This window comes from Aulonocara stuartgranti, assembly GCF_965226115.1.
Source record: "Aulonocara stuartgranti genome assembly, chromosome: 6".
Lineage (NCBI taxonomy): Eukaryota > Metazoa > Chordata > Actinopteri > Cichliformes > Cichlidae > Aulonocara > Aulonocara stuartgranti.
In genome coordinates, this window is record NC_138944.1 from 20,876,217 (window position 1) to 21,452,932 (window position 576,716).

Below are 576,716 nucleotides of genomic sequence, written 5' to 3' on the forward strand. Positions count from 1 at the left end.
GTGCCTCTGCAACACAACCGTCTTCATGTAAGACAATGCACCATCTTATGCTACAGCGAATACCTCTGCATCATTGGCTGCTATCGGCATAAAAGGAGAGAAACTCATGGTGTGGTCCCCATTCTTCCCTGACTTCAATCCTATTGAGAACCTTTGGAGCATCCTCAAACAAAAAAATAAGAGGGTGGGAGGCAGTTCACATCCAAACAGCAGCTCTGGGAGGCTATTCTGACATCCTGCAAAGACATTCAAGAAGAAACTTTCCAAAAACTCACAAGTTCCATGGATGCAAGAATTGTAAAACTGCTATCAAATAAGGGGTCCTATGTTAATATGTAACTTGACCTGTTAAGATGTTTTTGATTAAATAGCTTTTGATTTCAGTAAAATTGATCTACTAATGCTGCAAATTCAACAAATGACCATTTTCAATTCTCTACTATCTATAAAATGTTTTGAAACTCTGTGCGGAATAATTTAGAACAGTGTATTTTAAATTTATTATTTTTGAAAAACATACTTTTTCATTGGCAGTTTTGTTGAGTAACATTTGAGTTATACTCTAATGGTTGATGACTCGAAAATTATGCTGACTGTCATTTGAATCGACTATTTAGGAAAATCAGAGAAAAACATCATTTGCATAAAAATTTGGAACGCAGTGTACATGTTATGTAGTGGAATATAAATTCACGAGGGGAGGAGGGCAGAGCAGAGTGCCTCCAGCAGAATAGGCTAGATGCATAACTAACTGGTACAGCTCTAAGTACACTGTACCAAAAATGAAAGTTTGGCATCTAATGTTAAATGTAGAGAACTGAGAGCTGGTTCCAAAAGAGAGGAGCCCGACAGGTGAAAGTGGGGAACCTCTAAGATCTTAGTGGTCTGCTGGGATAATATGATGAGGTCTTTAGAATTAATTTGTGGCTTTTACAGGGAACCAATGAAGGTGAGACGTGAGAAGCACAGGTGTATATTTCAGGGAAGATGAAGAGGTCATGTCCCTCTGATGTTTCCAAGCAGAAAAATGTGAGGGTCTTTTTCTCCCAGCAAAGTTTGATTATGAGTAACAAGTGCATCCAATCACTTTTATGGTAAACATAATTATCCCCACCACATACACACAGTGTTGTGAGTTCAGTCACCTGCTGCACAGGCACCCCGCCCACACACACACACAGATTTATAACTAATAAGGTGCCAGAGGAGAAAAGGGAGTAATGACAATGTAAAAGTAAAGTAAAGTGTGCATGTTAGTCCCCGTAGGGAAATAGTTCCTCTGCATTTAACCCATTCACCCAGTGAAGCAGTGGGCAGCCACCAATGCAGCGCCTGGGGAGCAGTGTGTAGGGACGGTACCTTGCTCAGGGGTACCTCAGGGTAGCTGTTAAGTGGAGTCGAACCACCGACCTTCCGATCATGGGGCCACCACTCTACCTACTGAGCTATCCCTGCCCTCATGTGCAATGACATTTTCTCAAAAAAGCTTAAAAACAAGAAAGGCGTCTATTAAGTTTAGTTTGTTAACAAATCTGTAGATACCCACTGCCTGGGCATGTTTTTAGTGAGCCTCAGTGACATAGCTGAGATGAACACGATCCTGAAAATGATCCAAAACCACAGATGTGTGTTTCAACACATCTGAGCATTCAACATGCGCAGCTGGTGCATTAAAATAAATGAATTTATCATTCACATAAACAAGGAGGCTACTTCCCAAAAAGACACAAAAACTCAGAATCTCCTGTGTGGACTGAGGCAAACAAAAAAGAGGAGAGAAGAGTGAATCATATCTGTATGAGTGTTGACTCATCAGAGATAATAGTACATTCAAAAATAATATGAGCTGAGAATAACAATTTGAAATCAATGCAAAATGCCCGGGATGCACCTGGCATTATGTTTCAACAGTGTTGACTCATTTTGTGTTTTCTTTGCATCAATGAAGACATATCCAGCATAAATTTACGCAGAAAGAGATACAAATTGATGCATTAGGGGAGGAGGGTTAGGTAAGTATTATGATGACACAGTATAACACTGAAGTTATATTTTCAAAATAATTCCCTTTTTTCTAAAAAAGAAAAAAAGTCCAAGCATAACCAAAAAAAGAGACCAGGGCCCTATTTCAGGAAGCCGGTTTAGAAAACTCAGAGTGAAAAACGATACTCAGGGTTGAGTAACCCCGAACTGTCCAACTCGGAATATTCGGTTTCAGAAAGGCTGATAACAATTATTTCAGTCAACGCGGAGTTGCTTTAGCCCCAAGTTAAACGCGCGCACGAGGATACATAAAGCCCAAACAGGTAAGGTGTAATTGTATTATGGGCCATAGTGCTTGGTCTGTTTGTCCAATGTAAATCAATTGCAGTTAGAGGCTACATTAATTTTCTTTCTGTAAGCACTTATTGAAATTATCTGAGCACATTACAAGTACATATTTGCTTACTCTGTATGCTCAAATGTGACCCGTTATAGCCAACAGAAAAAAAAGCGGAGGCCCGAAAAACAGGTGGGGGTCCTCCACCACCACCACTCACAGAGGCGGAGCAGTTGGCTTCCACATTTGTGATAATGTTGGCAGCATCACATATGATCTTCACAGTGCAGAGAACACAAATTAGCATCCATTACTATAATGAAATAATTTGTTAGTTTGAAATGCTACAGGGAACCATGTACCTGTACATTGATGCTGTGGAAAGACTTCCTGTTCACATAGTCTCCTTCATTTACTGAAGGAGCAATGATTGGAATATGAGTGCCATCTATACAGCCAATCATGCCTGGGAACCCTGAAAATAAATGTAAAATTTAAGTAGTAGTTCAAGTATCACCACATCATGAATTAAGTTTCGTTCATCCTGATACCTGCAATTTTGTGGAATCCCTCTTTGATAAATCTTGTGGGTCTGTGACCGGGGAACACCACAAACGAGTACAGGAGACGTTTCAGTGCAACTGTAACATTCCTGACTGCCCGACAGACGGTAGCCTTGGAAACGTGCTCAGCATCACCAATATTATACAGAAAGCTCCCGTTTGCAAAAAACCGAAGTGCGATACAAATAATATGTACAGAACTGAGAGAATGTCCGTGATGTGTCACATGAGCAATATTAGGCCTGAGGATGTTATTCAAATAAATTATAGATTGTGCTGAAAAACGGTAACGTTCACACAGGAAATCATCAGGAAATGATAAAATGTCCAAACGCGCTCTAATCACTCTCTCCCGGCCGAGAGCTCTGCGGAGAATTTGGGCTTCAACATCTACTGGCTCTTCAAGGAAGGGGCACGCCATGTCTGACACTTCCTACAGTCAGGTTTCTGACAAAGAGGCGGAGAAAGTCAGGGTTAGTTGAAGTAAACCTGCTAGGGGGCAGGTTAGCTTCACGGAGTGTGTCGTCATAGTAACTCACTCAGAATTAATCTAAACTCGCTTTGTGAAACCGAAAACCCAGAGTTTTCGTTAACTCAGGGTATACTTACTCAGAGTTTGCTCTAAACCGGCTTCCTGAAATAGGGCCCAGAGGTTGTACCATGCTGGGTTAAATATACATTTTTCCAGTTGTGCACTTTGGAGACAGTGCAGGCCACACTCTTTAATGTGCTTCTTTCCAATGGTGAACCACCAGCTACAAGCATGTTCATTTAATTGAGGTGTTAATGAAGTCCAAGTTGCTTTGATAGTGTTACAGTCTGGTGGTGGCAGACTGTATTAATTGTGAAGAGTAGACCCAAAATGCAGACACTAAGGAACTTGGACCAGAGCTTCAGTATTAACAAAAAGCGAGCCGTTTAATAAGACTGGTAAAAAAGGTACAAAGAAAGGGCAAGGCAACCTGAAGTAAACTAACTTCAACCTAAACTGGGAGAACTAAATAAACAACAAGAAAAACCTAGACATGGAAACATTGGCGTGAACAACAGACGACCTGACAAGGAATGAACAGAAACACACAGAGTAAATACACACAAGGGTGATTGGGGGAAGTGGAAACACATGGGGAAACAGCTGGCACTAGTCTGACATAACGAGACAAAGGAAGCAAAGCTGACTACACTGACATAGGACACAGACCTTCAAAATAAAACAGGAAACATGAGACACAGACAAGACAATATAACCTTGACAACATAAGACACACAGCATGAAACACATAAAGGGCAAAAGGAGACTAAAACACAGGGGTAGAAGACACAAGGGGAATCTAAATAAACAAATGAGCTTAGATAACCTAATGAACTAAAAAAATAAACCATAAACATCAAAATAAACTAAAACTCAAAACGCTGGGTCAACAGACCCAGGAACGTGACAGATATCAACCTCTAGCTCGTCTGTACTTTGAGTCGGGTGTATCTCCTTTTCTGCTTAACAAAACTGCATACATATGTTGTGGGTTTTAGGTCAGGTGAGTTAACTGGCCCAGTAATAACATGGTCATCAAATCTTTAGTTTGGGCTCTGTGCAGAGGTGATAGGTGCTGCTGGAAAAGGAAATCAGCATCTCCATAAACCCTATAATCAGATGGCAGCATGAAGTGCTCCTAAATCTCCTGGTAGATGCTGTGTTGAGTTTGGATTTGATAAAACACAATGGACCAACGACTGCAAACAGAAGCAGCTGACATGCCAACCCAAATCATTACAGACTGCAGAAACATCACACTGGACTTCAAACACATTGGGTTTAGAGTCTCTCCACACCTCACACTCCAGGAACTTGATTTCCTGATGGTAAATGGTAAATGGCCTGTATTTGTAGCGCGCTTTTCTAGTCCCTAAGGACCCCAAAGCGCTTTACACAACCTGTCATCCACCCACCCATTCACACACACATTCACACACTGGTGATGGCAAGCTACATTGTAGCCACAGCCACCCTGGGGCGCACTGACAGAGGCGAGGCTGCCGGACACTGGCGCCACCGGGCCTGCTGACCACCACCAGTAGGCAACGGGTGAAGTGTTTTGCCCAAGGACACAATGACCGAGACAATGCGAGATGTCGCATAATATTAGTTGTAATATTACTCTTTCTGGGTTACAAAATACACTTTTAAGATATTTTGAGGCGTGAATGTAGTTGTGTAAACGTCAGATATCTGCTCGGTTTAAAAGACATCACATATTTGCAAAAGTGCTCCGACGTTTTCGGAGATCTGACACCCACCATCTCGAAGCTAACGGGAGGTCGAGACCTACTACAGCCAGGAGGAACGTCGCTTTCCCGGCACATCCTGCCTCGACCTCCCAGTCGGCTTCGAGCTGGCGGCCTCTGAAGAATGCAGCTAAAACTTTTGCAAGATCCCGAGTTTGTTTTGCGAGATCTCGCAAAAGTCCGTCTTAATTTTTTTTTTCTCCCATGTCCCCTGCGGGGCTCCGTAGATAAGAATATGGATCTAGTAAAATTATATTCTGTGCTTTCTTGAACTGGGCAGCACGGTGGTGCGGGGGTTGCCTCACCACAAGAAGGTTCTGGGTTTGAATCATTCATCTGGCCTGAACCTTTCTGTGTGGCGTTTGCATAGTCTGTCCCAGTAGTCTGGAATATGAGCGGTTGTCTGTCTTTCTGTGTTGGACCTGGGACAGTCTGGCAACAGGGTGTACTGTGGCTTTTGCCCTCTGATAGCTAGGATAGGATCCAGCCCCTAGCCACAACCCTAATAAGCGAAAGTAGATGGATTTTTTTCTTGAATTCATATACATATTAAATGTATAATATGCTACTGTATAAGCTGCTGGTCTTGTCTATATACAAGAAACTACTGACAGCTGAGGACCAAAAAAGTGTTTGTGTTGTTTAAAGTTTTGTACATTCTGCACAGAGCCCTTGAACAGAAATATCCTCCAATCAGTGAGAAAACTGCACTCTGCTATTCAGACCGCGCAGCCCATCAGAATGCAGTCCTTCAAAAACACTCAATATGTTGTTGTAAACGGTGCCTTAATAAAAAGCTTGGCCCAACCAGGAGAGAGACAGAGACATGAATATTGTGTTAAAATGCTCACAACCAACATGCAACAGAGAATTTTTGCTGCTGTGAATTCACAGTATTATAGTTCTGTGACTCATAAATACATCCATGTCTCATGACTAAGAAGGACATTGTAGGTACTTACAAAAGGAAGCCGCAACAAACCTAAAGTCTAATCACACCTCCTCCCTGGTTTTCCCAGTTTGGCAGTGCCTCAGTCAGATTCCTTTTGAAATTCTCTTCTGAGTCTTTTCGTGGCATTGAGAGTTAAAGTGGTGGGTTTGTCCCACAGAGCAGATCACTTGTCATTGTGTTCAAAGGCGTCAAAGCAGCCAAGGAGTGTGATAAAAACCGGATGACGTGTCTGCTTCTGCTATTGTATTTTGTACTCGTGATGCTTTTTAACTCCCGACACAAGAATTTGGTGTCAGCACAGATACTCAGTGATAGCTGACAGCTTAAGTCTGTATTGGTTTTTTAACCTTTCTCACAGCTTTGTTATGGTCGTATGTGGTTTAAAAGGAACCCTGACAAGTTACTCTAAATATGTTACAAATTATCTCCACTACATAAAAACATACTTGAGAATAACTAATTTTTTTTTTTGTTATTCATTAAATCTTTGTTGTTTAAAATTGTTTTGGAGCCGTGGGAGCGGCCATGTTTTTGTCGCACACAATGCATTCTGGGACGATGACATGTGGTTGTCGGCAGTATAGGCGCTTTCGTTCAGCTAACCTGTTTTGTTTTTTATGGTGTTGCATTGTGATCTCCTATATAAGTTAATTGGTATTAATTAACTTGCCTATTAGTGACCTAGTTACGACTTGGTAGACCAGTGCTATACTGGTCATGGAGACTAACAAGGGCTGCTCAAAGAACTGGAATAAGACATACGGCTTCAAAGTTTTGGTACATTGTGTTGCATGGAATATCTGTAAAAATAACGATATTGTAATTTCACTGTATAATAAAAATTAGAATTCTATTAATGTTTTTATCATGCTGTTATGTGATACTATGGATAGCTGCTGCCATAAAATTGAGCTCTTTACAACAAACGCTCTCAGTCGCCGTTGCCATTGGCAGGCAGCAGCCCCATAGACACCAGTAGTTTTCCCTCACTCTCGCGTCCTCGTGTGACAGATTGTTTTCATCTTCATCTAAACTAAGTACTGGTTGACTATTTTCATCCTCTCTCTCGGTTTGTTCTGGTTCAAACTGTGATGCGGTGCAACCGTATGATGACACTACCCAGAGTGTATTGAGAAGTAAATAACAATGGCGGCCTACTTGTAAATCGGTTATATATACAGGGAGTGCAGAATTATTAGGCAAATGAGTATTTTGTCCACATCATCCTCTTCATGCATGTTGTCTTACTCCAAGCTGTATAGGCTCGAAAGCCTACTACCAATTAAGCATATTAGGTGATGTGCATCTCTGTAATGAGAAGGGGTGTGGTCTAATGACATCAACACCCTATATCAGGTGTGCATAATTATTAGGCAACGTCCTTTCCTTTGGCAAAATGGGTCAAAAGAAGGACTTGACAGGCTCAGAAAAGTCAAAAATAGTGAGATATCTTGCAGAGGGATGCAGCAGTCTTAAAATTGCAAAGCTTCTGAAGCGTGATCATCGAACAATCAAGCGTTTCATTCAAAATAGTCAACAGGGTCGCAAGAAGCGTGTGGAAAAACCAAGGCGCAAAATAACTGCCCATGAACTGAGAAAAGTCAAGCATGCAGCTGCCAAGATGCCACTTGCCACCAGTTTGGCCATATTTCAGAGCTGCAACATCACTGGAGTGCCCAAAAGCACAAGGTGTGCAATACTCAGAGACATGGCCAAGGTAAGAAAGGCTGAAAGACGACCACCACTGAACAAGACACACAAGCTGAAACGTCAAGACTGGGCCAAGAAATATCTCAAGACTGATTTTTCTAAGGTTTTATGGACTGATGAAATGAGAGTGAGTCTTGATGGGCCAGATGGATGGGCCCGTGGCTGGATTGGTAAAGGGCAGAGAGCTCCAGTCTGACTCAGACACCAGCAAGGTGGAGGTGGAGTACTGGTTTGGGCTGGTATCATCAAAGATGAGCTTGTGGGGCCTTTTCAGGTTGAGGATGGAGTCAAGCTCAACTCCCAGTCCTACTGCCAGTTTCTGGAAGACACCTTCTTCAAGCAGTGGTACAGGAAGAAGTCTGCATCCTTCAAGAAAAACATGATTTTCATGCAGGACAATGCTCCATCACACGTGTCCAAGTACTCCACAGCGTGGCTGGCAAGAAAGGGTATAAAAGAAGAAAAACTAATGACATGGCCTCCTTGTTCACCTGATCTGAACCCCATTGAGAACCTGTGGTCCATCATCAAATGTGAGATTTACAAGGAGGGAAAACAGTACACCTCTCTGAACAGTGTCTGGGAGGCTGTGGTTGCTGCTGCACGCAATGTTGATGGTGAACATGTAACCCAGAGTAATTTCCTGCACTTATTTCCTGCCATTGAACGCATCACAAATGCATGACTCCAACCACATGACTTTGCTCAGCCAATCGAATGGCATGTAGGTCATAGTAAGCCTGTCCCGGCTTCCTCCCGTCAGATGCGTGGAGGCAAGCCAGGTGACAGAGCTGTTGCAGGTGTGTATTGGCAAACATTTGCTTTCCCGTTTTAATGCATTTTTTTTTAACACCAACTAACTTATGCAACTTAGATGCTGATTACTGTGAGCCAGAGCCATAATGTTGTTGTGCACTGAACAGAACGGAATTGGTGAGTTTGAACTTTTAATTGACTGTTTGTATTGCTACCAGCTGACCCTAATCGGCTGCTGCCGGTCCAAACAATTTGATTTTGATTTGACTGATAGTTGTTGAATAACAAATGTTGTGGAGCTACATAGTATTTATGTATGTAGCAGTTGAAATGTTTTCAGTTAAATCCTTATTGGTTAGAAATATTATATTTAACCAATATATTGTTTGTTTATTTATTTATAAATTGTGTACACAGGAACAAGAATAACTTAATGTATTTAGCTTAATTGGCTGACATTTTTGTATTATTCTTGTGATTTCTTATTGGCCTTGTTTATTTAATGCAGGCCAGGTGAACCTTTTTTGGGTATGAAAAAGGATGGCGAGCCAATGAACGGCTAGGAGCAGGACTCATTCTGCATTGAAGCTTCCACTGGACTGGTAGGAAGCTATCAAAGGCGACGCTCTGTCCCGTTATTTCCGAATACACTGATTTCCACAATCATACACACCAGTTCCCCCGTTTATGGACAATAGCGCTTGGACATCTCTCATGGATATTCAGATAAAACTCATGGACTTCAGTGTGGATCAGTGTTTTCGATGTTAACATGTGTTATTTATGGGGAACTTTTTTTGAGAATCTATATTGCTTGGTATAAGCCAGAAGAATTTGCTTAGTTGTTTTTGTGCACCCCCACTGGGTTTTTCTATTAATTAAATAGCTACAGCAGGAATGATTATTTAAGCTTTCATTTTCTTTTCTTAATTTTCTTTGCTTTCGGTTAAATACATGGTACCTGCAAAAGCATTTTGTGTTGTGTGTATTTAATTACTGCCCATCAGCTCCAGTAGCATTCCTAAATCTTCTGATTAATAATAATCACACTCAATCCCTAGCCTGTATTAACTCATTAGCGCTACATCAGTGTTACAAACAGATCAAAACACTGACAGAATCCATGGATGGCAGGCTTTTGAGTGCCCTTGCAAAGAAAGGTGGCTATACTGGTCGCTGATTTGTTTTTGAATGTCAGAAATGTATATTTGTGAATGTGGAGATGTTATATTGGTTTCACTGGTAAAAATAAATAATTGAAATGGGTATATATTTGCTTTTTGTTAAGTTGCCTAATAATTATGCACAGTAATAGTCACCTGCACACACAGATATCCCCCTAAAATAGCTAAAACTAAAAACTACTTCCAAAAACATTCAGCTTTGATATTAATGAGTTTTTTGGGTTCATTGAGAACATGGTTGTTGTTCAATAATAAAATTATTCCTCAAAAATACAACTTGCCTAATAATTCTGCACTCCCTGTAAAATGTGCTTAAAAGGAAAACATTTGGCGTATTTTAATTCTACATATATATTATTGAAAGCACATACATATTTTAACACAAACATGTCTTAATAGCCGGGGTTCCTTTTAATGGTCATTGCCTGAGAAAAAGCATGCAGAGAAGATCTGTAAAACCTTGTCACACAAAGTAAGAAGCTATTATTAAAAACTTTAATATTTAGCAGTAACTGAAAAGAAAAATATTCTAGTTGCGATCTATGTTGCACACAGCATGTTTAAACTACTTTAACTGTTGATGCCAGAGGTCAGAGCATAACCAGACTGCTTTGAGCTGACAGGGAGGCCAGCAGTAAATCAAATATTAACTCAATGGGAACTCAAAAATTAAACCTCACTTTAACTAGACAGCACCAAATCACAATAACAGTCGCTCAGTTTTATCTGTGTCACGGCCCATGGCTCGGCATCCAGGGAGCCGTGGGAGGCTACGGTGGCCACACCCTCGGGCTGGGCCGCCTCCAAACCACCTACGTCTCATCTGAGGCAATCACCGGAGGACTACTTCAGCCAGCTCTGACAGCTTCTCTTCGCCAGTCCGTAAGTCTCCTCCCAGTGTGACCAGCATTCGGTGTGGAAGCTTGTGGCCTCCCTCCCTAGGATTCCCTTCACGGGCACCTCTCCCCTCCAAGCTCCACGGTCCTGCTCTACCTGTAAGCCTCGGCAACTTATGAAGTCTAGCTGTTCATTTCTTGACAACCTGCGTGCTGTTAACTGTGTCTCCCCTTTCTGTTGCAGTTTCCCCACGGTCCCGATTACGGTGCTCCTGGGCTCCACGCTCCTCGTTTCCCCCCGTGGTATGAGCCTTAGTTTTTCGTTTCCTTAGCGTTGTTAAAAGATTCATTAGTTCAATAAAAACTTGTACATAGTTCTGAGCTGCGGTGTGCTGAGTCTGCTTTGGGGTCCTGTTACCTGAACACTCCGTGTTCTGTGACAATCTGGATTTACAAGCTGGAAATTAGAGGTCATCCAGGTCTTTATGTCTTTAAGATGTTCCTGCAGTTTAACTAATTGGTGTGTGCTACCTGACTTCCGACTTCATAGATAAACCTGGGTATCATCTGCAAACCAATAAAAATGCATGCTAATGATATTGCCTAAGGCAGGGGTCCCCAATGCCAGTCCCTGCAGGTTTTAGATCTCACCCTGAGTCAACACACCTGAATCACATGATCAGTTCATTACCAGGCCTCTGGAGAACTGCAAGACATGTTGAGAAGGTAATTTATCCATTTAAATCAGCTGTGATGGATCAAGGCCACATCTAAAACCTGCAGGGACACCGGCCCTCGTGGACTGGGATTGGGGACCCCTGGCCTAAGGGATCCATATATAATGTCAGCAGAATCCTAGAACCCTGTGGACTTCCCATTTACATTAACACATTGGGGTTTATTAGATATGATTCAAATCACAGCAGTGCAGTATCTATGGCATGCTCTAATTTCTATAATAAAATATTCTCAACAGTATCAAACACTGCACTGAGGTTTAGCCATACAAGCACAGACATAAATCCACTGTCAGAGGCCAAAAGAAGATCAGTATGAATATTCACTAATAAGCATAAGTTACAACCAAGTTATGCAGAAAAGCATCTCTTAAAACATGTCAAACCTTAAAGCAGATGGGCTATAGCAGCAGAAGACCAACCTGGATGCCATCTCTGTCAGCTAAGAACAGGAAATTGAGGCTACACAACAAGTTCACTATAACTGGACCATAGAAAATAAAAAAACATTGCCTGATCTGATAAGTCTCATCCATCCTACCTTTAATCAGTGTTTCAGGCTAGTAGTGGTGTTGTAATGGTGTGGGTTATATTTACTTGGCACATTTTGGGCACCATAGTACCAAGTGATCATCGTTTGAGTACCAGAGCCTACTCGAGCAACAAATAAAGTGGCTAATGAGTGTAAAAGTTAGGCCCTACACAAATCCAAAGAAAACCTTTCAAGGTTGAAAAAGACTTTTAGTTAACAGGTAGATACTAAAATAACTACTCATATATAATGGTTTGAATTTCTAATATCTAAATGTCACTGAACAATTGGCACTCAGAAACACAGCTTGAATCTTATCACAGCATCTTTTCAGCTCCTCAGAAATCCTGCAATTTCAGGTTTAAAGAGACCTTTTTTTAACCTGTGGTCTATTGCAGAATAAAAGAGAAGAAACTTTCAGTCTAATTGTAAAGAAGATGAATTGGAGATTTGACATTCACGTTTATTATGTTGCTTCAAAAGGAAACCTGACCATGAACAAGACATCAATACTAATGTGAAAGCCTGTGTGGGCCTGTGCTTTTGTTCATGAGATGGGCACCACATTCACATAGTCTTCCACCATCTCAAACATAAAGTGATGGGGCCCACTACGTCGAGCCACCTCTCCGGCAGTCTCCCCGCTGCTGCTGCGGAGCCCCGGCTTCAGATGGCGCTGAGAGAGCAGCAGCTCTAAGGTGTGTCTGGAGTCTGTTTTTGAGAAGCTTGTGTATGAAGCAGCGAGATGTAATGGTGTGAGTCCACCGTTGGTCTGGGCGTTCAGTTCCGCTCCGTGCTGCAGGAGACAACTCGCCACAGAAACGCGGCTCCAGCGGCAAGCGCTGTGAAGGGGAGTCCAGCCGTCGATGGTGCGGGGGTTGACCTTAGAGCCGCCGGCAAGCAGAGCACAGACGACTTCGATGTGACCGCTGTATGCTGCACGGTGCAGGGGAGTGTAACCATCTTCATCACAGCAGTGCACCAGCGAAGGATCAGCAGCTAACAAACTGTGGACTGTGGCAAGCTGAAAGAAAACCACATAAAGTGATTGTAAGAAAACCTTTCATTTGAGCTGCTCTTTCTCAAATAAAACTTCATTTCTGCAACATTGATCACAAGGTCGGCTCCATTTGTGCTTCATGCAAACTTTAAATAGTCACATAAGCACCTTCGTTTATTTTTTACTTTGCGGTAAAGGCACCAAAAGCTGTCAAAGGACCTGATGCAGCAGTTTGATTTTCAGACTTTCTGATACCTCTTCAGCAAAGCTTCGGTTTAACCAACAAACTGATACCAATAACGTAGGCTAACAAAGAAAAAAGGTCAAAAGGAACACTTTGCAAACACTTGTCAACTAGTCTCTGAGCAGTGGAGAAACTTTAATATAAACTGGAAACGTAGACTGTTCAGCTTCAAAGTAAAGGTTACCCATATGGAAAAGATATATACAGTATAAATCTTATAAAGTTTGTATCTGTCTTGTGTGAAACTTGTATGAAAAGCATATAAGAGTGAAAACAGATATAAGATCCCTTGAAAAAGTATATAATGAAACTTGTATGTTTTGGATACTTACTAAAACAATGTATGAAAGTAATTAGAAAGTGGCCACTTTCATGAGTAATCACATATAAGTTTTTACTATTTCTTTTCCATATGGGTATGCCTCACCACTGTAACTACAGACAGACAAAAGATTAATGTAGTTACTGTGATGTCACCAATTTTAAAACCTTAAGATAAGCATATTTGCAGTTGCCATTTTGATTTACTTCAGTTCCATTTAAGTGTTTTTTCACCGTATACCTATTTTAACTACTGACTTCCAGCAACCGGTTGGCAATAAACAGTCTTTCCTTGCAGCTGGTGGTTATCAGGGAGTTACCAACCTCCTGCTATGCCTGAGTAACTGGGGCCCAAGTCCAACTGCTAAATACAGCGCAATGCACAAATTATGATTTAAAGACAGTAATGTCAGACTGAAAATCACCCTGCAGGAGGAAGAACTGCTGTTTAAATTATATTCACACATGCACTGTAGCCCCGGATCAGGCGTCAAAAGATCTTCTCCCTGCCAGCTTCCTTGTACAAAGTCAGTGCAAGGTCAAACTGAGAACACAGAAGGCAAAAGCTCTGGGAATTTACAGCAAATGAGTGGGTGCTGCGCATCCTGCCTCCTACATGCTCTACCCAGCTTCTTAGCTCCAAAGTTAAGCTGACTTGTTCCAGAGGTGAGAACAATGAGAACACATCTGATGAAAATCTCCTGCTGTGGGCTACATGTACAAAAAGGAAACTCTGGACAGCTCCATGAAATTATTCTCCTGACATTATCAGGACATTATCAGGACTTACTGTCTGGAAACTGCTCAGCTGAATTCTTCTACTCACTTAATCAAGACAAAAATCAAGAAAATTCAAATAACTTTTTCAATTATGGTGTGTTGAGGGAAACTGCTGGATGTGACAGTGTTATAATGCAAATAATGAACTTTGATTAAATTAGGCTGACGCAAGTTTAATTATCTGCAAGTGTATATTGTTTTTCATTCAGCTTTTGTGCTTTGTCTTTTTCGGGAGTTCAGGCTGTATTAAATGCAGCTGTGTTTCTGTGCTGCTTCCTGCCTCATGGTGTAGAAAGTCATGAGATTTTTTATTCCTCGGTGGAACTTCTGCAATTCTTGACATTTAATATTGAATTTACCACAAGTCTCAGACAGCAGGTTACTCATACAGCTATACTGGTGCATTAGTATATAGTTCTATCATTTTTAATCTAGACGGTCACTTTGTAAACTCTGTGTTTTGTTTTTATTTTTTATATAACTGGGGAAAAGGTATTGATGCCTTCTCAGTATTAAAATTTGAAATTCAAATATAATCACTGCTGCCTGTGAAATATTTACAACTAATTCACGAGTTCCCATTTGTGGTTAGAGAGCCATGTGTAATTTTAACTAGAAGAAATAATCATTAAAAAAAAAAAATCAACATTCAAGACTATTTATTTACACTATTTAACCTTCTCAAGTGGAAACAACTTAAAGGATACCACAAACCATCCTGTGTGTGGTCAACGTCTCCGTGGGATTAGAACAAAAATCTGCCAAAATAAAGGATGCATATGATGAAACTGTGCTTTTATCTTTGTATTTATCCTTAAAGGTGAAGTGTAAAAATAAAGTGAATATACGAAGCTGATTAGTTTTGCCATTGCTCTACCCTCACACTTGGATGATGTCCAGCTTCAGCCAGTAGGAATTTTATGCAGTTACGGTTAGTTGCTGCTTAGATCTCGCAGCAGGCCAGAGATCTGTCGGGGGAAAATATTTGTTTGACAAACATTTGACTTTAATGGAGTGACTTTAATTTGTGTCCCTAAATGCTGTAATTACTATTTATTCAGCTCTGCTTCTATCCTGAGATGAAGACTCAAAGGTCATGACTGGTTTGAAATTCATAAAGCATCAGCTTGTGCTGTGATTTTTTCCCCAGTGTGTGCCCCCAGGACTTTAATTCAAACTTGAATAAATAGTGTCTAGTAATTGACCAAGAGGGATGCTTGGCTGAGAAATTGCAGTAAATAGACGTGGCAGTCAGTGTATCCTGAACTAAAATTTAGGGGAGACATCAGCAACAGCAAAGACCGGCGACCTTCAGTTTTCATTTCCCAGTGACCTTTAAAATAAAAAAGCTCATGCTTTAAAATAACATAGGTTTCCAGAGGAGTAGTTTTACTGTCAACAAATAGTCAGCAGCAGATGCTACATTGGATAACTCAGTATCTTACAAAGAAAACCAGCGACAAAGAAGGAAAAAGAACAGACTGATCCGCTCGCAGCTGCTGACTGCAAAGAGGAAGATGATGGGGAAGAGGGCAGGAGTGTGTGAGGGGGAAGCAAAGTGCTGCTTTTAAGATGACAGCAAAATGTATTTTTGTGGTATTATGTTGAGACCACTGAAAGCTGCTGTCGCCATTTTCACGACAGGAAAAAGTCATTTGCAGAAGAAGCTGTACTGCGACAGCCGTTTAATCTCGGTACAATAATAGTGTTAACTCGTTTCCTGGTCACTTCTGAGACTGCAGCGTATTTAGGTGAACTTTGTATAAGTTTGGTATCTTTAGTTAAGTAAAGGTCATCTACAGAGAGTTGGGATCAAAACGGGTAAAATTCATCTTAAACTACCAAAAAAAAAACCTACAGTAGTTGACAAAAGTGAGCTAAACTGCAGCAGCACAAGATGTTCATGTTGATAGATGGTTAAAAAAAACTGGATGCCCAAAGGATGAAAATCAAACCATGTTTCAGTTTAAAGACCTGAATGACTGATGATACCGTTTGTGCTGCAACAGATGGAAGAAAAACTCAAAGTTTAACTATTCAGGCTACAATATAAACGAGGATATTATCTCCTTCCTTTGGGTTCTACTGTAGTTCACGTGAAGAAGGAAGGAAATGAGAAGCAAAACAACTAAACTTTTCTTTTCTTTTTCTTTTTTTTTTAAACGCTGCAAAAACGAAGATGAAGCCAGAAGGGAATTGGTACCAGTTGGCACCAGGAAAAACTGGCACTTTGTTTCAATAGATTCACACTTCAAATTAGATAGCCTGTCAGCAGTGACAGTAGCTCACTGTAAAACAAGGATGGAAAAGATTTTTCCCCATACATAATATCATTTTCACAAATTTCCTTGAAATAATAATATTATTTTAAAGCTCTACCGCTCACCCCTAATCTGAAAACAAAACTGGACTTACGCGATTGTTTTCTGCCGCCCACAGAATGAGCTCGTTGGGTTCATCTTTGAGAGCTTCCTCCTTTTCCAGATACCACTCCTCACTGTGCTCCCTCTCCTCTGGCTCTTCTTCATCGTCCTTGCTTCCGGTCCACACGCTGCCAGACCCTCGGGGGATCAGGTGTCCGTGTGTGTCGAGAAGCTCGAGCTGGTTAAAATCTTCTGGAAACTCCATCAGTCGCTGCTTTGGACAGAGAAGACACGTCAGAGTTATTAGTTTGTTCCTCGTGTTAAGGTTGAAGTAGACACAAACACCAGTGAGCCACCCAAAGAACCAATTAATTTCTACCTAGTGTTTGTGTAAGATATGATCTACCAGATCTTTAAAATGTAAGTGTGCAACGACCTAAAGCCTTGTGGCTCATTTATTTCCCCCAGTTCTTTATAGACCGCATTGGATAAAAAATGTCCAGCATCATTAGGATTACAGAAACATATCCAGCTGCCGGGCTCGGGCTACCTCACTGCTGACAAACAGTCATTATAGAAGAATCTGGCATGCACAGATGGTTTCATAATTATTTTTGGTCTGTTGCTTCTTAAATTTGATATTCGCACCTTTAAGAGTAGACAAACAATAAGCCATCACATCTGTTGTTCCCGTCAGATTCTTTCTTAGCTGCGGCACTGACACAATGAGGGAATTAATGAGTAGAAAAATAATTAAAACCTATTTTGGTAACTGGAAAATGTCAAATATAGACCTTTCAAGTTTCTCAAATGTGAGCTGTCATTCCATTATTCCTAGTTTGCAATATCAGAATGGTTAATTGACTGGCAGACTTTACAACAGAAACCATTTTATCGTCATTTTTGTTATGATCAGACATTCTCGCATCAGGTTTTTAGCTATTTTTTTTTTCCTTTCTCCCTTTTATGTCAGTCTAAATTAAATCTCTCGGGTAGGACAAAGCTGACTACTCTCAGTGGCTAAAAAATAATTAACTGAAAAATTACTGAAAGGGAAGTGATGAAAATTATAATTGTATCAAAGTAAAAACAATGTTTAATTTTACATGGTGTGAATCGAAAAACTTTAAGTGATTGCTGCTTATTAAAATAGGGTTAGGACAATAAATCGGATGAGTTTGGGTGACTCAGGATGTTAGAGCACAACCCTGGTTTGACAGTGCAACTGTTGTGGGTGGACTCTCAGTGCAGAATACTGTAAATGTCAGAACAAAAACAAACATGCTCCTGTTCAGGGGGCTTATCTTCAGGCTTTGATGTTGGGAACTTCTGTTTGGTCACCCGGTTGTAGCGTGAGGCTCCGCTCTCATCATTAGTGACACTCAGGATTGAGGAGAGTGAAAGGGATTTCCAGAAAACTGCACTGGAAACGGTCCAGAGGTGCAGAGAAAGGTGACTTTAAGAGGCATCAGGTGTGGTTTTTTTGACTAGGTCACTCCAAACATTTTTGTTTTGGAGCCGTTAAGAAGTGGACTGCAAATCTTTTTCCTGCTGCAGGACTCAAATGTGTTCAAGCTTCAGGGCATGAATGTCAGACATTCTCCTTCAGAATTTTCTTGTAGAAAGCAGAATTCATGGTTGCATCAGTTACGACAAGTCATCCTGATCCTGAAGCCGCAAAGCAGCCCCAGACCATTACACTACCACCACCATGCTTGACTGTTGCTACGATGCTCTTTTTATGAAACCTTTGACTCAGTCCATGGAATATTTTCCCAAAAGTCTAAGGCATCATCAAGATGTTTTTGGGCGAATGTGAGACAAGTCGTCGTGTTCCTTTTGGTCAGCAGTGGTTTTTGCCTGTTTGTTGTTTTGCAACCTCCTGGATAAGTCGTTGATGTGTTCTTGGAGGAATTTTGGTAAGCTGGCCACTCCTGGAAAAGTTCAGTGGTGAAGCTGGTCATTTCTAGACAGTGCCTCTCACAGCAGTTTGCTGGAGTCCAAAACCTTGGAAATATCTGTGTAATAATTTCCAGACTGATAGATGAGAAATTGTTTCTCAGGAGTTCTCGACTTTCTTTAGATTGTGGCATGATGTGTTGCTTTTAGAGATCTTTAAATCTACTTCACTTTGAAAAACAGGTTCTATTTACATATTTCATAATTGAAGAGGTCCAACAGTAACCAGGTCTTTGCATGGCTAGCTTTCCAAAAAAATGTGATTAATGGCTTTGAATTTGTGACTTAACAAGGTGGGGAATTACATTTTGACAGTGGCCGGTGCGGTTTTTATAACTTTTGCCCTTAATAAATGAAATCACCACTTACATACTGCATTTTGTATTTACTCGGGTTACCTTTGTATAGTATTAAAATTTGCTCATCGTTTCACTTGACTGTAAATGCTAAAGAAAAAAAGCCTTGTTAACCTGACTCATGTGCATTAAAAATTTATTATCTTCATCAATGCTTCTTCAGCATTAAGTCTTTATTCATGCTCAAATGTAAAGCAAAAATAATGTAGGGTTTAGAACTGGAGCTGTAATGCAACTCAATGAAAATAAAACATCTTTAAGGGGTCCTAAATGACCTGACAACGACCCTATTCCTTAAGAAATGTTCACTTAAAAATGAACATGACAACTTTATTAGGAGACCTCCAAAGGTTGATTCTGTTCATCTGGACGGAGCGTTTTCAGTGGGAGAAACGTTTCGTCACTCATCCAAGTGACTATGAGTGAAACAAAGGCGTTAGATTAATTTTACAAGCAGTTCACGACATTTAATTCACACTTACACACCTGAAACTGTTCCGCCAGATGCCGTTGTTGACATTCCGCACCGTGACGTATGGTGGCCGTGTTTTGACGTCCACTATCTGTGAAGCACCGCTCACAGACACGAGTGTAACTGCTCTAACTGCTAGCATAGAAAAGCAAAGCGAAGTACGTTTCACCTCGTCCACACAAAAACACGCTGCAGTGAAGACAAGCGGGATATGTAGTTCTTCGCCTAGTTAGCGCCAAGCAGACACGCCATTGAAAGACTCCATTACCCACAAACGCTCGCGGAGGGTTACTTCTTCTTTTATTCGACATCTGGTAGTAAAACTGCTGCTTCCGTCTGGCAGAACAATTGGTGCCGGTGTTATAAATACAGATTTATTAAACAGTTAGTAGTGAACACGGAGGAAGTGTTGAACATACCGATATTGATACTTTTAAACTTAAAAAGGTAGCTAATGTAGGGGAGAGCAGTGTGCCATGGTTTATGAGATGAATTATGATTAGTTTGCAAATTCTGATCACTAAAGCACTGTGAGTTTTAGTTTTCACAATAATTTCCTAATAAAAACAAACCTGCTTTTGATTTATTTTGAAAATATATTTTATGGCAGTCATCTAAAAAAAATTTTTTTTTAAACACAATTTAGTGGGCTACATACCAAACTTAGAGGATAGAAATAAAGTATTGATCCAGTTGTGCTGGCACTGATCAATACCAGCATTTGTATCTATAGTGTAGAGTGATCGGATTGAGCCGCCTGACATCTTTGTGTTTCTTTAAAAGGAGTGAGACTTTCTGGTAATCTTTTAAAGTGATCTTGAACAATAGTTCTCCAGGCTTTCCGAAGGCTTTTGGAAGTTTTTCTTTGGACACTGGCTGCTTTTTCCACTCATTTTCAGTCCAGTCCTTTTACGTGAACTTTTTCATAGGAGTGTTTTAACACGGACCTGTGAACCATTCAAACATAAAAATGCACCTGATTAAAGGGGTCAACTGGTGTTGTGTCCAGTAGCGGTTTTTGATACGGTTTGATACGGTTACCTTGTGGGGGGCGGCATCACGGGCATCGGCAAAAATTTAAAAACAAAAAGAATGCTCGTAGCCTACTCATGCTGCCCCAACGTCATGCCAGCGCATATTGGGAATGGTATAGGCACCAATTGGTTTTCTATCGCCTATTTGCTGGGAGTAAGGGTGCCCTCCGTTTGCGAGGTGCGCCTGCTGCTTGCGGCACAGGGAGGAGAGGTCGGGGCAGCGGGGGATTCTCTGGCTGGCTGGAGTGGCATCTAATAACCAACTCGCAAAATAAAACAAAATAAAAACAAACCAACAAACACGAAAACACCAGATATTATGATACAGACTTATAATTTGCACCGATGTTTTTTCGAAATTCTATACGCGAAAAGTGAGCGCGAGAGCCCTCAGTGCGCCTGCTCGCTGCCGAAGTCAAAGTCATCTCCGCTACATACAGTCCAGCATAAACGAGGCGACGAGGCTCCAGTTACAGCAGTGCAAGTAAACAAACAATAAATATAAGAAGAGTAAGAAAATAAATATACACTTTAGGACCAGGGGTAAAGGGATCAATAACAATTCAAAATTTATAATTTACAGTTTGATGATTTAAAGTCTCACACACAAACAATCGAAAGGGGAGGGGGCCGGCTGCTTCCAAATAGAGCACATTTCATTCATAATCTTGTAAATCCAAGCCCATTATGTATTCATGATTTGGATCCTAGGTTGTGCGAAATCCCAGAAATAAGGGAGGGAGTTTTCGCCCAGGGCGCCAAACAGGCTAGGACCGTCACTGGTTGTGTCTGTATAAAACGGACAACTTAGTTTTAAGTTGTGGGAAAAAAATAATCATTTGTTCTAGTTTCTTTGGTTGGATCCATGAGAAATGTCAAAGTAAACATAATTTGACAGGCATGAAATTTTATTTTTGCACCAACAAGGTGATTCCCAAGACCTGTTAACTGAAAACTTGACATATCATTTGCAAGGTGTCCTAAAAAAAAGTTGAGGAAATTGGACAAAGTGGAGGACAAAAGAAAAAGTGGCAGGTCTAACAAAGTATCTACACCAGATGAACAGTATCTGAAAGTCATGTCTTTCACAATGAGTAAAAAATTCAGAAAAAAATCTGACACAGACCCTGAGAGATGCATCTGGCCCTTCAGCTAATCAGTCTAATCATCAGAAATGGTCTCAGTGGACGTGGTATCAAGGTGGTGGCTGTCAAGAAGCCATTCGTAATGAAAGGAAAAAGAAAGAAAAGGCTAAGGTTTCTTAAATCAGTGGTCCCCAACCCCCGGGCCATGGCCCGGTACCGGTCCGTGAGTTGTTTGGTACCGGGCCGTGAGAGTTGAGGTTTGGCGTGAAATTTATGGTTTTCAGGGTTTTTATTGATTTTTAGAGTTATTTTAAAAAAATCACATTTATCATTAACTCTTTTTCTCTGGGTCTTTTCCCATGTGTTATGAATAAATCTTTTTTTTGTTACCAGCACTGGTTTTATTTTAACGTATTTATCCGTGACACCTTAAAGGTCGCGACAGGGCGCAAAAAAGGTTGGGGGCCACTGTGTTAAATTATACAAGAACCAAACTAAAAATCACTAGCAACAGGTCTGATGGAGTGATGAATCTAAATTTGAAACATTTGTTTTAAGTCTTTTGAGTGAGTATGTAAGGAGAGGGTGAGGAGAGGTACAAAAGTGAGAGTCTACAGCCAACACAGAAGAGCAACAGTAGAGGCTCTGTCATGGTTTTTTCCCACAACTCAAAACTAAGTTGTCCATTGGCTGCATTTCAGGCAGTATTATTGGAGCTCTCATCAAAATGATGGAATTATGAACACAGAAAAGTACTGTTAGATATTGATCCACCATGTAATACCATCTGGAAAGCATCTGATTAACAGCAGCTTAATTTTTCACAGTGACCCCAAACACACTGCCAATGTAATAATAATAATAATAATAAAAAATCAATAAAAACATTTCTATCCAGGTATGCAATAAATAATAAACTAACATTGCATAAACTGGCATGTTTTGTCCACCACATTTTACACTGAGCTCGCGTTAAGTTAAATTAAATTAAATGACTGTGAACTGTAAAATTGCTGTTTTGTAATGAGATGAGATTTTGTTTTGGGTTCGCGGGCACATGATAAGCTGTGCCAAAATGATGTAATTTCCACTTGTGGCCACAGAGGTCGCTGTTATCCCTGAAACACAGTGTACTCCTGCTTTTCATAATACCTGCTGGAATAACTTTAATTTCGAACAGCTATAAATTACGGAGCCCCGCAGGGGACATGGGAGAAAAAAAATTAAGACGGACTTTTGCGAGATCTCGCCTGGAGCCTTTATAGTATTTAAACCTCAGCCAAGGATTAATGTTCAGCAGCTGCCTTGTTATCTCCACAACACTCTCTCCGAGGCAAAGGTTGTTCATCCAGCCATTCTGCAAAAAACAACACATCTTTTGGAGCTCATTTGAAATGTAACGAAATTAAGCCAATCAAAGCAATGTCACAAGAATTTATTCTCATTTTTTGACACATGTCAACACAGCTGGAAAGCTAAAATATAAAAGACTTCTTTTCCACCCTGTTAAAATTTTTCTGAGGGCATTTGCACCGAGAGTCGTGAATCAATCAGATGGCTCATCAGCAAGATAATAGAAATAGGCCTGGGCTCTAACTAGTCAACAGAGTGAGTGCATTAGCAACACTCAGGATGGCATCACCCTGGAATTTTTTTAGACATGAAAATCAAACAAACAAGAAACCTCAGAGTGACAGGTACAAAATATGTGGTTTGCAACACTGCAGGTATTGGTAAGTACATCCACATGCAAAATACTGCATGTGTTTTTCATACTTTTTGCATAGTTTTGATCTAATCATGCAAAAAAGTGTGTGTGGGCAACTGTGCTGCACTCTCAGAAATAGAGGTACGAGAGAAGAACATTTTTGTACCTATAGGTACATTTTTTTAAAATGTTCCCTTAAAAGTACAATACTGGTCTTTAAAAGTCCAGAAATGCCCCTTTAAAGGTTCAATTTGAAATAAAGTACAAATCTGTACCATTTTGACCTGTACTGCAGTGGCAGAATGTGGTAATGGGTCAGCATGGGAAAATCTGGATGGGCCTGGTTAATTGTAAAATTCATATGAGATGTGAGTGTGCTCATAAAAGCTACATGTTATAATCAAATCTGTTGGTCCTCTCCTCTGTACGTAAATTATCCTATGATGCAAAGAATATCTGTAACCTACCTTTGTGTAAGTTATGTTAAATTATATTTAAAAAAAAAACACACACACAATGACATGCAGGCACAACCAAATGATGTTAAAAAAACTGGTCCATTTCCATTTTTATTAAGTTCCAGTTATAATTTTTTAATGTTTTAAATCTTTCAAAAATGTGAAATCATTTTACTGTTATGTTTGGACTTTACTTTTTTGCTTTAACTACATCCTAGAATTGTTCATTAATTGTGAGGTTTTTATGGAATTTGCAACATCAAGTTAAACCGAGGTTCTTTGGAAGTTAAAATGTCAAGCAGATTTTTATGTTACGGTGACTACATTTTGTAAGTTACAAATATAGTTCGCCAAGACAGCATAACGGTTTCTAAACAACTGCGCATTAATACCACAATGTTGTATTTTCATGTGTCAAGTTCGCAACGCGCATTAATCCCAAAGGCCGAAAAGGCAGCAGTGATGAGTGCTCCGCCTCCGCGCTGACTAGCGTTGACACAGAAAATGACTCTCAGGGGGTTATCCACGGAGGAGCTCCTTAAAAGGTTGATGGAAGAAGGCATTGATGTGTCAGACGACGAGGCGCAAAGATTTAGAGGTAAGTCGGGTGTGATTTTGTGTTTTTATAAAAATTACAACGTGTAATTTTACAGTAGAGTTAGCAAAAGTCCGAAGAGCTAGATTTAACATGGGCGAAAGCTAGCAGTTAGCTAAGTTTTAAACAAAGAAAGGTACAAATGTGGACTATTTAGACTGTTGGTGGAATGTTCAACGTCTGTCTGCCCGCCGTATTCCAGTGTTTTATCAATAAATAGTGTCGAACCGTGTACAAAAATGTAAAAAAATCAATAATTTCTCAAAACATGCTAGTATGTAAATATAGCTATTAACAAAATCGTTTTCTAAGCAAAATTTATCCCATCTAACTTGTTTCCCGCTCAAAGGGATTTTAAACAATGGAAGGTACACATTTGTACCATTCCACCTACTTAGTGGGATTTTCGAATATGAGAGCTGTAAGCTCTGTGCAGGGAGTACACTTACTTACATTTTTATATTACCAGTTAATTTATATTAACAATTAATCAAGAGAATTAATTGTAACTTCCTTTTGGGGAATATAGACAGATTCACAATGATAGCTTATTGTTATTATTATGTTATTAAGTTTGGGAGAGATGTGGCTGTTTGTCCACGCCCATTTTTAAAAAATTAAAATCAACTTTAGCTACATTGATTTGACATTGGTCTACAACATACTATTTACGGTAATAACAATATGATTAGAAGAATTGAAGAACAGAAAAGCCCCCAGGAAAGGATAAGAGTAATCAGTGCACTGTGGGTTGTCTTTCTTATCTTTGAAACAGGTACCCAACCCACTCAGACTACATCCAGGTAATCAAAGCCCTGATTGTGAAGTATCCTTTAAGAGATGTACACGGAAATGGTTATGTGAGTACCTCTCCTTTTTTGTTTCTTTTATAGATTATATTAATATAAAGTAAGCATAATTAACTACTTATATACATTTGAAACAACTAGGACACCTGGCACAGCCAACTCAAGAGAAAGTTCAAAGCAGAACGGGCTCCCCTAATCAGCAACGAAGAAGTGAACCGGGTTAAAGAAAAGTTTGGACGCACGCAGAAACATCGGACCACAGAGGAATCCAGCAGCTCCTGTCTGAAGAGACTGAAGCCCTCTCTCGTAAGTCCTCACACCCTCAGCCTTTAAGAGCTAAGGTAACATATGTAGTCTTATTATGTTCACTGTAAAGCTAAAAGTAAACATTAATTGAAAGAAACATGTTAACAGATAACATTAACATAGAAAAAGGAACTTCACAGTTGATTTAACAAAAGTCAGCTCAACTTGCAATTCCTATTCAACATTTTTGCATTTTTTTCAAAGCATTTGGTGTACAAATTACCGCATTTCGAGTAACATTAACTTATCAGATTTTACTTATGATAATACTGATATCTGTTTTGACAAAGGATTCGTGCTTTGTGGGGGAAGATGCAGCCTCCGTTGATGCTCATATCAAGGTGCTAAATGATCAGCACAAGAAGCTACATCCTGACACAGCACTGGTGAAAGACCGCATGACAAAAACCTTTGCATGGAGACGTCGAGAGGTAGCTGAAGGAATGTGTACTGTGGACCTATTAAAGAGATATCCATTCCTGGGGACATCTGCAGGGGTAAGAATTGTTAAGATGATTGGGGAAACAGCTAATGATTTTTTGTCTCTAAATCTGATTATTATTTTCTGTACTAACTGATTAATCGATCTGTTCATTATCTTTAGAATTTTTGTTCACGGGTTAAAGCACTTTACATTTATCTCCAGTCTGTGTCTTTAAACATGTCAAAAATTTAAATCCTCAATGTAAAATGTCATTCTTTTGTCTATTCTGCTCTTTTCATTTCCAGTTGTGTTATGAGGTTGATTTAATGCATCCCTGCCAAGACAACATCTGTCGCCGCTTTAGCGAAAACTTCACTGCTGTTCTTCAAAATGTTCTTCAAATGACCAAGGATTTGCCACTGAAGAAGGTCTCGCTGGATGAGGCCTACATCTCAGCATTCTCCACCTTCTTCATGTTCAACATGACCTACCCTGCATACTTCAAGAAAACACTTGTCTTTCTTCAGAACTGCATTGTCAACATAGGAGACCAGGGAGACAAACCCCTGCCAGTAAGTGTCGCCAGGGTACTTAACCAACTCTATTAAATATGCCCCCACTCCACAAATGTTCAAAAAGGGCATTTACTCTGAGGAAGTTGATTATACATGTTGGGTTAGTACACGCACATGAGCCTCATTTCAGCATCACTTGTGGAATAAATGACTGCCAGGCAGCTTTTTCCAAGTATCACTCTTTTCGACGCCATGTGTATCGCAAACACAAACCCTCTGTTTTGAATAGCCTTGAGGTAGTTGAAGATGGATTTGAAAACCATGCACACAAAGAGGTTGAAGACCCACACACACACAGTTCAGACGAGACGCACACAGTTCAGCAGCCCACACCACCTAGTATGGACAGTTTGCTTGATAATTTAGGAGATCATTTATTTAGCTTTATTCTCAAATGTACTGAAAAAAATAACCTTCCACACTCTGTTCAGCAAGACATCGTTGATGATCTTAGTTTTCTTTTGTGTTTTTTTTAAAGAAAACTACGACTCGTTTATTCGTTATCATTTGGATAAACATGGTTTCCGCCTCAGTGATTGTCCAGAACTTGAGCAGGTTTTGTCTACTTCAGATTTTTTCCAGAAAGCATGTGATTCAATTCGTTCACCATTTATGATAAAAGAACACTGCAAATCAAAAATGAACATGACAGAACCTATCAGTTACACAGTAAGAGACCATTCTGGTGTGAAAATTGGTAGTTATTCGTATGTTCCAATCCTACAGGTATTAAACAAATACTGTCAGGTGGAGGATGTGTGGGAACAAATTGTTCTGGATAACCACAGAAATCAAGATGATGATGTTTTGACTGATTACAAAGATGGCATGTATTTTAAAGACCACTCATTTTTCAAAGACCATCCTCAAGCTCTAAGACTTCATTTTTATGAAGATGAATTTGAAATTGTGAACCCACTTGGTGCAAAACGAAATAAATACAAAATCTGTGCATTTTATTATACTATAGGAAACATAAGTGGAAAACATCGCTCAAAGTTGAGTCACATTCATTTAGCCTTACTGGTTCGCCATTCACATTTAAAAGAGTGTGGGCTTGAAACTATACTTCAGCCCTTGATAACTGACTTGAAGATGCTGTCCACAGAGGGTTTCACTATCTGTGTCGATGAAGTAGAGCACACAGTTCATGCTGCTCTTGCTACCATTTCATGCGACAACCTTTCTGCTCATATGATTGGGCGTTTCTCAATGTCTTTCAATACAGGCAGAATATGCCGATTTTGTATGGCCTCGCACTCGGAGATACAACAGCACTTTTGTGAGGACCATTTTGTTATTAGAACAACCAAAGTACATGAGTACCACATAAACTGTGTGGAAAACAACCCAGAGAGTGCTGCTTTGTACGGTGTGTATGGTAACTGTACATTTGATGCACTGCCTTATTTTGATGTGACCCAGTCTCTTCCCCCAGATGTAATGCACGACTTGCTGGAGGGGGTTATTCCTTTGGTAATGAACTTGGTTATTTGTAAAGCTCACAGGGAAAAGCACATCACCATATATGAAATCAATGATGAGCTGAAAAATGTGAAGTTTGGGAGGAATGACAAGCCGAACAGACCAGTGCCACTGACGGAAAAGATGCTTCGAAATTCTAACATAGTTGGATCAGCCAGTCAAAAATGGTGCCTTTTCAGGCTCTTGCCTTTTTTAATGGCTCCCCATGTTCCACCTGGCACTCCATATTGGCATGTGTTCTTATTATGTTCAGAAATCGTAGATCGTGTAATGGCTACAAATGTGAGAAAAGATGAGCTTGCTCATTTAAACCTGCTTATTCAAGAATTTCTTGAAATGACTACAAAAGTCTTTGGAAATGTTTTAACACCCAAGTGTCACTACCTTATTCACTACCCAAGGCTGATTTTGATGTATGGTCCTCTTTGCCCTTTATGGTGTATGAGATATGAAAGCAAGCATCAATATTTCAAAAATATAGCGAGTAAATGCAAAAACTTTGTAAACATCACTGCAACTCTTAGCAATCGTCATCAAATGAAACAGTGCTGGGAGTTTTCTTCAGGTAGGTTGCTTGTTGACTTTGAACATTCACTCAGCACAAGTGTCAGTGTGCCATTTTCATCTCTGCCAGGTGACTTACAGAATGCTCTGGAAATGAACAAAAGTTTTACAGATGTGCATTTTCAGGATAAAGTGCTTCAGCGTGTGTCTGCTATATCTGTCAGCAGTGTCAAATATGAACTTGAGGATGTTTTTGTAGTTGGCCATGTACACACTGAAGCCATACCTATATTCTTTAAAATCAAGTATATTTTGAATGTTGATACTTGTTGGGTATTGTGTGGGAAACTGTTACTTCCTCGCACTTATGAATGTCATTTCCATGCTTACCAAGTGGCAGTTGACAATGACTGGATCCTGTTCAATCCAGGAAATGAATTAGATTTTCAAGCTCTAGACACCTATTTAGTTGATGATAGACTGTTTGTGTCCTTGAGGTATTCTGTGTGACGTGATTGCAAGAACATTTTCCACTTTGTCTATATATATGACATATATATATTCTGGCTTGATGAAGTAGAGCAAAACATTTGTGTGGACAGTTTTTTAAATACATGACATCTCTGTGATCCGTCAAAACATTGTGTTCAGGTGTTTAATGTCTTTATGTGTGTTACAGGAAAAATGATTCTGTTTCTTTACCTTCTTTTAAATGTACAAAGATGCCTTTTGTCTGCCCTTTGCCTATGGTTAGATCAGTTTAGAATTATCTTTTTAGACTTTCTCAGCAAAGACATACTGTTTTGGGACATATTGTTTTAGATTGTTTTATCTCTCACAGCCTTCTCCCAGCTCTCTGCTGACGAGACTAGCGCCACATATGGAGTTGTTTATTTTATTTGTTTTGTATTTCCTTATCCTGTTCTCACTGTCTTTCCTATAAAAATTACCAAGCCACTGTGCATGGTGTGAGTTGTTCTTGGCAGCTCACCCGTGTACACGTTTGATAAAGAAAGTAACTTTGTCTCATTGTGTCTTTATTTCTCCTGGGTTTTTTACAGAGTTTTCCCCCAACATTTCTTGGTCCTTCGAGCCGGATCGCCTCCATCGTGTCCCATCTCCGTGACCAGTCCACGTTGCTCGCCTGTCGACAGCTCACATACTAGGTGTGTGATAAAAGACCAAGAGCGTTAAATTCGAGTCTTGGCCAACGTTCTTAGAAAGCGACCCACGGTGGTGGGGCCCGATCGAGGTGGACCAGACCCGGCGACACTGACCAGGTAGATACAGACACACTGACACAATCTTGCGTAAAAGCGCATTTTGAATTCAGGGAATTTAAAATAGCGGAAGTAGCTCGTCGACTGGTAGCTTTGGAAGCTCGTCGACTGGTAGCGTAGCTCGTCGACTGGTAGCTCTGGGAGCTCGTCGACTGGTAGCTTTGGAGCTCTGGGTAGCTCCCCCAGCTGGGTCTAGACTGGGTCTAGGGAGTAAGTAGCTCTGGGAGCTCCCCTTATTATAAGGGTTCCGGTCGCGCGCGTCAAAGCTGTGAATGTGAATGTGTGTGTGTGTATTGTTTTAATTAACGGAGCAAGCTGAATTTTCACGGTCCAATAAGAGACTGAGCTGCTCCTACTGTGTTTTTCTTTCACTGCTGTTCGCTGAAGTGCTGGTGGCTTGGGAGAACGGTCGAGTTCCGCCTCGTAAAGTTCACACCGCTTTTGGAAATAGTCCGAAAGTAGAAGGGCGTGTGAGCAACCACTCTCATTCCTCATACCAGCGAAGGTGGATAGCAGCTGTATTGCCAGTGTATAAATAAATAAATAAAAATAAATAAATAAATACATAAGTAAGATACACTAAATAATAAAAATTGAAAAAATGGGGAATAAAACCTCTAAACCTGTTGCCAATAATGGGCAGTATACACAAAAGTTCATTAATGACGAACAGTGGATAGAAAATAAATATCCAGGTGCAGGAAAAATCAGCGCAAGGAGATGGCGTAATCCTAAAAAGACGTCATGTCCTGGGTGGGAGGGTACGTGCAGCCCCGCAGCTTTAACACAGCTCAAAGATAGTTTATTAAAGGAAATAAGTGCAACCACAAATCTTAGAAAGAAAGGAAAACGCACAAATGAATTAACTTTCCTAGATGCATGGAAAAAAGAGCAACAGAGACGTGCTGAGAATAGAGAAAAGAGACAGAATAAAAAACAAAAGAAAACCTGTGAGGTGCCTGAAGCAACGGCTGCAGCCCCTCCCCCCTATGTTACTGCCTCTGCATCAACTCCCAAGCAAACAGACAAAGATGCAGCTGTGAATAACCCTTACGGTTCAGTGCAGGCAGATTTAGCTAAAATGTCATTAACACATGCACCTGAAGCAGATATAGGGGAAGATCATGTAGGCAGGGAAATATGGCCTGACCCCCCAAGCCCCCCAGGAGTATTTCCATTAATAAGTTCACCTAACCCCAGATATGGTCAGCCAATTGGACCTATGGGGCATCAAGACGCACACCCCACAATTCTTGTGTTTAGACCATGGTCACATGAGGATCGCAAAAATGTTCTTAAAGATGTCCCGCCCCTGCATGACGGTTTTGACATATGGAAGAGAGCAGTTGAAGCAATTAGGACTCAGTGGTATTTAAACGGTCATGAAATGTACCAGGTACTTCAAGATCTTTTAGGTTTGAAGTTTGGCTCAGTGAAAGGTTCTTTCACTGGGGGGGCAATCAATAATCCTTTAGATTCTTTAGTGGTCGGCAACGGACCACAACCCCTGCGTGCAGGTGACCCTGATTTAGAAGGCCAACTACATAACTTCTATGAACGTGTGAAATTACAGCTGGCCCCCAAGCCAAACTACAATAAAATAGGAGAGGTGAAACAGAAAGAAAATGAAACTGCATCAGACTTTTTAGACCGCCTGCGCCCAGTTTTTAGGCAGCATTCAGGTTTAGATTATGCCGATGGCGATGCAACGCCATTCCAGCAGCAGTTAAAAAATGCATTTCTAAATGGCCTGCTCCCACCAATAAGAGCACATGTAGAGAAACATTGGGTCACAATGACCACTGGCAACCTGCCGGATGCCCTGTTACATGCTGAACACGCCACAAAAGTGCACAAACAGAAAAATAAGGCTGACGTCTTCACCATAGATTCAGAGACAGGTTTCCTTGCATTTTCGGGAGGCTATCAGAGGCAGAGAGGGAAGCAAGGCAATCGGCAGCAAGGCCACAAACACCCAAACAGAAACAGCAGATATTTCAAAGACAATGCCTGTTTTAACTGTGGGAGAGAAGGTCATTTTGCACGAGATTGCAGGAGCAAGCCACAGACACAAAATAATAGGAGAAACAATGACAGGCAAAACAGTGGCGAATCTATGGAGAACAGCGACATGTGACTAGAAAACACACAAGACATGAACATTGATGAGGGAGGGGAAGTTTTTAACATAGAACAATTGCTATTAGGGTCAGAATACAAACCAATGCTGCTAATTCATGTGAACGGGCAACCAATCCAAATGTTGTGTGACACCGGAGCATGTAAAACGGTTCTAAGGCAGCCGCCTAAAAACTTACAGTATTCAAAAGACGCATTAGTTGTGAAGTCAGCCACAGGCCACACCACTGTACAACAACTAACTGCCCCGTTAGAATTAATGCATACCGAAAGTGGCCGCAGGTGCTTCATTAAATGCATATATGACCCGTCATGCCCAGTAAACCTACTAGGAAGAGACGCTCTGACAGAACTCAAGATAGGCGTGGTACCGGAAGAGAATGGCATGATTGCTGAATGCATGCTAAATGACAACACACCAGAGCCAGATAGCATTAACACGGCACACAGCAGCAACGTGTGTCTCTCTCAAGGCTACGGTGTCCCACATTATTACTGGACTCTTGAGTTGCCCGAGCTCACAAAACTACACAATGTGGCCCGCAAATATACACCCCCCACATCCTATTTCCAGAAACCCACTGACTATCACAACACGTTGAGATTTAAACAAACTCCAGGCCCAGACCCACTTTACGATCAGCAAGTGTGGAAGCTAGGACAACAGAGTTTGACTTTACAACACCTGTATGTCACAAAGTCGGGAAATGCAGTGTGCTCAGTAATCCAATCAGCAGCCGTGAAGGCTTTGAACCGCATGCCTAAGCCACACGTGTCTGTAGCGCATGACTATCATTCAGACTGGAAGGATTTAGGAAATGTGTTAGCCAGGGTTGAAGCAGACACTTATGAAAAAACGGAAGACACTCATGAAGGCTGGCTGCAAGGCCGCCGGACAGGGTGTTTCCGATACACACTGGGTTGGTTGATCACAGTCAGGCCCGCTGTACACCTAGCCGATGCCGCTGAAACACACGCTCAACTGACTGAATGACACCAGGCAGCACTAGCTCAGCTGCCTGAAACTCTCTGGTCTACAGGCCCTGCTGATGTAGGCCTTATAAAAAATGCAGATGAAGTAAGAGTAAAACCTCTCTCAAAACACAGACCACTGATATCTCAATACCCACTCACTACTGAGGCTAGACATGGCATTCGCCCAGTGATAGCAGACATGGAGAAGGCAGGAATTTTAATAAAAACAAAGACAGCCACCTGTAACACTCCTATCTTTCCTGTTAAAAAAGCTACCGCGGGTGCATACCGTCTAGTACATGACCTGAGAGCTATAAACGAAGTGACTGAACAAATCTCACCTGTGGTTGCTAATCCACACACTATTTTAAATCAGGTCACACCGAACGAACAGTGGTTCTCAGTAATCGACCTTTCAAACGCCTTTTTCTCAGTTCCACTACATCCAGACTCACAGCCATTGTTTGGCTTCACCTATGAGGGTCAGAGGTACACATACACTCGTTTGCCCCAGGGTTTCCAGAATAGCCCAACCCTCTATGCAGAAGCACTGAAGAAGTCAATGTCTAGCTGTAAGCTCCCACAGCTAGGTCAATACTTGCTGTATGTAGATGACATTTTAATAACCGGACACACACAGCAGGCGTGCAAAGACAACACACTTGCTGTGCTACAGCATTTGGCTGAACAGGGCCACAAAGTCTCAAAACACAAACTGCAGCTGTGGAGTGATAACGTTACATATCTCGGACACACACTCACAGGCCAGGGCAAAACACTGCTGGGAACCAGAAAGCTGGCAGTGCAAAACACACCCAAACCTAAAACAAAACAACAGATGATGAGTTTTTTAGGTTTGTGTAATTTCTGTAGAGCTTGGATTCCAGAGTATGCACTAACAGTTCAGCCACTCCAAGACATGATTTATGGCAAAAACCTCGCTTTGCGCGACACAATAACGTGGACGGTAGAGGCAGACACAGCATTTACTAACCTAAAGGTGGCTTTACAAACAAATGTAGTCCTGGCCCTGCCTGATTATGACAAGCCTTTCGTGCTGCATGTTGATGGGGGGGCCGGCTACATGAAGGCAGTTCTGACACAGGCTTTTGGTGACAAACAGCGCCCTCTAGCATTCTACTCGTGTAAGTTAGACGCTGTAGTTTCGGGCCTGCCGACTTGCGTCCAAAGCTGTGCAGCGGCCACAGAAGCAGTAAAGAAGTCAGCAGACATTGTCTTAGGCCACAAACTAGTTGTCAAGGTCCCGCATGCTGTCACATCTATACTGCTGCAAGCCAATCTCTCTTACCTGACTCATGCCAGACAGCTATCGTATGTAGGCATTTTACTATCACAGTCTCACATCACACTGGAAAAATGTGGCACACTGAATCCAGGGACTCTAGTGAGCACACCAGCTGATGGAGATGTGCACAACTGCCATGCAGAATTAGACAAAGACACCAAACCCCGCCCTGACATCCATGCTGAGCCACAAGCTGGTTTTACTGATGTCTTTGTGGACGGATCGGCCTCTAAAGACAACACAGGCCGTAATTGTGTAGGTTACGCAGTAACCACAGACAGTAGAATAATAGAAGCAAAACCACTTTCTTCTTCATATTCTGCACAGAGCGCTGAGCTGATAGCTGTTATTCGCGCGTGTGAAATCCACAAAGATAAACCAATAAACGTTTATACAGACAGCCAGTATGTTTTCTCTGCTGTGCATCATTTCGCAAAACTCTGGCAGAACAGAGGAATGATTACATCAACCGGTAAACCAGTCCAGCATGCAAGCCTCTTACAACGCCTGCTGACTGTAATAAATTTACCACAACAACTCGCATTGTGTAAATGTGCAGCACACAAAACTGATGGCTCTTTTATTACTACAGGCAACAATTTTGCTGACAGAGCCGCAAAACAGGCGGCACAAAAGACAAACATGACATTGATGGCAGTAAACACACATCAGATTCCACTGGATGTGTTGCAAAGTGAACAAAAAGCAGCGAGCACAGCAGAGCAGGCAAAATGGCTAAAACACGGTGCAGTTCTGACAAACGATTTAATGATGTGTTATGGCAAGCCAGTGTTGCCAAAATCGCTCCACAAAATGGCGGCATTAGTGACTCATGGCTGTACGCATTTGTCATCGGGGGGAATGACCTGTATTGTCAACTCTCATTTTTACACTGTAAATTTTGAAACTTCAGCAAAACAATTTGTCAGAACGTGCATGACGTGTCAAAAATATAATGCTCAGGGTAACCTGCGCCCCCAAAGAGGCCGTTTTCCAACTCCGCCTCATCCTTTTCACACAATTCATATGGATTTTATTGAACTAAGCGAATGTCAAGGGTCAAAATACGCCCTAGTGGTTATAGACGTGTTCTCAAAGTGGCCGGAAATCTATCCAGTGAAAAAGGCAGATGCAATTTCAGTAGCAAAGTGCCTGTGCAATCACTTCATACCCACATATGGCATCCCAGCTTTGATACGGTCAGACAACGGCACTCATTTTGTAAATGATGTCATCACTAAGGTCTCTGAAGCACTCGGTTTCAGCATAAAACACCACTGTGCTTATCACCCTCAGAGCGCAGGCCTTGTAGAGAGAACTAACGGCACTATAAAACAAAGGCTCAGGAAATGCATGGCAGAAACAGGAAGGCCGTGGCCTGAATGTTTGGGTTTAGTGAAAATGTGGATGCGCTTAACACAAGGCTCCCATAAACTAACTCCATTTGAAATCATTCATGGCAGGCCGTTTCCACTGCCTATTACCAGTCAACCAATAGACAAAGCAATCAGAGAAAACACATTAGCAGAGTGGATGTCTAAGCTGTTAGAAAACAAAGAGATCGTTGTACATAATCAACAACCTGATGATGTTTCTCCAGTGTCTTGCAGACTAAAGCCCGGTGACTGGGTTCTGATCAAGGTGCTCCAAAGGAAAAACTGGAGCACACCCAGGTGGGAGGGGCCATACCAAGTCCTCCTCACTACACCGACCGCTTGCAAAATTGCGGAACGACCATCTTGGATCCATCAGAGTCACTGCAGGCGAGTCAGTGAAGCCATCTAAACACAGCTGATGGCAGGCTTGCCCGCTTGTTGTGATCTCGCCCGGTGGAGGGGTCAGCTTTCCTGGCCGGGGGGTCTACTCGCGACAGGAGGGTGTGTTCCGTCGTCATGAGGTGGTGGCTCTTATCAACTGCAGCGGCCCTGACCATGGCCGGGCTCCTCACCTTTGCTTCCATGAGGGACAACAAGTCACGCTATATGGAGAAAAGGCAGACACTGTATGACAAAGGAAAGTACACCAAGTTTCCCCATGGCTACGCCACTAACTTCTGGTGGCAGTTTATGAACACTACAGCTCATTTGAATAACAAAACTGACTGCTATGCATGTACCCATATGCCCCTATCCTCACAGACGTCTGGCCTGTGGCCGTACAGCATACCTGAAGATCGCAGTTGGTGTCTGTTGGGCCTGGCAACACATCCAGGCTACGGTACTCTTTGGTCCAAAGCCAACTACAGCATCCCAGCAAAAGCAACCTGGAGGTCATCATCACTCACAAATGTGAACTGTTCCGGACAGACATACCTACTGACCTGGCCCCAAGTCTCAGACCCGCTGCCTGATGTAATTCTACTGAACAAACTGAACGCATCACAACTGCCAGTATGTGTGATGAACAATGGCTCGCGGGCAGTGGGGGAGCTGCCTACTCACCTATGTAAGTCCATATACACTTTCTGCCCACCAAGGAACGAGAGGAAGTGTATGACCTGTTCAATCAACGCCACCTGTGCCAGTAACACGACGCTGATGGGCCTAAACTGTCGCTCCGACTACAGCTACCGAATGCCACTACAAACAAAGACTCAGTACCAGACAGGATGTGCACGGACGGCACCCAGCAGCAGAGGAACCAGAGTTTTGGCTGACTGGTACTTCCTATGTGGCAACAAGGCTTATCTGTCACTCCCTGAAGGTTGGGGAGGTCTGTGCGCCCTGGTGGAATTATCAGATCACGTTTTCTTCATGCAAAGTGTTGCACATCACCCAAGCAGCCGGCAGAGACGTGAAGTGGACATCGCCTCCCCCAATTCTTTCGGCATTACAGTGGACACTGGAGTGCCGGGAGAGTTTCGCATCTGGGGAGGAGGAGTGAAATTCTTACAGAGCTTGATCCCCGGCATTGGAGTTGCCGAGGTGCGGGATCACGTGGAGATCAACCGATATGCTCTGCTACGACACATCAACTTGACTAAGACCCTGGGAACTGCCTTAGCAGGAGAACAGCAGGCCATCAGAACGATGGTGCTGCAGAACAGACTGACACTAGACCTGCTAACAGCATCACAAGGAGGAGTTTGCAAGCTGATCGGGGAAACATGTTGCACTTTTATCCCTGATGGATACGAAACTGGAGGAGACATTTATGAAGCTTTGCAGAATTTGACCGCTCTGCAAAAATATGTCACTGAACACACACCTGGAGCAGCTACAGCACAAAGCTGGCTGGACTGGCTGTTCAGCGGTTCATGGCTGGCTGCTGTAGCAAAGCCATTTTTTCTTCTAGGTCTCATCATGATAGCACTGCTCATATTAGTGTTGTGTGTGTTGCCATGCCTAAGAGTAATGATTTCAAAGATGATAACAACTACAATGACTGCTTATATTGCCGTGCCTCAAGAAGAACAACATCCCGTTGCAATTCTGTTAGAGGAGAACTTGTACTAGCTGCTAATAAATGACGTGGTGATTAAAAATGACTTGTCAAGTGATCATGCACTGATTAAAACATTAGTAGGTTATGCAAGTTTTCATGCTTTTATTTATTTTATTTTTTTTTTGAAGTCTTGACTTTTAAACATAAAGTTTTTCATTTTTATAACGTTTAAAAGTTTTTCATTTTTATAACGTTTTCATACTCTTATTTTTTTTTTTTTGAAGTCTTCAGTTTTAAACATAAAGTTTTCATTTTAAATATGAAGTTTTCATTATTTTACATATAAAGTTTTCAATTTAAGGTTTGCATCATTTTAAATATAAGGTTTTCATCCTTGTATTTTTTGAAGTTTTCATTTTACATATTAGGTTTTCATCATTTTTAAATATAAAGTTTTCATTTTACATATTAGGTTTTCATCATTTTTAAATATAAAGTTTTCATTTTACTTTTCATCCTTTTATTTTTTGTAAGTTTTCGTTTTAAAATATAAGGTTTTTATCCTTTATTTTTTGTAGTTTTATTATTTCTTGTTTATTCCACTTGTTATTTCATTTACTATGATTTTCATTTACTATGTTTTTCTTTTTATTATTTTCTTTTGTTTTATTCTTTAGACCAACTGACTGCCATTTCTGCTATGCTGACATTTTGAAGATTTTGGAAATTAAAAATTGCCTAAGATACTTAATAAATAATTTTCATAGACAATTGTTGTATACATTTAAAATAAGTTAAACAGGGGGGAATGTTACAGGAAAAATGATTCTATGTTTCTTTACCTTCTTTTAAATGTACAAAGATGCCTTTTGTCTGCCCTTTGCCTATGGTTAGATCAGTTTAGAATGATCTTTTTAGACTTTCTCAGCAAAGACATACTGTTTTGGGACATATTGTTTTAGATTGTTTTATCTCTCACAGCCTTCTCCCAGCTCTCTGCTGACGAGACTAGCGCCACATATGGAGTTGTTTATTTTATTTGTTTTGTATTTCCTTATCCTGTTCTCACTGTCTTTCCTATAAAAATTACCAAGCCACTGTGCATGGTGTGAGTTGTTCTTGGCAGCTCACCCGTGTACACGTTTGATAAAGAAAGTAACTTTGTCTCATTGTGTCTTTATTTCTCCTGGGTTTTTTACAGAGTTTTCCCCCAACAATGTGATTGTTTACTTTTTTTTAAATGAATGTATTTTTCTTAACATGTCCTATGGCAATGTATGAATGTAATCAAGGATGTATTCCTGTGGTTGTTTAAATGCTTTGATGTGATTCTATTATCGAAAATAAATAGTTAAATAACCAAATATTTTGGACTATTGGGGGTACATTTTTGTCTCTTTAGGTACGAAATAGGTTGTCGCTGGGGGGGTACCCTCATAGGTACCCTATTGTACCCTTTTCAAGGGAACATTTCTGTACTATAGTTTGAAGGTACATTTATGTCTTAGGAAAGTACATGATTGTACTTCAGATGGTACAACTTTATAAGGTACAAAAATGTACCAAGCCTAAAGGGTACAGAAATGTCCTTCAAAAAGGAACACCCCCAGTGACAAGCATTTGTACCCTTTTTGGTACACTTTGGTACCCCTATTTCTGAGAGTGTGACAAATATGTTTTTGCACACACACATATACATATATATATACACACACACACTTTGGCAACCTGCGTTATTGGTGATCTGGTGTTTGCTTGTGCTTCGGCTGGGAAACTTCCACAAAGCGCCGCAGCAGTAGAGGAGATGTCTTTGTGCAGCTGTAATGATGCTGCTGATCCCTTGTTAAAGCAGTATGTTACTGCTTGCCTCTGCTCAAAGCAGAGCCAGAGCAAAAACCCAGACGCTACTGTATGCATTATATGATGACAATGTGCCCTCTGTGCAGCACTTCAGAAATGAGATGTTTACTGACGTTACCCACCATCCTTCAGTTTGCTGAGAGGTCCCTGTAAACACAGGTGAGTCTGTATCCCTTCTCTTGTGACTCTAGTTGAAAATGAGAACTTTAAAAGTTAAAATGCCATTAATTGGGCAAAATAAAAAGAAATTCAACTCTTGATCCTTCCCTCTCACTGGTCCCTCTACCAGGTCTGGTATAAAGAGGAAATAAGCCATGTTTTTCAAAGGGTATCAAACATGGCAGATTCACTTCAGAAGGTTGTAAACTGTTGTGTTGCATTTCTGTTAGATAAAATTTGGTCAAGCTACACTTGAGAATCTTTTAGAATAGGTACAATAGCTGTTAGTGACTCACTGGTTGTTATTTATTCTCAGTTTTTTTTTCTGGTTTTCAGGCAGAGGCAGAGTTTATATGTTTTACTCTGGATTTATGATAAGGAAGAGAAAATATTCTAAAACCTGTCTCTTATTCAAGGAACCCAAGGCCACTGATTTTGGCCTTACAGTTTTATAGCTGTTACTGGGTAACATGTCAGGTGTACACATGTTTGCATCCTATATTATATTTATAAAGAGAGAAATCTCACATTCCCCTAATCCCAAATACAGCATATATACAATAATGGCCTTCCTTTTCCATTGAGCAAGTTGCATTTGAGAATGTGAGCATCACATTTTTTAGCATTTTTGCTGAGAGAACCACAAGGCCAGTGCAATTAGTTGGCCAGGGAGATAAACAGTCCGTTCTTGCCAAAACTCACCAGTTCTAACCAAAAACAGATGGATAGAGAAAAAACATGCATAATTTATTTTTGGGTGGGATGTCCCCAAAGAGGATTTTAAAAATTCAGTTTGGCACTGTCATCTTGCTTTTTTTCATGCCACAAGAGGAAGAAGCCCCTTAAAGATGTTGCTCGGCAGATTTAGTTGGCTTCGTGTAGAGCCAGGTTAGTCTTTCCCCATGTTTGAAGTAAGATAACAGACGGTTGTTGCCACTTTATATTCAGTGTACATGTTATGGAACAGCTGTGTGCAGGCAGGAAAAGGACCCAAAGTGCAGACTCCAGAGACAGATATGAACTCAAAAAACAGCTTTAATGCTGAACTCAAAGTAACAAACTTCCAAAATACAAACATTAACGCAGGCAGGAAGCCCCAAAACACACAGCATGAGTGCGGGTAGATAACAGTAGATTACAACAGGGACACAGAGAAACACAAGGCTTAAATACACAGAGGGAGCAATCAGGGAATGGGTAACAGGAGGGAAACACAGCTGAGGCAAATCAGGCCTAACGAGACAAAGGAAGCAAAACCAGATGCATTTACATGAGACACGGACTTTCAAAGTAAAACAGGAAACATAACACAGAGACGCGAACTTGACAAGGGGATACAGCTGACAGGGGAGACAGAGCAACTAGAGAACACAGAGACATAAACCATAAGACAGAACTCTAACAAAGAAACCGAAGACTAGAAATGATATTAATATAATAAACTCAAAAGCCTGGGTCAACGACCCAGGCATCCTAACAGTACAAATGAGAAAGCAGGAGTGGTAGCCTTCTTCTCTCTTCTCTTTGCCAGAAAATGCATACATTTACCAACACGTTTGAACTGTTATTTTACAAAAACAATGACAGATATTAAAATGGCTATCAGCAAAATTCCAATAAGAAAAAAGCCACTAAGTGAGTCCCTTTGGTCCTTTACTATTAAGGCTCTTCATATATAGATCAAGATGTGATGTTGCAAAGAACCTTTAAAGTAATCAGTAAAGTCTTATTAATGCTCACCTCGGTCTGGTTCACTAAAGCGTTTGATAAAGAGTGAGCATCCTTGAGAGGTACTCACTGTGGTGGAGCTCATGTAATAGTTTTCATTGCCTCTAGTCAGTCACTGTGGTGCACAGTCTTACTCTTACCATCCATTCATCCACCCATTTCTGCTGATCCTTTCAGGGTGGCTGGGAGCAGGCAAAGGAGCCTATTCCTGCTGGGTGAGAAGCAGGCTACACCCTGCATAGGATGCCAGTGTGTTGCATAGTTGACACACAGAGACAGACAACCAATTACACATGCATTAATACCCATTTGCAGTCATCAATTAACCTCATTCACTGGATTGGATGAGATTCACCTTGACTTCCTTCCTGGAAGATGTGCTCCAGAATTAGGGAATCAAACTCTTTATTTCCGCTGGGACGGTGGATGATGTGGGTCTTTTGGTTTAATCAGGTTGTGGCCTCATGGATCTGAATCAGATACGACAACTGACACATGCAGCTGTGAAGCCATTATTTTCTACCAGAAAAAGGCGATGGCCCCAACTTTAAGTTTAATTTAAGTACCTTAAGTACCAGGAGATTGACAGGCAGATTGATGCAGCATCTACAGTGATGTGGATGAAGTACTGTACTGATCTGTTGTGCTGAAGAGAGAGCTGAGCGTTATGTTGATCAGTAGAGCCAGTACTCTTCCACATCAAAAGGAGCCAGTTGAAGTGTTTTAGGTATGTTATGCTGTGAGGAAGCCCGGCGGCAGGCCCAGGATATGCTGGAGAGGATACATGTCTTGGCTGGCTTGGAGGTAGGCAGGGAGAGGGAAGTCTGACTCTGTATAAGCTGTAGAAAATGGCTGGATGGAGTTAACCTAACACACATGTCTCTGGACTGTGGGAGGAAGCCTGAGTACTCTGAAATGCAAAGATGCTAGCAGGTGCATTCAAACTCAGGATCTTCCTACTGCGAGGCGACAGCTCTGACTTCCACACTACCACGCTTTTACCACTCTTAAAATATTACACATGCAAGCCATTTGCAGGCTCTCTTTGGCCATCATCTTTGATTGAATGTTGATTGAATAAAAATGCTAAGAGCATAATGTTCAATCTAAGTGGATAGTGAAAAAGAACATGCAAATGTTTTGCATAAATAAAAGAAAATGAATGATTGAATTAATAGTGAACATCCTGCCCCATGTCCTCCCATTTTCAACGCTTCCTTTTATCATCATTCATCACATCCACATTAAGATAACAGATATTTGTGGGAATGAATGGACGTGTGAATGAATCTCACGCCACCACTGCTTTTGTATGATTTTTTTTTCACACAAATTATTACTTGTTCACTTGAAATATGACTCAAATGGTGGCTCATAATGCAAATGAATGACGAGTCTGTGACTCCTAAGTAAGCCTAAACCCTGCAATGAATTTTATTATCCACATCATGTTCATATCTGAGACAATCATACCAGATTACAGCATAGCAGCTTTGCAGAACTAATATTTTGCAGCATTTAACGATCAGGCAAACCTTTGAACTAGATGATCGCTTCTGCTTGATGATCAAAATACCTGCAGGCAGACGCTGTGTGGACTGGAAGAGTGGAGCTCAGTTTGCTGAGTGTGGGTTGTGATTGTATTCATTCGATATATATTTATAATGACCTTCCTTGAAACTTGGTTTGAATAACATTTCCTTGTGCCATTCACACTGTCAGTAGAAAATCAAGAAAAATCCTTTCATGGTTCATTTAGTATTATAATATTAGAAGTATTTCAACGAGCTCTATAATTTTCTACGTTTTTTTTCTACAAGAGACTAGGGCTGCTCAATTAATCGAATTTTAATCACGATTACGATCTGGGCTTTCAACGATCATTAAAAATGACTGAGCCGATTATTAGCCCCTCCCTAATTTATCCGCGACACCTTAAAGGCCGGTCCGTGAAAATATTGTCGGGCATAAACCGGTCCGTGGCGCAAAAAAGGTTGGAGACCGCTGATTAAGAGGACCCGAGGGAAGCTCGGAAAGCTAAGCAGAAGTTATTTGGAGAGTGACTGCCGTTGGTTGAAAAGAGAGTTTAAAAAAAAAAAACTTCAGTGGTGTTGCACACTATTTTATATTATTTTTTTTAAAGTAATTGTTAACCCTTTAAAGCCGGTCAGAGCAGCACGTTCCGTTTTGCGTAACTATTGTTAAATCCCTGTAGAACCTGAACCGTGTAAACTAGCGCAATAATTTGTTTTGCATATGAAACCGGAGGAGTTGTACTTACATCTGATGCCATCAGCTTGTCCTCGGTCACGGTTTCGTTCCACATATAGCTTTGCAAAAATTGCATAAAAAGCGCTTGCAGGAACAAAAACATAATATTCCAGAAACACGCTTTGCCGTTCCTATCACTTCCCACAGTGAAATGAGGCACATGCTGTTTTCTTTGCAAATTTGCATCATAGGATTGTTTTTTGTTTTTCCTGCAGTATATAAAAATTGGTGTATCTCCAAAATAAAACTATGAAGACACTCAAAATAAATTTCCTGTGGTGGGAAACTATTTTTTGCAACTTTATTGTATTTAAAGTTTTGAGGGATAAGCCTCTTAAATTTCTCCAAGTAGAAATATATGTAAACAAAACAAAAGCGATTTTCAATTTTTTTTGTAGTTTATTGCACTTTTTTGCAATTTATGTAATTACTATGGACTTAATGCATACATATTATTAAAATATGGGCTATAACAGTTGTATTGATGTATAGCAACTTGAAATGCTCCCACAAATGGCACTACAGCATGTAAAAAAAATAATATAAGCTCTGGTGGACTTGGTTCTATAGTAGGTCTTAAAGGGTTAAATAAATATCGTCAAATAATCGTGATCTCAATTTCAGTGAAAATAATCGTGATTATCATTTTTGCCATAATCGAGCAGCCCTACAAGAGACCCACCAGCCTGCTGGCTCATATTTATCCTGTCAAGGAGGGACTTTTCATCACACCGCACAGCAAAACCTCCAAACACCAAAACGTTCCATATGCAGTGCAAACTGGTTTCCCAAAGGTTTATGTTGAGGAGTGTTAAAACAGCTTTTTAGCTTTTTACAGTCTGATTCTGTGATCATTAAATTTGGCCTAATAGTGAGGAGTTGCAAGATGGAGACAGTTAATCAGGATTTTGCAATTGCTTTCCAAAACATTCTGCAGCCCATCTGCTTTCTACAAGGGCTGGTTCAAGCCTCTGGGGCCACGGGGCAGAAATGAATGCTGCAGGACCCCAGACACTGAACGAGATTAGCTATCTCTGGTTCTGCCGCATCGATTTAAATCCAATTTTTAAAACTATCCGTCCATTACTTTTATTTAAGTGCAGTGCTAATTACCAGGGGCACATGCTGAACTTGAGGCTCCCGCGTTTTGCAATCCATCTACCACATACAGGCTCAGAGTGAAGCCAATTTAATGCCTTGGTATCCTCTGCTCAAGACAAGCCAACTTCTTTTCATGCTAGAGGAATTTAGATAAGTGAAGCAACAGTTCAGCTCTTACTCTCCTGTATTTTTGATCATTAACGCGTGTCTTATCCTTTCGTCTCTGACATCTGTTTGTGGCTTTTCTTACTGCTCTCGCCAGTGTTTCTGTCACTTTTCCCATCCTTTCAGCCTCCGACTCATCTGGACTGAGTGGCATTTAAAAACACTGCAGCAGACACTGTAATTGCATGGAAGCAGACTGTCAGAGCAGCTATTGATTGAATAACATTAACAGTTTATTTATTTGATACTTTAATTTTAATCTATTTTTCTGAGAGTTTTTGCAGCACACTGAGCTTAACCGGTACAAATAAAACAAAACTGTTTGCATCTATAGTGTAAAAATCTGAGTCTTGTGAGCACTGGAATCTATTTATCACCTGTGTTACACGTGTTTGTCTTTTCCTTAATTTACATATATAATTTATGCTGGTATCCTATTTCTCCTCCCAGCAGTCCAAGCCTCTTCATGGCTGATTTCACTGCTATTATCGCTCTCAGCAGGGGACTGTGTTATTTGCTAATCTGAGACTGATACTACTTTATGAGCCAGGTATATTTGACTGCATATACAATGCTTATAAAAGGTATTCACCCCTTCAATGCTTTAATACATAAGATCATGGTCAAAACAATGGTCAAGCTTCTTTCATGTTGATAAAATAATGCCAGTTAATTAAAAGTATATATAGTAAAATAAACATTTGATCTTTAAAGTGACAACCTAATTTATCAGAGGTCCAGCTGATTCCAGCAGTTGGGGAAATGGAGATCACCTGTGCATCTACCATGTATGAAGCGATTGTATAAAGGCACCTGTATCTGTAAGGTTCAGACTCTGGTTCATCAGCTGCTGCAAAAAGAAAACATAAAGGAACTCAGAAAACTCTGTCCTTGAAAGTTGGGAGTTGGCTACAAAACGATTTCCAACTCACTGGATATACCACAGAGTTCAGGTAAGTCCATAATTAAGAAATGGAAGAAGTATGGCAGTTGTCTAAATTTGCCTAGAGCTGGTCATCCTCGCAAACAGAGTGACTGGGGAAGAAAAACACCAGTGATGGAGGCCACCAGGTGTCCACTCTGAAGGATTTAAAAGCTTCAGGGGCATAGATAGAAGAGACTGTACATACAACTACTGTTGCCTGGGTTGTTTCATCAGTGAAAACTGTATGGGTGAGTAGCAAAGAAGAAGCCACTGCTGAAAAAAGCTGCCATGAAATCTCACTTGGAACTCACCCAAAGCCATGTGGGTGACTCCAAGGTCAACTAGAAGATGGTTATTTGGTCTGATGAGACAATTTCCACATATCACCACAAACACACCATCTCTACTGTAAAGCATGACGGTGGCAGCATCCTCTGGCCTTGCATCAGAGGAACAGGCCTTTGAAGGCTTGTAAACGTAGAGGGGATAATGAACTAAGAAAATTATCAGGAAAAGATTTATTTTCCAGCAAGGCAACGAACCCAAGCAGACAGGAAACGCCACACAGAAATGGTTCAGATGGGGCCAAGTCCAAGCCCAGATCTCAGTCCAATTGACAGTTTGTTTAACTACACATTTAATCTCTGTCTTAAGGAAAGATAAAGATGTGCAAGTTGAAGAGCATGTCTCAGTAGTTCAATGTGATAAATGCATAAAACTATAGTAAAACTGGAGCCTATCCCAGTTATTATAGGGCGAGAGGTGGGATACACTTCTCTAAATTTCTGATTATGCTCAAAACTATCTGCACATTCAGAACATTTCAGACATGTATTTATCTATTTTTAGAAATCATTAACCTCTCAATTATGTTGCTGTAGAAATCCAGGGAAAACGTGGGGTTGACTCACCTAGGAAGGGATCTCAATACTGCATTATAGGCAGAGGTGGTGCAAGACAGTGAGGTTTTTTAGGGCTGTTCTTAAGCCTTTATCGAGCGATGAACCATATTTGGTGACTTTATTGTTTTCCCCTTCTCTCTCTGCGATTGTGTAGGGACCACACAGCTGTCTCCCATTCAATCAGCAAAGCCCAGGTTATGTGACAGACAGTGACATAACCGCATCTGACCAATCAGCAGATGGCCTGAGCATTTCAAACAAGTAAGCCAGACTTTAGGATTCTTTATTTTTTATTAAGAAATCACACATTATGACTTAGGAGAGTAGTACTCAGTGGTCCATAGGATATTGTGACAGGTTTGTGTATCATTATAAAGTAACCCAGTGAGAAATTAACCCATTTATAGACGTTTTCGTCCTGTAAATAATGAAACGTGTGCGTGACTGTTTCACTCAGTTTTATGGCCTTATAGCAGTTTTTAATATACTTAAATTGCAGATGTCAGTGTTTGTTTTTACTGTGGGTCTTATTAGAACTATAATTGGTTTAGTAATTCAATATTTCTGATTTTAGTTTTTACTGATTTATAAGAAAAAAGTGGTATCATAAGTAATTGTAAAGCTTTTTAATGCTTTGAGTTATACATCTACAATTTAGCCAGAGGCAGACAGAGATGTATCCAGGAGAAAAGTGCCGTCAGCAGCCCGCAGACCTGAGGCCACACATCTGGGCGACATCTAAGCGTCCATCCCATCAGGACAAGGACGAAGGGCCCAGATGGGGTGCCCACAGCAAAAGGGGGAGAGTCCCAGTGAATCTGAAGCTGCCGACCCCGCCAGAGGCCGGCCACCATGGCCCCAGACACCCACGAACCACCCGGCACCAGAGGGAGCTCCCCCGACAAGGAAGAGGTTCAAGCCACCCCGGACCAGCGGCTCCAAGAGAGCGGGTCAAAATCTTTTTCACAAGAGTGTCCTGGCCAAGACAGACAGCAGCCCAATCAGTGGAACTGTAGTTAGTAGCACACACACCAAATCCACACAGGGGTAGGAACCGGCAACAAAAATGAGCAACAAGCAAAAATAATAATAATCTTCATGAATACCTTAGCAAAAGTAACTGTAAGATGTCAGAAACAAATTTAATAATATAATAATTTTATTCCGTACTTTTCCCTCTCATAATTTATTTATTCATTTTTTAGAAAGACGTTTACCCTAAATCAGGGGTGTCCAAACTTTTTTCACTGAGGGCCACATACATAGAAATATAGGAGGGGCTGGGCCACTTAGGTATACAGTGGGGCAAAAAAGTATTTAGTCAGCCACCGATTGTGCAAGTTCCCCCACTTAAAATGATGACAGAGGTCAGTAATTTGCACCAGAGGTACACTTCAACTGTGAGAGACAGAATGTGAAAAACAAATCCATGACTCCACATGGTAGGATTTGTAAAGAATTTATTCGTAAATCAGGGTGGAAAATAAGTATTTGGTCACCTCAAATAAGGAAAATCTCTGGCTCTCACAGACCTGTAACGTCTTCTGTAAGAAGCTTTTCTGTCCCCCACTCGTTACCTGTATGAATGGCACCTGTTTGAACTCATCATCTGTATAAAAGACACCTGTCCACAGCCTCAAACAGTCAGACTCCAAACTCCGCCATGGCCAAGACCAAAGAGCTTTCGAAGGACACCAGGAAAAGTATTGTAGACCTGCACCAGACTGGGAAGAGTGAATCTACAATAGGCAAGCAGCTTGGTGTGAAAAAATCAACTGTGGGAGCAATCATCAGAAAATGGAAGACATACAAGACCACTGATAATCTCCCTCGATCTGGGGCTCCACGCAAGATCTCATCCCGTGGGGTCAAAATGATCATGAGAACGGTGAGCAAAGATCCCAGAACCACACGGGGGGACCTGGTGAATGACCTGCAGAGAGCTGGGACCAAAGTAACAAAGGTCACCATCAGTAACACACTACAACGGCAGGGAATCAAATCCCGCAGTGCCAGACGTGTTCCGCTGCTGAAGCCAGTGCATGTCCAGGCCCGTCTGAAGTTTGCCAGAGAGCACATGGATGATACAGCAGAGGATTGGGAGAATGTCATGTGGTCAGATGAAACCAAAGTAGAACTTTTTGGTATAAACTCAACTCGTCGTGTTTGGAGGAAGAAGAATACTGAGTTGCATCCCAAGAACACCATACCTACTGTGAAGCATGGGGGTGGAAACATCATGCTATGGGGCTGTTTTTCTGCCAAGGGGACAGGACGACTGATCCGTGTTAAGGACAGAATGAATGGGGCCATGTATCGTGAGATTTTGAGCCAAAACCTCCTTCCATCAGTGAGAACTTTGAAGATGAAACGAGGCTGGGTCTTCCAACATGACAATGATCCAAAACACACCGCCCGGGCAACAAAGGAGTGGCTCCGTAAGAAGCATTTGAAAGTCCTGGAGTGGCCTAGCCAGTCTCCAGACCTCAACCCCATAGAAAATCTGTGGCGGGAGTTGAAAGTCCGTGTTGCTCGGCGACAGCCCCAAAACATCACTGCTCTCGAGAAGATCTGCATGGAGGAATGGGCCAAAATACCAGCTACTGTGTGTGCAAACCTGGTAAAGACCTATAGTAAACGTTTGACCTCTGTTATTGCCAACAAAGGCTATGTTACAAAGTATTGAGTTGTATTTTTGTTATTGACCAAATACTTATTTTCCACCCTGATTTACGAATAAATTCTTTACAAATCCTACCATGTGGATTCATGGATTTTTTTTTCACATTCTGTCTCTCACAGTTGAAGTGTACCTCTGGTGCAAATTACTGACCTCTGTCATCATTTTAGGTGGGGGAACTTGCACAATCGGTGGCTGACTAAATACTTTTTTGCCCCACTGTATAACCTTAACTTTACTGTATTAAAGTTAGAAAAATCCCTTAAAAGTGATACATTTCAAGTTTGTTATTTAAGTTATTAGGCTTAGCAAAACATCTATTAACGTCCGTTTGAAACGATTATCAACATTAACAGACTGAACTGGACTTAATAACAGGAGTCCATATAATTTTAGTAAATTATTCTGGTGAGTATCAGCTGCGCTGGGTATGTAAATCGGGCCATCCAGCTGCGGTGCTGATCCGACGCCACTCTGCTAAAAATCCGGACAAATGTCACTTGATCAAGGAGCAGATCTGCATCAGATGAGATCAGCTGACTGCGTGTGCGTGCGCTGTGCACAGCGGTGTGTACTCTGTGTGTTAACAAGAAAAACGCTTATAAGAAAGTGGTGCGCAAAAGCAGGGTAGTGACAGAATTGATGCGCATTATAGATATTTGAAGCATGTGTACCTGCACATGCATGCTTATTAACCCACGGGTACTGTGGAATATATTTTTTACTCACCTAAAGCGCTCGTGCTCTCGTCCACTCCCCGCAAAAAAACATAGCAGCTGACAGCTGCGGTGTCTGTGGCATCGTTGCTCTCATCTCATGCGATGGAGTAAAAATCAAAAGCACAGCTTTATCAGACAGTTGCAGTTTAATGTTGGCTGACGAGTCTTCATGCAGTGCGTCCTGCACTTTTTCCGGGCACATTATTTTGGTGACTTTAACGAGGCCGTGTTTTATGAGGTCTCCATCTGAAAAAGGCTTGCTCTGTCTTGCGATGAGTTGGGAGACCTCATGCTATTGGAGCCTTTTCCTGGACAATTTGAGCACGAAAAAAATACTGTTGCTGACCTTGCAGGAGAGCTACCCTTTGCTTTAATTTCTGCTCTCGCTCAGCGCCACACTCAGAAAAATAAAAGTGCCAACTGGAACCAAAAGTGGTTCTTTAGACTGATGCCATAGAGGAACCTTTTTTGGTGCCAGAAAGAACCTTTCAAACAATGGTTCTTTGAAGAACCATTTCTTTCCGTGGTTCATTGAAGAACCTTTAAAGGTGCCCCAAAGAACCATCAAGAAATGGTTGGGGCACCTTTAAAGGTCGAACCAAACCAAAGAACCATGAAGACATCTGAAGAACCATTTAAGAACCATAATTTTTCTGAGTGCAGTGTAGGATGCATAGGCCTCTTGTTTGGTTTCATATGACGTCGTACATTATACTCTTTGATAATTGCCATAGTTTCAGTGCAGCTCAAACAGACACACTTCCCCTTGAATTCTTTGAAGAAATATTCACTCTCCCACCGTGTCTGAAATTTTCTGCACTCACTTTCTACCTTTCGCTTCTTTGGTTCTGCCATGTTTAGTAACTTGGGGGTAAATTTCTTCTGTGATTGACCTTTTTGGTGGAGCAACTGCCTTGATTAACAACAGCTCCCCCTGGTGTTAAAACTAAGAAGTGCAATACACTCAAGCAAAAGTTGAAGTGCGGGCTATATTCTATTCTATTTATAAAAAGGACACCCCTGCCCTAAATGAACAAGGAACCATATTTGGTGACTTCACTGACCTTGACTGGCAACATATACCTGAAAAATCTTCGAAAAAAGCTTATACAAGTAAAAAAAGCAAAGTCCTTTAATATCATCTAAGAACACACTGGGGTTTAAATTACGAATTTCCAAGTATTTAACAGAATGCTCTAAATGGTCGATACGTTTACAGGCCATCAGCTTAAATGTCTGTTGCCAAAACAATTCAATTATAAACCACCAGGCGGTTTAATTTGGCACGCATGGAGACCCGAAGCAGCCTTGGACTTGCAAATCAGCCAGCTTCACCCTGCATCACCCTGCAGGTAAACATCTCACTAAGAACGAATCAATAAAAGTACAGAAGGAAGGAGTCTCTCTCCCTCCCTCTCTTTCTGCTACACACAGACACACACGCGACAGTCTGAAGCTTTATAAACAGCAGCCTCTCCTGCTGCTGAGTCGCTTCACACAACTTGTTGCCCACGCTTCAGCCTCTCTCCTTTACTCCAGTGACACGAATGACAGAGAAGCAGCTGCAAACCTCTCATTCTCTCATTAAAACTACAGGCAGGGGGATGCGATAATTACACTGATAATAATAATAATAATAAAAATGACAGCAGTATGTGTTTGGCTCTCCGTGGTCCTCTGGATGAGCCGGGCAGCAGCGGGACACAGAACTAACGACTCTTCACTTTCGGGAGAGGAGATACTTTCTTTCGCGGAGCGTTTCATGAACGTTTCGGGACAGAGAGGGAACGCGAGTTCCGGATTGTTTCTCCTGGACTTTGATGAGGGTCTGCTGGAGGGCTGGCGCTCTCTGGCCAGCAGCGGCGGAGAGTCTCAGGACAGGGGCATCAAGGCGCTGCTTGTGGCAGCCTATTCCCTCATAATCGTGATCTCCCTGTTCGGGAACACCCTGGTGTGTCACGTGGTGGTCAAAAACAAGCGCACCTTGTCCGCCACCAGTTTATTTATCCTAAACCTGGCGGTGGCTGATATCTTCATCACAGTCCTCAATACACCCTTTACTCTGGTAAGACCACTGTGTGTGCGCGCGCGCGCGTGTGTAGGTGTGCATGTGTGTGTGATGGGTATGGCAGCTCTTATCTTCACACATAAATGTTTTTTTAATAACAACATTTGTAATGTCCTGCAATAATTAAACTAAGTCAAATTAGGGGAACCTGCTCAACACTCCGAGCACTGCTCCAAGTTCTGTATTAAGATGGCGCTAGTGGTGTCATCGTGATGCCTCTCTTTGGCTGGCTGTGTTGTATTATATATCTCATGTGTGAGTGGGGTAGTTACTTTAAAGCAAAAAATATCACACCCTGTTTCCATTACCAACTTAATATTAAAAAACCGCTTCATAGTTGAAAGTGTTTTTAGCTGGGAGCTAAACCGTCCCGTGAGGTAGAAAACTGTTTAGAAAAATGAGCATTTAATAGGTTGAAAATGTGTCACTCCTGCTTTGAATCATCCTGGAGCCTGCAAACTCACAGCTGACATTGAGTTTGGGACTTACTCTGAATGCATGAAATGTATTTATTAAAAATGCTGCTTTAATCAGACGTGGGCAGCCCACCACCTCCAGCCTCCGACCTCATGTTGGAGTCCACGAAACAGAGTGCGTTTCTGAATATATGCTAATTGAGTCTCTCCATGCAAAGGATTTTTTTTTCTAACAACCTAACCTACTTAGCATTTTTTTCAGTTTGGACTTGTGTTTTTGACATTTGTATAGTGAAACCCCGACTACATGGAGTATTTTTCCCTTCCCACTCCTTATATTGTTCAGCAGTAAAGTGTCACGCATATTTGTCACACTTAAAAATTCAGATAATCAAACAATAATATTAATATTATATACAGATAACCAGAGTAAACACAAAATGTGTGAAAAGTAATTGCCCCCTAAACCTAATAACTGGTTGTGCCGCTCTTGGCTGCAAGAACTTTAGTCAAGCATCTGCAAAAACTGGCAATGAGACTTTCACTCATCGCTGTGGAGGAATTTTGGCCCACTCTTCTTTGCAGAATTGTTTTAATTCAGTCACACTGGAGGATTTTCAAGCATGAACAGCCTGTTAAAGGTCATACCAAAGTATCTCAATTGGATGTAACTCCAGATTTTGACCAGCCCACTCCAAGTGTGTGCCAGAGTGTTTTGAATAATTGTCTTGCTGCATTACTCAAGTGCACTTAAGCTTCAGGGCACAAACTGATAGCTGGACATTCTCCTTCAGGATTTTTGAGCCTTTATGTTAGTTTTGGTCGACAGTGTTTTTTTTTTCTTTGGAACTCTCCCATGGATGACCTCTCACCTAAACTGAGACAGGTGAGGCTGGCAGTTCTTTAGATGTTTTTCTGGGTTCTTTTGTGACCTCCTGGATGAGTCTTTGATGTGTTCCTGGAGTCATTTTGGTGCATCGGCCACCTCAGCACTGTTCCAGGTTTTCTCCATTTGTGGATAATGGTTCTCTGAAGTGACAAACCCCTAGAAATGGATTTGTAACCCATTTCAGACTGATAGATATCAATGACTTTTTCACACAGGGCTGGTCAGGTTTGGAAAACCCCTTTTCCTTAATAAATGAAATCACTGTTTAATAATGGTGTTTTGTATTTACTCGGATTATCTTTTTCTAATGTTAAAATTTACTTGATAATCTGAGATCAGATTATCAAAGAGATCACGAATGGGACAAATAATCTTTCAAGGCACTGTAGCTGCAAATGACAGAGAAAGAGAAAGCTTGGTGTTTGTGTATTAGTGGGGCTGGAGCAGCAGCTCCAGTTTGAGGACTGGCATGTGTTATTACGGAGATAAAAAAGAAAAAGAAAAAAGCTTCACCTTGAATGAGCCCTCTGTGGCATGCCAGGCAACTCAATATTACTCTCCATTCTTACCTACCCCAAGGATCACTAAACAACTCCTGCCTCACACACCCTCACCCCACCTTCTCTCTCTCTCTCTTTCCGACAGATTTTCTTTCAGCACTTTTTGAAATAGTGCACTTAGGCTATTTAGAACATTTGATCATATGTGCCGAAAAATCTAACACGATGGCTGTATCCTGCATGACCTGTACAGCATGTGTCACTGTAACTGTGATTATAAACACTAGAAGAAGCAGGAGCACACCTCAAGTGGGGATGTCTGACAGTGCAGGCTATAAACTGTAATCTTGTGTTACAGGTGCGTCTAAAATTGCTCCCATCTTTGCTGACATTTCCTCACCTGAATCAGAGCAGTGTAAAAGGTTGCTATGCTATGAAAGCCTCCAATGGAAAAAAATCTATAACAAAGCAAAATGTTCCCCACATGGCATACACTATTTTTAGGGGTCTACACTGAACTGCAAGAAAATTACTAATAATTCTGATTTGTCTCATTGGTGCACTAGTATTCCAGAGCTGTTACTTAGAGTTAAGGCTTATTGTTGCTGTGGGAACTGGAGTATGAACATAGTTAGCTCATGTCTGTTTAGTGGCTGCTAATCATTATAATCATAATGAGAAGTACTCTAGAGAAGTACTCTAAGAGCAGCCATGTTAGGCTGCTCTTAGAGTACTTCTCATTTTTGCAGTTTTAAAAGTTGACGTTCCTCCCAGTGTGTCTACCTGATGAGACCGTTGACATTTCTCATTTTGGCCTGCCCTGTGTGTGTGCACTCCTTTAGGTCCGCTTTGTGAACAGCACCTGGGTGTTTGGAAGAACTATGTGCCACATCAGTCGCTTTGTACAGTACTGCTCACTGCACGTCTCCACCCTCACGCTCACCGCCATCGCGCTGGACCGACGACAGGTTTGTCTATAAGGGAGTTGGGGGGATGAATCTGTGCAATTTTTCAAATTTTAAGGATACTTAGGAGCTTCAGAGAGTCTCTGTGAGTTCTATGATGCACAAAAGCAATGGTAAAACAGCAACAGTTGGTGAAAAGTATTTGAGTATAAAGCATAGTAAAGACAGAAAATTATATGCTGGGAAGTCACCATTTTCATATTGTGAGCACATGAGACAATTACTCCACTTTTATTATCACTAGTACTTTCGGGTGCTCCCTATTCCCCAAGTGGTAACCACAGTCGAGGGATTCGCATATTTGATTTGGAACAGACTTCCTGCTGAATGTCCTTCACAAAACCTTCAATTTTTTCTGGAATCAACACTAAGAGTACACTAGTTTGTGACCCCATGAGGCTCAGTTTGTGTCTCAGTCTTTATTTTTATATTTATTTTACTTGCTATAATAAATCAAAGAAGCAGACAATAAAGTTTATCTATGAAGGGCAATTAGTGTGTGTGTGTGTGTGTGTGTGTGTGTGTGTGTGTGTGTGTGTGTGTGTGTGTGGTATTTCTATTTTTTCAAACTGTAATGTTTATTGAACTTTCTAAATAAAAAAAAGTAATTTTACATGTATGATTTTTATTTTGTATTGTCCTTGCTATGTTTGGAATTTTGGTGCAATTTATTGAGGTTTTTCTGGGGAAAAAAATCACACTGACGATATAGAGGTCTTGAAAGCTCACAAAAAGAAATGTATCAAATTTTATATACTTGGCAGGGCTATTGTTATACAAAGTGCTACTGCTATTTTTCCTGTCAGATTTTAGTGCCTTTCATTCCATGCATTGCTGCCAGCTCTTCCATAATCCCAAACTCTGTTATCCCAAGTGCAAAGACGAGTAACTGGACTGTGTCACAGCCCAGGATAAAAAGAGTAAAAAGTGTTATTTTTCACTCCACATTTCCCATAAAATCCTCAATCAAACTTGTTACGGTTCACCTGGAGAGGGGCACATTATCAAATGCTTCTTTTGTCTCACTGTGGCTTACGGTGGGTTTGTGGGAAATCACAAAGCTGGTCTCCACTCCTCCATTCCTGGATTTGTAAAGCTTGGTGAAAAGTCCTTGCTGCACTTGCAGCATTGCTAGCAAATGGTCAGATGTGCGTTTTCGCTCTGCATCAGTCAAATTCAAACTGTAATGCTTAAACACAGCACTCTACTCTTTACAAAGTAGGCACTCACTCTTCCTGACTTAAGTGGTTAAATACAGTGGGGCAAAAAAGTATTTAGTCAGCCACCGATTGTGCAAGTTCCCCCACTTAAAATGATGACAGAAGTCAGTAATTTGCACCAGAGGTACACTTCAACTATGAGAGACAGAATGTAAAAAAAATATCCATGAATCCACATGGTAGGATTTGTAAAGAATTTATTCGTAAATCAGGGTGGAAAATAAGTATTTGGTCACCTCAAACAAGGAAAATCTCTGGCTCTCACAGACCTGTAACGTCTTCTGTAAGAAGCTTTTCTGTCCCCCACTCGTTACCTGTATGAATGGCACCTGTTTGAACTCATCATCTGTATAAAAGACACCTGTCCACAGCCTCAAACAGTCAGACTCCAAACTCCGCCATGGCCAAGACCAAAGAGCTTTCGAAGGACACCAGGAAAAGTATTGTAGACCTGCACCTGGGAAGAGTGAATCTACAATAGGCAAGCAGCTTGGTGTGAAAAAATCAACTGTGGGAGCAATCATCAGAAAATGGAAGACATACAAGACCACCGATAATCTCCCTCGATCTGGGGCTCCACGCAAGATCTCATCCCGTGGGGTCAAAATAATCATGAGAACGGTGAGCAAAGATCCCAGAACCACACGGGGGGACCTGGTGAATGACCTGCAGAGAGCTGGGACCAAAGTAACAAAGGTCACCATCAGTAACACACTACAACGGCAGGGAATCAAATCCCGCAGTGCCAGACGTGTTCCGCTGCTGAAGCCAGTGCATGTCCAGGCCCGTCTGAAGTTTGCCAGAGAGCACATGGATGATACAGCAGAGGATTGGGAGAATGTCATGTGGTCAGATGAAACCAAAGTAGAACTTTTTGGTATAAACTCAACTCGTCGTGTTTGGAGGAAGAAGAATACTGAGTTGCATCCCAAGAACACCATACCTACTGTGAAGCATGGGGGTGGAAACATCATGCTATGGGGCTGTTTTTCTGCCAAGGGGACAGGACGACTGATCCGTGTTAAGGACAGAATGAATGGGGCCATGTATCGTGAGATTTTGAGCCAAAACCTCCTTCCATCAGTGAGAACTTTGAAGATGAAACGAGGCTGGGTCTTCCAACATGACAATGATCCAAAACACACCGCCCGGGCAACAAAGGAGTGGCTCCGTAAGAAGCATTTGAAAGTCCTGGAGTGGCCTAGCCAGTCTCCAGACCTCAACCCCATAGAAAATCTGTGGCGGGAGTTGAAAGTCCGTGTTGCTCGGCAACAGCCCCAAAACATCAAATCAAATCACTTTTATTGTCACATCACATGTGCAGGTACATTGGTACAGCACATGTGAGTGAAATTCTTGTGTGCGAGCTTCACAAGCAACAGAATTGTGCATCACTGCTCTCGAGAAGATCTGCATGGAGGAATGGGCCAAAATACCAGCTACTGTGTGTGCAAACCTGGTAAAGACCTATAGTAAACGTTTGACCTCTGTTATTGCCAACAAAGGTTATGTTACAAAGTATTGAGTTGTATTTTTGTTATTGACCAAATACTTATTTTCCACCCTGATTTACGAATAAATTCTTTACAAATCCTACCATGTGGATTCATGGATTTTTTTTTTTTCACATTCTGTCTCTCACAGTTGAAGTGTACCTCTGGTGCAAATTACTGACCTCTGTCATCATTTTAAGTGGGGGAACTTGCACAATCGGTGGCTGACTAAATACTTTTTTGCCCCACTGTATATTACAATCCATATCTTGTTAAAAACTCTATATTTATTTTTTAAATCTGAGCTGAAATCTTTCAGGACCAGCAAACTCACATCTCTCATAAATGTCAGTTCCAACACATTTATAGTGAGGCTGAATTAATTTGCATGCATGTACATAAACTGTTTGATGATTTCCCACAAAAATTGCAAAAATAGTAATTCTCGGATGGGAAGTTTATCAAAGACTCTTAAGTGTATATTTATTTATATTTTTATTTTAATTTCCCATTGACCTCCACTCAATGGGACAACCAAATGGACAGATGTGATCCAAAGGCTTTACAATGCCCAGGTGAGTCAAATGTGTTTACTACCAGGTCAAATTTCAACAGCATTCTGTGCTCTCATTGGTGGATGTTTCAATCACTTGCCTGGAAGATGGAAAAGTTTATCTTGTGCCCTGCCCACATTGTGTCACTAGTAGTTCCTTTGCCCTTTGTGACTTGAAGTTTTTCAACTTTCTATGGTCTGGGAAGGCTCGCAGCATTGTTACATGTTGTGTTGTCGGTGTGATCATGCAATTCAGAGTTGATTTGAATTACAGATATGCACATTATTTTCTTTGTTGTTCCAAGTCACAAGTTTTTGATTGGGTTGGTATTTTATCCAAACTTTTAATATCCCAAATGCTACTATGCATTCAAAGGCATAAATAAAGTAAAACATCCACGGCAAAATGACATATACTCAGGCAGCGCAGCAGCATTAATGAGAATCTCAGCTCCTCAGCAACTGACTGTGGTAGAAAGGCAAGGGGGAGTGGAGTGGAGATGCCATGAGCAGAAAAATCAATATTTTATTTAGTTTGATGCAGGTTGTTAAATCTCTGATATTCAGAACATATTTAAAAGAATGTATTTCAGAAGTAAAATGAAAGAAAAGTGAGGTGTTGCTGTGGAAGAGCATACATTGTTGATAGCTGCATTGGTGTTAAGAGGGGGTTTGTTTTGTTTGAATTTCAATAAGGCAGCGAATTTAGTCAATTTATTTAAAGAAAGCAAAACATGCCTCTTGTTTTAGAGGAATGTCTCAATGAAGACAAAACATCTAAATTGCCTGGTCAATTTTGCTCAGGTGGCACCTATATACATCTGCCCCGCTTGTAGACTGTTGGATTAGTCATAAATAACACAGTAACGCAGTAGACATGCAGAGAGGAGCTTTTTGAAAATGTCAGGCTGCAGGGGAGTTCATATCTTTTCTTCTGAAGACTCACAATTTTCAATAATGCAGTTTCTCAAAGGTCCAGTTGCTTTGGCCACCTCTTGGTGCTTACCTGGGAAATCAGTCAAATAAATGACGTCATCTGACCTGCATTAGATAAACTGCTTTACATGGTGTGATTATTCAACAGTGACATGGACTGTTGAAAGTTAAAATTAAATGTGGCTTTCTCACCAGCAGCACGAGGACAGAAATAAGTTTTTCTTAATGCAGGTTTTATTAGGATTAAAATTGACCAAAAACGATCTGCTGCAACATTCGGAGCCATCAGTGGGAGAAGAGGAGGAAAAGGGATGATGAGTGCGAAGTCTTTAAAATTAAACGAATATAGCATCGGGGTTGCTTATAAGCAATAAGAACTATCATACAGAAGACAGAACAAGCAAGGCCTTTTTTATAGTTCTTTTATCTGTAATTGTAGAAACTACCATTGTTCTTAGCCACCTACACATTACACCTACAGGAGCTGCTCAGTAGGTATCTGAATTTATAACAGACGCAAATAAAAACTGAAAAAAGTAAAGACGGGAAAGAAACACCTTTTAACCATCTCATGAGTGTTAAGGTTGCATAGTTTGTCCAGCAGAGAGCACTCTGCAACCTGTTGGCAACAGGTGTTTGGAACCAACAACCAGCTGATCCTAGAGGGCGGAGCGCGAATAAGCCATTCACAACTTGTTGTGGCATTACAACTAGATTATTTTTAAACTGCACCGTCATATCATTTTATTATGGATTCATAAATAACTGCACATGCCAAATATTAGAGAAAGCTGTTTATTATTTGTGTGTCCTAAAGAAAAAAAATCTACTGATATTCACACCTGATGTTCTGTGGTTCCTAAACGCTGATAACCGCACTTTTTGTTTGTGGAAACAAACATTGTTATTGTGGAATATCTAGGAGAGAAGAATATTCACAAAGTGACTAGTTGTTGTGGAGCGGTTAGCACAGCAAGAAGCTCCTTGGTTTAAATCCAGTCTGAAACCTTTCAGTGTGGAGTTTACACTGTGGGTTGGTACTTTAGCTTCCTGCCACAGTTCAGAGACACACATGGGTTTGGCTGACTATAGGTGTGAATGGCTGTCTGTCTTTCCTGCAAAAGATTGGTGACTCGTCCAGTATGTACATGTCTCTTGCCCAATGACTACTGGAATAGACTAAATATGGTCATATCACACTGATTTTGTGTATTATCAGCTCCACTGCTCTGTCAGTGCCTCAAAGTTAGTGCAATAACCATAATTTTACATATGTCAGGCTTGTGACAGCAGGAAACAACTGGGCTTAACTTTTCGAATTTTTCTGTCAGAAACGCAAACCCATGACACACAGCAAACACACAGTTCCTGCCATGTCCTCCTCTGTCGCGTTTAGCTATCACTCCTATTGGCGGTGCAAATACAAACAGGAAAAAAAGAAGTTTGTAGCACCCCAGGCAAAGCTTATTAAGTGAAAACTGCAGAAAAAAAAGACTAAATCCAAGTGCTTTGTGCCAGAGGAACCAAGAGTCCGTACAGGATACAATCGAATTTGGTTTGCTTATTATTACAGCTTTTCTCCCTCGTCTTTTCAAACCCATATCTGAACAGAGGACAGAACATCAACCTCATCCAACAAAATAGTCTGCAGTTCTCATGCCAGGATTTTAGCCTGAGGCTCACCAGAGATTTTACTGCCCAGTTATTTTTTGTGGTGCGGTTTCATTAGTAGCATACATTTGATTTAAAAATGTAATATTTTTTCATCTTACAAAATATGAAAATATTAATTATAACTTAGAAGCAAAGTAAAACTTAGAAAAACTCTGTGAACATGCAGATATGAACAGAAAGTTGGTGTCTGCTGAGAGACTGAAGTAAAAAGGTTTTCTTAGCTTAATCACTTGCGATGTCCCTCCACTACTCCTTTCACCGTTATGAAATACTCAAAGAAACTATGAGCTTCTTGTGGAAAAAAAGGTCCTGGACAGACACCATACCCTGAACCCACTGCTCCACTCCTCCCCTGCAGCCGAGCCACCAACCACACCCCCACTTCCTGACTTAGGCTGCGGACCGATCCGGCCTAGCCTATTCTCCCCCTCCAGCGAGAGCGGAAATGACCACCTCTGCCCCTGGCCTATGGACCACTTTGAACTTAAAAGGCTGGTGAGCCAGATGCCACTGTGTGATCCAGGCATTAGCATCCTTTATGTAATGGAGCCATTGCAGTGGGGAGTGATCCAAACAGAGCTGGAAGGCCAGCACCGTAGAATAATGACGGACGCACCTGCTCGCTCCCCAAGTGGTACCCCAGATACTGTACCTCCCTCCGTCCCACTGCACACTTGTTTGGTTTGGCCGTGAGCCCCGCCTGCCTCAGGAACTCCAGGACGGCAGCCACCGCTTCATATGCTCCACCCAGGTGTCACTGTGGATGATAACGTCATCCAGGTAGGCAGCAGCATATGTAGCCTGTGGACACAGCACCCTGTCCATGAGGCGCTGGAAGGTGGCAGGACCTCTGAGCAAGGCAAATGGAAGTGTGTCGAACTGGTACAAACCATACAGAGTGGAGAAGGTCGTTTTTTCCTTGGACCGTTAGATAAGAGAATCTGCCTTGGTTAAATCCAGCGTTGTGAAAAAACGAGCAGTGCCTAACCGGTCCAGGAGCTCGTTGACCCGGGGCATGGGATAAGCATCAAACTGTGACACTTCGTTCACCTTGCAGTGTCAACACAGAACCATATAGGCCCATCTTTCTTCACCACAAGAACTATGGGGCTACACCAAACACTGTGTGTCTCTTCTATTACTCCTAGCTTTAGCATTTCAGCCAATTCCTTTTGCACAATTTGTCTTTTGTGCTCAGGTAACCTGTTGTGCCGTGAACGCACCGTCACACCAGGGTTTGCTTTTAAAAATGGTGCTCTATGTGATTTGTACAGAGAAGGCAAGGGGGAGAACACATTTGCAAACCGCTGTTGTAATGCAGAAACATCCACTCTCTGGGCCTGTACGAAATGATCATCACAATGGAGGGAGGCAGGAATGGTGGAATTTGGCACCTTCGGCCCCAAATCACACAGATATATCACCTCAACCTCCTTAAAACATAGAGAAAGCCTGAAACTGCTTCTCTAGAGAACCTGCTTAACCTGTTGGGCCGTGAGCATACCGTCCTTAACCAGGCTCACTGAAGAAGTAGTTTCAGGCTCACTACATACTTTAAGGAGGTTGAGGTGATATATATTTGTGTGACTCCTCCCTATCTCACCGTACGACTTCACAGTCAACGTCCCCCACTAGCTGTGTGACCACGAAGGGTCCTTGCCACTTGGCGAGCAACTTTGAGCTAGAAGAAGGGAGTAATACAAGCACTTTTTCTCCCGGTGAAATTTGTGAGTTTAGCCCCTCTATTGTACAGGTGCTGCTGACATTCCTGGGCCTGGAACAAATATTTTCTTGTGATAACCTTCCCAACGTGTGCAGCTTTGCTCTCAGGTCCAGGACTTATATTGAATCTCTTTCTTGAACTTACGAATCATGGATTTTAACGTCTTATTCAGCCGCTCCACCAGCCTGTCAGTCTCAGGGTAGTCCAAATAGATTTAATTCCCAGCAACTGTTTGTAACCCAGTGAGTTTACACGAGTCAGTAATGCACTACAACATGTTATTGTTAATTGGGATTTATCATTACTCTGTTAATCAGTGAGTTGAGCTAAAGTAAATCAATAGTAAAAGATAAATAATATAAATATAAGAATAAAACCCCAAAGAGTATATTTAACACCCCTACTGGTTAGGAAGGAACAAGCCCCGCCTTCCCCTGCTCTGTACCGTCACATGTGCTCAGACACAGAGAAAGACGGAGGTGCACGAGACCATCGCTGATTTTCAACGCCAAGCTTGTTGCTGGAAAATAACTATTAACTTGATAAATTGAGCAAATATCCATACCGGAGATCTGCATGGACCTTGAAGAAACGGACCTGATTTGTTGTGAACATTTTGGACTTTGAAACCATCGAGATCTGCACGGGAGCGGATGAAGTGGACAAGATCCTCTCTGAGAGTTGAACATTAGAAGTGTGCTGGCTAGGTTTTTTATGGGATCGTGAGACCTGGATTTCTTCCTGACGAGGAAGATGGCGAGCCTTTCCCTTTGAACCGAACCGCAGCCATTCCAAGTTGGCCCAGAAGGGCAGGTTGCTCTTCTCTCACAAACAATTGCAACAGTGCGGTAGGATGAAATTGCACCAATCACAGACTTTTGACCTATTGGATTTGACTTGACTGAACACTGACTATTAACTCCGGCAAGACTGACATATCTGAGCTCAGATAGGATTCTGATTGTTATTATTATTGCTGTCACTGTATTTTATTTTATGTTTTCATTCCTGTTTATGAAATGCTGTTAAATTGTTGCTAAATAGTTTAATACAATTCATAGCAACTTTACCTGTGGCTCCAGTCATTCTTCTCCACGCAACTCACTTTATCCGAATCTAGCTATTGGCCCATTCTCTCCATCTTACTTTAACTTCCCCTACCCTGTCCTGTACTTGGCTACATGTTGATTTCTTTTACTGTGTGAGACATGAACGGTGTGCCCTGGTAAGTCAGTATCTCTTTCGGGATGCCGACTCAGGAGATGGCCTGAAACAGTGTCTGCGCCACACTCTTTCCAGAACTGGTGTGCAGCGGCACCTCTTCAGGATATCATGTTGCATAATCCACCAGAAATAACACAAAGCAACCCTGCATGTCCCTGCCCACTGTAAACACACCCTGACACACTGTCCCATTAACCTACTGTACCTGGGCCATTCTGTTCCCAAAATTAAGAAGTGTATCAGGCGCAAACTAACCAGAGCCTTCACTCTATGCACCTAATTTCCAGTGGAACCAAGAGATATTTGTGGATGTCCCCATGCACGCATCAAACCTCTACCTACTCTGCCTACAGCAATGCCCCTGGATGAAGCAGGGTTTGGTGGACCAGGGTTTGCATACAGCTTGAATCCACCATAGCTTGACGTGCACCCCCTTGGCACCTTACCGGTATGCATAATGCGTGTCCTGGACTTTGCAAGGGTTTCGGAGGTCTAGTGACTTGGAACACCTTTCCCAGCTCCATTTACAGGCATTTTCAGCACAAGTGCTCTGGTCCTGGAACCAGGACTAATCGGTAGCCCGCTGGTGGCCACTCCACCAGGTGGTCATCTGCCAGTGTCAACACAACTTTGAGGCTTGCCAGCTTGTGACAACGGAACCATTCCACTGTCCTGACCGGGAGTCACTCAACAAACTGTTCAAGGACTACTGTGTTGAGCAGCCGAGTCTCCCCCAGCGTGGGGCCAGGCTGTAGTTACCTGGCTGTGGGGTCGTGCAGGTGGCTGTGAAGATCAGCCTCACCTGACACCACGCCCTGAACCTGCTACTCCACTCCTCCCATGCAGCCGGGCCACCAACCACACACTGCCACACACTTCTATGAAGAAGTTGATATATCCAACAACCTTGCAGCTTCTATACTGTAATCTTTACAGATGTGTCTGGAATTGCTTCAAACTTTCTTGACATTACCTTGCACGACTCAAAACAAGAAAAAGTACACACCTTGAACAGCTCCCAGAACAAAAAAAAAACCAAACCAATCGTTATTTTACATATTGCAGCTTTAGTGTTGGATAATCATGATTTAGTACCTTGTACCTTAAGCTTACTGATGTACCATGGGAGGTTTTTTTTTATTCTAGTAACACATGTTTTAAGTTTCAAAGGAAAATTCACGCTTGCCTCAAAATTAGAGGCTGTGAGCCTTGTGTTGTACTTAAATAACTTCTCATCCATGTTGGTTTAAATAATTAGTGACCTTTTTAGCTTCATTGTGGTAGATACTTGAGAGCTTCTTCTCACTGTGTCTGCTCCAGTGCTGACTCAGGAAAGCTAACTATGCGCAGGTAACAATTTGATCTGGCCCCGTTGATCTGGGCTCTCTGATTCATAACTGTGTCTTCTGCCTCCCTTCTCTATTTTGAGTATTTTCCAGCGTTGGAGGAATAGTTCTTAGATTTTTAAGTCTACCTCTTTGCTGTTTCATAAGAAAATGTATGATAGTTAGGGATGCAGCGATACCGATGCACATTATATGGTATCGGGCCGATACCATAAAATGTGCGTGTACTCATACTCGCAAAAGTTAACCGATACCATGAATCGATACCAACTTACTTCATGAATCAGAGGGTGGCCTGTACTTTCTGTGGTAATTTTTTTAGATTGGCCGCTAGGGGGACATGTCGCCAGGGGGTTAGGCGAGTGAGACTGGCGGCTCTTGTAGCTACGCTAAACAAAATGTCAGCAGTGTGGACTTACTTCAAAATTTGTGAAGATGACAGAAGCAAGGCCGAGTGCAAACTGTGTACCAGTAAGATGTCCAGGGGAGGGAAGGAGAGTACATCGTTCAATAAAAGCAATTTAATAAAACACCTGAGGACACATCATGCTCTGGAGTACACCGAGTTTGCTAAGGCTAACGCAAGACCAGAACAGCCCACTTCAACTCGGGTTTTGGAAAAGCGATGAAAAATGTCAAGAGAAAATCCACGAGCAGTTAAAATAACAGAGGCTCGGACTCATTTTATCGCTCTGGATGACCAGCCACTGTCGGCCGCGATATGAGATTCCCAGCCATCACGGACGTAATGCTGCCAAAACTTTTTGAAGAGGTAAAAAAACACGTGCATAACCTCTTGCAGGAGGTTTCAGCCTTAAGTTTCACTACCGACATTTGGACAAGCAGTGTGTCCCCGATGTCGCTCCTCAGTTTAACAGCGCAGTGGATTGATGAGAAGTTTGTTCGTCATCAAGTAACACTACATGCAAGGTCGTTCAGGGGCTCGCACACCAGCCAAAACATCGCAACTGCTTTCGATAGTATGCTTTAAACCTGGGACATACCAAAGACGTCCGTCCACATAGTGCTCCGGGACAACGCAAGAAATATGATAAAGGCCATGAGTTATGCTGAGCTGCCCAGCCTACCTTGTACTGCTCACACTCTCCAGCTGGTTGTTCATAAGGGCCTTCTGTCACAGAGTGTTGCTGATGCGGTGGCAGTTGGCCGCAAAATAGTTGGACATTTTAAACATTCTGCTCTGGCCAGCTCCCATCTGGAGGACATTCAATTACAGATCAACCAGCCCGCGAAGCGGCTCCAGCAAGACGTGCAGACCCGCTGGAACAGCACCTTTTATATGATACAGTCATTGATCGAGCAGAAACGGGCTCTGGGAATATTTGTGTCTGAATATGGACTCCCTGATATGCTCACGGCTCACCAGTGGACACTGCTGGAGAAGGTGATATCTGTTCTGGGTCCATTCGAGGAGTTAACTCGAAAAGTCAGCTCTGCAGATGCCATGGCTGCAGACGTCATTCCAGCCGTCACTGTGCTCCACAGATTTCTAACAAGGGAGACTGGCGAGGACCATGGGATCAAAGCAATGAAGGGAACCTTGGCTGCAGCTGTCAGGACACGGTTCACTGATGTGGAGGAAGACCCACTCTATAGCATCGCCGCGCTACTCGATCCCAGGTGAGTGTTGTGTGTGTGTGTAACTGTTTGACTGTATGTGAATATGACTGTGTATGTAACTGTTACTGCAAAAAAAAATGGTGAGCAAACCTATTGTCAGCTAACTTTTTTCTTTCTCTGTTTTAGATATAAAAATCGTTTTTTCTCCAGCACCACAACTGCTGCAAATGCCAAGGAGATGCTAAAACTTGAGCTGCTAAGGTTGCCTGGAGAGGAGGATCATGACCTGAATGAACCACCTTCAGGAAAAGCACGCAGTGACCAGCCCACAACTAGTCTGGACAGCATGTTTGATGAAATTGCAGATAAGCAGGCATTCGCATCGGTGGGCAGAGCTGCGGTAGGTTCTACTGTAGAGTTAGAGACATATCTTGGAGAGGCCGCAATTTTACGAGAAGACAAACCTCTACAATACTGGATGGTTAATAAAGTGCGGTTACCAAACCTGGCTAAAGTGGCGGGCAGATACCTTTCAGCACCATGCACAAGTGTAGATAGTGAAAGGCTGTTCAGCTCAGTGTCACACATTGTGAATGAAAGCAGAAACAGGCTCACAGCTGATCATGCAGAGATGATTATTTTCATCAAAAATAACCTGCCTCTCACTTTCCCAAAAACAGTTTAGTTCGGAGGTCACACCATTGCTTGCTGACTGAAGTTTTTTTTGTTTGATGAAAATGTGGACACTCTGCAATAGGTGGTTCATTAAGCTGTAGACAGTGCCACATAGTTCACTGTTATTTTGTTTGGATATAATATGGGCATTGTGCAATAACTTAACAAAAGTGTTTATTTTATTCTGAAACCTAAGTTTTATTTGTTTTATTCTGAACATAAGTGTTTATTTTTCAATCTGAAAGAGGGAAAGAGACCCAAGGAGTTCAGTTATTTTATTTTTTTTAATTAAAATGTGGATACTCTGCAATAGGTTCATTAATGTTATGTCCCTCTGAAAAATGGAGGCTGCAAAACACTTTAGTTATTTTGTTTGTTTGTTTACAATGTGGACACTGCGATAATTTAAGAGAAGTGTTTATTTTTCGCTTGAAATGTAATTTCTGTGGTCATTTTTATTAATATTTTTTATTGACAGAGAATAAAATAAAATCTGTCTTCCAATTCATTGCATTTTTCTGTGTGTGTGTGGTAGACGTATCATTTTATGTACTCGGTATCGGCAAGTACTCACATCCAAGGATCGGTATCGTATCGGTTTGAAGAAATTGGTATCGTTGCATCCCTAATGATAGTGCTCAAGCATTTGACATTTGTAACTAAAAATGTTTACACAGTTGACTCAAAATAGCTGCAAAAGGTCGAAATGAACAAACTGAACTGTAATTTCTGGGAATTTTAAGCACAGAGCGTTGTTAGTTTCTATAGCGCAGACTGAACCTTGAAAATTCTCCAGCAAATGCTGGTATTTTAAACAACAACCAATTAGTCAATTAGTCAAACTTACCTACTACAATATTTACTCGCAGCTCAGTCAAATTTAAATCAATAAATTTGATTTAAACTGTGGCTCATGGGTCAAAGCTGGCCCATACAGGACACCGTATAGCAGACTATTAAGTCCTTAACTTGGATTCCAGTGTGTTGCAGGACTTAACATAACAGATCCTAATTCACCACCAACTCTGTTATTGTTTTATTTCAGAAAATGCCAATTAACAAAAACATGTAAGAAAATGATCATGAACAAATATGAAAGCAAAGAAAACAAAACAAGAAAAAGCATAACAAAAAACCCCTAGGGGTCTCCAAGGCAAAACCAACAACAAGAACAACAACAAATGTTTCTAGAAACAAAAGGAAAGCTGTCAAAAGTGAAATATCAGAGAGACCCTGTTGAAGACTTCATTCATACAAACACAGAAGAATAAGGACCCAGCATTCAAAGGCTTGTCACGAGTCACTTTCAGGAAATGCATTTCAAGCTATATTGGACAAACCCCAGCCTAAAAAGCCCAGTGGTCAAATGACAAGGAACTTATCACAGTTCTGGGTCATTTTGATCCAGCATTTTGAGTTCTCATGTTTTGGTTTGATTTTTGGTTATTTTCTTGATCTATCGTCAGGCAATGATGATGATGATGATATTTAGTATGTTCCAGCTTATTCGGGTTTAGGTTTAGCTCTGCCCGTGTAAAGTCCGTGTTTCTTAGTCGGCGTCTTTGTGAATTATTTCTTGTTTTATTTTCAAATCAAATCAAAGCACTTTTATTGTCACATCACATGTGCAGGTACATTGGTACAGCACATGTGAGTGAAATTCTTGTGTGCGAGCTTCACAAGCAACAGAGTTGTGCAAAATACAATAATGTAAACAAGCAAAATACAGGAATGGCTACATCTGAAACTAATAAATATATGTACAATATATAATAGTATATGCATTTCTGGATGTGTATACTAAATATTTTTCTGTGTGTGTGTGTACACATATTTTACAAATTAAATAGAGTAAACAATGAATAGAATATATAAAATAAATAAAATAAAATATACAGAGTGAGACACGTGCAAAACAGTGGCGTTACTGTACAGTATGGAGTGCATAATGTTGAAGTTCCAGTAGTGAAGCTGAGGTGTCTATGAAGTGTTCAGCAGTCTGATGGCCTGATGGAAAAAGCTGTCTCTCAGTCTGCTGGTACGGGACCGGATGCTGAAGAGCCTCCTTCCTGATGGAAGTAGTCTGAACAGTTTATGGCTGGGGTGACTGGAGTCCTTGATGATCCTCCCCGCTTTCCTCAGGCACCGCTTCCTGTAGATGTCTTGGAGGGAGGGAAGCTCACCTCCAATTATCCGTTCAGAGCACCGCACTACTCGCTGGAGAGCTTTGCAGTTGTAGGCGGTGCTGTTGCCATACCAGGTGGTGATGCATCCAGTGAGGATGCTCTCAATGGCACAGTGATAGAAGGTCCTGAGGATGCGGGGGCTCATGCCGAATCTTTTCAGTCTCCTGAGAAAGAAGAGGCGCTGCTGCGCCTCTGTCAGTGTGCCCCAGGGCAGCTGTGGCTACAATGTAGCTTGCTATCGCCAGTGTGTGAATGTGTGTGTGAATGGGTGAATGACTGAATGTAGTGTAAAGCGCTTTGGGGTCCTATGGACTAGAAAAGCGCTATACAAATGCAGGCCATTTACCATTTACCATTTCTTCACTGTTTTGTTTGTGTGTACTGACCACGTAAGATCCTCAGCCAGGTGTACGCCAAGGAACCGGAAGCTGCTCACTCTCTCCACAGCAGCGCGAGAGAGGGATTATGTCTTATGTCAGTGTGTCTAGGTTCGCTCAACCCTGTCTCATTAGCCCTAATCTCTCCCAGCTGTGTCTCCCTCCTGTTTTCCATTCCCTGATTACTCCCCTGTGTATATAAGCCCTGTGTTTGCCTTTGCTCTCTGTCGTGTCGTACCCTCAGATTGTGCCTGTGTGTTTCTGTTCGTCGGGTTCATTGTTTCAGTTCATGTTTTGTTTCTTCGCCAGCAATAAAGCTGAAGTTTTCAGTTACAATTCAGTCTCTGAGTCCTGCGTTTGGGTCCTCATCTACGCTGCCTGCACACAGAGCCCTGACAGAACTGCTGCAGGGGTTACATATTTGCTTTCTTTAAGAAGTACAGTGAAGTTCAGCCATGATGCTGACTAGACTAATAAGTAGCCATCTAATTAAATCTGAGGTCAGTAGTTCAAGATTCATGATTAGATGTTACCTATATTTTTATTAAATAGTAAATTAACAAAAGACACTGCTTTTTGTTGACTTGTTTGATTTAACTCCTTAACACTTAGTGTACCATATTTGATACATACAGTTTTTTTTCGTGAGTTTTTGAGACTTCATCATCAGTGTGATTTTTTTTTTCCCCCTCCTGAAAAACCCAAATAATTGCGTAATACATTTTTAAAAGATTTCATTTTTTTTTTTTTTTAAATCCAGATGTAGCAAATACAATACAAATGAAAAGTCATTCATGGAAATTTCTCAGATGATTCAAAATATTACAATTTTCTGACAATTATGGGGACCGCTGCTTTAAAGGGTTAAGCAATAAAAACAACTTATTAGTTAAAAGATCATGGTTTGGATTAAAAAACAGTTGTTGCTTTTTTTAAAATAAAAAGCTCTGCTGTCTTAGTTGGCATGGTGATGGCCCCTGCTTTTTCTGCTTCCTGTGGAAATGCATTACTTATAAACTTGTGCTCACTCTCACCAAAAAATGTGACAATTCGTTTCCATGAATGCGAAATGAATGCAAACAAAAACAATTTGCTGAGTGTGTGTCCTGAGGCACAACCAACAGGTTTCTTATTGTTTTGTTTTGTTTTTTAAAAAGAAGAACGAAATAAAAATGTCTGCTTTCACTGTCAGATAGGATTTAAAATGTCACTCCCTGTAAAAATAGGCAATGGCTGCAATGTTTATTACTGGAGCTTTTCAAACATCAGACATCTAATTTCCTTTATTTAGTGCATTATGGGAGTCTAGTGTCCATCAAAGCCATCTCAAAAAGTTAAACTAAAAGAGTACTTAGCATGCACGCACAGTGATGCCCTAAGGACATTTTAAGTTTTTTATTTTTTTCATTTTCCAGGGTGAACACACCAAACATTCAAAACCTGATTAGAATGAATATTAAATATGGGGGTGGGACACAGCTACAGTGTGCGTCTCTCAGTGTGCTGTCAGTGCTGGTGAATTTTAGAACTCCAAGTAACATGTGGTCACATTGTGCGCTTTACTTATTTTTTATGCTTTAAATGTTTTTCATTTGTAATTTTGTTAAATAAGGGTCCTAACTCCTGGATTCAGTGATAGATCTGTTACGAAATCAGTTTCACCCCGGTTCTTTTTTTTATTCCTCGAGGCATCCAGAGACGGCACCGGACTCAGTAGTCATTTTCACAAAACCTTTATTCATCTTCAGTTAAGCATGCATCTTCTAGAAGGGGAGATGTGCAAGGCCGGTGTCCCTCTGCAAATCTTCCACTCCTTTGTTTGTTACAGTCAGCTTTATAGAAGCGACCCCATCATAAAACCCTCATGGTGTACTGCAAACTCTGTGTTTGTGTGTGTATGCACGAGCACATGAGTGCCTGTGTGTGTGCGTACCCGTGTGTGTGCATGTGGGTGTGTGAGTGTAACAGTCAAAGCACTCTGTGTTTGTGTGTGTGTCTCTGTGTACGTGACTTCATGATGGCCATAAAAGTAATCTCCTCACCCAAGCTACACCAAATTCCTTTTGACAACATACAAAACAGAGTTAACATTACAAACACTGAGACCTCCACTCTGCATCCACTGGGCCATTGGCCTCTTATTGTCTTACATTTACAGATAAGCATGTGGAGAGTCTCCTGCAAACCTGCTTCTACGTTATAATAATTATGAGTTTTTATTAAAGGTACAAGCATCAGCAATCCCCAACTGTAGCTTCTGGTCTCCTTTTATGACAGGCAGACCCCCAGTGTCCATAAATTCCTTTCCCTGTACACAATTACACACACACACTCTCAAGCCTACAGCTAAACCAGACTAAAACACACAAACAAATCCTTCCCTATTCCTCTGATCTATTGCTGGACCCTTTCATCTAAGCAAATTTAACACATTATATTCTAATAATTATTTTCTTGTACTCACAGATCCTTCATGGAGTGATATCCCACGTTACACCACAAGGGGGCACCACCTCCTCCTGAGTACGACAGTTTAGTGTGGTACTAGCTTTTGTCTTCAGACTTTGGCAGAAGCCAAAAAAGGAAAGCACACTATATACCTTACTTGTTCTTTTCGGGGAAAAATGTAACTTGTTCGCAGACCTTACGTTAGGGGCCTGGTACAGATTCTTGGGGACTTGTCCAGTAGGGGTGCAACGATACACAAAATTCACGGTTCGGTTCGGTTCGATACTTTGGTGTCACGGTTCGAACAAAAAAAATGTTCATGCCTTTTTAATTTGTCATTTATTAAAATTATAAATATATATTTTAACTCAAAAGTACAGTTTTTAAATTTAACCCTAACCCTTGTGCGTGTTTTCTATTTTGACAGCGAATGCGCACATGCGGACCACTTATGTGCACCCCTGGTTATATAGCTCATCATATTGCAGCCACAGAAATTATTTTGTCCATAAAGCTGCACTTTCTTTTTGCCTTATAGTCTGATTTGTCATAACTTTTCCGTTTTGTGGTAAGCTTTTCTTTGGCTGTCACTTCTTCACCCTGACCTGTCTTATTTGGCTCAGCAGAACTAAAATATATATCCTGCTGCTTTTACACACGCACTCACATAAGCTCAGCGATTCTCTGCGCGATCAACCTCTTACATGTTTAAGCTTGCTGCGGAGATTTCACTTGTCATGTTTGCATAGTAAGCTAACGATTAATAAGACGATGTCAGAGGAATTGGTGCACAAATTATCATCACTCACCAATCAGTGCTGTCGCTCTCTATACACAGTTCACGCGATTGCAAAGTGAAAGCAAAAAACAAGCACAAATTCAAACGCGACTTCAATATGTCACATATTGACAGTGGCTCACCGATGCCAATGACATAATTACCCAGCTACATTTCTGAAAGAATGCAAAAGCATTGACATATATTTTTCCTTCCTACAATAGCCCGACGGACAGGGCAGAGATAGATTTTGGTAGCCCGACTGGAAAAATCGCTAGCCCCGGGACGTCGGGCTAGCGATATTGCGAGCCCTGTATCTGATTGAGGAATCACTCATCTTTGGAAAAGAGTTTATTACAGAGAAATGGCTCTTTCCAAAATAAAAGCTATATTATACGCTTCTTCTGGGCTATATTCTCAGCAGCATATTAAACATATCAGGTCCCCATAAGGAGAATCATGTGCTAACGGCTGTCTAAATGACTTGGGTAAAGTTTGTAGCATGTGTGCTTGTTGTTTTTGTCTGCTTCCACTTGTCTTTGCACTAGGATGATGTCGGCATAAATGTGCAGTCATATTTGTTGTGTTCCCACTAGTGTTTTCAGGTTAATCTCGTTGAAATGACGTTAACGCCACAACACGGCAAATCTCCGTTAACTAGCTACCGCCGATCGCCCCGTGCATGGGGCTGGACGGCCAACACGTTAACGAGCTAACTGCGCTAACACACTAGCTCCCACCCATGTAACTGACCATTGCGTGGCACATCCAACATACTGCTTTACTTTAGTCCATGACGCGCTTACCTTCAGGGTCATACGTCACATGAAAACCAAAATAATTCCAAACGCCAGATCTGAATGAGGGTGGGGGAGGTTCAATTTGCCATGTTGCAAGGAGAGCTTAACTTCTGTCTCGCTAGCTTGCCCTGCGCTCTTCCTTCTGACAATGCTGTCTGTGTTGAGCGCTCAGTGGATCTGCGCTCAACAGTGCAGCCTAGGCGGAGTAGTCGAACGCAGATTCACTGAGCGCTCAACACAGACAGCATCGTCAGAAGGAAAGTTGATAAAATAAATTACAATTTTGTATTGTTCGATACATATGCGTACCGAACCGAAAGCACTGTATCGAACGGTTCAATATCGATACGAGTATCGTTGCACCCCTATTGTCCAGGATCTGCTCTCCTTGTTGGTCATGAGCTAATCCACAGTCTACAAGACATGCGACTGATAGAATTGGTGGTGCAATGTAGCGTGAGAAGATGAGCTGTTTGTGGGAAGCAAGCTGGGACTAAACAAAGAAGACGAGATGTACTTGAAAGTAAACGGCTACAAAGGAGCGAGGAAGTTGTTGTCATGGCAGACTGCAAGAGGAAGAGTCCGCTTCCCCCGTCATCTAACAGGCTTTTCCAGATTCCTTCCAATATTGTGCCGGTTTCTGTCAGTAATACTGCACAGCTTATCGGTGGAGATGTTGAGGGGTGCTTTGATCATATCCACACTTTCATGTACAGCAAAAACTTGCTAGAGATATAAGATATTATCAATGAGGTTGTTCAGTCTCAAAATGGTGTGATCCTACTTACTGAGTCAAGTGTAAATGTAGAGTCACTTTTCACACCCGTCACTGCCACGTCAAGGAGAAGGCATCTGACCGTGTCACTCTTGGTATCCTGTTGGGGGTGTGGTTTTGTTGGCTTCATTAAGCAGCAAACTCCAGGTCACACTCGGGAGGTTTGCAAGCTGGAGGTGAATCAAATGGGATGAGAGTTAGCATCTCAAATTCTGAGGTCATGGTATCCCAGGTGGACCATTTGAGGTTTTGTTCATGAGTGAAGAGAGAGATGAGCACAAGATTGACAAACTGAAATGGCAAAATATAGGCCGAGGAGCTTGGCATTTGTGAATAAGTCAGAGTGGAGCCTCTATTCCTCCACATTGAAAGGAGTCAGTTAAGGTGGTTTGGGCATCTGACAAGGACGCCTCCAAGGTGCCTCCTATTTGAGTTGTTTTAATCATGTTATGCTGCAAGGAAGCCCTGGGGCACACCCAGGATATGCTGAAGAGCGTACATCTCTCGGCTGGCTTGGAAATGCCTTGGAGGTAGCCAGTGAGAGGGAAGTCTGAACCTGCTGAACCTGGATCTAGTTTTTGCCTTGGCATCTGCCAGACCCACTCTACTACTATTGACAAGTCAAGCATAGTGCTAGTAGGCAATAGCAGTTTTGTTTGTACAGCACCAATCCTGTACATATAAATAAGTTGACAAGTTCACAGACTATTTTGCAGGTGTCTCCAATAATTATTTAAAGTTAGTCACTGTAATCTTATTTCTGCTATCTCTGCCATATTTCTGCAGGGTTTCCCACTACACAAATGTGCTTTTATCAAAGTGCAAATCAGCATTACTGTAATCCTGTCAACATATGTGGAAAAAAATTAACAAATTAAATGCTGGTTGGTGTTTATATTATTTGAGTTTATATTCCACTTTATTTGGATTTTGGTAATGTGAAAGATTAACTCCAAGATGCACTTTCTGTACATTTGGAACACATGAATGTGAATAAAGAAAGACTTGGCAGAGGCGAGAGATGAAAACACACTGTCCACTTTACCTGTTCTTTTCAGGGAAACATGTGATTTATTGGTAGGTATCATAATAGAAGCCTGTTAGAATTTGATGGCAGAGACATCAAGCATTCTGTGAAATCACAGAAGTGTGTGTACCTGTCAATTACAGCCAGTAGAAGTGTCATAGCCCTAAATGGTTAAAGCGTTTTTCCTTACGCTTTGGGCCAATTCTAAGACAACTAAAAAAAAAAAACCTGCAAAGGACAAGGCTGTGACTGGAGTATGTCTAAGAGCAGTGTTAGCCTCTCTGTCTCCACTCTCTCTTATTTTTAGGCATGAAGAGACAGCAAGGTGTCACAGTCTGGCGGTGTCAGACTGTATTAATTGTGAAGAGTGGACCCAAAATGCAGACACGAAGGAACTTGGACCAAAGCTTGAGTATTAACAAAAAGCGAGCCGTTTAACAAGGCTGGTAAAAGGGTACAAAGAAAAGGCAAGGCAAACTGAAGTAAACTAACATCAACCTAAACTGGGAGAATTAAATAAATTAAATAAACAACAAGGAAAAACCTAGACATGAAACTTGGAAACATGACATGGCAACCTTGGAGTGAACAACAGACGACCTGACAAGGAATGAACAGAAACACACAGACTAAATACACACAAGGGTGATTGGGGGAAGTGGAAACACATGGGGAAAGAGCTGGCACTGGTCTGACATAAGGAGACAAAGGAAGCAAAGCTGACTACACTGACATAGGACACAGACTTTCAAAATATAACAGGAAACATGTGACGCAGACAAGACAATATAAACTTGACAACATAAGACATGAAACACAAAGGGCAAAGGGAGAGGGAAACTTAAATACAGCGGTAGAAGACACAAAGGGAAACTAATAAACAACTTAGCTACCCTAAAGAACTCAAACATATCATCCAAATAAACTAAAACTCAAAACGCTGGGTCAACAGACCCAGGAAGGTGACAGCAAGGGCCACTTTTGGACTACTGTCTAAAAACAAAGCAGCAGATCAGACTGTGCTGCTGAACTGGCTCATGAGTTATTTAACATATTCAGCTTCTCGCTATCTCTGTGCTCTGCAGCTTACTGCCTCAAAGAATCCATTAACATACATGTGACCCTGCATTAATGACTTCAAACCAACAGTTCTAACATCTGTGGTCACTGAGTCATTCAAGGATCACACTTGCATACCTGAAAACCTGATCAGCTCCGCTAATGGACCCCTAAAAGTGTGTATACAGGGCCAACAGACCTGCTTATGATGCAGTGACTCATCACAGTGCTGAAACTTGGAGTTATCTGTTTATATACATTTCCTTTGTGGACTTTTACCACCTGAAATCCCGTTAAGCTTCCATAATAATCACTGGACATGTATATTGACCCTCTACATCATAGGTGTCAAACTCTGGCCCGCCATACCAAATTACTATCAGAGCTGGCCTACTGGTATTATACAGCTAATATATATATTGTCTAGTATTAGGCTTTGCTTGTTCCATATTCAGTTTTTAAGCAAAACGTGTTTGAGTCCATAAGAAAAGATTCATTCTTATATCTGGAGGAATAAATATATTTCAACAAATATTAACGTTAGCCCGCGACGTTGTTCCAGTTTTGAATTTTGGCCCACTGTGTATTTGAGTTTGACACCCCTGCTCTACATCATGAAAAGTATAAACAGCATCTTAGTAACTTTAGGGCACATTATTAAAAACAGCTCTGATAAAAAAAAAAAGTGACATATGCTGCTGGTAAGTATATTTTTTCTCTGAATCGTGACTCTATATATCTCACTGATGAAGCTGAGGGAGTCTAAAAATTACCCTCTGTAATATTCTTAATTAACAAAGCCACAAGCTTCTTGTGGTTCTTGTTTTTGCTTTAAACGGGTGGCTGTAGCTCAGGTGGCAGAGCAGGTCAGCCACTAATCAGAAAGTCGGTGGTTCGATCCCAGGCTGCCTCCTAGCTGCATGCCAAATATCCTTGGGCAAGATACTAACCCCATGTTTGCCTACTGGTGGTGGTCAGAGGGCCCGGTGGCGCCAGTGTCCGGCAGCCTCGCCTCTGTCAGTGCGCCCCAGGGCAGCTGTGGCTACAATGTAGCTTGCCATCGCCAGTGTGTGAATGGGTGAATGACTGAATGTAGTGTGAAGCGCTTTGGGGTCCTTAGGGACTAGAAAAGCGCTATACAAATGCAGACCATTTAAATAGTATTTCTACATCTCAACAGTGTTTTCTCATTCTAATTGCAATATTTCAACTTTGCTCCCAGCTGTGGAAAGATAGGAGCTGTGCAGTCATAAGTTTGGGTATGCCTGTTAGTTCAAGGGTTATTCAGACTTTTTAATTTAGTACCCACATGGTAGAGCAGCACTAAAGACTTGAAAGCTATGTGCCCTATACGCCTGCTGTTCAAATGCTGTTTCTATTTCTGATATTCGGATAATCAGGAGATTGCTGACTTAGATGGAGGGCAGCTGAATGAAGGCCCAGTATGACATAAAGATCATTTTGACCTGTGAATCATGCAGCGCTACTGCAGTACAGCGTGAGAATAAACATATGGAGTTCGATGTAACAGGTTCTCTTTAAACAACGCAGAATGTTTTTGGATTGCCTAAAATAGCCACCATGTGACAATGTCTCAACCAGTTTTATGAGACTGTGACTTGTATTTACTTTCAGTTAACAAGTGAGTTCAGTGGTACTGCTGGCATACAGTGGCATATAACCAGCAGTGAGACGTGGCAGGTGTGTGAAGTTCCGGTTTTTCAGTGGAGAGGGGGAAATGACTCACTTGGAAATAAGTGACATAATATTTTTATATTGTGAACTCTGGTAAATTAGTTTTCCACTGATTGACCTGTGCTGCTACTGGTTCTAAGGTTTACTGCATTTTGTGGGTTTAGTCAGTTGCATCACGTTGTATGTTACATAAACTGTCATGGAGGCTTCTTCAGTTTAAAGGAGAAAGAATACTCTTTCAAGGATGTCAGTGCTCAAATTTTGGACCAAGGTGGCAATCTATGACCACTGTGAATGATCATAGTTGAACAGAGTTGGTGACTTCTGACACCTACAGTGCAGTTTTGAGATCTGTTTCCAGGCATTTCAACCCTTACTCACATCTACCTCGGGTGACCTCGGTAGCGAAAATGATTGTCGAATGAGGCAAGTTTCCTAATGAGGCTGCACACTTTGGCCCTAGTGACAGTAAAACCTCGGCTCGTGTGATGGACCACCTCCAGAGAGTGTCCTTGTCTGGGAAGACTCGGGGTTTTTATGTTTGTCTTCCTTTTCCTCTCACTTGATTTTTTAGTTTTCTTTCTCCACACAGGCGAAGTGGTGGGAAAATGCTTCCATGGGTCATCAGGCGTGGCCCTCTCTCTGATTCCTTGTTCTGAGTCTCCTCATCATCCAGAGTATTTAATGGCTGGAAGTATGGCAGATCTTCGTCAGATCGTTACACCTCCCATGGTGGTAATTAGGCTATCCATGTTTGCTTTCCATCCGAGTTATTTACATTTATTAATTTCATTTCTCCCTCTGCCTTTTTGGAGTTAACTCCGTGAACCTGATTTCTTACTTACCTGCATCCCCTCCAAGTTTCACTCAAGACCCCAGCCACACTCATAGCCATGCTCCATGCTGCTCGCCTTGCCTCTCTGGGTGCCTGCTTGCTGTTCCATCAGACCATCCACAATTCACATCTCAAAAATCTGAAGTAAAACTTATTTATCTTACCTTCACTCTAAAGACAAAAGATTCTTAAGAGAATCAGAACAGCTTAGTGATTTGTCCAATAAACCTTTTAAAACTGTGAGTTAAGACTGTGTTTTGAGTCTGTCCCCTGCATTAATAAGATGGGGGGATAATCCTCACAACAGTTATCGCTCTGGCTCATGGATGAAAGGTGAAATGCCTTGGTGAACCTTAAGAAGTTGCCATCTTTTCAAGCACTAATAAAATTAGTGCAAAGGTAGAATTTGTCCTGGCACTCATTAGCCATGATGAAATAGGCACTTATTCAGGAAGCTATTTTGAGACATTATCTAAATTAACTTTAATTTCAGTGGTCAAAAGAAAATGGAAACACATGTACAGACTACCCAGTAAAACCTGATTTAAAAAAATATAATATTAAATGCAGACTTTGCCCAAAATATAGTTTTAAACTTTTTTTTTACCTCGTATGTCTCTACTGCTACTCATGACCTCATCTTTAAATAACCACAGTCTGTCTGTGTCATTGTTACCACAATGCTGCACAATAGCCAGTAAGACCTGTACTTACTGTCCCACGCACGTTTGAATTCGTTCCATAAGTCTTTACTCACACCCCTTCAGTGGTACTCGCTAAATGCTGAAGAATCAGAATCAGAATACTTTATTAATCCCGAAGGAAATTAGGGGAAGTACAAATACTGCAACTTTATTGACATCTGTATGCACGAGAGTGATGACAAGAAAATAAGGATGCTTGCAGAGTCTGCAAGTGGCACCATGGGATGACTTTACTTTCACTGATAAATCCTCCGGAAGGACTAGCAGGCAGCAGTAGATGAAAAGTGAACTGACTGATGGCATATTTTATTGTATTAAACTGCCTGTAAGATTTTATTAGTCAAAAACTGAAGGTGTTTGAACACTATTTCAGAAGGTCTCAGTCCACATTAATGATACTAAAATGGCTTATTTATCCAAAAATCTAGAAAGTTACTGTGGCAAAAAAACAATATTAATGCATCGCAGAGTAAAAAAAGCTAAGAAAGGTAAACAAATTACACTGAAGATGTAGTTTGGGAGTAAGAAGACCTTTTTGCCTCACAGCAAGGTCTTAGGTTCAAATCCAGTTTGCATGGTACTGTGCACTTGCTGCTTACACAGTTGGAGCTGGAGAAACTGGAGAGTGGGGTTTAGCTTAATTAGCAATTCTAAATTGGCCGTAGGCGTGAATGTGAGTGTGAATGGTTGCATGTCTCTGTGTTAGCCCTGGCAGATTGGTGTACCTCTCATCTCGCCCTATGACAGCGGGGAAAGGCTTCAACTGAATTGGATAAGGGGAAGGATGGTGTAATTGGGTAAAAGATCATTTTTTGAAAAAGCGATTAAACAAACCGAAATTTAAATATGACAAAATGAAGAGCTTGGGTCTAAAATGAATACAGGCATTATTGTGTGAGATGGTAAAGATTTTCTCTATGTATCCTAGTGGCAGTGGAGCTGAAGCCTATATTAGAGAAAGTGTTCAGTTGTATGTCCAGTAAGTGGTGCAGAGGATCCATTAGTTATGCCATAACTCCTGGGTATACAGCACATTTAAGCTCTGCTTAACCACAGTAGTTAAAAAGAGCCTTTAAAATATGCAAAGACAAAAGACAGTTGATTGGTATTTTAAGACGTAACAGTCAGCAAGTGTGGAAAAAGTCAGTTATGAAAGTTTCTTTGGGTGTGGTCCGGAAAAACATAAAATAGAAGGGAGTCATATTAGAGATACGAATACCAACAATTACCTCTGCTGCAGAGAATGACTTCATCAGAGCTACCAGGCTCAGAAATTGCCAATCACCACAGAGTAGAGCGCACATAAATACTTCCCAGAGTTTAATTAGCAGGCACATCCAAACGTATGGTGTTCAGAGGCGATTGTACAAATCAGGCCTTCATTGTTGAATTGCTGCACAGAAACCAGCACCGGGGGAGAACAGGACAATTATAACTGCTCGGTCCGAGAAACACGAACAACTTTAGTTTGATGAGCCAAAATTAGAGATTTTCTCCCAGCTGGCATGTCTTTATGAAACACATTGAATCTCCATAATATGGGTCCCAAGATAAAGCAAGAAGGATGAGATCCTTATTTTGAGTGGGATTGTATTTGTGTTTGCAGCAGCTTAATGAGCCAAACCATCTCTGTACACTTTGCAAGGACTTTTTGACCAAGAGGCAGCGTGACTGCCTAACTTGACCAAAATAAAACTTTAATTCAAGGAGGGAAAAAAAAGTGTATTTCAACAGTTATGTCATGCTTTTTGTTGTGGAGAAGGCACAGTATCTGGCCAGTATTTTTAATCTTATTGAACTGAAGTGAACAAAAAGCTTTTGTTTCCTTCCCTTTTCACTTGCTCTCCTGACTAATCTGTGTATCAGGGACATTTTGCCTCCTCACTCACACATCTGCTCATCGCTAAATACACACCGAGACCTTCCTCTTGTGACATTTTATTATCTTACGTTCCACACTGTAGTTGGCTTGTGGCACAAACAAAAACAGCCAGAGGCTGAGAAACAGCAGTTGGCTATACTGCAATACTACGCTGTTTTCGACTAGTTGGAGCCACGCTTGTAAAAAAACATACTCTAATCTTTCTTTCTACTTCCCTGGGCACAGACTGGTGATTGATATTGATCTGAAGTGTATGCATTTGCACTGACTTTGATCTGTGTGTGGTGATTCTCAGGTGATTTTGCATCCTTTGAGGCCTCGCATCTCTCCTACACAAGGTGGTGTTTGGGTCGCCGTCATCTGGATAATGGCCAGCTGCTTCTCCCTCCCACATGCAATCTACCAAAAACTCCTGACCTTTACATACAGGTAAAATGATTCACAGTCATTATGTAGAGGCACAATTCAGTGAGGTTAGCTATGGAGATGGAGGTTCTCTACTTTATGTACTGATGGATGTGGAACAGGTTTGCTCTGTGTCAGATTTAAAGGGAAAAAAATCCGAAAAAGAAATATTGGCCTGATTTAAAAAGAACGAACTTAGTCACAAGAGTTACAGAAAGTAGGCGAAAACAGTGGCCAAAAGTCGACACAACAAAGTCAAAGAAGCAAAATGAAAACTGGAATGCTCAACTTGGTAGCACAAAAGCAGTCTGGCAAATTGGAAGAGCTACACAGGAGTTATATCTACAAAGGAGACTGATTAGCTAATTGAGAACAAGTCACGCGTTCCCAGAGTTCAGAATTCAAATTTCTGTGCAAGCAGAAATTAATCGTATACAAAGAATTTCTTTTTTATCTCTTAGTATTTTACTCTGTGAAAATGTATTCATCTGTGCACTTTCCCTTTTCACCCAGTTTTAGGCTCTTATCAAATTTTTATATGCATTTTACACACAGTGTGGTTGCTTTTAACAAAAAGCATCAAATTCCACTGGGCTTTGAGTTACATACTAGTGAGAATCAGAGCAAACACAGATGAAGATTTGCCCTTAAATACACCAAAGACTTTGTGGTTGTGAGCCTTCTGTGGGGTGTGAAGCAAGATCACGGCTGAGTTCTTAATGAATTCATTAACTGGTGTGACCAGTTTTTCCTCCAAATTAATGTGGATAAAACCAAAGAAATGTTTGCAGATATTTGTCAGAGGTCCCTTCCCCATGCACTCATGTCTGATTAAAGGGGAGGAAGTGGCTTAAGTATTACTAATATATGCACTTGTATCCTATATTTCCTGCTCTGATGAATGTTTATCCTGATGAAAGTCATACACAATATGATGAATAACTCTTTGGTTTAAAAAAACATCAGGTAACAATGAAAAGTGAAGAGCTAGAATAACTTTAAAATAACTATGAACTAATAAACTCAGTGGATCAGAGACAAATGTTGTTGTTTTTTAATTCATACTTCTCTATGAAATAACAATAGCCAATGATTATTAATATACAGTACTGGGTAAAGGCTCGAGCTGCACCACCAGTCAGACTTTCTTGTAAATTTAAAGTGGTTTAGCTCTCCAGGCTTTCTGAAGGTCCGTCAGAGTTTTTATTTGGATATTGGCAAGGCAAGTTTATTTATATAGCACAATTCAACAGCAAGGTGATTCAAAGTGCTTTACAGAGACATTAAATAACAAAAACAAATAAAAAAAATATTATTATTATTATTATTTTTATTCAAATGCAGCTGAGAACAGGTGAGTCTTCAACCTGGATTTAAATAAGCTGAGTGTTTCAGCTGATCTGAGGCTTTCTGGGAGTTTGTTCCAGATATAAGGAGCATAAAAGCTGAATGCAGCTTCTCTGTGTCTGGTTCTGACTCCGGCTGATTTTTCACTCATTTTCAGTCCAGTCCTTGTACCTGACCATTTTCAGAGGAATGTTTGTACTTGTTACTTAACACGGTACTATGTATCATTCAAACATATAAAGGAACCTTACTCAACAGATGACCCAGAAGTGTATCTATACATGAGAGACATTAAGAACAAAGAACCAATTTTCAATTGTAATTTTAGGAACTTTATTTTATTTTAACCAGCACCCTGTCACAAAAGTGCATCATGTGTTTTATTTTCTTTAATTGAATTTGTTAAAAATGGCAAAAATAATAATATTTGATAGACATAAACTACTATTTTTGAACTAGTAATGTGATTCATGGTGTGTCCTTAAAAAGATGTGGAAACTGGATGAGAGTTTAAAAAAAAAGTGGCTGGCCTAAAAAAACCATCTACAGCAGATGAGTGTCAAGTCCTTAAAAATAGGAAAATCTCTAACAAAGACCTGCTGCTTTACTGTTCATGACCTGAGAGATGCATGTGTCCCTTTCAGTTTCACTGAAGTTCATTGAAACCTCATAAGAAAATGGAAGGGTGGCTGTCAAGAAGCCATTCTTGCTGAAAGGATAAGGGTGATTTGGCATGTCACATTACACCAGACCTGCACTGAAAATCAAGAAATCCAATCAGAAATTTTGGGTTCGAATTGATGACTTATAGAAAAACACTGTAAGTCATGGATTGGCCTCTCCAGAGCCCAGGCATCCACATTATTGAAGCAGGCTGGGATCATGGTGACAGAACAGCCAACATCCAAAGAGGTGTTTTGAATGTCCTTCAAGAAGCCCGGAGAACTATTCCTGAAGACTACTTATTTAAATGAGAAAAACCTTGCCCAGAGAGTTCAGGCTGGGTTAATGAAAGGTGGTCGTACAGTCAATCATTGACTTAGAAGCTGGTTAGAATATTACAGCTTCAAGGTTTTTGTTTTGCCATATATAATCTGTATTTCCATTTATGTTTGCACATGTTGATAAATCATTGTACTTATTTCCCATTTTTCCTGACAAAATATAAAGATTTCTGCACAGTACTGTAGTATTTTCTGTCTTCTGTCTTTCTCCTGACAGTAAGGAGAAAGAGCGAAGCCTGTGTGTCCCAGACTTCCCAGAGCCGTCAGATGTCTATTGGCAGTACATTGACCTGTTGACCTTCATATTGCTTTACTTGCTGCCCCTCCTCATCATCACTGCCTCCTACACCATAGTGGCCCGTAGACTGTGGCGCCACAATGCCATCGGTGACACCACAACAGCTCAGCATGCCACGCAGAGAAGGAAGCGCCGGAGAACACTGGCGATGCTGCTTCTGGTGGTCGGAGTGTTTGCCGTTTGCTGGTTTCCCCTCAACTGCTATGTGGTGCTGCTGTCCAGCCAGGCCATCCATTCTTCTAATGCCCTTTACTTCTGCTTTCACTGGCTAGCTATGAGCTCCACCTGCTACAACCCTTTCATCTACTGCTGTCTGAACCCCACTTTCCGTCAGGAGCTCCAGCTCCTCGTTGACAGGTGCAGGAAGAGACGACGGGCAGTGGTCGGCTTGGATCCGGAGCTTCGCCCTGCAGTACCTCACGCTCCATGTCACAGAACTGCCTGGCCCGACAACCAGGACTCCTCGAGGCCAAGGAACGTTTGGTCACACCCGGTCCAAGCTTCCTCACAGCAGAGTCACCCTTCTTCAAGTCAGTCCCACAACCTGAAAGATGCACATGTGCTTTTCACTGCCCGGCAGGCGCTCACAGGGAGGACCGACATCCTCTCAGTGGAGCCCATTGTGGCTGTGAGCTGACTGGAGACAATCCTGGACTGAACTGAGTTGTTTAACCTCTTAAGCCCCAAGCCTAACTGATGTCCTGCCTTTTGAGGTTAAATCTCTTCTAGGGCTTCATCAAATAGGGCAGAACATTTGGTAATCTCAGATCTGTAAGTCTGGGCCAGTAATTTCAAAAGCAGCAGGGTGTGGAGTGGCTTTTGTGGTGACTGTGAATTGCTGAAAGATGTGACTTTTTCTCCCCTGAAGCTTATAAAGCAACCGCTCCACGTTCACACATGCTTTTTCTCTTTTCACGCCAGTTTTTTATTTGATTTCCCTTCCTGATGTTTGTTAAAAACAATGTCCCCGAGCCTTGACAAATGGATAAAGCATTCATCATGTTACTTAAACATCTTTTTATATTGTATTGTGATGGAAAAAAACAAGAAAACCTTCACAGACTGGCTGGCAGGGTAGCAATGAAGTTCAGTCTCTGTGAAAAAAAAAAATCCAATGTTCAAGTTTAACAGGATCAGTTGCTGTAAGATATGTCTTAACAACCTTGGTTTACCATTCAGGACACAAGGATGGATTCTCAGAGGGAAACTGAACCCACCTTAGCGTGAAAATATCGTCATATTTATCCGCAGACCACCTGAAATCCATCCTGCTGCAGTATTTTTCCTTGGTTTTCCTTTGATTTGCTGTCATCTAGCCAGAGGATTTGTAGAATATGCACAGAGGGGGAAAAAAGAAACAATTTCTATCTTTCTTACACCCGAAATTGAATTAATCCAAAAGTGATTTTGGGTTGTGAGAGGTGAAAACATTAAAAACAAACTATCAAAGATCTAAATAGCACTGTGACATGACGAGAAATTGATGTTATGTTTGTCTCATGCATACACAGGTCAAAACAGGAAATGAAAAAAACTATCATTAATAACCTTTTGATTGATTTCTTGTATTTTCAAACTAGAAGACTTCTCATCCCATATTTTTTTTCTTTCATATTCACTGCAATGCTCCAGTAGACACCGCACAGTGTGAGGCTGATGATGACCATGATTAAATCCATCTCATGCAGCAGGAGGTGTATTCAATGTAGGTGGGGGGTCGGGGTGGGGTGGGGACAAATAATGATGAAATTGGCAGCGGCGCGGTGACCAGAGACCATGGGCGAATTGAAGCGATGGCTGGGAAACAACTGTAACAGTTAATGCTGACAAAGCCTTGTAGAAACTGAAGGATGCCACAGACTGATGAGAAGGGATGCATGCACGCGAGGGTTATCTGTCCACTAGACACCAACTGTCTATTTGGACAGAAAGCAGGGGGGGCGCAAACATGGACATTGTGGCATCACTTTTTGTTGGCATTTTTCATGCTTTTCGTATAAAAAAATGTTGTGCAATAGGGTGACAGTTGTGAACAGCACAAGCAAAACACTTTGCAGGATTTTGTTAATGCTACTTAGGGTTCATCTGTGTTTTCTTACATGTGTGTGTTCTTATCTGTCTGTCTTTGCTTCTCTTTCTCTTGGTTTATTCAATCTCCCGTCTTTTTGTTAATGGGTTCTTTCCCGTTGCTTTTACTTTGTCTTTTCCTCACCTTTGTTGTTCCTCGGTTCCAATACCTCATATATAAGCGTTTCAATCAGGTCGAGGTCTGGAACACGAACAAATCATTTGTGTGTACGAAACGCTCTCCTGGAACAAATGGTAACAATTTCAGACATTTTCTTTGCTCATTTACACGTTATAATAAATATATTATCAAGTTAGCTTTACTTTGCTCCATGGTTTATCTCAGTGACTGCAATGCTCCCAGGTCCTGTGGTTGCAGAAGAAGCCTAAAACGTTACTCTTCTAGTTGTTATGCTGTGTTTGGCTTTCTCCAAACATGGTGCTGCACATCATAGTCAAACATCTCCACGTTGGTCTCATCTATCCAAAGACATTGTTCCACGGGTTTTATGGTTTGTTCAGATGCAACTTTGTAAACCTAAGCTGTGCTGTCATGTTCATTTTAGAGAGAAGAGGGTTTTTCTTTAAAAGTCTTTTTCTGATTGCACTACCAACGTGAGATGTAGCTCTTGTTTTTGTTTTTTCCTTAAGCATTGCACTGTCTGACCTCACCTGAATCCTCAAGAAAAACAAATTGCCAAAACTGCTGCTTTAATAAAGATGATCACACTTGCTAGCGATGCCTGGCTGCTCTTACCCTTCTAATTCCTATTGAAGCAGTGAGGCTGTACTTAATTTTTCACAGCACTGCATAGAGTCCTGTGAACACACAGATAACTGTATCAGCATATCAGCAAGTTTTGGCACAAGATGGAAAACACACAGCCAGTTTACATGATAATGGGCATTCCTAATTGGTCACACTGATCATTTGTTTACAGGAGTCATGTAAACAAAAGTAGGTCCAGTGGATCGTATGCTAAAATAGCTAACAAAAAAGCACTGGACAGCCTTTGGTTAGTATTTAGAGAATTGGATCAGCTCTTTTTATAGATGGCATTTAGATGTTTTCGGGCCACTACACTCAGGAAGCAAAAGTGACCATTCAAATGCAACCACAGCCTCTCCCTCGTTCTTTTCTGTGGTTCCTGACTTCATTTCTCTCCTGTGATTCTTACCTGTTTTTTTTCTGTTCCCTTTAGTTTTTCCTCCTTTGGTTGTGTTTTGGATTTATTTTTAACTTGATTTTATCTTGATGTGTTTTTGTGTCAGCTGTCTTCTTTAAAGCTCGCCATTTTCCCTGCCAATATTTATACCCACTTTTGTCTATACAAGAAATCTCCTTCATTTTGTATTGCTTACATGTTTAAGTCAACATATGCACTGAAATTGTGAAAAAAGAGAAAGAAATCACTTGCTAATCTCAGGTAGACAGGTAGAAAGTATGGAGACTAGGTTAAAAGACACCAATAATCTCAGTGATGTACATTCAAAGACAGTCATACAATCTGAAAAACTCACATCGACCTTGAATATTCTCAATGTTGTATTGAACTTAAAAAAAAAACCCCCATATACTTACTTTCTGATGCATTCAAAGCCATAATTCACGTCTGCACCTTTGGTAGGTATTAGCGTTACTCTGGCAATGAAAGGAGGCAAACTGTGTACATAAATTATAATATGTGGTGGTCACGCATCCTCACCAGCTGTTCAGCTTTGTATTTAGATTCATCGTCTCCTATTAAACATAATCTCCATCATCTACACGCACACTGAGAGCATGTTATTGCAGCACCACAACGTTGCATAGACATTTTGTGCTATGTTGTCATGGCGATCACAGGTGAAACCAAGTATTTTGAGGGAGATTATATGTGTCATGCTTTCAGCTTTGAATGGTATAACATTGTGCACCAGCGTTGCTGAGTGAAACGGTTTAGGAGACTTCAGTGTTACTCTCGGGAACTCTGAGACTCTGTCTGATGTGACATTTCGGCGTCAGCACAGGCGGCCGCAAAACCTTTGTGTTCAGCGTTAACATAAATATCGTGCTCCCTCGTTTTTTTAATGTTCCAGTAGGTGAAAATAGTAACGTGTGCACAGTTGCATGATGGGTGTTATTGTATGCAAAAGAAAAACGGTGGCCTGTTGCTTGATTCGAATGAGCTTTGTTGTGGTTTGTTTGCTGCCTCGCGGGCAGAAATGTACAGTGGCTTGCAAAAGTATTCGGCCCCCTTGAACTTTTCCGCATTTTGTCACATTAAAGCCACAAACATGAATCAGTTTTATTGGAATTCCACGTGAAAGACCAACACAAAGTGGTGTACACGTGAGAAGTGGAACGAAAATCATACATGATTCCAAACATTTTTTTTTACAAATAACTGCAAAGTGGGGTGTGTGTAATTATTCAGCCCCCTGAGTCAATACTTTGTAGAAACAACTTTTGCTGCAATTACAGCTGCCAGTCTTTTAGGGTATGTCTCTACCAGCTTTGCACATCTACAGACTGAAATTCTTGCCCATTCTTCTTTGCAAAACAGCTCCAGCTCAGTCAGATTAGATGGACAGCGTTTGCGAACAGCAGTTTTCAGATCTTGCCACAGATTCTCGATTGGATTTAGATCTGGACTTTGACTGGGCCATTCTAACACATGGACATGTTTTGTTTTAAACCATTCCATTGTTGCCCTGGCTTTATGTTTAGGGTCGTTGTCCTGCTGGAAGGTGAACCTCCGCCCCAGTCTCAAGTCTTTTGCAGACTCCAAGAGGTTTTCTTCCAAGGTTGCCCTGTATTTGGCTCCATCCACCGTCCCATCAACTCTGACCAGCTTCCCTGTCCCTGCTGAAGAGAAGCACCCCCAGAGCATGATGCTGCCACCACCATATTTGACAGTGGGGATGGTGTGTTCAGAGGGATGTGCAGTGTTAGTTTTCTGCCACACATAGCGTTTTGCATTTTGGCCAAAAAGTTCCATTTTGGTCTCATCTGACCAGAGCACCTTCTTCCACATGTTTGCTGTGTCCCCCACATGGCTTGTGGCAAACTGCAAACGGGAATTCTTATGGTTTTCTGTTAACAATGACTTTCTTCTTGCCACTCTTCCATAAAGGCCAACTTTGTGCAGTGCACGACTAATCGCTGTCCTATGGACAGATTCCCCCACCTGAGCTGTAGATCTCTGCAGCTCGTCCAGAGTCACCATGGGCCTCTTGGCTGCATTTCTGATCAGCGCTCTCCTTGTTCGGCCTGTGAGTTTAGGTGGACGGCCTTGTCGTGGTAGGTTTACAGTTGTGCCATACTCCTTCCATTTCTGAATGATCGCTTGAACAGTGCTCTGTGGGATGTTCAAGGCTTGGGAAATCTTTTTGTAGCCTAAGCCTGCTTTAAATTTCTTAATAACTTTATCCCTGACCTGTCTGGTGTGTTCTTTGGACTTTATGGTGTTGTTGCTCCCAATATTCGCTTAGACAACCTCTGAGGCCGTCACAGAGCAGCTGTATTTGTACTGACATTAGATTACACACAGGTGCACTCTATTTAGTCATTAGCACTCATCAGGCAATGTGTATGGGCAACTGACTGCACTCAGACCAAAGGGGGCTGAATAATTACGCACACCCCACTTTGCAGTTATTTATTTGTACAAAATGTTTGGAATGATTTTCGTTCCACTTCTCACGTGTACACCACTTTGTGTTGGTCTTTCACGTGGAATTCCAATAAAATTGATTCATGTTTGTGGCTGTAATGTGACAAAATGTGGGAAAGTTCAAGGGGCCCGAATACTTTTGCAAGCCACTGTATTCTGTCTGTATTAATACTGTTTTGTTATTTTGTCCGAATGTTACAGGAATGTGGGGCATGGATTTGCTGTTTATTTGGCTGTCCTCTGTAAAAGTGTGGCCTCCATGACATAAAATACTGTATATTAAACACGCACAATTAAACTTGACACTGAAGATTCAGATTGATTTTTTTCTATCCCGGAAGGGAGGTTCTGTGTAATCGTTTCCATTTGTTCGTCTGTCTGTCAGTTTTCAAGATCTCCTTTTTACACATTTGAGTGATGGTAGATATCAATAACGGTATGAACTGAGGTGAATTTAGGTGAAAATCAGGTCAAGGCTAAGCCAAATGTGAGGATCAGTAAAAATTTGGACCATCTTCACTTGAGGGACATGGGTACCTACTAGTTTGGCTAAGCGTTTGACATTGACTTTCATTGTTAGCATCCATGGTCAAAGTTAACCTTGAAAAATCATGCAAGATATCATATGAAAGGGCATGCAGAGAGCTGTGCAACACTTTATGTCTCAGTATGTCTCACTGATGTCACATTGACACCATAAAGTTTTTAAAATTAAAACGCTGCATGAATGTATCTTAAAATCTCAACTTTTTACAGCTTATAGAAGACAAAGATTTCAACTAATTCTTCTCCAGTCATATGGGTAAAGATAATAAAATACACAAATTTAGTATGTAATGCTTCATGATCATAGATCACCGATCACAGTCACAGGAGTTAGGTAAAAGCTTTAGTTTCCAGTCTATCATCTCCAAACTTTAAAATAATATATTAGTCATTAAGAGAAAATGAGCACTTTCTGTGTTTGAGCTCTTTAAAACATTATGTTTTCAATACAACTTTATAATGACACAAAAAGATGAATATAATACTACATTTCCATATTACCAGTGCTAAAATCAGCACAAAACATCAAAGCTTTAGGATAGCACTCTCTGGGTGTTCTTGTTTTCATTTTTGGAAAAAGGCAAGAAAAACTGTCATGGCTTTTGTTTTTCACAGTATTGGTTCTTATTTTTATGTTTTGACAACACTATCTGTGTTTTATAGCTCTGTTTATTCCTTGCTCGTTTGTTATTGTGTCTCCCTCCCACCTTTACCTTTGAGTTTTTCGTGTTTTCCCTGGATTCACGAGTTTCATCAGCTCAGCATTAAAGCATTCAGTGTTCCAGCCTCCTGTTTCCTTCATTTGGGTCCTCCGTTTAATAAAACAGCGGCTCAGATTACGATTGTATTGCATGCAGTGTTGGAAAAAGGCAATTTAGATAAAATGCATCTTCAAAAATAATAATCTGAGAGCCTCTCTTCTTTGGCTCTCGGAGGAGGTGGACGCACTTTTTCTCCTCTCCCTTATCTTCCCTGCTTATGTCCTTGTATTACTTTTCCCTGGAACACACTCTCACATTCTGTTTCTAAAACCTAAAGAGAATTATGGATTTGATCAACTGGTCTCTGAATGCTATTGACACCCTTTTCTCAACAAGAAGTCTGGGCTCGGGAGAGCCCGAGTGCCCTGGAGGGACTTTCCCTGCCGGATACACGATGGACGGGTGGCAGAAATGGAGGGTCGTGTGCCTGGCGGGACTGTCAATCGAGGACGCTGAAGATATCTACCTATTCGGAACCATGATAACAGGGTTTTTGCTGATCGGAGCTGGCTTGGCCCTGACTTATCGAAGAATTAAGACAGCAGAACCGGCTGTTCAAACCCCCCCCCCAAGGCTGCCCGCTGGAATTGAAACGATGGGACGAGGCGCAACTTCTCAGAACGGGCTGGAAAGCAGAATGGTTAAGACCTTGGAGACGCTTACAGCTGCCGTAAATACTCAGAATAACACCTCTGAACATATATTGGGATACATCAAGGAGAGGCCTGCTCAAAATAACACCCTTGGGCGAAAGTTGGATTGCATCGCGGAATGGCTCACTGCAGTTGTGAGTTCTCAGAATCGGCTGTTTGGGCAAAAGAATGAAAACACCAGCAAGTTTGATACCATCATCGGGAAGCTCGCGGTTCTCCAACAGGAGATTGAGAGACCAGTGTCGGAGTGTTAAAGAACAGCTTTGAAATTCTCATGAGTTGTCGCAAAGAAAGAAAGATTACTATCATAATCCGGCTACCCCTTCGGCGCCAGCTGTGGGCTCAAGGCCCGAGCTCAACAAAAACTCCCTGATAACGACTGTGTTGAGTCTGTTCCTTCCCATTCCATGCAAGGCCACCTGGGTTGGCTGGAAGACTGTTTACTAAGCCTGGCAGTGTGAAGGACACTGTCTCAGCTGAACTTTGGACACGCACACACATACATATACTGATACTGATAAGCACTCACTGACGGATCACCCTCCCTACCCCGGATCCAACGCCACCTCCAACGCTTACCTCCCCTCTGATGTGGACATCGGGTCAGTTGGAGGCGCAGTCAAAAGATTGCAGCGGTCCCAGATCAGATGTACACACTGGAACTCTTTCCCATGTTGCTGTCTGTGTTTATTGTGTTATGGTGTGTTGATATCTGTGCATTCCTGTATTATCCTTTTGTGTTACACATTTCGATGTTTTTTTTCCTCGCTACCTAGCCTAACCTGTCTCCCCAATGTGATGTTTGTGTAGTGTATGTACGGTCGGCAAGGTCTGTCATCTCGAGACCTGCAACTGACAAATAAAGGCTATCTCATCTCATCTCAATAGAGACTGGGTGTTTCATATGATCAATACACTCGAGGCATGCTGCTGCAGTACTCAGCAGCACAAAAAGGTTTTCTGAGAAATGTTTTCCCTTCAAACAGACCACAGAACCACTTCATATTGCACATAAAATGGCTACTGGAAGCTTTCTATTCACTGGTGAAACAGGGTCCATACATTTCAATTGAAGATAGTTATTTAGTTCAGGCTCTGAAAGCATTTGAGTGACAGTCCAGAGAGGAAGCCTAGAATAAAAGCTCCAGCAAGGTGATCTATGGCCGGATCCATGTAGTCCACTTGTGATTCACCATGCACCATTATGTACTCGAGATCTCCTGATGAAGGAAACCAATTTTTTTTGTCAAATTTTAAATAAATAAATGTTTAAGGGTGGATATGTAGATGGAAATATCTTGGAAATAGTTTATGACACCCTGCTTTGATGCCACAAACATTGGAGCTGTGGAACTGGATGTGATGAGAGAGGCATCTTACTAAGAAACTCGGGCAGGGAAGCAAGCTGTCGAGGTATACTCACCCTAAAGTATACTCGGCTTCACTGTCTATAATTTACACAGTGAACATCATTTTGCATTAAATAACACTTCAAACTAGGCTGTGAACTCAGGAGTGTTTTACTGTGTGGTATCAAACCATTAAGGCCCCTTTTATACTGGTTTATATCCAACTTTTATAAATAGCCTATGCCAGGAGTCAGCAACCTTTCTGATGATGAGGGCCATCTAAAATTTCCTCAGAAGTCAACGTGCCATATGATTGCATTAGCAATAAATTTAATAACGCTCTATATTATCAACAGTTACACACTATATAGACCAACTTTATAGAATTATATTTTTTTCGCAGAGGTTGGCATAGAGCAGATCAGCTATTTTGGAAAAAAAAAGACACTTTTTATTAAGAACAAGAACTCCATAACAGCAAATGAACTGTACAACAGAAAATGCAAATGCCATTTATGGTCTCCTCAAAACAATGATAAGAGACATAGGTCTCCGAGTGTCCAGCATTCAGACGGCTACCTGAGGACACTCTTCGTGTGAGAGAAAATCTGCTCACAGGGATATGTAGAGCCAAATACTGTCAATAAGGCCTCTGCAATGTTCTGAAGACAGTTAAACTTGTCAGGTAGTGATGTCCAGCAGGTGAAAATGCAAGCTCCATGAACAGGCACACCTATGGATTCCAGCTGTGTTCGTAGTTCTGCAAACTTTGACCCCCACAGAGTCAACCTTTTCAGTTCAGTCAGCTGCATTTCAATGTCATCTGTGTCCAGCTAGATTCCATACCCAAATCCACTTGCTCATTAAAGCTTTCTGGTTTGATCATAAAAGAAAACATTGGTCCATACACCTAAAAGCCCCGATAACGCATTGTGAATTCTGCTCGAGTCTACGGATGTATCCGTGTATTTCCGCGGTGCTGATGCTGCGCTGAGCGGAGAGCTCCTGAAGCCCTTGAAGTGTCGGAATGTGGAAATTTCAACATCGCTTGAAAAAACTACCAGCTAGCAAAGTCCCTCTCACTGGTAGGCTACGTTATTTTTAGCCAACTACAAGTTGAATCTGGTACATGGGGTTGTTAGTTTAGATACCGTCATTAAGAAGCAGTACAACTAATGTGTCTACGCGAGTTAATTTGCGATGTGCTCCGCTGGCACGGCCATTAATTTTTTAATACACCTTCTCAGATTAATTCACTGGGTGTCGTGCCATCAGTTAACCCTTCGCGTGCCAGCTGTGTGGCAGGAGTGCCCAGGATTGCCGACCCCTGGTCTAACCCATGCAAAATACAGGGCTGCAAATTCCCCTCTTGTCATCTAAAACGATTGCCTATTATTGTCACAAGGGGGCGCTTTGATGCAGTCTTGCTGCGTTACGACCTTGTGTCTCGTGCGCAGGAAGCATTGGCTGTCTCTTCCTATGAGAGCTTCGCAATAATGGCGGTCAAGTGTTTTTTCAACAAAGTATGCAGTGCTGCAAACTAGATAATGAGACCAAATTGTTTTTGTTTTTTTTACATATCAATGCTAATAAGCTACTCTTTTATTAGGCCCCGAACTCTGACCACAAAGGGAATAACGTGTGTCGAGTTATTTGTCCCGGTGAGTCACTCGCTTTCGTTAGCTACCTGTTAAGTTTAGACAATGTATTTTTCCCGCCGATTAAGCTCAGAAACATTTGAAAAAAAACTAAACAAAACACCAATACAGTCGGGAACTGTGAGAATGTAGTGTGTTGTTTTACTTATCTTGTTGTTCCTTACAGTAAGTACAATAAGTGTTTAATGTTCTAAGCTACAGATGGTACCCCCGATGCTAGGTGTGATGCTATAGCTGCTATGTGCGGTTACTCAGGACTCAGGGAGGGGCGGCCCTCTGCTGCTACCGGTTGGTGTGAGAGAAGGAAAACAGGATAAAGACATGATGTGAAAGAGAGACAGAGATTAATAACAGGTACGATTCAATGCAGAGAGGTCTATTAACTAGGGGTTTGCGATAGAAACGATATACGATAGAAACGATATAAATTTGGCCAACGATAGAGATTTTATACCGCTCTATCACGATAGCGGATGTTGATGATGTCATCAAGCTGCGCCTGTTTTGGTCGAAAGCATCGCAGTGGCTACAACCATTATCATCTGCAAATTATGCTCACAGTCATAGCAAAGAGATGAAGCACTTTTGAAATATGGGGAAAGCCAAAAACTGCGCTTCCTCCACTTCCGTAACATTGATACATTAATGTTGAATTCTCTCGCAGCTGCTCTATTCCCATGTTGTTGCAGTATATTAATAACTAACCTCGTATTGTGGATGAATAATCTCAGTTGTTCTCCTGACTGAAGTTTGCCCCGTGTATAGCATCCTGCTATGCGACTGCATTTGTCCCTGACCACCAGAATCCGTCACGTTAACCTTTATCGAGTGGGAAAAAAAGTTGGCGTTCATCCTCCAGCTTCACTGTGCTAATGTTATGCTAACATAGCTGTGTGGCTAGGAATCGCGTAGCACAACATTATATTCCAGGTAGTCCAACTTCAGTAACCATACAAACGCCACTGCTGTTTAGTTTTCTGTCTTCATTTATGTCGGAAGTGGTGGCAGAGCTGTACGTTTTAGTTAGTTTCAAAAATCTATCAGTCAGAACATGGTATGTCATGTTTAGGAGGAAAGTAGCGAGCTAACTTCCTGCTAACTTCTAACTCCGTTAAATTTAATAACTTCTGTTTTCATGGATGCCTGGATGTTAAACTTAATTGTTACACCTGGTAAAGCAGCAACGATGATGATTTTATTAAAGATTAAAGAATTTAGACCGTTTTTAACTCTGTGTTCGTGTGACTTTGGGACCTGAAATGGACGGAGTTTTGGACCCAGAGTATTCCGCGAAGCTCCTACTACGGCAGCCGTAATTCTCTGACAATCCATCAAGCAGTGCGGCTTACCAAAGTTGTACTAAAACATTTTTTAACAGATTTCTGCACGCCCAAATCGGTTCGAGGTCAGTAAGCACAACCAGAATTCATACATAAGGCGCACTCTCGATTTTTGAGAAAATTAAAGGATTTTAAGTGTGCTTTATAGCGTGGAAAATACGTTATACAGAAGAAAAGAATATATCACGATATATATCGTTACCACGCATGCTTCAAATTATATCACATTAACACATAGTGAGTGAGAAAGGTGACTAGAAAGGAAAAACTCAATGCATCATGGGAATCCCCAGCAGCCTATGTCTATTGCAGCATAACCAAGGGAGGATTCAGGGTCACCTGGTCCAGCCCTAACTATATGCTTTAGCAAAAAGGAAAGTTTTAAGCCTAATCTTAAAAGTAGAGATAGTGTCTGTCTCCCGAATCCAAACTGGAAGCTGGTTCCACAGAAGAGGGGCCTGAAAACTGAAGGCTCTGCCTCCCATTCTACTTTTAAATACTCTAAGAACAACAAGTAGGCCTGGAGTGCGAGAGCAAAGTGCTCTAATAGGGTGATATGGCACTACAAGGTCATTAAGATAAGATAAGGGCTGATTATTTAAGACCTTGAATGTGAGGAGCAGGATTTTGAATTCAATTCTAGATTTAACAGGGAGCCAATGCAGGGAAGCCAATACAGGAGAAATCTGCTCTCTCTTTCTAGTCCCTGTCAGGACTCTTGCTGCAGCATTTTGGATAACTGAAGGCTTTTCAGGGAGTTTCTAGGACTTCCTGATAGTAATGAATTACAGTAGTCCAGCCTAGAAGTAATAAATGCATGAACTAGTTCAGCGTCAATCTGAGACAGGATATTTCTAATTTTAGAGATGTTGCCCAAATGGAAGAAAGCAGTCCTACATATTTGTTTAATATGTGCATTGACGGACATGTCTTGCTCAGAGAGGGGCAGCCATCTGCTGTGAGCGGTTGTGGTTGAGGGGAAGAATTCTTTGAATTTGATATTTCGGTGTGTTTTGATTAGCTGTAACCTCCCCTGTGTTTCTATGACTAGTTGAGTGTTAGTCTCTTGTCTCTGTGTGTAATTAGTTCAGTTTCTGTTTTCAGTTTTTTGTCTCTTGTACTTTGCCTTTAGTTTTATTTTCAATTGCTCTATTATTTAGATTGAGCTCAGCTGTGTCTTCTTGCACTTATTCAATTTCAAGTCACTTTTATTAATGTAGCGCCAACATCACAACAACGTTTGCCTCCTATGCACTTTATATTGAAAGGTAAAGACCTGACAATAATGCAAAGGAAAGAAAGAAAAGCCCATGTCACAAACTGGAAATGAGAGTGCAGTTGGACCTAAGAGCAGACTCAATCACTTGAAATATTTACAAGATTTATTCATGAGAGGAATCAACTTAAACAGGAGCACGGTCATTAACAGAAACTCTGCACAGGTGACGTGGGAAACCAGGGGGCAGAGAAACAGTCGGGCATGTGGAACACAGGAAGAGCACAGGCTGGAACTTCTGCAACAGAGGAGAGAGGCGTGACTGGACTGGGAAACGAGTGAGAGAAGGCAGAGTGAGAGAGACAAGGCCAACTTTTACAGACAGGTAAGAGAGCGCAGACGGTCATTAGCATCACAGTGGATTCTTTTGTCACACATTAGGTGATCAGTCAAACAGCTCTATTAAATTTATGGAATTCACATTGAGTATAGATGGATATTAAGAAATATGGCTGGGTATCGTCACTGATTTCTAGAATCGATTCGATTCCGATTCACAAGGTCCCGAATCGATTCGATCCACGATTTGATTTGTTTCGATTCGATTTGAATCAGGGAAATTTTGCCTCAGACAGTCAGAAATATTATAATTCTGATCACTTATCAGTACATATCTATATTTTTATATCTATAAAAAGAAAGCTGACGCTTGCGAGACTTGGTCTGGGTTTTTATAGCAGATGACATTAAAAATATTGTGCAGTCAAAAACGAAGTGAAGCAGAGCAAAGTTACAGAGGTTTGATTAGAGACACAGCTAAGCGTACGTGCCGGCGGGTGAGAAAGCCACATCTCAGTGATTCTGATCTGTCGGGTCCGCGTTTTGTGTTTACATCTTTGTGCAGAATCCGTGTACCTGCTCTCATTTACTGTTTTAGCGGTTTGGTGGTTGTAGAAATTTTGTGAGGTTTAACCTGAGATTCTGGCGTTTCGGGCAAAATAAATTTCTATTTAAAAATCGATTCAGGTTTTAATGAATCGATATCACGTTATCCAAGCCAGAATCGATTTTAATCGATAAATCGATCATCAAAACCCACCCCTATTAAGAAATATAAAATTTTCACTACTGAATGGACATTAATGATTCAATTCAACCTTAACTATAGCAACAAGTCACATCTGTTGTCTAGAGGCACTTTACATTGGAAGGCAGAGACCCTATACTATTAGAAAATGAATCCCACCAATCAGAGAGCCCACTATGAGCAAACAATCAGCAACAGTGGGAAGGAAAAACTGTTGCAACCTCTGTTAGATCCAGGAAATCTGTTGAGACGCATTAGAGGTTAGGGCAACAGATGCAAGTCTTCAGAGCAGTGACAGTGTGACTTTCGTTGTGCATACTTTAACCTGATTGAGTTTTCAGTTTTCTTACTTGTCAAAATGCATCATGAGTAAAAAACAATCCTTGACATGGTAATGAAAGAGTATTCTCAGCAAAGTTGAGTTAAACAAGTTTTAATGGAAGTTTAAGTTAAATCTTTTGATTTTTACTAATTTTGATTACATCAACGTAATTTTATTACATTAACCTAATCAAATAAGGCCAATTTTGATGAAGCTCCTGACCCAGCCCAAGCTCTCTATGAAGACGAGGAAAAACTCCCCGGGGGGCCAGAATGATGGGAAGAAACCTCGGGAAAGCCAATTCAAAGAGAGATCCCCTTTCCTGGGATGGCTGGGGGGGTTACAGGAATTTCAGGATAGCAAAATTTAGAATTGGCCAAAAAAACCCAAAAAACAACCTTTTCCTGTTAAAAAAAACCAAAAAAATGAAAGAAAGACAAAAAAAGAAAGTTAGGTCACGTATCACACTTATATGATAATATATGAAATGTGTGTGTGTGAGAGATGGGTTTATCTGAGCCAGGGGTGACGCTGGAGGTCCCCCAGCGTTGGGCGCTTCTCCGGGACATCGGTTAAACACGCATCCAGGAAATTCCGGCAGTCTGGAAAGAAAGAAAGGAGAGAAAAGATGAAGATGATAGTTCCAGTGATCCAAGCCATCAGTGAATCTTGAAGTGTGATGTTTTCTTACGTGGGGACAGATGCTCGTTGAATTTCAGTTTGTTTTCAATGAACGTCATGATATTAAAGTCCCCCACATGAAGCGCTTCGTACAGCACCACTCCCATTTGCCACACCGTGGTGGGTCCAGGCCTGTATTTTTTGCCCCAGTAACATTCGGGAGGGCTGTGGATAGGTGTACCTAATAAACAGACACAATTACAATTTCTTCTAAAACAAAAGGCACAAATTGCTACATCTGTGAAGAGCAGGAGCTGAATATGTTACCATAGAAGAAGCAGAACTGCGATTGCTCCGTAGCAAAGCAGCTCAGGCCAAAGTCAATGATACGAACTCGAGGCACATCTGAGCCGGTCTCAATCAGAATGTTCTCACTCTTGATGTCCCGGTGAAAGATGTCTTTCTCTTCCAGGTCCTTTGCTGCATCAACCAGTTGCTTCAGAATGACCTGGAAAAGATGAAAAAGACAGTAATGAGTCAACAGGTTGATGCTTCTCTGATACTCTGTGCTTTCAGTGCTGTACAGTCTAAGGCTCTTCCAGTCAACTTACCTTGGCCTTTCCTTCTGGTAAACATCCTCCATTTTCTCTTATGTATTCAAACAGGTCCACCGCGGGGACAGGTCTCTCCTGCACCAGGATCAGCTCTGTGCCAAAGTCAAACCAGTCCAACAGAGACACAGGAGCCGACGTTCCCACTGATCCATCTGCTTCAGCTGCAAGCTTCAGCAAAATGGCCACTTCCACTGAGACTTCCTTCCCGTTTTCATCCTGATATATTACAACAAAGTGGATGATGAGGAACAGATGTTTCACAGGTGAACGCTGCACTCAGTCCAGGAATGTAAAAACAGTTCAAGTGTTGCACACTTACCGTCACTTTGATGGGGATTCTGTTCTTGGGAACGTGTTTGATGGCTACCTAAAAGACACAGAGCATTGGTGAGCATTTCCTCAGTATGACATCATTAAAGGTGTAAAACGGCACCTTTAATGCTCAGCTGACGATATTATCCGTTATCTGCATTACTGCCTGTCTTACTCCCACCATCTGAACACTTACTGGGAAATGATCTGTTATCCTGTAGCCAGCAAACACTGCTCCACAGCCGCCATTTCCTAGATGGTGCTCCTGCACATATCTGGCTTGGTATTCCCCTGAAAAGACCCAAATGTTGTTTTACTACAGCTGTGACACAAATTACTCTCTGCTGTACCCTAAATGTTCATTTTGCTCTTCACCTGAGTATAAAAGCCAAGCTGCTTGCTACTTACGTTGCTGGTCGGCTGCTGGATTTTGGACGACGTTTTTGGTTTTGTCCTTTTTCTTTTTCTTGGGTGACTCTTTGCTGTCTCCCGCAGACTTGTTTCTGCCATTTTTTGTGCACCCCTTTGTGTTTTGACTGCAGTCTGCAGATGTGGAAAACACCAAAAGCACATCAGCGTATTAGATCATACACACAAATATCTCCCAAAAACTAATATCTTAAACCGAGAAACCAGCTGTGCACTTAATCTACCCCTCACTCAACTAATTAGCCTACCTTTACCAGTGTCCACGGAGGAAGACGCTTGCTCCCTGTCTTCACTCGTAGGCTCAGCAAGTTTAATCTTCTTCGGTGCACTGGTTGTGCCCGCTCCATCTTGCTGGGCCTTACGCTTCACTGCTTTGACCTGGTGTGTATCTGAGCTGGTGGAAGGAGCAGCCTGCTCAGTGACCCTCCCTCTTTTTACGGGGGTCTTCTTTTCAGGACTGGCCTTTCTTTTAGCCATCCTGCTCTTAGAGTCTATAAACAACAACAACAACAACACAGTAGTGAAAAAGAGTGCTCGACATCAGGACTGTAAGGATTTTGATGCCATTTTAGGAAGTATTGGTTAAATTATAATAACAAGTTTATCCTTTTGATAAAAAACAGAGCAGCACGAGTCCATACTAGGTCTACTAAGACTTAGATCTTCATGACACTTGTTGATCTGTTTTTACTGCTGAGTCCAAGAATAAACTTGTCACATTATTTTACCAAAAGACAAAGTGCCCCATTAACCTTTCTTTGATTAGACGTGTTGTAATTATGCTATTTTCAGTCAAACATACCCATATGGAAAAGAAATGGTACAAATTTATAAAAGACTTGCGTAAGATGTGGCCTACTTCATACAGTGAATCATATCAGGCTTATATGATTTACTCATGAAAGTGGCCACTTTCTCATTACTTTCATATATTGTTTTAGTAAGTATCCAAAACATACAAGTTTCACACAAGACAGATACAAACTTTATAAGATTTATATATATCTTTTCCATATGGGTAGGATTCAAATGTTTCATTTTATACACAGACTGTCAACATTTTTAGAAAAGTAGATTCTGTTATTTGAGGGATTTTACCCAGATTTGATGTATTTGTTTACTTACTTTGATCTCCTGGATCTTATCTCCTGAATTTGTATTTTTTCTCGTTTCCTTTTTCATGTTAATTTTTGAGACCTTGTAAAATGGAAAATGTCACCGTGATGAGGGAATACTTCTTCAAATTTGTGCGCTTGTCTTTCCTAAGCTGTTTAAGTGAGTTCCGTAAGTGAGCTTTCAAAATAAACTCAGGAGTAGGGATGGGTATCGTTTCGGTTTTATCCGATACCGGTGCCAAACCGGTACTTTTGAAACGGTGCCGGTGCTCAAACGGTGCTCAAACCGGTGCTTAAAGAATGGAGAGCACAAAATTGGTCCAAAAACCTCTCATGTTCAGCTGTTTTTTGTAAAAAGATAACAATGTTAGCCTTTTTTGCAGCTATGGGGCATATATGGCATCACTCTTGGCTGGAAGCAGTGCTTAATCAATGGAAAAAACACAAACTTTGTCCTAAACCTCTCATGTTTAACTGTTTTCCACTTTTTCTTTGGTCTTTTTAGCCTTTTTGGCCAGGGTGAAGCGAGTATCTGCCATCAAACAAGAGGACAGCTGCATGTAGCTATGATGATGTTTGCTAGTTCACCTTACATGCATTAATGTAATAACGTGGTTAGCCTACTCAACGTAAATTACACACGAACAACATTAAGCTACTCACGCGGAGAAGAACGGCTGCTGCTGCATCATCATCCGTCATCATTTCTGCTACACTGGCAGGGCTAGGGGCCAGGACTCTCCTCTTCGTGTTTTTGGGGGATGTTGCATAACAGGCAACCCACCCGCAGTAGATGTGCTCGGTGTGAGGTCTCGCAGCAAGCTATCAAATACGGCGCATTTCTCGGCTTTAAAAAAAACGCTATGCGTCGCTAGGTGTTTCGTCGGATTCGAGGTGTTACCTCCTTTGACAGTATCACAGTATCAGCTTAAAGCACTTGTTGCAGGCTGCTGAGTTTGCATATTTTGCTGTGAAGTACAGCCAGACTTTTGACCGCTTCGCCTTGGACATTTTTAATCTGTAGCTCTGCTCTAAAAGAACGCACGTACCTGGACCCGCCTACTATCCTCGGAAACGTAAAATGATTGGCTAGACGTGTATCACAGCTCAGGAAAAAAAAGCACCGAAATAAAGCACCGAAATGTGCGCTGCTTTTCGGTCTGGTTACTACCGTTTATGTCAGAACCGGTGCCATCATGGCACTGGACACCGGTACCCATCCCTACTCAGGAGACTATGGCATCAGAACCTTGCCTTTCAGTGACATCACCGACTGCCAGTAAAAGTGCTCCTAAGTAGTTTAAAGAAAAACACTATGGCAGACAAAGCCATAATAATTCATATAATTTAATGAGAAGTCGATATACCTACCTATAAATTTTGTTTTTTAAATTGTGCATTTATTTTTTATATAGTGTAACTACTGGACCTTATTTCTCTTTTTAAATCTAGAGACAACCACGTTTTTGAGGTTGTATCACCTTTCCCATAGCTATTCATTTGTGTGAATAGCTATGGGTTAACTAGCTATTGGTGTTAATTTACTGATTAACTTATAAAACACATGCTCAACTTACTGAAAAAGTCCCACAGTGGCTTCCATCCTTATGTTGGTTTGTCCAGTTTACGGCAGAACACATCAAACCTGGGGCCCATGTCAGCCCTACTTGCGGCCGTATATTTAAGTGAAGAAATATAAAGCAATTTGGCACTTGAAGAGCCTTTTTTGTTAGCGGGGGATTTATTTATTTTTGAGTCCAATGTTAAAATGCGTTCTTAAAAAAGTTTTAAAAAAAAATTAATATGAAGGTCTAACCCAGGAGTCAGCAACCTTTCTGATGATAAGTGCCATCTAAAATTTCCTTAGAAGTCAACGTGCCATATGATTGCATTAGCAATAAATTTAATAACGCTCTATATCAACAGTTACACACTATATAGACCAACTTTATAGAATTATATTTGTTCGCAGATGTTGGCATAGAGCAGATCAGCTATTTTGAAACAAAAAATACACTTTTTTTTCATCAGTAACAAGAACTCCATAACAGCAAATGAACTGTACAACAGAAAAATATCTCCCAAACACTAATATCTTAAACCGAGAAACCAGCTGTGCACTTAATCTACCCCTCACTCAACTAATTAGCCTACCTTTACCAGTGTCCACGGAGGAAGACGCTTGCTCCCTGTCTTCACTCGTAGGCTCAGCAAGTTTAATCTTCTTCGGTGCACTGGTTGTGCCCGCTCCATCTTGCTGGGCCTTACGCTTCACTGCTTTGACCTGGTGTGTATCTGAGCTGGTGGAAGGAGCAGCCTGCTCAGTGACCCTCCCTCTTTTTACGGGGGTCTTCTTTTCAGGACTGGCCTTTCTTTTAGCCATCCTGCTCTTAGAGTCTATAAACAACAACAACAACAACACAGTAGTGAAAAAGAGTGCTCGACATCAGGACTGTAAGGATTTTGATGCCATTTTAGGAAGTATTGGTTAAATTATAATAACAAGTTTATCCTTTTGATAAAAAACAGAGCAGCACGAGTCCATACTAGGTCTACTAAGACTTAGATCTTCATGACACTTGTTGATCTGTTTTTACTGCTGAGTCCAAGAATAAACTTGTCACATTATTTTACCAAAAGACAAAGTGCCCCATTAACCTTTCTTTGATTAGACGTGTTGTAATTATGCTATTTTCAGTCAAACATACCCATATGGAAAAGAAATGGTACAAATTTATAAAAGACTTGCATAAGATGTGGCCTACTTCATACAGTGAATCATATCAGGCTTATATGATTTACTCATGAAAGTGGCCACTTTCTCATTACTTTCATATATTGTTTTAGTAAGTATCCAAAACATACAAGTTTCACACAAGACAGATACAAACTTTATAAGATTTATATATATCTTTTCCATATGGGTAGGATTCAAATGTTTCAGTTTATACACAGACTGTCAACATTTTTAGAAAAGTAGATTCTGTTATTTGAGGGATTTTACCCAGATTTGATGTATTTGTTTACTTACTTTGATCTCCTGGATCTTTCTTTTCTCCTGAATTTGTATTTTTTCTCGTTTCCTTTTTCATGTTAATTTTTGAGACCGTTTAAAAGTGAAAATGTCACCGTGATGAGGGAATACTTCTTCAAATGTGTGCGCTTGTCTTTCCTAAGCTGTTTAAGCGAGTTCCGTAAGTTAGCTTTCAAAATAAACTCAGGAGACTATGGCAACAGAACCTTGCCTTTCAGTGACATCACCGACTGCCAGTAAAAGTGCTCCTAAGTAGTTTAAAGAAAAACACTATGGCAGACAAAGCCATAATAATTCATATAATTTAATGAGAAGTCGATATACCTACCTATAAATTTTGTTTTTTTAAATTGTGCATTTATTTTTTATATAGTGTAACTACTGGACTTTTTTTCTCTTTTTAAATCTAGAGACAACCACGTTTTTGAGGTTGTATCACCTTTCTTCAGTAACAAGAACTCCATAACAGCAAATAAACTGTACAACAGAAAATGTAAATGCTATTTTTGGTCTCCTCAAAACAATGATAAGAAAAATAAACTGGGCCAATATGGCATGTTTGTTAATACAGGGATGGACATAGAGCTGGGCGATATATCGAGTTTTTTAAAAATATCGATATATTTTTATATTAGATATAAGATGTGACCATATCCTTTATATCGATATATACGTTATAATTATAGTTGTGGAGCCAGAAGTTTGCCTCTCTTTCGTCCACTTTTGTCTCTACGCAACGTTACTCGGCCTCGCCTATCCTTCACTGAACACAACTCCCCCTCCTCCCCCATAGCTTCACCTGCAGGAAGCGACAAGATGGACACGGCAAATCTCCGTTAACGAGTTACTGCGCATCGCTCCGTGCGTGGGGCTGGACGGCGTCAACGTGCTAACGAGCTAACCACGCTAACGCCATGCAGCCCACAGGGGCTGCACAGCCTAAAATCCTTTCATTTTCTCAAAAGTTGACAGCGCGCCTTATGTATGAATTCTGGTTGTGCCTGATGACCGCGAACCGATTTTATGTGGAACACGGCGCTCAGCAATCTGTCAAAAAATGTTTTAGTACGACTTTGGTAAGCTACGGAGCTGCACCGCTTGATGGATTGTCGGAGCATTACGGCTACCGAGGAGCCTCGCGTAGTAATACGCACTGTGCTTCAACGTAATATTACCGTATTGTGTGTGTATAAGGACCATAAATGGCACCTGAAGCGGATTTCAAACTCCAGGCTGTCAGTCACGCAGTAGAAGTTGGGAACAGAGCAGCTGTGAAATCTGCCCTTGTTATTATGCTCAGCCTCTTTTAGTTTAAATTTTGACTGCACAATTGTGAGCTTTTTGTTATGGACAAAAACAACATACTTTTCTTTTATTTATGGAGCATTATTTTTAATAAATGCTCATAATTTATTTTTGAGTAGTTTTTTTCATGTACATCTATGCTTTATGTTAATAAAAGTGCCTGTGTGACATCTGAGACACAGCTTTGACTAAGAACTCTCTTTTTGTTCTTACTTTATGGCTTTAAAAAAATATCGAGATATATATCTTATATCGCCATCCAGCTAAAAAATATCGAGATATGAATTTTGGGTCATATCGCCCAGCCCTAGATGGACATGTTAATGTGACCTTTGGTCTCCCACTCAGAGACACAGGTCTACGAGTGTCCAGCATGCAGACGGCTACCTGAGGACACTCTTCGTGTGAGAGAAAATCTGCTCACGCAGATATGTAGAGCCAAATACTGTCAATAAGGCCTCTGCAATGTTCTGAAGACAGTTAAACTTGTCAGGTAGTGATGTCCAGCAGGTGAAAATGCAAGCTCCATGAACACGCACAGCTGTGGATTCCAGCTGTTTTATTTGTGTTTTGACTTTGACCTAATACTTCATCCATTCATTCGTTCATTCATTCGTTGTGTGAATCTCTAATATAAGTGAATAGCAGGGTCAGGGTTTTTCTGTTATCCTTGTATACAGATCCACTGCAGTTTGATGCGCTGCTCACTCAGAGATAAGATTATACATGTTCAGTCATTACGCTGACACCAGGAGCATAATGGCTGTCATTACGCTTTTTCTTATTTTAGGGGATAAAACCCCCTATAACTACAGATAACAGCAACCAATATGTAAATTATTCAAATGCATTTGATTAATAAGGGTTGTATTATTCCTTTTAAGTTCTGGAAATTAAATACGTTTTGTGGTTAAAGTTTGCTAAGTGTTATCAGTTGCTATGAATTTGTATAAATAGCTTAAACTAATATTGTCTAATCATAAACGATTGGTGTTGTATATAATACAGCTTTAAAAAACTTGAAGGATTTAGCTTTGTGATTATTTTTGTTTTTTCAAAGCCGGTGGCGTAACTGGACATTTTACTTTCTGACTCAGTCTTACTCAAGGAAGCATGAAGCCTGAGTCATCAGTAAAAAGTATAGTATAATTGTGAGGTTCTGCTCCTGTGGAACTAGCTCCCAGTTTAGATTTGGAGACACATGCTGTCTCTACTTTTAAGATCAAACAAAACTTTCCTTTTTGATTAAACCTCAGGTGACTCTGAACCATCCCTTAAGCTTTGCAGGCTCAGAGTGCAGGATGCACAGAGGTTCTCCTCCACTATGTAACTCTCAGTGCTGTCATCTCCTCAACCAGTTACAAGCAGATACCTCCCCTGCCCATATCCTGGTTCTGTCAGAGATTTCTTCCTGTTAAAAAGGAGTTCTTTCTATCCGTTGTTGCCAGTCACTTGCTCACAGGGGATTATCTGGTTGTTTGATCAGTTATGAATCTGCATTTGTGTTTGTAATAAATAATCTATTCCATATTTATTGATAGTAATTTAGTATTTATTCAGTAAAGTTAATTGTTGTTGTTATTACAGTGATTCATTTTTATTTATTTATACAAATACAATTAAACATTTTAAAATATATTCTTTTTAAGTCAAGTTAAACCTTACCTTTGATCTTTGTATTCATTTATTTATTTTTAATATTGATTCCATCTATTAATTTTGCGCACTCAGCCAATAGGCATCAGTATAAATAACAAAAATATCTTAAGAAGTTTCTTATGCTTCCACAAAGTGTCACAAAAATATCACCAAATTTTAATTTGCTCTTATATTTATCAGTGAAAACTACAGAAAAAATTCCATTCATCAATTTGTAGCACAATGCGAGTAAGAATGCAAACATACTTTTGGATCTGAGATGGGCTCAAACCTAATGGAGGTCATTAAACATGTAAATCAACAAAAAGTACAATTACATCACAGACCACAAAATATAAGGAGCCACCAACACACTGTAGAAAAGTTTGATTCTCTTCGTCCTCTCAAAAACATAAACAAAAACAAAACCCAGATGCACCAGGCCGTCCACTTGTTTAAATGACAAAAGTAACACTTTAAAAAAAATTACACTGAGCACACTAGATCTAAAGATGAGACCTGTTGCCATCCTTGTGTAATTTGGCATACTTGAACCTTTTTCCATCTCCGGTCTTCACAGTCACCCTTCCATTTAGGCCAATTCTGATGAGGCATCAGTGAACAGATCAGCTGAAGGGCCAGATGAATCTCTCAGGTTCGGTGTTAGCTCTGTTGTATTTTTACCTGTTTCTTAAAGACATGTAGTGTTCTTTTCTTCCATTTCCTTGAACTTCCTCAATTCTGTTCATTGTGAGATGGACAGAATCAACTATCTGAGGCATGCTGAGATATGTTAGCATTAGGTTAATTTTCAGTTTGGTGAGCTACTTGGGAATTACTTAAATACGATTATACCTTTTAAACTGTGTTACCGTTGACATTTTTCATAGATTCAACCAAAAACAAGGAAACAAATGTGTTTTCATGACAGGATGTTACTAACAAAATGCCAAAGATACAATTTAAAAATGGGTCTTCACTAAGTTGTCTGAGTGTAGACAAAACGCTGGTTCATCCCTTGAATTAGCTGCCTTTGAATTACTCATTGACTTATGAGTGACCTAAAATAAACATTTCACTGAAAATGAGTGAAAAGTCACCCAATGTCAAAAGAAAAACAAAAGAAAGCCAAGAGAACTATTAGTTAACAAAGCAGTCTGTGCCCTGATGCACTGGATTATAACATTAGTGAGAGGTGCTGGTTACTCCCATATCATCAGTGGTTTGGTATCTGATAGTCTGGTGTTATATTTTGCACCGCAGTGAGAAAAGGTAATTAAAACTGACAATGGATCAGCTGTCCCACTAGCGAGTAGATTCACAGTACACTTCCATTTTTTTAACCAACCAGAATAGGTCAAGGTCGGCTGTGCAGCAGGCAGGAATTGGACCTAAAACGTCAGACTTGGGAAACAAGAGGTAAACTTAGAAGCAGCTTTATTGCTTAGCCTTTACCAAAGCACAAAATAATAACAGCTCAACTAATTCTCATTCACACAATGAAGAGGGAACCAACCATGAGGGAGAACAAAAAGAGCAGATTGAGACTAAGACAATATGTCCACATAGGATGATGAGGAAAATACTAAAGGTGAGCAGATCCATCCAGATATTGACAGTATTAATACCAATGCTGGAAATGGTATCAGAGTGAGAGTATCTTGATAGGATTGATCCTTTGTTTCTGTTTTCTAAGTTCAGCAGCATGTAGCCCACTGAATGTCTTCAATTAGTTGTTTTTAGGAAATAAATAGATACACCTCAGACATGCACTCTGAAAAATATCTGAACCTTTTTGTGTTGACTATCATATCTATTTTATTTATATCCCATAGGACATTTAAACAACAGAAGTTGACCCAGAGTGCTTTAGAAACAGGCACATATACATTTCATGTTTAAAAAAACAAACAAACAAACAAAAAAACAGTTTCAAATACATGAAAAGCTGAATGGTGTGTTTTGTTGTGCTAACTAATTATTGTGGAAATTAAAAATCACAGTGACTTAGTGGTTGTTAAAATTTAGAATTCAATGCAAATTCATGATGCTTCATCTCATAAATAATTACACACTGCTCTTTGATACATAAGCTGCTTATTAAAAGTTAAATGTATCAGTTTTGGTATTGGCAATACTAGCCATTTATTTTATTTTGGCATTGGATTAATACCAAAATTTAAAGTATCGCACACCACCACTAAATATAAAGCACAAGAGACAAGAGGCCACCAGATGAAAACAACTACCAGTGAGACCAAGCCTCAGACATACTAACTTGACACAGACTCAAAACACAGAGGCAAGACTGAACGAACAGAATGGGAATACATCAAAAACCATCAAGGAGCTAGAGGCACAGATACAGGTAATTGTTGTGAGTGAAGTTGCCCCCCCACCCTCTACAAATCAAACAAATTTGATGTCAAATGTTTGTGCAACATATATGGATATATGGACGTGTAGCCTAAGATCTATATTATTAAATGGTAAATATGTGACGGTCAGTATTCGGGTTGTTACTCTAAAAAAAAAAAGAAAAAAGAAAAAAAAAGTAATTTAATAGTTACGCGGTAGGTTACTCAATTACTTTCTGGACAAAGTAATTTGTTACATTACTTTCTTGTTACTCAACAAAGTGACCTGAGACACATTGTCACATAATCATCAGGTAACAATAAAAACGTGAGGCTGCAGGAAGTCCTGGACTCAGATAAATGCAGGAAAACCAAATGGGCTGTTTCAACACATAATTATTACTATGTACAGGTAAACATTCAAACATGTAAAAATCAAAACATTTAAGCATTAAATATAAATGAAATATGGATTTACTTTAAAGTTGTGTTAGCAGTGTAATACAGCCATTTCTCTACTGGGCACAGTTCGCACTTTACCATCACGCTCTTGTCCTTTCTGCAATAAAAATAAAAGTAATCTGCACATCTCCACTCCAGCATTTTCCTCTTCCACCACACAAACTGAAATCAGTAAATGACTGTAGCACAACTGCACAGGAAGCAAAAAAACTTTTGTGTGAAATTTTAAAAAAAATTCTGTCCAGCTTGCAGATAACTTTCGAACCTTTGTCACACAAATTACAACATATCTAGCCGTAATGTGATTACTGAACTAACAGTAATGCATTACATTATAGCATTACAGTAACATTAATGACAATGAGAGTGCATCAGAGACCATGTGAAAGAGTAATGTAAAAGTAATGTAACGAGCAGTGTAACAAATTTTATTCTCCTGCAAGTATTTTAGTAACAAAATGCATTACTTTTAAAAATGGTAATAATTAATGTATGGTAAATGGCCTGTACCCAGTCATCCACCCATTCACACACTGGTGGAGGCAGCTACAGTTGTAGGCACAGCTGCCCTGGGGCAGACTGACAGAAGCGAGGCTGCCATATCGCGCCATCGGCCCTTCTGGCCAACACCAGTAGGCGGTAGGTGAAGCGTCTTGCCCAAGGACACAACGACCGAGACTGTCCGAGCCGGGGCTCGAACCGACAACCTTCTGATTACAAGGCGAACTCCCAACTCTTGAGCCACGATCGCCCCATGTATACTGCATTTCTTATTTTAAATAAACAACACTAATTCTGATCACTTGGTAAGCAAAACAATTTTATTTCCATTTGTTTGCCATGCAATCCTGTGGTTTGAACAGAGGGAATTCCAGGTATTCTTTGTGCTTGATAGCCAAAAACACACAAATGACATCGTTAAGTGATGACATTTGACTAGTGCAGTCTGCCATTGTTGCTGTTACCCATGGCACTATGGACTTACCAGGAAAGTGAAGACATACACACGTAATGATGTGGTTTAGTGTTTCCAAACCGATTCTTAGGTTTTTACAAGCCCAGTACATGATTCTAGAAAAAGAGTAAGAGCTTGTAATCCATCAAAGGTCACTTTAAACCACGGTGTCAGCAGAGAGTCATTTGCAGAACATGAATGTTGGAGGAGTTGCGTATTAATGGAAGGACGATGGGACAGAAGCACACTCTGCACTCAGCATGAGTCATCCTTCATCTGACCTGTGGTACATTTGGTCGTTATGAAAATGCCACGACTGAGATTTTCATCTGTGCAATGATGGAAAAAACTAATGGGTCAAAAATTATTCTGGAAGACTTTACGTAGCATACTAAAGTCTTCCAACTAATTTTCTGCATTTTATTCTTTTGGCATTTTACCCTGCACCACAGCGCCTACTCTTACTGCCTTTTGCCACCTGCGACTCCACTTAACTGGTGCAGTGAAGAGTCCACATTTCCTCAATTATGTCCCATCTGTTAAACCAGCAAACAGTGGTGTATTTTGAATTATGAAATTCACTTGAACAATGCCTACATGTGTTAGCATTTGGCTTGTTTCTGAAGCCATGTTTTGTATTTTTTAGGTCTCTACCTACCAATATGCCACTTTATGACTACTAATTACCTGCACAACATTTAAATGCAGCTGAATTCAGATTTGCACACTCTGGTAGTTTTCAGTGCTGATTTTCTATTTTGTGTTTTTTGTGAGATTACAGGTCACTGCCTATTTTGACTAGCATTCATTAGTAGACTGCTGATAAAAGCAGGGTTTCACGATCAAACCATTGAAAGGCAAGATAAACTAAAATATAGGCACTGGCTATAATTACAGGAATGATTGAAGATCAGCAATAACAAAAGTTTCTATTGTTATATAACTGATATAAAGTATTCCAAAACATTTTCAGTGGCTATTTAAATACACTGAAGCCATGCACGGAATAGGTTATATGCAGCTTTTACCAGTGTGTCATCAGGCAGGCTGCAAATTCAACATTTCTAATAAAATGGTTCATATTCACTTACTATCGGTGTTACTCTTTCGACATGTGTTACAAATTGAACTGTCAGTTTTAGCTTTTTTGTACTGCAAATTCTTAGCTGAGATAAGATATATTTATTGCAAAAGTTTTTGTGTTAAAGCTGAAAAAACAAACAAACGAACAAAATGCCTTACATAAGTAAGATGAACTGAAACTCAATGGCCACTTTGGTAAATACACCTGTTTAGCTGCTCGTTATCAGAAATCTCTAATCAGCCAATCACATTGCATCAACCCAGTGTGTTTATGGATGTAGAGATGGTCGAGAAGACCTGCTGTAGTTCAAACTGAACAGAAAAGGGAAGAAAGGTGATTTAATCGACTGTGAATGTGCTGTAGGTGTTGGTGCTGGGTATTTTAGAGTCTTTCAGAAATTGCTAACCTACTGGGATTTTCTACTAGACCTTCTTCCGGTCTTGCAGAGAATGGTCTGAAAAGAGAAAATATCCAGTGAGCTGTAGCTCCCTCGGTCAAAATCTCTTGCTGATTCTAGACGTCAGAGGAGAATGGCCACACTGCTTTGATCTGATGGCAACATTAACTCAAATAACCACTTTTTAAAGCCAAGCTATGCAGAAAAAGATCACTCACTGCAGAACTCACAAGAGACGCTACTGTTGGAAATCAATGCAGCTTCATGCTACAGTTCATACAGCCTCACCAAAATTGGACAATAGAAAACTGGAAAAATGTTTCCTCGTCTGATGAGTCTCGAGTTTTGCTGTCATTTGGATGGCAGGTTCAGAATTTGGTATAAACAACATGAAAACTTGGATCCAACCTGAGCTTTTCCATATTTTCTTCTCCTCACTGGCCTACTGATAATCTAGAATGAAATTTAAAATCTTTCTCCTCACATGCAATGTCTTGACGATTTACAGATTTTATTGTATTAGTAACCCCAAACAGAGCACTTCGCTCTCAGACTGCTGGCTTACCTGTGGTTTAGGGCTGTTCGATATAACGATATATATCGGATGACGATATAAAAACGTCTATCGTTTCATTTTATGCTATCGCTTGTTTCATGGTGTCACAAAATAAACTGTTTACAGCATTTTTTCATCCTTTTGATGGTCACTGTAATGGCTATATTAATTTCTTCTTTCTCTCTTTCTCTTATATGTAATATAACCACACTACAGACGGACAAGCGCCTGTTTTTATGCGTTGTCGTTAGCAACAACAACGGTAACACAATCGCGTGTCCGCTTGTTTATGTTTCACATAAACCTTTCACAATAAAGCTCAAGATCCCGTTGAGACTTTTCAAAATAAACTGAATCACGTGAAAGAGCAGATTATTTACGGCTGAGAATTAAAAAAAGAGCCGCCAGGTGCTAAAAAAAAAACAAACCTTAGACTCAAACGTTAGAACAAGCTTTTCCCCGCAGCACGCCGTGTAATAAATACTCACAAAGAAAACGGCGGCCGTTACAACTTATGTCTAAAAATGTATTGTTTCATGCATCGGTTAAAACACTCGACTCCAGATACATGACGCACAGCTGGAAACACTTCCCGCAAGACGAGCTGCCTGAGATTCACATAATTTACAAAAAATGTTACATTTTTGTGATTTATATCGTTATCGGGATGATAGAATTCTTATATCGGGATATGAGATTTAGATTTTGTTCATATCGCACAGCCCTACTGTGGTTCCTAAAAATCCTAAAATTGAATTTAGTTGAATTCCTTGATGTAGTCACCTGCTGGTGGTGTAATAGTGTAGGGGATATTTGTATTGGCTCACTTGGACCACTTAGCATCAATTGATAAAAGGAATTCAACATTTTTCATATCACAAGCTTTGTGTGCAAGAGAAATGGCAACCAGCAGAGAGAGTGTCAGGAATAAGTAAAAGTGACCTTGAAAATTGTTTTTCTCTACATTAACATTCTGCAGGGATCAGAAGCATTTCTGAAAGTAGTATTCCAGTTTACCTTGTTGTTGACATAGACAGTGCTTCTGTACTCATGTCAAACTTGTCAGTCAAATTCATTTGACTCTTCTGGGATCCAGCAGGATATTCATGTATTACAACTATCAGTTCAACGCATCCACGTTCATGCTGACTACTCCTAGCTGCAGTTTCAATTTTCTCAACTGAAAAGCTGAAGAAACTCGAACTTCCCTTTATAAATGTTAATTTTTGGTCTTTTTGTTCACTTTCTCTCAGAGTACAGTGACATTTTTCTTTGTCCTTTTACGGCCCACTATTGATGATTGGTACTAGAGCACTCAGCCTCACGACAGCTGTCTCAAACACAAATCACGGTTAAATAAAAGAATTGTGCTGTAGGCGTCTTTTTCCCTGAACTTGTATATTGTTGCTCTAGCTGTTGTGCAATTGCTGGCTGATAATATGCAGCTTAGAAATTATTTCTTTCTTCACATATATATCAAATACTCCTCTCACCCCTGCAGGCAGTCTATCCTTCAAGTTTCACTGCTACCAGAGGCCTGGTACCAGTCAAAAGTTTGGACACACCTTCTCATTTAATAGTTTTTCTTTATTTTTACTACTTTCTGCATTGTAGATACATACTGACATCAAATATATGAAGTAAGATATTTGGAATTAGGCAGCAAAGAAAACATGATAAATAACTCTAAATATGTTTAATATTTTAGATTCCTCAAAGTATCCACCCTTTGCTTTGTTGACAGCACTACAAACCCTTGGCCGTCTCTCAGTGAGCTTCATGATGTAGTCACCTGAAATAGTTTTCACGGGTGAGAATTGTCAGAGTTCATTGGTGGAATTTTCTGCCTTCTCAATGGGGTCGAGACCATCAGTTGTGTTGTGTAGAAGTCAGGTTGGTACACAGCTGACAGCCCTTAGCCTATCAGCTAAGTAAAGAGATATGACAGTGCATCATTATTTTAAGAATTGAAGGTCAGTCAGTCTGGAAAATTGCTAAAACGTTGTCCCCAAGTACAGTTGTAAAAACCATTAAGTGCTATGATGAAACTGGCCCACATAAGGACCGCCCCAGGAAAGGAAGACCAAGAGTCACATCTGCTGCTGAGGATAAATTCATCCGAGTCACAAGTTAACAGCACCTTAGATTAGAGGTCAAATAAATGCCTCACAGATTTCCAGTAGGAGACACATCAACTGTTCAGAGGACTGTGTGAATCAGGCCTTTATGGTCAAATAGCTGCTAAGAAACCACTACTAAGGAAAAGCAACAAGCAGAAGAGGTTAGTTTGGGCCAAAAAACACAAGGAATGGACATTAGACCAGTGGGAATCTGTGCTTTGGTCTGATGAGTCCAAATTTGAGATCTTTTTATTTATTTGACCTCTGGATACAGACACAAAATGCAGTTCTTCATGGGTCATGAGACACGCATGTGTTTCCAAACAGCGAGTGAGGAGCACAAATGTATTTTCCGCTGTGTTGCCAACAGCAAAGTGCTGAAAGCTGCAGGTCTTTGAGTGGTCCGGAAGGAGACTGGTTCAAATGTGAGTCATCCCCATAGATGCCCGCATTTCAAAGGGCAGCTTTGGAGCAGGAACAAGGATGTTTACACCCTGGTATAAAATAAAAAATTCTGTCTTTACTCTTGTGTGACAAATACACAAAGCATGATATTTTTTAATTCAAATGTTTAAGCTGTAATAAGGTTTATTTGTCATTGTTAGGGGCACAGCTGTTTTGATTTTAAGGTGGACGAAGACATAGGTGTCTGACATGTCTGTTTGCTGTGTGTCAGGTTACCTAATTTCGATCACGAAACTGTTCCGCTTTGGTGAGGGTCAGTGTCTGCATTATGGGCGCAGGGCATCCAGGCCCATTCAAAAATTGTCACCATGACCCCTCAGATGAATTCTCCTGTCAGACTTTAACAACTATGAGAAAAATTAAGTCATGTAGTTTGGTAATGAAAAAGTCATTGCTCCCTTCAATGCATTCTCCTTGGATCTCACAAATCTCCGCCCGTGTGTTACTGTCCAGTGCCTCAAGACTCCTCACATCACCAGTCCGCATATTATTCCCTGTTGCCAGTTTGCAAATAAATCTTTTAAGCCAGCCTTATTATGACAAGGTTATAATGTGGGTGTATTTTGGAGCATTTTAACATTATTATCTAACAAGTGGAGTGATATAGCTTTCTTAGTGGTAAAGCTAGGTATCTAAGATGATTACATACCAGCTTTACTGAGTTGAATTCTACTATATGTATATCTACTATGCTTGTTAAACTGTAATCAGTGGCATCAGCGTTGGTCCATATTGAGACTGTGTGAACTCCTGGGATCTGTAGATTCATTATCATTCTGTTCCAGGTGAATGTTCCTGGATAAATGTACCCATCAGGTCAAGTAAAAAATTTTCTGTCATAATGTGAATGAATAACTGTGTGGTTATAGCAACGCATCAACGCTGTGAAAAAGAACTACTCTTTTATTGAATAAACCTTGTACATTTTAGTTAGTGATTTTTTTTCTTTTCTATTTGGACCCATTTTTAAGGGTTATTTCTATGTAAAAGGTTTTTTTTAGTGTGAACATGCTTTCAGCCTGGAAAAGACAACAGCAAAAACCAAGAAAATTATGTACTAATCTATTTGTGTCTCTGCTGCATTCACATGGCCTCTGGTCAGTCTTCGCAGGATCTTTCGAACATATTTAGGTAGAAAAGAAAGTGCTAGTGTCAGATCCTATTTGGGCCGGGTGAGGGTCAGTGTCCGCATTATGGGCCCAGGGCATCCAGGCCCATTCAAAAATGTCACCGTCAGCTGAACTCTCCTGCCAGGCTTTAACAACCATAAAAAAAAAATTAAGTCATACAGTTTGGTAATGAATCCTACTCGGGCCAGCAGCTGTGGTGACAACATCTCAAAATCATGCACTTTTACATGATAAAAGTATCATATCATAATATCAGTGGTACATCATCTTCTTCCCTGGATGGTTTGCAGTGAAGTCCATGTTGGCAGTCTGGTTTCTTTGTACTGTTATAATTGGGATCTTCATTGGATCATGGTGTATGGTGGTTTCACAGGCTTTTTCTTTTTTTGCTCTAAGCATGTCACCCTACCACTACACTCACTGGACACTTTATTTGGTGTACCTGTTCATCTATTTGTTAACACTAATATCTAATGAGCCAATCACATTGCAGCAAGTCCATGCATTTAGGCATGTAGAAACAGCAATGACAACCATCTGAAGTTCAAACTGAGCAACAAAAGGAGGGGAAAACATTTAAGTGACTTTGAATGTGGCATGTTTTGCTCATGTTAGATGGGCTGGTCTGCGTGTCCCAGAAACTACTGATCTACTGTGTCTGTGAAGGTTCTCAGTCATCCAGGTCATCGTAGTCAAAGGAGCTTTCAAAGAAAAGCGTCTGGACTTTAAGTTACTTGAAGACGTTTCACCTCTCATCCGAGAAGCTTCTTCAGTTCTAAGGTCAAATGGTGGAGAGTCCCAGATATAAACCTAGTGGGAGAAACCCCCCACAGAGGGACAAAAGGACCCCCTGATGATCCTCTAATCGCCTGAGCCATTGAGGTTGCCGTTCTCTTCAATGTGCACAGTGCAGTCCAGGAAAGGCAAACAGTTGTCCTTTGTGTCTTCCCTAGTGAACTTGATGTTTTTTCCACAGTGTTAATGTGCGCAGTGAAGGATTCCACTTCTTGTGTCTTGATTTTGACCCAGGTGTCGTCTACATATCTGTACCAGTGGCTGGGTACTCTTCCTTTGAAAGAGCCAAGAGCCTTCCTTTCCACTTCCTCCATGTAAAGGTTGGCTACAATAGGTGACACGGGGGAGCCCTCAACATCGAAGTTTACCGGAAGCCCACACACACGGACCAGTACCTCCTCTTTGACTCCCATCACCCTCTGGAACACAAATGTTCCCTCTAAGCCTGAAGGAAAAAAGAAGGAACACACACATGTAAAGGAAGCACTCAAAACGTGCGGCTATCCTAAATGGGCGTTCTTAAAGTCAGCAAAGAGGCACAGAAAAGAAGACCAGACACCAGCGAGGGAGGATAAGAAAGACAGACGCAACAACATTGTCATCCCCTATGTAGCCGGTGTATCAGAGTTTTCTCCCAGCATGACATCCCGGTGCATTTCAGACCCAGCAACACGCTCAGACAAAAACTGGTTCACCCGAAAGACAAAACACCAAAACACAAACTTAACAATGTGGTGTATGCTGTACAGTGCAGCGAGGAATGCCCAGACCTCTACATTGGAGAGACCAAACAGCCACTTCACAAGCGCATGGCACAACACAGAAGAGCCACCTCCACAGGACAAGACTCAGCAGTCCATCTGCATCTTAAGGATAAAGGTCACTCTTTCGAGGATGCCAATGTTCACATTTTGGACAGAGAGGACAGATGGTTTGAAAGAGGAGTGAAAGAAGCCATCTATGTCCACTGTGAGCGACCATCTTTGAACAGAGGCGGGGGTTTACGACACCAACTCTCTGCCATCTATAATCCAGTTTTGAGATCCCTTCCCAGACGCCTTAACGCCCACTCACATCCTGGGCCATCTGATCTCAGGAATTCGCATGATAAGGTGGGGCCAGGTTTCACAATGAGCTCACCCGAAACTCTGGCTGATTGGGACCCACACCCAGTTTCACACCTTGGCTCAGGCGATTAGAGGATCATCAGGGGGTCCTTTTGTCCCTCTGTGGGGGGTTACTCCCACTAGGTTTATATCTGGGACTCTCCACCATTTGACCTTAGAACTGAAGAAGCTTCTCGGATGAGAGGTGAAACGTCTTCAAGTAACTTAAAGTCCAGACGCTTTTCTTTGAAAGCTCCTTTGACTACTGATCTACTGGGAAATAGCCATATCTGGGGTTTACAGAGAATGGTGTAAAAAAAGACAAAATATCTAATGAGCTCCAGTTTTCTGGGTGAAGTTGCCTTGTTGATGCCAGGGATCAAAGGAGACTGCTTCAAGCTGACTGGAATGCAACAGCAAATAACCAATGGACACATCAAACTTTTAAGCAGCTGGAATACAGCAGCAGAAGAGCACACCAGATGCCACTTCTACCATCTCAGAAAAAGAAAATGAGTATGAGGTTAGCATGGGCTCACAAAACTAGATGACAGAAGATTGTAACAATTCAGCAATTGATTGAGTAATGCTACTGACCGTGTCCATTCCTTTATAAGCACTGTGTACCCACCATCCAGCATGATAACACATGTCACGAAGCTCAAATATCTCAAACTGGTTTCTTGAACATGACAGTGAGTTCACTGTACTCAAGTGGCCAAAATCTGAGGAATGTTTCCAGTACCTTGTTGAATCTGGAGACACTGAAATCTGCAGGCTGATATTTTAAGAACCTTAGGTGCCTATTAAAAGGTTTTTAGAAATTTATTTTTTCACAATATATGACTTCTGTACATAAGTTCAAATAATTCTTCAAATGAAATCAAAAAGATTTTATTTTCCAGTCCAAAATAAGTTAACAGATGAATCGGTTCATGAATTCACGATTGCTCTGGAGTGAGGCTTGCTCTTATCTTTGAGATGATGTTCCCAGCTGCTGATAACCATGATAAAGCTGCTCTCTGTCACAACTTCAGTCATTTGAGAGGTGCATGAGCCTCTTTTCAGGACAAACTCATCTATACGCCTTTGATTAATACTATTAAAACACAAAACTGAATTATAAGAGGCCGTTACTAATCACAAATTTGGTTATATATCAGTTTCTCAGATGGTGTAGATTTCAATGCCAATTAAAATCTTTTAACTGATTATGTATATCATTAATTATTGACATTGTCTAACCCACAGATTAACTACCCAACGTAAGGTGGAATAGGTTTCAGAATAAACGCTAATGTTAATGTGAGAGAAAAAATAGGAGAAAGTGAAGCTACTTCAGTCTAATGGTTCACTGTTGCATTTCACTCATTAGCTAACAAAACTGAAACAGTGTTTGCTTAGCAAGTATCAACCTGAGAAGTTTTTTTTTGTTGTCTGTGAAATGCTTTCACATTTTTTAAAACCTCAGTTTCCATTTTCTTTCATCCTCCTCTGTTACATTTGGCTACATTCTTCTTTGTTAGTATTGAGTGAAGTCTTGGCAGATGATATAGATCAGGGGTCACCAACACTGTGCCCGCGGGCACCAGGTCGCCCGCAAGGACCACATGAGTCGCCCGCGGGCCTGTTCTAAAAATAGCTCACCTTAACAACTTACCAGTAAGCTGCATCTATTTTTATTTTTTCTTGCTATTTTTTTTTTTAATCACAATTGCATTGGCGTTAATTTGTTAGAGATAATATATTAAAAAAAAAGTTTATTATTAAATATTAGATCATGATCTAATATTTAGTGCTAGCTGGTCTCCACGGAAACAGTTGCCGTGAAGACCAGCAAAGGCAAAGGTGAGGAGATGAGGAAAACATGGCGGAAAAAAGGAAGAAAACATAATTTTCACAGTGAATGGGAGGAAGAGTTCTTTTTTACCTCTGTGAAAGATTCATGCGTGTGTCTCATTTGCGGGGCAACTGTGGCAACGGCAAAGCGGCACAACGTGGAGAGACATTTCCGAACGTGTCACACAAGCTACCATGCTAACTACCCAAAGGGCAGCACACTGCGAGCGGAAAAGGCCCGCGAATTAAAGGCAGGTTTGAGCAAACAGCAGTCTTTTTTCACGAGACCGGTGAAAAACTCTCAAAAAGCAACCGAAGCCTCATTTAGAGCTACACATTTCATGATTAAGAAAAAGAAGGCATTTTTAGACGGGGAGTATTTCAAAGAAGCAATGATGATAATTGCAAAAACTGTGCTTAAAGACGAGAAATATGGAAACGATGTAATCTCCACTCTCTCTGATGTCCAGCTGGGGGCAACTACAATTGTTAGAAGAGTGTCGGCTATGTCCGGGAACTTGGCCGATCAGTTGGATCAGGATCTGGCAAAGTGCAGTTGGTTTAGCATCCAGTGTGACGAGTCCGTCGACAGCAGCAGTACAGCACAGCACAGCTGATGGTCTTTATCCGGATGGTATTTGATGGTTTCTCCACAAAAGAAGAACTTCTGACACTACTGCCGCTAAAGACAACAACGAAGGGAGTTGACATCTATAACGCGGTGAAGGAGTTTTTCGCGAAGAAAAAGGTACCGTTGGAAAAGCTGGTATCAGTGACTACCGACGGGGCTCCTGCTATGATCGGCCGACATACGGGATTCATCGCTCACTGTAAAGGTGACACAGAGTTCCCAAACTTCATGCATTACCACTGCATCATTCACCAGCAGGCGTTATGCGCAAAGGTGATCGGCTTTGAGCACGTCATGACTCCCGTCGTGAAGATCATAAACAGCATCCGCTCCAGAGCTAAACAGCACAGAACATTCAAGGTGCTATTGGAGGAGCTGAATATGGTGACCTGCTACTACATACGGAAATCCGATGGCTCAGCAGGGGACGGATTTTGCTTCGTTTTTTGTCACTTTTGGGTGAAATCAAGGAGTTCATGCAATCCAAAGGGGAAGACACATCTCTGCTGGAGGACACTGAGTGGACACTTGACCTTGCGTTTTTAACAGACATTACTGGGAAACTGAACCATTTGAACTGTGAGCTGCAAGGCAAAGGTAAGACTGTTGCTGACATGATAAGTGCTTTAAATGGATTTAAAGCCCAGATGAACATTTTCTCTGTGCATTTACAGAGAAAAAAGGTGCTGCACTTTCCCTCTGTGCAGATGGTGCTGAAAGACAATGCTTCTGCATCTGAGACTTTTGACAAAGTTGCAGAAAAGTACACTCAAGTCATAAACCGACTTGGTCAAGAGTTTGAGAACAGGTTTTGTGACCTTGATCAGCTTGAGCCATGTGTCTCATTTGTTTCCAATCCTTTCATGAATGTGGACACAACATGCATTGCTGAGCAACTAAGTTCAATGTTCAGCTTGGATGCTGGACAGGTGGAAATCGAAATTGTAACATTGCAAAATGACGTCCACCTCAAAGCCTATCTGGGTGCACCAAACTTTTGGTGCCTTGTTGACACAGAAAAGTACAGTGGTGTGTGCACAGCAGCTATGAAGGTTGCCAGCCTGTTTGGTTCAACCTATCTTTGTGAATCAGCCTTTTCTGACATGAACTTCATCAAGAACAAACACAGAACACGCCTCTCCGATGCACATCTGCAAGACTCACTCAGAGTTGCAGTGTCAAGTTATACCCCAGATTACAACACACTGGTGAACAGCATGCAATGCCAGGTTTCCCACTAACAGACAAAGAAAGCCATATTAGATGTTCTCAGTGGCAACATTACAGTGTCATGTCAAAGTTGAATTTAATTATTGAAAAACAAATGTGTTTGTTAAGTGTAACATGTGACAATTTGCTTTAAAATGCTGCCAATTTGGTGAAAAGTTCTGTAAAATTTGAAAGTTGATTTTTTGTATGTTACATACATACAAAAATAATGTATGTAACAGTGCATGATTTGTTAAAATTTGTTAAAATTTGTTAGTGGTAAGTGAAAATGTTGTAGAAGTGATCACTTCAAAATGTAAATACTTGCAGAGATATATAGAAATAAAGCGTTGCATATTGATATTTATGTTTCCTACCTTGTTTCCTAATTGCATTCTTTATAATTATGGTGAAAAATAATTAACATAATTAGTGTCCGTACATAGATGAATATCATTAATTATTAATGATAACACATAATTAAGTTAAACTGAGGAAATTTGTTATTTGAGAAGTGTGTGTCAAACTGGTAGCCCTTCACATTAATCGGTACCCAAGAAGTAGCTCTCACTTTCAAAAAGGTTGGTGACCCCTGATATAGATGATACTGCCCCCATGGCTTCCTGTAATGTACTGCAGTTACAAAAACACATTTACTAGTATTAGTATATAACAATAAAATTCAGCGTCAACAAATTTTTGTAGTTGACGTCATCAGTTATGCCGACACATTGTTGCAGCCCTAAAGATGAACAACCATATTTGCATATACAGCAATTGATTTTTTTTTTTCCATTTTGTTCATTATTTTTTGCCTCCTGCCATTTCTCACCTCCTGAAAGCACAAAATAGTGAACCACAGAATTCTGACAAACAACCAGGAATCATCAGTATTCCAAATAAGCAGGACTGAGCCAAGCAGTCATGTAATGAAGCTGTTCTATCCTCCTGACTACCAGGAAAAAAAAAATGTTGTCCAATCAAAAAAAATTTTAAATCCCCCAATGTTTGTAAAGTAATTAGAAGACTGAAATAATTTTTTGGGAAAAAAAAGTTTACATTTTTTAGATATCACATGTCCACTGCAGAGGACATTGGAAGGCCGAACGTGTAAAAATGAACTTTGATGGCAAACATTTGCTTCAACTCTTCACCAAGGAGAAGTTTGAACTCAAGGAACTGTAGTGGTTTCTTCCCCCAAAACTGCAAGTCACTGCTATACTGAAGCCACGAGTTGGTGATTGCCAGATCAAAAAAGTAGAAAACTGCACATACTGTCAATTTCTGAGTGTGAGAGACCATCCTGTAGAAACTCAACATTCAATATGGTCCACGTCACCTATATTGGTAGTGTACTCAGCAATTGCCAGTGGACTTGGCACATGGACAAACCTTTTGTTTTTCTTAAACCATCTTGTGCGTCTGTCCTGAGGTTGATTGCCATAGGCAGAGGATGCCATGACAACTGTCCAACCACTTAATGACAGCAAGTTCAGGTCTGAGTACCATCCCTGATGCTCCTCCTTTCTTCTTCAAGGGCTTATTCCCTATGATCTTCTTCATCAGACAACTCAAGATCTGAGTTTCCCTCATCAAACTGCAATAAATTTCTTTCTGCTTCTAAAAAGGACTCCTTTTCTGGTCATTTAAAAAAAACAGAACAAAATGGAAGAAATGACTACAAATGTCCACTACGGAGGACATTTTTTTAAACACTTCAATACTATACTAAAATGAAGTTAGAATTAAGCATACTATGTTTTAATGTGTTATTAAGAGACTTATTTAAAATATGCTAACATTTATAGCTAAAAATTCCCCAATAAGAAGTTTTATGCACTTACTTTTCTTCTTCTCATAAAATGTGCTTGCAGCGATGGCTGCCATGTTCCTTAATGAAAAAACTAATGTTCCCAAAGCTCCACCCCTTCACATTTGGTATCATTGGAAATCCCTAAATGTCCTCTGTAGATACCAAAAGGAGGTAATTCTGTAGTATGCAGTGCATGGGAGATATTCAGGTTTAGAAAGGTGCTCTACAGAGGACAAATTTGCATTGCTGGTAGTCAGGAGGCTATATGGATATTGCTTTTCTTCAGAATATGTCTACTGCCCATAAACATGTAGTGAAATCAGAAGCATATGTATTTTTTTCATTTTTAGCTTTTTTCTTTTTGTTTTCTTCCACATGAAGAACTAAAGATAATACATGTTGCTGTTGTTGAAACCAGCTGTTATTGTCTAATGATAATTCAGTTTTATTCGCTTTAAAAAAAAGTATTTTTACAAAAAGTTGACAGGTGTGTTTATAGCTACTATTCTGATCAGTGTTGCCAACTTAGCGACTTTGTTGCTATATTTAGCGAGTTTTCAGACCCCCTTGGTGACTTTTTTTTTCTAAAAAAGCGACTAGCGACAAATCTGGCCACTTTTTCTGATGTTATTGGAGACTTATTTATGCTGCTGTGGGCACCTCACCCGTGCCAAAGCCCCCAGCTGCTATCAGGGCAGGAGATGTGCACACCTGTGCGTCCAAACTGCAAATGAATCACGCACGAGCAAAGTCAGTTCTTTTACTCTTATGCTGTTTTGTGGATCACAAGGTTTAAAACTACTTATACACACACACCCACCCACCCCCCCTATTTCAGGTCACTTTTTCCGGTCCAAGCCGGATAAAGGAGCAAGGTTGGTATTGTGACATGGAAAAAAAAACAATTGCTAAAAGAAATTTTATTTGTAATTCTAAATAAATTCTAAATGCATTTAGGACGTTTGTTACTCACTTTATGTCTCTTCCACGATGTTATTTCTCTCTCCAACAACGTAGGTAACAATGACATTAGCATGACCAATTATGCAAATTAGGCAAGGACGTCGTTTAGCGACTTCTAGCGACTTTTAGGACAGCCAGTAGCGATTTTTCTTACTGAGGTGTTGGCAACACTGATTCTGATATCCTGTGTGGTAAAAAATAAGCTGTTGTCCTCCATGGATTGTAAGATTTGAAAAGATAAACACAGCTTCCAAATTTTAAAAATGAAGCCAGCACAGTTCAGTGCAGGGTTGCTTGCTGTGCTTTCAAAAAGTAGTTTGACTGCATCAAAGTCTCCCCCGCGCAGACATCTGTTTTATATTCTGTTCCAAATATTACTAAATAGAACAGATGCTCATTTTTTTCCATTACGAGTTTAGAGCAGGGCTGGACTGGGACAAAAAAAAAAATCAGCCCGGGCATTTTGACTAGAGACCGGCCCACCAGGCATTATAGGAAAAGCCATAAAGTCTTTGAATGAAAACAAATGCTGTTGTGACAGTGATGTACACTATCTTGTTGGTATATGTATGATTTCTATACATTTTACATCAGATAAAAACTTTGGTTGTAAGATTCAGATAATTATTTAATAAAAGCGAGACATTTTAAATGAGAATAAGAAAAAAGTATTTCTTTGTGCCCCCCTTTCCCTGTTAATGCCCTACCTGGGCCCCCCTGGAAAAACTTTGCTAGACCCGCCCCTGCACAGTTACCAGCTGTCAGCTACATAGAAAAGGATCCTGGTGTCATTTGTCTCTCAGAAACAGTTCATAACTTCCCTTCAACTCATTCATGTCACCTAAAAGGTAAACCTGTTTCTCCATCACCTCTTCAGCTCTGATGATTCAGTAAGGACATCTCCTGGTTTCATCTTCATGTTTCCCTCAATATCCATCCATTCCCTTCCGCTTTTCCTCATCAGAGGAATTTGTTAATTTGTTATATACCTGTTAGAATTGTAGAAGCATGTGTAAATTAGCAGCAAAACAAGTGCAATTAGTTTGTAAAAGCTGCACTGTTGATAAAATATGAAGCAAAATAGAAATGGCCTCGACCATAACAAGGAAGTTCGAGTTCTATCAGGCAAGCAAGGTAACAACTTGGCAGGCTGCTAATGAAAACTAATGTGAAAGTGGTCACAAGTGGATCAGGCAGAACAGACGATGTAACCCTGTTTCACCTTCAAGTGGGCAGTGGGAGTAGCAGGATGTGCACTGCAGCATGAAAAACACCCTGATGAAACATTAACAATTACTTTCTTTGATAATGTCAAGTAAACATGCAAAGCGCTGATAAGAATGGCATTACCAAGCGAAGCTCTTTATCTACAAGCAGATCTTATCTATAACTATAACAGAATTTTTCTATAACTAAGTTTACACTGTTTAAACAAGGATCCAAAGCCTGCACTGCAGCTTATTGTTAGAAGAAAAACTCAGAAAAAAGGTTTAAAAAAAATGTTCTGCTGGCATTTAATTTGAAGATAAGAGAAGCGTTTTGCAAACACTTTGAATCCCCAGGGGTTAAATATCTCATACTGTCTTTCTGCTCAAACAAAGTTTTTGTCACCTCCATAAAAAATAATCTAAGTGTGTGTGTGTGTGTGTGTGTGTGTGTGTGTGTGTGTGTGTGTGTGTGTGTGTCTTTGAACAACTGTACAAATCCCGTGTCCTGTTATTTTTCTCTCAGCCTTTCTCAGTAAAAATATGTTTTCATGTTCAGCTGGTGTTTTCAAAAGTGGCTTAATGCTTCTAGCACTTTTTGTTTTATGCAAATCCTTGCTAGTTGCCAGAAGCTTTTTCCTCTGTTCCCTAACTCATACAATTGCATCTTATAACTTTGAGAGCATTCAAACTCAGAAGGGTTAAATTATATTGATTTTGTACCTAAGACAAAAAGTAAATTTATAAATTTAAACATTTATGTTCTTCGATCAGTCCCTTCTTGTTTTAAACAATTCAGGGAGAGAAGAGTAAAAACACACACATAGTATACAGAATTAAATAGGGAAAAGTTTTTTTTTTTTGCTGTTGTTTGTTTTTGACTATATTTCTTGAAAATCAAATATTCAGTATAAGCACCAACCTTAGGAGCTCAAACAAAATCAAATTCAAAAATCAGCCTTATTCAGTCCTTCTTAAGGCTGCCTTCAAAAGTCCCTGCTGACTCGTGTTAAAATGCACCAATTTAAAGAAATAAACCTTTCATCTAAAGATGGTCGCTAAAAGTGTAGACAGCGATTGCTATTTCCGCTTTTATTTGACCTCCATGAGACTGATGAGAAAAATCTGGTCTTGGCACATAAGTGCTACAGTACCTGTTCACCTGTGCACAAAAATAATGAAAGCAAGTGAATTTAACTAGAAAGCAACAGTCCATTCTATGTTGTTAGCATCTCAAATTCATCAGAAAAGCTGAACCCTTCAAAGAGCGCAAAATGTGGTTGAAAGACTTCTGAGGCTTTCAGCATCTCCATGGCGACAACCTGTGTGAGACTAAGCATGTGAAGCTGGAAACGGGCAGAAACCACACAGATGTGTCATGCATAGAGCTCACAGCATATACTGGCTGCTAATAGTTTTAATTTCCTCTTGAACACATTTTCTTTGAGGGGAGCACATTTTCTCGTAACTGTCTAAAAATCTGAATTTTAAATCGTTTTTTAAAATATCTACAGCACATCAGCAGTAACGAGCATTCTGACTGGTTTACCAGCATTAGAAGCCCAGCTCCATGCATTAAAAAAAAGACTTACTTCTTACTAGCAACAGTGCCGCACTTATGGACACTCTCGAATCCTGCTAAGGCATTTTGGCAGTTGGTTTTTTTTGTTTGTTTTTTGTTTTTTGCTAAATGGAAAAGTGCATTCCCGCTGACCATTTTTAAGCACAGCAAGAGATATCAGTACACAAAGACGTGCTGTTTGAACAGTGATATTTCCAGTGTTGGGACTAACGCGTTATTAAGTACATTATTAAATACAGTCCAGCCCTGTGTGCAGCTCATCTGCAGTCTGGTGTTACCTACATCTTCCTATTCAGAAGGCTGAATTTCCGAGTTCTGAGTACAATCAAAATCACCACGACTGCAGTTTTTGTGTTGGATGTAAAAGGCGCACATGACGCTGTGACGTAGGCTAGAATCATGGCAGCAGTCAATGACGGTCCAGGTGTGGGATTTCTCTCGTGGAAATATGCACATTATTTTTCCTTTCTATTGGTAGGTGGCACAGTGCACTTGTGGCAAGTAAGCAAGCTAGAAGACTGGCAAAGTTATGGAAGCAGCACATTAACAAGAGAATTCTGAGTAAAACCAAAGTTACTTTCCCTAGTAACTAGTTACTTTGAAAGTAACGAGTAACTTGAAGTAACTGAGTTACTTTTGATGGAACTAGTAATGTAACTAAGTTTCTAATTTAAAGTAACTTACCCAACACTGGATATTTCTGATGGCTGCACATGCCACTGTGAGACTAATGGAGGTAATGGAGCACTTTGCATGTACCTGCTTATTCTTACGCAGCCAACAAAAAGCATATGCATACAGCACCACTTCACACACACAAAATCTAAAAATGTTTTCAGCTTGCTAGAATAATAATTTAATGGAATTCATAGCCAAAGAAAGCTCACTTTCCTGTGCAATGCTTTAAGGCTCTACTATTTAGAACACAGTTTGTCACCTCCAGATTGAATTATATGATACAGACAAAGATAAAGTCTATTCAAGCAGCTAGGGGTTTTTTGTTATCTGGGGTGTTTTTTGGGTGAGATTCACCCTTTATTCAGTGTTTGATGTGAGAATATAATCTTTCAAGCGCAGGTTCTACAAGTGCTTTAGTCGTTTGAAAAAGACATGCTCGACTGGAGTTGGGGGAGATGCAGTTTATGTTAGATGAAAGGCACAGCTGATGAGATGGGGTGAGAATACAACCCTTCTCATCACAAACGTCAAATGAAAGCACATCAAAATGCCTTATTTTTCCATCGCTATTAAAGTAAACATTTGGCAAGTGATGATAAAGCAGTCGACTCTGTACTGAACAAAAATGCATAAATACACACAATGTACAATGTGCAATGTACTGTTTTAAAATAAGGAGGATTTAAAATGTATAACGTGCTGGCAGAAAATTGCCAGGACATTTTCTGTGTTTTATGGATTTTATTTTTTTACTTTTTTCTTCTTAAAACCAGGTTTAAGCCCTGATCTTGCACATTTTCAAATTACCTGTATATCATTCTGTTTTAGGTTCACTCCATATTTTTCCCCTGGCCATCCACACTGCACCTGCGTGGCTCTATACTGAAGCTGTAACGTTTCTTTCAAAGCCTCTCCCGGAAGTGGCTTAAGCACATTAGCTTAAGTACTGCACACTACTTAATTACAATTTAGAGGCACTTCTGTTTTTTCATTTTGAGAAACTTTAGACTTGAAGATTTGCCAGCGGTATTTTTCTTTGCTTGTTTTTAGCAACAGAAAAATACACAAACAAGTTATGAAATCTGAACCGTAATATTTGATATTTATTTATTTATTTATTTTTAAAGTCTGTTGACTAATCATCTGCTGAAAGACATTTCAGAGTTTTCAGTGTATCCAGGAAATCCAGATAAGGGATATCCAGCTCAAAACTTCCTGTGTCATGTGTTGTTGTTTTTTTAATATGCAACAATTTTTAAAAAGCTAATAAAAGGCTGCGCTTTCATCTGATAATGGCTATGGGATTTCATTTTGGCAAATGCAATCATTCTTTTGCTCTCCAGACAGGCTGTTTATCTGAATGCAATGAAAGCCTGCTAGGACTCTGGCTCTGAATGAAAACCAGGAAGTTTGCAGTACCATAAATCTCTGTATATAATTGTGATGGATGCATGCAACCACACAACTGAGATACTTAGTTACCTGACCTCCGCTCCAGTCCTTCCTGGTTTGGCTGAAAGAGGAGGCTGAGGGTGGAGCTGGTTTAAATGCAGAAGCCAATAAAGTGGACTGGACCATCTATTGTGATCATGCAGGGGGAATGGGGTTCTTCTTGAATGATGGTTAGCTGTTATCTCTTTAGTTTTCACCTTTGGTGTATATAATGGTTTATTCATTTGCTATATAACTGGAGCTGTTTCTCATTTGGGCAGGTCAGTTTGTTGAGTTATGTTTTTGTTAAATGACTTTTGAGTGGCGGTCTGTTAAGTTAACCTCTTTTATGGGCCCACTTGGTTCTTAAAAACTTTATTTTTTGTTATTTTGAATTTTTGTAATCATCTTGTCCTTTTTGGGGGTATAATAAAACCCATTTTTTTGAAGATTACATTTGTGCCTGTGTGTTCCTGGCTGCTTGGATCATGACAATTGGTGGCAGCAGTGGGATACAGCCAGTTTAAAAAAAATACACACACACACACAAAAAAGGCACAGTTGTTTTTTTTGGGTTTTTTTTTTTTTTGAGATTTAAGATTAGTTTATTTAATAACCATTTCCACAACAACCAACATTCAGAATTAGCATCATCACAATATTTCATATCAGGATACAATGATAGAATCTGAGACACAAAGGCTATATACACTACACAATTAAAAACCAAATGATGAACCAGATAACTAGTGAATAAGATAATTAGCTAATCAAATTATTCAAAAGACACGTTTGATGCATTACAACAGAATAGAAAATTATTTTCACAAGGCACATTTATTGAACAACAATGGGACTGTCTTGCATGCAAATGACTATTTGCATGAGATAAAAGTTTCAGGGTTTTTTTTTTTTCTCCCCACTCCTTATCAAACCATGCAGAGAGGAGCAAGGAGTGTGAGAGTAGTCCGAGGAGATGTACCAAGCCAGCAAATGGGCTCAGAAGGACAAGTCGATGCAGAACAGGAGGAGAATGGAGCTTCTGGAGGGGTAGACAGCACTGAGGGCCAAGGTAGGGAGCCAACGATATCGGATCTGATCTCTCTTCTCCGTTCACATATGGGCCAGCAGGAGGCCAGAGAGGCTAAACAGAAGGAGGAAAGTGCAAAGCAAGAACAACGTTTTAAAGCACTTCAACACCAGTTTCAGTTGTTACAGGTAGAAGCACAAGCCCGCACTTCTCCAGTGCCTGAAGGTCAGGCAGCTGAATCACCTGATCCAGAATCTCTAGATGATGACATTCTTCCTCAAGCTGGTCTTGGTATATCAGTTACTGGTTCATCAGGTCAGTCCCATTTTCTGGAGCCTAAGTTACAAAAACTCACCAACGAGGATGATATTGAACATTTTTTGATTACCTTCGAACGCATTGCAATGGCCTGTCGGTGGCAGAGACATGATTGGGTTTTCACCTTGTACCGCTGCTTACGGGCAAAGCAAGAGGTGCATATGTACATATGGATGTTGATGATTTTTTGAATTATGACAAGGTTAAGGCAGCTATTCTTTATAAATATGATATCAATCCTGAGACCTATAGGCAGAGATTTCGATCTCTTGATGTAAACCCTGCAGAAAGCCCTAAAGAGTTGTATGCACGGCTGAAGGAGCTTTATGTAAAATGGGTCCACCCTGAAGATAAAACCGTTCAGGACATTGGGGAAATCATCATCCTTGAGCAATATTTACGAATGCTATCTCCTGAGTTGCAGGTGTGGGTAAAAGAGCATAATCCACCCTCTGCTGCAGAGGCTGCAAAGCTGGCGTTAGTATCTTGCCCAAGGATATTTGGCATCCTGGAGGCAGCCTGGGATCAAACCACCGACCTTCTGATTAGTGGTTGACCTGCTCTGCCACCTGAGCTACAGCCACAGTACAATGTTGCTGTTGAGGGGTTTCTGCTGCTCCTGCTGCTGATAGTGCTGGAGGGCAGGGCTGTGTTGATCTGAGACTCTAGACATTAAAAAGTCCATAGGAGAGACGGTAGCTGATTAAACAAGTATCATGAGATAATAACAAAATGCAAAGATTGGTGACAGCGCTTGGAACCATAAGGACACAAAAAACTGTGAGAAATAATTTAGGCTCTGTCTGTGAATCAGTCTGTGTCTCTGAGTTAACTTGCGTTTCTCCTACAGCTCCGGACCGCAACAAATGCGCGTGCTCTTTGTGAGCTCGTTCCCGGCTCGTAACCAGCGCGTTCTGCCGTCAAGGGCGATCATTGGTTAATAGTGATCATGTGACTGATGCAAGCCAGATCCTTTTATTTAGCAAAACTGTGATTAATAGTTAAATATTATTGTTGAGGGGCACAGACAGGACTTCGCACGCACACATTAAAAAAATAATAATAATAATTAAAAAAAAAAAAGTTGCCTCAACAAAAGGGCACTTTGGGCACCCATCAGGAAAGGGGCGGGTGCTCAAGCCGCCCCCCCCCTCTGCACGTGCCTGTCAGAGAGGAAGTGTCATTAAAATGCATGAAATAGCAAGTTAAAGACCCAACGTATAAGACAGAACTCAGATCATTGGTGGCCAATTAATATTTCCTGGGACTGTTGTGGAGGGCAACTCCGATAAGCTTACAAAGAGATAAATTTAACACTGAGCTGAATGAACTTCAGCTTATTGGTGCAGCCTTTCACTACAGTTCGATGTTCACATGTGGCCACTTGGGAAAATCTTTTGCCTGCCTTAGAATTAGATGATCCCCTCTGAGCAGTAGAAAGGTAGCGATATTAAGGAGGAAGAACCCTCATTAGACAGGAAGAGACTTCTGACACAGGCATCAATCCAAAGTGACCAATAGGGAAAAATTGATAAATATGACTGACATTGCTGTCATCAAGCTGCCCAAACTTCTGTTTTGACAGAGCTGGTCATACTTGTTGATGATCAATTAATCAAGTGAATTTGATTATCGGCACCTAGCTGCTACTTATGCACTTACTACCTATGGAAAGAAGTAAACGTGTACTTAGTTTTTAACAGGACTGGATAAAGTATTTTAGACACTTTCTTTTTCATATTCCTGTATATGTAGCCTTAAGAGTTTGCATCCAGATATACTGCAATCTAGACAGCATTTTTTACTCGTGTTGCGTGTTTCAGCAAAACACCTATGATTTGAAAAATATGTCACAGAGGCGCTGCTCAGAAGCTGAACAGTACTGCTTATCAAGCAAGAATGGAAAAACAATTCTCTTTCTTTTCAAAAGAACAGTAAATGATCCTTTCAGTTCTGAAAGGGTTACAGCGTTGTTAAAAGAAGATGAGATGCAGCGCAATGCAACACAATGCTCCCGGCCTTCTGGAAATGTGTTGGTGCCATTAAATTAAAAAATCTGTTCAAAAAATGTTCAAGATGGGCTTTACGTCTACCAACAACTGCTCACACTGCCAAACCAATTCACCGGACAATTATATCCACGCTCTTTGGTTCTGTCCACCAGTTCAGAAGTTTTGGCGCGAGATATGTGAAGACTTATCAAAGTGTCTGAAATGTAACATTCCAACTTCCCCCTTTGTGTGTTTGTTGGGCAGTTTAGATAATGTCACTTCAAAAAAGAATATCGCCCATATGGTTTTCACTGCCCTATGCATAGCCAAGAAAACAGTCCTCATGAACTGGAAAAATAAAAATAATCTTAATTCTAACCAATATAGAAATTATCTATTAGATTACATTAGTCTTGATACAGAAACTGCTCTCCACATGAGATCGATTGCTCTGGGCTCCTTTGATCAGCTCCATCACCTAGTGGGGGTGGGGGGTCATAGTTTGGTCCATCAGGGTGTACACCTCACCCCTGGCGTCGTTGCCCACCTCTCAATTTTAAATACACGTAGACATTGAGGGCTAGCAGGAGGGACCATGCGCTTACCTGCTGCTCTCTGGCAGGTAGCTCCATGCCCTCCTGGGTTTTAAATGCACCTTAGAACACACATGCATCCACACTACAATGAGCGGGTGGAGGGAGGTTTGGAGTCTTCTCTCACCCCCGTTCTCTGCGGCCTGCTGGAGCGGGGGGGCTAGGAGGAGGAGTTGGCCGTCCGACTGCGGTCTGGAGTGTGGGGCCTCCCTGCTGCTGCGGAGTCGGGGCGGTCTGCCTCCCCCCACCGCAGGGAAAAGGGTAACACCACCTGGGTCTGGGTGCAGTTCCCCCTCCAGGAGCAAGGGTACCTAGACCCGGTTCGTAGAGTACGCTTGGGGAGTGTGATCGTGTGTACAGTGTCTCTTTATGTTTGTCTCCACGTTGGTTGAGTGTGGAGTAAGTGCATATGAGAGCATGAGGGTGGGAATGGATGTTTGTGTCTGTGTGTGCCTGTATGTCTGTGTCTATATATCAGGTTGGGTATCAGACGCCACCTTTCTGGGGACATCTCAGGCCCTCCAAGGTTTGGAGGCCTATCTCCACCCACCACCACTTCCCCTGCCAGTGGCGGACTCCCTCAGGTGTCGGTGCGTTGGTGGTGGTGATCACACCCACAAACTACACCCTTTTTGGCTCCTACCTCAAAGCACACTGTGTTCTGTTGATCTTATGTGCTGCACAATAATGTTTAATATTTAGTATTTACTGTCATATTCCCATATATCATTGTGATGCTGTTTATTCTATTACTCTTGTTCTCTTCTGCTTGTTTTCTTTTTTCTTTCTCAACAGGTGATCGATAGATGCATTTTTTTCTTTTTTTTCTCTGCCCATTCTGTTGGTTTTTGTCTTTTGCCCTTCTCCCCCGTCCCTCTTCTCAGCTGTTTCTCTTTCCCTCTTTCTTTCTCCCCTTCTTTCCCCCAGTCAAGTCTGTCCCGTATTCAGCAAGTGAAAATAAAATAAACAATAAAAGGTGAATCAAATGGACCATTACGGCAAGGCTGGGATGGTCAGTTTGGTAAAGTAAATCCGTTGGGCATCTTTCTTTGCCTTTAGACAACAATTCTGATGGCAAAAGAGCCAAACGGGACAGGCAAAAAATAAATAAATAAATAAAAATAAATTAAAAAATCTCTTTCTAAAAGCAAGAAAATACAAGGTTTCAAGTATTTGCAAGTATTTGCAATGTTGTCTTGGTACTTTGTGTTTTCAGATACATTGAATATGTTACTAATTAGCAAATAATTATTGTGTTTTCTATTTACAATTTACACAATGTGCAATCTTTTGTAATGATACTTTAATAATGTCTGTCATTGCATACAGTAAAGCCTTGCTGCAAATGAGCAAAAATCATTTTCACACTGCAAACAAGTGCATTGTCAAAACAGCAATTAAGATGATAGGTGATTTATTTGGAGCAGGTTAAAGTGATCTCTTTTCCATCCATAAATACATCTCCCACCTGTACCAAAATATAATGATGCAGAAGTGCAAATGGGTCTTTTTGTGCTACAGTGTTTGATTCCAGTACTTCAAAGGGTCATAATGTTACAGCAGGGGCATGATGACATTGCATCTCCACAAAATCATAGTTGTCTGTTCACTCTTTTGGAGCAGATGAGGCTAAATCTGTATGCTAAACTAGAATAGTTCCACCACCTCAGGTAATGTAAATTAAATAAATAACCTGTTGAATTATTATACCTCTTCTAAGGTCCTTGTAGTTTACCTTAGTATTTTGACTTTATACTCCAGCTCCCGTATTTAAGAGGGAATATTTCTCTTTTTTTTTATTCCACCGAGTTTATCTGAGAACTATTACAGCATATTAGGACTTAACATCATCAACATGAAAACTTAACATCATACAGTTATCATAAGCTCAGCTCAGTGTATTTAAACTCGAATGTTGGTACTTTACTACAGCGGTCCCCAACCCCCGGGCCTCGGACCGGTAGCGGTCCGTGAGTCGTTTGGTACCGGGCCGCGAGAGTTGAGGCTCAGGTGTGAAATGTATAGTTTTCAGGGTTTTTATCAATTTTCAGCGTTATTTTGTTATCGTTTTTATCGTTTACTTGGTTTTCCTTGGTCTTTTCACGTGTGCTATGAATAAATTTTCTTTTTTTCGGTACCGGTACTAGTTTTATTTTGTTGTATTTATCCGCGACACCTTAAAGACCGGTCCATGAAAATATTGTCGGGCATAAACCGGTCCGTGGCGCAAAAAAAAGGTTGGGGACCGCTGCTTTACTACAGGAAATGTGAGATGAGAGATGAGATAGCCTTTATTTGTCAGTTGCAGGTCTTTTTCCCGAAGATGACCGACCTTGCCGACCGTACATGCAATACACAAACATCACATTGGGGAGACAGGTCAGGCTAGGTAGCGAGGAAAAAAAACATCGAAATGTGTAACATGTAAACATGCTGAAGTACTGCAAAAAGGACATCTTTTGTGATCCTATTCTTCTTCTTTGGCTGCTCCATTTAAGGGGTCACTGCAGCGCCTCAACTGCCTCCATCTCACCCTGTCCCTTGCATTCTTCTCTTTCACATCAACCCTCTGATCTTTCCCTTTCTCTCCTTCTACATCCCTTGTCCAGTATATCCATTATCCCTCTGCACATGTCCAGACCTTCTCAGCCTTGACTATCTATCTATCTATCTATCTATCTATCTATCTATCTATCTATCTATCTATCTATCTATGCCCTCGCATGAATTGTAATTACCTATGTAATAAAGTATTAATGGGAACAATTTTTTATCATGAGTAAAGCATTCAATCAAGTTACGCAAATATATATTTAAATTTAAAATGTGGGAGTGAAAACAGAAAAATGAAGGTACATCAAGGGGTAAAATGTTCCCATTTCATATTAACTATTCAGACATGTTTCAAAGTCTAAAAGTTCTTCTAGACTTTATAATTATTATGTAAATGGGAAAGAATTTCTCTCCTAAATATCGTAATGTATTTATCTATAACTATATCTGCCATTTGTTTCAGCGTTCGTATTTTCATTTTCCCTACGTATGACGCGGGTTTGGCGCGGTAGTAGTTTCTGGCGACGAAAACATTTAGGACATATGTCACATGTAAACCGACCAATCAAATCGCTGTAAAGATTAAAAAAAAAAAGAAAAAACAGCCCCCTCGTCTGCGCAGACTCAGTCACTGAGGAAGAGTCAGAGCTCGCGTCCCACAGAGGATTTCACGTCTCCCTAAAAAGGTACAAAATTGCCACTTTTTTGTATCGTTTCAGGTGTCATCGGTGGTCACAAGTTTAGTTTAACGCTATTAATAGTCGCTGTCTGTATTAGAATGTAAACGGTAAGCCTGTTTGGTTGGGGTTTACTTATGTTTTTGTGGTAACCGGCAAAAGCAAGCTAATCCGGCTAACGTTACCAAGTAGTAGTTAGCTTGGCAGCTTTATGTAAATGCTAACGTCAGCTTTTGTTTCATTGAGCACCTCTGGGCTCCCCTCGTGCGACTTTGAGTGACCACATTCACACTCACCCAGCCTATGAAAAGCTTCATTAGAGGCGGCTTAAAACACAAAACAAGTACAGTTCACAGGTTGACACATTCAGTGTAGTCTGATATTAAGCTATGGTTCTCTGCAGTCAGAGTACCATTGACAGATTAGGGAACTTGTATTGTAATTACGATGTTTTTGCTGCAAATTGTTAAATTAGAGTCCAGCGGACTCTTAGATGACCTGTGAAAGCTCATTTGGTTGAACACGAGCATGGGTATGTTTTTAATGGCACTTGTTGTTTTGTGACTGAATGGGAAGATTTAATGTACTTTCCCATACAGTGCAAGTTACTATCATGGGTCAGCTAAAATCATTGAAATCCACCTGGTCCCCTGTGAATGAGTTAACTTTTTTTTTTTTAAATTTTTCACAATAACTTTGCTATAATTAATGGGGCAGTATAAGGTTTAATATTTATATATATATAGAGGACATGGGGATGGGTAGAAATGTTATGCTTTATGTACAAAACAAGTGCTCTGCGAATGTCTGATCAGAAGTAAATGTGACTACAGCAGTAATGATCATGTAATACAGCATAATGATCTTTTCTGAATTCAAGCCTGTTAATTTTTGCCATAAAGTTCAAATGTTAAAGTTGAACCTAAGAAAAGGCGTCATTTTAGCACAGAGTATAAAATGTCCGCAGTGAGGACCTTGGTTTCCTGTCGGTTTTCTCATCTCTCTGCTGCAAAAGCAACCTGAATGAGAAACGTTTCCACTGACAGGTCATAAATTTTGTTGTGTAATGTGTGACCTAAGGCAAACGTGCTCCGTTTTTTTTACATAAAAAATGCTTGTGTTGCTCCCAAACACATCCAGGCTGACAAGTCTTGCTACTGCTGTTAAAGAAAGGTCAATTGTGCTCATTTCCTCTCCGACTTTTGTTGATGGTGATTCCTGATTATTCTGATTCACAGCTTCCTTTGCTTCCTTCTATTCATGGATTGAATTGCATTTGTGTTTCTGTGTATCTTTATGCATTAGCTCTTAGGAGCTCATCATCACCTGTAAAGCTGTATAAGTATCGGGTTGACGGGACTGAAGGAAGCGGCACGTCGTACGGGGAGCTGCCTGCTGAAATCGCCATGAGTTACAAACCCATTGCTCCTGCACCATCTGGCTCCAACCACACTCCACCAGGTACTTTAGGACCAGCTTTAATGTTGTGCAGTGCCGTTATTAGCATGTTGTCAGTTTCCTGTGGTGTGTATGTATAAAACAGTTCACACTGTGACTATGTTCAACAGTCCCATTGCCTTCATAAACCAGTGCTGCCCCACACAATATTTTATCAGTCATTAACAATACAGCATAATAGTATTATTAAACTATTTTTTAAGATTTTACATTTGAAACAAAATTGCTTGTGTTTTAGGTTCAGCCTTTAATGTGTTCTATCTCTTCTCTCCTTCTGGCCAGGGTCTTCTGTGCCCTCTCCCTCTCTTCCATCGTCGTCCAACTTCAGGCCAGCCTTCAGTGACTTTGGCCCGCCCTCCATGGGCTTTGTTCAGGTACAACAACAATTTAATTGCTCTGATACTTGAATACAGACTGCTTTAGTAAAGAGTTGTCATGTTTTTACTGAAGCATAGGTCACCAAACATGGATTTTCAACCACTCTGATTATGTCAATACTGGACCTTAACTGAGTAAATAAATAAAAAAAAAAAACAACTTGTGTATTCACATACTTTTCACACTCATGTCCCAGCCTGGGGTTTGATTAAATTCACCTCTTTACTGTTACTGAATTATTTCTGAAAGGCGTGATAAAATCTGCTTTATTTGAAGCTGCACAGAAGTTTGTTTTTGTTCCCATACATCCAGCAAAAAGTGAAGCATTAGGAGTTAAACAGTTAAGTTTAAGTAAGTTAAGTTAAAGCATTACAACATACAAGAAGATACTATAGAAATGTCTATCAGTAAAGTCACCCTCTAAGGTAGTAGAAAAAAATGTGCCTTTCTGCACTACTTATTAGTGCTATATTGATTAAGTACAGTAAATATTGTTGGCAGTGGAAGGCGGTCACGGTTTGACTGAAGCATGTTTCATTAGCATAAATTGAAACCACTGAAGGGAACTTGATTTCAAAAGAGTTCTGAGAGGACATGGGAGCAGTTACATTATTGTTAGATGAGACAGTGAATACTTGAACACTACAATACTACATCATTGCAGTATTATAATTATTTCATCATTGTTACACAATGTCCCCTCTAAGCTGCGCGCGTGCGCAATTGCACACAGCTGGCACAGTCTCTGTGCAGAAAAAATCTGCATTGCGCACAAAAAAAATCCTTACCTGAATTGAAATTAAAGTAAATACGTTAACAATTCTGTTTTATAGTGTTAGTCAGTGAGTGACTGGCTGCTCCCCTATGGGATTAGAACGATGCCACCTTATCCCATAGTCCAGCCAATGATGCGATTCACATTCGTATATACGCAGCTAATCAACGTCGTTGACAAGCTATGACAGCGTCCTTCTGTGCCGACACTGGTGTTTTAGCCAGCAAAGCGGCGTGGCTGATGTGGAGTGAAGCCAAATTAATGACAACGTGTACAACCATTGGAGATGTGAGCAGGACAGACGGGAAAAAGTCTGGACTTTATACCACTTTTTAAATTGTGTTGATAGGTCATGTGAAACCAGAGTTGTGATAAAAAAAGAAATATACAATGTTTGGTTTTCTTTCTTCCTTCCTGAAACAGTAAAAACAGCGTTTTATAAGGAAAACGCTCGAACGCAATCTCCGCCTGTTAGCAAAGACAAAACCAAAACACCCCCACTCTTTCCTATTGGTCGAAAAATGTACCATGTCGAGCAATCAAAACATGGCATTTAGTTGTAAAGAAACGGGAGGAAGTTTTAGAAGTTACGGCGGTTTTGAGATGTGAGTGATTTGGGACATTTAGCGCAAATCTTGTGTAGTTAGTGTGTAGTGTATTCAATAGTTTTGTTGTGTGTGTCAGAACTAAATGTTACAGGTGTTACAGGAGTGATGCATCTCCTGTTGTCAGGCCTGCAGGTATCAGGCTTTTGATGTTCTCCTTTATCATAGTGGACAGAAATTATTTTCTTGGTGGCACAAATAATTTGTGTGGCATCAGATTTGATGCAGAACACCTGATTGTTCTGTAAATAGTGTGAAATGTTTGTTTAAAAAAAACCTTTTAGGTAAACAGCTGCAAAAAACTTTGTTGTTTGCAAAACTCAGTTACTTTTTTGAAGAAGTAACTATATAATTAATTGCCCAGCATTGGTCTTTATATACTGTATTTTGCAGACAGAGAGTTACAGGACTCTCTCCCAGACCACAGACTCAGACTCATAATACAAGTCAGAGCTTTATAAAAAAAATAAAGTTGTGTTTTCAAAATTGGAGTTCAAGTTATTTGTACTTCCAATAGTGTTAACATACTACACAGGTCATGAACAAGATTTCTTTTAAATTTTCATTGTAAGTGGGCTAAAGCAGTTAATTAAAAGTAGTCTAACATAAATGTAAATGCTGTAATTTGATTATTTTAATAAACCATGTAACTTGGATGGATTCGATGCTGGCGTGATCACAGTGCACAAGTCTGCTGTTGCTCACAGTGGTCCAAGGGTCCGCTCAGGGAGTTTGTGTGTTCGCTCAGACACATGAAAAATTACAGGGAACATTGTTGTTACATCTGCTGTAAAAAGCAAACAATAAACTGGACTGGGCTAAAAACACCACAGCACTTTACAGGAAGGGCCAGAGTCGTCTCTATTTTTTGAGGCGACTGAGGTCCTTCAACATCTGCCAGAAAATGCTGAGGATTTTCTATGAGTCTGTGGTGGCCAGTGCGATCCTCTATGCTGTTGCATGCTGGGGGAGCAGGCTGAGGGTCGCAGATGCCAACAGACTTAATAAACTGATCCGTAAGGCCAGCAATGTTGTGGGGATGGAGCTGGACTCCCTCAAGGTGGTGTCGGAGAGGCGGATGCTGTCCAAGATAAAGACAATGTTGGATAACACCTCCCACCCACTCCATGACATGTTGGTCAGTCACAGGAGCTCGTTCAGTGAGAGACTGAGATTACCGAAAAGCACCACTGAACGACACAGGAAATCATTCCTGCCTGTGGCCATCTCCCTGTACAACGCATCCACTTAACACACTGTTTGCTGCTACAACTACACATGTTTCTTTTCCAAATATTTATTTATAAGTGACTTATGTATGTATGTATGTATGTATGTATGTATATATATGTATATATTGTACTATTCTTAGTTAGCGTATTGTCTGTCTTGTCTTAATGTTGGTTTAAAATGGAGCACTGTAACAAAAAATAATTTCCCCCAGGGATCAATAAAGTATTCTGATTCTGATTCTGATTTTCATGTCATTCTACAAAAAAAGAAAAAAAATCTACATTTTTTTCATTCATGTCTGGTGTGTATGTGGAACTGTGACATGACTAACGTTTTTTACTACTTTCCCAAACAGCCTGTGAAAGTGTCCCAAGGGTCCACCTACAGTGAGCTCCTGTCTGTCATTGAGGAGATGAGCCGTGAGATCAGGCCCACGTACGCAGGGAGCAAGAGCGCTATGGAGAGGCTAAAGAGAGGTATGTTTTAGTAGTCAAAAGTGCATGTCAGTAGGATTCAGATCATTGTTGTTGTTGTTTCGGTGTTTGGGGGGTGGGGTGAAGTTTTTTGTTTTTTTTAATGCATCTATTATGCAAATGGAATCAGAGGAAGACTGGTGAACTGTTCACTTGCCTTAGCTCTTTGGTGAATGTGGATTTCACACAGCTTATTCTGAAAATGCTTATTTACTAGCTGCAGTAACAGTGCTCTGTTATTATCCTTTTATATAAAGAAAATTGTCTCTGACTCCAGCTGAAGACTTAAAGCCCAATAAACACATTTATAAGAAATTTGCCAGGTAAAGCCCCCCATGACAGCTGGAAGTTATCACAGTCAGTTATCCACTAAGACACATTTGTCAAAGTGTGGGGCACAGTGAAGAATTTAGTGAAACTGAGTTGCATACATGCATTTAAAAGATAAGGTTTGTCACATGACTGTGCAGTCCTGTGAAACTATAAGTACACTCTATTATTTGGTAGCTTGTGTACATTTAGCAGCAATAACTAAAAATAAGTTCTCATTTTCTGTATGGCTGAGTTTCATATCTTTGGAGTAATGATCCCACTCTTCTTTACAAAGCTGCTTCAGTTCATTGAAGTTTGCAGGGATTTGTTCTGTACCTCCACCACTCTGATAGTTCAAGACAGATGTTTGTGCTGATATGCTGTTTGATTTGTGTTGTGCTGTGCATTACCCAGAATATCTCCACTTTAGTCTTGTGTGTCCAAAATGCATCATTCCAGAAGTCTTGTGTATCCACAGTATCTACACCTCCTTTGGTCTTATTGTAGAACAGGATCAGTTGTGCTTTTTTTCCCTTCTCTGGTATTTTCATCCACCATTTTGTTGAGTCCAGATTTGTGCATCACAAACCAAGAAGATCTTTAGGCCATACTCGACGGGCTTGTTTGGATTATATTGTAAAAATCTGAACCTTCCCGTGAATGGCACAAGCGTTTGTCTACAGTGACACAATCACTGGGGATAAACTGTGTGTTAGTTCTTGTTGTGTAAAATAACCTAAGTGGTTGCACTCTTTGTGGTCCACAAAAATATATTCCTGACACTCACACTTTGTAAGAATATAGGGTAATTCCATAGGAAACAAATGCAGGAAGTTTGGGGTAAAAACACAAAAACTAGAATTTTATTAAAAGTATAAAAGGAAAGTTAAAATTTTAAATGGCATGATAGCCAAAAAGTGTTTTTGAGGTATAGCTGGAATATGAAATGACAGCAACTTTTCACTAATTAGGTAAGAAAACAACATTAGCGGGTCTTCTTTGAAATACTTTTATGGGTTAAATCAACTCAGTTTTCTTGGTTAATGAGAGACCTCTAACTTGGCAGTAATGACTGTTGCGTTTGTTGTATTTGAGGTTTTTTTAAATTTCTTTATTTTTTTGTAAACTTGCCTTGTGTTTGTGTCATACAGGTATAATCCATGCCCGTGCACTGGTCAGGGAGTGTCTTGCAGAGACGGAGAGAAGCGCCCGCACATAACCTTTTGGACAAATCCCTCCACCTGGCACTGTTTTTCCTGTGACACCTGCCCACATCGTGATCCCCATTCGATGTTTTATAACCTTTTTTTTTTTTTTTGTTATTATAAATTAAATCCTTCCTCTTTCCACTGGCTTTTTAGAGGTGCATTATGCCCCCTTGTATCTGTTCACAGCATTTCCCCCTCGCCCATTTTGGTAAAGACAAACTTTCTGCAACTCGTTGGGCGTACGCAAACAGAAAATTTTATATCTATTTTAAAAATGTGGGGAATTTCAGCACATTTTTAGGTCAAGCTGGGGATATCAAAGTGGATGGGAATGTTTATATTTGTTCAACAATGGGATTTGACCAAGAAAGTTGACTTTTTTAAAAGATGTCCCCACTGCACCAGTGCTCCTGTGTCGATTTTGAACATCCAGTTTTCAACCCATGAGCATTTTCTGTTATTCTGTACATCTTGAATATCCTCCTGTTCCTTTCACCCTTGTTTTGTTTTCCGTATTTTGTAAACACACGTCGGATGTTTCTCATTCCCAAGAACTCTGTATATCTCATGTCAGTTTGTTAGTATGGAAATTTTGTAAACCAGATTTTTGAGATTCGGTATGTATAAATAAAAAAAAAAATCACAAAAAAACTGTAAAATGCTTTTTAGGTTTTTAAGATGTTACAGTAGGTTTTATCAAACAAATGTGACTCAACATCTTTGAATGGAGTGTTTTTTGTTTTTATATAAGTAGTTGAAATGTTTATTGACCTTGGAAATAGTGTTTTGACAACATACTTGGCAGATTTATTTCTTTATTTTTAGGAAATTAAACTCAACGGCCTTAATCTAGAAAATGTTTAAAGAGCAAGGACAGTTTGTTTTTTTTCACTCAAGACTTCTGATTGATAGAAAACATCCAAATTTTTTTTTTAAATAAATCCAGCTCGAAAGGCCGTATTTAACAAAACACAAAGCTGAGGATAAACACAGATTTATTTACAGTTCCACAATCACAACCTCAATAACATGTCACTGCAGGCAAGCTTGGGCTAAATGACGCACTGCTTCACATGAACAGTAGAGTGGCTCTTTCTAAGCAAGTGAATGAGATACTGTGAATTTGCGCAGAGTACATCTTGACATAAAAATAAAGGTAGTATTTAGTACATACGTGAAATAAGTACACAGTAGAAAGCAAAGACAATGAAAGTGTTTTATAAGATTGTCGCAGAGGTTACGTTTCATGGCCCACGTATCATGTAGTCATGGTGATTCTGCTGTGACCATAATAGAAAGGGGGTGCGAGGCAAAGATGAGATACATGATTGTCCAAAAAAACAAGATTTTCTGATCATTTTGATCATGGTAATGGGCTCCCAAATTGCAGATAAGTTGATCATTAAAAGGAAAACGCTCCCTTTAAGAAGGTAAATGGAAAAAAAAAAAACCTTCCTTTAAATTAATATTACAGACTGAATTAATGGCTGTGCCTTACATTACAGTCCTCTAAAAAAACTGGGTTTTCACTTTAAATTCCAGCTACAACATAAACATTTTCAAATCAAAATCTTAATTTAACATTTAGAGGACTAAAGCTGCAATGCAAGTTTTGTTTGCGCATCGACCCGTGGCTGGGTGTTTGGCTTGGATGGAATAAAAGTGAAACGCCGAGCGCACCGACTGTTTCTCTCCTCCATCTTGAAATTAACAGGCATCCTCTCGAGTCCAACTCATCGAGACTTCAACCCTGCAAGAAGGAAGGAGTATAACACGCTTCATTAAAACACAATACGACTTACTTACAAAACAAGCTCCTCACTTGCGGGCCTGTGAATATGATCAGTGCAATTAGGAAAAACTCAAACTGCACTGACTGTAGTGGCAGTAGCTGGTGGCGTGTTGTAGTTGAACAGGTCCTTGTAGCGACCCTTTTCCTCCTTCTGTTTGGAGCGGATCCTCTCCTCCATGGTTTTCAGCTCCTTGGCCACAGACGGTCCCAGAGAAGGATCCAGTTCCAAGAGCTTCGTGAAGTCGGCTCGCGCCTCCGTCTCGTTCCACACAGCAGCGTGGGCTTTAGCGCGCTTGTAAAGGGCCTTTACGTTGTCTGTTAGGAGGAGGAAGAACAACTATTCAAACTACAGCATTGGTGACACAGGGCAGGGATAGCTCAGTAGGTAAAGTGGTTGCCCATGATTGGAAGGTCAGGGGTCGAATCCACTGAACGGCTACCCTGAGGTACCCCTGAGCAAGGTACTGTAGCCACCCACTGCTCCTCGGGCGCTGCACTGGTGGCTGCCCACTGCTTCACTGGGTGAATGGGTTAAATGCAGAGGAGTAATTTCTCTACAGAGACTAACACATACACATCATTATTAGATAGGAGCTCAACTGGCTTGTTATCCATCATAATTTGCAAATTATTGTAATGTGTGACATGCAGAAAGAACGTTTTTTCTAAACCTAACAAGAATTTAAATCCACTGAGAAGTCGAGGAGGCCCGAAAACACTCGTTTTATTAAAATCTGACTACCACAGTAGCAGGAGGAGCAATTCTTGTGCCTTGCCATCACATCAATCCTTCGGACGGATGAGCTAACGAGAATAGCAGCGTCCAATAATATTAATGACAGTGAGACGCTTTTCCATGCCATAATAACCCTGAACAACTGCACAGTTCACTTGTATGGCATGAGATATAGTTTAGTGTTTGTATGTGCAGAGGGCAATTGTGAAGCAATCAGCTGTCACAAGTAAAATAACCTACGTATAATGATTTATTTTATTATGCTGAGCACCCTTGTGTTGGTGATAAAACTCCCAAATGGTAAAGAATAAATGCCAAAAATAGTAACAGTATTTTACCATTTTAATATAGAAATGAAAAAAAAAAAAAACAAGACTAATACGACAACCACAACTGATACGATCAGTCAGGTTCAGGCTGGTTTCTGCGTCTGTTCAACTTTCTGTGTAATACCCCGGAGTGGATCGGAGGACATGGGCATGACATCGATGCGTGGTTGCATCTGTGGCCACGAGGTGGAACCAGGTGATCCACTGACCCAGCTCCAGACCTAAGCCAGGAGGTGCGACTTATCTTTGACGATGAGGCTAGTAGTTGTGGCGGTGTCAGAGTCAAGCGTAAGAGGGGTAAATAATTGAAGTTATGCAATCTGCGACAACTTTGACAAAACTGACTCTAACAGAGTCACATTTGTTTAAAAAAAAAAAAAGATTAAAAGATGTATTTTACCAAGTTTCTTAGCAACGATAATGTGCCACAGAAAGGCAAAAGGGAGAAAGCAACTAATGCTGTATTATAAGCAAGACGCTACAGGGCTCTAGAGTGCGACCAATTTGGTCGCAAATGCGACCAAATTTTTCAGTGGTGCGACTAAAAAAAACAACAACATTTGGTTGCACCTGTGCGACCAACTGTTCAGGTAGCAAAAAAAAAAAAAAATCTGCAACCTTCCCTGTGGTCAACAACAGACACACATTTTGCCCCTATCGTGGAATAACCTATCAGAGATAGTAAGGGGCGGGACCTCTCTGATTGGCCGTGGTCCAGTTGAAAGTGCAGGTGGAAGTGGGAGGTGAGTAGCTTGAATAAAGCGATATCAATTCATTAAATCCTGAATCGACTTTTAAATATAACTGTGTTTTGCCAGAAACGCCAGATTCTCAGATTAAAGCTCACAAAACCATTTCAACAACAACCAAACAGCAAATGAGAGCAGGTACACGGATTCCACACAAAGACGTAAACACAGAACGACCCGACGCATCAGAATCAACTTTGTCTTTCTCGGCTTTCTCACCCGACGGCCCGTAGACGGACACGCTGTCGGAGCTTAGCGATTCTGATGCGTCCGTTCCGCGCTGTGATAACGTCTTTTTGAAAACCGGAATCGAATGGATTATAGAAATCAGTGATGATACCCAGCCCTAGTGAGCAGCCTAGGCACGACAGAAGTGGATGTAGCTGCAATAGGAAAAGAACTATTGCTAACTTTTCTGTTAAGTTAAGGCCTGATCCGTCTGAAATTCATAGCCAGTGCTCTGACACGGTGTCATCAATCTTTGAATGCTGAAAAAGCACAGTGTATCCAGAAAAACACATTATATTATATCAATTATTATAAAATTTGTGTGCCCCTAACTTTTGTGCCTAACTTTTTAAAGTTAGGCGTACCGGTACGCCCATGGCAAAAAGTTCGTCTAGAGCCCTGCGCTAACGTTTAAGTGGTGTCATCCGTCAGCAGTGAAATTGGTGCAAACTAACTAAATTTGAGTCATGCAGCCTTACTCTCGTATTTGAAGAGAAGGGACGAGCAGTGTTCGATGACCTCGTAATACTGGCCCTCGAGCAAGAGGCACTGACAGTAGTTGAGAAGCAGTGTTGTGATCATCCCGTCCAACTTTAACCAACTTTCATCTCCAGGTTGCTCCTGAATAAAAGATTTCACAAAGTATTAACAAAATGACAAGAGACACAAATCTTAATTCCACTTGAAAACATATTCAAGGAAGGAAATGTATGACAGCAATGTGTCCATGGTTATCAGTGCACAAAATGCATGACTGTCCCCCAACCTTGATCTGTAGGTTTTTAAGGCAGGCGATGCCATTGTAGTATTTGTCTCTGGCCTCACTGATGTGGCCTTCTTTGAAGAGCTTGTTGCCCTCCTCGTGGATCTGAGGCACAAAACTGAGTTTCTCTTTATCCGTCATGGCCCACACATCCAGCTGGAATGACCCGGGAGGAAGAACCTGGGCAGGTAGAGAGACACATGAAGTATATTTAGTATATTTGATGCACCTACTAATGGAATATAATGAGTGTATTTACTGAGGAAGAAATTTGAAAAATATATATTTTTCACTAGTATTTTCTTTCCTTTTTCATGATCCCATGAAAAGCTTGAAAATATTTCATAATATAGATTAAACAACTTTACAGTTAATACAAAGTTAATACAGGCTGAAACAACTATTTGATTTATAGCTAATTAACTGAAAATTATTCTAATAATGATTTTTCATATAAAAATAACACATTTTTACAGTACCAGCTTTTGACAAGTGAGATTCTGCTGCCTTTTAGCTCATTTAGTCATTGATCTACTTAATGGATAACGTAATGATAATAAAATAATAATATTATCCTTCACATTTAAAAATCTGACAAATCAAACATGCAGAGCTACCTGCTGTGGTGACGTTTTGTGAATAAAAAAAAAAAGCTCTATTAAGTTTGGACTACTGGTAAGATCAAACAAGCATAATTAAGGTGTCACTTTGGACTAACAGCACAATCTTTAATGGCCTAATCAATAAAGAAAATACAAAAATATATATGTACAAAAACTCAAGTACTGTGTTGGTGCTATTACTGGAACCCAACCCAGCACCACCATTGATGTTGCTCTCCTTCCTGCTCACCTCCAGCAGCTCGATAGTAAAGACAAGTGGCTGTGGATTGGCTTGGAGATGATCCAGGTCCTTGTGGCCCAGAGAGTGGTGCGAGTGGATCTGGGCAATGCCACAACAGTGCCTCTGGCCTTCCAGAGGGTCCTTACCAACACTGATGTTTCTTAAGGACTGGGACACAAGCGGATAAAGTGCTGTGTGCTGAGGAATGAGACAGAGATACAATCAGCCCTGAGGAAGAACGAACTGTTAAACCAATCAATTCCAGTATCACCAGCTTACCAACCTTGGTGTCACAGGTAAATTCTGCAACTTCTCCTTCTCTCATAGTGATGACCAGTCTTTCCCACACAGCCAATTTAAACTTTTTGCCCAGGATGAGCTCCATGGGTTTACTGCGGCCCCCCATGGTTCTGGAGTCATCCAGCACGGTGCCCTCACACAGGCTGGTGCGGTAGTGAAAGACCACCTGATCATAAAAAGGGAAATGGTGTTATTACCTAAAAGAAGGAAGAATTAGCACCCCCAAATGACATATCTGTAAAGGTCTGCGTTGTATCACACTGTGACCAATCACAAAAATGAAAAATTGACTGACGTGAGAGCTCGACGAATCAGAATTTACAAACACAGGCCGTCCTGTTCCCGCCCCTATCTTTCCATCAGATGAAACAGAGGGGGGGGGAACGAACCAGGCCTAAAACGATCCTAACCCCGTCTACTACTGTATCACCATAAATCGACAAAACACTCTAGCTTGTCGGTGATGTGTGTACACAGAAGCGTCCGATACAGCAAAGACTCGGACTGACTCGAGTCCAAAGTGTTAGCAAAGGTATAAACGCCGATAGCATTAGCTAACGTACCTCGTCGCGTTACTCAGACTAAAGCCTGGATTGAACCCGATCAGTCGCTGGGACCGGAGGTCTTACCTTAGTTCCATTGGGAAAGGTCGATAAGTCTCCTTTACCGGGACTGGTTAATTTCTTTTTAATTCCCTCCGCGAGAAGCTTGCGAGCCTCTTCCTCCATCCTCGGTCGACTCTCAGTTCACGAGATATCACGATCTTTCGCGAGTGCTGTCGTTTCGTAAGACGTCATTAGGGGCGTCATCTAGCGCGAGCTTTTCGTTTTAAAAGAAAAACAGCTGTAATGGTTTACAATTGTAGATGCTCAGAAACAAACACGCAAAATAACGAAATAAATAGATTAAAAAGATTATTATTTACCTACGCTTTTATTACATTGATATTACCTCCTGGTAAGAACAGTCCCGATGTCGCCAGATGATGGCGCTCTCGAATATCGGGATAATGCAACGTATTTGTTTTAATTACAAACACACACAAAACGTTTCATATGTTTTTACTTTTTATGAGTTCTCTATGTACATTACTGTGCAAAAGTCTTGAGCCACCCCCTCACCTTTTTATATTTTCTTTCCGAGGAGAGAGACTTAATTGTGTCTTGCAGGTCTTTCAGAGATTTTCTTTAGACATTGGCTGCTTTTTTCTTTTTTTTTTTAAAGTTTTTTTTACTCATTTTCAGTCCAGACCTTGTACCTTACAATTTTTAGAGGAATGTTTGTTTGTTTGTTAAGTAACTTAACACTGACCCACAAATCATTCAAGCACAAAACAAATCCAGTGAAGACTTGACACAGGACCTGAGAGATTCTTAATAGAGCCATCTACTGTTGACTGAAGACTCATCAGAAACTGTCTAACTGGAAGGGTGGCTGTCAGGAAGCCATTCTGAAGGAAGGAGACCAGAGAGAAAAGGCGGAGGTACAGCCATCTGTAAAACACAGCGAAGCCTCTGTCGTGGTCGGTGCATTTCAGCCAGTGATGTTGAAGATCGTGCCACATTTGATGGGAATATGAACACAGAAAAGTGCCATCAGATTTTGACCCATCATTCAATATAATCTGGAAAGCATCTGATGGGCAACAGCTTCATTTTCAGCATGACAGTTATCTCAAACACACTGCCAGCAGCATACACACCATGCTTATCTGTTATTTCTCCTCCTCTGTGTGGATGTGAAAGTCTGCAACCCATTGATTTCCCACACTCTACCTGCTAGCCTCCGGCAGATGGACTTCATCATTTTTGTGAATTACCACTATTTTTTCTCATCATAATGGTCCAAACATTGTAGCTTCATACAGAGTGATCATCAGTGCAGATCACCAAGAACCCTGTTATTTTTAAGAAAGTGCTACCTTACTCCTGGCTCAGCAGTTATCTGACCAGTATGACAGGAAAGCAGCAGAACCCAAGTGTCCTTCATTGGGTTTGTTATTATTGCTGTTATTTCTTTTTAAAACTGGGATCACTGGAGATTTAGATATTTAGAATAATCTATTGTCAATTTAAATGGAAATAGTTTCTGTTTATTGGGTCCAATTGCTCTTTTTAAGAGTCAATTAAATCAACCCTGAACATTCAAGTGCTTGTTTAGCTTACTTTCATATGCACACTCTACAGAGATTAAAAGCCTGCTGGTTTGTCATACTCATAACTGGTCTGATCAGGCTTGAAGTACCAAACCAGTGGCAGTATATGTAGCACAGTGCTGCAATTCAATTCATTCTAATAGATATACTGTGATTCTAGCCATAAACCCATCTGTCCTAGAGTAACACCCTATTAGAAACACCACATTCACTAAGGTATAAGCATCCAGAGTAATGTTTGAAATGTTGGAGACTCATACATCTTATGCATTTTTACTAGATGTGTAGACTTTATATTTTTATATTGTTTTAAGGTTAAATGAATAAAAGAAAGTGCAGGTTTATCAGTTTGCTTTAAAAATGTACAAGGATCAAATCAGGTGTCATGTCTTATCTGATCTGGCCACTTTTTGAATTATGGCAAATGTGAGCTCTGAAAACTTGTTCTAGCTCTTTTCTGTAGTACTGATTCTCTCTTCATCTTCACCTCTCCACTACCTCTGTTTTTTAATGTGCATGCCACATGCCTCATCTTCTCTATTCTCACCTGCTCTGTCCTGTTGTTGCTTCTGCTCATTAAAAAAAGATGTGATCAGCATATGCTCCTCCAAATCTTACCAAATTTCATTTTATTGTCCTATCAATTAATACTCTAATTAATATGATGTTTATTTATGTGAAAAACAAATTAATGCACTTTGGAATTGTTTTGTAGATTTAACAGAGGGAATGGCATCAAATCATGTGTGTTAATCACAGGCTTAAAATTGGTTCTTTGCTTAGTTGTCTGTTACAGGTAGACCTAACACTGACTGATTTAGGTGCCTTTTTATGCTTGAATGATTCATAGGTCAGTATTTTAAATAAAAATCTATAAAAATGGTTAGATACAAGGACCGGTCTACTGCTCAAGACCAGTGTCTCTAAGCACATTTTTAATTTAAGCTGAATGATGAGACTCCTCCAGGGCAGTAGGTCCAAAAATGTTATCTACTATTTTTTTTTTTACTGTTTTAATTAACTTATTTTGTGGTGCATTTTGTAATATTTGCCAGCATAATGAAAATAGCCTTTTTGTTATATTTGTGACTAAAAATTTTATGTTAAAGTATTCTACATGTTTCATTTTACATTACTGTGAAATATAACCATATACCATCCAGAAATGATCACTAATTGACTTTTGCAATGTGAAGTTTATTAGTTTTTTTTAGTGTGTGCTCAAATATGGGACTTTTTCATATTTTAAGGCAATAGGATTTTTTGATGTATCCCGGTTCAGATCAAATTTCAGGCTTTTATCCTTAATAGCTTGTTCAGACAGGTTCAAACACGGCCTCAAAATCTGAAAAAGAAACATGCTGGAAGCAGGTCAATGGACCATTTAAAAAGAAAGTATTACATTTAAATTGAAAGTAAATTTAACAGCAATTATTACATATATCCAAACTTTGGACCATGAAATTGTATATAACAAATATATGTGTGTGTGTATGTGTGTGTTTGTGCAATCCTAATGCTTCTGTTAAATAGATTTGATCCATCAGCCTTTAAAAGCAGACCCAAAGCTACTTCTCAATTAGCCTTACAAATTGAATAAATGCGTAATACCTTTCAGAACAGTGGATGAATAGAGTGAGTAAACACGTTCTTAGAACCAAGAAATAGCAGAAGGTCAAAAATAGATTTCTCTGAAAAATGCACTCAATAACAGATGCAGAGGTAAATGCCTGATTTTGAACAATATAACATCTACATTTTAAATATATATTGTGAAATATATCATGATTTAAAGGAATGGCTTTTCATTAAAACCAACTGACACAAATTAAAATATACAACATTTTATTGTAATTTCACAGTCATCTTTCACTTAAAACAGAATACACAGGCGAGACGGTGGTCTTTTTGGTATACACATACAGTAATGTCAGTTCATGGAGTGGAAATATAGTGAAGGCGCTGAGTGGTAAAAGTAGGAGTGGTCAATATGTCAAACAAACCAAAAACAAAGAAAAACAACAAAAAACAGGTCAATATATCTTATGAGTGTCAAAATACCATTAATTATAACATAGTTGAAAGAAATGTAGTGAACATGTCTGGTCACATGAAATTTCATTTTTCAAAATAAGGTAGGTAGAACAGTTTGAAGCCTCTTCTACCACGGACTGCACAGCTGATGTAAATCACATGGTACACTGCGGGCGAACACACAGAATGGCAATATTAGCATTCATCAAAACAAAGCTTTGCACATAAAAAGACAAGTAAAAGGTTTAAGAGATAAAATGAACAAAATTACCTCCAGGGATAAACAGAAGAAATCCAGGAATGAAGAAAATAGCACTTGAAATACCTGTGGGGACAGTTTTATCAGCTACAGTCAAGAGAAAACACACACAACGCTTTGAGTTCTTAATTAGATTAAGAAAGTACTACTTAACTACCGGTCCATTTAACATTTACATGCTCTGAAACAGCCAGAAATGCTAAGTTAAATTAGAGGATTGATGAAGTTTGCCTGTACAGTAAATCTGAAGCTACAGCTGCATAAATATTGAAAATGACTAACTACTCTTTTGACAAGATTAACACGTTGTTGTTGGAAATCACTGCTTAGTTTTCTAACAACATTAATAAAAGGTGTGAACAAGAAGGTGAAAAAGTATCTTATGATTATAAATTATGTGGCTGAAAGGAAGGCATAAAAATGGAGAAATGGTAAATGGCCTGCATTTGTATAGCGCTTTTCTAGTCCATAGGACCCCAAAGCGCTTTACACTACATTCAGTCATTCACCCATTCACACACACATTCACACACTGGCGATGGCAAGCTACATTGTAGCCACAGCTGCCCTGGGGCGCACTGACAGAGGCGAGGCTGCCGGACACAGGCGCCACCGGGCCCTCTGACCACCACCAGTAGGCAAACATGGGGTTAGTATCTTGCCCAAGGATATTTGACATGCAGCCAGGAGGTAGCCTGGGATCGAACCACCGACCTTCTGATTAGTGGCTGACCTGCTCTGCCACCTGAGCTACAGCCACCCCAGAAATGGACACCAGAAACAGCCAAACTACAAATTCCTAATATATAACCATCAATATCGATGGTATTTTCACTTTAGTTAGGCAAAATTTAAGTGGTGGTATCAAAGATTTCAGCTGTAGCTCAATCTGTGATATTTGCAGCTGCCTGTGGGAACAGCAAACCACATTTATAACTACAGCTCACAGAATTTTGTTGTAATTTTCATAAACAAACCAGGAAATAATTGGCCGCTTTCCTTCACTATGTGATCTCATTTTATGTTGCACATGAAAGGAGTCTGAACAGTGTAAAACACTTGAAAAAAGAATGCTTGCACAGCTGGGCTGCACTTACAGACTTTCTGGTTATAAGCAAAAGGAAAAAATAGTGCATACTTTACAACATTTTAAAGTACATGTCTAAAAGTACATGTCTAAAGGCCCCTATAATTAGATGGAATTTTATTGGATTTAATTTAAAACGACACTGTAATTAGATTTACCCACAAATACTTAAAGGTAGTTACACAAGAATAAGGGGGTAACGAGTCAGTTTTTCACACGAATTATACTGCAAGTAAATGTAAGTAGTGTGTAAGTAATTTTAAGTAAGTAAACAATTTAGTGGGAAAACAAACAGACAAGCTTGAGCCATATTATGCAGCGGCTTGATCTTGCCTAACTTGTTTTTCTACAAAATTACTTATTTAAAATTACTCATGCAGTACTTAAAAACGTACTTACACTCTACTTAAATTTACTTGCAGAGTATAATTTTGCTTTGTTTCCTGTAAAAATCTGGCTTGTTACCTTTAAGTATATAATTATATTGTAATTTCAAATTAAATACATTGAATTCCTTTTAGTTACAGGGTAAATACTCTCTTTGTGATTATAAGGTGTTACTAAATAATGCAATACTTGAGCCGTATGCACAATTACTATTATGCTAGTTCATTTGGAGGCAGATGGTGACTTAGCAGATGTACATTTTAAAGAAAATCTTAAAGGGGTGAGTAGAATAATTCATCAACTAATGTATGACAAAATAGCACAGAAGTTGATGCAGATGTGATTAATAATGTGTTGCTAACTTTCAAAATTCTCTACTTAAAAAAAAGGGGGTAAGAGAGCTCCCCCCTACCCACCCACAATTCTTGTGGTGATGATGCTCAAGAAAAGGCTTGGGAGCAGTGATAAGAGCATGAATTGCTCTGAACAGGACTCGGGGTTATGGAAGTATGCCCAGTCAACTTTAGATAAGAAAGTTCTTAAGCAGATTTTACAGCTTAATTGCAGAGATGCACCTGCTCCTGTAGCTACTTATGAAAGGCAAATTGATCTAATCTCATCTATTTTGACTCTGGTGACATTTTCTTAATATGTTGTGGGTGAGCTCATCCCAAAGAGCACATTAATTGCTTGATTTCTGCCTCAAGCTGGAGAGGAGACACTCTATACAAAAAAGGCAGACACGACTAATTTAAAGTGCCTAACTCGCGGTGAGCATTTGAAGCTGATATTCGTGGAATGTGTTGACCAATTTAATGGGAGGTGCTGATTTTTGTAAAGGGGAAAAGCAAGGCTCATTTGATCTGAAAAGACTTTTTAAAACTTGCCTGACAGACTTTAATTCATTATGAATCCTGGTTGTACAGCCAAAGAAATTCTGAATAACAGTTCTGAACATATAGATACTTGATAAAATGCGCTGGGTTTGGACAGAAATACAAGATGAGAAGTATTGAACACTCAGCTTTTTAGAGGTTTGGAGGCAGAAAAATCAAAAGGGACACTACTAATCAAAGACAAGGCAAGAGAGGTTCAAGATAGTTAAACATGTGACACACAGAGCCACTACCGGGCCCAGCAGACCTCTGCACTATATGGAATGTGAAGTGTGATCTCATTCAATACAAACTTATCGCAAGCATGCAGTCAGAGCATTGCACTAGGGCTGCACAATTAACCAAATTTGAAACTCAATCACAAACATGATTGACCAGTGCTGCAAATGCTTGTTCTGTCAATTGAGTACAAAGCAAAAGTAAATCAAGCGCCCCTTAAATCAGTGCCTCATCACGTGCCTGCATAAATAACGAAATTCAAATGTCTGGTAAGGCAGAAGGTGAAGAGCTTGCTCCTTGAAGCAGATCCTCATCTGCTGTTTGGTAATACTTCAGATTTAGCACAAGAGATATTAACCAAGAATACTTCATACGCAAGGAGTTTGCACTGCAAGGCAACACGAACTAAGTTATTCAACCACCTGCAAACACACCACAAGAGTATATGAATAGATGAAGGCCAAGAAAAACAATGCAATGTTTGCTAACATGAATCATCCAATGTCAGCTCATGTCCATAAAAGCAAGGGTGGATACGACACATCACAGTATCCACCCAGCTCACAAAGACATACCGAAATCACCAACCAATTGAATTCCATTTGGCCAAAGATAGAAACACAGTGAGTAATGGAGGGTTCAGAAAAAATGGTCAACTTACTGGAAAAAAGATATTTTATTTCCACAAGATTTTTCCAATGTGGCAAAGCCTGTCCTGTCTGCAAAACATTGCAGGTATAATGTGGAGGGATACACAGCTGTGGACTACTATGAACTTTATTCACACCCATACTACACTTACAATGATCTAACTAAAGATTTCCCTGACAGTAAGAAACAGTGATTCTTGTATAGGTTTGTTGCTACATTACAAACATTCTGCTGACAACATTGTGTGTAGTAACAATGCGTAAGCTTGAAGAAGTTATTTTAGAGGACAAGTAGAAGTTTTAGGTGTTCTAGGTGAACTTGTGATCACCGTCTACAGCCTAAACCTTAAGCCATCTGTCATTTCCAAGTGCAAATGCTCCTTCGGTTCCCAGAAACTGAGGGACTTTTCAGCTGAATTTAAATTATCAGGGTGGCTGTTCCCCCAGGTGTAACCATAAAGTAAAACCTCCAGGCATCCAAGAAAAAGAGGATTTAAAGAGGTTCAGTGGAGTTTGAGGTTAGCGGGAAGTCGGCCAACTAGTTGCTACAAAGATTATGCACCATGTTATCATTTATTTACAAAACCCCCCAAAAATGTTCAGATGCTGAAGATGCTGAGCGAGGGTTAAATTGTTCTCAACAAAAGCAGATGCTGACTGAGACAAACCATCATGGCAAGTCTGAGATGACCCCTATGCACTAAGGTCAGACAGCATGAAATATTTGCACTTTTCACTTTCAAGTGTAGGACAGTTATCTACCATGGATATAATAAAGCCACCGGTTGCTAGGGAAACATGTGTTTTCTGACTGGTTGGCAGTGGTTGTTGGAGGAGATTGAAAACCTCAGAGCGACTACTTTGGCTGGATTATCACCTTAATTGTCATAAGGCGGTACAAAAAACAAAGAAACAAGCAAAAAAGGCCCACTGTACATGATTCTTGTTATGATTCTGTCACTCCAGTCGTAAAAGCAGACAGACTGTGAGATCTGGACTAAGAACTATACTGTCCTGTAGCAGGCAAGGACTATGGCAGCTTTCTGTGTGTTCTTTTGTGTGTCAAGATAACACAGAGATCCTCCCACTTGTGGGAAAGCACACCAGCACTAATGGACTCTAATAAAAACATTCCATTCTGAATTATACTATTTAATCCACTATATAAGTCCTGCATTCATTCATGTTTGGTCTGTTTATGATTTGAAAGAAGTTGAGAAGTGACGCGCTTCTTTGTGTATGCTTGCATTTGGACTAACATGCATTTCTAAAAAACAACAACAACAGTCTAAATGCTTTGCATGTCAATATTTTATCTTCCTTACCTGCACTTGGATTGAGCTGTATGACAATACCTGTGAAAATAAGAGCTAAAACAAAAACAGCACAAACATTATAGGTTTGAAAGGTTCTGTTTTTATTAGTTTGGTTATTCCGGCAATAACTCTGTCATAATCTGTTGATCAGTGCAGGGGGACAAAGTTCACTGTGCAAAGTGCCAAGACTATCATTGCCTGACACAACACGGAACAAACTACCTGGTGTAGCATTGCAAAACAATTTGGAGTGGTGCCTTTGTGTTAATGTTAGAGCGTCATTTTGAAGTGAACTTAGAATCAGAAAGAAGAGGTGTGTTTGTCCTTTTCGACTGCAGTCATTTAACTGGAGATTAGCAATTCTTTTGAGTTTAAAACCAAAATTAAATTAAAATCACTAAACCATCTACAGTGGGAGCAGGCAGCCCTTGTTACTGTGATGCTCCCACAGCCAAAATGAATCAGGTAAACATGAGAAAAACAAGTTTCTCTCAGTAAATTGTTCTGGTTTGTGTGTTTCATACTTAATAAGTAACAAAAACATGTACTTACCAACTCCAGTGATGAGGAGAAGGAATGAAGAGAGAACAACCCTTCTGTTTTTCTTCACCAGCGGATGGGACACCCACCTAGGCGAAACGTGTTTTTAAAGTAACCGTGTTTGTTATGCTTCTCCGTGAGAGAAGACCGAACTTACCCGCAGCAGTGCGCAGAAAGCTGCGTGACTGAACTCAAGGTGCTGAAGGACCACTGAGAGCTGCAGTAAGACAGCGTTGCAGGGTCACTGTGGAGAAAGCAGAAACACGCTTCATCTCACATTCACAGAAGAAGCAGGGAAAAGAAAAATCACGCCTGAACTACAGAGCCCACCTGATTTTGAAGAAGTTATTGAAAGAGGAATTCCCGTTGTTGCCCAAGGCGTCTTCATTTTCCAGATTCTAAAACAAGAGGAGATGGTGGATGTCATATAAACGGCAAAGAAAAATGTATAGCTCGCAGAGAGGAAGCAAAAGTAATACTGTTATTATAGTCGCTGTTTTTTTTTTCCTATTTCTTAAGGACGTGACTTTCAGATATGTTCATCTGCTGTAGAAATTTATTAGGCCTCCCACTTCTTCTTTTGTCCACACATGCCCAGTTTGTCCAGTTTTATTTTTGAGGACACACTGCACATCATGCTAGGAATCTTCTTGTTGGTGCCAAATGTTTATTTCATTGTGTTAAACTGTGTTATCTCTGGCATTGCTCATATATTCGCCAGAGGAAATGGGAACAAATTATGTGTTTGTGTGACAGGCTGCTAGGAATGAAGTGCCAGGAAATATCATTTAAAACTGGTTCTTTGCTAAGTTGTCTGTTAAGTGTAGACACAGTACAGGCTCATGCCTGGAGTTAGATACTGCTTTTATCCTTGAATGATTCAGGCAGGCAGTGTAAAGTGGAGAAAAAAAAACTGGAGAACTAATACCTAACACCACTTTGCTGCTTGTAAGCAAAATAAATAGAAATGAAGGGCAGCTCAAGACTTTTGAACAGTAATCTACAAGAGTCACTGGCCTTCACAAATATGTTGTGACACGTTTAAAATAGTTCTTTTCACACGGTTAACAGCCCAGCTCCATCACATCTTACAGATTCCATTTTACCAGAACTTACTGTATCTATGTGTGTTTCCATAAATCCCTCCTTGACTTTCATAACTTGAACAGCCACACTTGGCACACAAGCCCAACTTAGGCATCTGCCAATTGTTTTTTATATCACATATTATGATTTTATTATGTTGCCTAGCTACCGCCAGTCACAAAATGACCAGTTTTAACTTTTATGCTCCTATAACACATTGTAAAAACATCCTATTGTTTTAATTTCATTGCAATAATGTCTCATTCACATCCACAAAAGTTTAATTATGCATTCAGTATTAGGATGGATGAGGGTGCCTAGCAACCACCTAGCAACAGGCTAAAATGAGCAGCTTTTACTGTATAAACAATATCTACCACCACTACTTTTCTTAAACTTTTCTCAGTGTTGGTAACTATATCTGTTTGCAGCAGAACAGCACAAAGAGATCACAGATAATTGGTGTGTACAAGTTGTGCTAATACAGCACTGTGCTGTCAGTGTCAGTCTTTGTGGCTCCTACAGTTCTCCAGAGTATAATGGGAGGCAGAGCCTTGAGCTACTAGACACATCTTTTGTGGAAATAGCTCCCAGTTTAGGCTGTGGACAGACACCCTCTCTCTTCCTTTCTTTAAGGTTGAAATATTTCCTTTTTTGAAGATTACAGTCAGAGCTAGATGAGGTAATGCAAAATTTAAAAAAAAAAAAATGCTGCTTTATGTTCAAGCTGCTAGCAGAAGCTCTCGTGAAGCCTGCTCTTTCACTCCACATAGATTCAAATCATCTCATTGTTACACGTCATTAAAATTGTGTGCTCCCAAGGTTTATTTCTTTTCTTCTTTATTCTTTGCCATCTTTTCATGCTCTTGTTTTCTTTCTTCTTTTGTTTCATTTCACTGGCTGCTGCCGATTGCTGCCCACCTTAAGCCTGGATCTTCTCTTTCAGTCCTAAAAATGATAAGTTAGCTGTCTTCCTTGCTCACAGGGACTTGCTGAATTCTTGAGTTTGTAGCTACGAATTCGTAGTGTTGTTATAAAAACACTACAAGCTAAAACTGATACCAATCAAAAAGGAATTAGACAGCCTCTCACTGGAAATGTAACAGCAACATGAAAACAGAAATGCAAACAATGTTTTGTATCTCTTGTGTGCATGCTACCTGATACTTGAGGTTAGTGGGTTCAGGGGAGGCGGCAGCAGGTGAGGGATGATTCTGAGGTTTGGAGAAACTCAAAGGGCCAAATGTCATCTCTCCTCCTTCTCTGTCCTTCCATCCCTGCGGCTCTCCGTCAGTCACAACCCCCTCCTCATCTCCCTCCAGCACAAACGCATCGTCGATGGTAAACTGTGTTGCCATGGTGATTCCCTCTTACACCCTGAGGTCCTGTAGCCGGATGCTCACTGTGATTTAAGAGTAATAACGAATGTTTTATGGATTTTTAATCCCTCAAACCGCAGGAAACAGCCTGTGAAAATACTAACTCAGCAGCTGCTGAGTTTTCTCTCACCAATCACAGCATTTCCCTTTAAACGTTTAAAGTTCGCTCATACATGCTACACTACATAAAAACTAAATAAAGTAACTCCACCACTTTCGAATTAGTTTAAAAGGCGAAAACAGCTGCCGTGCTGCCTACACGTAACAGCGGATGGGATCGAGGCTAAGTACAACAGAGCAGAGGCTACACGGCTTTCCTGTAGGTCTCTGCCATTGTTTGTCCTCATTCTTCTGTCCGATCAGATGACCAGGAGGAAAACTTACTGTCTTAAGTAAATCCTTTCTCCTGCGAAGAAACTTCGACTTCTGAACTTTGTTCGGAGACGAGTCACATTTTTGTAAGCCCTGGAAAAAGTGGTTTTAAAGCCTTCTGTTAGCAGTATCTTAGTTTTTCTTCTGTAGTGCGACTTCTTTAGAAGTTTGGATTCTCTTCTTTTTTTTTGGCAACCGGCAATCGATTAGATACGACTGATTACGCCCAAAGCGCTCTCTTCGCGTGCGAGCCAGGGCGCCGAATCGAGTGTCGTTTTATCGATCGATCCGCTAACTTTTGTTATGAAGGAGAAAAAACTCAAGAAACTGGGTCAATCATTACAATTTATGAAATTCCTACGAAAAAATAGATGGCAAAGCATTACATAAGTCACTCGAAATTTCTCTACAGTAAGTGGAAATTTTTTAGTTTAAAGCATGAAATTGTGAGACAATAATTCAAAAAGGCATTCACTGTGTGCGTGTGTGTATGCTGAATAATATAAGATAGCTAAAACAGATTAACGAATAAGTTAGGATAAATGATAAATACGATAAAATGAATAGGAAGAAACTGAAAAGAAATGAACAAACGTAAGTCACACAGCTGTCACATGATGTGTGTGCAGCTTTTTGTTGCAAGTTAGAGATATGTTATATAATTTAATACAATGCATCTCGTTAAAGATGGTCACGTTTGGTTCTCACTAACTTCCGGGATAGTATAGAACTAGCAAAGCTGTATTTTATTCGACGCAGTTTGTCAGTCTTCTTTCATAATTTTGATCAAGTGTAAAAACACAGTAAATATAAAAAAAAAAGATTTATTTTATTAAAAGCACGAATCAATTCAAAAACATCTTGACCTTGGTTGTTTAGGGCAAAACCTATCAGAATATCAACAAAAGTGTATGTTTGCATATTCGTGTTCATGGACTGTGGTCATCTAATGGAGGAAAGGCATCCTGTACCCACAAGCCAGTAATATATTACCAAGGCTAAATAATGTCAATTAAAGAGCTGGAATCTATTTTGTGCGTTTTTATCTTTTGCTTTTAATCAAACAGCATTCCAGCTTTTCATTTACTGGAGTTTTAGTGTATTTTGTTTTAACATATTCAATATTCATTAGCAGTGCACTTAAGAACTGATAACAACAAATCAGCTAAATTAATGTATTCTCCATTTGGATATAAACACACATATAGATTTACTGGATCTTTGTATTTACATGCATAATAAATTTGGTAAAGCTGCCTCTTCTCCCATAACTAGAATGATTTTTTTTAAAGGCTCTAAGGAAGTATTTATTTTTATATATAACTTGCTTTGAAATGTCTCCAGTTATGGGTATGCTGATGAAGAGGCAAACCAGTTGAGATAGTCGACACACTACAGTGAAAAATTAATATTTCACAGGACTTGATGCTGTCCAACGCATTCAGGTGTGTGTTAATGCAATGCCATATTCCCTCAAGTATTAGTCATCTCAGCAAATCACCTAAGGCCAAACTGTGTGATGCTCAGAGAAACTGCAAAATACTGCACGTCTTAGTTCATAAAAATACAATAAGACAAAGACTCAACAACAAAGGTTTGCCAGGAGAAAGCCTCTTTTCTCTAAAAATAACATGGTAGCATCTGAACAAACAACAAAACGCACGCGACATTATCCTTTGCACAGATTAAACCAAAGCAGAGATGTTTGGCCATAATGCACAGAGACACATTTGTTGAATCCCAAACACAGCATAGCAGCACAAGTACCTCATACCAGCTGTAAAGCACAGTCGTGGTGAGGTGATGATTTGGGCTTGGGTATGGACACTTTGAAGCCACTGAGTTGGCCATTTAACTCCTCTGTACACCAGAGTCAAATGTGAGGCAGTCTCTTTGGCACCTAAAGTCCAAACTGGGTTATGCAACAAGCAAGTCTACAACAGAAATGCTGAAAAAGACAAGAAATCTTATTCTTATTAAAATGCTGTGGTGAGACCTTAAAAGCACTGTAAACATACGAGTGCCTGTAAACCTCAATGAACCAAAGGGACTTTGTAAAGAAGAGTGGGTCAAAATTCCTCCACAACAATGTGAGAAACTGATAGTTATACAGAAATTGTGGTTCTACAAGCTAATCTGAATCATGGGGTGTACAATTTTTTCACAGTACTCTGTGCAGGATTGCATAGAGTACTGTGAAAGCTGCCTTTGTTACATGACTGTAAAAGATGCAAGAGAGCCAGTTTCCAAAAATGGTAACACTTAACTGTAACCGATTTTATTGGCAGTTTTGTTGGGTTTTTTGTATGTATGTTTATTTGTTTTAAAATGATTTTCATATTTTATGTGTTGGGTAACATCCCAATCCCAAATAAATTAAAAATTATATCTCAGCAAAAAACAACAACAAACAAACAAACACTTGTTCATTCATTCAAAACCAAGCACAAGAAAATCCAATAAATAATAATACAAAAAATTTGATTAGGAAATAAAAGTAATGTAGAGAACCGTTGAGTAAACTATGCTTCAGATTAGGTACACCACCTATACCAGGTTTATCTATATTAATGAAATAGCAGTTGTTGTTGTTGTTTTTGTTTTTCCACTGATATTATATGAGGTTTTTGTGGCTCCATGTTGTGGTGCTTTGCACCTGAGAGGATCCACAAATCTTTCTGCGGTTGTGTTTAGAAGGACATGTAAAAAACAATCTGCCAAATCAAACATGCAGAGCTGCCCACCGTCTCACCCCTTTGAGAATTAGGAAGCAACCGAAAAAAACTTTAAAGTCGTTCTGTTGTAAGATGTTTCTACACAAATAGTAAGTAAAGTAAAGATGTCGCCTGCCAGTTAGGACAAGCTGGGTTTTTACTTTTTTATGTCCTTGTTTCTCTACCCACCACAACCTTCAGCAAACTAACATAAAAGGGAGTGAAACTGTCTGTCTTCCCCCATAATACCCGTGTTTCATTTTTCTTAGCTGAGATGATGTGTTTTGCAAATTCTGCACTAAAGCACTGATACTAGAAGTAATGAAATTTATTTGAAATTATGTTTGAAGGTGAAATAAACACTGAAATTTGAATATTTTCACTTAGTACCTGTTGCCAACATGTGAAATCATGTGATTTCCAACAAGTCAGAAGACTTGCATTATGCAAACAAACATCTCTAAACCAACAATCACAGATTAGTCATTGTTGGTTGCAGTTCAGGCGAGCAGATAGTAAGAGCTGCTGGTTGCAGTGGACACTGGTTCAATGTCAGAGAAACCTTACTGACAAATACTCGTATCAGGACCGAATCTGGACGCACAGAAATTCAAGAGCTGTAAGTTATATATTTGCATGTGTGTGTGTGTGTGTGTGTGTGTGTGTGTGTGTGTGTGTACGACTAACCCAACTCGAATATGTTCAGCTACTTCCTAAAATATGTAAACATATCTGACATGAACAGGAAAATGTGCATATGTGTCTTTTGATTTTTGGAAATCTAACGAGGCAGTGAAATCCTTGTAATTACAACAGTTTAAGAAACTTTGAATGCAGACTGATATCACTACTTCACAGACTGCGCCACATATTGATCTCTCCTCCGGCTTGGTGCCACATTAATTTTGAAATCCTCTCTCGTTTGCAGATGGGACAAAAGGCCACACTTTGCTTCCTCCTGCAGCTCATTTTTGAGGTAAATCTGAAGTAGTGCAGGACAATATCTTTACTAATCCACAGAAACTTAAATGGCAGGTGTTTTGTCTCTTAAATTTGTAAAGGTTTCATTTGATGTCTTTCTTTCCTCCTGGTCAGCTGTCATCATGCACACAAATCAGGGTGATACCTGACTCTACGCTGGAGCTTCCCTGTCTCCCAGCAAATAATCACTTCATCGGAGTGGAAGCAATCACATGGAAATTCAATGGTTTTAAACGGCTTCTGTTTTTAGTGTGATGCAAATTTTTGCTGCTTTTATGTACATATATGTATATAACACATGGCCTTCTTTAAACTACAGGTGCCATCCTGCTTCAAAACTATAAGCCCGTCGCTTCAGACTTTTCCCTCCGCTTTCAGTCTGTCACTAAAACCAAAGAGGGCACGTACGAGTGTCTGTTAAAGGGGAGCGATATGGAAATAGTACGAAGGTTTGACGTCATAGTTGATGGTGAGACTCTTTCGTCATCATACGACCACTTTTAATTTTACAGTTAGTGGAGCAACGAACAATAAAGTGTTTGCTGTTTGTCTGCTTTTTGTTTCTTTTTGCAGAATTCACTGACTATCAAATGAAAGTATTTACAAAGTCAGATGTTAAACTCCCTTGCAATATCCCAAGTTCCAGAGAAGTCAGCGCCAATGCACTGTGGTTCAAAGAAAGTGCAAACGGAAGAATAAAGTTGAATCTTGACGATGACTCCGCAGATGATAATAAAAAAATAGAGCTGATTTTTCCACTAGACCACGATCAGAGCATCATGGTCATAAACGCTGGCATGGAGGATGCTGGTATTTATGAATGTGAACTGGATGATGGAAAAAAGCTGAGCTCTATAAACCTTACTGTGGAAGGTAGGGGGCTTGTCAAATTTAATAGAGATTTAATAGATTTAATGATTTCCACTGCGCGTTGAGTCAGTAAGGGGGGGGGAAAGGATCGATTAGTTGCATAAAACATTTTTATTTATGATTTGTTTCAGTTTTAGCTCCTCCTACAGCTCTTCCTCACACATGCCAAGGCTCCACCTCACCATGGGAGCCCTGCCCGGAGGAGAACAGCCGCACAGCAGAACCCATACTGAAGGAGTCCATGACAGAGTTTTCAATGAAGCTGTATTATTATCTCAGAGAAATATATCCTTCTGGCAACATGCTCTTCTCTCCTGTCAGCATCGGTGGGGTGCTCTCCCATTTGTTGTTAGGTACGAAAAGAGAGGCGAGTCGCTATTTTAATGTAATCACGTTGCAAATGTTTAGCATTCATCATGTTCTCCACTGAATCCTTTAAAGTTTTCCAGTTTCATGCATCACCATGTTAAATTTGAGATAAACCAACCAGATAAACCTGCAGGTAAAAAGTTAAGATACCTTTTTATGTTTCAGTTCGGCAGAATTTTAGAGGGTGAATTAATACAGTAATGAACAAAGCTAAAGAAATAACAGGTTACAGGTTGATATTAAGTTCCTCTTCCAAAAAAATTCTGTTTCTGAACTGGTCTGGCTTTCGTTAGGTATTATTGGTTAACGTCTTATGTGGTTAGCTCTGTGATAGACCTTTCCAGGATGTGCCCAGCTTTTAGCCCTATGACAGCTGAAGAAAACGAGTAGAAGATGATCGATGATTGGAAATGAACTGAATGGATGTTTTGAAGTGTAACTCAAAAATAGAAATGATGCTGTGATCATACAGCACTGCAATCTTCTGTGAATGTCCTGGACTTACAATGTTTCTGAGCTCATCAGCGTAACTAGTGAAACTGTTTATTTGACCACTCCTAATATTCCCGCTCTCTCCCTGTGTTGGAGAGTGTTTTATATATGAAGCCTAAGGATGGCCCGTTTTTCTTCTATTATGTCTTTTGACCAGATGTTATGAGTTAAAAAAAAAAAAAAGCTTCCAAATGTAAATGTTGCACCTGAAATAATCTTCAGATCTTTCACCTGCTGAATTTATTAAGAAATAACAACAACAACAAAAAAAAGCTCACAGCTGTCCACAGCACAGTGCATTTTCCCATTACATTTAAGACATTTAGAGGGCTGTGTAAAGGTCATGCCATATTTTTTTCTTAAACTAAAGGAGCCCCTGGAGTAAATGTTTCAAATAACTGTGACTTAAAAATGTTTTGGTACACAGCTAAAAAGACAAAAAATACACCAGTGTCTCAAAAATCTATGGATTCAACTGTATTTTTAAAATCAAACATGGCTTGCAGCTTCCTATAATGTACTAAACGTATTGTTATTGTCTAATTGTACCTTCAGGTGCAAGGAACGATACCCGTAAGGCCATTGAGAGCGCTATCTGCGTGCCTCACGACTTCCACTGCGTTCACTCCCAGATGAAGAAGCTGAGAGAGAAGCTGGCCGGCTCCCTGCTGATGGCCTCTCAGATCTACTATAATTCACGTATTACTATCACAGTGTGAAGTATATCACAGAGCAGAAAATCACAGATCGTAAGAGATAAAATGATTTCTATTTCGGCTCTCCTCCTTAGACATGAATCTGAGTGAGTCCTTTACCGACCAGTCGATCCAGTTTTATGATGCGGAGCCCACAAAGCTGCTGAATACCACTGAGGAAAACACACAGATGATCAACAGCTGGGTGGCAGAAAAGACCCAAAATAAAATCACAAAGTTGCTTGACTTTGTCCCACAAAGTTCACAGCTGATCCTGCTCAACGCCGTCTCCTTCAGCGGTCAGTAAACTGTGCGCACACCTTGTGCACATTTCAAAAATGTGGAGACTGATAAATTGTGTTTACGTGTGTTTTAGGTCAGTGGAAGGTCAAGTTTAACCCAAACAATAAAAAAGGATATTTCACAAAATTTAATGGTGATGTGGTAAGGGTGCCTCTTCTCTATCATGACAAGTACATGGCAACTATGATGTATGATCCTCACCTAAAGGCACAGGTAAGGAACAAACCACCAACTGACACTTTTCACAGCAATATGTGTCTAAATTCTACACAGACCTTTCTGCCACAGGCAACAGAAGTGACATCCTGTCTTCATCGATTCCTACAGGAAACATGCGTGTTATGTTTCTTTAATGTTGAGCTTTTCATCTTTAATGCACATCTAAACTGCTCTACTAACTCACAAAACATACAGTTTGAACAGTAGCTTTATGTTTAAATTTCATCTGTCATTTTACGGTTATTTTAATTTTATATCACAATTACTATGCAGTTTATTCCTGTATAAGTAAATATACTAAAATACTTCAGATCTATAGCATTCAATTTCCTGTTCCCCAAAGGGTCAGTTTCTTGTCTCTAGTCTTGTCTCTTGAGCTATGACAGGTATCAGAGTCGTAACCAGAATCCAGCATCTGATAGTCCATGATTCCGGCGACCTGCAGTCCTGTGCAAAAGTCTTGAGCCACCTCTCCTTTCCTTATATTTTACTTCCAAGGAACCAGACGGTATCATTTTTTAAAGTGGTCTGCAGCTCTCCAGGCTTTCTGAAGGTCCCTTTATAGTTTTTCTTTGGACATCGGTTGCTTTTTCTTTCACTCATTTTCAGTCCAGGCCTGTGTAACTGACCATTTTCATAAGAATGCTATTACTACAAAAATGGGAAAAGTTTTTTTGTTCCTCAAGCCATTTAACACTGACCATTGAAATGAACAAACAAGTAAAGAAACAATTTTAAATTCTATCTTCAGGCACAAACACAATTTGTATATTTTTTTTGTTGACTCTATGCAAAATAACAAAGATAACACAGTTATAAGAGCATTAAATAGTATTTTTGCACCAACAAGGTGATTCTAAAAAAGCTTTTATCTAAAGGGTTGGTGTATTTCAGCATGCTGTGCAGTGTGCCCTTAAAAAAAAAGAGGAAAATGGACAAGTGGAAGACCAAAAAACAAAAGCTATCTATGTTTCCTCAGAGAGTTCAGGCTGTGTTGAAGAATAAAAGCACATTTTGACTTTCAGGCACGTTAGAATTGTACAAACTCAGTTTTTGTCATATATATCATATTTTCATTATATTGCTAAACATTTTCCAAGGAAAATGAGCGATGGCTCAAGACTTTTGCACAACAGTAGATATCTTTAAGTTGATAAACACGTCGGTGGCCTCAGTGCACCGTGGTTTTGCTCAGATGAGTTAGAGAGTCAACAGTTACTAAATTTACTGCACCACTGGTGCATTTTCTTTTTTCACTCCTTACAAAACAATACACAGAGAATATTTCCATCTCATGGACAACCAGATGACTTAAACAAAGTTAATGCCAGCCAAACAGTTACAGGCACTGATACTATCATGCGTATTACGATGATGAGAAACATTTTTTTACATCTCAGGTTTATTTTAAATGCCAGTGGTAAAAACAGATGGTCTCATAATGATCTCTTTTGTCACTTATTAACACTTCCAGTATTTTTTTTTATCTTTTTTGGCCAACAGGTGGCGAGGTTTGCCCTCACAGGAGACAGCAGTCTTTACATCCTGCTGCCTTCCACCAACACAGAGGCAAAGCTGCAGGAGATCGAGCAGAAGATGACCGACAGGACTGTGGTTCAAATGATACAAAACATGAAAACAGCATCTCCTCAGCATATTGAGGTCACTCTGCCCAAAATCAAACTGAATTTCCAGCCGGAAATGAACACGCTTATCAAGAAACTAGGTTGGTTCATCTTCTGTGCTCTCTTCTCTTTCCAACCCAACATCTGACCTTTTTTTGTATTACCAAAAATAAACACCACCCATGCCTTCATCCTGTGCAGTTTAGCTAGCAGTAAACATTAGGTTCCCATTTATGAAATATGTCTCTACGTTTGCTTTTTGATCTCAAAGCATCTCCACCACATGCTTGGCTCTCTTACCTGCTTTCACCCTCACTACTACCTTTTCTGTACTTTTCACTCCCTTTCCAGGACTGTCAGTGCTTTACGAGGGTGCCGACCTGTGTGGCCTCTACCCTCAGGAGAAACTGTTCCTGGACGACGCCAAACACAGAGCCTTCCTCGCACTGACCGAACAAGGAGTGGAGGCCGGCGCTGTCACCACCTTGTCGTTCTCCCGCTCCTTCCCTTCCTTCTCAGCCCTGCGGCCTTTCATCATGCTGCTGTGGAGTGACCACACCAATGTGCCGCTCTTTATTGGCAGGTTGACCGAGCCGTGAGAGGAGAACATAACGAGGGATGGGGAGTAAAATGTGCAGGAAACGACAGGCAATGTTTAACAAAGGCTGCTTTGCTGCTGTGTTTGAAGTAATTTGAAGAATTTTTCTGAAAATTCAGTTGTTAAGAATCAATATTGCTTTAAATAGTCTAGTTACTAAAGTGAGCAGTGACTTGTGGATTTGGATTATCTTCCGAGATGATGATAAATAAACACATATCTACACAACACACATGGTGCTTATCTTATGTTCTTGAAGAATCACATGTTCAAAGGAGGACAGACGCCCACTGATACAGCTCTGATTTATTTTGAGAAGTACTTACACAAACCCACCACAGGATGGCAGCCATACTGTGTGATTGACATGGACAGTGAATACACAGGGACTGCAACAGTGATTTTCCCATCTCATTCCCTCCTCAGCCCTCCCACATCATCACCACTGATAATAATTCAAGGAAGACGAGTGTCAAAATCGGCGACAGTAAAGGTTTTTTGTTCGTTAAAGCGAGAGCTTGCTCGGAAAAGCGAAGCGAACTGAGCAAAAAAGATACCCTGAATCGTCGTATTCACAAACAAATACACAGATGGCGAGGAGTCTGAATGCATGGCACGTCGGCATTCAGAACGATCAGCTAAGGTTGCACTCTATTATACAAGCTGATGGGGATTGCTAAACATGCAGCTGTACTGCAGATTGAAATGATTACATAAGCAAAGCAGGGTCAATAGACAAAGAGTCAGAAAATTCAGTGACTGTAAACAAAACGAACAGATCCAGAGACGGAAACAAATAACCCCCCAGCCAGAAATGTGAACTCTATTTGATCACTGCCAACCAGAAATGTATCCTTAATGCCTGGATAATACGATAATGTTGTTTTGGTTTGATTATCTCACTGCTGACGTGCTGGGAGTCTCAATGTGCATAGACAGAGTGCAGAATAAACCTACCACCCTTTCCCAAATCTTACTGACATTATTTAAGCTCTGAATGAAAATATCCTGAAGCCTAAAAGTGTTTTTTATTAGTGTCCAAGCCCTTTATTCTTATCCTAATCCAACTTTGGAGGATCTACTCTCTCTCTCTCTTTTTTTTTTTGTTTTTTTTGCTGTCAGCAATCAGACATTCACAAGGTTATCGAAGGACACCAAGAATATGAGCAGCCAGATCGATTCAACAGTTAGAAAACTCCCCGAGGCCACTGACCCACCGTGCATGTGCTTCTCTGAACAAGTGTATGGCCAGAGCTGCTGTGACAGATGAACCAGGGGACGACATCTGATATCCTGGCAGGCATGTAGATAAGTTTTATATATATGAAAATGCTGAAATGTGCACAAAGATCCACGGCATGCATGCAGCTCGATGAAAATGGGATCTTATTGTTGTTGGATCTGTGCGTTTCCACTGACCCTGAAGGATGTAATCCCCCTTTACACCGAGAGGTTAAATTATAGGAAGGCTCTTGTACCAAAAGCAAAGTTGTATCTGAACAGGAATTCCTGTGTTTAATAGACGTGTAGATGATTTAGAAGAGACCTGATATTTAACAGGTCAAAAATAACGGGACAATCAGACGAAACACTGACTCCGTCTGATGGCTGATCTCACCTTCAGCCAGATGTCTTCTACCAATATCGAATGTCTGAGGTCGTGCAGATGTGGGTTAGGGAACCTTTTCGAGCTGTTTATAAAAATCAGATAACCGAACTAATCAAATTCCTGTATCTTTAAATTCAAAATATGTGACACCGCACTGACGAAAGAAGATGTTGCATAACTGGTGTTTCTGTTGGAGCAAAAATTACAGTCACTGAGGTAAACTGTCTTGAATCCAGATGAAATTTGTTTCAGAAATGCTGCAACACAGTGCAGGATACTCTGAAAGACATCGTTTTGCCTGCTGTGGACACAGCTTTGGGCTTTCATCAGACAGGAGCAGTCAAAGGTTACGCACCACAGTATTTGCCTTTCTTAAAGTTGCTCTTTTGGCTTTCTGGCAGTGGGAGACAGAGATAGCAAAGGCCTGGAACAAGTGGCCGGGCGCACTCGCACCACTGAGGCCTGCGGTGGTAACAGAGGATTTCTCTCTTTTGTCCTTTTTTAAAAAACATTCCCTCGCACCTCTGCGCTTCTGAATTCGGATGGAGACGTTTTGAATGGGGCATGACGTGAATACAGATTAACAGACGCTGCACAGGCAGAAAAAGCAGGCACTCATAGTCTCACAGCCTTCACGCACGCGCACATTTTGACACATTATCGTCTCATGTGAAGGTGGATAAAACACCACTGTCACCAGAAGACAATGAAAATACATAAAAACAATGAAAAGGTAAAGGTAGAAATCCACCGAACGGATCTTTTTGTGCTTTATAATACGGTGTGTTGTTTTGCATTAGATAGACATCCACGAAGATAAGAGACTTCTCACGACAATCATCCTTTCGTAACATCCCTCCCCCCCCCCGCTCCTGCATCTGCGTACCACATAATGAGTCACAAAGGGTGCACATACTGTCAGGTACTTTCACTGAATGAATTTTGAGTGCATTAGTCTCAAATCTGGTCATTATGCATAAAATTTGAATGGACATGAGCAACTTCTACAATACAGTACGGTCTAAAGCACAATTTAGTGAGCTTTGTTTTGTTACGTCAACACTTTAATGAGGACATTGTCACAATTTGGTTTACCTTGGAAAAGAAAAGTATTCAGATTACACCTTATTACCATCACTAATATTAGTATGAATATCATATACTAATACTCTGCGCCGTATTTATTGGCAATATGAGACAGATTTTAATCAGTATTGTTATTGCATGTTTTATCCTTTGTTCTTATTTCTTCCTTACTCACATTCTGTTATCGGCCATCGTTCAGTGAGACATAAATGTGTGTGTGTGTGGTATAGTGCATTTGCATGTGTGTGCATTTATGCGTTTGTATCATGAATATCTTGTATAATCTAGTCCGGTTTGTCACTGCTTGGGGCTCCTTGCTGCGTGAGCGTATGCCAGTACTCGACTTTCTTCCCTTTGTTTTTGAGACACTCGAACCAGTGTCTGAGTCTCTCTCCGCTCGCATTGATGCCCAGCTCCACTCCTCCTGCAAACACAGAGAGAGAGAAGCAGAGGAAACAGAGAGGAGTCAAGAGGCGAAGGAAAACTTGTTTGCTGGTGAGGACGATAAAAGGAGACAAAAACTGGGAGGAGGTGAAGATGACTAATAAGGAAACAAAATAACTAACAAACTAAAGAAAGAAAAATTTGAGTTTGCTTTTCATTTTTTTTAAAATACTCTTTATGAATCTGAAATTCCTGATCCTTTTAGCATAGCTATCAGAGGGAAAACAATCACAACACTCACTTATGTGAAATGTTTGCAGGGACCAAAGAATGGTCCAGATCTTTCTAAAGAGCCCCCAAAAATCTGGGAAATACTGGATCATCCTTACCAATGCACTGTACATTATCCTGGGACCTTACAAAACATTATCTTTACAGTTTAAGTAACACATTTCTCATGAATTGGAGTGGCAGTGTAGAGTGGAATATAATCAAGTTCAGTACCTCAAAATTGGTACATTAGTACAAGGCGTGTTTAAAGATTGATTGAATCTACCAACAAAAAGCAAAAAAACAAAGCATCTCTGCTTTAAATTTTACCCCTGTCTGCTCCTAGATCTTCTCCTTGTGAAGCACTGTGAGCATTAAGGCACATCTGCTATGCTTGGACTGCTCCCCAGAAGTTCCAAACATAACGAGAGTTAATCGTCCAGTTTTAGCGGTCATTATTGGGGAAGCCTGCAGACTCCAAGCTTGAAGAAGGGGCATTAGTTAGGAGCACAAGCAGGAGCATATGCTCACAGCTTTATCAACTCTTTCAGGGTTTTGCATTGTGAATTTGCTCCAAAGGAGTCCAACTGGACCACAATTTGTGTCCCGAGGCTTCAAAAGAAGAACCATAACTGCACACAGCTTTAGTTATGGAGCTCGCCCTCGTGCCACCATCCACCTACCAGTGCTGGGTAATCACATTACAGTTTTCTTCAAAGTAACGTGAACTGTGATGAATTCAATAATTACACCTACTGTAATACTGTTACAGATGTTAGTGATTAATGATCATCAAATGCGACTTTTTCCTCCTAAACATTTCCCTAATCAGCTGATTTCAGTTGGGCAGGGAGTGGACTGCAGCCTTTGAGAGGTGGCATATGGATGTTGCTTTTATTTTTATTTTTTATTGCATGATAAGAACAATAGCCTGATCGTAAAGTGCAGATTGCATCCAGGACAGAAGCAGCTACCCATTGCTTGTGATAAGAGAGCCAATGCTCTCTGTACAGACAGCATGCTAACACAAAGCTAGCCAAGAACACAGAGTGAAGTGTAGGGATGGGAACTGATAAGAATTCAGTGCTGCCGATTCCATTACTGATTCTCCTATTGAGTTCTCACTGGCTCTGCTTTGAGAGTGACCACCATCGCTAAGCAGCATGTCATAAATGCTACATTTATGCAAATTTCTCTGTAAAACGACCTGAAACACACTGTCTCATAATTACCATTTAACAATATAAACTGAGGCTACACACCAACACAAATGCCAATCCTAACGAGGACACACATGTGATCTTTCTCTTAGTGTTTAGGTATGAACACAAAGTTAACAGCACAAAGCAAAGATGAGAACCAGCACAGAGACTTTCAAGTGATTCTACTGTAGAAACATGAACAGGTGGAAAGGAAAGCTGCAGCCTGACCGATCATCAGTTTGTTACCTGTTGAATTTAGGGTCTGGCTGCTTGGCTGGGGTCAGCATTCACTCAGCTTTATCACCACTCTGGGTTCTTGGCTAGCTTAGCGTTAGCATGCTGTCTACAGGATGCAGTTTGGACTTTATCATTGTGCTCTTGTCCATTTGTACAATACAAATAATGCTAATCTCCATATCCACTCTACACACTATTTTCCACCTCCTGAACATTAACTGAAATCACCTGATTGTAGCTCAAGTGCAACTGAAAAGATAAGTTGATAGGCAATGACTGATCAATACTGATTGATAGGAGAGCACACTAATAATCCCCGTCCCTAGTGAAGTTAAAGCTGAGTGTATGTATGCTGCCCCCCAGCACAGCAGCCAGAGCAAAAACAGCAATGATCAGTCAGTCTTGCAAGACTTTTGTCTTATGTTCTAACAGAACACCACTGTGGCGATTGCTGTAAAGTGTTTTTGGGGTTGTTGACTTTGTACTCATATTTAAACACTAAAAGAAAGGTCTCTGGTGTCCTTATTGAGACAGGAATCTGTGTCAGTGTTTAGAAGGTAAAATGCATCTCATGCTATGCTAAATGAGTAACACAAGAGTAATGTAATTACAACTAGTTTTTTCTCCAAGGACTGATTAATGCATTACTTTTAAAAAAGTGACAAATACCTTCTTCTGAGTAGTAACCCCAACATGGCCACTAGCATGACCACACACATAGCACAATCATCGTAGCTCTGAGATCCAGCTTCTAAATGTGATCATCCTTCCCAAAATATAATTAAAAGTGTGAGGAAGGAAGGGAATCCAGTGTGGGACAGAGATGAGCAATTGCAGATCATAGTTAGACTTCCAGGAAGCAAGTCGAGGAACACTCAGGGCGAATCATAACTACATGACCTTAAGAACAGCAGCAATATTAATAAATGTATGTTTTCTGTGAAGAAGTGCAAATCAGTTGTTGTTGGGGTTTTTTGTTTTTTAACTTTGTTGTTAAAAAGTAATCTTTAATAATATTTAATTAGGAACAGCCAACAATGCATTATATTAAAATTTATGTAAATATCTTTGTTTGCTGCCAGACTGTCATGTAAGGACAGAAGGAAGCAAAAAGGCCTTCATGTCAAATTTTCCCTGACGGAGAGAAAGAGAAATTTAAGGTAGCTGGAAAATAACAATAAATTGAAATTTTGATGACTGATTTTACAAGAATTGGATGCGCTGGGAATAAACAAGTGGAGAAACAAGAAATACTTCAAGTGAGGTAATGGAGCCACTGGAGGAGGAGCGCAACGTATGATAAAGCTGCACACAGCTGTCACGCTGGGGATACAAAGTCTTTCTCTTGGCTGTGATTGCATAAGAGTGCCTCAGAAACTGACAGCCATGAGCAAACAAAGCTCGGTTTTTGATCTACGCCTTTTCTGAGCACGGGACCGAGCGTCGCCTGAGACGCTGCTGCTGGGAGGAGAAGAGGAGCGATCTACAGATCATCCCTCGCTTTCCTCTCACAGAATCATGCAACTTGTAGAACAGGTCTAAACCTGTTGACAGAGTTTCGATAGGATAATCACGCACAACACTTTGTCAGTTTCGCTGCACGCCCCCGCAGCACTCCCACCACCTCCCAACAGTGATCGATGGAGTGTTCCCCGGGCCCGCTGGCTGATAGTGACAAACGAATGGCCAGCCATCCTGACACACACTGGGGGATAGAAGAAGGATGAGGAACTGGAGCCGGGGGGAGACGTGGCGGCTGACGCACAGGCTGGTGGGCTGGTGCGTGCCAAAACTCGCACGGTTTTACCCCTGCTCTCTCCTCACTTCTCCTCCGCTGCAGATCCCTCTCATTAAACCCCACCAGCGGATGAATAACTGCTTGTGGTGAACCAAGCATTTAGCAGAGCCATAGATCTGAAAGAATCAATAGGCGTCAAAGTTCCTACTGAAACACTGAACTGCATCTGAATTTCTCTGTTCCACACAACTTTCCAATCCTTTTATGGGTGGAGGCGTGTCCAGCAGTGTTTTTGGGCCATCAGATCAACAGTTTTACAAACACCAACCTATTAATGTTCGATCACTCAAAGTCCCTCACAGGACTGACACCTGTAGGTGAACACGAGTAGGTGAAGGTAAATTAAGGTAAATAAGTGTTTAAAAGAGAAACCATTAAAACTTGCTGTATATTAAATTACATTTGACTTTTTAAGCAAGCATGTCGCATAGCTTTATATGTTAAATATTAAGCTTATTAATTTGGGTAACCTGATCTTATCCCTCATAAACATCAAGCAATAATTAAAGTCTTTTTTTTGTATGTGTATACATTCAAAGCTCTCGACTTCCACAGTTTTAAATGCAACATGTTCAAATACAACACATTTTAAATGAAAAGCACTAAGGGAAGCACAGATGGCTTTAAAATTTCTAAAGGACACTTTTTACCTGCCCTCAAAATTTGAACTGGAGCTTGATTTGATGGCAGCACAGTAACTGGATTCATGGGTTTCTGTCTGTGCAGTTGTGGCATCATTACATTGCAATAAACATAAAGTCTCTTGCGATTTGGCATCATGATTAAAACCAAGATTGAACTGAATCGGAGATATCAGACTTGGAACACAGTCCCACTGTTTTGAGACTGTGCTCGCGTGGCCTTTTCATCAACTCTTTATCCGCTTTTTTAGCTTTGAGACTTGACTTTGAAGGGAACCGATTGGAAACAGCTCAGAGGTTTAGATTTGGCTCATGGTGAAGATGAAATTTCCCAACTCTCTTCATGCGCATGTTGCTCCCTCAGTTTATCCATTCGATTCATTGCTTGAGTTTACTCACCTCTGTGATGTGACATCCTCTACATACAGTGGCTTGCAATAGTATTCGGCCCCCTTGAACTTTTCCACATTTTGTCACATTACAGCCACAAACATGAATCAATTTTATTGGAATTCCACGTGAAAGACCAACACAAAGTGGTGCACACGTGAGAAGTGGAACGAAAATCATACATGATTCCAAACATTTATACAAATAAATAACTGCAAAGTGGGGTGTGCATAATTATTCAGCCCCCTCTGGTCTGAGTGCAGTCAGTTGCCCATAGACATTGCCTGATGAGTGCTAATGACTAAATAGAGTGCACCTGTGTGTAATCTAATGTCAGTACAAATACAGCTGCTCTGTGACGACCTCAGAGGTTGTCTAAGAGAATATTAGGAGCAACAACACCATGAAGTCCAAAGAACTCACGAGACAGGTCATGGATAAAGTTATTGAGAAATTTAAAGCAGGCTTAGGCTACAAAAAGATTTCCCAAGCCTTGAACATCCCACTATTAGTCGTGCACTGCACAAAGTTGGCCTTTATGGAAGAGTGGCAAGAAGAAAGTCATTGTTAAAAGAAAACCATAAGAATTCCCGTTTGCAGTTTGCCACAAGCCATGTGGGGGACACAGCAAACATGTGGAAGAAGGTGCTCTGGTCAGATGAGACCAAAATGGAACTTTTTGGCCAAAATGCAAAACGCTATGTGTGGTGGAAAACTAACACTGCACATCACTCTGAACACACTCTGTTAAATATGGTGGTGGCAGTATCATGCCCTGGGGGTGCTTCTCTTCAGCAGGGACAGGGAAGCTGGTCAGAGTTGATGGGAAGATGGATGGAGCCAAATACAGGGCAACCTTGGAAGAAAACCTCTTGGAGTCTGCAAAAGACGTGAGACTGGGGCGGAGGTTCACCTTCCAGCAGGACAACGACCCTAAACATAAAGCCAGGGCAGCAATGGAATGGTTTAAAACAGAACATATCCATGTGTTAGACTGGCCCAGTCAAAGTCCAGATCTAAATCCAATCGAGAATCTGTGGCAAGATCTGACAACTGCTGTTCACAAACGCTGTCCATCTAATCTGACTGAGCTGGAGCTGTTTTGCAAAGAAGAATGGGCAAGAATTTCAGTCTGTAGATGTGCAAAGCTGGTAGAGACAGACCCTAAAAGACTGGCAGCTGTAATTGCAGCAAAAGGTGGTTCTACAAAGTATTGACTCAGGGGGCTGAATAATTACACACACCCCACTTTGCAGTTATTTGTTTGTAAAAAATGTTTGGAATCATGTATGATTTTCGTTCCACTTCTCACGTGTACACCACTTTGTGTTGGTCTTTCACGTGGAATTCCAATAAAACTGATTCATGTTTGTGGCTGTAATGTGACAAAATGTGGAAAAGTTGCAATACTTTTGCAAGCCACTGTATTCTGCTACGACAGTAAGCCTGTTTTCTAATGGTAACGCTTACAGAAGACCACTGCACTGGAACTATGCTTGCTCGACCTCTTTATCAACTGTTTTTCTCCATCTCTCCTTTTTTTTGTTTCTGTGTCATTTTTCTCTCAGACCCAATTAACATCATGGGCAGGCTGCTGTAGCTAAACCTGTAATGATAATGGTCGGGGAAATGGTTGTTATCTGGGGCTGTGTGTGGGTCTGATGGCCTTTTCCCCCAGCAGGGCTTATAAGTCATTGGGTTTATCTAAACAGGGGGTGTCTCCCTTCAGCCTACCGTCTCTCCCACACACAAACACACACGTGCGCACACTCGCGCACACTCACATTAGACAAAGTAAAATGCTTTGATCTGAAGGCCTCCGAGCTCATAGGGTGGTAATCCATTCTCACTGTGCCTCCCTACCAGTTCTCCATCACTCCTTAAGCTCCCATGTTCTCCGTTGCTGTGATATACACACCGGGCCATGCCAAAGCTTTTTAGCAGTCTGATGAAGCTGCAACCATCTAATGTGCCAAGTCTATGAAGGATGTGGACCCAGAGAAAATCGTCTTCCTTTTTGAGTTTTCCCCTCCATTTCCTGTTCCACTCAAACTCTTCTTTGCTCGCTCAATCGTTCTCCTCAAGCCTCATAATTACTTCTCATCTCTCTAGTTTTCTTCCCCCTCTCTCTACCCACACTCAGCCTGTTTTTTTCCTCCTTCTTTTTTTATCTTTCTGCTCCGCTTTCATTTCAACAGTCTGCTACGGTCACATTCTTTGCTTCGCTGCTTTCCTCTCCACTCCTCCCCTCCACACTACAGCGTTTCTGAGCCTACCTATGAAGTCGTTGCTCATTCCCAAGTCATAGTCCCACACAGTGATCTCCAGGGTCTTCTTCGCCAGCTGGTCCAAGGATACTTCATATGAAAACTCCTGTGCAGGTGGGGTACATGAGAGCATATTTACATCAATGATTCATAAACAGGTGATTGAAAGGAACTGAATTCCTAACTCAGCACGTGTTCTGTGATACGCTGGGTGCACCTGCAGGATATGACACAGTCCCTTTAAGGTATGCTTAAATTGCCATGCTTTACATTGGGAGCTCAGTAGAGAAATCAAAGAAGTTGTTAGCTGCGGTGTGGTTAATTGCAGAGAAAGTGTGGAGCTGTACCTCATTGAATTCGGGATTGAGAGTCTTTTTCTTCACGGAAGTCTTGTATTTGGACTTTTTCCCCATATCTGGCTGTAAGACGCTGAGAAAGAGAGAGAAACCAGATAAAGACATGAATTCAGCGTGATCTTGGGGAATCAGGGAACATGCTGTACAACCCCTGGAAAACAGGCTGTCAGAAACTATTACTCAAATAGCCACGGTCAATGTCTTAGTTAATCTTTGCCTATATTTCATGAAATTCTGCTACTTGTAGGTTAGTGTTAGTGTTACTGACAAACAAATGGAAATGATCACACACATGCATATTTAGCATTGCTGTGCAGTAATTAGTGTTAGGCACAAATAGAGACAGTTTACCATCTGTCTCTAGTGGAGTGGAGACGGATGGTAAACAGATATTCTTACACCACCAGTTTTGCACAGATTAACATACAGTGATTGTATTTTGTTTGAGAAAGTGAGTGATCTCAAATGTAAAATAGGTTTGTGCAACAGAGATCTTTGAACTCCTGTCAAACAGAGCCAGAACTTCATTATCAAACCAGCTAATCCACAACTTTTTAAAATCTTTGTCCGTAAAGTTGACAGTAAAGTCTGCTGAATAGCAGAAACAAAAAGGGAGAATGAAATTTTGCAAAATGTCTTTATGAGATAACTTCAACCCAGAAGTGTTTTGAACAATGGCAGGGACAGAGAGCAGCTGAAAGAGAACGAGAAAGAGACAGAGGAGGATTGTAGACCACAGCAAGATCATAATCGTGCTGATGTTGGAGGAGTATACGCTCCAGAGAAGAGGCAACAGAAGGGTCGCTGGAGGGCAACGGGATTCATCATCAGCATAAATTCAAAGTCAAGATGTTCAGGCAGTGAGATATCACACTCTTCCAGCCTTTCACTGTCAATGACGAATCCTGGCCTGACAGCTGATGCATGCAGAGCTGGAATCAGAGCGAGTGAAGGATGGAGGGGATGCAGGTGGAGCAGGAGGAGGGGGAACTGACAGAGAGCAAGGTGGCACAAAGTTTGAATCTACTGTTGGATTCTAGTGCCTTTTAATGTAAACTTTAATGCTTATCTGTCAGCTTAGTATCTGAGTGCACTCCCTTCATCAATGCAGACCTTTTCTTTGTCAACTAGAAAGAGAAAAAAACAACAGATGCTTAAGATTTTATGATGGAGAGTTCAAATGTTGTGTCCACTAGGTGGCAGCACATCAACCACCATGACAAGGTGAATGCGTTTGTAAACTGCAGCTTGTTCAGGTTCAGCAGACAAAAAGACAACATTTACATCCCACACATCCCAAACCATTCATGGCTCTCCAGTAACTTCATTCCACAAACTCATGGTATCAAAGAAAGACATAACTGTGGGGGGTAAAAAAACAATTTAATGTAAAATACACAACAGAATAAAAATACTATTAAGGCTTTGGATCAGATTCGTACTGATGAGTTCCAGGAATCTAAATCTGAGGTCTGTGCTTCCTCTTTGTGCTGCTTATCCAACATCTTTTTAATTTCCTCTGCTGATCCTGTTCTAGATGTAGGAAACAGGCCCATGTTCAATGGTAATAGTCACAATTTATCAAGCAAGCCTGGAATCTCTTTATTGTGGGTAAAGTAAGTTAATGTACTTCATCTTTCATAAGTTGAGATAATCTACACGGAAGCTAATAAAAAGCCAGAAACTGTGGTGTCATTTGTTTTCACTTAGTTAGGCTGCTGTAACGCGAGTGCAGGAAATAACATTATAATCTGTGCGGCCTACCCAGCAGACTGTTTGGGGTAAACATGAATGATGAATCAACATACATCCATGATGTACAGATGTTTTTATGTTCCATCATAATGCCAAATCAGAAGTCAAGACTCATCAAATAAGGCAACATTTTCCAGTCTGTTGTCCAGTTTCGGTGAGCCCAACAAAGTGACAAATGAGTGTATACAACTCAAAGTCGGTCCAGTTTCGTACATCAGATTAGCCTGACAACCAAATGCATCAGAGTCTGTCTTCTTAAAGAGAAGTTAAATATCTCTGAGCAATTCAAAATAAGTATCCCCTGGGTAACAAACTAACTGTGTGCCTATTAAAGTCCCAATTACTGTGTTGTTCCAGTAAAAGCCATCAACTTAAATGTTTCAAACAATGTATAAAGACGAGACACAGGCTCAGCTAAATGTTTAAAGCATTAAAAAGCTCATTATCGCCACAAGATGCATCCTACCTGGTGTTTACATAATAGTTTGGTTTACTTCACAAGAAATAAAAAAGAAATCTTAAAGAAACTAATGAATCAATTAAGACAGTCGGCCAAGCAAAGCATCTTTTTAACCCCCAGCACGTGAGGCGGTGAAGTGAAAGCTCGAGGACATCCGAGCCTTAGCTCTGCCGACTCACATTCTGCATACGCCTCCAAGGGCAACTCACGCGGGAGAACTCATATTTTCAGAATAACAAAACATTCTTTGACACCAACGTTCGTAATTAAGATCGGGTAAATGGAAATAAAGGCCACAAAGGAGCAACCGAACTGTGCCCAAATTGCCACAGAAAATTCAATGTGAAAAATAATTCACGACGCAGGATGCTGGTCCACAGAGATACGGGAGGATAATCCCCTCAGTTTTTCACTAACCGTTTCTTTAAAAAGAACAGTGGGGAACAGCAAACTAAGTAACCACATGTTTATGTGCCGTATACGTACACCGTTTTAGCTCTGTGTCACCGGCTGACAGTGACTGATAAGGTTAGCGAGCTACCGCAGCTGCTGCTGACAACCTTTAAACGCTGTTCACGAGACAAACTGTGTTTGTAATGTGAGGCAACATGAACAAGGACTCATCTTTAAAAAGCCCCGTAAGGCGTGGACAAAGAAATGAGAACGCCTCCCCGTACACATACTATTAAGAAATCTAATGCAGCTACACTACTACTCAAAATGTTATGGTTTGTCTACTGGGAGTGACCAGGATGGACAGGATTAGTACATCGAGCGGCAAGGCTGAGATAGTTTGGACATGTGCAGAAGAGGGATTGTGGATGTACTGGATGAAGGGTATAAAAAGGGGAAGACCACAGAGAAGATTCACAGAGTGAAGGGTTGGTGTGACAGGAGCATGAAACAGAGATAAAGGAAGATGTTCCACTGTGGTGACCTCTAAAATAAGGAGTCAAAAGAAGATAAAGATATATATTAATAATATTTTTCATATCCTTTTCTTTCTTTTTTAAGAGTTAGGAGATGTCCTCCAATGCACATTTGTGCAATATCTCTAAAGTTAGAAACATCCTGTTTCTACAGTAGACAGGCCTGACAGCTGAATGCTCTGCCTCCCAGAGTTTATGTGTGACAAAAGCCAATAGTGGAGGCTATTATAGTACAGGCAGTTCCATAAGAATCAATCAGTGCACCCTAACTCACCCCATTAGAATCAACTGGTTATTTTCCATGATGACTGCATGACTAGACTGGAAAATTAACCACAAGTTAGCCTGCAGTCTGAGAGTGAAGCACTCTGTTTATTGGAATAATATGGTACTCTGAGGTCTTTGAGATATGATGGGGTCTGATTATTCACTATCGTGTATGTGAGGAGAATTTTTTTAGTTTTGGATTTAACAGGGAGCCGATGAACAGAAGCTAATATGGGGAAAAAAACTATGGTCTCTCTTTCTAGCCCCTGTTAGAACTCTCACTGCAGCTGGAGAAAACTTCAAAAAGTAAATCTGGGTAAATGTGCACGGGTTATACAACCATCCAGCATTGGTGGCTGGTCCAAACAACTTACAGTGCATTTGATACCAGGTTCATCTTTTGGTCACAATTCCGTCTGTGTCAAAATAATGTCCCAGTTTAGTCAAACAGTCATTGAAAAATAATCATTTGATTCTAATGGGGTCCATTAGGGTCAGCTGATTGATTTTCTAATGGAAGTGCACTGTTCATTTCATCATTATGCCAGTCCCCTATAGGCTCTTCTGACACATGAACTCTGGAAAATGCTGGGAAAGGACATCACACTGATTTTATACTTGAGAGCTAGCAGAGTAAAAATGATTTAGTCCCGTCACTCTCACTGATAGGAGCAACATATCCAAACTGGCCCGGACAGTAAGACAGTCCATCACAGGGGTAACAAAGCAAGAGCACACTCTCACATCCACACCTACGGCACACCTACCTCATTAATCAGCCTAACAAGCATGCAGTGCTAACCGCTGCATCGCCATGCTGTTGTTGTTATTTTAATAGATGCATTAAAAATTAAATGAAATGTGTAGTCAGGACAGCAGAATCAACTTCTTTATTTTTGCCCAAAATGTTTCTTTCCACCATGGGACCCACATGACGACTTGACAACTCTCCAAAAAATTCGGTACCACCGTGGTGGCAAGTTGAGGCAGAGGCTGACAGAAGAATGAGAGCAGCCCTGTGAGTGAGAGGGGGGAAATTGCTGAAAATGACAGGGGTAGATGGAAGAGAGGGAGCCAACGTTAAAAACAGGGAACAAAAATAAGTTATGACACACAGATGTGCCAAAAAAAAAAAAGGAGTCACAATTAGAAGAGAGGAGCTAAATATATGCCTGCTGCAGCAGAGCCTCATGATCTTTTTACTTCGTTGTGCAAGAACAGAGAGATAACCAAACTGTAAAGCACGGCGGTGTGCTTGGTCAGCATGAAGGATTTGACATGTTTGCACTTTTTCTGCCCTTACATGGCTTTTTTTTTTCCGACAGACTTTTCTTTTTCATGTTTTAGATTGTGCATAAAGATCAGGGTAAAAGACTCAGGGCTCTTTTGAAAGATGTCGAATAATTTAGTCTTTAAAATGCTAATGTGTCCTTTAAATGGAAGACAAATTAGTTCTAAGATAATTCTGACCTTGTGTCACTTGATTGGCTTCTAAAAGCTTAACGAGAGAGAGAGAGACTGACTGGACTCCTTATGCAGTCATCTCTTCTCTTTTGGCCTGGTTCCCTGTGGCTTTCATATATAAATATATGCACACAGAAATGAAGAATGGTTGCTTTTTTGAACCTTTATGCCATATTATTTATAATGTTATTATTTAATAGTAAAAATGTGTAGCCTATACAGGGAAATAAAACAGTGGTTAACATGGACGTTCACACATAAATGTCTCATCAGTATGAATTCCAAATCCAAAAAAGGAAAGTCATTGAGGAAAACTGAGAATGTTTAGACACATTTCTTTTCTGGCTAAAGTTTCTGTCACACAGGCCTCGAGACTATTCAGAGACCACCTGGCAGCTGCTGGTCACCGGAGGAAAAACGCATATTTCACAACCGATCGGCACGTAGTTTCTGTGAAATCAGTTACTAAAGCATCAGTGACTCCCTGGCAACCTGAGGTTGCTTCAGAAAAATGGGTATTCCATGATCAGTTGGCAAATTGCTGCTTGAAGATGTTGGCAGTTACGGGGTGAAACTGCTCACAAATAGATCTATTGTGCTGTACCAAAAAACTCCTTGAAATTGCTTTTGGTTGCTAGCAGGTTGTCACAGTTGCCCAATGTCACCTGCTAGTCTCTGAGCGATAGAAAAAGATGAAGTTCAGCTTCAAGTTAAAAGGCGAACCTTTTAAAAAGTGTTGATGATGCAACTTTTACCTTGAAGGTGAACATTGCCCATTTCTGGTTCACGTCACTCCTTTTCTAATTTTACTACCACAGGTAGCAAGTATTTACAGACACGTCAGCATCTTCTGTGCCAACTGGCAAATGACTGGCAATCACCCAAAATAATAAAGAGGCTTTTTGTGCAGCTCCCTGCTGGAAACAGAGAGACCTGTGGTTGCCAGATGGTTGCTGAGCAGTTTTCAGGCCTGCATGACCATACCAGTATGCTTCAGCTGTGGCTGGACTTTACCCTGCCTCTCACCCTGTGGTGACTGGGATAGGCAACAGCCCCACCGCGACCCTGAATCAGATAAGCGGAATAGGATGGATGGATAATCGACTGCTGCATATTTTATTTAATATCAAACATACTGTGTGTCTGTATAGACCTGAACATGCTGATTGATATGTTCAAAGAATTTTGGGTTTTCTTCCAGTTTCATTAAACGCAACAAGAAGAATTAAAATTAAAATTAAAATCAAAATCACGAGTGCCAAATAATCATCCACCTAATGTTAATAAACAGTTTGTATCTGATCAGCTCTCTTTCTCTTTCTCTCTCTTACACACACACACACACACACACACACACACACACACACACACACACACACACACACACACACACACACACACACACACACACACACACACACACAGGCATCAAGATATGCTTGAGCTGCAGAGGATGTCTGGTTTTACAGCTGCAGGACATCAGTGAACTATGTAAATTAATTCCTATCGATTTAATTGCTCAGTACACTTAAGGGATGTAATTTACCTGTGCCAGCAACATATTTAACCCCCTAACTCCTTATTTGTTCAAAGTTAACTTCACTAAAACTTCACGGCGTTCATTATGCTGGTTCTACGGTGTGCACTGACAAAAAAAACAGCGCCTTGAGCTGCACACCTTCAACAGCTCATCCGCTGAACTGAGGTAAACACGGCTCTGTGTGATGGATACAAAGTCCCTGATACGCGAACACAGAAGGGAACAAAAAGAAATGCTGGCAGACGGGCAGCTGAAAAGACCCAAGTGCCAGAAATACGAATCGGATCAGGGCAGAGGCTTAAACGAATAATAAACGACAAGAGTCAGCATAAAAGAAGCAGCTGGTACAATAATGTAGAACAAGAGGAGGAAGACACAACTGAGAGAAATAACATGTACCAGTGTGCACAAGGCCAAGCAGGGATATAAGATAGAATCAGTTGTGCATTCTGGGTGCACATGTAATTTTACCTTTGTTCTCTAAAACATTGTATTAGAAGAGACACCGATACTGTACAACGTGCCGGCTTTAAAGTAAAGAAACAACTCCTCAGAGAAACTGCTAGTATGAGCATTTCCGACTTTCTTGTTTCAGTTGTCAACAGTTAATAAAATGACTCAGAAAATGTCCACTTGCACAAACCTTTGACACCATTAGCTTAAAAAGCAGTTTTCAGTGCAGTGATTGTAGGTGTTCCTCTTATTCAAATCAAACTACTACGCACTGAAAAAGTACTCCTTCACCTCACTGTAGAATACGTCATCCAGACTTTCCTGTAAGCCTGTACTTACAGTTCAGCAAATGCATGTCATTTTTACCTCAGATGTACTCAGAGGAGGGTGTTATTGGCAAGGAAGCTGGGTGTCAGGAAGCCTGCGTGTCAGACAAGCTGACTGGTTCTCCAAAAGTTTAGTTCAGAAGAGAAAACATGAATGCGTTTTCAAGCTTCAGCCACTAGATTGGTTGAAACGGGAGAGAAACAGTATGTTTAACCTTATGCCTTTTCAACTGGGGATGTGTTTTCTTTACATCCCTGTGTCATTTATTCATAAATTATAAATAATGAGAAAAGTACCCATCACCCTTAGGCAATAAACAAACATCATCAGGTTCAAAAATGGAAGGCTCAAAGAACGAAATTACCTATTGTTAAACCATAAATGACGTTATTGCATCGTTAGAGTCATCTAAAGAAAACAGAAAGGTGCTTTACAACCTTTTCAGTATTATTTTTTAGCAACCTTGTGCTGCTTCTACCTTGAAGCCTCCCACTGTTGGAGGTGGCGTTGGTTACAAGATTTGCTGTCCTGTGTGGGAGCTTTCACTCTCTGCACTGTTGGTGCTTAAGTGCAGCAGGCACGCTGGAGATTTAGCTGTGTGGGTTTTATCTGTCACCGTGCCTTACAGGCAAGCCGGTACAGTATCAACTATAGTTCTGTTTCAGACTTTGAAGAGACCTGCGTTGGCTGAGAAAAGAATTGATCTCACTGAGAGTACAATGTGATCAGAATGCATCCACCTCCACTCTGCAGGACCTTCCATGTGTCTCAGCGACTGTCGCAGAAACACATGGAAGCTCATAAAGAGTGCTGATCTGCTTACTGCGGTGTATAATGTCAGTCAGGCTCTTGTTGACTTCACATTCCTGTCTCTAATGTAATAAAAGCCTGGAAACAAAAGAAATGAAACAGCTTTTTACAGTTAAAAATAATCTGTGGATTCTACAAGCACCCCAAAAAGTTTCATATAAGAAAGTTTTCGCAGAACTCTTTGCAGTTCTGTGCAACAGACAAAAACTAAGTGAATTAGTGAATCAATGTGAATTAAATTATATGATAATCAGAAAATGTGAGCACCTCTATAAAAGCAGGTGTGTGTACACACAAAGCCACAATCCTCCCAGGAGTGGAGATCCAAAACATTCACTCTAAGGTCAGTCTTCGCAATGCTCAGAGAAACTAGAAAAACACCTGAAAGCTATATCTCAGACTCTACAGTCCTCAGCTAGCATGTTAAATGTTAATGACAGGACAATTAGAAAAAACCTGGACATGTTTGGCTTGTCTGGAAGGGAAAGCCTTTTCTTTCTTAAAAGAACATGGCAGCAAGGTTTAGGATTGTAAAGTTGCCCCTGAACAAATCACAAGACTTCTGGTGCAATATCACTAGCACAGATGAGATCAAAGCGGAAATGTCTGGTAAGAATAATAAACCACATTTGGTGAAACGCAAACACAGCATATCAGCACAAACAACTCACGCCAATGATGATGATTTTGGGATTGTTTTACAACCACAGGTGCTGAGGTACCTTGCACTCCTTGGGTAAACCAAGAACTCCTCCACATACCAAAGTATTCTGATCATGAAACAGTATAATGATCCCAAACACAGCAGCAACTCTACATCAGAATTTCTGAAAAATAGAGAATAAGAGGCTTTGCAATGGCCCAGAAAAAGTCCCCTGACTGAAAAAACTTGACTGAAATGCTGTGCCAGAGCTTAAGTGAGCTGTGCATAAACAAATGGCAGCAAAGAAGAGCGGGCCTAAATTCCTCCGCAGCGTTCTTAGAGACTCACAAAGTCAAACAGAAATCCGTTCCTTCAGGTTCATGCTGCTAAACGTAGGTTCAACCAGCTACTGAATCATGGGGTGTACTTAGTTTTTCACAGGACCGCCACAGAGTCCTGTGAAAAACTCTGAACCTTGTAAATACACTTTGATGTTTGTTTGAGAATCTTAATGAGCAAAATCATATTAAAGATGCATTCTGATTGCTGCAGCATGTAATTTATTCAAAGAAGCCCGCTTTATTGATCTACCCAGGCAGCCTGGCCTGGATAGATCAATAAAGCATAAGTCTGATGTATAGTAGTTTCTGTAGCTCAGAAAATGTTGAACTGAGGTTTTGGCAAAAGAAAGTAGTTACTGAGATCATAAATCAAGAGAAGTGCAGGGTAATTTTCTAATGGACTTGTATTCAATCACTATCTTCAAGGATGTAAATTTGAGGCACTTCTCTTTCAATCCTGGAGGCAACATCTTTCTTTTACATACAGCCTCTGGGTGTTCCTTGTTTTACGACTGCAAGGCGTCTATTCTAATCTCTGAAGAGCGTCAACAATTAAAGATCCCTAAACTAAAACCACCATGGAATCAGATAAACACCAGGTGGCTTTCTCTTGTTTATGGTTAAAAGGTGTTGTGATTACAGCTAAATAAGATAAATGTCAGCACTGATAAGACAGCACACTAGCAGTCCAATCTATGCCTTTCATTTTGCAGTACCATAAAAACACCCAAACACTTCCTGAATTAAATATGAATCCTTAAATTAAAAGCTGTTCCTGAGCATAATTTGCAGGATCCCAGGTTGTTCACGGGTATCTAACACGACTTACGTTTTGACAAAGGGGTCAGAGTAGCCGTTGGAGTCCATGGCGGCCAGATGGGCGCAGCGTATGATCCCAACCAGCAAGCAGCCCTTCTCCGTGTTATAGCACAGTGACACCAGGATGCGGCCACGCTGGGGACACAAGAAGCTACAGTGTCAGACAGAGCACCTGTTTCCACTCTGATATTTCCCTCTTCAGCGAATAACCACAGCGGGAAATCCTGCGGCCGGGTCAGCAAAGTTTCTCAAAACACCTGAAATACTTTCACCGTGTAGGATATAGCGTGTTAGCCGAGAGGTTTGGAATTAAAGCTCATAATTAAAGGTCTTATCTGGGCTGGAAAAAATGACACTGCTGCCTTCTCCTTTTAATCTCCAGGTTGAACCGTAAGCCGAGTCTAATCAGAGACCAAAAGCTATTAGCCTTCGTCTCTGGAATCACAGAGAGACGTGAGATAATCACCACCAGGGGAGGAAAAAAATCAGTGTCGTGGCAGTGGTACTGGTCTAAATTACAAACTGTAGCTTCTCTATCAAAGGTCATGCCTTAAACATATATACTGATTAAAAACACATAATTAAACTTCCTCTAAGATTATGGAAGTAGATGACAGATTAGGATTAGGACTGTTGGAAGGATAAATTGCATGAGACATGGGAGATTAATAAGGCAGTGGGTCATGTTTTAGTTAAAAAAAACAACGATAATGATAAAGAGGTTGATATCATTACCTCCTCTTCTGCAACTAGCGCTCCCTGCTCCTGTGTTTGATTGTTAGTTTCTTTATTCTGAAATAATAAAGACAGGAAGAGAGATCACAGTGCATAGTACATTGCATTTTTCTGTAATGCTCTAATGTAACTTAGTAATCACATTGCAGTTCGTAAGCACATCATTGAGACGTTATATTGCATGTAAGGAAAAAAAGTGCATCTGTCAGCATTGATGGTGCTTTACCAGATGTGCAAGTGCCATGTCCATAGACACAGTATTGCAGATGGAGGCTTTTGAACTGATAACAACCTGCATGGTCCCTCTTCTCTTTAGTCTGTAAGGCGTGACGCTCATGTTTTCCAGAAATAAATTCACATTTGGTTTCCTCTGACAGAACAGTTTTCCACTTTGGCTCAGTCCATTTTGACGGGCTTAGCGGAGATAGCAGTGTTTCTGGGTCTTGCTCACATATGTCTTCTTTTTTGCATTATGGAACTTTAACCTACACTTTTGGACAACACATTAAATTTCCAGAAGTGTTGCTGAGTCCATGCAGTGTTTTCCATGACAAAATCTGTTTTTAATGCAGTGTCACGATGATCACAGTCATCCCGTGCTGAAGCCTTCACCCTTGCTCACAGAGATTTCTCCAGATTCTTAGTCTTCTAATGAAGCTTATGCGTAAGTTCGAGACGGCTGATCGACTGTCTCACATCTGTCTGCTCCCAGGTGTTGCCGGCTAAATCTAAGCTTCTCGTCACTTCCACTTTCCCACGCTGTCAAGCTGTTTGTGACATCAAAGCTCTAGTCCAATCATCTTTCTCCGCTTTAAATCTCACTGCGCATCTGTCATTTCCTTTGCGGACCCCTTCGTGCAACCCACATCACCTAAACCTTCTATGTGAAGACCATGCACATACATAATAAATATCACATATTTGTCCACACAAACACGCACACAGAGTAATGTACACATACCTGTGCAATTCTCTCCAGGCCCATGTTGTAGCGTTTGCTCTCGCCTTCTTTCAGTTTCTTCAGAGCCACTCTCACCTCTCCGATGAATTCATTTCGTCCTAGTCTGTCCATGTCACAGACGCACAGCCTTCAATAGACAAGAGGTGCAGGCGAATTAGTGGCAAGTTTTCAATCCCTCTTGCAACTGTGCTGCTCTGCCCCAAAGTCTTGAAGCAAGCAAATAATGCACCAAAATATCCAAATGGCATCTGAACAGTGCATCCGCAACACGAGATCAGTCCACTGTGTGTTTTGGGTTTTTTTCTCATTGTCTTGCGCCCATCAGACATACCACTCCCATGTAAGAGGCATAAGATGTTTTAAAAAAAGCATTTTCCACAGGAGCTAAAAGAAAAATAATGATGCGTGCTGGCATATTAAATCTACAGGGATCTCCTGGAATAAAATCTTTAATCTCTCACACACACATTGTTTCACTGCAGAAATCATGGATTTGTTTGTACGTATAATATGAATCAATGTATAGCTGCCTCTATAGTTTATTTCTCTTTAGATGCACTCGGAATTTAAAGCGAGACAACTAAATCAATAACTTTGTCTCTACTGCTACAAAACTGGTTCTGTAAAATGATTTCTTCCACCGAGAGCACTTATTCAAACTGATGGTTATGTTTGATAGAAAGCGAGTTTTTCATCAGCTACAGTTGAGTCTTCACAGCCCATCACCCGCCACAATTCTCTCTCTGCTCCGATATTCCCAGAGGGACTGTAGCTGCTTCACCTCTTTCTTCACTGTCTCATTTTAAACCTCTCTCGCTCTCTCTCTCTCACACACGCACAATCTTCACACACACCTTCCCCCTCTTCCTGTTCTGTCCCTGTCCTGCTGACATTTGGACTTTTGACATGCTGGTTCCAGTCTTTTAGTCATAACGGATGAGTATCTCTAGCAGAAGCTTCAGAACAGCTCTGACTCACGACCACGGCTGTCAGATGATTTATGTCCCTTTGCTCTGTCATACATGTAGGGTGTCTGTACTGAGACAAAGGTTGGCGGGCAATGTGACACCATTTCTGCTCAAACTTCTTCTGTGATGATTTTTCTTTCATTTCCCCAGTTTAGGAGTTCCTATAAAACCAAGCAGATGCTGGTAGAATCTGTTCAACCTCTTGTGCCAAGTTTGGTTTGATATTATTGATAAAATCCACCACATGAGAGTAAAATTAGGGTTTCCCATTCATAGTGTTAAAAACAACTACGAAGACTGGCACTAAAATGGCTTTATACTGTGCTGTGAAAAAGTCTAGAAGCACCATTCGTTTTTTTATACTTTGGTAAGAAAAGGGGAAATAGGTGCAGTGATTTATTGAAACATGTGCAAACATTCATAGAAATATGGTATATAAGGCAAAAAAGATTTACAATACTTGAAAATCTATTTTTGGTATAACAACCTTTATTCAACAGGGCCTGACCTCCCTCAGACAAGCTTTTGTGTAATTTGGTTAAGTAGTGTTTCCTATGATAGTGTCGTCTGTCCAGACGATCCCACAATGCATCAATAATGTTGAGGTCCCGGCTCTGGGGAGGCCAATCCATGACTGATAGTGTTCTACTGTGATTCTTTCTGTCCAGGTATTACACAGCGGCAGTATGCGGGATCACTTTCATGCTGAAAAATGAAGCTGTTGGTGATGAGATGGTATTTAATAGTGGTTCAAACTGCATTTTTCTGCATTCATAATTCCATTAGTTTAGACAAGATCCCCAACACCACTGGCTGAAATGTAGCTCCGCTGTGTCCACAGATGGCTGTACACACTCACCCTTCTCCTGATATTGAAGATAATCTGAACTAAAATTTTTAAATTGGGATTCATCACTCCATCGGACCTGTTACCACTCATTTTCAGTCCTGTTCTTGTGTTTCCCTTCATTAAGAATGGCTTCTTAAAAGCCAGCCCTTCACTGAGATAGTTTCTAATGAGGCTTCAGCAAACTGAAAGGCCAGATGTATCTTTCAGATCCTGTCTTAGGTCTTTGCTGCAGGTTTTCCAATTTCTTAAGGGTGTGCCTTTCAGATCGTGTTCATCTGCTGTGGTTTTTATGGCTGCCACTTCTTCTTTTGTCTTTCATTTTCTACAGATTTTCTGACGACACACTGCACACAGTGCGGAGATATGCCAGGTTTTCAGCTAATGTCTTTTTGGAAATCACAGTTTTGCTACATAAATACTATTTTCTGCCCGTCGAACTGTGTAATCGTTCACATTTCTTGTAATTCTACAAATTACTGATGTGTTTTTGTGACATCTAGTTAGTGTGTTTAAAGATACAAGATCGAGTTAGGTGACTTTTAATGCTTGAATGATTCATAGGTCAGTATTAAGTGGCATAAAAAACACAATTTCCTTATCAGGGTTGTCAGGTCTCTGTGTGATAAAAACCAGCCGATTAAAATGAACCCAAAAACAGTCCAGATCGTATTTGAGGCAGGCAAACTCTAAAATGACAAGTTTGATCTCATAATGAAGTCACAAAAGCAAGAGTTATTACAGCTCTCTTCTATTACAGACATTAATCTTTACCAGTATTTAGTTTTAAACAACAATTGAAGCACAGCATTGACGAGGCGTTGTCTGTGTAAACTTTCATGGCTGTTGATAGTTCAGTTTAAAGCCAATTTATAAAGCTGAGTCAACTCCAACAACAATATCATCACCACCCAACATCTAACACCCAGCCAACATATATATTTTTTTTACTCCTTGATCATATTTGTACCTGACTGAATCTCATCTAAGCCACCTGTTATGGCAATTTCAGCCTCCATCTAATACCAAATCAAGCCACAGATTTATTCCTATCTGCCCACATCCGAGGACGGTGGAAGTCTATTATGAGGCAGAGGCATGGAGAGAGAGAGAGGAAAGAAAGTGAAAGGAGACAGACTCGAGCTGGCACTGAAATCATGTTTGTACTCCTTTAACACGCACGCACGCGCACAAACACACCACATCTCGTGATACCCGGCTCTCATCACACCTCCACATGATCAATTTCTCTGCTGATCATTCAGAGCCTGACAGACGTTTCAGTTGTAAATGTCAGAAGGACTTTTGAAAGATTGTCCCCAAGGTATGCATTCATGTTTGACTCATCGCATTTATTTATTTTTTGTGTGCATTAAAATGCACACAAGAGTGGTGTCATTGAAATAAGGGGCTGGATCGTGGTATCACATTATCACTCTCACTGCTCTCTAAATTATTAAAAATACCGCCTAAAGGCAGATTCACACTGCGGCAACTGATGGAGAAATTTTGGGCCTAATCCCACAATCACGTGGCCCCGCAGTGATAAAACAGGCTGAGTCTGTCTCATCCTGAGAATTCAAAAGGAAGCAGATATATCTATAGCGAACTATCAGCGCTGAAGCTGTGCAAAAATGATCTCAAATGTCTTACCCTTCCTGACAATTTTTGCGAGTCATAACCTGTATAAATAAGTGGCAAGGTTGGAGGTTTTTCCAGTCTGTTTTACTGCAGTGGACTTTTCACTCAAGACGAAAGCACCTCCGGCAGCCCGCCGCACCAATTAAAGGATTAGCTGGTATGAGGCCAACCGTAAAGTCTGGATTGAGGACGTTAGTTATTAGTTTACTCAGCTAGTTCATTGTTAATAACAGAATGGACCTCCAGCAGCCCTTAGAGATACAGTCTGCACACTGAAGCATTGAGGCGTTGCATAAAGGATGTAAAGAAAAAAACAATAACGCTGAAACAACTTTGAGGGCTTTTTCAGAACTGTCTTTAATTTAGCCGTTCCCTTTTTGTATTTTGCCTTAGCATAATGGTTTTATATAATCACACTTAGCGCAAATTATTGAATGAAAGATGAAAAAAAGAAATAAATGCATAAACCCACTCACTGAAGAACTCTTTTTTTATGTCCTGTTCTACAAAGAGCAGCGCAGGAGGATGGACTCTCACTCCCACTTTAGCACCATCAGAAGACGCGGTGCTTAAAATTTCCATGAAATCAAAGCCCATATTTGGTACGTGTACAGGGTTTTTCTGCAGTGGCCATGTAATGCATTCACATCTACTAACTATGGCTTTATGCAGTAGCTTTTAGTGGTTAAGCTATCCATTCCTGCACTAGATTCTGACTAAGAGGGATTCACAGCAAATTTCCTTTTGCAAGAGTCAGATAAAAAAAATGACAAAGCAGCAAAAAGCAATCATGGAAACCCTGATGAATTTGTCACAGAGGTTATCCCATTGGTGTTTTATAGCTAATCATTTCCAACCCCATAAATGCACGACTATTATACACGTATATATCATACGTCTCTAGAGGCCTGGCATTAATATGTGTGAGAATTCATGAATATTTCATGCTGATTATGTCGTAATTTGTTCACAATCCGCTTTAACTTCTGCCAGAGCAACGTCCTCATGGTTACTGCAATGTGGTTGTTTTTGCACAAAGTGCACACCACCTCACTGTTTTTGAGGCAGTGTGATGATGGGCAAATGTGCCATCCTCAGTTATTTTCAACTGTTTCTGGGCAAGAAAAGACTGAGAGGAGTAATTAAATGTAAAAAGAAAAAACCCAGCAAACAAACAAACAAAAACAGGTTTTGCATCTGTTTCACTGACACATTCACCTAACAAGCAAAAATCCCAGGCTATATCCTGGGAGGAGACACAAATCCCTTTGGGGTTGCATCAGGAAGGGCATCCGGCATAAAAATCTCAACATGCAGAGCTGCCTGCTGTGGAGCCCTGTGTGAATATGACAGCAGCCAAAAGTACTTATTTATCTATTTATTTGTTTTTATGAGCACCTGGTGGTAAATAACATGCTGCCACTACCAAAAAAGTGGCAGTAATGCACACCTACAAGCTTTTGGCCAATCACTAACAACAAAAAAGTAAAAGTAAAATATGTGTGAAGTGGCGAGACACTACAGCCATCAAACAGAAAAAGACTTGTTGGTTCAGAGTGAACATCAAGTTTGATTTTCTTCAATCACTGCTGAAGACTAGAGCATTAACTTTGGGAAATCCTGATACCCCCTTTTTCCTTTTCTCCAGCTGTGCCCACAGCATCTGTGAGCCAGCATCCTCCAAGAGCGTGAGCCTTTCTGGGATTTTGGCTTCCTAAGTAGATATTTGGCATGGAAAACTACAGAATCAAGTAACTAAATGTCACTGCTTCATCTGTCCCGAGTGCCAGAATGCTGATGCAACCCAGTTTGACAGCTACACAATCCAGAGCTCCTTCTGTCTGATACAAACTCCTAATGTTTTTTGCTCCAGATCTGCTTATTCATGAATGAGTCGAAAGCTCCTCATCAGGTAAATCACCTGAAGCACTGTCATTAACACAATACCTCCAATTTCAGAGCAAACGCAGCTATCAGCTAAACCTCCTTCAGAGCCACTGTGCTCCTGTGACATCACTGTGCCTCGGCTCACTCAACGTAACAGTGAAACACTTTTTTGTGAGGATAAATGAGGAGGAAAAAGACAGCTCCTTCTCTTACTTCAGCACTATAAAAAAACAGAAACAAATTACTCTGTCACTGCAAGCTGGAAACAAAAAACAGCTGAGTTTATATAAAGAAATAAGTAAGAGCTTCCCATTAGATCAGAGGTCTACATACTGCGACACTGTGTGCCCAAAAACTGAGGTGACCAGATTTTTTCTTCACTCACAGCACGGGTATATTTCAGTATGACAATGCCAGTTTTCATCCTTTTTCACACATTTGGCCCCCACAGAGCCCAGACCTTAACCCCTGTGAGAATCTTAGGGATATGCTTTAGGAGAAGACCTTACGCAGCAGCTCTGAATGGAAATAAATGTTGTGACACTGCATAAGCTTATGGAAATGATGCCAGAGTGGATGCTCGCTGTCATCAAATATGAAGGCGGTCCAATGAAATATTAGGGTGTGTGACTTTTGTTGGCCAGCCAGTGTAAATCAGGTCTCTCTATAGCTGCTAGACATGAGAGCACAATGGCAAACAGCTGCTTAAGGAGTGGACCAACGACTGTTACATAACAATCATGGGCTACACCATGTTAACACACTTAAATATAAGGGACTATAGCCTTATGACAATCTACTGAATCAATATGAAGACTAGTTTGTGCAGAACAAACATGCCAAACAACACAACTTTGTATCACGTATCAGTTTGTAACACAGCTATGCGACTTTACTCGAGTGGTTCGCTCTCACCACCCTCACGGCGCCTCCTTTTGGCCGCAGCTGTTTTCAAAGAGTCACTCGCTGTACATTACCCGCTCGACACCAAATCCGCAGACAAACTCAGTTACTGCAGGTTTAGGACTGCGTGGACGTAATCCTTGCGCTTACATAAAAACACATCACTTAAACACAGGACCTATTGGATGTGACAGGATGGCCCAGTTTGACAGTGCACTTTGCACTCTCCAGGCCTTCGGGCGAGTCTACGAGAATGCCGAGTCTGGGCAGAGTCCCTCCCTCTCAGCAGTGCACAGAGCACAGGGATCAAATACTACAGCATCCCCAGCAGAGCAGATGCAGCAGGGCACAACCCCAGCGAGTAAACATCTCTCTGGGGATCCCTATCTGCTTTCCCATTCTCTGACTTCTTGCCCCTTTCTAGGGAGTAATGAGAACAAAGTCTGTTTATTGTCTGAGGTATTGTGCTAGTGCCTGAACTCATCCAGAGAGACACTGATCCAATTTTAAGCCTCCCCTTCTCCTCCGTTCTCCTTACTTTCAGACAGTGTCTCATTTACTGTCTCATATATATTACTGTCCTCGTTCTTTCGTTTCTTTGGCCACCCCTTTTGAGAAAACTCCTCCCCAGCTCTCTACTCGTTTTTTTGTCTTCATTCATCATTTCATCCATCTTACACTCTACTCCAGCTACTTTCTCACACTGCCAGTTGACCTCTTGGATTCTCTGCGTCCCTCTTTTCTCTCGTCTTTGTCAGTCTTGGCCTCCCTAGTTTCCTCTTCCACGCACCCTCATCTGTCACTCGACATCATTCGCGCTTTCCCCCCTGCTCTTTTTGTTGATCTTGGCAGCCACTTCTCTCTCTCTCTCTCTCTCATCATCATCATCATCTCTTGCTTGGCACTGGTCACACTCCAGAGCCCCCCTGCTGGTCTGTGGCTGTGAGCTATGTCCTTGAACAAAGGTCAGGTGGGTTTCCTCTAGTTTGAGGGGCCTCTCCTCAAGCTGTTGTTTGCATGTCAAGCGTGGGTTTTTTGTGGCTTTTTTGGGTCGGGAGAGTAAATGTTTTTGTCTCAAACGTACACGCTCAAGGACATTTGTTGTTTGAGTGTTTGTGTGTGTATGTGTGTTTTCTGACTACATGCAGAGGAAGGGCCATGCATGATCTTTCCTGCCAGTGACTGCCCTTGACATGGACACAAGAGGATAAGCAACACACCTGACTGCCAGCCTCTGTGTGTGCTGAGTAGATGGGACTCATGTGCGTGTGAGTAAATGCACTTCCCTGTGTGTGCATGCACGAATGCGTGCATAGCTTCTCCGCTGCATTTCCACAGGATAAACAATGCTATCCAAACCTATTATGAATCCTCTGACTAAACTGACACTGATTACATGTTCACAAACAAAACACACAAAAAACTCTGCCTCTGAATCAGCGCACAGACGGGCACGCGTGCGTCAGAGTTTTTGGGCCAAGATGGCTACGTTTGACCTCAATCACTCCGCATGCAGGACGATGTGGGAGGAAGGAGGGCGGAGCCTCCTGGCAAAGCCAACACCTGGGCAGTTACTGCAGCAGTAGCAAGTGGAACATTTGGCTGGTGTCACTGGGCTGGAATAATGAATTACAGTACCTGGAAAAGCCCACTGGGAAGCAGACTGGCTGTTGGCAAGTCACTGGAGGGTTTCAAGTTTGGGTTTTCATCATTCGCATAATAAATTTTGGCTCTCAGGGAGGGCGGGGGTGTAACAGCAGGACTGAAATCCAAAGCTGAGTGCCTACCTGAGCGTTTTGGTGGTCATGTCTGCTGCAGTGATGCCGTGATACACCAGCGTTTCGTTCCACACAGGATTCAGTGTGTTTTTCAGGGTTTTTGTGCGTAGTTTGTTTGCCTGCAGAGGAAAAGCGAGACAGATGAAAAGAGAGTCACAGAAAGGCGAAGACCTAAAGAACAAACAGAAGAGTCAGGAATGTTCAAAGGGCAGGAGAGCAAATTCAATAGCTCAGATTCACATAATACAAGAAAAAAATAAGAGAGACAATAGATCAAGAAAAAAGAAAGTGAAAGAGTGGGGACGCATCATTTTTCACTGTCCCTTTGGACATCACAGACATCTGCTGCCTGGGCTATTAAAAAAAGAAAAAGAGGTGGAAGCACGCACGGCTACCTTCACCTCACCTGTCCGTCTGCTTCCTTCTCAACATGATTAGAGAGTGCATTAGCACCAGCCAGACCGCCAAAACAAACACCGCGTCTCAAACGCAACACGACACAGCAGCCAATTAAACCGTGCAACACAATCATCATGAAAAATTAAACCTTTCCAGAAGAGGAAATGCTCCCGAGCTCCTAATGGCTTCAGCAACCATAAATAAAGTTTGCATCTACGTGCTGCCTCGCTTGTCTTCCGGGAGTTCTAAGCTTGTTTGATTTTTATCTCAGGTTTAATCAGGATGCTTATATACTTGTATATATATGCATATATGCTGTATTTGGATTGCATCCCATAAAACGTCTTCAATTTCTACAAACAAGTAGGACCATGATGAGACACTGGCAGAACGAACTGACGGGTTAGTAAAGTGCAGATGTGTGTTTTTGTGTATTTTCTCCCTCTGTTGAAAAAATACATTAATAAACAACAGTTACTTTGCATATTTTAATTTGACTGCAAGTCTTTTGCTTAATGGAGTATTTTTGTGCTGTTGCTCTTCTTTCACCACTGCAGGCTATGCAAAATTATACTGTATGTATGTTACAAATACACATTTCCCTCTTAATACCCTCCTGCTCGTGTCTGAGGCGTGTGTGAAGTCAGATGCCTTAACTCTCGTCCTCTCTGCCACTGTCAGCTTCTTGCTATAATGCCTCAGGGCCAGAGGCTGAATGCTCCATGCCATCTTCTTTCTCTTTGTCTGTTTTTGTCCCCTCGTCCTATTGTTCTGCCTGAGCAGAAATTCCCTCTTCTCCCCTCTTGCCTCATCTCTGTCTCCTCCTCTATTCTCCGTGTCCTGCTGGAAACATCTGGCTTATCGACCGCACTCGGCTCTTCAGAAGTTGGTCGATCGAGGAAAACAAGTGTCTTCGATTCGTGTCATTTGTTTGATTCATCAATGTGCGAGACGAGCCACGCTTAAGCAGCATCACGACTTGCAGCGGTGTTTCACCGCCTGCCGTGTGCGTGCCAGCACAACTCAGCAGAACAGTTATTTTTGTAATACTCATCACTTGTTTGCGCCCGGATCAGGTTTGGTTTCTGCTCCATCTTCAAACAAAAAACTAAAAAAAACACCACTTCCGTCTCTGTCACTCCCATCCTCCGTTTTCCCTCTGTACTCCTGCCTTTTTTTGTTTTGCTTTGTTTTTAAATGTTTTATCAGTAGCACTCCATCTGTCCACCACACCACCCCCATCTGTCTGCATAGATCATTTTACATACTTCATACTCCCTCTTCCTCAGTCCCTACTTCCCAAAGCTCTGAATGAATATTCTTTTCATGTCGGTTAGTAATGGAGAGATGAAGATAACGGTGACCATCACAGACGTGCACTAAGAACTACAACTCTATGTGTGTGTGTAAGAGAGGGAAAGTGGGAGCATCTCTGTGTGGTTATGACTAAATCCTTAGCATGTGTCAGCACATGTACAAGGTCACGGTGAGCATGTGTTCTTGTTGTGCACTCGACAGCGAGGGAAGGCGCGCTTAGCTGTCTGCTGGTTAAAGAGTGTGTGTCGGTGGGTGTGAGACAGTAGGAAAGGAAGCAAGGAAACGTGCCGGGGCAGAGGAGAGATACCCCCCACCCCCATGTGGTGGGTATTTAGCAAACAGTCATTCATGGATACTACTCATTGACGCCGTCTCTGCGTCCCTCCACCACCGCCTATACCCCCCATCAACAATTGCCTGTTGACGTGAGCCGTGTAACAATCCTCCCTGTTTCCATGACAACCACCTGCTGCTGTCCTCCCCTCATCTGTCTTTCCCTCTCTCCCCCCTGCCCTCCCTGCCTCCACTCCCCCCTTTCTTCCTCTCCTCTCAGTTGTCTCCCTCTCTGCACACTGTTGGTATTTCAAGGTCAAAGAGGGTCACAGGCAGATAGTGAGATAGAGACAGAGATAGGGCTGGCGAAGTGGGGAGGTGAGAATTACAACAATGGGACAGAAGACAGACAGAGGAAGGCTGGAGGACAAAAATCCCCCAGACGTCGTTATGGCACCTTAAGACTTCAGACGTTTGCCTTGTTCGGGCTGTGCCGCCTTCATCGTCTCCACCCGCAGCACTTTCATAACCTCATTTGGAGTCAACTTTGAGCCAAAATGGCCGACAACAGGTTGTATTATGGGGTTGCTGCTGTTGTGGCAAGCTTTTTCTTCCCTGCTGCTTGAGCTGAAAACAAGACAAGAGAAGTCCAGTGGACCAGAACGTGTTTGCGCTCGATAAAGAGGAGCACCGGACGAGCCACATTAAGCAGTAACCAACTGAAACGCTCCCTGCTCGTTGGATTGAAGCGACACACACACAACAAATTAGCTTGCTCCCATGTTGCATTTTTGTTTTTCAGGCTTTTGACCTCTTCATGATGTTTCATAAGGAAGAATCCACAAGGGGGGATTTCACATAGAACTGCATCTGGGTTTTTTTTTTTGGTTTCCTCAGTAAGTGATCTACTTCTACTACCAGTTACTGCGTGACATACAAGCTCAACGACAGTTAGTAACTGGGACATCCCAGCGTGGCGGCATGTTACGATAATTGCTGTTGAGGTAAGGGTGAAGCAGTGACCTTGCTAGCCCCAGGGAGAAGATGCAGCTTGACGTATGGATCAGCCAGCCCATTGGAGTCCATGGCTTTCAGTCCCTGTGGACACAAACAGACACACAAACACACAAGTACTATAGTGTCAAAGGTGATGTCATGGTGCCCTCCAACTATTCACACGTAACTGTCAGGGTCAGAAAAAGACAGCACGTACGACGGACCTGTTTGACAGCAGTCACATCTCAGTAGTTCTTCTGGCGGTTTTCTCCCTCTAGGCTAGTGTTTTCTACCTCCTTTGTAATGTCCTCAAGGGAACTGTTCAGTGAGATTTGTATAATTGACATCATGGGAGTGCGTGCAGCATGCAACGGACGGCTCGTGTCCTTGCACGATGACCAAAATGTGTCTGCGAGAGCAACCTAGCAACATTATCCAGCATTACGTCGTGCTGTGAGATGATTTAGTCTTGAACTGACAAGCTGCCGAGGCTACGTGGCAAATTTGTTTCCCTACAAAGGTTGAGAGACAGGAGTCTGACGTCTTCTGCAAACGTAAAAGCATTACAGGAGAATTATTTTCACTGGGCCTTCAAGGAGGATTACGCAACGGCACACATGCAGACAGACAGCCTAGTTATAAAGAAGATTTTACAATTGCGCGTACCTTTGCCTTGTGAATAGTACAATGCAGACAGTTGTTTTCTTGATCAAAGAGCAGGTTGAACTCCAGCGTTCCCAGGTAGGCTATAAAAAAGAAGAAAAACAACCACGCACAAAACACACCAGTTACTGTCAGTAAAAAGCAGAGACACGTTCAGTCTAACACACACTCAAAAGCTCTGAGTCATATTTGTAGCAGATGGGCTCTTCAAAATACGATGCTGCCTAATATGAATTGATCTGTCTTGTTTGATTACTGTTTGGGAAAGAACAGAAACCAGAGCCCTGCTATTGCAGCGCGGTGTAATAAATCATTAGAGCCGCTGTGTCACATAAAGTGGGAGTGACAAACACACAAACACAAAATGCTTCACTCCACAATTACTCTGCAAGCATATGCTGTGCTTCTGAAAGGGGAAGGGGGAAAAAAGCAGAAGCTCAAATCAAGTAAAACAAGATAATGTTCCACTCTAAACTGCATAAAACAGCGTTGTTTTTTTATGCTGCGGTGCTTAGTCATTTTCACATGAATGAAAACCCCCGACTTTGAACTTCGAACACAACTTTCCCCACCGCAAAACTCACTGTCATCATCATCAGAGTCGATCAGCTCCTCCCTGTCACCCTCATTCTCCCCTCTTCTCTCGCCATCCTTGTACCCTCCGCCCGTCTCCCCATTGAAAGTCTCCTCTTTCAGGATCTTCTTCTCCCTGGGAGGTGGCGGCGTGCAGGGGTAGTCGTGGAAACGCGGGAAGAAGTCTGAGATCTGTGGGATGGGGAGGATGGGCCCTGGGCACACGTTAATGGCAAAGTGCTCCTGCATAGAGATTTTGACCGGCGAGGGCGGGGGCGGGGCGATAGAGTGGGGCGTCGCCGAGGGGGAGGAGGCGGACGAGGAAGGGGTGGAGGCGGAGGAAGGGGGGATGGCCAGGTGGGAGGTCGAGGGTGGCGGTGGGGGCTTGGAGACACTCATGTGGACTGTCAGACGGGACTGTGGAATAAAAATGGAGAAGTGAAGCGGAGAAGGACAAAAAAAAAAGGTGAGAAAGACAAAGATAATTACACGAAAACACCGTCAGCCTCCTCTGACTCTGTCACACTCCACTTTGCAGGGGGTCAGCGGTTTTCAAAGAGCACACTGGTCTCGTATTCACATGGAAGGATGGGTGAACCCATCACTAGTGGGCACCTTCAAGCAAAGGTCTGAGTCCCCTGAGATGCATTCAGGCTGCACTGAGATGCAAGAACTCTCAGATCTCTGAGATCATTCAGACCACATTCGGAGCTGGTCTGGGCTGTTTCTGTTAGCACTATGTAAGGAGAAAGTTTACCTTTCTGCCAGAAATGCTTTGTCTCTCAAAGCTTTTTAAAAAATTTTTTTTAATATATCTTTCATTATTTTCACTTCTTCAGTTATATACAGGCACCAAAATAGGTAGATATAGCAAAAAATAAAGCCTGCGGTTTAAACCCACCTTCATTTAAATGTTTACTGTGTCTTCCAATCTCTGCGTGGCAGAAAGCCACTGAAGACAAACTTTTCCCATGAGAAATGTGCCCTGCACCAGAGTGAAGGACCACTTACTCAACCCACACCCTCCACATAAGTGGATCCAGCTAGTATTTATTTGTCTTCTTCTTTTATTTTCTGGCAGACTATGCACAGGGAGCGCGTTGCTGCCTCCCACGGGTTAAAATCAACACTATATTTCCATGTGTTTATTTGCATATGGAGCAGGGAGGTGAAAATCCAGTCACAGGTGGTCATGACACGCATCTGCAACATCCTGTGAAAAACTGAAATGTGTTCCTGTTTTAATCCACTGATGAAATCCTGACCTGTCAAAAGCCAAAATAGAATTTGCCAGAACCTTTGGCACTTCAAGCATGACTCACACATTGTGTCAGCACCGAGTCTGTGCTCTGAATGAATATTCAAATGCAATGCTGTAGAGTATGAACAAGAGATGTCACTTGTGTATCGGTTCTCAAATCCATCCCTTACCGCCTTCTTTTCCCTCTTCTCTCTCTCATCTGCAACTCCCCGGAGCAATATTTACATAATACTACTTGGAGCCTTTCTCAGTCCTTAGCATATTTGTACCTAAATGAAGCATAATGACTGTTTCTAGACTCCATCATCATTAAGCCAAATGCTCTAATTTCCTATTTTCCTGGCAGTAATTAAGAAATACTGAAGATGTGCTATCTCATGTACTCCCACGGTGCTCTTGAGTCTTTAATATTTCAAGATCCTGTTTGATTTTATTGGTCACAGTAAAAAAAGAAAAACAAAAAAACCCAACAACAACAAAAAAAGAAAAACCAACTTCAGACTGTTTACTGTCGCTGTCCCAGATTAAAATGCTAAATATAAAAATAACTCCATTAAAGAAAAAACTGGCTTAGTGTGTGCAAAAATATACAGATGCACTTCATGAACGAGCATGACGAAGTCACTGTCGACAGCCACATCACAACAGCAGGTCATGTGAGGATGCACGCCAGTCGTCATCCTTCCTATATGTTTCACATGTCCATGATGTCACAGCTTTTTAGATTCAGCTGGTGGCATCTGCTCCTTAATATCTGAGCAGTTTGTGTTTCACACACATCTTTACAAATAAAAGGGTTTCGCTCTTTAGTGTTTGACTGATTCAACTTGATTCGTTTGTTGAAGGCACAAACGTTTCCTTAACTTGAAAAGTTGCGTGTGAAAGTGCTGAAGCAGTTTTCATTGCGGATGACTTTCCTATTAATTAAAAGTGCACAGAAAAAAACCTAACGCATGTTTCAAGAGCATCTTTCTTTTATCTGTCAGATAAGAGAAAGATGCAATGATAAATCGGTCGAATGGTGTTGCAAACAAGTCAGCATTCGCTGACGGCAGCGGACGATATATATTTGTTGTGTCACATCAGTTTTGCACTGGCTAAATGTTCAAATGTAGTGTGATGAAGACCTGAAAGATTTGTTTCTCTTGGCACAGAGGGGGCGATTCATTAGGGAAAAAACAAATAGACTGAAAATATTCTCTTACCAGCTTTTTGGCCAAATTGTTATCACAGTTGCACTAAAAAAATAGTTTTTCACCCTCAGCAAATGTGAGGCAATGAGTCTGAGTAAAATGCAACTGAAATAAATAAAATCAAAGGTTTATTCATGCAAATAATTAATTAATAAGGAAAATGTAATTGGTATAAACTGAGACTGTACTCAAGCAACATTCACTTGACCAGATTCCATTAAATGTAAAATTTTGTAAGAAAATTAGATGAAAAAATTGCATGTAATTAAATTAGTTAAAGTCAGCATTTCAGGCTTTTTTGGGTTTTTTTGACTGTGGGCTGACCAAGGGTCTACAACTCAAAGATAGTTCACGAAAAACAGAAAATCATGGAAAAATTCGGAATCGTTGCCATTTTTGCATAACAAATGACTTAATCAGTCTTGAAAATTGTTATTGATTATTGTCCTGTCAATTTGCACACAGAATAACTGATTGATTGTTTCACCTCCTTTGAAATGAGCTCGAGCTTTAATGAGACTTTGCGGGAATGTCGTTCGATGTCATCTTTTTTCACAGTGAGCTTAATTTCTCCATCTACATGAGTCAGAGCTCGAGCAAAAATCAGCAACGGGGGGAAAAACAAAAACAGACTAACAATGCCTTGTTTTCATCAGCATTGGTGTAGCTCCTCTCCAGTCTACGGTGAAGCTCCACGCACAAACATTCACGTGCATGTGAGGCTGAATTTTAACGCACCTCTGTGTCAACACCTTAACTCGCTTTTGAACTTGCATCTGTAAGAGCATCCCGCATTCCTGACCATACTTCATTACACACATTTATTCACACCCTCAACACACATAAAGACCCCAAACCGCCTGTCCCCGTCCTCAACAACTACACTCATTCAGTCACTCACGCCGCTCTTACGTAACAGCACCTAAATTCGCTGCTTGGGAACCCGCGTTCAAATGTTCACTTGCAGCATGTTGCTTGCAAACTCATTCGCTCGCGTCCTTCTACATACTGAGACGCGCACATGCGAGCACATGTGCTCACACACACACAGACTTCCAGACACTCGTACACACATTCACAATTATAGCCACCCTCAAAAAAACATACCCAGGGACAGTCTTCATCTGTGCCAGCACTCCATCTTGCCTGCTCTCACATCCTCTGTCTCTCACACTCTGTGGAGCATGCAGACCAGCTTTGAGTCAATATATCCTTCTGTACTCTCTCTCTCTCTCTCTCTGCTTTCTCCTTGTCTCTGTTCATCGTTTGCTCTCCTCTCCCCTCCCTCTCTCCCTTCCCCTTTACTTGTGACGTATGTGCTTAAAATCCACATCAGTCGTTTCCATACTGTGCATATAGTACTGTCACTCACTTTCTCGGCAGTGGGGAGAAATCCGGGTAAAAAGGCAGGCTTGGGAGGGAGAAGTGTTTGTGGGGTTTTGACAGAAAGGGATAGAGAGGGAGAGAGAGTGACAGACAGACAAGAAGAGCAATACATCGGGACAGATGGGGAGACAAACAGACATACAGACAAACACAAGGCAGTAGGAGCAAAGACAAACACACAGAGACGCATATATATTTATATATATATATATATATATATATATATATATATATATATATATATATACATACAGTACATGTGGAGGGAAATGGGTGTGAAAACACTGACTGCACACAATAGGAAACATTACTTTAGGGTGGGAAAAAGGGGGACGGGGGCACTAGCTGAAGGACACAGAAAGGAAATTAAATTCAACGTGTTGACTGAGCTCAACAAAACACACCGCCAACCATTAAATTACACTACCAGATTACTTTGTGTGGGCTATGACTACAGCCAATATCAGACAAGCATATGTGTGTGCGTGTGTGTTTGTCTGCATGTGTCCAATTCAAGAAGAGCTGATAGTAACGGCTGCCACCTGCCACAGTAATAAAATGAATCAAAGTCAGCAACGCATCAGTAGCAGTGGATTTATGTGGGATGTCACTGATGGAAATCAGCGATGGACACAAGGATGAGCAAGAATAGGACTGACTGAGTGCGTTAAACCCTGCAAGTTTATGAGGTTTTTAAAATTAGAGGGCTTATTAGCATTAGAAAACTCCAAATCAGACATGTATGTCGATTTTTGTGTTTTATTTGTTGTGATAATACTTTTTTAACCCCCAAATCCTATTTTCTAAGAGGTTCAACATGCATTTAGACCTGGCAGTCATCCAAATGTATGAAATAGTTTATACTTTTTAGTCATTCAAAGACCTTAAGGCATAAAATGTGAACTGTTTGGTGCAATAAAAATGTTTTATGGTCCTGTTTGGTTACATTATTAAATTATCTTCAAAGCGACTGGTTAGTAAACTTTCTGAAGTGGATTTTAATCAAGTCAAAAGAAAAGAGAATATCTGAAGGAAAAATTAAAGGAAAGATAACATTTTGTAAATGTTAGCATGAGGAGCATTAAGGTCGATGGGACATGCAGCCAATATCAATAAAACACGAGGCTTTGATAGGAGGGGTGAAGAAGGGGCCATCTCCAGTATTCTAAGGAAAAGGGGAGAACAAAGATGGAAAAATGGATATAAAAGAGAAAATATCCAGTCTCAATGAGAAAAATGAGAGTAAACCAATAAACCTGGGTGGCAGCTCTTTGGAATCCCAGCAAAAAGGTTCATGGTTCAAATCCCAGCTGGGGGAGAGTTGGCATGTCCTCTGGTGCTCTGGCTTCCTCCCAGAGTCCAAAGACAAAGTGATTTTAAATTGGCCATGGAAGTGAGCTAGCGATAGTGTATAGCACAAACAACTGCACAAAGACATGAACGCTACATGATGTGTCATGTAGAGTGGGAGCCCATTGAAAGGTTGTTGGTTTGATCCCTGGCTGCAGTCAGCATGCCAAGATATTAAGTTGCTGCAGATGTGTCTGTCGGAGTGTGAATGTTAGATACAAAACACTTGTATAGGCAAGTTGTATAAAGTGCTTTGAGTAGAAAAGTGCTATATAAGAACCAGTCCATTTACCACGGTTAAAATTCGCCTTCAGTCTAAAGAGCTTTGAGAAAAGCATTTTAAAAACGTGAGTATATTTGTTTTGTCTGATATAACTGAGTTTCTTCAGAGACACAAACAGGCTTTTTGCCTTTAAATGACCCGATTTGTTTGAGACACTTATTCCAGCTATGATCTGTATATAAAAAACAGACATAACGTCAGGTCTGAAAAGTCAAGCCAGTGTCTAAGTGTCTTAGCTCTAAATCTTTGTAATGGCCATCAGAGGGCATCTGGTTGTGAGATGAAGCCCAACTGACCCCACTGCTCACTGAATTTATGATCTTATAAAAAATTCCTGATGACATTACAGCCTCAGTAGTTATGCAACAAGTTAAATATGTAATTAAAGTCCTATTCAGATAAAAATACAGAACAAAGCAGGATGTGATTTAGCTTAATTTAGTCTGATTGACGAGTCTCCACCATATAAGCATGCATTCATCGGTTTTCAGTTAGATCCAAGCTTTGTACAAACTAGTGGCTAATATTAGGCTGGCTGCATCCATCATTTATATACAGTCTATGATTACCTCCTATTTCATTGTGATAATCTTGACTGGCAAAAAAACCCCAAGTCATGCTAAGGGTAAAGTGGAGTACTGTGGTCATAGAGCACAAAGTTTATGGTGGATGAGGGGAGCGTCACTGGAGCTGCTGAAAAATTGCTTTCAGGTGGGAGTGCAGCATTTTGACCCTTGTCTAATAATAACAGTGTGTTTATTCTGGCAACCAAGATGACAAGAGTTGTCTGATAGCAGCTCAGCTATTCTCAGAATTACAGAATTACACCTGTCCTATAATTACTAATATATGTAGTAAATGCTGGTCTGAGCTGCACTCAGTGGGTTGGCGTAAACATTAACAATGTCATTTTGCATTGTTAAAAAGTAACAAATGATCAACATCAAGCATATTCAGTTATGTTAATGGTCGGAGGAGAAGAGGGGTAAATGCATGTGGGTGTGTCAGCTCATCCATTTATAGGCAGATTTAGTCTGGGCATGTCATCACTATCAGGATTACCACATCAATATTGCGTTAACAAACCATTACACTGTTTATTCATTAATTTGCAAGAAGAACATGTTGGCTAAATGAGTTGAAATGAGATAAATGATTACTCAGTGTACCGGTGCCAAAATGAACTATTTTTAAATAGGTGCTTTCGACATGCGCCACATGCTTCGAGGGGCTTGAAATTGATTCTCCTACAGTAAACATCTGCCTGAGTTCTGGCTACACAGACACAAAGTCTTCATGGTGTTGGTTTCCACACAGCTACTCAGCCGTCTGGTGAAAATGAAGAAGCATAGGTGAGCAATTTCACTCCACCCACAGCGTCAGTTATTAGAGTGCTCATAGCTGACCTCCAAAACTCTCAGACGCTCTTCATGTGTCTGTGCACTGTAGTCCACCAGGAGGGCTCTTGCAGCATGTTCAGGTCATGGATGAACAATGAACCACAGATTTGTGAGGCACTTTTGCTGAGTTAGTTTAGCAAAACAATTGCAAAAAAAAGTTTTCAATTATCTGAGTGGTGTCTGGAACACCAGGGGGGTTTGTTCTTTTTATTTTTTATTTTTTAAGCTGGACGGTATATAGAGGAACAAGGTTATAGGAGAGCTATATTGGTTGGCTTTTGTAGGTAGTGTATTTAGGCTATTTAGTTGTGTGGCTGGGGGAGGCATTATGTCTGATGTGGTGGTTAGTAATACCAAAGCACCACAGGGGCCAGTCCTGTTTCCATTCCTGTTTACTTTGTACACCTCAGATATCGAGTATATCAGTGATTCATGTCACCTGCAGAGGTACACTGATGACATCGCAGTGGTTGGGTGTGTTAGGGGTGGGCACCAGTTGGAGCACAGGGAGCCGGTGAAGAATTTTGTCAGGCAGAAATCACCTGCTCCTGAATGTCAGACATTCAGAGATGGCGGTTGATTCCCGGAGGGGAAAAAACTACAGGTGAGGAGGTCAGGAGGTTAAATCAGTGTTCATTTGAATGACATACTGAACTGGTGGAGCAACCGTGATGATGTGTACAAGAAGGGGATGAGCAACACACCCTACTTTCCGAGGAAGCTCAGGTCCTTCAGTGTGTGCAAAAAGATGCTTGAGATCTTCCACCTGACTGTGGAGGCGATTTTACTGTTGTCTGCTGGGGGGCAGTATCAGTGGGAGAGAGCCGTGCAGGATCAACAAACTAATTCACAAGCCAGGAGTCATCACTGGACACATTCTGGAGGTGTTTGAGTAAGTGAGGACAAGAGGTCACTGAAAAACTGCTCTCCATCATGGATACCTGTCACATCAGCTCCATTCATCACCACACAAGCAGCGGAGCTCATTCTTCCTCAACATTATTCAGTTATTGATGGCATAAAGAATACTTCAGGAAATCATCCATACTGTTATCAACACTGTGTATTAAAGCTTCTTGCTGTTCTATATCTATCTCTCTATACAAAAGGGCTCTAAAGAACCATTTAAATGAAATGTAGGTTACTATATAAGAAAACCTTTATTGAATCATGTCTAAATAACTGAATAATTTTAGGATTTGTGGGGTTTTCTTAAAATCCTGTTCTACACCATTGCAGATGAAGTTTTTTTTCATTTTGTTTGCTCTCCTCAAAGCACTGAAATCATCCATCCAAAACATTAAACAGCCAAAACACAGCCCAGAAACAATGCCTCTGCTACTCTGGATTAATCACAGGCATTGTTTTTCACAGTAACATTTTCCTATGAAAGAAAATGTCCGTGATTTTTACACACTGTATGAGCAAAATGAAGGGAATATAAATGTTTGTGAAACATGAGTACCCTGTATCCAGAATCACTCGATTTGAATGTTATGGCTGTTAAATCTCTGATATCAGCTTTATTTACTTGCATTTCTGTGGCTAGTAGACATCATCAGTGATAAACAGGAAACAACCCAGAATAGGTGTGTGAAGCCTCTGGCTACTTTAATAAGTGCATGCAACATCTCAGGTGAACGTTTCAACCTCACTACTAATTATTTTGATTCCTAAACCAAGCAGCAAGGTAAAATGAAATTTAATAGCTACTAAAAACTGAACCAAGGCAAAAAATTAGTATGACTCAAACACTCTGGATAATAATTGATGGTCTTTAAAAGTGAAATCTCTACCTCACCATTAAGTGAGGTAGACTGTAGAATAGAAGGGCCTCCTTCTTGTGGAAGTTATTTTGGAATAACATGTGACATTTTTAACTTCTAAAATTAGTTTGAAGATCATTTTATTATACATATATAGGCGGTGGAAGGAATACTTCGAGGACCTCCTTAATCCCACTGACACGTCTTCCGAGGAGGAAGCAGAGTCTGGGGATGAGGGGAATGACCCGCCAGTTTCCGGAGGCGAGGTCACTGAGGCAGTTAAACAACTCCTTGGTGGCAGAGCCCCTGGTGTGGATGAGGTCCGCCCTGAGTTCCTGAAGACTCTGGACGTTGTAGGGCTGTCCTGGTAGACACGCCTCTACAATGTTGCGTGGAAATCAGGGGCAGTACCCCTGGACTGGCAGACCGGGGTGGTGGTCCCCATCTTTAAGAAGGGGGACCGGAGGGTGTGTTCCAACTACAGGGGAATCACACTCCTCAGCCTCCCTGGGAAAGTCTATGCCAGGGTGCTGGAAAGGAGAGTTTGTCCGTTAGTCGAACCTCGGATACAGGAGGAACAATGCGGTTTTCGTCCTGGTCGCGGAACACTGGACCAGCTCTTTATCCTCTCCAGGATACTTGAGGGTGCATGGGAGTTTGCCCAACCAGTCTACATGTGTTTTGTGGACTTGGAGAAGGCATTCGACCGTGTCCCTCGGGGTGTCCTGTGGGAGGTGTTGCGGGAATATGGGGTGTCTGGCCCATTGCTACGGGCCATTCGATCCCTATACAACCGTTGCAAGAGCTTGGTTTGCATTGCCGGCAATAAGTCGGACTCGTTCCTGGTGGGTGATGGGCTCCGCCAGGGCTGCCCTTTGTCTCCGGTTGTGTTCATAATTTTTATGGACAGGATTTCTAGGCGCAGCCAAGTGGCGGAGGGCTTTCGCTTTGGTGGCCTCAAAATCTCATCTCTGCTTTTTGCGGATGATGTGGTTCTGTTGGCTTCATCGGGTGAGGGCCTCCAGCACTGGAACGGTTCGCAGCCGAGTGTAACGCAGCGGGAATGAGGATCAGCACCTCCAAATCTGAGGCCATGGTTCTCAGCCGGAAAAGGGTGGAGTGCCCACTCCGGGTCGGGGATGAGTTCCTGCCCCAAGTGGAGGAGTTCAAGTATCTCGGGTCTTGTTTGCGAGTGATGGGAGAAGGGAGCTGGAGATCGACAGACGGATTGGTGCGGCGGCTGCAGTGATGCGGACGCTGCACCGGTCCGTCGTGGTGAAGAGGGAGCTGAGTGTAAAAGCGAAGCTCTCAATGTACCGGTCGATCTACGTCCCTACCCTCACCTATGGCCACGAGCTGTGGGTAGTGACCGAAAGAACGAGATCGTGGATACAAGCGGCAGAAATGAGCTTCCTCCGAAGGGTGGCTGGGTGAGAAGTTCGGCCATCCAGGAGGGGCTCAGAGTAGAGCAGCTGCTGCTCCACATTGAAAGGAGCCAGCTGAGGTGGTTCGGGTATCTGACAAGGATGCCCCCTGGGCGCCTCCTGGGTGAGGTGTTCCAGGCATGTCCCACCGGGAGGAGACCCCGGGGCAGACCCAGGACACGCTGGAGAGATTATATCTCTCGGCTGGCCTGGGAACGCCTTGGTGTTCCCCCGGATAAGCTGGAGGAGGTGGCTGGGGAGAGGGAGGTCTGGGCCTCTTTGCTTAGGCTGCTGCCCCCGCGACCCGGTCCCGGATAAAATGGATGAAGATGGATGGATGGATATATATATATATATATATATATATATATATAAAATGCAGTTAGTCAAGATTTCCTGTATCTTGCTTTTTATTTCCTTCACCAACATGCTCTCGGCCCTCCGTTCACATACAACTCAGTTCTAAAGAGTTTGTTTCTCCACCCGAAGACATTTTAAATCCTGGCCGGCACAGCAGCTCCAAAAAGTCTGGAGGCCACAGATTACAGCTTAAGTCTGTAATAACTGAATTATTTCCATGGTTAAGAAAAATACCATCACAACATCTATCTAGAAAGATGTAAACCACTAGTGTTTATTGATGATTGCTGATTGTGTGACTGCTGTGTGAAAATGTAGTGTACAGGACTCTCTACTCAGCCAAATGCTGCAAAACTGACTGATCAGTGCTTCACGGTGCAAATGGATATAATGACCCAAAGCATCTTGCAAAATAGCCCAAGAGTTTCTCAAAGCAAAAAAAGGGATATTATTACATTTTCAATGGCCAAGTCAGTCACCTGATCATAATCCAAAAGAGCATGCTGTTTAGTTATTAAATACAAAACTGAATAAAAGAAATCCCCGTAAACAAGCAGCAACTGAAGCGAGCTGCCGTAAAGGCCTGACAGAGTATAGCAAGAGAGCAAACACAACATTTGGTGCCGTCCATAGCTTCTAGACTTCAGAGACTCATTTCTTGTAAGTGTAGCGCCTCTACTCAGGACCAGTACACTCTCACTTCAAATAGAGACCCTAGACATCTTTCTAGGTTCAGGAGGAGGTTTTGTTTTGGAGACTCACAAAAGGAGTTGGCTTGGAAGTGAATAACTGGGACCTTTATTGCCTCAGTACCATTTATACACATATACAACACAATAACCCAAATTGCACACTAATAGTGCATTTTTAAAGGTGAATACATGTAAAACAAAACAAAATAAAGACATTTAAATGGAAGATTTATACTGAACAGTATCAGAGCTCTTTGGAATGAATGAAACAGATTAAAGTGTTCCTGTTGTGAAGTTTGAATTGTCCAGTCTGAATTGTCCTTTAAAGTCGTTGAAAACCCAAACAGGTGTACTGTAGGGGAGTTGTCAGTATGCAAACCCTATTATCCGGGTAGGAAAAGTAGTGCATAGGGCTTATCTGTAATCCAGGGTTGCTTGAATCAGTTTCTCAGGCAAATCCCACAATCCGATCGCATGGCTGGCCACACCATTTCACGATCATCCAGGATCTCATTTGGGCTGTTCTCGCCGTCAGTGGTTCTCCAGAATTCTTCTAGTAGTTCAAAAAAACCAATCTACACAAACAGTGCAGAACAATCAATTTCTTTTCCCATTTTGTGTTCTTAACATGAGCTCATTAACTTCTTTTCCAAATGTATTAATCACAAATGGCATTCCCTTTAGCTTTACCAAGTTACAAGAGTTACAGTAACTTGTTTGTACCAGTATCAACAATTTTATCAAAATTACATCACAACAAAGAACATCAGCAGCTTAAACTGTAATGTAAACAGTCATAGCAATGAAAGCGACATTCATCCTTAAGGCTTACAAGCAAATGTAACTTAATTCAGTGCAAATACTATTAAACTTGAAATATGCTCATATCTATTAAGACATAACCATTCTAATATAAACAGAGCTATTGCTTCTACTTGAATACCTCCCCGATCGGAATATGGCTTCAGCGGGGTGGGGTGGCTAACAGCTATTAGCAGCTAGCATCGCATCTAGCATCGGCATCGTTTAGCTCAAAGCATTCAACACTTATAACACACTGTAAAGAACAACAGGAGAAGTGAAACAACACGCCAGATTCTCATAGCTCCCGATTGGTTTTTGTTCAAAGGTTTCTGAGCTGAATCGGCTAGTGAAATACATTATCTAACTTAACAGGTAGCTAACGAAAGCACGTGACTCACCGGGATTTTCAGACACAAATAACTTGACAGACGTTATTCCCTTTGTGGTCAGAGTTCAGGGCCTAATAAAAGAGTACCTTATTAGCATTTATACGTAAAACAATCTGGTCTCATTAACCGGGTTGCAGTATTGCATACCAAGATACTTTTTCCATGCGCTCCGACACGTACTTGACCGCCATCAGAGGGAAGATCTCACAGGAAGAGAGAGGTAATACTTCCTGCGCACTAGACGCAAGGTCATCAGAACACAAGACTGCATCACAGCGCCCCCTTGTGACAATAACAGGCTATAGCCTTAGATTACAAAAAGGGATTTTGCAGCCCTGTATTTCACATGGGTTACACCCTCCCCCTTTGACCCAGCATGAGCCCCTTCATGCGTCACGCTGTGGTCTACAGATGAACTCTCATAGTCACCTATTGTATAAAGTGCTTGGTTAAAGCTCTCTATGAGGCTCTGCGCAAAGGAAATTAAGGGATTTCCCAACTCAGGATAATGGAAGCGCCTTGGTGGTCGACGTGTCCTTTCTGACTTACGAACATGGTCATTTTTTTCTCCACTGTCAACAGTTTCCTTATGCTCCAGAGCTACCTCAGGGGTTTGTGGGTTCAGATCAATGGTTTCCGTAGCTATAGGAGCCTCTACATCAATGGACGGTACATCAATGCTGTCTTCGGCCACAGCTGATTTTTGATTAGTCATAGTTGGTAAAGTTACATCGTCTTCAGTAGGGTGTTGCTCAGCCACAACATCTGGCTCCTCTCCTTCAGCTACTTCAGGAGGTACCCCTACAGGCTCTGCAGGCAGCAAAGGGGAGCTGCCTCTGCAAGGCCCATCCTGAGGCTGAGGGTTTACACAGTCTGCTGGCATAGCTGGTATACAACTACCCTCCGGTACTGTTTTTCCTGTTTGCTGTCGTCTCTTCGGGATTTCAAACACCTGAACCAACTTTCCAGGAATGACAGAAGACTGCCTAGGATAGACAGGTGAGTCGTCTTCAGATTCTGATTGCTCCTCCAGTAACAGAGGCTGACTGCGCCTCGTTCTTGGCCTGCAACTCTTTGGCTTGACCTGGTCAACTTCCTCAGCTTCAGATAAGTCACCACAAGGGAGTAAGAGATCCCTGTGAAGAGTTCGAATAGGACCATCTCCATTCATAGGCTGTACAACATACACAGGTAGGTCTACCATCTTTTCCACCACTCTGTACATGGTTGACTCCCACTTATCTGCAAGTTTGTGTTTATTCCGAAGTCGCAGGTTCCGCACTAGCACTTGATCACCTTTCTCCAAAGTTGACTCCCTGACAGTTTTGTCAAAACGGCGTTTATTCCGTTCAGCAACCTTCTGAGAGTTTTTGGCAGCGATCTGATAGCTCTCTTGAAGGCGAGCCTTCAGAGCTCTCACATACTGAGAGTGAGATGTAGGAGAGCCATCTTTAACTGGCAGGCAGAATGCAATATCCACGGGAAGCCTCGGCTGGCGACCAAACATTAACTCGTATGGGCTAAACCCAGTGGTCTCGTTCTTGGTGCAATTATAGGCGTGAGTTAGTGGTTTCACATAATCGCGCCAATGAGTTTTCTCTTTGTCTCGTAGAGTTCCTAACATGCCAAGAAGAGTTCGGTTGAACCGTTCAACTGGGTTTCCCCGTGGATGATAAGGACTGGTGCGCACCTTCGTGATACCAGCTAGGGCACAGAGCTCTTTAATGAGTTGTGACTCAAAATCCCTGCCCTGATCACTAAGCAGGCGCTCAGGAAAACCATAATGCACCAGAAACTGCTCCCAAAGACACTTCGCAACTGTTGTAGCCTTTTGGTCTTTTGTTGGCATAGCAACAGCGTATTTGGTGAAATGATCAGTTATGACCAGAATGTCTTTGGTGTTGTGACTGTCAGGCTCCAAGGATAAATAGTCCATGCATACCAGTTCCATGGGACGGGTTGTTTGGATACTCACAAGAGGTGCTGCTCTTTCAGGAAGAGTCTTTCTTCTAACACAACGTCCGCAAGACTTAATCTTTCTCTCTACATCAGTTGCCATTTTAGGCCAATAAAATCTTGACCTAACCAAGTCGAGGGTTCTTTCCAAACCCATATGCCCCATGTCGTCATGAAGGCAAGTGAGAATGGTGGACCTTAAAGACTCAGGGACGACAAGCTGAAAGGTGACATTTTCACCTGATTTGCGGGTTCTGTAGAGGAGACCATTTTTCAGTTCCAAACGTTTCCACTCTTTGAGCATTAGTTTAAGCTCTAAGGATGCAGAGTTCGGATTGGAATTTGCTTCACCTCCATTTTCTAACATGTTGACCACATACCCAATAATTGGGTCAGACCTCTGATGCTGTTGGAGTTCTACCTCACTATAGGTAGGTATGACAGAACAACCTAATGTTCCATCATCTGCGTAGACGTCTGGCACCGCATCGGTATGTAGAGCAAGGGACTCTACCAAAGTGATAGAAGGTAGGCTATTGTCAGATTCACCTAAGAGATGACGGTGGCACAAGACACTGAATGTGTCAGCTGTCACATCTTGTCTGTTGGGAGATGAAGAGAGATGATGGGAAGCAAATTGTTTCATTCGCTCTTTTTCTTCAAGAGAAGCATAGTCATCATCCACAGTATCATGTGGCCGCCTAGAGAGGCCATCTGCATCTTGATTGCTCTTACCAGCACGATACTTAATATTAAAGTCGAAGGTGGAGAGAGCGGCCAACCAGCGGTAGCTGGCAGCATCGAGCTTGGCTGACTTCAAAACATAGGTCAATGGGTTGTTGTCCGTTAAAACCGTGAATGTGTTCCCGTAGAGATAATCTTGGAACTTCTCTACAATGGACCACTTTAATGCAAGAAATTCCAGTTTATGAGCTGGATACCGCTTTTCACTGGGTGAAAGTCCTCTACTTGCGTAGGCAATAACCCTCACTTCACCATCCTGTTCTTGATACAAGGCTGCCCCTAACCCAGAGGTGCTCGCATCAGTATGGAGGACGTATGGTAATTTTGGGTTAGCATATCCAAGCACTGGAGCTGATGTCAGTTTCTCTATGATTACCTCAAAAGCTTCCTGACAAGCAGGTGTCCAACGGCTGGAAAGAGGCTCTTTAGGGTTCAAGTATCCGCTAGGACCGGGTGTCACCTTCCTGCCCTTCCTGTATGGTGGGTAGCCTTTGGTAAGATCATTCAGGGGTTTGACAATTTTTGAATAGTCCTTCACAAACCGTCGATAGTACCCTGCAAAGCCTAGGAAAGACTTGAGGTCACTGAGCGTCTGGGGTCTTGGCCAGGTTTTGAGAGCTCTGACCTTCTCAGGATCGGTCTCTACACCTTTGGTAGACACGATGTGTCCTAGGTATCGCACAGAACTTTGGAAGAAGGAGCATTTTTTGGGAGAAAGTTTCAACCCATATTCTCTCAGTTGCTGAAGGACACGTAGAAGCCTGGTTTCATGTTCCTCCAAAGTGCTGGAGAACACGATGATGTCATCTATGAACACCAGAACTTCTTTCAGATTGAGGCTGCCCATACACCGTTCCATTAAGCGCTGGAAGGTGCTGGGAGCGTTGGTGATCCCCTGGGGCATACGGTTAAACTCGTAAAATCCCAAGGGGCACACAAAAGCTGTCTTGGGCTTATCACATTCCTCCATCTCAATCTGGTAATAACCAGACTTGAGATCCATTACTGAAAACCATTTGGATCCAGCAAGGGCTGAGAAAGCCTCTTCAAGGTTTGGAAGTGCGTACGCATCTCGTATTGTTAACGCATTGAGCTTACGATAATCAATACAAAGACGGACCTCTCCATTCTTCTTTTTAACCACCACAATCGGTGAAGCATAAGGGGACTCTGATTCACGGATTACTCCTGCATCAAGGAGTGCTTGCAAGTGCTTCCTCACAGCTTCATAATCATTTGGGTGGATTGGCCTGGACTTTTGCTTAAAGGGTGCTTCGTCCTTTAAGTTTATGTGATGTGTGACTTTAGATACATGTCCAAGATCCAAATCATGCTGGGCAAAAACATCAGCATAGGCACTTAGACGCTGGGTAACCCTCTCTTTCCACTCCTGCGGGAGGGGAGAATTGCCAAAGTCAAATGTCAAATCTGGGTGAGCAGGTTCATCAACTGGCTGTGCAGTAACATTACAACATTTCACAGTGTCATCATTTTTGGTTGAAATGGGTGATTCGTCATATATCTTTGCAGGACTATGGAGCTCTGCAATGATACATCTAGAAGGCAGTGTTACGTCATGCTCAGTTTCATTTCTCACCCATATAGGTAACCTATGAGGATGCTTCTTGGGCAAAGTGACAAGACAGCACTCCACAAAAATTCCCCCTGGTAAGGTGGATGTCGTTGGCTGTTCAACAATGGCACATTCACCAGCACTGCTGGATCTGACACAGCCTTCAAGGAGGACCCTCCCTTGAGCTGGTACTACGTGTTGCACCTTGCCCTTAAGAGTTACAAAGCCATCGTTTCCGGCTAGGTTTATCTCTCTCCTGACCTTGAGTGTACGGAGGATCTGCCTGTAGCCATAGACCGACGACAAATCATTGGGATCTTTACCTTGACAATATTCGTCGTACAGAACATCAAGTGCATTTGTCCCAATCAGCACAGGCAAGTCACAGTTAGAGCGTAAGTCAGGTACTACTAAAGCAAGGCTAGAAACCTCAGGCTCAGTTTCAATAAAGCTTTTTGGAAACTTAAGGCTGATGGGTATGTATCCCAAGTAAGGAACATTTTGGCCACTAGCAGCCTCAACATCCAGGCCACTGATAGGCTGAATGGGATGTTCTGAAAGATTGGTGTTGTAAAATGAAGCGGACACTGTGGTCACTTGAGACCCAGTGTCAAGGAGACAACTGCAATTGACTCCCGACACGGTAACATTTGCTGTACATTTCTGTCCTACAAGTCCCTTGGGTAACCTAATCTGGGGTCGTGCTGCACGAGAGAGAGAAGATACTTTGCTCTGAGGTTCCGGTTTGGGACGTTCATGATTACTTTCAGTTCCTGGTAGTCCCTCCCCAGAAACTGATTTTAGTTTAAAGCTGACATATTCTGTTCCTCCCAGACTTGTAGTTTTTGGTTGAACTCCTTACGTTTCATTTCAACTAGTTCAGGGTTTGGTTCATTGCTGCAAGAGGGAGCAATATGACCATCCTCGCCGCACCTGAAGCAGTACCATGGGCGTGGCTTCTTAGTGGGCTTAGTCTCACTTGGGTCAGATTTCTCTTTAGGAAGAATCTTGAACTTAGGTTTGGTTTTCTTATTTGGCTTGTCAGAGTTCTGGCTTGAACTGTCAATAGCTGATGCTTTCAGTGAAGCCACTTGGGCTTGTAGCTTTGCAAGTTTCCTTTCTAACTTATGTGCATCAAAAGGCACTAGCCTATCATTAACAGCTGATACGTCTGTATCATCAGTGACATACTCTCCTACTTCAAGGGAGTTCAAATGTGCCTTAGGTTTAGAAATGCCTAAGTGCTGTTTCATTCGGCTGGACTTTGCTGCTTGCCGGTCCTCCTCAGTACGTAGCATGAGGAGCAACTCTGGAAATGAAGGTGGCTTGTCCTTCTTCTGCTCAAGCTGCAAGGTTGTGATCAAGCTGTTGTTCCAGCAACCTCTACAAAACTGTTTAAGCAGTTGGCGATCTGAATCATTTGTAGTGATGCCACCTCTTTTAATGACTTTACTCAGGGTTATCTGCAACCGCTGTAAATAGGCAGAAGGCTTTTCACCTGAGTTCTGGTTTGTGCTCAGGAATTTGGCAAAAAGCTCATCCCCATCATCAACAGTACCATACGCTGAGTCAAGAAGGCTGAGATAGTCATGGGGAGAAGCGTTAGGACCAAGGTGCTTTACAATGTTAGCAGCTGGTGGAAGAAGGCTCTCAACTATTTTCCTTACCATATGTTTGTCAGATATGGTACAATCTATGAGGTGGAATTCAACATTGTTGCGCCACGTATCATAATCAGCTTCGAAAGTAGAGCAAGGGGTTTTCCCCGAGAAGGGCCTGAGCTTTGCATGACCTTGAGAAGGCATTTCATTGTTCTTAATGACATGCTCAACTACTACTCTCTGTACTTCAGGTGTAGTGAGCTGTTCAGGTGGTAAGTAGATAGTGGTTTTTCTGTGCGAGGGAGTCACTTCTACACTTGGAGAGGATGAGTGAGAGTCATGCTCAGGCAAGTGGGTTAAATCACTGCCCAGTTTGAGAGAACTTTGATGCTCTATGATGGCTGGTTCATCTTGGTCTGTGTCACTAGTGAGCTGCAGATTCTGATTAGGCACTGTTACATTTGGCCCAACTGCGGGATCACTCTCAGTGGACTTCTTCATTCTGGCCAGCTCATCTAGTAAAACCTTCTCAAAATCTGCACCACTCAGTTTAGCAAGCCCTTTCAGTTCAGTTAGGTAAGAATGGGTTAAACATGAACCCCTGTCTGCAGCATACAGCGCAGACAGAAGCTGGATATGATGGACAACACTTGGGTTACGGCTTTGTCTTTTGCAAGGCAAGCTATCCTTAAGGAACTGGACTGGTTCACCTGATTGGAACTCCACAATGGCTGTGTTTTTAAACTGTGCCTCTGTGCTAGTTACTTTGATTACTCTTCCAATAGAACCAAACTGCCCTAAGTAATCAATAACCTCATTGTCAACCTCATCGCCTGTTAACCCTCCTACTAGGACAGAGTTAGGTACTTTGACACCTTCACTTTGGATTACATCCATGTTGTCTTATTGCTCCAACCCAGAATGTCATGGACAATTGTAATGATTTGACCCAAAAGGCATGAAAGCACCAGTTGCTCAACTTCCAAAATAAAAGGAATTAAACCTCCTGGCTGGCTCGCCACGTTTTGTGTAGCGCCTCTACTCAGGACCAGTACACTCTCACTTCAAATAGAGACCCTAGACATCTTTCTAGGTTCAGGAGGAGGTTTTGTTTTGGAGACTCACAAAAGGAGTTGGCTTGGAAGTGAATAACTGGGACCTTTATTGCCTCAGTACCATTTATACACATATACAACACAATAACCCAAATTGCACACTAATAGTGCATTTTTAAAGGTGAATACATGTAAAACAAAACAAAATAAAGACATTTAAATGGAAGATTTATACTGAACAGTATCAGAGCTCTTTGGAATGAATGAAACAGATTAAAGTGTTCCTGTTGTGAAGTTTGAATTGTCCAGTCTGAATTGTCCTTTAAAGTCGTTGAAAACCCAAACAGGTGTACTGTAGGGGAGTTGTCAGTATGCAAACCCTATTATCCGGGTAGGAAAAGTAGTGCATAGGGCTTATCTGTAATCCAGGGTTGCTTGAATCAGTTTCTCAGGCAAATCCCACAATCCGATCGCATGGCTGGCCACACCATTTCACGATCATCCAGGATCTCATTTGGGCTGTTCTCGCCGTCAGTGGTTCTCCAGAATTCTTCTAGTAGTTCAAAAAAACCAATCTACACAAACAGTGCAGAACAATCAATTTCTTTTCCCATTTTGTGTTCTTAACATGAGCTCATTAACTTCTTTTCCAAATGTATTAATCACAAATGGCATTCCCTTTAGCTTTACCAAGTTACAAGAGTTACAGTAACTTGTTTGTACCAGTATCAACAATTTTATCAAAATTACATCACAACAAAGAACATCAGCAGCTTAAACTGTAATGTAAACAGTCATAGCAATGAAAGCGACATTCATCCTTAAGGCTTACAAGCAAATGTAACTTAATTCAGTGCAAATACTATTAAACTTGAAATATGCTCATATCTATTAAGACATAACCATTCTAATATAAACAGAGCTATTGCTTCTACTTGAATACCTCCCCGATCGGAATATGGCTTCAGCGGGGTGGGGTGGCTAACAGCTATTAGCAGCTAGCATCGCATCTAGCATCGGCATCGTTTAGCTCAAAGCATTCAACACTTATAACACACTGTAAAGAACAACAGGAGAAGTGAAACAACACGCCAGATTCTCATAGCTCCCGATTGGTTTTTGTTCAAAGGTTTCTGAGCTGAATCGGCTAGTGAAATACATTATCTAACTTAACAGGTAGCTAACGAAAGCACGTGACTCACCGGGATTTTCAGACACAAATAACTTGACAGACGTTATTCCCTTTGTGGTCAGAGTTCAGGGCCTAATAAAAGAGTACCTTATTAGCATTTATACGTAAAACAATCTGGTCTCATTAACCGGGTTGCAGTATTGCATACCAAGATACTTTTTCCATGCGCTCCGACACGTACTTGACCGCCATCAGAGGGAAGATCTCACAGGAAGAGAGAGGTAATACTTCCTGCGCACTAGACGCAAGGTCATCAGAACACAAGACTGCATCACAGCGCCCCCTTGTGACAATAACAGGCTATAGCCTTAGATTACAAAAAGGGATTTTGCAGCCCTGTATTTCACATGGGTTACATAAGCATTAAAAAATAATACTTATATCTAAAATTATGTTAGCTTGTCTGATAACCTTTGAGCCTCTGAAAATGTTGTGGCTGATGGCTGTAATTCAGAAAAAAGTTAATGCAAAATCTTTTTGTTCAAATCCTTTAATTAAAGATGAAACTCCATGCTTCAATCACAGTTTGTAAACTCCTCTGTGGTGGTGTGTTATTGTACAAATAGTTATCGTCCTAACTGGCTACACTGAAACTGTAGGTTTGGCAAAATAGTTTATATAATGACATAAAAGCTCAAAATTTTGAGTTACTTCCATTAAACGAGTTTTTGCCCAATCAATGGCTCAAATTTGGAGTCTACACCTAAAAAATGTATTCAATGCTAGCAGTGAAAACATCATAACTACAGCTCACCAATGAGGGGAGTGAGGTGGTACATTCAACAGGCACATGCTCGGTTTACGCTGTTCTTCATTCAGGGTGTCATGGATTTGTCTGGTTTAACATGTCCAGGCAAGCTGTGAGGAAGAAATCCAATCAATTGTGCTTGAAGAATGAAGTCTGCTCAGTGGTGTTGAGGTATTGATCTTTCGTAGGGGTAAACATTGCATTGTCCATGAGCTGACAAAAGTGAAGCATGGCGAGCAACATCCAAAGAAAACGAGTGAAGTGAGTTCCAAAAAAAAAACAAAAAACGTAAACCCTGACAAAGAATGATGAAAGGAGCTGCATAAACTGAAAATATTAGTCAGTGATATCACCGACTAAAAACCTAAATAAACAGTAAAAAAAAATAGAGAGAAGTAAAGAGGGAAACAATGCTGGAAAACAGAATCTCTGAACAAAGCCGTTCAGCTGCCACACACGCCTCAGCCTCCGTGTCAGCGTGATTAAAGCATCCACATCGCTCATGAGTATAATATGAATAATAAACATCTAGAATAAGTGAGAAAGAGATTGGTGGGAAGGAGGGAGAGGCTGTGAGCAATTTGTGGAGAAGCATTTATCCAGTCCTTCTGCATGGCAAGATAATCTCCTCCCATTACTACAGCACAAAGCAGTGCAGGTTTTCCATTAAGTGTATAACCACAGCCTCCCAAGCCTCTCACCCAGCCATTAGCTCTGAGATTAAGTAAACCTCTATTTACATACTTCAGCACTAACATATGGTGAATTTTTTAACATTTGACCACAGCACAGGCTAAGAAACAGCATAAATCTTCTGATAGAGATCAAAAGAACTGCTTACCGTTTCCTACACTTGCCCTTGCAAATGTGTGCAGACAGACTGCCAGACTATATTAAGTTCCCGAGTAACTTTGCTACTTTTTGCAAAAAGCAAAGCCACATTAATGGCATGGCTGCTAAAGTCAAACTAAAATAAAAATTCACCCGTGACACAGCTGTGTTTTAGCGTTTTCTAGCATTTCCTACTTTCAGCTCCAAAAGCCAAAACCATATCGCTCACAGGACTAGAAAAAAAAAGAAATTTTGTTTCTTCATTTCATCATAATAAAATGAGTTCAGTTGCTTTGTCTCACTGGGCCTTTAATAGGTGGAAACAACCTCAACAATCTGACCGTTCTACTCTATATTTTTTGCCACCTTACTTCAACCATTGTTGACCTGAAATATAAAAATGCTGTTTCAGTCGTGTTTGTTTGTGTTTGAGGGACGTGTCTGCTAATATAACACAAGAATTTCCTTCACCTAAACACACAGTAGGCTATGTTATTTTTCAGGACAAACAAAGTGTTTGTATTTGTGTGTGTGCGAGTGTGTAACCAGTTTTGAAATATGCTTTTAACATGAAAGTCATGGGAGGTTGACTTGCGTTTGGAGCCAGCCTCAAGTGGCCATTGGAGAAACTGCACCTTTCTGCCACTGGGAATAGAAAAGACTGGGAAAAGGAGTAAGGGGACATCAACAGTATCTTATATCAAGCAAAACACTTTATTTTCTTTCTTCGTGTATGCGTTAGCCAAAGACAGTTTTTCCTTCTTTGAAGTGTGGAACAGTGAGGCGCTGTATCAACATCTTATTAAGCAGCCGCCAGAGGATGTTTCCTGATGAGCACATGATGTGCATGATGCAAATTTTCCTCCTGTGAGAAACAGTTTGAGTGGCATTTGAATTCTGCTCAAGAATTGTTAAGAGGCACTCATCGCATTTCAAATCAACGTCAATAACGGGGAACTGAATGAATATAACAGACAGGTTGGCGGCTGCATTTTTTAACAGGTGGCTAGCTGCGGATGTTCCCCCAGGGTGGCAGTTGGTGTCACAGGTGGTGCTCGCGCTCCACATCACTCCGCTTCGAGGTGGGGGTGGAGTGATCGGTCGCATTGGAAGAGAGCGCTGCTCTGTCAAGGTACATTATTCTTCTCACCACATGCTAAATCCTGCATGCGGAGCTTCTAGTCTCGCACGAGAAGCCGCTCCCCCGTCCTTGTTTTTCAGTCGCTCTCAGCCCTCCCTCCCTTCACTGATATGATCTACTACCAGGCTCAACCTCAACTTCTACGCCTTTCTCCTTCTCCATTTCTCCCTCTGAGGGTTTTTTCTTCTTTTTTGACACAGACAGATTCCATTAACTCTCTCTCTGATTTGTCCTTAACTTTGACAAGCAGGGTCACACACACCCCAAAAAAGAAGAAAAAAAAAACAGGTGTGGAATTTTTTTCCCGTCTACATTCACGCACAATGTCACCAAGCAAGTTTTCATTTTTCTAATGTTTTGTGACAGGCACAGCCAGCAACGCAAAAGAAAGAATGACCTCTGTCAAATTAAATGACAGACTGACAGAAGGATATTCCCTCAGGCTAAATGTGTTATTTCATTTTTTCCCCCCTTTGTTTATTTTATATGTGTCCCCTTGCTCTTTTGTAGTTTACGTGCACAATGCCCCCCTGTGGCATTTAGCTTCGCTGTTGTTTCACTTTCGATTGACTGTTTTCATATAGCAACTTCCTGTGCAGTGTGGAGCCAGAAACATGCCGCTGGATCTGAGTCGGGTTGCTCAGGAGCTTTGAGGTTTCCTTATTTCTTGTTTTGTCTCTCATGAGATTGAATTACTCTCCTGCTGACGCTGATCTCCAGCCTGCTGTTTCAACTCTGAAGCAAAGCTCAGCACAAACACAGCCACATTATTTGCCACTGACCCAATTAGATCCTGAATAGATACCATGATACACTCTTTCGCTGTCCTTGCCAGCTCCCTGATTTCTTAGTTTTATTCCACTGCTTTTGATGAATGACTTTGCTTTTTAGAAAAAATGACAACTCAGTGATTAATTGCACGTGGTCTTTCTCTCTTACACTGCCCCCCTCCTTTTTCTATTTCAATTTATGTTTCTGGCCCTAAAAAAAAAAGAAATCTATCTTTACCTGGGTTTGCCCCATCAGCATATTCCCATAAATAAAGCAGGGGGAGAGGTTGCGGTGGTTGCAGGGAGCTGTGGAGGGAAGTGTGGCCCAGAGGCAGAGCGGTGGGCATGTGCGAAATAGAGGGTTGAATAGACAGAGAGGGAAGGGGGAGAGACGAGCCAACTGCTTCAGATCAGGAGTGTGAAGGTGACTGCAGTGAAGAAGTCAGAAATGCGTTTTAAAGAGCAGGAAGCAGGGAGAAAAGAAAAGAGGAGGGAATAAACACGAGCTTAAAAAGAGAATGAAACATTTCCACAGCAAAAACAGGAAATCCATGAGCACTTCCAGAACTCCAGGTCCTTTCATAATGGTCTTTTCTATCAAACAACAAACAGAGCGTGACTGCAACCATGAGCATCGGGGCAGCAGATGAAGGGGGAGAATGGGAGCGTATTGAGATCGCAGCGATTGCAGCGAGGTGTGCAGCCAGCGTCCCGTGGAAGGATGTCATGCTATGTTTAATGAGGCAACCGTGCAGGCAATTAGTCCCTGATAGGACATTATCAGTCAACAATAAGTGAATACTTCATTAAACACAAAACCCTCCAATAGCCTCTCTTCTTTAGCGTCTCGCTTTTGCTCATTTGTTAACACACTCAGCTCAGATAACAACAATTTACAGCTGAATTCTTTCTTAATATTATTCTTAGTAATTTGCATCAGAAACGACTAAATTTGGGAATAAAGAGTTAGAGAGGCAAGGTTGAGATGGTTTGGACGTTTGCAGATAGTGGACGTATTGGAGCTGCCGGGCAGGAGGAAAAGAAGACATCAGAGAAGATTTATGGATGCGGTGTAGTCGCTGTGAAAATCCCTAAAGCAAGTGGCAGAAAGAGGAAGAAAATACGATCTCAATAATGTGCCAAGTAAAAAAATAAATAATGGGGGTATTGTTCGGTGAGAAAATATTCAATGTGTTTTTCTTGCAACATCAGCTCCGATCCATACAGCAGTTCGCTCATCTGCATCATTTTGTACCTCGTGGCTGTTAGTTGCAGTGGGAATTGCACCTTCTGATGTATTCTGAGTATCCTTCACTCGCTTCAAAGCTGAGAGAAGTTCTGAGATGGTTGTGTTTGTAGTTTGCAGTTTTGGCTGAGCGATGTAGCAGTTTCCCATCATCAGTGGCAGCCTCAAACAACCCGAATCAAATTTATAATATGCAAAGAAGATGACCAAGTTTTGTTTTTTTTTAAAGTAATGCTATTCACTGGCTTCTTGATTTGACTTTTTGATCACTATTTTTTTTTCAAAGATCCTACAGTAATAGTGAGAAAACCCCAACAATCAAACGCCCTCCTATAAGCAAACACTTAGTGACAGTGGGAAGGAAAAACTCCCCTTTAACGGGAAGAAAGATAGGCAGAACCCGACTCAGGGAGGGGCGGCCATCTGATGCGACCGGTTGGGGATGAGGGGAGAGCTAGAGATAATAAGTAATGATTAAAAGCAGAGTGTTGAGTGTTGAACAAGGTGAGTGAGGAAGAAATACTCAGAGCATCATGGGAAGCCTACAGCAGCCTAGGACTACTGCAGCATAACTAAGGGAGCGTTTAACTGTCACCGAATCGAACTATAAGCTGTGGACAGTGTCTTAAATCTGAAGCACAATTTTCCTTTTTTGTTACAGTTAATCAACTTAACCTGTTTTAAGGAAGATGGTGAATTTGATTTTTCTACTGATTATGTCAACTGCTATGTCAAAAGCTGGTCGAGTCCTCCAGATCCCTCTAAAAATAACAGCAAAATTAAAACATTTGCAGTGCAGTTGATGAGAGACATTTCTAAAATTTCTTGCACTAAAAGTCGATAACGTGAAAAATGGCCGCATCGGTGTTTCACGCTGCACTAACGGCACCTTTGCCTCCATCCTAACCAAGCTAACAGAAAAAAAAGCCGATTCTACTTAAGTCAACAATTCAAAGGTCCACACTCCATTGGGAGCTGAGTGGACCATGAAATGCACATTATTGTGTTCACTTGTCTGTTTCTGTGAAGGTAAGGGGTAAAATAAGTTTCTACTTCTCCACAAAAAAAAAGCAAAACGCTAAATAAGGGCTTTGGTTGGATGCACTAAGCATATTTGAGCGTGGCGAGGGTTGCACAGGGAATAGGTTCTTCAATAGTTTCCCACTGCTGCGCTGCCTCAACGCGCAAAGAACAGGGGAATGAAGGGGGAGAGAGAGGAATGGAGAGAAAGCATAAAAATTAGATTATGCTTTCTCTCCAGCTTTTGTTTTCCTTTGAGCACAACAAAAAGCCTTTTCTCCATTTGCAGGGAACACAAGGCTGCGGGATTAATGAAAAGTTGTTCTACCGGTGGGTTTCGGTAAAATTACAACAAATTTTTCACTGAAGAGGCGAGGCATGGCTGTTTTGCATTTCTGCGCATTTTGAAGTGAGGTGACATTTATGTGAGTCACGGGTCGTGCAGCAGCTTTGTCCTGTGAAGTGAGACAAAGTTCACCAACTGACCGCTCCAGAGCAAAGCTAAATGCCAGGAGAGGAAGAACAGAGTTCATCTGGAAAGTTTACACATCTGATGCCAGAGGCTTGAAATTGTGTCATTTATGTTCCTTTTCTCTTTTTTCCCTCTTTGTGACAGTTAATATCATACACAGAAAGTTAAAGATGGTTCAGGTGAAATTTAAGGTGTACTTTCAGCAAAAACAACCAGTGTGTCTGAGCTACTTTGGCAGTCAATAAACTGCGTAGGGTTTAATAGGAGAGAGCCCCGGGGACCCGAAAGCCCATTAAATTCTGTGCCCGACTAACTAACAGCGCGAAAATCTGTGAAATCAGTTAGTTAGGAAATGAAAGGATGAAAAACAGGACTGTACGTGCCATCTACACACACACACACACACACACACACACACACACACACACAGCATATACTCTATACACTGAGCTGCCAATGCAGAGATATCTTCACAGCACTTCAAAAAGTGAATCCATTGTGATTATAGTGGCAGCTTTTAGCATCCCATGCATCGGCGCCTGAGCTCATTACTTAGGGAAATACTTACTTAAATTGATATCTACATTTTCTTCAACTGTCAGTTAATTAACCTCTCAAATCACACATTTTGCCCCCAGTTCTTTCTCTAGCTGCTTAACAGCCTTATTCTTCACATTTACTGCTATATATACACACACACTATATATATATATATACTTGATTTAATTCATTAAAAGTAAACAGCAGCAGCAGTATTATGACACTCTGCGTCAAGAGAGTTTCAAAATTTCCACAGATTTTACATGTGCAGCAGCTTGACGAGGTAAACTCTTATGTGCAAAGTTTGAGTTTCACTTGGGTTTTTAGCTCAACCTCTCACCTTTGCTTTGAGGTTATACTCATAACAAATCACGTTAAACATACAAATTTATCCACACACTCGTTTATCTGACTCTGTCTGTGATTAGAGATTTTTCTGGCTGCTTTGCCCTGTCCATCTGCACTGTTTGTGCACTCTCTGTGTTCAGGGTTTGTTTGGCATTTTCTTCTGAGGCTTATTTGTTATTTGCATTATTTGCCCCCAAAGGCAGGCTCAAAACTCAACACATCAAACTAACCTGACAATCCTTTGTAGCAAATAACTGCCTGATATCACAGACATCACTGTGTTTCCTCCCTTCAGATCCTCTTTAAGGCCTTTAATGTTGCTGCCTTCAGTTGTTTCTGGTTTTTACAGCATTCAGTTTTGTATTTAATGACTGAAAAGCGTGCTCTGTTGGGCTGAGATCAGGTGAATGGCTTGTTCATCAACCATACCATTTCTTAGCCTTGAGAAACCTCTGGGTTATTATCCCTTGCACTGTGAAGCACGGTCTGATTATCCTGCTACTTCTATCATCAGCAGTCACATAATCAATAAACACTAGTGGCCCAGTTCCACTGATAGCTATACATGCTCATGTTGTAACATGGCCTCCATCAAGTTTAGCACATAACTCTTCCCATCATTTTGGCACAAGTTCATCTTGGTTTCATCTCAACAGGCTGTTTTATCAATTTCTTTTCTAATCTTGGAGCAGCATGTTGATGATGGTTAACACAGCTCACAGCAAGAAGGACCTTGTTTTAAATCCACCATCTGGCCTTTGTGTGGGGGGTTTGCACACAGAACGGTACTCTGGCTTCATCCCACATGCAGTTTGTGGGTTAACCAGTGACTCGAAATTGTCTGTCTCTTTGTGTTGGCTTTGCAACAGGTTGTTGCAGAGTGTATCTGGACAGGTCAACAGTGTACCTACTTACTTCCCTGTAAGACTGAACTAGATAAGCAGCAGGAAATGGATGGATGGATGGAAGTCTAATCTGAACTGACAGGTTTTGACAGTGGGAGGTTGTGTATATTTTCTACCAACTGACCCTTTTTTGACCAATGGCACAGCAGTGGATCAATTTTTACAAGTTCTCATTAAATGAACCTAACTTTGTTACTGTTTGTGTTAGAGACAAAAATCTAATGATTTTGGAAAGAAGAGGAGACTAGCATTAACACCTCAACCAATTAGAGAGAGAAAATTCAAATTGTTCCTGAAAGATCAGAATTATTTTGTAATTTTACAGCCAAAACGACAAAACAATTCTGCATGTTGCGTGTATTAATAGCCAAATGATGAAAAGTGTTATTGCTGAAAGTCTGCACTTCAATCAAATATTAATTGTTAAATTTGAAAGGAGCTGTAGTGGTGTACAGAACTTAAAACTACATAAACTGTGTCTTTGTCCAGTAAATTATGAACGATTTAGATGTCAAGAATTATTTGGTCTATTGTCTTCAAACACTAGCCAGAGCTCTCTGAACGTATCCCTTTTGTTTCATCTGTCAGTCTGTTGATGCCTGTTGTGCAATTCGTGACTTACACCTGCCGATAGAAGCACCGCTTTTCCGTTTCAGTGTGTTGTTATTCAGGCTCAGATTGTTTGTTTCTCCTGGACAGTGATATGGACCCTGTGCATGGATGTGATGCCGTGAAATATATATAGAGAAGGACAGAACAGAACAGAATGGTTGATCTTTGCATCTTGAATCTAAAGTTTTTCTCACCAAACTGCACGGAAATGAAATATAAACTGATCAAAACACAGAAAATGGCAAATCTGCAGGAACACAATGTCACTGCCCTTTTTGTTCTTGAGAACAGAGGCGACCGGTTAGATCTATCTACCTAATCCAGACATATTTAGCCAGATAATCACCTTTCATTATATAATCCTCAGGTTAGCTAAGACTGTACACATGCCCTTCATCCACATCTGCTATCCAAGACAAACAAGAAGAACAGTCAGGGTAAGTAGAAGGAAGAAATAATATCATATTCTTTTCTTCTAGCTTCTTTTGCTGTTTTTATATATAATAATAATTTATAGTTAAGTGTTCAATAATTCAGAACGACGACCACTGGCTGTAGTTCATTTGTAGGGAGCAGGCATTGCATGGAGAACGTCTGAGGCAGCCTGCTCACACTGGCTAATGAAACTGACAAACATTTCCTCTCTGCTTTGTAATATTTGATTATATGGATCCTGAGCTTTGCTGTACAAGCCAGCAGATGGCCAGACCTCTGTTTTCATTTGTTTTGGTTCACCATTTGTGCCCCTGTTGCTTGCTACAATGCAATTGCATCAGCTGACTTATTCAGAGCAGCTCGCTGTGTGATTATCAGGCTGGCCTCCAGAAAAACAGGCAGCGAGAGCTTGTAATTAGACTCGAATTATATACAAAACAATGGGGAGAAATTCCCCAAATGACAGGGAAAACATGAAAACGTATCTCTTTCTCACCCTCTGTTATCCTGTCTGCACAGAGACCAAAGGCGACAGTCTCATTTTAGAGCCGTGACATGAAATCAGTGCTGGATAGGGGAGGAGGGATGTGAGGATGAGAAAGTGGTGGTGAAGTGTTAAGATGGGTGAAGATAAGATGGAGTGCCAGGCCTGATTGCATTTCTATCGGTTGTTTATGGATCAGACACGGACTGGTTTGGCTCCTCTGGGACCGACTTTCTTCCGACTGGACAGCAGGCGAACGGAAAGATAATGCGAAAAATAAAAGAAAACAAGGAGAGTACACAGGAAGGTGAAGCCACGCCTGAACTCACAATCAATGTGTTTTTTGTGACTCTGATACTTTCTGTTATGCATGCCAGAAAGGTTCATTTTTGTTTCAATTTTCTTTTTAGTTAAGAAATACCTTGAAAACCACTCAAACAATTTCCCTAACTGTAGGCATAAATTTGGTTTTAATTTAATGTTCTTTAATAGTATTTTATGGGGAAATTTTAAGTTCTTGTATAAAGCGCCCTGTGGCACACTAGCATCCTTGCTTGTACTTTGCTTCCTGCCCGATGTCACAACCTTAACCTCAGCATGACCCAGGATAGCTGGCTAAGAAATCCTCGTCCAAACAGTTCAGTCTTCAGTCTGGGTGTAAAGACTTCAATTTTTACAAAGGATATAAAAGAAGTGAGTGTAGCAGAGTTTCTTTAACTCTTCATCTTTGCTTCAAGCTGTTAGTTTAAGGCTACGTTAGCCACTAGCAGTACCCTAAGAGAAAACTTTATCTTTGATTCTGCTGCTCTGCTTTTGATCCTTTAAGAAAAATAATACAATGTTTAAGCGGTGTGGTGGTCTGCTTTTCCCAAATCAAAGGCTTTGGGAACTTTTAACTTCTCATAGTCTTTGTAGCCTAGATTGTGTCAGATGTTAACAAGAATTCAACACGCTTCAAATATTTCCCCCAAATAAGAATATCTGCTACACTCATAAAAGAGAGAAATAGCCAATACGACACCACTATATTTCTGAAGTCTGGAGTTGAGCATAAAGGCCACTGCAGTTTTTCAGACGCAGAAGTAGCCATAAGTGCTAAATTGCTAGCTAAGGTGTCTAGACTTTATTTACTATAATCCACGGACAGGGATATTTAGTGCTAACATATTGATATAAATTAATAATAGATAATGGATGGTGAAAATGGTTTACTCACCCAAGATTAAAGAACAAATGTCTTGAATGGCTGTATGGCAACAGTAGAGGCAGTACCTAGCAGACAGGCAGCAGCACCCATGAACACTTACTAAGTGAGGTCTGCAGCTCTTTAGACGTTGTTCTGGGTTCTTTTGTGATCTCTTGGATGAATCATCAGTGGCTTTAGAAAGGGCTTTGTAACCTTTCCAGGCTGATAGATGTCACTGACGTTGTTTTGCCTGTGTTCTTGAGTTTCTTTAAATCGTGGCATGATGTGTTGCTTTTTGAGATATTTCAGCCGGCATCACTCTGTCAGTCAGGTTCTGTTTAACTGATTTTTTGATTCAGCAGAGTTGGCAATAATCAGGCCTGAGTGTCACTAGTAAAACTAAACTCAGCTTTCTAAAAAAAAAAAGTGGTTAATGCCAGCTAGTTAATGTTGTAACAATGGCAATTGGATAGCTTTTCTCCCCGAATAAGTGAAATCATCATTTAAAAACTGCATTTTATATTTAATCGGTTATCTTTCTCAAATGTCAGAACTTGTTTGATGATCTGAATCATCTTGGGCTACGTTCACACTGCAGGTGTTAATGCTCAATTCCTATTTTTTGATCAAATTCAATTTTTTTGACTGCTTGTTCACACTACAAATAAAATGCGACAGCAAACGCGCTCTAGTGTGAACGCTCAAAGCGGCCCGCATGCGCAAAAGAAGACGTCACACACAACGCGCTCTGTTTAGACCCAGAGCAAACAGTATTGTTTGACTGATGGCCCTTAATATAAAGACTTCAGACTTTACGTTTCCCAATTTTTGCTTTAAGTTATTTTGTTATTTACATAATAATGTAGATAACCTAATAATTATCCTTATTGCTGTTTTAGAGGAGTGGTGCTTCAAAGGATAGTTGCAGATTTCTGTCAGAATCTGTACAAATAACATGCTCACGTTTCTCCAACGTTGTCTTCCCAACAGTTTCACTGACATCTACGCTGGATAGCCAGGAAGCGTTCGCGATGTCTTATCGGGCGCTTCTCCGGTGCTGATAATTGGCGTCTGTCTTGTGTCAGTGACGTAAAAGACGGATTTAATGTGACATGACCGTTCAAACAGCAGTCGCTTTCTAAAACATCGGATATGTATCGGATTCAGTACCACATACGAAAGTGACCCAGATCGGATTTGAAAATATCGGATTTGTGCCATTCACACTGTCATAGCATGATAGGATATGGGTCGCATAGGGTCAAAAAAATCGGATTTGATACACTTTTGCCTGCAGTGTGAACATAGCCTAAGTGGCATTAATAAGCAAAAAAACTAAGAAATCAGGAAGGGGGCAAATACTTTGTCCTAGCACTGTGTGTAGGTTTCACAGGAGCGCCTAGAGTTCTCTGAAAACCTTCCTTTTCAGTATGTATGCACTCAATGTGGGTCACGTTTGCATGACATATACAATGTGTCTCAGCGTCCTTCACTCCAGTGGCTCTTGTGGAGTATATTTAGAATCCCTATTTAGTGTTTAACTCCCAACACCCCAGGCTGGCCCATTCGTCGTCTTCCACATCATTGCAGAACTCAAGTGCAGCTTGCTTTCCATCGTCAGCTGTGTTTGTTGTGTTGGTTTCGTCTAGTCCACCTGGCCCTCCATTTCATTACTTCAATTAGAATGATTAGGATCTAAAATTGCTTGTGTCGGCTCAGTGATTGACAGCAATTGGCCACTTAGGGAGGAGTGCTGCAGACACAAAGCGCTGCTCAACGGCTTGTGTAGTGAAACGGGTACAGGGTGTGCATGCGAGTGTGGCTGTGTTTGTTTACTCTGATGGGAGTTGTGCTCACTGAAGACGAGAGCAATTCTTTAGGCAAACAATGCGAGGCCATTACTATAGAAAGTCCAGATATCCTGCTTTCCCCACAAGTGCAGCGTGAATGTTTGGGAAAGCGGCAGAGACGCTGTGTATATGTGTGTGCTTGCATTATTGCAAGGTTTTGCAAACACTGCAAACTTTTTTCAGTATGCATGTAAATAAATAAATAAATAAATAAATAAATCAGTGTATAGATAAAATAACTTCTGACCACTTCAATTCCAAAACTGTAATTGTGGGTGGACATTAAAAATTCCTCCCCTCTCCATTCGTACAGTTTAATATGCTTCAAGCGTGTTGCAATCAGGACGTATCGTAAGCACACTGATTGTGCGAAAGCATGACAGACAGGCAATCACTACTCAGTCATGGCACGTTTTGTTCCACCCAGCTGGAGCTGGGAATGTGGCTTGTTTTTTGCCGAGGTGCATTAAACGGTCCAACATAATTTAGACGACTGGCTGGTCTTCGTGTCTCTTCTCATTACAGCCCTCGTGGTCCGGGGCCGCCTTAAGTAGTGACTGTTGGAGCAGATCTTGACGGTCTGTCTTTGCAGCAGCTTCGTGGCGTGCGTGCTGGTGGTGTGAGGCGTTGGGTTTACAGCGCATCAGTGTCAAGTACGGCCGTTCATCATCAGGCGCTGATACTCAGAACTGCCGAGGCTCGTGACAGAACATTAATCTGTCTCTCAAATTGAAAGCCATAAGTTTCTCCTCCTCCTCCCTCATGAGTTCTGCACATGCGACTGTCATACACTCCATTTCCTTTCATTTTTCTGTTCGCCATCTTCTTCTGTTGCTGTACTGACATTTCCATCCACACTGTCCTGTGGTCCATGTTTTTTGTTCTGCTGTTTGGGTATATATGCTGTGATTGCATTCAAACTCAAACTGGTCCCTACCTATTTCAGCTGAGCCCCCACCCCTGCAAGTTTTGCTATTACTAACGTTTAAAACTGGGTTTGAGTGACTCCTCTTCCCTCTGGCTCAATAGTTGAATTAAATAGATTTCTATAAATGTGATTAATGCTGTGATGCGGTGTGTAATATCTAGCCCTGTGCTCATTTTTGTTACTGCAACTTTAGCAGCTAAGACAGCCCTTTTAGCTTGTCTCTACCTTGCATTTGAAAAAGCCAGTTCATGAAGACTTTAGTGTTTAATATCAGGTTTTGTTTGGTTGTTTGTTGCTTTGTGTGAGCCCAACAAGCCTTTTCTTCATTATTTTAGAAAGCTCTTTTGGAGCCTTTGCCTTTACATTATGATATTTGTGTCTTTTCCCTCTCTTCCCTTTTGACATTTTCTTTTATCTTCTGGCCAGGATGTCCGTGAAAGGTGCAAAGGGAGGACCAGAAAGTAGACCATCCTCTGCCGCCAGGTCAGTGAAGAAAAAAGTCAAAATTAACAATTCAAGCTCAGTGTGAACCCTAAACCTCTCATTTGGAGCATTTCAGTGGTGCATTTCCGTTGTGTTTGTCTGTTATGTAACAGTACATAAGCAAATTCAGTAGGAAAAGTAATTCTTGAGAGATTGTCTAGCTGATTTTAAACGGTCTTAATAGCTTTTCAAGACATTTTTTTTTTGGGGGGGGGGCGCTTTTAGAAATCCAAAGAGCTGTCATCAGTATCCTCCCATCGTAGCCAGCTTTTTTAATGGGAGAAAGAACTGGCTGTTAGACTCTATCAAAGTCAGTATTTATGTTTCTTTTTCTTTAAATAAATAATGGGACTCTAAGTTGATTAAGGCCTCTCTCTTTCCTAGCACATCTCCACGAGTGGGGAGGGCTGCAGCAGCTGGAAGATCACCCGTTGCAGGCAGATTTAAAAACAAGGCCCTTCAGCTCAGCCTCTCCAAGAAATTCTGGTTATTATCGTTCTCTGTTTCTAATCAACATTGATTAGGACAAGGGGAGTGGGACGTGTAGAGTTGTGCACCCAATTATGTGATACATCACCTGAAAAATAAACTTGTAGAGTTTCCAGGTTTCCAAGTTGCCCTCCTGGGAAACACTGCCTTTCTTCCTTTTTTTCTGGTGATTGATGTTACCACTGATGTCACCTGACTAGGCCCAAGCAGCTGATGCTGCACGAACAAGGGATGGAAAATATTACCTCAAAGGCACTTAAGTGTATTTGGTAAACTGCTGGAGGGGAAATTATAGACTTGGCTTTTATGATGATAGCTCTCAACAATTGGCGTGCAAATGCACTCTTCACAGCTCAAAGTCCCCCACACCCCAGGGGAAGGGCCCTGAGGAGCAGGATAGTCGGCGTGGTAAAAGGAGCCTCAGCAACAGCTCAACAGTGGCCGCTGCCTACGTCGCCTACCTTAATAAACTTTTTGGACAGGTCAGTTCATGCATATACACATTAATTTAAACAGAACCTGACACTCAATAGTGATAAATAACAAGGTTTCATTCTGGAGTATGTTTACATTCAGGGGTAACAGCACATTTATAAAGGGCAAATATAAAAAAAACTGAGCAGGTGGTGTGGATTATTAAAAAAATAATGTACACAGTCCATATCAGCATGTCCTGGTGATGCTTTTATAGTAAAAATGCCTCTTAATTTAACAGTAACTGCACCTGAATACTGTATGTTTGTGTTTGAAGGGGAATCTCGTGGTGCAGACAGGAATCAAAGAGCAGGCACAGAGATGGAGACACAAAAGATCAAAATGGTTAGGACCCCATCACTCAGTGCTTGGCGAGTGATTACTGGAAGTTGCTGCCAGTCGCTCGTGAAATTAGTTGCAAAAGAGGGTGCTGCACCAAAGACCTTATGATTGTTTTGATCACCAACTTTTCAAGTAGAGAAACTTGAAAATGTGTGACTCAAACTGGAACTGTTCTCCTTCACTGTAGTGAAGTTGTGTCCGGCCACTGAAATCATGGTCAGACACAACATGTTTCAAGAGATGCAACTTTTACTTTGAAAGTGAGTCGTTTGAGTTGCGTGGCACTCTTCACATTTTCACAACTATGTAGGGAACAGTTGGTGAGTGTCTGCATGTTGGTGTCTTCCATGCAAATTACAGGTGGCTCAGCAACTAAACCAATCTCAAAGAGCTTGTAGGTCCAGCATGGTAAACCTCACTGTAACTGGTGTTGCCCATGGGATCACTCACCAGTCTCTAGATGTAGTGGTCTGTTGTTCAGCAATACATTTCTCACTGGCTATTAGCAACCGGTGTTAGGGTGTTTTATCCAGTTTTTCTGTGCTGTGGATTTTACACAGTACGAAGTGAAGAGCACCAGAACCCAGCTGCATGACTATCAAGTTAGCCTTTATCTCTACATGGGACAGACAGGACAGGTGGACAGATCATAAGTTGTTCAAGTCATGGTTGAATCAAAGCCTAACTTTATTTATGAATTTACTTTATATATACTGAATTATTTACACTTCATTGATTAAAAATAGATACATTTTCTGAAAAGCTGTGAAGTGGTTGTAAGTAATCCAGAAAAGTTGGAACACCTGCAGGAATTAGTAGCAACAGCTTTCAAGGCTTGATCAACCTGCACTGACGCAGAACAGCTTTAAATTGTTAAGCCATTTTGTCCTCACTTAAAAAAAAGACCTTTTTGTATAATTCTGAAATGTACATTATTTTTTCAGTTTTTGGTAACTTTACCTTTATATCAATTCAAGCTATTCATTGGACTTGAACAACTTGAACTGCAATAAATAATTGGAAAAACTAGGGTGTTCTAAAAGTTTTAACTGGTAGTATCTGTTGAAAACATGCAGTCATACTGTATGTGCATGTGTATCTCATTTATTCCATGTTTGCTGTCATCATACTTGTCTTTATCTTACTTTAGCAAGGCTAAATCTATTTTGGCATACGCTTAAATGACCTCTGACTGAATTTGTCATTTGTGGTGCTGATCAAACGCTGTAATTGATTAATGTTATATTCTGCAACCTGAAATACATCGAAAGCAAAACTGAGTTTGATTTTAGACACAAATGATGATAACCAGCCCGTAAGAGTTAATATTTTCTTCCACAATCTCCTCCTTTGTCACAGTAACTGCTCAACGTGTACAAGGTGCACCTGCTCCTTTCACTTCAATTGATATGTCCTTGCCTCATCTCCATCAGCCCAGCAGGTCTCAACTTCACAGTTTGAAAACCCCTGGAAACATCCAAAATCTTAAATAGTGGTTGTTTCCTAGCCCTCTAAAAGAGAAAAAATAGCCTTACTAGCATTTATTTATTTTAATAACAATTATGCAATACAAGCATGTGCAGCAAAAATGCAAATGTGTCTCCTTTATGCTACACAAAACACAAACACAGAACCGTGATAAAGTGGAGGTTTGCACAGTGAGTCACAGCTGAATAAAAAAACATTAAATTTAAAGTTATGCAGCCGAGCAGGAAAATTGCCCTATTTATTTAGCTGATTGTGAGCACTAACAATCAGCTGTATGTATAAACACTGCTTGTGGCTGTTTGCAGTGATCCATAGCGATCCAAAAGCAAATGCTCTGTTTGTAAACCGGTAATTGTTAATGTGGAATAGGTCACATAACCATGGAAATCAGTATCATTACCAACTGCTATTAATTCAAATATGAAATTGAGACTGTGGGCTGTAATCCATGTCCTTTATGCCTTGGAAAAGAAAAAGGGGGGGGAAGCACTCCAATAATTTCACAAATGATTTAATGCCTGGACTCTGTGTCATCTTCCAGTAATGCTCTGCTTGGCTCGGGTTAAGAATTGGCTCTTTTCACGGCTGATACCATGATCCCAGGTCCCTGCAGGATGTTACAGAATATTTCAAAAAATTACAAATGGACATGAGCCAAGAAACGATGCACAAGCATCCTGATTTTTGTTGGAAATATTAGCTGATTTACACATGAAGCACTTAAAATCATAACATACAATGATTTAATTTGACATATGCCATGTTCAACGCTCCTGAACAAATAGTAAAGTTCTTCTCATGTATTATATGAGGAAAAAGGCAGGATTTATTTCATATAACTGAATCACTAAAACCTGATAAGCAGAGAGTCTATTATAATGTTGTTTTTACACAAGATTAGGACTAATCAGATGTAACAATACTCAGCTATAGTCATTTTGGAGACACATGGTGGAATTAAAGACCACAATATACAGCCAATTCAACCCTTTGAAGATTCGATTTGAGTACAATTCTCAGTCATTTCAGGTATGTACAGAGTAATGATGGGAAGAGTCGGTTCATAATGGTCATGAATATAACAGTGGACATTACTAGTCAGTCTTCCTAATGAGCCAATATCCATGAAGCATGAATAGATGACATTAGTGATTTGCCCAGGAGAGGATATCTAATTGTTCTGAGAAAAGTAAACGTTCCCTCGGCAGGATTATAGGCTGCATTAAATTTGTCGTGCAGCTGGTAGATTAGATGGGGAATGCTGGTGTTGCACATGTTTTCAAGTGTGAGAACAAAGTTGTCCTTTTCATTAAAAACTGTAACAGAGATGATCCTCCCACAACTGAAACCATAGTCACAGTGAAAATTTGCCACGTCTTGATTTGTTGTATTTTTTGCATATTTGTCACACTTACATGTTTCAGATCATCAAAAACTTTTAATATTAGACAAAGATAAACCAACTAAATACAAAATGCAGTTTTTGTATGATGACACATTATATAATACAAGAAACTCAAAAGTCATTGAGATCTGTCAGTGAAGGAAAGGGTTACAAAGTTATTTCTAGTGTATCCCGGTGAGAGCAACAAAAGGAGAAAATTTAAAACAGCTTACCGAAATTACTCCAGGAACACATCCACGACTCATCCAAGAAGTCACAGAAGAACCCAGAACAACATCTGAAGAACTGCAGACCACACGTCCAAGAAGAAGACCACTGTTGACCAAAAACAACACAGAGACTCACCTCTGCCCTAAAACAGCTTTATGATCTCCAAGACTTCTCGGAAAATATTTTGTGGACCCACAAAACACAAGTAGAACTTTTTCAAAGGTTTTCATCCCATTACACGTGCATAAAACTAAAACAGCATTTGATAAGAAGAACATCACACCAACAGTCAATCATGGTGGCAGTAGTGTGATGGTCTGGGGCCGCGTTGCTGCTTCAGGACCTGGACGTCTTGTTGTAACTGATGGAACCATGAATTCTGCCCTCTACCAGAAAGTCCTGAAGGAGACCCATCAGTTCCTGCTCTGAAGATTATGCAACAGGACAATGATCGAAAGCAAGTCCACATCTGAGAAAACAAAAGTAGCCTAGTCAAAGTCTGGACTTAGATCATATTGAGATGCTTTAGCATGACCTGAAACAAGCTGTACAATACTGCAGTGTGACTGAAAGAAAACAATTCTGTAAAGAAAAGTGACCCAAACAGTGATGTTAAAGACTCATGGTCGCATTTCATAAATGTCTGATTGCAGTTCTTGATGCCAAGGGTGGCAAAGCCAGTTATTATGTGTTGGAGGCAAATACATATTCACACGGGATAGTTGCCTTTTTCTAGTAGATGAAATCATCATTTAAAAACTTGTATTTACTCTGGTTATCTTTGTCTAATATTACAATTTCTTGGGTGATCTGAAACATTTAATTGTGACAAATTATGTGACAAATGTGTTTCAGTAAGTGCCCCAAAATTGCACCATGGACGGCTGGTTTCTGGGTTTAAAGGTTGGAGTAAATTGCTCTCCGCTGGAGCCTAAACCAAAAAAACAAAGTCATAGGTTTTCCTCTGTGTTATTTTCCCCCCATCTCCCCAACTGTGTGTCATCACCTCTCCCATAAAAAGCAAATCTCACTTTTCTACACTGCTAGAAAGCTAGTTTTCTTTTTTTTTAAGTTGGAAGAATAAAAAACAAAACAAAACCTTGTTTGCAGCTCAGTCCCGACTGTCTGCTGTTTTACAGACTTCCATTTTATAGTCATGGTCAATGGAAAAACTGCTTTTTGTGCCACAGGAGACTCATTTGTGGCAATGCTGAGAGTGGCCACTGAGAAAAATGTTGTGCTAGAGCCGAGCACCAGTTTTTCTCTTTCGCAGTCATAATATTCACTGACTCTGCAGAGGAAAGAGGGCAGAAAGTAAATGCTACAAAATGTACTTTTACTTTACTTATTTTTTGTGAAGCTGGCCTCTGTCACAAGTAATCATATTAAGTTAAAAGGTCATTTAACTGCAAACCACATTGTTTCTCTAACTGCTAGATTAATCTTTAAACACACACAAGAGAAGGATTTCCTGAAATTTCCTGAAATGAAACCCACCCCAAGAGGAGCTGTGCGCCTATGAACATTTACAGATGTTGCATAACTTGATCTCCTAATAACTAACGACTGTTTCAGAGTTGCAGCCCATTTATTGGAAAAGGAAGAACATCTCACCATGACCTTGGGCTACCGCGGACAATTTTACACTCCTCTCCGACTCACTACGTCACCTGCCATGACTGATCTAGCTTGTTTTACCGTGGCGGTCTAATGTTTGAATTTACAAGTGATGCTTGGACACTGAGGTAGAGAGACCATATCCTGCAGCCTTCCTATCTCAACACAAGTAGCAAGATTCCCTGTCAGCCTTCATCAGATCTAATCGAACAAGCGGCTGGCAGAGAGAAGAAGAAAGACAACTGATACATGTGCACATCAGACAGAAGCACAGTTGAATGCAAAGCAAATCGCACTGTACTCTGTACTGTACACTGTAATGTCACTGCTTTGTGGGTTTTTGAGAGCCTTTTCACTTCAATGCTGATGCATGCTAATGTGAAACTTCTTCTCACATGTGTACACGCGTCATACTTACAAAGCAGTGTGCTGCTCAGTGGGCCACATGAAGGCAGACAAAATGAAATGAACCATTAATGGGCTTGTTCTGACGGATGAATTCAGAGCCTGAGTTGCATGCGAACTAATCATTTCTGGATGAAAAAAAATCTAATTAATATGTTGACCTTGCTATGTGAACATGCCTTTTTGTGGTTGCAGGATCCTGTGCATGGTAAACAGTGGTGCAGCTCTGCTGGCGCTATTGAGTTTTTGTTTTTTATGCAATGACTATTTTACAACTTAAAAGCCTTGTATAAATTACTAGTGCCTTAATGTTTTAAGTAGCGCCCACATTTAGTAATATAACTGGTGCAATTGCATCTTGACGTTGCATTTATGTTACAAATCTTGCTGGCAGTTTTACACAGTGAATAATCATTTGAACGCCCGCCATGCGCTGCAGCTTCCAAATAAACGACAGGCGCCTTTTCCTGATGCTATTGTGCACTTGAACGGGATGACCTTGTGTGATTTATGAATTAGACAGGCTGAGTGCCAACATGCATTAGGAAGAAAAATATTGCACTTCTCTTTGCATTTCATTACCCGTGCTGCTCAGATTTCCCTTTTTATCTCTCACTTTTCGAGCATTTAAAAAAATGAACAACTCGAGGTTGAAGAACGGTTTGCCTTCATAAAAGTAGCAGTAGAGTAATGAAAACAGACACTTGGTTAAAAGCAAGGGTGAAACAGTAATAGCTCACAAGCAAGGGTGGCATGGGTTCTGGGGTGAAGTATTTTTTATACTTGTAGGTAGGGCTGTTCGATATAACGATATATATCGGATGACGATATGGTTTCATTTTACGCTATCGTTTGTTTCGTGGTGTCGCAAAATAAACTGTTTACGGCAATATGTTTTCATCGTTTTGATGGTCACTGTAGTGGCTATATTAATTTCTTAAAGTTCTCTCTTTCTCTTATATTTTATATAACCACACTACACCTGTTTTTATGTGTTGTGGTTAGCAACAATAACGGTAACAGCATCGCGTGTCCGCTTGTTTATGTTCCACATAAACCTTTCACAATAAAGCTCAATATCCTGTTGAGACTTTTCAAAATAAACTGAATCACGTGAAAGAGCAGATTATTTACGGATGAGAATTAAAAAAGAGCCGCCAGGTGCTAAAAAATAAACCTTAGTTTATTTTTAGAACAGGCTTTTCCCCGCAGCACGCTGTGTAAAGAAAACTGCGGCCGGTACAACTTATGTCTAAAAATGTATAGTTTCATGCATCTGTTAAAACACTCGACTCCAGCTACATGACGCGCAGCTGGAAACACTTCCCGCAAGTCGAGATTCACAGAATTTACAGAAAATGTTACATTTTTGTGATTTATATCGTTATCGGATGATAGAATTCTTGTATCGGGATATGAGATTTGGTCATATCGCACAGCCCTACTTGTAGAATATGGAACTAATTAGAAGCAACTGAAATTCAACAGTGTCTCTCTTCTGTATGATACGCAGTATTTTTTCTCTACCCCTTAAAAGCTGATGAGGAGTAATGCTTGAAGCTCTTTTTTTCTGAACTGAGCGGTTTCTGTTATAATTCAGGCCTGCTTATAGAACAAAATGACTGAGTGTGCAGCAGAAATTAGTGAGGGTGGTCTGTCCCTATGTAGCTATGCCTGGAAAGTCTTGAAAAGATAGTGTGTTGTACAGCTCACTCCATGCCCTTTCATTTAATGATGGTTTCTTGAATTTTTTTATGTCTACTTTGACCTTGAGTACTAACAAGGAAAGCAAGGATGCTAAGACATCCAGCCCCTTATGCTCCCCAAGCCCCAGTATATTATTGTTTGAAGTGAAGTTTGAAGATGATCCATAAAAAATTGTGGGAGGCAAGAAATATTCAAGTGAATAGATATTTCATCATTTTTGTACTGAGCCTTACCAATCCCAAGTCCAAGTATTGAAACACAAGCCCACAGCAAATCAGCCAACATTTGTTCTGTACGTAATCAAAGTTTGTTGTTTCTTTGAACTTAGAGATATCCTTGGGCTTCTGGTGTCTTTTTGCTAAGCAGCATTTCCATATGTCAGTCTCCATTGCTCTGTAAGATGACTGAGTTAGCATGTTTCTTGCTTTTTCCCCCCGTGGACAATGCTTTTGCAGTAGAGTTGCACACTGTTTGCAAGCCCTCGAGTCAAAACACTGTGCTGCAACCATCTCGCTAAGGACACATCATCTCAGTGCATCTACAGGATGATTAATGACATTTCAGTGTGATCTTTTAATATCTAAGCTCTTTTTTATGCAAATTCAAATCAGCACATGTTTGCAAATGTGCTAATTAGAACACTCTCTCAAGGGCATGTGATATGTGACTATTAAGTTGTTGTTGTTTTTTCAAGGGCTTACATATTGTAGTGTGTGATGGATCCTTGCAAAACTGCCAAACCACAAAGCCCATCCTTTTAAGTCTGCATTTCTTGCCTACGGATATGTATTCCAAGTGATTTCCAAGTTATAATGTCTTTTCATTAAAACTGCCTGTTTGTAGCCAAACATATAACATCATATTACTATTTTAAGCCATCAGCACACCTAAATTTCACTGTCATCTATTATTCTAGGTGGTGACTAGGTGGAGATTTTGTTCCTAGCTTCTAGCTTTGCCTCACTCTGAAAATATGGAAATGTTAGAGGGAAAAAAGGGAGAAAAAGAGATCACCCTGAGCAATTGTCAAAACAAGGCAGAGAATACTGAATGTTTCACACGCGGCTATATGCAAATTATATATCTTGTGTCAAGTGTGTGTGTGTGCACATGTGTATTTTTGCTTAACCGTACCTGTGTTTCTTTGTGACAGTGCAAAGTTTCTGCAGCTCACTGTTATGTTATGGCTGTGCATGGGTGTATATTCACACAATGCTGGGTCTCCCTCAAGACGCCGTGTTTGTGTATGCACGCGCGCGTACACTAGCGTGTCATTTTGCAAATTAGCAAGACATGTCGCTGGGTTAAATCCCATTAGAGTTTACTGTTGGCATGCAGCAACAGTGCTGACATGATATGCATGTTATTCTAATTTAGTAGTCAAAAACAGATGATCACTGGGATGATTCTCAGGAGAATTCACAGTTTTAAAGCCAGCCTGATTTCACATCCCCCATTCTGATACTGTTGTAATCATTTCTACTGTTGTTTTCTTTCCTCTGCTGTGCAGGAGAGGCAGCTGATGCCACTGGAGATAGATGGTAAGATGTTGTTGAAGGTGTAATTGCAACGCAAGCACATGATGAAGTAAAAGATAAATTACTAGTCAATACACACACCACTCAATATTTAACTCTAGGCAAGATGGCAATACTTCTACGAGAGGCACCACCTTACTATACAAAATTCCGTGAATCTTCAAAGCGTTCACATCCCACGGTGTCAAATATTCCCTTTCTAACTGTAGATAATTTATCGGAATTTCAGGAGTGGGACTACATCTCTACCCATGCCCCTTCCGGTTCTCTATCTATATGTGACACCCAAAAATCCCCCAAATATTTTTCTATTAAGGATTTAGACTTAACCTAGCCCACTATTATTCAACGCGTGCATATCTAAACGTCAAAAATTTCTGGCACAAGGATGCCAGTGTCACTGTTTTCTATCTCTTTTCCCAACCATGGCTCAAGTGGTTGGGAAGTGTATCTGTAACCGGAAGGTCGCTGGTTCGATCCCCGGGCTCTCTGTCCTGGTCGTTGTGTCCTTGGGCAAGACACTTCACCTACCGCCTACTGGTGTTGGCCAGAGGGGCCGATGGCGCGATATGGCAGCCTCGCTTCTGTCAGTCTGCCCCAGGGCAGCTGTGGCTACAACTGTAGCTTGCCTCCACCAGTGTGTGAATGTGAGAGTGAATGAATAGTGGCATTGTAAAGTGCCTTGAAAAGCGCTATATAAATCCAATCCATTATTATTTTTTGCAAAGTGCAGAAGCAAAATTTTGGCCCCCGGGATGTCAGGTTCTTTCTTCTCTATCCCGCCTTCCCAAAATGCAGCAGGAAGCTTTTCCCCCACTGGGATGCCAGTTTTCTTCTCAAATACTGGTCATTTGCAAGCGCAGCAGTAAACATTCCTTACACCAGGATGTCAGTTTCTCGGTTACTGTTTCCTTCTTTGCAGACCTTTCTGGGACCAGGTGCTGTTTTCTCTGCCATCTGTCCATCATTCGCAAAATGCAGAAACAATGAACATTACTGGCACCGGGTTGCCAGTTTCTTGCTCCACTATCTCTCCTTTCCAAAAAACAGTGCAAATAGTGCTGAGATAGCATTCTTTTTACAGCACCGGGATGCCATTTCTACTTCTACATTGTTTCCTCCTTTGCAAAATGGAGCTGCAAACCTCTTGGCACTGGGATGTCAGTTTGTTTCTACACTACCCCTTTTCTGCAAAGTTCAACACCTAACCTTCATAGCATGAGGGTGCCAGGGCAGCTTCCATTAACACGTGACCAGGTTTTACACCTCAAGCCCCTTCTTTACAACCAAATAATGTTCATTCCTCCCTGGACACAGCAATTTTTCCTCCCAATCTACTGGTTCCAAGCATTCCTACCAGTTGTATTTTTGCAACAGCGTTTGACCTTTGTAATGCACAGTCATTTTTGCTTCCGGGGGATGCCTTCTTTGGGGATCTGCCCAGCGTGGGAAGCACCACCAGTCCCCTCTGAGGCCTTCCCCAAACCGCAGCCTCAATTTACATTCAAGCCATCTGCCATTAAATACTAGACATGCTGTCAAACCTAAAATGAGAATGTTATCCCAGCTAGTAAAAAGATACAGTGTCCATGTTATGGTGCTGGGGCTGCTTCAGCTTCAGGCACCGAGTCGACCTCTAAAAAATGCACATTTTCGAGATTGAACTGGTGTTGAAGTGTATCACAATTTTGTCAGGTTTAGCAAAAGATTGTGGTTTGGGTTTAAATATTATTTTTCACAAGATTCATGCTGAAAAATGATGGTTTCTCTGTGCTATAAATCTGATGTCATGTGCTTCCTTTTTAAACATCCATATGTGACAACCTGGGAGTGAGAGATGTGTTTCAATATTGCTTAAATTCTGTGTCACCACGCTGACACCAAAGGGGAAGACTATTATTTAACATGTATTCCAAGTTTGGGCTACACCTCAGAATACATTTATTTATTTATGTTCTAGAATTTTTTACTTCAGATGTGCTGCCCTTTGTTCAGTGATCCTGGTGGAAACAGGCAACAAATGATCAGTTCTTTGTACCAAAGTCATACACATTTAACCTACATTAACTCATTCACTGCAATTGACGTCTATAGCCGTCAATTGCAGTGAATGAGTCAATGGGTTTAACTCATTCACTGCCAATGGCTGGCAGTGAATGAGTTAAGAGCTAGTTTCCCAGACAGTGATCTAGTCAGCAGGCTCTACATTAAACAGTGCGAAACTAGACCTACCTGCATGTTGGAAAAATTAAGCCAGTGTAAAAGTGCCTTAAACCTGCATTCTATCTGAAGGCCAGCAGATGCCGATAGCAAGTGGCAAAAAATCCTATAGAAGCCTACAGGAAAATGACTCTCTGTCCTGACCTCTGTAAACACTTTACAGAATAGTTTCAGTCAATAGACTCAGTCACTCATTCTGGGTCGTACTGTCTATTTTGGCTGGAGGATTCTGTGCTATGAAAGCACACACTCCACAGACTCTCTTTCCTTGATGGAAGATCTGTCTGTGGGATTGAGGAGATCCTCAAAATATCTTTTTCACCATTAGTTCATCAGTGTTACATTCCCACCATATTGCCAGAATCTCCTTGAAAGTGCAATAACTTTTGTACAAAATGCAACATTTGTCTCCAGAATCATAGACACGTACCTTTAAACACACACCTATCACACACTAAAGCTCAGACTTCTGCTTGTATCTGCACACTGTGTGTGTGGGTGTGTGCGTGCACGCTTGACTCTTGGGAAAACCCAACTTTACGGTTTGCTGCAGTCGATGGAATTTGTTTATGTGTCTGTCAGAGCTTCAGGAGGCCTTTAAGGAATTTGACTATGATGCGGATGGCTTCATCCATTACAAAGACATCGCAGACTGCATGAGGACCATGGGCTACATGCCTACAGAGATGGAGCTCATTGAGATCATCCAGCAAATCAAGATGAAATGTAAGTATTTATCTGGCAGTGTGCATCTATAAGGACCCATTTCTCCCTAAGAGGCTAAAGCACGCGTGTATAATTGATGGATCTTTCAGTAGAGTGCAGGTGTGAATGTGTGAGTCGTGTGTCTGCACAAACCCACGTGCTTGTGTTCTTTCCTGTGAGTCCTTGAGGACCTCATGTTTGCCTTTGGAGTTGGGGACATTCAAGACGTTTTAGCAAGCTGATTAATGGTCCTCATGCTGCAGGTGCTGGGGGTGTACGAGTGTTAGTCTACATGTAGAAGTGTGTGTTTACACTTAATCTTTCTCCCGCTGCCCTTAATGTTGTTTGCCTCTGCTTTCTTTTCTGAACGATCGAGAAGCAGATATGTGTGTGGTAAGTGTTGAAAGTTTAAGGTGAATCATCTTTGCAGCTAGAATTTTGCCATAGCCTGGAGTGAAGCGAACTGTATCACCTACCCGATGTCAAAACAACTTTGTTCAGAAAATCTAAAGGGTTCTATTAAGACTATACGCAAAATTCAGTGGACGGCCAGGATTTTTCACATAGATCATGCTACTATCTGCAATTATTAGGATTATCATAATATTTACTATTGTATGCTTTGAAGCCCAATATCAGCACACCTGCACATCATGAGAACTCTTATTTTCATGTTTGTGTATGGCATTATTTGAGCAGATTATATTTCTCCATAAATAAGAAGCATCATAATTATTCTCCTATGAATAGAACATCATATTTATATGCAATAACACAACATAATATGTATAACAATTCAATTAAATGCATTCACTTTGATGATGTGTGTTTTTCTTGAATTTTAATTGGCTCCCACTGAATGCATGTGAAAGGCAAGAAAAAAGATGCAGTGAGGAAGGAAACGTTAATCCTCTAAACCATGATCTGAGGTAACATTCATTTCTGATGACAGCAATATAGCTCCACCAGCTGAGTTAGTTTTTAGAGCTGTGGGGTGACTCCTGGTAGAGTATGCTTCATGTTTTATGCACTGTACAATAATGCCAAGCAGCAAACTGATAAAATGCACAAGAACCACTTACTCTGAACAATAACAACCCACATGAAAGTATCCGTCTTATCTTACCTTCACCTTTGCCTGCACAAGTGACCAAACAAACAGTTCAATCTTTACTAGGAAAAGTGAAGTGCTAATGTCAGATCAGCTACAGATCATTAAAGGACACACATTTACCAGCAAATGTCATTTCGGTCCATTAAAATACCACCATGCTCCTTGCTCTTTCTTTCTTTTTCCCCTGTTGATGTTCACAACCGAAGCTCAGCCTTCCAGCAGCCAAAACAATGAGAAAAAAATGCATTACATATTTCCACAGAGACACAGTTTTCTTGCTCTTATTGTAAAAAAAACCCCCATATTATGTAAGTGTTTTTGTTGCAAAATTGGATGACTCAATGTCATTACGGCAGAAAACTTTGATATTTCCTTTCATTATTTGTATGTAGCTGCTTTTCAAAATAGTCTTGCCTCTGGAATTATTTTAAAATACTAGTGTGACTCAGTGCAGAGCAACCAGAAAAATATGAATGAATGAAAGAATGAATGAATGAAAAGATGCACCATATGGACAAAAGTATTAGGCCACACCTCCTAATCTTTGAATTCAGGTGTTTCCAGTCCACGTAGTCTGTCTTTACAAACATTTGTGAAAGAATGGGTTTCTTTTACTGAGCAGTAAAGTAACCGGATGTCATCTCTGTAAGCAGGCATTTAGTGAATTTCCTAAATACCCCACAATCAACTGGAAGTGGAAGCTATTTCAAGACCATGTGGCAGTAGCAGACCATGTAAAGTTACACAGCCAGGTCCTTGGATAGTGTGTAAAAGTCAGCAACGCTCCTCTGTCATTAAGATCAGCACAAAGACTGTGTGCCATGAGCTTCATGACATGGTTTCCATGGCCTAGCAGCTCCTGTAGATGTAATATGTGGGTGGGCCATTACTTTTGTCCTAATAGATAATAAGAATAATACTGAACTGTGAGTCAGTAGCAACTTCACCACATCTGCTCCAACAAAGCTGGGTTTTTTTTTTTCAGCTGTGATCTTTGGGGACCAGAGTGCAGCTGGCTTCCTCTCCTATACCAGATAGTAAATTAGGTTCAGCCGGTGTCCCCAGTGTAAATAATATCCTGATTAGATTCTTAGAATGACACCAACAAGGATATTGTTGTGGCACCGTTAACCTCGCTCTCATGAATATCTCCATCTAATGTGCACCCCTGCAAAAAGTGAACTAAAACTCATGCAGCAAATACAGCTAAACATGTAAAGGGGAAAAAATGCCTCGCGCTTTAATCACTACTGTCACAAGGTGTAAAACTGCAGCCATGAAACGGGTGACTCACACGTGAAGCTTTGCACATCCGTATATAACAAGAACCAGAAAATAGATAAAGTGATGCCTCACACAGTGTAGAGAAACATTTTCCATCTGCAGCTAAAAGGAAAACCTTAAGAGAAATATTGAGCACACCAGGCCTTTAGAGGTTGCAGCTGTGTGTTATATTTCATGCCGTGTCTCATACTCTGTGTTGAGTGTGGCTTTGGTGTGATCACTAAGGTGCTGTCAGCTTTTAGATATTCTAAGCTCGTCCTCTGTAGTGTAATCCCTCTAGATTGATTATGAAATTCATCCACTTTTTTTTTTTTTTCGAGAACAACTATTACGCTATCAATTAAAAATAATCTCCTAAGGCTTTTGGTGGAGTTTCCTCAACCCTGTGATCTCACACTGACCCACTTAAGGCTCAGAAATTCTTCAAGGCTGTGTCAGGAATCCCCCAGACAGCTGCTTCACAAGGGTAAAGCCAGTCAGCCAAAAAATATACTTTACCTTGAGGCAAGCATGAAAATCCTTTACCAACCCGAAAATCAGAGAATTAATTGCTAAAAGTAGGTTTTATGTAAAAATCCAGCCCCTGCTATTGTGGTAGGCAGCGGTTTTATCCATTAGCCTCATGATTCAGCATCATTTAGAGCGTTTTCCATCCGGTCAGTTTGTTGTGATTCTCTCTCTCAGCAGACTCAGAGTACTGATTAAATTTTTGAACCACAAAATGACCATGTGGCTTTATTGAAAGAGCCTTTTCCGTCCAACAAGATCCAGATAATGAAAGAAGGCAAAGCCTACTGGTCCACACTATCAAATAAGCCTGTCTCTTGTCGAACTAATAACACGAGCTATCCCACTGTATCAGTCTGTTTTGATATTTACCATGGAGAGCAATCAAACTGGCTGAGGAAGTCAACAGAGTGAGCACACGAGGCTGAACACACAGCAGCATCCATGCACTGAGGATGTTCGTAAAAATTTTCATAACTTAAATTACGTTAGGCCAGCTATACACTTATGTAAATATTGTGGTCTCTGGGAAAAATACATTGGACAGCTACAGCTTTGTATCCAGGTCTCTTAAAACAGTTTTGGATTGGTTGATAGCGTGGGTCTCATTTCTCTAAGCTCAACCAGTCTTGCTTCTTTTATCTAAGAAATACTGAAAAAGGTCAAATAAATACTATTGGCTAATAACTTGGAACTCTTGGTAAATTCTATTAGAAAATTTCCTCCTGTCTCTTTTATTGTAATTCAGTCTTTACCTGCATTGCCAAGTCCTTCTTTGTCTGTCTTCAACTGGTCCAAAATGCAGGAGCAAAGCCCCAAACAAAAACTAGCCAGCACTGATCCCTTTCAGTTCAGTATTTTCAACCCAGAATCCTCGCATACAAGGTCTTGATTAATCAGGCCCCATCTTATCTTAAAGATCTCGTTATATCATATCACCCTAGTGAGCGCTTTGCTTGTGGTTCCTTGGATATTTAAAAGTAGAATGGGAGGCAGACCCCTCAGGCCCGTTTTCTGTGGAACCAGCTCCCAGTTTGGATATGGGAGACAGAAATGCTTCCTATGTTTAAGATTCGATTTAAAACTTTACTTTTTAATAAAGCATATAGTTAGGGGTGGATCAGGTGACCCTGAACCCTTGTTCTTGTGCCCTGTCTTCCTCCCCTCTTGGCTCTGTTGGAGGTTTCTTTCTGTTAAAAGGGAGTTTTTCCTTCCTACTGTTGCCAAAGCGCTTACTCATAGCGGGTTGTTGGTTATTGTTTGTCTCCAATATTGTCGGGTCTTTACTTAACAGTGCAACAGCTTGAGAAGACTGTTGTTGTGATGTGGCGCTTTATGAATAAAACTAAATTGAATTGTGTTCATTTTTAATTTTTATGACATGATTTTCCATATGAAGGGCTCCATGCGCAGGCTCTTGTGTACAAAGCAGACCTGTCCCTGATCGTCTGATCATCTGACTCAGTTCAACGTTCTTATTTTAAATCCAGAGGCGTCCACGCCTTTGAGGTTGCACCACCTAAACTGTAACACATGCTCCCTCAACCTGTCAGGTCAGTTAAATGTTTAATAAAATAAATCTTTTTTCTTTTTCAGACATTTGTGGGAAAACGTTTTTTATAGAACTTATAGCTCTTTTATAGGTTATTTCTCCTCCCATTATTTCTGGCTATAGTTCTTATCTAATGGAAGTGTGGTTGTACAAATGAAGGGAACACTGAGACAATATATACATGCACAGAGGATATTGAGATAACAGGCAACAGATGTGGAGATGGCTGAAAATTAACCACAGACTAGTGAGAAACGGGGAGCAAAACTGAACATAACGCACACGAGACACAGGCTACCAAAACAAAACAGGACGTAACAGAACATGGGCTGGACTCTGACACAGACACGTAAATAAATACAGAGAGAACAGCATCAGGGACAGGAGACAGGACTGGCACTGAGACCTGGACAAAGACACGCGAGCTTTTTGCAGACAGAAGACAAAAACCCAGACCTCAGACAGATGGCAAAACTGAGACGAGACTGGAACAGACTGAACAAAAAAGGGAACAAACCAGGAAGCGTGACTAGATAGAGCAGGGGTGTCGAACTCCAGGCCTCGAGGGCCGGTGTCCTGCAGGTTTTAGATAACATCCTGGGTCAACACACCTGAATCAAATGATAAGTTCATTGACAGGCCTCTGGAGAACTTCATCACATGTTGAGGGCGTAATTTAGCCTTTAAATCAGCTGTGTTGGATCAAGGACACATCTAAAACCTGCAGGACACCGGCCCTCGAGGCCTGGAGTTCGACACCTGTGAGATAGACTATATAGTGCCAAATCACAACAACTGCCAACTTAAGGTAAGGGCACTACAATAATGCAGAGAAAAAAAAAACCAAATTAGATGAACCCCTATGAGCAGGAACTTGGTGATAGTCAGAAGACAGGACACTGAAGCATGCTACTGCTGGTATAGAAGATTAAAATGAGTTTGGCTGAAATGTATGTCTGTAATTGGCTTACAGTGCTAAAGCCAAGTTTCCAGTCTCTCTCCGTGTGGATTTTTTTTATTTTTTGAAACTGCCATACATGGAGAAGTATCCTGTAGGAGCTTTAGCTTTGTTTGAACAAGTTATTTCCCTTTCACTCAACATCAGACTCCAGTCCATAGACCAGCCATAAGTGAAAATTACAGTAAATGTCCACTTTTCACTAGAAACTGGGGGTGAACCTAGCACCAGGTGGTCATCTAATCAGAGCAGGTGATGAGGACTAATGCTGGTTTTAAATGGGACATGCTTTCCAAATGTGCACCATCTTTGGCAGGCTGGTCAGTCAGGTCAGCCTAAAACAGAGCTAAATGAAGACTGATTTTAAGTTAAAGCCACCGAGTCTCTAGCAGCGGGCCTTAAAGCCAAACACATTGCCCAAAAAAATCGACTAAGTATGATATCTAGAAAAAAGTCACCAAAATTCTCACAGGATGTTGATCAATAAATATTTCATGTGCCCGTAACACCTATACTGTTAAAAAAATGAAATGTGCCAAATGGGAGAGGGTCTGGAGAAGCCGGGGAGAACATTATAGTCCCGGTAAAGTTGTTCAGCATGACCAGTTTGGTGGTGGGTCAGTGATGGTCTGGTGACACATATGCATCGAGGGACGCACAGACCTCTACAGGCACCAGCACCCTGACTACCATTAGGTATCAGAATGACATCCTTAGACCAATTTTAGACTGGTGGAGTGGGTCCCATCGTTCCTCCTCCGACAATGCCTGACTTTGTGGCGAGAGTATGCAGGCAGTTCCTGGAGCATGAACGAGTTGATACCATTAACTGGTACCCATATTTGGCTAACCTAAATCCATTTGAATACCCCTGGGACTGCTTCAGTCTGTTTTAGTCCATCCAGCAATGAAATTTGGTCAAAATGGACTAGCTTGCCACATCATGTTTCTACTTTGATTCTTGGGCTGTCTGGATGTGGGTTGATCATTTTCATTTCCAGCAAACGATGTGGCATCCTTTCATTCCTAACACATCACCCAGTCTGTGTCAGTATAGATATCCAGCATGATTTTCTTCCCCTTTGATCTGATGTATTTTCAAAATGTTCCTTCCTCGTTCCCAGCTTTTTTGAACAGTGTATGTGCACCATAGCCTCACAAGGAAAGCGCACAAAGTAACTCTTGACAGTCTTTCTGTGCATATCTCCGAATGTGTGTGTACACGTGAATGTGTGTGTGTCTTTCTACAGGGGGTGGTCATGTAGACTTTGATGATTTCTGTGAGCTAATGGGGCCGAGGATGGTGGCTGAGACAGCTCATATGGTCGGGCTGAAAGAGCTCCGCTGTGCCTTCAAACAGGTAAAAAGGTCTCCAGCCAGAAAGTGTAAAAAAATATTCCTTTAAGCAAGTAAATTAGACCCAGTACTGACAGTTTTTTGAAGTGTGCGACCTTTCTTTAAAGATTGCCAAGAACTGTGTGACTCTTACCTGTAATAGAGGCCGAGGGAAGAGGGCTTTCTATGTAAGAATACAGAAGAAAAGGGAGAAAGAAAAGTATTTCTATCGATGAGATTTTCAGGCAGTCTGGTTTGCACTGTCCAGAGACCCACAGCTTATACTCTAAATACACTTCTTCATGCCACCTGTAATTGTTCTCAGCGGAGTTGCCTTGAAATGCTGCGGTGCCTCGTTGACATGGGAAATATTTATTGAGTCGTTTCCTTTGACACGAACACAGAAGCAGGTACAACAGCAGCTCAGGGCCCTCGTGTGACGTCGGTTGTGGCCGAGCAAAACAAACGCGATGATGTTGATGATGTTATTTGTAAGCACAGCTTTGCACACCTGGATTCATCCCATTACCACATTACAGAATGATAGGTTTTTAATGGGTACCACAAAACAGACAGCACTGATAATGTGCTCTTAATGATTTCAACTGAGAACACATCAGAGTGTACATCAGGCCACTGAGATTCATTTATCTGTGTTGTAAATTTAGCCTCCTGGTTTGTTTTTTTTCTCACTCTTTTTTCTCTGTTATGAAAAGCAAGAGAGAAATTGGATATGAGCTACATTCAAATGCCAAATAACATATAGTTTGCAGCCAAGCCCATAACATTTTGGACAACGATATAATTCTTGTAGTTTTGCCTCCCAAATCTCTTGAATTTACCAAAAGTATTGTATTAATTCTTTATGAGTTAAAGACATTTTTAGTGATAGTTCCCCCATTTTCATAGGCTTAAAATTTATCGGTCATTTCATGTCATGACAAATTAAGCAGATTAAAGATCTGGAGTTGATTCCAAATGATTCAGTTATGCTGAAAAATACAAATGTTCTGCAGCACTATATACATATGGACAGTATTAACAGAAATAAATGTAAAATGTACAAATATACAATCTGGTGTAAAAAACTAAATATGTAAATAAATAGTGTTACAACAGTTCGGGTTATTGCACAGTGGTGGTTTTTAGAGGGAAAAAGGGAAAATGAAGGGGTGGGACTATGTTATCGGTGCACGTATGAGTTAAGGTTGGTTATGGCCTTTGGGAAGAAACTGTTCTTGAGTCTGCGGAAACTGTTGTTGAGAAACTGTGAGAGAGATGAATGAATGTACTGGGCAGTTCAGTTACAACAAAGACCACAGAAAACAATCAAAGTGGATTATCACAGAATTATTTCAATTATTACAAAAAGCATTCATGACATTCAACCAAGTCAAAAACCCTCTGGAGAAGGTGGATGTGAATGTAAATACACAAAGGTAAAACCCACTGACTCAAGAAAAGAAGGCAAGACTGACATTAAATAACCATCGCTTCAATTTATTTTTGTGCTGTGGGACTTTTATGCATCAAACTGTCATTAAAATCCACAAAACTGCACTGTTAGGGTTAAAAACTGGTTTAAAGTTTGAAGTCTGCACTTTGGACACAGGAGACTCAGGGAGGCTGCAAAGTCATCTTAAACTGGTGATTTGGATGGGCCGGTGGGTCTGTTGTCTCCAGAGGGATGATTTCTAAACGGTTATTGTTATGATTTTGTTAAACTCCTGTGGTTAAACCTCAGACAGATTTTGATGTTTGAATTCAAATCCACTGTCGGTGTATGCAGGGAAAACTGCAAAAATACATATCGTTATCCACTCGTGGGCCCTGGTGTATGTTATGAATGACTCCTCTGTTTCGCCTTTGACTCATTACCATTGCTGCCAGAAACCAGAAATTCCAGCTCTGGTGTTTGAATCAATTTGTGGAGAATAGGACATTAGCTCTCACCTTTTCTGAATACAGAGCTTCAAAACTCAGGCTGAACAAATGAGAAATCATTTCAGCTCATTCTAACTTAGAGTCTCGTCAAAAGCCTTTCTCAACTACTAACTTTTCATGAGTCAGCGCTGAACCATCTGCACATTCAAGCTGTTTTCAAACTCCCAGGGAGCTCACGCAGCCAATCTGCATCCACATACTCGATGCAAGACTCAATTTCGACTTTTATTGTTTCTCTTCTGCTTATTATTCCTTGTATTGTTGTTCTGTATCCAGTGCTTGATTTCATCATTATCTAACAAATTTGTAATTTAATTTTTTCTTTTTGTTCTTTGCGTGGCTTTCAGTTCTCGTCACCTATGGTCTAATTATTCGTCTTTCTTCGCTCACTGCATGTTTGTGCTCCGACCCTCTTGCTCTTAACCCTACCCGCTGCAGTTTGACTGTGATGGCGATGGAAAGATCACACTTGATGAGTTGAGGGAGGGCACGAAAACCCTCCTCGGGGAGAAGCTGAAGAAAGGCGAGCTGGAGGAGATCCTCAGTGACATTGACCTCAACAAAGATGGCAACATTGACTTTGATGGTGAGCGGTTGGGGACTTGTGTGGGAGAGGACAGACTTCAGGCAAAAATATGAAAGGGAATCATTATTTTAAAAGAGATAAAGTGAGTGCAGGGGATGGGTGCGCAGTATCATTATTAGCCAGGGGTACTTGTATGACTTCCGTAGTCAGTGGATTTTCAGGCAGGCTAATCACTTTGTCAACTTATATCAGCTGATACTCCTCTACGTATCTTGCTGGAAAATCTTATGCATTTACATTATTTACATTACCTTATTCTGCTCATAATTGCTGCTTCTGCTGCAACCTCCTTTGCAACCCACCTTCATGTCAGTTTTTAAGCTGTGCCAAATTCGGCTTCCCATCAGGGTCTCATCTACACAGTTTTCACAATAAAGTAACATCTACTCCTTAAGGCTCCCAAAAACCTGCTCGAATTGGTGCATCAGCATGTAAAACATCCTTTCCCCGTTGCCACTAGGTTGGCTATTTCTAAACATTTCCTCCATAGTGTAGTCATTTACATGTTTGCGGTTGTGTCAGGAAGGGCTTCTGTATGAAACTCTGCCAAACATGTCAAGCAGCCAAATTATTTAAGCCATATTCAACAACGTGCGTGTTAATTACAGCAAATTAGAGTGCCATGGCAAAGTTGATTGAAATTCACCATGGCAGCACAGAGTCACTGTTTAAGAAAAACTGGAAAGCTTTGCAATTTAGCGTGGCCAAGGACTCAAAAATATGAGGTTAATCCAATTAAATCCCTGGAAGGAGTTTGTTGAAGTATAGCGTGTATAACTGTAATGTAATTCTGGGTTCGGGTCATAGCGTATAGCTACAAGTTACTGAATACCCCAAGAACATTTTGTAAAGGGATGTTACACATGTGTCCCAGATTTTATCCATGAAGTTCAAACTATGTGACTATGTGAGAGGAAGAACTTCATTTAAATTTTATAGATGGTGCCATGAAGCCATTTTTGCACCACCCAAGACTTATGAAATATGTAAAGTTTTCACCAGACCTGATGTAATGATGTAATTGATATATGGAGGGAATGCTGTCAAACCTGTGGTAAGGAAGGACATGGTGAACCTAGTTGGAATGGGTCAAATTTGAAAGGGACAGAAGAAGAAAAAAATTGTGCGAAATGGGGTACAAAAGGTTGAGACAGGACAGGAGGGCTGGTTAAGTCAAGGTGAGCTGGCTGGAGCGATCCAATGTAATCAGAGCTGCATTAAGCCGATCAATACACATGCCTGGACACCTGTCACATGCCACATGCAAAGAGTAGACACTGCTGGGCAGCTCAAGGACTCAGCAGAAATCACATTATGCTGCACTCAGATAAACAATTAACTAACACACACATATAAACACGTCCACGTGTGAGCACGTGCAGCACTATCAATACGACGTTTGTGTGAGTGAAATTAGTATGCGGCACACCACAGGCTTAAAGCAAGCTGTGATCCTGTTCGCCTCGTCTCAGGACTCCAATCAATTATGATTGGGGACATATGAACAGGTGTGTCACTCCGTGGATCAATAAGCAGGTGCTCCTCATTATCATCAATTAGCCCCAAGGGCAGCATATTGAGTGTATCTATCCAGTCCTGACACATGTGCAGTATTACTACCAGGCACATGGCCCACAGAGATCTACGGCGCCCATGAGGACAGTGAAAATGATCGTGTTTAGGCTCAAACTGGAGATCTGATTGACTACAACAGAGCTGCTGTTACTAGTAAAAAAACAGTGTTACTAGGTTAATTTGGAATTATGCTTTCCTACCCAGTGATCAATAGTTTCACGCCAATAATAATTGTTTGAAAGCACTTCGGAGGGACAATGGAAACATGGAAGATGTGATCGATCTGCAATCTGCAGCTGGATTTCATTAACAGGAAACGTCAATAGCTGTCTTCATTGACAAGCTAATCCAGATGAATCAATAAGGTCAGCTAAAGAAGTAGTCATAACTCTAAGTGGGTTTAAAGCAGTTAAAATTCAAAGTACCAAAGCGTACTATCCTGTAAACACTTCAGTGTTTCATAAACCTGGCGAGCACATAAACGTTTTGTGATTACAGTGTCATACGGGCTGAGAACGGCATGACTTTTTGTGATATTAGTGTCATTAGTCCTTATCAGTGGATCTGCTGCTGTCTGTCTCCCCCTGCAGAGTTTGTTATGATGCTTTCTGCACGATGACCTCTGATGGAAGAACACGGAGCATTCAGCACCCAGATTCATCAGCTGCGTGCCATTATTTCTGTCTACTTACTCCTATTGTCCTTTTTCTTTTTTTTGTGGAATATTGAATTTCACATGGCTGGCTGTGAAAGTGTAATCCACTTAGAGATCTCTTTATATTTTCATAATAAAAGTTTGAGGTTGAATAAGTGCAGTGGGCAGAGGGTGAGTTATGAAACCCTTATTGTATTTGTTAATGCTGCACTGTTGCCCTCTGGTGGCAGAGAAAGAGCTGGTATGATTTCTCATTAAACTGTTTTTACTGTATTTCCTATGGAACTGATACATGAATGGATCATAGCAGGTGTAGCTGTGATGGAAACAGGCAATGCTGCATATGATCTTGTACAATTTAGCAATATTTGCTAAATTAGTTACACAAATCTAAATAAATATTCCTGTAAGAGCGGCTTTTATTTAACAATTTGCATTTTTAGTTATGATGTCAATGTTGCAGAAAAATAATGCTCAGCTGTTCTGTGTGGGAAATCCCCCCCCCCAACAAAAACACCACCACAGCCAATGTTGAAAAAAAAAGTGCATTTATTATTGAAAATTGATAACTTAAAACATCTGAGCAAAAAAAAGCGAGGTCTGTCCAAAAAGCCTTTGTACAAACAGTTTACATACAACTCTACTCGTCCACCCCCTTGGCTTTTCTTAGATATTGTGAACGCCCGGTAGCTCAAATTAATTCTGAAAAAAAAAAAAAAGATATACAATTAAAAATAGTATTCATGCTGTGACCAAAAAATAGGGAATGGTAACCAATGCCAAAACCACAATGCAAAATGGTGTAAGGCATACGCAGTCCTCTGACTGAAGCACTGCAGGTACCATCCTTCTTCCACGCAGACAGAGAGCAGCTTTTAATAAAGAGTAATGCTAACCCAATAGCTGTAGGCATGCTGATTTTACTGGTTTCAATTTGCCATAATATTGCAAGACCCCCTTAGGATTTCAAACACAACTTATGGACACAATGTACACATATTACTTTACTCATAAATTAATTCAGTTTTAACTTAACTCAATGGGAAGCTGGATTGTTTTTTTGTTTTAAAGAAGACACTAAAAGCACTTCAAGAACCGAACCACTGGATCCTGCAGACACACGCTCTAGAGGAATCTTGTGGTCCATGACAAGTATGTGGAAGAAGGAGATTAGGAATTCAAGTTCACTGTGAGCCAACCAGAAAAGAGAAGCCAGGGCCAAACCTGAGGCTGCCAAAGGAAGAAAACATTAGGAACAAAAAAAAAAAAAACTTTTCAAGGTCACGTGCTCCTCTTAAACTCAGGTTAGGAGCAACAAAATGCACGAGAAGCTGGAAGAAACATGTATTCTTTCAACAGGTCCTTTGCCGCTCCCTAGAGGCAGAAATGGAAGTGTAATGTAAGAAAAGTGTAATACTTGTATCTGTGTTTGGTACACGTGCACCAGCTTTTAGTTGCACTTGGTCCGTGCATACATCACTTCACAGTTATTCCTTTAAGTAATCTTGTTTTTACTTTTTTTGGACTTTCAGCATTTAGGATTTTGTTTCACAGAGTCACACCGCCTTTCCTCCAGATAAAAATTTTACAGCTCAGAAACAAATCCAGAGGGAAAAAAAAAGCCTTTCACTGGTCCTATCAGTGTGGAAGCATTTTTGTTGTTGTTTGGGGTTTTTTTTTTTTTTGGGGGGGGGGGGGTGCAATCTACGAGTCAAAATTGGGGGTCATTATCTCAAAATCTACTTAATAGTCACAAGTTTTAGTCCGTAATTCAAATTTATGAGATACCAGCTCTGCCTGGTATTTTTTTTTCTTTTGTTTTTCCAGTGGCATAATTAAGCTTCCATACATCAAAGACAAAACAAACATACAAAAAACACTTTTCCCCTCAGTTCACTTGCATTAATCCCAAAAAAAGTGATTATGGGATATCCTACTCTGTCACTCAAGAGCAACAACAAGGAAATATTAACCACGTGCTGCAGTAACTTCTCTTGTTCTTGTTTTTCTGCAATTATTCAGGAAATATTTCTGGAAATTGACAATAAAGCAGATGAGAATAGTTTCTGTCTTATTTTTTTTTTCTAGATCTTTTTTCATAATCACAAACATCAAATGTTTCACTCAAAGTATCCCTGAGGTGGTTTGGCCGTATATGTTAGAGTGAATGACAGCTTTGCACTGATCGAGCCACATACTAGTGGTGGTGGTGGTGGTGATGGGGGGGTCTCTTAGCTGTAACTGATGGGGTGAACTGGCAGTAGGAACGAAAGCAGGTGTTGCTGAAGGGTTCTTCTTTATGTCAAAGTCCAAAAGCTGTTTGTTTGTAGGGAAGCTCTAGTTGTTGGGGATGCTCTGCAGATATGTGAGGATGTGCTGGATCTTAACCAAACGTTCTTTGAGGGTGGTCATGGACAGGACAGACAGCTGGTATCGAGGGTCGATAGGCAGAACAGCCAGCAGCCACCAGCAGCAGGCTGGACCATTCGGAGTCGCCTGGAAGAAAGGAGGAAGAGTGTAAGCAGCTTTCAAGAAAGCACAAACCTTTGCCGTGAGACAAACTGAGCCCAACTCAGTTGAGGGTCCTGGTACTATGTTTAACATCAATGAACAAGGCAAATGTGATACTCTCATCTGGAGCATGTTGAGAAAATCTCTGAAAACTAGTACTGATAAACAGACAAAACCCAAATTATTACACTCTGAATCTCAAGGATCTGAGCAGAACTGGATGTTGTAGTTTAAATTATAGAAATATTCAGTTGTTTTTTTTTATTATTCTGGCTTTGAGAAAAAGCCTTTCCCTTTCTTCCAACCCCAACAGTGCATGCATATTAAATTAAATCCTAATCTTTCATAGAAAGTCTCATAACACAAATGCAGACTATGAGTATTTTGGACTTTTAATGTATTAAGTCAATTATGAGCATGCCAAACCCCCCCAGTAATCAATAACTCCAAAATCTCCTGATCATCTGCCACTTTTATTTATCTATTCGTTTTTTGTTGCTGCAGACATCTCAGAAGTCTAATTAGAAGTGTAATTAAATCCATTCACCCATGAAACTGATTCAAATCAATCTGCTCATAGAGATTTTTAAACTCTGTACCAAGTCAGTGTTTAACTTATTTCTAACTTGGTGCTACATTTATTACTAAACTTCATAGTTTTTCCTTATGTGCAGCTAAATGCAGTACTTAACGTATGACTGTGCCAGAGTCAGGAAGCCTGAGCCAGTTAAAACATTTGCACTTGACACAGTATTAGAAGTGAATGGTCTTTACTATTGTGTGTGCTACAGTTAACTTCAAAGCAAATAATCAGTTTATTTCTCTATAATAATGGAATAAAAGGTCAGTGTCGTGTCTTTGCTAGCATGTGGTAAAGTCTTTTCATGACACTGTTCTGATGCAACAGGGCAGCCAGGATTAGCTATGAAGCACCCTTTAAGCTCTTTAGCCTATATTGTCAATAGACTCCACCCAGTGGGTGTCCAAAGAAGTGAGCTGTAATCCCCTTTAACGCTGCAGGCTGCAAGTAAAAGCTACATCTGAGCGCACACAGCACCTACGTTAAGGTATTAAGATCCCTGACGCAAGCGAGTACGTGGCAATGCGGGTCTCCCAAAAAGGCAAGTGTGTCGAGTTTCAAATGGTCCAGTTTCATATAATAATTTAAAGTCCAAGTGATGCAAGATTTACTGGCCGTGCGCTGTTTCCAAGAAGACGACCGCTGTTGGCAAATTCAGGAGATACAAGTTCTGATAATAATAAATCAACTCTGCTGCCAACTCCCTGCCGTGCAGTATTTTTACAAACTGTTCTGCTGTACAAACAATATAAAGTGACTCACACCATTAATACTTTTCCCCCATATTAACTCCCACTGCAGGGAGGCACACCTCAGCAGAAGTTTAATTATGCAGAAGGTTTCATTTTCCAGCTCACTTATTCTAAATTAACCATGAATTACAAGTCATCCTCTTGTTCATCAAATGCAGTTTTAATTTATAACACACACATGTGCTTGTGTAATCATTGCTGCACTTCAAGACATCAGTGAAGTGCAATATTTTCTGTGTAATATAACAGTAAACACAAAGGACCCACAGAAAGCTTTGCAGTTAAATGCAAACAGCTTACATCCATCTCAATAAGCTCAAGCATTCGATTACCATTTGTTGGTTTATGTGAGATATTTGTAAGTGTGTCAGATACTATTTAATCTGCACAGAGATATTCAGATCTTCACAGATGGAAGTTTGGATATGCTGTGAGACGTACCTGGATGTCAGCTTCTCGTTCTGGCATTGGTCCAAAGTGCTGCAGGATTTGGTTGTGGAAGTGGATCTTGAGGTTCTGGAACCAAACTCGGGCCTGCTCATACACTGCGTCATGCAGCTCTTGTAGTCTTGCTAGTTCTTCACTGTCTTCCACCTGGCAAGCAAAGAATCGTTTGGCCTGGTTAAACTTAAGATACTTGATTTTCCTCCAAGAACAAAAAACAGGATTCCTTCCACCTAAATGACATTCGCTGTGGTTCTTACTCTGCTATCCTCCAAGTGCTCAATATCTGCAGTACTGTAACCGTCTTTCAGTCCTCGGGACAGGACCCGGAAGCGTTTTCCTCCAATAGTGTCCACTACCGAACGCCCATCGGGGAGGAAATGGACACTCCTGATGATCAGCATGCAGCCGTAGTCTGCAAACCTGCAGGAAGGCATATGACTGTTTATTTAGAAAATGTAGCTGAGGTAAATTGTTCTAATGACCCCTGAAGGGCCTTAGGTAATTAATTACATGCAATAACATGTCTACTGACATCTACCAGTCATGAGCAGAAAAATCAATGAAGACTTTGAACAAGTGCTTTCATAACTATCTTCATGTTGCATTAAGACTTTTGTTTAGTGACTTATGCAAACCACAACGCAGTGCCTGTGCTTGCATACTTACCCTTTTTCGGGGTCACTGATGCACATCCCAAACTGCTGGGTGCCTGTGTCCATGCAGCGGCGAATCATGAGGCGGTAACGTGGCTCAAACACATGTAGGGGACAAGGCACAGTAGGGTACGCCATGGTACACACAAAGATAGGCACATTCTTTGTCAGGCTGGGGAGAAGGAATTAAAGGGAAACGAGTTTAGGACTTTTCTATGATGTGCATAAAACACTTACTGATAAACATGATGCATGAATGAAAAGGCTGCTCACTCAGAAAGCTCTCTGGTCTCCTCCTGGTGAGTTTTAGTCCTCTCTGCATACTCCCGGCTCAAGTACTGTTTGATCAGCATGTCCAGGAGTATGGTCTCCTTAAATTTCCTAGATGCCAGATACTGAAGCGAGCGGGAGAATGGGTTAATAAAAACAGGAAGCACAGAGCACCTTAAAAAATTAGCAGAACACCAGCACAATTTTGGTAAATTTGTGTCTCTCACCTCTTTGAGACTCTCTTTACAGAGCGGGCACTGGGGCATGTGATCCAAGCAGCGTTCCAGGCAGTTTTTACAGAAGGTGTGGCCGCATGGTGTGCTTACAGGCTCATAAAACAATCTGCATTGGTCACAAAAATCCAACAATCAGCTTGTTGTTCTAGATGTAAGCAGCCAGGCTGTTGAGTCATATCCATGAGCGCTGATGTAAGCCAGCAGTAAATGTGGCGCACAAGGCAGTGCTTACCTCATGCATAGAGAACACTCCAGGTCATTGGAGTCCAGCAGATCCTTGGGAATAATTCTCATTTTAGGTTTGGTGGGGGGGGTTTTGGAGCCTTTTGCCACACCTTAAGACAAGAAGAGGTATTTTAATAAAATTTAATTGAATTCAATTTGGGTTAGAAATTAAAAACAAAACAGCAGAAAGCTGTTCAATGCACCTTGCTTTTTATGCTTGCTACTTCCGCTGCCCACTACACAGGGCTCTATGTCTGACACTGACAACTTCCTCTTCAGGAGGCTTCCTTTGTCCTGGTCCCCCAGTTGAGGAGCAGAGCAAACTCTCTTTAGACCCTCCTCACTACAATTAGAGCTATGCGATCGTAGCGAATGAGCTCGGCTCAAACCAGGTCGCTCCACACTTTCCCAGCGTTTCTACACAATGACACAGGACAGAGGTTAAGAAGATGATGGTGGTTCTTTCACTGGTGTGGCTACAACTGCCATTATTAACAAATTCATTATTAAACTCTGCGATTGAGCTCCATTGTGTTAGTACCTCCTGGTTTTCCAGATGGTGCGCAGAGGCAGCACGGACTTGGTGGAGGTGTTGCCTTTGAACTGGTCTCTGTGGTTGGGCTTGGGTATCTGCCACAAGGGTTTTACTGCGTAAGTGAGTCAGTGTGTTCTGTGTTGTTTCCCTCAGGCCAACCTTCACATTCTCATCACCGGGGGAGAGCAGATCACACAAGATCTGTGAAAGAAATCAGCGTGTTATTGGAATGTCACCTAAAATCATCAATGCCATCCTGGGAAGCTTAGAAAACCTGAAGAAGAAACACTTCTGGGTACTAGAGGACTCAGATAGTGTTAGAGCCGGTGTCCCATATTTGTAAGATTTGCTCATTCAAATTCAAATGAATCATCAAACACTGGCTTTAAACTACATATCGTGCCACACAGGTTGAAGGAATACAGTTAGGTCCATACATTTTTGGATACCGACACACGTAACACGGGCCTAAAGAGCAGACTCTAAGCTTTATTTCAAAGGGTTCAACAAAATACTGTCGTCACCACCAAAGAATTACAGCCACTTTTATACACTGTGAATTTTCTTCTCAGGTTCATGCAATACTCTTTTTTTCACACAGTAATAATATAACAGTTTAATTTTCAGGCCTCAAACATATAGTGTGCAGCGAGGGAAGCATAGACTTATTTGTCCTCTCTGCACAATGGGCTTAATGAGAAAAGAATAAACTACACACTACCATTTGTTCCTTCATTGAAGTGATTTATGTTATGTTCAAAATAAATAATTAATTCCCAGATGTCAGTAAAACAACACTCACAGTTTTAGATTAATCCCAGACTATAAAAACAAAACGTATCAATGAACATCTAAAATTTAAAAGTAGTAGTAGCTTATTGTCTACTACTGACAGAGCCTGAATTATAGATCATTTCACACATGCTTCACTCACTCGTTTTCCTCTACATCGTTTTCTCCAACACTGCATATTTTAAAAAATATTTCATCAGAATATTTCCACAGGAAACTACGTGCAGCAAATAAGGCTTGTGATAAAGCTGGTGAAAGTGATGACCCTGCCAGAAATGTGTATGTATCACAACTTCTGTTCTTCATTTTTACCCTTTCACTCTTATTTTAACAGATGTGTAACCATATGCTGAGCGTCATTTCAGTGTTGTCTGAGCTTAGTCATGAAAACGAGGACAGTGGGTGTCATTTTCATATTCATTAATTAGTTGATTGGTACATTTTGGTACTGAGGAGGCTGGTACAACTCGTACAACCTTGGTTTATTGGCTCATGCTGCCGAGCTTCCACGCTGTAGCAGAAAGATGCCTAGTTCACTTCTAATTTCCAAATCAGAAACATGAGAAATTTAGTTAAGATGCCAACACACCCAGTAACCCAAAATGACCAAACAAATCAATTTTTGAAACGCGATTACAGAAAACGCTTGTGTCGGCAGCTGAACACAGACCAGGTTAGGCACATAATGGCGAACTGTCACGCTATGCAGAGAACGAATGTAGTCCTGCATACATTAGTCAGCTGCATGTCACTTATGTAACTACAATACTGTGCTCTGTCTGATCTTTAAGTGGTACTAACGTCATTAGAAGCACAGTCATAAGATCTGACCCACTAACAACTTTTGCAATTCTAAGATGATCCCAGGGAGATCGAAGGAACCAGCAACGTTCATGGTCATGGAAGTACAAACCAAAAGCAATGTCATTTGTGTGCATCCAATGTCCCTCATACAGTCCACAATCATCACCTTGAGTAAAGCACCAACAGTAAATGCTTCATATTTCCATATTTCCAATAGCTTTAATGTCCCATGGCCTATGTAACTAATTTCTTACTTTCTCTTTTCAATTTAAATATATCAGCATCAATGACCAGAATAATAAAACTGTAAAGGAAATTTGACAATATAAATCCTATTAAAAACAAAGCAACGCAACAGCTCCTTCCTTTCAGGATGCTTATAAAACCTAATGTCTCTAACATGCTCCCAGTTAAATGAGTAATTCAGTAGTTAAGATTAAGATGTCATTACAAAAGGCGATTACATTAGGGTTGTAATATAATAGCAGATGCTAAATAAACAGACAAATGGCTCTAAAGTAAATAATAAATGAATAAGGAGAAGGAGAGCTTTGTGTTCCCAGCTTAGACACTCGTGCCCTGGACCTAAACTACTTAAAATAGTTAAAACGGTATGAATTCCACTTCATCCCTGGCAGCAGACTCACAGCAGACACCGTAATCCTCTCACCTTTTCCACTTGTCTTTTAGCACAGGGAAAGTCCTCATCAACAGCCAGGCAGTGGAGGAAGACTTGGAGAGACTCGTCCACTTGGCCCATCTCATGCAGCACCAAAGCTTTCCTAAATAAAGCCTGAAAGAAGACGTGCAAATGTGACTCTCAGATAAGCTTCAAAAACACAAGCTAAAGGTGTAGCTTTTATATATATATATATATATATATATATATATATATATATATATACACACACAATGCTTTCAATGCCTGTCAATATGACTATGCATGACATAGATAAAATCACAAAACATGTCGTAGGCATTCGACACAGACGTTTGGTGTCGTGCTTGTGATGTAATAGTCATTAATGTCTGTGACCTTAATCGCTGCATTCTCAGTTGCCATCGAGAAAACCTTGACTGGTCATGACACTCTTTTGTAACATATTTACCCAAAGAGAAGCTCCTTTATGTAACAGTAAAAATAGCAGCCCGCTGTTAAAAGTACGGCCTATAAGCAAACAGTGAGATCGGCAAAAAGTATAATTCACTGGTCACTAATCCAACATAAACCTTGAAAGGTGTTCTATATCAATGTGGATGAATGAATAAACCTTGCTGCTGTAAACTGGTCTGCAATTTACAGGTCATTAGCATATAACGACACTAATGACAGTTAATGAGGCCGCTCTCTCTCCATCTGTGGGGCTGTGACGGCAGCAGTCTTAAAATACACCTTTTCTAAGTAAAGGCTGGCTGACCGATATATCACAACAGGTGAATGCACACTAGACTCGACTATGCAAAAGGTAGTTGTGTGAGTTCGTCCACTATCCTTAGGGAGTTCTATGCTAACTTACCCAACACCAGTCATTCAACCACATAAATCCCTCAGACTTTTACAAATTTTACAAAGTCATTCTGTTTCTTTATTATTTATTAGTCATGCTTCATTTCTATTTTTAAAGCAGACTACCATATTCCTGCAGTATCACTGAGTGACCTACTTCAGCAGAACAGCTGGATCGGGGACAAACGTTAGTGTCTTCCAAAGCCTGGCGGTACTGTTTCAGACCCATGTACGCCTCCGCTCGAGACAGTCGCGCCACCACCGTCATGTCTGGATCTGCAGAGGACAGGATGAAAAGGAGAGGGGAAAGAAAAACGTTTAATGGCCGGAGGAAATTGCTTAAACCTCAACACTTGCACAAATACAAACCATTCAGTTGCTGCATGATTTGACATGTATGTGACATGCAACGCAGGTTAAACCTCAAGTAATAGCACACACATTATGCAATTAATCAGGACCCTGCATTACATATTAACTGTGTCAATGAATTCTGGGCAAACAGTGTAAAAGGAAAACAAGCTGCAGGAGCCTGCAAGACCAGAGAGATTGGTTGACTTTATGGTTCTGTCCACTGTGGTAGTTTAAATTAAAAAGAAAAAGCACTACAAAACATGACATATGCTTTAAACACAATGACAGGCTTTTTTGAAAGGCAGACTGCTTTGTTGTTGGTATAACAGCTGCCATTAAGGAGGGCCTAAAACAGCTCTAAATATTTCCACCTGTGACAAAGACTAAACATTAAGATGAAGATATATTCCACTGGCTATGTAATCAGCCTGCCTCAGCCTTTTAAAGCAATCTGTCTGCGTGGCAGATGAAGTTTGTTATTTAACTACTGTGTCATCATAAACCACATTGCATACTGTCAGTGCTAATAATGTATTACGTTTCCCTGAGAGAGATTATCTCGTTTCTATGGAGCATTTGAGATACTAATTGGAAGGGTAAGGGTAGTTTGTCTTGTCATCGTTACATCAGCGAAGCACCCACTCTGTGTCTGGAACTTTCTATCCTCCCCTCAGGTTGGATGCAAAACTGTGGGTCTGCACTGTCGTAAGCTGGTGCTACGACTGCAATAGCACCTCAGCGGCATCGGTGTAAAGTCCTCTACCCACTGTTGAGTGACAGAAGGGTAATGCTGCTATTATCTTTATGTAACCTTTAATGTGTACAAATCACTGCTTTTGGGACGACCTGAGAGACAATCCAGGAAGAGGGCAGGCTGTAATTTCATATTTTGTCATTTGTCATCCGGCACACAGCCCTTCCTTTTAAAATAATTGAAGCAGCAAACGAGAAACAAAAAAAGGAACACACAAATATATGATGTTAATTTGAAAGCAGGTAACTCCAAGCGTCTAATGTAGGGGAGGAAGTGCATTTGGGTTGTATTGATTATTTCTTAATTTATCCTCAGCAAGCTCCATGTTACATCCAGAAAAAACAAACCATTTACCATTTTAGGGGGAAGGGGGGGGGGTAAAGTTTTGCTTTAAGTTACTCAAACTATCAAATGCAATTCATTTTTTCTGATTAACTAAGACGTACCTTCAAGTCTGAGTCCCTGGGGGTTCCTGGAACACGTTAACTCTTTCGCTAAACATCCTGATATTGTGCTGCTAATGTCTGAGTAACAGAGGTCAAAAAGGATGCAGCATGTTACATGAGATTAAATCACATGAAGGTCCAAAGCAGTTTTCCAGACCTACTGTCAAGCTGCCAGGCTACAGAACTACTATCCTAATTACTATAACAGCACAAGTTTAATGAATAGACTAGATTTCCTTCGTTGTGTGATTGAAAGTAATCAGAAATTTAGTAATCCGGAAATAAAAAAAGAAGGAAAAGAAAGCCTGTTCTTCTTGTAAGACAGCAGCATACCCACAATGCATCACACTGCTTTACTTTCTATTTTTGTTTTCACGAAGGCAGGGTATGCCATCCTCTGCTCTGTCCTCTTTAACCTGGGAACTCAGTGTACATGCGGGCAGTTTACAGTATGACTAGTTTGTTTTTACCGGACAGAGGAGCATTACTCACTTCAATACACCCACATAGGGGTTTCCTATCGATAATTGCATCTGCACCTGCGAAACTCAATGCCAACAAACCTCCCACATCACTAGCAGGCTAACTTCAAATAAATAAACCAGCCTGGTTTAGTTTTTTTCATTGCATAACTTGCTGCCTTTGCTGGGTGTGTATACGGACCCCCGGCACCTTCTAAGACATTTATGAAACCGTGGTTCGCCCAGACATAACAATTACAAAATACAACCGCCCTCCCCCCATAAGAAGTTACAAAACCTGCTCCAATATGTGTCACGACCTGCCTTACGCAACGTGCACAAAGCGCGCATGCCCATCTTGTGCCATTTCGTAAGCTGGGCCCAGCAGATAGGCAGAGCAAGAGGAGACTGGCGTCAGTATAACACATGAAATTAACTAATTACTACTTAAAAAATATGTTGGTCACCATGTTGTCGCCTCTGAACCCATTGAGGGCAGGGGCCATACACGTATCCCGCTCCCGTCACTACTACACAACGCCGCTTAAGTAATAACACATCCGCACTCCAGTCATGCCTGCTCGGTGAGAGTGCGCAGTAGACACACCTCTCCCGAGTGCACGGCTGGCACTGTTAACAACACTGACCTGACTGAATCACGTCGGTTGCTAGGTCCACGGCTTCTTGGTAGCGTTTTCTTCTACAGAGTGCGTCCACTTCCATTACTTTTTTCGATTTTTCCACCTCCTCCGGGAACCATTTACTTAGTAGTCCGCACAAAATCACGTTCACTTTCTCCTCGCCCCTCACGTGTTCAGTACACAGTTTACATTTGTCAAGCAGCCGTCGCTGTAAGCATCGTTTACAGTATGAATGTCCACAGGCTAAGGTCACGGGTTCACCTAGAAAGCAGTGACAGTTAGGACACTCCAGCACGTCCTCCTCCGCGGAGCTCTCCGCCGCATCCCGGCTACTACGGCCCGACAGCGGCTCTGGCCCGGCCGCTTTCCTCTTAAAGTTGCGGAGGATACAGTCCACGAAAGTGCTGAGCTGCTCGGGCTGCACAGGACTGTACCGCATAGCAGCTGAAAACCAATCAATGGCTTCTCTAAGGCAGTTTTCGGACGCTAGAGCGTTAGCTTTCTGAAGTATAAGTTCATGGTGGTTCTCCTCTTCCGAGACGTTGCCCGAGTCAGCACCGAAGAAGAAGGCGCTTCTCTCCTCCAGGGCGTCCGCCGCTTGCGGCTGGAGCGACATATTAGCGTCTAAAAAGATGAGCAATAATATGTTATAGAGACTTACTGCTAACGTGTTTATACATTTTACGGCTGCCGTGGTCCTCAGCGGTATATTGAACGCACTTTCCCATAGATACCCGATTGTTACATAAAAAAAATAATTGTCACGTGAGCAGCAGACTCGTGCCGTGATTGGTCGGGACCTCTCAGTTACAAAACCTGTGCTTGAAAGTTTCATAACTACGGAAGAGACGTAGTAAAGTTGCCAGTGTGCTAAATGTCAACGCTCTAACTGGAACTTCTTAACCCCCCCAAGTCCTTCACAGTCAAATAAAACCAAACAGAAGCCATATTACTGCGAAAGTTTGAGCGGGAGGTTTTGAAACCAGGGGAAATAGGAAACCTACTAAAAGGCATTCATAACTGCTTGTGTAATACGATTTTGTAACACTTTCCCAAGTGTCAGTTTTATGTAATTAATTTCATGCACCTTATGTTTTCCTTGTTCTTTCGACTTTCTCAGTGTAGTTTCATACTTTCATTTGCTGCCGGAAATATTTACTGTTTGGTTTTTTAGAAAGTTTTGCACAGAAAAGCAAAGATCACAACACCCGGTCACTGCTAGGATTACGTCACAGCCATATTATTTATGTAAGGGGAAATTACCTTTCTCCAAAGGTAACAGGGCTTGAGGTCCGGTCTGGGGAGGTGTGTTTTTCTGCTTTTACTGCAGTGGCAGTGTGTTTGGGATCATTGTCATACTGATATATGAAGCTGTTGCCAATCAGATGGTTTCCAGATGGTATTGCACAGTGAATCAAAATCTAGCTGAAATACTATTGGTGTTGTTCCAAACCATGACAGCCTTTTTCCCTGTTTCTCTTCCATACGAATGTCTTCTTGACTAACTAACTAACTAACTAACTAACTAACTAACTAACTAACTATCTATCTATGTCCGAACATAGTTTGAAGGAAAAAGACGAAGGGCCAGTATTTATTTATTTCCTCTGTTTCTTCTCCTCTCCCTGATCCACAAGAAGTAATCAAAATATTCCAAAGCAAAAAGAAATCATTTTTTTCAATTAAACAAATTGTCTACATCTACACAAAATGAGGTTTTGTTTACAGTTTTTTTTATTGGTTTGGTGCAGTTTTCACAAGCAATTGGTACATTTTCAAAACTCTTAGTACTTATATCACAACAGATCATCAAAAGTGCACCTTTTTCAAACATTTCAGCATATTTTCAATTGTGTTAGTACAATACACATAATGACAAAATATCATTTTCACTACACAAAATAAGTGTTTCATCTAAATAAATGTTTCGTTCACAGTTACTGCCTTTCATAATGTTGTCACTATAAAATTTTTGATTTGCATCTCTTATTATTCAGTTTAATACATTTTTCTGTCATTTAATTCAACCGATCTTAATGTTTAATCAATGAATCATTCATTATGTCCATGGATTTTCAACTTGACTGATTGTTGTCTGGTCATTTGTAAGTTCCTTTTGAGAGGAACAATGTCCAGGTGAAACAACTGCGTTCAGAATATATTCAGGTACAACACTAAACTGGCATGCAATTACTGTAACAGAGGGTGATGGAGCTGGACGCTGCTGTGAATCATCACAAGTATATTTTTGTTGATGAGGGCGCTTTCAATCTAGCAAAAACTAGACACAGAGGACGTAACCTTATTTGGCTACCATCCACGTCCCTGGACAACGTGGGGGGAACATCTCAATGTGTGCAGCTATATCTGAAGATGGTGTGGTAGGGTGTAGACCAGTTCTAGGGTCATACAACACTGAACACCTGATAGTTTTTTTTAAATGAACTGGAGCAGGCCTGTCAGGGAGAAGACATCGTCTATGTTGTTGTGTGGGACAATGTCAGCTTCCACCATGCACAGCTGGTTCAGGAATGGTTTCAAACACACCATATTCCCCTTTCCTCAACCCAATTGAGAAATTCTTCTCTACATGGAGGTGGAAGGTGTATGATCGCCATCCCCATGAGCATGTCTCCCTTCTTCAAGCCATGTGTGAAGCTTGTGGTGATATAACTGCTGAGCAATGTCAAGCCTGGATTCGTCATGCCAGGAGATTTTTCCCACGGTGCCTGAACAACGAAGACATCCACTGGGATGTTGATGAAAACTTATGGCCCAATGTTAATAACCGGCTTGATTAATTGTATAAAAGTGATAAAAAATATATATATATATATATATATATTGTGCTTATGTAAATGACTTGTTGTTTTTTCTCCCTTTTTCGTGTGTATATGTGTATATATATAGTCATATTCGTTGTGTTCCCACTAGTGCTGTCAGCGTTAATCTCGTTGAAATGACGTTAACGCCACAACGGCAAATCTCCGTTAACGAGCTACCCCTGATCGCCCCATGCCTGGGGCTAGACCGCCAACACGTTAACGAGCTAACTGCGCTAACACACTAGTTCCCACCCATGTAATTGAGCATTGCGTGGCACATCCAACATACTGTTTTACTTTAGTCCATGATGCGCTTACCTTCAGGGTCATACGTCACATGAAAACCAAAATAATTCCAAACGCCAGATCTGAATGAGGGTGGGGGAGGTTCAATTTGCCATGTTGCAAGGAGAGCTTAACTTCTGTCTCGCTAACTTGCCCTGCGCTCTTCCTTCTGACGATGCTGTCTGTGTTGAGCGCTCAGTGGATCTGCGCTCGACAGCGCAGCCTAGGCGGTTATGCCTGAACATAAGTGTAATATTTGCTGTGTAAAGTTTTACAGTTCAGTTACACTCATTCATCACCAAGGACAATTTGAAACGCTTACCTTGAAATGATTGGTAAAAGTACTACCTTGAAATAAGATCTTACTGTTTTGTTTGGGTGATTAAAGCAAATGTTCTCAGAATATATCACAATGATCATATGTTCTGCAACAATGATTAAGTGGAATGAAAATATGTGCAAATACAATGAACTCATGACATCAGATTTGAAAGAATGACTAGTGGTGTTACAAATGTGATCAAATGTGAGTTTTGTACTGAGAGATTTGAAAATGCACACTTTAGTTGTGAAAATAGTACCAAACCAATTAAAAAAAACTGTAACATTTTACATTGTTCACACCAAACAGTTACTCTGATTGATCATCTGCCAGTTCCGAATCTGCTTCTTCAAACTGACTGTTGAGTCATTTCACCTCTCGGGGTCTGTCAAAATATGTTCTCCTGGCTGTAAGTTTCTGTGGCAATTGTGGTGATACTATGGTTACATTATTATAGCTATTGAACAGGATATCCACTCACGTCCCCTCATGCTTAACCACTCTTGGCTTTAATGATATACAGATGTTCAGAGCTCATCAGCTCTAAGGGAAAAGTAAAAGGGTGATTTGTGAAATTCTGCAATCTTTGGGGAAACGCTGTAAAAACGTTACACAGTGTAGCTGAGATTTTATGAGGCGGTGTGAACCTGATTGAGTTTTGTATAACGTGGAGGGACACCTCCCTCTAGTGGTTAAAGAATATTATTGCTTTAATGGACTTGTTTAAAAAAGTTTTATTTGTAAAAAGTTATTTATTTACAAAATGTCTGGATTGAATAAATACAATAAAATATGTATCTATTTTTAATCGAATGAATTTTAAAGCATGTCAAAGAAATGTTTTATACTGAAAAATAGAAATGTACATAGCATTAATGATCACTTGTCAACGTGCAGTTCATTATATGTAATATTTCGCACGGATCGCATTATTTGGTTCTTAGCACATTCTGATGGTACGCAATCCACAGAGAGCGCGATGAAGCAGTTTGCACTGTCATGTGATAGGCTTGTTATAAACACCCACTAGAGGGCAGTGTTGCACTGTGTAAACTGTGAGTCACAGCCTGCTCACTCGAATGATCAGATGCATAAACCAGCATACAGTTCCATGACTAACCTCAGGAGGTTAAACTTTCAGTTGAACTTTTTTTGTGTGTGATTTGTGCGTCCACACCAGAGGATGTGAATGAACAGGCTGGGTCTCACGAGGTTAAAACTGTGCAGACGCACAACTTGAATTTTGCTCATTTGCTACATTAAACACGTTACAGTGCCACTGATGATAACAGAGTCGGCACGCCCTCCCTTTCATGAATCTTCCTTTCTCTTTCCTTGTCGCTCTCATATAATTTTAAATCCGATGTCACAAAAGCTAGAAAGGAAGTGTCATCCCCTATAATTTATTCTTGATCAACAATTTCCAATTAAATGTGTCTTTATTAAGAAGCTATACTTGACTGAGCCTTTTTATTTTTCTTTATTTAAGATCATCCCTCTTTATTTCTAGATCCTTGCAAATGTGCATCCGTATGGTTAATCTGAAGAGTTACAGACTAACCATAGTTTGCGGATTTGAAGCACAGAAGGAAATAATCAGTCCATATACTGATTTCAAAACCGATCACAAAATTTTACTATAGCAGATGTTACTTTGTATAACGATTATCTGACAGTTGCCCATTTTATGCAAACTATAAGTCTTCCTCACACGTGAATGATAGTTAGAGAGCAAACATGCTGGCCAAGATATGTTCTTTAACTGCCACATTAAACAAATCTCTACAACTGCCTTCTTTCACCTGTGCAACATTGTACAGATTAGGAACATCTGGTGTCACAGTGATTCTGGAAAACTAGTCCTGCGTTTGCCAGTTCAAGCCGGAATTATTGTAATTCTTTATTTTCCTTATTCCTTATTGTCCATCATCTCCTGTGGAGTGTAGTAAAGATGGCAGCCACTCTCTGTGATGATGCAATGCATAGGGCTGGTTCCGGTGCTGCTTTGCATGTCAGTAGCTTTGTGTGTTCTGTGTCAAATCGCTCCTTGTCTGTCTGTATATGGCCCTGAGTCTGAAGCTGCTCAGTAGTTACTGATTTAAAACAACAACAAAAACTGCTGTTTGTTTGGTTTGCCAGTCAGTGAAGACAGATGGCTGTTTTTCCTGAGAAAATTCTTTTGGAGCTTTCTTCCTGTTAAAGGAAGTTTTTTCTTCCTATACTCCCCACAGAGTGTTTGCACAAAGGGAATTTTTTTAATAACATAACAAAGCCTTCATATGGCATATTTTTAAAAAAGCAAGCAAGATTATTACCACACAAAAATACAGTTATAACAATTTGATCAATGCAAGATGCCCAATGTAACTAACCCCAGTTACAGATCCTAAGATTCAATTATCTCTTTACTTCCACTTACCTAGTTTGAGGGGTTGGGGGTCGTTTTTCACGCCATAAACAAAAAACAAGATAAAATGTATGGTATTTATCCACAAAACTGTGAAATGATTGTGCTACAGCATGCAAAACATTAAGCATACACAAATTAAGTAGATATTAAGTAAATATGACAAAATAACTCAAGAAAGATATAGTAAAGAGACAAAAGCAGAAGTACAATTACATAAAAATGAATTTAAAAAAGTGAAATAAGATAAAAGAGATTGGTGAATTTAGCAAGGAGCTTCTAGAGATCAGTAGAGCGATGGCTGAACAGTACCAAATTTGACAAGTTTCATCAACTCATTAGCATAAAGTCTGTAGCTCAGGCAATAGAACGGGTCAGCTACTAACTGGGAGGTTGGTGGTTCGATCCCTGGTTCCCGGTTGCTCCAGTCTGCATGTTAAATATCTCTGGGTAAGATATTAACCCCAAGTTGCCCCATATAAATAAGAGCACTTATGTAGAAGAAAGTGCTTCTATGAATGAAGTGCTTCGAGTGCTTGGGTAGAGTAGGAAAGGCCCATTTAAACGAACTGGGAACAAACTTCTTCCTTCTTCCCCTCTTAATTAATAACTTTGTGTGATTCTCAGGATCAAAAGCTTTAAAAGCATAAAACACATAAAGAGTGATGAGTTTCTCACTTTATAATTATTTACAGTCTCCCTTAAAGAATAATTACACAAACCAGAGTCACATTTACAGACACACTGGTTCTCAGTAGTTCATAAAACTATTTAATCTATCCAGCAGAATTCTTACAGTTACCAAGACTGCTGACTTTAACATGAAGCGTCCTGAGATATTGGGAACTGGCTTTTAGAAAAACATTGTATAAAATGAACGCAGGTCTGCAGACTCAGGCCTGCTTACCCGTGTGTTTATTGTACGTTGCATCATGTTCGTACACTGATGCATACGGTGTACTCGAGTGGTTCGCAGGCTTTGAATTTCTGAAATATAAAGATAATCAAAGGAACTACAGAAACACTGTGTGACTAAACCCTCGTTCTTTTCCCTGTTGACTCTTCAAATACAGTCTTATCACGATGACATACCATTTCTGTTGACAAAACAGTGCTACAGTTGATTTGTCAGAACATTCCAGTCCACGCGGAGATATGTGACACACACTTCCTCTCAGTTTGATATGTCTGTGGGACTGATAACGCTGGGAGAAAAAATAAAAAAAGTCCGGTGTGTAACATGTGCATCATAATGTGATGCACATAAGCAGGCAGCTTGCATGGTGTCGATCGTTTGACTTGTAAAGTAAAATGGAGAAAATGTGGTCACATAACGAGCCTCGACATATTTCTATCATTCAATCTGAAGCACAAAGGTTGTCTGTGCTGGTGTTATCTGTTTCAGAGTGGAATAAAATTGCATTATTCACTTAAGGAATAAAAAGAAAAAGACTGTGCAGAGCAACAAAATGCACACTGTTCTGACCGTAGACGTCTTGAGAAATCTGGAGGAAGAATGCACACGCTCGTATTCATTTATCAATGTGGGAAACCTTCTGTGCCTGATTCTCAAACAGCTGTGCAGGAATGCAGCCCTGGTGGTGACTCTTGGTCAGCCTTATCTGGCCCTGCGTAATCTCCCAGAGGTGTTTGGGTTCTCAGGAGAAACACGTACTCAAGAACATGCAAAAAACACAGCAGCATTTCGAGTGTGCAAGCAAATGCACGTACACACACACACACACTAGAACTAGAGGGAGGAAGAGGTCACCTGGAGGTTTATGTTATTTGAAAGATTCTGTTAAACATTATGCGACAAATTCAAAGCCAAGCACGTGTGCGCACGTCTCCGGCTACGTGTATGATCTTGTTGGAGTCTCTGGTTTGTCTCCAGTTCTGTGTTGCACTCGAGTGTAAGAAGAAGTGTTCTTGATCCAACAGGGGAAAAAAAATGCGAGTGAGGATGCCAGCGTGAAATGTAAATGCCCCGTCTTAACTGTGGGCTTTCGCAGTCAAGTTAACACTTGTTTATGCTGTCGCTCTGTACGTATATGGAAAGTACTGAGACTTGAGCTATGAGAATACACGGTTCACGGTTAAGGATCATAACAATTCTTCTGTTTGGTTTACACCAGATCCTGAACAAAACATGTACAGCACGTGCGAAGGATGTTTTCCTGCCGCACATGGACACTTCTCACTTGGCCAAGTGGATAAAAACATAGATGGGTATGTTAGCTCCCCCCTGCTCTCAGCTCTAAACCCTGGAGCCCACCCCACCCTCCCTGCTTTGCCACATGACTGCTCTCCTCATTGTAGGGTCTGCTGTGTCCAAGCCAGGACAGCTGTGGTACAACAGGCCCCATTGTCTTCTGCTATATGACACTATTATGTAACAAACAGGACAGCGGGTGAGATCACCAAGATCTACCAAGCCTCTCTGGTCCCATCATGCGTTCACTGGTGTGGAGTAAACACAGAGAGCGGGCGATGAGGGGAAGCAAAAATGGAAGTCCAGTATCAGTCTGGAGCTGAGAAGGTGTAATTACTTGGAACAAACTGTTGTGCAAACAGGCGACCGAGCAGATTATGGGGGATCTGAAGAGCAAAGCCAGAACAAAGCCACAATACTTTGGCGTGAAAGTTGGCCGTGCTGTGGCCCTCCCTGTTTCTTTACAACTACATAACTCACAGGACACACACACGCGGTTATTATTTTAATACATTTAATAGTGCACTTTGATTAACCTGTACAGAAATAATATTATTAAAAAAGATAAAACATTTTCATTTACGTAACACAAAGCTTAACATGTACAATAAAACAGTATGATACAAAACAAACATATCTGAGGTATAAATATATTGGCTTTAAATTAACTGTCATTGTCATGCATTATTATTTGGCAGAGACACAGTTAAAACACTTGCGATGCGAACAATGGCTTAGTGGATTAATCGGACACGTCAGCGCGAACAACGCACAACCTCAGATTTAAGCACGAGTGTTACGAGTGAAGGTCAGCTGATACAATGTCTTTATTTTTTGAACACAGACGAGACAGCACAGCGAAAGAAGCTCACGCAAAGATATTTTCCTTCCTTCAAATTCACACATTCAGTCTGCCCTCCTCTTTACAGTAAAACCTGTAAAATCACCACCTTTATAAAAGGACCCCTCTTTTTTTTCCCCCTCTACTTTTCCTGTCGGACTACCTTTCTGTTCTCGTCTACATCAAAGCGACTGCGAAAGCATTATATGTTTTTAAAAACTTTGATAGCATACAAGCCTAAAATCTCAAAAACTGTGCTGTGCTTTAAACAAATCTAACACTTGTGACGGTGAGGAAAAGCTCACTGTGGGGAATCTACTGTTTTCATCTTGGGTTTTTAAAAAGAATTGGTCCATTAAATCAGTTTGGTCTTGCGTTTCGGTTCGTGACATCCATAAAGTGTGCCTATGCATCTCCGAGAACGCAAACAATGGCATCACACGCTCGAGAGACATTTGCCGCTTACTCAATTTGAATTCTTCTTGATGGAATTTAAGACATCTATCTGTATGTTAGTAAATGAGGCCCTTCCTTTGATCGCTCCTCTCAGTTTGGTGAGCCAGCCACCAGTACTCGTCTGTCTCTACCCTAAAACACTAAAACCCTTTGTGCTACCGGCCACCTGTCGTCTCACAACATCCTATCTATTGTCTCCGCTCAGTCTGCGCATTACCGTCTTTCTTCGCCCGTGGATTTATCAATCGCCTGACCATAATAATGTCTGCTGTGCTTTGCTGTAACAGAAAAAAAGGGGACAGAGGTAACACAGGACATACGCCGACCTTTACTTTGAACAGACTACTTTATGTACACATTTTTCTGCTACTGGAAACCAGTATGACGAATCTGTGTTAACTGACGTATTCGCATACACGCTCTCACGCATACATTAAATCCCTCTTTTGCTTCTCAGAAGCAATAGCACCCTTTGGACAAACCATACATCCTGTATCAACATCGCCTCCTCTGGCCCAGATAAATGTTTGTCTGACATAAGTCCTCTTGGCAGCACGCTGGGAGGCCCCAAAAGAACAGTTTAAAAACATAACATCAATCTTGTTTGGACATAGGGGGGGAAAAAAATCACAAAAAAAAGTCCTTCAATCCAGGATCCAGAGTTTGTCCTGATGTGAGGATGGAGGCTTGGACTTTGACCTCCCTGGTGGGATGGAGGTCAAAGTCCCACCCCCCAAAAAAAATTCCCCAAAACTGCCGCCGTCCAAATTGCACAGCGCTTTCTCATTTGTCCATGGGTGCAGTGAATGAGTCTCGTATCCGTGCCACCTCGGCAGCGCACAAGTGTCCATACAGTTTATTGTACCACTCTGGGAAACGACCCCTGATTAGACAAAGAAAGAGAGGAGGCTGTTAGCCTACTGCGTTGCTCTAAAACTTGATTTGTTTGTGGCTCTGGAAGTAATCCACTCACCTGCAGTCGGTTCGGGAAATGTGCGTGAGTCGGGATTTGCTCACTCCACAGGGCTCTATGAAGTAGCGTGAAGTAAGAACATTGGCTCGGACGCCCACCGCAGACGCCCCTTCGTGGTCTACAGAGGTACACACCAGTGCGCATGCTCCCTTTGGCAGGTCCGTTACCCATGTTCTGTTAGAAACCAATAAAGACACTTTAGATTAGAAACAGCATTAAATTAGATGTAAGATGAAAGATAAAGACAAAAGCAAAATAAACACAAAGAAGAGAAAAAGACAGCGATCTACCTGAGCACGACATGGTCTCTGGTAGGATGAGGCGCCATGGAGTTCCTGACATACTGGTAGACCTCTGTCCTGTCATCGAGGGTCTCCACTACACGGCTCTCGAGCAGGTCCTCATCCCAGTGTCCCTGCTCTCGCAGCACCCGGGTCAAAACCTCTTCGGGAGTTGCGGGAACCTCCACCGTTACTTTCCACAACCGCAGTGGATACCCATCATGGACCTAGAGAAACAGATGGCGAGACCCAGTTACTTTACTTGCAGTCCATTGATTTAAAGCACTTTTTATGTCATTAAAATCACAGAACAAAGACAGGAAATTACAGCAGACAGGAAATGTCATGCACACAGGTTCCTGCAGTTAGTTTTAAGGGCTTGAAAAGAAGGTGACTGGACTTGTTTAAGTATTTTCAAGACATTTCACCTCTCACCCAAGAGGCTTCGTCAGTTCAGTTTCACTCACAACCTCTGGTGGTAATATCTGACACCTTTTTCACAGTCGTGTAATAATGCACACGATTAATAATCAGTCAACGAGTGAGATGTCCTCAGCAAACTTAAAGAACACCAGTTGCCTTAATCTTATGCACAACAGCTAGGCTGTGTTTCAACATATTTCACTGCGCTCTGGCCAGGTCAGCTGCTTCTTTCTGCCATCATATGATAAAAAGCACACACTCTGTGCCTTGTGACTTTAAACTGGAGAAAAAGATAACCTCATCCAGGGCCTCGCAAACTGGACACAGGAAATGTAAGCCTGGGATAATGCAGAGGCTCTGTACGGGTTTGTGTTTGTGTGTGTGTGTCTCTATGTCAAGCTGATGTCATTCTGGGATGGAGTCCAGTACTGGGATGGGAATGAGATGCCAAGGGGCCAGGCCACTTTCGCACGGATTTGTTTTTACACAGGAAACCCTAACTGCAGGTTTTCCACTCGATATTTAGAGTTAAAAGAGAGGCAGGGCAAGGACTGAGAGGAAAAGAGAGGAGAGGAAACAGAGATGGTGTGCATGTTTCAGGAGTGACAGCTTGTTTACACTCTATAGAAAGATAATAAATCTTTCCTGTGAGCTGTCTGACAATTTTATCAATGTTTCCAGGCTGAAAGTAGCCGCACAGGCTGAACAGATGACATTTAAGAGGACCTAGAGATAGATTTTTAAAAAAAGAAAAAAGAGGACCTACCTTCCTATATGCCAGGTCAGCATGCTCTGGCGTGGAGCAGCTGTCATATCCTTTGAACTTGTCTTTAGCCTCTTTGAGGAGAGTGTCCAGGCTATCTTGTAGGTACGCCCTGTAGCCTCCATGCGCAGCTTCTTCACCTGCAAGCTCCTCCAAGCGCTGCGGCAGCAAAGCCTGCTCCATATACGAGTTTCTGCAGCGATTCATTTCTTCTGGGATCTGTGAGAGAAGAGGAGATGGATGGTTAGAACAATTATTCATCTGCTTAGTCTGTTAGAGTTTAGGATAAAGAAATATCTTTTGGTTTGACAGACTTCTACAATTCCTACTGATGTTAGAGAAAACAAAGCACAGAAAACTTCAGAGAAAAAACTAAAAAATTAATTAAGACCCCCTTCACTAAAAATGATTGGCAGTGTGAGCTTACTGTGGGGAAAAACTATTATGTAAAACAGGTCTGATTTTAAAGATCTCAAAGCATTTCTGAATACGTGATTAACACTGAAGTCATGGTTTTTCTGGCTTTGTCATTATTACATTAATCCCATTAAACAAACTGGAAACACATCCTGTGTTTGCCTAGTGTATCCTCAATATAGTCTCCTTCATATCTTCCATTGTTAATTGCATCCTGACAGTGTTATCGTCAATCTTCCCTTTAAAAAAACCTCCATAAGCAAATGCAAATGTAATTAAAGAAATCATTTAAGGAGGTTAATTCGGTTTACTTGTGCAATGTGACCATGACAGGAAAGCAGGAAGCCTTTCCACAGCCTAATAGAATTTTAAACGACCTTAATGACCCACAGTGTGCAGCCTTTTAACATTTACTCTACCATGTCCAGAGAAGATGGCACAAGGCAAAGCACATTTCTGGCTTAATGTCAGTTTTAATTGGATCTGTAATGCTGTAGTTTTGCTGATTATTTCCTGTTGTGCTATCCATGTGGAGATGCCAAATCTCACTGACATGAATTTATGGATTTCTGACCCCTGTGATACTATGCTAGAGTTTGGGGGGCGTTTACTTGAACAGAGCTCTGGACAACATAGGTATTCAGCCCCCCGTAGCATGTTCACTTTCCATAATCCAAACTCCTCTTGAACGAATAACTGCATGAATTGGATCAATACCTTACATAACTGGGACTCTGTTTGTTGACAGGACAAACGCAGGGACACGAGGTATGCGGCAGGAAACCGGAGGTGACATTTATTCTGTCAGCAAACATACCCTCGTTACCTTAAATGGCAGTTTACTGTGAAGGTAGTAGCCAGTAACTCATTCTGCTTTTATTTTTTAAGCTAACTTTAAAAGTGAAGAGTTTGCTGCACAGGTTCTGCTACACGATTTTTAATCACTGACCCTAAAGAGTTTCCTGCACTCCTGGATCATGTGCGCCAGGCCGTGAGTGGCAGCAAGGTTTTCATTCAGGTCCCTCTGGTCTGGCTTTCCGAGTGTCTGCTTCCGGTTCATCACCCTTTGGGAAAGAAGGAAAAAGAAGAAGACATAATGAGGCTAATCAGAGCAATCACCACAAAAGAAAAGTAAAAAAAAAACTGGAGGAAACGGTTTAGCTGTATAAAGCTGATAAACCCTCACCTAGAAGTGCCAAATGTGGAACAATGCATGTGTTTTTTTATTTAGGTCTGGACGTTTATGTAACCTTTCTATTTCCTCTGTCTCTCCCCCTTCCTCTTCTCACCGGCTTTGCTCTCTTCCACACTATTCTGCCCTCGTGCTAGTTTGGAGTGACCCTTTCCTGTTTTCCAAAACTGCACAGGCATATTGTGCCCTTATGCAAGATGCTGCAACAAAAACTATTTTGATTAAAGGCATGAAACTGAACCGATTACAACGGCGCGCACTCAGACACACACCTCGGCGAGTTGCTCTCCTTCCGTCGAAGCGTGTTGAGGTGGAAAACGGATGGGGCCAGACAAACTGCTAGGTTGGTGGGAGTCATCTGATTCTCAGCCACGCTGGCCGTCACATCGCTGAGCAGACACAGCAGCGTCCGGAGTGCCTCTCGGTTCTCATCCGGCAGGAGCAGCACAGCAGCGCGAGCTGCCTGAAGGCGGAGCTCTTTAGGCATGTCTGGAGAAGAACATGGACTCCATCATCATTCCTTTTCAGTTCAATTTAGCACAAATTTATTTAGCTCCACAATAAGATTATCATATATAAAATTAAAAGCTCAAGGAGAGTCAGTCAGTACTAATATCTGTTGTCATACTACATCCTGTCATCGTTCTTTCCAGCTGTTGTTTAATTCAGGAAGTAGACCGTATCGGGCCTCCAATTACCTGCCAAAAACGAGTTATGATGGGATCTGTGTTGACCTGTTACATAAGCTATGTTACATAAGCTTATATGTATGGGTCCACTATATGCTTGACCTCTCATACATCACCTTACGCAAACGGTGTAGCGTCCACAGATGTGTGCTCATCTGTCTCATGTGTTTTTAACAGCTCTATGGCTACAACATCTAAAACAAAGTATGTCAGCTGTGCAGTTGCATACGTCAAGCTGCGCGAGGAAGACGACGTAGACGAGCCTGGAAGAACATTTTCTGTGTTTTGTGTCTTCTTACACTGATAGATCTGCAGGAAGGTCTCTGAAAGTTTGCTGGTAAGCAAGGGCTCTGGTAAATCTCTGAAGTACTGCTTCAGCATGTCGGCAACGTCATAAGCTGACTGGCCCTCGTAGTTGACTCCTCCCCCGTCGGCGCCGCTCGCTTCATTCATCTGACGGAGGGCTTGGATACGAGATTTTACGCCCGATTTCCTGAAAAGACCCACCTGGGCGGGGAAACAAAGAAGAAAAGGGTTACGTCTCACATACCATGCAGAAACCTTTGAACTATAAAGTACCCGATCAAAGAGTATCAAAAATGACTCTCACAAACACACACACGTCTTTTATTGCGTTAGGCTGTTGCATTAGGAAAATAACATTCTTGACTTATCCACAAATCCGCAGCTTACAGTCAATATGGTTACATCACAACAGATCCTGTTGACTGTATTTACAAGGAGCTCCAACAACAGCCAGTAGGCATTCTTGTAGTGAATGCTGTGTAGGACCTCATCAATGGCCTTTTAAGGCTGTGTGAAATGGCAATGTTGGGGAGGAGAAAAGAAGAAGACTGCTGGCTTGTTCACTGAATATTTTCCATGAGCTTTCACACTTCCAAACAGAGGCACTTTGTCTGTCCTTGAAAAGAGAGCCATCATTCTCTTTTGCATGATGCCATATTAAAAGCCATTTTTCAATTTGACTGCACCTTTCCTTCCTTTATAAATGCACAGACTGTGACAGACTGGGTATAGATTAAAGCGACACAGGTGACTGAGCGCACTGACTCTCCCCTGGCACACAGAAAGTGTTTACACACTGAGTGGGCATCAGACTTTTTCCAATTCCCTGCCTCATGTTATGTAACACCAAGAGAAATATGCACATGTATTTAAATTGATATTTTATGCCGTTTGAGTAGCTTAAAGAAAACAAGTTAGCTAAAATAGTACTTAAAGCTAAAGCTGAGGTGGCCATTACATGTAAACTTGCAATTCCAGTGTATAAAAAGGTTTTGCACACATCTGTGCATATTTCTGTACTATATGTTACCTGGTCGAGGCACTGATTTCGTAAGTAGCGCATGGCCTGCTGGATTCCTTGAGGCAGGGGCTGTCCCGTCCGCTGGACGATGACTTGTAGTGGCACACCAAACACATTCCTGTCTTTGTAGTCGCGCACCTTGATGCGCTTCATAAACTTCGGCACAGCCCTGCAGCATACACACAAATTTGGATCTTTAAAATGGGTCAACATTATAATGACATACCTTCATTCTCTCTTTACTAACTGAGAGCCTAGACTGTAATCAACAAAAACACATCACAGTAATCAGGGCTAACACAGACATTCCACAAACACCTATTCATACACAGAAAATTGAATCACCGCCGCGTCAGAAATGCGTCAAATGGTTTATTTTTAGTTCAGATGCAATGTAAAACTCAAACAAATCCAATTAGGCCTTTTATCACACAGCGCTTGAGCCTTTTATGTGTGTGCAAGGCGAGTGTGAAAGTGAGCGAGTGCAGAGGTCCATCTGCAGGGTTACGGGGGGCGTGGGTAAAAAGGTAAGGGAAAAATGGGGATCGTGGAAAGGAGATGTACAAACCCGCTACTTTGTACATCTCCAGTCGACGTCCGTCTCCAGATTTGTCACTCTGGGCGAGCTTGTGTGCAAGGATTTGGTTCCTAGTGAACAGCAAGTCTCCATCCACAAACCCAGAGTTGAAACATGCAACCCTGACCGTTTCACAAGAATGTGCCCGCAGATTTATGGCTGAGTATCTGTCTGCATGGGTGTGAGTGTGTTTTGCACAGAGATGTTATGCGTGACTCAGGACAAGTGTGTCTTTGTAAGTGCTGGGGTTCACAAGACTCGGAGTGCTTCTTAGAAGCACGGTTTAGAAAAAAAAAACAAGAAGAAGAAAAAAAAAGAGCATGTTATGATCCCGGGCAGAATTCTGACTATGTTGTGGGCCTCCAGTGGCCAACAATTGGACACTGTCTTTCAGTGAGCCTCGACCTGTCATAAGACTGTCATAATGCCTTCTATTCCCGTTTAAAAGAAAGCCTCGAGCAGAAAAATAACACAGAATTAATGTGATTTTTCCACTTCTAGTCATCTTTTTTCCTTAACTTTAGCTTCTTCAAAACAGCCAATTCTAGGTAGCACTTTGGCTTATAGCAATTTAGCACAATGACACTTCAGTCTACTGTAATGTGAAGAATGTTCAGTGACATTCAGCTGCTTTCATTTCAGGGAATTACATTAGCCCAGACCTTAAGCTTAGAAGTGGTACAGAAGATAGCTTGGAAGGACAGTTATTGCGTGCAGCTCTTTTCAGCCTCGAGCTCAACACCTCGCGTGTGAACTGCCATGATTGCCTCGTTGAGAAAAAGACTATGTACGCCCCTTCCCAGCAATTATGGGCCTGGGAAAAGAATGTGAAACCCAACCTCTGTGGACAGCCATCCCCACACTATACAACAACCTGCAGATGGAGAGGATTTGGAGATGGGTAGGATTGAGAGGGTTAATAGCTGGCTGAATGGGTATATTAAAGGGCATTACTTAGAGGAACAATATGGCAGTGGCAGAAGCCATTTCACATGAAGCTTTAAAAAGAAAGAAAAACACTTCTTAATGCTTTCACCCTCCATTTCCCGTCCACAAGCCTTCCCTACAGTCCACTCACCAACTGAAGCCATGTTTGTTTGTAGGAGTGTGTTTCTCCAGTAGAGCAGTGAGCTGCAGAAGGGAGAGTTTCTGCAGCAGATTCATCTGTAGCACAGACTGGCAGCTAATCTGAAGCTGGGCGGAGGCCAAGCTGGGCCGATGGGAGTTCTGGAAGCTGGGCCAGCGGAGTTTCTGTGGTCTGGAGTACATCGGAGAAGAGCAGAGCACAAATTGAGATGTGAGAAGAATACTGACGATTGAGAAAGAACAAGTTTAACCCTCGGGATCTGCCTCATGCTTTTGTTCATGCATAAACGTTGACAATAAAACCCACGGCCACACACAGTAGTTGTAGTTGTTATGTGCCAAGTGATCAGTTTGGGGATTACAAGGACTTATGTACACATCAATCAAGAGATTGTCTTTGAGACTAAAAGCCCGCCGAACGTAAGTCTGCCTGTGAATTCCTGAAAGCACAGGAACGGTCCCCATGGAAACCAAGCAGCATTCCAGAGCGCTCGGTAGCATTACATAAGGAGAGAAGTCTCAGCGTGTCCCCCTGTTTATCCTATGCTGTCACTTTTTATGTAAAACTCTTTTTGTTGGTACCTCAGTGCTGCATTCAGGTTTGCTTTGTCCTTTTACAGAAGAAAGACTGGCAGCATGAGACTTTCCACTTAGTATTAAAACTAAAAGTAGCACATAAAATTTTTCTTATATAAAAATATGCATGAAATTGTATTTTTGAGAATGGCTAACAGTGTGGTCTGGGAATTATTTAGAGTCAAAGTTGCTGTTTAATCTAGAGCAGGAGTATGAAATGGACCTGAGGGCCAGAACTGGCCTGGCAAAGACTTCAATCTGGCTCACTCCATATCTTAAGAAAATATGTGGAGGAGAGCATAAATTTTAGACTTTTAACTGTAGTTTTGGCTCCAAATAAAGATTCCCCCCACAGTTATTTATACAGCATTTCTTTATCATGTAGAAAAAGAGACATTGTGTTGAAACTGCACTTCTTTTTCTTACATCTCAGGTATTAAAAGTGTCGTTAAACTTCTTTACATTGATAAAAAAAAAGAGGGGTTTTACTGCTCGACCCACTTAAAATCAAAGTGGGCTGTATGTGCCCCATAGTGTAAAATGAATTAGACATCCCTGATTTAGGGACTATAGATATAAATGACCACATGTACTCTAACCTGGCATGTTTGCACCTTACTATAAAATGTAAGGATTTCAAACCTCTGATTTTTTTATTAAAATCTGGATGAACCGACCCTTCATTGATGATCTGCATTTGTAAAAAGATGGTTTTGAATTTTCTTCCCTCACCTGCTGGTTCGGGTTAGAGATGCTCCGACACCAGAGTCTCTTCTCTCCCTCATTCCTTCCTCCCCCTCGCCCAAGGGGTTTCCTGTGCTGTCTTGGTCGCTTCCGTTCTCGGCCTCCTCCAGGCGGTTCTGCAGAGGAGAGGATGGGCACGGGGAGGCCGAGTCCAGTGCTGAATCCGAGTCGCCTTCTTCCTCCTCATCTTCCTCCTCCTCCTCTTCACCAGCCGCATCCTCAGACCAGGCATTAACGAAACGCTGCAGGCCGCTGACGTGTTGAAGCACTTCCTCTAATTTGTGCTCATCCCCCTCTTCCTCCTCTCCCTCCACTCTCTCCGTGTAAGGGACGTTGTCATAAAAACTCAGACGGCTGTCGACCGAGCCCGATGAGCCACGGCGTTGACGTCTGCTGTGCCGTCCCCTGAGGATCACAGAGTTTCCATTATCATTAGTGCGTGAACTCCCATCCTGGAGGGCCTTGGGAAAGGTTCCAGGCTTATGGCCTTCTGGTAAATAGAAAAAGATCATGCCCTCCTCTTCCTCTTCTTCTTCCACTTGTCTGCTGCTGTCTTGCACGCTGTAGTTGTTCTTGCGGTTCTGCTCATCAACTGTCATCCCATTACTAGCGTGGCAGGGGATGGGTGGGGCAGATTTGGGAGCTTGCTGCTGATCTGAAGCTTGCTGGAGGAGGCTGAAAGGATCAAAACCTTCCAAATACATGCCCCCTCGCTTACTGGAGGTCGCTGCCGCACTGTGGCTGCGAGCTCGAGTCACTGGGCTCGGCGTGCTCACCGCACTCCCGCTGCTAGCTTCCGACTGGCTGCTCCCAGTACTTCCAGTACTTCCGTTGCTGGTCTGAGTGGAGTAGGATACAGAGCGATTGCGGTTAAGTGTCATAGTCTGGGTATTATTGCGATGGTGATTAAGATTCTGGTTGAGGTTGAGACTGGAGATGTCCACGCAGTTGAGCCTCCGCAGTTTGTCATCATCGAGACCCTCTTTGACGACGGGGCCGCTGATTTCTATTTTGCCTCCGCCGGTGCCCCCCTTCTTCTTTCTCTTAGAGGAGCTGCCACTGCGGAGCCGCAGACTCTCCATCCTCTTGAGAAAGCTCTTAGCTCTCGAACGTGTGCTTTTGCTGCTGCCGGATCCTCGGTCCAGACTTCCCCCTCGTCCGGCGACCCCCGTCTTTACATCAAAGGTAAACTGCCTGAGAGTCTCTAGGGGCGATGGAGGCAACCCGTCAGACAGAGAGTCCTCATTAGCACATCCTGACCCACCCGTGCCTGACGATGAACACATGCTAGCTATTGAGCTGGCACGGGTGGCATTAGGGGGCACAGCTTCGTTTACCAGAGCAGCACCGTGGGTCTTCTCTTCTCCTCTCCCTCCACTCCCACTGCTGTGGATGGAGCCGACTTCGGGCTGTTCACTGAGGTCGGTCAGCACACTCTCCGAGCTGTTGCCTTCTCGGAGGGTGAGCTTGCCCTTCTGGGATGCTTGGTCATTGGGAAAAGGGGGCTGGCAGGCATCTGTGGGCAGCGCGGAGAAAACCTCCAGCTCATCCATCCGAGACCAGCGCTTGCTGTCCCTCTGGAAGGTCCAGCGTCCACTGATGGCACAAGGCTCATCCTCATCTGAGTCCTCACTCTGAATGAATAAGGGGGCCAAGGAAGGGAGAGGGGAGAGAAAGGAATAGCAAGAAGAGACGGGGAAAAAAGAGAGGGAGGGAGAGAAACAGTTGGTGACATTATTCACTGCCACATTTTCCACTTCTTTTCCAGTATTCCTCACCTTGATCCAGGAAACTTTCTGTAGTTATGGAACTTATTTTAGAATGGATCTAATTTTAACCTACATGAAATATAATTATATACAATGGCTGTCAAAAGCTTCCATAACACAAGGCCTTTTATAAGAAGACATGTATAAATTTCAGCATGAAGCATGAGGTAATTATATTCATGGTCAGTCAGAAAACCTCAGAAAAATAAGTAGAATAAATTGGCCATTGCTGAGTCACATTTAATGTATATGAACCATTACAAAAATGCACACACCTCCCCCAGTTTGGTTAATCTGTCTCAGACCCCGAAGGGCGTTGAGGAAATTCCATTTTGACCCCATAGCTCTCAATGTAGCCGGCCAGACTGGGGTCACCCCCCGCCTACACCCACCTACACAGTCGTTATCTGATTGTGCACAGGCACTCATGGTTGGAGAGTAAAACAAGCGCCGTCACTGATATATTTTAAAATTTCTTATACAACCCACCTACAAAACTGGCGTCTATAGTATACAATCAAAGTCAAACACAGGCCTCAAATCTAAAATCTGAACTCATTAGAACACCAAAAACTTATAAATGAAGTTCCTATATAAAGGATCCTGGAGATAAGCACTTTGATTGAAAAAGGAAAAGAAAATCATCATTTTCAGAGTTCACAAAGGGCTTTATTATAGGCTTCGTTTCAAATAAAAGTGAATAAAGATTGTGATCTATCCTGGTACAAAGAGGATTCACCTAAAAAGAACAATTTAGTAATTTTGGCGACACTGCTCTATACGACCGTAGCCTGTTTCTCCAGTTACTCCGGTTGTAATGAGAGGTAACCAGCACTCACTGGTGATCATAGCTGGAACCATTTTTTACTGTCCACCCAGCAAATCATACTGATTGATACGCTGATTGCCACATCAATGAGGTCGCAGAATGAAAGCTATTCTTATAATCATCGGACAGTACGAGCAAACCACGAAGAACGGGAGACGAGGAGATGGAGATTTAAGAGAGGGAATGTAAAGACGTGACGAGATCAATGCATTCCTAAGCTGTCTGGGCGTGGGGGTGGGAGGCTGTTGTCCCGCAAGAGCGGAGGAGTCGAGGAGGCAAATAACCTCTTTGACTCCTCTGCTCTTCTCTGTTGACTCCTGAAATGAAAGGTGACACAGAAAGGGTCATCCTAATGAATACCACCACGCATAGAACAAGGATCTTCCTATGTAGCCCTTAAGGGCATTAGATTTGGTTGATTTGTAGAAAACAGAGAAATTCTTGTCACAAAGTGACAGTGTCTGTCAGTCTAGACTTTCTGCTTTAATTGAAACATGAGTGGTCTAAAAGTGGGATTTTTACATAATTATCCTAAGGAGGAAAAACACTTTCCACTAGGACGGCTTCCTTAAAAGAGACATTTAAGAGCTGGTGTTGGTGGGGGTTTAATTGGTGCGAAAAACTGCTTGAAAACATGCCTTTATAATACCTCTGAAATCATTGAAAGATGTATAAATACGAGGAAGTATTTTAGAAGAGAGAAGGTGAGCATACTTTAAATGAATGGGGGAGTTTTGGTCAAAGAAACCCCTTCATTTAGACATTAAAGCTCTCCTCCCTTCCCCTACTATCCCACAACCCATTTGGTATAGAAATGAACTCAACAGGTGCCTTCTCATTAAACGAGATGAGAGAAAATGCAGCTTTGCCCTGTGGCCAAGTGCGAACTGTGGGTTGAGGTGAGGCGGTGCAACTGTGGATAAGGAGATGTGCAAAGTGGCTTTTCACAAAGGAGGGTAGTTCAAGTGCTTGCATGTAGACTTACTCTTTTTCTTTGTGGTGAAATCTCCAGTCTCATTAAAGCGCACTTATTGAGGGTGTTCAGTCTCCTGCAAACACAAACACACGCACAACTGGTTAGATTTGAATTGCGTGGGCTTTAAATATTAAACCTCACCAACTTTCACTAGAACACAAGGATGTGTAAAGGAAGGAAAGATGAAACAAGGCAAAAAGGAACTGCGGTGCATCCAGTCTGGCTAATGAGATGCGGAGGGATAATCCCTACGTGGACAGGAAGAGAAGGAGAGAGTGCAAAGAGAATGAAATCTGCTGGAGTGCCGACGCAACCTCGGGGAGGGGACAGAAAGATTATCCCTTTAGCCACCTGGAGAAGGGGGTCCAACCTCTGAAGAGCTCTTAGAGCAGATCATGTAACAATGGAGAGATGAAGTGATGGGAACTCAAGGATAGCTGCGGATGTGGGGAAGGGATGAATGCTGCCAAAAGAGGAGACACTGAGATGATAGCTTCCAGATGTATGGAGGAACACCTGCTGTGGTTTATTACTTAAGGATCGAGTTCTGATGAAGAGGCTGAGTCCATTAAAGAACCATTAGTTCCCTCCTCATATGCTAAAAAGGACGGCAGGGGGACAAATTGAATGCAAACCCAGTCGTCTTCAATGATAATTGCAACCATTTGGATCACTTCACATATAAAATGAAGGCTCACAAAGCTCAGAGCCTTTTAAATGTTTATGTTTTAGGGAACAATTGCAGTCTAATTTTTTTTGTCCCCTACAACATAAAAAGAAAGATGCAGTGATGTAAGGAGAAAGATATGTGCCTGGGAGGATGGTACAAAAGACTCTAACGGCTAAGATAAACCCTATCAGTCCCAGATAAAGAAGAAAATAAAGGCGGAAGAAGGTAAGAACATAGTGAAACCAAACAGGGAGGGGAAGTGCACGGTTGCTTATCGTGCGATTCTTTTATCTCATCAGCAACTTTCCAAAGCATGGCTCTTTTTGAAGTCGTGCCCTCGTGGTTTCATCAGAGGGAAAAGTAGTGATAGTACAAAAAAGAGAGAGAGAGAGAGAAGATGATGAGGAACAAGAAGAAAGGAACATACCATCAAAAGAAAGATAAAAGGCGTATGAAGGGTTTTAAGCATGACTTGTAATCTCACCTGCAGAGAGCCTCAATAGCATCCCGATCGAGGAAGTCGTGGTCTTTGGTGACTGAAGAAATGTCAATGGGAAACTGGGCGTCTAAAGAGAGAGAAGTGAGTCAGGTTACGTGAGGGCATCTCCCTGCCACTGATTGGATCAGTATGTTCAGATAAAACTAAAAGATACCACCCTCAGCTCCAAAGACACCCACCTACTCAAACACCCACCTTCCCCCTCTCACTCCCACCCACCCATACAGCCCTGATTAAAAGCTAAAAGAGGAAGTAGCGTCTTAGTCGACCAAACAAACACAGCTGCAGCTTTCAGACCCAGCAGGCAGGGGGGATATGCAGCACAGGGGGAGAGAACAGGGGACTGATTGAAGAATGACAATAGGTACTCCAATGTGGCTCAGAGGTCCCGCTTCCTTTTCTGCTTCTCACTCTTTCTCTCTGGTCTACCTGAATAACAAGGTCACTTGTTCGCCCAGTTGCTGGGCTGGTAAAAGCAGAGTGAGTATGCCTTGAAATTCTGTCTTGAATGCCAAGAATGACCAACTGGATATTACAAGGTTTTCTGGAATGTCGGACCAACCCAAAATGGGACTGTTGCATCCAAACCCTCAGGGGTCACGTTGATAAGAAAATGCTATCATGGGGCCAGCACCTTTAACCTGTACTGTACTGGAACAGGCCTATCAGTCTGCCTATCTTTAGTGGGGCAATAGTCTCGACGGCACAGACAATAAAGAATCTCTTATGGAAATAAGGAAGGGAAATGTGTGTCACGTATCAACAGAGCAATTCCTACTACTACTACAAATGAGTCAAGCGCAGTTTTCAGCACTTTTGTATTGCTTTTTTTTTTTTTGTCTGAAAGGTCTCAACACCTGTACAGAAACTCAAATAGGAAACCTTTCACAGTTAAGTGGAAATAAGCAGTGACCTGCTGACAATGGCAGCTCGGTACTGCTGTCATCATTCTGTAATTACATAAAGGGAACTGGTATGCCCCTGGCATGCAGTAGTATAGAAGACCTACAAGGAGTGAAGAATGTTTTATGTACTTTGGTGCTTATTTATATTTCAAGGGTCATGCAAAGTACTCTTTTTCAAGCAGTTGTCATTGCAGGTGTAGCTTTAGATGGAGCAGAAAGCTATAATTATATAGGTTACACTGTATTCAAAGCATAGGCAATGTTTGCAATACAGTACAGCTCGCTGGGGCTTACATGGATTTCTTTTCGGATGTAGAGCAAAAAAAAAAACCCCACACACATCTCATTTGCTCTTCTGTAATGTTAGGCTGTGTGTTTAAATTTTGAAAACTAAATATAAAAATTATTCTTATTGCAAAGTGATAAAACCCAAACCCATCAGTCATGTACCAGTTTTGAGCAGGCTGCGGTGTCTCCTAGTGTTCCTTACCTTCATAAAGTTGGGCGTATTGCGGGAACCCTGCAGCTCGGAGCCACGTGCAGGCCTCTTTGGCTTCGATCTCTATGGAGAAGAACAAGTGAAACACACGTTAAGGGTTACAGAAGAACAGCATCATGTCAAAAAGCGTGTAGTAACATGAAAAGACATGAGCGTGGCTTTGGTAATAACATCACGAGTGTAAATGAAACATCATTTAATAAAGTTATCAAGTTTAAACACCAATCCAAGAAAACACTCTGGAACCCTCCAGCATGTTAGCAGCTTATCCAATGTGAACTGATTGACCTTATTAGCTATCTAACACTCCGTCACGCACGCCTCTCACATGTTTCTAGAGCTAAGAGCAACATACGTGCAAACTTCACACCATCACACTCTCAAGTGTCTTCCACTTAAGCTTCTTAGCTAGGTAATGCAGTGGAGTCACATATCTCTGACAGTAAACGTTGCCTAACCTTTTCCTCACGTGACACGAACAATGGTTGCCGTGGATCTGCATCCATGGAAAACATTTATTCTTTAAAGTATTAACATGTTACATTTTCTTTGCTTGTTGTCTAAGAGCATCTGTTTCCTCCTGTTACCATCACAAGTAAACTCTGAAGATTAGCGTGAGTATAGGAAAGGGAGTTTAACATTCAGATGTGTCATTCTGAGAGCTCGTACAGATTCTCCATAAAAGCCATTATTCCATACTTCTTAAAGGCTGACAAACAAATTCTCCCATAACTCCCTTAGAACACAAGCTGAGGTCTATAGTGTGTCACCGGTGCCACGAGGATGTCTCCTGTGAAAGCTTTTTAGATGACATGTGCCAAATGGCTGCTCCAATCGCCATAAATGCTTCATTATCCCTGCAGCTACCTGTTTTTAGACAGGAGACCAAAAGAAGAGTTTTACAGTGTCCTAGTTCCTAGAATGATAGCAAGTACACACGCAGATCAACCTTGAGAGAAACAAAGCCTGAGTGACAAAATTGGTAAATGGCCTGTATTTGTATAGCGCTTTACATAGTCCCTAAGGACCCCAAAGCGCTTTACATAGTCCCTAAGGACCCCAAAGCGCTTTACACTACATTCAGTCATTCACACACTGGTGATGGCAGCTACATTGTAGCCACAGCTGTCCTGGGGCGCACTGACAGAGGCGAGGCTGCCAGACACTGGCGCCACCGGGCCCTCACCACCAGTAGTGAAGTGTCTTGCCCAAGGACACAACGACGAGACTGTCGGAGCCGGGGCTCAAACCGGCAACCTTCCGATTACAAGACAAACTGCCAACGTTTGAGCCACGATCGCCCCCGAGGCACAAAGCAAGTAAAAGACTTGGAGGACAGTCAAAAGTTCTTGCTTTTACAAACTGCTACACTGGCAAGTTTAATTGGGTTACTGTGTCTGGCTGAGTGTAATTAGCTAATCATAACCACCCGTAAAGAAACTGGATTTAGTGCATTATATCTTTGGTTCGCGCATTAAGCAGTTACACCCCATTTCAAAGCTAAATCGCTCCACACGTTATATATATCTTCCCACAAGAACACAAAAAGAGAACAACCTGAAAGGCAAGAAAAGTAACGAGAAACAGAGAGGTCAAGGAAGACTACAGCTGCAAAGGGTCTGGACTAAGCGATATGCCGACATTTACATACCAACAACAAGCCTAGACGGCAGACAAACCCACTAACAACAAGGTGTGACACGACCAAGACAAGAGTCTCCCCACTGCCACTGCAGAGGCTCCAACTTCCTTTAAACAACTACCATGACACCAGCGCGCACCGCAGTGTCAAATGGCACATTAACAACTACACTCCGGCGTTATTTGTCAAACGTGCGCTATTTTTCCTTGTGGATGTGAAGCTGTATGCCTGAGAAAAAGTGTGTGTGTGTGTGTGTGTGTGTGTGTGTGTGTGTGTGTGTGTGTGTGTGTGTGTGTGTGTGTGTGTGTTTCAGCTGAGTATTTTTGGAGCGTAGTGAACCCAGAGGAAAGTACAAACCAAGCAATAATTATACCAGCATTCTTGAAAGCAAGCAGTGCACAGGGCCAGAGATTCCTGTGCTCGCTCGTGTTTAAATGTGTGTGCACAAGTAAGTCTGTCTGTGTGTGTTTGCATTGACTAACCTCATGTTTAAAGACAAACCACTCAAAAGACAGTAAAGCTATTGAAATGCAAATTAGACATGCAAACACATGGTTGGCCTTCCAACCCCACGCCCCCCTCCAGTCCCCAGAAAAGGAGCTACGCGAGCCAATAAGTGCCTTTTGCTGGGATGCTATGCAGTGACACACCCTACTGGGCTAGAATGTGTGTCAAATCTATTTTACAGTGAGATAATGTGAACTTAGTGTGCCGAGGAAATAAAATAAAGACAGCAGCATTCACCCCGCAGATGGATCCGACTGAATAATATTTGTCACTGAGCTACATTGTGTCCATTCATTCACAGAGTAAAAGCAAGAATATTTTTGTCTTTTGTTTGGCCACAGGAAGTGGACAGGGGCATGGGGCATCTGGCACAAACATTCTTAACAATAGAGCAGCACCCACTTGCACTAACATGCATCTGGAAGAATCAAAAGCCGGATCAACAAAGCAACAAAAGGAATTTACAAGAATATCCCAGGAACTCAGGCCATAAAAACATCATCTTTAACCAGACCTCCTAGCCATTAACATTTATGTTAGCTTCGATAGAAAAAGATTTGAGGGTGTATTTCAAATTTTTTCTTCACTCACTGTCCACCCTGGTTCCCTAGCCCTGATCAGGGAACTACCTCACTTCCCCTTCCTGCTTCCCTCACAGGAAGAAAGCTTAGCAGCGTGCAATGGCCACCGACCACTTGGCTGTGCAGCCCTGCCTTCATTTGTTCCAGACCAGATAATAGACGGGGAGGCAGCCAAGACAAACACGGGCCCCGGCGATTGTGTGTACTTACCAAACGTCCTCGTGGTTAAAGATGGCTACAAAGCCACTCTAAACAAATATCTTGCGGCACCCACTTAGAGCCTCAACATTGCAGTGAGAAAGCAGAAAAGAGAGTTTTATCACCCTGATAATGACCGCGTTATTCAGCACGCGTGTGCCAAGTCGGCTCAAGAAGGGATAACACATACAGAGTGAGTCAAAGGTTCAAAGCCAGTGGCACCACTCAAAGTGCTACATGTCCTGGCAAGCTCTTTACATCCAGCTCACTTCACTTCTCATCATGTTCAGTCTAATTCCTGGAGGATTTATCTTCTTGCTTTTGAAGGAAACTTATTGTACACCACTCTATGAGAACTTTGTCACTTCGTGCCATTAATTCGGGGTGTGAATAATGATGCGATTCTCAACTGAGATAATTATGCCAAACGTCTCCCATGTTTGGCTGCTTCTTTTTTTTTAAGCCAGTTGCCACATGGTAGGTTTGGCACACTGTGGCCACTACAAGTGGGACCACTGATGATTAGTGGGAAAAAATAGGCCTGAAGCCAAGTATGATTTTTGTTTGAAAACTAAACAGGACTTTGCTGCTATAATACTTTGCTCCGTTTTGAATTTCAGTGTAGGGTGTGTTGTTTTTTCAGCTTCTAAGAACAAGTCTGAGAACCACTGGCGAGGTGACGGGCGCAGAACTTGGATAATCACAAGTTCAGAACAGACAAGAACGTCTGAAAGGAATGAGGCTTTGAGGTGACTTCGTCTAGACTTTCCAACAAATAATAAATATTCTGACATAATTAGCCACATTGATTTCTGAATCTTATAACCAAAAAATGAAGACAAGTCAGCTCCACACTAATCCTGACTGATATGAACAAGCAAAAACAACTCAGTGGGACACACTCCCTCTTGCTTGGAAAGATGAAGATGATTACAGAAGAACAGCAGATAACACAACTAATAAGATCCAAGCTGATGCTAATAGAGATTTCATATGGATCACGAGAATCTTTTCTCCTGCACATTGCCCAAAGCTAATCTGGTGAGCACCCAGTCAAGCTTTACCCACTTTCCCGAAGTATCAACTTCTAAAATTATCCACCACAGCTTTTCTTTGCTTTCCTTTTCCCTGCTCTCACCTTCATCTCCTGCGCTGTCTCTACTTATTTCAACTCTGCTCGCCACTTCTCTTCTCTCCCTTCCGGTAACAGGAAATTCTCACAATTGCCGACCACAGTCCCACCCCACCTCCCACCCCCAGTGCAGGAGACAACGGGGTCTGGCTGGCTGAGTCTGAATGCTCAGCTCCAGTGGGAGTTTGTCAGCAGCAAGCAAACAAAGGATGCTGCTCCCCCACCTATAGCAAACTGGAGGTCAAGAGTCTCTATACAGTTAACAGTGATGCTGGGGCTTTGAAGCTGGCAGACTGAGAATAATGCTTGACTAACCACTGTTGTGAATTGAGGTGGCTTATCTTGAGTCATCTGATCACTGCTGAGTTTCCAAGTGCCCACTGCATAACAACCCAAAAAGCAGTCGTCAGATCCTAATGAAGTTCATTTCAGAGTGGGCCGTTCCAAAGGGACCGCAAAGTTGGTTTATATAGGTGATGTGATAAACCAGGCCAGACTGTGTGGCTGGCTCAGACGTAATAAGCAGAGCACCAGAGCCTGAATGCTGCCTTGCTTTTGTCCTTCACATAAGCACCGACAAGGATAAGCCTGTAAAAGACTTGAAAAAAAATTGAAATCACAACACACACATGTGAGAAAACCCAAGAACAACTGGACGTTGCAGATTTTTTAGCGTGACCAATGTAAAATCCCTCCTGTGCTCCACTAGTGGAATGTAAGGATGGACATTTTTTTTTCTTTCCTGATGGGTATCATGTTTTGTGATTCCACTGTGGAGACAGCTGGTGCTCACAGAGAAGGCCTGGCTGTTGGCTAAGTGATACGGTGCCAGGAATATTACCATCTGGCTGTTCTCAAACTATATCCCACTGACACAAACAAAAAAATAATCAAGTTACTAACATGCTCCATTCCAGTTATCAACCACCAGCTGGCGCAGGCATGCAGGCACGGATCCACGAGCACATCCACACGCAAACACACGGCTGTCCCAGATGGGTCATCGCAGCGCTAACCCCAAAGACCCCCTGACGACAGATTTATGCTCACATGGAGGGCCCTAGCCCTGGATCAGGTGACCAGGCATATTCAAAGCTTCTGAGAAGCTTTCAGCAACCAGATGACAGTCTACCTGCCTGCACCCCTCCCCTCCCTCCCTCCCTCCCCTGATAGCAATCCATTAACATACAGATCCCAGGACAGCCCAGTACCTTCAGCCAAAGGAAGGTGAGAGCAACAGCGAACATATGACTTTTCTCACAGGACATGAAGAAAACAGCTGGATGTAAATCTTCCAGATAAGGTCACAGCTTCTTCCTGTTTCACAAAGAATCCAGATGAAGCATGTTTCCTTCATTTAGAACAACCCCAGTCTAAGGTGGTTTACCTCATCCCACATAGGCTTGAAAAAAGAAAAGAAAATGTGGTCTCTTTTACACTTTTGACTGGATAGTCCTTCTATTCCTAGTTTGCATAGTAGAATGATATCAGCATTATACTATTCCTGGATTAGTGGTTACTGTAGATAAAGTTCATTCATCTTGCATCATAATGGCTGGAAATGAGTATATACTGTGTGTGCGTGCGCGCCTTTGAGCACGTTCTTAATGCCTTTATGGCTCAACTGAACCTCAGCGCTCATATCTGTTCCAAACCTCAGGCAGCTGATAAGAAGCCATGTGTTGGAACAAACGTTGAAAACGGCTGGGACAAAGGAGAAGCAAACAAATCAAGCTAAGCCTGACAAAACTAAACTGAAAACAGGACTTAAACAGCCACAAAGCACCCCCTCAATATCCCCCCTCCCCTGCTTTTCGCAAAAGGTCGGCCGTCAGGCAAAAGGCAGTTAAGCAAACTGGAGGCGATAGGATGGCACTACTGTCGCGGGCTGGTACTATACCCAGGATAATCTCAAAACCAATTCAATATCAATAAGGCTACTTGAAATAGGCACATTTTGGAGAAGGTTTCATCACCACTATCGATTCTAACAGTGAAGTGTGCGCTGCTCTGCTAGAAACTTCTCTTGGCTGAGCGCGTAAAAGGGTCAGTCTTACAGTAGGTTTTTGGTTATGTGAGAAAATAGTCCCCATTTAGTATTGTGGAGGTCACCGATAAACAAACATACGAACAAAAACAAGCAAACAATCAAAGAAACAACAACAAAAACCGGACATATTCAGAGAATTGTGAACAGAGGTCGGGACTCCGTACGCGTCAGGCTGTGAGAATTTCTGACAGTCCGCAGCGCTGCGCCCCAAAGACGGTTTATCCAAAACCTCCACTCAAAACTAAACCTGCAGTAAAAGTTTTAAATCTTAAATTCCGAAAATAACCTTTAAAAAGTGCACTTTTGGGAACTCTTCACTCCCCGACGAACAGGAAACCGCTTCACTGGACGGACACGTTATTCATACAAACTGAAGACCATCACTTATCTAAACGCAGTTCGGTGGATAAGAATGAAATGAACTTACGTGTCAGTATCATTTTTAAGGTCTCAATTCCACCATAAAACCAAACTCCCGGCTGCACTCTGGCAGGGTAGACAGTTCAGTCAGATCTACTCCACCGTTAGGACGAAGTCCGCATGATAAATCCACTGTAGATAAAACGCAAACTAGAGAATCGGGTGCAAATGTTCTCCGACCGTTGGGCAAAGCGGTAACTCCATAGTCCTAACTAATCTTGCTGCGGCAAACAGAATTCCATAATATTCAAATCGTCCCAACACCACACCGGACCTTGAATGAAGCGGTTCCCAGCAGGAATGTGAATGGAGAGAGTAAAGTGTGATTCAAGCTTTAGGAATGGGCAGCTCTGCCGTGGCTCCACCCCGCCCCCCCCTCACTCTGCTGCTCCACACCTGATAAGGAGCTGGAGACATGCAGATGCACTCAGAACAACCTCTGCAGTTCATAATGTGCAGGGACTGGAGTTTGTTTGACGATCAGAGACACAACTTTGTGTCCAAACGCACTAACAGTTACAAACTGAGTTCCCCGCTACAAATGGCGACTTCATTCGATGATATCCGTTTCTAATTCATTTGCAAATGTATTTGCTCAGAACCGTAAAATATATTTTACAAATGTTACATGTAGATAAACTAAAGTTATTAACCGAGTTATATATTTTTAAAGACTTGCGTACTCTTTTCAGCTGCAGGATCTCTCCCGCTTCTACCACTCCCATAAGAAGTATTTGACTTGTAGGTTGGCACCCAGTTTGCATATCATTAGAAACTAATGGAGACAACTGTGAGACTCTCTTTTGTGACGCGGGATTTAGTCTGAAAAGCGCAAGTGGTGCCTTGAAAAGAAGTGTTGCAGGTATGGTAATGGCTGTGTCCATGACGCGCCAGGCGCACGTACACCATGCTCAGGCTGACTGCAGTGACAACACATTTAAATTCCTGACCGCAGGGCACATAGGACGAGATACTGAGATAATAAGACTTACAGTTCACTCGTTTATGTTTGGTATACTTAGAAACAGCCAGTTGAGTGTTGCAGATTCTGCCACATGCTCCCATGTGTGGACTTCTCATCTTTTCCTAGATCTCGTCAACTCTGTTATTGCCATGGTAACTCACAGCGCTGAAGTGGTGCAAATAAAAAAAAAGGGAGGCGAGTCAGTGGCACGGAAATATGTCTAATCCAGAGTTCGGACTGCCAGAAGGGGGAAAGGATGATGCAGAAAATCCTGGCTCTGTGCGCAGTCTGTCGCTGGCATTTATACCAGAACCAGCTGACGATGGAGTCACAAGTGATTCAGTCAGAACAGAGCCAGCCAACTACTGAAGTGAGCATGTTAGAGGCATATTGTTTTCATTTCTGATGGGTGATGAGAATAATTTGGAATTTTTGCCTTGAGTTTTCAGTTTTAACAAGAAGCAGTTTTTTTTGTTTGTTTTTATAGCCCACAGAAGATTTCTAAACATTTAGTGTATGACTCGCAAAGACTGTCTATCATACATTTAGCACTGGTAATATGTCTAAAAGTCCCCAACACAAACACATTATTTCATTATATCTGGTCTTTGCAACCCTACCTCTAAAACTATAAAAAAGCGTGTATTGCTTGTGTTCTGCACTACTACTATTTGCTAAGTACTTAAAAGGCCTATCTTGTACTTACACAAATAATCAATAAAACAAGAGCAGTCCTTTATACATCCAACAAGACCTCCTATGTATACATTGAGTCACTAGCTCCTGAATTATGTATGGATTCAGATCCATTTGTGACATTTTCCTTGAAAACATAAAGACCACATTTCACACTTTTTCCTTTTTAAATTTAGTATGTATTTGGGAGGCTATATGATATGAAAATATTAGGTAATATGTCCAAATAATTTCCTGGATCCAGATCCGAATCACTCTATGCAATCAAACTCCACCTTTGGCAAAATGTTCATGCCAAACTGTCAGCAAGTTTTTGCGTAACCCTGTAATAAATACACACACCACACATAACCACCTTGGCAGGTATTAAGCAGAAACAATGGATTTTCTCATATGCCACATGTGTGTGATTGATGCTGCCCATAATGTTTATACAGTACTATCCCTCCAAAAACTCCTGTAAGTACTTGTTCACAAGCTCTACAAGAGAGAGTTACACCTTTTTGGTGAGTGATGGAATCCAGACATTAGTACCTTCAGAATGACTATAGCATACACTCACCTTATCAGGTACACCCATTCAACCGCTCATTAGTGCAAATATCTATAACTGTCAAGATGACCTGCTAAAGTCCAGACTGAGCATTAGACTGGGAAAGAAAGGCGATTTCAAGTGATTTTGAATGTGGCATGGTTGTTGGTGCAAGATGGGCTGGTCTGAGTATTTCAGAAACTGCTGACGTACAGGAATCTTTCTCTTTAGGGTTTAAAGAGAATGGTTGAAAAAGACAAAATATTCAGTGAGCAGAATGAAAGGAGCCAAAGTGCTTTGAGCCAACAGAAAGGCAACGGTATATAACACAATATGAGAAATCTTGAAATCTAGGTAAGAGCATTGCTGAATGCAAAACACGCCTTGAAGAGGATAGGGTATAACAGCAAAAGACCACACCAGGTGCCACTCCAGAAGACTGGAAAAATGTTGCCTGCTCTTTATTGATTCCCAATTTGTGTTTCAACATACATATAAACAACAAGAGAACATTCTACCTTGTATCAACAGTTCAGGCTGCTGGTTATAGTTTCATGGAGTGGGGAATATTTTCTTGGCACACTTTGCAGCCGTCAAATCTGCAGTAACTGTGTGATGCTATCACGTCATTATGAACCAAAATCTCAGAGGAATGTTTTCAGCACCTTGTTGGATCTATGCCACAAAGAATTAGGGCAGTCCTGAAGAGAAAAGAGGATTTATCTCTGCTGACTTTTGGGGAGAAGAAAATATCACATTTTCCATGTCCATTCACCATAACTATAAAATCTATGGTGATTCACGGTAGGGCAGTTTCGAGTGTTTGGAAAGAGCACAACAAGAAGCTCTTGGCCTCGAATCTGGTCGAGGCCTTTCTGTGTGTCCTCCCCAGGTACTCCAACTTCCTTCCACAGTCCAAGGATGGCAGTTAGTAGGTTAACTGGTAATTCTAAAGTGAATGTGATTGTATATGGTTGTAAGTCTCTCTCTGTTAGTCTTGTGACAGACGTGAAACTTGTCCATGGCAACTGAGATAGATAAGCACCCCTGGTGACCTTGAATTGAATAAGTGGAAGAAAATGGATGGATGAATGGATAAAATTCACGGTGGTGGTGATCTGTATAGTTTTTTTTTCTTTAAAAGAAATGTTTTAGCAATTTCTATTTTTAAACATTCCACATCAGATTTGTAAAAACCCAAAACAATCCAAAGTAAAGCCAATCTAAGCAAAACATACGGGACGGTACAAGCAGTCATACAAAAACATAACACACTCATATAAAAGTTCCTGATCCTATCTGATTTAAAAACTGAAGCTGTTTTCACACATGATATCCGGACAATGTCGGGACAGTCAGGTCAGAACACGGTTTACAGTTGTCAAATACAGCACAAGGCTGGAGAGACTTTGCATCAGCTGCACTCTCACTGCAGGAAACAGTCCAGGTTAAGCGATAAAGCATAAGCATGCAAATTATGCAAAAAAGATCAGCGTGATCACTGATGCATGAACATCAAAATATGCAATTTTATGAGCTCATAATCTGAAGGAACATCTCTTGTGATGACTATCCTTAACTTGTTACCTGAAGGGATGAAGAAAGCTAATTGGGATTATTAGTCTGTGTGCGAGATAGAGGAAAAAGAGAGAAAGAGAGGGGAAAATGATAGAAGAATAGAGAGAGAAAGCAAAGAAAGGGACAAAAAGATGAAGACAGATTGCCAAACAAGGCCAAATCCCTGAGCCACATAACCCGACCACCCAGAGGCTGCAACCAAACCCCTAACCCAAAGCTACACTTGCTTGAGATGGGGCAACAACCCTGCAAAAAAATGAGGGGGGTGGGGGTTAACACTCTCAAGTTGGTTTGTGGCGATAAATGCACAATAATGCAAGTTGTTGTTGATGTATGTGTGTGGTAAATTGTCAAGAGATCAGACAAGCAGACTGCCGCTGCTGCCAGTTGCTCAGGGGAAAATGAGTGTGTCTCTCTCAAGTGTCTACAATTTTCATTCATCAAAGCTCGTCAGAGTCAGGCGTTTGTTTGGCTTATGATTCAGATACAGATCAAATACACATAAGTATAATGAGGGCTTTGGACAAAAGAAAGGAAATGGGGAGATGCATCAGTGTTGCACCAGACAGACACAGCGGATTAGAGCCGGCATTATGTGTAACTACCCTTTAGCAAAGGAATTAGAAAATACAAACATTACATTTAAGGCGGGGCAGTTTTAGTGGATTATCTTGTATAACGTAGTAAATTTTAAAACATGTCCCCTAGTGGTTCATAGTGATAACTTCCATACTGAAAGAAAAATAAGACCATTTTTAAAAACAAAACAGACATCATCCAGCGTTTGTAGCTGGTTGTCTTAGGTGATGCTACTGTTGTAGGTTGTAAACTTTACAGTGTCACCTCTGACCCCGAGACACAGAGGGAGGGCCTGGAAGAGGGAAACGGGGAAAAGGAGGGTTAAAAAAATCATAAAAAATGAGTTGAGAAGAAGAAGAACGACTCAAAGCCAAATACATCAAACAGCAAAAAGCTTGAGAAAAATGAATGAAACTATTTCCCCTGCTGTAGAGACATGGGACAGCCTCGGGGTTTACACTCAGTCTTTTGCCATTCCTAACCCCGAACAGAAAGGCCAAGTGAGGGTCAGTGCAGGGAGGTGTCAGTCCAACTCACACATACACAAACACCCAAAGGCCATGTCAAAAAAGACTCACATAACAGATAACCAAACTGTGGGTTTGCAAAGGTCAATGAGGTCCACTGGAATCGGCAAAAAACTGAAGTTCTGTATTTATGACGGCACCACTTTGTCAACTTATTGTGTGCCTGTCATGTGATCTATTCATAAGCAAGGTAGAGGTAATGCATTTGCTTCTAAATTGGATCTACACAACTGTGAAGTCGAATCCTCTGATGGCAAGCGTTTGTCCTCTGCATTTCACTGATACAAAATGAGTTAAAGACTTTGAGACACAGAGAGATATAGTGCCATGAAAAAGTATTTGGCCTCTTCCTGATTTCTTTCTTTCTTTTTCTTTTTGCATATTTATCACACCTGTATGTTTCAGATCATGAAACAAATTTTAATATTAGCTCTACCTTCCTGGCCCTGTGTGAAGGAGTAATTGCCTCCTAAACTTAATAACAGGTTGTGCCGCCCTTGGCAGCAAGAACTGCAATCAAGCATTTGTAATAACTGGCAGTGAGTCTTGCTGGAATTTGCAAAATTCATTGCAGAATTTTTATAATTCAGCTGCACTGGAGGACTTTGGAGCATGAACAGCCTGTTTAATGTCATATCAAAGCATCTCAATCTGATTTAAGTCCAGACTTTGATTAGGCCATTCCCAAACCATCATTTGGGGATTGTGGGATTTTTTCTTTGTGATTCAGAGGTGGATTTTATGGTGTCTCTCAGATCATTGTCCTGCTGAAAAGACCCAAGTGTGCTTGAGCATAAGGACATGTACAGATGGCTGAACATTCTCGTGCAGGATTTTCTGGTAGAGCACAGAATGAATGGTTCCATCAATTATGGTAAGTCATCTGGATCCTGAAGCAGCAAAGCATCCCCAGATGTTTGCACTATCACCACCAGGTTGGACTGTTGTTATGATGTTCATTTTATAAGATGCTGTGTTAGTTTTAGGCTAAATGTAACGAGATTCATACTTTCAGAAAAGTTACATTTTTGCAGTTCATTGGATGTCGTTTTGGGTTCTTTTGTGACCTCATGTGATTTTGGTAGGCTGACCACTCCTGGGAATGTTCACCACTGTATCATGTTCCATTTATGGCTCACACCATGGTTCAATAGAGTCCCCAAGCCTTTTGCAACCCTTTCCAGACTGATTGATGTCAATGACTCAATTATTTCTCTAGATCATGCTTTTTGACATCTTTTAGCCTACTTCACTTTGTCATACAGGTTATATTTCAGTGATTTCTTGTTAGTGAAACTGAACTAAGCTTTCCAAAAAATGTGGTTAATCGTTTGAAAATGACATTCTGTATTTACTTGCATTATCTTTGTCTAATATTAAAATCAGTTTGATGATCTGAAACACGTAAGTGTGTCAAATACACAAAAAACTTAGAAATCGGGAAGGACGAAAATACTTTTTCATAGCAATGTATACAGAAGAGTTATGGCGTTTAGGTGGGGTGGATGATCTTTTCATAACAGGAATCTCCAGAAATAGCTCATCCAGAGTCTTGGGGATCAACCCAATGAGACACTGATTAGAGAAAGAGAAAGAATGAGAGAGAGAAAGGGAGAGCGAGCATATGCTTCCATACACACAATGGCCGGGAGGAAGTGTGAGGAGACAGAGGCTTGGACCAGCACTCACACAAACACACACACAAACAAAGGAAGTGTGAAGCAGACAGTGGACCAAATGCCTTGCCAATACCTTCTCCGGGCTTTGATGGACTGACCATGATCACAATAGAGGCAGGAGCTAGTCATACACACACACTGACACATCTCTGCACAGGCGACTAATACTTTGTATTTTCATCCATAGGGTGTGTTTAAAAAAATATACATACTATGGTGGATCCAGTTATCCCTTTGGTTTTACTTGTACATCACAGCAGAAGGAGTGTATTTAGATTATGGAGGTACAAAAACCTAAAGCAGGAAGAATGAACTATTGAAGGAGGGCTGCTTAAGATCTGTATTGTGCAGGGATAATGGGCTTTTAAGCTCCACAGTCTTGCATGCGGTTTGTTTTGCACGTCCACTTGAGACCACGTACTTACGCACATATCGTATCGAAGGTTTTCAGAACATCTCACATTTGAGATAACAGTTTCAAGACTTTCATTTATACATCACACATTTGCACATTAAGTCACAAAGCTACAGAAGATCCAGTCTTGGCTAGCATCGATGGGTTAACTTGGGATCTGGAAAACAAGTTCAGGCCCAAATTAGAGATGTACCGATCTAAAATCTGCCAGGTTTGCGACTGGTGAAGGATTGGTCAGCCTCACGTATGCCTGATTACGAGCAGCCCTTTTTATTCATGTCCAACATGCATACAACACTGCAGGTAAATTATCACATACATACAGTAACACGCTAACATGTCCTTAGCAAGGAAGCTCTTCACTGTGATCCAGAATGATCCAGCGACGTAACGTAGTAACGATACGTACAGTTAATTTATGAAATTACTGTAAAATTATGCAAATACTTGACATTTGTTTCATTACATAATTCTGTTGCACATGCTTAGGTAAAATATGTCCGGTAAAGGTTGATGTAGAGCAACTCATTTTTTAGTTGCTTTTTTGTTCCTCTTTCCAGTAGCAGAATATTTTGTTTTCAGTTATTTAAGTGAGAGGTGATCTTGTAACTTAGATCAGTTTGGTGGAAACTGTAAAGTGTAATAGTTTCATTTATATTTATATTATATTTTATATTTTATAGATAATATTTTGCATTGGAGAAAAGCCATTTTTGTTGCATAAACTGCTGTAGTCATAGCTCTGAGAAAGAGAACTTCAGCATCGGCAGGGCAGACTTTGGAATTGGGCAAAGAAAATTGCAATAATTGCAACTCTAGTCCAAATTATTTCCAGCCTGATTCGATTTTAATTTGGGGATTTGTCATATTGAGCCCAAGATTCAGGTGCTTGTGTTAAAATACAGATCAAATAACAAAGAGGCTGAATGATGATGATGAATAAGTAGAAATTTAAAACTATACAAAATTTATAAAACTTCAATTGTAGCCCAGATCTGTTCAGATTAGCCTGACTTTTTATAAAGCTTAAAAGTGTGTGTGTGTGTGTGTGTGTGTGTGTGTGTGTGTGTGTGTGTGTGTGTGTGTGTGTGTGTGACTAGAACTATCCGAACCCTTTGAGCAGGTTTTCAGTCTATTTTTAACGTCAGAATTAAGAGAATCTTGTTCTTGTCATCACTGATGTCTTAAAGGAGTTAAATCACTGTTTTCTTGTTAAGCGCTACCATATGTGGTATCTACTCAACCTTGGCTTTCGGACAGTTGCAGAGGGTATTACTGGCGAACACTGATGTGTAAATGCAAATGCAAACTCTGTGTAATGTAGCAAATACACACGTGTACACCAAATGCACACATAAGAACTGGATATTTGCATAGATGTTCATGTAGATATTTTATTCTGCACATTGCTGCACTCTCTTGTGTGTAACGCTTCATTAAGTGTTTGCCTACAAAAAACTAAAAAACCAGTCACTTTGTACAGAGACCAGGGGTGTCAAACTCAAATACACAGTGGGCCAAAATTCAAAACGGGAACAAAGTCGCGGGCTAACAGTAATATTTATTGAAATATATTTATTCCTCCAGATATAAGAATGAATCTTTTCTTATGGACTCAAACACGTTTTGCTGAAAAACTGAATATGGAACAAGCAAAGCTTAATACTAAACAATATATATATTAGCTGTATAATACCAGCAGGCCAGCTCTAATAGTAATTTGGTATGGCTTCGCGGGCCAAATGTAATTAGGCTGCGGGCACAATTTGGCCCACGGGCCAGAGTTTGACACCTATGCTCTAGACGCTACACCGAAACAGGCACGTACAACAACGCAGACATTTAACAATTTCAGTGATTAGCAAACCACTTTAATGTTCCGATTAACATGAAAAAGGAACACACACATGCACAGAGCTCCAGATTACCTTCCATAGTTTTCATATTAGTCATGCTTGAAGAAAGCAGATTAGTGACGGTTTGCTTTTGGGTGAGAGATGGGCGCCAGAGGAAGAGCAGATCCAAAGGTACATTTAAAGATGTTTCCAAAAACACAGATCTCTCATGGAAACAAAAAGCTGGGCGTTGAATTTGAAGGACATGTGAAAACAGTAAAAAGGTTGGAAGTCAGTGTTATAAATGTGCAATGATCGTGGAAAAAAAAGAGAGAAAGATTGAGAGAATCTAAGACAAATAATAAAATCTGTTATCACTAAGTGTTATTCCACAGTACGTGACATTTTAAATAAGAAGAAGACTTTATTCCAACTTCCAAATTTGGTAAAAAAATAACTGTGGTGGGCTTTCTGCAAACACTGGTTGATTAATGCCATTAATTTCACTGCAAAAGACTGAAAAACAATGTTTTATTACAAAGTGCAGTTGTTACTGGCCTAAAATGAATGAAACAATTTGGCTTGATTTATTTCTACAGGCTGTGGGACTGGTAAAATGGCACTTAATCACATAAAGAGTTACTGTGTGCGCAACCACAGTTTCTAAGAATTACAAGAGGTGGAGGTCTGCCTGGGAAACTGAGATGAATTCTTAGGGAGTGGTTAATGATGCCAACCATATGGCTCTGAAATGAACACATATCCGCAGCTCCTCCGTAATGCCTGGAAATCTCCAGAATTCCTATTTCAACTAAGTGACGTACAATAATTACTCTATGGATTAAGGTGTACTCTTACAGGCCAGGCTTTCCAAACTAGAAACACAGAGAGAGCAAAACAATCCAAGTGAGCTCAAGTCTTTCATCCCATATCGCTTCAAGTTTAACAAACTAAAAAAACGACATCTCCAGCTCCACATTACTTATACAGATCACAATATCATCAATGTTTTAGAACAGCGACTTGGATTTGTCATAAAATCAAAGAAAGACTTACAATAATCCTCTGAGTGCACTACAGAAGCGTAGTGACACACGTCCGTAAGAATGTACGGCCTGCTGATAGCGTCTGACATCATGATGAATTGCCCTGAATGAAGGTGGGGTTGGTATATATGCAGCACTTGGAAGAGTTGCATGCCAACTACCTTTCAGCAACAATGAATTGCAAGGCCTTGGGTGCAAAGTTTAAGTTGCAGTGAGATTGAAATAAGCCCAGCAGCTATTGTGGAAGTTTGAGTGTGACTGAGTGAAGGGCAAGGTGAGAACAGATGGACGTTTGATATGCCAGGAAGATGAAGAAATATGACATCTGGGAGAAAAAATGGCTGCATGCCTGTATATGTTTGTGTGCCTGTTTTGTTTTGTTTTGTTTGTGTGAGTGGCATGCTTTTTTTTTTTAAACATATCACCGCATCCTGCACGTGCATGTTCTTGCTGAGGCATCCAAAAGAAGCTCTAACAACTCCCCTCGTCCCCTTTCTATTTTCTTTCCTGTTTTTGACTTTTGTCTTGGAGTTCTAATTGTGTCGTGCAAAGACCGAATTCCAAAGTACCATATATCCATTCTCTCTCTGTTTCTCTCTGTATAGCCTGCCTGTGAGTAACACAGGAAGTTCATGCTTTGGTTCTTCCCTGCCCTGACCTGTGACCTCCTTTGAACCCTGACCTACAGCGAGCCACGTGACAAAGCATGCAGACTCGAAGGCTGTCACGATAAACACAAACCAGGTTCAGCTGGGAGATTATCACTGATCCTGGAGCTTCTTCGGCCATAGAGCACCAAGCAGGTTTCAATTTCAGAGTGATTTCTGCCAGCTACTACTCCTGTTTCATGTGACATTGTTCAGAAAATGAGTGAAAGTGCTCCTGCAGATCAAAGACAGCTGGGATAAATGACAAACATACCATGACAAATAATATACCAGAAAAAATGGAAAGAAGTGCATGAAATCAATTTTTTCACCTTTCCGTCGTAAAAAAACAAACAAACATTGTTTTGAACTGAAAGAATTTTAAACTAGAAATTTTGGTCTCACTGGAAATCTACTTGTGAATCTACATGAAACATAATTTCTTTTTGTAATATTTTATTATACTTCAATCAAGATCACATTGATTAAAAGATGATTATTATTTGCATCTATAGTAACATGCTCCCCCCATCCCGAGAACAGAGGAGGCATCGACGGCAGTGACCTAGTCGGACACAAGGAGGAGCTATAGTGGAGGTGGGTTGCAAAGCAGCTTGCACAGAAAGCAGAAACTATAGGGTTGATACTGTAAATCAAACAGAGACCTCTATAAGATCTGTCAGTTGGATGTATAGACGGGTATCAGCTACCCGTACCTTCCAGCAGGTTTCTCTTTTTACTAGAGACCCTGCAAACAATCTTAAGTATGGAAAAGATAAAAAACTTGCGATGCAACTGACCATTGCATTTACTTGATAAAAATGCTGCATTTACTACATCAAATGCACAGTAGTGCAATAAGTGTTAGTGTTTACTATATTCTAGAAGCTAGAAGACTTTGTCTTTTTAAATGTCTCTTTGAGTTGAAGAACTTTGCTGATGAAAATAATAACCTTCCTCCTCTGGGTAAAACCCTGTGATTATTATTATTATTATTGTTATTATTATTATTTTTTATCTCTCATTGCTCACTACTCCATTTCTGTGGGAGTAATTTTCTTCCCTTCGACTCTGGTCTGTCAAATCACAGCAGGAAGGTCAGCCTGTGGATATTAACTCATTCCTCATGTGACAGCCTGACCTACTAAACTAGCGATGGACATGAGATTCACAAGACAAATGTCTGGCACACACAGGAACCTAAGGAGATTCAAGTAGAAACAATTTCACGTGTGTGCCTGTGCAAACCTACACGTACATTTATTTGCATGCTTGGCATTTTTTTACGTGGTCTTGTGTAAGCGCTGACCAAAAAAAGAAGCTTTTTGATATGTTTATGAAGGGCTGTAGTTCAATTGGGGAGTCTAAATGCTTGTCTTTATGCATAGCTGACCTGATTCTAGAGCATAGGAATCTAAGGAATCTGGTAAGCTAAATACAAATAAACTGAAAGAAGTAAGTGTATGTGTATAAGGAGAAGAAAGCAGCTCTGCACTTAGGCAGTGAATGGAAACATCTTGTAAATGGACTGCGACCCAGATGCAAATAGGATAAACGGGAATCAGGGTCAAGCACTTAATCAGCCAAATAAAAATGATCACTAATAAATGTGGTCCACTATTCTTACCAATTCTATTAATGAATTCTGTTTTAAATATAGCAGACTGGAGTTACATTAGATATAAAATATAAAAGTCTAATGTAGAAGGCTCTTATTTCTCGAGAGATTCTAAAACACGTTATGTGATTAACACTAATGCCCACATTCACCTAGACTGTCTTTTTGGCCTTCACAAAGCTGGTTTATTTACTTTGGGAGCTAATGGAAAGCACTGAAACGCTTTAGGGTGGGAAAACTATGTGATGAACAGGAGCCAGAGTTTAGACCTATGACTCCCCCCTCATCCCTCTGCTCCTCATTGGTCCCTGGAGGATGATAGCTCAAGCCTTGAGTACGGAGGGGGAATAATACCATCCAGCTGGAGGCTGGCAGCAGCGACAGAGCCCTCCATATGTCCAGCAGATTGGGTTATGGCTCTCATCACTGACCTTCCCCCATTCCTCCAGTTCTTCACATGTGAAGGAAGAAACGTGAGCAGATGGAAAAATTAAAACAGAGATGCTCTGAGAAAGAACTGTTTGAATGTGAATGAACACATTTCTGGCAACTTTGTGCTGCTGGTTTTGAATCTATCAGTGAGAGAATAACAATCATATAACAATCATACCATCAATATAAGGACCCACAAATATCAGCAGATACCTGGAGGTAGATCGCTGAAACTATAAAAGAAATTGAATGTAGTGGAAACAAATATGGGGAAAAATGTTTAACTTCAAAAAGAAAAAAAAATACCTGTAAAGATGAGTGGTGACCCAGGAGGGAAAAATGTCCCAGCATTTGGCACCACATATGAAACAACAGCTCATGACCTTGCTGTAATTAACATGTAATGCACCAGCATAAACATAAATGTAGGCAACAGCGTCGGTCACTGCAGAAGTCTTAATGAGGCATTAAAAGGTAGTATTTACGTGTAAATGCTGACATCATAAAATTAGTAAATAGGGATATACCGATTGTGAAATCAATAATTTTCAAAATAACAATTTAATTCTTGCTTATTAACCTATATAGGCCAAAAAGTGCGATTTTGGATGAAAAAAAAACTAGCAATATGCTCACAATCATAATGCATAAAGCATATAAGGCGTCAGTCATGCATGCATACTTGTCACCTCCAGTTGCTAGGGAACAATGTGTCCTCCATGCATACTATGGACATCCCAGAAATCTGGTCGTGACCACAAGGGTTTTTGTGCAACAGCCTCTTTGCAATCAATTTCATCCACTAACTACAAGGAACGTCCACCAACCACCCATCAAATAAGTTGGGAAACATAATTTTTTAAATCTTGAGTGGTGGTTATATCACATCTGATGTGGCGGACAACACTGAAGCAATGTGTGAATGATGTCACACAATGCGAGAGACCCCTGAAAGAGAAATCTGGCTTTCTTGCATTAAAACTGCAAATATAAGAGTTTATTCAAAGAAAAACACATGATGCTGGCACAAGACACAAACACCTGCCATTTTCTTTTTTCACAAACAATAATGTCCTTGTGACCAGGCAACAACCACACAACAAGAAACAACAAACAACAAACAAATTCCTCTTTGCGTCTTCAGGTGTTGTGTTAACAGCTTCATTGTGCAGTATTGAGGCATGTGAAGAGAAAAGGTTTCAGGGTTACTGTGCTCTTGGTTTATTCACACATAGTTTTAAATTTGATCTTCAAAAATGACATGCTCGGGAGGCACGAGTCATGTTTCAGTGAGCGCACATTGTTAGAGCCACTCAAGTGGTTCACATGACAGCTACACTGACCCCGAGGAAAGACAGGAGAAGAAAATAAAAGACCTAGCATGTTTACCATTCATTAAGTTTCAAGTGAAAGGCATTTCAGAAAGAGACAGATGGTTGTGTTAGAAAGGAATTAAATAAATACTGCAGGTCCAAAGTCACCTCCAGAAGACTCAAACAAACCCTTCCTTTCATTATATCCTCAGAGAGATTTGTTCAGAACATTATAAACCTGCTGCTTTTATAACCTCGGGATAAAAAATGACTGTGTTCTTGGAAGCACGGGGCTATTGTGTAATCTGTCAGGGCAGTTAGCCCAAGGAACACTAAGTACACAATGCTCACTGACCCTGACCTCTACCACACAAGAACCAAAGACATTAAGGTGTCAAAATGTCACTTAGCTAACACGCTAACGCTAAGCGCCCCAGTGCTTCTTTTATTAGCAGCTATAAAGAGTTAAATGAAGTTTGGCTTGGATGTGGGGAGTGACAACACTTGGCGAGTAGCCTTGTGTTCACCTATTCAGGGTGGTAAAGAGGGTTAGGATCCCTGTGAAACCGCAAGGTAAAAGGTTGCAGGCAACACTTCCTGATGAAAAGGAGGAAGAAACATTCAAAGAGACTATTTTCAGGCTCCACGGAGGTCTCCATTGAGGCGTCTAGGCAACACAACAGAAATGTAAGTTCAGCTGGAGAGACCATCTGAAGATGAGATATTTTAAACAGAATAAAAAGCAAGCACTTGCTTAAAAAACAAGAAAACACTGTAGTAACCTTTTAGCATCCAACGCAACTTGTGATCGATCACACTGTTGCCCTGATAAACCTTTTCCTTTGAGATTCTCAGAAAACAGTCTTTAAAAGACCAGAAGGAGCCTGAAGGCATCCTGTCTCAGCAGCTTATCAGAGCAGCTGATGCATTTTTATTGGCGCTGTTCATGGGTACAGACTTCTAACCAGTTCCCTGACTGATGACCAGATTGTTCTCAGATTGATCAAAATGGCATTTAGGTAATAGTTTTGTCCAAGCAAATTTAACGAAAACTAATTACGACATGGAAAATGAAGAACATCCTTGCTCGAGGACCCAGAGTGTCTGCAAGCCATCTCCAGAGATGGGCAGTAACGCGTAACGCGTTGCTGTAATCCGATTACTTTTTTCAAGTAACTAGTAAAGTAAGGGATTACAATTGCAAAAAAGGTAATTAGATTACCGTTACTTTCCCATAGGAACGCTGCGTTACTGCGTTACTAAAACCGTGATTTTTTTGCGAGAATGTCTCATGACAGTGACGTAAGCAAGTGCGACGTTCGTGACAACAGCTGTGTGCAGATCAACAGTGGATCATATATCGAGTGCGGGAGAGAGTATGAGCGTGCAGCATTTAAAGCGTGGAAGTACTGACCTTACTTTGAGTTTGATTCCATAAAAAGTGACAAAAACATTAGTGTCCGTTGTGCGTGGGAAGAAAACATCTTTTTACAGCGAAAAAAACCCCTAAACTTCCAAGCAAGCACCGAGTGCGCAACGACGTAATGGGAAATTCAGAGAGAAACTCGCGGATTCTTCCACTGACCGCTGCGGCACACCTGCACCAGGGTAAACCTCCGCCTACCCCACTCCTGCTTTACAGGTGAAAATAGAGCAAAAGGACCGCTGAGTCTTTGACTTTATTTATTTTCTGCTGTGTTTTACTTGCATCTATTTGAAAGACTGAGTGTAAACACACAAAAAAATTATGTGCTGGAATGTGCAGAAAATAGGTTTAAATATTAAACTAATTTATTCAAGTCAGAGAATGTTGCATATAATTAAATTTTTGCTTGATGCCTAAAGTTAAAAGATTAAAACTAATAAAACAAGTTTTAAAAAGAGACTTTTCCATTTGATTACATTTTGTATGATGGATTATGCAGAAAAAGTAGAATTGGGCTGAAAGATCTATCGCTTTATCACCTATTTGGGTTGTAAATCGTGTTTTTAAAAAGTAACTAAGTAACTAAGTAATTAATTACTTTTGAAAATAAGTAATCAGTAAAGTAACGGGATTACCTTTTGGGGGAAGTAATCAGTAATTAGTTACTGATTACTTTTTTCAAGTAACTTGACCAACACTGGCCATCTCACAGACAGAAAATAGGAGTCACTTTCCAGCTTTATGAAAATGAGTCAGAAACCAGATCTGGCATAAGTCGCAGGAGGTTTTTAAGCAGAGCGTCCTTGATTCTATTTCTAGATTTTGGAAATCCATCTGTAATTGATTTCTCTCGCTCCTCATATATCAATGATCTTCTCCCCATTTTTTTTTGGTTAAAAGCAGTATTTTAGCAAGATACCGGAAAGAAATTCAAACCACAACACTGGTACAGTACTTGAAACAAAATATGGGCCGTTCTGTGTTAGCATGGTTTCCCCGTGTCTCGGGGTACTCCGGTTTCCTCCCTTAGTCCAAAGACACGGGCATGGGCTGTACCTTTCTCTTGCACTGTAACATGATTTAAATTGCACCTTTCCTATTCCCAACAACAAAACTAGATTTAGAGAGAAAGTTTCCAATTAATGGTATTCAAAGGGTCAAAAATATAAACAAGAACAACAAGATTAGCCAAAAAACTCCCGTCGACGGCTCAGTAAATTAAAGATAGCTAACCCCCTGAGAACTGTTAGAGGGCTGAAAGCAGCAGACACACAGGAAATGAAGGCCCACTGGAGAGTAAACAAGCAACATACCATAAGATCAGGCACCCCAAGAGGTAGTTAACTCACGAGAGATGAGACTGTTTTAATGGGGCACTAAAACTTGTTTTAAGTACACATCTGGAGTAGATTCTTCCAGAATGTGGCTGTTTTACAGCTAATGACCGGTGACGAATCGTCACGCCATCATCCTCTCTCACAAGTCATTTCCAACTATGAACAGCTAAAAAGGCAGGCACTAAAACTTGGAGCTTGTGAGACACAAAGACCTTGGACATAAAGTATTAAAAAGATTCTGACAGATGTGTAGATACACCTGTCTTGTGCAACTGCAGTACAGTTCATAGTGGGATTAATGTGCATTCACTGTGCAAGTAAAAGATGCTCAAATCGTTTTAAATGCACAATCACTCATTCTTACAGCTTCTATCCAGAGTGAATGTATCCTCATGATATTATTGTTTTTTAATTTTCACTAAAGATTATTATCTTATATAAAAGATACGAAGGCCAGATAAGAAAAATCTACGGCAGCAAAAACCTTAATAAAATATGGAGAACACAATAGTTTGCTCAATCATAATTAAAATATAAATATGATGCAAAAAGGAGCTCAAATCTACGATGAGGTGTTGTGGTTTGAGTTTTTAGCGATTTTTAGTATCTGTTCTTGAGGCAGCGGTGATGAAAGACGTGTTAGTGAAAGTGTTCAGCTGCATGTCTAGTAAGTGCTGGAGAGAATAGTTTGGATCCATTAATTATCCACATCCATTCGCCACAGATGCAGCCATTTGGATGAACTCTGCACCAACTGATGGAGCGTGTGGATTCAAACAGCACCAGCAACGGTGATTAATATGAATTTGCATTCCAATTGCATGAAGTTCAAAAATTCATCCCACAGAAATGTTCCTTTGCATTAGCGTGTCCGCGATTATGCTGCTTTTCAATTACGTGCAACCCCTCTGTATTTCTTCGTTCTACTCAGTTTAATGTTCCTGTACAGCTGAAAAGTCCTTAAGCCAGCTACGGTCACACTGCATTCCAGGAAATGTGAGTGTGGCAATGTCTTGCTGCAACGCTCCATGACATCAAACTACACTCGCTGTGTTCCCTCTGGTCTTAATCATCTCACGAGGCCTTCCATATTATTGATATAGCCATTGCATAAACACCTCCTTTTATTAGAGCACAAAATCACATGACAGGCTCACTTTGTCCTCCAGTGTATATTACATTTTTATATTGCAAACACAAGCATTCTATTCTCAAGTATTTATCGAGCCATAAATTCTAGCCTCCCTTTCTAGCCATAAAATTTATGGATTAAAGAAATAACTGTGATTATTTATTTATCATTTTCTTCTGCAAAAAAGTGTCACAGGCTGTCTGCAGACGTGAAATACGTGTTTTGCTCTGATTTACTCTCTCTCCCTGGTTCTGTAATTGACAGTGCATGACTCCTCTCAGCACGACACAACCTGCTGTATTGATTAAAGCTGGGGAGGCACATATTACACGGTGACTCAAGCTAATGTGAAAAGGTCCATGTCTGCTGACAAAGCAGCACTGCCCCAAAGAGAAATCACACATTTCTGCAACTGCAGGGAGTAAAGACGTAGGAGTGGACGGGCCACAAAAGACTGTGGTATGAAATCAGCAAGTACAATTACCAAGTAAGCAGGAGTGAACCCCACAATGTGTGCAAATATTTGTGCACATTGCTTTAGAATTCCCAAATTTTTGCCAGATCAGGAGTTCTGTGAGTGTCGACTCTGCAAGCATCTATTCAGCAAACAATTTCAGAGGATACTTGAAATGGCAAAGCTTGTTGTTCCAGCTCAGTCGTGCCCAGCCATTTGAGTCTGTGAGGAAGTGTGGGAGACTCTAGGAGCAGAGCACTGGCAGTGAATGGGACCATGAGAAGTCAAGAGCACGCATAGAGTGGGCCACTTGTGATCCTGCTGACAAGTGCTAGACATCCCACTTGAGTCATGGCTAGGTCTAGAGAAACAGAAATCAAAGAAAAAGGGTGATTAGGATTCTGCTCACAAAACAGCAGACTGAAGGTGCAGCTCCTCATAACTCTGGAGCGAACCCACGCAGACACGGGGAGAACATGCAAACTCCACACAGAAAGACCCCGGCCTGATGGTGAAATTGAACTCAGGACCTTCTTGCTGTGCAAGATAAAAGGCATGGTTGACCTAACTTTTATTTCACAAGCTCAAGAGATGCTCCCATGATCAAACATTTTCTCTTTAGAACTAAAGACAGAACTGATTCAATATAGCTGGATCAATGAAACATAATGGGAGAGTCAAAAGAGCTACTGAGTAATTTCATGGCTTTAAAAAAGAAAATGAGAAAAGCCTGAAGGAAGGAGAGGGAGCACGGGAGAACAAGCAAAGTAAACAAGCTTGGCTTGAGCCTACTGGAGTTACTGGGTTTAGCAAAACATTCCAAAGTCTTCGAAACAGGCGGCCTTGTGAGGGAGAAACAAGTGGGCTTTAAATCACTGAACAGGAACAGTGTTCATGGCCTCTAATTCAATCATAATACTAAGAGTGTTCACTCTCACACACCAGCAGTGACACTGAAGTGGCTACCAGGGCCCTATTTCAGGAAGCCGGTTTAGAAAACTCAGAGTGAAAAACGATACTCAGGGTTGAGTAACCCCGAACTGTCCAACTCGGAATATTCGGTTTCAGAAAGGCTGATAACAATTAGTTCAATCAACACGGAGTTGCTTTAACCCCAAGTTAAACGCGCGCACGAGGATACATAAAGCCCTGATTAGTGGAGCACAGATTAAGTGAGTCACCATGGAGACGGAGGGAAAGAAGGCGCGGTCAATGTATTTTACAGCACTTGAGGCCGAAATTCTGATGGCAGCATATGCCGATAACATGCAAATTTTGCGGGGAAAAAGTAACACAGCCTCAGCTGCAAAAGAAAGGGAGCATGCATGGCAAAACATAGCCGACAGAGTCAATGCGTGAGTGTTAATTTAAACATTGATCTAGGGATTTCCACCCATTTAACACGTTATTTTATTATATTTTATTTTATTTTGTATTTTATACATTTTATTTTGTGACGTGATTTGAGCGCAGGTGCAACCCAACAGGCCCCAAACGTTCCTGGCAGCAAGTAAAAATGAAATATAAAAATATAGTCCAAACAGGTAAGGTGTAATTGTATTATGAGCCATAGTGCTTGGTCTGTTTGTCCGATGTAAATCAATTGCAGTTAGAGGCTACATTAATTTCCCCTCTGTAAGCACTTATTGAAATTATCTGAGCACATTACAAGTACATATTTGCTTACTCTGTATGCTCAAATGTGACCCGTTATAGCCAACAGAAAAAAAAGCGGAGGCCCGAAAAACAGGTGGGGGTCCTCCACCACCACCACTCACAGAGGCTGAGCAGTTGGCTTCCATATTTGTGATAATGTTGGCAGCATCACATATGATCTTCACAGTGCAGAGAACACAAATTAGCATCCATTACTATAATGAAATAATTTGTTAGTTTGAAATGCTACAGGGAACCATGTACCTGTACATTAATGCTGTGGAAAGACTTCCTGTTCACATAGTCTCCTTCATTTACTGAAGGAGCAATGATTGGAATGTGAGTGCCATCTATACAGCCAATCACGCCTGGGAACCGTGAGAATAAATGTAAAATTTAAGTAGTAGTTCAAGTATCACCACATCATGAATTAAGTTTCGTTCATCCTGCTACCTGCAATTTTGTGGCATCCCTCTTTGATAAATCTTGTGGGTCTATGACCGGGGAACACCACAAACGAGTACAGGAGACGTTTCAGTGCAACTATAACATTCCTGACTGCCCGACAGACGGTAGCCTTGGAAACGTGCTCAGCGTAACCAATATTATACAGAAAGCTCCCGTTTGCAAAAAACCGAAGTGCGATACAAATAATATGTACAGAACTGAGAGAATGTCCGTGATGTGTCACATGAGCAATATTAGGCCTGAGGATGTTATTCAAATAAATTATAGATTGTGCTGAAAAACGGTAACGTTCACACAGGAAATCATCAGGAAATGATAAAATGTCCAAACGCGCTCTAATCACTCTCTCCCGGCGGAGAGCTCTGCGGAGAATTTGGGCTTCAACATCTACTGGCTCTTCAAGGAAGGGGCACGCCATGTCTGACACTTCCTACAGTCAGGTTTCTGACAAAGAGGCGGAGACAGTCAGGGTTAGTTGAAGTAAACCTGCTAGGGGGCAGGTTAGCTTCACGGAGTGTGTCGTCATAGTAACTCACTCAGAATTAATCTAAACTCGCTTTGTGAAACCGAAAACCCAGAGTTTTCGTTAACTCAGGGTATACTTACTCAGAGTTTGCACTAAACCGGCTTCCTGAAATAGGGCCCAGTACACTAACGTATAGAACGATGGGACACAATCAGTGACAACAATTGAGCCAAGCCTAATAAACTGGGAGAGGACAAAGTGATTTACTGACATGAAGGCACAGGGGATTTTACATTAAAACATATACATGTAAATATGAAGTAATAATACGAGGGGGAGGTTAATGGATGTAGTGAGGGAGTGAATGAGGGATGGTGCAACAGAAGAGGATACAGAGGAGGCAGATGATCCACTTTGGCGACTCCAAAACTGAGTAGCTGACATAAAAGGAAGAAAGACACTTGCAGCCTCAGAAACCATCCATCCATCCATCCATCCAGCCATCCATCCATCCAGCCATCCATCCATCCAGCAGCCAACCAGCAGCCATCCATCCATCCAGCCAGCCAGCCAGCCATCCATCCATCCAGCCAGCCAGCCAGCCAGCCAGCCAGCCATCCATCCATCCATCCATCCATCCATCCATCCATCCAGCCAGCCAGCCAGCCAGCCAGCCATCCATCCATCCATCCATCCATCCATCCATCCATCCAGCCATCCATCCATCCATCCATCCATCCATCCAGCCAGCCAGCCAGCCATCCATCCATCCATCCATCCATCCATCCATCCATCCATCCAGCCAGCCAGCCAGCAGCCATCCATCCATCCATCCATCCATCCATCCATCCATCCAGCCAGCCAGCCAGCAGCCATCCATCCATCTATCCATCCATCCATCCATCCATCCATCCATCCATCCATCCAGCCAGCCAGCCAGCCAGCCAGCCAGCAGCCATCCAGCATCCATCCATCCATCCATCCATCCATCCATCCAGCAGCCATCCAGCAGCCATCCATCCATCCATCCATCCATCCATCCATCCATCCATCCATCCATCCATCCATCCATCCATCCATCCATCCATCCAGCAGCCAGCCAGCTATCCATTTTACAATTCAAGGTCTGGGGTGGCTGGAGCCTATCCTAGGTATACATACAATAGGCAAGCTAAAAAGAAGTGTCAAACTCTGATAGAGGTGATATATGCATTAAAGTAGATGGTATGAAAAACAGCACGACAATCTCAAACCTCGTCCATGAAACTCAGACAAGGTGCATTTTTTTTAAAAAAGGCAAAATATTTGGAATGCATAGACCTAGCATAAGGCTTTAGACACACATAACGCATTAAAGGTGTTACATTTTATAATCCACAGAAAGCTTGTAACACATTTTTTGAAAACTTGGTAGTACCAAGGTGGAAACTCAAACTTTTACAGCCCACTGCCCACAGAAGCTGGAGAAAAACAGACTTTTCGGCAAATTTAATTCATTTCACTTTCTCCTTTAATGAGGGAAACACACTGAACTGAAAGTTTGGTGTTTACTACACAAAACAAAAATCATGCAGCAATGGGAAAAGGTTGATTACGAGGCTGAAGGAAAATACAGTGTGTCCCTGGCATGTGTCCCATAGTCATGTCTAGTCAGGAATGACTGTAATCTTATATAGCAAACATACTTACGCTAACGCGGTAAAAGGGTCCGTGCATGCTTTTGCGTATTCCCTCAATTACTCACACACTTACACACCCACAAAAACAAACTGTTTTTATGGCTCTTTCAGGAGGTTCAAACATAGCACATATCCCTCAAGAGACACACGTGGGCTTTAATAGAACCTCTTCCACTGAGATCACAGGAAAGGAAAGTAGTGTTGGCCTACTTTTCTTCATCTTCATGAAGGATGAAAAACACGCAGAGAAGTAGACAGCGGAGTGCACTTGATAAAATAATAAAGCCGTGCTATTTATAGTCACAAATGAGCAGCTTGACCTAAATGTCACAGCAAATGCTCAAATGTGACGTCTGAAACTGGTGGGTGCCCAGAAGGAACATCACAAGCCATTCTGCAGAATGCACGAATGGACGACCACAAGACAAATCACCAGAGGAGCATCTGCTGCGGCAAATTAACGATACAAAGAAAACCTTAGTGGAGAGTTTTGTCCTGAAGCCACTTTGACATCAAGATGGGAGTAGAAAAGGTCAACTTTAGAAACAAGGACCTCTATTAGAGTTGTAGCCAGGCTCGAAACCCTAAAAGATGCACGCAGCTGTGATGTCAGCCATTGGTCTGTTGACTTCTATTTTAAAGCCTTAAGATTAGGCTCAGCATTTGCCTTTCTTTTGGAATCAAGTGATCATATTCACAAACAGGGTCAAGTGATCCAGTTCAGTGATGTCAACCAGGTGAAGTGAAGCCTAGAAGCTGAGACTGGTTGGAAAACACCTCAAAGAGGCCACACCCCTCACAAAGCAAAGTCATAAGCCTTAATACAAGCTGAACACACCTACACAGGTATACTTGTAAACATAGCTTTTCTGGGTGTTTTTGTCTTTTGTCCTCTCGTAAATGGCTTTTCAGATCACTGAAAATGGAGCTTCTGAAAAGTTCCTTGACAATTTTAAGAAACTGTCAAAGCTGTGCAACTTAACCTCCTTTGTTGATGTCAGACTGTGAACTCCTTGATTGTCTGTAGGCTTCTGATTGGCCAAGATGAGATGTGACAACCTGCACAAAACCGTCTGGTACATTTTCATTGCAAATTTGAGTAACAGAAAATGAGTATACTTATACTTAGTATAAAAACCATAACTATGTAACACATCATATGTAGATCCCATATCAAATTAACAACTTTAAAACGAGATGGGACAGTAATCATAAGCTTTTCTTTTCCAGTTTATAAAATCTGTGCATTAAACATACTTTTCTTTCTCCGGGAAATACAGAAAACTTACATTTAGCTCACATGTACATATTGTGACAAACTGCAGAGAAACAATTAGTGTGACTGGTTGGTTTGTTGAGCTATTAGAAAAGTTGCACTTGAAATGACCTGCCACTTAAAAAAAAACCTTACTCCATTCATGCTTGCTCATCTTCAGTAGAGCTAGCTAGATGCTGAAAACGCGACTATTTACACGCACAATGAACGCATCACTGACGTGAGAAGACAACGGAGATGTGCTAAAGGTGTAAACAGCCGTGGGATGTCATTATTTTCTCATGACTGATCAAATAACTGGCTATCAGTGCCAGGTTACAGCACATGGCTAAATAAACCAGTGGACAACAGTCTGCCAATCACACTTGAATACTCATTAGTTGAAGGTGCAGGAACGCTGCTCTTGATCGGCTACCATTAGCCATTTGAAACGTGCTATAGACAAGTGTTGCGAAGACAAAAAAGTACAAGCTGCAACCCAACAAATAGTTCAGAATAACAACATAAAAGCAACAGCAAGGTGAACATGGTGAACAAAGTAGTGTGTGATACAAGCTTTTTCAGTCCCAGCAGTTAAAATGGACTTTGTCGAGAAAACAAACAGAGTGATTTTGTCTTGTTTATCTGCAGCTAAAACAGCCGCTAAATTTTCCATTCTTGCTGTGAATGTATGTTGTTGAAGCTAATTTGTTACACAGTTGCCTTGTCGGTTTTCATTCAAAGAGGTCTATGCTGATGTCACAGTGGTGCACCCATTCTGACTTCCTCTTTGGGCGTCCTTCAAGCGTGAAATGACTCTGTTGGGTCCCTGTAGAGCCACAATAGGTCCAGAACATCTGTGTGGTTTAACAGTAGACAGAGTCTGAGCAGACCGGAACATGTCTATGGGCACCCCACTGACCCACCCTTCAGACCCATACAAAAGCCTGGCTGCCACTTAACAATCACACATGGACAAGCAGGGGCACAACGACGCTCCCATATTGAAACACTAGCACTTAAATGCACTAATTCCTAACAGATAATTTTCAAAGTAACATGTCATGACCTTGATGTCTCTGTTTTGGCAGTGGTGAAAAATTTTAAGTAACATTATTCTTAGCAAGTGCTGCAGAGTTATTGGTTTCCCCAGTCCTTCATCACGCCCACACCACTTTGGTCCAGATGGTTATGTGTCAGCACCTCGTCAGCTTCACGTGGCACAAAGCAGGTTTTTGTCTCTGTGTGCTTCTGGTACAAGATGGACCCACTTATATAGTTCAAAATGGATGGAGCGGTAATGCAGATTTGGAAGTGCAGTTATTTTTGGTTTGTTCATTTTGGCGTTGAATTATGGCTCCACAAAGACTCGGCACAAGCAAACACAGTCTGTGCTTTTTTATAATTAATAAAGCTGGTGAAGCTGCACACACATAACGGCTGCTGTACTCATTTAAAATTTCACTAGTTCGCAAGATCTTAACAAGGGACACTGTAGTCACGCCAAATAACTTATTTACTATGCAAAAACCCCAAACATATATGTAATATTCATGGAAAAATGTGGCTCTTTTGGATAGACTCAAATATGAAATAAAAAGTTAGGAATAGGTTACACTATATTATACGGTTACTGGGACCTTAAAAGTCAAGGCTCGGACAAGAAGTTGAATTCTTTCATGAAGATATAGATAAAAGTTAAGCTAATTTCAACACGGCAACCGATTTAAGAGGTTGCTGTGAATAACAGTGCCTTAGTCTTGTAGTAATATTAAAGAAATTGCTGAAATGCTCTAAAATAACCAACTTAATACACCTGTTGCCTCCCTTCATAAATAGATTTATTGATCAAGATCTGGTTCTTATGCAACAGTATTACCCTATGAGCATTACAGTAGAGATAAAGTAGTTAGACCTCTATGGTAGCTGTCCAAACATGGTGCAAATGTAGAGCAGAAATAAGCAATCCATGATTACATCTCAGAAATGGCACAATGTTAAAAATGAGGTTCAACACAAAATGTGAATTTTGTCTAAATACAGCCTTCAGAGAAACTTCAGGTCACATGCATTGTTTTAGTGCACAGTTAGCATATGTATAGATGACACCTTTGTTAGGCTGATAAGAATTAAATTCAGCAAGATTTGATTTAAAAAGAAAAAAAAGGAATGTCAGACTGGCGACATGCGGGTGTACTGCGTCTCTCGCCTTTGACTGAGAAAACATTCGAATGGCTTTTGTCTGCAGCCTCATTGGTTTACTATCTGCTGACTTTCATGGTTAAATTTCATACCTGTGGCCTAAATGTTGCATTCATTGCTTCTTAAAGAAACGCTGTACTGAAAAAGTAGGCAGATTTAAGTTGGTCTTGAGAATAAATAGCTTGAGGAAGCGGTGATCTTTTTGCTTACGTCTCCAGTAGACAGTGTGTACAAAGACTGGACTAGAAGCTGGGCTTTGTCAGTGGATGAACTCTGCAGTTGAGTACATCTTTCTCCTTTCAGCTGTAAACACACTTAAATATGTGATGTAAGTGTAAGGATGACAAGGGTGGGAAATGTCAACAAGGCTATTGAGTTTCAGGACGTGTGATACTGTGCAGAAGTGAGATCCTTGAGGATCATACTGTCGGTGTTTGTTAGAAAATGCACATGCGTCATCAAGGTTTACAGACCAAAATCAAGTCATTGTCATGAGTTAAAGTAAATAAATATCATCTTACCCATCTTTTGTCCTCTAGAGGTCAATTTAGATGAGAAATCATTTTACAAGGGACTAAAAAGAGTCTTGTTGAAATGCTGTCATCTCCCACAGCAAGAGAAAATGTTGGACTCACACATAAAGATTATAGAAAACTTTCATTAAAGCTTCATTAAGGGGCTGAAGACGTGTTAAGCCTGTTTGGTTCCAAACACACTAAGGCACAACTATGAATGTTTCGGTTCAGAACAACATGTTCCTGCACACTAATGTCATGAATGACATCACGCACAGTCAAAAGTTAATTACATACACATTTGCTGTTGAAAGCCTTAAAACTGAGCTTAAATCTTGAGGAAGTGACATGTATTGAAAAAACAAAAGGGAGAAATTAGTGTCACAACAGGAGAGCTGTAATTAGATCCTGTCATAATTCTTTAGCCTACTTCTCTAGTCTTCTCTCTTTCATGTAAGATAGTGATCTATGCTGCAGTGTGAGACATATCTGGAAGTGTTTGTCGATGGATATTTATTACCTGGTGCTCTTTACTTCTACTGAGGTTAGGTCCACAGGGCACTCACCTCTGGATTGATGGGGATTTTGTGTGACCCCCTTTGAAAAGGCACATCCAACAACCGAGCTGAGTTGCAAAGAACACAGATTTTAAACATGACGCAAGGACATAATGTGGCCTTAAATAAAGATACCTTTTTCTTAAAAGCACTTTGAAAAGACCTGAACTTGTAGTGGATGTCAGCCATCTGGGGCCAGCATTCCTAAAGAGCATCTCTGTAAATGCACTCTCTGTGCTGCTGCTTTTATATGATCAGGGACTATTTGTATTATTTAAAAGCAAGCTTACCAGAGACCTGGAAGTCTATTCTAATGGACTCAGTCCTATGTGTGCATAACCAACTCATTAGTTATACATGGGCCAAACCTGGTCACTAGAGAGACAGAGTAGGTATGACAGCAACACTGCTCTCTTTAAAAAGAAAGCGTCAGCCATGTTCACGAACATCTACCAAAAACGAGAAAGCTCTAAACATGACACAAACCCGTCAAAACAATCCGAACTGCTTGTTTCCTTCTCTGAGCTTCAGTACCCCACCCATCCATTAAATCCCAGTCAGCTGTTGTTCTATTGATCTGTTTGTCAGAAATACAGCTGACTTTACAGAAGCCTGGCCATAAATCCTGCCTCCTCTCTGAGACAATGACAATGCATTTTTGTCATAATGTTGCGCATCATCTTAGAGATGATAAACTACACGTGTATGTTTTGTATCTAAACATTCATATATGCAAACCGTTAAGAGGAAAGTAACGAGAAGAAAGGATGTGCACACTGAACCAGCAACAACACGAACATGCTTTTGCCACTCACCTGCCAGACGAGCCTCTCGAGCGGGCTTGCTGAGCATATCTAGGGCTTTGGAGGTAGAGGACCTGATGTGGTCACTGAAGGACCTCTGCAGTAGCAGCAGCCTCATGGAGCGAGACATGGTGATCCACCTAAGCTTACCAATGTCAGACTCCCACTCTATCTGCACACTTATTCCTGACTAAGTTGTCTTTTGTGCATTTCCCTCTCGTCAGTTAATTGGATAATATCTATCTGGAATAGCTTAAACATCACTATCATCAGTGCTCAAATATCCAAGCGTAATCTGACTAGTTTCTGCATCTACCTGGTTTTGAGCTATCTTCTGCATTGGGCTGCTTCTCCTTCTCCTTCTGTTCTGTTCGAGTCTGGACTGTACACTCCCGTCTGCTGCAGCAGGCATCAGTGCGGTAACTGCTGGGACACATCCAGCCAGTGCTGCAATGCTCTCATATTCTATTCTGCCAGAGTGTGTGTATGTGTGTGTGTGTGTGTAGTGCTGTGTGTTAAGGTGAGTAAGTGCTTTCTGACAGAAGCTTCATCCCTCTCTGTGAATAAATGAGTGGGTCACAGTCACGACTTGCATTTTATCCTGTATGTCTCTCTATTTTTGCCTCTTAACTGTTCCACCTTCCTTCACATCCAGTCTATTTACACCTGCCCTTCCCTGTCTAGACACAAGGAGCATCAATGCCTGTTATATAATGTATTTCCAAGCCAGCATGCTTGTTCTGAAGTTCCACCTGCCCTCATCTTAAAGAAATAATACGAAATGGAAGTGACGGCAATGAAGGGGTGCAGGATAACATCTAGATCCACTCAGAGAGGACAAAATGTTAGAAGCAATTAAAGAGTGAAAAAAAGTGAGTTTAACTTGCTTTGACCACAAAAACTTCTGTCATTCCCAACAGTCAATAATCACTTTCCTAAGCCAATCCTGTGTTAAACCGTCCGACTCATAGCATGACTTACTGTAAATATATTATGGACAGACGAGAACATACAGTGAACACATACAAACACACACGTCCATAAACACAAGCTCAAGTAAATTCTATTAGTTATTGAGAAACACACATGCACTGCTGATTCTTACATAACCAAACTTAAGCTTCTGAAATGGCCAAAAACAGCATAATACAATCCGTTACTACTTGTACCACCGCGGTGTTGATCGGATAATCATGATTTGGCTTCTATTTAGCAAGTACAACTCTCTGAGATCAGCGAGGAAGCTTAAGCATTGGCTGAATTTAAAAAAAGAAGCTGTAGTAACATTTCGAAAACTTTAAACTGATTTTTGTACTCTTTTATTTTTTGGTGTTGATTTGGTGTCACATTGCAAAGGTGGGGCTACACAAGCTACTTTAAGCCTTTGAAAGATAAAATCTAAATAGGAATGTGCCTTTCAGTCAAATAAAAGTTTGTTATTACATTTTAAATGGTTTTAATATTTCATGCAAATTTAATAAAATGCTGTAAAGACAAAGAAAACACAAACTTGCACGAGAGCTACGCTGTGTTTTTAATGTTAATGCTTAGTACTCTATTTTTACATTAAAAAAGGCTCATATTGTTACCTGTATGTGAAATGGTAACTTCTTTTTAATTGAATGCTTTTAGATTCACCAATTTGCATAAACTGCAATTGTAAATTCACCAATCAATAAACTAAGGGCTGTGGTTCAAAAGGTGGAGGGTCATTCACTAATTAGAAGGTTAGTAGTTTGGTACCTGGCTCCTCTACTCTCTATTTGCCCTTGGGCAAAATACTAAATCCCAAATGACCTCCTATGCATCCATTAGCATGCTTGCTAGGAAACTGGGAAATACTTGCAGTATTTGTTATGACCACCTTTATTCTTCAACCTATCTTTCTTGTAATCTTTTCAGGAACAGTTCTCCAGATTTCTTTCTTTCTGAGATCATTGTCATGCTGACAAATCGAGCTGTTGCCAATCAGATGTTTTCCAGATGGTACTGTGTTATAGATTAAAATCATAATGTGGTTTTCTGTGTTCATAATCCCATAACTTTTAAAAAGACTTGCAATAACATTGTCACGATCCTGGGTCTTATGACCCAGTGTTTTGAGTTTTAGTTCATTTTGATGTTTTAGTTTATGTAAGCCCTTCAGGTTCCTAAGTTCATTTGTTATCATGCTTAAGTGTTTCTAGTTCTTATTATTTTCCCCTCGTGTTTCCAGCTATGGTAAATCTCCCCTGCTTTTCATGTGTTTCATGTCTGTGTCTTACATTGTGAAGTTTGGGTTGTCATGTCTACGTCTCATTATGTTTCCTGTTTTATTGTGAAGAGGTCTGGTGCTTCTGTGTTAATCGTGTTCAGTTTTACTCTTCCCCTGTGGCGTTGTTATGTTCATGTTGATCTACTGTTCCTTTCTGTTCCATGTTTCAGATCCCTATGTTCTGTCTCCCCCAGTCTGTTAAGTTCACATGTCTTGAGTTCCGTCAGTGTGTTTCCTGTTTTACTTTCACAGTCTGTTCTATGTTAATGTTTCCAGTTTTGCTTCCCTTGCCTCGTCCTGCTTAATTACTCTCAGCTGTGCTCTCCTCCTGTGGCTCATTCCCCCTCGTTATCCCTCAGTGTATTTAAGCCCCATGTTTCTCTTTGTCAGTGTTGCGTCCTCCATCATAGCTGTGTGATTTTTCCCTGTGGCTCCTTGTGCTTTAGTTTTTCCAGTTTAGTTTATTTTGTATTGTTTTTCGTGTCCCACTCCACGCCAGCAATAAAGCTGTGTTTTTTGAGTTTACCTTTTGTCTCTGTGAGTTTGCGTTTGGGTCCTACTTTTGCCTGCACACAGCCGTACTGTGACAAACATTGGCTAAAATGCAGCTCCAAACTACGACAGGCTTCGCCATGTTTTACAGATGGCTGCAGAGGCTCTGTTGTACCTCTCTCCTGACCTCACCTGTTGTTGTGATAAAGATTTGTTTCAAAGACTTGGATGTATCACTACATAAAAACTGTTGCCACTGGTTTTCAGTCCAGTTCTTGTGTCATATGTCATACCTGAGTCAAAGTTGTGCTTGAATGACTCATAAGTCAGTATTTAGTGAGATAACTGTGTTTTCCAGCTACAACAGGACATTATTTTCAGTACAAAGGCAAGCAACAAGCTAGTGATTGCAATGGAGAATTTAGCAGCTAAAGCGCAACATATTTTCTTCAGAAGATAATGAAAAGACAAGACAAACAGTGATTGTTTGACCAGAAAGAAGACTGCAGAAAAATATATTATAAGGTGATAATAATTTCATTTGCATTCAGTTTGTTATGCTGCCCCCAAATAATCATCCAACCAGAAAAAAAAGTTAATATCTCACAGTTTACTGAACTTAAAAACACTCTATCGTCTTTTAGACCCAACAGTCTCATACTCGTGTGTGTGTGTGTGTGTGTGTGTGTGTGTGTGTGACTATTTGTGTTCTGCTAAACTGCATTTTGTTACATTTCACACTAAGCTCACACTTGAGAAAGATCAGCCAGTCATGCTGATTGCTCCAGCAAGTGAAGGTAATGCTTAGGCTAATTGCAGTTTCAAGATAGCATTGTGCTCATCACGGCCAGTTGACTTTATGGTCTCCCGGGGTTTGCTGAGACTCATAACGTTGGATTGTTGCATCTTAACCTTTTCACAACCTTTTAGTTCATGCTCCCACAACTGTGGACTGATGTCCTGGACAACCTAATAAATAAGGATTAGGGCGTGATAAAGAAAAAGAAACTATGGAAGTATCAGAGTTTCCGTTCCTCCTTCACACACTGGTTTGACTCACATGACATGAGTTGTTGTTTTCAGGCGAGTGCGCTTGTGTGCGTACACCAGGACACAAACAGAAACCCTCTGGGTCAGTGTGTGTGTATCACAACATATTGGTGGACTTTCCCTCTCTGTCTCCAGTATACCTGTGATAGGGGGCAATACGCAGACTGTAACCTGGATATGAGGGTAAATATGCTGAAGCAGAAAACAATGCAAGTCTCACACCTCAGGAAGGAAAGCACTGCCAAATGCCTCCTTTGTCAAACAAGTGTACAGCCTGCCAGGAGTGTGCACGAATACCAGAATCCACAGAATACAGTCTGGAGAGGGTTACATGCCAACATACTGACCCAGATATGGAGACAGGGGTGTTGTGCTTTGGGAAGACTTCAAACAGTGCATAGGAACAGTATGCCAGGGTCTTCCATCAAAATGTCTATGAAAAACAATGCGCCCATTGCAGAAAAGCCAAAGATGTGTTATGTGTGTGTGTGTGGCACAGTGTGACTGTAATTGTGTGCAAGTTCCTTTGATGTGACCACCCACTTGATTTCTTAAGCTTGATTTAGACTTCTGTGATAAACCTACATCCTAACTTACATAGTAACCGGAAACTTCTTTTGTCCCCACATTGCAAACTTCCACGGCATTCTAGTCATTGTGCTACGCGTTGACCTGACGTGTAGATACAATTTTCAGGAGGTGCTCGTCAGGTTACGCAGAACTTTGCTGCGTAGGGTTAAAATGGAGTTCCAGTTATGGCGTAGGTTATGATGTAGATGCAGAACTATACACTCCCTCACATGCTAGCTACCAGTTAATTCAAGGTATAAAAATGAAGTTTCTGAAATCACGGAAAAAAAAACCCCAGACATCTTAAGATATATAAAGGAAAAAAATCCACCGACTGAGTGAGAATCTGAGTGAACCTCAGTCTCTCTCCCTGACAACCAAACAAGGGGAATAAACCAGCCAGGGAGTGACAGAGCCTGCTGAGCCAGGACTGATTCATTAGCCTCGGGACAGCATTGGCATGCTACACCATCATCACTGGGGAGATTTACAACCTCCTGGCTATGGATGAAAATTCCTCCAGGATTATTTAAGATAAAGAATATATTTAAGAGGATATACACCTCTTTGAAAATGATAATAAAGAGAATAGGGAGTGACATATCCAGAATGGCATCAATTGGTTACTTAGTTACCTCCCAACTTATCCATGTTTCTTATTTGAAGCAAAAACCAAAAAATATTTATTTCATGTGATGAAAGCCTTTGCAAAAAATATTCTCACATCCGATGTCTAAAACTAACTTTTTGGTTTCCTGACCAAGAGACAGACAAGCCAATCCACTGGCTAAGCATCGCAGAGATCAAATTTACATACATACATTTACATAGATATTTAGGTAATAATTATGTATGCAACCTTAAAGACATGGTCATTATTTGAAACAAATTATGAACAAACAGAAGGACCTGTATAATTCATATAAATCTACTTTGCTATTAAATGTATTCAAGAATGAAACCAACTTGATGGTTTTGTTAAACATGTGATGTTTATCGACCTTCTATACACTCTCTGCAGTTACCCTGTTCCATTTACTCACCTTTGTGGTGGACAACCTCAGAGAATTACCCGCCAAATGGAAATTTTTACCCACATTACACCTGTTACCCGCCCTTCACACAGGGAGGTAGAAGGTAAGTGCCAGAAAGGTCAGAGAGTGTTTTTTAAACCACAACAGAACTTATTACCTCAACCTTAACCTAATGTCAGGGATGGGGCAGGGATAGCTCAGTAGGTAAAGTGGTCGCCCCATGATCGGAAGGTCGGCGGTTCGAATCCACTTAACGGCTACCCTGAGGTACCCCTGAGCAAGGTACCGTCCCTACACACTGCTCCCCGGGCGCCTGCTTAGTGGGCTGCCCACTGCTTCACTGAGTGAATGGGTCAAATGCAGAGAAAAACAAGTAATTTCCCCATGGGGATCAATAAAGTATCCATTATTATTATTATGTCATGAGTTTCTATAAATGGTGACATTAAAAATAAAATACAACCAATATCAAAAAGGTTTCTTTATGCAAAAAGACTAAAAAAAGACAATTTTCTTTTACGTCACAACAGCAGGTAGCTCCAAATGTTTGATTTTGCTGATGTTTTTTTCCTGATGCAACCCCAAAGGGATTTGTGTCTCTGACTGGGATCAAGCCTAAACCCATTACCAAAAAACTAAAATAAAAAATCAGTGACAAATATAAATTTCTCACCATCCATGTAGAACATTTACTCGGCAGCTTCCATGATAGTCTTCTTCTTCTACATACGTTGCATGTATTGTGGGTACTGAATCAATAGCTGTTGAACAGCTATAATAAGACTGATGACGCAAGGCCTCTTTCACCTCTTCTGGCTTATTTCTATAGAACAGGGGAGACTTTTGTTGTTGTAGGTTCGGGAGTTTCAGGAGGAGTTCCTGTTGTAAATTCCCCTTCATGTGTGGTTTCCTTTTCACAGTAAAGGAGATGGATGCCCAAAGAAAGAGCTCTCAAAATTCACAGGAGGAACACTTACTGTAATACAATATGATTCAACCAGAAATCTGAAGTAGCAGAACAGTGAAAGATCAAATGCTTCCAAACTTTTTTAAAATTCCAAACTATCCCAGATATCCTTTGACATCAAGCATGAGGAAACTGGATTATGTACATTCAAAGGGAACAGTTGTGATTTGCAGTTGTAAATCTTTCCACCTCAGACTCAAAAGTTTGAAATATAAACCAACTCAGCTGCAGTATGTTACACTACAGGTCTCCATACAGGAAGTAAAGGAGAGGGTGTCAAATGGGAGGGGAGAGGAGGGGCTGGTTGGGGGGGGGTTAGGCCATCAGAGACGGATGGGGGAGGCCAGGAATGTGACCTTGCACAAACACATTGACTCCTGTACTTGGTATGAAGTGGGGAGGGCAAAAAGTGGGATAAGGCAGACTCAATTAAAGAAGAGGAACAAGCAGCAGAAAACAAACATCAGTCATGAGCTGCTGTTGACTTGGCTCCAAATACGAAGAGCTTGTTTACATCTGTCAGAGCGCTTTCTCAGATGACAGCGCTGCCGTTAAGAGGGCACGCAGCTGCAGGAAAGAGGCAATTGTCGCAAATGAGAAAAGCAAGTTGTTCAACTCTGCTAACTGTGATGTTCTCTGAATTAAGTGGGACGCTGTGTGGGAACGTGGTCTGTTGGAGCCAAAATGATCAGTCACAAGATCTGCAGAGAAAACGTGATCCTTAAGACACCATCTGTGCTCAGAGGACTGATTTACTTGTTTGCACAGATGACTAAGTCTGTCACATATTCCTCACAGATACACCATATTTCTAAGAACTTCTACTAAAGGAAAAAAAATAGAAAAATATACTTAAATTTCTTTTTCCCCCCGTTTTATTAGATGAGTGGATCAGTTCTGTCTCTTTTACACAATAAGCCTTCTGTCTATTTATTGAGCCTTGTTCTGCTGAAGGTGTATTCCTCTTAAAAGGGAATTTTTCCTTCCCACTGTCACCAAGTGCTTGTTCACAGGGGTCACCTGCTTGGTGTGGTGTTTTTCGCTTATTGTAAAGTGTATTACTTATAATATAATAGACCACTTTGAGGCAACTGCTGTTGTGATTTGGTGGCGTATAAGTCAAACTATTAAATATAGTTAAAACATCTTTTTAGCTGCTTCTTTCAGATTCAAATCTTCACATGAATCATATTGACATTACAGATCAGAAACTATTGACTTTATCCACACGCTGATATCTTTTCACTTGACCAGACGGCTGTGCCTTCAAAAGGGAGTTTTTTTGATGTGAGATTTTCTAATGATTCATTCTGGGTTCCCCACAATTTAACGCTCAGGTCACTTCAAATAAACAATTATCTTACCATCAGCCGTAAATACCAGTAACATCACTGTAACTGGAAAGAATAGTGACTAACAGGGAAACAGGAAAAAAAAACAGCGCCAGACAGACATGATGAGGCAAGTTATTCACAGTCGGAGTATGAAGAATCCCACTGAGGGTATCTAACCCTCCAGTTTCCTTATTCTTCTTATCGCCAACTGCTAGCCAAGACACGTAGGTCCAGGTAAAAAGCCGGGATTTGACCCTGCTATTGGTTGGATGCCCATCATTGTGTTTTATATTTGCACTGGTTTATATTTAGATCAGTTAGGCAGATCATGGTGCCTCTAAACTCAACTACAGCCAAGAAAAAAACACAGAAGACAGACCGACTTTGCTATCAGTAATCTGCAACGTGGATTTCTGACATGTTTACAACATTGCAAGTTTTCACATCAGTGAACATTCAGTTTAAGCTTGTGTGTTATTACCCTCAACAGTGTCTATTATTATCAAACTTAGTTTGGATATCAAGTTATATTGTGGATCTGGATCCCATTCAGCAAAGAACCTGGATTCGTTTCATTTTGTAGGCAGCACATATTATCTTGTTTTGGCAAGACCACTGTCACTGGTTCAAATAACAGAAGCTGTTGTTTGAATCATAAACAATAAAAATGCCAACATTTAGCTTTTTTTGTTACTTTGTGCTCTATCTGCTACACTCTGTCTTCTCTGTCTTCAAAAATTAAAACACCATCATTTAGCTGTTAGCTATTTTCTCTTTAGCTTGCAAATTATGAAATATAGATAATCAAATAATTTAGGATATTGGTAAAAAAGATTTGTTTTCAGTAAGATAATTATCATTACTGTACTGGATACGGATTTAACCAAGTGCTATAATAAACAATTATGTTTTTCTGCTTTCACATTTCAGTTTCTGGTTATGACATGGAGGGCGATGTCTACGACATTTCTAAGTCATAAATTGGCAATAAAGGTTACTCCCAGATGATCCAATAGTACTGTAAGAAAAGCTTCACAGTAGCTAACCCTAGTTGTTAAACCTCACCCAGCCATACCAACTATGTGCTACCTTAACCTGCTCAAATAAAGAGCAGATAAAGGAGTGCTTGAAGTGTTCAGGCCTACAGCAGAAAGCATTAAAAATATTAAATCCTCCAATATAGGCTGTCTTTGCTGTTTTCCTTGTTGTGTTTTTACTCCACGAGGCAAGTCTGTCAGCTTCCTATCTTTTATCCAAGAAAAAGTTGCCTCTGAAGATAAACAGAGGCTTTTTTTGTTTAACAAAAATTGCCTCTTTGTTATAGTAATAATACATTTGTGGTAATGAATAAATAAATGAATAAATCTGAGTGTATTCTTAGTTTCAGCAGCATAACATACACATCGCATCTCTCACCTCATCATGACTGTCCTTATCCTCCAATGGTATGCGGTATGTCTTGTGTCTTTTCTTGCTATTACAGTTAACTGGTACTTTGCAGGCCCTGTAAAATCAGGCAATAACCAGCAGGACAGGAGCTGTAGCTCTGCAGAGCAACAGACACATGGTCTTTGTGCGCAGCCAAGCCATAACACTGGCTAAGGTACATCCAGTGCCACAGGCAGGTCATCAACCGTGCCATTAGGGAGCATGGACTGTGGAAACGTCTTGTTGATCACTAGTGAGCTTCTGTTGTTGCACACATAGTAAAATTAACCATGAATGAGCTGTCTTTCATAGCAGTGCAGCAGGAGCCTTCAGGGCATGGCGTGTGATGTAACACTGTCAGAAATGTGTCATTCCAAGAGGCCTTAAATGCTGGCGATACAGAGAGGGCTTTGAAGTGCCACAATGAACACTGGAACACTGGGCCTTGTGCACCCCCCAAAAAAAGAAAAAAAACCTCCCATTGTAACCCCATCCTCCCCCTCCATCCACATCCACGGGCCCTATCACACAGACGCAAAGATTGAGGTTACATAACTTGCTTACAGGGAGTCAGAGTGATTTAATTTAAGAAAAATGAAGAACAGACTTTGACCCCATTGAAGCTGGCAAAGTACTTTTTTTCCCCAAGCTTTAACTTAGAATGCAGGTAGCACTCACATATGCACAGCATGCACACACACACAGACACAAGGACATATTTGGGACATTTTCCATTCAATAGTGGTATTAATTAGAGAGAGAAAGGGACAGACAGAGCAAGCCTGAGTGAGGACTCTCATCAGGCTTTGAGACAGCAGGGGGCAATATGAAAGCCTCATCTCCTACGTCGAACCACCTCTCCGGTATTGTTTACCAGCATACTGACGACATGGGGGGGGGGGGGGGGTGTTTAATGAACACTGCTCCCCTGCCGTCTGTCTGCAAGTAGGTCTGTACATCCACAGTTTCCTGTGCACTATGTGATAGAGAGTGGAGGGAGCATTCACTACAGATTTGAGTTTTTTCTTTAGATCGATTCATAATAAAGTGGCCCATTGGGAGAATTGCAATGTAATGATATAACATGTCAATAGAAATAAGTCTTTTCATCAGATTCATTCATTCAGAATAGATTATTTGTATTGCTAAATTATTCGATAAATATTGCTTAGAGAAACTTGTGTGCTGCTGTATGTATTTGATATAAGATCATTATTTCTATTTGCTTTTTTCCCCCATTTTTCTTTTTTATACAGAGTCTGGAAAGTGAGGGCAAAAGGTAAACGAGGGAAAGGTTCAAAGTTTTGGGCACAGACTCGACATCCAGTCTGGCTCTTATCTCGGAAAGGCGACAGGCTTGATGGTTTCGTAGATGAGTCTAGGATCTTATCTACACTCATATCCAGAGCCTCATAGCACCACAGTCTGTCCTTGTTCAGTCAAACACTCCACCTTCTCTCTCAGTACATCGCAAATTGTCAAGAATCTCCTCACATAAACCACTTTAGGCGCAGACCAGACACACTGAAGACAACTTTCACAACTTCTACGTGACCGAAAAATGAACAAGGTAAAAAAAAAAAAAATTATAATAAGATTCTCATCTAGGCAGGCACAAATGATAATGAAAAAACAGCAAGCACTTACCAGCTTTTTCTTTCTCAGGAACAACGGGGGTGCTCTGGGAAAAAGAGGAGAAAAAAAGATTATAGTCACGATAGCTTGGCTATGATGCATTTCCATGATACTTGATGCCACGGAGTGATTCACACAGGAAACTCGCTTGATTTTTCTTAGCACTTGTAAGCATTCCTAAATAAACCTTGACCTAGAGAGTGTAATTAAAATAAGCATTCATCCTGTGTTATTCCAGTGTTTCAGCAGCTACTTATTTCATTCCTTTACATGTTATCCCTCTTATTTGAGGAGCATCTGCAGTTTTATAAACCAGTGTTTTAACACGAGCTCAGCAAATTGTATGTATTTGCTGAACTGCTTGTTCGTGTCGGTCATCTGGCTAAAGAGAAAAGCATGCCAGTCATTGCATAAAAATAAGTGTTGATCTTCGGTATTAACCATATATGCTTCTAAGAATCTTGCCTAAATGGAGCGTATAATTACACCACATTGTTTCATGACATACCGGGTTTGAGATACCAGGAATGTGGTTGCCAAAACCCAATATGCATAATTTTATGATGTGTAAACATTTTAATAAATGGTTACAGTAGATAACAAACCTACCAAAGAATTCTGAAAAAACCACATCATTAAAAGTGTTCACACAGCACACTTTCCTGTGAGTTAATGTTGATTCAGCTCTCACGTAGGTCGTCTGGAGAGACATTACTGATAAAATCACAACACATTTTGTAGCTGTAGTAGATTCTTATTATTCTAGTTGCTTAATATGACCTTTTTTGGATTTGTTGCAGGTTTTAGAAAATAATGCTGCATCAACAACCTTTCTGGGTAAAAATAGAACAGTCTGTGTGTCGTTTCAGTGGTAAAGTGCATGTGTGTCTGCACGTGCGTAGAGTGGAGCATTCAGCTGGAATGTAAAGGTCTTTCTTGGTGCTGACTTTTGACCTCAGGGTCTTTTGCTGATCTCCACACCCTGACCTGTTTAATCCAAACTCCCCTGGAAGAGATCAGACAAAGTAAGCAGGACCATTCTTACAATGCTCTCACACTGCCCAGAGAAGAATTCTGTTTTCATAAAGTCTAAACATTGTGATATTATATGCGATATGATATTTGTATTAGGATGAGTTTACAACTCAATGTTTATTTTCCCCTCAGAAATAGCTAAACAGCTTTAATGATGTTTAAGTATGCTGTTACAACTTTGACCTCTTTCATTCCATCCTTCTTTTAGAGCGATAATGCCTCAAATGGCACCAAAATTCAAATTAATCACATTGAGTGGAAGCAAAAGAAATGAATCATTCTTGTTTCACCTTCAGGTGATTAAAAAACAGCAGAAGTTAGAAAACGTCAGCCAAGAGACCAAAGGTTGTGTCCTGTCTGAGAGCTTGGTTTCACTTATCACTCACTGATTTGTTTCATTTTCACTCGCTTATTAGTTTAGGTTTAGACACCAAAATCTACTTGGACAGGTTTAGGAAACGCATGTTGAAAAATAACACTTTCCTATTGCATTTAAATGTGATGCCAAGGGTGCACCCATATGCAATGAGTTTGGAGTGAAAGACCTATCCTACTAATGCCTAAACCCACATTGTGGCACAAATACCACAGGACAGCTGGCTGGAAACATGTAGTTTGGGTTAACAGTTGAGGCAATTGCCCACACACTCACTTTGGCTGAAGAACGATCACATTCTGTTCTTCCGAGAGTCCTTACTCAGTGATACTGGCATCAGAGATTGGCATAAGGAGTCCTTTGGTGATGTGCCATAATGGACTCAAAAAAATGAAGATCCTTTAAAGAGTGACTATTTCCTTAAGGAAAAAACTCCATTCAAGAAAGAAGATATTTAGTGTTTCCCTAAAAGACCAACTTGTAACTTGTGTTTTATCCTTTCTGTACCATCCGTAAGGTTGGGAAACACGTTACCTTGTAAACATATTTCATTTCAAACATTCTGGACTAATGCTGCATTTCATTTACCTCAGAGATCGGGTTTCAGAGCTGTGAGTGATTTCACTCATGAATTGAGCAAGTTTTAGTAGCAAAGTCAGTTGTTTTACTTCCTAGCAAGGTAGAACTATTCATGCATCACAAGAAATACAGCGCAATGATGCTTTTTTGCACGTAAAAGATCTCCAGCGTGATCATGGAAAGAGCCTAGTCAGAGCTCTGCGTATGGCTTATTTATCGAGTTAGAAATACACAATAGTGGCTGTACAGTTTTAAATCTTTACTGTTTTACTACTGCATATGTTCACGACTGCCATCATGTCTTGTTAAGTCAGTGTTGGTGGGGCTGCTCTAACTATTCGAGTTGGAAATTTGATTTGAGGGGGTGTTCCAGTTGGAAATTCTGACTAGGAATTTTGAAATTGAGCTGGAATGCACTACAATGCAATACGATGCCTCTATCATCATTTATCACATGTAATTTTTGGATGACGAGATACCGCAATAAGCTTACAGAGAACCGGCGTTACGCTAGTAACCAAACAATTTCCACTGTTTCCTGAAATTTGATGTCAACACTAAACTTTACAAATCTGATTAATACAAACTCCCGGCCTTGTAAATGTTTCTTTTTTTCTCTGTTATTATGAGCACAATATATTTTGCCATAAAGGGAGCATTACTTTGATTATTAATCACTTTTAATTTCATTGGCATCAGGCTGCAGTACGGTCACATTCAAGAAAGAAACATGACTAATCATTACAGAGCAAAAAATATGGCTACAGGCGATTTGCTCCTCCAGTCTCAGAGGCAGCCCCTGTATTTTATGACTGAATAACCACAGGTATGACACGGTCTGGCGAGTATGAACACAATGGCTGCTCTTATGCACGAGTTTGTTTTTGCTAACGTGTTTGCTGATTCACGCTGGATAAATGAATTATCTTGGTCCTAAATCCAGTTTTTAGAATCCAACGAGTGAATTATCTGCTCACACATAGTTTAAACTAAAATCCACACAAAATCGTAACTAGATTTTTATCTGGCGATGCATTTGTTTATGGTTGTTGAGTATGCATGTGTACGTGTTTATGTCTGCACATGTGTAACATATCATATGTGTGCTGAAACAGCAGTAAATCATTTGTCGGTCACTTTCAGACGTAACACGGGTGAAGTTTCCTCTGTGGACAAACAGCTTCACAATTTATTGCTAATTAACAGCCTAAAAAAGACACCAGGGAGAAGCTGAAGGCTCCTGTCATTAAATTATCCGGAACAAACAGAACATCAGCAGTGAGGTGATGCCAGACATACATTTATACTCAGTGCTGTTTCAGCTGTTGCACACGGGTAATATTAGCTCTGCTTTTTCAGCCACAATGTTTTGTTACAGGAAAACATTATGAATGGTATGAGACTCAGCTAAGATAACACAAGCCACCTGCTCCATTTTTGCCTTTTCATCAGCTGGATATAGGTTAGAAACAGTATTTATTATTCTTGTTTCGCCACAATATACAATTTTATTTGAAATACTACCAAAATGCCAAAATATATCCTCAAACAGCGTTTTATATTTAAACAGCACCACATTAACTCAGATTTTGTACATGTACAAGACATGTTATTCCTTTATATTGTAGCAAAAAGGTTCTTTTTAAAAAAAATCTGAATGGCTAATGTTTTGTATTTTCATCTACAACTCTGAAGGATGGAAATATGGGAGGTCTGTGTGGCTTCTCTGTTTAGGTCTAACAAGACATTTCAGTTCACCAGTGCACCCATCTTATTGTGTAAACACGACACCACGGGTTCCTTTCAGTGACCCATGAGATCACTTACACACAGTGTAAACCTCAGCTTTCACGTACTGTTGCGTTTCACTTTATGATAGCAATTACAGATAATGAATACATTTAGAAATATGTTCATATATTTATGAGAACAAGAATGTTAACGAATACACGTAAGTACCAGTGATTTCACTGCACCACACTCACATATTTTCTTAATGCTTTTCTGTTCTCCCCCACTCTGCATGCCACAGTGCAGGTTCTCCCAGTGTGGGGTCGCCCAGGCCGTGTCAAGTGTCCACTGGGGAGCTGCAGGCTGCACAGCACACAGGCATCAGCTGCCTCATTTACTGCCACTAATTTACTGGAAGTGGTTGGTGTTGGGGCACAAGGGGTACGGTATACGTCTGCCTCACATGAGTATGTAGTGGCCTGCAAGCATGCATGCCTGCATGATTACACACTGTAGGGTTGTTAATTAGGGTCATTACTCTAAGCAGCAGGCCGGTGAAATTGTTTTTGTCTTGGTTTGGGTTTTTTTTCTCCAACAAATCACTTTTAGTGAATACATTTCAAAAATCCAGGTATGAAACTTTTTTTGTATTTATGTATGTATTTACTTTACTAAACATTTTGGATATTTTGATTGGAATAGTATGGAGAACTTTGACACTTAATATTACTGCCTTACTCTAAAAGCTGTTCAGTTATTCTAATGTTTGTTAAGTGCTCCTGGCAAGCAGGAATCAGGTATATATTTTTAAAATATTTATCTAACTATTTGTAGTATATGTCCCCAGAACAGATGCTTGTGACACCCTTTGATATCAAAATTCTGGAAACATGATGAAAACACAACAGAATTTGTTCTTGTAGTAGGAGGAAGCAATAGTGGAGTTCACTGGGAACAGGAGAACTGAGTAAAAAACTCCAAAGATTAAACAAATATAGCATGAGAGCAGAGAAAGATGCAGTGGACACTTTTCATTGCTTTTAACACTTGTTTTCACCTCAGCTTTTTGTAATGTTAGAACTTCACCCTTCACTCTTTCTTCCTGTCCTTTGTGCTGGTGTAACAAGTGAAGTTCCCCAGTGTGGAGTTGTTGGTCAGTCATTTCTGCAACTGACTGACCAACAACAGCACAAGCAAGCATGGCCCAAGGCCGGTTGTAGCACTTACTTTGTACACTCTCTCCATCTGACAACAGAGCTTTGCGAGCTGGAGCAGAGTTACATGCATGTTACCTCTGCTGGACCATCCTTGTATAATGGAAATATGGGAGGTCCTATTCACCAGGGGTCGCTACAACGGATGAATCCCGCAGGTTTGATTTGTCAGATTTTTAACACCAGACGCCATTCCCGAGGCGACCCTCTCTCACTTGAAACAGGGCACTGCACAGCTACAAGCATTTTACCTCATGTCATACTTTGCATGGTTGTGTGTGTGATAAATAAAATTTGAATTTGAACATTCACATGTTATATGAATATGTTAATTACAAACCTTCAATGTAAATAAGTGTTAAATAAATGGTCTGCTACAACAATGCTGGTGATAAAAAATTACTTTTTAATACAGGAGTTTACGTTAAAGTACATGGGTTTGGTGCTGTTACCAACTACTACATTTCTGGTATTGTGACATCAGCCCTGCTTCTGACATTCATCTGGTTTGGGACGTCGGTCCGTACTTGCCCAGATTTTCTGGTAATGAGAGGGGATTACAAAACCACTCTTAACCCTCCTGGAATGCTCGCAGACTCATTGGAGCGTTCTCAATAATATATAGCTTGTCTGATATTTAAGAGTTAGAATTTAGATGATAACAACTGCAGTTACACTGGGACATCCACAACAGCCAATGTGAGAAAATGTACAACTAGACAAGTGAATGGGAAGAGGTATGAAAGGTAAGATGCTAAGGACATACGAACGAACAACCAGTAATAGGTGTGTTAATCAGCATCAGACACCAACCTGTCAACCTATTTTCAAGGAAAAAAAATGGCTAGATGAGTCAAATAATGTGTTACTTGTGTAACAGACTGACCACTTGAGAAAAATGAATGCTATCTTTAAAGAGGCTTTGAAGCATGGCCGATGCTTCCTCACAGATGGTCTGCTGCCTGCTGAAGAGACGTTCAAAGCCTGGGTTCAGTAACTGAAAGGTTAATTTATCTTGTACTATGGAAACATGACAGCTTATAGACAAATAAGTAAAGACTTTCAATACTCAGTCCTAGTAACAAATATTATTTTGTCTCTTAGTAATGGCCCCTCATTGTGTGTGGCATGCCTTTCTGTGTGAGTGAGGTAGTCAGAGTTGTTAAGCAAGCCACTGGCATGTGGCTCTTGCACAACAAACCCAAGCAGTCCACCAGGCCTGTTCCAACCCCACCGCCAACCTCTCATCCCCACCCCCCTCCAGCACTGCAGCTGCAGTGTGTGTATGAGTGTGTGTGTGTTTGTGTGGATGTGCGAGTGTGTGTGACCACCCATGGTTTGTGCTGGCCAAGGATTAGGGGGCTCAGGCAAACCCAAACTTTTTTCTCAGCCACTTAACGCGAATGGCTAAATCGGTGCAGATGGCTTATGCCCAGGTAAGCTTGAGTCTCCAGCACTAGATGCTTAAGGTGTGTGTCTGACAGAGGAAAGAGAAATGCATCTGACTGTGTGTGCGTGCTTTCCTAGGAACATTGGAGATGTTATCTGGAACTCACTGTATTTTGACTGGCATTCATGTGCTCTTTTTGCCCTGCATTTACAAAGGAATTTATTCAGAGCCCAAGACTCCATGTGTGCAGGGAAACGTGGGAAACAATTTCATTTAACCTTCTCCTTTCCAGAAAAGCCCCCCTCCCACACACACAGTTATCCACCCCACACATTTTCTCCTTTCTCCCCTGCATCCCCTTCCCTCATTTTAATAGTCTCCATATGTCACACTTAGAATGTGTCAACAGGAAGTGATGCGATGACTTGGTTTAATGATCCACTGGAACATTTCTTGTAGAAAAAGTATAGTAGCGTCCAGATGTTGGATTTAACAGTGACCTCGCAAAACGAGGTGATGCTTGAAAATGTCTCTGTGACGTTTACTGTGATCTTTTAATGCAGTAAAAAGCTCAAGTAAAACCTACAGCACGAATGGGTGCACTTTCAGTCTTTAGCTGTGTGACGAGGTTAATGATTTCACCGTACAACCTGTGCACTTACTCACATTCACACACATGCACGAGACTGCCAGCTGAGACTTTGTTCCCTCGCCCAACCTTGAGTCATGAGTTATGTTCTGTACGTGCTGATGTCCACTGAAAGGGAGTAAGAGAGGGTGAGATGTGCACAAACGCAGACAGCCCCATACATCTGACTCTGTTTACACACGTAAGCCAAAGCAACGGACTTCTGGTTTCAGGCGCTGTTGTGGAAGGGTTTAGTGGTGGAGCGTAAACTGTGAACTGTTCAGTGGCCCTTGGATTCCATCACCAGACAAGACAATAACTCTTCACTTGTCCGACCAGGACCGTTTTTCTCCCAAAAGGAAAATGTTTTATTTTTCTCTCTTTGAATAATGCCATTGCTTTACCTCATATGAGTAAAGCATTAAGGAAACCACTTTATGCATCTTAAGGGACAATAATCCTTTTCATGCAAGCCTAATGAGAGCAGCAGAACCAGAGCAAGCAGGTGCCAAAAAGAATCTGAGCTGAAAATGTGCAAAGTGAGAAATATGATTTTAAAAGTTTTAATTTTTACGAATAAAGAAACCGATAAGGTGCTATGAAAGCAGGCAGTCTAATGTATATGTTTTGACAAGTAGAACAAATAACCACACCTTAGGCATATGTTTGAACATGCAGAGCATATACTGATGCAGCTCTTTTCCCTCCATTTTTTGGTTCTTTCAAAACAGAATGGTTGGCACCAGATCGAGGCATACGCACAATCATATCTAAAACTAATTAATCACTCTGTAAGCCTAGTTATTGCTTTTTGGATTGTACTCTAAAGTAGCTCCACAAAGGGCAATGTGAAAAAAGTGGGATAAAAAGTTCGGAAACCACTGATTAAGCCACACAAACTAGTTTTATAATTTTAGTTTTACATCTCTACAGTGTCACTACGCTCATTAAGGCACTAAATGTGTCACCTGCTTCTTCTCACCAGGTCACATTTGTGGGTTATGGACCAGAGTTAATAGAGATAAGCTAAGATCCCAACTGCAACAACAATGCTGCCCACAGGATTAGGTGCTGACATTTTTAAGGACAAAGCTGAGAGTAGGTTAACAAGGGGGATTAGAATATCCTCTGCACAAGATTATGGTGGCCCTGTGCTGTGGCAAAAACAGCTACTCGATCGCGGGGGTCACGGTTTTGTAACATCTACTTTAGGTTTAACCATTCGCTTTTCAGGGCACTACATCCAGTCAAAGAAGGTCACTCAAGTCTCTTCTCTTGCATGACCTAACTGTAAACCCCTCACCTGTACAACTTCAAATGCCACAAGCACATCTAGCTATAAACACAAAACACCAGTGGGCTGCATTCCTTCCTTAAGATATTAAGGAAAGCTGAAGAATTGAGCAAGAGGTTCAAGTATCTCTTGACTGAGGTAATCTAACTTCAAGGCAAATACGGATGGAAAACAAAAAAATGCAAACACACGCTTGACTTAAACGTCCCAATTAAAACCTCAAACCGCACGCCCCAGTGAGTGTATCTTGAATTGCACCTGGTTTTACAGTGGGTTCATGTGTGCGTCTGTGTTCCTGAGACGCTGTTTATTTGTTCTGTGATTTACTGCACTTCATTATCTGTGTATCTGTAGGGGTATTTCCAGATGCCTGCATTTTACAGTCATCCTCATGATTTAGTGTCAACAAGTACCATCATCTTGCAAATATTTGCTACACGTTCTGCAGTGTCCTCTATGAAATCGATTCACGCTTCAATTCACTGACTCAGTGCGTTCCACGATACCAATAGTGAAGCGATTTTTTAAATGTAATTATGGATGAAAAAGTATGATTCATTTAAGTAAAAAAAAAAAAAAAAGCAGCGATATCCATATGGAGGCAGTAAATCGCATTGATGATTGGGCTGGTGTGATTTGGGGGCGGTGCCACGACATGTTATTATAAAAACAGAGAGTTGCCGTTGAGCTGAGTGTGTAAACACTAAGAATCATGTGATATTTGACATTCATGACACTGCTGAAACAGAGCACTCCTTCTGTTAAAGAGTTAAACACATCAAATGCGTCAGGCTCATGTATGTGGACAATACCAATATCTCTAAAATACACCATGTGTTGTGCTTTCTATTAGAGTTTCACTTGTGATTATATTAATATGATATTATGGGGTGGCTGCAGCTCAGGAGATAGAGCAGGTCATCTACTAATCGTAAGGTTGGTGGTTTGATGCCTGGCTACTCCAGTCTGCAAAATGTCCTTGGGTAAGATCCTAACCCCAAGTTGATTTGTGATGGATAGTGAACATTGGATAGAAAGCACTTACGTTTCTGTAAGAATTAATCCTTTAGTTTGTATAATCTCTTTAATCAAAATTATATTTTTAATGCTAAAATATCAATCATTGCTGTTGAATTGGGGGGCGGGGCTGGACCAGCTACCATAGGGCAAGAGGCAGGGTCCACCCTGGACAGGAGGCCAGTCTCTTTCAGGACTAACACATAGAGACAGACAACCATTCACACTCACATTCACACCTATGGATAATTTAGAATTACCAACTAACCTAACCCCCGTAATTCCATGTCTTTGGACTGTAGGAGGAAGCCAGAGTGTTTACCCAGAGAGAACCCACGCAAACACGGGGAGAACATGCAGACTCCTCACTGAAAGGCATCTTGCCAGGACCTTCTTGCTGTGAGGCAACAGTGCTAATCGCCGTGCCACCATGCTGCCCCGTTTTACAAAAGAGCAGAAAAAAATAGTTACACACAGTTAATATATTTTGATTACAATGCCAAATTACAGTTGTTTACTTAAAAATAGAATTTTAGTGGTTGAATGTTATGCACAATTCATTTCTTACTGAGTCCAAGGTGCTGGCTCAAATTTGGATATAAACGAGTTCAGATTGATAAATGATAAATAATGATACATTTTTATGAGTTTTAAATATGTTTTCGACAGTTGCTTTCTTGTTTTTGTGACAGGTAGTCTAATACATTTATTGGGCACTGAATCAATTCCCTTGGAGTACTTTATGCACTGCCTTTAGCCTTGATTCAACAGGAATTTCCTTATGGGGCATGAGGAGAAATTCATTTTCCACATCCTGTTCCAAACATAAGCCTTTTCTTTTTTCTTACCCTCTTTTTGGAAACCACAGCAGGTCCCTGTTTGTCTCCTTGTTACAGCTGTGCTCAGCAGAGAAGTGACCTTGAGGACAATGACACTACACAAAGCTGCTAGCATGGCCATGGCCAGAGCCACTGCTGGCAGCCCTTGACAGACTGAATGGTGACTGGTTTCATAGCTCCCTGACTCATTATGGCCTACTACAGCCTTTAAGCCAATACGTGGGTGGAATGTAGGCAAACATAATTACGCCTGTTGCCCATTGTGTCGACTATTGACCACAGACAGGAGTGGGAGAGAGTGGGAGTAAATGTAAAGATAAATAAAAGGCAGTGAAAGTAGCAAAATACTCAGACTTTTATCTGCCTGGGACGCGGAGAAGGTGTGGTCTGGATGTAGGATGTTTGGGGACTGCGAGGCTGCCAAACCGGAACATGGAGGAAGGACAGAGCAGAGATCTGCCAGTGACCTTAGCACGCAAACCACAGCACTTCTATTGTCCACCAGACAGATAAAGAGCCATGTTCATACATAACCTACTGACAGGGAGTAGAGTCTTTCCGTCATTCTGAAATAGAAATATCTCTCAATCAATCATCCCTCCCAGAAAAAAACAAAACAATCCCATGAACCCAGATATGGAAATTTTACTTTCTAAATTCACTGGCAGTGAAACCAGAGGTAAAATTGAATACTGTTGCTATGGAGATAGAATACAGATCCAAACATACGGTCAAAGGTCACCGCTCCATGGAATGTTCACCGAAGACGGATGAGAGGTGGTGCCCGCCAGCACCTTCCCTGTCATCGTGTGCATGACATGGGAAACACCCCTGTGCTAAATTTAATGGGCAGTTATGCGATTTGTTCAGCAGCTTCTGTGTTACATGCCTTACTCATGGGAACTGTCGCTGCCCAAGGTGACTGATATGTTGTTTCCGACTAAAAAATTAAAAGGCAGGTGGATAAGGGTCAGCAGGCTCCGCCTGCCTCTGTGACTTGGCACATCCTTTGCAGCGGCAGAGCCCTAAAAATAGTCTCATAACAAATACTTCTTGCACTGCGGATGGTGCAGTAATGTCACTACAGAGTGCTTATCTACTCTAATTTTGGACAAATAAATACTCATTTTTATACTAGGATTGTATTAGTTGAAAATTATTACACCTGTTTACTGGTTTAAGATGGTCAAGCATGAATAATTTTATACTTTTTACTGTTCTAGTCCTTTATAATGTAAAATGAATGCTCTTGTGACTTTTAGAAAACAGTTGATGAAACCAACTTGTAATGTAATCAGTGCATAATCATCAAACCAAAAAACAAAAATAATCATTATTTACAGCCATGAATACAATATACATTTGAATCAGTGTACCCACTAGTCTATAAACCAAATAAAACCCACCTGTTGCAACACAATAATGCAAGCTAACCAACAGTTCAAGACACCTGCCACACTAAGCAAGTAATATAAACCTGCCAACAAAAACACTCAGAGTAAAGAATAGCAGTTCCAGCATAAGAACAAACACCTGCTGCAGCACAACATCCGCTAAGTGTTCGGCTCACATTCTATGCAAGAATAACAGCCACCTGCTGGAGGCTAACAATACCCACCGTCTAAACTTGCAAGGAGCCAAGAATGCATTCGCATGAACCCAATACCTTATCCACAGCAGCAAAGGAATGATACTGCGCATGCCAAGTGAATGTCCACTCGTCACAAACAGATACAACCCCATATCACCTTTAGCGTGGTTACGTAAAGGTCGGGACAGCATGAGACAGTGCTTCAGTAGATGCGGTGTGTTTACACCCGAGTGTTGCACTGTGTTTATGGAGGTGTCATGGGGATAGTGTCAGCACAAACACCAGACACATCTTGCATAATCCAGCTGAAGAAATGGAAGGAATGTTAATGCAAAAATGATAAACACTTTACTTTTAGCACATCCTGCACAAACATACACACGCAGAAACGCATGCATGTCAGCGATGAGAGTGTCACTCTTTTTCACCACAGCTTTCCTGATGCTTTGATGTACATGTGGGAATCACAGAGAATTCAGAAAGAATTAGAACTGCAGTTAGACAGTTATTTCAAATCATACTATGCCCATATTTTACTTTCTCAGATGGTCCAGACTGTGCTCTAATTGCTTCAGCTTGGCTCCTCTCTCTCGTAAATTACAAAAGCGTGCATGGTAGCGTTTTACCTTCAGTCAGGCTGCGCTCACCCCCCGGTTTGCTAAAGAGATATGTTGTTTGCTCTGTCCTGTGTAAACTTGCAAATACCTTCCTGACTGATGTCAAGAGATGCTCACGGCAACATGTACAAATGTTGGTGAAAAAGCGATGCAGAAAAGGGCGAGAGATTTCCTAATAGGGTTATTTTTTTCCCTTTTAATTTTACAGCAGGCCTATCTGAGATTTTGGTTGTTTCAACATTTTTGTAGTGAGACAATACAAGGCTTGTTTTATGGGTATGACCTGATTGTTTGGATATGTCAATTTACTGTGTATGGGGCAACTAAAGTACAGGTACCTCCTAACTGTATATAATTCAGAGGCTTTTCAATAAATCCTATTATTCTATTGTAATGCTTAGATATTGGCGACAGTGTGTCAGAGGGGTGGTAATTAAACCTGATTACGATTTAGATGCCTTTTGTGATGATGCATTTGTACTTCTGGCAATTCAGTCAACACATGTACAATCTATAAAAGCTGTCATTAGTACAGAATAAAAGTTAATACTAGGAATTAGGATTAAGCTATTTCCTATTATAACCTGAGATTACACCCACACAAAAGAAAAATAAATCTTAGACAGTTGCCTCGTACTGCCTTTCCTGTAATCTCTATTTAGAGTTGCATGTGTGTTCATGTCTACAGGTAAGTGACAAGACTGTTGATAGTAGAAGGTTGTTTTGCAGTCTGAATTTATATTAGAGCAAACACTGGTTGCATGTCCTGGTAAGGAGTGGAAAAGTAACATCTCAAGTGCAATCTCAAAACTACCAGTTAACCAAAGTTATTATACGTAACTAAAGATAAAATAACAATTAAAACTATCCATCCATCCATCCATCCATCCATCCATTCATTCTCTTCCACTTATCCTTATTAGGGGCATCGAGAGGCTGGAGCACTATGCTAGCTACAATGGGCCCACCCTGGACGGGTCGCCAGAATATTGCAAGTCTAACACAGAGAGACAGGCAACCATTCACATCTATGGGCAATTTAGAATCATAAATTTACCTACCCATATTAACTTCATGTCTTTGGACTGTGGGAGGAAGCCAAAGTACTCAGAGAGAACCCACGAAAACATGAGGAGAACATGCAAACTCCACACAGAGAGGCCCTGGCCAGGTGGTGGATTCAAACTTGCAGTGAGGTGACATTGCTAACTACCGTGCCTCCATGCTGCCCCACAGTTAAAACCAGTTTTTACTAAATAAAATAAAAATAAAATGTTAGCCAAAGTTGTTAGCCAAAGAGTAAGCACTTATAATCCTTCGTTTTAAAAAATATCGTAACCAAGATTTACAAAACAGGCTTTATTTTTTATCTACTATGACTCAAAATGTGTCTAAGGCCAGAAACCCAACAGGAAAGTGTTCCCAAAGGTCAAATCAGAAATCTGTTTATCTATACACTTCTTTAATACTTGAAGTCTTTTTGCAGCCACAGCCATCACCATCTGGTGGCCCTGAGATAGAATGCAGGTTTAACCCTTCTTCACTGGCTTCATTTTTCCACCCAGAAGCTTTGTTCATCTTTGATAAAGTCTACAGACCTGACAAATACCAACAACCTGTCAGTGTTAAAAAAATGAGTCTAAGCTGAACTGAAGCATTTAAAATAAATAAAAATAATCAAACAGTCTTGGCACAGATATCTGCTGGCTATATCAGAACCCCTGTCCTCTCCAGAGGCTGAACCCACCAGAAATAGCCAATAGGTTGCCAGATTGCCTTTCCTGTTTTCTTTTAGGAAAGGCCAGTGGATTTGTATTGTGTAGGTAAAAAGATTAAGTGGGTGTCACAACATTTTATGTCTGAAAGGACCCCTGCAACTATGAACTACTGAGATCCCCTTCACCAAGTCTTCATCTCTTTGGCCTCAATCAATCACTCCACAGGGCCACCACTGTAAAAGGCCTTCTATTAGGCACAGTGAAAGCTGTGTTTACCCAAGCCTAGTGAGTTACCTTGGGTTACTGTAGGAATGGAGGTTGTGGAAACTGCTGGCTACAGACATAATAAATCACACATCACTGAGGATGTTGATATGTACCCTTTAAATGAACCAAGAACTGTTCTTATGTTTTTTGACGGCAGGGAAGATAAACAGCACACAGCAATGTCAACTGTGGCATTGCAACAGATAAATCGTGAAATTAATATATATATATATTTTAAAGTAACTCAGACACTTCTGTAAGGTTACAAAGTTATACTCTATGTCATTTTAACCAGTTTTGACATAGAAAGGCTTGCTTGAATGTAGGCAATGGCTATGCAAGGCTGACAAAATCATTAAGTGAGCATGCAAGGGTTTTAGACACACGTCTCACTCGAAGCGTGTCCCCCACTGCTCCCTCTTGCCCTGGCTTTTCACCTCCCAGACCCCCCCTTCTGACCCTTTTGATGGGGTGAAGGGATCTAGATCTTTGGAACCAGCCAATTAGAGAGTTTTAACGTCTGCTTTGCTAAGCCCTGAGAGCTGAGGGACATTCCTACAATTGGAAGATTGAGTATGTGTGTCTGTGTGGTCCAGATATTACTAGTGTTGTGGGGACCTAAATCTGTTTACTCAGTAAGATTATGGACCAATTTGGAGTGGAGGTCATAGTTACATCATTCTGGTGGCAGTAAAGTAAAGGAAAACCAGTGAAAGCCCCAGAATAGGAAAACATGTCTCTTTTTTTGCTGCTGTTCATCAAAAAATATTGAATGTATTTTTCTAGTATGATATGATAGAAGTGGACCTCTGAATGGAGACAGATTGTGACACAGGTCTAGTTTCTGTGCAAGTCTTACCCAGACTAATGCAAACTAAGGTTTTGTTGCACGGCCTATAAATATTAAATGGCATGTATAGAGTAAGAGGAAAAAGTTGTACACTTGGTGTGCGTGTGTGAACTGGGAGCCTAACTGAGTGTCCAACTCAGTGATTCTCAAAGATCAGGTTGCAACACTGTTATGTGTGTGAATGTGTGTGTGAATGGGTGGATGACTGGTTGTGTAAAGCGCTTTGGGGTCCTTAGGGACTAGTAAAGCACTATACAAATACAGGCCATTTACCATGTTTTATCTATAGAGTTGCAACCAATCTCCAGCCACTTGATTGGAAAGACAGTAAGTGCACTCAGTTTGGCAACCTTTACTTTTTTTTTGCTAAATGTTAAAACCTAGAGCCTTCACGGGTGTTCACCGGATGAAGCAGGTGACCAATATACTGTTAGGCTATTCCAGAGGTCCAGGTTCAAATATGCCCGGGGACATTTACTGTGTGTCCTCCCCTCCTCTCTTTCCAAAGCTTCCTGCCCACTATCAGACCATTATCTCATCATACATCTCAGTGGAAGCAAAAAAAAAGTCTTCACACCCAAGCAAAAAGATAACCCAAGACCCTTCCTCTTTGCCAAATACTTGCATTGGGTATTTCTCCACCATGCCATTCTGTTTCACACCTGCAGAGGATGTTAACTGCATCAGGTCTTTATGTCTTGAATTACATGCCTGAGATTGGGATTCTTAGTAGCTGTCTCATCTATTCTAGCACCACTGAGTAACTTAACCACTATACCACTTTAGTCATATGATAGGCATATTTGTGTCCTTGACATTTTACAATGAAACACCCGTGTCAGCTCATGTCTTGCGAAATAGGCCTCAGGACTAAAATCTGGCATCAGGGGCCCAGTTTAGCCAGTGTTTCGGAAGTTAAGAGTAGTGCCTGATTTGTAGTGTGCTGTTGTGGCTATAGAGGCACAAGCAGGTTATCGACTTATTGCCCAAGTATCATCGAGCAGATCACCAGACTGTAAGCTGATCGAGATCAGGCGGGCGCCTTCTGTGGCAGCTCCATTACAACTGGCATGTGACCGGGTGACTCACATTGTAAAGTGATTAGTTCGAACACTTAAGCTAAACGCGAAGACTATTTCCTGTTACAGTTTTTTTTTTTGGGCATACTGTGAAAGAAAAAAACTATTTTATGTTAGAAATGTACCTTTTTATATGCAGGATATTCTTTATATTTCATTAACATTTATTTGATCTTTCACCTTGAAAAATTAGGTGTTTTATTGTCACTGCTTTTTAAGTTTAAATGTTAATGTCAGTTTATTTTTTGCTGTTTTTGTCTATTCTATTTTCTGGCTTTTTAGTCCTTTTTTAAAAATATTTTCATATTTTAACTGCCCACGTGTTTTAGTCATGTCAGTGACATTTTGCCAGAAAATGTGATCAGTCAGTTGGAATCTGGAACATTGTTTTGATTTCTATATACATTCGGGTGCTGACTTACCCCACTCTTAGGCTTTGCTCCAAGGGCTTGTGGAGATCCTGAAGACAAAGCAGCAGCAGCAGCAACAACAGCAGCATGTGGATGCGTGGGTGGTTGTGACGTTGCTGAAGAGGATCCTAAATCAAACTCCTGCACAAGTAAAAAAACAAACAATATAGTTCACTGAGAACGCCGAACTGCTGCACAGTTTCAAATATAGAAAAAACTGCTGTCACATCCAGCTAGATAACTCAGTTGTGCGGGTACCGGGTGATGCCGTCGATGGAAGGTGGCTGTGCTGTCCATGGAGGAAGTAGCACTGAGGGCATTCTCAATTTCCTGATCTAGCTGGTCCAACTTCATCAGCAGCAGCACCATCGAGTCCAAGCGAGCATGCCCACGCTGAGACAGATCAGTGGAGAACAGTCAAACTCACAAAACTATTAAGACCAGCATTAAATGTGCCGAAATCAATTTGTTCCACTTCTCTAAGGAAACTTTTTTCTCCAGTGTCATCTGTGATCTCTGACCAGATGATCAGGACGAGAACAGAAACATGAAATATATATGTGAAACGTAATTAGAAATGTGACCGGAAAAGCAAAAAGTCAGTACTATACAGTAAGATCAGAACTATTCACAGAGTCGGTGACTTTGTTTTAAAGGCTTATAACTTTTAAGCATGATTTAAAGTACAAAATATATCTAATTGTTCCTTTGTTCTTTGTCCCTCTATGTTCCCCAGCAACCTTCCACTTCAGCCAATTAAAATAGCTGATTTACACATTGTGGCCATTTAATGGCTATCTCTTTTGTTTCGCCTCTGTCATTACTTTAACACTCCACTTATTTGCCCTTTAATATGCTGTGCTAATTTATCCATCTTAGGGCTGTGATAACAAGTCTCATACTGACCTCAGGTGGTTTGACTTGTGCAAGACAAGCAGACCGACATGCTACAATCCAGCATTGCATCACACTCCACCTACCACTCTGTCCTCTGCTAACCTTAAGCTCTATGTTGTTTTCATGCAATTTGAGCAGGAGTAAAACGTGTAATATCCTTTTCTTCACTGCTTAAAGCAGTATGTTTTCATTTCCCTCTGCCTGTCTTATCTTGGCACCGGGTGTGGCTCCCTGCCTGAGCTTTACCCTTGAGAAGAACCCGAGGAAATTTCATGGCTGGCCCATTACCCGCAAACAAACCTTGTTACAATCCCCGCTAACAGATGCTGTTAAACTCTTAATGAGAGTGAGCTCATGGCACACACACAGCCACTGTGACTGTATGCTTACGCAAAGCTACAAAAACTAGTGGATGTGAGGCTGGCTTTCATGCCTGGTTTGTCTCTACATGCAGTACCTTGAAGAGGAATCTTTGGGTTATGCACTTTTTACAGATCATAAATGTGTCTGCTGAAATGGTCAGCATGGTTTAATCATAAATGTGCTAATAGAGTCAGGATACTAAAGGTAGCCTCATCCCTGCGTCTGGCTTCCAGCTCCAACCCTAATAATGTCTTATGACTGCTTCTACATTTATTTTCCAGTTAGTGCCCAATTTGGCTGTCAAAGTCAGATCCTATCGGTTTGCTGAGAGCGCAAATAGACATGCCGTGTGTGTCGGGGAAATGCGCTTCACACTGATGCATTCACTGACATTTCTAGCTCGTGGCAGCGCGCAGCTCGTGGCAGCGCGCAGCTCGTGGCAGAGCGCAGAGCGCAGCGCTACGGTCCCATCTTCTTGGCAAAGTATCACAATGAAACATTGTACCGTTGTAAAACAATGACATCTTTACGAGGCCTCGCTGAATGAACAAAAGCATCTGGCTCGGGATGGCAAAAACAACCACAAAACGGCAGAGTGAAAAACAAGTGCAAGCGTAAACTTCAGTTGCCTCGGAGGCAACGTTTTTAGGGGCATTCTGGTGGTTTGGGTGTTCTCAGAAGGTTTCTTTGCTGTCTTTCCCATGTTTGAGGTTTCTGTCACATTCCACTTAACTTCCTGTTTTTTTGAGATGGGAGATGTTTCCCACACTGTTTGAACTCTTAGATCCCTCCTTCCCCTTAACTTGTTCTTTTTTCAAGACCCCTCAGTCGCCTGTCTTACAGCCAGTCTGCATCCCATTTCTCAGACCTCTGCATTGAGTGGGCTCTCTTAATTAATACAGACAAAGAGGCCAAAAAGGAAAAGAGAGAGCACTGAGGGTGATGCTGCCAAGTTGTCTGCTGACTGTTGAGCCAGTTTGGCCTTGGGGTCAGGATAAGGCCTTGTTGCTAAAACAAATAAACACAGTAACAAAGCCCAATATCAGCTTAATCTCAAGCTGTTATGCAAACCAGATGGGTTTGTTTTACAAGCTGAATCTGTAACAAAAACTTGGTCTACTGGGGGATGCAATCATTAGTCAGTACAATATCTTGTCAGAGATCATTCCAGGCTGCTTCTGTCATTATCCACTAAAGAAACTAACATAAGCTCAGTAATTCTCTTCGTGATATTGAAAACACTCTTCTCCATTTTTTATGTCCCGTGGGATAAAGCTTTACATTTTTAATTTATATTTTATCAGCATGGTCTTCTATACGGCACAATTCCTGCGCTAAACTGGACACACAAATCACGTTGCTGTCAAAGATGAGGCAAGCCATCACCATATGGTAGATGAATTGTTGGCTTCTTCCACTGGCTTAACTGCTCTTTTCAAGTTCCAAAATCCTGCTTTTTTGGTGGGGTATTTAAAGTCATCATTTCTAAGTTTGAAATTAGAGCCAGGGGAAAATGTGGCACTGGTTTTCCATGTCTCCCTGTTGGAGTATGACCTATTGTTTTTGGCAGTTGGTGGACTGACTTCAACATTAGTCATGGCTAAAAGTGGCTCCAAAGTTTCTAAAAAATTTATGTGGAAATAATGCTATGATAATCTTTAGGATTACACAACCCATAGGCTTTTCAGGAACACAGCTATAACCAGAGTGTCAATATATGACACATAAACCACTCAGCACCAGCTGATTTTATGGTTTCTATTCTAGACTACAAGCCAAATATTTTTTTTATTGTATGCCTGCATTTTATTCTACTATTAGGAAGGGGTTGTGGTATATTATTAGGGTCATGGCAGCACACATCAATAGATTTATATACAAAACAACTGAATATGACCAAACAATAGCACAATAATCAGCACTATTTTCACATTATGTAAACTATAGCCAACAAGCTATAGTTAACCACACACTACACAGTTGCACATGGACTCCTTTTGTTTCAACAAATAATGAATGAGTTGTAATAACATAACTTATGTCATCACATGAGAAATTATAATTGCTAACAATACGGTATATTCAAAAATAGAACCCAACCGATATATCAGCCATGCCAATACCAGCTGATATTGGCTATTTGCCGATACATTCATTTCAACATTTATAACAGGCGATACATGTAAAAAGTAAAGAAGATTCAGGAGAAATACTCTTCAACCATGTTATGGGTAATAATGCAGCAAACTTTGCCCACCACTCTTAACTTCACTTATGGCAGCATGTATCTGGGGACATCACAAACACAAGAGCCAGTGGATTAGAGCAGAGTCAAGAGTGAACGAATAATCCACAACTTGTGACGGAAAAAATGTCATATTATCTTAGTAGGGACCCATCAATAACTACACACAACAGGTGTTAGGGAAATCTATTTATGCTTTGTATCGCTCAACGAATAAATATCAATTGGCATATCAGATATTTAAATCACCAAACACTGGTATGAGCCTTAAAAATCCTATATCAGTGAGTCTCTATCAGGAAATATCTGTGTGGCTCTTTGCAGTTACCTTGGCATTCTTATAAATGGTGTTACTATAAATATCTATACTTCTGATTAATGCAAAATAGGTGAATTAATATGAATATGAAACGTTCCACGAGTTTTTATAATAAAACAAACTCAGATGTGTCACTGTTTACAAGAGTGTGATCAATTTGATCTTGAATGTCACACAAGAATTTAACTTCTCACAATACGTTTCTTGTCCAAACAACATGCCTTCTTAATGGGCCCTGAGTTGAAATTAATGGGCTTCTTACTGTTATTTTAAAAGGACTGAAACTACAGCAACTTATTAGCGAATACAGTTTCAATTGTCTGATTGTTGCTTTGCTTCACTGATCCCAAATCCACGAACTGCTTCTAAGATTTTTGGTATATTTTTGCACCACATAAGCATGCTGCTAACAGTGTGAAAACAGCACAAGATACAGTATTTGCTAGAGAAAACAGTTTAAGCATTTCACCCTAGAGATTACTTTGAGCTTCCAACCCCTCTGCGTTCATGGTCTCCATGCCCTTATAGGACCTTGTTTTGCAATGAGCGGTTGAGAAAAAGTACAACATTTCACAGACCCCCCCCCCCCCCCCCTTCCACACAGCCCCCTCACAGATCTGTAAGCATGTGAGAGTGAAGTCAGTGTTTTCCGAGACACTTGCCAGAGTGTGGGACCAAAATTATGTGTGCCCAGTAAGTGTCTGTTCATTAGAAGCATTCAGGTCACAGAATTACAAAGACAGAACTTGCAAAACTGATCTAAACTAGTATACATGTAGTACATGTAGTAATTGTACATCCATTACACTTCTGTATCATATTTATTCTTACCTTTCTCAGCCGCACTTTGAACACGTTGTCTTCCTTCTGATCTGCATGCTCATATGTTCCATCTAAAGCCGAACTGCCGTCTTGTGTATCGTTGTATATAACTGAACGTATGTCTTCCCTTGACGCCTCCATTGTGGCTCCTGGCTGGTGGTGTTCTCTGTGACCATCTGCCACCTCAGAGGCAGGTGACTCACTGAAGTGAGGACCTGAGGCTCGGTTACCATGGAGTCCCTCGTTGACCTCTGTAGAGCATGGTGGCAGGTTTTGCGTGTGTTGTTCAACAACCTCGTGTTTATCATCCAAACAGCAGCGCTCAGCAGCTGGATTTGGGGTACTGTTAACATCATTATTCTTTTGAGCATGAAGTAGAGAGCTGTCTTTTGCCTCCACAGGGCTGATCTCTGGTATAGTGTCCAGTTTTGAACAACTATATTCTGTCTGATGAGGAATGGCGAGATCCTCACTAACAGGCACTAAACTTTGGTCAGTATTTCCCAGTGACTGACTTACAGAACCTTTCACATCCTTATCTGCACACTGTGTCGTGTTTGTCCCAATGGCATCTCCTGCATGTCCAGAATTCATTTGTTTAGATGACACGTTGCTGTCTGCCATTAAAGAGCAGCACTGATTTATGACACTAGCATCAGATGATTCAATAGGTCTGACGTGTCCTTTTTTCTCGCTGCTTTCTGCTTGTGCACTTTTCACTCTCTGGGGCCTGCTCTCCGCTAACATTTCAACATTGTGCTGCTCCAACAATGTCTGGTTGGATATTTCCCAACCATGATCCTTATCCAACGGTCCAGCACAGTCTTCATGGTCCCGCTCTTCTCCTATAGTGACTCTTGAGAGACAGCTCAGTCCTGTATTTTCATTTAGAGTTCCTAGGTCACTCAATCCATCTTGCTTGTCAGCAGAACATGCACTCCGGCTCTCAGATATTCCTTTGTCACATTCTCCATCTGCTACTAATGATTCCACAGTTTTGTTGATTAGCGCCAGTGCTTCACCACCCTCCATATTTGCTGAGCTTAGCAGAGCATTCATACCAGGCTGGTCAGAGATGACAGTCTTGCTTTCCTCAACATCTGGGAGATCGGTTTGAGGTTCCTGTTCGCCAGCAGAGCAACAGTTTACTGTGGCCCCAGTGATTTCAGGAGGTCTGCTGTAACCCTCTCTATGGCTCCCCTTTGTATCCTGATGGTTTGGAACTTTGCCAGGTTGCTCACCAGCACATTCAGACAATGGAGGCACATTGTTGGAAGAGATAGAGACATATTGTTGGTGAGAGATATGTGTACTTTTAAAGACCCTGTCATCGCACATGCTGTGATTCTGGCAACTTTCTGTGCCCAAATCACTTTTATTATCGATAGTTTTATCACTGCTATCAGTTGCACAAGAAATATTTGCACTAGACATACCACTGTTTGAATTACAAAACTCTCCAAAATTCCCAGGGCTTGCGGTTTGGAGATCCTCTGAGTCAGAGTCAGTCTTTGGGAGTATGCCAGCACCCACCAACTCATAAGACCGATCCACTGACTCCTGTAAATCCTTTCCATTGTTTTCCATTAGTTTTAAGTGTTCCGGTTCAGTATCATCATTCATCACAGAAGCTCCCCCTTCACAAGTCTGAGCAGGGTCATCTATAGGCAGCTGGTGGCATCCCTCTGGCATAGAGGAACACCTTGCCCGTCTACCTTGTTTCGAACCCGCAGAAGCCATCCATAGCCCATCGCCTTCGACCCCATGACAGCAGACGAGATCCAGATCATCATAGCTGTACTGTAATCCTGACGGGTGAGTCACATGCTCCTCCCAGCTTCTTTTACGTATGGCAACTGGCATGATGGGCAGCCAATGCTATCCCATAAAGCTGCTTTTGATGCCAGGTTAAATAGAAGGGCCAGATCTGGTGCAACAAGAGGAGAAAAGGAGATAAGAAATAGCCAGTGTTGCAAAGTTTTCACTTTGCAGGAGCTGAACGTACAAATAATGCTTCAACTTTCAAGTAAGCAATCCAAGTGTATTAATTTAACCCAGGAAACCGATTTCTTTTGAAGTTTTTCCATATTTCAGCTTGGCAACTACAAGTAAACTACTCTGATCTCTAACAATTGTTTAATTTTTTAAGACGGAGAAAGTTTAAATCGTTGAGATTAATGTAGACATCCCTCCGATTGTTTATCTTATCACAAACAGGAAACTGTAAACAAAGCAGTTTGTCAGATTTGCACCATTTTAACAGTGAAAAAAAAAAGAGTCTGAAAAAGTGCTGGGTGTTAGTTAACAGTCTTTCTGCACCCATTCACCTACAAAAATAAGAGACTGAAGTAGATTGAAGTAAAACTGGAACAGAATCCAACACTATCACAGAACCAAATGCAAGTCTTATCACAGAATTCAAAGTAAGATATACTGCATTACACTGCTCTGTGTTTTTTCTTCCTTTTGTGGTTGATTTCAATTTATAGATGTGAAGAAACATAGTGTAAATCATGGAAGATTTACACTACTCCGTAAATCTGCTATGTGTCGAGACAGACAAATAAAATATTTTGATTAAAGAGAACCATTCTGTACTATGTAAATAACACAATTCAAAACAACATAGCATAGCCACCTTAAGTAGTCTGTGACAAAGAATCTGATTTTTTTTAAGTGTATTGAAAGTATTTTAAAAATGGAAGACCTGCTTGAAGAGTTTCTTTTCCCAAATATTCATTTTAAGTCATAAGGATGGTGGTTCTAACTGCCATTTGCACCCTTTGGCACAAACATGTACCAGATTTGGTTATATGTAAAATAAGGGAAAGATCCAAAAAGCAGTCGCTCCTCTTACTTGCACTCCAACGAACAGCTGACAGCCGAACTCCACATTCTACAGTGGAGGAACACTGATGTTTACTTCTCATAAATACTCCAGTGATGACACATTGTTTAGCAACATAATCTGAAAGCTTTTGTGGAAATCCAGAAGTGGAATATATAATCCAAACCAAAGATTGCAGATCAATTAGTTCCTGAAATGCAGTTTGCCAAGAGATGTTACTCAAGCTGACTTTTCATTCATCCATCAAAAGAAATCTGTCCACGTTTGGGAAATTTTACTTCACTCTTTCCAAGCAAGAAGTCCTTACTTTAAGCTATACGAGCCTTTTTCTAGACTCGAGTCAGTATCTTCGCAGTAAAACTGTTGGACAGGCAGTGAAGCCCCCAGAGGAAGGCAGAAAGCCGGGAAGCAGTGAAAAGTCCATGGACAACTTCCATCTTGATCACATTATGGTTTTTGCTGACGCTGAACGCTCAAGAGTCGGGGTGGTGTAAGAGGGGCTGGGTTTTCTTTTCTCCCGGCCCTCCCTTCTCTCCTCCGCTCTATCCTTTTTTCTCATCAGGTCCCCTCCCCGCTGGTTTTGACAGTGAGTCTGAGTCACATCTCAGGAGCCCCATCCCCCGTCTCACAGCTCTCGAAGCACACCATACACTCCACCCTCCTCTACTGTACACTCACTACTCGCTATTTCAGAAATATTGCTTCTCTTTTCAGGAGACATTTTCTTCATTCTTCTTTAGCTCCCTATTTCACCGAGCTGGGAAGGAGGAGTTGGCTTTGATTAGTAACAGACAGGCTGCTTCGTAAGACTTCGGGCTGCGAGCCAACTGAGATTGCTCTAATGTTTTGGCAGTCATATCTGCAGCAAATTTGTCATCTTGTAACTACAAGTATTCTTAGATAAAAATACTGGCACTCGTGAAAAAAATACAAGGCAAGATATCTTTATAGTTAATCTGGTTGGGGAGAGGTATTTAAAAATACACTAAAATGGTAAATCATATTTCAGCATTAAAACATACTTTATAATAATGGAGACGGCTTTAAAAGTGCTACGAACCTGACAATTTTCTTTTCAAGGAGATTAAGTGGGAAGAAAAAAAAATATTTAGGACCAAAATACCAGCAATTCATTTCCTAATATAGTAATTTCTCTGTGAAGCAATTTGCAGAAAGAAAGGGCAAAGCTGGCAATGACTGCTCTTCATATCACAAAGACCAACTGACATAATTTGTTTTTAAACCCATAGTGAAATTAGGATCATAGCACAAGCTGAATATTTCATTTGGAAAGCCCGGACCAGTTGAAAACCTCAAAACGTAAGTAATCTCCTAATTTCACTAAAAGTTCAGCTATGATCAGATTTATAATGAGTGTTTTTTGTGTTGGGTTTTTTTTTTTTTGTTTCAGTTGGATCAGCTGCATACCAACAGGGACAGTCCAAGCACAAGAGAAAACTGGAATGAAGCCCCCTCCAACTATCTCTCTAACCCCAGCCTCTAACCTCTGGGTCATCCAGATGTGAGTTGAAGCTTTGGATGAGTCTTTTCTTAGGGGCTGCACTGGGAAACTGTGCACTACCATAAATGTTGCCTCTCCGGGGACACAGATGGTCGAACTCAAGGGCAAGCCATCCAAGTACAACAAGACTCTGCTGTTGCATGTCACATGATGCACTCTGCACTCTTACACCAAGTGCCATGTAATGAAATGCAGATTTTTTTTCGGTTACAGAAGCTTCCATGTGGATACAGTTGGTGTTTGAAGTGCGGAGCCCGACACAGAGCATGACTCAGGCTATCCACTCATTATCTCCTGCGGACGTCCAATGCTGCTCTATAATTTAAAAGGCTATGCCTTCCCCTGCCAATCACACCATCTTGCTTGTCCTCAGGGCAACTGGTGTACGTCACAATCTGATACACCAGTGATACTGTGAAAACACATATTTAGGCAACAACATGTGCAAGAGAAGATGCCCATCAGCAATGTTTCTGTGTGTGCAGTTGTGTGTGAACTGGAAGAGCAGCGAAGCACTAAATGTGGGAGGTTAAAGCAAAATGTAGCTTTGATGTGAGTACAGATCTACAACTACTGTGGAAGTTCAGGGAGGGACTAAATACAAGAATGTGAACATACCAACCATGACGTAACAATATGTATGCTGACCTTCAGCTAGGAAACTGTTAGGAATGTTCTCCATTCATGAAGACAAAGCTTGCCAGCATGCCACCAATTAATATTTAACACTGAACACAAAATACAAGTAGGCAGATTTAAATGATGTACTTTGCAAAACATACATGAAAATACAGTATATAAAAACATTTCTACATTTCTAACACGCTTGAAAGCCAATATTTGGTATGACGACCTTTATTCTTCAACACAGTTGTTTTAGGCAGGCTTTCTTCTAATTTCTTTGAGAAGTCTTCAGGAGTAATTCTACAGGCTTCTGTGAAAGACCTTCAAAGCTCTTCTTTGGCTTTTGGCTGCTGTTTGTTCTCTTCCCTATCAAGATGATCCCGTACTTCTTCAATAAATTCTGGGCTCTAGTCAGGCCTGATAATGTCCTTCTATCCAGATATGCTTTTACTGCATTGGCAGTGTGTTTGGGATCATTATTGTGCTGAACAAATGAAGCCATTGCCAATCAGAAGCTTTCTAGATAATATTGCAGGTGGATCAAAATCTGACAATGCTTTACTGTATTCACAATTCCATCAAGAACTGTAGCTTCATTTGCTGAAATACAGCCCCAGTACATGACAGAGCCTCCACTGTTTTACACCCAGGCACCCACAGCTGACAGTCTCTCCTGACAGTCTCCCCTGACCAGCTACATATATATTGACGAGAATTTGAAAAAACAAAAATTGATTAATCACTCAATAAGACCCACTGATTTTCAATCCAGTTCTTATGTGATTTAGAATACCCCAGTCTTTTCTCCCTGTTTGTCTTCCTTAAGAATGGCTTCCTGACATCCAACCTTCCACTGAGACCATTTCTGATGAAGTTTTGGCAAACAGTAGATGAATCAGCTGAAGGGCCAGATGTATCTCTCATGTCCCATGTCTGGTCTTTGCTGGAGTTTTTCCAGTGACTTTTAGATGCTGTTCATCTGCTGCAGACATTTTTGTTTCTTTTTAGGTCTCCCTCTCCCTCCAAGCACTCTGAAATTGGATGATTCTTTTTTGTATCATTGTGTAGATATTTGGTCATAAATCACAAAGCCAGTTTAGCATTCAACTACATAAATAGAGACAAGATTATGACACAAATCTATGACAATACCAGGACAGATCATTTGTTTTTAACTGATCTTTAGCAGGAAGCACAAAAAGGATATGAGATATTTCAGGGTTTTTTAATTGGACTTTCTTCATTTATATGGGCACAGCGGATTTATCCAAAGGATTCTGCAATATTTCAGTCTGGCTTTACCAACAGATCTGCCATCCATTAAGTCATGCCATAAGTCGTGTTTTTTATGGGAACATGTATTTGCCTTAGGAGTCACTGTTGCAAGTCAAACTCAAAGTCCCACACAAGAAAGGATGAGCATGACCATTTTTATAGGCATGCAATAGTGCGGGTCACAAGTCTGGATCAGTCACATACATGGATAAGAAAGGACCATTCATGATTCACCCTATAATCCCCCACTGTTCAACCCGTCAGATTCTTAAGTGGAGCAACGAGGGCCCAGAGGAAACAACCCCACATTCCTCACTGATATAGTTTATTATTGGAAAAATAAGTCAGTCTAAATCATGTGCATTGAAGAACAGTGTTTGCCCATGTAGGAAAATCTAGGTGACGTTTGCAGAGAAGAAAAATACTGTCCCGCCCATAACTGAGTCATTTTCAGTGCTTTCATATACAAAGACGGCTTTGAGTAGATCTTGTTGCTCTTTTTTAGGGTTTCTTTAAATAACTTTAAAAAAAAAAAAACACTGTACTTGCCTGGTAGTTATGAGAAGTTGTGAAAATTGATCTTAGGTTTATTAACACTAAAAATACAACAAAACAAAGTTTCTCATCAGATGATCTAAATATAACATCTGCAAACCACACCGAGCTCTTTGCAAATCTTTCCTGTCACTTGCTATGCCCTGTGGTTAACAACTCTTTTTGTCTACAGTCATGCTAGTCTAAATAACCGTGTTTGAGGGCTGGGTGGGAACTTGAGCAGTCACAGTATTCTTGAATGAAATATCTCAATGAATATGATGCAACTTAAGAGGTTTGCCTTGATGTTTTGATTTTAAAAACTGCTTTTGTTCATTTTTTGATTTTGACTTGCTTTGTTTATGTGGGTCTAACCTCAAAGACAATGTTGTGGGAGAAACCCAGAGGCCCACTGATCACAGGTCATAGTGTGACTCCAACCGTGGGAACAGGAAGTACAAGTTATTAAGAATACAGACCATAATAGGCTAAAATAATCTAATCTTCCTAGGGAAGGGGCTCTGTGTCTGTGTGTGTAAATGATGCAACTGAAGGACATTATAACTGTGCATGATGGCAGTTATATACGGTGTGGATGTATGCAACTGTAATAGACTACATTTGTTTTTCAAATCAAATGATGGGCTTTACATTTGTATGACAACAGTGGAAACAAAATCCTCACACACTCATAAAAGTCCCACCAGTGTTCACAGTGGACCATCCGGCCTTTCTTTTTTTGGTCTCTTGCATGGTTAAAGAGCTTGGACAGCCAGCATTGTATTGCCATTTCAGAAGTCTCATTAAGAAGGCACCCCCCCACCTTAAAGAGGTCCCAGCAGATGGCTGCCCCTTCCTGAATCTGGTCTTCCTGGATGTTTCTTCCTGTTAAAAGGGAGTTTTTCCCTTCCCACTGTCACCAAGTGCTTGCTCATAGGAGGTCTGATTATTGAAGTGTTCTCTGTATTGTTGTAGGGGTGGTGAAGAGAAAGCTGAGCGTAAAAGCGTAGCTCTCAATTTACTGTTTAGTCTACTTTCCTACCCTCACCTATGGTCACGATCTTTGGTTAGTGACCAAAAGAACGAGATCACGGATACAAGCAGTGGAAATGAGCTTTCGCCGAAGGGTGGCTAGCCTCTCCCTTAGAGACAGGGTGAAGAGTTCAGCCATCTAGGAGGGGCTCGGAGAAGAGCCGCTGCTCCTCCACATAGAAAGGAACCAGTTGAGATGGTTCAGTCATCTTACCAGGATGCCTCCTGGGCGTCTCCTGGGTGAGGTGTGTGAGGGTATGTCCCGCTGGGAGGAGGCCCCGGGGCAGGCCCAAGACACTCTGGAGAGATTATATCTCTCAGCTGGCCTGGGAACACCTTGGTGTTCCCCGGAAAGTCTGAAGGAGGTGGCTTGGGAAAGGGAGGTCTGCGCTTCTCTGCTTAGGCTGCTGCCCCAAACCTGGCACTGGATAACCAGAAGAAAATGGATGGATGGATGGATGGATGGTATTGTAGGACCTTTACCTTATGATATAAAGCATCTTGATGACTGTTGTTGTGATTTGCTGCTATATGAATAAAATTCAATTGAATTTATCAGAATTTTTCTGAGCTGAATTGAAGTGAATTGCACAGTCACTCACTCAGTCACTCACTCAGTCACTCATTCAGTCACTATTTCAGTCATGCTGGTTATGGTGTGTTGGCTTTGTCTCACTGTGCAAAACCAGGCTGATGGAGAGCAGACACACACTCCTGTGTAAATACATAAATAAATAAATTTGACTCTGACTGTCATTCACTGCATCATTCAAAAGCAGGAACCTGCAATGTGTGCTACCGTACCATAGTGGAATATTTATTTAGCCCCAATTCTTTTAAACAACACATATTTTCAAAATATTAAATATATAATAATATATAAATGCTGGAGTTATGGCACATCTGGCCAAATAGGACTACCTGGAAGGGGGATTTGAGTCTTGCATGTATTGCTATGTTTGCTATGGGTGATTGTATTCTTAAAAAGCTACAGTTATATTTAAGTTCCTAATTATAATTGTTTACAATTATTCTATAAACCTTACATTGGCAGAAACAATAAATGCTCTATCTAGCTTCAGAGTATATGTAACCACAGCGAATGCTGAATTTCTTTTTTTCTTTACTTTCACAACTCGCAGTCTTTATATAAAGCCACTTTCAGCTGCTCCCTGACTACAAATGACTACAAATGCAAACAACTTATTCAAAACAAGATAGTGACAGCATCACAAACTGGCATCTTCCATTTCCCAGAAAGTCCCCTCCTAAAAAAACAGCAAACTTTTATTGGTGACCTCATTCTGGAGAAGCAGGCATACTGTAAACAAAAACAGCAGCCAAGAAAGCCATTTCAGTTTTTTTTATTTTATGAGGGGAAGTCCTAAACTATCCAAATAAAGGACTTAAAGAAGGAATTGTAATCTCCACAGAGACCTTTATGAAACTGTTACTTCTGATTGTGACCGTATGAGAGTTACTTGACACTCCTTCTGAAAAACAGCCTTTCTCTACTAAAGCTGATGTTGTTTACAGTTAGGAATGTGAATTTCAAACATCCTGTTTAGGCAGTAACTTTTTCATCTAAGGAAGGACAAAAAATAAAATACAACTTTTTATCTTGATGCTTGATGGCCCAGGTAAAGAAATCACAGAAAGTTGATTCTGTTCACTTGTGCTCTGCGTTTTGAGTGGGAGAAACGTTTCATCACTCATCCAAGTGAGCTCTCCAGTCACTAAAGAAGACTGAAGAAGAGGCTGTAGAAGTGAATGACTGACAAAATGTTTCTCCCACTGAAAAAACAATGTCCAGATGAAAAGAACCAACTTTCTGGGATACAACTTTTTAAGTAAAGGCAGACTATTCCAGTGGTTCTAAAATTACCCAGAGGTTCCTGAACCACAGCTAGTGGGTCTGCATAGCATCTATTCATCGGTTTTCTTGCACTTGTCCATCACTAGGGCGCCATTCATTCCACCTAACACAAGGCATAAAGCAGGGTATACCCTGGACAGGTCGACAACCGTTCATGCTCACAATCATACCTAAGTACAATTTAGAATTGACAATTAATACTGTAAAAGGATCCCAAAACAACTAACGAGAGAAGCCATACAAGCATGGGGTAAACATGCAAAATCCCCACAGAAAGGTTTCAGCCAGGTAGTGAATCCAAACCCAAGACGTTCTTTCAGTGAGGCAATACAGTTAGGTTCCCCCCTGTCAGAGAGGAATGGATCAGGCCCCGCGCTGCACAGCTCTGTTTTGAAGTCGGAACTTTCAGCCAGATTACCTGTCAAATTGGTGTTAGTATTATGAGGCAGCAGAGAGGTCTTGTAAATTTCTCTCCCCTTAAAAAAGTCACTGGCCCCCAAAATTTTGGATCTCAACTTTATGGATCAAAGCCTGGTAAGGTGGTGATGACAGCTGGATTTGATCGGTACACTCTGGCTCAAACACATGCCTCAGAAGCGTATAAGCGTCTGCACCTCAGCATATTGTAACACCTCTGTAGCCTTAAAGTAGCACAAAGAAAGATGAATTCTTACATATACACAAGCTTATACGGTTCTGCAAACACACGGTCATGAGGACTTGCTAAAGTTTACCAGATTTATAAAATAAAAGTAAATCTGTCTGTTCTTGAATCATATTTATTTAAACAAGATACAGACAAGTGATAGAATTACTTTACTCGTCTTGGAAGACATTTTGAAATGTAAGCAATTTATTAACGCTTAATAAAATGCACCAACCTTGCAGGATTCCTTACACAATCCCAAACTGGACAGTGTCTGCGAAGTGAGAAACTGAATATTTATCCTGAAGTCTTGTTGTTCATGAGGAATTACTCTGCATGCTGGACCAGACCCCGTGCAGTCCAAGTTAGTGAGGTACTACACCCTCCCACCCAGAATTCTGCTGAACATATGCAGCACTGGCATTAATTCATCCAGCTGAGAACCAGAAAAAACGTGTTGTCCTTGGACACTGTTGCCACAGCAGCATCAGCAGGAAATACTTCAGACCAAGAGTCAGAAAATGAGGGGCCAGGAGTCGTTTCATCATATGATGAGCGAGACCTCTGAGCAGCTATGTTTCCGCTCCGTGTTCATTTGTGTTTCAGTTCCAAGCGAAACCTCCCTGCATCTGCACCGGTGCTCTTACATACACTTGAAACTGCTATTCGGGTGTTCTGCAGGATCTGAATTAGCTTGCTTTTATTATATGCTGATTTTTACTGAGAATGAAGATTTGCCCCTGTGTTCATATGGACTTCAGAGTTACTAAAATATCTTTATGTGTGAAATTTTACTTTGCAGGAATGTTGAATTTGTCATTTAAGAAAGACTACTCCTACTCACGGTTACTTTTCCTTACAGTCTCCCACCTAGTGTGTTTATTGCAAAATCAGAAGCAAAGCATTTCTTCATCATGATATTGTGTGCGTTCAGTCCACTTGGAAGTCGTGTCTTCAAACCTTCACATTAAGACAGGAAACCTTTTGGGTAATACATTAAACTATGTTATTGTGAACTTGGGCATATTGTAAGCTGTTTGGTTATCAGCTTACAATATGCAAAAAAGTTCAAAGAAAACAAAAATATGACTCACAAAGGGGCAGATTTTCAGGACTACAAAAGTAGTGAAACAAAACACCTCAGACTCTACTGAACTACACCTTGCCCTTACTTGGACTAAATTAGCGTGCATCTGGGATGCTAATTTAGTCCAAGGGTTAGGGTAAGAGTTTGGCTAACCCAGTACAGTGTACAGTGATTCAATCTGAGTAGTCATGAGCTAGAAGGTCTACAAACACCCTATCCTCACATTTAAGCTGAGGCCAAAATTCAAGCGCTGGAGTACTCAAACAGAAGGACTGCAGGTGTTTGCCTGTAATTAATCAGGTAAATACAAGTTGATGGTCTTAATGGGATGACCTTTGCATTTCCTCAATATGTTACATACACATGCTACTTGATTCAGAGCACAAAAGTGAGCGAATTTACCGAGCCGAGCGAGATTGTGAGGTCCATTCGCCAGCTGTACAGACACTCCCTCCCTTCCCCGTCAGAGTGAAACTGCGCACACGACGTGCAGTGGGATAAGTAAACGTTTCAAGTGCTATACAAGCTCACTCATTTTTATACAGTCAAAGAACAGCTTTATCAGTAAATCACTCAATTTTATCACCTGAACATTAACTACCTTTGGAGGCTAAATACCAACCACAGAGGTGGCACACTTACCAGACCGGAAACACACCCGCGTAAGCTTAATTTTATTCTTCATTAAGCCTCAGCACTCATTTCAAAGATATATTTTGTACCACTAGGAAGCACGCGTTATTTGCTGCTATTAAGCTACTTTCATCCACTATTAATCACGACCACAAACAGCAGTTACGTCTTTACTCCAGCAAACGGCGCCAAATTCCACACAAGCCGCTGGCGTGCAAGCCGATGTGCTGCGTTCAGGCACAATGCGACAAATATAGATATTTTAAAGGATTTTTTGTTAATAAAATACCTATTTAGCATTCGTTAGTTTTACTAGATCAATGTGTTGTGGCTAATATTTTATAAGGTCCGGGGGTCCCCAGCTTAAAGTGTTCCTGGATAAGTAGTCAGTGGTCTTTCAGAAGAGTGTGCTTGGTGGTGATTCATGTTTCATGGCTGTGAATGTTTGGTCAACGGATCAAAAAAAAAGAATAGAAATTGAAAATTCAGGCTTGGACAAGTTCAAGTGTAGTGACTCGTCTACAAAAATGTCGTGCAAAAGCTCAAAAGCGTCAAGGACACCTTTCATTGTTGCTGCATTGCTAGCTCAGTATTTGGAGTATTTACAGTAGCCCCTAAACGTCGCATACAAAAAGTTGTCTTCTTCCGTGTTTACCTGTAAGTGGAAGGGCGTAAGTGGGTGTTAGCCAAAGGAAGGAAAATCCTGCAAACAAATTCGTGAATTTGCTTCATTGAGGTGGTTAGAGTGAATTAGTGTTTAAAGAGAACTGAACATGAGCCGAAGGAGTTAAGAAATTTAATAAAGTTTAGGCACTTCAAAGTTTTTTCTGTTGAAGTTGTGTACTCGTAGTTCGACGATGGGGTGTTGCGGGAGCACAGAGGTAAGTTAAGCTAAACCTAAGGGCGCTATGGCCGCTTTTAGTTTGAAAAGCCGAACAGCAAAGCTCGTTTAAAGCTCGTGCGCAGCGTTAACGTCACTCTTTGAGCAGCAGAAGCAGCTCTTTGTTTTTGTTACTTCGTCTGGTACCAACGAAGTCGCTAGTTTGCAGATTTTTGGGAGGGCAGTGAGGCAGGTACTTCTGGGCGCTCTCCACAGAAACGGAGTTTTAGGATAACTGTTATTTATGCCTTGGCAGAGTAAACGTGAATGGAAACCGCTGGAGGAGCACAGCTGCACGGATATCCCATGGCTCATCATATTTACACTCTTTTGCATTGGCATGGTAAGTCTTTAGGTGAATGAGAGCATAGGCGTGTGGGTGATTCTGCTGATATTTTAGCCACACGCCAATGCTACCTTTGAGAAAGTTGTGATATCTCCTTGTTTTTTTTTAATCTAAAACTATTTTATGAGGTGTTGATCACACTTCGCGGTCCTTTACGGAGCCTGCTGTGTAGCTGTGTAATTGTACTTCTCCAATACTTAACAGGTCAGCAGCAACTCATCTAAAAGCAACATCAGTAAGAAACTTAATGAGTGCAGGGTTCATTGCAGGTCTTCTGCATTAACTCATGTCCCTTCTTTGTTGTGCTGGCCAGTTAGTGAGTTAGACAGCAGTGAAGTTGCTGCCTTTCATCAAATAGCTGCTAACCTTTGCAGTAACAGCACTGCTGTATATCCAGTTTGGCAAAAACAGTTTTTGCGAGCTTGAGATTCAGTGATACGATGATGGCTTTTGAGGCTGAGGTTTGTCGTGTTGTTGAACTGTGCCGTAAGAGGGATTTTTAACATTTAATAAACACTCACTCGTATAAATTTTGTGGCTATGTTGGTCAGATCTGAATATGTAAAAAAAACTCTGTTGTAAATTTAGAACATTTTCAAAAAGTTGAATCAGCATTCTTCAATAAAAAACATAAAGTTTTGCCATCATTAGCATTTATTACAGATTAGATTAGTTTTATTTAATGTGGGCGTACCATTAATAAATTCTATACTAATCTCATGATGATATCATCTTTGATCCGTGTCACCTGCAGGCATGTATTTGTGGCTATCCTATTGCCACCGGAGGTGCCGCCAGACTTGTTTTCGGATATGACAGCTATGGCAATACCTGTGGTAAGAATAACACCAAAATTGAGGGAGTTCCTCTTAGTGGCCGGGACATGACGGAAAACAAGTGAGTCTGATTGGTTACATATGACTTTGCATGCGGCATAGGTTTAGAGTGTTTTTACACTGTACTCATCATTTTCAGCTATGCAGACCCTTTGTTGCAACAGTCTAATTCTTAAGCTCTTTGCATTCCTTGATGAATAGTGTAGTTTATTAGCATACCTTCTTTCTGTATAATTTGCCCAAAGAAAGTCTTAGTTAATGAGATTTTTTTAAAATCACGATTTGTCTTTGAAGTCTTTGATTATATTTCGCGTTTTGGGGTGTAGTTTTCCATCAGCATGCAGCCTGTGGGCCACATTTTACTGAAACAATGGGTCATGCTTTATTGATGGGCTGATTGCCCATGGAGGCTTTGAATAAAAGGCGTTTCTGCTACAAAGAAGGATCTGTCTGACAGAGTAGCAAATGTCACCATCTTTCATTTTCTCACCAGACAGAGAACTCCCAACTGGCATAATAATAACCAAACATGATATACAGATGAGGACAAAATTACTAGCCTGCCTCAAGATTTTCCAAGTCGCTGTTTTTTAAACAGACCAAGGGATTTTCAACATAGCGTTTCTAAACACACTAGTTTTATTTAGAATGCATTAATGATCTGTATTTGCACAAAATAACAGTGTTGTGCCAGGAAAAAAACCAAAATGACCACAGTCAATATTTAGTCCTCCATCTATTTATTGACGTATAGCACAAACTATTGCTGTGCAATGATGTGCTTTAACTTTATAAAGCGCAAATTTGTAAAATCAAGTTCTAAGAGAAAATCATGATTTATGAACAGTACACAACCTAACCAAGGATTTGAGCTGGCACTTGAGAAAATATGCTAAAAACAAATAAAATCAATTTAGACTGTAGAAGAAGAATTGATACTAAAGGAGCAGGAGATGGATATACAAAGTTATCACAGTTTTTCCAAGTGTAAAGAACTGGAGTGAAAAGGATCATCAAGAAATTGAGAGAGAGCCACACAGTACTGAAGAAACCTGGCAAAGGTAAGAAAACAAAAGCTTTCAAAGACTCTGGAAAGAAAACCATTGAGAGCTGTGTCTAAAGACCCCAGAACAACTGCCAAGACACTGAATGACTTGGCCAAGCTGGGAATCGTAGCCTCAAAGAAGACAATCTCCAGAACTCTGGCCTGCAAGGCTGCAGACCAAGAAAAATGTCTGCAGAAGAGACGCCTTTAAGCCAGATTGAAGCACATTAAAGACAACCCAGTGAAAGATTAAGCATACTAGAAGTGGGTCCTTTGGTCAGATGAGATGAAACTAGAGCTCTTTGGTTATAAAAACTCTCCTTATGTTTGGAGAAAGGAGAAAGAGGCATTAAACCCAAATGCTGTGGAATGCTTTCAGCACAACAACAACCCAAAACGTACGTTGCTCCTGATGAAGAACTACCTCCAGACGAAAGTGAAAGTTATGGACTAGCTGTACAAAGCTCTGACTTTAATCCCATTCCAAATCAGTGGAATGAACTGAAGTCCTACCTCCATCAAATCTGGAGGGATTGAGAGATTTGCCAAAGAAGAATGGGCTGGGATTGCTCAGGAGACGTGTGAGAGTGTCGAAAACTATGACTATGATCTGCAGGAAAGGACACACAACCGACTATTAGCATCTATTAGCATTTTGACTCTTAGTTAGTTACTTTCTTATTTAGTTAGTTTCATTTTTGTGAAATAATTGTGTTCCTATGTGTAAAGCAAAATCATTTAAAAATCTAAAATGAAAGTAGGATGTTCAAAAAAGTAGTTTAAAAATTCCTTGCTCCGTTCAACAGCTCATGGGAAATGTTTTAAAAAGGAAAATTTCATAGTGGGGCTAATATTTCTGTCCTCATCTTAACAGATAGGGTGATATTTTTTTGTCGTTTTGAAGTAAAGGGCAGGAAGTATTTGGTATCAGATGGGCAATAAATCAAATTGTTCTTCCTTTTTTAGGTTTGTTTTCTTTCTCGATCCTTGCAACATTGACTTAATAAACAGGAAGATCAAGTCCATTGCTTTGTGTGTTTCCAAGTGTCCATCTACTGAGCTGACGACATACTCTGATTTAAAGCAGTTTGCGTTGAATAATGGTGAGAAATTTCAGAAGTGCAAGTATTTTACAGAAAAGATTGCTCACCAACATCCTTATAATTGTATGTTGAAGCATTTTGCCAAGTTGAACATGTGATATATTTTTTTCTTTCTGTTAGGCTCGAATCTCTGCTCCTATGATCTTACTCCTACAAGATACACAAGCTATTCATCAGAAAAATCAACCAAGTGTCCAAAGCTGCCTGTTCCACCAAGGTTATCTATCTATCTATCTATCTAGAGATATAGTTCTTTCATTAGTTTTAAATTAATTCATTAATTCTCCTGTACTCTTATTAGCTTAAATACATTCCAGGACCAACAGAAAAATGGTTTTCCACAATTTATCATTTATTTCTTGGAGACCTAGTCATTAGAAATGAATAAAAATCTGTGTTCTGTGTCTTTTTGCTCTTTGCAGTAAATCTGTCCTGCTTTTCCGGCGTTGTATTCCTACGGATATCAGCTGCTACACTCAGTTCGCCAAAGCTTTTATGACATTTGTCAGCGACAACACTGTGTTGCAGCGTGTCATCTCTGGGGTGATGGCCAGCAAAGAGATCATCATAGGACTTTGCATTCTGGCTTTAGGTATAACTCCAGCTTGCAGTATGAGATTTGCTTTTATGATTTCTGCTGCCCCTCTTGCACAGCTCGAATTTCTCACGAGGATTCAGTAGGAAGGAAACCATTGGAAGGGATGCTATTTTTGTCCTGAAAAAACAGGAAATGTTTGAGCGGTTACAGTCGTCGTATCCACTCAAGTTCTGCCCGCAAGCTTTAATTTAAGGTCTGCTTTAACTCATCCCCATGAGACAGAGCTGATCTCATGTCAGCTTCAGACGTCTTTCATCTCAGTTATTTGATGTGCCTCGTTCTGGGGTTTTGGTTTTCAGTGCTACAGGACAGACTTTTTCATGTGATTCAGATTCAGAGCGACTTTCTCTACAATAATAATAATAATAATAATGATTCCTGACAAATAGCCTTCAAATAGTTTTGTAACAGTTGGACAAATATTTGAAACTTACAGATTTAAAAAAAACAACAGATACAGAAGGAAAAACAGTGATTTGCAATAGTATGTAGAGTGGATGTAGCCACATTGCTAAGGCTGTGATTAACATTTGAGTCTTAAGCCTAATTTCTTTATATTTTGCTTCCAGACCTCCTTGTATTTTTTTAAGTGATCTTGAGCAGTGGTTCTCCAGGCTTTCTGGGGGTTTTTTTTTTTTTCAAAGCTTTTCTTTGGACATTGGCTGCTTTTTCCCACATTTTCACTCCAGCTCTTGTACCTGACCATTTTCAGTAATATTTTCTTTTTGGTGAGCTGCTTAAAACTGACCTACAAATCATTCCAGTGCAAAAGCAGCACCTAACTCAAGGGCTTTCCAGTGTTGTGTCTACACATACAAAACCAATTTTCTAACTGTAGCTTTAAAACCACTGACCTTCTGACTTGTGGATGACCCTGTCTGTCCCATGAGCCACAGGTGCACCGATCAGCTTGTTGCAGAAATACGCAATTTGTTCCTGTTTCTTTAGTTGAATCAAAGAAAAATGCCACATATAACAAAGTCTGACAGATATAAAATAGTATAGAAAGAAAAGGGAGCAAAAAGCAGCCAACATTCAAAGGAACAGCTTTGAATATCCTCTAAGAACCCTGGAGAACTATTCACTTTGGCCTGTGATGCTCCTGATAACCATGCCTCTGCTGTCTATCACAGTGCTCCTTATTCCTCTATAGCCAGTAGCTATGTTTATGTTGTTTTACATTTAGTTTAACTTTCAGTTTGGTTTGTGTTTTAAAATTATAAGTTTTCATTAGTTAGGTTAAATAGCTTTTTTAAAATTATGTCGTGTCTTTTTTCAGAAGAGATAAAATACAAAATGTTTGTTTTTGTTCAACCTAATTTTCTCATGCTTGGTTTATGGTTTATAACATGGAGGGAAAAATGTTTTTGATATGCCATGTGTCTGAACCGTGACCAGCAATATCCCAAACAACTAAAAAAAAAGTTTTTTTGTATTATAAAACTATACATGCTGCATTTCCGTGTTAGTTAGGCTGCAGATATTTAGGCATTTCTCTTGTTAACATTGTTTTCTGTACTCACGTGATGTCGTCTGTTATTTCTCTGATGCAGTTCTCTCTTTGATCATGATGGTCGTCATTCGTTACATCTCCCAATTGCTGGTGTGGATTCTCACAGTTCTGGTGATCATCGGCTCCACAGGTAACATCTTTTAATCCGACGCTCTGAGTCACAGCAACAGAACATTATAGTTTATCTGCTTTAAAAAAAAAAGAAGCAACATTTACGTGGGTATGATCTTTTACAGGTGGGACGGGCGTTCTGTGGTGGTTCTACGTAGACCACAGAAAGGCTCTCAACAGTAACACCACATCAGTGTTTGGAAAAGAAGTGGCATCGGATAATGTTAAGGCTTTGCTTTTCTATGCCATTGGTGCTACTATTTTCACGGTAGGTACACATACGTGGATGCTTTGCTATATATTTACAGTTTAAGAAATGCAGTGATTCAGAAGAATGAAATATATACAGTGGGGCAAAAAAGTATTTAGTCAGCCACCGATTGTGCAAGTTCCCCACTTAAAATGATGACAGAGGTCAGTAATTTGCACCAGAGGTACACTTCAACTGTGAGAGACAGAATGTGAAAAAAAAAATCCATGAATCCACATGGTAGGATTTGTAAAGAATTTATTCGTAAATTAGGGTGGAAAATAAGTATTTGGTCACCTCAAACAAGGAAAATCTCTGGCTCTCACAGACCTGTAACGTCTTCTGTAAGAAGCTTTTCTGTCCCCCACTCGTTACCTGTATGAATGGCACCTGTTTGAACTCATCATCTGTATAAAAGACACCTGTCCACAGCCTCAAACAGTCAGACTCCAAACTCCGCCATGGCCAAGACCAAAGAGCTTTCGAAGGACACCAGGAAAAGTCTTGTAGACCTGCACCAGACTGGGAAGAGTGAATCTACAATAGGCAAGCAGCTTGGTGTGAAAAAATCAACTGTGGGAGCAATCATCAGAAAATGGAAGACATACAAGACCACTGATAATCTCCCTCGATCTGGGGCTCCACGCAAGATCTCATCCCGTGGGGTCAAAATGATCATGAGAACGGTGAGCAAAGATCCCAGAACCACACGGGGGGACCTGGTGAATGACGTGCAGAGAGCTGGGACCAAAGTAACAAAGGTCACCATCAGTAACACACTACAACGGCAGGGAATCAAATCCCGCAGTGCCAGACGTGTTCCGCTGCTGAAGCCAGTGCATGTCCAGGCCCGTCTGAAGTTTGCCAGAGAGCACATGGATGATACAGCAGAGGATTGGGAGAATGTCATGTGGTCAGATGAAACCAAAGTAGAACTTTTTGGTATAAACTCAACTCGTCGTGTTTGGAGGAAGAAGAATACTGAGTTGCATCCCAAGAACACCATACCTACTGTGAAGCATGGGGGTGGAAACATCATGCTATGGGGCTGTTTTTCTGCCAAGGGGACAGGACGACTGATCCGTGTTAAGGACAGAATGAATGGGGCCATGTATCGTGAGATTTTGAGCCAAAACCTCCTTCCATCAGTGAGAACTTTGAAGATGAAACGAGGCTGGGTCTTCCAACATGACAATGATCCAAAACACACCGCCCGGGCAACAAAGGAGTGGCTCCGTAAGAAGCATTTGAAAGTCCTGGAGTGGCCTAGCCAGTCTCCAGACCTCAACCCCATAGAAAATCTGTGGCGGGAGTTGAAAGTCCGTGTTGCTCGGCAACAGCCCCAAAACATCACTGCTCTCGAGAAGATGTGCATGGAGGAATGGGCCAAAATACCAGCTACTGTGTGTGCAAACCTGGTAAAGACCTATAGTAAACGTTTGACCTCTGTTATTGGCAACAAAGGTTATGTTACAAAGTATTGAGTTGTATTTTTGTTATTGACCAAATACTTATTTTCCACCCTGATTTACGAATAAATTCTTTACAAATCCTACCATGTGGATTCATGGATTTTTTTTCACATTCTGTCTCTCACAGTTGAAGTGTACCTCTGGTGCAAATTACTGACCTCTGTCATCATTTTAGGTGGGGGAACTTGCACAATCGGTGGCTGGCTAAATACTTTTTTGCCCCACTGTACATGTAACATTGTAACATGTTTCTGCTGGTATTAGAGAGAAAAAAATCACAATTACCATCAAACTGAACACCTCCACTGAACTTGTGAAACGCTTCAGGTTGTTCTCCTGCTGGTGATGTTCTTCATGAGGAAGCGTGTGGCTCTCACCATCTCCCTGTTCCATGTGGCGGGTAAGGTGTTCATCCATCTTCCCCTGCTGGTCCTGCAGCCTTTCTGGACTTTCCTTTGCCTCATACTCTTCTGGATCTACTGGATTGGTGTGCTTCTCTTCCTCGGGACAACAGGTTAGAAGAAAGGCCTATCGGAGACCACAGTTTTAGTTTCTTTTTTATGTGTCTGTTTGTCATTATTGAGAATTCTTTGAGTTGCTGTTTGCTTCAGTTTGTGTATTGACATTGCAATGCACCAGTTTTTTTTTTCTAGCGTCAGATGAGTTCAAGCAAGCGGAATATTAATTGTCGCATTGTGACATTTTGTCTTTGTTTTGTGGCATGACTGCACTCCCACATTCGGAGTCTTGTGCAAGTCTCGTGATGTGGGAGAACGGACAAAGAAAGAACCACTTCTTCCTTCTCCTCATTCTCTTTTTCACAGCGGATTTTAAATAGTATTTAAATGAAAGGTCAGCACAAGAGCAGCAATTCAGTTGATTTCAGTTTGCACAATTTAAAAGTACACACAAAAGACAAATAACATACTGTGAAGGAGTAATAAAATAATCCAGTGGCTTTATCTGAAAGTCTTTTGTACTCCTAGTAATGTCAAACTAGGAGTACAAAAGTTTTGTGAATGATCCTCAGTAAGTGTACATTAATAAAGGAGCATTAGTTGGTACACATGGGTTCATAGCTGTCCAGCAGAAATGAGACACATCTCTATGAATGATGTTTTAAAAGTGGTTACAAAGTATTTTAAATACTGCTTGTAACTTTTAAGTGGAATGTGTTTTTAATAAATCAGAGGGAAACAGTTTATAATTTAGGACTCTTAAATCTTCTAGAAAAAAAATCTAGAAAATAGATCTCTGGAAGTAAGGAATTTAGGGAAAGAATGATGTGACACTTGACAAGCAAGTAAGAACGTAGCTGTGCGGTAAAATGGTGAAGTCTTGAATTGTTTATTTGTTTTATTTGGCAATTACCAAAATCATTGCCTATGTTTCCGTTGGGGATAATCCACCAATAGTCTCAAGCTCTTTAATCAAAATGAAATTCTTAATGCTAAAATCTAATTCCTGTGGTTTTAATTGCAGCTGCTCAGTGGCTTTGTGTCTTTTACAGTAAAGTAGGCTGTTACATGCATGACATCACTGTGTGGCTTTCATTTCTGTTGTAGTTACTAGCATTTCATATGCATATCATTGAATCAAACCTGCATCTTATTAAACTCCAGTGATTGGCTGGCAGCAAAATGAATGAAAAAACTGCAACATTCATATTAAAGCAACTGAAAGTCATGCTGGGTTTTTGTTTTTGTTTTCCCCTCATAGGAACACCAGTAAAAAACAACTCTACAGGTTTGGTTGGGTATGAAATGCAAGGGCCTCTCCAGTTCCTGGTGTGGTATCACGTCGTGGGTCTCATCTGGATCAGTGAGTTCATCCTTGCCTTCCAGCAGATGACTATTGCTGGAGCTGTGGTCACCTACTATTTCACAAGGTACAAAAGAAGTAACAGACAGCACTTTGGGTTTAATCTCACTAGATGCTTAATGCTGCATTAGCTGATTGTAAGGTTCTTCTGTATTTGTTTAACTTAAGGAACAAGTCCCAGATGCCAGCAACTCCTATCATTTCCTCTATGGCACGTACTATCCGCTACCACCTGGGTACTTTGGCCAAAGGCTCCTTCATCATCACACTTGTTAAGATCCCTCGTCTAATCCTGACATACATCCACAGTCAGCTCAAAGGAAAGGTGAGCTTTAAAAGTCATGTTTAAAGCTCTTAAATTATATTATAATACATATTCTAAAACTTTTCATCTTTGTACATGGATTGCATTTTGTTTTTGTCTGTTTTTTAATAGGAAAATGCCTGTGCCCGTTGCATGGTAAAAGCCTGTGTCTGCTGTCTGTGGTGCCTTGAGAAGTGTTTAGCATACTTGAATCAAGTAAGAACTCACATTTTAATGAACTGTATGTTGTGTGTAGATTATCCCAAGTATTTACCGTCTGCATTTCAATGTCAAATGATTTCAGAACGCTTACACAGCCACAGCCATCAACAGCACAAGTTTTTGCACCTCAGCTCGTGAAGCTTTCCTTATCCTGGTGGAGAACGCACTCAGAGTAGCCGCCATTAACACTGTCGGCGACTTTGTCCTCTTCTTGGGAAAGGTACCAAATGTATCAAATAACTAAGTTTGAAAGCTGACGTTATCAACACATGTCAACATGTCTGTGTTTTCATAACTTGTTTGCTCTGCCCCCACGTTGCCTAGACGTACATTTTTGGTCCACTTTAATACTTGTTGAGGTGTGTTTTCTAACCAGCTGTGTGTCTTCATTCTCAGATTCTTATCGTCTCCTGCACAGCTTTTGCCGGCGTTCTGGCTCTGAACTACCAGAGGGACTACACGGTGTGGGTGCTGCCTCTTCTCATCGTCTGTGTCTTTGCCTTCCTGGTGGCCCATTGCTTCCTTTCTGTGTTTGAAAATGTGGTCGATGTCCTATTTCTGTGCTTCGCTGTGGACACAAAGTATAATGATGGCAGCCCTGGGCGAGAGTACTACATGGACAAGGCGTTAATGGTGAGATGAGGGATTGTCCTTTATCTGAGGTCCTTTTTTATTTTATTTGAGAATATGAAGTAACAGAAGACTGGAGACATTCTGTGCTCATGTCAAAATAGGCAGGAGGTTAAGGTGTATAGCAAACCTTTGCAATTGTTCTGTCTCTCTAAAATAGACAGGTAGCCAATCATGCTTATATTCACACCTACGACCAATTTAGACCCACCAGTTAAACCAACATGTTTGTCTTTGGACTGTGGGAGGAAGCCGGAGCGTCCAGAGAGAACCAAGGCATGGGGAGAACATGCAATCCACAAAATAACTTTTCTAAAAAAGAAAAAAAGTATCTTTGATTGATATTGGCAGTTCAGATACTGTTTACCCAAAACACTTAACAACCCCCCAAACAAAACTGGCCTTCTACTCCTGGACTCCATGGAAAGACATTTCTCCTGCCACTTAATCCCTCTAACCCTACATGGCGTTTTGTAAAAATTACTATATTGTTTTACTTGAATATGTGAATAAGATTAAAAACTTCTAATTACTAATATTGATTTCTTAGACATTTTCTTTTAAATTTATAACTTTTTGGCTTTGAGTCGCAGTGTTTGCTCAAATGTTTTCTCATTTGCTTTTTAACCTTGCAAGAAGATTATTTTGACCTAAGAGTTAAATCATTTTTGTATAACTCTTTGTTCCCCTTTTCAGGAATTTGTTGAAAACAGTAAAAAAATGGGTTGGAAAAAGCCAGATGATGGAGATGGTCGTGAGATGAAGCCCATGGTGAGCTGAAAATTTGTTTACAATCCTGGAACGAAAGATCCAATAAGTAAATAAGCTAACCACTGCTGTAGGTTTGGGTTTTGCATGCCAGATGATGTAAAAGTGGAGTGTTTTTGTTTGCTTTTCTTGCAGGCACGTGGGACTTCAGCTTGATACTGTGTCAAACATCTAAAACCACATCTCCAATTTTTAACTCAGAGGTTGCCAGCGTCACACTGCAGGGACATCCACCAGATAGATAACAACTGACTTTGTACAGAAGTTTTACATAGTTTTGCAGAAGATGTTTCTTAATGTTTATTTTTCAAAAAGATTGTATGAGAATGTAAAGTTTGCCTCTAATGTAACATGTTTATTTGGGTTTATGTTTTTGTTATTAATAATAGGATGGCTTTTTTCCCTCACATATGTGGGTTTCCCTTGTGGAATTTTAAGTAATATGATGGTTTAACGTGTTTGATAAAAAACAGCTACCATTTGGATGTTTGAGTGTACCTTTTTAAACTGGTGGCTAACTATGTTACAATGCATAAACTGTTCATGATGTTTGTGACTTATTAAATTTTATACCAAAATAACACAGCAGAGTTTTATTTATCTATTTTATCTGTTTATTTATTGTTTTTTTTGTTGCCCACAACCACAGGACTAAATCAAATGTTGATCAGCTCATCAGCCACAATCACTTGCAGGCAACCTTTGTGATTGTCAGCTTAATCAGTCAGTTCAAGTGAAAAGAAGTAACAAATGAAGATGATCAATTTTAAACTTGTCCTTTAGAGGAGAGCTCATTTGTTGTGGTTGTAAATGAGTGTTATCAATAGATGGCATCATGGGAAACATTTAGGAAATAGCACTTAATAATGCTCATAGATATCGGGAGCTGTCACAGTAAGTCCAAATTCTGTACTATGGAATAGTTAGCGTCGATCCATGTTTAAAAATCGTGTCAGACTATCACATTCATTTTCCCAAATCTTGAACACTCCTGGTGTTGGCTGTTCATGTACAAGAATGTTCCAGACGGACAAAAAAAAGGTGACAAGTTCATTCAAGTGTTAAATAAAAGATTTCTTATTTGTATTAATTTTATATTTGGGCTTTAAAAGAAAACACAATTTATATAGTTTTACTCATTTACCTTCTGTTGTCAACATTTGCAGTTCCATCAATTAAAGAGTATTCTATAAAACAGTAACGAACCGCTAACAAAGGGCCAAACAATCAGCTGTAGTTTCTAACTTTCATCACCAGAGGGCAGCAAATTTCTTAAAATGATTGCATCTCAGTTGTAAATACAGTGTAAGATGCTACCATAACCCTCCTAATATAGGAAAATTACACTACTGAGACAAAATTCTTGAACTACCCCTTATTTTTTCATATTTTACAAGGAAAGTGTAAATTAGGTGCAGCAGTTTATTGAAGCAATTATACAAATATACACAGAAATACAGTATATGAGGGGAAAATGGTTTGTACAGTTCTAAAAAAATTGAACATCAGTATTTGTATGACTATTCTGTAACATAGCCTTTAACTCTCAGGCAAGCTTCTTGTAATTTCATCTCATGTCTTCAGGAATAGTTCAATGGATTTTGACAAAATCCCCAACACCCCTGGCTGAAATCCAAACCATGACAGAGCCTCCACCAGGTTTTACAGATAGTACACACTCACTGTTTCACCTCTGTCCTGACTTTGTCTCTACAGACGGAATCAAACCAGTCATCAATCAAATCAAGTTTGGATTGATCACTCCATAAGACTTGTGTAATTTGGCACACCTGAGTCTTTTCTCCTTGTTTTACTTCGTAAGATCAGCTTCTTGACAGCCATGCTTCCACTGAGACCAACCAAGCAGATGGATCAACTAAAGGGTCAGATACATCTGACCTGATACATCGGGTCCTGTGTCAGGTCTTTGCTGTCAGCCCCCACTTTCTTAAGGACATGACTTTCAGGCACTGTTCGTCTGCTCTAGGTATTTGTTTTCAGGCCTGCTGCTTCTTTGGCCTCCACTTGTCCAGTTTCCTCATTTTTTTGACGACACTGCGTACCATACAGAGATATGACACGTTTTCATCACTGGTTGATGCCTTGTGTTAGGGGACCTTGTTTGCTTGAATGATTTATTGGTCAGTGTTAGGTGTCCTCAGATCCACTTAGAGAAAAAAAGATTAATATTTTGATTTCTCATAACGTGATAAAATATTTAGTAACTTTAAATTAAACATATTTAATTTGTTACTAATCTGTAACTAATCATGTGTCACTATTTATTGTATTTTGTATTATAATTTATGTATTTCTACATGTTCATGTATCAAAATGTAGTTTAAAATGAGTAGCCAATTAGATTTTTTTTTATCCCAGATTTTTAACTTTGCAGGTAAATTATGACACTTTGTTGATTAGAAATATTTGTGATCACCATGGAAGCAGACTATCCTGCCATAAATCTGCTTATTAGTCCTCCTCCTATTGATGTATAGATTACATGTCCTCCAATTGAGTGCTGAACAGCCAAGAATCAAACCACTAAGCAGTTAGAAGTTATTGATGAGAAAGCTCTTTCTGCGCATTGCTGTCCACCTCTATAAAATGCAGGAATCCAGAGGAAAACAGCTCGATGCATGGTGGTGAGTCACACTGAAGTGATTTCTGTATAGAGCCATTCCCAGAAGCTTTTTGTTGCAGGATAGAAAAAAGCCTGGATAGATTTTCTTCTTATTATTGGTGTTTCTGGTTTGGAATTATCGAAAAATTGTCATTCTGTGCATTGATCCAAATCAGTCGCTTTTCACTTGATCTAAGAAGATAGGTTTTACTGATACGATGATATGATGACTGATATGATTTACACACATTATTTTTTGTGTTTTTCACTTATACTCACCATGAATAAAAAGGTGCTTACTGTAAAGAAACTGCAGTGCTCCCAGTATTGACTGCAGTATTGAATGCAAGAAATAATTACTTGCCTCTTGATCTTGATTCAAAACCTAAAGTGAATGGTTTATAATCATTAAGGGCAAGGCAAGGCAAGGCAAGTTTATTTGTATAGCACAATTCAACAACAAGGTGATTCAAAGTGCTTTACAGAGACATTAGAAACAAGAACAAATAAAAAGCATGATTTAAAATTGAATAAAACAAGCAAATAAACTAACTAACTAATTAACAAACAAACAAACAACAGTATATAAAATCAAAACAGATAAAATCAGAACAGTAGATAAAATCAGTAGTTAAATGTAAGTTTTGAAATTTAAGCTTAAAGTGTGGATTTGGTGCTTTATTCAAATGCAGCTGAGAACAGGTGAGTCCTCAACCTGGATTTAAATAAACTGAGTGTTTCAGCTGATCTGAGGCTTTCTGGGAGTTTGTTCCAGATATAAGGAGCATAAAAGCTGAATGCAGCTTCTCCGTGTCTGGTTCTGACTCTGGGAACTGATAAAAGACCGGATCCAGATGACCTGAGGGATCTGGATGGTTCATACTGGGTCAGGAGGTCATTGATGTATTTTGGTCCTAAACCATTCAGAGCTTTATAGGCCAGCATCAGAACTTTAAAGTCTATCCTCTGACGGACAGGCAGCCAGTGTAAGGACCTCAGAGCTGGACTGATGTGGTCCACTTTTTTGGTCTTAGTGAGGACTCGAGCAGCAGAGTTCTGAATGAGCTGTAGTTGTCTGACTGATTTTTTAGGTAGACCTGTAAAGATGCTGTTACAGTAATCAAGCCTACTAAAGATGAATGCATGGACTAGTTTTTCCAGGTCCTGTTGAGACATCAGATCTTTTATCCTTGATATATTCTTGAGGTGATAGTAAGCTGACTTTGTTATTGTCTTAATGTGTTTTTCTAAGTTTAGGTCTGCATCCATCACTACACCCAAATTTCTCGCCTGGTTTGTGGTTTTTAGATGTATAGATTGAAGTTCTCTGGTGACCTGTAATCGTTTTTCTTTGGCGCCAAAGACTATTACCTCAGTTTTGTTTTTGTTTAGCTGGAGAAAATTGTGGCACAACCAGTCATTGATTTCCTCAATGCATTTACCAAGAGCCTGTACAGGGCCTCGGTCTCCTGGTGACATTGTGATATATATTTGTGTGTCATCTGCATAGCTGTGATAGTTTATTTTGTTGTTGTTTATAATCTGTGCCAGTGGGAGCATGTAGATGTTAAACAGAAGGGGTCCCAAGATGGAACCTTGGGGAACTCCACATGTGATACTTGTCTGCTCAGATGTGAAGTTACCTATTGATACAAAGTATTTCCTGTTTTCTACGTATGTTTTGAACCAGTTTAGTACAGTTCCTGAAAGACCTGTCCAGTTCTCCAGTCGTTTGAGTAATATGTTGTGGTCAACTGTATCAAATGCTGCACTGAGATCCAGTAAAACTAGGACTGACATTTTTCCACTGTCTGTATTCAGACATATGTCATTAAACACTTTGGTCAGAGCGGTTTCAGTGCTGTGGTTCTGTCTAAAACCTGACTGGAAGGCATCGTAGCAATTATTCTGTTTTAAGAAGTAACTGAGCTGTTGGGAAACTGCTTTTTCAATGATCTTACTTAAAAACGGGAGATTTGAGATCGGCCTGTAGTTGTTCATTTGTGTCTTGTCAAGATAAGATTAAACTTGTATTGCTCCTCTCTGATGTGGACACTGACTCAGGCACAGTATATACGTGTGTGTGTGTGTGTGTGTGTCTTCCAGAGTATGTGATGAACAACAGTGATTTAACCATTAAGCTGAGCTATACTGCCTCCTCAGCAGCTTGCCCTGAAAGCTCAACTCAGGTATTTCCAGTTGATCCCATTTCTTTTTTTTTTTTTTTTTTTTTTTTTTGGCCTGTCCCGTTTGGCTCTTTTGCCATCAGAATTGTTGTCTAAAAGGCAAAGAAAGATGCCCAACGGATTTACTTTACCAAACTGACCATCCCAGCCTTGCCGTAATGGTCCATTTGATTCACCTTTTATTGTTTATTTTATTTTCACTTACTGAATACGGGACAGACTTGACTGGGGGAAAGAAGGGGAGAAAGAAAGAGGGAAAGAGAAACAGCTGAGAAGAGGGACGGGGGAGAAGGGCAAAAGACAAAAACCAACAGAACGGGCAGAGAAAAAAAAATGCATATATCAATCACCTGGATCACCTGCTGAGAAAGAAAAAAAGCAAGCAGAAGAGAACAAGAGTAATAGAATAAACAACATCACAATGATATATGGGAATATGACAGTAAATACTAAATGTTAAACATTATTGTACAGCACATAAGATCAACAGAACACAGTGTGCTTTGAGGTAGGAGCCAAAAAGGGTGTAGTTTGTGGGTGTGATCACCCGTGTGTACACCTGTGAGCATGGACGCGCTTGTTTTTTGTTTTTTTAAAAGGTTCCTTCATGTAATAATCTGCTAGAGGGTGTGGGGGGGCCACAGCCCCGTCCTCCAGGGCGTGAAGCAGGTGTGGAGGAGATCAAAACTCCAGACATCCAGAGGCCCCCAGAACACAAGAGACCAAGGAAGACCAACAGAGGGGCAGCTGCGCCACTGTCCCAGAAAGAGCTGAGGAGAGTCCCAGATGAGGGCTCACTCAGCAGCCGCGGAGCAGAAGCCAGGGGGAGTTGCAGTGACGCGCCCGTGAGCTCCGCCGGCAGCCAGCTGCGCCTGAGTGACCGAGCCCCAGGCCGAGAGGCCGGGGGCACCCCACCTCCGAAGTGGCCCGAGCGAGCCCCAGGCTCCAGGCCCCGATAAGCGGCCGCCAAGGAGTGAGCCGGTGTGTACCTGGACGCCCATCCCCGGACACAAAGAACCACCAACGCACCGATGTCTGAGGGGGTCCGCCACTGGCAGGGGAAGTGGTGGTAGGGGGAGATAGGCCTCCAAACCTTGGAGGGCCTGAGATGTCCCCAGAGAGGTGGCGCCTGACACCCAACCTGACATATAGACACAGACATACAGGCACACACAGATACAAACATCCATTCCCACCCTCATGCTCTCATATGCACTTACTCCACACTCAACCAACGTGGAGACAGACATAAAGAGACGTTGTACACACGATCACACTCCCCAAGCGTACTCTACGAACCGGGTCTAGGTGCCCCCGCCCCTGGAGGGGGGAACTGCACCCAGACCCAGGTGGTGTTTCCCTTTTCCCTGCGGTGGGGGGAGGCAGACCGCCCCGACTCCGCAGCAGCAGGAAGGCTCCACACTCCAGACCGCAGTCGGACGGCCAACTCCTCCTCCTAGTCCTAGCCCCCCTGCTCCAGCAGGTCGCAGAGAACGGGGGTGAGAGAAGACTCCGAACCTCCCTCCACCCGCTCATTGTAATGTTGATGCATGTGTGTTCTAAGGTGCATTTAAAACCCAGGAGGGCTTGGAGCTACCTGCCAGAGAGCAGCAGGTAAGCGCATGGTCCCTCCTGCTAGCCCTCAATGTCTACGTGTATTTAAAATTGAGAGGTGGGCAACGATGCCAGGGGTGGGGTGTACACCCTGATGGTACTTTGGACTCCGTGTATCGTGCCCACCCCCAAGATCCTATATGTATGTGTAATGAGAGTGTGAGTAATGTGAATGTCTAAGTTGTGGGATAAAATTGAGGCAGAGGCAGCCAGAAGGGGACAGAGGGGGGGGGGGGGGGGGGGGGGGTAGCCTCCTCTGCACCCTGGTGACATACCCCTACTCCAAGGCCCTGCATGTGTGGGTGGTTGTGGTGGAGCGGGAAGAGGGAGGCAGCTGGAGATGGGGAGGGAAGGAAGGGAGGGGCAGGTGACCCCTCCCTGGGGCCAGCTCCCCCGCTGACCCCAGTAGGCACCCCCATACTCCGCGACCCGCCAGGGAAAGGGGGCCCAGGCCCATCCAGACCGGGCCCAGTGCAGCAGCGCCGCCCGGCCCCACAGAGCCCGGGACAGTCCACCCAACCCCACCACAGAGAAAACTGCACCCACCCCACCATCCACTCATCTTCCAGACTACATAAGACAATAAACACCCAGGCTGAGATCTTCCTCCACCTCTCCTGTATCTCCCCCTCCTGCAGAGGCAGCTCCTGAGGAGAGGAAAGCTCCTGCAAGATGTGACAATCTCCCCCACCAGTTGAAGAGCCCCCCAGGTGGCTCGACGCACCGGCGGCACCCTGCTCCAGGGCTGGGCCCCCATGCACCCACCCACCCACAACCCCAGCAACACACCAACCAGGACCCAAGCCCCCGAGGCCCGGTCCGGGTCCCAGCCCAGAGACGGAGCGCCCCCAGAACCTCACGCCCATCCCGGACCCACCCAGGGGCAGCCAGGCTACCAGGTCAGTAACCCACGTCCGTCAGCACAGACCCTCCCCTAGCCCCGCTGCACGCAGCCGCGAGGAAACAGTCACCGGAGAGCCAACAGAGCCCCTAACCGGACATGACCGCTACCCCGGGTTGAGCCCCCCAAGGAAGATGCCTCCGGGGAACCCCCCGACGCCCTAAGCCTGTCCCTACCCCCACACCAATCACAACAGTGAAGGCGGGACCAAACTATGACCCCCCACCCCCACTAGGTGATGGAGCTGATCAAAGGAGCCCAGAGCAATTGATCTGATGTGGTGGCAGAGGCTGTATCAAGACTAATGTAATCTAATAGATAATTTCTATATTGGTTAGAATTAAGATTATTTTTATTTTTCCAGTTCATGAGGACTGTTTTCTTGGCTATGCATAGGGCAGTGAAAACCATATGGGCGATATTCTTTTCTGTAGTGACATTATCTAAGCTGCCCAACAAACACACTAAGGGGGAAGTTGGAATGTTACATTTCAGACACTTCGATAAGTCTTCACATATCTCGCGCCAAAACTTCTGAACTGGTGGACAGAACCAAAGAGCGTGGATATAATTGTCCGGTGAATTGGTTTGGCAGTGTGAGCAGTTGTTGGTAGACGTAAAGCCCATCTTGAACATCCGATGACCTGTATAGTGCACTCTATGTAATATTTTGTATTGAATTAACTGAAGACTGGGATTTCTAATTAGATGAAAGGTTTTTAAGCAAATCTGAGACCAGAAGTTTAGGTCTAAGTTAACTGATAAATCCGCTTCCCATTTTGCAATAGGAAGTGATATTGATTCATCTGTTTTAGAAAGCATTCTGTATATTTTGGATAGTAATTTGGGGGGTTTAAGAGTAAGAAATTGAACCACACTTGGTGGTGTTTGTAGTTCAACTTGACCCGGTTTAAATTTCTTTTTTACTATGGATTTAATTTGTTGATATTCTAAAAATCTTTTCTTGTTGATCCCATATTGTGTAACTAGTCCGTCAAATGAAATAAATTCTGTTCCTTCTAGTATATGTTCTAAATATTTGATTCCTTTATCACTCCAATCTGAAAAGTTTATCATATTATTGTTTTGATCCCATTTCGTATGCAAACAAAGAAGAGTACCCTACAATACCACTGTAGAAATGAACACAGAGTAGGACTATTAAAAAACATACAGAGAGCAAAAGATCATAACCATCATTGACATATCACACTTAACTACCTTATTATTTATTTGAACTTATTCATATATGTAGTTTTATGCAGGAGCTTTACATAATTGCTATGAACCAAAAGCCCTGCTTTCAGACTGCTCTCTCAGTTTCAGAGCATTTTTTCCACTCTTGGCTATGTGTGATGTCAGTGAGAGGCAATGCCTTATATGGTTGCCTAAAATAAACACTTCAAAAATAAACCTTACAAGGTAAGGCTGCGAATCATGCAATATGGAGATGAGCACAATGTCCCCTTCAAAATTAATCCCATTTGAGTTTCCAACTTTGAAAAAGATGTAACTTTAGATCCTGGAGGTGTGATTTCATTCAAGCCACTGAAAGACTGTAAAATAAAGCAAACCCTGCAAATCATTCATTTACAGTAATAAAGGGAAGTCCTTCCTTAGTCTAAGAAATTTACAGGATTTTGCAACTTGCTCAACTGATAGGTTAAAAGACCTCCACATAACCTAAAATGGTTATAAAATTGAGATATAACCAATATAACCCTGGTGGGTGATTATAATTTGCACAATAACAATAGCTCATCACAAAAAAAATGTTACAGAGTATTACTTATCCAAGAAACCTGATTTCCGAACATCAAAAGTGCTTCCTGCAATTTGAGGCTTTTCCCGTCAGCTCTCAGTCATCCTGTCTCCCCACACACAGGCAGTCCACTTTTTATTGTTGGACCTTCTCCAACCGCAGACTCTAGTGTAAGGAAGTGGACCACAGAGATGGTATCTCGCCGCATTTCTATGGTCAGCACATAAAAGCACGGAGAGTGTGTGAAAATGAACATTTGATATTTACCCAGTGACTTTCCTGTCTGGAGCTGCTGACAGGCCCTGTGCCAACACATACACACACACACGCACACTATTACCCATCGTAAGTTACTCCGGCCTGTGTACACTGAGCTGCATTGAATAAAATATGGACAATTATTCTCAGAGCACAACCAGTGAAACTAACTTTTACAGATCAATAGTTTCAAATTTCAGCTCCATTTATTCTACACACTCCTCTCTACATGTATGCATGTGTGCATAATGTGGGTGTGATGTGACTCATGAAACATTCACCTGTTTCTCTCCTACATAATGCAGTACTGCATTGTGTGTGTCACTCTTGACAGCTGTTGGCTCTCTCTCATGTCCTGGATAAACACTTTATGGCACATGTTGTGTCCTTTTATTGTTTATGACATCATCCAAAAGTAGCTGTGCTGCTTAAAATGTGGAGAAATAATGAACTGGTGAATGAATGAATGCGGTGTGTTTTTTACCACACTTACAAGGGAGGATTAAAGCTACTGGGGGGACAAAAAACAATTTGGTTCAGGCTTTTTTTTTTTTTTTTTCATAACTCTGAGAAAAGTCGTAGCTCGCCGTGGTCGTAGCTTACCGAGAAAAAATAATTCTGCGGCACAATTCTGAATTTAATGTCAGAATTCTGAGAAAAAAAAACAAATTCTCAAAAAATCCTCGAGCATAATCTCCCCTTTAAAAACATGAACCCTCTCGATCGATCGATCGATAGATAACCATTTCCATGAAAGGGTGAACATAGTCTGCATTAATACTTAGGTAGGCGGTACGTGTCAAAGTAAAGGACCAAAGGTTCCCTTGCAGACCATTGCCCAAGGCATCACACTGCCTCTGCTGACTAGCCTTCTTCCCATAGTGCATCCTGGTACCAAGTGTTCCCCAGGTAAATTATGTTACGATGAACGTCATTCATCAGACCAGGTCACCTTCCATTGATCCGTGGTCCAGTTTTGATACTGACAAGCCCATTGTTGGTGCTTTTAGTGGTAGACACGAGTCAGCATGGGCACCCTGATCAATGTACATATATGTGTGTGTGTGTGTGTGTGTGTGTGTGTGTGTGTGTGTGTGTGTGTGTGTGTGTGAAGCGCAGCCAGTATTTTGTAATAAATGGGTAATGAATCTCTTTTTTTTTTTGCATTTTAATTTTGTTTTCTTTCTAGATCCTTACAACCTTGACTAAATTAACAGGAAGACCAACTCCAGTGTGTTGCGTGTTCCCTAGTGTCCATGTACTGAGCTGAAGTCATACAGTAATTTAAAAGGAGTTTTGCTCTGAATAATGATGAGGAAAAATGCAGAACAGGACATATTTTGCAGAAAAGATTGCTCAACAACTGGGTGTTTCACTTGACTTGCGCTAACGTCACACAATCTTCAGCAACACATTTCTTTTCCTAAATTTAAGAACAGAAATGGGGAAGATATGGTATGTTCTTTCAGTTTGAAACTGCCCTTGTCCAGTTTTTTCAGAATTTTTTAAAACTTTTTTTTGGTTTTGTGTTTTTTTAATCTAAGGAAAAGGTCAAAAAACCTGATGCATGATGGGGAGTCACACCAAAGTAATTTCGATATAGAGCCATTTCTTTGTCGCAGGACAGAAAATATATTCAGACTTTTATTTCATATATTTGAGGTTGATTCAATATATTCCAGGTTTATTCAATATATTCGGGCTTTTCCCGAACCTTATCCTATGGTCTGTTTTCCAGAATTCTGTGAGTGTGCTAGAAAAGCTAAGATGATGTCAGAACTGTAAAAACAAATATGCAAACAAACAAAACAAAACCCCACCACAACTTCTTTAGTCCTGACAATGTTTCTGTTCTCTGTTTCAGTTCTTATGCTACCCTTTTGTTTTTAGTGGCCCCAATCCTCCTGCACACATACAAGCCTCAGCAGTATCGTTCTTTTCCCAAATATGAGAACAGAAATAGAGAACAGAAACGCTCTCAAAAAGAAACAAGAGCTTTTCTGCGCAGATTCTTGTCCTGCAACACTTGTGATGATGACAAAATTGGTCAATATAGTTTTTATTTCAGCAAATCATACATAGACTGTAAAAAAATGCATCTGTATCATAACCTTTAAACACTATCAGAGCTGTGATGACAGTGTGTGATTGGTTGAGAGTGTCTACAGTGTCTGAGGTCATCAAAATGATTTGCACGTTGTTACACTCATGAAACGGCACACTTTAAGACCGAAATGCTTTCCAGGTTCATAAAGTGAATTGAAATTCCATGTTAGAGCGAATGAGGAGAGCAAAAAACAAAAGTTAGAGATGGAGAAAAAAAAACAGTTACATGGCACTTTTAATGTGTTAACATGGAATTTCAACAGATATTTGATCCAAAATGAAGCCAAATGGCAGACTAATCAATAAAAATTAACATAGGAGCTTAGGTGATCCCGGGTCTGCATAGACAGTCACGTGACTTATCGACAATACACATCTGGGATCAGATTCAGTTTTCAACCCTGACACACAATAAGTAGTTTAGAGCAGATCAGATACAAATTAAGCTTTTGAAACAAAGTAAAAGCAAACACTGTAAGATGAACATTGTCTTCTCATATAAAGCTGTCTAAACCAAAGCTTCCTCTAGCCAGTGTATAATATATAAAACATTTTCAAAACCAGCAGAATCTAAGTGTTTTTACGCCTTAACTGCTAAGCATCTCTGTGCTTATCTACATTCTAGCTATCCTATGTAACAAATCAGAAAATCTGAAGTATGGCCTAAGTAACACCATCATAAGAGAGACCCAAAACACATGCCAGACCAAAGTCCAAGTAGTATACAGGCTTAACAGTGAAGCCGCTCTTATGCAGTGTAACGGTGCGTTTAAGTCAGTCCAGAAAGCATGCTTCCCCGACTTCGACCACCACTACAAGGCACACCTTTCCCCTTTAACCTTCGCCCAACATATCATGTCATCAGACCTGCATGGATCTACGTTGTTACTGCTGTGCAGGAGACTTGTTCTGTTACTCTGTGTGCTAACACGTTAAGTCAGAGACTCGTATCTGAAAATGCAAAAACATCAACTGCACGCTATCTTTTAAAGAATTTTTCAGCAGTTTTCTTTGTGCTCATCAACCCATTAAAGGTCAATAAACATGTTTTAATTACATGGATTTGTGGCTGAACCACTTTACAACTTTTTTTGAATTCCTCAAAGGTTTGGCCTCGGGTTCAATAAAAACAACATCACGCAGTATTGGACATGCTAAGACAAATCTGCTTCATCTTCTGTATTCATCCTAAAGTGGATCAGAAACCAGATAACAGTAATACCCCACCAACACCACCACCGGCCACATAGTAATTTGTCTTTCCTTGTTGCTGAGCATTTGATTTGTGTCTCATTGAAAACAGCTAGCACGTCGCTTCTGATTGTTATCCAACTGGCATTTTTTGTTGGTTTTATTTTTTGCCTTAATTCTCCTAATGAAGCATGTCTAACTCTTATCTTGTTTTTCCACACAGTTACAGTCACAGTTACAAATCAAGATCAAAAGAAACCTAAAGAGTGCAATATTCTCTTATCTACATCATCAACATCCCACCTATACAACAGGAACATTTGATAAGGATTAAAGAGGTGGGTGCAGGGGAGAAGATGGAGGAATGAAGAAGGGGGGGGGGGGGAATCTCTTTAACATTGTGCCTTTGGCATCAACACACTCGGGCATCGGAGTGGTGCACAAAGACAGGACACAGACTGGAGGACACGGACTGTCCAATGAAGGGAAAGGTCTTTGCACATGTGACCAAATCCAACGCAGTGGATTGGTTATCGATTAGTCCTTATAATATTCTCTGGTTGGCTGACACACAAGTGAACAAGTGCCATGAACCACTCATATTTTATACTTAAACAGGAACAGAAATCATAAACTTTTTTCCAGGAATACTGATTTTTTTTCTAACTTATGAACAAACAATACACAGAGAATAGTCCATAGGCTGTTATTACGATTAAGTATCTGCCCGGGGAGTCACCTAGAAACGTGCAGTTTGACCAAACAAACAGTTTTCTCTTTTTTTTTTCTTTTTTTTCTTGTTTTTTAAATTTATGACAGGTATTCGTCGTCGTCATCATCATCCTCATCTTCAATGTCCTCATCATCCATACCGGTCTGGTCATTGAGGACAAACGAGTCTTCATCGTCATCAGTGAACAGCGAGTCTCCACTGCCAAGGTCTCCGGAAGATTCCAAAATCACACCTGGAAACAGGAAGGAAACCCAGTTTTGTATCTAATAAAGTCTGATACTTTTATAGGAAAAATGTAATCTATACAGTCATGAAAATGAAAGCTTTCCTAGGACTCTACGCACCCCTGAGAAAAACAAAGTACATCCAGTGATTCAGCAGCTTGTAGAACTACCTTTAGCAACAGTAACTTAAAGTAAATGCTTTCTGTATGACTTTGTCTCTCACATCTTTGTGGAAGAATTTTATACCACTATTCTTTGCAATGCTGCATCAGTTCTTAAGCATTTTTTGAGTGAACATCTGCCTATGTTTACTTCCAAGAAACTACGCCTCTTTAAGATCCTCTTTTTATACCCAATTGTGTGACTGACATGTTCACAATTAATCTGATTAGCTGCAGACAGAGCTGCCCTGTGCTCAAGTTGTCTGGCTTCAAAAAGCTATTACTGTGAGAGCAAAAACACTCATTAACCAATGTGTGACCTCACTATGGCTACTTCTGTTTGTTATTTACAGTCACATAGTGAATGTATTCCACTGACTCTGATAGAAATTTGGTTCAGTGGACTATCTTTGCCTGCACCATAATATTATGGACCAGAACCTCTCTCCCTGTGTGATGCAGCCACACATTTGGAGTCAAAGCCAAAGATATCACCATGACTGCCCAAAACAGATTTCATTTGGCCTTACACTTAAAGCAATAATAATAATAATAATAATAATAATAATAATAATAATAATAATAATAATAATAATAGTGTGGAGATAAGCTTAGGTGAGAAAAATCGAGCTTCGGGACAAACAGCATGAGGATTTTGTTGCCTTTGAAAGAGCTGCACTCGCTAGGTTTCCCCTCTTTTCAGTTGCTGTGCTAAGCTAAACTACCTAGCTGGTGGATGTAGCTAAATACTATGGCAGTGGCAACGATCTTCTTATCCAGCCTCCAGCAAATTGATGAACAGAAACAGATGACAGGCTTCATGAGCTTACATTGATATCTGTGATTTATTTCCTCTCCCTTAATTTTTCCCATCATGCTGTGTGTCTCTCATTTTCTTAAACACACACACTTGACACGCTTGGATGTCTTGCCTACCGCAGTCTGCAGGGCCATGAGTGCGTGAGCCAGCCACCTCGTTGCCATAGCGATCCACACACCAGCACTGGCCGCTGCTGCTGTGACACTGGTGGGTCCGATAGTAACCTTCCTCATCACAAGATGGCAAATACTGACCTACAGGAGCGAGCCAAAACACACACCATGAGTTCAGGCCGCACAGCGTTTGTGCGCGTATTTGTGATTCTGCGTGCGTCTCACCGAGTAACTTCTTGCCTGCTTGCTTTTTGTTGATAATGGACAGCTCTGCTTTGCATGGGGAATCTGAAAGAGACCGACAAGGGACACACTGTTGACAGACTGCAGAAGTCTGCTTTTCTGGGAATGCGTAAATCTTCCTTCCTTTGTCTGCTTTTGTGCTTTCATATCGATGCTTGTTTGTGTACCTCCTGTGACTCGTGGGTAAATAGTCTCCCTTTATTACCCCAAAACAAGTTTTCATCCCTGGTTTCATACAAATGTGTTTTTCATGCATTTTTTTGTATGACACTGTTTTGCATTTTATTGTGCTGTACAGACTACAATAATATCCAGTGCTGAGAAAAAAAGGCTGCTGCGACTGAATACAAGGTCTCTCTTATTATTATATCTGTAGAAGTTTGAGACTGAAAACTTAGATCTTGTTTTCAAACCTTTGCACAATTTCAGTTGATTATGGCTTGCTAAAGTGACAGAAGAGACTGAATAGCAAAGTAAAACTGCTACATTAAAGCGATAAAGACGCAGCAGGACAGACATCACAAATCAGTCCATCAGGCAGGTTCATAAGCAAACGGCTAGGTTAAATAATATAAACCACTTTATTTAGGTGGTAAAATTTAAAATGCATTTCAAAGGTTGCTAATAATTTGTCTCTGTAAAGAAAAAGTGAGCATGAACACCAAATTGAATCTTTACCATGTTTGCAATAGCGGACAGCTGAGGTCATCATTTTACTAATTTAATGTAAATGTCTTTTCCAAATAAAGCTCGGCAAACTAATATGACTGGGTCCTTGTGTTTCTTCCACTAAGATCTCAGCACATTATTCAGTGCAAACAGTGTTACAGTAAAGAAAACAGGTGTGTCCTTACCTGTGTACCTCTGGAAGCCTGTGCACCACTCAGAGCTGGTTATAAATTTGTCTGCGTTTATATCGCAAGATTTGAAGAAAGCATCTGAGCAGGGCTCATTCCTGTCCAGATAGAGGCTCCTGATCTCTGATTGGTCCAGCTGTAGGTCAAAGTTAGTGTCCAGCCGGGAGAACATCCAACCCAGGGGGTCCTTACAAATAGCTGATGTCCCAACTTCAAACTCTGTGGGTGGGGGGAGATCAAAAAGAGTGGGTGGCTATATTAAGAGTTTTTGTTTATGACTGAGTGTGTCACTAAAGCCAGCCTACTCACTGTTCTTCTCTGGCTTCTGGATCTTGACCCTCTTGTGGTTGCCATTCTCATGCAGCACTCTGAACCAGTCTCTCAGGCGGCTCACCACCTCCTTCAGCTCCGACTCGCTGCACACTGCAGAATAGTGACACTAAAGATTAATGACAGGAAAGTGACACTTTAATGTCCTCCTGCCTCCTCATGGACACCAGGAGTTAAGAGTCAGCTATGGCACAGAAACTCTAAGCAATTTGCTATCGCAACGACCCTTCACCAGGGCAGGAGTTTTATAATAAAGATGGGGCTGAACACCGTGGCAAACCCCACCCAGGCTTGCAGCGTGTGCATTCAAGTGTGCAAAACTGTGTACCTTTCTTCTCTGCGGAGCTCTGTTCAAGCTGAGAGGGACAAGGACACATGCCAGGGCACTTCACAGTAATCTTCTTTCCCGTGATGCATGCTTGGTAGTCTAACTTACACTGATTGAGAGCGACAGAGACAGAAGGGACGAGGCAGAAGAGGAAGCAGAATCAGGATGCATGTCTCATCAGGGGGAAATGAAAAAAGTGCGACTTATGGGTGAGAGGTGATTAGATTATGTGTTTGTGTGTGCAGGCACCTTGGTGGAGTAGGTGTGGCCATCACTTCCACATACGGGCGAGGGGTGAACCACGGGGCACGGTGTGCACTTTGACCCTGGACTCTGGTACAGATTGGCATCTTTAAAGCTGGAGAGAAGATTGAAAAGACTTGTTGTTTTTCACAATCACTGAATATCTGAGTGTTAAAACATGTCAAATGAAGTCCCATTTAACAATGATGCCTTCATCACAGTGCCTCGTCGGGCCCACCCTCCCAGTTTCCTTTAAATCTAAATCTTTTCTAAGCATTTTGGATCTGTGCTGGATTGTCTTGTTCAAAAAAATGAGACGAGGATTTAGGATTTGTGTGTGATTATTTTCTGATTTGCTTGCACACTGTAGTGGGAATTGTGTTGTTGCTAAGAATGGGAAATGGGGTCAGTATGATGTTACTGTCCTCTGCCCAGTCTGCAGTGTCCTAGACAGAAAAACACACACACGTACAAAGCCCATTCATATCACTTGGCAGGACTTTGGGTCCATTGTAAGAAAGCACCAGTGCTGCGGGTAATTGGACCAAACTGTAATGTCACACAACAGTCGCAAGAGAGACTGGAAAACCAGTAAACCAGCTGGAAGAGAAGGAGAACAGCAGCCCCTCTGGTGCTGCTACTTATTATGCCCCATACATTAAAAGAACAAAAAAAAAAAAGCAAAACACAAAACTCTGCTTTTATTTTTTTCCAAAATTCTCTCTCATTCATGTTCCACTTCATAACAGAAACATCTGAAAAGAAAAATAAGGGGCAGCTGGACACACAGGCTTGTTAAAATATCAAGCGTGTGTGTGTGTGTGCACTCTTACCTAACTCGCCTCTGGCTGACACAAGTGGCAGTCTTAAAATCCTCAGCCACACACACCTTGTGGCGACTGCATTTGATTTTCAGACAAGGGTCTTTGGCTGGATCAAGGCCTAAAAATACAGAAGAGACATACACAAACATGCTTTTTAACATGTGTATGCAACATTTATAGCCTCTCTATTTACAGTTTCCAATAATTCGTAATACTACGAGCAACGGTTAGCTTTTCCTTTTTGTTGTTTCAAAATCTAGATCAATGGTTCATAGTTAAACGAAGTGCTTCTTTTCACTTTCACATCTCAGTGACGTGAAAAGTTGTTTAAAGCTGAAGTGCATTTGCGTGTGTTTATTTGAGTCGGTATTTATTCACAGAGTACACTGGCCACGTGTCTCCCACACTAAACTCAGAGCCATAATGCCGTTAAGTATCCTTGCAGCTAAAAACAGATGGAAATGGTTTTAGAAGCTACTTCTGATCTTACATCAGCATCCGTTGAGTATCATTTATATGTGTGCTCTTGTGGAGATCCTCAAACTGATTTACTGTCAGATCACACAGGCAGAGAGGCATATGGCACTAAAGGTGGGGGCTGATTTTGGATCTGAATCTGAAGCAGACGGTATGATCCCTGCCAGTAAAGACAAGCTAGCTGCTTCTGACCCTGTGTCAGCTTTCAGCGAGTCACCTATGAGCAAAACCTAAGGCCCTTAGCTGTTCCCAGAACAGTCTGTGAATGACCTTTGCTCTAAAGAACCTTACTGTAATCCCTGAGCAGCTTTGGAAGATTATCCTGCCTCCACCCACCAACACACTATCTAATGCTATTGTTTGCCTGACATGTCTGTGTGTGTGGATGCGTTTGAGGATACAGCGATAAGTGAGAGTTCATGTCCTGACGTGCCTCGATGTGTGTAAGAGCTTAGCACTGTCAGTAATACAATGGGACATTAGAAGATAAAAGAACAGGAAATCATCCTGTTTTTTTCAGCTGGGTGCTGAGGTTAAAATAATTGGGGATGGCTTACAAGTAAAACCTTCAAAATCTCGTTTTATAAGAAAGAGCCACCATGATGATATTTATACACTGGATATGAGCATGGCTTGTATCAACCTGCACAACAAGCTGGTGGATGCCAAACAGAGTGACAACTTCTATAAGAACAGGAAACTGTTGAAAGTGTATTAATCTTTTTTTTCCTGCTTTGACCAGTTCATATTACACTACGTCTGCAGATCGATGCATACATCAAGGGTCCGACTTACTAATGCACTTTAAAAAGAAGGTGCAGTGACACGATCGTGTGTGTTAGACGTGCGAACTTTTTGCGACTGTCTGTGTTGCATATGTATTTCTAGAAGTTCTTTTCTCAAGGTGCAAAAATATAGGAAGATATTTTAAATCAAGTACAAAACCTGATTTACTAACTTTTGTGACACACAATTTACTTCTAATTGCATCAACATTTAATGTGGAATGTTTTTATTCTTATGTTATTTTTTGCACTTCATATCGAAGTGAACTGAATGTGCCTGTGTTTAGGAAACAGCACAACTTTTGTATTTGGGATTGCACTCACGTGTTATTTTGATCACATTTAGCAAATCTGACCATATGTCTGCAGACTGACGAAGATGCTAAATGTTCATCAAATGAGTCTCTACAAGCTTAACCTGCCTGACATTACCTCCTATATTTCTTAATCACAAAGAACACATGGGCCAAGTTGTAAATATATAGCTATGACTATTCCGTGCTCTTATTTTGATTATTTTAGGACTAACACAGCCACTTCAGTTCTGACTCTTTCTCAATCACACCCACCTTGATCAAAGGGCTTGGATGGAGTCCATGTTCCAGGCTCCTGAAACATATCATGAAAATACTGCTCAGATCACATATTAAGCAAATATTTCACTACACATGATCACCGTACACAGACTACAGATTAAAGAGTCATACAAACCTCAACTTCCTTTATGAGAAAGCATTACGGAAACAGAGAGGCAGGAATTAATTCTGATTAGGTTTAGCACTTGGAGACACACACACACAAGCATACAGTATCATTGAGCATGCTTTGATTTTGTCACGATAATATCGATGTTATGAAAGTAGCTCTCCGTGGATAAAAGATGTCCTTGTCTCACTGTGTGTCAGTGCATGTGCTTTATACTTCTTCATATCACTGAAAAGAGAAATTTGTTTCATGCAACACATGCTTCTACACGACAGTGCAATAGTGGTGCAGCTGGTGAAGCTTTGCACCATTTAAGTTGTGTAAAATTGCTGTTAGTAACTGGATATGATTGAAATAAAAAGGATGATTAACAAATAAGCTAAATTGTGGTATCATAAGAGCACCTCTATAAAAATTTGCAAACTAAGAGATCTTTTTTATGTTCTCTGCATAAGGAGAAGCCTTACAGAGATAAAAATATATAACCCGAAAATATAAGTTTTTTGTGATTCATTTTTATATTTAACATCCTACAAAATGCTCTGCTCTATTAAAATCTTCCTCGGTGTAGTTGAATGAGTCGGTTCATTGCCTGTGAAAATGTTCCCACAGTCTAAAAAAGGAATTCGCAGAGGTGAGCAATTTGCCAGCTTTTAATAGAAGGCCAAGATGGAGACACACCCAGCGGGCGCTGGCTTATGATGCAAATGTAAAAGGAGCTTAAGAACTTGTGAGCTCTGTGTTGTTTTGCTGAGGTCAAAGATCTCACTGTCTGGTCTCTCCCTCTGTCTCTGGGCATCCATTCAAACCCAACACCGCACCGCGGTCTCTCGGATTCTGTCACAATGGTAACCCGTTGTTGTCGTCTCACCTGCCTGCTTTCTGTTGTGTTTATCGTCCACGTTCAGTCACACTCACACACATTACTGGAGATTACATCCGTTACAAGGAATAAACCAAAAATCCAAAAGATTAATGTTTTTTCTCATATGTGTGTACTAGCACTGAACCTTTTAGTCATACATGATGTTTGCATACAGTAATCAAAAAACACAACTCATTTATAAAACTGTCATATTTAGAGTTTCCAGTGCAATCATTACAAACTACAAACTTTCCAGAAAGAACAAAAGCAACAAATGAAACTAAATTTACTCTTAGCAGTTAGAGCTAATTTCAGAGTTTTAATGACAAAATACAATTATGACAAGGGATTTGTGTTTTAAACATAATGGCAATGCAGCTGAAAACACAGAGACAATTTCAAATCCAATTATTCACCCAAGTCCTTTTTTCGAATGACTCTAAAGTCTAAAAAGCAACCACTGACCTCCATGCCACAGATCAGAAAGATAGTTTAAAGATCTTATAAGAACGACTCATTTCAGCACAACTACAATGCACAAAGACCAAAAACTCTCCTTGTGAATTTAGTGATAAATTGTAGTTGGAAATTCATAAATCATGCACTGATGGTTCAGTTCTGTGGAGTTCCTTAGGCTCTTCTTCTTCTCTAAATATGGGATGAGGAATGATTAGGAAGTCGTTCATGTTCTATTTATGACTGGAGTCATTTAAAGCAGAACCACAACACAAGAATGACAAAACCACCTGTGAATACATCAGAAACTGTCCCAGGACCTATGAGAGCGCCTCATACATCAATGGGCTCAACTTGACTTCCAAAGTAGGAAAAACCTCTGCCCCCCAAAACCCCCCATAATGTCAAATTTTTAACTTGGAAAACAGAAGTTGCTTCTGGAAAAAACCCTGACCCTGTGCTGTTGTGGCCACAGCTGGACAAACAGAGAAAACCCATCCCACAGATTTCAAAAGCTGAAGTCTAAAAGCACAAAGTGAAAAACTCCCACAGTACTGATGGAGATGCCTTCCTTAATGATGACCTTCCTCTGCGTACTCAAATGCAAAACAGTGAAGCCGTGCTTGCTTTGTGCAGTACTCTTCAGCATGTGACTGTGATTGGAGGCCACTTTTCTGAAATGGGTTTGCTAAGTGTCTCTCTAGAAGAAGTTACAGCATGACGTTTGCAGTATTAGACATTATGAATGTGAACTAGCTCGCGCATCAGTCTGCTGCACATTAATACATGAATGAAAACGAAAATAACAAGCCATGTGTCTTTACTTCTATTACTCATAATTTCACTTAGAATACATAAATAAGTTTAGGTATGAGTGTATGGCTTCAAAGAAACATTTTTTTTAGTGGCCTCTGATTTCTATGGACACAGTTTCCTCGCATTCTCCCTCGTACAGAGCAGATTAATTGTGCTGCTGTGATATATTTTGGCCATACATCACTTTGTACATGGAGAAATGCGATGTGGTGCAGTGGTTTGGACGGGCGAGAGATGAATTGTGAAAAAGCAATGACAGCGGAAGGCCAGAGTAACTACAGTTATGAAGCAGTTATTGCTTGGGCCACAGTGAGAAACTACACAACAGCAAAGACAAATGTGCTCCACCAAACACACGTTAAAAACTTAAATGAAGATGAAAGGAAGTTTAAAAAGAAGAAGAAGAAGAAGAAGAAGAAGAAGAAGACAGCCAAGTTGAGCTTTACAGCTCTGGCATGGCAGGACGTTTGGGAATATGAGTGTACTTTTACAAATATGAAGTACTGCAGTGTGCTATTCCAAATTATCTACTTTGGATGTGCTTGACAAGTTTGCACTGTTTTTCTAACATCTTACTCCAGTTCACTTGTATAGATTCACTTAAGATTATCTTAAGTTTTGTTTAAGATTTTTAGCAATCATAGCACACAGTACTGCAGACGGCTTGTATCTGTTGTTACAAACCTGGGTTTTAAGATGGACAGTGATTTTAAATTAGATAGTCAAATTAGGGGTACTGTCAAGTCCAGTTTTTATCATCTAAGGCGCTTGGCAAAGATAAGACCTATTTTATCCAGGCCGCATCTTGAAACGGTAATCCATGCTTTTATTTCATGTCGTTTAAATTACTGTAATGCACTATATTGTGGAGTTAGTCAGCATCTTCTCTCTCGTCTGCAGCTGGTCCAAAATTCTGCTGCACGACTTTTAACCAGAACTCGTAAAAGAGAGCACATAACTCCCGTCCTGGCTTCACTCCATTGGCTGCCTGTATATCTTAGAGTTCATTTTAAAATTCTCATGTTTGTGTTTAAATGTTTAAATGGTCTTGCCCCAACTTACCTCTCTGAGCTTCTACATCCTTACTCACCCCCCAGGTCTCTCAAGTCAGCTGACAAGCTGCTCCTGGAGGTACCCAGGTCCAAGAGAAAGCTCAGAGGGGACAGGGCCTTCTCTATTGCTGCTCCTAATCTGTGGAACAATCTTTCCCAGCACATTATATCATATATGTCATTATATTATGCTGCTATTCATACTGTCATTATATTAATGCTGCTATCCTGTATATATTGTACATACTATTGTTTGAGTACTTACGATTGTTTTTTTTGTACTTTTTATATTTTACATTTATATTTATTATTGAAACTTGCACCAAGGGAGTGGCACTCCAATTTCGTTGTACTCTGTACAATGACAATAAAGGCTATTCTATTCTATTCTATTCTATTCTATTCTATTAGAGAGGCCCCTTCACTGTCCACTTTTAAAACACGTCTTAAAACTCATTTTTACCCTTTGGCTTATGACACAGTCTGACCCTGATTTTATTGTTTTAATCTAATGTGCTGATTTTATTGTTTTAAATGTGTGTGTGTTTTTTTTATATATATATGTTTTACTTATCTTATATTATTATTACTATTTTTCTCATTTTTTTAACATGCTCAATGTATCATGTTTGGCATGTCAAGTGTACAGCACTTTGTGTTCAGCTGGTGGCTGATCTGAAAGCGCTATATAAATAAATTGCTTGCTTGCTTGCTTGTATTTGGACCAATGAAAGAACTGCTCACAGCGACAGAGTTGCTGACCTGCAGTATATGACTAAATGTTGTATCTTGACTTAAACCAATTATACTAAATGTATGAAGGCAAAGCAAATGCTTCTATTTTACTTTTTTTTGTAGTCTATAAGTGACAATGATGTAGAATTATTTACACTGTTGAACTGAAGCTGTTTACCCCAACATCCCCATTATGAAAAAACACGACTTCAACTGTCAAGAGTGTCTCCCTGTGTCTCGCTTCCTTGCCTGCTGTGTGGAGGAATAGGGTCAACTCTTGCTCTTTCTTAGCTCTAATTAATTTCTCCATCTTGTCCTTTATTGTTAATCCTTCTGACCTTCACTACAGACTCTTTGGTACTCTTCACATCGTGTGTCTCTAGCTTCAAATAATAATAAAAAACGCTGTGGTAAAGGTGAGCATCTGCTTCTCTTGCTTAGAGTTACACACACAATCTGAGGTCTTCCTTAGCATTAGGAAAACACACAGAGCAGAGATGAAGCCATATAGTGAGGTATTTGTTTCTGTTCAGGATGTGCCCCTTCCAGCAGTGCAAACTGTGGAGACTGAATAATGAGAACATTGCATTATAGGGCCAGGCCCTCTGGACCAGTCAAGACAACAAAAGTGCTTGCGGTCTGATTCCTTAATGGAATCAACAGACGCACGCACACAAGCACGGACTCACACACACGCACACATGAGCGCACGTCCATGCACAGACAGCTCTGCAAACAAACATACTTATCACCACAGCCCTGACTGCAGTGTCAGAATCTGTCAGCACTACAAAACATCAAATAACTGGAAGAATGCACTTCAGTGCACATGCAACCCGCCACCCACTTTCCTAAAAAACACAGAAAACCTAAAATTCAACAATAGACCTAAAGGTCTCCTGAGTGTGCTCGAAAATGGCAACTTTTCAATTTATCTCTCCATTTGTTTCCACCTCTATTCTTTGCTCTCCCTCATGGTTCTAACAGCCTTTTTTTCCTCATGTGCACCAAATCATGCAAACACAACAGTGTGTGGCTAATACCCTAATTTGCTGCTGTGGGTATCGATTTGATGCGGTTTTATCCGGATGCCTGTAGAAACATTTCCTAGTGGCTATCTTGCTTCCGACAACCGCTTTTCTCACCTTTACTTCACATTTTCCCAGATCTGATTTCGGTGCTTCTAATTGCATCCTAATGACCTCCTTTCCTGTCCTTGTTACCTTCCTTCTGATGTCTAACAGGAGAAATATGTACATTTTTTTCACTGTGCCAGCTCTGCTCGTCTTGCTCAAGCTTGTCGCATGCATGCACTCGCAAACACATACAAATCTACACTGAGGTGCTTTGAAGCGGAAAACGCCTGAAGCTCTGTACCTTTCCTACATCATTCACACTCCACAACACAAACAGTGTAGGACTCTCTCTCTCACACACACACACACACACACACACACACACACACACACACACACACACACACACAGAGAAAACACAGAGACAGGAGCGACTACAAAAAGGTATAATCTGCTCTTATGAGAGTGGCCTACACAGGATGTTATTTTCCTCCTATAATATACCGCACAATAAATTGGCGTGAATGTCATCACGCATCACTCATCGTGTTTTTCCTCCAATTGTTAACAGTCTCTTCGCTCTGTGCCAGTGCTGCAAGCAGGCCAAGGTCCAGCAAGAGAAGCAGAATATCTAAAAACTGAGATGGCACCAGTGCTGAATAAGACAGCCCCAGGCCTCCACAGCTACCCTAACAGGACTTAACAGTTAACCAGTGGCCAAAATCCCATATAGTGCACTTAGCATGAAACCCACTTATGGCTCTTGCTGAAAGATGTAAAAACAATAAAAAAATTTTTAAAAAATACAGGCCTGACATATAAAATGAAAATCACAGGAAAAAAAAGTTGTGCACAGAATCCCAGTGCACTGGTGGAAGAACTGTGTATGTTTCACTATTTTAAAAAAAATCCTTTTTAGCTTTTAATTTGTTTTAAACTATTTTCAACTTTGTTCCATTTGTTTTTATTGCTATTAACTTCAGCCACCTCTTATCACCTTTCATTTTTATGGAAATTGGTGCAGAGATTTACTGAAATAGGTAAACTTACAAGTGAAAAGGAAAAATAATTTGTACAGTTCTAACGTGCTTGAAAGTCATTGTGTGGTATGACCAGCTTTATTTTTCAAGATGATCCCACACAGATGGATCAACTGCAGGGCCAGATGTATCTCTCATAACTTTTAGATACTGTTCATCTGCTGTAGATTCTTTTTAAGGCTTGCCACGTCTTCATTTGTCTTCCACAGTTTCCTCAAATTTATTTAAGTACACACTGCACACCTGTTGTGACACACCAAGTTGTCGGCTAGTGTCTCTTTGGAATTCACCTTGTTGGTGCAAAAATACAATTTTATATCTGTCAAATTAAGTTATCTTTGGCATTTTTCATAAATTCAACTAAAGAAACAGGAGCAAATTCTCTGTTTTTACGACAGGCTGCTACTAACAAAGTGCTTAAACATACAATTGAAAATCGGTTCTTTGCTAAGTCGTTTGCTTTGTAGATACAACTGGCTCAAACCTCGAGTTAGGTGCTTTTTTGTATAATTGATTGACTCATAGGTCAGTGTTAACAAACAAACTAAGAAATAAAATATAAACATTTTACAGTTACAGGGACTAGGTTGAAAATGAGTGAAAAAGCAGCCAATGTCCAATGAAAAACTTTGAAAGACCAGAAAGACTGAAGAACTATTAGTCAAGACCATTAAAAAAACCAAAACCAAGAAAGCCTGGATCCTTGGTAGCACAATGTAAAGAAACGCGGGGTGGCTTTTGCGTAACTGCAGATGCACACAAGGATTTGTAACACTCACAACATTTAAAGTTAGAGAAAATGTTTAAGATAACCTAGCCTGCTATTTGGTCATTTGACAAAGTCTTATGGGAATATTTTTTCATTTGTGGTCCTTTGTGAATCTTTGACAGCTATGGAACAGTTAAAAGACAACTTCATGCATTGCAATCACATGACTTTAATTAAATAGTCTTTGAATCCCTGCAGGGGAAACCCCAACTTTAAAAAAAGCTGATGTAACCACTTCCTGTATAGAAACATTATGTAGGCCATGTCTCCAAAACAAAGTTCATATGTATTCACAAGTTGTGCTCGATGTCTTGTGACAGTCGGTTGCAGCTTTCCTGTGCTGCTTGCTGGCCCCTCGAGCTCTAACCTCTGTACAGCGAGTGCACACAGTATGTGACAGCAGCGTGACGCTGCTGAAGTGATTGTGTTCCTTAATGCATGACTATATCAGTCAAATTGCCATCACCTCTAACTATAGTGCATCATCATTAGCACAGAAACAGAATCGACTCCAGAAGCACTGCACAGGTGTTAATGATCTACAAACACAGCAAGCCTAACAACACATGTGTTTCATCTAGTTCCAGATAGGTGCACTGAATATGATTTTATTTCTTTTTTTAAAAACTTCGATTTTAATGGACCTATATTTGGATTGTTGGATTTCAACCACAGTGTTGAAATGCATACAAAATATCCGAAAGGAAAGATGAATAGATTGAACATAGCTGCTTTATAAAATGCACAGATACATTACTGCGTGCAACAGTGCAAAAAAGAAAAAAAAACAAACAACAAAACCACACAGACAGACAATTTGGGACACAACCTTAAAACGGGAAATGAAAGGCACACATGTATATACAGAGCATTCAGTACTTTTGCACTCCACCTCTAACTCTAATGCCTGCTGAGCCTCAAGGTTAAATCACACAGATGTGAATGCACACGAAGCTTTCAGCTCACCGACAATCATTCTACATGCTTTCATGTTTCCTTTCCACTCTCATTACTCTGCCGCTTCTTCTCACCTGTCTATCTGTCCATCTATCTATCAATTCTTATGCATTAACACAGTAACAAAGCTCTGCTAACTTTCTTTCTACCGCCTTCTTGTAGCTCAGGATGTCAGATCATCCTAAATAGCACACGGTGCGCAGTTAATCACATTTCCTCTCTTCTTGGTTCTGACACTCTATTTGGATAATCCAAATCCTGTTCAATAGTTGGACCTGAATGTATCACATGGCTCCACCTGAGCTGATGGGATCTCACACAAGTGTGACTGGCAGAGAAAGTGAGACAAATAAGTACAAGTTTAATAGAAAGCCGTGTATAAAAAACAGCACTTTCTCTTAGCTTTAAAAAATAAATAAATAAATACATTTCACTTGCGCTTTTGTTGCTCTGCCTCTCTGTCGGATATCAAACACGTCAAGGACCTTCAGGTAACAATTCCCAGTGCATTTGTTCAGCAGTGTGGTAAAACCACTCAGAGCTGGAGTACATTTTTTCTATCATGTTAAATCTGTTTGTTTTTCAGTCACTGAGGTACAGTACATAAAGACTGTTATGTACAGACATGCTTATTTTCATATATCCCATCTTGTGAGTGAGAACAAGTTCAAGCCTGCACAAATCAGTCCTGGTGTGGAGCCATTTAATCTGTGCCTAGAGGGAAGACGTGTTTTTTTTTAGCAAATACACATCACCTAAACTCTATTGGACTATTTCCAGTTTTTTATCTGTATAATACAGATGTTATGCCTTTAATTACAAGCTAAAAAATCTTTAAGTATTGCTCAAGGTAAAAAAAAAAGTATTTCCATTACTGTAAAGAATGACAGTTGTTTATGGGACATATGCATGCAGCCTGGCAGCAGCACATGGTCAGAGGCTACTGGTATGTGCCATGACAATCAGTGGCGGCATTAACTTCACTAAGTAGCCCTAAATACCCACGTCAGGTTAATCGTGGCTGACAGCACCTTCTTGAAGTCAGCTAGTTAAGAAGCTGTTAAAAGAGGAGACCAAAAGGCGCACAACACATCGCGTTATATTCCTTTAATATTCCCACAGGGACCCACGGTGTGTGGGTTTAAAGTGGACTCGCTCTACATTGTTCATCTAGGCCTTGCTGCTGCTGACTCTCTCCTCATACCTGCTTATTATAATTAGGCCCCTTTTTGGGGGGACTCTGTGGTGCCTCACAGACTGCTCTGCGCCTTTGTGATTCGCACAGGCCTCGGCTATCTCTGCTAAGCAGGGACTGCTATCGCGGAAACACACTCACAGGCAAGGATCATCCCAGCATCGCTATTAGTGTATTTACTGTCTCAGCGGAGCGGCTGATGAACGTGTGACAAACGGCACAACGGGCCCCGTGACGCGGCGCTTGGACACAACGACAAAACGAGGAGCGCGTGATCACAAACCAATGAGGGTGGCTAGAGGGAGAGAAAAGAGGGGGGCTGGAGCGGGGCGTAAATGAGATAATGTGGAGTTGGGGTGGTGGGGGCGATAATAATATAAGCCTGAAATGTTACTTACATCTCTGAATTTATCCCATTTCCCCGTGAGCCACTTATCATCCAGAAAATTGCCGCTCTCGGAGCGAGCGGAGACGTGTCCAAAGGCGACGGCGCACACACACAGCAAGGCGACGCTCAGCATCTGCGGACACACAACAGCACACACAGATAGAGAGAGGACATTGGGTCCGGCTGTAGGACACCGCAATCGCGCTGAAACAGAAGCAGTTCAATCTGCGTCGCATCTGCGACGAACGCTGAGCGTCAGCTCGGTAAATATCAACACGGAGCTTTCTGGTGGTTTTTTCCTACCTTGTCGCATCAGCTGCTCTCCAGACTGTATGTGCTCGCTGCCGTTCCTGTCACTAGTAATAGCAGCCTCTCCTCCCTCACCGTCTCTCCGCACCGGCTGTCTGTGCGCAGCAGAAAACGGGAACGCGCTCGGATGCGTGCACGAGCTCTGTGTCTTTTTCTGTTTTTTTGTATCCGCGCGTAGCAGACGCTCCTGATTGTTGGATGTGGTGCTGCTATCAGCTAAAGCGATTTCCAGTGATTACCGCTTACGAAAACTGTAGCGCTGGTCTTCAGTATTTACAGTTTTGTGCAAGAATCTATTGTAATTCGCACTCCAACAATAAATTACTGTCAGTATCTATGATGTACATTTTCTTGTATACTTTTTCAATTAAATACACAAAAGGAGGTAAAAACAAACACATTTAAAAAAAAAAGATCTCTTGGGAAGAGCAGTTCATGTGCAGTTCTGATTTGGACTGTTCCAGCAGTCAAATAAGGCCTACCGCAAACTTCGCTTTGCATGTTTTTAAAGGGTAATGATGGCTTTTAAAAATGTAGATTATAATATTCATATTCAGTTGTTCCCACAAAGAGTTTTAAAAATGAAATCCCAAACATGTCTTTAAAAAACCCTAATTTAATAAAGTAAAACTGTATTTTTCAGAAAATGTCATGTATGAGCGTAAACTCTATCTGGTGCTGTATATTAATGGGATTAATATTAGGCTAATAGCACGAGATAAAAGGAGAATTTAACAACAATCTTTTTTCTTCTTTTTTTTTAAAGTAATATATGTGAAATTTTAGTAAAATTGTGACTGTGTTTTTTTGGTTGTAAAAAGAAATAAATTTTCTTTTAAAAAAATATGCAAAAATCATGTTTATTAGGCACAATTTTTTCATGTTATTTTACATTAGACAAGTTAACTCACAGACTAATTTAGGTAATTATATTGATATTCCATGTATTTAAAATAATGGGAACATTCTGTAAATTTTTTAAAATTAAAATCCTGTTAAAATACAGATTTCATTTACAGTGTGCGTTAAGTAATCTAATCATAAAGGAAGGTTGCAGAGACATTTTATATTTTGTAAAAAGGATAATAAAAGTAATTATTCGAATTAAAATATGATCAAAAATGAATTCAAAGAAAAAGAGAAAAGTGTTTTCTCCCAAATAAATCAGTCTCATCAGTGCTGTTTGCCCAGGAGTGATGTGTGAGAGAGTTTCACTCCAAGGTCAGCTGAAAGGTCAGAAATTCCCCCAAATGAACCACTCTGCATAATCTGTGGGTATGGGTGGAGCCACTCTCTGTTAGGTTAACCCCAATTTTGAACATGCAAAGTCCAAGATCTTCCTCACAGTGGCTCTCTGTGTGGGGCAGTACTTTTGGTTTTCAAAGAACATCTCAGGACCACATTGTGGCTTTATTGTTATGGTTTACAGCTATATGATGGCTCATACCTTGCCTCCATAGTGTAGTGGTTAACACATTAGCTTGACAAGAGAAAGGTTGCTGGTTCACTTCCAGGGATTGTGTGAGGAGGGGCATCCTGCTGTGGTGAACCTTTGTGACACGGGAGCAGCTGAAAGTAGCCTGATGGGTGGCACATTTAAAGGGACAAAAGGAACCAGCAACAAACTATACAGTTGTTGAGTTAACTATCCTCTGCAGGATGGCTCTTTGAGAAATGCTCCATGTGACTGAAATGACTGAAGCAATATTGTTTATAATAATATATACATTATTTAACTGACAGTTATTCCAGTGTTACCTTTGGCTCATCGCCAGTCCATCATAATGGCATCACAGAGAGACGGGCAACCAAACACTCATATATCTACAAAAGTAGCCAATTTAGAAAACCCAATCAACCTATTTATCTAAACCACAGGACACACACACACACACACACACACTCAAACGTCACGCTGAGAGGCTTCAGCTGACCAGCAGCTTCAAACCCTTCTTGAGGTGAGAAAACCCCGTTAACCACTCCAACACCATGCCCTCCCACATTCTGGAAGATGAAACACAGTTTTTCAAAAGTGATATTCTTAATTTTTCAAAAATTAAGAATATCACTTCATTTTCTTCCTCCATATACCGTCCAGTGACACAGTGAGGATGTGTTTATCCAGATATTACCTTTAATTTGTCAACCTGACGCAAAAGATGATGATTTAAAAAGAAAAAGAGCAAAAGCCTTGTAACCACTTATGGATGACCAAGTTAAAGCCGATTATTACCAGTCTGAGAGGAGAGAGTCCTGGTGGTCAGGTGGGTCATGGCATTATAATGCACAGTTGCTGTAGAAACCAACCTTGACCTCAGCTTCACATCTACAGGAGAGTGTGTGTGGGCATGTGAAAAGGATGACAGAGTACCGACATCTGAAAGTCAAATTAGAACTATGAGGCATGCATGACTGCATCGGGAAGACACACAAGAGTGCACCATGCGGCCGTGCACAACTTGGAAGATAAATGGTCAACCGCATAAGTACAACTAGATGTAGACAACCCAAAGAAAATGGTTGAAGTGCACTCTGTGTTTGTTCCAACAGGAAGTTTGCAACATGTAAACAGGAAGCCGATAGTAGAAAAAACCATGGTGGTTGTAGGAGCAGGAAGTGTTGGTCTACTCTGAACTGTTGATCAACAAAAAGTGATTTAATCTTGGTTATGACATTTTATTTTATTTGTATTTTTCATGGCTTGCCATTCCCTTGTGCTTTATGAAATTTGTGCAATAGGAAGCTGCAAAAGAGGTGTGTGTGTGTGTGTGTTTCAAAGGCCAGGAGGTTCATACATTATTCAGTCTCAGACATTAAAGATGTAGATGTGGTCAGAGACATATGCAGGAGAGACACAGGGAACACTCGCACACAGACAAGCATAGCAATGCACGCAAATATGTTGCTGCCTAATTGAAACTCTGCAAACATTTTTCACTGCTCTGCAGTTTGATTCCTCTTTTTATCCACAGAGTAAAATTAATAAAGATCTCACATTGTTGCCTCAGTCTTTGCGCAGGCAGTGAGAGAAACACGCGAGAGGAGAGACGGAGAAAAGGATGGGCTGGAAAATAGGACAAAAACAACATAATGTGTGAGTGTGCGGGGCTCTGTGCGCATTTGGATGGGAGGGGCATGAAATGTGTCTCAAGGAGCAGAGATTTCACAGCTCAGTGACTCTGTCACTGTGCACCTGCTCGCTGAGGCGGTGGGAGGGAGAAAATGAGAAGGAAAAAAAGTGGCAAGGTGAGGAGGTTTGAGGTAAAAGAGAGTTGAATTTTATTGAGAGAGCCAGGCTAAGCACATCATGGAGTTTAGTGTATACGGTATTATTTTTTTTTTTTTTAAAAAGTGCACAGAGGCATGCTCTGAAGTACCATGATACTGGTCTTTTATTAAAGAATACCTACATACCCACTCCCCCCCAAAAATATATTATTAATACTGTATTTTATATATATATATATAATTTATTTGAAAGACTGGGAACAAAGGGCATTACTATAGCCTCGACTCTCTTGAATATTGTGGAAAACCTTCCCAAATCTACCTGGAGGGATTTTCCCACTTTCAGCCACCAGAGGGTTGAACCATGAAGCCTAGCTCTGAGTCCCAAGTCATCCTCAAAGCACTGACAGCGCTCTAAATGCTCCACTTTTTTCTGGTATTTTGCAAGCTTCCTACTGTCACACTGTGTTGTATATAAAAAGCAATTGTAACCATTTCTAATAAAATAATGCTCACATTTAATTTATTAGTAACAATATCAGTAGATCATTAGTTCTCTTAACTGGTCAAAGTCATGGAAAACATCCCCAAACTAGAAATGCACAGAGGTTAATCTGTGTATGCAGTTGCACACATAAGATAGCATCTTTTGCGTGCTACACCAATGCAACTTTATATACTCTATTTTTATATGTGTCACACAATACTTTTAGTAAAGCTGTATATTACAATGATTTACGAGTCCTTTATGCCAAATAGCGCATTAGGAAAAGTAAAAGGACTCTGCACAGTGGTACAGTGGTTAGCCCTATTGCCTCACAGCAAGAGGGTCATGAATTGAAATCCACCAGCCAACTAGGGCCTTTCTGTGTGGAGTTTGCCTGTTCTCTCCACGCTTGTGTGGGTTCTTTCCCACTCCCCTTTGACTTATGTGTCAGTGTGAGTCCGGAGAGATGTCTGTGACAGACTGAATACTTGTCCAGGGTGCACCCTGCCTCTCATCCTATGGCAGCTGGTACAGGATCCAGTTGAAGTGACTTAAATTTGGAGCCAGCAAAATAAAAAATAAAGTCTAGAATGTAACATATAACTGTGTTATGAGGTATCTAATGAGATGACATGTTAGTGAACCTTAGATACCAAATGCAAAGTTTTTTTTGCTTATTACTGGGTTTCACCTTCTCAGTTTCGGTCCTCCATTGTTACATTATTTGCTCCATAAAATCAATTTGTTTACAATGATTGACAGGACTGGATGCTGCAGACAGACCAGTACTAAAATAGAATATATTGAGAATGGCAGCATGCTCGTATACATTGTTCATCATTAATGATGCATGTGCACTAACGCACACCAATTCTGAATTTTGAACTCTGTGGTCACAACAATCCAGTAGTTCCCTTTATTTTTAATGCTAAAGTTCATGATTTTAAAATGCATGGTAAGATACAGTGGTAAGTGCTTCTGAGCCCAAGAATTGACACTACAGCACAAAACTGCTTTAGCTTTATTATTGCAGTGTGGGTTAAAGTCATTAATAACAGCATTATTGCACTATTACAAACAAAGATTTCTCTGGATTCTCTGAATCTTTAACATTTGATGTTTTTGCACAAGTTTAACTTAAAAATACAACATAAATATTTAAAACAATAATGTTGTTATTTACATTTTACGCAGCATCTCATCTTTTTTGAATGACGATTGAAAAGAATGAAAGCATTATGATTGAAATAATACAATGATATAAAAATAACACTCTCCCTCGGTCTTCTTCCACCATGACAGGACAGGAAAATAAAAAGGTCGTGAGTGAGACTCAGGTGTGCTGAAATCTTTAATTGGATTCCACACAATCTCCTTTCTTGCTTCAGTGTAATAAAACAAATGGGTTTTTAGTTCTGCGACACTCTTATGCCATTTATTCAAAAAGGAAACAGTGATGTCGTGTTTATGAGCAGAGTTTAGAACTGGATCCAAATGAATGTGCATAACTTTGTCTTCGCAAGTATATACAGTGAATTTAAACTGGAACTGTATATGTACGTGTCTCTGTGTGTGTGTGTCTCTGTGTGTGTGTGTGTGTGTTCATGTATTGAGAGAGAAAGATATAGGGACAACTCTCAGATGTGGGGTGAGGAAAAAGCTATCTTGGAAACCATGTTTTGAGCATAGCAGTGACTTTAAGGTCAATGTTTTAGCCCCAGGATAAAAAACTAATAGCATAATAATGACAGAGAGGGAACTGCAAACAGGAGATAAGGTGGACGAAAACAAAATGCTGATCGCTGAGAAGGCTGATTGCAGAGCTACTGTGCTAGCATTAGAAAGAGGAAGAGAGAAAACTGAGGAGGAGACAGAAAGAACAACGTTAGGGATATTAACCCTCCTGCCTTCTTGGGACCTTTTTGTGCCACTGCTATGTGTTAAATGGCTGCCATTTCCACTGTGTTCAGTGGAATATAACCAAACTTGCCACAGGATAGTTTTTACCTGTCAATGTTAATATTCCAGTGTGAATTCCTTAAATCAGCCTAAAATGGCTGAGCAGCAGAAATCCCCACACCCATCACCCTGGGGACCATTTTCTGCCCATTGACTTCCATTATAAACGCTATTTTTCAACCCCAAATTATCATCATATGATTTTATTTTTTCTTCTTTTCTTGGATGTCAATGAAGACTCAGGGCCTTGAAGTTTTAATTTTTAAATTGCAAAAAACAATGCAAAAAAAAATAATGGCAGGTCAAAATGTATGTTGGTGCCAATCTTTGGTCCATCTAAAGGCCTACTTATAATGACAATCACATATTACTTCAACTGGTTTTTTGTGGAAATATTTAGTTTCGTTTTTTGGTTTTTGGGGCTTATAACACAGGACGCTCATGTAATAACACTGGGATTTGAAGGGTTAAAACAACGAAAATATAATTAAAACTTTACATGAATATTTCAGGGAGAAGTAGTTTTACAAGGTTGGCTAATTTAAAGTGGAATAAAATATGGATATATGGTCTTTTTATGGCGTGGCTGAGAATGGTCCCTAGGGTGATGGGTGTGAGTTTTTTAAAGGATGGCAGGAGGGTTAAAAAAAATTATGGGTGCTTGTCTGCTGTATTTCTGTGACTCACATTAAAATGATTGAATGACTATCTGACAAGGTAATCGTTTAACATCCATGACTTACAAAGGACAAAATTCAGCATCTATCACTTTGTCGCTTATATTCAGTCGTATGGGACATGAATGACATAATGAAACACACTTTTTTGACTATCCAAATGAATCAAGTGAATCCACCTGCAGTGTTTCCATATACTATTGCATCCCTGTCCCACTATCGGTCCACTCAGTTTTCAAGTTGGGAGATTTGACAGGAGATCGCTGATCTAAAAATGACATAAGTCACAGTAAACTTGGATGTATAAAAAAATTGCATTTTTTATAAATACAAAGACCTGTGCGTAGCACACAGTGAATGCCTTGTAAGGTTATTATTTAGTTAAACTGAGCCATCACATGTACAATTATATACGACAGTTTGTATAAAATATTTACATAGATGTTGCATTAACAGTACCCTAGGCAATGTTTTTGCAAAATTTCGCCAAGATTGATGCACTTGTCTAGGAGGAAGAACTCTTCCTCTAGGAGGAACATACAAACAGAAGCTACAGTCATTATAGTATGAACATGCAAACATGCCTGAAACTATAGATACATAAAAGGCAAAAACAGAGTTCCTACAAAGCTCTTTTTTGGATCCTGACTGCTGTTTGTTTTATTTTCTGTCAGGATGATCCCGTGCTGTAATAATGTAGCAATCCAGGCTCTGGGGAGGCCATTCCATGACTGATAGTGTTTTATTTTGTGTTTTTCTAGCAGAAAAAAAAAAAGTGGACGATGTTACCAGTTGGTTGCTTTCTCAATGGTATTGCATGGTGGTTAAAATCTGATGCTGCTTGTCTGCATTTATATTTCCATTCATTTTTACATGATTCCCAACCGCTCCAATTCATGGCAGAGACTCCACCATGTTTCACAGATGGCTGTAAACACTTACTGTTGTATCTCTCTCCTGTACCTCCTTTACCTTCCACTTCTTCTTTTGTCCTCCAGGTTCTTCAAATTTACTTGAACACCACACTGCGCATCATGGTGAGATATGCCAGGTTGTCAGTTAACTTGGAAAGCTTGGAAATCATTGTGTTGTTGCAAAAGTACCATTTTATACCTGTTAAACTGTCAAATTAAAGAAATTGGAACAAATTATGTAACCTAAGGCAGAGAACTGGTTTTGAATTCGTTCTCTGCTAAACAAGAACAATCCCCCCTCCCAAAGCAACCTTTCTTCTAAAAATAGACTGGACTGAAAATGATTTGATTTTTTTTTTTTTTTTAAATGGCCAATGTGCAAAGGAAAACTCTCAGAACTATTGCGCAATATCACTTGGTCTTAATCATGGGATAAGAAAGTCTGGTTCCTTGGAAGCAAAATGTAAAGAAAAGACAGGTATATGTGTATGTATTCCTACTTAGCGTGAGAAATAAGCTTTAAAATGTAAAGGAGAAAGGTTGCTGACAGAAAGGCTGATTCATTTATCACTTAGTGGCCAACTTACAGAGATTAATACAGGCTTTTTGGTCATGGTGTTTGTTCTCCCCCTTGTGGTGATCATTACATATTACATGACATCAAAAAAAGAGGTGTAAGCCAACTAATCACCTGGAATCAGCTAATCAGTTACTGAAATATACTTCGAGCAGAACATAGTGACGGTCTTCATAAGAACAGCCTTTCTGGTCATAATTCTTTTCATTCTTCAAAATATATATGATTGTATTACAGCAGAATCCTGCAAAACATTTAAATTTGACCCATTTGTAACCAATGAACTGGCTGCACCTCTAGTACAATGCAATTCATTGGTTACCCTGCAACAAAAACAACTGTTACCCAGTTTTAATATGCAGCTCTGCTCACATTTAAAGGAGTCTTGTTGAAACGACTTAGAAACATTAGCAGGTTTCTAATGTTTCTAATGTTTTGCCAGCCACCATTTTCATACCTTACAATTTTCATACTTTACAATGAGCTGCACTCAAATGCGACATCATTACTTTTAGCTTTGAAAATTGTCACAAAGATTCTGTTGTACCCGATTAAATTATTCCTTGGTTTATTCAGCTTCTTACAAAGCCAGCCTGTCTAATGAAATGAGTAACTGGTCAACATCCCATCCATCCATCTGGGCACCCATAGCTTTGCCGGTCTGACCTGGAGCCACAACACCGTCGCCCTAGTAAAGAAGGCCCAGCAGTGGATGCACTTCCTCCATGTCCTGAGAAGAAATAACCTGGACCAGAAGCTACTGCTGGCCTTCTACCACTCCTCAGTGGAGAGCGCACTCTGCCTGGGTGTTTGGTACGCAGGGGCCACAACTGTGAACGGGGAAGGCTGTGCAGAGGGTAATTAACGCTGCCCAGAAAAATAATTGGCTGCCCTCTGCCACTCCTAGAGGCCATCGCCTGATCCTCTTGTCTCAGGAAAACCTGGGCCATCACAAATGACCACCTGTTTGACCTGCTGCCCTCTGGGTCAGTTAGGTCCCACACCTCCAGACTCACAAACAGCTTCCTCCCGTGGGCCCATTTGGACTGTTAATAAACACTATCCCCCTACACCCCACTGATGACCACCCACCTCACTAATCTGAACTGAGTATCATGGACTGAGTAACGCTCATCACTCAGGCCACTCACACACAGACTCTGTTCAGACCAAGTCCTTTCTTTGCAGTACTTCCAACCACTTTGCAATTTGTTCTCTAATGTGTTCCTTTCTCTTATTTTTGCACGTTTCACTTGTTCACTTGCTCTTTATTCCTGCTGTCTACTACTTATATTTTATTCCAGCACAGTTGGTGTGGTGCACCCACAATTTCGTTGTACATGTACTATGACAATAAAGGTGATTCTATCCATTTTAATTACAGGAATTGAAATGGGAACTTTCTTTAAAAGGTCATCAGTGCCCTTGTTTCAACAACACACCTTTATTTTAAACATGTTAGCACAGGCAGCTTCACACTAAATTGTAATACTATTGTTTCTCCACTAGGGGATAGCACAGGTACGGAAGAGGATTAGGGCCACAGGAAAAAAAAAAAAAAAGAATTCTGACTTTAATCTCAGAATTCTGACTTTATTCTCAGAATTCTGACTTTAATCTCAGAATTCTGAGAATAAAGTCAGAATTCTGACTTTTTCTCAGAATTCTGACTTTATTCTCAGAATTCTGACTTTTTTCTCAGAATTCTGACTTTAATCTCAGAATTCTGAGAATAAAGTCAGAATTCTGACTTTTTTCTCAGAATTCTGACTTTATTCTCAGAATTCTGACTTTTTTCTCAGAATTCTGACTTTAATCTCAGAATTCTGACTTTTTTCTCAGAATTCTGACTTTAATCTCAGAATTCTGACTTTTTTCTCAGACTTCTGACTTTATTCTCAGAATTCTGAGATTAAAGTCAGAATTCTGACTTTAATCTCAGAATTTTGAGGTGGGCACCTGCAGGCTTCCAGCTTCGGTGACAGCGATGTGTCCAGTTTGGCAGGTGGAGAACTAATTCACTAAATATGGTGGATATAAGTGACTTTTTGCGTGGCCGAGGGGTCCCCGAAGATGCTATTTTATTAATGGAAGAGCAGAAGGTGAGTAACAAAAAAGAGAAATAGTTTGGTGTCTCCTATTTTTACAGGAAAACAGTTACGGTACAGTTACGGTTAGCTGTTAGCATGCTTGTTAGCTTATAATGTTATATAGGAATGAACGTGTTTCACGATGTTACAGTATACTAGGTGAATTGACGTTTTAACTGTTGTTGATCGCAGGATCATCCCAGATGGGTTCGTTGCATTTTATTTTATTGTTCTACTATTTCAGAGTTTTTCAAGGCAGTTAAGCGGAGCTGTGTTACAGATGCTAGCCGCCTGCCAATATCACTGATATATTTGATGTGTACAAGTAAGTTACACTTAGTACAGCGGAGGAGAGAAGCTGTAATGAATGTTTATGCGGATATTTCACTCAGAAAAATGGGTGGCGTTCATACACAGCCACCGACACAGCCCCGGTTGTTGTTCTGACGGTGGCCGACTGACGATCCCCTCACAACATGTTAGCTAACACAAACTAATGTAGTGCATGTAACTGTGTATACGTTAGTGGTACAGTGTCGGAAGAAATGAGCAAACTGTTTATAATGTCAGAATGACATCATCTTTCTCCTATATATAAAAGTGCTGGCTGAGGAGCGCTGCCGGGTTGAACTTTGACCTCGGAGTGACGTGACGTTTGTTCGCACAACCAATAGAAGTGCAGAAAGTCGCAAATCAGGCATATTGTTCGCATAAACACAAAAATAAATAACGAAATAATCCCGATATTGTGCCAAAGACTGATTTACAATGTTACTTTGTGTTCTATGTGTAATACCTTTGCTTAAATGACTAAATGGACTGTGTATTTATGACTCTGCGTTATAGTCTTACATACATAAGTAACATTCATATGTACAGATAAAAATGTTCAGAGCTATGTACACAAGCGTGTACACAAAAGTCTACTGCTGATCGAGCTGCTCAGTGGTCGTACAGTCTCATGCAGAGAGCGTGGAGGTGTTGTCCATGGTGGATGTTAGCTTAGACAACATCCTCTCCTCCCCAGTCTGCTCAGTGGACTTTAGCAGACCGCTAAAGCTGGCCCTCCCGACCAGTTTGTTAAGTTTCCCCCTGTCCCTCTCTGCCATTCCACCACTCCAGCAGACCACAACATAAAAGACAGCAGACGCCACCACAGTGTCGTAGAACATCCTTAGAAGACGTACTACCTACATCATAACCAATCAAGTCCCACTTTTTTTTAAATACAGAAGAGGATTTATTATTTACTGAAAGGCTATGCCTTAGTTTGCTTCTTTCATTATTGTGTTTCGCCCTGCATAAAATAGATAGCTTTTCTGATAACTACAGTCAATACTCTCCTACTGGCATTAACGAGGCCTAAGAGGCTTAACTGTAATATTGCTTTGCAGCGTAAATGTTGCAGAAAATGACTGTCTTTTCTTTCTTCCTGTGTGCAGATTGACTGTGACGTCATAGCGCTGATGGATGACGCAACTTTGGCAAACTACATTCCCTCGTACGGAGACCGAATTGCCGTCTTCAATTTCTGCAAAAGCAAGCAACCACTGTCAAAAAGAAAACTAGGACTTCTGCAAAAAGTTCACCTCTCAAAGTGAGAGAAACAGTGGCTGACATGTCAGATTTGGATGACTTAATAAGACTGTATTTCAGACTTTCTTTCAGTAACAAAGAAATACTTTCAATTTTAGCACATAGTCATCAGACAATTATAAGTGTTCGAACTCTAAAGAGAATTTGTAAAAGACTTGGGCTTTTTAGAAGGAAGAATCAATCAAACTTGGAGGAAGTGCTAGCCTTTGTCCAACAAGAGATCATGACAAATGGACAGATGCAAGGTTATCGTTGGCTACATCTACGTGCAATTCAACATGGATTTGTGGTGTCACAAGATACTGTAAGATGCATAATCAAATTGGTTGACCCTCAAGGTGTGGAACTGAGACGAGCTCGACGGTTGAGAAGACGACAGTACAGCTGCAGAGGGCCAAATGCTCTCTGGCACATGGATGGCTATGACAAGTTGAAACCATATGGTATTGCTATCAGTGGCTGCATAGATGGTTTTAGCCGCTATGTTTTATGGATGGAGGCTTATACTACAAACAGTGACCCTAAATTGATTGCAAGTTATTTTCTGAAAACAGTTTCATGCATCAGCGGATGTCCAGAAAGGTTACGTGCTGACCGAGGTACCGAAAATGGTTGTGTTGAACAAATGCAGATGTTTTTACGGAGAAACCACACAGACAGTTTTGCAGGTGAGAAAAGTTTCCTTTACGGAAGAAGTACGGCCAACCAACGTATAGAAGGATGGTGGGCTACCCTACGCAAACAGAGTGCACAATTTTGGATGAACTTATTTCAAACTTTTCAGGATGATGGCCACTTCACAGGGGATTTTTTGGACAAAAGTCTTATCCAATTCTGCTTTCTCAATCTTATTCAGGTAAAAGCATGTGCTCATGCTATGTAATGTCTTAGCTGCATAAATAGAAAATATAAATATGGTTAGAACATTTTTTTTCTTTAAATTAAATATGAATTTTATTTCCATTTTAATATGTCTTGATGCATGCTCAATCAGCCAGGTAAGGAATGTTTTTTGACAGAACATTTCTCACACTGAAAACGCTACATCCAGATGAACAGAATCAACTTTTTGGGATTCCATTTTAATACTTTGATGGAATTGTATTCATGTTATCAGTGGAAGTAACTGCACCTTTCTCAGCACAGGTGCATGGAGCATTTTTTTTTATTTATTGCCACATGGTTTAAATTACTATGGAGTCTGTTACCTAGTGGTCCTTTGGGCACGGTTTCAGAAAGCAATCCTATCATTTGGTTAATTCTCTATTGAAAATTTATTGTAGAATCATTGCACACTGAGTATAAAGTGTTGGGCTATCTATTCAACAGCAGAATCATGCAGCACCATTCTGTGTCCATGTGCTGTTTAGTGAAAGTGCTCTTTTGTTGTTGCTGCTTGGTTTTACATTAATTAGAGGTCAGTTTCTATGTCTGTTGATTAATGAGTTAATAAGCCTCAACTTTGGCTAAATCTACTGGTACATGGTCTGTTTCATATACCGGTACTTATATTGTGTTGTTTTTCATGTAGGATGAACTTGATGAAGTTGTGAACACATGGAACTCGCACAAAATCCGGCCAAGTGGTAGTGCAGCATCGGGTCGACCAGTAGTAATGTACTCATTTCCAGAGCTGCACAGTGCTGAGGATAGACTGAAGCCTATTTCTATGGAGGATATCACTTTGTGTATGGAAGAGTGTAGCCCAAAAGGTCAACACCCCTGTGATGAAACAGTCTTTGAACTGTGTTGTCTGCTTATGGTAGAAAATGAATGGGATGCCCCAGGAGATCCACTTGGTGCTGCGGATCTGTACATTAGGTTAAGAGAAGAAATACTGCAAAGTATTTAAGGAACTTCAGTGTGTAAATGTACAAATAAATACAAAATATTTCTCTTTATCTTGATAACGTGATTTGATAGTAGGTGCCATGTCTTACAGGTACCTTTTATGCAGGTATTTCTGCACTGCATTAAATGAAAAATGTTTTTCTACATTCACACTACCATTAAACAGAAATGTTTATATATTACTTGAAAAAGCTGAATATTGTGATATTATCAATCAGTTATGAAACACATGTCAATCCTTTTAAAAGGCCATACATTAAACTGCATTTACAAATGTTATATTTTTGATTGAATCATAAGTGGTGTAAACCTGCCTACCAGTAAATTGCAATATAAATTTCTGTGTTTTGTTGCCAGACATGTGCATAGTATATAAAATATAAACTGACCAGCTCCCTGCTCATTGTTTTCTGTATCAAACTTTACTCTTAATATTCATGGCTGGAAACCCAGGCACCAGCATATGATATGCTAAGTGCCCGGGTTATCTGTGGTATGTTTCAGCAAACCATAGTAGCATTAACAATTCTAGGTCTTGACAACAGCATGTTTCTATAAACGTATCATTGTTAATATTTAAAGTCGTTATGCCTTTTGGGGAGCTTTTAGTGCAATTATATTAAAGCAAAGCTATTATAATCATTTACCCATGTGAAGATCCATCACTTAATTATTAATGTATTTCACTTCTGTTAGTTGTAAGATATTTTAGCTGGTTTTTCATGTAAAATGACCACGAATCATTGCTATACTGATTCAGTGTTAGCTGTTGTATACAAGGCTCCTTCATGATATGAATCCTAAAATTATAAGAAACATACCAAAAATATTTTGACTTTTATTTGTAGTATCCCAGCAACAATGCAACAAAACAGTTCCTGCAAGTGGAACCAAGTTATTGTCCCATTAAGTGCAACATGTTTTACATTTATATTTGTGTATCTTTATGAAATATTTGAAATTAAAAATAAATGGTATTCTTCCATGTTACTGAGCTCATGTGTGGCAGTCTCTTGAATTCTGGCATGTTCAAATAGATATGGAGTTTGATGAACATATTCAAAACAACAATACAAATGTACTGTGTACAGTAACATTTTATTGGAAAAAGTTTACAAGAAACCTGTTCTTTCCAATGCCAATAACATGGCTAAAACTCATAACCGTATAAGCTGCCCTGTAACAAGAATGACTCAACTTTTAAAACAAACTTATAGATCTCATATAGTCTTGTTATGCATCAGTATACATCAGTGACTTACTGTAAAGACCATGAACACTGGCTATTGTGGTATCACATATTCCTTCAGTGTCATCTATGGTATAGAAATAAAAACAAGTGTGAATGACTGAGAACATACATGCATACAAATAAAAATGCATAATTTCTGGCAGTAACAAGACATTTTTTCAGGTGTTAAGATTAATACTATATCTGAGAACATGACAATTTGGCATTACAAAAGGATGCCTGAATAATCACAGTACTTGACCACTGCACTGAAGTGTACAGTGTTTATTTATGATCTCAGTAATCAATAACCATCTTCAAAACAGACTGAATCCTTTAAGCAGCTTGAATCAATTTGATGGATGAATAACAGGTATGCTTAGAAACAATATGACATTAAGAAAATACTGGAATTTAAAAAAATATTTTCACCAACTTTATATGGAACCTTTGTAATCAACAACAAATGCCAAACTTTGATACCTTAACCTACCTTAACTAAAAATTGCATATACTGTAAAGCAAAATGTTTTCAGACATGACAAATGCTAAAGTATAAAATTGTACTTATTCCTTTTACAATACAGTGTTGCATAACAGCATTACTTTTACGTTATAACTATGTTCAGTTTTAGCCCTGACCTAATAAGAAAATACCATCTGAATGAATTAGTCTTTCTACTAATTACTTACAAAAGTATTTGACTGTGCTGAGCTCTCACACCACACATGGTGCATTAAAGAACGTTTAAGAGCAGTTTAATTATAGTTTATAGATCTTAAGTAATCTTTCTTCATGCTTTTGCTGAAGGTTTCTGTCTTACAGCTGGAAAGCTTGGATTTGGTGAAGACAGCTCTGGATATGGTAGTAAACAGTGTACCTGTTCGTTTTGTTTTGTGACTGTATTATGTAAAACTCAAAATGATAAAAGAAAATGAAATATTAGCCAAAACTAGACTTCTAACAGAGATGAGAAACTTCTCTCTAATTAAAAAAAGTATACTGTATAAGTTCAAAATACATAAAAATACATATTCCTAACATCTCTTTACAGTTATGCTCTAGTGTGCATGAGCAGTTCAAATGTAGCGCATTGCTGTGAGAGTCTAAACAATGTCCATCACCCAGACATTACTTTCAAGAACTGCATTAAATTCAGAACGAAAATCTGGGAAGTTTTCATAGCTGTTAGCTAGCTGCAGAACATTCCCACACGTGCGTCCGACTGGTCTTCTTGTAAACTCTGTCATATCTTGAAATTCCACATAAATACTGTTTGTTACTATAAGGTCAGATCCGGTGCAGAAACGCATAAATTTCTGAAGTTTAATGTTATCCAGCTCTCTGATGAATCTTTTGAGATGATTTTTCACTTCTTTTTGTTGTGGAGTCAAATCCACAGCAAATTTCAGCAGCTGGCACACTTTTTTTGAAGTTGGTTGCAGTTCAGAGAATAACTTGGTCAGTCCCTCCGGACTGAGGGAGATATGGGGGTCGATGATCTCCCGCCAGCAGTCAATAACAAACATTGGTTTTTGGACAAGCTCTTTGTGTGCTATTTCATCAAGGATTGTAGGAAGAGTCTCAGCAGTGATTCTTTTTCTACAGCCATAACTGTCAAGAATTTCCACAAGATCATCCAAGTCAACTGCAGAGAAATCTTTTACTGCTTCCATCAAAACATCACATTCTTGGCTGCTGACAAACTGTAGAAAGTGTGCTTTAAGATCACTGTAAACACCACTGAAAAGCACTTGTTCCATAAAAGGGATTGCAAGTTTATTTGGAAAATACTGACATTCTTGGTAACCTTTCAGGAGTATTCGCCCAACTGCCTTCCATTTTTCAGCAGGAAAATCATGGCGAATGAATGGCACTTTAATGGTTGCACCTAGGGTGCATCGCTCATAAAATTCATGCCAGAAGCATGTGAGTACATCTCTTAGTATTCCTGATCCAGTGCCTGGTTCTTCTGTGTTGTCTGGAAGTATGCGCTTCACATTCAGTGTTTTGGTCAAAATCTCCTCATCAGAGAAAGCAGTAATCATGTCATGTAAAGTGTCAGTATGACGTATGGTGATTGTTATTATGTTCTCTGAATTAGGTGGACTGAGGGGTACAAGAAAACCCTCATAGACTAATGTGTCTTCTGTATCTTCTTCAGCATCAAAAATTGGACCAAAAGTAATTTCTGGATCATCTAAAATTTCTGAACCAGCGATGACTTCATCAAAATTACCCCTGACTTCCCCCACTTGCAATGGATTAATATCACTGCCACTGCTTTCTGAGACAAACACCACTTCAGATGTCTCGCTGGCATTTTCTTCAGGATCTTTTGGTTTTGTTGCAATGTAGAAGCGTAACATTGTCAGTCTCGCTGCCTCATACATATTGCCAATAGACTGGCAGGTATCATCAGTAAGGTGGTTCTGTTTAAAGTCCCAAACCTCAAACTCAAAATCTGTTTCACATCCCTTAGGAGATATGCCATTAGGAAAAAAAAGTTTCTTTCCTTCCTGAAGAATATCTTTTAATCCAGCATCAGTGGCCATTTGAATTTTTCTAGTGCCACCTCCCTGCTTCGCTCTCACCTGTTTGGCTATTTTTCCATCACAATGTATCCATCCTATCTCAACATTGCGTGTTGCTTTTTGCTTCTTTGTCTGTCTTATTCCTGCATCTGTATGTGAAGTGTTCTCCTTTGGACTTTCTTTTCTGGTTTTCATTTTCTCACGAAGTTTTTGCAGAAGTCCTAGTTTTCTTTTTGACAGTGGTTGCTTGCTTTTGCAGAAATTGAAGACGGCAATTCGGTCTCCGTACGAGGGAATGTAGTTTGCCAAAGTTGCGTCATCCATCAGCGCTATGACGTCACAGTCAATCTGCACACAGGAAGAAAGAAAAGACAGTCATTTTCTGCAACATTTACGCTGCAAAGCAATATTACAGTTAAGCCTCTTAGGCCTCGTTAATGCCAGTAGGAGAGTATTGACTGTAGTTATCAGAAAAGCTATCTATTTTATGCAGGGCGAAACACAATAATGAAAGAAGCAAACTAAGGCATAGCCTTTCAGTAAATAATAAATCCTCTTCTGTATTTAAAAAAAAGTGGGACTTGATTGGTTATGATGTAGGTAGTACGTCTTCTAAGGATGTTCTACGACACTGTGGTGGCGTCTGCTGTCTTTTATGTTGTGGTCTGCTGGAGTGGTGGAATGGCAGAGAGGGACAGGGGGAAACTTAACAAACTGGTCGGGAGGGCCAGCTTTAGCGGTCTGCTAAAGTCCACTGAGCAGACTGGGGAGGAGAGGATGTTGTCTAAGCTAACATCCACCATGGACAACACCTCCACGCTCTCTGCATGAGACTGTACGACCACTGAGCAGCTCGATCAGCAGTAGACTTTTGTGTACACGCTTGTGTACATAGCTCTGAACATTTTTATCTGTACATATGAATGTTACTTATGTATGTAAGACTATAACGCAGAGTCATAAATACACAGTCCATTTAGTCATTTAAGCAAAGGTATTACACATAGAACACAAAGTAACATTGTAAATCAGTCTTTGGCACAATATCGGGATTATTTCGTTATTTATTTTTGTGTTTATGCGAACAATATGCCTGATTTGCGACTTTCTGCACTTCTATTGGTTGTGCGAACAAACGTCACGTCACTCCGAGGTCAAAGTTCAACCCGGCAGCGCTCCTCAGCCAGCACTTTTATATATAGGAGAAAGATGATGTCATTCTGACATTATAAACAGTTTGCTCATTTCTTCCGACACTGTACCACTAACGTATACACAGTTACATGCACTACATTAGTTTGTGTTAGCTAACATGTTGTGAGGGGATCGTCAGTCGGCCACCGTCAGAACAACAACCGGGGCTGTGTCGGTGGCTGTGTATGAACGCCACCCATTTTTCTGAGTGAAATATCCGCATAAACATTCATTACAGCTTCTCTCCTCCGCTGTACTAAGTGTAACTTACTTGTACACATCAAATATATCAGTGATATTGGCAGGCGGCTAGCATCTGTAACACAGCTCCGCTTAACTGCCTTGAAAAACTCTGAAATAGTAGAACAATAAAATAAAATGCAACGAACCCATCTGGGATGATCCTGCGATCAACAACAGTTAAAACGTCAATTCACCTAGTATACTGTAACATCGTGAAACACGTTCATTCCTATATAACATTATAAGCTAACAAGCATGCTAACAGCTAACCGTAACTGTACCGTAACTGTTTTCCTGTAAAAATAGGAGACACCAAACTATTTCTCTTTTTTGTTACTCACCTTCTGCTCTTCCATTAATAAAATAGCATCTTCGGGGACCCCTCGGCCACGCAAAAAGTCACTTATATCCACCATATTTAGTGAATTAGTTCTCCACCTGCCAAACTGGACACATCGCTGTCACCGAAGCTGGAAGCCTGCAGGTGCCCACCTCAAAATTCTGAGATTAAAGTCAGAATTCTGACTTTAATCTCAGAATTTTGAGAATAAAGTCAGAAGTCTGAGAAAAAAGTCAGAATTCTGAGATTAAAGTCAGAATTCTGAGAAAAAAGTCAGAATTCTGAGATTAAAGTCAGAATTCTGAGAAAAAAGTCAGAATTCTGAGAAAAAAGTCAGAATTCTGACTTTATTCTCAGAATTCTGACTTTAATCTCAGAATTCTGAGAAAAAAGTCAGAATTCTGAGAATAAAGTCAGAATTCTGAGATTAAAGTCAGAATTCTTTTTTTTTTCCAGTGGCCCTAATCCTCTTCCGTACACAGGACATGAAGCACAGTGCCCCATTTAAATTTTTTTATTTTGGTCCAGTTTACAAGACAAACACAAATGAATCAAACATTTCAGCATTCGTTGTCCTCCAACTACCCCCCAGTCATTTTTTTGATGAGGACTGCTCCCCGACCATGTCAGTTTTATATTCCCTGAATACACAAAGAAGCGCAAACTAAAATTCCACACAAGCACTTATTTGTCAGATTTGCTAATCTCCGGTACATGCACACATGTGCAGTGTGATTTTTATTACCCCATTCCCTCTGTGTCTACACTTCTTTTACTGATCTCTCTAGCTCTCTTCTATTTTTCTTGTTTCCTTGCCCATTCTCCTTCCCAGCACACACAGCAGCTTCTGTTACAATATAAAAGTCTTTGCAGGCTTTCTGTTCTCAAACACAGATGAAGATGCACACCACGAATGCTGCCACTCTCAATGGGAGACCTCGCCAGCGAGCTGTAGATTGAGTGTCCCAGGGTGATTAACTATTGATATGGGGCTCAGGTAACGCACCTGATATCTGGGGGGTGGGGGAGAAAGACAATAGCATCGGAAGAGTGAGGGGGGTGGAAAAGAGAGAGTGAAACAGAGAGAAATAGTGTCCAGGGGTAGAGTAGGATAGAGACATATAATGATGGGAGAGTGAAGGCTGAAGGCCAGCTCACAGACAAATAACAAGTACATGGTTGCATACGCTGTAAATCCACATACAGGCCCCCCTTTGGATTGGCGGACTGAGTGGATGTTCAGGCCCAGCAGCCAGTAGCTGAATTGCATATTGTGATGACTCAGGGCATAGCTGAGGAAATGGGATGGAGAGGGCACTGAATGTAGGGGGGGGGGGTGTCTTTGTGTGGAGGGCAGGCTATAAACAAATGGATCACTGTGAGTTAGAGAAGAACCATCCATTTGTCTTTAGCAACACACATTATGGTCCTGCTCTCCAGTATCCCTCAACCCCACCATCCAAATTACGTTGCATTCCCACCTATATTTCTGTGCTTGCTGTGTAAACAGACCTGCTTCTTTGTGTAACACCAGTTACAACTTACACCGTCAGCATTTATTGCAATCACCCCCCTTTAAATTCTTTATTCCTACCTCTTTGCTGTCTGATAAGAATCTCTCCCTTATTCATACCTTTTTGTAGGTGGGGAGTTAAGCAAGCCCACTTTCCCAAAAGCAATAACAGCAAAGCAGCTAATATCGGGTATAGTGTGCATATAGTGCTGTATTCCTGTAAATAGATGATCTGGGAAAATATATATTTTATTCACACTGTCATCAGCTGATATCGTTTGATTATCCATTATAATTCTTCTTACTGTTAAAACAAACTTACAAAGCGGTGGAACAGACGGCGTATTGAAGTTGTTCACACCCAACATTTAGAAGCGTTTATGAGTTTCGGTGGGCCGAGTGTTGAACACCGGCACCATCAGGAACTAATTAGAAGCACACCCACATAAAAGGTGAGAGAAATAAAGAAATCTTTTGTAAAGGGTGCCTTATGAAGTGATACTACGAGACCTCATAATATCCGGTCATTACACAAGTCCAAACTTACTGATTGTGGCTACAAATAACAGTAAATAAAAGTGAATATAATTAAATTTTCTGCTTGATTTAATCGATTTGAATTTAAAAGACTTAACATGGCGCCTCCTTTTCTACCTTACCTTCGATCGCTACGCTCATTTAAAAAAAACCCCAAAAAACAATACAAAAACCCAAAACGATTGTGTCAACACAAACCGAGTCACCTAGTATGTAGGCTTACCTGTATGGGCTGTTATACTCCACCGCTCCGTCGTGTTTTTTCCCTTCTTTCTGCCACTCCCTTCACTTCCATCCTGCAACACAGATAGCCCCGCCTTTCGGCCACTCCTGTGTGGGACTCTGAGTTTAATGCTCCCTCCGCTCCTTCTCGGTTGCCGGGGGACGTGTTTTACTGACTACCTTTTGCGTTGTTTCTACACGACGCGTAAAATTCTCTTCAGGAAAATCGAGACTGCTGCAGTTTCACCTTTAATTTCTCCCGAACTACACTGAAGTCCCCAGGTAAGGCCAACCCAGGCGAACTTTTAGTCAACAGGTGCTTTTACCTGGTTCGCCCATAAAACTTGGCAGTTTTATTTTTTCATACAGGTGGCTGATATTGATGAAGATGACAGGTTACAGGCTACTTTCTTACCTTTTCTTTTAAAGCTCAGCCGGCTGTCCCCATCCCCCTCGAGGTGCAGGTGTAGTCAGGTTGCTATCTTATGCTGTGTTCACGTCCCTTGCGAAATATCCACGCCGAAAATGTCTTTCTTTAGCCGAGAATCATTGTTTCGCATTTTTTCCTTAAATTTAAAAGCTGATCCATTTTGCAGAGTTGGATATATATATGTGTGTGTGTGTGTGCGTGCGCAGCTTTATTCATACATTTTTCCTCATAAAAATATAATTTTTGGTCCCTGGATTTTTGCCCTTCTTGACTTGAAGGATTAACCTTTTCACCCATGACTTAAGCTATGATCGATATATATATAGAGAGAGCTATAAAACATATAAAGACCTGTAGAAATAGGCAAACACGACCACTACTACATTGGTGTTTTGTTTTTGTTTTTTTGGGTTTTTTTTAGTTAGCTTACTTATCACACATGATATCAAATCTGTTGGCCGGACTTTTACGTTCCATTACAGATGTTTAGAGTTTACAGTTTAATATCACGTGTCCAGTGGACTGTCTTATATGACCTTAAGCTAAGGTATTTCAATACCAGGCGTAAAGACGGCGATTCTCTGTGACTTTTTTTTTTTCCTTGTGGGAGGGTCAACATCAGAGCACCTGTTAAGCCAGTCCTGTTCCTCCGACGCAAAGTGATCACCTGACATTTTTCTTTTTCTTGACTGCTCAGTCTCTGTCAGGCCAGAGGTAGTTATGTCACTCGTGCGTGTGTGACAGTCGCTGCTAAACAGACCAAAGTCCAACTTGAATTTCGATTGGGATGAATTTCGTCCTCAGAAATTCTTTGCGGTATTGATTTAACAGTCAGACTGTTGGTTATGACGTGTGCCTTTGCTCAAATCTTACCCTTATTATAAGGGATAAAAGGATATCCCTCCTAGACTGTGACAGCCTGCCTTACTTAACAAACTGTGTTCCCACTTACTTAGGGCCAATCCTATTTTGTTTCCCCATTGATAATATTTTTAAGCAAATAGGGGAATTTAATACCATCACTATCACATTCATCACTTCTTTCTTATTTCTGGTTCACCTCGGTTGCTGGAACACATTGGCTTTATCCCAGTCTCCTTTTTATTTTATCCTTCTTTATTTCCTGACACAATGTTTATCTCTTGAAAAAGACAGACCATGTCTGACCACATTGATTGGTGCTTCCTTATCTGTAGTTCACATTAATGAGATACCATCACTGTAAACTCATTCGCTCTGTCTTTGTTTATTTGCTGACATAATGTTTTAAAAGACGGAGCCTGTCTGACCTGTTTTCGTGTAGCAGTGCCATAATCATGATGAAAGGGAGGGAGCAGTAAGGGTAGTCGCGTGTTCAGAATCAAGGTAAAGGTGAGGGGAAAATACCTTATACTGGACAAAAAGCTGTGATTTTTCCCTTTGTCAGTGGAGAACACGTTGTCCCTGAGCAGATCTAAAGGCTCTTGACCTTTACTTATTTGTGAAGTGCTCTTGCATCACCTTCCAGTACAAAGTATTGTTTCCAGATATCACAGAATTTCAACTAACCTTTTATATACTCGACCTGTTATAACTTTTCACACATATGTGCACTTGCATTTTTTTTGCTGATGACACTTGTATGCAGCCACTAGGCCCAGATACGTGTTGCTATGTCAAATTTCATTATGAGGGTTTAACCTCGGGCATGATTTAAAAGAAAAGGATTGCATCACACCTTTCAGCAGGTTACGAAGCCGTCTTCCGCCAGTAGTCACCAGCTAGCCGAGCAATAGGACTTCAAAGCTACCATCATCTGGATGTCTGAACCCATTTAATCTTTTAGATTGTTTTTTCTTTGATTTTTCTAAAATTCAAGCGTTATTACCTCAGGCTAGCCAGTCTTGCCCTTCAAGGTCCTCAGCTGGGTTCTTTTTTTTTTTTTTTGCAGCAAATAAACCTAAGACCAGTTTATCTTGCTTCACTTGAGAGATATGAGCCAAAAATAAATAGCTAAAGGCTGACTTGTGTTTGACTTAATATCAGCTCTTGGACGTCACTTCTCCGCTCTCACCATGGTGAATTGAACTAATGAGCCCCCACTGTGGAAACAGCAAGGGGCCTCCTGCTGTCTTACATCCCGAAAACGTTAGTCTGCATTAGAGAGTGTTAATCACGGTATAATTACCACATTGTGGCACTGATTGGATAAAAGTGCTTCCTGCCAAAACTATACTTGGTTTGATTTTTAGTAATGCATAAGAGATTATGTGTGCAGAAAATGCTACAAAACAGGGAACCTGAATGGAAGACTAATTTTAAGATAATCACATAGTTAAAGTCCCCCCCTCAAAAACTATTAAATACTTTCTTTCTCAGTTACTTTTGTGTTGATTTTGAATAAAAAAAAAATACAAATTATTGTGCAGAAGAGTTGTTATGCTTAGTTTTTTTTTGTTTTAAGAAATATTTTGTATGTCTGAGCTGTCAGATATTGATCATGCATCATATTCAACGACTGAAACCATTTTTTTCCTGTTAAATAACTGTAATTTAGCATCTTCATCAAAACAAAAAACGGAGTCTCTATCTTTTTGATTAAAGAGGTGGTGCGTTGTGGAAGATTAACTGTTGCAGATACATTAAATTTAGATTTTTCTTTAAATGACCAATACTGTTAATTTAGAGCAGCTGTGGCATAAGCCTTACATTGGGTGGTGGACTAATAAACTTGTTAAACACTGTACAAAGTTTATCTCGTTAAGCTTAATAGTTTATTAATCATTGTTAATTATCATGTAAATCTAAAGGAAATCAGTATCCTGCATGGGCAGACTAAGACGTTAATTGTAGATTTGGAAAATGCAGCCATTACTGCCTACATCACATTTGTCTGATTACCTTTGTATATTTTAACAGCGGCTTAGCTCGTAAGATGAATCGCACAATATCAAAAGTATCAACATTACACTGATTTATCTCCCAGCATTCCCCTGCTGACTATTATCTTACAAACTACAATAGCTGTCTTCCCAAGGTTTGCTCTAATCTTCCCCATCTCATTTTGTTTCCATCCATATAATCCCATAATATTATATCCTTCAATTCTCTGAATCCAGATCACTTCCTCAGCTGTCCCTGCACACACGGTAACCAGACTCCATTGTTGGTAACCTAAGTCATGACGCATCTTAGTCCTCAGTAGACATTGGCTGGTTTCTATAGTTACCATCAACAGTCTGTGCTGAGAAGTGTCTGTAACAACATGCTGAGGCTATTTTAATGCAAAATGGTGACATCCTTTAGTCCTCTTCATACCTTGCCTTGAAGAGAGAAACTCCATATTGTGATTAAACAAGTGTCTTCCTATTATGATTGAATGCTATAAGGCGAGCAGAATCAACAGGTGCAATTGTAATACAATCGGGAGATATTACTTGTGCCATGACAAAACAAAATGTAGGAGATGTATTGTGGGGCAGAGAGGATATCATAAATGGCTCACCCTTGAAAGGCTTCCAGACCAACATACAACTTTCTATATTCATCTATAGGTATTTAAATAGCACCCATACATTTCCGTTGGATGTCATCACCACACAGCTAACTGTAGCAACTTATGGGTTAGGCACTGTAGATAAATGTAACCCGCGTAGTGGACGACCCTCCATAAAAAGGCTTTCACTGTTAATCATTAATCCAAATGAGAGGGGCCGAGAGAGAGAGCAAGAGAATGGGTGTAGGCATATAGGGCACAGGCTATGAAATGGAGGCTCAATAATAGTTCTTTGTGTTTGTATTTGTGAATAGGGCGGCTGGAGGTTCAGAATGACGTTGGTGCTACCCACACCATGTCAGCGACAGTTGCGCACAGGGTGATTAGAAATGGAGCGGTGGAATCGAAGTACGTCAGAAGAAAGAAGAAGTTGATAAGGAAATGTAATGTTTTGATGCCAGAAAAATGAAAGCTGAGACCTTGTAATTTCTTCATATGGATTTGTATGTATGAGAGAACTGAAAGAAAATTTATACAGCAGAATTCATTTCCAGGCTTGAAGTTCAATGAACAGGAAATAAGAGTTTCAACTCTCTGAATCATGCTCTGCTGATAGAGATAAAGGTTTATCTCAACTAAATAAACTCGTCTGATTAGTAATTTTCCATCAGCCTCCTCCTTGAAGGTGCAAAGCACACAGACAAGTAACTCCTAGTAAACAAAGTTTTATGATGCATTGCTTTTGGATAAACGGTGATCTGTATCTGTATTATAATATTGCATTGGAATGTCTGTACTGTGTATTTTGCAGCTGTAATCCTAATATTGCTCTTTTTATTATTATTATTGTTTCAGCCATGCTATTACCCTCATCACTCCTACTCCTCCTGGGCCTCCTCACATGGAGTCCCAGTACGACAAGAGCCGCTAAAGTGATTGTGGTCCCACCCATCATGTTTGAATCGCACCTCTACATCTTCAAAACGCTGGCAACAGCTCTACACAAGGAGGGCCACGAGACCCATTTTCTAGTTTCAGAGGGTCGTGAGGTCCCGCCCTCTCCTCACTACCATTTACAGCGCTATCAAGGGATCTTTAACAGCACCACAGCTGACAATTTTCTCCAATCCAAAGTCACCAACATCTTCTCAGGCCGCCTGACATTTCTCGAACTGTTTGACATTCTTGACCACTACTCTCAGAACTGCGATGCTGTCGTTGGCAATACTGAAGTAATGAATCGGCTGAAAGAGGCCAAGTTTGACCTGCTGCTAGTGGACCCCAATGAAATGTGCGGTTTTGTGATTGCTCATATCCTGGGTGTGCAATATGCTGTTTTCAGCACCGGCCTGTGGTACCCTGCAGAGGTTGGAGCCCCGGCCCCGTTATCATACGTACCGGAATTCAACTCGCTGCTGACCGACCGCATGTCCTTGATGCAGAGGATTGCAAACACAGCTGTTTACCTCGTACAGCGCTTTGGAGTCCATTACATCGCACTGCCCAAGTATGACCGGATTATGAAGAAACACGGAGTAAAGCCTCAAGTGGCCATGGCTGACTTGGTGCAGGGAAGCCGGCTGTGGATGCTGTGCACTGACATGGCTCTGGAATTCCCCAGACCCACCCTTCCACATGTGGTGTACATAGGTGGCATCCTCACCAAGCCTCCCAGCCCACTGCCACAGGTCAGTACCAAAAGGGACACAAAGCTGACGAGCTTATTATGAGGGTTGTTCTATTTTGTCATGTCCAAGAGAACTTGTGCAGTCTCCTTTTGGCTAATGCAGCATTTAAACAGCTCGCACAGCAAGGTATTTTGATACATTGATACAAATGTGACCATAGTCTTGAATCAGTCCTTATCCTTCATATGAAACACTGCTGACAGTATCATAAGAAAGCAGCAAATGTTAAAAATCCAACAATTATTGCATTCAAATTTTCAGGTGTGTCACCTCACGCCTTTACATGTCCTATTCTCTTGTACTCAGGCCCAATGCTAAACTTGTATTTGAGATAGGCTTATTCATTTCAAGATCTGAACAATGGAGCCTACATTTCATGAATGCATCTGCATCTAGTGCTCACAGAGGCCTCTATAGGAGCCTGAGCATAAAATGAGCGCTCTTATGCACTGGTGACAGAAGCACTGTAGTACAGCTGGCTCATGGGAACAGAGTTGAAACAGGTCATTATGCAAATATGTGTCTTTATTGGTCAGAATGGGAAGCTGCATTGTTTTTCTAAGTATTATACTAATATTAGTATATTAGTATAATTAGATTAATACAGTAAATTTTGTTATGGGTGTGGTCTGTGTTTGAGAACCCTGAAGAGTTATGAGAGGTATTATAAAGGCATGAGAAAGGACATACTCCTTATTTTTTTCCATTCTTTAGCCTAAATCCATTCTGCAAACTGTTTCTCTTTTGTCACTGAATTATTCAGAGTTAATCAAAGACGCAGCCCTTTTTCAGAAAAGGCCTTAATCTGTTAAACTGTAGTATCATTAAGTAGAAAATAATGGCTAATCCATGTTTCTTATAGCCAGTCATAAGATAAAAATGAAATCGTCACACGAGAATTTGGAGCCAATAAAATGTTGGCTTTTTTTTTTTTTCCAAAATAGTTGCCGAGTAATTAACCACTTGTTGAAAAACAACCCTTTGGGAACTTGCAAAAGCTTGGCTGCAACGTTCCTCTTGAATTTTAATCAAATTCACACATCTCTAGTTAATGAATTGTTTTTCTGCACTTTTATCTCTTGAAACGACTTCGTCTTTATGTCTTCACAGTTTGCTGTTATTCACACTAGCTAGTTTCCATTATCTATTGTTTTTTATCACTTGTGATATTTTCTAATCACAATGTGCTACAAAGTGACCCTTTCTAGAAAAGTCTGGTGTGATGATTGGTTTAGGTTCAATGTACACGGCAGATTTTGAGCAAAAGGGGGAAGGGTGTTGAGGAGAGGCGGGTAGTGATGGGGGGGTTAGTCCAGCGTTTGGACATTGCGAGCGCGGGCTGTCGGTATCTGCTGCGGAGGGTTTTAGGAATGCCACACCAGCCAATAGGGAGTATTGTGCAGTGTTGTGTGGAGGGTTATAATGGAAGTGGAGGGAGAACGAGGTCATTGTTCTAACCCTAACTCTGGGGACACTGAGACTCTTTTATGGGGTCACTAAGGCCGTGTTGTAGGGACAGTAGGGGGTATGCTGCTGGGACACAGAGCCCAGTGTGCCCGTGAAGCTGCTCTGTGCCAGGGCAGCCTTAGCTCCTGCAGCTGGACCGTTAGCCTCCCTCTCTCCCTACTTGTCCGGCAATCCTGTCTCTCCAACATGGCTGCTCCCTGATCGGTCCCCAACCACTGTTAGTCAGTCCATCCTCACTTTTACAAAAATATATTTTACTATTGGACAAACTAATGGTTTCTTAAGTGCACATCAGGACACGCCCCAGGGTTGGGTTAATATCCAACTGCCTGTTGTCCTTTCAACAACCTGTAAGAGCAAATATATTTTTAGAGATGTGTAAATGCCTGTAAATTAATAAAAAGCTGGGCATAACATATGATGCTAAAGTACACAGACTTGTTGACATTTAAGGTCTTCTTGTATGACTTTTCCTTATAATATTGCTAAGAATCTCAATAACTGTCAACTCTCAGCTCTAGCTCAACACAACCTAAAAGGAGACTTCACATCTTTTTAAAATTAATTACCTACCAACTGAAATTCTCAGACAACTAAATTAGCAAAATAAAATGACAACAATCACAGACAAAAAAACAGCTGCAAACAGCCAACATAGATTAGTCCAGTCATCCAACCCTAGCAAACCCAAACTCAAATGACTGTTTGTCATGATTTCTTCTTTCAAGTGCCTGTTGAGAAGCACTGTAGTCCAAGTAATGGCAGGCTGTTACTAAAAAAAGAAAAACACCCCCCAAAAAACAGCACCACATGGCAGAGTGTTCCATGTTGCAGGTTTGCTCATGGACGACTCCTCGTTTTTTACAGGAAGAGTGCTTTAAAAGCGTATGGTATTGGATTTATATGTAGATTTGTGGTTATAATTTTCTTAGTGTAGTTTGTAGGAACCCGTGAGTTCTGTTATTTCAGTTGTTGTGCTGATAGTTTTACATCTTTTATTTGAATAGAGCGAGCATTTAAGGTATTGGATGGTCTCTAATTAGGATAGCTAGAATCTTAGGTTCAACACATCAATAGTACTCAAAAGTTGTTGTTTTTTTTGCTTTGTTTTTTTGTAAAAAGGCTTTACTTGGAAAATGATACCATAAAAGGTAATGTTTTAACCTTGTTGTAACTCATAGAGATAATACTATACCTTGCCAGCCTCAAACTTGCAAAGACTGTTAAACATTCAATTAGTAATTATAACTTGATAAGATAAGATAACCTTTATTAGTCCCACATGTGGGAAATTTGTTTTGTCACAGCAGGAAGTGGACAGTGCAAAAGTTATGAGGCAAAAATTAGAATACAATAAGAATAAATACAGTACACAACTGTACAGAATAGAATAAAATAAAATACTATATACAGTAGAATAAAATAAAATAAATATACAATAAGATAAAAATAGAATACAAATACAAATACTATATACAACTGAGTAAAAATACAACGATGACAGAAAGGATTACAGGAAGGAGCACAGAAATACCCAACTTGGCTTTAAATAATACAGAAGTGCTCAAAAACAAACATTCATGGGTTAATGACGTCTGCTCCAGTCCACCATTATGGATAACTATACTCAAATTTATTGTTACCCTGGTGATTTCACTCTCCTACATGGCCAACTGTAGGCACCAGGGTTGCTTCCAGTAAAGGCAATTCAAATGAAGGGATCTCTTGAAAGGGATCTGTGACATTGCTTCTTGATAGAGGCCTCTGCTGAGTTTTCTTCGAGCAACAAGAAGTCCTGTTTTTCTTCGAAACTTTAAATATATCAAACCTTAGAATTTCAAACTAAAATGTAAGCCTGCTTTAGCATCTACTTGCCAACCAGTTGGAGAATCCACTTTTGTTTTTTTCTCCCACTGACCCGTGGTTGTCAGGTGGTAACTGATTCTGTCTCTTTGGAGCTTTAGCGGTTATCATTTTCACCGTGACAGGCAGCAACCCTCCTGACCATTTAGGAATATACATTTGTTCCTTGCAATTGGTGATTGCCTGTGGTTGCTAACTGGCCTTTACGTATATTACCATCTATGTGAGTTTATATTTTGAATAGGTGAAAATGTGTTATAAAAGACTTGTGTACATATTGAATGTTATTTAGCGTCAGTTTTTCTGGGCTTGGTTGCTGATGATCAGGAATGACTAATGTTTTTTGATTGCACCTATATCAACAGCTCATACACAGAAAAATCTGACAGTAGTACAAAGTTGATACTAAATGGTTGAGGTTGTAGAGTATTACGTTTTTTGTTAATTAACATATAATTTCATTCTAAAAATCAAAGGATCTGAGCTTAGATGCATCTCTACAGAGTTTTCAGGCTGGAATATGTTATTGGGTTTTAGAGCCTCTGTACTTATCAGCCTTCAGACATGATTACCGGTTGTTCTAACATTATTAAAAAAGTAGTTTAGTGTACTGCGTTTTCATATTAAAGTTAGATTGTAGCATTTATTCAGTCTTATACTGTCATCCTACATTTATATGCAAACCTGTCAAAATGGATGTGCACAATAAACTCTGCTATGTCAGTACAATAAATGCTATCGTCACATAGGCGTGACTGCAAACCTTCGCAGATAACTAAAACAGTGTTTAGAGTTTATGTGACTTAGTCATGCTTTATTGACGCTGATGTCATGTATTTGTTCTTAAGGCTCTAAAAGAAAATCCTGAGTTAAATTGTAAATTGAAGCACTTTCAAATATGAAATACATGTTTTTTTTTCTTTCTTTTTTTTAAAGCTGTACTTTATCCCTCCCTGGTCTTTTTTTCTCATGTTCCTACAGGGTTTTGAAGACTGGGTGAAAGACACAGAAGAGCACGGCTTTGTAGTTGTGTCATTTGGAGCCGGCGTAAAGTACCTTTCCAGTGACATTGCTCACAAACTAGCAGGTGCCCTTGCCAGACTGCCCCAACGTGTTATCTGGAGGTAAAGAATCTACTTTCAATTTAAAAGATGTGAATAGAACTTTCTAAAACCTAAAATTAACAACAGTCTTCCACTAGGCATTTTTTTTTCTTTTCTGTTTCTTTTTTTGGTTGTTTGTTGTGTTTTATGGAGAAACCTGCAGTGGTGGTAAAATGTGTATGCGCTCTTCCTGATTTTCTGTGTTTCTGTATGTTTGTCTCACTTAAATGCTTCAGCTCATCAACCAAATTTAAATATTAGACAAAGATAACGCAAGTTAACGTAGTTTCTAAATAAAGGTGTTATGATATAAATTAACTGCTGTGTATCACATGTTCGGAAAGCCACACCTGTTCTCGATAATCTCGAAATGATTTAAATAAAACCTGCCTGATAAAGTGGAGTAGACCAAAACATTCTCAAAGGTTAATTCAGGAACAAATGGGAAACAAAGTAATTGGGATCTCTCAGTCTGGAAAAGGTTATGAAGCCATTTCTAAAGCTGTGGGACTCCAGCAAACCACAGTGAGAGTCATTATCCACAAATGGTGGAAACATGGAACAATGGTGAACCTTCTCAGGCCGACCAAAATTACAAGAACGGAGCAACGACTCATCTAAGAGGTCACAAAAGACCCCAGAACAACATCCAAAGAACTTTAGGCCTCACTTGCCTCTGTTAAGGTCAGTGGCCATTACTCCACCATAAGAAAGAGACATAACATTTTTTACTAGAGGTCATCTAGTAGATCAAATAAAATTGCGCCATGAATGCTGAAACTTGTTCGTGCCACAGTAAAACTTGATCAGTTGACAGTGACTTTATAGTTTAAGGATGGAAGTACCTTTGCAATTTTTTTTCCTTTCTAAATTTAGCCACAAGTAATTCAGCCCGAGTACTGCTCTGATAAACACACTTTTGCATATGTGAATGAGGTGCAGACAATATATGACCATGTGACACGACAGGAGCTACTTCACTTTTAGCCGCAGAACTGCATTTGCAGCATATTCAGTTCTGTTTACTGCTTTCAGGATTAGAGGTAGTAGTTTAATGTTACATTAAAACAACTTTCCCACGTGTGGGACTAATAAAGCTTATCTTATCTTATCTTATCTTATTAAAACCATCCATCAACCTTTTAATCATTAACAGGTATATTTGAAAAGCTTGCCATTCATTTACCACATTGACCCACATTTCTATGGATATTTTAACTAAATATGGGATAAAGGATAACTATTTGGTTTAAGGAAATTTTATCACATAATAATACTTTTTTTTGTGTAATGTGAATCCAGGAGCAAAGTACTGATTTGCAGTAGATACACTTAACATTACACTGATGGGTATATAATGCAGAACAGGCACCTGCATGTAGAGGGTTGGCAGCTAGTTTGTAGAGGCCTGACTACACAGTTTCCAGTGATGTCATGCAAGTGAACTGTTAACCTTCCATTATGTTTTCCTCTGTGTAAATGCAGGTATGTCACTGCATGCTGTCTTTATTAGGTTTTAGGTCAGAGATTTAGGTTTTCTTGTCATGTTTTTTGTGTTCGGACTGCAAGTACAGATATTTCAGTGATCAGTCTTCATTTTATTGTAACACTTAAGTCTTAAAAAGAGATAATACCACATTGTGCCATTCCTTTTCTCTCGAGTTGGCCTTTGTATACTATCATCACACGTTTAGATCCCACACGTGGTGAAAAAGAAAAGGCAAGAAGTGCAAGGATAAATTTCAGAGTCACTAATAAATAAATAAATAATTAAAAAAAAAGACCTCTGTGCTGACTTTACTGATTATCTTATTGGGATTGTTTTCTTTTCTTTTGGAAAATACAGATTAGACAGATCGCTAAAGCTCAAGGCGAAATAGGACTCCTTTGTTCTTGCCGTGTGCCAGTTTATTCGTGTTAGCTTACTGACCTTCTGTGTCTTAGTAAAATGAGGCCATCGTACATATGCGTGACGTCTTTTATTTAGTTTTGGTGAGAGAGGTGGTAAAGAGGAACAAGTGAACTTACCCATGCAATGTTAAACTGCAAGAATTGACTGTTGTAAAAACTGGGTGGAGGGACCTCAGATGATTCCATTGTGGTTGCAATATTACCTTGATGACTATTTAAAAAAAAAAAAAAAATGCGGGTTGTGTTTATGTGTGCAACATTTTATGATACGGATTCATCTCTTTTGTTGCGTATAGTAAAATGAAACACATTCCCTATTTTCACTTCCCTAATTTTTCATGGTATGATAATCAGGCTTTTTATACAGGAATCTCATCACAGTAGAGAACAAACAAGATCCTCTTTTAAAGGGCAACAGTTATGCGATATTGTATGTTAATGCAGCTTTTAGTTTCCCTTCTAAACTAAGAGGTTAAAAAGGAAGAAGGCTGATGACGGTATCAGGGAGCCAGCCAAATGAATTGTGTCATTGATAATTGGCTCCATGAATGTAGGCTTTGATGGGCAGGACGGTGAATTGGTGCTTTGTTAAAGACAGATGAAAGAGTTTGGGCTGGGGAGGGAAGCAGACATTATTTATTAATTTTTGGTTCCCATGATTTAAGTTTGAAGTAGCATGCTGTGGATCGTAATGTCATTTTTGTCTGTACTGAAGTGCTACTGCCAGTTGACACAACTTCTCCCTGTTACTTAGATTCAAACCAGTTCAGTACTGTGCCAGAAAGACACACCCACATTTCCAGTCAGTCTAGAAGTATGTTAAAAATTTTCTGAAGTGTGTGTGTTTTTTTTTTTTTCCCCTGATATACGATAACCAAAGGCATTTATAAAACTCATAATAAGCGTATCTACATTTAGATTTTTTACCATGATGTAAGCAACTGCATCGGCAACACTTGAAATTTTAGATCGAACATTATCAACAAAGTAGTTGATTGAGGCCCAAAGAAGCACGAGTGTGAAAGAGAAGTTCAGAATAAATAAATCACTGGTGTATTTCATGTCGTTTTGGCATCACCATTTGGTTAAGCAATATGTCTCCCCTGATCAGTTGGCGATATCACAGAGAGCCAGAAACCACTTGACAAGTGTTTTAGTGACCAGTAATTTACTTCTACACTTTGCACACAGAAACTTGCATAGAGGTAAACGATGTAGATTTATTACCTGAGAGTCAGTCCTAGAGTTTTTTCGTGATATTAAAGGTGTGTGTTTGTATTCTGTTCTCCATTTTTCAATACAAACATGGACCATAGCTAACAGATAAGCATAATACAAAATACTGAGGAAATACAGGGTATAGAGGGGTGCTGGGCTCAGCTGTGGCTCACAGATCAGACAATTTAACAATTTGAGTGAGTTTCTGTTCATTACAGATATGATACCAAGGAAAAGGACAAAAGACATTCAAAAGAAGCATGATAAAATCATCAGTGGGTTTTATCAATGTGGAGATGACAGAGCTTCCTCAAACATGATAGCCTCTTTTTGTGCACACAGCTTCACAGTTTGCTTCAAAGTTCAGTTTAGAGTCAGTGACTGTTGCGAGATATTTTTGAGAACAAATACATTCCACTATCTGACCCTTAGACAATGTGACCTCTTGTGTATGCCTACTTCTGTCTTAGATATGGTTAACTGACGATAGGACTCGCACCATTTAACAAAATTAACAAAGACTGGGCCGTTTCATTATCCAGGGGAAGTTACACATTAAGCCAAAGAGTAAAAGATTATCAGTAAAAGAATGTAAACCAAGACGAAGTAAACAAAAAGGTTTTTGAGGCTGGACAAAAAGGGGTGGGAAAAAACAGAAATAAGATAATGTTACCATGTGCTGCTAAAGGTGTTGGCAGGTGGATTGTAACAACTAAATTTGTTAATATAGGTCAGTGTAGATTCACTGTTGCCGTAGTATCGGTCTCATTTTTCAAAAGATACGATTTTCTATATTTTGTGCATGATTCATTTTGTGTATACGTTTTCTTACAGTTTCGAAATGACCTTGTCTGGCTGGCATTTACTATTATCCTCATTTACATATATCACAGCTCTTAGCAGCTAAAAAAATGCATTGACCAGACTGTCTCTTTAGTTTGTCGGTTATATCGTTTTTTAAAGTTAGTCACTGTGATTTGTCTGGCAGACTAATCCTCGCAATAATGTGAGGGATGAACACAACTCGCATAATCTTTATGGATAACTTCTGATCTCTTAGGACTAAACATCCAAATCTTTGTGTTAAAACACTACATTGTTTAAAAAAAAAAAGAATTTGACTGAGCACATTATTGTGGAAATTCACACTAATCACTAAGTGTTCATTAGCAATCAAGGTGAAAACCTGTGCAGTGAGTGTTGTTGTACACTCAGTAGTCCCCTTTTGTTCTTTTATATTTTCATAATTTTAATTATTTCCCCCCCCAGTGTCTTAGAAGTGTTAAGAAATTATACATTGTAGCAGAAAGAATCGCAATTAGTAGATGTGGCACTAGACTGCTTGAGCTACACAACCGACACTGTTTGCCACTGCACCACAGTGCGGAGTTAGTCACTGTGGTTGGAAACAGACTATTTCTGGCCCCACGCTCTACCAACCGTGCTCTATATTACTGACCTCATTTAGCATTTGAAAACTGCAATCAAGAGACAGTGTGACATGCAAACACTTGTGTAGTATGAAGAAACTTGGACTTTCTTACTTGATTTTTACTGGTAAAGTCTGGGTAGCACTTTAAAATAATGTCACACTTTATCAAGGTGTTAGCAAGTGCGTTATTCAATCTAATAAATTGTTACTTTGCTTAAAGCACCTCAAGATTTTTTTTTTTTCTCAATTGGCTTAAATTTAAGATTTTCTTCTCAAAACTAAAATAAATTGCTTCAATGTTTGTCCTCTGCATTGTTTCCTCCTCCTCAGATTCTCTGGCGTGCCACCCAGTAACCTTGGCAACAACACCAAGCTTGTTGATTGGATGCCTCAGAATGACTTATTAGGTAAGGACATGAGATCATTAAAAAAACGTAGCATCCAGTTCTTTTATCAACATATTTTGTTTGCGACTCAGATCGAGGTGATTCTAGTTAACTAAAACTGCAAATCAAAATACATGTAGTTAAAAAATCATTGTTCATGTTCATCGAGAAATAAATTAAAAATATATAGACCATGTAATTTTGATCTTGTCTTTGCAAGATTAGTCAAATTTAACAAATATGAGCAGACCTCAGTGCATTTCCTAGAAACGGTAACACTAACATGTATGTGAGTTAACCGTTTCCACAAAGTGTCGTTTGTGTTATAATACCCGTTCAGACCTTCTTAAATTCTAATCTGATGAAGAGCCCCCATTACAATAATTCACAATATCAAATATAAAACATTAAAATTACAGAAATGAGTCTGAAAGATGTAAACTCACACTGAAAACTAAATGAAACTAAACTCAAAGAAAATAAAAACAAGATTTTAAAAAACTGTAGGAACTCTTCTGTTATTATATTTACCTTGAAAAAAGTAAGAACGTTAATTTTTTGTACTACTGCTTGATGACAAGTTTTTACACATCCCTCAGGAGTTGTTGGTTTCACCCTGTGGGTGTGGCTCACTAGGTTTTGTGTAGTATGGATCCCTTCTTCACATACTTATTAACCTCACTAGAAAGAATACACACAGGTTCATTGTGCCTGACAGGGATGAGGAATATGCCACATTCAAAGTCTGACAGCAAGGACTTGATTATGCGACGATGTAATGCCATTTTACCTGTAGGACACACACTAGGACAGTAAGCATTATAAAATTAAAAATAACAATGTATGTTTTTCTGTGGTTTTATGGTTACCCACTGCTCTAAGCCATGGTCATAAAATGTTTTCCTTTTTTTTTTTTTTTTTCTGGTTTTCTTTTTGAATGATGCCTGATGTGCTGCTGTTTCACTTTCTCTAAACTGTTTCTAACCTTAGCAAAACAGCCCCGTCAAAAACTTTATGCATAACATACAAAAAACCACCTGTTGTTTCTTGTCATCTAGGTCACGCTAACACAAGAGCGTTCCTGAGCCATGGGGGCTTGAATAGCATCTATGAGGCCATGTATCATGGTGTGCCGGTGGTGGGTGTACCTCTTTTTGGTGACCATTATGATACTATGACGCGCGTAGCAGCCAAAGGAATGGGAATCATGTTGCACTGGAAATACATGACAGAGGAAGACCTCTTTACAGCCCTGAGCAGCGTCATCACAGACACCAGGTTAGTTTGTCTTGTACTGCTTTGTGTATTATTGCTTTTATCAGTGAGATCTGAAAAAAGGCTTTTAGGTTTTAGCTTACCTAAAACCGAAAAAACCAAGTCAGAGATAACGGGTATTATGAAGTAGGCTGGGCTCTATGCTTGAGACTCCATTCATATAAAAAGGCGTTTTTCACAGATCATGTGACTGCTGTTCTGCACAAAATGATCCCTCTGAGTGAATGTTATCTGATGGTGCCGATGATGATTAAAAAAACCTGACAAAAATCTTTAATTAACATTAAAAAAATAACAGTAAAATGCAATTGTTGCGATTTAAGACGAGATTAATGCTGCAGAAAACGGTTAATCTGGTGATTTAACACACTGTGGTAAAATAAACATTTTAATTCAGTTTAATTACTGTCAACAGCGCTCTGTGCTGCTGTTTATTTTTAAGATGACAGCCACACATTAGAGCTCTGAAACTTTTAATTGGATACGTTTAAACATGAAATGTTACTGCCTAATATCGGAGGCGTGGAAATCACTTTAGTTAGTTGCCAGTTAACTTTATTGATTGAACAGATATTCTTGGTGTGTATTTTAGTGGCTGCAATTCAAAAATAGCTACAATACAAAAACATTTATATATTTTCTGCACATGTACATTCTGGCATTGCTACCTACAGTTCATTTAGTGTTTTTCATAAAGTATGTTTTAACAACCTGCACACGCATTCTCCCTGCAGAGAGTTTACATTGCTCTTAAAACATGCAATAAAAGAGAGAATTGGTGATTCTTTCGGTGAACCTAACCTCCTGACTAGGTTATGTGTTCAACAGTAGTTACTATGGTGATTTAGCAAGATAAAGAAAGCCACACAGGGAACTCTGACTTCGAGCTTTTCTTAGCGTCGTAGCACACCCCCTGGTGACCTTTCATGATATCAGGTCATTGTGATTTAGGGTGTCTATAATATTTCATATTTTAAGCTATATGTTGATTTGGTTGTGACTGCAGTGTTTGTTCAACAAATCTCCTTCCTCATTTTTTATGCCATCTCACTTTTCCTCTACCTACCAACCTAGGTACCGCCAGCAAGCCCGTTATCTCTCCAATATTCACAAAGATCAACCAGGCCACCCTGTGAGCAGGGCTGTTTACTGGATCGGCTATATTCTCCGTCACAACGGTGCGAGCCACCTGCGCTCAGCTGTATATGAGGTGTCCCTCTACCAGTATTTCCTGCTGGATGTGGTCATTACTGTAGGGGCTGCCATGGCTCTTGCGGTCTTTGCCCTACGCCGGTTGGCACGATTGCTGAGGGGCAGGTCCAGGGACCACAGCAGAGGCGATAACGTCAGAGATGATGGCAGCATGGCCAATGGACATTGCCATAATGAGAACATGGCCAATGGGAAACACAAACGCAACGGCTCCTTGAAAAATGAAAAGAAGATCAATTGATGCTTCGAAAGGTTAGGAGGGATGAGGAAGAAGTTGCCCTACAGACTCAGCTCTAGCTTTTGGTTCACTGGTTTTATGAAAGTTTGGAAAGAAGGCTGTTCTTAGGTCTGCGTCTAGTGGCAACTGCTACTCAGAACAAGCAAGAGGCTGTGGAAAGGATACACAATGCGTCGTGTGAGGACAGAGCAAGACATCGGGTGCTCAAAATCTGTGTGTGTGTGTGAATATGGGTGAATGTGTGTGTGTGTGTAATGAGGTATATTTAACAAAAACTTTAACAACCACAACAGCAGGTGCAGCAATACATCATTAAATTTGTGAATTCTTTGAGGATGAAACACAGGAAAGACATATTTGGGGACATTATTTCTACCCGTGCGTCTTCTTTCCTGCCTGTTCTCTGTCTTCCTGCCTTCCTTACCAGTGGAAGGATGATGAAGAGGGGGAATCTTGAGCGCCAACCCTCTCATCCTCGAAAAATCAAAACAAAACAAATTAAGATGGCTTTTGAAAGATTTAGCATTAAATGTTTTTAACTGCAGAAGTGTTTGGTGAACTGTAAATAGAGGGTAAAACTATTTATTACTGTACAAATGCATTTTAATGATCAGACTTTTTAACGCGTCTTATTTTTAATTTATTTCATATCTCGGTCGGTGTGACAGCACCATGTACACTCCGAATCCTTAGCCCACATCTGCACTCCAACCTTGTCCTTCATACTCGTGAAACAGACAAACAAAGAAACAGCTGATGGCAGCAGTCAGCGTGAGTATGGCCCAGTCTGCGTGTTCTTTAATTGCATTATCCACAGAATGTACTGTTGTCTTCAGGCTGGCCAGTTTGTTCATGCACTGTTTTCCCTTTTCACAAGGTGGTGCCAACTTGTGACTGCACTTAGCTGTGCGGTCTTTGCATTATCTCTTGACTGACTTTTGTTGTGGTAGAGAGCGACTCTGCCGAACTCTATGTGGCTTGTCCTTGTGAAAAGGTGATCATGTTTTTTTTTTTCTTTTTTTTTTTTTTTTCTGCAGTAACGATATTACAATATTATGAACAGGCAAAGCAAGATCAGAAAGCTACTTAAGCTCATGTAGTGAGGGGAGGAGTCTGGGCATTACTTACACTCATGATTAGTTGCATCATCAGCCCCATATTTTAATTCTTCAGCCCTCATCTCTCTCTCCTATTTTTTGATGTCATTTCCAGTGCTACACTTCACTTTGTACATCATTCAACTATGATTCAGCTGTTAATGATTTGTTAATAAATGTTTTAATTCTAATGTGTTACAGATGTTTTTAAATTATTCTGTTCAGGTAGATTTCCACTCAGCGCTTCACTTCTGTAAATCTTTTAGAAATGCTGTTGAGGTTTATGTGCAAACTTACCTTCTGTAATTATATTAATTCTGAGTGTGAGTTATTCACATTCTGTACACAGTTACACAGATTTATGGGTACGCAGTGTGCTTGAATACGTGTGTGTGGTTGTTCTGGACTAGGATGGGTGCATGAATGAAGCACAACAGATGTGGTTCACGTGTGGTGTTTGAACAGTGGCACTCACAATATCAAAATATCAATATCAGTTCAAGTGGAGGCTTTGTTTTAATTCAGGGGTCCGAACAAAAACGCTGCATTAACTGTCGAAGTACAACAGTTTAAGCCTGTTTTCTCGGGCTCAAATATAATTGGTAAATAAAATAGTCATTCTTTTAATAAAGGGTTAAAAATTACTTGCACTCAGTAACTACTGATGCCTAGAACCCATGGACATGTCTAAGGTTTTTTTCAGTTATTGTCTTCAGTCTTTAGGTTTGCTTTGGAAGTGAAATGCAGCTTAATCAGGTTGAGATCAGAGGGCCGCTTCAGTGATTGCACAATATTCCAGGTCATTAACTTCAAAAACTGGGTTCATTTCACAACATGCTTTCGGTCATTGTCCGTCTGAACAGTTACCCAGTCAGCTTTGCTGCATTTGGCTAAATATGAGCAGAAAGTATCGATCTGTTGACTTTAGACTGTCCCATCATCAGTAAATACTAATGACCCAGAGCCACTTGAAACCACTCAAGCCCATTCATTATATTGGCCTTACCGTGTTATGTTATTGATTGTGAGTTGTCCCAAATATCGTGTATCTTTTTTTTCTTTCCATCATTCTGGACATGGTCCGCTCTAAGTTTCAACCTGTTGAAGAGTGCAATTCCAGAAGTGGTCTGACTTTTCTAATAGCTTTTATGAAGTTTGGTTGGTTTCTTCTGGTTTTGGTGTTTTTATTGTATAAAGGATCCTGGGATCATACACCTGTTGCCTTCATTTAGCATCCAGGCTTATTTTCCTCTTCACCAAAACCCTGGTTTTTCTTTGTGTATCTAATGAATTTGCTTTGTTTTGGGACCTTGAATGAGGTCTGTTTCAGTTTTATTGAGATTCCTTTTGACCTCATTTCACAGCTATGATTTCCAAATGCAAATTCCATGCTTGAAATCTATTTTACCTGCTAAATTTATGGGAAGAGGAACAACAACAAAAAAAAACCTCACCCTGTCTTTTCAATTATATCTGAGATCTTGAAAATAAGAAACTGCATTGGAAAAAAAGGTTTTAATTCTTTAGTTGTTCATGCAGTATTTTTGTTTAACCCTTTGATGATTCAATAACTGCACTTGAGCTGAATCTTGAAGAGTCAAGTCAAAACTATCCAAAACTCTGGCCATGACTGTATATGACCTAACTGTTGTCACTATTTCTACTCTTAATTTTTGCCACTGTGCCTGCTAATTGTAAATACAGGTAACAGAGAGGTATTTAAAAGGGAAAAAAGGATTGACATAGTTCAAACTATAGAAATAAACCCCTCATTTACAATGAATAATGATGTGTCAAAGTGATAACTGTCCCTGTAGGGAAATTCTCTTTTGCTGAGTTCAAAGTACAAGGCCAGTCGAAGATCATCTTTAGAGTCTGCAGGGTTTCATTATCCTTCTAATTTGTATTTTAGAAGGTGCTCGTAGGCATAGGAGAAGAAAAAAAAATCACGAACGTGGGATCTTTAGTTGATTTATCAAACTACCAAGCTACACATACTGTGCTTCTTCTTGTTCTTCTACCTTTTTTTTAATGGATGGAATCATAGCAGAGGGACTGTTTACCAACAACAACAACCTTAATGTAATGGCAACGGAACATTTAACCTAGTCAACGTTGTTAAGAACAAAATGTTCACAAATACTTTAAAATATTTCAGAGAAGTTTTATGACCTTCCTTTCTCTGTGAGCTATAACATCACTTGCACAGCCCAACCCAGCCCATGGTGGGTATGGCTGATGGGCCTGCTAGTGCTACGCAAGCTATGAACAGGATCTGAAGAGAAATGTTTGTAAAGATGGTTGTTTTTTTTGTTTTTTTTAGTTTTTTTATTTTTTCAGTATTAATAATGTTGTACCCTACATACTTAAATGTCCCAACTTTATGTTTCAGTAAATATAAAGTCGAGTGTATCTGTTCTCGTGATGTCTATATTTTACCTGCTTGAATAACTGATCATTGCTCTGTTTTCTGTAGTGTACTAGCTTGTTCCCTTTGTCCACATCTTTGTCTTTCTCTTTAATTCCTTGTGTATTCTGCCGTCTTTTGCGCCATCCTTACCTGTCCTCACTTCACTGTAGTTGGTTCGACATTATTTTACTTTCATTTTAAATCTAGGCAAAAAAAAAAAAAAAAGTCCTCACTTGTTCTGTCATGTGTGTCCATGTTGTAAATAGATTGTAAACAAAATGCTAATGCTGAATAAAAAAAGCATATTTTGTTTGCAGAGATGACTGAAACTTTTTTCCCGCGCTTCCTACAGTGTCGCATATAATTTCTCGCCAAACTAAAATATACAAGAATAAGAAAAACAAAATCATATCGTTATAAACTGTTACATGCCCTCGATGCCACTGTGCAGCAGTATTGAACAGAGGAGCGCATGCGATTCATGTTTTTGAGCCCAGACAAGGCTGATGCTGATTGCAGCAGTTGATGCAGCCAGTCTCAGTGTGATAGGGGATGTATAGGCTTTCTGTCTGGAATTGTTACCAAGCAGCAAGAGGCTTTTGTAGGTATCAAATGGTCGAATCATCTAAAGTAGCCAACTGCACATGCACGCACACACACATGGATAGATGGGGTTATCTAATGCTGTATGCTTGTGCTGAGTGAGAGTGGGGGTAACAAAACACCCAGCTTGGTACTCTGCTTCGCTTACTTAATTATTCACTCTGCCTGCTGGGGCCTGCAGACCAACCAACCCCCACTTCTCCCCCCGCATGCACCCCCCCCCCCCCCTTTCCACGCACACAGACACAGTGACTCACAGTTTTTAAAAAAAAAAGCATCTGCAGGTATGTTTAATTTACATTCTTCAAGTTGTTTTGTTGTCGCTGGTGGCCCTGTGTGGGCGCTCTTCTGTTAACTGAGACGTATGGGGGGGTGCTGATCAGAAATCTGATGTTGCAGAAAAACACAGTGGGCATCATTCATGACACCCTCCAGTCATTCTTAGCCACATTTCCCTCTTTATACCTTGCTAGTGCCTATTATCTTGCCTCCAAGGGCAATCATCAGGAGCTACTGAACACTTTGTGATGGACTAAGTGGGCTTACCATATTGAGTGCAAAGTCCTCCCTCTCTGCACAATATCTGTGTGATGGATTTGTCAATAGTATGAGAACAGGGTGTGCTGTGATCTTACGTCCACTGACATCTTAAGTCTTTACCTGAGATGCACCTGAAAGAAGATGTTGGACTTCTCCTGTGTGCATTAGTCTGTTAAGGGTGTCTTTTTGGAAACTGTTGACTTAGCTTGTACGAGCGTAAATGAAAGATGGCCTTCTGTCACTGTATGTTCATCTTCTTCACAGCCTATTCTGAGAGCTCTCCCTATGGATCTGCCCAAGAAGCAATTAGTATTTCTTTGTAAATGATTTAACAGGATTGAAAGACTTTTCCACTACCAACAGCTAAACTGACCTTGACATAATAAAAAGTAGGTAATTAAGATGAATTATTTCATTGAAAATAGTTAAGCTGGAGACCTTTGCACATCAGAAATGAGGTTCATTTTATCCCTTTAATGGCCGACACCACAGATGGAGCACGTGGAAGACAGTGATGTCATACTCTCCCTCCATGTTGACTTTCTGGACAGTGCAGTGTTAAGTTATCAGCTGAGGACAGAAAGCTTGCTAGCACTATGTTGGTGCACTGCACAGACACACATACCAGCTAATTAGCGTTAAGTGATAAATTACTAATGTTTCACTTACCAGTAATGGAAACCACACTTCTTGGAAAGGCTGTTTTTGCAGTTAACTGCAAGATAGCCATCTTATTTATTCATATGAAAGTATGAAAACCTAAAGCTTCAAAAGGCACCAAACATGAATGCGAGATCTAATTCAATGATTTCAATAAGAGAGGTGGGATAGACTCCTGGGAAAGGATTTTGCAAAGGGCAAACTCAAATATTTTTGAGTCTACCTGTCATTTAAGGCTATTTTCAAATTTTTACATACCCAGTTTTATCTCTAATTGGCACAACCACGTCCATGGACACTGTAAAGAAACTGGGGCTGTTAGGGCTGCAACAATAACTTTAACTCACTTCTCTCCAATATTAATCTTCTGCACATACTGTATATATTTTATTCTGTACGTATAATATTTGGTTATTGTGTTTGCTTTCATTATCCTATTTTACAACAGAAAAGTGTGCACTCTTCATCAAGTGATACTGATAAAATTAGATGTTGCAGACAGGACAACTACCAACAATTATTGCTATAGAAACAGCATTCATATTTTGGCCCATTTCGGCCCAAGCCTATCCAGGCATGCTGTTACCTCTGTGACCCCCCCACCTCTCTTTCATTGAGTGACAATTACCACTGTTGTCTCACAGTAAAACAGTCCGAATCCACGGTTCGATTCCACCATCACTCAAGAGTACTGTGGGAGGAAGTTGCTGCCTTTGCAGCTTTGCTAGCAAAGGTTTGGAGGTCCTTTCTCTGTTTAGTTATGTAATGGCAATTCAACCTGTAGACCCACAAAACGGTCTATATTCATCTTTCAAAAACACAGCACACATCTCTCATAAACAGCAGTACCAAAACATTTACAATGAAGACTCATCTACTTGCACACATGTACATATGTAAGTTTTAAAAAAATAGCAGTTGCCTTCAAAACAAAAGCAAAATTATGTTTTCCTACAAAATGTGATTTTGCATAAAAAGCAGATGGTCATTATCTGATTGGAAGTGTTTGGTGGATGAAATGGGACCATACAATGCCCAGCTGAAGCTACACTTGTGATGGCAAATCTCTACTGCAGCTTCAAACTAGCAAGCAAGCTAACAGAGAATAGCACAGCAATCCATGGATCTCTTTGCCATGAGACAACTTTATAACCATTTATATTTTTCTTTTGCAAAGAAGATAATTTGAAGTGTCAGTTTGATGTTTGGGTCCACATACCAGAAAAGATAAATGGGTAGCTGCTGCTAAAAAGAGACGTGGCTACAGCAGATAATGTTTTTTTCAACCAAATCTTAAAAGCACTGAGCTTCAGTGTATTTGTACATTTTTATGTGCAGGCAGAAGATTAGTCTGCGTTGTAGAGACAAAACTGAATGACTGGGTTCGATAGCTACTGAGTTGTTATGTTAAGACTTGTAGGACTTATGGAACTATATGCAATTACTTTGGTTTTACATAAGCATGTATTTAATTTTACTAAATGTTCCATATTGTCAGTATTTATACTGGTTTTTGGGCTCTTGCTTTTTTTATAGTGTGGTCCTCAGTGAAACTAACTTTAAAAGTTGGTCCTTAACCAGCTGCAGCGACGTGGTCATTCATAGAAGGCTTTAAGGTTTTCTTCACCCTGAGTTTGAATGAGCTAAATCATAAAATCATACAGATTTAGGAAAATTATTCCCAGACGCAAGAACCACAAAACTGATGCAACACAACAGCTACTAACAGTTAATGCAATCCTCTTGCTAAAGGCCCATAGCTACCAAGAAAGCTGTCAGTGATTGATTCATCTCCTCTTAAAACAAAATGTATTTGGCTCACTTTAGCATACATCCAATAAGTCAATACTTTTCTCAAGCTCTCTTTTATACTCTTTTTTTGATTAATCTTCTTTGTCATTTTTTATTCCAGAGAGAGGTAGACAAGCTGGATTAGTCTGGTGTTTCGTGTATTTAAAGGTGAAAGTCAATACATCCAAGGACTTTGTCTGCTAGATTAAAAAATAAAAAAGATCAATGTAACTAGCATAATGAGAATTTGAGTGTTAAAAAAAGGAGAGAATTAAAGAAGATAATATCCTGCAGGTTACCCTCACGTCCAGCAGAGGGTAGTAGTATATCATAACTAACTACTGTAGTTGGCTTGTGCTTCTCTTTTCCTCTCTGCCTGTCAGTCTTTTTGTTTTGCTGCTCCTCTGCTTTGTCCAACAGCTGAGCAACCTGTTGACAGAAGTTTTCAGCTTTGGGTTTCTGATCTTGCAATAGCTGCTGGATGCATCTGTAATTTATTTATTGATTTTTGCCGGTTGACATTGAAACACTGGTTCAGTTTATATATATAGACAGCTTCTAGTTCTTTTGAATGTCCCCCTTTGAAAATATCTGGACCTAAACTCTGCATGACAGATCTGGCCACCAGTAGGTTAGAAGAAGCCTTTAGCATCAGAAGCCTTCGCATGCTGTGTGTGCTCAATTTCAAATGAAAGTTTAATGATCCATGCAGAGAAACAGGAGCGGGGTTGGTCGGTTGGTTTTCAGCAACGTTTAGGTGGGTGGTTTGTGTCAGAGTTAGATGTACATTAACACCAAGGATTTCTAATCATTCACTCATCAGTGGTTTTATAATACAAATCCCAAAATGCCATATTTGTGTATGCAGACCTTATATATGTACATGTGTTTTTATATAGGTTCCATTTGTGCACATGCCTTTGTGTATGTGTGTGTCACAGGCTTTGGGATAGATGGAGCCCTGTCACCGTGTCACCATGGAGATAAGAGAAGCCTGACAGCACAGGAGAGAGCATGACAGCTTTTATATCAATCACACTGACTTATAACTGCGTGCGTGTATGTGTTACGAATGTCTGTACGTTAAGGGGTAAGGAAGGGGTATTAAGCCGGAATCAGAAATAAATCAATGTCATGTGGTTTATATGTCAGCAGCTGTTGTCAGTTTGGCCTCACCTCTCGCTGTAATCTCTAAACTCCAGTGGCTACATGTAAACTCTCTCTCTCACACACACACACTGCTCTGACACACAAACAAACAGATGCCAGTGTGTGTCACCCATCTCTAAGTGCCTGGACGACGCCCAAAAGGAGAGGGTTGGCCAAATGCTGTCCTGGCACCGAAAAAATCTACATCTTTCAGCTTGTCGCAGATCTAATCTCTCTCTGTCTAATTTATTCACTGATCCTCTCTAGCTCCTTCTACCCTCAATTTCTATTCCTCCTCTCAAACTTCTCTTCATCTTTTTTCCCCTCGTTGCTTCTACAATATCATCTCACCATATTTTCCAGCATCTCTTTCTTTCTTTCTCTCTCTCTTTGTGTTTACACATCTCCAAACATCGTCCAAACCCGGAGCCTCAGTGAGTCTGTAAGCTGATGCAGCGTATCTGTGAGGAATTGGGAATTCAATTGGAGAAAATCAGGCTTTTGAGTTTTCAGCCAGATATTTAATTATGGGAGTAAATTACAGCTGTGTCACTGCGGGGACACAGCGCAGAGGTAATGTGACTAAGAAAACAATAAATAAGCACAAAATAAACATAAAGTCAATACCATGCTTGATTAGATATATAACACCTACTGCTGCTCTTGCTAAACCTCCCATGCTTGCTTACTTTCACCCCGCCGCAAACACACACCACATTCTCTGTAGCTGTTTGTGTGCGTTAATACCTGGAAACATTTCACTAATATTATCTGAATCCTTTGCCCTGCTGTGGATCTCTGGCAGTAGATTAGAGAGAGGCCAGTAGTGAGATGGAAAGATAGGGACTTGGAAAATAGTAAGATAGAAATCTAACCTTCACTGTGATTAGGTACTGACCTCACAGGCCTGCTGTCTGTACTGATAAAGGAAGACAAACACACACACATAAGCACCCACCTGCACACACGCTAACCCATCCCTTATTTTGAAATCGGCGAATCATTCGATCCTTATCGGCGTTCATTCACTTCATTTCTCTTGTCGCTTTTCCGTCTGTTCTACCGAAACCTAAGGGAGGAGATAATCGTGCTATGATCTGTTTTCCAAATGTGCTCTTCACACAGTTAGCCTTTTTTTATTTGCTCAGCTGAGAATGTTTTCTTTAAGATAAAAAAAAAAAAGTTCAAACAGGGTAAACTTGCACGACTCGAGTAATCTCAGACATTTCTTTAGCTGGTTTTCTAAAAAGACATTGCTGCTGCCTGTTAGCCGATTACAGATTTTAAAAAGCACTTGGTTCACAAGGTGTAGCTTACAGTAGACAGCAGTGGATCCATATCGTCACAAGGTCATGACTGATAACATTCGTGCGCTGAGAAGACTGATACTGACACGAAATTTAATGGTTCTTCCGCCTGCCGTTTTCAAGAAGGCCTCATCTGATGTCATGTAACTCTGTTAGCACATCTATCAGATATCACATATCCGTGCTCTCAAACATAACTCGTTTTAAAGTCTGCGTTAAAGCCGGGGATAACGAGGTTATGTTCCCTCATATTCTGTTCCCCCTATGCGTCGACGCATACACGCGCATGTGCAGGCAGACGCTTGCACACCTCCATTGAGTCAGTCACTGAGTTCTCCATCACTGCCAGCGGTAGCCCAGTGCTCTTTGGTTGGTTGCAGGTTGATGGATGAGTCTCCCTTGAGCAGCTCTGTTAAAGCGCCTCTCTATCAGGCTGCAGCCGCATGGGCCCTCACATTTGATTAGATCCCAATGGAAGCCAGTTGCTCCTTGTCATCATTCATACAGCACGGGCCCGGGATGCAACTGCGACAGCCACCGGAGCACAGCGCTTGACACACTGAGGAAGCCATTTCGGTGCAAAAGAGAGGATATTATGTGACTCATGTACAACTCTGTCTCACATGGGTGGCACTGCACTTGGCTGGAGAGGAGAGATAGGGAGAGGGATACTTGAAAGAGCAGAGTGTTATTTACCTTCTTCATAGGTTACATTCAGAGCTGAAAGCCTCATCCAAGATTCTATCAATCAAATTGGCAACCTATTCATTTAAATTACACCTGAATGAGAATGAGGACCATTACGGCTCTTCAGAAACTCGAAAGCTTGACGTTGCTTCGAGTCTGTCTTTCTCCCTCTTTCACCCGCTCTGTTTCCCTACCCCTCCCTTATCATCTTTCCTCTTTTCTCTTTCATCTCCCTCTGTTGGTATTTACATGTCAATGACTTTTGCGTAAGTGCCTTTCTCGTTTCTTTTTCTCTCTCTTTTTTTTGTCTGCTATTTACATGTCAGTGGCTTTCCCTACTTGATGGTTGAAATGAAAGTAATTTGCTTTGTGACAGTCAGGCCATTTTACCAGCTATTACTCTCATCCATTCTGGTCAGTGAATACTGATGACAGTGAAACCAGGGAGCTGTGAAGAAATTTTGCAAGCTCTCGCGTTAGTGACGCTGGTATGACTTTCGCGTGTCGGCGCTCTCTGCCACTTTCACCTCTGAAGGTGTTTTTTAATGATATGTGACGTCCTCACCCTTTTTTTGTTTCAAACTTTTGCTGCACAAGGCACTCACTTTGATCTTTTTTGGGAGTTGCTTTTGTGCACAGATTCAAATACAAGAAGGACAGTCATCTTAGAAACAGCTTGTTGTTTATTGTTTCAAACCCACCTAGTCACTGCAGCCTTAAGTCAAGCCTGGCATTCTATATGGACTCCACAACAATGTGAAAGCCATTACACTTCCAGAAAATTGCTTTGAATAGTTGATACTTCCACACACAAAAAAAGCAATTTCAGCATGGGATCACGGTACTTCCCAGTGAGGGCCTGGAGATAAGTCTCAACTGATGATGCGGTTTAAAAATAAAGACTAATTTCCTTTTAATCAGGAGCATAGACCGTGCCACACAGAGTGTTAAATCACTGTTTCAGAAGTGATTTAAGGATGGCTGCACACAAATCATCGAGGATAGGAGTCAGATAAAATGATGAATGCGCTGATGTGCTTGGGGGTCAGCAGCTCGCATGTCTAGGTGGACACACAGGCGCGCGCGCACGCACGCACTTACGTAAATGCACGCCACCTCTCTGCTCTGTTGTTTTTAAGAGTTCCGCTGGCCATTAATGATTTATTTTTACAGGCAGAACAGAAATATGACTGCTTATGACTGAAATATTGATGGCTTTGCATGAATTATTAATAGGACTGATTTCTGGAATAAAGATGCAGTTGACCTACAGTAGTCAGAGGTTGAGGTATGGCCCTAATATCTTTTCTTATGGTTTATAAGGGTGTGCGTGCATGCCTCCAAATGTTCACAGAGGTGCTTTTGATGTTGGTTTACCTTCCTTTGTGTTCAAGTGCAAGAGGGACGAGGCTTTGTGAGACTGCGACAAATGCTTGGCCGACCTTTGAGACATGCATGTATGAATGAGAGTGAGTTGCGCTGAGGTAATTCAGCCAGTGATGTGTTTATTCGTTTAACAACTACACTGCCCACAGATTGTTACTCAGCTGACAAAGTAGCAACCTGTCTATGCTGCAGCTTTTGCCAAAACAACCTGCTTGCTTTGAAAACTGCCTCCGCGTGAGTCTAATTTGGTGCTGAGGAGTGTGAGTAGTTAGTGTAAATCTTGGTGCGCCTCTACAATGGCTAAAAGGATTATTGGAGTAGCAATGTGGAACAATAACAGCCAAAGCAGTGAGTAAAAGGGTAGTTTGTTTGGGTTTTTTTGGCTTCTTTACTTGTTTCTTTTACACTGGATGGCTGTGTCCATTTTCTTTGTTTTTGTCCATTATTATATAAAAAATTAATGAGCCATCACTTTGTGTTTCATCAGTTTGAATTCAAATACGCATACTTGTTTTCTTGCAGTATAGAAATTAGAGAGCATCTTGGGAGGATAGCATAGCCCATCATGATCTTCTGCCCATGGCTTCTCAGCAGTTAATGCTACTATGATACATGTATACAGTATATGTGTAAAAGGTTGACATGTCAACTGCTGGTTTGTGAAGAGCTGTTTGAAGTAAAGACGATAGGGTGGTAACCTATCAGCTCATACTAGCAAGGTTAGCAGCTTTCACTCACAGGCACAGATTTCTCCTAATATCATATTAAATTTTTCATATAATACCATATGAAAAAAATTCCTTTAATACAATATTATTTGTTTGTCAGACCACGATCTGCCAGATAATAGTATATATTATTCCATGCTTCATATATTATTATTATTTTTATTATCGTCATGATTTCAAGTGCTGTAATATAATTCTAATGAACCTGAAAGTCAGCGTTTGGCATGACCGCCTTTATTCATCAACACAGCCTGAACTCTCTTAGGCAAGCTTTCTGGTTATTTCTTTAAGTAGGAATACTTCTCCAGGCTTCTTGAAGGATGTTCAAAGGTCTTCTTTATGATGCTTTCTGCCATTTGTTCCATTACTTCAAGTTCAGGCCCACATAGCAAAATTGGTATGGTCCAGATCTGGCCCACACAATGTGCTTACACATGGCCCACATACCGCAAAGAATGACGGCCTTTCGGTGGCCCAGATTTGGTTTGCCAGATCACAAGGCCAGTTGCAGACACACTGGTGGTCCTGTGCTGGCCCATGTGTGGATTACCTCTGGCAAACCTGATCTGGGCCACCAAACGGCGGTCATTCTTTGCAGTATGTGGGCCATGTGTAAGTTGTGTGCAGCCACGGGCCAGTTGCAGACACACTGCTGGCCCTGTGCTGGCCCAGAACAGTTTCAGCTCTGGCCCCAGATGTCAGCCTAATGTGTATCTTAATCAAGCCATGTAATAACAACATGTGCCACAACATGCAAAAGTAACATGACAAAACTCTGCTCAGACAGTGAATGGACTGACTCTTATATAGCGCTTTTCTAGTCTCCTGGATTGCTCATTGTGCTCTATGTAACATGCCACATTCACCCACTTTCTCTAAACTGAGTGCTTCCTAACTACATTCGTACACATTCACACGCTTGATATGCAGACTGGAGGAGCCAGTGATCGAACCACTAACCTTCTAATCCGTAGGTGACCCGCTCTACCTCCTGAGCTACAGCCACCCACTGGCAAAGATGAGTAAACTGTCACTAGGTTTTGGATAAAGTGTACACTCACAAACCTGTCAAACCTGCATTTGAAACGTTGGCTACCATAGCAGTATAGTATTGCAACATGGCATTTGGGTCTTCTAACTAAAATAGGAAAATAGGAACATAAATAGTGCCATCATTGCCAGACCCGGCCCACATCTGGTAGACATACACCCTGCCATGACAGCAGTCAGTCAGAAGTGCCAGCTTGATCCAGGGAAGACCTGTTTTCTATGGGCCTGGGCCACATAAACCAAACCACAATCGGGCCAGATATGGCATGCCATCACATAGACAGTGCCATCTATGCCAGGCCTGGCCCATATCTGGATGACATACACCTTATCACGCCAGAAGTCAGCCAGCAGTGCCGCCTTGATACCAGATCTGGGCCAGACCTCCTTGCTATGTGGGGGAGAGGCCGATCCATGACTGCTAATGTTCCATTGTGTGTGTGTTTATACCACACTGACAGTGTGTTTGAGATTATTGTCATGCCATCAATTTTGATGGAATGAATCAACACCACTGACTGAAATGCAGCCCCAAATCATGGCAGGGCCTGTAGATGGCTGTAGATATTCACTGTTGTGCCTCTCTCATGATATACTCCAACTTTGTTTTATTGATTTCAACGATGACATACAAAGTTAGCAACAGCAAAGTCGATCTTGATTTCAGAACAGTTGTATGTCCATTGTCCCCTCCAACCCCCCCATCACGAATTCTCCCCCTACCAGGTCCACACTAGACAAGACACCGCAGAGAGCCAGTCTCTGCCCACACACACAAAAAAAGAATATCACAAGACCCATACACATAGCAAGCATAACCCAAAAAAACAACAACAACCCCCCCCCCCCCCACACACACACACACACACAAAAAACAAAATAAAACAAAAACAGAAACAGAAACAAAAAACAAAAAAGGGACCAAACAAAACCAAAGGAAAAACAAATAAATAAAGTAAAAATAAGATAAAATAAAATAAAAAAATCGAAACTTTATAATGTAGCTTCACTCAGTTCACTTCAGACTCCACCAGTAAGAGAGATGATTTCCAGATTATGTTAAATTTCCTAATAGAACCTTTTAGAGAGAATCTAAGTTTTTCCAACTTTAAGTTAAAGAGTACATCTCTCACCCAATGATTATGAGTTGGGGGGTGAGGAAGCTTCCACTTCAACAGAATAAGCCTCAGAGCTAGTAAAGTGGTAAAGGCTAGGGCCTGTTTGAGGGGGCCAGATAAGTTCAAGTCGGGAGGAATGCCAAAAATTGCGGAGAGTGGATTAGGAGGGACAGTCTGGCCATATGCTTGGCTAAGTTTGTCGAATATGTCGAAGACCAAAACATGTGGACATGGTTCATAGGTGATAGTCCACATCTGCTACAGGGATCACTAATGGTTGGATAGATTTTAGATAATTTTGCGTTTGTATAATGTACTTTATAGACCACCTTGCACTGAATCAAAGCATGACAGGCACAAATTGAGGACGAGTGTATCAATTTCAAAGCAGAATCCCACTGTCATGGTCCCCGTGTCTGCCCGGCCAGCTCCACAAGGCCACATGTGTTTGGTGTACATTCTCCTCTCTCCTCCTCGCCAGGGCGGAGCTCACTGCAGGTTCCCGCCCTTGGCGCACACCTGCATCTCGTCAGGCTCTGATTACGGGTTGTGCTCTTAAGGCCGGGACGCAGACAGCCTCACTGCTGGATGATTATGCTAGACACGTCAGTGAACCTCTGCCTCGAATCCTTAAGCTTTGTAAACTTGCTGCGATCTCTGTGTAACCTTATTTTCCCCTGTGCACAGTTTTCCCCGGACCTGTGACTAACCTGTTGTTTCAACCACTGTAAAGAAGAAGAGCTAGCGTGTGAGTGACTCCAATCCCGGACTTCCCTTTCGGACCTAGGACCCCCGTTCCCCTCACTGTATATATCTGCACCTGGTGATTGTGTAAATAAATGTTGTTTTCCCCTGAACTCTGCTCTGCGCCTGAGTCCTACTACACCGCATGACACCCACTGCTGTTCTGGCAGGGTTGTCTGTAGCTCTTCCTCCCATCTCAACTTAGTATGAGAAATGGATTTGGGGACCAAAGTATCTAGTATTTTATACAAGGCTGATATCAGTCTATTTTGATGAGGGTTCGTCTGCAGGATGATATCCAGATTTGTTTCTGGAGGCAGATTGGGAAAGTGAGGGAACTGCGTCTTTACAAAACCTCTAGCCTGAAGATAACGAAAAAAATTGGAATTAGGCAGGTCGTATTTAGACGATAGGTCAGCAAAAGATAGAAAGGTGTCCTGACTGTACAAGTCCTTAACAGTCCTAAGTCCTTTATCTTTCCAACTTCTAAAGGCCGCATCAATGTTTGAAGGTGCAAAATTACAATTTTTTAATAAAGGTGTTAGCAAAGACAGTCCAAGTAGCCCAAAGTATTTTCTGAACTGTCGCCAAATAGTTACCGCTTCCTTAGCTATTGGATTATCCCCAACAAGGGTTGGAGAGAAAGGGAGTGGTGAGCTGAGTGTTGATGATAATGAGTAACAGCTAGATGCAGTTTCCATTTGTACCCAGGCTGGTACAGGGGGTTGTTGTGAACCCAATGTAAGAGTTTTTGTATGTTAGCTGCCCAATAGTAGTGTCTAAAATTGGGCAGACCAAGACCACGTCAGTTTTACAGGACTGAAGAATAGACTTGCGAATTCTAGCTTGTTTCCCTCCCCATATGATATGTGACAGAATTTTTTCTATCTTGTCGCAGAATGCCTTAGTAAGAAGACTTGGGACATGTTGAAAAAGATACAAGAATTTGGGGGGGACACTCATCTTTATCAGGTTAACTCTCCCTGCCACTGACAATGATAGTGAAGTCCAACGGTCACAATCTTTCCCAACATTGTCTAGTAGGGATAGAAAATTCTCCTTCATCATTTTAGGTATAGAAGCGGAAATAAAAACCCCCAGATATCTAAATCCGGTTTCTGCCCACTTAAAGGGCACTATTGAGTGGGGAAGAGCTCTGGCCAGGGAGTTGAGGGGTTGCAACTCGCTTTTTTGATAATTGAGCTTATATCCTGACAGTGTACCATATTGGTCCAGTATGTTAAAAAGCACTGGGAATGAGTTTAGAGGGTCAGAAATGTACAGGAGTCGCCTGCATAAAGGGAGAGTTTGTGGGTCACACCGAACCTTGTAATGCCTTTAAATCTATCCTCTGAACGCAGCCATATTACAAGAGGCCCGATAGCAATGGCGAATAGGAGGGGTGAGAGAGGGTGCCCTTGCCTAGTGCCCCTCTCAAGTGGAAAAGGCGAAAACAAGTTGTTGTTAGTACGAATACAGGTGGATGGCGAAGAATATAGTAGCTTAACCCAGAGAATAAAGTCAACCCCTAAGCCAAAACTATCCATCACCTCATAGAGGAAGCTCCACTCGACGTGGTCGAAGGCTTTCTCCGCGTCAAGAGATACCACAACCTCTGGAATTGAGTTGCACGATGTGTGGAGAATTTTAGATAGTATTTTAAAATCAATATTTAAAAGAGAAATTGGTCTGTAACTGCTACATAGTACACCTCTTGACACTTCAGTAGAGTTATTCAATTCAAGGAAAAGTGAGAACTGTGATCTCAAAAATTTTGTGTAGTCATCCCTTATCAACAGGCTAGAGTTAAATCTCCAATGTTTAATGGGTCGAGAGGGGGTCGCTAATACCACATCAAAAGAAACTGGTGAGTGATCTGAAATGGCGATAACATGATACTCACAATGGCTAATTTTACAGAAACCTAATATCGATAAGAAAAAAGTCTATACGTGTATATGTATGGTGGGGATGAGAGAAAAAGGAAAATGCCTTAGTAGTAGGATTTGCATGTCGCCATAGATCCACAATCCCCAGCTGAGTTTTGAAAAATTCTAGGGTTTTAGCAGATTTACTTAAGGAACAGGCCTTAGTTGACGATCTATCCAGCAGAGTGTCCTGAACCAAGTTAAAGTCCCCTCCAATAATAAGATGATAGTTTTCCAAATTTGGAAGTGAAGAGAAAAGTTTAGCTATAAAAGAGTCATCGTCCCAATTCGGCCCGTACACGCTAGCCAGTATTACAAGTGAGCCCTGCAAGTTTCCTGACACAAACGTGAAACGGCCATCTGGATCAGCAATAACTTTATGTTACTCAAACAGAATATTATTACGAATAAGTATGGCTGTCCCTCTAGCCTTGGCGTTAAATTTGGAATGATATATATTGCCGATCCAGTTTCTCTTGAGTCGCCTCACTTCTTTGTTGCAGAGATGCGTCTCTTGAAGAAAAAACACATTTCCTTTAAGCTGCTGTAAATGCGCCACAACTTTGTTAATTTTGGTTGCATTCCTCACACCTCTCACGTTCCAGGAGACAATTCTAAGACCGCTGATTGTGTTCAACATACCTTACTGTATTCAGACAGGTCTTTGATTTGACAAGTTGACAGTGGCCAGGGGAAGACTGGTGTCTGTACTTGAGGTAATAGGCTGTGAACAGGAAAGGGGAAAAAAAACAAAACAGAAAAAACATAAAACAGGACAATACATACATGCACGTTGAACAACATAAATTGGACCTGGAAACTCCTGAAAACAAAACTTGCAAGTGTCCATTGCACAGCAGGGTATAAACATTCCCCTGCGAAGACTTTGCCATCACAACTCTATCAAATGGCTTCCCTTTGGCGGCAAGGTCTCACTATGAAAATATACCTTGTCTATATTCGTCTAGAAAAATTGAGGAACTAGGATGTATCTTACTATACAAAAACGGACAGAAGAAAAGCACAACAAAGGGCAGGCTGAGGTATTGTTGTCCTCCATTTGTACATGGCAGGAATCAAACTGTAGGAGAGGTAATAATAATAAAAGAATATGTGTTTATATAAAGTAAAACAGTATATACATATATGTGTATGTAGCAGACTAGTGAGCATGCCAACAGTGGCATTAGAACAATAGTATAAACAGGGGTATTGTAAATGAAAATGAGAGAAGAACAGTGAAAAAGAATGAGGTTAGAATCACTCATACCATGCTGTCTTCTAGATACCAAACATCAAACTAAAATGTCATGAGCCCTTCTACGGAAGTGGCAGGATCCAACCATGACCATGTTTTCAGATCAGGTCTCCAGAATGTTAAAACTCAGAGGTTGGTGTGAGGCGATGTAGCTCCGAGCGTCGCCTGGTGACGCCAGTCGCTTCCGGTTCCCTTCGTCAGTCATAATGAGCAGTTTGGCCAGGTAGCGAAGCTGAGGCTTGAGTCCAAGATCATACAACTCCTTCATAACTCTGCGGTAAGCGGACCATTGTTCCAGCACCGCAGGGCAATAGTCCTCGACAATATGGATGGGGGTGCCCTTATATTTCAGTTTACCCCGCATTTCCCGAGCTTTGCACACAACGAGCTGATGGGTCTGATCGCTATGGAAATAGACAACAACCGCTCGAGGTTTCACGTTGGGGCCTGGTCTTGCTACCAGCGCCTGGTGGGCTCGATCCAACTCCGGGGCCGTTTTCAAAACGTCCACTCCAAATATGTCCACAAGCATCTGAGAAAAGAACACAGTTGGCCTGGGCCACTCAATATTTTCAGGGACCCCCAAGAGGTGAATGTTGTTGCGGCGGCTTCTGCTTTCAATGTCGATTAGCCTAGCTCTCAGCTTATCGCTATCCTCTACCACTACCGCTAACTTAGCCACCACATCCTGGAGCTCCGCATTTGTAGCTGTGGCCGTGGTTTCCAAAGCCGTAATCCGTTGGTCATGGCTGTTGAGAGTTGTTTGGATGCTGTCCAGCTTGTTTTCAAGTCGCTGAACGGATGTCTTGAATTCTGCCGAAAGCGAGGCTTTGTGCTCATCCAGCGTGGTCTTTAGCATAGCCATGATAGCCTCATTAGCTGCACCGAGCTCATTTCTTTTTTGCTCCTGGTTCCTGGTGTTTCTACTGGTCATCTTGGCAGATTATGACACCAGACAAACAATACCACCAATATAAGTCCCCACTTTGTAGCAGGTAGTGAGAAAATTATTAAGTAGTTGTGATAAAAGTAGGAGCCCTGCGAAGAGCGACTATTCCGACATGCCGTCAACCGGAAACCATCCTCTCATGATATACTAACAACAATTTGAACCAAAAATTTTCAAATTTGGATTCTTCATTCCATCAGACCTGTTCCCACTTATTTTCAGTCCAGTTCTTGTGTAATTTGGAATAATCAGCCCTTTCTCACCGTTTCCCTTCCTTAAAAATGGCTTCTTGAGAGCCACCCATTTCTGATGCAACTTCAGTGAGCAACACATGGATAAACTGAAGGGCTAGATGCATCTCTCGGGTCCTGTATCAGAGCTTTCAGATACTGTTCATATCAAGCTTATGCGCAAGTTCAGTAAGGGAGCTCTGTAATCACTCATCTGCCTGCTTTCTTGAGTGCTGCTTTTCTGTTCTCTACATCACTACCTCTTTCCCACGCTGTCAATCTCAATACTGTCAACATTACTCTAGTCCAGTCATCTTATTGCCTGCTTTCTTTGGGCCAATAAGCCTCCACATCATTCTCCCTTTCAGACTCCCCACCTCCTCTGCATCTCCACCTCAAAGACACCTCAGTCAGAGCTCCATCCAAACCTCAGTCTTCATCTTCACCACTACCAGTGTCTAGACTCAAATTCATTCACCTCTGGGATTCTGCCATCTAATCAATAAATACATAAATTTCTCCACCTCAATAAATCATATTCAAATTCTTCCAAATAATTTCTCCTTATTAGCCCTCTGGGGTCGCCGGACGTGCCGGCGCGTCAAAATCACATGACCAATTTAAGACGACACAGCTACAAGATGCAGTAAGTCAGACTCTCCATTTCAAATTGGGTCGAAAGTGCAGACTTCAGACTATATACCAGTTTGTGAATTGTGTCGATGGGCTACGTAAAACCAGAGTTATGATAAAAAATACACGCAATGTTTTTTTCTGAACAAAACACCGGTGTTTACAGTGGGAAGAACGGGAAAAACTGCGTTTTCTACAGACAGCGCTAGCAAACACTCTCCGCTTGCGAGTGAAAAAAGAAAAAGAAAAAACACCCCTTCCCTATTGGTGTTAGGTTTTACCATGTCAGCCAATGAAAAAGAATGATATGGCAACATGTGACATTTGGTTGTTTAGGGAGAAGGGGAAGTTTTTAGGAGTGACACCTGCGACAGAAAGCGGGCGAGCGACAGAGAGAGAGAGAGCGAGTTTTCATATGTGAGACATTAGTGACGTTTAGCGTGTTTGGAGGCTGTAGTTAGTGGGTTGTGTGGTTATTGTCTTGTATTGTGTGCCAGTTAGACTGCTGAATTTCACATTTTCTCCAAAAAAAGCCGTCAAAGGCAGATTCCAGTGTAAACGCTGTTCCCACATGGAAAACTGGACTCATGCACCTCCTGCTGTCAGACCTGCAGGGTTTAGGCCTGTGGTGTTCTCCTCTGTCTTATACTGAACACAAACTAAATTTTTTGGACTGGCACAAATAATTTGTGTGCCTTCTTATTTGATGCAGCACACCTGATTGTTTTGTAAATAGATTTAAACGGTTATATAAAAAACACCTGAAGCCCCGGTGCATTTTTAGGTAAATAGTACCATATAACTTTGTTGTTTGCAAAACTTGTGCATAATTTTTAGAAATGTACAATTTCTATTTGCATTTCAAGTTATGAAAATGATTCGTTAAACATGCTTGTGGGTTTTACAGTAAAAAATAGAACTTTTTTCTACTCGGGTTTTGAATTTTTTGTCTGAATTTAGATCAACTGTGCTAATATAGTATACCAAAATGAAAAAATAACTCAAATTTCAGATATTTTAGGTTGTGCTGAAAATAATGATACCAAACAAGGCAAGAAAAACATATTTTAAAGGTGAAATATAGAGGTAAAATCAAAAGTAGTCAAAAACGGCCAATTATACCCTGGACCCCAGAGGGTTAAACTGCGGTAGAAAGCTTCCTTTTTCCTCCATTTTTCCAGTTTAATGCCATTTTTCTAAGCACATTCTGGACACCACACTGGTGTGTGCCACGTTTTCAGAGCCTTGTTAATGAAAAAAGAAATTACTTTTTAGATTCAACTAAAGAACAAAGTGCCTAAAGACAAAACTGTTTATTTGCTGCGTTGTTTGTTATGTGTTGACACAACATTGGTTCATCCCTTGAGTTATCCGCCCTTTTTATACTTGAATGATTCATAAATCAGTGGCTTTACAAACAAACACAAAAGTTTCCTCTGTAAATGCTCAAGTACAGTAGAAAGAGTGAAAAAGCAGCCAGTGCCCAAAGAAATCTCCAAAAATCCTGGAGAAGTATTGCTTAAGATCATTTTAAACATTTACAAGACTATCTGGTAGCTCAGAAATAAAACATGACGCATGGCTCAAGACTTTTTGCAGTACTTTAGATTCAAATAATAAAAACAAAAATGGAGCACAAACCTATTGTTTCATTTATGATTACAATTAACCACAATGCGAGCCATATTTTTCATCAGATAATTTCATTAAACTGCACAAACTTCCAAAACTAAGTCAAGAGTTCTGCTTCACTGACTTGAATTAGTTGAGGTGCCCAGATAACCACTGGCCTAGTTGTACTCACCTGGCAACCACACACTGATACAGATGTTAAGAAGTCTTGAAATTTAAATAATTTAGATCTAAAGAGTTTAAACCTCTGTACAGTTGTTGCAAAGTAAACCATTTGCCACAGAGACCCAAACAAATTTTGTCCTGGCTTGATAAGCTGTTCATTTCTGCTCTGCATGGGGTTTCTGTGGGGACTGGGTCGCTTTTAGAGCCAGCCTCAAGTGGCCACTTGAGGAACCGCAGTTTTTGAAACTTGCTCATTAGCTCAATTTTTCAGCCCCAAGGATTTCCACTTGATTTAGACACATGCATGTTTGAATTTAGCCTTTGTAATGGTCTACATGATTACTGTAATCTTGCACGGTGGTCGTGCAGTTCTCTTGGCAAAATCCATCCAGACAATGACAGATAGATACATTTGTACCAAACTACTCAAAACTGCCTTTGCTGCAGTTCTAACTATAGTAGATTTGTGCAACACATTTTTCCACAGTGACACAGACAGACAGATTCACAAGGTAAAAACATTACCAGCTATGCAATCAGTGCTGGTTTCCACCAATTGCAGTCATGACTGCTCTTGTTCCACTCATTACCTCATCCCTTTTCCTATTCCTCTCACAAAAATTAGTGAGCTTTGGACTTATTTTTACCCTCTCATTTTATGTTAAAGTGACCCTCTGCAGAGTGTTTGACGATGCTGTTTTTTTTTTTTTTTATGGAGCTGTGATAGATAGATATAGAGTTCAGGGGATGAGTTTGACTAGAAGCTAGAGGCAAAGGAGACAGTAATACATGTTAATGACTCGCAAAAATGAGACCCCAGAGGTGCACAAAGAGTTTAGGCGACAGGAAAAAATGTCTAGTGCAGGCATGTTTCAAGGAAGGACAAAGAACAAAAGGGGATTATTTTTAAGTGTTTAGGCCTTAGCCAAGTTTGCTGGCTTGGCCTGCTTTGTCCTTCACGTGGGTCAAGAGGACAGGGATGCAGGGGTGGGGTGGGGTGAACAGATAGGATCTTTCTCCTCAATGGATGAAGGGAGGCAGCAGGACTAGAGAGGTAAGGGCTGTGAGAAAATAGATGGAAGGGTGTCTGATAGGAGTGAGAGAACAAGAGCAGCTATAGACTGGAAGAGGCTAGGGTGGAGGGCAAATAGAATTAAGGAGGAGTGAATGGATGAAACAGGAAAGTAAAGACTTGTTTATCCAGCATTTCTCATTAGATTTACATTCAAATTTTCATCTAGATAGAAGTAATAAGTAACACACAAGGTGGATAAATATCTCCCAAATTTGTGATTCACCTGCTCCACTGTGTGAATACCTGGGTTTATATGGTGGGCACAGATAAAAAAGAGTTAAGGCTGTAAAGAGATTAGCCAGAATCTATTGCTGAAAGCAAGGGCTTTGAGTAACATAAGGTACAATGGAAGAATCTGGAATCGGTACAGGGTTGAAAGTGTGTGTTTGTGTGTGTGCGTGTGGAGAAAGCGCGTGAAGAAAGAGAGTGTATGCACGTCTCAAAATGATGAGGTTGAGTCCCAAGCCACCAGCTAATGGTTTCCATAGATTTATTGGCAGCGCTGGGGGTACTTTGTTTTAGACTCATGAGACAAGTTGCAATATATCACTTACTCAACCAGGCTACAGACATCAGACTTAACACCACATCTCTCTGAGTGGTTGTCAGGATGTACATGGGAACGCGTACATAAAGGGAATGAAAATGAAACAGACACATCAATAAAAGACTAAAAAAGTGCTCGCTAATGTTAGCGACAAAGAGGCATTAACCACTGGTTCAGCGGAGGCACAATTGGTGCTTAGTGGTCGATTCCACCCGTGGATATAGGATATGCCTTGCTATGTCCACCTGTGAAATCACAGCACAGAGCATCTGAAGCCTTTAGGCAAAGTACTTGTCTCTCCAACAATAGTGTTTTCATAACCAGCCAACTGGGAGGAGATCTAAAGAGAGAGGCAGGAGCACTAATCAATAGGAGAGGGCGGACCGGTGTCAAACGGCAAATAAACAAACAAGCCATTATCCTGTCGCATATACACAACACATACACATTGGAGTATGTCCAAAGGAATAGCTAGAGACAGACAGAGGTGCATTTTTTTTGTTTTTTGATAAATGTGTATAAAAAATGGATGTTTAGGGAAACATAAAACAAAATGACTCATTTTCATAGTGGCTCCCTCCACTGCCTCTGGATGTGAAGCATTCATGTGCAAACAGAACAACTCAGCATGTGTGAGCCTTAGACATGTATGATAAATGTTTATATGTGTGTGTGTTTAGGATGGGGAAAAGATGGGGAAACAAAAAAGAAACCAGAAGATAGTGTGTGGCGGGTTTAAACACTAATATTATTAATATTATCTGGTGGCAGTTGGCTGGCCCACAGGCATGACTGTGTGTGTTAATGTGATCTGTGCATCATCTGCAGTGTACGCATGTGTGTGTGTGCCTTATCTGTCTCTGTCAACAATTTGCAAGTATATGCGTGTTGAAGTTTGTTCTGGGCAGCTCTGGTGACAGAGAGCGAGAGAGAAGCAGAAGAGCTATCGATTTTTAGCCGAGGCACAGTTACAGAAAAGATCTGTTTGGGTGGAACTGTGATTACCTCCCTTTTCTCACCCCCTTCCTCTGTCCCCCTGTCCCCCCATTTGCTTAGAATATACACGGTATCTGTCTATCCATCTATCTATCCTTCCACTGCCTCACCCGTCTCAATCGTTAGGCCTAAACAAAGCGTGTGATGTGCTCTCGCTGTCATCTATTTCTGGATGCCAGCACATCTCGGAAGAATACGTTTCAAAGTTTGTGCGGCTCAGAAAACGTGTGTTTATATTCTAAGTATACTGCACACTTTGTGTGTGTGTGTGTCAGTGTGCATCCACACGTGTGTGTGTGTGTGTGTGTGTGTGTGTTTGTGTGTTTGTGTGTGTGCACTTTCTAAAACAACGACAATGGTGTCTGAGGTTTTAAAAGATTTAGAAGTGAATCAGTTGCCTGGTTACCAGAGTCTGTTTGTTTGTCAGGTTGCAGTTTTCTTGGTTACAGTTGCAGACACACCCATACATGTAAGGATGTACATGTGTTTTGTTTTTTTAATTAAAAAAAAACATGCACATAATGTAAAATGTCCTCAACCAAACTTAATCCTGTCTGCTAAGTATGACTGGACTCACTGATTGGTGCGCTTCCATCTTTCTGCACATCTGTCTGTCTCTCTGCTCGCCAGCCTGTCAGTGCTGCTCTCGGCCTGTTAGAACGGAACAGACGGCTACACAAAGCAATCTGTGTTTCTCAGTGTGAGTAGTCAGATAAACAGATAAATGATTAGATGCAACAGAGGAGAGGGAGTCTCGGTATCGTCGTTATGCGGGAAAGAGGGATCGGGATTAAAAGAGCAGCATTGTGTCTAACAGATTATTGACTCTGCGCGTGCGTGTGTATGCATGCGTGTGTATGCCTGCTGCATGTGTGGTTGGCTGGTTTTCTCATTACAGGATTAAAGAGCATCTGGTTCAATGTTCCTACTCAACCCTGCCATTCAAGATCATGAGGGAAATGATACGCTGATGTCTCATGTAGGTGCGCTAGTCCCTGCGCATCCATCTGTGTCCTTGAGCGCGTGTGCGAACACATGCCACATATAGGATAGCACATGCAAGTCAACTGGGGGAACAAATGTGGATTAAATGGAACTGGACATGAGCAGAAAGGAAATTGCTGTTTCTTGAGGCTGTGTCACAGTGAGTGGAGAAGCTCGGTTTGTGGGCTCTCTGAGTGAAAAACTCTTGACTCAAATCTATTTCTGGTTATATAATGAAAGGTGGACTGAGACAGGCTTAGCTGGATCTGCTGTTGAGTATATGGGCAAGAGAGAGAGATGGGGGAAGTGGAGAGTAGTAGTAGGTAGGTAGATAGATAGATAGATAGATAGATAGATAGATAGATAGATAGATAGATAGATAGATAGATAGATAGATAGATAGATAGATAGATAGATAGATAGATAGATAGATAGATAGTCACAGCACATGGCCTGCTTATGTCAACATAACTCATGATGTAGAATATTTGTAATTATTTATAAGTGACTTTTTTTTAAATGCATGCACTGTACACAACGGTGCCCCAGATGGAAAAATCTGAATAGGTAAGCGAGTAACAGATGACCTGATTTCCAAAAGGCAAAATGTTAAAGATGACACATTGCTTTAATATTTTAAGCAAGACTCCTTTTTTTTTTAAATTTACATCTTTTACAGTTTCAAAATAATAATAAAAAAAAGACAGAAAAGTGCTCTCAGCAAAAAAAAGTCAGCGCTGCATTTGACAGCTATCACAGCTTGTAAGCATTTTTTGTAGTCATCTAAGAGTCGTTGAGTTCTCGTTTGGGTGAATTTCACCAATTTTTCCTCCTGCAGAAGGTTTCTAGTTCTCTGAGATTCTCGGGCTGTCTTGTGTGCGCTGCTCTTTTGAAGTCTATCCACAGATTTTCAATGAAGTTTAGGTCAGAAGACGGTTACGGCTACGGGCAAGCCTTTTAGCTCCCACCTATTGAAGTAGTCCATTGTTGATTTTGAGGCGTGTTTTGGATCTTTATCCTGCTGAAGAAGCCTCTCCGCTTCTTCTTCTTCTTTTATTATTATTTTTAAATCTTTGATATGATGTTTGCTTGAAAAATTTGGTGCTATTTAACTGAATTAAATATTTCCTCCACCACTGCAATGTTCTCTGAGCCGTTGGCTGCAAAGCAAGTCCGAGCCACGGTCGATCCACCCCCATGCTTAACAGATGGACAAGTGTTCTTTTATTAAAATGTGCACCCTTTTTTTTTTTACTCCAAACCTACTGTGCCTTTGCTCAATGTGACCAAAAAACCAAAAGTTTGTTTTTCTTTTACTTCAGTTTTCTTTTAATCCATTCACAGAGCTTGTTTCTGCGTTGCATTGGGTGATTTTAGATGTTCATTTGCTCTAAGGCTGAATTTTGTGTTGAGGACACAGTGAAGTTTTCTTCTAATGATTCTCCCCTGAAGGTTATGCTTGTGCAAGTGCTGCAGCACAGAAGAGTCTGATATATCTTCCTGAAGGTCTTTTGCAGTCAATCAGGGGTTTTGAGTTTCTTTTCAAGTTATCCCGTGGGTTGTAAACAACCTTAAAATTGCTGTCTCACATAGTTCCGTCACATAGTGTTACACACCTGGTCATTCATTTACTTTTATTTAGTTATTTGTTATAAAAAAGAGGGCTCATGATAGTATATCGACTGCAACAGTAAGACACGAGCTCAATAAAACTAAAAAATGTTTAAAAATCACAAAAAGTGTCTACACGCCACTTATAAATTGTATTTATTTAATGCTCCAGGAAAGATGAATGTAATTATGAAAGAAATTAAAAAATGAATAAAATGCCTTAAAAAATTACAGTAAATTCACTTTTCTTCTCATTCAACCGAAACGTGACTGCAGGGATAAAAAGGTAGTAATGATAATAATGAGCGCATACCTATATTGTACACACAGTATTTTAGTTTGTCACAGAACAATAATACATCATCGTGATTGTAATGTTGATGGCATCGCTGAGCTAATAAGACTTTATGTCAGTATTTCCAAGTGTTTGTTTGTGTGTGCGTTTATAGACTGTGGCCCTATTAATCAGAACCTATCACTTGTGGCTAATGGAGATAGATTAACAAGCGGAGAGACGTGACTGTCCCTAGAGAAAGCCTGCTTCCTCTGTGTGTGTGCGCGCACATAACTATGACACCCCAGTAACTGCGTGATTTTCTGCTTGACTACTAGAGCCACCATCGTTTGTGTTGCCTACCCTCGACGAGGAGGCTGAGGATGTGTTCCCAGAAATGCAGAGGTTAAGCACACTCATTTATTATTTTCTTTACGCGTACACACGCGTATGCGTTTGTGTAAACTGTGTGAATACAATTAGATAAAACCACGCTTTCGAGCATTCGCCACGTTTATTCCCCAAACGCACAAGACGTTGCCGGCACCTGCAAAGTCGTCTTCCTCTCGCCCTGAGGTAGAAAAGAGTTTGCCACCAGCTGTAGCAGAAGGTTCTAATCCCTCGGAGATACCTACATTATCCTCGCCGCTCAGGGTGAAATATCAGCTACATACTAATAATATTTCTGTGCTGCTTCCTTGAGATGCGTCCTTGAGAGACTCCCCAGGATACCTCTTGGCCTTTTTGTATCTTGGAAGCATTAAAGGTGTGTTCAGCCCAGCAAAATTACCACATCAAAACACTACAAACTGCAAACCCCATTAATTCGACGGGAACATACACTGTTTAGGGTTTAGTGACAGCAGCTGATCCCCGCATGTACATAATCCCATACAGAGACACTTTCATGGGAAAACACACACTTGTGTAAACCCATTTTACTTTCATTAAGTATCACTCAGAATGGATGAGAGCTCTCATTTCACGGAGCGCTGCCAGACTTGATATGAATGCCTCTTTAACATGGAGAGTAGCACACACGTGCACAAACACTCTGGGTATTTCTCAGGCTGACAGTAGCGTCGGTGGAGAGAGATACATCTTCTTCAGGACAAATAGATTTAAATGTTCTTCAGAAGTCAGCACAGCTGCAGGACTCGGGATAAAATCTTAGATCAGACGACGGGAAGCTGGAGATAATGCCAAATGCAATTTTTACAGGATTTCGAGGGGGGGGGGGGGGGGGGGGGGGCGCGAGTGTGCAAAACTTGAAAATCCAAAGCAAAAAATTATGATTCCCGTGCTGATAGTTTATACTTTTAATGTCATTGTGACAATCCTTTCATGCTTGCACCAAAAGATGAAAAAAAGTGTAATGAAATGTCTTCCAATCCAATTTTACTTGTACTGTTGATGCCATTTGAAGGTCAGCTGAAACCACCAAGTTTTCTCGTCTCTAAGGGAACAAAATACTCCAAAAAGGGGGGGGGGGGAATTCAAATAACAGCCTTCTTGCTTATTGCTTCATTGTCTTTTTTTCTTTTATTGATTGTCAGCTGTCTTCTGGGTAGTCAGACTTGCTGATGACCTTTAAAATCTGTGTTTGTGTGTGTGCCTGCGCCTGTTTGTGTGTCCATGTAAGTGTTTGTGTATTTCATTACCTCTGTGTCCAGCCTCAGTATGTGCTCTCTTTGTGTTCTGTCATGTTATCATATTTTCTCCTGTTCTCCTCATCGATTTCCTGTCATCGGCCTGAAAAGTGGACTTTTGTTTCACCAAGTTAGCAAATAGCGTGTGCTAACTCCCTCTGCCTCGCATCCCTCTGTCTTTCATTTGCTCTCCCTATTTTGCTTAGTTAACCGATTTCAAAAATACAAGACTCTGCTGTCATGCCAATCTTCGCTGGGCGTGTCTTTATCTTTTTTGACTTTTACACTTTGCTTTGTGAAATATTCAACAGTTGTGGTTCCTCTTTGCCTCCCTTCAGCCGTGATGTTGTCAGACAAGGCTGTGTAACTTATTAAATACATTCATGTATCTGTTTCTTTTTTCAGTGCCATATAGTGCTTCATGTCCAAGAGAGAGAAATCAAGTCAGACCCGTCGTCGCGCATCTGTCATGCTTGGCTACCTTTGTTTCCTGTGTGTCTTTTATGCATATGCCCGTGCGCTTCCACAGTGTGCATGTGTGTTCACCTTGCCTGTGTGTTTGTAATGTTGCTGATATGCGTGGCTGAGCTTGGCATGGGTTTTCTTGCTGGGATGCTAAAAAGCAGAAGAAGCTAAGGTTAAGTGCGAAGGTCGACAGAGTGGAGCTGGGGGAGATATCCATCACAAAACCAATGCATTTACGTGGACATGGTGGCTATTTATTTTTATTTCTATGGAAAAGAAGACAGTTTCTGCAGGTAAGCTGGCAGCCTGCCCGGGGCTTTCTTGACACATCCTCTGCAGACATTTTGCAAGAGAACAGAAAGCCCAAAGTAAACAAACTGACTAGGCAAATCAGCTTGAAAAGTTGTCTGCTGGGTTTGGGGATGAAGTTTTTTCATTTAAAAAAATTGGGTTAAAACTTAAAGCTCTGTGGCAATAAATTCACTGTTTTTTTAAAAATCTAAATCATTAAAAAAATACTACTAGCTTTACTAGCTAACAAGCATGCATGCCATTTTTTTCTTTCTTGCATTTAAAAGAAACCTTGGAAGAAGATGTGTTAGGTTATGTTCTACATGCCCATGTGTTCCTTCATTTTAATTATATGACTTAGGTGCGTTTGTGACTTGAGGCCAGCACAAAGGCAGCGGTAACATAACTTAGGATTAGGGCACCCATGCTAGTTTTAGCTAACAGTCTTAATTAGCAGAACAGATCTATAAACTGCCACCAAACCAGAACATCTGAATCCAGCACTGGTCTGAAGCATCAGCAACTACACTGTCTGTCTATCTCTGTAGATTGTAGTGGGCAGCTAATTTTCCCAAGGGGCCACAAGCTTATAAAGAGGTAAAATTAATATAGAGCAGAATTGAGTTCAACTTACTGGTGCGGTCCTCCACAACAGTCCCAGTTTCTCATGTGGCCCCATTGGGAAAATGGATTACCCACCCCTGCTCTAGATAGATGGGTCCATAGATTCAGTCCAATCTTTGCAGGTACTCCGCTATCATTATAAATTAGAAACAAACCAACAAATAAATATAAACCCTTTCCAAATATGCATGCATGTGCATGATCTGTTTATTCATTTATTTTATTTTATTTTAACTACCAATTATCCATCGCTTTTCAAGCCGTACAAAAATATATCATATACCATAATTCTCTCCTGCTCAGTGCTGTCTGTTCTTCAGTTCATTTTTCCACTCAGAGCCAAACGAGTTCTTCTCCGAGTTTCTTGACTTTATCTTTTAACGTGTTCCTCCCACATGCTCTGTCACAACCCTTATGCGTTTTTTATACCTCTCCTGTAGTCGCCTCTCTTCTACACCTGTCGTCTCTTCCAGCTCTAACACCTCTTATTATTAAGAATAACTGCCGCTATGACAAGCCATGGTTTGATCTATTTCTATCCCCTCGTGGACATGTGTTACATATACACCAGTTGTACATGTGTGTGGAAAAAATTGTGATATTTGTGCAGATGTGCTGGTGCTCAACAGCTGGTTAGTCTAAACTTGACCAACAGTGTTCAAATTAACATAGCCCAGCATTTCACATTACACTGTTAATTGGCTTGAGCTGACTGTTATGAATTGCTAGTTTCTATAAAAATTTACTGAAACTTTAGATTTCATTTAATTTTAGATTTTTGATATGAAGATGAAGCCACAAGATAAAAACAATGCATACAACTGACACATCTGACACCATCAGATGTAAATTAGGAAAAAAACCCTACTTAATAACTATTTAAGATTATTTAAGGTTATGATTATATAACCCTGTGATACTCAGAAGGCTTGTGTTTTTTCCCAAGAGTTTAGCTCCAGAGTAGCCCATCGTGTTTATCCATACTGGCCTTCAGTGTGGGCAAGAGAGGGGTCAGCAATTGCAGCTCTTCTCCAATATTCATGAGTCCTGCAGATAAAGTTCCTCAGGTATTTTTGCGACCTGTTGTTAATGATTGTGAGAACTATACTTAGTTGGAGGAAGACTGACCTATGGCTTTAACAAGTATCCATCTGAGCTGCTGGAAGCGCTTCGTGTCTGCATGTATTCCCCAGCCTGCTACTTTTGTTTTCTTACCAGCGAGTATGTAAGTATATTTTATTATAGCAAAAGCAACCATTACTCTCTTATTATCAAATGAGGAATTTCCAAGACTTATATTATACAGCCCTGCTGCTTTAGAGATGCTTTAATCTTTATTTTAATGTACCAAGTGACTGTGTTCAGTATATTGTAAAAGGTTATCGTGAAAAAACAAAAATTATCACAGAAGTTTGTATTTTTTTTTTTTAAAAATTGTTATTTAAGATTGATTGCTCTTACATTAGATGTTCCCTATTACCAGTATCTTTCATGTTCAGTATATAGAACTGAAATTAGAATATATTGTTTTCCATGAGTAAATATTATACAGATAAATGTTTTTGTGGACTGAAATCTGCATGTCCATTAGCCCCGTATAATTTTTCAGATCAAGCGTTTTGTTTTCTTTGTTTTTTTTTAGATCAGGTCGGACCAATCATACCGCTGCATTTATCTACCAGTGTGGTCGTAGCTCAAAACATTCACCGGCTCCAGGTCAATCAACTGTCTGAAAATGTTTCTCTGCCTCCTCAGATGTGGTCCCTACTCTGCCAAGAGGAACTCACACTGCTCCACTGACCTCCTGAAATATGTACGAAAGTAGTCATGATACAGCTTCAAGTCCTGGATCAAACCATGAAATTCTCTCTGCTGCTGCTTCCTCTCTCCGTTTGTTCCTTTTCTTGTTTAGAAACATCAGAACTAGCTCATTGTCACTTGATGCCAACTTGAGTGCTTTCACTGTGTGTTTCTTGAGGACGAAGCAACGCGCTTGGTGTGTAAAGGCCTTTAGTCTAACGGTCACACACTGATGCAACACAGTGTTCTTAGCCAAGGATACTTTAACATGCAGTTTGGAGGAGCCAGGGATGGAATCAGACATCTTCTAATTAATAGATAACCTACTCTCTCTCTCTCTTTGTCTTGCTCTCTCTCTATACTAGAGCTGGGCGATATGAGATTTTTTCATATCACGATATGTTTTTTTCATTTCAGGCGATAACGATATCTATCACGATATAAGCCAAATAACTATATTTGTAAGATTTAAATGTGCCGTTGCTCACAAGTAAAATGTGAAATAATCAGCAGCTTGTTTTTATTTAAATATTTATTTCCCATAATAAGTTCAACAGGGTAGATGTACTTAAGGAACATGAGACTTTTTCAGATAAATAAAGACAAATATTGCAAACTACACAAAAGGCAGCCGCTAAAGCGTTTAAGTTTCAAAATAGAACAAACAAAACAGACTAAATTGTCAATTCCACTTAGAAACAAAATATTAATTCTAAAAATAAATCTTAGTTTGTTTTACAGAAGAACAGACAAAACTGACTAACTTTTGTCAGTATCAAATAAACTGAGAACTAAAAGGAAATTCTCAATCTCTCCTTGTTGTATAGCTGAGCTTTTCAAACAGTTTTAACAGTTACTTTAGTCTGATAAAAGCCGAATGACGAATTAGCGCTTCCAGTCAGAGACTGAGGCTACGTCCACACGTACACGGGTATTTTTGAAAACGGAGATTTTCCGTTTTCGTTTTAAAAAATAATCCCGTCCACACATAAAGGCAGAAATGAAGGAAAACGCTGCTATGAACATGCCAAAGCAGCAGGTGGCGCTAGATTCCTAACCGTGCAGAAATGTTGGCCAATCAGAAGTCTAGAAGCCTCGGTGGGAAAAAGTAAACAAAGCTGGGGCATAGAAGCAGAACCGAGTCGTATGTGTGGAGGGACAGTAACTGTGTGTATATGTAAGCGTTTAAACACTGCAGAGAGTAGAATTAACAGTATTGTAGAAATTCATTTCACCGAAACAATAACGTGGCGCACAGTGTGACGCATGCACCAGTTTATTGTATTTCCAGACTTGCTTTCGGCACAATTTACAGTGCACGCTACTCTGTTTTTTGTCAGACTTGAAATAGCTGAAATACCTTCACACTACAGAACTTCTATGGCTCTTCCGTTCGACAATCTCTCCGACATTGGAACCGTCATCTGTTTTCTCTTCGGTCACGCTCGGTTGATTTTTCTAGTCGGCACACTCATTTCCTCCATTACGCGCTGGCTCCATTACCCGCTGGCTGCTTCCCAAACAAACACACGTGCGGCTTGGCACTTGTGCTGTACGTAACAAGTCACGCGACGTGACGCTGCGGCTGTGATTGGTTCGGCTCTGCGCTACTTAATTTGGATTGGCTGACCTTTTTTTTTTTTTTTTTGAGGACAAGAGCGGCGAGGTCTATCGTGATAGCTTAATTTCTCTATCGAGTAAAAGTTATATCGCGATACATATCGTTATCGTTCTATCGCCCAGCTCTACTCTATACGTATTTGTATGCTAATGTTGCCAAATAATTTTAGGACCAAGTGTATGTACTACATATTACACTTTCCCTCTGAGGACGTTTGATCACATTCTCATGCTGTAAGTGAGTTCATTCGCTAATTGCCAACTCTAACAATGTTAGATCCAATTTCAGTAACACCAGCAAACAGCAGCTAACACCTTAGTTCAGGATATTCTCAACAACTCACCTGAAGTGAGCTTCACTGACTCATCAAGCCACATTGAACAGCTGAGGTAAAAAAAAAAAGGCAAAATATCTTAAAATATTTAACTGACACGTCCTTATTCGTCATTTCTTGCCACGTGTTGATATGATTCAAATTCATTAAAATATAGAGAGGAAATATGTTTTGTTTTTTTCATTAACAATAGTAGAAACTTCCCAGTCCACGGCCATTACGTGTCAATTATGCATAATTAATGCTACTGTGGTTGTGTCTGTGTGCAGAGGCCTATGGGGAGGCATTTTCAACCACTGCAAACATGCTCCCAGGCAGTCCTCCAAAATCCCAACTGCATAGTGCTGAACATGAATGATACCGTCAGTCAAATGATGATTGGTTGCCAAGTGTGCCGGAACAGGAAAGAAAGCAACAGTGGAGTTCACCAGGAATGGGTGAGGAAAAAAAGCTCAATCAAACATCAGGACTACAGCATGAGAAGCACAACAATAGTACCAGCAAGAGTAGCCAACAGGCCGGTTGCAGCACATATTTTTGACACTGCCCCATCTGCAGATGATCTCTGCAGAAAGATGAGTGGTCCAAAGCTGCCCATGGACTGCCTACACACTACCCCTGCTTAACTATAATTTCCCATTTAAACTGTCCACTAGTGACAGTGACAAACATTTTGTCCAATTTACATTACAATGCATCAACTGGGAAATCTCTCCAGAGTTCAAGATGAGTTTAAAGAAGTAAAACAGATTGTCAGATCTTAGGCTGTCGTTGTCCATGTCCACAATGACGTATAGTCAAGGCATTGTGGGGAAATCCAGAGCGTCCAGCCACAGCTGAATGTGAACAGGGTTACATGAAGGATTAAACTAAAACATGATAACAAAATATACACATCTTGCCATTTATGTGATCCCCAGTTCCTAACATGACCATGAAACTAGGTTTAACACCACTGTTGCTGCTTTTGAGAGAAAAAAAAGAGCAAAATCCTAGAAAGTGTAAGTGACCAAAATAAAACCAAACAAAAAAACATATACTGGGTCGCAGGTCCTGTATCTTTCTTTAGTGTCTCTGATACAGAACGGTGCTCAGTGATCTTCATAAGTCCTAGCTAGTTACTTTTTTCTGGTAACATGTTGAGGCCAACGGGTTTGGTGTGTCTGTGGAGGGCTACACTCTTATGTCTTTCCAATACTCTCTTTGGGGTCACCAAATGTCACAGTAATCTTCCTGGACATTTGAAGTGTTTAATGTGTGTGTACAAAAGTGTGTGTGTTAATGCAGAACCCCTGTGTGGCCTAGCCAAAAGATAACATGCCTCCTTTTTGACCTCTCTTGTACCCTTGCCTCAGGGCTAACGATCCAATCAGAGGATAAGCCTATTTCCAGACCCTCCCCTGGGAGCAAGAAAGATCCAATTGGATAAAGGTTCATCTTAGATCAGAATCAACAGGGGTGTGGATAAGGGACCGTGCTCGCAGCCAACCATCAAAAGCAAGATGGAGAAGGAATAGACAAAAAAAACAAGAACACGAAAAATGTGTGCACAAGGACTGCGACAAAAACCAAACAAAAAACAAAGCTGATGTTGCTTGTCGTATGGTAAGTGAATAATTCATTTGACTTTTTCTAAAATACACTCAACGTGAGGGGGCTTACCCTGTGTATGACATTTCAGATAAGGACAAAATGAGCCCTTGTGTGTGTGCATCTGACTAAGCAGTCCCCCCTCTGTGATAATTCTCTACAAGTGGGACAGCAAACCCACCGAAATGCCTGAAATGAGAAATGCTCGCCCCGATAAAAACAAACAAGAATGAAATGAACCAGTCTTTGCTGGAACAGGCCAACGCCGAGATGAGGGTAAATATTTTGGGACTGGTGTTTTAATACTCCCACTGCTTTTGATATCCATTTCTTTGCATGCTCTTGAGTGGCATTTAACATTTACCTACCTTTCCTTTAATACTCAGTCCCACATTTCCTTTGCGTTTTAGACATTCCCTCCCCGCCTATGAAAAACTCTTATTACATGCGCCAGGTTACACGTACAGTTTTTGTGTGGCCTGTGAGATAGTATATTTGTGTGCCCCGTGGTGCAATTGTCACCAATGTCACTTTCATCTGGGCGTGCAGCTTTTCATGCCGCCTAATGCTTTGAAGCTACAGACTTTAATTCCTTCTTTTTGCTCACAGTGACACCCAAATATGTACACAAATGTCGTCCCAATGCCGGAAAGCTTCATTTGCATCCATCTTTTAGCCCTACAGGAACAACTGTGATCTATGAAGCGTTTCCTTCTGTCTAATCGTTGCGTTGGCTCGAGGATGTAATAATGCATGCTACAACATGCCTAAGTGGTTATCTTTGTGCATGTCAATATTTGTGGGGATGGGTGTATTTGTACAAAATGAGCCCGTCTAAGAAGAGAGAAAAGCTATTGTAGTCCACAAAGTCAAGTCTGAGAAAAAAATGTTGCTTTTGGGGGGTTTTACTTCATTGTCCAAACTGTAGCTGCTGCCTGTCATGGAGCTGTGTGTCCACTGAAATTATATACCACGGAGACGTGGGCGAGGTAGAAACTGTCTTTTTGTTACTATTCACATATTTTTGTATCACTCTACTTTTTCTAAAAACTGGCTGCCATAAATTTAGCCATGAATGTGTATTTGCATGTCTGTGTGTGTTTTTTCTGCATTGCTAAGGGCAACAAATGTCCTTTATCGCTGTCAAAATGCCAAATAAGTTATCAACACCTCCCCGCCTGCTGCTGTGACATCAGTGCCCACACATATACAGACACACATACACAAACAAAAAAAGTCAGCAGGCACACTGCATTACTCACACTAAACCAGCTTAAGTAACACTGTGTACATTTTATTAAGGTGAAAGCAAGAATTTGCTGGTCGAATTTAATGCATTATTTTAATATAAAACGCATTTTGTTGTGTGCGCGCTTAAACTTGCTCTCTGTTTATACGTGTGTACTGTCAGCGTTAATGCTTTTGGCATTTCTTCACCATCACTTAAAAATCACTTCTCTGGTATAAATGTAGATTTTCACCTCGGTGACACACAAACACTCGCTCAGCTGTATTGACTGGTGTCTTACTTGGAAAGCCTGAGGCAGTTGAGTGGGTTGTATTTCAGGAAATTCTCTCTGGCAATTTATAATGTCTACTTTGGACAGTGATACAATGAATTAATTAACAGTGGCAAATGAAAGGGAACTGTCCTGAGATTAGACAGAAAGAAAAAAAAAAACAAAACAGGAAAAAAAGTGTTCTCGAAGACAAGGAGAACCACCACAGGCATACGAAACGATGTGAATACAACAGGCTGAAGTGATAGCATTCCCTTTACAGCTGAGCTTTTAATACAGAACCACTGTAGCACAAAAACATTTGCGACCTCTAATAAACTTGGGAATAAAGGCGCATAAACTTTCAAATAAACTGTCATACTGTATTTGTGACTATCCAAGTAACAGGCAGGCATCTGAATGAAACCTGTGCCTTTGCAGTGGTCTAATTAGTCTTAGACTACACTAGCAAGGAGTCTTAAAAGGTGTGGCATGCATGAGGATATCCAGGAAAGCAAAGAGAGGTTTTTTGTCCTCGAGTCACATCACACATCAAATACCTTTAGGCACGCTACACAAAACAGAGTGTGTATTTTTTTTGGCTTATTTAATACAAGAATCAAGTGCAAAAAATATAAGCAGGTATATTTCTTTATACCACCCTCACACATGAACATGCACAAACTGCAAACGTCTAGTGTAATGCATAATAGAGGGTCTTTACTGCAGGGGATAGTAAGAATAATGAAATATTTAACCCCTCCCATCTTGCTCTCAAAAGCACATTCTCTTCCCCTTTCTTTAAAAAGCACCCACTAAACATCTAAGTCCGCTCTAAGCCACTTTTCTGTTTTAATGTAATAAGCTGCACAGCTATTACTTCATAAATTCCACTGGTCCCAGTTGTGAGCTCATTAAAGTGAAGTAAATGCAATAATCCAAGTAATTTTGTAATGGAATATCAAAGTGATACCTCACCTTTATACACACACACATACACACACACACACACACACATACATATACATAATTTACTTTAATTTTTATATATTTTTAAGAGATAACACACTGAGAAATAAATACTGACAATAGGATCACCATCCCAGCATGAGCTGCAACAAAAAAAGAAGAAAAGAAGAGAGCACATTTGCATGTCGATTAAATGTCGTTGTGCTTCCACTCAGACATGCTATGACCACATTATAAGCAAAATTGCATCATAAGCCCTGTTACCTTTACATTTCCAAGAGTAAAGCCGGTGAAGGCATTCCTATGAAGTAATACATCTATACACTACACATTCACTCTTTAATAACATACTTTAAAACATCATAATTTGCATAATTACAACCACGCACCCAAACTATGTTCACCAAAAAATGTATCCACACTTATTAAGGTGTAAAAATATGTGTCTTAGATTGTGGCGTGTACAAAGCATTAGAGACAAGTGGATCGACAAACTCACCACACTAGGACAGTGGGGTCTTCAACACATTTCCATTCGTGCACCAGCTCACGAATGACACAAGGGGTATTTCCTAAAGTCTACCTTGCATAAGCTCAAGTATTCCAAAATCAGTGTCCTTCTCAGTCGTGCTTGTTACTGTGATTGCTGCTATGCACTAAGCTGAATAGTAACTGAATAGTTAACTTGAGTTTGCTTATCAGTAACTTGAGTATTTATCATTTTCATTTAAAAATGACAGCCCTTGGACCTCCAAGGGCGACGCGAACTGAAACAAGTATCAGTTGATCTAAAACTAAAAAGAGATGTGATGTCATGCAGAGTGGCATCCCTCATCAACCGATCTGAGTATGTTAACCCTGTATGCGTCATGTGTGACACATTAATTTATGGGACCTGTACATCATCGCTGTGATCTTCCCTGAAAGACCGTAGGCACAGAAAGGGCCCTTTAAGTGTCAGATGTAGCATATTTGATATAAATTAAAAGGCACATATATCTAATATATTTATTTTTAATTTGTAAGAAGGTTCAATAAACGCTATATTTAAAAAAATATTATTTTTCATGTTCCAGGCTTTACAGGGTTAAAACTTTTCAGTATTTTATCTTCATTTCATCTTTTTTGTGCTACTTTAGTCATAGCATTGCAAATTATTTTCAGATGCCAGCAAGCCAGGTTACTAATTGTCTTTGTCTTCGGTGCCTGGATGCTGCACTTCATTGTAACCTTACAATGAAGTAACATTAACCATGCTCTGGTTTGCATACTTGTGCAGCAAATGCCAAGGTGATGGACTACGCCACGACTTTTCTGCACAGGCCATCTGAAAGTTGCTCAGACTTGATAAGTCTGGCCATATGTTGCCATAGATCGCAAAACAGGTGCTGAGAAGCCAGAGGTAGGAATAAGTGCTAAACCATCAAAATGGTTGACCTGACAGTGCTCATATACCCTGGTGGTTTAGGAGTAGATAGATGGCATTAAAGGTTTGACCCAAAGTGTAGCATCCTGAAACTCTATGAGCAACAGAAACATCCAGGAAACAAGGAGGATCCATGAACACATCAGTGAAATGGACACCAGGGATCAACTGTTTCGTGCCTTAGGCAGTTTTAAACAGATGGTGTAGAGAAGGAAGTATTGTGGAAGACCAAGCCCCTCTATAGGATGTGTCATCAGCTGGCAGAGGAGATATCACGTATTCCTCCCCCTGAAGAACAGCACAGAGGTTCTGATCATGGTGGCAAAAAGGACCTAAGATTCATAAAGTCAGGAGTCTACCACAGAAGACAGGATCCAAGGTACAGGCTGTACAAAGGTGCCCCTGAGACAGTCCACTGCATGGTACATAGATATAAGAATTTGGGGCGCTATACACTGAAAGGAATACAGGAACTGTACTATGTATGGATTAGAAGTCCTGATGGTTGATCACTGAAAATTGTTGAGAACAAACAGGATAAAACACTGTGGGACTTGAAGATGCGCACAGACAGACGGCTTCTGGTTAACCTATCAGACACAAGGCTGGTTGACAAGGAGCAGAAGATGGCAGTTGCAATAGATGTGGCAATCAGAGCTGACAGTGAAATCAGACAGAAGGAGCAAAAGAAGACTGACAAATACCAGCAACTGGCAACCAGAACAGATGTGGACCGAGTATTAATAGAAGCTAATCCAAGACCTCTCTCCAGATGAGTGCAGTCCTGGGACCAGCTAAGATACCGCTTACAAGTCTCTGCAGAGGAGCCAAGCTTAAAGAGGGCATCTGTACCAGCCAACCAATGAGACTTTTTTTTTTTAAAGAAAAGTGAAAAGCAAAAAAGAAACAGCCTAAACAAATTTGTTTGAACAGCTGTCAGAAAACCAAGAAACAGAAATATTAAAATGAAAACTGAATTCTGCGACTAGAACGATTTCTTCGGTTCAGAAATGCAAGTCAGTGACTACTACTCACAAAACAATAAGGTGCTTTACTGTTTTTTCTACTTCTTGTAAAACAGTACATTTTAAAATGCATGGATAATAATAATAATTATAAAGAAGCATTAAAATTATACTTGAAATGAAAGAACTTGCATACTGGTGTGTTAACCATTACAGAAACATTAAAAAAAGATTTTGGTAATTACCAGTATTGTTAATTTAGGGCAGCTTTCGCATAAACCTTGCACTGGGTAGCAGTCTAATAAATATGTTACAAGTACGTACTGCATGTAAATAAAAAATAGATAAAATAAATAATCAGTAGACCATATGAGCTCATCAAGCCTGATAAGACAACATAAACTGACTTCTGCAGATCAAATGCATGTCCAACTTTAAGATATCAAATGTCCACAAGGCATATCTTATTACATCAGAAATGGGCCAACAAGCTATTTCAGTTTCACCTCATTAATCCCTGTTGACTACGCTTACACGGCCACATTTTGTGTTCTTTTTCCCTGTGACTTTCCTCCCTTCCATAATCCTCTTTAAGAATCAGGCAGAGTGTTCCTCCTCTGCTTCTACAAAAACAAGGCAAGGAGCCAGGAATGAATTTTGCATGGTTATTGATTAATAAATTAAGTTCTTCTGACATTTTGTAGAGGGCCCTTCTGACTTTAAAACTATTGCTTCATTATGCCATTGTATTATTGAAACATATCCATCATGTTTTTAATACATTTTTTCACCATAAATCTGTGTGTTTGATGTAGCTTAATTAATTAGAATTTACTTCTATATTCAAGTGATGCAAAATCAATGTAATACTAGTCTGAATATTGAGCAGGAACGTGAGCTGTGAAGATTTAAAAACCGCCCTCTCAAATACCCATTTTCCATTTCCCTCTCCCCTACACTCACAGTTGCTGTCAGGGTCTCCATACATAACTTTCAGGACACGAAGGTCGCTGCGATTGAATCTGGTCTTCGCAGTTGTGTACATTTTTAGAATGCAAACTTAAACTGTAAAAAGTCTAGCACATTAAGGATTATATTTTTAGTTTTTTAAATTCCCTGGAAAGTGTTCTTAGTTAGCTGCTGAACAAATGGGGGGAAAAAACTATTTGTCCCATGCAGGGGTGTAAAAGCAAAACAAGACAGATTCATTAGAATGGCTGATAGTAGAAGTACATCAATGATTTAAATATATAGGTCAGATCGGGGCTCATTAGTGGTTCATTCCAAGTGCCTTAACTCTGCAGGGAATAGTAATAATAGAGTGCATGTTTATGGATGAGGTTTTCTGCATGTGCTGTATGCTCTGTGTAGCTGCAGCATGGCATGGACTGGTGTCCAACTGCTCACATAAATATGACTCTGGTAAATTAATGACAAAGTGATGGAGCTGGGGTGGCAGTGGTAAATAAATTAGGCCTTATGAGCAAGCTTCCTTAGAGATTTCTCACTTCAGAAGGAAGGGAAGAATAAAGGGACCGAAGAGGGAGGCGTGAGGGCGGCGAGGAGTGGAATACACAGAGACTGATGAGCAGAAAGACTTGCGCGATTTTCCTCCTCGCTCTTCATATTTCGGTCTTCATTTCATTTCATTTTCACTTCCACCCCCTCTAGTTTTTTCCCTACATTCCATCTTAACTTCTTTGACTCGTCCACCATAACGCTAAATGCTTTACCGTCTGCTCTAGCTCATCTGTTGAGTCTGTTTTTGGGGAAACCAAAAGGTGAAAAGGGGGGAGGGAGACAAAGAGGGAAGAGATGGAAGATGATGGCTTTCAGAATGTAGATACAATTTCAATATTAAGATGAGATATGATTTCAATAATACAGCTCAACTCCAGCTGGCTTCTTCTCTTCCTTCCTCTCGGGGAGCCGTGCTGTCAGGTTGTGTTTTCGTCGGGATGGGCTAAACTGGGGGCTAATCCATCTTACTCCTCTGAGGACACACACAAACAACATAATCTGCCATTGTGTAGCTTCTAAAACACTTGGAAATTCAGATGAAGAAGCAGACAACTTTGAAAACTCTATAAAAGCTGTTGCTTATTTTTGTCTACTCACGTTTAAGGTGACTTACACCACCTAAAACAGGCTAAACACATGGTGAACTCGCTCCATCACTGTATGACATAGCGCTTCTTTTCATGCATGTTTCAACCCAGTTTCCAGTTCTGTTCAGTAGTCTCTATTTTCCATGGGCCAGATGTGTTACACAACTCATCTGCAGGGACACCCTGACACTAATATAACAGAAAGCTGAGACCACTTTAAATACATTTTGACATCCTATTCACGGTTAAGGAAATAACATGTATGTATTTATCACACACAGGCAAATAAAATTAATCCAGATTGAACAAATTAATTTGTTATTCATTTTATAATCCAACTGTCCAAACATTTGTAGCACGAGACTTCTTATCCATCAGGTTTAAATCAGAACTTGAAGACTGAATTGCCAGTGGATACGGTGACAGCTGATTACACTTTTTAATCAGGATTTTGTAATGTGATGTATACCGAACAACCAAGACTGCCGATGTTTGCATGTTTGTGTCTTTAGATGAATACGCGGTCAATATAAAAATAGATATAGCATATTTTGCTGGTAAATAACCTCAGTGAGGAGGATATGCTTTCTCAGCCAGTCCAGGGTAACTCACCAGTTCAACATGAAATGCTCTTTCGTTGCTTTTGCCATATGTTTAAAATTAATGTTTTGCTGAATGGGGAAATATTGATTGTTTCTTTTATCGGTGAAATTATCAGTAAATGCCACTGCTCAGTCTTTAGTCGTTCAGTCATAACAGAACTGTTATTTTGACAAATGTGGTGGTATGTGGTTTGTTTTCTCCCCACTCTGTCATTTTGATAGAAGTTGACTGTTTTCATCACGCCTAGAATTTTGTTCCATAAGTTTCAGTATGCCCCATAATTCGGTCGCTTGTAGAACCACTTTTGTCGGCGATAACGTGAAGTAACTGTTTGCTGTACAACTTTATCAGTCTGTCAAAACATTGTGGAGGAATTTTAGCCCGCTGTTCTTTACAAAGTTGCTTCAGTTCATGGTTCATGCACAGCTCTCTCTTAAGTCCTGCCACAACACTTCAAACAGGCTGAATTCTGGACTTTGAGCCATTGCTGCACCTTCATTCTTTCTTTTTTCAGCTATTCTGTTATAGATTTGCTTCTGTGCTTGAGATCATTGTTCAGCTGAATGACCCATTTTTTGATCATAGTTTGACAGCTGGTGTGGCGTGTTTATGGTGAAGTTTTGTGTTTCATTTCCCTGTTTTCTCATCTGTCTCAAGGCCTGAAGTCTTTCTGAAGTCTTGTGGTTTGTTTCGATGCAACAGTGCAAACTTAAGACAAGCTGCGGTGGTTTTTTAGAGAGGAGAGGCCTGTAGATTCTGAGATATAGCTTTTGTGGGGTCTGATCTTTGGGTGGATTTACTAGCATGTTCATTCCTGGGCGGATTGTAACATCGTTTTAACACACACCTGCTTTATAGAGGTGCTCAAACTTGCTGATGATCAGTTAATCAGGTTCATTTGATGAGCAGAACCTGAATGCTACATACCGTCATAATTCCTATAGAAGCAGTAACAGTGTCCTTAACCAGTGACCAGTCATGACTGTATCCTTAGATGTAATCTTGACTGCAGGTTTTCTCCATCTACTCATATTTTATATCGCATTTATATCTTGAATAGTTATTTTTTCAAATGACTTTTTTGGTCCTTTGGATTTGTTTACTTTGCACTAACAGTTTTATATTCGCCATTAAGTTCTTTCACTACTGATGTAAAAATACTAAATCGGACAGCTGATACTTTCATCAAGCAATTTGAGTGTTAAAAGCAGATTAAATGCCTGTTATTAGTTATCACGCCAACATTTGAGCCAATCAAACAGATTCCACCTACTATTTGGATCCATTTAAATCTTGGGTAGCTAAATACTACATTTTTACAGGTTGTCTCTTGCATTAATTGGAAGTGAAATGTCCAATGGTGCATGTAATAGATTCGCTGGTCCACTAGGATACCTAGTCAGATCATGCAAATATTGGCACTACGTCTGAAAAAATGTAAACCTGAGCAATGACTGGTTCCTAACCAAAAAATAACTAAAAAAGAAAATTCTGAAATTTAAGTGGCTGGTCCCTGAGAGGAGATGAAACCAGGTCTCCCTGGGTTAAAGACAGAACAGCCAACGACTACTGACACCACCACCCACACCACCTCCATATCTGGATTTTAATATAAGATATGGCAACAGGCTACCAAACCTAAATGGAGGTGAAGGATAGCACCTGCTGGCCGTATGTAATCAATTTCATGGGCAGTTCACTTTGAAAGCAGGTGAAATCTCCTATTGTGATTGAAAATGAATGTTTTAAAACAGTCTGAACACCAAAAAATGTACAATGTTATAAATTACTGCTGTTCTGTAATGTATGTACATTTGGTCCTCATTTAAAATGACTCAATCAGCTGGAGGCACATTCTGTTGTGAGTCATGTCTGACAGACTGGCCTGAATAGCTAAAGAAGGAAGATTGAGGGAGAACAGGTGAATTAAAAGAAGGTAAATACTGTACTTGCTGCCTTACACCAAAATTGAAATTTTGGAAAATATATAAATAATGTAAACTTCAATCGTTTTTTTTTTTTTTTGTAGATTTGTTTGATATGGACAAGAAACTTTTTCTGCTTTTGTGAGACAATCTGGAGGCCAGAGCCGCTGTTGAAATTTATTTAAGCTTTCTTTTAAATAAACTTGACCTTGACCTTTTCGCAGCAAATTATTTTACCCACCCCACCCCCACCCACAGCATTTAGCTTTGGGCCACCCATTTAAATTCCCACAGTGTTACCAGTTGTTTCACAATAATAAAAACAATTCACTTATTTTCAGTTGTTTTACTGTTTTTTTAAAAAAAATAATACTAATAATAAAAAAAACCTCCTATTAACACCATTAAGCTATCATCTTGTCCTCTTTCGTCCTTTCATCCCACTTGTCCATTGACTCCCAAAGCAGGAGCAAAAAATTTCCCTTTAACTGGAGCAGAAAATTCTGACTGTCTGCGTTATAGCCCTCATCCCCCTGCAACCTCACACTCTCAAACCTGAACACACTCGTCTTTTGCCCTTGCCCTTTAAGCTGAAAATAGTGTGGGAAATATATATATATGTATGAATGTGTGTGTGCATACAGTGTGTGATATGAGTATGTATTTGAAAGTGAAAGTGTGTGTGTGCGTGCTTGAGCGTGTGTGTGTAGAAAGCCTCGGAAAATTGGGACATATGGCTGTGTATTCCCTGAGATCCCACCTAAAACACTGCAGTATTCAAGGCATAAATCACCCAGATTGCTGAAACACACAGGATATCTCTGCACTTGTGTTTATGCATCCATGAGTGCGTTTGCATGCACATGCACCTCTGCACATACACTCACATACACACACACGCACACACTTTTGCACGAGTTTGTATTTTCCTACTAGCACATTTTGGCCACTATGAGGATCACACACATTCATTTGCATTCACATGCCCGCACACTTTATGCAGCCTGTGTGTTCACATGCACACCTGTGTGTGTGCGTCTGCTTGTTGTGTGATTTGCATACTAGTGTACCATAATGGGGCTACTCTACAAATCCTGGCCTCGAGCTCTGGTCCACCCTGCCCCCTCTTTCTCCCTCACTCTCTCCTTTTCAGGTTCAATGCAGGTTCTCTAATGCTATCACTCTTACCATATGGTGGGAGCATCAGTTAAATTGCTGCTGTTTCAGCACTGCATGGCCTGCGTACAGATCAAACACTCTCACACACACACACACACACATGCATTCACACATGCATTTTCTGGCTGCCTGTGTACAGATCCAAACAAAGCCATATGGGCCTCCTCTTTCTTCATTTACTCCATGTAACCCTGGTGCAGATGAGAGACTAGAGGAACCAGCAACACCTATCTCTGCAGGCTGTGGAACTGAAGAACAGAGAGGTGCTGCCAGAGCCACCTTTGCTCTACCACTGACTGTAGAAATAGACACGATTAAATTATGAGATGAAATAAAATTTTGAATCTTATCAGTGCTACACTGAGCTGCAGATGCATTTTTTAATAGACTCATCCTGTCCGGCATCCTTTTTCCAATGTAAAAAAGGTCATAGCTGTGGCCTCAAAGGCCTGAGTTTATCCAACAGAGGACAGGACAACAACCTTTCTAACTGCCTTATCAAATGCCTGAGTAAGTGTGTGTGTATGCTTGTGTACGTGAATCCATACGTGTCTGTTTTGTGGGAACATGACTGGGGATGTTTCCTCTCCTCCTAGCCATTAGAAGGGGCTCATATAACCAGCCTATGGGCTTCAGAGAGACACACTCTCTATAAATACACACCACTTAAGGGCCTGTGGGGGACTCGGTACACACATACAGTTCTCAGGCACACACAAAGACGGGCACCCCACACGCAGCAGTTTCACATCTCTCTATTAAGTCTTCAGTGGATGTTTATGCTTTTGCTTAACAGGAACAGACTTCAAAATTGAAAAAAAAAAAAGTTTGTGCTGAGCAGAAATACATTTCACCTCCCTAACATGTTTCATATTTCTTACCTTAACTACTTCATACTGTATTCATGTGAGACTCTGATTAACAAAAGGAGTAAAATCTGCCATTCAAAGTAGGCTTTGGGGAGTGGGAAGTGACATTTTTTTCGAGTTCAACATTATTTTGCAATGATTTTGCTGTCTTCATGCATCACTGTGTGCTTTTATAACATTCTCTGCTAGAAAGAAGATAAAACTGTTGACCAGATGTCCTGGTTGTCCTTCTGTCCTCTGTGCGTGTGCATGTGTGTGTGTGTGCGTGCCTGCACGCATAAGCATTTGTGTGCTTGCTGTGTTCGTGCCGTGCGAGTGGAGTGTGTGCAAGTGTACGAACCCTTTGCCATTTGTATCTTTAGTCTTTTAGCACCTTGTTTTGGCAGCATGTTCACTACATTTATCTAGTACCTCAGTAATGGCCAGGGCGGGGTATTAAATACACACATTCACAAACGCACACACACACATCTGCATACACGCTTTAAAGCTGAGTCCTTCCTCATGTTGATGGTCTACAGAGATACAGCGACCTCTCTTCGCCTGGCCCCAGGCATCCCAGCCCCATTTCTGTATCAGAATGTCAAGCCTGTTCATTTTTTTGTCCGTCCATTTATTGCGTCCCAGTAGAGTTCCTGTCTGTTGGTATGTCCGTCCGCTAGTCTGATAGCCTGTTTGTCCATCTCATCAGAGCCCGCTTTTCCTAATAGAATCACCATCTGTCTGTCTGTTCAAACTGTCTGTCCATCTGTCTGTCTGCCCATGCCAGTCTCTCTTTGTCCTCTCTTTCCTGTTCGTTTTCCTGTCTTTCTCTTCCTAGCCATAAATCTTCCTTTTAATTTACCAGATAGTCCATCCGCCTGATTGTCTGCCATCAATCTGTTCATCTGCTTGTGTGTCTGTGGGCACGAGCGGTACCGAAATGTGTTTTTTGCAACCCCGTATAAGAAAGCATCATAATTTGCAGAAAGTCAATAAAGCATTTTACTTTGTCAGTAGTTGCTGTGCAGAAAGCAGGTCATTACTTGCTGAATGCCTAATATGGTTGGATGTATGGGTGCCTAAAAAATCTATAAAATATTATATTTGTTTTATTTATCTAAAAATTAGATGAAACAGGACAACTCAGGAATTTTAGTTTTTGCATTCACAGAATATGGACACGTTATATATTCTTAATAAAAAGATATATATTGACAACAAACAGCCGAGTGTACATAAATGCAGTTTGTAGTTCGTTTGTAGTTCAAGATGTAAGAGCAGCATTTTTAAAACATGCATCACTGTCTCTCTGTTAGATTTTTTAACTAGATGCCCTGTTGTGATTCATTAACAGTTAACATCATGAAACAGAAAGAAGCACTTTATTGAAAGTATCGAGATTCATGTTACTAAACTGTTAACATTATATAAAGATATTCCATTTAGACAAAATGTATTAGTAATGTAAATTTGTGTCCCTGACATTGCTGATTGCTGTTTAAATCAACTTTGTAGAGTGGCTAAAAGCTTAAAAACAAGAGGAAACTCCAGGTTTGGGAGCTCTGCTTTAGCCAGCGAGTGGTACACCGAGTGACCGCGAAAAGTAAACATATTTTCTGTGCAATCTCTTACCAGTCTCCGTCTGGCTGCTATCCGGTTGATTGTTGTTGCTGTTCTCTCCCACTCAGCAAACGCAGCTGTCAGCCTGCAGCCACAGTGAGGGGAAACGGATTCACCAGCCTGTAGAACTAACTCTACTCAAGGAAGTTTAGCTGATGTCTTTTCAAAATTCAAGAAGTTTAACATTTGCAAAATAAAGTTGCTGAAGTGACTAACTCCAACACCACAGCTGCTAAGTTGGTGACATTTTTGGTGTATTGTGAAGGATGCCCTTCATGTTCATCATGAAATAGTTGGACATTTTAAAAATGCATCACCTTTCATAACTGTTATGTTCCTCTTAAAGGCCAGTGGGGGATGTAATGAAGTAACAAAAATTGTCTGGGTTGAAAAAATGTGACAAGGAGACAAAACTGTCAGTAAAGAAAAGGGTTGTGTTAATAATTAAAACTGAAAGAGACTGACAAGCCACTTTGACCATCAAAACAAAGGAAACACAACAAAACCCAGAAGCTGGTCGCTAAACAAGAGAGTAACCTGGAAAGGTTAAATCACCACCAACACCGTTCTGTCCACAGAGCAGGAGTAAGCAGCCACAATGCACGTGCACACACACACACACACACACACACACACACACACAGACTATAACACTGGACCTCTCCTCTCTGGACTTAAGTACTCTGATCTTAGCTGTACAGAAAGGAGTTTCCTAAGGCTGGAGCGAGTGCTAGACACACCTGCACCAACATTTATCACACGTTGCTGTACTCTTCATGACAGAAAAAAAAAATTCCATTATTTTTATGTACTTGATTCATCACAAAATATTCATTTAATTCCACCCAGGGCTTTAAAAAAAACACTGGTTGATTTAAGCTGTATACAAGAAGATGAGCAGACTGTCTCCTAAGCGGGCTGAGAGCCTTCAATCAACATGTGCAGCAAAATGATGGAGATTTTATAGCTCAGTTGTGACAAGCTCAGTGTCCTTTGTCTGCTGGGAAAGCATTGGAGCTGGTGACACCAACAGATTGAATAAACTGATTAGGAAGGCTAGCTCTGTGATTGGCTGCAAACTGGACACTTTTGAAATTGGGGTGGAGAGGAGGTCACCGAACAAACTGTTATCCATCATGGATGACCACGCTGACCACCAGGGAATCTATCCCAGCTGTCACAGGGTGAGAACCAGGGTACACCCTGAACAGGTTTCAAATCTACTAGTGTAGGACTAACATTTAGAGACAGACAACTATTCACACTCACAGTAAATTTTACAGTCACTGGTTAAACTAACTCCATGCTCATCTTTTGACTGTTGGAAAAGTTCCACTCAGACATGACGAGAAGATGCAAACTGTCAGGGTACTGGGTCTGAGCGACCCAGGGACCCTGAGCAGTTTTGGACTAATATTATAATATATGTATTTTGTATTGCTGTCCCTCGTTCTCCCTGCATATGTGTCTGCGTGTGTGGGTGTGGCCCTGGCAGGTGATTGGCCACACCTGAAGACCATGTCACACCTGCAGCTGATCAGGCCTTGTCGGAGGAGCTACTTGAGAGTGTGGTGGAGCTCTCTCCGACGCTGGATCATTGCGTGACTTCATGTCAGTCAGTACGATTGTTCTTCCGCATTGTGTGTGTGTGTGTGTGTGTGTGTGTGTGTGTGTGTGTGTGTCTGTCTTACGGCTGCCTGTTTGTTATCTCCCCAGGAGAAGCGGGGAGACGAGAGGACAGCGAGTACGGGGTGCTCAGACACCAAGGAGCGGGGAGAAGGGACACTGACACTGGGAAGAGGACACGTCACGGGAGTCGGGATTGCACAGAGGATTTACTGTTATTTTCCTTACCACTGTAAATAAACACACTGCTTAGCACACAGAGCTCTGCGCCTGGGTCCTCCTTTTCCTCACACCCCCACGGTTTGCCATGCCAAACCGTGACACAAACTCCACACAGAAACACTCTCATGCCCTAACAGCCCCTCATAGCTAACTACTGTACCACCATGATAAGGCACTCCTATCCTAAATTAGAAAATGTGGAAACTGACAGTTTATTAAATTCCAAAGTTGAATTGAAAATAAGATGCAAAATCTGTACAGAGTCATGCAGCCTGCAGACTAACAAATAGATTTAAGTGCACACACATAGAATTCAGCTTTATATATAGCACCAATTTACACAACAATTGTCCAAAAACACTTGATGTTGTAAAGACCATACAATACTAAAATAGTCCCCTGACCTCCTACGAGCAAGCACTTGGCAACAGTGGAGAGAAAGAACTCCCTTTTTACACAAACAAACCCCTGGCAGATTTAGGTAGGGGTAGTCATCCACTGTGAGCAGCTGGGGGTGACACTGGACAAAAAGCACCTCACAATAAAAGAACTCGGCACAAGCTAAAAATATGACAACCAATTTGCTGTGACATGTCTGCTATCCTCCACCAGTGCTTCCCATTGTGAGCTGCAAAGGCCAAATTAATGATCGGTGGACTCAAACGCAAGATTCCAATTTTCAAGTTGCTCTTTATTGCATATACAGGGCTGGATCAGGTGACCCTGAATCCTCATTTAGTTGCAAAAGGCCTAGGCTCCTAGGTGTTTCTCACGATGCACTGAGTGTTCAATCTTCACTCACCTTTCTCAGTATGTTTTTAATCAGTGGTTATCATTAGTCTCTGGCCACAGTGCGTCTTTTATTCCATCTTCCTCCCTTCACCCCCAACCACTTACAGCCGATGTCTGCCCCTCTCTGAGCCTGTTTCTGCAGGTGGTTTCTTCCTGTTAAAAGGACGTTTTTCCTTTCCACTGTCACCAAGTGCGTGCTCATAGGGTGTTGTTTTGATTGTTTGTTTGTTTTTCTGTATAATCGTGTGCATTGAGGTCGGCTGCTGTTGAGGTTTGACAATATGTAAATAAAACTGAGTTGAATTGAACTGAAAGTCCAGTTAGTGAGTGTGTGTGAGCATACAGTGGCTTTGTTGAGGGAGAGACCACTGGTTTGTTTTTCCACAGGTGAGGAGGTGAGCAGGCAGGTGGGTAGGCTAGGTGAATGTTCAGGCGAAGCAGACAAGCTTGACGGAGTCAGGTAAGTGGTTTGGGTAAGCACTTCATGCTTTGGGACCGTTACATTTCCCAATTTCCTTGATAGCAATATTAAGGAACCTGATTGGAGAAAAAAAGACCACAAAGCTCCAGTATTCACCGAGAGAAACCGAGCTTACATTTAAATGTGGAAACAAAAAATATGTCCCGAGCTCATGGTGCTGTTTGTAAAGTTACATGTTGTGTATGTGGGTCAAAAATATTTGAGTACTGCAGCACAGCACAGAAACAATAATAACTCAGAACAGCTCATTGAGAAGGTGCAGTATCTAAATAAGGGAGAATTAATTCATTTTTCATACCCACTTACTCATTGTCAGGGTCACTGGGGTGTTTGAGCTGCTCTAAGGAAGTCAGGAAAACATCTTGGACAGATTGCTTGTGCTCTGCAGGCTAATGCATAAACATAACAAAAATAAATAAGTACTCATATTCAAACCTAAGGCCAATTTTCTATCTTCAGTTCACCCAACAAACACAAGAAGAAGGTGTAACCTCATTAAAGAAAGCAAGACTAAGATTCAAACCACAGCCAATTAACCATGAAGACACTGTGCCAGGGTACACATAATCCCTTCTTTAAAGACAACTTATATTATATCAGCACTGGAAGGAATTATACAGCAAGAGGCTACATGTCTGCACTGACTGGTACTCCTCAAGGTGTACATCGGGTGTCTGACACCATTGTTTAAGGTGCTCTCAGACTAATTTAGATAAATAAACATATCTTAAGAAAACATAAATTGTGAAACACCTTAAAGACAGTTAACCCAGTAAAGCTTTACCTATACAATAAACCTATAAACCTGTCTTAAGATGAACCAGGAGGCTGAACCCTGTAGAGCAACCACTAAGACAACAATGCAAAGAACTAAAAATCCTATAATCAGGATGACTCCTCAAGCAGAACTCAGCCTATAGGTAAGGACAGCTCTGCTTGAAGCTAGCCAACAACAACACAGACGTCAAACAGAACACAGCTCCAACTGAAATAACTTTTAACACACAGTTTATGCGCTTGCATGCACCAGCAAGCACTCGTGGGTGCATGTGTTAGTGTATTTAATTCTCTAGCTTATCCATCCAATTCAACAGATGCTGGAATATGAAATCCAGCCTGCAATCATTAGGAGTAATTTGCCTCATAAGTGCAACGTGATTACTCACAAACACTCCTGTGAGCAGAGTTTGAGAGGCACAAATGAGTCCAGGCTAAAGCCTGTAGGCTGGAGACTGAATGTGTGTGTTGTTGTTGTTTTTTTTATTTTATTAATTAACCCTTTCTAATTTTACTGTGTGCAAGAGTATATCTGTGTGTGCGTAACACGTGTACTTTAATATATGTGTGAATACACATGCGATATTTTTCTTCCTAGTGGTGATCCATTACTCTGTCAGCTCTTTCCCATGATGCTTAACAGCCACTGGAACATTGTGTCGGGAGAAAATTGCTTCATCCGGAAGACAACTCTAGCTCATTCCTTTAACTCTGTCACACTGCCTCTCTCTCCTTTGATCTCTTACTCTTATCGGCTGTATAGATCACCTGTATCTCCATCAGTGCCTGCCTCCGTACCTTCCTGGATCACTTTTGCTCTTTTCTGTCTGTGATTTATTTTTTTCTTCTCATGCACTTGTTCTTTACATTTTGCCTGTCACTCAGTCTGCTTTAAAGACTTATGCTTTTTTGTCTCACATGATCCTGAGCTTTGTCTCATGGATGAGGGCAGATTGAGCGATCTTCCTGGTTTTATTTAGCTGTAAGGATGCAATACACACAATGATGCACATGCTACCATTTATACTAAAAGCTTATTCTTAGTAATGTTATACATGGTGTTACTGTGAGTTGTTGTCTTTCTGGATAACCCTCTGTATGCAAGATGTCCATAAACTTCAGATGCCCGTGAATTGCAGATTTGTTTGATTTCAATTCAGTTCAGCTTTACAAATCATTACAGCTGCCTCAAGGTGCTTTAAATTGCAAGGTAACAACTCTACAATAATAGAGAGAAAAGGCCAAACAATCAGATAACCTCCTATGAGCAAGCACTTGGTGACAGTGGGAAGAAAGAACTCCCTTATAACAGGAAGAAACTCTGGCAGAGCCAGGATCACGGAGACCAGCCATCTGTCGTGACTGGTTTTAGAGAGCAGTGGCTGTACTCCCATGTGGACTTGGACTTTATCACATGGAGTTTATTACTTCCAATATTACAGCACACTTTGCGCTTGGAGTGGTCTTGAATAGCTTCCATGGATGGATGGATGGATGGTATCCAATATCTTTGGGTGGATTATGATTCTGAAACTTCTACTCTGATAGTTGTTCATTGTGTCCACGCAGTGTAGTACTTACCTATTTAGTACAAAATAATAATCTAAGAAAAAGTAAAACAGTTGTGAATTTAAAACACCTAATATGATGTAATCTAAAAATGGTTTTGATCTGTGCTAACTGCAGTAACCCTGCTTTTGTATTTTGCTAGCATCCTCAGGTCTACATTTCAACCAAATATGGACCCATCCAGCATAAAAAACAGTAGAAAAAAAGAAGAAGATGTAGCTACCACAATCCCAAACTTGAGATTTCAAAATTGGCTAAGCACATATTTTTATATACAAGTTTGTTTTTATTGCTTTTCATTGTTTTTGGTTTGTCATTGTTTTTTAGCCCACACACTGTTAATCCTGTTTATTCATGCAAGAATCAGTGCAGCCTTTTGGGGCCATTTTGACTTAATTCACAAATAAATACCTTGCCTTGCGATACCTCATTTACATGCAGGTCATTGCTTTGCATCTTGCTGCGTTCACTCCCCCCTTTGTGCCATGCCAGGCATTCATGGCACAAAAATAGGCAAGTGCATATCAAATTGATGTAAATGCCAACGTGTCACTTGACAGTCAAAAATGATGGACTGAAGCCCAAGAGGAACTGCCGCCAGTTGCCTTGGGAGATATGAATTATAAAATGACTTGTGACTTGTAATTACTTTTTCCCCATAGAATGAACCACGTTTTATAGTGATAATCATGGATGGATTATAGCTGTCACCTAAAAGATTGTATGATAAAAAATGCTTCCGTAAGGCATATAAAGTAAGGTTTGTTCTTATTTCATATGTAAGCTTTGAGACTAATTGGACTCAAGCCTCATCTGTTTCAGGAATAATTCTTTATATCACAGGCTTCTGCTACACAAAACAAGAAAGAGCAGCTTGTTTTGCAGTGAATGAGTTGTATTAACACCTGTTCATGGTCCATATTAATCTTTTGAAATTACACATTTTGCTGTGGGATTTGATTGTGGTCGTACATGTGTGTGTGTTGGTTTATATGTATGCACGCTCATGTGCAACAGTCCCTTCACTCGACAGTATTTTTCCACACAATGACAGCCCATTCAAATCCAATTAAAGCAACACAGAGGGCTTTACAGCGTCATTCATTCATCTGTCACTTATTCTCTCCCGCTGTCTCTCCCTCTCTCCTTCTCTCATCTTTTTCTCTGCTGGTTGTAAATGATATGGGTGGTAACTGTGTGGGTGAGCTCTAACTATCTCTTCTGCATTTTCAGTCTCGTGTTGTTGTTGTTTTATTTCTCCCGTGAGCTGACATTTAAAATTAAATATATTTTAATACTGATTGTTATGGTTATGGTTTATTTTTTTAATAGAAGCAGCTATTAGTGCATGAGATTCTGTGCATATGTAGCTTGAATTTAAGAGCTGACTAAGTTTAAATGCTTTTGTAAGTTTTATTCATTTATTTAATAGGATCACTGCATATTAATGGAAATAATGAGGGAAAAAATGATGCAAACATCCCAGATTGTTGCAAAACTACTCATTTGCATTCTTAGTCCTTTGGCAAGGTAAGTCAGAAAATGACTCAAAACAAAGATATGAAAGACCTTTATAAAGTCTCCACAACACGTCTTTGAGGCTCCTGCCAACAATCTACCTGCTTTTGCTAACTGAGAGCCGACGTTTCACTTTTAGCCTTTTACCATCAAGTGGTCTCTTATAGCACAGGCAGGCCCATTAATGCAAAATCAAAGCTGTGGTATTACAGCAAAATCAAATTTAGATACTTTATTTTAAATAAACACGAAATTCTGAAAAAAGTGCTTCTGATAAACACTAGTTCTAGAAAATATTTTAAATGAACTATAAATTACAAATATAACAGCCTGATATACACTCACTGGCCTCTTCATTAGGTACACCTGTTCAACTGAGCGTTAATGCAAATATCTTATCAGCCGATCATATGGTAGTGATCTGTTGCAGACAAGTTCACAATCGCAAGAGCGTTGCTGATTGGCTGAGGAAGAATAAAGTAGTCATGGTAAACCAATCACATGAGCAATTTAAGATGACATAGCAACAAGATGCTATGTCAACCCAAGACAAGGGTGAAGTTTTAGGAGAAAGAGGGAAGGAATGAGAGAGAGAGAGAGAATTTTGAGATGAAACAAACAAAAAAGAAATGCAAATCAAAAGAAGAAAATTTGGAGCAACGTCTTGTAATGTACAGTTAAGAAAAATAATAACTGTGGCAGCTCTGATGGAAATTTTACATTTTATTTACTAAAATAAAACAAAAAGATGTAAATGAAAAAATCTTTTTATTTTACTTTTTTCTTCTGCCACATTTATCTCTGTGGGAGGTGCACGCCTGACAGGCTGATTTATCCAGATTTAAAGGTATGGAATTTTACTGCAGTTGATAAACTGTTGATTTCACTTTTTTGACATCACAGTTTGTCGAACTGAGGTCACCTAGTGTCAACACCAACAGCAAATTATTACATTTCAAATAAACCTTTTTATTTTATTTAATGAAAGTTGATCATTGAACACGAAATCTTTCACTACAGCTTTCAAACACCGGAGTTTTAGAACATGCCTTCAGCTACCAAGGTCAAAACAGACTCATGCACTATTAACACCAATAAATCCAGTGACTTTGATACACATGAACAGGTCCTAACTATTTTTCCCCATAAACTTAAAATAATCAATTTTTTTAAACAATAAATAAAAAAAAGATTTCTACAGGTGTAAAATTAAGGAGTTAGTAGCCAAACAGATGTGCAGCTGCACTGTTGATGGTTAATTTAAATCCCTCTGCATCTCATGCCAGAGACCCAGCTGCAAAACGAGGAACTACTTGCTAAACAACAGTTCTCAAAACAGTGACAGGGTGTTCCTTTTAGGCAGAGTAGGCACTTGGTCCTTTCCAGGATTGGTACACTATCTCCACCGAACAGGAGGATGCCCTGCTGCCAAATGCTATCCTTCAGCTCAAATCCCATGGAATAACAAACCTCTTCGACGACCATCACCACACTATAGTCCTCAGAGGCTGCTATTTTATGAGGATGTTACAATGATTGCCCCTTAAGGGGAAATTATTTAGACAGCAACAGTACTGATGAAGTGATGAAACTGAAGCCAACTCCCATAGAAGCAGTCGTCCAGTCAGGCTTGTATCATTGTGTCCTCCATTTCTTTTTTGTCTACGTGTTTCTGTAATAGAATTGCAGTGGCCACAAAATATTTTTCTGTGACGTCCTCTCTGGGCTGGTATTTAGCGTTGCTGTTGGCTTTGTATTAAAATGCAAACACCAAAGGAAAGATCTTGTGTGTCCTCATTAGGATAGGGATTTGTCTCGGTGTAAGGTTTGTATTGTTAACAGGTGACCGTGGATCTCAGGCCACTGCTCAGGGACACATCAAAAACTAAGAGAAAAAAAAATTCCAGTTAATTATTCATTGCATGCATGGCTAAATATCTGTTTATTTTATTAAAGCGAGTATTTTTTGTTACATCAATATGTGCAATACTTTTTTTGTTATCACAGACAAAAAATGCAGACCTGAAATATACCGCTGAGTCCATACATGCTTCCATTTCACACAGACTTCACCACCGCTGTATTCAGTTAAATGCTGACGAATAAATACCTGGTCATTTTTGTCATTAAGATCCATTTACGATGAGAGGAATAAAAGCAGTAGTTACCGGTACTTATATTTACTCACGTAAGCATTCAGTGTGCTGAAATCATGTTTCAAATGAGGATCAAATGATTTGAGTGTGCAGGCATCTGAGTGCTCGGTAAGCATTTATTTCACGGATTGCGTTTCAACAGTTGGGTTGATATAAGTGTGTGTGTGTGTACGTGCGCACACCAGGGAAGCACTGCAGGGTTTACTGTTTCCATTAATGTCTGTACTAAGATGCAACTCAGCTTTCTGAATTATGTAAATGAGGTGCTGTAAATTCATGACAGAATCAATGGCTTTCATTTTTTATCAAATCAATCAGGCCTCCATCAGTCCACAAGCTCCACAGTACCGCAGGACACACATTCACTGCACAGCCTTATATTAATCCTGCCAAGACAGGTCTTAGAATAATGAGTTTTGGAATGATGTGTATACAGTCATAAATATAATTTTTGCTTTTAACCATCAGCTGATTCATGATTGTGTGTGTGTGCGTGTGTGTGTGTGTGTGAGAGAGAGAGAGAGAGAGAGAGAGAGTAAGTGAGCGAGAGAGCAAAATAGAGAGAGAGAGAGCTACTTTATGATGACTCAACTATTGGGAAGTTACCAAATGGATTTCAGCCTGATACACTTTAGGTCATGAAAAATGAAGAGGCTTGGCATTTTACTACAGCACTGCATATAAACTTACTCTTATAGTCTTTTTAAAATACACACATACACACGAGCACCTAAATACAATAAAATGAAGGCACACTCTGTTTGAGAGCCAAACAGCCTATAATTCCATAACTCCTGTGAACAGTGTGTTTAACAAAAAAACAAATTCAGAGGAAGCGTTTTAACATGGAAGAAAATATGTTTACCATCAGACATCCTGAACTGTGGAGGAACTTTTCTACCAAATGATTCTGGGATTACTTCTGGGGACAGCCAGGCTCAGCCAGGCTGTTTGATCCCTCCCTGTCAGAGTGTCCTTGAATTAGAACCACATGGACTCATATGAAAAAGAAAGTTTCTGCAGGACTCCAAGTACACTCTTCCTGCTTCTATAAGAATTAAGAGGGTAAGCAGCAGCTAGATTTTGCACATCAAATGAACTTGATTAACTGATTATCAGCAAATATGAGTACCTCTATGAAAGGAGAAAAATTGGCATCCCTGCAAATTCACCCCAAGGTAAAACTGTGCAATGCTCGGAGAAACTGTAAAAAAACCCCAAACAAACGCTACATCTTAGAGTCTACAGGCCTCAGTTGGCATGCATTTTAAATGTTAAAGTTCATAACAACACAATTAGAAACAGATTGAATAAGTATGGCTTGTTTGGAAGGGCTTCCAGGAGAAAGCCTCTTCTCTAAAAAGAGCAGGCAGCCGGGCCAAGGTTTGCAGAAATGCATCTGAACACGGCCGCATTTAGCATAAACCAAACACAGCATATCAGCACACCTCATGCCAACCGTCGGTGATGATGTGACTTGTTTTACATCCACAGCACCTTGGAACCTTTTGGCCATTAAGCCTTCAATAAAATCTGTATACCGAAGGATATGTGAGGCCTGTCCGACAGCTAAAGCTTGGCTGTAATTTTAATTGGCTTTTGCAAAAGAACGAAGCACAGCAGCAGATCTACAGCAGAATGGCTGAAAAAGAAAAATTCATCAAGGTGTTGCAATGGCCCAGTCAAAGTCGAGACCTCGACCTGGCTGAAATGCTGTGGCGGGACCTTAAGACAGCTGTGCATAAACAAATGGCTGCAAACATCAATGAACTGAAGAAACGGCATAAATAAAGTCATACAGAAAATTATTATTCAAGTTATTGCTGTTCAAGGTAGTTCTTCAAGCTACTGAATCATGGGCTATGCTTGGTTTTTCACAGGACTGCATAGAGTCTTATGAAAACTTAAGGACCTGTCATTCCTCAGATTATATATATTTAAAACTTTAACACCTTACTTACGTCTGACATAATTATTACTCTAATTCAGACCTTCCCAAAGTGTGGGGCCCAGTGGGGCGCAGAGCCATTGCGGGGCGGGGGGGGGACAAAACGCTTGGACACTGCTAGCACGGGGCTCCCACAGAAACGCAAAGCAGGAGATGAAGCATCGCTGAATATGTTTCCAAACCAACTTCATTCTAAGCCAAAGACTAGAAAATAGGGTGAAGCATATCTGCCCTTTGGTTTCACCTGCACAAGTGCCAAGGTAGGTCTCCCCTGCAGAATTGGTTTCCCTGTGTCGGGAGCAGCGCTGGGCTCTTCAAATCACGGACAAACAGTATCCCACAGTTGTTGATGTTTTTAAAGCCATTTTGCACAGAGAAGCATTTTTTGGAAAATGTATTGATAGCAATGTTGAATATTATAGCACATGAAAAAAACAAAACAAACCTACACATAAAATTGTAGTTGTAATTTGGGGTGGCTGTAGCTCAGGTGGTAGCGCAGGTCATCCACTGATTGGAAGGTTGGTAGTTTGATTCCTGGCTTCCCCTAGTCTACAAGCCAAATATCCTTGATACTAACCCTAAATTGCTCTCCGATGCATCCAGTATGGAGTATAAATGTGTGTGAATGTTAGCTATGAAGCACTTAGAAAGATGTACTAGTGTGAATGGGTGAATGCACAAGTTGTGTAAAGCGCTTTGAGTGCTCAGATGAGTAGAAAAGCGCTATATAAGAACCATTGCCATTTACCAAAATAATTGCACTGTGACGCCTCTGTCTTTCTAAATCGAGGGACAGTGTAAAACCTGAAGATAGTCAGATTAACAGTATTTTGTCTCTATCTGCCATTCTGCAATTCATCTCATGTAAACAATAACGTGGCGCACAGCGTGACGGGAAAAAAGGCACATACCTTTGACGTTGAGTGACGAACTCTGTATTCCTCGTCTTCACGTAAACGCAAAAAAGGAGTTTTAAAAAAATCGCAATTTTCTGTGTTTCGAAACGCCGTTTACGTGTGGACGAAACAGCTACATGTTCAAAAATACCTGTGTAGGTGTGACCGTAGCGTAAAAGAGTTAGTAGTTTATTTTATTACTACCTGTAATTTATTGCAGATTACTTATATTTGCTTAATTGTTTACTAAATGTTTGAGGTGTGAAATAAACCGCAATGGAGCAAAATATAGGTGTGTGTGGTTGGAGGATGTGTTTGTGTGCGTGCGCGTGCGCGAGAAGGGAGCGGGGGGCGTGAACATTTTTCTTGTAAAACAAAGGGGGGCCTAGCAAAAAAAAAAAAACGTTTGGGAACCACTGCTCTAATTGATGCTTGTTTTCTCTCCACCTCTGTTTTCCTTTTGATTTTTAATGCCCAGTTAGGACTCCCTTTGTTCAAATCCTACTTCTTCACAGTAACTAGGAAAACAATAGACTTCTGATTGCACTCAGTTCATAATCTGATCCTCAAAGCTTTTTACACAAACTGCAAAAATCTATGTTGAATCATTCCTTTTTTTAACTACACTTGTTCTTTTCTATTTAAAGAAAAACAATGCCAATAGTTTCCAGCTCCACATTTTTATGCTTGGACTAGAGTAGCTTTGTATGATTCAAAGTAATCCTTTTAAAAAAAACACACACACACACATATATATATATATATATATATATATATATATATATATATATATTGTGTCTTGATGAAGGCCCTAGGTTCATCCTTATGTTTGCCTCTTGACCAACAGGTGGGCGGGGCTTCTGTGCACACATAGATGATCATATCAAAGATCTGCTGTACATATATGACAGAAAACATGATAAAGGTGCACTTCATTTTGCTTGCCTATTTTTATCCAAAGTCAAGTCAGTATCAAGTTTCCGCTTCTTCCTGTATCAAATATAGTCCAGTTGGGGGGTTTTCATGACCTTGATCTGCCATTGAAGGCCAGTTTCACTTGTCTGCATCATCATGTTACACAAGCAATGTGTTTTATCTTACTTTACTCCACACCCTTCTCACACCTGTCAATCAGTTAATTGCAGCACCAGTCTTTATGTCAGAGATATCTATCTAGGATTTGAGATTCTGCTATGTTACTTGAAGCATTAACATTTGTTTAACCTGAAAACATCAATTGAAGCAGAGCAGGTGGTAATGGAGGGGGTAGGGGGACAGCTACAAAATTCTGGTGTCTTACTTTTGCTTGATCTATAAACACACTGGATACAAAATATAAGTTTACATTCCCGGTTGATTTTCTTTTTTTTCTGCTAAGCCTGTAAATGCAGCCCTTTAAAGCCTGAACCATGAAATAATTCCCAGAATTTATTATTTTTTTAAATTGATTGTTTCTTGAACCTACTGATGAAATAATACTGATAACAAAAAAAATATTAATTTGTATCATATTTACTATATCTTTGCATTTTTTTTCAGTTTCTTGTTTAAAAATGTTTAAAAAAGATTCCATGCACATCCTCCTCATCCTATGGGGCAGGTGCAGAGCCAGAAAAAATGGGATAAAGAAAAAGAAATAACAGTCTGCACACTGCAGAACTTCAGATTCCTTATTTATTGCATCTGGTGATGTTTCGAGCACACCTGCTCTTCATACATCTTAAAAATGTATTGTGCAATTTATTTTGGTTTTCTGGGAGAAAAAAAATGAGCCTGATGATGTAGAAGTCTTAAAAACTTGCAAAACCTCATCTATCAAATATGATACACTCAGGTCTACAGTCTTGAAATTAAAACTAAATTTCCTTGATTCTGTTTCATTACCCGGACCAAGGACGTCATATTTTGGTACCATTTGCACATCTGTCTGCAAATACACAGATGTGCACGATAGCGCGAAAAGTTTTAAATGAATTCTGATAAAACTTTGTCAGGGTGTAGAGCGGTGTCACGTTAATATTTGCCTTACATCCAGTTTTCCAATAAATCAACTCAATGATTTATTGGAAAACTTACAAAAAAAAACCCCTGTAACTGGAAATTATGATTATGACAAGTGTGGTGTGTATTGTTAACATATAGAAAGCACTGTACAAAGATGTAAAATAATATGTTACATTTGACCTCTGACCTCTTCTTTAAGGTCAACTGAGGTCAAACTTTCATAAAATTTCTTGTCCTTAAAATTCTATTCCCTTTTTTGTGTTGGCAGCTTTTAAGAAATGATCCTGTTCTATTGGGATTCTAAATATTAGAATTAGAATATCATTATAGCTTGTGTCACGTTTGACCTTTGAAATCACTTTTACATTTCACATCTGCCAGTTATGTCAAGCATGTTAAAATGTGTTTCAACAGGGCAAATAACAAAATTCTGCACTCTGCATAGAAAACAAAATGAATAAATAGAAAATATAATACTATTCCTGTAAAAGTAAATACGCCCCTCTGTGTGCTTCTTGTTGTCTTACTGTTGCACTCATGATCCCTCTGTCCTCCAAGTGCAGACCTACCATCTCTCTTTACTCTTTTTTTGCTCTGTCTTTCTCTCTCTCTCTCTCTATCCCTTGTATGGGAGCACGTGTGGGCATTAACTCTGCTTACCTCCTCCCAGAGTAGGCATGGCTTCCTCATGCTCCGGCTGATGCACCTGTGTCACATTAGCGCTCACCTGCAGTATTTAACTCTGGCTCACCTTGTTATCTTGCTCTGTACGTAGAGTTCCTCAGCCCGCCATTTCAAACTGCGTACCTTGCTTTGCTTCCTTGATTATAGGAAGCCAGCCAGCATGCTTCAAAAGTCCCTCCCCACCTTTCTCCTTCCTCCTGCAGAGGAACACACCTGCCAAAGGGAAAGCATGGTTGGAAAAACATACCTGTTTTTGAACCTGTTGAAAAACTGGACTTAAATTACCCCAAAACAAAACAAATAGAACTCCACCTGTCCATTTGTTACTTGTGCAGTCCATAGCTTATATTTTCCACTATTTTTCATAGTAATGAAACCACTCAGGGACCGCTCATTGAGCCATGGGGGCTATTGAGGGGCTATTGTCACCCTGGAAGAGACCCCCTGGATCAATATATTTCATGATAGGATGGAGACGATGCCTCAAAAATACTTTGAGCTGAACTGCAGTCATCCTTTCCCCTGAGAAGAAAAGTGGATCCTCCTCCTGTATGCGTCAAGGGTTTAGCCTTTTCCTTCGGTTTGTCACCTGTTTGTATATAAATGGGACTGCTATGACTTGGTATGTACATAAAGTTATTGGCTTCATCTGTCCCTGTGACAACAAGATACAAAGTCTTTGTTTTCATGCTTTTTATTTATGCTTTTTATTCACAGGCGTTTAGCCTGAACAGCCATCCCCCCCCCCCCCACTTTTTTCCTCTTTTTTTCTCAGGTACCGCGTACACAAAAGCACTAATTTTCTTAAAGAAAAGTCCATATTTAGCTGCTAGCTATTTGGCTGCCATTTTGTTCCCATTCCTTTAAAGTTCATTGCTCTACTTTTCTCGATATATTCCGCTGACTTTCGGATAACCGAACTGTGCAGACATTACCACAGCCTTTCAACCCAGAGGAACAATACCAAACATTGCAAACATCATATTTGTGTAGTCTAATTTTGAAAGGAAGAATATAATTTTTTTTAATGTTTTTCTAAACTGTCAAAAATGAATGTGACTGTTAAGTATTTGTTTTACACCAAAATATGGAGAACATGCAGCGGAATGATCAGACGAATGCATAAGACAACCGTGATGTGTGTAAACTAACACTAACTATGGTATGGTTTCCTTTTTTCAGGTGAATGTCCGTATCTGTGTGCATCTGTGTGTGTGTGTGTGTGTGTGTGTGTGTGTGTGTGTGTGTGTGTGTGTGAAACCGCTGTTGGGGTGCAATCATTTCCTGCCTCCTGGTTTAGAAAAGTTGTTGGCATGACAACATGACACTTGGGAAGGATGGTAGGGTAGACATAGAGGGAAAGGAGGGAAAACAGTGTTCTCTCTCACTCTAACTCCCATAAATAGACAACTAAAGGCTTCATGCAGTCTTTGAGTAGGAACTTCACGCTTGCTTTGTTATTGAAGGTGCTTAAGATCTCCTGCTTAGCCAAAAATATTAATAAACTGCAGAAAAACACTGAGAGTCAGACCATAAAAAAATAATTTAAAAAAACATTCTTCATGTAACTTTTGGCTGATATTCTTTCTAAGGTTATCTTCTCATGCGTCTCTGGACTGCCTTTGCTGTTGTTTAATGTCACTCTGTGAGGGGTTTAACTGTAACGTAGATATCTAATCAGCCAATTGAGAAGATAAAAGGTGTCAAAAGTACCTCCCTTTATGAGGCAAAAAGTTAATGAAGCAAAAGTAGCTCGCCGCTCGTTACAACCACTGTATGAAGAAAAGCATCTCTGAACACAGATCACATCAAATCTTGAAGCAGACGAGCTGCAGGAGCAGAAGATCAGACCAGGTGCCACTCTAGTCAGCAAACAGAGAGCTGAGGCTGCAACTACACAGGTTCAACAAGTTTGGACAATAGAAGAAAAAAGTTGGCTGGTCTCAAGATTCTTGTTTTTATTTTGGTGCAAAATTCAGATGGTAGGTTCAAAATCGAAAAAACACGGAAGCACGGATCCATCCTTTAGGCCGTGTGAGCGTCATTTAAACACCAAAGCCTACCTGAGTATTTCTGCTGACCACACACATTCTTTTATGTGGTTATAAAGAGATGAACATGTGTACCCATCTTCTGATGGCTGCTTCCAGCACAATATCACAAAGCTCATATTTTCTCAAACCATTACTCAAATGGCCCCCACAGTCTCCAGATCGTTGCCTAATAGAGCACCTTTGGGATGTGGTGGAACAGGAGATTGGCATCACAGATGTGTGGCTGACATATCTGCAGCAGCTGATGCTGTCAAGTCAGTATGGACCAAAATCCCAGAGGAATGTTTCCAGCACCTTGTTGAATCTGTGCTGCAATTAAGAAGAAGACTCAACCCAGTACTAGCAACTCGTAGCTAATGAAGAGGCCAGTGAATGTATAATCCTGGGGCCTCTGAGGGAGAACATTCATCGGAGATAACCTACGTGCTCGCACAAAGCACATTAAAGATGCAGGAGTTCATCGGTCACAACAACACATCTTCACTCAACACCTGACCTATCATAAGATTTGCCTTCATGCCACTTCCAGAAATCATAATCACGTTATTCGACACACTGGAGGAGATCTGTGTGTAGCAAACAGGGAACACTGCATGGGGAGTTATCTTTAAAAAAAACAAAACAATCACATGAGAAGATGACCTTGAGAGGTCATAAATGAGTGCCAGATTTCAAAAATGTAATAATTATTAGCTGGAGAATGTATATATGAGGTTCTATTGATTTAAGTTTCCAAATGTCATGCATTTACTTGTTCATTAAGGGAAAAGCTCAGCTCAAGCAGACATTATGACACGGTGAAGCCATTTAACACAGCAGGCATATCGATCCTGTTCATGGGTGATTCACTCATATAATATTAATGTGGAGGTAGAGTTTGTCATTCCCCGAAAACCACAGATACCAGAACTGATACATTCAAACACTTCAGTACAAATACTTTGTTACTGTACTTAAGTAGAATTTCCAGGTGACGTTTTTCTTTTACTCCCTACATTATTAAACACACATCTGTACTTTCTGCTCTTTATATTTTCAAAACAGAATCCTTACTTTCGGTTTAACGCATTTAAGTTAATATTTCTCGTCACTGCCGGCCTTAAACATGAAACCAGTTTGGGCCTAAACAGTAACACATGAAAGGAAATCCTGTTAATGTATTAATCACCAGAGGTTAAAAAGAGATGAAAGAGGCAAAACTGTGTACCATCGTCAGAGGTTACATTGGGCCTGTTTTTTTTGTTTTTCTTGGCACAACACCTGAACGACTGCAGACGTCCATAAGTTGCTGTACTGTGACAATCCTACTTTAACCCCTGACTTTACTCATTTTCTGTTTAGAAGCAAAGTAACCTACAAAACAGAGATATTTTTTTTATTTCATTTCTTTTTCTCTGCTAATGTTCTGATCTGAAGCAAATTAAAACTTTATTATTTTATTTAGACTAAAATAAAGTCTGTATTTCCATCTACTAATATTATTTTATTATTAAATTAATATAGCAGTTTCAGTTTACTTTTTTTTTTTTACTTTTACTTGAGTAAAGAAGTTGAATCAGTACTTCAAATTTTACTGGATTATTTTTTAAACACACATCTGAACTTATTACTTAAGTACAGAATGTTTGTACCTTTGCGGCCTCTATATAAAATAGGATAATGTCTGAAAAGCAATACACGCTGCAAAAGATAGGCAGAGAAATAAACTGCAGACGTTATCACCTGAATTATTAATCAAGATAATTCATCTTCCAGTGATTACAATCCATCTCTGCGCCTCACTGTACACACACAGTCACACATCCACAAAGACACCAACCGTATACACACAAGAACATTTGTTCTGGCATTTGCAAGAGACATTTTTATCTTGCCTACTCAACGGTTATCTCCTTAAAATGGGTCAAGACAAAATGAAAATCGAGAAAATTCTCACAGCATGAAATAGATAGACAAGGAGAGACGGATACACAAGGGGAAGGCAAAGAGATAGATTTGTGAGGGAGTTGGGGGTAGGGAAGTGCGGGATATTGGGGTTGTTTGATAAGAAAAGTTCCCTTCAGTATTAGCAGGACTGCAAAGGGAAGTTGTCTCTTATTTGGAGAGACTGTAAAAAGTTCCATATTTTTAATTTTTTTGTTTTTGCCTTTCTTTGCACTGTACACAGTTGTAATGAAGCTTTCCTAAAATACACAATTTAAAAGTGCCATTCCCTGGTGTAGCTGTTGTTTACTGCTTTGACTTGTTTTTCCATCTCTGTTACCAGGACAACAGGCTATAAAACTAATGTTTCGTTCACTTCGAATTTGCCCTCGACTTCTTCTTTCCTATAAGTTGAAAAGTCAGAGAGCATTTGATGCAAAATTAGGAGAGGATTGTGTTCCAAACGTGGCAGAGAAAACAGATTTTGGTGAAAGTGTGGTCTAAAAAAGGACACACCTGCTTCATCTGCATATAATGCTATCTTCTAATTAGTATGTTTATCCTGTTATAAAACTATCATTCAAAATTCTTTAATAACAACAAGCTGCTTTGAATCTATTGGCTAAAGTATGGCCTGCATTGTGATTTGGTGCTGTGCATGCTCCTTGGGAGTGCCTCATCCCCCCACTTTGCCGTTGGCTTTATAATAATTATATTTAGGTTTTTTTTTTTTAGATATGGAATCTGGTTCAAATAACTGCATCACAATGAGAACTGACAAAGCATGGCACTTTATCAAAATTTGACCGTATTGAATTTTAAAAGGCAAACTGCTGTGCAGATTTTGTCTAAGCACATTTTTAATCAAATTGTAGGGCTTTTACTGGCATAAGGAGATACCATATGAAGGTCATCTTGGACCAAAAGCATGCCGTTTAAGCTTTGAAAGCTGTGCTTCTCACACCTTGAGTCTTCAGTGCATGGCTTCCCTAAATAAGGCTTTTTTAATTTTTATCACTGCCTGAAATGTGTCAGGAGCGTCCTATGATGGTGCATAAGTCCTACGGTGCTCCTATATCCTTGTCAATCTGTCAGTCCTGACTTCTAGCTGAAGGATAACAGGAGAAGTGATGGAGGAGAGCACAAACTTTGATTGCCTTTTATCGATTTAAACTCGTACAGCAGGATGTCTGTGTAGTTCACACTTAATAATTGAACGCAACATTTCATAACTATAAATCAACAAAGTTCAAAGAACATCTTTCTTTCTTTCTTTCTTTCTTTCTTTCTTTCTTTCTTTCTTTCTTTCTTTCTTTCTTTTATTAACATCAGCATCAGCCTCAGCTGTTCTTCCTAGGTTGCATAATTAGTGCTGCTTTGCCGAAGTCGCTGGCGTGGGCCATTTAGACTCAAGGCATCCTTTGGGGTCTGTGCTCAGATTTAGGATTATGTCAGTTAAAGGGATGTGACTCATCAGAGTTACTGTTTTGAAGAACTGTGTTTAACTGTATATAAAACTGTATATAAAACATGGACACAGTCCTGGTGACAGTAGTCATGCTGCATTTTTTAAGCAGCAACATTAGGGCGCCGTCATGTTGGGGTTTCTTTTATCTGGGGTGCCAGTTTAGCTCACCTGGTTATGTAAATCTGTAAAAAATGACCGACAAAATAATGTTTAAAACAAAAATTACAGTATTTGGTTTGTGGCATACTGTATTATCATCAAATGCTAACAAGCTTCATTAGTCATTTCCTGTGTACCTGCAATCCACAGTCACACATATCTGGTGATAAGTAAAAGAATAACAAAATGAAACAAAAACTGAGGCACAAACTGTAGCAGAGAAAGCCTCAGATAAGTCTATTAATATGCTCCAGTGGAAAAGTCCTGTTTAACTTCTCAAATTACAGATGATTAGCAGACTTTGACTGGCTGAAAACCAAAGTGGCCACACCTTTATACTTAGGCCTTATCATATATGATACTAGAATAGGTTTTAAAAAAGAAAAAACTGTATGAATCAACCATCCCAAGAAGCCAAAACATGAGCGTACCGGGACTGACTTCCTTTTGGAGCCAGTCTCAAAGAGAAATGCAGTTTTGGCACTTCGGTGCTGGCTTCATTTTTAGCCCTGAAGTTTCCTGCTTGGTTTTAACCCAAATCACAATCTTTTTCTGACACACATCAAAGTAGTTTTCGGTGCCTAAACCTAACCAGTGAGTGAAAGCAAAAGAATTAACCAAATGAAAAAAAAAAAAATCTGCCACCAGATGCAGCTTAAATAATTCAGTATCTAGTGACACTATTTTCTACTTCAGTCTACTTGTAGCTTTCTACTTGTAACCTTCTGAAATGAAGGGACAATGGAGGTTGAGGGTAGTGAGAAATGTGCATGATCACAATATTTGTTACTTGCGAATGCCTTTCAAGAGAGACTGAAGTTGCAAAGCCATTGTCCATGTTCATTATACCTATTTTTGAATGGTTTCTCCCTTTACATCCATCCATCCATTCACTTCCGCTTATCCTTGTCAGGGTCGCAGGGGCGCTGGAGCCTATTCCAGCTGTCATAGGGCGAGAGGCGGGGTACACCCTGGACAGGTCGCCAGTCTGTCGCAGGGCTAATACACAGAGACAGACAACCATTCGAGCGCTTTACATCAGTGCAATATTTTATACTTTATCTACAAGCTGCTGCACACTTTATACCATATACCAAGGATTTCTGATAAGTGATTCTTGGTGATGCAAGTCTTTTTTTGTTTTTCTTTTCAAATACATCTCACGTGTGATAAATAGTTTCTCTGTGGTGGCTGTATTTAAAATTGCTCAGTGCAGATTCCACCACATATCTGCCACTTTGTTGGCTTCAAATATGATTTTTGAAATAAAAAAAATCATAAAATAAAATAAAACATTTATGCAGTCACACTGTAGAAGCCTCATTAAATGTTAGCTGGTTAAAACCTGATTAAGAGACAAAGTAGTGTAAGGTTCAAGCTACAGTTAGGACAATAGGCTAATGTTAGACTACGTCAAACACATGCAAGTCAACGTAATCTAAAGTGACAGAAACACAAGAGTGTGTGAACAGTGATATGGGTGTTTTTCTGGAGGTAATGTGAATGTGGGGGGTGTGGGCTCCAAGTCTATTATTATTTATTTAATGTCAGTTCCAATCCAAAATGATTGGAACTGACAAATAAAAGAAAGAGTTAAACACTGAAACTTAGAACAAGAGCAAGTGTCCTACAGGAAAATGCCCACTATCACAGAGGCAGACTATACAGTTCGTACATTTTATGATCGCTCTGCAAGCGTGTGCCACGAGTCGGTGCAACGTGTGCTGATTGTTAGTTGTGAATACATAATTATATTCATGCATGATTTACTGTTTTTCAGGAAACAATATAATAACAGTATATTCAGTGGGTATTAGTAATCAGCAGTTGCTGAAGTTCTGTACAGGCTTTGAATTAGCTAAAATATCTCCCTAATGAAGGCAGTCACGTTCCTTTCTTCCTTGCCTTTTGGTGTTTCCTTCATATGTGCTTACATCGTTTCAAATTCATTATTTTTAGCCCTTCACCCATAGTAATCCTGCAGCATGGATTTGCAGGATAAAACAGAATGGACCATGTGGAAATGTTTAATAAGAAATCCAGTGGGATTCCTGCACACTATGTAAATGAATGGAAATTGTCTGTCATGCATCATAAGCTGTGCTGTTGAATTCTCTGAAGATATTTCATGTAATTATGTAGAAATCATAAATATTATAGAATGTTTAAGGAATCTAAAAATATAATGTGGAAATATCTTGTAGCATCTTGTCTTCAAAGCTCTTTCTTTAGAAGAAATAAACCAGTAAATCTGGGCTACTTTTCCTAATTTACATGCAGAATTGAATGACATTTTAGTGTCATTATGCAGCAAAACTATGCATTTTATATTTAGTCGTATTAGTTGCAATAAAAGGGTTTCTGAGGTCTTCTGCATAACTTAAAGTTAGTAACTCTGTTTTAAAATGTATTTATAATAAAACATTTAAAATTCAAATGAAGGACGTGGAATCTGAGATATGCTTCTACTCAACACCCATTATTACTTGTGCTATCCTTACTATTCATTAATGTAATGACTCCAAGCATAAAAGCCTGAAATCACCAAATAACTGGAAGCTTCCTTTATGTTATGGAAGAAAATTACCTAATAAGGGATTGTTGTCAACAAAAAGTTATGCCATCACATATTAAAACATTAAATATGATGAGCCTAAAGTTATTATGTATAACTTTAAAGGTTGGAATCAACATGGTAAACTATTAACCCAATGTATACAGTTTCCATCGTTTTAAGGGAATATAACATGGAAGCTGGTTATATTCCCTTAAAATACCAGGATAGAAAAAACACAGTGGAACAGTACCAGTCTGAGATTGTCCTCCCCACAGCCTGGATCTCAACATTTTAAAAGCAGTGTGGAATCATCTTGACAAAGAATGGAACAAAAGGCAGAATGCATCCATGGAAGCTTGAAGAGCTGTTCCTGACGCCTAGTTAAAGAAGAAATAACAAGAAAGCGTGTCTAAGAGAGTTCAGGTTGTGTTGAAGAATAAAGGTGGTCATAACAAGCTTCAAGCTTGTTAGAAATGTATATAATCAAATCACAACAACAGTTGCCTCGAGGCAAAGGTAAAGACCCTAGAATAACACAGAGAAAACACAAGACAGTAGGAAGGAAAAAACCACTTTTAACAGGAAGAAACCAGCAGAACCAGGCTAAGGGACAGTTGGTCATCTTCTGCGACTGGTTGGGGTGAGGGAAGGAAGACTACACTAAAACCTCTGTTTTTGTGTCGTGCACTGTATTTTTTGTTTTTGTTTTCACATTTTTCAGTGAATCGCTGCAACTATTACCAATTTTGCTTAATAACAATATGAAGGGTGGCACAGTAGTTTAGTGAAGAACAAAAGTGAGGAAACTAACCGATATATACAGATTTCCAATCTGTTGCAACAATGTATACTATGAACCAGCTTGTGTTTTACAAGTGAGGAACTAAAACTCATCATAGTAATTGTCTTAACATTTAAAGTCTCTCTTCTTATTTTATGATGCTAATGCACAAAACGAATAACCTTTAAACGCTTTAAGAAAAGCTGTGATTCTTGGTGACAGCACTTCCAATTTTGTCCTTTTTTCTTCTCGTGGATGTGGTTTGACACTTTCACTGGTGTCTATAAACATGACCAAATAATGAATCATAGCGCATAAAGGAAGGTTTGTGTCTTTTTCTCTGCAGTCAAGCACACAATTTAATGATGTATATTGTCACACCCCCAAATGCCAATTACTATGAGAAGGTAATTAGTTTACAGTTTAGTTCACAGGCTATAATCTGGCATGCTGACTCAAAAAAATAGTGAGGGGAAACGGCACCCTTCCAAATAATTATTATGCCATCAACACATATCATAATTTGATTTTCTCCAAAAAGCCCACATTAAACAAATATTTTTTCTTCCACCAAAAAAGGTGTTTTGTGTCTCTTCAGCTTCTCTGTTTTCGGGTGAAAGGCAGAGTAGACTCCGGACAGGTCGCCAGTCTGTTGCACGGCTCTTGCAAGTCAAAAGGTGATTTTTAAAAACAAAAGAAAACACGTTCTATATACGCTACCTTTTTAGACTGTGCCTTTTTTGAGTCTTCACACAAAAATGAACTTTATTTCTTAGTCATGTCAAAGCTTTGAACCAGAAAATATACTCACATCTCCCAAGTGCTTTCAGAGAGAGTCTGCAGTTGTTTCTCTTCCTTCAAGCTTCAGGAGAAATATATTTACTCCTCTGAGCAATACTTAAGCGCATGTGGTGCATTCATATCATTGTCTAGTTCCCTTAAGATCAGCGCCTCTGCTTATGAGCGATGATGACATATGCATATGTGTGATTTGCATATTTGCATATTTGTGCATTTTATGTTTTATGTTGATCACTGGTTGCAAGGGAAAATGCTGAATCCACACTATTAAAGTCTACTATGCTGTTCTTGATAGTTTCTTGCTTTCTTGCTTCACTGCTTCTCTACTCTGACTTCTAATGGACTCCAGGAAATTTACCCATATGGAAAAGAAAAAAAAAAACCCTCATATTTCAAATGTTTATGTTTTCACATATAAGTCTTATAAGACTGTTTGTCCCTGCTATGAATTACTTTAAGGCATTCATCATATGAACTCACAGCGATACATAGCTGTTTCATAATATGTGGCAAAAAAGTCAAACTGGACACATTTTGGGTTAAACCATAGTACAAGGCTGATGGGGTCGTGTAAACACGTGTGAACCATTAATTTGATTATGCTTTACTGCTTACTATTGTGCTTTGTAATAGATTGTATATTGTATATACTTTAGGTGACACCTCAAGTGTCACGAATAAAAGGCCACAGCTGAGCATACAGGGAGAGCAGAATTATTAGGCAAATGAGTATTTTGTCCACATCATCCTCTTCATGCATGTTGTCTTACTCCAAGCTGTATAGGCTCGAAAGCCTACTACCAATTAAGCATATTAGGTGATGTGCATCTCTGTAATGAGAAGGGGTGTGGTCTAATGACATCAACACCCTATATCAGGCGTGCATAATTATTAGGCAACGTCCTTTCCTTTGGCAAAATGGGTCAAAAGAAGGACTTGACAGGCTCAGAAAAGTCAAAAATAGTGAGATATCTTGCAGAGGGATGCAGCAGTCTCAAAATTGCAAAGCTTCTGAAGCGTGATCATCGAACAATCAAGCGTTTCATTCAAAATAGTCAACAGGGTCGCAAGAAGCGTGTGGAAAAACCAAGGCGCAAAATAACTGCCCATGAACTGAGAAAAGTCAAGCGTGCAGCTGCCAAGATGCCACTTGCCACCAGTTTGGCCATATTTCAGAGCTGCAACATCACTGGAGTGCCCAAAAGCACAAGGTGTGCAATACTCAGAGACATGGCCAAGGTAAGAAAGGCTGAAAGACGACCACCACTGAACAAGACACACAAGCTGAAACGTCAAGACTGGGCCAAGAAATATCTCAAGACTGATTTTTCTAAGGTTTTATGGACTGATGAAATGAGAGTGAGTCTTGATGGGCCAGATGGATGGGCCCGTGCTGGATTGGTAAAGGGCAGAGAGCTCCAGTCCGACTCAGACGCCAGCAAGGTGGAGGTGGAGTACTGGTTTGGGCTGGTATCATCAAAGATGAGCTTGTGGGGCCTTTTCGGGTTGAGGATGGAGTCAAGCTCAACTCCCAGTCCTACTGCCAGTTTCTGGAAGACACCTTCTTCAAGCAGTGGTACAGGAAGAAGTCTGCATCCTTCAAGAAAAACATGATTTTCATGCAGGACAATGCTCCATCACACGCGTCCAAGTACTCCACAGCGTGGCTGGCAAGAAAGGGTATAAAAGAAGAAAAACTAATGACATGGCCACCTTGTTCACCTGATCTGAACCCCATTGAGAACCTGTGGTCCATCATCAAATGAGAGATTTACAAGGAGGGAAAACAGTACACCTCTCTGAACAGTGTCTGGGAGGCTGTGGTTGCTGCTGCACGCAATGTTGATGGTGAACAGATCAAAACACTGACAGAATCCATGGATGGCAGGCTTTTGAGTGTCCTTGCAAAGAAAGGTGGCTATATTGGTCGCTGATTTGTTTTTGTTTTGTTTTTGAATGTCAGAAATGTATATTTGTGAATGTGGAGATGTTATATTGGTGTCACTGGTAAAAAATAAATAATTGAAATGGGTATATATTTGTTTTTTGTTAAGTTGCCTAATAATTATGCACAGTAATAGTCACCTGCACACACAGATATCCCCCTAAAATAGCTAAAACTAAAAACAAACTAAAAACTACTTCCAAAAACATTCAGCTTTGATATTAATGAGTTTTTTGGGTTCATTGAGAACATGGTTGTTGTTCAATAATAAAATTATTCCTCAAAAATACAACTTGCCTAATAATTCTGCACTCCCTGTATGTGTTTCTCTAGTCTTGCTTGTCACAACTTCTGACTAGCTCAGAGAAACGTAGCCCTCAAATTTGCACACACCAAGAACAAAGAACTAAAGAAAAATAACACAAACATAAATACGAAGGCAGTGCCCACAGTCAAACACAGACTGCTTATATCAAACACTTCATTTGCGCTCTGACAGCTAAGTACATGTCTTGGATGAAAAAAACTGACAGTTCAAGGTGACGGCTAACTCCAGTCAATCCAGTGTATTGCTGTGTGATGTGAGCTTTGAGCACTGGATGTGTGTGTGTTTATGTGTGAGAGAGAGAGCAAGAGGAAGAGCGTGAGCCCACATGTGTACGTGTCTCGTCTTTTGCGTGTGGTCTAGGTAGGGGGTAGCTGACAGGTGTCCCTTCTTCTTAGCCATGCAATTTATCAACCCTCTGGAGGTAGCAACCTTTGCCCGAGTGCAAGTGTCCAAAACTCTCATGCTTCCCTCTCTTTCTAAACAATTAAACAACAAAAATAGATCAAACATTTCAAACCAAAAACCTTAGGAAGATAATAAGTCACTCTATAATAACAAGACCTGTTTTTTTCTCCCCTGTCTCTCTCTTATTATCCATATGCTGACAATGGCAGCGAATATATTCTAACAAGAAAAAAAGAGGAGAAAAAAATAGAAAGAAAGTCACGGCATGCTGAGCAGCCACAGAGATTTTAAATCTTTTGTTCTTTCTGGCTTAATAATAAAAAGTGTTTCAGGGCTCGCTATGAGCCAGCTGTCAGAAATAAACCACGGCTATCAATATCACTCCCCAGATATCATTATTTTAGTTCTTTTCAATTAATTATGAGAGCGTGGTAAGACGGCACTTTAAATCTCATTTCAGGGCCTAAATTGGTTTGCGAGCATAAAAACCTTTATTGTGTGTGCCCCGCGGCACATGCACTGGCGCACAAAACAGTGTGAAGAGTTTAGTTATGGAAGTTAAATGTGGAATTTTGCAGCTGCAGATCACAACTTTTTGCCAGATATCAATCAGTTTATCATCGAAAGTTTTTTTTAGGTAAAGCTCTTAATAGTTTGTTTCACTGGATGATTTTTTTTCTTTTCATTGAAATGCACATTCCTTCACTTTCTCCTTGGTAACAGTAGCTTTCTCTGTGGGGAGCTCCTTGCCACCACCCCCGCCACCCTCCCACACTGTTCCCCTACCCCTCCAGTGCTATTCATTCAGTGCTGCTGTACCAAATCAGCCAGGGGTGAGGGCTTTGTGGGGAATGGGAGTGGGCTAAAGGGTTATGAGGGAAGCATGAACCATAGAGAATAATACAAGAATAAAGGCAGGCTTTAAGATAAAGATCCTATTTTTTTTTTCTTCCATTTTTTTCTTTTTTTTTTTTTTTAGCTTCTCTTGTGTTTTTGTTGCTCTGGCTTTGCTGTCTTCATCTGCTTCATCTCTCTCTCTCGCTCTCCTCTCCCTCTCCTTGGCAGTGGACGGAAGGAGTCAGGGTGATAAATAGGTGGTGTCCGATGTGCTTCTCCTCTCCTGTCGTTCTTCCTCTCCTTCTTTTCCACCACTCCTCTCCGGATTCGGCTCACCGCACTCCCCAGGCTTACAGCGTGTTCATTCCTGTCAGCAAAAAGCGAATCACGGGAACAACCAGATCTACTGTGCACATGTGCGCACACACACACACACACACACACACACACACACACACACACACACACACACTTGTCGGCACACACACAGGAATGAATGAAGAGTCACACACAAACATAGGCCACAGAAGGCCTGATGAAATAGGCCAATGGTGGTATGCTAATGTGTAAAATGTACTCTGATGCATAGAAAGCCACAGTACTTAGCAGTTCTTGTAGAAATACACTCACAGCCACAGTCTATTAGTGTTCACAATGCACATAGTCTGGATGAATTAGCATCACCAGTGGCCAGCATTGACACTGCAGATAACAATTTATCTCAGGCATTTTCATGCACACAGGACAGAGGTGTTTGGGTTATTTTGAAAGAAATTTGGAGAGAAAGAAAGAAATTAGGAAAAGTTGATCCGTAGTTAGAGCCCTGAAGCTAGAGCTCATGTTAGCTTTATTCCTCCTAACACCTACGGACATGTTTCCTTCTACCAGCACCACATATTTAAACCTTGAAGATGGATCAGTCAAGAAGAGGCCCCTTGAATCTTCCACCTGTGCAACTCCTATCAGGACATCTCAGAAAAGACCAACATACCATACTCTGTTTTTGAGTTTGCACTAACACAGCTTGCAGTGTCAACGTACCCTCTCAAAACATCCCCATTGTAGTGCACTTCCCCTGACCTCATGTATCAGTGGAGTTTTATTGAAGAACAATTGGTGTAAGCATCCCCTCAATGGTGCCATGCATCACTTGTTGTATAATTGAAGAGGCTGGGTGCCTTTTAATGATCCCCTGGCTGACCCTGGGCCTGTATTTGCATTGTTTTTCGCTTAGCACATGGCTAATAGCTAGCCTAAAGGTAAGCCGGCCTTACTAAGGATCGAACACCAATTTCCTCCACGCCGAGGGCGAGCTCACCACATCATTTGAAACATAAGAGAAAAGGTGCACGCTCACTCACGTAGCCACCCATTCTCTGCACTGCACAACAGACTTCCGCAGACATGTGCACAAACACACCGTATTACTGCACCTAGCATGTGGCCTCAGGGTGTGTTAAATAGGAACAGTGAAAGGTGCTATTTATTTAGATGATAAGCGTGAACCTGCTAATAGAAGGACTATGGGAGGTAGAACTGTGTTTTTTTCTTCCCCTTAACCTAGGTAGACTCCTTTAAAGAGGTCACAGACGGTGAAGTGCAAAGACAGAACATGGCAAAATAAAACTGAGTACAAATAAAACAGGCTAACACATCGACATGCCACACCCGCTGCCATGCCATTCTTTCCCCAGCCTGAACATGTCTTTAAATTGGGTTATAAAAATGTGTATCTATTGGCCTTATATGAGAATCCAATCTTCCACGAGGAGGGGGCGAGCAACAGAGCAAAGTGATAAAAAACAAATAAATCAATTTAGTTGCCAGATTTATTTTCCGATCAGAGGGAGCAGTGAGTGATAAAAACTGTATTACACCCAATGCTAAGCTTCGCTTGCATTTTTTATTTATGTGAACAGAATCTGTGTGTGTGAGTGTGTGAAATATGTGTGTGAATATATTTGTGCGAGATCGCTGCCTTTGTCGGCGGTGAGAGAAATGTTTTTGTGTGTGCACTTAAGGTAAGTCACCTAGCAGATGTACAATGTCATAACCAATACACTGTAAGAGCCCACTGGGTTCCATTTAACAACAAAGAAATATCTACTATGGTATGTGCACAGATATAAACAATGTTACAGCTCCATCCCTGGCCCACTGCTGCCCTTATGCTGTGTCTATACTTCACTCTCTTTGTGGTACTTATTATTGGAAAGTCAACAGGCATAAAAGGATAGGGAAGCCCAGCCAATGTTTTCGAGTGTCATTTGGCAGGTGTAGTGAGGAGGATATTGGGAGATGGGCAACAAAAAAATCGCCTCGATTCACAAAACTACATGGGAAATAATTCACTTGGACTGTATGTCTCTAGGCACTCAGCATTTAGAATGGGCTCTGCCACTTTAATTGAAAGGGAAGGGGGAGACAGGGAAAGAGAGGGAAAAGCTGTTACAAACAAGAGCATGATTTATGAAATCCATCCTTCTGTTCGTCCGAGCGAGCTCATTATGTATGCGCAACGGAGAGAGTGTGAGAAGACGGATGAGTCGTCCCCGTGGCGGAGGAAGAGGAATGGCAGCGCTAAACTCCGCCGGTAATCAACTGGTGAAATTAAACATCAAAAAAACAGGAATGATTGTGTGCGGCAAAGCAATTTGTCTGCAATTAGCGACCAGTCGCATAACTCACGCACAGGCACACATAAACACATTCAGTCTTAATGGAACAAGACATGTCACTGGGTGTGTCTTTGCGTGTGTGTGTGTGCAGAAATACGGCGCAGGGTAACCATAAAAATAGTAAGTTAATAAACTCGAGAGACATTAACAGGATCTGGGGCAATTGGTGAACAGCTACGTCATTTGTCAGCAGCTTTTATTGAACGCTTTCTGAAAGGCAGCTGTATTTATGACCTTTTGGCTGTCATTTGTTTACACTAGTTTAGGAGAACTCAGAAAGGGCGTCAAAACATAGCTATATGAAAACAGCTTATATGAAAATGGCAGATATAGTGAAGTTATTTCATAAGGCGTAATATCCGTAATGGCAGGGTCAGCGTCGCCTTTTCTCACAGCTTAGGAGCTCTCTTTATTCCTTGATTGCTCTCAGCAGCTTTGTGATTAGCTCTTAAGTAGAAACTTTTAGTAACGCTTATAGTGCCATTTAGGAGGACTAAGATAAGATGCTTTGTGAATGCCACCATTTTTGTGAAAGTGTTTTATGAATGTATCCTGCATCAGTATTTGTAGAATATCCAAATTACCAACACTCACATATTACCGTAGCAGAGCGTGTTATTTAGTTGTAACTAGATTTCCTTTTAAGGGCATTTTGCAAGTTGTGTAGTTTTTAGCAAACAGGTTGCCAGCTCTCAGATTTTTAGCTTTTTAACTCGAGTGTCCTGCTCATGAGGTCTCAGATCTCTTATTTGTGAATCAAAAACAGTTAGACAAAGTTGCTGGAGGTCCTAGGCCCTGTTTGCACGTATGAGCCAATAATGAATATAGCCTAATGTGTTTGTGTTGTTTTCATAAACAAGACTTAAAAAGCGTTATCCACAGGATCCGTGTGTGAGTCAGAAAATCAGAATACTCGCACAAATTAAAGCACAGTAGCAATAATTTCCTTAATTACTTTTAAATCTTCATTATTCTCAAAACACAGACATGATTGGTCAGAACCCAACGGTAAATCAAAATCTGTGCTTTTCAACACCTCAGAGCTGACACGCCGGTTCCAAGTTTTTTTATTTATTTATTTTTATTTTATTCTTTTACACAGTGTCCATTTCTAACATTGAGTCCTAAACTCCATTAAAGTAGTTTTAGTACTGCTGCTAAAAACCTGATCATTTCTCAGTTTTCTGCCTTTATTCAAAATATAATTTGTAGTAGAGATTATGCCACATTAACAAAAAAAAATTACAGACGTTCACCTTTAATTCACAAATATCATTGCATTAACGTTGTTTAGGAACTACAGCCATGTTTATGCATTTTACACCCCATTTTAGGGGCTCAAAATTTAATTGGACAATTGACTGACAGGCAGTTTTATGACCAGGTGAGCCCTGTTCACTTGTTATTTCATTCCTTCCTCTTAATATCCAGTCGTGATACTTACACAGTACTTGTGGATTGTTTATATTTTCCATTTTGTCTTCTGTATGATCCTTGTTCTGTCATTTGAGTTTGATATTATAAGTTTAGAAGTCTTGATTATTTGCTAATACTCTGTTTGGTTTCTTTATTGTTTAATCTCTATTGTATACGGTGAGTCTTTGGTTCTTTGGTTAGTTTCAGTTGCTGACGACTTTGTGGAGTTTGTTTTTAATTAGCTCCTTCTCTCTTTTTTTGTTTCTCCATCCATCTCATCTTCATTTATCTTTGTCTCCCACTGTTTCCTCATCTCATTCTTCTTGTGTGGCAACTCTTATGTTCATGTTCAGTATATTTCTTATAGGTTATTTCTTTCTTGTTAAGTTTCTGTTTTGATTTCTCTGTCTGCTTCCTTTAGTTACTTCCTGTTTTTGCTTTGAAGACTGTGCTCTTCTGTCATATCATGTGTAGTTTTACTTCATGCCTCTGTCCTCTCTGATTCTCAGCTGTTCTTGTTACTGACCTGTTTTCTGTTTGCCCAAATGGCACTAGTCTTCCTCTTTTTTTCTTTTTTTTTTTTGTAGTACTCTATTGTATTTTCTCTGACTCTGTAATCAGAGTATTTCTGCCTAGCACACCCGGTGCTTCTGGATTTCCTTATTCTCCTTTTTCTGAACTCTCTGCATTTGGGTCGAACATCAGCTAACTCCAGAACATGACCATACAAAGAGTTTACAATGAAGAACAGGGAAGATTAGACTTTGTCTACCTAACTACCTAAAAATGTTTGGACAGTTCTAAAACAAAATCTTGACAGATGAAATAAAGATTAAGAGAAAAGTTTGGAGACGGAGAAAAACAATCTAGATTCAAAGCATTAACACATTTTCTGTCAAACATGGTGGAGACAGTGTTATGACATGGGCCTGTATGACTTCCATTGGATCTGGGCCATTGGTTTTTATTAATGATTTGACTGCTGATAGAAGTAGCAGTACGAACTCTGAAGTTTACAGATCTGCACTTTCTGCTCTCTGCTGCAAAACCGATCGGACACAGCTTCACAGTGCAAATGGATAACGACCCAAAGCAAACTGGAAAAGCAACCCAAGAGGTCCTTAAAGCAAAGATGTGATATTCTTCAATAGACAAGTCAGTCACCTCTCGTCCCAACAGATCATGCTTTTCAGGTATTAAATACAAAACTGAAGGCAGAGAGACCCACAAAGAAGCAGCAAGTAAACATGGCTGCAGTAAAGGGCCTGGCAGAGCAGAGCCCCACATTTTTCTAGTACCATAACTTGCTAGTTATAAATATTAGCATCACACATCCAGTAATTGCAAAATCTGAAAAAATAATCAAAAACAATCACTTAATAATAACAGGATATGCGGGACATCATCAAAGTGACTTTTTTTCCTCCATTCAAAAACTCTCCCTCACAGCATATATAGGTATTTTGTAATCACTGTAAACAATTTGCAGTGTGAGTATTTAAGAGAAACCATTTTCACGCATGCAGTGCACCCTGAACATTTCTCATCATTAACTGGCCGATCTGAATGCAAAAGTCTGAATCTGATATAACGCAGACTTTAGCACAGAGTTCATGTGAGAATACAGCAGCTTAAACGTCTGGAGAATTCACAGTGACAAAGTGGCCATCGGTTGTCTTCTGCCTGCTGCATGCTCTATGCGAGTGCCGCCGTAAGTGTCTCCAGTAGAGAAAATCAGATCCGTGTGATGTGTCTAATGAATTTGCCGTCATGTAATTTCATATTTTCTTCCTCCCCTCTTAATCATTGATTTTGCCTCCCCACTAAGCTTTAACAAACTCCTCTTTTTGTCTTTCAGATCTACTCCTGAGGTTAGTACTGACACATACTTAATACTAAGATATTAGCTGGCTGGGAACCAGCCAGTCAAAAGTTTCCCGGCCGTTTTCTACATACGATACCACTTTATTTCCTGTGCTAAAATAGTTTTCAGTTTTTATATAAATCAGGTTATGTCTGGTCTTTAAAATGAAAACTCCCGACAAGCCTCTTTGGGCATTTTGAGAATTACACACACCCTACAAAGCAAATCATATGAACATTCACGTATACTGGAGAAGCCTCCTGCCCACTGGAAAAGTAGTTGCACGACAAGGTCAGCATATCCTGTCATTTGTTATTCACATTGAATTAACCACTGCTAGTCGAGGCTTATATCTCTGGTTTGCTTCGGAAAAGGGTCGCGATAGGAACTGATGAAATCATGCAGTCACGCAGCAAATGTGGGTGTCTGCATCACTTCCAAAGCTTTCAAAGTTAAAATGAGTCCACAGAGTTACCAAAAGTCTCCATTTTAGGGATCCTAAAGCACTACAGCTACATGGATTTCAAAGGTTTTGCATCTCACACAAACATATTAGGGTCGAGTCAAACAAGACCATCACATTCCTCTGTCCCCTGAACAGAAAAGCACTTCTGTTCAACCCACAGGGGTGCTATGAGGGTGGGGGGCTTCAAGCATCTGATGATTTGTGTGAAGTGCTCGCGCAGTATGTTGGCTCTTCACCTCATGCCAAGAAGCAGGTGAAATAGAGTTGACCCTGATACTGTTTTGCTGCAACATGCAAAGGAAATGGAATCTCAGAGGGTTCATCAAGATCACACAAACCATAGGGCCGAACCCGAAACCAGATCTACCAAAGTCTCTTTTTTTGGACAATACCCGAACCTCTCAATCTCTATTTACCCCTGCTGTCTTCAATCTATCTTTTCCTCCCTACCTCTGACCTTTTCACTTTTGAGATTCTTCATACCAATCTGCTCTTTCATCATGTCGTCTATTCTTTCTCAATCCCACCATACTACTGACCTTTCAGTTTCATTCTTCCTACATTTCTCTGCCTCTCCTTTCCTCCTGGTCTAGGCTGTAATTCAGCTTGTTTCAGGGCCAGTTAGGCAGCCAGTGGAGTTAATCTGTCTTTTCAGGTCATAAATCACTGCTTGGCGTCTCTCTCTCTCTCTTCCTCTTTCTCTATCTCTCTCTCTCCCTTCTTCTCTCTCTCCCTTTTCCTTGCTCTTACCTGCTGCTCAGACATAGAGTATACTTTGAGGTTATTGTGCCTGACAGTCAATGCTGGTGTTCTTTGTATGCATGCTTGTGTGTGTGGTTATCACTTCTTTAACGTCCAACAGATAGAGAGTGAAACTGCATACTCTGGAAGTGCCACAGCCAATAAGAAAAGACTGTTAAAATGTCAAGACCAATCAGAAGTGATGCTTCTCTCTGCGGTGCAGTTTGCAACTCTGTGTGTGTGTGTGTGTGTGTGTGTGTGTGTGTGTGTGTGTGTGTGTGTGTGTGTACATCAGCCTTTTTGCAAACACAGCAAGAGCATGCTCTGGTAACAGATGGAATCTACTGGCTGAAATTTCAATCAAAAGCTGTGCAAAAAGAAAAACATTTTGAGGTTAAAGACATGCTCAGTGCACGTGCGTGCCCATGTGCGCATTTCTCTGTGTGCACGCCTGCATGTGCTTGCTGACATGTGTACAACCGAGCAGGTGCATGGGAAACTGTTGGCCTCTACAACAGACAAAACCACATCAGGAACTAGAGTGGCGGAATTGATGGGGGAAGAAACACAGAAGAAAGAAGGGGAAGGAGAGAAAACAGATTAGCGTAGCAGGAGGGAGGAGAGAGAAAGAAGGGGAACGCAGGAGGAGAGTAAAGTTGAATAGCAGGAGGGTGGGAGTTGGAGAGCGGGTGAATGAATGTGTTGTGAATCTATTGTGCCCGGCCCCTGAATGGAGTGTTAGTAAGCTAAGTAGTAACCGGTGATTTACTGCTCCAAGTCCATATCAGCTGAAGTGGCCAAACAATGCCCTTTCGCAAGCAACATTTACCAACTAGAAGAACCGTGTAGGACTCTGATCAGGATCAGAAGTGGAGCAAAGTGTTTGGGAGGACGCTTCGCCAGAGAGGGTGAATGCAGGGGCAAATGCTACCCAGACTGAAAACTGAAAATCTGGGAGATTTTAGTGACTTTTCCAGTGCATTGTTTAAGTTCTGAATTCCATAAGAGAACTGATGGAAGATGAAGAGGTGGTTATCATCATATCAGCAGTGTTCACATGTATAACACAGCTGGATTTGTGTGCATTTAGGGTGTATCCCTGGCAGTGGGGATTGTATTTTGCTAATTATATTTTCAACCACACATTTCTCTCGCTCTTTCTCAGCTTCTCACTTTCTCTGTCAGCTTTTCCCTCACACTCAGTAAAAAAAATTGAAATGCCAGTAATTATGAGCAAAACCTCCCAGCTTGGGGACCCTGAATTCAGACCTAGCCATGACATTAGAAAAACAAGCCCTGTGACGAATGAGAGAAAATAGACAAGTAGCAGTGTGTGTTCATGTCGGTGAGTGTGTGTGTGTGTTCATGTCGGTGAGTGTGTGTGTGTGTGTGTGTCCTTAGCTACATGTCTGCCATTCTTATTTGTTGAGAAACGGAGATTCAGTTGACCACTCTGACTCTGTTGCACTGCAGAATTGCGATAAGGACCACACACACACACACACACACACACACACACACACACATACACACACACACACACACACACACACACACAGAAACACTCACTCACACAATCATTCATCTAATCTCTAGCTCCATTCCTTACTGCACTGCATTGTTGCTCTGCATATATAGTAGACTGCAACCAAGATAATCTGCATCAGAGTTTCTGCAGGAGTGTCACAGGAAAGGGACACTCAGAGAAACATGATCTCTTTCCACACGGAAAAGCACACACAAGTGCTGCATGAGCAACAGTTGGCTCTAACTTGCCACCAGAAACCCCACAAGACCTCCTTTCAGAGACCCCGGAGACCTCAGCCTCCATCCTAATACTCCTCCATCCCTTTCCAATTCATCCTCTCCTCAGTTCTGTCCCTCCCCCTCCTCTGCCCTTCCCGCCCCAGCGAGTTCTCAGTTCTGACAGAACAGTTAATCATACACTCTCTGCAGGGTCTCATCCTAGGTGCGTGCATGAGGCGAGGGTGTGTGTGGGTGCGTGCGTACGTGTGTGTCTGTGTGTGTGTGTCCAGATGTACACCTTCATTTTCAGCAAAGCAGAAGATTCATCTTTCTCACAGCTATTTTTCTCGTTTTATTTCACTTAAAGAATCCTTATGTCCCACGCCTTCATGAACAAGCACATGCAACTCAAACAAAGTTTTTCTTTTCAAATACCGGACGTTACAGCGGAAAAGAAAAGCTCGCCGTTTGGTGAGAATTTCTCTCTGGCTTCCTAGCTGATTGGTTTCATAATTAATCATTCATTTTCGTTTCATTCACAGCTACCGGAGGTTGTTGATTAGATCAAAGAAAGAGGCTGTTGAGCTCGATTCCTTCCACGCACTTTTTCAGAATTTCTGCGAAATTCCACTCAGAGTGAAACATGAAAGCAGCGCATGAGTAATGTTAAATCAATCAATCAATTAATATATAAATAAGGCCTGCATATATTCTTTATCAGGCTGTTATAGTGGCAGAGAGAGTCGGCCGCATGTGTTTGCTGTGAAGTGATTTCGGCGTGTGGTGGAGTGCGCCTTTAATCGGAAGCAAAATGATGTGAAATCTTGTCTGTGGAGGAGGGTGGAGGATGTGGAGAAGTCCTACTGTCTCGAAAACAGAAAAAAAAAACCTGTTTAAAACGGAAACCTGTTACTTACACTGAACGTTGCCACCTTTGCGCGTAGTGCACGATCTCCAGCAATGCATACCAAGTTGTTATAGGAGGGAGTTGTGAGGAAGCCTGTGTTTTATTTGAATCAGCTCTTGCAAGACTTGGAAAATATCTCAGCTAGTGAAGTGTGAACCTACTGGGCTTATGCTCGACTTTGATGCGTGAAACTACAAATGTGGTGCGAAATGTGTCTCTTTCAGTATGCGGGTTCGATTTTAAGTGGACTTTTATTGGCGCTGTCAGCCAAGAGAGGAGCAACCTGTCGACTATCTGATCAACTCAGTAACAGACCAGAGAATTTCCATTAATGTCTGAACTTTAAAACAGTTTTTGATGCTGCAGCACAAATAAATATCTTCACAGTGTATGATTTTAAAAGCTTTATGGCTTTTGGTTTTTAGAAGAGATCTACGGGATTTTAAAAAATGACTACATTAATTTCAGACAGGCGTGTGCGCCTTTGAAACAAACAGAAAGGGTGGAAAAAACATTCATCAAAGTGCAGAGAGGATGAGCCAGAACAAACATCAAATATCGCCAAAAACCACGTGATTTGCTTGTAATTGTCTCTGGAATGTAAATCTTCCAGTTGCAGCTCTCAGACACACACCTTATGTTTTGGGTATTTTCAGTTAAATTTTTATCAATAAATGAACATAACTTTGATGTGTTTTATAGATTTCGTTCACCAGGCAAACCTGTTACAAGCTTTTATCTCTGCCAAGCAGGTTATGTTTTTGGTAGTGTTCGTGTCGTTCTGTGTGGAAACATGAAAACTCGAAATGTTTTGAATGAATTCTAATAAAACTTTGTAGGCGTGCTGAGTGGGGCCATGTTAACAATCCACTGAAATTTGGCTTACATCCACGAAGGTCTTCAAGGTGTACTCAACGATTGATTGGTTGAAAATTGACAAAAAGACTTTAATTTAGAAACTATGATTCTTGCTAGTGTGCTGTTTCATTAACATTAACAAAATGCACCCTATAAAGATTTAAAATTTTATGTCACATCTGATCTCTGACCTCTCCCTCAAGGTCAACAGATTGATCAGAAGGTCAAAGTGAAAAAAAACCCTCGCTATTTAATACAGTGTTTCTTACTGCCATTGTTTGTACTGACAACATATAGGCATACAGGAAATATAGATTTATGGGGAGAGATTGAGTAAGAGATTATGACTTTGTTTTATATATTACAGCAACAGGTTATAACCTTTTAAATTAATAACAACTGAATATTTGTATTTTTAGGATAATAAATAAATAAATTTGTTATCAAAAACTTGTCATTACTACGAACCATTAAAACAAATGTACTAAACTTGATTGATTGGTTGATTGATACTAAACACTAAAATGAATGCTGTACTTGTTTTAAATCCACATGAAAAATAACAATAAAAAAAATCATACTACTCAAAAAATATGTCAAATGGATTTCAACAGGGCAAATAACAAAATGCTGCACTTCTTTGCAGTTATGTTTACTGCACTACAAACTTCTTAAAGTTCATTTACAGAGAACAATGAAAAAATATATATAGAAAATACAATAGTACTTCTTACTGCCATTATTTGTATTGACAACATATATGCATATAGGCAACGATATATGTGGATTTAAATCTCAGACTTCTTCTTTAATGTCACGTAAATTCATTACAATTTTTTAAATCAAATTTTCATGATTTTTTTGATCTTCAAAACTATTTTTAAAATTCCACTGCCTTTTTTTGTATTGGTAATATTTAGGAAATACTGGCATATGGAGATTGTAAATATGCCAGTATTATATCGAAATATGATGTCACATTTGACCTCTGACCTCACTTTTACATTTCACATCTGCCTTTCTTTCAAGTTGACCCCAAAATGTGTTATATCTTTAAATAAAGTAATGTCAGGAGAAAGAGAATGAGCTTCCAAGTTAATTAGAAATATATATCAGTATAATATTATATAATAAATTCAAATTATTCATGTCCGGTCATTTACGAAACAGTGCCTACTGTGCATTACCTTCACCTGCATAATGTTTGTGTAATCAAAGTAGACACGTGTCACCTTTTTCTGATTTTTCAGCACTACAAACTTAAAGTACTTTAAAAAAGAACAAAGAAAACTAAATGGATGTATACAGTTTTATTCCACAGTAAATACTGCCCAGGGAGTTAGCAGAGGTTTGTCCTCTCTGAGTGCTTCTAGTTTGGTTATTGCATTGTTGATACTTGGATGCATATGTGCAGATTATAGTTACTAATATTTTCACTCATTTTAATGTTTTTCCTCACGAGAAATGTAAGGATTTAAACCTTGTGAAGAACTGCAGCATCAGAGAAGGCAAACATGATTGTTAAGACCAGTGCAGTCAAGATGACTTTGCTCTTTAAAGTGTATCCGTCAGGAGAAAAATGAATTGCTTTGTTGCACGTAACACATGGAAGAGCGTTTGGATTAACATTTGCTAAAGTAGTCAACCAAAACGCTGAACTTCTCCAGACCACCTTCTCACATTCTCATGTTACATGTCCTCAACTGGAGTCTGCAGGGCAAACCATCTTTCTTCTCCTTTGTGCTGATATAATATGCTTAGGGACACACATCCTCTGCCTCGCACACTCACACACGTCAAACATGCACACACCCAAAGTGCACACGAAAGTGTGGGCGTGAGCGAATATTAAAGTCAGCAATTTTGAGGTGCGAAAATTGCTCTTGCTCTCCGGGATATTTTTAATTTCCTATTAAGCATCATTACGCTTGCATGATTATGCATGAAAGCCACACCTATGCACGTGCTCACACACTCACGCTCCCTGACAAACTCGGCAAGTTCACATTGCGTGACTGACCATGTGATTCTCATCCTTGTCCTTCATTTCATTAGACAGGGGGCTGAGAGAGCTATTCTGGGAGAGAATGGTAACTCTTTGTTGGTTGCTCAGCTGAAGAGACGTCTCCAATAGCAACTGAGACCTATGGCCTGCCCCCCGTGGCGTCCAGCGCTCATACTTGTGGCTGTGAGTGTCCACGTCTGCATGGATTCATCCCTCTGTGTGTGCTGCCTTTAAACTGTGTTCTTGCACGCGTGTTTATGCGTGTGCGGACGAAAACAGCGGCCAACTCGTCTGTCATAGCGGTGCACAGCAAGGGATGAACACGTTAGTGTCAGCTGAAGATGTGAAAGGCGAGCAGAGGACAGGAGTGATGTGACTGTTATTGATCCTGTCTGGTAATTACAGCACGATTTATTACCAGAGGAAGATGGGGGAGGAAGCAGAGGAGGAGGTATCATATTTAGTTTGGGGTTGTAAGTTAGGTTTTTGGCGAGCGTGAACAAGGTCAGAGAGACAGAGACGGATCACTTTACCCTTCCTTCCCTTGAGCACTGTGTGATCTGATCGCTGTTGTGCTTTCTGACATCCTCCCCCTGTACTTTCTCTATCTCTCTGTGCTCCTTCCTAATTTTCTGTTGTTTAAATTCTCATACAACCACATGATATGCGGCTACAACACCGCCAGACTGGTGTTTGTTTTTCTTAAACGCTTGCGCACACGTCTAGCATTACCGCTACTCGGTGGCTTTTTGTCTGTCAGAAACATCACGTCTAATCAGCGCTGAGATGAAGTGTTGATATGATATGAAATGAAGGTGCGCTCCGTCACTCTAACAAGCAACAAGCCTGCCAGTGTTTGTGGCTTGTAAAAGTGTGGGAGTGTTGGGTTGTTTACAGAGATGTGTGGGCGTCAAGCATGATCTTGTGGGTACGTGTGCGCATTTATGTGTGTTTCTGTTTGCGTGGAGGCAATATTGTTCCTGAATTTGTCAAAAAAAAAGCCCGTGTTCTTATTGGCGAACCACATCCTGTCTGTCAATGAGTCACACGGAGTAAACAAAGTCTTACCAAAACACACTGCTGCGATGATCCTGCTCACTGTTTGCACTGCTGAGACATGGAGATCTTTTCCACCTGACCACTGTAATCTAACGAGGTTGCATCTCTGTAGTAAAATACTTCCTAGTGATAAAAATGATTACAAGCAGAAAAACAGTCTTATAATGGTTGATGTAAGAGTTTAAAAAATGTAAAAGAAAACCGTTCCCCCCCACACAAAATCCCCAAGAACACCAAGAAGGAGCTGGATGTAAAATCTGTTTTGCTTCATTTCTGCTGTATAAAATTTGTTGGAGCTGAGAACTTTAATAGCCTCCGTATTTCCCCCCGCACATTATACACAAATCCCGGGAAGCATGGGAGGTAAACAAGTCTCCATTACTGCAATGACTTCTTGCATTTTAACCTTTGCTTTCTATTATGTATTATCTGGTACTCTCTCAGTTCTCTGTTGCTGCTCCAACTGAATTGGCAAACTTCAGTACTTGGGAAAAATAAATAAATAACTGTGAAACACACAAGTCTTTACTTCACAACAAGCTCGCTATCTGACCCAACACTTAATATAGGTTTACTGGGCGTGCAGAGCACTAGGATTAGCTTCAAGTAACATTTTATCTAATGTTGTGTAGGTGCTGTTTTTATTTCTTGATTTTTTAAAAAAGTTTTTTGTGGTGTTTTTTTGGTTGGGGTGAGGGGAGCATATTAAGACTAGAGGCAAAGACAATGGCACACTGACACAGATACCTGTGAAATAGCTGTGAATTTATCTAATCATTAATCAGATTAAATGCTACTAAACCTCACCTGAAAAGCTGTTGCTCCACCAAGTAAACACCTCAGGAGTGACAGCAGAGGGAGATGGCACAGTACTCACGTCGGTAACCGAATTATTCAAGCCTCTTGTTTATTCTCTGATTTACAATTTTAATTCGTCAGGAGTAAAATTCTCTTGTGTTTGCTGGAGTTTTTAGAATTCTCTCTCTGCAGCGGGGATTTGAACATTTTTCCAGCTGTCTGACATTCAAAACTCATTGTTGCCGTTTTTGGTCTTACACCTTTGTAGTGCTGGGATGTCAAACGAATTTTGCATCGAGGGCCACATGCAGCCCGCTTTGATCTTAAGTGGGCCGGACCAGTGAGACTCCAATTTCTGTCATTGCGAATTAGCTCAACTGCACATTTAATCCCTGAGATATCTCAATATAAGTAATCAGAAGTGCAATTTCAACAGTACGTCTCAGATTTTCTACATAATAAAGAAATGCTGCTGAAGTAGTCTGACTCTTTGGGCACAAATTGTTAGAAAGTCATGTGTAAAATTACATAAAAAGTTGTTTACTGTAATTCTAAAACTTTTTTATTGCTAATTCACAAAAATATGCAGTTTTATTTATTTATATATCTGTTTATTTATTTATTTTACTATGGGTACATTGCAAAAAAACAGACATTTCTATAGTAGACAGTTAAGAAAATAGAAACTTTTAAGTAATTTAATTAATACTTCATTACTGTAGAATGAATGGCTGTGGGGGGGGGGGGGGGGGGGCTTTATCAGTAGGACAAGCTGTAGAATTTATGAAAATACAGTTAAAAGTTCAAAATTTATGTCCTACTTCAAATTTTCCAAAGCCGTCCAGTGGGTCAGATTGGAGCCTTTACCAGGCTCATTGTGACCCTAGGCTTTATGTTTGACACCCCTCCTTCAGTGAATACACAGTAGCTGTGGGCTTATCGAATAACATAGCTTCAGGCCTGTTAATTTCATTTATAATTTTTCTGTAAATTGCTCTACAAAGCATCACTGAGCCCTGCTTTCACTCTGGCTTTTTCTTGTAATGAGAGAGAACGTGTACAGTTGTGCTATATGAGTATGTTATATATGTGGTATGAGGCAGGATAAAATTAGCAATTTATCCGTGTTTGTAAAATTAAAAAGAAAAAAAAAACATGTGATATTATTCATAACAGACTATAGTTGCTGCTGTATGTTGCTATGGTAATCCTGCTACTGGCAGCCTTCCAGTGATAGATTGATCCAGGACTGGTTATTCTATACACTAGACCCAAAGATGGGAGAAGAAAATATTTCTTTCTCCGTGTGCGTGTGTGCATGCATGTGCTTGTTTACTGTTGTGTACGCGTATCTTTGGCTTATCAATCTGCGAGTGCTGTATTGATTGGCCAAAAGATATTTCCTCTAATGTGCTTGGGGATGATGGGTAAGGGGGGAGGCAGCTTTCACTTAGCCTCCAAGCTCTTAAGAGAACATCTATCTATCAACATTTCCAGGCAAAGGGAGGGGTCAGGAGCGGGTAGGTAGTTTGATCTTACTCACTTACACACACACACACACACACACACACACACACACACACACACACACACACACACACACACACACACACACACAAAGAAGAAGAAGAAGAAGAAGAAGAAAAGAAAGAGCAGGAATCATTGAAATAGCACCAGCATCAAGCAGCCAACACACCTTAGCAAAGCGAGCATGTTGTTGTTTACACTGTGGGAGGCAAAGAGCTGATACATCTCAGAGAGCTGCTGCTTAGAGCCATAGATCCTGCGCTTTGTGGAAACAGCCAGCAGAAGAGAGTATCGTTAGTAGTGCCCGGGCACAGGTTCCACTGTGTGTTCAGTGCGACGGTGCAACAATCTGTCCAGTGTTTTGTTGTGTTTTTAATTAGGACTGTATAGTGTGAACGATGCTCTGTGTAGATGCCTGCTGCTCCGACTCTTGCGACTATGTGATGCATCGTGGTGATAACGTCCCCTCGTCCCCCTCCTGCTTTTGCACTTGAGCTCCATTTGCTCTCTTCAGGGCCTCGCACAGGACCAGAGACTCGCAGAGCCACCATTTAGCTCTCAGCAGGGAGAGAGAAAAGAGGGGGAATCGGTCGCTCCTCCTCTCTTATCTCTCACTTAACAAAAGCCTCTGATGAAGACAACAAGCATTCTGCCTCCCGCTCTCCATCTCTCTCGCTCTCTCTCATTTATCTCCATGCTCTTCTCTGTTGAACAGTCAGGGTGCTAGTTGAACATGGCAGCTCTGACACTTTTCACATAGTCCTTTGTTGCGTGTGCACTCTCACATGCATTTGTGCGAGCGGCTGCATCCTTTTGTGTTCCGCTGCGAGTTGGAGACAGCGTATAGTCACACATGTGTGAGCTTAGCATTCTCAGCACTTATTATTCTTGGGGTTTGTGGCAATGGGCAAGTCTGTAATTACCTTTAGGGTTAGCGCAGTCCCGCTTGCACCCTGCACACAGCTGTCTGGTTTTCATTTCTGGCTTATTGTCTCCAACTAGCACCATAGCAAGGGCCGCTTCTTCACTTGTAATGTGGAGGAAATGGGTGAACAGCCTCTCTAATTACACTTCACCCACTGACACTAATTTACATACAAACACAATCACACTCCAATCCAAACCTTCATTATCTCTGGATTCCATTCTGTAGGGCATGATATTTTGGCTGTTATGCGGTATTTCATTCAGGCTCTGTTACTCACCATCACCACTCAGTTATTATGGCTAAAGTGGGAGCCACGAATTGTGGAACTATCGACTCAGAGTATGACCCAAGAGTGGGGAAAAAAATTCTCAAAGTGTATGAGAACTCACATGTTAACAGTTTGGATGTGTTTTCCACCGCGCTACTATGTGCACCTTAAAGTTCTTTGCATAAAGTTTCCGGTGAGGCTCTCCTCTCTCTCTAAAGCTGATACATTATCTTTATGCCGTATGCTCTCTGTCGAACACACACTACTACAACAAGCTCCATTGTGATGTGAATGAGGGGCCCACCAGCTCCATGGAGACTTGTGTGAGCTAGAGTGTGTCGCTACAATTAGGTTAAAGAGATTGATGAACTACTAGAATGTAAAAAGGGAACAACTTAAAAAAAAGATTAAAAAAGAAAGAAAGAAACACGAACACTCCCCACCCCACCAATACCCCTCATGGTTGAAAAGCTGTGACTGTTTGATGGACATGTACAAAATCAGTCACGTTGAGGCTGAATCACATGTGGGCAAATATGCATGAGTCAGGGTGCTTTGAATAGTGATTATAAGACATTTCCCGGCACTGGTCATATTCTTTGTGACGCGAACCTGGCTGCAGTCTAAAGCGTTACTCCTTTCTTCTTATTCTTTCATCCTTGAGCACTATAACTTGTCCGATGAGAGCGAGAGAGAGTCGGTAAAAGCGCGCCATTAACTTGCACCGGTGCGTATCGGTGTGTGACATCCCTCATCCAACTAACACCAACTAAAGGGCCGTTGAGCTTTTACCGGGTCCGTGATCGCTGATGCCCGAGAAAAAGGCTGTTTGTGTCAATCAAACCGAGCCCCAACCCACCCCTCCTTCCTTTTCTATCTCCCACCTCCCTCTCTCTCTTTCTCTCTCTCCCTCCCCTAGCTCACCTCCACTCGTGTAGGCGCTCTTAAACCGCGGCGTTTACGCGCGGCAGCCAGTCGTTTACGGGCACCTCTTGCGTCTACGGATATCTACCAGCTAATCTCCACCTTAATAAGATGAGATAAAGGGACAAGTGAGCATAGCTCGCACCGAGAGAGGAGACAGCAGGGGGAGGGAGAGTAAGAGAGAGCGAAGAATGATGAAAGAGGGGAGGAGAGCGGATCATTCCGGCTGGCCGCCCCTACTGCTCTAGTGGAGGGGAGAGAGGGAGAGAGAGGGAGAGAAGGAGAGAGAGAGAGATGGCACAAAGCCTCAGCATCCGAAACACACGGGAGTGGTGCGCCACCGACACCGGAGCTCTGGACTCATCCGAAGCAGCGTTGCACACTCACCACTCCCCTCTCCCCGCACGGCGGTGCCTCGTGGTCGGTTAAAGGTAAGTGGGCGAATCGGTTCTTTAGATAAAGTCCAGCGTGAGAAAGCGGATTGGAAAACTCTTTTATTGCCTGCTGTTAAGTTTGAGTTAGCCTTTTTTCATTAAAGCTGCCTGAATCTGTGGTGCGTGCCACCTGCTTTTTTTTAAGAGGTATTGTTGTCTCCGTGGGTCCAACAGACGGAAGACTAAATTTGTGTTTTTTCTCCCACCCTCTTCAGCCTTCCTAATATAGGTAGAAGAACTACACTGTTAATCTAAAGCTTCTTTTTTGTCTTTCGGATTTTAAAGAAAGGTCGCAGATAAAAATATCATCAGTTATAAACCATCAACAGTTATTTTGTGACAAACACCAAAATTCCCTTCTTTTTTTTAGCTAAAAACTGCAGTTTTGAAAAATTCGAAGCTGCACAAACTTTTTGTTTCATATTAAAATTGACAAAATGTGCAAAGCAAGAGCTGTTTCCTATTGTTTTTCTTACTAACGACAACAGCGCATTAAGTTATTAAAAAAGGGGCGAAAACTTCCACATGAGCCGTCCAACTGTCCATGTTAATCCAATTCCAGCGCCCTCCTGTGGTTCCAACAGTGGGGCACATGCATGCATAGAGTAACAGGTTCAATCAGCTCAACCGTGCTGTTGAGAAACTCACCTGTCCCTAAGTCATAGGCGCTTCTTTATCCGCCTCTTACGCTCTGTTTCTAAGAGTATCCTCCGCATTTTTCACGCGGGTGTAACTTTTGAACACATTTATCAGAGCTACTACTCCTAATTCAAGTCCCAGTTAGGATGACATATATTTTTTTCAAGTAAATCATACAACTATCTTCTTCATGTTGGCGTAGAGATAAAAAGAATACATTTTCACATCATCCCTGTTTCATTTTCTGGTGTTATATTTAAAGCCCCCTTCCTCTGCGACCTTCTTGTTTCTCGTGTTCACTAAAAGCAAGGAAGACAGAAGGGTGGAGAACATGAGGAAAGACTATTGATATTCAAAGAGACAGAAGGAGAGAAGAAGAAGGGTGCAAAATGACAGAACTTGGATTGGAGGATGGGGGGGAGAAAGAGTAAGAGATGCTGTGGGATCTTTTTCTCTCCCTGGCTCCCGGCAAATACATTAAGATGCTAATCCTGGTCTTTTTTGTCTCTTTCTATAATTCATTGCATTTTTTTCCCCTCTCCGCTCTTTTTCTCTGTCTGTCTTATTCTTACGCTTTTCTCCCGCTCTTCATTTCCTCTGTACTGTCATGGACTCCCCCCAGATTAGTGCTCCTGGCTAAAGGATTCCGACTCTAATTTTGTGGTATTTCAGATGATTAGGCTCAGAAATGGGACAGAGGTGCACAGAGTTTGGCGCAATTAGATGTATTCTCAGTGGAACTTTATAGGAGTGATTAGTTGAGCCCATATCCACCTCCCTGCACAGCCATATTAACACACAACCAGCTGTTGTTTATTCGCGGGGATTGACTTTTGTGTTGTGTCTGTGCTTTTTTAACTGTGATGTTATTTGTGTGTGTGTGTGTGCCAGAGGTTGGCTAAGCCCTAAGGATGCGAGTTGTTTTCAATCAGCACAGTAGTTACCAGCTGTGCCCTCACATTCCCCAGGGTGGCACAACCAAGGTACACACACACCCGCAAGCAGGCACGCAGAGAACTAATGCATACTATTCAACCTTGCCCGGCAAATTCACTCTTTCTTCTTTTCTCCTTGTCCCCTTTCCCTGCAGATATTAATCATCGCCCACCTCCATCTGCGCACGTGATTCCACTACGAGGACTGGGAGTCGAGCACCTCGGCTACTTTGCTTCAATCAAGACCTTTGTTCCCTGACATCCGGCACAGCTCCCTTATCCGACTGCCATGGTGACATGACACACACCTGAGTGGCTTTGTGGGTTTGCTCCTGTCTCACGCCTAGTCAATCGCTCGGGTTTCCAGAAACGCTCTGTCTCCTGGACTTGCTCGCTAGACTTCAACAAACTACAAAAGACGTCACTTCTTCCTGCGCACGACCCCTCAACAGGTTGCAATGACTGTGGCCGTCCGATTCCGCCGCCATTTACGAAGGCTCTTGCTCTTATTGGCCTCCTGCTGTCTCGTCTCCCTGCTCCTCTCTGCCTATTTTCTCTTTACGAACTCCTCCCCTTCCATGCAGCTCGGACAATCCCCTGAGCCCGCCTGCTCCCAGCCGCTCTCCATGTCCCCGTATCGTCAGCTCCCGTACCCCTATCCTCCCAACCCTCCTCACACACATGTCTACACTGACCAAGTAGTTTTGGTACTGGTGGAGTCCCAGTACTCCCAGCTTGGCCAAGACATTGTAGCTATACTGGAGTCGGCACATTTCCAGTTCCGGATGGAGATTGCTTCAGGAAAGGGCGACCTTCCGCCACTTACAGAAAAGGGCCGTGGACGATTTTCGCTCATCATTTATGAGAATCTGTTAAAGTATGCAAATGCAGACACGTGGAACAGACAGCTGTTGCATCAGTACTGTACTGAGTATAGAGTGGGCATCATCGGTTTCTATCGCTCCACGGAAAACTCCCCATCTACTCTCAAACTGCGAGGACTACCACTGGTGCTTAGGACCAACCAGGCGCTTTGGGACTGTTGTGTGGTCTCTAGTTCACCTCTTCTGCACCTTACCAAACCCGGGACAGATCGAGGACCTTTACCCGGTGAAGACTGGACTTCATTCTCCTCTAATCACTCCACATACCAGGCGGTGCTGCACGCACGGGCTAAGGAGGGTGGAGGCGCAGGCAGCGGTGATAATTCAGGGCCTGGGTTCAGTCAAGGCCTCCAGGCCACAGTGGTACAGGACATGGGACTATACGATGGGGTGAGGAGAGTGCTTTTTGGCCAGGGACTGGCCTACTGGCTCCACAGACTCATCCTGGTGGATGCCATTTCCTACCTCACAGACAGGAAGCTTACTTTGGGTCTGGACCGGCACATACTGGTGGATATAGATGACATTTTTGTGGGGAAAGAAGGGACACGCATGAATGCCAAGGATGTGAAGGTATGATGGTGCTGGGGCACGCGTGTGTGTGTGTGAGATAATGTGAATTAGAGAGAGAAAGATAGGGATAAGGAGGATGAATTCATGTCGGGTCAGTTGAGTTGGATTAGATTTTTCATTCTGGTATCAACTTCTAAAAACAGTAATTGATGGCAGTGCAGCGGTGGAGATAAGGAGGTTTTTCCGATTGCACTGTAAGTCACCTCAGCAGAAGATTGTTCCAGGAGAGTATTTTAGAGGATTTTTTTTTTTTTAGCTCGGGCATGAGTGCTCTGAGGAGATATTTGGAGGAGCTTTTGTATGTGTGTAAGGCCCCTGTGTGTTTGTTGTATCAAGTGCATATTTGTTGGGGTACAACGAGAGGGTATTCTCAAATGGAGATTTAGCCAAAAGGGGCCATTTAAAGGAACAAAGATGTGGTGTGAAAGGGGGAAACAGGAGGGGTAAGAGAGAGAGGGGGAGAGAGAGAAAGAGAGGTAGTGAATGAGCCAGTCAAAAGATGAATGGCATTTATTCCTATTTCCCACGTTCCTCCTCTTAGGAAAACTAAAGGAGAGTCAGCCATGCAGCCTGCCTCTCAGGACAGCTATTGTTTCAAAACACACGCTTGCATGAACAAACACACACATACACACACGCACACACACACACACACACACACACACACACACATATATATATATATGCAGATAAAGAGCCGTGAACCTAAGTGATGTATGCGTGGCAAAGTAAAATATTTCCAAAGACTTAAAATGTTGAGTGAATGTAATATTTATGAGAGAAAAAGTATTTCATGTTTGCTGGAGGGTGGATAAATCTCCCCAGCAGGAGGAATTTTGTTTGAAATCATTGGTCACATTCTCCCAGTGCGTTCTCGCTCCGAGAGGTTCAAGCAAAATAAATTGTGTTTTGGGGGGTTTTCATGTATAGCAGTGTGTCGGTCCGTGCGACTGTCGGAGGTGTTTGTGTGTGCGTGTCGGGGGAGGACTCTAAGGAAGGTGAGATTTTTGCTGTTATGTGGTTACGTGCATGAGCTAAGAAGAGAAGAGTTTGCTCATCCCCCTGCAGTCACAGGATATATATACGTGATATAGAAATGTGTGTGTGTGTGTGGTTGGTTGCTTCCTGAATTACTGCTTTAGATTAGAATGTCACTTTCACCTGTCCTGTCAGGCACTGACAAAAAAATGAGGCACCTGTCCGTGGCGGAAATTTGGGCCGGAGATGAGAGGAATGGAGAGGGCTGAAAAAGCAGGAATGCAGTGTGTGGCGAAGTGGAGAGGAATTCCACCCTTGAATATAAAAAAGATGCTTCTATCCAAAAAGGATAAAAGAGTGCATATTCACACATGGTCACACACATGTACCTCCACGCAGCGACGCGGGCACACTCTCGCACACATTGCTGAGCGCATTTGCGCGTTCACAAAATGAACACACAAATGCTCCCTAGTTGGAGTTTTCATTTTAAGTCTGCCTGACTCTTCAGCTTTGTAGCATAAATATACATGAGGATGAACCAGTGCCATAACAGAAGGGCAGGGAGATGCGCACAGAGTAAGCGATGGAGAGGAGGAGATGGATAGATAGAGAGAGATAGGATCAGGAAAAAAAAGGGAGGGATGCCATTTGAAACACATTACCTCCATATTTCGACTCGTCTCTCTATACTTCAGGATAGTTGGCAATTGCAGACAGGAAAGCTCAAGGAAAAGATCAAAAAGGAAAATAGTTTGAGGGCGGGAGGGGGGAGGTAGAGAAAGTTAGAGCGCTGCGCCCAAGGGAAGAGCTAGAAGCTAACTTTGCATTTTCAGAGAAACAAAATGCTGAAGGGAAATGAGAAATCAGAAGGGAGGAAGTAAGGGAGCAGGAATATGATGATTTGTAGCAGCTGTCCCCTCAGAGATGGACAGCCTCGGGTGAAGTTGTCAGATTACAGTATGAGTAAGGCAACTTACCACATGCACCAGCAGCCACAACATTAAAACCACTGACAAATAAGCGAATAACTTTAATCACGTCGTCACAATGCCGTGTTTTTGCTGGGAAACCTTGGGTGTTGACATTCAGCAGCAGCGGCCTACCCCAGCGGGGGTAAAGTGCACACTGCAAAAAGTGGTCCAGTTAAAAAATGACAAAAAAGAAAAAACACAAAGGTGTTGAGCCAGCCAGCAAAAATCGACAGAGCATCTGCAGAATGAGCCAGAACAATCCCGACTGACAGAGGCAAACCTGCTCTTATGTGTTGAAGCCGTTTTTTTGGAGGCAATATTAGGTGATGTTAGGGCTTTAACATTCATAATGATGTGATCCACCCATTCATTTCCCCTGTTTTCTGCTACGTCTGTCACGGTGCAGAGACAGAGTAGTAAAAGCTGTTGCTTAGATTTCAGATGGGCTCTTAAAAACAAGCCCGTCCCTTCGAGCAGGATGTCACTGAAAAGCTGTTGAAAGGGATGACTCATATTAGATGACCCTGTGCGTAATATACATCTGGCTTTGTGTGAAGGTGACAGCTGAAAAAGATGAAAACTAGCAGAATTCGGCAAAATCATTTTAATCACAAAAGCGAGCTGTCTGCCAAGGTCTGATGGAGATAGCTTTATGGAGTAAAATATGTAAATTGTTGTTGATTCAATTTGGGTCAGAAGTGACCGACTGATGACTGTGATGATATTAAAGGGCGTTTTTATCTCCCGTAATCAAGCGGCTCGAAGGTCTGTCCAAGCATTTTTTTTTTTCATATTTCATAATGGTTTCATTCAACCATGTGACATCTGACAGATGATATGAAAAAATAAATGAAAGATACCACAATAACTACTTTTGAAGGACAAATACAATCCTCCCCGGTGCTTTGAAGGCAGCTTATGTTCAACATCGCAGCAAAGTATGTAACACGGAATGTTATCGATCAATTAGTGGAACAAGATGTTTGCAGGAGCAGTGCTCGAAATCCCTTTTTACCTCTGCAGAGCCAGCATTCAGTCTCATGTTCTCTCCGAGAGGAGACTGGAGTGAGACAGAGAGAGAGAGACCAATTAAAATGCCACCCTCCTTCTCTCTGCACTCGTCATTAGTCTCACCCCACGAGTTCATCTGGTGACAAACAATACCTACACCCCCCTCCCTTTCTGTCTGCACACAGACTTACACACACAGCTGTATTTCCTCTATTAAAATGATTCACAGGGAGGCACCCCACGGATGACATTTCTCAAAATGAGGAATGATGCCAGTCAAAAGCTCCCATCAATGATACTTGTGCCAGTGGTTGTGTTTTTTAATTCATGCGTGTAGGTTTTCTCCTCTCCTCCGCCTCAGAGTGGTCCTGAGGGAGGTGTCAGATCCTCATCTTCAGATCTCTCTTTATCACCTCCACCTTTCCACCCTTCCACCTCCTCCTCCTCCACACACCTTCCTCCTCGCCTGAGTCATTGATCACTATCTCTGGCCTATCTGTATTCCTCTCTAAGCCTCTCTCTCGACTCCCTTCTCGTTCTCTTCCTCTCCAAGGTGTTTTCTGTAGTGGCATCATCAAGTTTAGAAGAAACACTAGTGTAAACATGCATCTTGCTTGTGGATTCAGATGCCATGACATGCACACTCTTTCAGAACACGGGGCTGCAGTCATCTGAAAAAGATTGTTTTGGATTGTTGTGATTTGCACGGTTGCCTCATGCCAACACAGAACTTTTCTGTGTTGCATAAACTCTCCCCTCATATTCTTATGCGTATATATTCAATTGTCCAGCGCTAGAAATGTCATCATATCTTAGGAAACTGCCCACAGTTTGCCATGTTTTATGTACCCCCAGTCCACATCTTGCACTTGTAAGAAACAAATAGTTGAGTAAATAAGATTAAATTGTGTTTACGGAAACAGAACCAGGCAATTCTTTTTTGCCATTTTCATGATTTTTTTTTTCAATTTAGCGAGTCAAATAGTTGCCACTTTCATGTGGCCTAATAAACCGTAAAGTACCATCTTGTCTGTAAGATTGAATAGAAGGCCCGGTTTTTGCAGCGTTCCCTGACACAGGGCCGAAAACAATGTGCAGCACGCCAGTTTCAAATAAATAAATGAGCTAAAGTCTTTTATTTTAAAATATCCTTATAATCGCTTTGATTTAACCTTAAATTGAAAACAAAAATGGCATTACACAAAATGAGCAATATACAGATTTCAGTGAAGGTTTTTGGCTTAGTTGTCTCTAATTTATTGTGCAATCCAATTTCTAGTTAATCTTTAGACCCAATTAAGTATGATGCACATTTGCAACTTAAGTCAATCAAACTAAGCTCTTTCCATATCCGTTTGCCAGTTTGCCAAATGCTGTTACGTAACTAATGAATTAAAAAAGACATAAACAGTGGATGAAAAATTAAACAACAACAAAAAAATCAGTGCAGAGCCAAGGAGATTCGAGAAAGAGGATTGATTAGGGTCTTTTGTTACAACAGGCACACAAAGCTCTTTGTTTTTGTCTGTGCTACAATCATTTAAAGCACGTACCCTTTAGGTAAATGACAACATTGCAGGTGGGAAAGAAGAAAAAGAAATTATATAGAGGATGCCAGAGGAGAGCGGGATAACGCTTCCAGCATGATGCATCCTGACATCTGCTCTCACTCATCCCCCCGATCAGGGCGAGAGAAATGATCACAGCCAACCCTGCAGAGAACTTTTGCAGATATGCTATTAGGGAAATGAATTTGCAAGATTAAATTGTCTTTATTTAATTATTTTTTAAGACAGTCACCAGTGTTGTAAAGAGTACTGCAAAGAAAGCATTTACCTATTAAAAAAAACATATATGCATATATATCTTTATAACTCATTTGGTTTAATTAACAGTTGTTGTCAGTGCTCTAGTTTTACTCCAATTAAACTCTAAGAATGTGGCCGCGGGCCATTATTTTCTCCCACAAAATGAGGCAGGTTTTGCAGTCACTGCAATCACTGAAACTCAAACTCCTTGAGGGGCTGCCAAGTAGAATTTAGCGTGAGTATGGCGATGCCAAAGCAATCACAAGTACCTTGGAAACGTAAATGCAAGTGAATAGATGATTTAGTAAAAATGCTTCAATATAATAGGCTACACTGACTTGAATCTGACAAGTGAGCGTGGAAGTGGAATAGGGACGGGAAGAGTGAGCGAAGGGAAGGCTGGCATTAACTAGTGCGGTTTTCTTTCTGCTCATCAAATAGAGATGCCTGACCCAGTTAAATCTGCTGGTCTAGTGTTAACATTACACGCACATACAGTGTAGGCACAAAGCACTCATGTAGATGAATCAAGAACTTTGACCCGCTTCGTTTTCGCAGAGGAATTAAAACTCGATAAGTGTTCCTCTCTTGTTTGTTGTTTCTCTCGCCTTCGAATTTACTTGTGTGTTAAAAAAAATTCGACTTAAAATAAGTTATTTTATAATTGCTCTTATTATTTTAGATATCCCAGTGAGCCTTAGAGCTGTGGAAAGGAAAAGGAACGGGAGAAAAAGAAGCAGTGCAAATGCAAGAATGACAGAATGGGGATATGGTGAAGAGGTGGTTGCTGTAAAGGGTTTTTGAAAGGCAGTGAGTGCCAGCTGTCCAGATGCCTGTCTACCATCTGTTTGAACTCCAACATCTAGCTGGCAACTCTTCCTCCACACACACATGAAAGTACACGCGCCGACGCACACTACCGCTCGCACATACACAGAAACAACTGGCATCGCTTCTGACACTAGCAGTGTTAGGAAGCAGTGGGATTGGGCACAGAAATTAGGGCTATTGCTCGACCGCTAATCCCAGTGTGTGCGTTTACCTTCATCGCTCGGATTGGAAGGATCTCTCGCGCCCTGCATAGTCCTGCCTCCCAACTCTCACTTTGCCTACCAGAGAGAATCACTTTTGGCCAATTTCAAAACTATTCTCAGGATCCAGCAGACACTCGGGCTCTGTTTTTTTCAGCTCCGCTAAGAAAACCAGCACAAGGAGACGTCTCTGTCCCTCTGAGAGGCAGAATTAAAGGAAGGAAGTGAACTCCCTTTATTATTATTATTTTATTTATTGCTCACCATGTACCCACGCTTCTCCCTGCTCATACCTGCACATACTTTAGTGGTTCATAAACTCTGAGAAGCTGGGTCTAATTTGAAAGCAGTAAACAGCAATCGTTCACCGAGCGCACTGAGTTCTTTTTTTTTGGTTGGTTTTTTTCTGATTAGTGTCTGCTGTGTTTTGTTTTGCTTTGCTATCACCGAGGCATTAACAAAACACTCTGTCTTCTTTGTTTCTTTTCAGCTTTCTTTATTAATTTCCCACCAAAATCTAGCTTTTGAATGGATTTGGAAAGCCACTCGAGAACTGACGCACGGTTGAGAACCCTGTCTCAGTTATTTGTTGCTGGTAAAGGTTTTTTTGTAATTGCCGAGAGTTTTGAAAAGAAAAAAAGAAAAAAAGATCACCCTGTCAGTTGCTTCTCTGATGTTTACAATGTGAGAGTTGGCTCCTGAATAGCAGCTTCTTTGATGCAACAATTTGTCAACATCACATTGTCCCTTTCACAGCGCTTCATGTCAGAATAATCCTTTTCATGAGGACTCAAATTAGAATCCCCAAAAAATGGAACATCAAAAAAAGAGTTTAAAAACACATTCTGTTCACAATTATGCTGCGACACAGTAAAAGTATGTGTCGAGTCAGAAATGGGAGGAAAATATTTAGTGAGACACAGGTTTACCCTTATGCGGGTCTAATCTTTCAGAAGACCTGCATGTAAAGGGTTTCAAAAGCAAAGGAGAAGAGCGATGAGCACTGGTGTTAGTGATTATCCAGCTCTAAAGTTTATCCTTCCACAGATAGGTTCCTTTTTACTTCCCTCTAGATAAGAGAAAACCGTGAGATCCTGAAGTATCTGCACACAAAACTGTCTTTGAGGTCTCTACAGAAGTAAAACACAAGACGAGGACTGGAAGACAGTCGGGTCATCACGCTTCAGTCTCTATCTTACCAGACATGACCCCTTCAGGCCTCCAGAGCAGAGGGATAAAGTCCCAAAAATCCATACGATGAAACAGAGATGCCATGATGCTGACTTTCATAGCCAAACATGCTAAAAGCAGCAAACATTTTCTTTGTGACTCTTCTGTTTCCTCTGTGGATGTTTGGTAACAGAATACAAATGAGACGTTCAAACTAATATACCGCACACTTGGACACACACCTACGCCGAGTCTCACAGTTATCTACACACGCGTTAATAATACATTTTGACCAAGTGCATCAGGCAGTGTAGATTGAGTTACCATGCAAAGCACTCAGCTACAAACTTAATTTAATTCTTAAGTCTTTCTATCCACACGTTGGCTCGCGTGTGCATGTGTGCGTAAGATATAGAGGGTGTCATAGCAGAGTAGACAGGGGATCAGATTAGGGAGTTGTGCACATCTGTCAGCATGCAGCCATCTTCAGCACCATTAGATTAGAGTTAATGAAGACACTCCACGCATGTGTCTGTGTATTTGTTGGTTTGAGAGACACACTCAAATAAGAGAGGGGAAAACGGAGCGCGGGAGTGGGGAAGACTGCCTGGAACCAATTCCTTGCTCTCAGTTCAGCTGTGCTCAGGTCTCGTAAATCACGGAGGGTTCCTGGGGATCGATTAAAAGCGGCATGACAAAGATTGGTAGTGGAGACGTGGAGCTTATAGCCCAACGGAAAGACCCAGCAGACTGAGATATAAAGAGAATTACAAGAGTTTTAAGTATAAACAAAATATTTGCGGGTGCAAATGGCGAGGAAGTGCAACGATAGCAAGAAGAGTGTGAGAGCGCGGGGGAGGGAGCAGGGGTAGAGGGCTATAGAAAGGGAGAGTGAGCGCTCTTTCCTCCATGGTGCTTTATCCTTCCTTTCAAATTAGAGCAGCCCTGTCTCCTGAGAATGTGACATTTTCACGGAGCAAGCGAGGGAGAGATGGAGTTTGAGAGAAGGGTGGGAGGGGTGGAAGACAAATGGGGAAGGGGGGCAGAGAGGCAGCTGCAGGTTCTCACAAGTGGGAAGATGGAAAAATAGAAGGAGAAAGGGAGACAGAGAGAGGCAGCAGGGATATTCAGGGTTTCACTTGGTAATGTTAGGGATGGATGGAAACAGTGATCAGAAGGGAGGAGATTGTGTGTGTGTGTGTGTGTGTGTGTGTGTGTGTGTGTGTGTGTGTGTGTGTGTGTGTGTGTGTGTATTGGGGTGGGGGTATTAGTCCACCCTCCAGAGGCTACTAATGCACTGACCTTCATTAACTTGCATTACTGTCGGTGTGTGTGTGTGTGTGTGCAGAGTGTGCGACTCTCTTTAGTTAACACTCATTACAGAGTCTTTGTTTAAAGGCCAGTAAACTAATGAAGTCATTAAATAAGTGAGGAAAATCCTGATTCGAGCACTGAAACTAGAGATTGCAGAAACTTTAAGTACGGGAACGGAAGACTTGTGCATGTAGAAAACAAAAGAGGAGACTCTAATAATGAGACACAGTGCAAGAGCACATTGGTGACTGCTTCCATTGAGCAGCCATAGTTTAAGTACTGACATGAGCATACGGCCATCCTGGCAGCTGTCGAAGGAACAAGTGCTCACTTAAATATACATCACAGAAACACAAGATCTAAAACCAATTTGTATGTGTAGACTCGCTGGGGAGAAATAAACATATTGCTTTTATTTTGCATCTGTCTATCTGTCTGTCTGACTGTCTGTCTGTGTTTACAGGCTCTCCTTGATACTCAGAAGCAGCTTCGTTCTCAGATCTCCAACTTTACCTTTAATCTGGGCTTCTCTGGGAAGTTCTACCACACAGGTGGGTTTTCTCATGTTTTTCTATCTAACCTTTGCAAAATAATTTAAATAATTTAAATATGATGAATACAAAAAATGATGTGTACATACTTAAGAGAATCAAATAAGCCTTTATTGTCGTTGTACATGTACAATGAAATTGTGGGTGCTCCACACCAACTATTCCTCTCCCCACCCAACCAGTCGCGGCAGATGGCCGCTCCTCCCTGAGCCTGTTTCCGCTGGAGGTTTTCTCCTGTTGAAAGGCAGTTTTTCTATACATGAATCAACATGACACAAATACATCTTTATAGTTTAATTAATATTCCACTAAGGTGACTCTAAGAAAGGGAAACTTATTGCAGAGAAGTATAAACTACACTGTTTTGGTACAGTTAGCAGCTGCAATGAACCAATGAATACAAACCCTTTCATCACCATTTTAGGACTTGGACACCAAATAGTTTGGTATTTTTATGATAAGCCTTAGTGACTTTATAAAGAATACTGCAAAAATGTAGGCATAATGTGGAGTAACAAGTGTTCAGTCACAAAGAAGAAATGTGAAGGATTTATTTGAAACTTCAAATGAATGCAAAATGATGCATGTGTAACTATATGCATCAGAACACAGAAAACAGTCTCAGAACATACCACCAAGTACTGTGTAGTCCACTAAAATCACACTACTTACATTTAGCAAACACTTTATTAGGTACGCCTGTTGAACTACTCGCTAATGCAAATATCTAATCAACCAATCATATGTCAGTAACTCAAAGCATTTAGCCATGTAGACATGGTCAAGACAGCCTGCTGAAGTTCAAACTGAGCATCACAATATGGAAGAAAGACAACTGAATGTGGATCTCAGTGCTCCAGAACACCTTTGGGATGTAGTGGAAGGGGAAATTTGAATAAGCAGCTGACAGCATCACGCAGTTGCTGTCGTGTCAGCACGAAGAAAAATCTCTGAGGAATATTTCCAGCGCTTTCCTGAATCTATGACACAAACTATTCTTAAGGCAATAGAGGGTCCAACCCAGTACTAGCAAGGTGTAACTAATAAAGTGACCAGTGGGTGTATTTGTATAGTATATCCTTGTGTCTAATTAGCAGTGACATGGCATGTAGCTGTGGCTATTGAGAACATGTGTTTATTTTTACGAGCACTGACAGTGTGTTGCTGGCCTTGCTCTTTCAAAAATATTTGAAATAAGTTTGAAGTGATTTGATTGAGAACACTAATGCAATACTGGACAGTATTCAGGAAAGTGAGAGATGAAGGGTACTGACACACAAAAGTACACACGGTTTTAACAAGCTGTGGCATTCAAATGAGAACTGCTTCGACACACTAACAAATACTTTTAGCGTTGAAATACGAATATCAGTGAAGCTCGTGTAAAATTACAGCAGTGTGCATAAAAATAATGAGAAAGCCTGATGTCGGTGGGGAAATGCGTTACTGATTTGGGAACTGCGTTAAGAACAGTGAGAATGACGTTTCTGGTGTGAGAGTTGCACCAAAGCGATTTAGAAAAACTGTAATTTTCGAAATTATGGCCATAGTTAGAGACCAACAATCAGAATATGCATTTGGGAATAGCTACCGTATAATTTTCAAGTAGCTGGCATATGACGAATGCACCTCAGTTTCTTAGTTCGATCCACGTATGACAGGTCACACCTGTTTGCAAAGCATCAGGATGGTGACAGGCTTTAGGATGGGACTAACCAACAGAACAGGGTAGCTACATCCATCCTTTACATACAGGAATAACGTGACCCACATGGTTCTAATTATAATTATAGTGTGCATATGTTATCACATCATCACTAAAACCAATATATGTTATTTAATAGCTTTAGATTTAAAGTTGCACAGTAACACATTTAACACATTTATGAGGTTATGACATACTGCATTGGATCCTCCGCTGCCTTCTGGCTCCAAGGACAGTGCTTATTGATTTTCTACTTAAATTGTCTAAATCTGCAGTAAGAGAATGAAGGTGTAGGATTCACTGGAAAAGAAAAATCGAGGTGAGGCCGAACATGATTATAATTAGAAGAAATCTGATGCAGACTAGAACACATCTCCATCGCATCTGTTATTGCTATGGCATCATCTCCATGGTATCGGACTACCATATTTAGTAACACAACCTTAAGACAATTGGGTTGCATAGTGATTCTTATCTAACCCTGCACCAGCAGGAAGCTATGGATAGCACTCATTTGGATGTAATCTGAATCTGCCTGTTGTTGTAAAGTGCTTAATGCTTTATTTCTCCTTTTGCCCTGTTCTGTTTGTGCGTTTTTGTGAGCGTAGGCACAGCAGAGGAGGACGAGGGAGACGATCTGCTACTGAAGTATGTAGATGAGTTCTGGTGGTTCCCCCACATGTGGAGCCACATGCAGCCTCACCTCTTCCACAATGAGTCCTCACTGCTGGAGCAGATGGTCCTCAACAAAGAGTTTGCTCTGGTGAGATGGATGGGCAAGCACGCACACATATTTCTTTCACCGTCTCTGTCAGTGTGGTTTTCGTCTTGTGGGTCCTTGATCATACGAATTTCCCAAGACTGCACTTTTTTCAAGGGCATCTATGTTGACGTGTGGGGCTGAAAATGAAGCCATTGCAAAACTGCAGTTCCTTGCGTGGCCACATGAGGCTGGATTCAAAAGCGAGTCAGTGCCGAAAGATTATTCCCGTGATAAATTGCTCAACTTTAGAGCACATGTAAACATTTTTACAGCCACTTTCAGTCCCTATAGATAATTTCCCTTTTTATGCCAACTTTGCGGGGAATTACATTTTTATAAGTCACCAGTTTGAATTGTTTTCATGCTTAAAATCATGCAATAATATAGGTGTGTCTGGATTTAATAAATTGGAGTCATTAAAAAGTGTATTGGACGTTTTGGTGCCTTTTTCATATTGCGATTTGACATCAAACACGATAACATATGCCATGTAAACTGTGCTATTTTATGTTTGATGATATATTTACAAATGTTTGGGGAGATTACACTTCCTGCTAAACAAATTAGTTGCATATGGGCATGTTTTAACAGACTGAGACTTGGTTGGGGCGCAGCAGCGAAGGAACAATTTTGCTTCCGACAGACAAATAAAATGTAATATCCCTGCTGGGAATGATGCACTTATTTTAAAAGACACCTGAGTCCTATTTAATGTCTCCTGGTTAATCTGAAGCCCTCAAGGTTGAGTGCTTTTTGTTGCTCTGCACTGCTTTATTTTGTCTGCTTTGTTAGTACCTGTGTGTATGTGTTTGTGTTTGTGTGAGCGAGCAAAAAATGATTTGTATGACCGTGCTGGAATTCGTTGTCACACACGCGAGACAACGAGGAGGGGTTGGTTCATGCTGTTGAAGGTGAGCGTGAACATAAAGTCTGATCACTAGCCTCTGCTGTACACACACACACACACATGCACACTTCACTCCTTCATCCCCTTTGGCCGCCGATGCTTAGCTTTGACAGTGTGTGTAGGTGTGTGTCAGAGCAAAGGACAACACCATCAGTCTTCGGGATGCACCCGGCAACCATCCACCCTCACACACACGCACACATGCTCGTACAAACTATAGATTTTTTTTAATTTCCAACCCGAAGGCCAGCATCATAACAAACACGGTACAAGGCACGTGCTTCATCTGCAAGGTCAGGCTGTTTATGTGCTACAAAGTCCTTTGTTTGGGAGCTGCAAGCATGCCATTATTTCTTTGTTTATGTGTATAAACCTCATTTTTCGTGTCTTTGCACGTCTCCTCTCTCCAGAACCACAACATCCCAGTGGATATGGGCTACGCTGTGGCCCCTCACCACTCGGGTGTCTACCCGGTCCACCTGCAGCTGTATGAGGCTTGGAAACGTGTGTGGAACATTCGGGTCACCAGCACTGAAGAGTACCCCCACCTCAAACCTGCCCGCTACCGTAAGGGCTTCATCCACAACAGCATAATGGTGAGGAGATGACGCAGGCGATCAGCTTCACATTCAGCACATACATGCAAATGCATCCCTCCTTGCTCATGTGGATAAATACACATTGATTAATTGACATATTGCTGCAAATGCATGAAAACCAATTAGGCTCTTCCCATCTACCTGTTAGATATTTATAGCTGAACATGCCTCGTTTTGTGTGCAGCTAAATGCCAACCCCCCCGCTCCAAAAAACAGGCTGTCAAATATCTCATTTCAAAACATGTTTTTTTTTCCTGAAAACATATTTCTGATTATTTCATTATTTTATATTTTCCCTGCTGTTTCTTTCTCCTTTTTTTTTTTTTTTTTTGCTATTTTCATCTTCTCTCAGGCTAGAAGTAGTAGTCATTAAGCTTGTTGTTGCGCAGCTCTGTGTTGTGGCGGGTTCCTCTTTGATAGAAGTCAGAGCTGGTGCTGTGTGCAGACATGTTTTTAATAAAACACTTTGGCCTGGCAGACCATGCATAGATGTGCATTTTCTAGTGCTGTGTGACGCTGCCGATTTTGGTATCGATCCGATACTAAGTAAACACAGGGCCAGGATGGCCAATAACGATACTTTTAACTTATAAAGGCAAGTTATCTAGAGGAGATCAGTGTGTCATAACTTTTGCGATGAATCATCATCAATTTGGAAATTCTGAACATATTTTAATGACCACTAAATTACTGTGATTTTTAATTTCAACAAAAGTACAACAAAACAAATCAAACACATCTTTCAGTTTTTCGTGTATTTTTTAAACTGTAAATGTAAATGTGCCCGTCTCTAAAGGAATTTGGTTCGTGTAATAGTCTATAAATAAAACAGATGTGACAGTCAACACAAAAAGGTTCAGATATTTTTCATAGAGCACATTAGAGGTATAGTTTTCATCTTTCAAAAAGTAATTAATTTAACACAATTCAGTTAGAGTTACAACAAAGTATCGATCATATCGTGCTAGCATAGATCCAATACCAGTATTGGTGTCGGTACTATCAATATTTCGATTGATCTGCCCACCTCTAGCATATTCTGACAAAAGCTGGTGAGTCAGGTTGGCCAGATAAAATGATGACTCTTCTCTGAAGATGTTATTCTGTGGGACTGACTCTAGCACTCAAGGCACATTAACAAGTGTCCTTCCCTGCAGATGAAAAAAAATAAAGAAATAAATATTAGATCTCTGACTGGAATTAAAACAACAGATTCTAAATTTGTGGAGCAGCTGAACTTAAAAAAAGCTTAAATCTGTTTGAATGTTTTGCTTTGTGGCTCTGTTCTTTTATCCTGCTTTGCAAAAACCCGCACGACTCCCGTCTGTGTTTAAATAAGTCTTTGCTGAATAGTAAATTGCGTGATGATTGTTTCTTGCGGCCCCCTAAACAAAAAATCAATGATGCTGTGCATGGTGTGTAACCTCTCTGTGTACGCAGAGGTGTATGTGATATGAATTCTTTGACCTTGTCTCACCGCATGCTCAGCTTCACGTTAATTTAACATTTAATGGCTTCCCAGTGCAGTCGACGGGCTGGGCTTTTCTTTAGGTTTATTTTCTATATGTGCAGGATGTACCGCAGACTAAAAAGGTTTGGTAATGAGAGCATTTTTAGCACTTTTATGCTCCAATAAATAATTCATCAGTCGCCATTTGAGACGACAATAGAATAAAACTTTTGTCACCCATTTCACCTAAGCAAATTGCCTTCATCCCTCCCCCCCCCTCTTTTCTTCATTCACTTGTCAGTCAGGCTCTTTGTCAGTGTGCACAACAGTTCCCCTATTGACAAAAGAACCAATCACATCTGACACCAAAATTACCGGTCCGTGTTGTTCTGTCATATAAGGGTCTCGAACAAACAATTTGAACAGACAGCTATGTCAATTTTCTAATCAGTCCCTGAAGTCTACTTTTATTTTCTCATGACAGCATCATAAAAGACATCGACGTAATCCTACTTCCTCTCATTACAATGGCACGCTCACTTTTTGACAGGCTATAATAAGTTATTGTGCGTGATCAATAGTAAGGATTTATGAAAACTTATGAATCAATGAATTCAATAAAGAGAAAAGCAAAACATGAGGGGGGAAAAAGCGGATACATACCTGTTAAACAATTTTACGAAACAACACATCGCAAAGAAAGATGGAAAAGAAGAAAAGCCACAAATAAAATTGTTTGTGTTTTATGTCAGAAGAACTTGAAAAGCTGCTGACAGAAAAACTGAAACAATTTCAGATGCTCAGAAACAAAACAAAGAGATTTCCGTGCTTACAGCTGACAGGAGTGATATCGCTGTCCAAGCGTTGCCTTTGAAACACTTGTTCCTTTTGTCTTTCAAACCTAAGTGAAGGCTGTAATGACACACTTTTGAATAGTGAAACAAACTTGTTTTGTGTTTTCTCAGTTGGAAATATTCATCCACATTGACAGTGGGCAAGGACATATGCAAATTAGATATATTCAGCTGAGCTCAGGCAGGAAATGAAGGGACTGATTTCCTGATCGTGTTGCTTCCACAAAATCAGACCGCGGACCGATGGACTCGCCCGTCACTGCTAAGTACAGACTCTGCATTTACATGTTGGAGGAAATGGTATTTTAAAAAAAACATGTGGTGACATTGCCTCCGGCATCCTACACTAAACGCAGGTCTGTGAATCAGAATAATCTGCCACTGGTGATCTACGAGGTAACCCAAACATGCTGTGACTAAATCACTCCTATAGAAGCCTTCAAAACAATGCACATTAATCGTATAATATATTTAAAAAAGCTCAATTTAACCTCATTAACACTGTGTTTAAAGGAAGTAGTATTATTGGATGTCTTAAAATGTTCATTTTGATGAACTTGCCCAGCTTTTGGTTTTTGGAAAAACACAGTTTAAAAAATTTATCTCGCCTCGAGGTGAATTTATTAGCTGTTCTGAAGCTTTTTTTCATAATGTAAAGTACTTGCATTTACATAGCGCTTTTCTAGCCCTACACCCCACTCAAAGCACTGCAGACTACAAGTCTTTTATCCACAGAAGACTATTCTGTGCATTTAAAGCACTTCCATGGCCATACCTCACGTCCATCCAATCAGCCAGTTTGCCTAACATGCATGTCTTTGGGAGTGTGGGAGGATGCTGGAGTACCCGGAGGTAACCTACTGTACTGGAGGAACATCAAAGCTCCTCACAGAAAGGCTCCAGCCTGGGCTCAAACCGCTGCCCCGACACGCCACCCATGCACCCGTGTCACACGAGCTTCATCAAGATCTTTATTAAGATCAAGTGATGTGACTGAAAGCTACACGACAGCTACTTAGGCGACATTACTGTGGTGACATCAAACTGTGTTTAAAGTGTAACCAGTGTGTTGAAAAGGCCCATCTCTCGCTCCAAGACATTGCACGCTACACTGACTAAATAGCAAAGGGAGGCCAGAAAAAACAAAACAAAATCAGAGCATAGCTCACGGAGGCAGAACAGTTTTTCTGAGAGGCAGCTTGTGTGGTGGTTCATGTGTGTATAAATGTGCACCTCCACGCGAGTTAAAAATGAAGTTTCGAATGAGCTCACCATAAATTAGCTGATGAACTTTAAGATTCTGATGCTTCATCTCGCTTCCCGACCTATTGTCTTGCTATTCTGGGACATCACTCACATCCTTCCCGTTGTCTTTACCTTTCACATTTTTCACTTCCAATTTTTCCCGCAATTTCTGTCGATTAATCTCTTTCTCCTCTGCCTCTCGCTCCATCTTTGTTTGTTCCGAGGAGGACAGGAAGTTGTCTTAAGGCTGTAAAATCGGCGTGCGCGTGTGTCTCTGTCAGCAGATTGAGAGCCACCCACTGGACCCACAGTATCAGAACAAATCACACTGAGATATGGGGCTGTGCTGCGTGTGTGTCTGCGTGTTTGTGTGTATGCATGCGCGTGCAGATGTGCAAACATGCATACTTGTGTGTGTGTGTGTGTGTGTGCATTTCTTTTTAAAATGTACTATATCATTTTGAGCTATAGCTCTGTGGATAATTGGTTTGGTGAAATAGTGCTGAGTGTCTGTGGCTCTGGTGGCCTTCTCTCTCACTCTCTCCGGTTCCATCTCTCTTTCTCTCTCTCCCTCTTTCTCTTTTTGACTCTGCAGTGTTTTATAGATAAACCAATATCTGTGCTTCCAGCCTTTTACTCTCTATTTCACACAGAGAAGTGCTTCACAAGAAGTTAATGCACTTATTTTGAAAGACCCTTTCTCTTGTCTTGTCTTGTCTTGTCTTGTCTTGTCTTCTCTTCTCTTCTCTTCATTTAATCATTTAATGGACTAATTAAAAGACATTTAGTTTATCAACCATTAAAACCCTCGATCTGGCAACCTCTCATTTTCCCCCATTGTTCCATATCTCCGCAGGAAAATCATTTAAATTAACAGAAATAATGTTTGTTTGCATGAACAGTCTAACTTCTAGTACTTCTTTTGGGGGTGAAAAAAACAGTCTTTACTCAGTTCAGTTTTCTGACGTTTTGGACCAGTTTTTGTATGTAGGTTCCTAGCTACACAGTTTGTACAGGGTGTGGGGTGTTTTTATTATGTATTTTTATGGCCAAAGGTGCACAGTGCACCTGCTTGAGGTGGGGTTAAAAGTAATCTGTTATCATCTCCTCCTGCTTCAGTAAACAGCAAGTTACCAAAATACCAAACAGGTGCAGGTGAGGTGAAAAAAACTGAACAGTGCCTGAGGAAGATTTAACTAATCACCAATGCCTTGTGCTGCACACCTGCATGAAAACAAGGTCTCTGTTGCTTTGGTGAAGACATCTCGGCTGGATAGCACTTTAGGACACACAGCTCAAGCGCACTTGATGCAGGGGGTGGTGTTTCTTTTGACACCATTAATTGGGCTCTGATAAACCTTTTTCACAGTCGGCATGTTGACTTGTCATTACGAGGAAAGTAAAGGTAGAGCTAAGAACCTAATAATAATAATAATAATAATAATGGCTCTATTATGGCTACGTTCCAGTTAGCCAGCACGGACAATACCAAAGGGCCTGGAAGTGGAACACCTGAATTGAATAAAACCATTAGTAATTACGCCTTTCCTTTTAATCCTACGCCAAGTCAAAGCGCTAGTTGTGAATAAGGTCTGTTGAACTGCGCAAGACTGTGACTTGAGCCATCTGCAGATGTACGCAGTTAACAATGCCATATGCTGTGTGACACATCAGAATGACCTGCTCAGATGTCTGCATTTTCTGTTTGGATAACGCCACACAGACACACAGCTGCACATTTAATCTTACCATCATTTAATCTTTACATCCGTCATCCGAGTCATTGCTGTTATTTTTTACGCCATCTTTGTACCTGGTTTGTTTGTATGTTGCATTTGAAATGGATGAGTGATCTGTAGTTTAAAAAAGAAGCTCACATAGGACCAGCTGTTGTAGCTTTTCGATTTCAAATCATTGCATCACGTTGGTTTCATATGCCTCTTAAATGGGAATTCCCTCACTTTAACAAGGTGTGATCACAGGAATATTGAGATCACACCATATTACAAAAATATATATATAAAGTGCTTTACGGTTTGATATTGGATAAACTGCTTAAAGAGATGTCATATGAAGATTACAAGTCTGAAAATGAAAACCAGGTCACCAGATGTCTGTAGCTTGCTCCTCATCTGTGCTTGAAGCCAGAGGCTCAAGGCTACATTAGCCTCTACAAAAAATCAGAACTATTTTGCTGTCACTTTTTTCTGATGCTCTGTGAAAACTGTAAGCCCAAATTCACCCATTAGTCATTATTATAGTGGTCAGAGTGAATTCAACATTTTGTAGTTTTTTTTTAACATCAATATAGCCTAAATGCTGCACTAAAGGTATCCAAAACTTCATTG

The 576,716-nt window shown here is 40.8% G+C and overlaps 18 protein-coding genes and 4 long non-coding RNA genes across 40 annotated transcripts in view; 13 read left to right on the plus strand and 9 right to left on the minus strand.

Moving 5' to 3' along the window:
- The first annotated feature begins 8,465 nt into the window (after nt 1-8,465).
- On the plus strand, nt 8,466-9,204 carry LOC309709127. Its single transcript, XR_014277439.1, has 3 exons — nt 8,466-8,628; nt 8,703-8,761; nt 9,093-9,204. It is a non-coding gene; the product is annotated as an uncharacterized lncRNA (long non-coding RNA).
- A 1,787-nt stretch (nt 9,205-10,991) lies between these two features.
- Nucleotides 10,992-19,571, minus strand: ankrd49 (ankyrin repeat domain 49). Of its 3 annotated transcripts, XR_014277060.1 has the most exons (4): nt 19,383-19,570; nt 16,634-16,852; nt 11,408-12,897; nt 10,992-11,256 (listed from the first exon to the last, which is right to left on the minus strand). XR_014277060.1 is itself a non-coding variant. In XM_082535256.1 (3 exons), exons 2-3 carry the CDS (start codon nt 16,844-16,846, stop codon nt 12,421-12,423), a joined length of 690 nt encoding a protein of 229 aa, XP_082391382.1. In that variant the 5' UTR covers nt 16,847-16,855; nt 19,383-19,571; the 3' UTR covers nt 10,992-12,420. The 3 variants fall into 3 exon arrangements, 2 of the variants coding, with proteins under 2 accessions (XP_082391382.1, XP_082391381.1); XM_082535256.1 differs by having other exon boundaries at nt 10,992-12,897; nt 16,634-16,855; nt 19,383-19,571; XM_082535255.1 differs by having other exon boundaries at nt 10,992-12,897.
- Nucleotides 19,572-24,831: 5,260 nt separating this feature from the next.
- LOC309708643 (sterile alpha motif domain-containing protein 3-like) lies at nt 24,832-28,260 on the plus strand (the record flags this gene model as incomplete). The annotated part of the gene is made up of 5 exons (XM_082536871.1): nt 24,832-24,839; nt 25,024-25,108; nt 25,199-25,363; nt 25,654-25,860; nt 26,093-28,260. The coding sequence occupies 5 exons, from the start codon at nt 24,832-24,834 to the stop codon at nt 26,393-26,395; spliced, it is 768 nt and encodes a 255-aa protein (XP_082392997.1). The 3' UTR covers nt 26,396-28,260.
- A 23,327-nt stretch (nt 28,261-51,587) lies between these two features.
- Nucleotides 51,588-85,465, plus strand: gpr83 (G protein-coupled receptor 83; the record flags this gene model as incomplete). The annotated part of the gene is made up of 4 exons (XM_082537059.1): nt 51,588-52,010; nt 54,661-54,786; nt 82,070-82,203; nt 84,748-85,465. The coding sequence occupies 4 exons, from the start codon at nt 51,588-51,590 to the stop codon at nt 85,463-85,465; spliced, it is 1,401 nt and encodes a 466-aa protein (XP_082393185.1).
- LOC309708769 (zinc finger BED domain-containing protein 4-like) lies at nt 65,689-67,235 on the plus strand. The gene is made up of 2 exons (XM_082537060.1): nt 65,689-66,593; nt 66,720-67,235. Exons 1-2 carry the CDS (start codon nt 66,001-66,003, stop codon nt 67,216-67,218), a joined length of 1,092 nt encoding a protein of 363 aa, XP_082393186.1. The 5' UTR covers nt 65,689-66,000; the 3' UTR covers nt 67,219-67,235.
- Nucleotides 85,466-95,252: 9,787 nt separating the features above from the next.
- Nucleotides 95,253-100,856, plus strand: LOC309707751. 2 transcript variants are annotated; one of them, XR_014277061.1, is made up of 4 exons: nt 95,253-95,383; nt 95,470-95,521; nt 98,301-98,459; nt 100,770-100,856. It is a non-coding gene; the product is annotated as an uncharacterized lncRNA (long non-coding RNA). The 2 variants fall into 2 exon arrangements; XR_014277062.1 differs by having other exon boundaries at nt 95,258-95,521.
- Nucleotides 98,468-107,962, minus strand: LOC309707743 (serine/threonine-protein kinase pim-2-like). The gene is made up of 9 exons (XM_082535241.1): nt 104,729-107,962; nt 101,708-101,950; nt 101,439-101,573; nt 101,227-101,321; nt 101,038-101,085; nt 100,716-100,934; nt 100,432-100,612; nt 100,175-100,345; nt 98,468-100,085 (listed from the first exon to the last, which is right to left on the minus strand). The coding sequence occupies exons 1-9, from the start codon at nt 104,955-104,957 to the stop codon at nt 99,994-99,996; spliced, it is 1,413 nt and encodes a 470-aa protein (XP_082391367.1). The 5' UTR covers nt 104,958-107,962; the 3' UTR covers nt 98,468-99,993.
- Nucleotides 100,893-145,658, plus strand: cdk2ap2 (cyclin dependent kinase 2 associated protein 2). The gene is made up of 6 exons (XM_082535258.1): nt 100,893-100,981; nt 132,272-132,401; nt 139,797-139,952; nt 140,232-140,323; nt 143,296-143,416; nt 144,877-145,658. Exons 2-6 carry the CDS (start codon nt 132,323-132,325, stop codon nt 144,942-144,944), a joined length of 516 nt encoding a protein of 171 aa, XP_082391384.1. The 5' UTR covers nt 100,893-100,981; nt 132,272-132,322; the 3' UTR covers nt 144,945-145,658.
- A 253-nt stretch (nt 145,659-145,911) lies between these two features.
- On the minus strand, nt 145,912-151,447 carry aip (aryl hydrocarbon receptor interacting protein). 2 transcript variants are annotated; one of them, XM_082535247.1, is made up of 7 exons: nt 151,303-151,446; nt 150,657-150,839; nt 150,383-150,571; nt 149,534-149,710; nt 149,247-149,388; nt 146,811-147,040; nt 145,912-146,683 (listed from the first exon to the last, which is right to left on the minus strand). In XM_082535247.1, the coding sequence occupies exons 1-7, from the start codon at nt 151,399-151,401 to the stop codon at nt 146,678-146,680; spliced, it is 1,026 nt and encodes a 341-aa protein (XP_082391373.1). In that variant the 5' UTR covers nt 151,402-151,446; the 3' UTR covers nt 145,912-146,677. The 2 variants fall into 2 exon arrangements, with proteins under 2 accessions (XP_082391373.1, XP_082391372.1); XM_082535246.1 differs by lacking the exon at nt 145,912-146,683 and having other exon boundaries at nt 146,781-147,040; nt 151,303-151,447.
- A 3,209-nt stretch (nt 151,448-154,656) lies between these two features.
- Nucleotides 154,657-163,261, minus strand: tmem134 (transmembrane protein 134). The gene is made up of 8 exons (XM_082535257.1): nt 163,066-163,261; nt 162,463-162,704; nt 160,547-160,614; nt 160,374-160,460; nt 160,229-160,305; nt 159,686-159,730; nt 155,134-155,187; nt 154,657-155,029 (listed from the first exon to the last, which is right to left on the minus strand). The coding sequence occupies exons 2-8, from the start codon at nt 162,658-162,660 to the stop codon at nt 154,947-154,949; spliced, it is 612 nt and encodes a 203-aa protein (XP_082391383.1). The 5' UTR covers nt 162,661-162,704; nt 163,066-163,261; the 3' UTR covers nt 154,657-154,946.
- A 67-nt stretch (nt 163,262-163,328) lies between these two features.
- Nucleotides 163,329-172,151, plus strand: serping1 (serpin peptidase inhibitor, clade G (C1 inhibitor), member 1). 2 transcript variants are annotated; one of them, XM_082535239.1, is made up of 11 exons: nt 163,329-163,464; nt 166,696-166,743; nt 166,863-166,974; nt 167,068-167,217; nt 167,322-167,621; nt 167,750-167,971; nt 169,035-169,178; nt 169,270-169,473; nt 169,551-169,690; nt 171,200-171,422; nt 171,673-172,151. In XM_082535239.1, exons 2-11 carry the CDS (start codon nt 166,696-166,698, stop codon nt 171,918-171,920), a joined length of 1,791 nt encoding a protein of 596 aa, XP_082391365.1. In that variant the 5' UTR covers nt 163,329-163,464; the 3' UTR covers nt 171,921-172,151. The 2 variants fall into 2 exon arrangements, with proteins under 2 accessions (XP_082391365.1, XP_082391364.1); XM_082535238.1 differs by lacking the exon at nt 163,329-163,464 and adding an exon at nt 166,275-166,386.
- A 59-nt stretch (nt 172,152-172,210) lies between these two features.
- doc2g (double C2-like domains, gamma) lies at nt 172,211-238,292 on the minus strand. Of its 4 annotated transcripts, none has more exons than XM_082535242.1 (11): nt 238,039-238,292; nt 205,920-206,325; nt 205,339-205,418; nt 204,700-204,774; nt 201,697-201,806; nt 193,664-193,790; nt 192,703-192,759; nt 191,978-192,102; nt 182,151-182,232; nt 181,813-181,909; nt 172,211-175,038 (listed from the first exon to the last, which is right to left on the minus strand). In XM_082535242.1, exons 1-11 carry the CDS (start codon nt 238,075-238,077, stop codon nt 174,899-174,901), a joined length of 1,338 nt encoding a protein of 445 aa, XP_082391368.1. In that variant the 5' UTR covers nt 238,078-238,292; the 3' UTR covers nt 172,211-174,898. The 4 variants fall into 4 exon arrangements, with proteins under 4 accessions (XP_082391368.1, XP_082391371.1, XP_082391370.1 ...); XM_082535245.1 differs by lacking the exon at nt 238,039-238,292 and adding an exon at nt 237,106-237,209; XM_082535244.1 differs by lacking the exon at nt 238,039-238,292 and adding an exon at nt 209,470-209,613.
- On the plus strand, nt 235,349-266,508 carry cabp4 (calcium binding protein 4). Of its 3 annotated transcripts, XM_082535249.1 has the most exons (9): nt 235,349-235,407; nt 240,280-240,336; nt 240,721-240,822; nt 241,178-241,307; nt 249,984-250,014; nt 252,814-252,957; nt 259,602-259,711; nt 262,069-262,216; nt 264,382-266,508. In XM_082535249.1, the coding sequence occupies exons 2-9, from the start codon at nt 240,281-240,283 to the stop codon at nt 264,408-264,410; spliced, it is 750 nt and encodes a 249-aa protein (XP_082391375.1). In that variant the 5' UTR covers nt 235,349-235,407; nt 240,280; the 3' UTR covers nt 264,411-266,508. The 3 variants fall into 3 exon arrangements, with proteins under 3 accessions (XP_082391375.1, XP_082391376.1, XP_082391374.1); XM_082535250.1 differs by lacking the exon at nt 240,721-240,822; XM_082535248.1 differs by lacking the exon at nt 264,382-266,508 and having other exon boundaries at nt 262,069-262,718.
- lonrf1 (LON peptidase N-terminal domain and ring finger 1) lies at nt 264,978-277,214 on the minus strand. 2 transcript variants are annotated; one of them, XM_082535236.1, is made up of 13 exons: nt 276,421-277,214; nt 275,313-275,390; nt 273,916-274,034; nt 272,922-273,044; nt 270,662-270,856; nt 270,324-270,537; nt 270,128-270,230; nt 269,887-270,001; nt 269,663-269,784; nt 269,403-269,561; nt 268,994-269,156; nt 268,731-268,883; nt 264,978-266,942 (listed from the first exon to the last, which is right to left on the minus strand). In XM_082535236.1, the coding sequence occupies exons 1-13, from the start codon at nt 277,028-277,030 to the stop codon at nt 266,784-266,786; spliced, it is 2,313 nt and encodes a 770-aa protein (XP_082391362.1). In that variant the 5' UTR covers nt 277,031-277,214; the 3' UTR covers nt 264,978-266,783. The 2 variants fall into 2 exon arrangements, with proteins under 2 accessions (XP_082391362.1, XP_082391363.1); XM_082535237.1 differs by lacking the exon at nt 275,313-275,390 and having other exon boundaries at nt 276,421-277,207.
- A 7,748-nt stretch (nt 277,215-284,962) lies between these two features.
- On the minus strand, nt 284,963-379,609 carry dlc1 (DLC1 Rho GTPase activating protein). 5 transcript variants are annotated; one of them, XM_082536260.1, is made up of 18 exons: nt 379,430-379,609; nt 367,353-369,270; nt 362,956-363,090; nt 362,710-362,838; nt 346,075-346,108; nt 300,949-301,020; nt 299,539-299,620; nt 298,394-298,457; nt 294,799-296,444; nt 293,483-293,662; nt 291,837-291,996; nt 290,800-291,007; nt 290,084-290,300; nt 289,569-289,683; nt 288,206-288,421; nt 287,026-287,243; nt 286,736-286,909; nt 284,963-286,645 (listed from the first exon to the last, which is right to left on the minus strand). In XM_082536260.1, exons 2-18 carry the CDS (start codon nt 369,204-369,206, stop codon nt 286,546-286,548), a joined length of 5,604 nt encoding a protein of 1,867 aa, XP_082392386.1. In that variant the 5' UTR covers nt 369,207-369,270; nt 379,430-379,609; the 3' UTR covers nt 284,963-286,545. The 5 variants fall into 5 exon arrangements, with proteins under 5 accessions (XP_082392386.1, XP_082392385.1, XP_082392384.1 ...); XM_082536259.1 differs by lacking the exon at nt 379,430-379,609 and adding an exon at nt 370,499-370,710; XM_082536258.1 differs by lacking the exon at nt 379,430-379,609 and adding an exon at nt 370,201-370,710.
- On the plus strand, nt 369,318-372,434 carry LOC309708323. Its single transcript, XR_014277230.1, has 4 exons — nt 369,318-369,369; nt 371,442-371,511; nt 371,603-371,713; nt 371,927-372,434. It is a non-coding gene; the product is annotated as an uncharacterized lncRNA (long non-coding RNA).
- Nucleotides 379,610-380,046: 437 nt separating the features above from the next.
- Nucleotides 380,047-391,900, plus strand: slc44a1a (solute carrier family 44 member 1a). Its single transcript, XM_082536263.1, has 16 exons — nt 380,047-380,301; nt 380,557-380,643; nt 381,401-381,543; nt 383,494-383,630; nt 383,751-383,847; nt 384,053-384,222; nt 385,782-385,871; nt 385,978-386,120; nt 387,902-388,088; nt 389,294-389,462; nt 389,564-389,720; nt 389,832-389,915; nt 390,004-390,141; nt 390,318-390,554; nt 391,248-391,322; nt 391,455-391,900. The coding sequence occupies exons 1-16, from the start codon at nt 380,278-380,280 to the stop codon at nt 391,473-391,475; spliced, it is 1,959 nt and encodes a 652-aa protein (XP_082392389.1). The 5' UTR covers nt 380,047-380,277; the 3' UTR covers nt 391,476-391,900.
- Nucleotides 391,901-402,706: 10,806 nt separating this feature from the next.
- Nucleotides 402,707-420,588, minus strand: spock3 (SPARC (osteonectin), cwcv and kazal like domains proteoglycan 3). Its single transcript, XM_082536264.1, has 11 exons — nt 420,456-420,588; nt 420,163-420,285; nt 410,668-410,707; nt 408,846-408,954; nt 408,019-408,127; nt 407,770-407,878; nt 407,421-407,534; nt 407,109-407,330; nt 406,237-406,299; nt 406,015-406,152; nt 402,707-404,925 (listed from the first exon to the last, which is right to left on the minus strand). Exons 2-11 carry the CDS (start codon nt 420,283-420,285, stop codon nt 404,771-404,773), a joined length of 1,182 nt encoding a protein of 393 aa, XP_082392390.1. The 5' UTR covers nt 420,456-420,588; the 3' UTR covers nt 402,707-404,770.
- Nucleotides 420,589-430,145: 9,557 nt separating this feature from the next.
- LOC309708226 lies at nt 430,146-434,837 on the plus strand. Of its 2 annotated transcripts, none has more exons than XR_014277213.1 (3): nt 430,146-430,405; nt 431,836-432,845; nt 433,521-434,837. It is a non-coding gene; the product is annotated as an uncharacterized lncRNA (long non-coding RNA). The 2 variants fall into 2 exon arrangements; XR_014277214.1 differs by having other exon boundaries at nt 430,148-430,405; nt 431,836-432,432; nt 432,544-434,837.
- Nucleotides 434,838-434,919: 82 nt separating this feature from the next.
- LOC309708225 (uncharacterized protein) lies at nt 434,920-439,586 on the minus strand. 2 transcript variants are annotated; one of them, XM_082536041.1, is made up of 2 exons: nt 439,385-439,586; nt 434,920-437,954 (listed from the first exon to the last, which is right to left on the minus strand). In XM_082536041.1, exons 1-2 carry the CDS (start codon nt 439,457-439,459, stop codon nt 436,179-436,181), a joined length of 1,851 nt encoding a protein of 616 aa, XP_082392167.1. In that variant the 5' UTR covers nt 439,460-439,586; the 3' UTR covers nt 434,920-436,178. The 2 variants fall into 2 exon arrangements, with proteins under 2 accessions (XP_082392167.1, XP_082392168.1); XM_082536042.1 differs by lacking the exon at nt 439,385-439,586 and adding an exon at nt 439,072-439,378.
- A 2,157-nt stretch (nt 439,587-441,743) lies between these two features.
- On the plus strand, nt 441,744-460,648 carry ugt8 (UDP glycosyltransferase 8). The gene is made up of 6 exons (XM_082535473.1): nt 441,744-441,937; nt 446,416-447,248; nt 451,560-451,702; nt 456,573-456,649; nt 457,687-457,906; nt 458,978-460,648. Exons 2-6 carry the CDS (start codon nt 446,418-446,420, stop codon nt 459,354-459,356), a joined length of 1,650 nt encoding a protein of 549 aa, XP_082391599.1. The 5' UTR covers nt 441,744-441,937; nt 446,416-446,417; the 3' UTR covers nt 459,357-460,648.
- Nucleotides 460,649-554,508: 93,860 nt separating this feature from the next.
- Nucleotides 554,509-576,716, plus strand: part of ndst3 (N-deacetylase/N-sulfotransferase (heparan glucosaminyl) 3) — a 48,407-nt gene continuing 26,199 nt past the window's right edge. For both annotated transcript variants that reach the window (XM_082535408.1, XM_082535407.1), the window contains exons 1-5: nt 554,509-554,974; nt 556,707-558,008; nt 566,758-566,845; nt 569,159-569,313; nt 570,631-570,816. In XM_082535408.1, coding sequence (XP_082391534.1) covers nt 557,010-558,008; nt 566,758-566,845; nt 569,159-569,313; nt 570,631-570,816 — 1,428 coding nt within the window. In that variant the 5' untranslated portion in view covers nt 554,509-554,974; nt 556,707-557,009. The remainder of the gene's footprint in view (nt 554,975-556,706; nt 558,009-566,757; nt 566,846-569,158; nt 569,314-570,630; nt 570,817-576,716) is intronic.

Excerpts from the sequence above, each read along its gene's own strand:
- dlc1 (XM_082536260.1), bottom strand. The coding sequence starts at position 369,206 with ATGCCAGTTGCCATACGTAAAAGAAGCTGGGAGGAGCATGTGACTCAC. Across the intron at positions 290,301-290,799 it reads CTTCCTGCAGATCTATCAGT|ACATGCCTAAAGAGCTCCGC; the intron begins GTAAGAAGACAC and ends GTTCTTCTCCAG. Across the intron at positions 286,646-286,735 it reads ATTTCCCGAACCGACTGCAG|GGGTCGTTTCCCAGAGTGGT; the intron begins GTGAGTGGATTA and ends TTGTCTAATCAG.
- serping1 (XM_082535239.1), top strand. The coding sequence starts at position 166,696 with ATGGGACAAAAGGCCACACTTTGCTTCCTCCTGCAGCTCATTTTTGAG. Across the intron at positions 167,622-167,749 it reads TATAAACCTTACTGTGGAAG|TTTTAGCTCCTCCTACAGCT; the intron begins GTAGGGGGCTTG and ends GATTTGTTTCAG. Across the intron at positions 169,474-169,550 it reads CAACGCCGTCTCCTTCAGCG|GTCAGTGGAAGGTCAAGTTT; the intron begins GTCAGTAAACTG and ends CGTGTGTTTTAG.
- aip (XM_082535246.1), bottom strand. The coding sequence starts at position 151,401 with ATGGAGGAAGAGGCTCGCAAGCTTCTCGCGGAGGGAATTAAAAAGAAA. Across the intron at positions 150,840-151,302 it reads CCTTTCCCAATGGAACTAAG|GTGGTCTTTCACTACCGCAC; the intron begins GTAAGACCTCCG and ends TTTTATGATCAG. Across the intron at positions 147,041-149,246 it reads CCTTCTCTTCAAATACGAGA|ACAACGTAAAGGCCCTTTAC; the intron begins GTAAGGCTGCAT and ends TCCTCCTAACAG.
- ankrd49 (XM_082535256.1), bottom strand. The coding sequence starts at position 16,846 with ATGGAGTTTCCAGAAGATTTTAACCAGCTCGAGCTTCTCGACACACAC. Across the intron at positions 12,898-16,633 it reads GGGCGGCAGAAAACAATCGC|CTTGCCACAGTCCACAGTTT; the intron begins GTAAGTCCAGTT and ends GTTTTCTTTCAG.
- LOC309708225 (XM_082536041.1), bottom strand. The coding sequence starts at position 439,459 with ATGGTGGATATAAGTGACTTTTTGCGTGGCCGAGGGGTCCCCGAAGAT. Across the intron at positions 437,955-439,384 it reads TATTAATGGAAGAGCAGAAG|ATTGACTGTGACGTCATAGC; the intron begins GTGAGTAACAAA and ends TCCTGTGTGCAG.
- spock3 (XM_082536264.1), bottom strand. The coding sequence starts at position 420,285 with ATGCTGAGCGTCGCCTTGCTGTGTGTGTGCGCCGTCGCCTTTGGACAC. Across the intron at positions 407,879-408,018 it reads GCCACACCTACTCCACCAAG|TGTAAGTTAGACTACCAAGC; the intron begins GTGCCTGCACAC and ends GCTCTCAATCAG. Across the intron at positions 406,153-406,236 it reads AGCAGGCAAGAAGTTACTCG|GTCAGTATTTGCCATCTTGT; the intron begins GTGAGACGCACG and ends TCGCTCCTGTAG.
- ugt8 (XM_082535473.1), top strand. The coding sequence starts at position 446,418 with ATGCTATTACCCTCATCACTCCTACTCCTCCTGGGCCTCCTCACATGG. Across the intron at positions 451,703-456,572 it reads CCCCAACGTGTTATCTGGAG|ATTCTCTGGCGTGCCACCCA; the intron begins GTAAAGAATCTA and ends CCTCCTCCTCAG. Across the intron at positions 456,650-457,686 it reads GCCTCAGAATGACTTATTAG|GTCACGCTAACACAAGAGCG; the intron begins GTAAGGACATGA and ends CTTGTCATCTAG.
- tmem134 (XM_082535257.1), bottom strand. The coding sequence starts at position 162,660 with ATGGCAACACAGTTTACCATCGACGATGCGTTTGTGCTGGAGGGAGAT. Across the intron at positions 159,731-160,228 it reads TCTCCTCATCACTGGAGTTG|CTCTTATTTTCACAGGTATT; the intron begins GTAAGTACATGT and ends TTTTTGTTTTAG. Across the intron at positions 155,030-155,133 it reads TCTTCTGTTTATCCCTGGAG|TGTACCATGTGATTTACATC; the intron begins GTAATTTTGTTC and ends GTTCGCCCGCAG.
- LOC309707743 (XM_082535241.1), bottom strand. The coding sequence starts at position 104,957 with ATGGCTAAAAGAAAGGCCAGTCCTGAAAAGAAGACCCCCGTAAAAAGA. Across the intron at positions 101,574-101,707 it reads CTCCGTGGACACTGGTAAAG|ACTGCAGTCAAAACACAAAG; the intron begins GTAGGCTAATTA and ends CCACATCTGCAG. Across the intron at positions 101,086-101,226 it reads GGATAACAGATCATTTCCCA|GTAGCCATCAAACACGTTCC; the intron begins GTAAGTGTTCAG and ends TGTGTCTTTTAG.
- LOC309708769 (XM_082537060.1), top strand. The coding sequence starts at position 66,001 with ATGATAAAGGCCATGAGTTATGCTGAGCTGCCCAGCCTACCTTGTACT. Across the intron at positions 66,594-66,719 it reads GCCGCGCTACTCGATCCCAG|ATATAAAAATCGTTTTTTCT; the intron begins GTGAGTGTTGTG and ends TCTCTGTTTTAG.
- cdk2ap2 (XM_082535258.1), top strand. The coding sequence starts at position 132,323 with ATGGGCTCAGAAGGACAAGTCGATGCAGAACAGGAGGAGAATGGAGCT. Across the intron at positions 139,953-140,231 it reads CTCCAACCACACTCCACCAG|GGTCTTCTGTGCCCTCTCCC; the intron begins GTACTTTAGGAC and ends CCTTCTGGCCAG. Across the intron at positions 140,324-143,295 it reads CCTCCATGGGCTTTGTTCAG|CCTGTGAAAGTGTCCCAAGG; the intron begins GTACAACAACAA and ends TTTCCCAAACAG.
- cabp4 (XM_082535248.1), top strand. The coding sequence starts at position 240,281 with ATGTCCGTGAAAGGTGCAAAGGGAGGACCAGAAAGTAGACCATCCTCT. Across the intron at positions 240,337-240,720 it reads AGACCATCCTCTGCCGCCAG|CACATCTCCACGAGTGGGGA; the intron begins GTCAGTGAAGAA and ends TCTCTTTCCTAG. Across the intron at positions 250,015-252,813 it reads GATGCCACTGGAGATAGATG|AGCTTCAGGAGGCCTTTAAG; the intron begins GTAAGATGTTGT and ends TGTGTCTGTCAG.
- lonrf1 (XM_082535236.1), bottom strand. The coding sequence starts at position 277,030 with ATGTCGCTCCAGCCGCAAGCGGCGGACGCCCTGGAGGAGAGAAGCGCC. Across the intron at positions 270,857-272,921 it reads CTAAAAGACAAGTGGAAAAG|ATCTTGTGTGATCTGCTCTC; the intron begins GTGAGAGGATTA and ends TTTCTTTCACAG. Across the intron at positions 269,157-269,402 it reads ATCAGTGACCCCGAAAAAGG|GTTTGCAGACTACGGCTGCA; the intron begins GTAAGTATGCAA and ends GCCTTCCTGCAG.
- doc2g (XM_082535242.1), bottom strand. The coding sequence starts at position 238,077 with ATGTCAGTGAAACTGTTGGGAAGACAACGTTGGAGAAAC. Across the intron at positions 205,419-205,919 it reads CGACTCTGATGATGATGACA|CCTACCTGGGAACGCTGGAG; the intron begins GTGAGTTTTGCG and ends TCTTTTTTATAG. Across the intron at positions 204,775-205,338 it reads GTACTATTCACAAGGCAAAG|GGACTGAAAGCCATGGACTC; the intron begins GTACGCGCAATT and ends TTGTGTCCACAG.
- slc44a1a (XM_082536263.1), top strand. The coding sequence starts at position 380,278 with ATGGGGTGTTGCGGGAGCACAGAG. Across the intron at positions 385,872-385,977 it reads GGTGATCATCGGCTCCACAG|GTGGGACGGGCGTTCTGTGG; the intron begins GTAACATCTTTT and ends GATCTTTTACAG. Across the intron at positions 389,721-389,831 it reads ACAGTCAGCTCAAAGGAAAG|GAAAATGCCTGTGCCCGTTG; the intron begins GTGAGCTTTAAA and ends GTTTTTTAATAG.